Source organism: Ostrinia nubilalis, chromosome 5, assembly GCF_963855985.1.
Source record: "Ostrinia nubilalis chromosome 5, ilOstNubi1.1, whole genome shotgun sequence".
Lineage (NCBI taxonomy): Eukaryota > Metazoa > Arthropoda > Insecta > Lepidoptera > Crambidae > Ostrinia > Ostrinia nubilalis.
The window spans coordinates 15449775-16005792 of record NC_087092.1 but is presented as its reverse complement, the minus strand read 5'-3'; the positions used below and the strand labels follow the sequence as shown (position 1 = coordinate 16005792).

Below are 556018 nucleotides of genomic sequence, written 5' to 3'. Positions count from 1 at the left end.
TGTCCGGTTTCCAGAATTTACTCGTTTTTGCTTCACAACTTTTTAAATAATAACTTCCCCATTATGAAACCCACATTCACAGAACAAGGGATAGTTAATAAAGCTATATAAATTAGTTTCTTTATTGCAAGTCCTTGGGTTTTAATACAGTAACACATTTAAATTTTGTCCGACGTGTGTGCCTCAATTCCGTGATTTTTACTTTTGTGCTCCTATATCACTAGCAACGCACAATACGAACACCCACGCCTGATTCCCATAAACTAGCAGTTACACTCGAGTGGTCGAGCAGTATAAAAGAGGGATCAGTCGCTTTAAGGAGCATTTTTCAGAGGTTTGAAATCACTCAGAATTTTTGGTCACTGGTCATTTCTCAAACCGGTGTGCGATATTAATAATGTTCATGAAGTATTTAATGAGATTACTGCTGAATTAATTAAGTATTTAACTGATATCTGCCATTACGTTTGGTAGAAATCGTTGTAATTTATAATATTTTCGAGGAATTTGATGAAATGTGATTTTTCCTCAATTCCGTGGATCTCAATTCCGCGGAATATGGGGCATCGAATTGAGAAAACACGTACACCGAATTGATATTAAATGAAAATAGATACTTTTATTGTGCTATAAATTGTTTGTGTAACTTAAAATAATAATGAAACCAATAGAGCATAATAATAGGGTGAACTACCAATCATTGGACCGTACTAGTCATTGGACAGAAGACAATAAAACTCATTTTTTGAGGTTTCATTAAAAAAAATACACTGCTATTGCTATTTTATTAAAATAATTCTTCCAGGTTCTTCCCTCGGCCTTCACCAGATCGTCGGTCTACCTAGTGGGGGCCTGCTCACTGGTCCGTGGTTTCCACTCGACAAATTTTCAGTCCCAACAGACATTATCTGTACGAGCTATGTGCCCCGCCCACTGCTACTTGATTTATGCAATTTTACGGGCTATGCCGGTCACTTTGGTTCTCTTGCCGATATTCACATTTCTGATTCTTATTAGGCTCATAGTAAGCGACCAAGTTTCACATCCATACACCATCACTGGCAACACACACTGGTAGAAGACTTTTGTCTTAAGACGCTGCGGTATTTCAGACGTAATAGCGAAGCTTCCCGATCGATCCTTAGCTGAGTTGAAACTATCTGGACTCTTGTCCCAGGTATACACAATTGTCAACAACTTCGAGTGTAGTCTCCAACCTTCAGAGGAGTGGGTGCAACACGGACATTTGACATGATTTTTGTCTTGTCCATGTTCATTTTGAGGCCCACTTGTTGAAAGGCTCTACGGAGGCCATGACTCCGATATCATCCCCGATATCGCGACTCCTTGGTCTTCTGTATAATCTGCCGTACCGTACCTGTGTGTGTACCATAATACTAAAGCCTTTTCGGAAACAAGCTTGTTCGGAAGACTGGTAAGGACTCTCGAAAACAGCTTGTAAACACGCCTCATAAGTGAGATGAGTCTATAATGCTATCACCACACTTCTGTGCCATGCCGGAGGCGTTTTTTTTTCGAGAATGACGGAATTGAACTGCTTCTGTAGAGCCTTTAGTACCGGCGAAGCTCAGCTATAATGCTGTAACACCTGGTGCCTTGTTGTATTTCAGCTATTTGAGTGCCATTTTATTCGTGTACAAACTGACGTCCGATATAATATCTTCGGTATAGTGTCAGGTCAATCTAGCTCTTGGGTTTTGCAATATTTGTTTTATGTTTAAGGTTAAGAATAAATAAACAAAGAGACCCTGTGTTATGTATTTATTTGTTTTATTTAAATAAAATTAAAATAATTTATAAAAATTAAGAATTTATTATAGTTCCTTATTAAAAAATTAAACATATTGATTAGGATTTTTGTTTTATTCCATTGATATTTCAGACACATAAACCTAAAATGAACCATCTAACTAATAGACCAGCAATCAGATATCAAAACGTTTTAAGTATTTATTATATTAATTATTGAAATACATTAGGTATTTCTTCATAATGTCATCAATTCTAAGTTTGCGGAGCGATTTTTATATTTGGAGATTCAGTTCTCAATTCCGTGATTCATTTTCTCAATTCGGTGCTCTCTCAATTCGATGCTTAACATTTCTCATAAACCACTTCACAATATTTAGTGACAATGCTATTTTTACATTCAGAATGGAGTAACATTTATTTTTTTGTATTGAAACTACTTAAAAAACTAAATATAAATTTTAGCACCGAATTGAGAAAAAATACACCGTACAGTAGAAATGCCCATATGCATTTAGAAAATACCACGGTAATACTATCATACAGTATTGTAACTTCATATAAACGGACGAAACGCGAGCTTCCTTCGAAATTCGAATCTCGGTATGCGCTCGACATGCAAAAGTCGGGGGTGTCGCGAATGTGTCACAGTAATAACGGTCATTCTCACGATTAGGCGTTCTCAGCCTAATTACCATATCATTTTTGAAATTTGGCTTAATTGACTTAAACGCATTTAAATATGAAACACATGAAAAGTACGAATTTAACAATCGTTAAGGCGTCAAATTATTCCAAGCGGTTTTCTCGTAAATGAGACCCAAAAATTTTATGGTCACGGTAATTAGATAAGGCTAATACTTAATCTAACGGTAATTAGAAAAAATATGTAAAATAGCAAGAAAACAATATCTTGCATTGATAAATTTGTATATAAATATATAGCGTCATAAAAAACGCTGTAGGTACACTTAATAACCCTTTGAAAAAAGGAAAACACTCATTTCTATTATTTATTGTATCAAGATATTTTCAGTATACTGCAATAATCGAGCATCTGCAATGCTATAACAGGAACACTTAGTTTCGGCCAGAAGGGGCTACGTGTCACATTTCATCAGAATCTTAATCATCATTTATTTGATTTCAATGTGGTACAAACGATTTAACGTACAGATAATGGATCAGGAGATCTCACAAATTTGATTTTTCGGATATGCATATACCGAAAAATTAATTAATGATTTAAGTGATTTTTCCTCTTTTTAATCTATCTGCGATAAGCCATCACCCATTATCAGATTAAATTGAATTTGTAATAATGACAGTTCCAGCTCATCATATCCCATGATTTGTCACCTCGATTCTTTTACAATAAGTTTTCAGATTGATGCTATTCGCTTTCTCCTGAGCCTAAATGCAGAATTCTTAGAATTTAGAAGGGATGCAGCAAATAGATTGCATGAAGGTCTAGTCTTTGGTTGTAAGCTTTACAGGATTTTCCACACCCTCTTTGACGTTTGGTATCACTTCAGTGGACTTTGTAAACCAAGGTGCACAGCTCAAGATTTTTAAAACTTTATTTTGAAAACGTTAAAGCATTTCTACATTTGCGAGGCTAAGTCGATGCCATGTCTACATGGGTTTTAGGATCCATTTGTATATAGTTTGTTCTCCAAGCTTCTTCTGTCCAGTACCCATTGCATATCACGAAGTTTTTTCTATGCATAACAAAGCAGGTAGGATGCAGTTTAGGATGGTACAAAGTGCCTATACACTCTTGCCTTGAAAAGTCCCATTGTCTGTTGATTGGTTCTCTTTTGTTCTTAATGTGATCACGCCAGGTAAATGTTACTGTTGGAAAATCTCATCTTCTTAGGGCAAAGGTATTATGGATAGATGTTAATGGTATTATATTAGAATTAATTAATGATTTAAGATGTTAATTTATCAATTATACTAATAGTAAAAATTAATATCTGGTACGTGACATGTTTCATGCAGGGGTGACATCTCCTGGCCATCAGAAAGCCCCGATTTCACTCCAGGTAACTTCTTTTTGTGGGGTCACATTAGGGGTTAAAATATACTCTTAAATCCAACAACCATGCAGCAACTGAAGCTGAACATTCGTCATGAATTCGAATCTATTTCGAGGTTACTCTAACGAAAGTTTTTTAAAATTTTGATTGTCAGATTGGAAGAAAAGTCCGTACAGTTGTTATGCGAAAGTCTAGATATATTTCATATTTTATCATCATACTTATTCAATCGTGAGTGCAATTTGTAGGTAATAATTTCATACAACGGTGATTATAAATATACGGTAATTAGTACATGGAAATTATTAAACGATAGTTTTTCTTCAAAATTTCCAAACTCTTCAGCGTATGCAAATACTGTCTTACTACAACGTATGAAGGCCAAAGTACTGAATCTATTTAAATTAACAACGTGGATCTACCTTCAAAAATCGGGTATAAAAATAAGGACATGGTAAATAGAAAAATTGAAAACCAAAGATATGGTAATTATACTCTTACGCAATTTATCGAAGGTACGCCAACGCAATAGACGTCTACTTGCTAACAGGTCTTAGAACTAACTAAGGGCTCGCGCCGCGCGCGTAAATGATGTGTCAAATATTATTATTTAGGCTTGTGTGCCCAAAAACAGAAAACGTCACGGGAATTAGGACTTTCGCTCGGACAAGCAGTTTTTTAATTCTAATTATTTACAGAATGGTTCTATTGAATAGATATTTTGCTATGCGTAAGACAATCTTTTATACTCTTTAAAATGTTGAATGGAGTAAACCAAATCTATACGACATAAAAATTACAGCCAAGTTTTAACATTAAGTCGGTGTGCGGACGCGTAACGGTAATTAGAGAACAGAGGTTCATGAAATTAATTAAGTCACAAATACTTAAAATAGAGGCCTATGATTTAATGCACAACTGGATGGGGCTGTTAAGTAACATATAAAAATACTTGCATGTCTCTAATCTGTCATTTTTAACGATTTAACAGCCCGGACACGTAAAAACTAGCTCATCTGAGAATGGCCGATAAACGGACGATGTGTTGTTTTTATGCTGCTTTTACACTATGCGGAAATTAGCCGAGTCAAGTCAAAAAAATATATTCATTCATAATTCATCCCCACTCCACTGTTTTTTTGACTTGACTTGGCTGACAGAAAGCGCTCTATTTTTATAAAAAATAATTACAAGTAACAGGGTGTTAGGTAAATAGGTTTATAAGCCGACAGTAGACCATTGTTAACATACCTATGCATATAAATGGTAGATATGGTGAAGTCAGTGATATCATAATTTTTTTTTTAATTTTCATACAAATCAACATTTATAAAATCAGATTTGTATAAAAATTAAAATGATTAAAATGATAATATCAATTTTCTGACTTCACCATACCATTTCTATACCATGGGCTAGTGTCGGCTTATAAACCCATTTACCTAACACCCTGTATAATAATCAAGCATTTTGTACGCTCGAGACGCATACATTTTACGGTCGTAAATTTATAAGATTTGTTACTAAATATTAACACAATTAAATTTTTTCAATTAAATCTACTAATCACAAAACAACATCAATTTTTATCCTATTTCATTCACAAAGTATTTTGTTTGTCAAAATAAAATAAAAATTACAATCACAAAATACATTCACAATACAAAGTAGGCAGATGTAATGAAAATAGGGTCTGCAAGTAGGCAGCCCTATCGCATGTTGTCATACGGTGACGTACCGCGCGGCTGTTGACATTTATTTCAAAAATATGGCCGAGTTGGAATACTGTATACAGCCTATGTAAAAAAACTTAAAAAAACTTTTGAAAAACTTTGCTGTTTCCCGCCAGACAGACCAGTCAATAAGGTAGCGTTTTGTTCGCTACTATTTACCCAGAAAAAATGAGTGAAATCTTACTTCGATCAAAACTAAATAATATAGAAAAAATAATGATAAAGTAAATATTTTTGATTGTTATTAATAATATTAATATTACTTTCATACACAAGTAGCAGTCTTCTTACGCTTTATTTCAATCGCTTTATTGAAATAAAGCGCTAGAGAACAAAACGCTAATGACATTGACGTTATTCTTATCAGCCGAAAAGCGGTCGATTATTTACGCAAAGTGATAAAATAATAGAAAAATAGTGTAACGATAAATAAATACTCGACATTTTAGAAAACAGAATGAGTGAGTTATTGGATGACGATTTGGAATTTCGTGGGGGCACTCTGCAGTTGACTACAGACAATATTGCGCCGGACACCACGGGCCGCGTTCAAAACAATCCCACGGATGATTCTAGCAGCACCAGGGCGAAATCCAACGCAAACCCAAGTTCAGTATTATCAGGTGCGGACTCCCTATCTTCATCTACGTCATCTTTTGCAGGTAATAATAAATATAAGATATTATTTCAAAACAAAATTCGACGTCATCACATCGTGAAAATTAATTGGGCTTTCCCTTATCTCTCAATTACTCGCTAATTAACGGCTAGATTTTATTGAGTCGTCTGATGTTCATTACCGAAAGTAGATGAAAAAGCAGTATTGAAAACAAACATCTTAATTATAGTGGAATTTTTTCGGTACAATTAATAGCCACAAACCAACTTTCTATATTTTTTCTTTTCTGCCAAGATGCTAGAGCAGGAGAGCAAACGAATGGCGCATCGGCGTCAGCGGAGCCTGAGGCTGCGCAGCCGGTATATCCTCGTTATGACGTGCCCTTTGATCGAGAGAACATCAAAGACTTCTTCACATTCCGCCGAGGCGTTGTAGAGAACGCCATACAAGAATGCATCACAGGCTTGCTCTTCCCTGAAGACGGAGAATATCTGGGTGCTTGGTTACTAACAGAGTAAGTAATAAATTTAAATTAAGGTATCTTTTTATAGTGCTTAAAAAAATTGTTTTGTTAGATTGTCAAAAGACTCAAAAATCTTGGTTGAATTGTTAGATGAGTAGACAAAATATCAATGGACAACACGCATAAGTTGTAATATTAAGTTAAATTATGACTTAATTTAAAGTTTAGATCACACACATTACACTAGTTTTTATTTCACCTCAATCCGTCCAGTATTACCGAAGATAGAGCCTCGAGAAGTTTACGGACCTTTTAAAATTTTCAAAAATTTCCAATATTCGCGCGTGACGTCACAACATGATTTTGCAGCCCCCGCACGTACCCATTTACCACTTTTTGTCTTTTTCCAACTAAAATAAAATTTTACCTAACTGGCAACTGATGTTAGTTGTCATCGTTCAATCACATTTCAAACTAGGCGCTAAAAAAGTAACCATTATTATGCCACATTTATGCACCTTAAAAAAAATATAAATTTTTTGGAAAAATAACCAAGTTTGTGTCTCTGCTCAATAACAAGTAAATAGTTCAGTTATTTGTTAATTTTACTTGGAAAGTTTTCCGGAATTTTCGAAAATTGCTGAATAAATAGATTTCGCTATGTTCTTTCCGAATTTTGTGACCTCGTTAATAGCCGCGCGCGCGCCCGCCTTATTGAAAAAAATCCGCCTTAAAAAAGGTTTTTGACAACTACTTTTTTCATTTTATAATTTTTGGGACATAGACAAGCTTAGAAGCTTTGATAAATGTGATAAATTTAATGTACTGTAAGTTAAATAGATTTAGAGCTGTTGTGAAACAGTCAAATTAATGTACCTACCTGCTAAATTGCGAGTTCTTTTTTCTTTGATCATGGCAGGACACGCTGCCGGGTGTCCTAAATATGCTGAAGTATAAAGAAATTCGCGTTGCTGAAGTATACATTTTACAGGACTATTCATTATGAAAAACCTATGGAAAACCCAAAGGCCTCTTGCCTTTGTCCAGCAGTGGACGTAATTTGGCTGTAACGACGAAATAGGAAAGAATGTAACTATCAAAAATCTTCTCTAAGGCAGCATTTTTCCAATTTCGCAACGAGCGCGGCAATCACACTTAACTAACAGACTAACAGAGAGCATAGCGAAATCTATTTTAATCACCAATTTTCAAAACTCTCGGAACACTTTCCAGGTAACCACGTTAATTTGTATCAAACGACTGGACTATAATTTAATTGATATAAAAATTTGGGTACATCTTCTCAAAAACAAAAGAACTGGTGCTAAAAGGGTTAAGTGACGTTTTGACATTTGTAGAGGGCCTTGTAGAAGGGGAGGCTATGGTGCTGAATGTGGATTAACTCGAGTGTCATAGTAACTTATTAGACTGCTAAGCTTGATGATAAAAAGAAAAATATTTTATTCAATGTACATAGTCTGGTCATAAGTTCTGTCATATCGCACCCTTAATAATGAATGGGCACAACTCCAGATCATCTATTGAAGAAAAGTGGAATCCTTGGAATCGTTTTCTAGTTCTGAATGAAGTGTTTAGTTATAAGTATGATACATAATAAAATTAGTTACATAAAGTAATATACGATTTACTTATTTTTCAAGACATTTTCCTATTATTATTACTGACGGGATTGCTACCATGTACCTTAGTTTTGAGTTTCCAATATTTCGGCACTGTTACAAGCGCCATGGTCACGGAGTAACTGAAGAAATTAAAACCAGACATCGTTCAGATGTGCGTTCAAAAGACCTGAGATTTAAAAAAATCCCACGTTTGTGTTTTTAAACAGTAAGCGAAAAAAAAGTGACTTGAAAATGGAATACAAAATGATAAGGTATGGTAAATGATAAGTCTTTATCAATGAAGAAGCAGAAGTTCAATTTCATGTATCCTCCATCTAGGCTAGTTTCCATCGTCACTCAAAGTTTGAATGCGGTCTCAAATTTGGGCTTAATTGAGGTATTTTTTGGGTGAGAGGCATAAGAACTAATGCCGTTTTATATCAAAAATTCATACTTAGAGGTACTCAACCAGGTACAAAGTATTTCCTTGTATGTTAGTCTGCCACTCTTTAGTATCTCCCGATTTCCCCGCTTCGGCTCCCCTACTAACCATTCTAACCATTGTACACAGATAATATCTTACATGCAGCTTTTCATGTTACTACGTCACATTTTCAAAATCCGCGCGGAAAATCGCTCCTAGCGGAAGAGTGCACTTTGAGCTTCAATATTTCAGTCATTTTTAAAGATATCAAAAAAGTAAACATACAGTATTCATTATAATTTTTTGTAGTTTTTTTTGGCATCTTCAACAAAAATTGTGCGCCATGTCCATTAATATTACTGAGTTGAAAAGTAGCTAAGAGTAATTGATATGCAATAGTAAAAAACAATTCTTTCTAATAGGATAACATTATGGGACAACGAAAAGGAGAGGATTGTCATCCTCACATCCAGACTGGTGATGACTATAAAGTACGACTTTATAGCGATGAAACAGCTCGACTTCAAGAAGACCTACCTCGATGACCTGGACACGATAGTCATTGGAGAGCTTGTGTACCCACCATCCTCACTTGTGCCGTAAGTTTTTACATGTCTAATATAAAATAAATTACTAATTCTAAACCTTTCTTCCTTGTGAAATTCTAATCAAGTCATTTATTTGTTGTAATTTTGTTTTCTTGTTTTATGTTGTTTGTTTTTGAACTTAGCCTTATTAAGTTTTAATAGAATATTGTGAGTTGAATTTTCTCCTTAAAACATTGTCTAGATGGAACAATTTGGAAATAACAATATACCTTTTGCTTTTTCACCAAATGAACAAACATCATTCAGAATGTTGTATAATCCAGTTTTGTTATAGAACTGGTTGACTGAATATAAATGTGGTTCTAAAACTGGTTTTGCCACCCAAGTGGATTTGAAAATTTAAAAAAGTTTCTAATATGTAGAATAAATAAAATGAAAAGAAACTAATAGGTAGTAAATCCCTCACGCAGTCGCCTTAACGGGCTCGCGACAGGAGTGACGACGGTCGTGAAGGACTGCGTCATAGACCGCCTGTGCCGGCGCCCGAGCAACGCCGACGGGGAGAGTAAACTGTTCGATCCCAAGTATTTTGAACCTAGGTACTTTGAGTTGCGGTAGACGCCCACATTTTACACTCATTCTGACCGCTTCATATCTTCACCTAAGGCCTAGAACAGACGGTGAAACGCAACTGCAACGAAACTGCAACTGCTAGTTACTTTTGAGTTGCATCTAAGTTTCTGCCATAGCGTCCGTTGAGGGACCACACATGACGCGACCAGTTTGAAACTTTCAGTTTCAGTTTCATTCATCAGAATTATCACAAAGTTGCAGTTTCGTTGCAGTTGCGTTTCACCGTCTGTTCTGGGCCTAACTGTAATAAATGCACTTAACATTCCAAACGGTCACTGATTTAGCCTTGTGATCCGCTGGTGCTCAGCCTAACAGTTCTAACCCCCATAGCATGCTCTTGTCTTACTGCACGTGAAGGTATGTTGATACTATCATTATTTTTAAGCTTATAGATTTAGAATGCTTTTTCTGAATGTTTTTGGTTAAACTTTTATTGCTCGCAATTAGAGAGTTGATCAAAATGCAAAATAGAATAATTGTACAACTGTATAATACAATTTCTTGCTACATATTTTTTTATGTTATAGTTATTAGGATTTAGGAGTATTTACTTTGATAATAGCAATATTGTAATATTCGCAGAATATGTGATGTGATATTTGCTCTATGGTGCTGTGTGGCTGACTAACATTATTTTACTTAAATGTGTTTATTTTAAGCTTGTAGTTAGAATTATAAATGTATACTGTTGCAGTTTAAACCTGCTGAAAAGGCTGCTGTAGAACTAATAAAGATGCTAGCTAAAAATTGATTTAAGCCTACATTTACAGACCAATTGAATTACTAGAGACGAGCCCGTTTCATTTAGAATGTTAGAATTTGACGCCTTCGCTTCTTCGCAAGTAGACATCGCCAGTAGGCCTAGGCCGATTTACATTTAAGGCTGGGTTGCAGCATTTTATATTAAAGTTAAAGCTTTAACAAACGTCAAAGAACTGTCAAACTCCATACAAAAACCCGCCAAGTGCGAGTCGGACTCGCGCACCGAGGGTTCCGTAGTATTGATTTATGAAAAAAAAAAATTTTTATTTATTTAAGTTATTAGTATGAAAGATTACGCGGTAATAAGCGGTTTACGATTTACGAGGTATTAAAAAAAACTACTTACTAGATCTCGTTCAAAACAATTTTCGTTGATAGTTTTTATAGTAATGTATCATATTCAAATCATCATCATCGTACTTCAAAAATGATATAGAAACCTCGATATCATTTTTGAAGACCTATCCATAGATACCCCCCACACGTATGTGTTTGACGAAAAAAAAATTTTTGAGTTGTATGGGGAGCCCCCAATATTTATTATTATTTTTTTTATTTTTGCATCAAAATCTTAATGCGGTTCACAGAATACATCTACTTACCAAGTTTCAACAGTATAGCTCTTATAGTTTCGGAAAAAAATGGCTATGACATACGGACGGACGGACAGACATGACGAATCTATAAGGGTTCCGTTTTTTGCCATTTGGCTACGGAACTCTAAAAAACACCGGTTATTATCGTCAAAGTTAGATGGTGCAACTCAGTCTAAGAAAGACGAAAATCAAATGCGAAAAGTCTTTCAAGTCTTCACGTCTTCACTCTAAATGTAAATCGGCCTCTTCAAGCAATACAGCATTTGAAAAAGTCGTGTGTCACGTTGTAGGGAGCGCAACCTTCGCGGCGTGAGGCTGATGTGGAACAAGGGCGAGGAGCTGCCGCTGAAGACGGTGTGGAACCCCTTCAGCCAGGACGTGCCTTTCATCACCTTCGCGTCTCACCCCATATTTTGGCATAAAGGTTCTAATTTTACTTTATCTGCAACTGATATTTTAGGTCTCGGAAAATTCTGAAAAATCACGCTTGTATTCACAAACGATGCTTGCTTAAGTGAAGCAGCAAATCGAACGCATAGCGTTGAATAGAGCTCTGTGATTGGTTCGTGTATCACCCTGTGCGTCCACGCGCACTGTGAGACCAGTAATGTTTGTGAATACGGGCGTTAGTTTCACAGGTCATGTGCAATTTTTACAGTAAAATGATACAAAGTCAAGTGAAGTAATCTATCACTCATTCTTGCCCTGACTAACTGTGTTATCCGACTATAAAGAAGAGTAGTTTTTCACCCAATAAAATCAAACATGTACTGCTTGTAACATTCTAACTAAAGCTTCCAAAAATCGTGAAACGTAGTTACATAAACCTCATTTAGATGGCACAAAAATCTAAATACCAGCATTTTTCAATTAATATTGTGTATCTTTTACAGACGGGGAATTAGAAGATAAAGCGACATACGACATGGAGATCTTTGCTCAAAAACTGCAGAGGGCCATCGAGGCGATGCCCTCCTCTGCTTGCTGCATACACCACTCCCCCATAGTCATACAGAGCTATGTGGGCCTCACCTCCTTGCTGCATAACAAGACCAGCATGGGATTCTTTAAAGTCAGAGGAAAGTTCAGCTTCTAAGGCAGATCCTGATGATGCAAAATGTGGGATTTTGAAATGGCGTTAAGAAGAGTATTATTATGAGTAATGGCGAAGCAAAGAAAAATGTTATGTACTCAAATGTATAAATTAGAAAATTCGCTTTCTACAATAGGTCTATATGGCCGCATTAGCATTTTGTATATTTGTGTGCGTCAAGTCAAGAGCCATGAAATGACTTTTTGCAAAGTTTTTGTTAATTTTTGCATTCACCACTTGGACGAATAAATAATGGTTTATTCATCCAAGATTCACCAATTAGTTTGCTAGCTAAACTCAAATAAGTAGAATGCAAACAATCTGATTAACTTGGCCTTATTTAAATGTATAATATTTAAAATATGTACATCGAAAACTCTAACATTAAATATCTTCGGCACTAGTCATTGAGTTATGCGCTCATATTGCAATAAATGTAAAATGATAGAAATTATTGAAAATTAATACCCTTGACTACATAATTCTACGTTTAAATCATTGCTGGCGTGTAAAAAACTAAGCATTGTTGCTAAAAGATGTCATTTTGACAATGTTCACATTATTAAACTGTTTAAATAATGTTGTGTGAACATTTGTTTGTGATTATAGGATGAACTCATAAATTAGTCATTTTTATATTGTGTTAATAAATAATGTATATTATGTACCTATAGAAGTATCTATAGTGGGTTTATTTAAAATTTTGAAAGCGGAAACATTGCAAGTGACTTGCAGATAACATTCTTACAGAATTGTGTATGTATTTGGAGTTATTAATAATAATTAATAACTATAATTATTGTTTTAAATAGCACCTATCTACAACTATTGGAATTGTTATAAAATAGTAGATAAAGTTAATAATAATTATTTCTACAACAATAAACTTACCATTATGTTGAGAATGATAATTTAATTTTGTTATTTTATTAGCATTAATGAATAATATTCTTATTAAAAAGGTGATTATTCACTAGAAGAATTTGTATCTGAAATTGCATTTAGACACTAATGCTACCTAGTTACCGCCAAATGAGTAATCACTGTTGTAACCCTTCTTGTTGTATTTTTAATTAAAGGAATCAGTGGTGTCATGCTCAATTATTTTGTTACATGCGAATGCACCAAGTAAGTGACCACCTTAATACTAACATAATATTAGGCAAGTTACTATGTTAATAAAGTATGTATATTTTAGTTCTGCGATGTTGATACGACTTATCGTTACGAATACTATGATATAGCGCAATATGTTAGCGGCGCAAATATTTCCAATTATGACAAGGGCAATTCGAATTATGCATTAAATGTTATTAACATGAGAGTATTTATTAGAGGGAATTGTAGCTTTTGCATAATGTAGTGATAAACTCCGTTGTTATGTTGAAGTTTCAGTTCTAACTTTGATCTCGGTAGAGGAAATCGCTAGAAAATGTGTATATTCACTTTGACTGTCTCATGCATTCATGTAATGCACACAAGAATAGGGATGTCGATATCATTTACTTATTTCAAATACCTACTTAATAATATATAGCTTTTGATTGGAATGGAGTACTTACCTATAAAGATGATTATCTGAACCTCCTTCCATCAACTAACTACATTCCTATACGGCTTTATATTGGAACTACTTATAAATCTAATTCCAGCATCTAGTCAGTTGACAACTTTTGCAAGCTATTGTGGTGTCGACAACCCTATTGCTTGCACGATCTTTTCTAATTAGTTCTTGAGCAAGAAATTATTAAGGAGATTATAAAATATAATTTTGTAGTTATTGCGTTTTTATAAATCCGAATGGTATATTTTTTTCAACTTTACTATTTGTTATTATTTTTCTGCTAGCACTAGAATCATGAAAAGCAAAAAAATGATTTTTAGAAAAGGATTGCATAAAAAATACAGCATAATAAAGATGGAAAACTACCTACATTCATTGTTTCTGTAATTATTATGTAACCTTCTGAATAATAAAATATTGTTATAGGCCTACTTCTAATAAATAAGAGTCGGAGTTAAAATCAAGATTATGGGAACTGTATATAAATGTTCTTTTTTTTTTTCAAAAATGAAACTAATATCATCACTTCACCACATGGTTATTGATGGCTTTTTATTTCTCGTTTTGTTAGCGAGTGCCTATTTCAGACACATAGACTTTAAAGGGCTACAGTTCTGTTATAGTTTTATGTAATAAAACTTAAGTTATGTATTGCTAGTGATTTAATCACTGAAATGTAGGTACCTAAACATTGATATCAGTTGAAATATAAATACATATAATGAGATAATATTATATCACGTTTGTTGCTTTTATGTAAAAGTTTATTTATACTTTGATTCTTGTCAATATTGATACCATTAAATAAATTTTGTCTTTACTATCTTAAACTATCAATAAATTAATAAATCAATATAATTTATTCGTTTTATTGCGAAAAAAATCTTAACAATATTTTAAAAATAAATAGCGCGTCGTTGTATTTCAAAAACATATTAAATTGTTAATCAAAATCTCGACCATCCCAGTTATCGGGTAGCTCACAATTGTCCCAAAAAGATTCAGAGTAAGGTTTCAAAGTGGCATCATACTCGTCTAAATGTATTTCTCTAACGTAAGTTAAGTTTTCTACCCAAGACAGATCTTCAATACACACTATACTTGGCAATTTTATTACGTTCGAATCATTATTTCTCATGTTATTGTTGCAAATATTTGATCCAACAATTTGATTGATATTGGTGTGTGTGGCAAAATGTTTGTTTACATCTCCAACAAAGTTTATTCCACTATTTTCTTTGATATTTGAGCCAATTGTTTTATTGATGTTAAATTCATCATTGGCTTTATGAGTAACTTGAAATGCTACCTCAGGGTGACTTGCCAAAGCACTATCTCTAACACCTTCATCAGGTTTTGTGGTATTGGTATTAGGCTTGGACATTTTACGTCTCGTTTTGGGTTTATTTTCTTTATCTTTCTTCTTTTTGGAGATCTTTTTCCTTTGTTCTTTTACAGGCTTTGATAGTTGAATTGTAACTACATTTGTTTTAAGATTTTCAAAAGTTTCAGCAGTCTTAGGAAGTTTACTGTGTAAAGTTTTCTTTGTTATTTCAAAATGTTTTTGCGTTGGTGTATTTATTTCGTGCGATACAGTACATTGAGTGTGTTCGTTATTTTGGGCTTCAGGTTCTATTAAGTTTATGATTTCTCTATCAAATTCTGCCATATCCTGGCCACAAGTATCATGCACAAAATCTTGATTGAAACTGTTTGATGTTTCAGTTACATTCGAATTTTTAAGTATACTTTGGGAACACAAATCTTCAGTGACTTGTTGAGTATCATCTACAGTCAAGTCCACTATTACATCTGTCAGTTCGTTGTCCACATCGTTGGTAAGATTACGAGAATTATTATCTTCAATAGAATCTGTATTGAGGAGGTTATTAGGGGTTACAGGACGAGCTTGTACATTAGCATTTTCAGCATTTGTTATATCTTTAAGACAAAAACGGACTGTTTTCTTTGAACCAACATCAATTTCTCTATGCGGAACATTTTTATCATAATCAGTATGGTTTGTTTCACCTTGGATATCTGATATTGGTATTTCTTCATCCATCTGAGTCAAGTCGTCGTCTGCCAAGGAGTAAACAGGTGATGCGGAGTGTAGATTATTGGAATGACGACTAAGTTCTATAAAAGTTTCTGTGTCCTCTAAAACATCACTAGATTGTCCATGTATTAAGTCATTAGTTTGCTGCTCTTCAATAATGCCTTTCATACAACGTGTAAGTTTTTCGCAAACCTGTAAGATAAGTGTAAGTAATATGATAAAGAGTTTAAATTCAAATGTTATAGAAATTAAGTGTTCTCAACTCAATTTCACCACCGTGCTTTGTGTCTCTCGATCTTTGTTTGAATAACAAATAACTCTTTTAGGCTAAAAAGAACGCTTGTAAGTTTAAAGCACATGGTGAACGTTTAATTTGTCTAGGAACAGTTTTCATAGGAACTTTGGTTAAAATTGCATGTTTTTTGAGTATTGAGTATTTTTATTCTTGCTAAAACAAATTAAACAATACTTAATATGCCAAGATTTTGCCAAGCTTCTTACCTGTAGAGAGCGCGCATCCCCCAAGCACAATGATTTGATAGACGCCACTTCATCCAAATACATTTGAGCTTGAGCAACAGTTATAACTTTGTTTTTGTAAATATACTTGTCCACTTTCAGACTGATAGCCATGAGCCTCATAGTAATGTGCTTTTTCTGAAATTAATAAATTGATTCAGCCAAAGATTAATCAGCAATGTTATGACTTTTGATACCTAAATGTTTAAGGCGGATAGACATTCAATAAAATATTAAGGTCGAGTAGATAGTCTCTAACATATTATTAATTAAACAATTTTGTTGCATGTGGTTACTAAAAGAACTGATATAGCGATAATTATGGGATTTAACCATTTTGACACTGGAATACTACACGTGACTAATAAAATTTATTTTTTAGGGAAATGTGTTAACATTTATCATACTTAAGTTAGTCTTTACCTGAGCTATTTTTCCCGTTTTATTGCGCTTTCTTGGTGGCATTGTAAAAATTAAATAATGTAAGAATTAATTCAAAAGTTTTTGCGAAGTTTTTACGTCCGTGGCTTTGACATTTGTGGTTTCCCGCCTTTTCTCCTAATGGGCCAAGGAAATATTTTGAAAGTCTTACTACGGGATTTTATCTGTGCAATTTTTAAACAAAAATTAGGCACCTAAATCAGTGTTTGCAGCCACATCCGTTGGCCTGGGAGGATGTTATAGCTCAGAATTTCCTGATTTATATAATAACAAGAGATAACATAATATCATCAAACTGTTTAGGATTCAGTGCAGCTTGCGGCACCAGAGCAAGCAACAGATTTTTATATTTTATTAATTCGTATGAAATAGCTATGAAATCAGTTTCATAAAATGCGACTTGTTATACATAGTTTAGTTTTCCTGTGTGGTATATGTTTGTGCAGTGGAGGATATGGAGAATTTCCAGATGCGTGAGTATTTACAAGTTAAACGTGAATAAACTATAATCTGTAGATACCTACTTTACATAAATCGATCTAACATTTTATCGGCTTAAAATTCTAATGATTTACTTACATAGGTACTTGTTTATTTTTCAAATTTGAAAATCTTGATCACAACATTTATAATGAAATGCTATAATATAACCGATACGCAGGTATCATCTCATCTCATCTATCAAAGTCGTATCATCTGTTGTTGATTCTATTGCAGGCAATCGGATGTGGGGGCTCCGGCATACGTGCCTGCATATTTGAAACATCAACAGTTCTCTAAAACCGGGTACTCCGGTACAAAAACCGGTTATTCTGGCACTAAGACTGGTTATGCGGGTACTAAAACTGGATATCCTGGCACCAAAACCGGTTATGCTGGCACGAAAACGGGATACGCTGGCACCAAAACTGGATACGCTGGGACCAAAAATGGTTATTCCCCATACGGAGAGAAAAAGACTTGGGACACCAGCTACGGTTATGGCCATGGGTTGGTATTAATATTCTATCAGTCTCTTAATAATTTAACATACCTAACTTATTTTTGGATTAAATATTTTTGAACGTATTATCAGGCCTGGCTCACTCCGCGCGGTACATCCGATAATTACCTACAGCGAAGCGCCCCGCCGGCGGGTATTATATCAGTCGAGTGTCACGCGCGCGCCCGTCAGGACGCTGGCGTGCGTTGTAGTATGATTATAATTCTATGATCGAAGTATTATTTAAAAATGGACATAAAGAGAAAGAAATATTGTACCGCATTCGGGTGTTTAAATTCGAAAAGAAATCTACCGGATATATCTTTTTTTTCGCTTCCCAAAGATGCTGAAAGGTATGTTGGCCATGTAGGTAATCAATAATAAAATTCTTAGGATAGTATAGGATTCTTCTTTTTTCTGTAATAGTATGTTTAATTTATCTGTCTGTCTTATGTTAAAACAAGTTTTTTTATTCCTAATTAGGTATATTTGAAATGTTATTTTTACAAAGGTAAAATAACAGTAATACTTACTTACCTACATACGTACCTCATTACAAATAAGTAGATTAATTATTTTTTCACTAGACAGCAACCATAACAGCGTAAGAAGAGTTCAGAGGCACGCGATAGAAAAAGACAAAACTTGTAGGTGAATAAAATTGTAGGTACGTAGTGCTGTGCGAGCTGAATTCCACTGTATCGCGTCGTAGCAAGACTTGCATTTATTTAAATCGTCTTGCGGAGTAATCCTTCTGTACCTGTACTATTACTTATTCTGTGGTATTATGCAGCGTAAATATTTGTAAGAATATTTTATGTTATCAAAATAAGTTTGTTCGTTGTTTCCTTTGCTGCATTTTTTTACTTTACCTTAATATGTTACAAAAAATGGCGCGCTATTTTTTTTACTCCCAAAATTATCCACTTATGAAAATAACTGAAGGTTTCTCCAGATTTTGCTGAAAACTGTCTACTAGGCTACCTATTATGTATTGTAATATTTGTAATTCTTCGTTTTCATTAAATTTTGTATGTTTCAGGCCTTCATACCAGGACTTCCAGAACAGTGCCAATCGGCCCTACCAGGGTGAGTTTCAATATTCTATAAAATTTAATGTACTTATATCATTATTTAGTACTCGATAGCATAGACATACATGTACCTACAGCAACACGGATTTTAATGTTTGATGCTGTTTCATTTATCAAATTATTTAATCAAATTATTAATTAACGAGTAGGTAACCTCATTATTTTGCAAGAAGTCAACGATTCCCGCTCTTTGGCCGGGCTTAGGTATTTCAATACCTACCAATCTAGCGATTTCGAAGTTAAAACTATCCCGATTGTTACTTTGTCTAGGATTGCCATGGTAGACTATCTGAATAACAATACTACATACACTGGAAAGTGTAGCCAAATACCTACTGGGCTCATATTTTTCTTTGTTATCATTATGTGGCAAGAGATCTAATTAAACAAAATTATTTATTATGTTTTTGTTTTCCTCTGATAGCAAACTTTCCGAAAAAGCGATTAGGATGCATCGTAAACACCACCTACGTCCTGATGAATGTTATTTGTGTGGTTTCTAAATTATTACCTAGATAATATTAGTAGTCAGTAGTCAACATTATCGTTGGCGTAGGCCGAGCTATCTGCCCCAGCGGAAACCAGTGCAAATCCGTTGCCGGATGAAGCTTTGAATGTGCGAATTTTTATTTAAATAAATGAGAAACTAACGTATGAAGGTATAGTTATGTTAACTGGATGAGTTAGGTAATGAGCTGTAACTTTTTCACCATTATTTTAATGTTCTGTTTTCGAAATTAGCCTATGTTTCAAGTTTAGCCTGATTTAGCCTATGTAGGTACTCAATTTTAAGGAATTTTCGTATTGACTTAAATGAAATGCTGAAATCTGGCGAAAACACGATCGTTATTAATTAATTTTATTTAAATTAGTAGTAATATTGTTGAGTATTAAGTTTTTCAACAACAAAATTATAATGTTTTCTTCTAACTTGAAGTTAGAAGAATAATTATAATGCTTCCAATCTATCTAGAATAGACTTCAGTTTCATTCTCCAAAAGTTTTGAAACTCATAATCTGCGTTCGAGGAAAACGCGTTCACTTGTTTACGTAAATAGTGTGGAAGAGCAAATTCAGCGACTCGCAGGGCACATAGCGACCTTCCCACACCTACGAGCGACCCATATAACCCTAAACGGCTGATAGCGCGGGACTGGCGCACGCGCAGATAGTGCAATATGCAGGTCAATGTTAAAACTAACTGGAATAGGTTTATAATAACAATAGCCGTTTCAAAGTCCAGTACATCCTGGATATCGGGAACATCTGATAATGCTGCATGGATTTCCAGTAATAGATTCTGAATACAATATTTTATGTTCATTTGAACAGCAACAGCAAAGTATCCAAAGCTAGCGAGTGGCAAGTCTTAACTCTAGGTACAATCAAGATTTAATTCTTCATGTTCTTTTAACAGCAAAATGCTTCCCCGAATGCAAGAACAACGGCATCTGCGTGGCGACGAACACCTGCCAGTGCCCGGCCAACTTCCACGGCAACTACTGCGAGTTCGAGAAGAAGCCATGTTTAGTCCATCCGCCGCTGCCGATGAATTCACATAGGAACTGCTCCTCGGAGTAAGGCTACACTTTGTTAAACATCCACCAGTTACACCTGCAGGGCCTGGCCAACACAGCGACAACTACTGCGAGTTAGAGAAGAAGCCGTGCCTAGTCCACCCGCCGCTGCCCATGAACTCCCATAGGAACTGCTCCTCGGAGTAAGAGTTTTCACATTTAGGCGACTTTAGCAGCGCGACAAACGCGCGACAGGCGCTCTGCTGATAATTTCATGCTATATGACAGCAGATGTCTGCCTTCACATTCTAAAAGCGCCGCTGCCGTGCTACTGACGCGCTTCTGACGCCTTATGTAAAATTGGTCCAAGGGCTATTTCAAATTTGACATTTTAAAGCAGTGGTTCTTAACCGGTGGTCCGCGGACCACTCGTGGTCCCTGGAGGGAGGCGTTCCAAGTGGTCCGCGAAGACGTCGTAATAAACAAGTGACGTGACGTGATGAGTCGAGTAAACACAACGCAAATGGCGCACAGTGGGCGAGAAATCGACCTCCCCTTTCATAGGATTTTGAAAAAAAAAAGTGGTCCCTGACAAGATAGAAATTTGGTAAAATGGTCCCTCGTGACTTAAAGGTTAAGAACCACTGTTTTAAAGAGACCTTAGACAGTTTTCTATGAATTTTTTAAACAGCAACCAGTTACACCTGCTAGGGAGAGAGAATTCAAGAGAAACGTCTTCCCAACTCTGCCAATACAACCACTTACAGCCTTTAGATCAATAGGCTGTTAAATTTTTGTTGCAAACTAGCCTATTACAACTATATCTGTACAAAGTGAAATCAACTTTTTGCTACAAATTCTATGCTATTTTTGTCTTTAAACCCTGCGATAAAAGCTTCTTATTTTTCCCAAATTCATCACATAACACGAGAATAATTTCCAGTTTCTGCACAATAAAATGCATGGCGGGCCACAAGTTCATCGACGGCTCCACTGTGGCCAACATGCGGTGCAACGAAGGCCAGTGGCAGCCGACGCGCGCTGACTTCACAACCATACCGGACTGCCTGCCGGAATGCACGCCGACTTGTGAGAACGGAGGCGTGTGTCTCGCTCTCAACACCTGCCAGTGTGCTGAAGACTTTAGGGGACCGCAGTGCCAGTATGGTGAGTCTACAAAAACTCCACTTCAGACATTGGTGTTGAAAGTTCTGGGTTCTATACCGGACTGCCTGCCGGAATGCACGCCGCCTTGTGAGAACGGAGGCGTGTGTCTTGCGCTCAACACCTGCCAGTGTGCCGAGGACTTTAGGGGACCGCAGTGCCAGTATGGTGAGTCTTTAACACCTCCCACTCTAGATTTCACATTTTGAAGTTGAAGCTTCTGGGTTCCATCCCAGACTGCCAGCCCAAATGCACGTTTCCGTGCGAGAATGGGGGCGTGTGTCTCGCGCTCAATACCTGCCAGTGTGCCGAGGACTTTAGAGGACCGCAGTGCCAGTATGGTAAGTTTTCAAGCCTTTATTTTCTAGATTGCGGACACGAAGGTACGGGACTCCATCCCGGAATGGTCTTTAACACCTCCCACTCCAGCTTTAAAGGCGAAGGTTCTGGTCTACAAAAACTCCCACTTCAGACTTTGGAGTTGAAGGTTCTGGGTTCCATCCCAGACTGCCGGCGTAAGTGCACGCCGCCTTGTGAGAACGGAGGAGTGTGTCTTGCTCTCAACACCTGCCAGTGTACCGAAGACTTTAGTTAGAGGACCACAGTGCCAGTATGGTGAGTCTTTAACACCCTCAACCCAGATATTATAGTTGAAGGCTCTGAGTTCCATCCTGAACTGCCGCTGCGAGAGAATGGAGGCGTGTGTCTCACAACTGCCTGTTTTCCGAGGACTTTAGGGAACCACAGTGCGAGTAACTAGTAAAGTAGTATGAGTCTACAAGAATTCCCGCTCCAGACTTAAAATTTGAAGGTTCTGAGCTCGAAGAGTTAGCTTAATTCATCGCATGTACCTAATGAGTGTTTTAAATAAGTACACAAAAACAGTTTTTTCTAACAGTGACAAAACTCTGAACTGTTTTTCTGCTTCCAGCTGCCAGCGTGTGTGACGTGCGAAAGCTGGCTTTCAACGGCGGGTACAGTTGCTTCGGCGACGGCGAGAAGTTCTCGTGCAAGCTGAACTGTCCCTCAGGCTCTACGTACAGTTCACCACGAGCGGAACTGTATACTTGCCTGTACTCGACCGGGGTGTACCAGCCGCAGCCGATACCGCACTGTGTCTTCAGTAAGTTTGTCTTTCTTTGATACGTTTCAGCGGGTACAGTTGCTTCGGCGACTGTAAGAAGTTCTCGTGCAAGTTGAACTGTCCTTCTGGATCTACGTACAGTTCACCACGAGCGGAACTGATACTTGCCTGTACTCTATCGGGGTGTACCAGCCACAGCAGATACCGCACTGTGTCTTCAGTAAGTTTGATAGCCTTTCTTTGATTCGTTTCGGCGGGTACAGTTGCTTCGGCGACTGTTAGAAGTTTAATTAAATTTAGTTGTTAGTTAGAAGGTTAATTAATCTTAGCCTAAGCGCAGACCACCGACTTTTAGTAGGCCGATAGTTTAGTTGGACACTTAATCAGTATGAGCATGTATGGAAGTGTGCACATTACTCCGATTTCGATTTCATACAATTAGAATCGGGCCCTACTATCGGCCGACAGAAAGTCGGTGGTCGGCGCCTAGGCTTAATGCTAGGAAGAAATTGATTTTCAATGTGTTGTACTATTTGGTATGCGTTCAATACTTTATGTAAGTGACTATTCGTTGTTTCAGATGACGTCTTTGTCGTTACTCCTACAAACTACAGCGTAAGTATTGGTAATTTTACCTACTATATAAAAATAAGTCGGTTTTTCCTTCCTGACGCTATAACTCCAGAACGCACGAACCGATTTCCACGGTTTTGCATTCGTTGGAAAGATTTCGGGCTCCGTGGGGTTTATAGCCGCGCGATAAAGCTTTTCTGTGACAGACAAAATTGCACGCGGGCGAAGCCGCGGGCGGAAAGCTAGTTCTTAAATAAAACCATGTAGGTCTACGAAAGCTAAGATTGAGCAATGGAAAACTTAAGATTAGTGAAGAATTCAATTTCAACTTTTTTTTTTAATGTAGAACAAGGCAGATGTCTGACCGCAAAAGTGAGATACAGTCAAGGATGCGAGTCTTCAGGTAAGAATGGCGTATTAAAGTCTCAATTTATCTTATAGAGCCACTACGAAAGCCACAGTTGGTCATCCTCAAGCCACACCCACGGCGGTGCTAGCGGTGGGTCGGAAGGGTCCTACGGGTCGCACCACGGGTCTGCGACCTTCGGCCAAGGGTCGCACGGGTCGGGAGGTGGCTCGTACGGCTCTGGTGGACATTCTACGCAAATGGTGGTGCAGGACTTGACTCCTAAAGGAGGCACTTGCTTGACCTGGGCCGGCGAGCATTATAAGACGTTTGATGGGAAGATTTATAGGTGGGTTTTAAAAATGTAAAATTCTATTTCTATGTTCCAAATATGTAGATATATTAAATTTATTTTCGTGTAAATTATGCAAGTACCTAAATAACCTGTAAATTTTTGATTGGGAGTAATAATTCTTCATCCTCTCACAAGTTTCTCGTTTTTATGTTTTTTAACGCCGAATGCAAAAACGTTATTACCTTAGTGTGAGTTTACATGAAATGTATTCGATATCGAGTTGTTAAAAAAATTACTTTAAATGTATGACGGATTGTACAGCGCCCCTAGCGGATACTTTCAAGAACTAAAATCTTCATAGATTTTTTGTCGCACTCGATACCGAATACGTTAGATGTAAACTCACACTACGCCCCCTGAAAGATAATCTGAAACACATCAATGAGGGTTTTCGCTAATGAAAGATCCGCTAGATGGCGGGACGTGAATGTGGGGTCTGACTGCTGCGTGATTGGTGGATTTTGACATATCTGTCAATGTCATGTCAAAAATAACCAATCATGCAGCATTTGGACCTCGCGTCTACGTATTGCCATCTGGCGGATTTTTCATTCGCGAAAACCCTCATTGATGAGAAAATAATATGCACACTATTTACAATGAGGGCTATCGTTTTAGCGCTCACCAGTTGGCGCCACTGTAGAGTAAGGTCCTGTCACTTGCTAGTAGCGAAGACAGTGGCGCCAACTGTGGAGCGCGAAAGTGGTAGGAGGACTGTCGCATTTGCACTCATCAAGATGGCGCCACTGTAGAGTAAGGTTCTGTCAATCGCCAGGGGTGCCAACTGTTGAGTATAAAAACGATAGCCCTCATTAAAAACCACCCCTAACACCTTCCTCGTAGCTTCAAATCGCAATGCCAGCACATCCTGGTCCGCGACACGCTTGAACACAAATACACGGTGGCGGTGCGGCCCGGCGCGTGCGCGCGCGCTTACTGCCCCTCCGAGATCACCATCTACTTGGAGGAGAAGGCCTACACCCTGTCTGTACACCCGGGTAAGCAGAAACAACCCAGTTGGTTGGAGATAAGGTTTATATTTGAATAGGAACTGCTTCACCATCTACTTGGAAGAGAAGGCCTAGCTACATCTGCACCCTGTCTGTGCACCCGGGTAAGCAAATTAACCCAGTTGGTTGGAGATAAAGTTCATATTTCAATAGGAACTGCTCATGTTCCTCAGAGATCACCATCTACTTGGAGGAGAAGGCCTACACCCTGTCTGTGCACCCGAATAAGCAAAATTAACCCAGTTGGTTGGTAATTAGGTTCATATTTCAGTAGGAACTACTCTTGTTCCTCAGAGATCACCATCTACTTGGAGGAGAAGGCCTACACCCTGTCTGTGCACCCGGGTAAGCAAAAACAACCCAGTTGGTTGGAGATAAGGTTCATTTTTCAGTAGGAACTGCTCATGTTATTTAGAAATCACCTTCTACCTTGAGGAGAAGGCCTACACATTGTCTGTGTACCCGGATAAGCAAAAACAACCCAGTTAGTTGGTAATAAGGTTCATTTTTCAATAGGAACTGCTCATATTCCTCCGAGATCACCATCTACTTGGAGGAGAAGGCATACACCCTGTCTGTGCACCCGGGTAAGTAAAAACAACCCAGTTGGTTGGAGATAAGGTTTATATTTGAATAGGAACTGCTTCACCATCTACTTGGAGGAGAAGGCCTACACCCTGTCTGTGCACCCGGGTAAGCAACTCTGGAACTAACATTATTTAATTCGATGTTAGACCTAATAGGCCAGTAGAATTAAACACAAAAAAAAACTAAAACCCAACTACGACAAAAAACGACGCTGAAAAAGTATAAAACAAGATTTTTAGCATACTGAACTGAACAAAGTTGCCAATGTAGTTGCATAGTATAGTAATTTTCATGTTTGGAAAACCGCAGTCACACGTTGTCAAAGTGCTACGGTAGGTAGGTGTATGTAACGTGTGACTACGCCTTTCCAAACATGAAAATTACTATACTATGCAACTACATTGGCAACTTTGTTCAGTTCAGTATGCTAAAAATCTTGTTTTATACTTTTTCAGCGTCGTTTTTTGTCGTAGTTGGGTTTTAGTTTTTTTACTTTTTATTATTTGTACTATTTTGGTGTTAAAGTGTATTTGTGGCGCATAATATTAACAAAAGTTAAATTGATGAACTAATAAGTAGTAAAGAAGCTATGAACGAAAAGATGTGAATTATATGCAATCAGCCCATGAATACAGGTAAAGTCACAAGCAAATGCTAGTAATATATATATATATTCGAAATGTACAAGTAAAGCGCTTTCAAATGATACCAAACACGGCATATTTATCTTAACTTTATTTTTTTACTCTATACAGGGTGGCCAAAACAGTGAGGTCTAAAAGAAAAAATTAGATTCCTTACATCAAGGTGTACCTAAATCACCCCCATGTATGTTATACGATTATGCTTAGTTTAGGAGATAGAGTTAATTTTGTGATATTTTAAAATTTTGTGACCTAGTAGGCTTTAAACATTTTTATCTTTTTTTCGGGGTGACTTTTCTCAGATTTCTTTTTTTCGACAGATTTGTTATTAATTGCAGATGTTTGAAAAAAATAACCACCTTCCTATCTTTGATTCAAGATACAAAAGTTTTGCTAGAAACATTAAAATTATGCTTTTATCAGAACACTATCAAATTTTCAACTTAAAAGTTTAAGTAAAAAAAATAACTTCCATAGGTCCAAAACCATTTTAAAAACTGTGCCGTTTCCTGAACATTCATAATAATACAAAAAAACATGTACTTAATGGGCCACTATTTCCTGTAATCGGTCCACTAAAGTGGTAAGTCGGAGATTCCGTTACATGTTTTTGACTTTCTTAGAGTGAATTAATATTGGGAATCCTTTAAGTTTACATTACGTAGAACAGATTTAGAGCAGTAACTGGACAGAACATGTTTTTATTCTCAACGAGGAAGCTCTTGCCCTTCATCACACCTGGTGGAAACTGATGATTAGGCTGAAGGTGGAAGGGAACATCAACTACAAAGGAACTATGGCTTCCTACCTCGAAATTCCGGAACACATTGTTATTTTAAGTAAGTTTTAATGAACATAAACCAAATATCCCTCCTTCTTCTTCTCACTGTAGTAGGTTTTTCAAGGGTAATAGTAAAATGTAACAAATGCCTCTGTCTTCAAGTGGTAAGAGGTAAGCTTCAGAGGTCCCGGGTTGGAATCCCAGTGGAGGTGAAATTTACTGCTCGGTTTGGTTGGTGGTAGGGTTTGATCTAAGTCTGCCTGGCCTGCAACTCTATTTTCCTAAGTCTGTCACTATAACAATAATGTTAATAGCATTACTGTATTCCGGCATTTGGAGGTAGGAAGCCATAGTTCCTCTGTAGTTGATGTTCCCTTCCACCTTCAGCCTAATCATCAGTTTCCACCAGGTGTGATGAAGGGCAAGAGCTTCCTCGTTGAGAATAAAAACATGTTCTGTCCAGTTACTGCTCTAAATCTGTTCTACGTAATGTAAACTTAAAGGATTCCCAATATTAATTCACTCTAAGAAAGTCAAAAACATGTAACGGAATCTCCGACTTACCACTTTAGTGGACCGATTACAGGAAATAGTGGCCCATTAAGTACATGTTTTTTTGTATTATTATGAATGTTCAGGAAACGGCACAGTTTTTAAAATGATTTTGGACCTATGGAAGTTCTTTTTTTTACTTAAACTTTTAAGTTGAAAATTTGATAGTGTTCTGATAAAAGCATAATTTTAATGTTTCTAACAAAACTTTTGTATCTTGAATCAAAGATAGGAAGGTGATTATTTTTTTCAAACATCTGCAATTAATAACAAATCTGTCGAAAAAAAGAAATCTGGAAAAAGTCAGCCCAAAAAAAAGATAAAAATGTTTAAAGCCTACTAGGTCATAAAATTTTAAAATATCACAAAATTAACTCTGTCTCCTAAACTAAGCACAATCGTATCATATACATGGGGGTGATTTAGGTACACCTTGATGTAAGGAATCTAAATTTTTCTTTTAGACCTCACTGTTTTGGCCACCCTGTATGTTTTGTCCGCTAGAGGGCGCCACATTCGATTTTGTGAAACCCCATATAGCCTATAACCAGCGGACAATTAAGACGCTTCTAATGATTATGTCATTTGTCGAATTCTGATAAGTAGTTTAGAAGTTACGAGGGAACACATGAACATACATACATACATACATAGCCTGTCAAAATCATAACCCTCCTTTTGCTTTGCCGTAGTCGGGTAAAAATGAATCAAATCGGTAATAATTACTCATAAGATTTTATTGCTTTAATGGCTTCATTGGTTGCCCATAAAGACTATCTTAGGTTTTCGACTTCGACGGAGTTGTGCTTAAGTGGTGGGGGCCTCTGAAAGGGGCGTTTTTGCAGTTTTTCGGTTATACCGCGTATAGGACTTACCGTAAAGCCATTAAAGCAATAAAATCTTTTGTAGGAATTATTTCCGACTTAAAATCTAATTCTACTGGCCTATAACTCAGAATGTGACTTTACTAACGATTTCATCTGCTTGTGTCAATAAAAAATATACCTTTATTATAGCTATATGTTGCATTAGCGATACCGTGTGAAGTTTTATCAAAAGCTGTCTTACTCTGAGAGTGCACAACAAGCGAATGATCTAACATTTCTTCTCATTTGAGACAGTTAACGAGTTAATGATTTTTTCAATGTGATCGTAGTCGTTATGAGTTGATTGGATGAGCTCGCCTTACGATATCTCGCCATCTCTATATGAGTAACTATCGTGTTATGTTGTCCCGCAGAAGACGGCAGCGTATCGTTCCGTAGCACCAAGCGCCTCATCCCGATCCCGGCGTCGCTACCAGGCATCCGAGTAGCCATGCCCGCCGACTACGTCGTCGTCAATCTGGACGCCGCCGGCCTGGCGCTCAAGTGGGACACCAACGTAAGTTAAATATAACATAGAAGACAGCAGCTTGTCGATCCGTAGCACCAAGCGCCTCATTCCGATCCCGGCTTCGCTACCAGGCATCCGTGTGGCCATGACGTGAAACGCAACTGCAACGAAACTGCAAAACTGCTAGTTACTTTTGAGTTGCATCTAAGTTTCTGCCATAGCGTCCGTTGAGAGACCACACATGACGCGACCAGTTTGAAACTTTCAGTTTCAGTTTCATTCATAAGAATCATCAGAAAGTTGCAGTTTCGTTGCAGTTGCGTTTCACCGTCTGTTCTGGGCCTATGTCGTCGTCAATTTAGTCACCAAGTCACTCAAGTGGGACAACAACGTAAGATGGACTTTAAATATAATATCGAAGAAGACAGCAGCTTGTCGATCCATAGCACCAAGCGCCTCATCCCGATCCCGGCGTCGCTACCAGGCATCCGTGTAGCCATGCCCGCCGACTACGTCGTCGTCAACCTGGACGCCGCCGGCCTGGCGCTCAAGTGGGACACCAACGTAAGTTAAATAGTGGGACACCAATGTAAGATGGACTGTAATATAATATAGAAGACAGCAGCTTGTTGATCCGCAGCACCAAGCGTCTCATCCCGATCCCGGCGTCGCTGCCAGGCATCCGTGTAGCCATGCCCGCCGACTACGTCGTCGTCAATCTGGACGCCGCCGGCCTGGCGCTCAAGTGGGACACCAACGTAAGTTAAATATAATATAGAAGACGGCAGCGTGTCGTTCCGTAGCACCAAGCGCCTCATCCCGATCCCGGCGTCGCTACCAGGCATCCGTGTAGCCATGCCGGCTGACTATGGCCACAGAATAATAATAAGTACTACGTACAGAAGTTTTTCTTCGCGAAGGTATTCAAAAAAATGTATGCTCAATGTCATCAACAATATGGTGTAATTTAGCTTGTCTTAAGAGTCGAGCACCGTTTTGTTGACATACGTCAGTGATCGGTACTGTCTTGATGCCATAGGGCTGACTGCTACAAGAAGCTACTGTGTCGCCATCTAGCGCACCACACTTGCATTCACTGCTCTTCGCGGCAACGCGCAGCTACATGCGGCCGCCAGTTATATAGTGTAAGAGCTAGCACCTAAATATTTTATAACACACATAACTGTGACAATTTATTTCACGTGGGCGAAGCCAAAAAGCTAGTAAGAAATAAAAATTCAATTCAGTAGGTATTTCAAACCAAATTTTATTACATAAACAAACATTATACTAATTTCATTATGGGCCCTTAGTATGTGAAAACTGCAATTGACGATATTTCGCACTGTTTTCAATATTATGTATTACAGAACGTATGTGTGATGGGATGATATTTTCGAAAACACGATTAGAAAAAAAATTTCTCGAAAAAAACATTTACCTCTGGATTTTTTTATAAAAGTTTAATATGACCGTGTTTTACAATAAAATTCCTATAAAATCACAAAGGTATCATGTTTGCCTCTTTGATTTCCTGGCTGTTTTAGATTTCAAAAACCTAAATATATTAATTTATTAACTTTCTGATAAAAATGTGAATGGCTCTTACGATGTCCCCCCCTTAAATCAAAATGTCTTTATTTGGTCTATATGCCCATCATCACAACGTAATAATTATAAAAAAAGTCGCTTTCCTGTCTGTCTGTCCCTATGTATGCTTAGATCTTTAAAACTATGTAACAGATTTTGATACGGTATTTAGGGTTCCGTAGCCAAATGGCAAAAACGGAACCCTTATAGATTCGTCATATTATAGTCTGTCTGTCCGTCCGTATGAAACAGCCATTTTTTTCCGAAACTATAAGAAAAATACTGATGAAACTTGGTATGTAGATGTATTCTGTGAACAGCATTAAGATTTTCACACAAATTAATATAGAAAGTTATTAATATAGAAGTCTCCTAGTTTTAAGGCAGGGCAACTCATACCTTTCCAATAATCCAGAATAAGGTAAACGGCCACGATAACATTTATAGTTCATACACTTTAGGTATTTTTTCTGTACTCTTTCTAGACTATCAGAATATTTATTATAATAAGGATCCCAAATAGATAGATATGGCATATTCCCTTCCACATTCATTATTAAAAAAAATACGCTGAAAAGCTTTCAAACATAAAATTAAAAAATCTACTATACCTAAGTAGCATCGCATACGAAATGAAAACATAGAACGTTTTTGTGCACTTTTTAAAATGAGTTAACCAAGTATATGGCTATTAGACTTGCACACGTCCGTCCGTTTTTTGTAGGATTAATATAATTAAGTAACATTTATTTTTTGCATTCGGCTCTTGGTCTAACCCAAACGAAACACGAACAACTAATGAGCTAACAATGAACAAAGTTGATAAATTAGTAATATGTAAATAATGAATTTGTTTTACGAGCTGTCCCGGCGTACTTCGTACCGCAAATTAATATAAAGTTGTTTAAGTGATTTATAAAATTGCAATATTAATTTTTGAAAGTAGGGTCATCGTGCTGGTTTTCTATCTAACTTCGGTTTTCGTCCATTTCACTGAGCTGCCATAAACACAATATGCGTAAAATTTGAATACAAAGTACTGTATTCACAGAAGGCAGTAGCCATCCCGCGCTAGTTTTGTTGCAATCTATAATGCCTAAGCAACAGTTAAATGTAATTTAAAAAGTAGTGAGTTCCAAAAAATTACGTAAATGCGCGGCCATACACCGGTCACCGGTACATTGCAGAAATCATCGCGCTAGAAAAAAAACGTGCTGACAGGAAAAGTTTTTAGCACGTATGTCTAATTGATAGCATTATAAACACAATTTTAAGTGTTTATTAAACTTCTTCATACAAAATTAAATCTTAGATGACTAAGGGTCATTTTTAAAGCATAGCTCAGGTCATATAGCAGGCAAATCAACTCGGAAAGGGATCAACAACGTATCGCCTTTTGTGACATGGAGGTAATAGTGGAGAGGAAATATAGATCTATACAAAAATTCGACAAATTAATGACAAACAGCTGTTTATCTCTTTCTAACTTACCCCTGGTGATGTATAAAAAAAAGAAATAGATAATGTTTGGTCAGTACTCATTCTGGCAACATTTTCATGTGACGTCACTAACCACCTGACTTGTGCCGAGTAGGTACCTACATACAAGATTTAAGAAAACAACATATTTATGGGCAATCAGCTGACAACTACACGCACACACTCACACACAAATACCTGTCAGCTGATTGCCTATATTGCGGCCATGTTGTTTTCTTAAATCGTGTATGTATCGAGCTGTCATTGCCCTTCGCGCGCTGTCATCGGCGAGGCAAGGCGTTTACGTTACGGTGCGGATTGTGTGTGCGTTGCAGTATGGACTTTAGTTGACTGCCTTTATGAGCACTCGAACGACATAAAATAATATGATACATTTATGTATGGGAATTTTAAGATCACAAAGTTGGCAACTCCGATAGTTGGACGAAAACCAGCGCAAAGACCCTATCCTGTTTGACACCTATAATAATTGACAATAGCTGGCTCGGCGAACTTCGGCAAACTAATGTGTGACGTGAAGTGCCAAATCGCGGAAAATGTCGGAAGAAATACATGAATTTGCATGAATTATCATGAATAATAATAACCACTTATTTACCTCTCAGTGTCTTCAGGCAACTTAAAAAAAGTACATTGTGTGTTTTTATTATTGTTTAGGCAGTTAAATACTGCACAGTATTTTTTACACAGTATTTTTTTATTTTTTTCCATAATACAAGAGTACGCGTGCGTGTGTCAATGCTCGCTCGTATCTCGTATGTGACGCCTTGTCGAATCGCCTCCTGTAGGTGGGCTATCGTGCGTGTTTTGTTTTCGATGTGAACTCGCGGAGATGAACAGGCCTGCTATGGCCCAGAACAGACGGTGAAACGCAACTGCAACGAAACTGCAACTGCTAGTTACTTTTGAGTTGCGTCTAAGTTTCTGCCATAGCGTCCGTTGAGAGACCACACATGACGCGACCAGTTTGAAACTTTTAGTTTCAGTTTTATTCATAAGAATCATCAGAAAGTTGCAGTTCGTTGCAGTTGCGTTTCACCGTCTGTTCTGGGCCTATGTCGTCGTCAATTTAGTCACCAAGTCACTCAAGTGGGACACCAACGTAAGATGGACTTTAAATATAATATAAAAGACGGCAGCGTATCGTTCCGTAGCACCAAGCGCCTCATCCCGATCCCGGCGTCGCTACCAGGCATCCGAGTAGCCATGCCCGCCGACTACGTCGTCGTCAATCTGGACGCCGCCGGCCTGGCGCTCAAGTGGGACACCAACGTAAGTTAAATAGTGGGACACCAATGTAAGATGGACTTTAAATATAATATAGAAGACAGCAGCTTGTCGATCCGTAGCACCAAGCGCCTCATCCCGATCCCGGCGTCGCTACCAGGCATCCGTATGGACATGCCGGCTGACTATAGCCCAGAACAGACGGTGAAACGCAACTGCAACGAAACTGCAACTGCTAGTTACTTTTGAGTTGCATCTAAGTTTCTGCCATAGCGTCCGTTGAGAGATCACACATGACGCGACCAGTTTGAAACTTTCAGTTTCAGTTTTATTCATAAGAATCATCAGAAAGTTGCAGTTTCGTTGCAGTTGCGTTTCACCGTCTGTTCTGGGCCTATGTCGTCGTCAATTTAGTCACCTAGTCACTCAAGTGGGACACCAACGTAAGTTAAATATAATAAAGACAGCAGCGTGTCGATCCGTAGCACCAAGCGCCTCATCCCGGTCCCGGCGTCGCTACCAGGCATTCGAGTAGCCATGCCCGCCGACTACGTCGTCGTCAATCTGGACGCCGCCGGCCTGGCGCTCAAGTGGGACACCAACGTAAGTTAAATCTAAATATTATATAAAAGGAGAAACTGACGGCTAAACGTAGGCACTTGAAATTTGGAAGGGACGTAGCTTAGGTACGTAGTGGTGCACTAAGAAAGGACTTCCCACGGGAACGGGAATTAGCGGAAAAATCCTTTTGTATGAAAAATCTAAACCGCTTAAGTTAGACGCTTGAAATTTGGCATGCAGGTACCTTAGTAAACTCAAAGCTTAGTTACAACAGGATATTGCAAAATTCCCACGGGAACGGGAGTTAGCGGGAAAAAACATTTGTATGAAAAAATCAAAACCGCGTAAGATAGATGAAGGGGGAAAAACGGGATCCACGTGTACGAAGTCGCGGGCGGTCGCTAGTATAATATAGAAGACGGCAGCGTGTCGATCCGCAGCACCAAGCGCCTCATCCCGATCCCGGCGTCGCTGCCAGGCATCCGTGTAGCCATGCCCGCCGACTACGTCGTCGTCAATCTGGACGCCGCCGGCCTGGCGCTCAAGTGGGACACCAACGTAAAATGGACTTTAAATATAATATAGAAGACAGCAGCTTGTCGATCCGTAGCACCAAGCGCCTCATCCCGATCCCGGCGTCGCTACCAGGCATCCGTGTAGCCATGCCGGCTGACTATGGCCCAGAACAGACGGTGAAACGAAACTGCAACTGCTTGTTACTTTTGAGTTGCATCCAAGTTTCTGCCATAGCGTCCGTTGAGAGACCACACATGACGCGACCAGTTTGAAACTTTCAGTTTCAGTTTCATTCATAAGAATCATCAGAAAGTTGCAGTTTCGTTGCAGTTGCGTTTCACCGTCTGTTCTGGGCCTATGTCGACGTCAATTTAGTCACCTAGTCACTCAAGTGGGACACCAACGTAAGTTAAATATAATATAGAACACGGCAGCGTATCGTTCCGTAGCACCAAGCGCCTCATCCCGATCCCGGCGTCGCTACAAGGCATCCATGTAGCCATGCCCGCCGACTACGTCGTCGTCAATCTGGACGCCGCCGGCTTGGCGCTCAAGTGGGACACCAACGTAAGATGGACTTTAAATATAATATAGAAGACGGCAGCGTGTCGTTCCGAAGTACCAAGCGCCTCATCCCGATTCCGGCGTCGCTACCAGGCATCCGCGTAGCCATGCCCCGCCAATCTGGACGCCGCCGGCTTGGCGCTCAAGTGGGACACCAACGTAAGACGTACCTTCAAGTATAGAAATAAGTGTCACCATACGTAGTTCTGAGATACATTATTTGCAAAATTTTTACATTAGGTCGCAAACAAGCATGCACCTCAAGGCTGCACCCTGACCCTGACTAATCCTATTGGAACAGCTCTTTCCTCACTCACTTTCTTCTTTAACTATGCAGAGAAGAATATTCTCTCTTATCTTATTTTAGCGCTACTTAAACTGACACCAGCTGCGAATGAGATAGCAGCTTTTAATATTAGCAATTATTTAGTTTGATATCAGTAGCGGCGTAAGGGGGGGGGGCGGTGGGAGCGATCCGCCCCGGGTGCCAACCATCAGGGGCATCTGCATGGCAAATCTGCGGTCTATGTCATGATACGGGGGGGTGCGATTGTCTTTCAATCTTCGAATCGGTAGGTAACCCCAAAATCCTGGGGAGTACCAGGGGGTGTCTTAGGACTTATGACGGGGGTGGGGGGGTGATCGCCCCGGGTGCCAACCCATGCTACGCCGCCACTGTTTGATATCATCCATCAAAAGTCATCTCTTAAATGAAATATCCCTTTTGCAGGATATCATCTTAGTGGAAGGTTCGGTCCTGCTATGGAACAACACAGAGGGCCTGTGCGGCACTCTCAACAGCAACCCGGAGGATGACCTGGTCACCAGAGAGGGAACCCGTGCCAAGACCAAGGCTGCTATGGCGTCGTCCTGGCAGCTTAACAAAATTGGAGGTTGGTTACTAATAGAATATGGTGTAATTTCTATATTTTATGTCATGTTTGTATATTATTCAATCCTTAGCAGGAACTTGGTTTGTTTCCTCCATAAAACTTTAGAATAGTGACTTTGCCAACCTGTAAATAATTCAGTAATGGTTTAGTATTTATAGTTACAGAATTCTCTATTTACCTACTTCTTTTTTGTAGTATGAAAAAATAATTTTAGAGAATAACGCCCGCATTCACAAACATTACTATGAGGTCTCATAGTGCGCGTGGACACACAGGGTGACACACGAATCAATCACAAAGCTCTATTCAACACTGTGCGTTCGATTTGCTGCTTCACGTTTCAAGCATCATTTGTGAATACAGGCGTGACTTTTATAACTTTTGAGTTTTAACGGCACGTTTCTCGAATTATTTATAGTCCTATCGTAGGTAGATAGGGATTATCTTTATGCCGTACTAGCTTTCCGCCCGCGGCTTCGTGCGCGTGGGCTACATTATCTACATATTTTACGGAACCCTATTTTTTTTTTTCAAAATAAAATTTAGCCTATGTTACTCGTGGGTAATGTAGCTTTCGAATGGTGAAAGAATTTTTAAAAACGGTCGAGTAGTTTTTGAGCCTATTCATTACAACCAAACAAACAAACAAAGTTTTCCTCTTTATAATATTAGTGTAGATTGAATATGTTGCTCGAATCACTATTATTATGTATTGTACAAAACATTGCTACTAAAGCGACGGTCGAGACTCAAATTATAAGGTAAAAAAGGAAAAAGAAAAAAAAGGTTGCAAGTGATATGCGTAAATAAAAGCATTGTTTACTTGCTCAGACATCTGCGAAGGCAGCCCGTCCGACGCGGCGCACTGCGCGGCGCAGCCCGACGACGCCAAGAAGAAGGCCCAGCAGTTCTGCGCCAGGATATTCAGCAAAGACAAGTTCCGCAAGTGCTCGAAGGTATACACAATCAAACTAACTTATTGTCGTCGTAACGAGTGCTAGTTAGCAACAAAAATGTACAGTACGCGTATTTAACGCTGACTATACGTTACTGCCATTATTAGTATTATTATTTCAAACTTAAGGTCTCTACCCACTACACCGTATCATACCATGACCGTGCTAGGAACGTGTTAGGCACGAAAAGCAACACGATACGCTCTACTATGCCCACTGAACGGATCGACGGCGTTATCGCCTACATTTGTTGACGCACCGTGCATGGCACGCGACGGTGTTGGTCGGTGACGGAACGTTCTACTGGGAACAGTGTCATACTGTTCAATACAAATAATATTTATTTGCCTGACACGTTCCTAGCACGGTCATGATATGATACGGTGTAGTGGGTAGAGACCTCTATATGCACATAGAACAATGTACATAAGTGCCATCACTGAGGAATATGCATGTCAGCCAGTCAAATAATTCCTTCGACGTATTTTACATTGCGCCATCTAAGTAGTTCCAAAATAAGCAGGATTTTTACATACTATGGGTACTGGGCAATGGAAATAAAGTTACCTAAATGTCTTTTTTTTTACAAATAACATATACAAAGATCACCAAAAAGTAACTGAACTCTCATGTGATTCTTTTATCAGGTTATGGACGTGACCCTGTTGCTAGAAGCTTGCCAAGAAGACTACTGCGCTTGTAAAGATAGTCAAGGTAGGGCTGTTCGATCAGATAAAACAAAGTTATGCAATTTAAATGACACATCGATTGATTGTTTTGGTTCAATATTCCCTGTTTTCAGATCCCGAGGAGTGCGCTTGCAGCACGGTTTCTGTGTTTGCTAAGGAGTGCCTACGACATGGAGTGGAAGAAATGAAGTTTTGGAGAGATCCCGACACTTGCCGTAAGTCACTCTTTAGATACGTGAATCTAATCGATTAGACGAATAGTAACACATAAGCTTTCATCGTAGTTAGAAATCTAATATTCCCCTTTCATCTATCATTTCATTTTTTCTTTTGTCCTCATTGCTGATCGTCTTGATCATTGATTGATCTTCCATCTGTGTGCACGAAAAATTCGGTGTATACTTACGGGCTTGACATACTTTTATGAAGACATTCAATAACTCATGCTGTTACATTAAGGCGGTTATCACACTGCGCCGCGCTCCGCTCCGATTTCATATAAAAAATCCCGCGCGCAGACGCGTTGTCAGTGTATTTTCTATACAAACTGAGGTACTTGCATACAATGATTAAATCTGTCGTCCCGCGTACCGCGGCGGAGCGCGGCGCAGTGTGATAACCGCCTAATGACGACCAGTATGACGTCTAAAACGAATTTTCACTTATTATCAAAATCACATCGTCCACGTAAATGCAGTCCTTCAGCTATATTTTCATCCTTTTTCCTCAGCCAAAACCTGTCCCGACGGCAAAATCTACAAGGTGTGCGGGCCAGACTCCCAGCCCAGCTGTTCCTTCCCACAAGTGGCCTCAAAGGCCGACAACGCCACCTGCATCGAAGGCTGCTTCTGTCCCGAAGGCCTACTGCTGGAAGGAGGCAAGTGCGTCCAGAAGGAGGACTGTCCGTGCCGATTGAGGAACAGGAGCTTCAAGCCCGGATCTGTTATACCTAAGGAGTGCAACAGTTGGTGAGTTTTGGCAACCGTCTAGTACACTTTTTGCTTGGCTTTAAACCTACATTAACGTCCAGATTCCGTATCTTTAATATGTGTAAACAACAGAACGTGACAAACAAAAGAACAGACTAAAAACATAAATTAAATATAATTACAACTACATACATTGTCAAAATTATTAGCTTTATGTTGCGTCTTTCGTACCCGTGGCTGATCAAAGAGAAGTAGTCAATCATCATCATCATCATCTCAGCCACAGGACGTCCACTGCTGAACATAGGCCTCGCCCAATGCTTTCCATGTTGCCTGGTTGGTAGCGGCCCGCGTCCAGCGCCTTCCTGCTACCTTTATGATGTCGTCGGTCTACCTTGTGGGTGGACGTCCCACGCTGCCAAGTAGTCAATGCTCTCGAAGAAATAAAAGGTCTTCTGGACTGTATTGATGCGAGACGCGTAAACGAGACGCGCCTACGCGATACGGATGCAAACGACAGAGTTCAGAAAAGTCAAGCCATTTAGTTACATAGTTTTTCGACTACCCTCACCCTAAAAGTAGCCTTCCTTTACCAGCACATGTCAAGCAGGCGAGTGGAAGTGCACTCAGGTGCCTTGTGGCGCGCGCTGCAGTGCCGTGGGCGATCCTCACTACACGACCTTCGACGGGCAAAGATACGACTTCATGGGACACTGCACGTATACATTACTGCAGACTAACAACATCACGGTTGAGGTGGAAAACGTTGCGTGTTCGGGAGCTATTACTGAGGTAACTCACCGGTTTTTAACAACTTTAGTTTACAATGTAAAGCTCGCTCTGTGAACACGTAGAATTTTGTCGCTCGCCTTATCGCTCGCGCGTAATTATGTTGCTGTCGCGCTCACACATTCACTGCGGCCCCCCGTCGCACAGTCGCGACAGCAATATAATCACGCGCGAGCGATAAGGATGGGTAGCTTGGGGTCATTGGACAAAATTCTACGTGCTCGCAGACCAGACTATAGTTGTTGCAATTCACGAAGGCGAGTGAGTTTTACATGTGTGGTGGCTCGCTGCTGTTCATTTTTCAAAAGTTTTGACAGACATTACACTATCGTTATGTGCATGTACGTACACACACAAGTAAAGCTCACTCGCCTTCGTGAGTTGTAAGAACTATAACTTCAACTTAAGTTATTCATTTGATATTTTAGCACTCTCTCTGTCTCATTTATTGATATACGTTTTACGTTTGTTGGTTATTTTTATTAATATTTTTATTTCCTAGGAGATGAACCTAACACCGTACAAGGGCGAGGGCAGGCCTTCCTGCACGAAAGCCGTGAACCTCAAGTACGACGGCGCTAACATCCACCTGAAGCAAGGAGGACTGATTCTTGTCAATGGGAAAGAGGTGTCTGCGCTTCCCGTCAACGTGGGACAGATCAGGATTCGAGCTGCTTCTTCTTTGTTTGTTATTGGTAACTTTTTTTGTATATTATAGTCTACTACACTAATATTATAAAGAGGAAAGATTTGATTGTTTATTCGTATTGAATACACTCTTAAACTACTGGACCGATTTGAACAATTGTTTCCCCATTAGATTCCTATATCCTAATCTATACTAAATAATACGCGTTTGTTTCCAGTGCAACTGCCTCTGAAAGTGGATATCTGGTGGGATGGCAACACCAGAGTGTTTGTCGACGTACCGCCATCATTCCAGGGCAAGACCAAAGTGAGATAATAACAAGATTTTTCATTCTACATCTAAATATATGACAAGAAAAGCATCCTACTTTTGGTCCTTCGAGCCGGATGTGTTCATTTGTCTGTAACATTTATTTTGTTAACTCCTTGTCCATAGGGTTTATGTGGAACCTTCAACTTGAAACAAAGCGACGACTTCCTGACTCCTGAAGGGGACGTAGAGCAGTCGACCCTCGCGTTCGCGAACAAATGGAAGACTAGGGAGTTCTGCGAGGACTTGAGCACTAAGGAACCCGAACATCCTTGTAAAGCAAACGTTCAGAATAAGGAAATGGCCGAGAAGTACTGCAGCAAGTTGAAGAGCAAACTATTCGAAGGTAACTGAAAACAAATAATAACTTTTTCTTTGCCTGGCCCATTCCCATTTTATTTGAAGTCGGCCCTCCTTATCTTGCGTCTCCAGGCGGCTCAGTCCTGAGTCGTCTCTTTGTTGACTTTTGTACTCGAGGCTTAATTTCGATGTCTAGCACTTTTTTGGTCATGTGGTCGTATGGTCGCCTCATAACGTGTCCGTATCATCGCAGACAACTCTCCTGCAGTTTAGCTGGGATAAATCTCATTTTGAAGGTGCCTCTTTTGTGTGTGTTTCTGACATGGTCCAGCCTAGTTACACCACCTAAACAAATAATTACATAGTATCATTTTATACTACGTAGTTGACACCACAGTCAAATGTCATGTTTTAATGAGATTTTCTCATAGAACGTAATTTTTTTAAGGTGCAGTTCGCGGTTTGCACGTGATTGAGTAAGAATGCTTCTAAGCGGCGTTGAAGCACTTTTTTTTCGGGCTTATTGTAAGCTGTGGCGTTGTATTTAGCTTATTTGTACATCATTGACTGATACTAATTTAACTCCCTGGTTACTCCATAGAGTGCCACTGGTTCGTGGACGTGGAGGCGCACTACGAAGCGTGCCTGTACGACATGTGCGCGTGCGCCGGCGACGCGGCGCGCTGCCTGTGCCCGCTGCTCGGCGACTACGCCATGGCCTGCGCCAAGAGCGGCGTGCTGCTGCAGTGGCGCTACAACGTGCAGGAGTGCGGTGAGTGGAGGCCGCTACAGGACGACACGTGCGCCTGCTGTGCCCGCTGCTCGCGACTACGCCATGGCCTGCGCCAAGAGCGGCGTGCTGCTGCAGTGGCGCTACAACGTGCAGGAGTGCGGTGAGTGGAGGCCCCTACAGGACCACACGTGCGCCTGCTGTGCCCGCTGCTCGCGACTACGCCATGGCCTGCGCCAAGAGCGGCGTGCTGCTGCAGTGGCGCTACAACGTGCAGGAGTGCGGTGAGTGGAGGCCCCTACAGGACCACACGTGCGCCTGCTGTGCCCGCTGCTCGGCGACTACGCCATGGCCTGCGCCAAGAGCGGCGTGCTGCTGCAGTGGCGCTACAACGTGCAGGAGTGCGGTGAGTGGAGGCCCCTACAGGACGACACGTGCGCCTGCTGTGCCCGCTGCTCGGCGACTACGCCATGGCCTGCGCCAAGAGCGGCGTGCTGCTGCAGTGGCGCTACAACGTGCAGGAGTGCGGTGAGTGGAGGCCCCTACAGGACGACACGTGCGCCTGCTGTGCCCGCTGCTCGGCGACTACGCCATGGCCTGCGCCAAGAGCGGCGTGCTGCTGCAGTGGCGCTACAACGTGCAGGAGTGCGGTGAGTGGAGGCCCCTACAGGACCACACGTGCGCCTGCTGTGCCCGCTGCTCGCGACTACGCCATGGCCTGCGCCAAGAACGGCGTGCTGCTGCAGTGGCGCTACAACGTGCAGGAGTGCGGTGAGTGGCGAAAGGACCCTATAAATTTTACATCAAACGTCGTCACTAGCAAGCACCTTAAAAATATATGAAAATTTTAGTTCTTGAAAGTTTTCGCTAGAGGCGCTGTACAATCTGTCATACATTTAATGTCACTTTTTTACATAGTCGACATTTATTTATTTATTTATTTATTTTAGGAATTACAAACAAATGTGTTACAGAAATTAACTTATCTACTAGACTTATGTATTATTTATGTGGTAACACATCCCACTACGTAATCCACATATTGATATATGAAACCATGTAATATAGAGCGAGGCAATTACAATTAAGGTACACCTTATAAACGCGGTGTAGCTCAACACCAAGAAGTATAGCCTGACCAGGAACATAAAAACCTTCGCCATGTTGCGGAAAATTAATGGTACTAATTTCTTTTAATGGCAACAGTAACTGAAAACTTCATTGATATGTCACCTTGCATGTCAGTCTATTGCTGTCAAAGTGTAAACAAACTTTATTTTAAATGTGTGCAATTGATTTTCTGAATTAAATTGCTAAAAACTTTTTATAGTCGTGAAAGAAAAGTGGTTCACAATGTGTTAAAGTATTTGTCGAAGAGAAATACTAAGGGTTCGGACAATATTTTCATTAAATAATGTTTCCGACAAAGGTTGTCAAATTGACTGACATGTTTATCGTATAGTACAGTCAACTATGAAAATTAGCTGTGGTTTGTTTCAACTACCTATTTTAAAGTTTTTTGTCACTTTGTAAGTGTTGAATTTTATGGAATTGGGAAAGAAGTACCGAGTTTGAAGCGTTCATGAGCAGACATTGTAGTTGAATATTCAAGTTCAAAATGTTATTATTGATGAATAATAATAAAATCCTACTTGCTCGATTGATGGTTTCATTTAATTTATTTAAAAAATATTAATGTAATATTTTTTTGTTAATTGATGAAAACATTGAATTAGCCTATAATCCTGAATCCTGATACATAAAGTTAGCCTATTAATTTAATACAGGTACGACTGTACCCAGTGTTGCACTATCAAATGCAATTGACGCGCCTCTATGCCAGGGTTTTTATGTTCCTGGTCAGGCTATAATTAATATTATGTTCAGACTTTTAATTATTAATTTTGTTCTGTTTCTTTTTTTTTCGTTTAATTTATCTTAATTTTAATTTGGTCACTTTGCAGAGTGTCTAAAATATGCTTTTTAAATCTTGAGGAACTCTGGGAAAAATCGATGCTATTAAAATTCTGGTTGTAAATGGACAACAGTCTATTGAGTGGGGCACGTAAACCCGCATTGGTTTTACACAAGTCTACATAAAAGGTTCTCTCGTCTCTGCGTGTGCTTCTGAGCGCAGCACGCCTGGGGATGCTAAAGTGGATCAGGTTACAGAGGTCTATGCAATCGATTTCATTATTTATTAGATTGTATAAAAACATGGCTGATAGGAGCAATCGTCTAGAATCAAGGCTCAAGAACTTAAATTTGGTTAGCAGCATTTCGTAAGGGACCCGAGAGCGGGAACGCATGAAGTTAACTTTGCGTAAGAATTTACGCTGGACTTTTTCAATGGAGTTGGAGTACTTCTTGTAGAATGGGTTCCAAACCGGCACAGCATATTCGAGCTGGGATCTTACAAGCGAACGGTACAAATGCAATAATGTGTTGGGTTTTTTAAAATTAACTGCAGACCTGGAAACGAAACCGTACATCTTGAACGCTTTGTTGATTATGTCATTGATGTGGATGTCCATGTGAAGTTTTGAATCCAAGAAAACACCAAGGTCACGAACAACTGATACTCTCTTCAGAGTATTATTGTTTAACTTGTAATCAAAGATGTAAGGGTTTTTCTTCTTTGTAAAGCTTATGCAGTTACATTTGGGGATGCTTAGGAATAATTTGTTACATCGAATACGTTTGACGTAAACTCACACTACGCTCCCAGTTCTTCTTCTTGTCGTGTCGACAACAAACCTACACAGTGTCAGCCCAAAACTCTGCTACAAGAGTAGCGTTGTCAGTGACTTTAACGACTGGGGAACATAACCACACATAACCTTACTTATACTCCAAGTTTGGCTTTGAACCATCTGAGAATTCCCACCTGAACAGATTGTCCTTACTACCGCCGACCTGCGTCCGAAGTCTATTTTAAGACTTCCAGTTAAGCCAGGGGAGCTCATGTCCAGGTGGAGGACTTTCAGACATAGTCATACGTCCGTATTCACAAACGATGCTTACTTAAGTGAAGCAGAAAATCGAACGCACAGCGTTGAATAGCTCTGTTATTGTTTCGCGTGTCACCTTGTGCGTCCAAACGCGCTGTGAGACCAAATAGTTATGTTTGTGAATACGGCCTCTAGTCATAGACATCAGTATACCCGTAGTAGTGCCTATGTTAAGTACCGTCTTTTGTTCAACCAGAGCTGCAATGCACCGGCGGCCAGGAGTACACAGTATGCGCGGACAGCTGCGAGCGAACCTGCACTGACGTGGCGCTGTCTGCTACCAGCAACTGCAAGCCTTGCTGCGTGGAGGGATGCGCCTGCCCGCCTGGACAGGTAGGCCATCTCTCTCGCTCGCGCCGGGCTCTCGGCTGCGAGAAAAGGACGCACGACATGTAGCGTGCTCATACAGCCGCGAGCGGACCTGCACCGACGTGGCGCTGTCTGCCACCAGCAACTGCAAGCCTTGCTGCGTGGAGGGATGCGCCTGCCCGCCTGGACAGGTAGGCCATCTCCCTCGCTCGTACCAGGCTCCTGGCTGCGAGAAAAGGACGCACGACATGTAGCGTGCTCATACAGCCGCGAGCGGACCTGCACCGACGTGGCGCTGTCTGCCACCAGCAACTGCAAGCCTTGCTGCGTGGAGGGATGCGCCTGCCCGCCTGGACAGGTAGGCCATCTCCCTCGCTCGTACCAGGCTCCTGGCTGCGAGAAAAGGACGCACGACATGTAGCGTGCTCATACAGCCGCGAGCGGACCTGCACCGACGTGGCGCTGTCTGCCACCAGCAACTGCAAGCCTTGCTGCGTGGAGGGATGCGCCTGCCCGCCTGGACAGGTAGGCCATCTCCCTCGCTCGTACCAGGCTCCTGGCTGCGAGAAAAGGACGCACGACATGTAGCGTGCTCATACAGCCGCGAGCGGACCTGCACCGACGTGGCGCTGTCTGCCACCAGCAACTGCAAGCCTTGCTGCGTGGAGGGATGCGCCTGCCCGCCTGGACAGGTAGGCCATCTCCCTCGCTCGTACCAGGCTCCTGGCTGCGAGAAAAGGACGCACGACATGTAGCGTGCTCATACAGCCGCGAGCGGACCTGCACCGACGTGGCGCTGTCTGCCACCAGCAACTGCAAGCCTTGCTGCGTGGAGGGATGCGCCTGCCCGCCTGGACAGGTAGGCCATCTCCCTCGCTCGTACCAGGCTCCTGGCTGCGAGAAAAGGACGCACGACATGTAGCGTGCTCATACAGCCGCGAGCGGACCTGCACCGACGTGGCGCTGTCTGCCACCAGCAACTGCAAGCCTTGCTGCGTGGAGGGATGCGCCTGCCCGCCTGGACAGGTAGGCCATCTCCCTCGTTCGTACCAAGCTCCTGGTGTGCGAGAGAGGGACGCACGACATGTAGCGTGCTTATACGGCTGCGAGCGGACCTGCACCGACGTGGCGCTGTCTGCCACCAGCAACTGCAAGCCCTGCTGCGTGGAGGGCTGCGCCTGCCCGCCAGGACAGGTACCAGTCACATCTCAGCCGTCTCGCTCCCTCGTACCAGGCTGCTGGCGTGCGTGAGAGGGACGCTCCGTTCGTTTCAGCCAAATGACGTCCACTGCTGGACAAATGCCTCCCCAAAGATTTCCAGAACGACCGGTCCTGCGCTGCCCACATCCAGGCACCTCTTGCAACCTTCACCAGATGGTCGATCCACCTAGTGGGAGACCTACCCACACTACGTCTTCCGGCTCGTGGTTGCCACTCGAGAACTTTTCTGCCCCAGCGGCCATCAGCTCTACGAGCTATGCGCCCCGCCCACTGTCACTTGATTTTAGCGATTCTGCGGGCTATGTCAGTCACTTTGGTTCTTCTGCGGATCTCCTCATTTCTGATTCGATCACGCAGGGAAACTCCGAGCATAGCACGCTCCATCGCCCTTTGGGTGACCTTGAGCCTTCTTAATATGATCAACACATAATGAGCGCGAATAACTGCGAGCCTAGGTGCATCATGTGCAAAAGTAGCGCCATCACTCAGCAAACAAACACTACGAAAGACTGATTCAAACCTCTTTACGTTATTTGTAAATGCAATGTAACCGATATTTAACTTGCTTTTAGAATAACAGAGATTTATTTATATCTTGTGACGTCATCGCTAAAACACTAGGTACTTACCAGTAAAGTATTTGGAAATTGTGACAGTGAAGTTATACGAGAGCATGCCATTTAACCAAATGAGTTATTGAAAGATTCCATTCCAAAATTTAAGAACATTATGTGTTAGTGTATGAAGTAGGTACTTATTATGTCATTGTAATTACAATCACAGGTCCTCGATGATAAGAACACTTGCGTGCCGAAAGGTTTGTGCCCTTGCAACCACAAAGGCATGAAGTTCGACGCCGGCTACAAAGAGGTCAGGCCTGGCAGACGCGAGAGAGAACTATGGTAAGTATTTATACCGCATGCGTTGGGCGGAAAAAAGCGCTTGGAAGAGCTTGTAAGCTAAATGGCGGTCGCTATACGGCAGTTTTCGACGAGGACACGTTGGCTAAATTCAATAGTGACTTGTTTTATTCATTTTTTAGCAGTGACAGCGCTTACCGCTTAACGATCGCCATTTTGCTTTCAAGCGCTTATTTTCCGCCAAACGCCCCGATTGTTTCCAGAGTCCCGATTACGGTAATTTTTAACGTCTCCAATCCAGACACGCTTCTCGATTCTGCGATACGATTGGTCGTTCAACAGCGTACGCCAGCTGTTTTGACCAATCGTATCGCAGAATCGATGAACGATTGGAAACGTTAAAAGTTACCGTAATCGGGGCTCTGAGGTGGAATTGTGTAAAGCAATCGTAATCATTTGACAGTTCATAACGTACGATTATTCTGTCAAACGCTTTGTTTAACTGACTTTATCGTACGTTATGAACTGTCAAATGATTACGATTGCTTTACACAATTCCACCTCTGATCATGTGAATAAGTACCTCTCAGTTTGTATGTTTATGTAAAAATATACGTTAAGTGTATTAAAATAAGTTTTTATTTAGTACCTGCGTGGGCGCACGATGGGAGTGCGTGCCGGCAACCGACTCAGACATCCAGAACTACCCTCCGGCAGAAGATTTACGATCTAATTGCAGCGCCGCCAACCATATGGAGTTCACCACCTGCATGGTCGCTGAGCCGCTGACTTGCAAGGTTTGTACTTCATTGCTGTTATATTGTTATGGTTGGCAGACGCGGACGTAGAAACCAAAAAGCGTAAATATATTCCTCTACACATTTTGTATGATTTGTGTCAAATTAGAGTGGTGTTGCATCAAGTGTTGTTGCATACAGTACAGTTCTTAAGGTCTCTCCATTAGTGTCTTTTGAACGTCGTCATTTCGTCAGCGCGTGCGCAGCGTTGACGCAGTGCGAACCACAGCGTTGGCGTTCGGGTACAATCAGTGTGAAAGTGGATTCGGCAGCCTCTCAACATTGGCATCGCGTTGACATTGATGGTGGAAACGAGAAGTTACAAAATCCAAAAATTTAATGTTACCAGCTTCCATAATCTGTAACCTATTTATTATTATTGGTACCATTTGAAAGAGCTCGTGAAGCACTTTCAGAATCAGTAACTAGTTTTTCGATATCTTGTATAGTTTAGAAATAATCGAGTGAGATCACTTATCGTTTCCACCCTGTATAATCCGGCTGTATCTCCAGGTCACCTAGATACATTCCATAGCAGCTGTAATAGACATTTAGGTACATACATTTACCAATTTTAGTGATAAATAGGCATTTTGTATTAGTTTTTGTATAACGCCTGAAGAAAAACAAAGGGTAATATTTTGGTGTTATACATAGATTTCGAATATAAAAAATATACAGGGTGTTTGGCGCATCGTGTGCCAAAATGATTTGGCGGATAGAATGGGTCATTTCCTATATTTTCAGCCCCCATAACACGTTCCATGCCAGGCGGCTACTTTTATATTAATTTTTTTAGTAATTTCACCAAAATACCCAAATCGCATCATTTAATTTCGATTTAAAAAAAAACTACTAGGCGCAGCCCTAAAGTAAATATTTTGTTTTGACGTGCATTAATGTAGGGTTACATCAAATCTAAATTTACTGGAAAATATCATCTACTTTTTTTAAAATTCAGCTTTGAAGTTTTCCGAAAAGTTAAAAATGGACTGAACATTTAAGTTTACATAGGTATAATTTTTTTTTTTAAAAGAGATAGCGATCTTAGGATTTTATCAAAACTTCTCTAGTCTATCCCCATTCAAACGGTATACTAATCTTGTTTAAATAATAACAACAACTTCACAAATTCCTTAAATTAGTGCATTGACTCTACTCGGACTGATTTGCGAAATTTGTGTTTATAGCCCCTTTTTGTGTGAATAGCACGTTGAACACCTAACAGGTAAAAATTATTTATCTTATGCAATGTAAAAACCTTTTCCCAATCGTTTTTCAATGTGGATTTCTTGAAATTAAAGACGAAATTAATTATTTTGATCGTTTATTAATTATCACAAATTTTGTTCAAAATGGCCTCGACAACGTATACACTCAAGACATCTTCTTCTAATTTCGACTGTTGTTGTATGCAGCCACATTTCTCTTTTTATTACTACAAAGGCGTTTTCTACTCGTGGATTGGAAGACATGACTATACAGTGGCCTGCACGTTCCCCAGACCTAACTCCGTTCGATTTTTACGTCTGGGGACAAGCTAAAGAACTGGTGTACGTAACGCATTCAAACAATAGAAAAACTACAACGAATAGAAAACGCCTTTGTAGTAGTAAAAAGAGAAATGTGGCTGCATACGACAACAGTCGAAATTAGAAGATGTCTTGAGTGTATACGTTGCCGAGGCGGACATTTTGAACAAAATTTGTAATAATTAATAAACGATCAAAATAATTAATTTCGTCTTTAATTTCAAGAAATCCACATTGAAAAACGATTGGGAAAAGGTTTTTACATTGCATAAGATAAATATTTTTTACCTGTTAGGTGTTCAACGTGCTATTCACACAAAAAGGGGCTATAATAATAATAATAATAAGCCCCACAAAAAGGGGCTATAATAATAATAATAATAAGCCCCCCAAAGTCCAACCTTTCGTCCGAGTTCGACCATCTGAACCACGTGGGGGGCGGACGCTCGCAATGAAATTACTATGCGAGTGACCAACAGGGCTATGGCAAACCCATCAATTTTTAAATGGAGCGTAATAAATGTGGATATCGTTTGCGGTCGCTGCCCGGGGGTCGCCGGGGCACATCTGGGGCCGGTGCTGGATGTGGCAGCATGCGGACCATCGGCGATGAGGAGTTGAACAGGCGGACTCCCGTCGAAGAATATGCTACAGCCGAAGACAGCGAGTCATCATCATCTTCCTTTAATGACAAGGCTAGCATACCAGCTAGTGACTCAACAAGTTTTTCTTCCGCCGAAGATGTTGTGCAGTTGGCTATTAATGCTAAACAATCTGCACCCGCTAAGGCTGGACAAAAGACACGCAAGAGATGGACAAATGATATGAATAAATTTATCTTGCGGTCTTACTTTATCAACACCAAGTTAGAAACTGACACTCGCAGATATCTGCAACCAATACATGACGAATTTATAGCAACCTTTCCAGAAATGGGAGTTACTAGGCAGCGGTTAGGAGACCAGCGTAGGGCAATAATTCGCAACAAGCTGCTTAATGATGCCGAAATAAGTAACATTAGGACCGAAGCCGAAGAATATCTACGCGATAACGGTAGTACAATTACATCCAATAGTCAGGGTAATGAAATAGGACAGCGAAAGAGATGGTCTAATGAGGTAAACGAATCTATTATACGAACTTATTTTAAAATTACTCAAGGAGAAAGGGACAAAACAACGTACAGACAAAGTTTGCATAGGATTGTTACAGAATTGCATCCCGAGTTAGGAAATGTGACGGAGCAGAGAATAGCAGACCAACGACGAGCTATAATAAAAAATAAAATGATTAGTGAGGCCCGGTTAGAACAAATAAGAAATGAAGTAGAATCTGATGAACAGGATAATAGGACTCTTATAAATAACAACAATAATAACAATGCTTATTCACAATCTAGTACACTAACTCAGACTTCACTCCCCTTACCAACAGGCTCACAAATAGATGAATCAGTTATAACGACTGGGTATACTTCGTTAACAGGATCTACTTCAACAACTAATGTAGAATATTCATCTATAGAAGAAACAGCAATAATTAACAATGACACGACAAATACACAGGCAGATGTAGGATCTAACGCAGGCAACGAGGAAGTCAATCAGGATAATTTAAAAATAGATAGGACCTTTTCACAGGCATACGAATTTTTTATTAATACAGAACCTACAAACAGACAAAGAATACCTAAACAAAGACCATCTAAAAAGTTAGCTATTACAGTAAAATATATAAATGATAAAGTGCTGCCGAAATATGTTGATATAAATACAGAATTCAAATGCTTACAGACTGCTTTATATTGTGCTGCGTGGACTGCAGCGAAGACTAACGGAGCTAAGTTGGAACTACAACAAGAAGAACAACAACGGAGAAAGGGTTATAATAAACCAAAGTGGCAGGTTAGGCTAGAAAGGAAAATAGAGAATCTGCGAACAAAAATAGGTAGACTGACTCATTATATACAAGGAAACAGGAGTGACAAACTGAATAGATTCATAGATGAAATAGTTAAGAAGAATCAAATACATACAATACATGAGTCACCTAACACACACTTATCTCACTTTTTAGACACATTAAAACAAAAATTAGCAGCAGCTAATAGTAGATTAAAAAGATATAAAACATGCACACTTCGCAAAACTCAAAACTCTCAGTTCAAATACAATGAAAAGCAGTTTTATAGATCGATCCAATCAGAATCATCCAATCTCACAACCAACACCAACCATGCAGATAAACCACAGGCAGAAGAACTAGAAAGCTATTGGTCAGGAATATGGGAGAACCCAGTTACACACAATCACGAGGCCCCCTGGATTGATAGTGAGAAGGAAAGAACCCAACAAATAGAGCCAATGGAATTTGAAATGATATCAGTAGACGTATTCCTAAGCGTTTTGAGAAAATTACACAACTGGAAAGCTCCTGGAACAGACCAGATTCATAATTATTGGATAAAAAAATATACATACCTATATCCTTTTCTCCATAACTACATAAACCTTTTTATACAAAACCCACAGTCTATGCCAGAATATATAACTACAGGAATTACATATATGTTACCTAAAGACCCAAATGATCTCTCCAACCCCGCCAAGTATAGACCAATTACCTGCCTACAAACTATATATAAAATAATCACAGCTTGTCTTACACAAATTATTTACAAACACATAGACACATTTCAAATTTTAACAGAACAGCAAAAAGGATGCCGTAAACTAAGTCAGGGCTGCAAAGAACAATTGATAATAGATTCAGTGGTATTACAACAAGTTCAAAAATTCAAAAAGGGTTTATTTACTATGTACATCGACTATAAAAAAGCGTATGACTCAGTACCTCACTCATGGTTACTTAAAGTACTCGAAATATATAAATTACACCCACAGATTATAAACTTCCTTGAAACATCCATGAATAACTGGAGCACCAAGTTGAAACTCAATACTTCCGATAGCCCAATAGAGACCCAGCCAATTAAAATCCAACGAGGTATTTTTCAGGGAGATGCATTGAGTCCTCTTTGGTTCTGTCTTGCTCTGAATCCCCTTTCAAACCACCTAAACAGCATAAATATAGGATATAATCTTTATTACCACAGCAGCGATGATAAACAGAATACTTATGATGACCTCCCAGGTGTTAAATTGAACCATTTGTTTTACATGGACGATATCAAGCTCTACGCATCGAATGAAGAAGACCTACATCGTCTGGCCGATGCCACTGAAAATTACACAAAAGACATATGTATGGAGTTTGGTATCGATAAGTGTAAAATAAACTCCGTAAAAGCTGGACGTACCTACAAACACACTCACCATCTTGAAACTGGAGAACAAATAGAAGCACTAGAAGAAAATGAGACTTACAAATACCTGGGATATAATCAGTCAAAACAGATACAGCAGAAGCAAACCAAAGAAACTCTAGTACAAAAATTCAAACACAGACTAAATGTTATACTTAAAACACAATTATATGCCAAACACACCATCAAAGCTATTAACACTTTTGCAATCCCTATTCTTACTTATTCATTTGGTATCATAAAATGGACAAACTCAGAACTTAAAGGATTACAGCGCAACATTAACACGACTATGACAAAAAATAGGAAACATCATCCTCGCTCTTGCATCCAAAGGCTGACTCTCCCGCGAAGTGAAGGAGGGAGGGGTCTTATTGATATTACAAATCTTCACAATAAACAAATAGCCAACCTCCGTTCTTATTTTTATCACAAAACAGAAACATCTCCTTTACATGAAGTAATCACATTAAATGATAAACGATTAACGCCGCTTAACCTACAAGATAAAAACACACAGAAAAATGAAAAAGTTACAGACAATGCAAGTAAAATAGCTGATTGGGCCCGGAAGTCACTTCATGGCAGACATCGTAGCGACTTAAACCAAACTAACGTCGACAAAAGTGCGTCGAATGAATGGTTAAATCGTGGCGAACTGTTCCCAGAGACAGAAGGTTTCATTCTAGCAATACAAGACCAGGTAATAGAAACAAGGAACTACCAAAAATATATTATGAAAACTCACAACCTACCTACAGATTTATGCAGGAAGTGTAATAGTGCCTCTGAGACTATTCAACATATTACAGGTGCGTGTAAATCCATAGCCCAAACTGATTATAAACATAGACATGATCAAGTTGCAAACATCATTCACCAGAAGTTAGCTTTAATGTTCAAACTGTTACAAGGACCCCCAGTAGCTTATTATAAATATACTCCCTTAACAGTACTAGAAAACAACACCCATAAACTATACTTTGATAGAGCCATACTGACTGACAAGACCACGCATTACAATAGACCAGATATAACAATCGTTGATAAAACTAACAGAACAGCTCACCTTATAGATATCGCAATCCCAAACACCCACAATTTACAATCAACAATAGCTGAAAAGTTAAGCAAATATATTGATCTGAAAGAAGAAGTTAAAAGGATATGGAAATTGCAAAAAGTCACTATAGTCCCAATAGTCTTGTCTACAACCGGAATAATACCTAAGCAATTACACCAATCTCTGGATACACTCAATCTCTCAAAACACACTTACATACAATTGCAAAAAGCTGTCATACTCAACACATGTAGGATAGTTAGGAAGTTTTTACAGGTTGAAGAAATTACCCAAATCCGCCCACCACCAGTACAAAGAAGAACTGTTCCTGAAACTGGAAATATCAACACGGACCCATAATAATTTTACACTATTAAAATTATTAGCTTTAACCAGATATCACTTGGCTTTGGCCCGTGCTATCCGGAACACCAGCTTAAAAGCTGAGATAAAAATATTTAAGGGATAATAATAATAATAATAATAAAATGTTTATTTCAGACATTACATCCATATGTGTTAGTAACATGATAATCTTAATCTAGTGTTAGTAATAAGCTAATGACAAGTAGGTAGATAATTATTTATATAATATGGCTTCCAGTGTGACTCCTGCGCTATAGGTATTCATAGCGAGTGACCGGAGCATGAAGCTGCAGCCAGCGGCGCATCAGCGGGGAGTCCCACCGGTCAGCCAGCGCGCGCAGAATGCTGTTCGAGCTGCCGCGCACCCGCGCCCACAGCGAGGCGCAGCGCTTTCTGATGATAGTGTAGAAACAATCAGTCTGCGCCTCAGCAAACATGGCTGATGCACTACAGTAGTGTCCGACCGAAACTAGTTTTACGACCGAAACCGAAACCGAAAACGAATTTCGGCAACGGTGTCTATTTCGGCCGAAACCGAAACCGAAACCGAAACTTCCTTACAAGGCTCATATTTTGAGGGAAAAATAAAGAAATGCGAAAATGCACTGCCTGAAAGAATCGCACAACCTACTCCGACTCCATGACTAGCCGCGCTATGGAACCGGCTGGGAAGGGGTATCTTTGTTCAACAATAGCTTCGAAAGTAATAGACGTAGACTAATAAATTTACATTCGTTTTGTAGAATAGCTCAAATACTAATAATAAAATGCAAATAAGACATACTTTAACGACCTGGTTTTTCTTGTGTTGAAAAATAATTGAAAAAGAAGTGAAAATAGTCATGTTTTTTTCTACTTAAATCCATTCCTACTTCCTTAAAATGTATGAAACTTGTGTCTGTTTTCTACTTTACTAATAGATCATTTTATCAGCTATCGCATGACATAAAATATTTGCTCATTAGTGTTAAGGTGCCCACGCAGTCACTTGTTTTTGAAGGAAGAGGTGAATTATAAAAATTAAAAACTTTAAACCTTGTAATTTTTTGAGAAATGGGTCAAGCCCCAAATTTGGAGTATTTTCATCGATAAAATTGTCCATAGATCACGCCCTTAAAGTTTGATCACCACATGCCCGGACACATTGTATAATACTATAAATTAAGTATAAACTATGATCGTAATGCACATTCGGTTTCGGTCGTAGTTTCGGCAAGTTTGCCGCCGAAAACGAAACTAAACCGAAACTCGTGTTTTTACCGAAACTCAACCGAAAACGAAACCGAAACCGAACATTCGGTCGGACACTACACTACAGTGTCGCGGCAGGCCGAACAACATCCTGAACGCGTTATTGTATTGGACGCGTAGTGCACTATAAGCCCGCTGCGTAAAGCTAGCCCATAGGCCGCACGTGTAGAACGATTGACAATATGCTTTATAAAGCGTCAGCTTGACTGGTTTACTACAACGTGCGAATCTACGAGCCAACATATTACAGCGAACACACAGAGCCCTACGCTCCCTCTCAATATCCACAGAGTCTGACAGGCTGTCAGTGACCCAGTGACCCAGATACTTAAATTGGTGAACTCTTTTTAGTTGTGAGCCTCCGAGAGTAACAGATGGTACATTCCGCTGACTCCCGGACGCACCAGCTTGAAACAACATAAACTCACTTTTAAGCGAGTTGTATCTAAGCCCATGAGCCACCGCATACTCTTCACACATGTGTAGAAGTCTTCTTAATGCTCCAATCGACGGGCTCAGCAGCACCATATCGTCAGCATAACTAATGTTGTTTACACACACGCCACCTACATGGCATCCTATATATGTGCTGCTGAGCTCCCCGATCAGCCCGTTCATGTATAGGTTGAAGAGCTTGGGCGAGCTCAACCCTCCCTGTCTCACTCCACACTGCAACCCATACATGTCGGACCGCGAGCCAGCCCACTTTACACAATTATTCTGATTATCATACCAATATTTAAATATGGATATGATTTCAGTGGGCACATTAGTTTCACAATGCAGCTTATTCCATAATAAATTGTACGACACCAAATCGAATGCCTTCGATAAGTCCAAAAAACAAGCATAAACCGGGGTTTTTCTAGCTGTATAGTACTGCACAGTCTGCTTGAGACAGAAGATGGCACTCTCTGTGGACAGACCTGGTTTGAAACCAAACTGTGCATCGTGAAGCTCAATGTGCTCACCTAATCTTCTATCAAGCAGACTATCCAGCACTTTAGCTATAACCGTGGCTAAAGATATAGGCCTATAATTGGACAAATCTGAGGCATCCCCAGTTTTATTTTTTATAATAGGCACTACAACTGTGAACATCAACTCTTCCGGCAAGTAACAGTGACTTATGCAAAGATTAAAGAACATAGACAGAACTCGCGGCAAATGGACTCCCGCATACTTTAGATGCTCGATGCTGAGATCATCGTGACCAGGAGACTTACCTCTGACCATGTTTTTAATTATGGAGGCGACCTCTCGCGCTGAAAACCTGACAGACAAATCCTCGACACGACATCCAGCATCGAACACCCTAGACTCCTGAAGGAGAGGGGTAGTGTCCGACCGAAACTAGTTTTACGACCGAAACCGAAACCGAAAACGAATTTCGGCAACGGTGTCTATTTCGGCCGAAACCGAAACCGAAACCGAAACTTCCTTACAAGGCTCATATTTTGAGGGAAAAATAAAGAAATGCGAAAATGCACTGCCTGAAAGAATCGCACAACCTACTCCGACTCCATGACTAGCCGCGCTATGGAACCGGCTGGGAAGGGGTATCTTTGTTCAACAATAGCTTCGAAAGTAATAGACGTAGACTAATAAATTTACATTCGTTTTGTAGAATAGCTCAAATACTAATAATAAAATGCAAATAAGACATACTTTAACGACCTGGTTTTTCTTGTGTTGAAAAATAATTGAAAAAGAAGTGAAAATAGTCATGTTTTTTTCTACTTAAATCCATTCCTACTTCCTTAAAATGTATGAAACTTGTGTCTGTTTTCTACTTTACTAATAGATCATTTTATCAGCTATCGCATGACATAAAATATTTGCTCATTAGTGTTAAGGTGCCCACGCAGTCACTTGTTTTTGAAGGAAGAGGTGAATTATAAAAATTAAAAACTTTAAACCTTGTAATTTTTTGAGAAATGGGTCAAGCCCCAAATTTGGAGTATTTTCATCGATAAAATTGTCCATAGATCACGCCCTTAAAGTTTGATCACCACATGCCCGGACACATTGTATAATACTATAAATTAAGTATAAACTATGATCGTAATGCACATTCGGTTTCGGTCGTAGTTTCGGCAAGTTTGCCGCCGAAAACGAAACTAAACCGAAACTCGTGTTTTTACCGAAACTCAACCGAAAACGAAACCGAAACCGAACATTCGGTCGGACACTACTCCACTTTGAAGTGCTTCCGGAAGGCATTTGCTATGTCGGTCGGTTCGTACATACCGGCTACACTCGCCGGTAGACTCGGTTTCGGGTTCAATTTATTGGTATTTTTCCAAAATTTACTAAAGCATTTTTCAGTATGATTTTGAGCGATAATGTCCATCTTAATTTGTTGCTCATTGTTTTGACAATATTTTAATTTAGCTTTAAACAGTTTTTTAGAGTCACACATTTTATCATGAATAAAACCGTAATTGGGTTTACCATATTGTAACCAAGACTGATACCAAAACCGAGCCTCCCTGTGAGCAACACTCACATGTTTATTCCAACCAGTTATACATTTATGTCTTTTACGCTTTTTCTCCCTATAAGTACTCTCTGCTGATTCTTTTAAAACACATATAATATCATGGTACATTGACGTTAGTATTGTTCTATGGTCGATATTAGAACATGTTTTGTCGCCACATTTAGAAAAATCTGCAGGAAAATCTATTAGACGTAACCTACTATTACATGCGTCAAAATATCTCTTTATTTGGTCATTATCTCTTTCACCCCATTTAACTTTATTATAAGTTGATGTTGAGGTGACAACTTTTGACAAGATTTTATTTATATTACACTCAATTAACAAAGGATAATGATCTGACCAATATACATTATGATTTAAGACCGAGGCATTGACCACAGTATGCCTCGCGGAGCTAGTTACTATACAGTGATCGAGCCATCGGCGGGAACCGTGTGCCTCGCTCACATAAGTATAGGTATCAGTAGGTAAAAACTCCATGTCAATACACGACCACGATTGTTCAGTACAAAAGTTCAATAGTTCATGCGAAAACTGCTCACCAGGATGTGCATTGAAGTCCCCTAATACGAATACCGATTCTATATTGTTTGTTTCAACTAACGCACTTATTTCACCCATACACTCCGCGAAGTCCGTAAGATTAGCCGCCGAGTCAGTAGGCATGTACACAGTAATCACTAACACTGATTTGCCACCGCCAAGGAGAATCTTAATAGCCGCCAAACGCACACTATGGCATTCCACTATTGACACACACGGGAACGCAGACTTCCTCCACAATAGTGCCACTCCACCAAACGGTCTCCCTTTGAGTATACCTTTAGAAGTATCAACCGCTGATTTTCCAGTAAAGGCGAAGTTGTCATCAATAGTCCCCAGAGATGGCAAGTCATGTGGTAAGAGCCATGTTTCTTGTAGGGCAATGATGTCCGCAGTCTGACAGAGAAACCTCAGGCAGTCGATCGACCGATGCAAGTTTTTACAGTTGAAACTTATTAGTTTAGTTGTGGCTGCCATCAAATTTTTATTTGAGATCCTATTTGTTCCTTGAGCACTCTGGTTTTCTTTTTAAAATCTACGAAACGTCTGAATGCAACTCCTTCTGGCCAAAATTCATCTTGTAAAAATACAGATATTTTGCTTTTCGGGACAAAAACTTTGTAAGAATCATATTCTTTTCTTGTCTTCATATTCATTTTTTCCAACTCCACGGACACTTCAGTTTTATTTTTTATGTAACTCTGAATGTCACTCTCTGTTACATCTTTCGCTATATTATAAATATACAACGGAATTCGTACATCTGCCGCTTTGAAATTGATAGTCGATTCAACAACTGCTTTCCCTTTGTTACACACAAATCTATTCCTTAATCTTTTCTTTTGTACTAGTGTCCACGACTCACTTTTTGTTTGTGGTTTCCATTCACCTTGTTTCAAAACTTGTGTGTAAGATTTTCCATTAGTTTCAGATATGCGGTCATTGTAGCACGGCCCGGGCGGTGTAGGCTCAGGTATAATAGTTGACGCGTCGAGGTGAGTCACGCGGCCGCTCGCCGCTGCCGGTACGATGCCTACTTGGGTCGGCCCGCTCTCCGCTGACTCGATGACGCGCGCTGATACCGGTTCGTTAAACAGCTGTACGGCCGGCGACTTATTTTCATTTCTACCCCCGTCTGCAAGCTGATATTGGCAACGGGTTTTTGAATTTGGCGAAGATGATGAGCAATGACTTACGTATAAATCTTTTTCGCAACTAATAGGATGAAAACCCATAGGTCCACTGTTGTATTCAAAGCTGTCTATTAAACAGGCTCCTCTCTTTGGGTTAACGTCTCGAGAGAAGTTATTAACAATAGACGCCTTTTTAAGATTGTCAACATCCTGTTTCAATAAATCTAGCTGCTCTTTACTCACATAGCCTTGAGAGATTTTACTGATTTCTTCACGCATTTTAACTAGGTCTTTTAGGATCTGTGTTACATCGACATGATCGAAAAGAACCGGCGGTAGTTTTTGCAACTCCCGCGCAACAAAGATCGGTAGAACTTCAGGATCTGTTTCCTTCAGCGTACAGAGAATATCATCAATATCACGTAGCGTCTTCCCTTCGCGTTTTCGGGTCTTCATTGACTTCGATAAGGACTCGTAGAGTAGCCGCTTTGCAGTCACAATGTCACTTTCAGTAAACGCAGTAACACAGATGCGACTGATGCTTTCCTCGTCCATAATGTCAATTTTATTACTTATGAAAGCAAGCACTTCATTTATTACAATGTTACACGCAACACATTTCACTGTTGTTGACATTTTGGTAGATGTCACCTCGCTAGTGACTCACCGACCGTTCGCTAGCGCGTACGACGCGAGACTGAAAACACAAATTTCGCAAATCAGTCCGAGTAGAGTCAATGCACTAATTTAAGGAATTTGTGAAGTTGTTGTTATTATTTAAACAAGATTAGTATACCGTTTGAATGAGGATAGACTAGAGAAGTTTTGATAAAATCCGAAGTTCGCTATCTCTTTTAAAAAAAAAATTATACCTATATAAACTTATGTGTTCAGTCCATTTTTAACTTTTCGGAAAACTCCAAAGCTGAATTAAAAAAAAAGTAGATGATATTTGCCTGTAAATTTAGATTTGACGCAACCCTACATTAATGCACGTCAAAACAAAATATTTACTTTAGAGCTGCGCCTAGTAGTTTTTTTTAAAATCGAAATTAAATGATGCGATTTGGGTATTTTGGTGAAATTACTAAAAACATTAATTTAAAAGTAGCCGCCTGGCATGGAACGTGTTATGGGGGCTGAAAATATAGGAAATGACCCATTCTATCCGCCAAATCATTTTGGCACACGATGCGCCAAACACCCTGTATAATTTAACTAATTAAGACATGACAAAAAAACTGAGGTATGTCTCGTTTCTGTCGGGCCTGGGTCACAGATGACCGTTCTTCTTTAATTCGAATCTATTCATTTATACCTCACCAGAACATGCATCTACCGCCTTCCACCACGAGCGCCGAGTGCCGACCGGGCTGCCAGTGCAAGGCGGGCTTCGTGCTTGACGCGGGCGCCCACAAATGCGTTCCGCGCGCCGCCTGCCCCTGCCACCACGGCGGCCGCAGCTACCCCGACGGGAGCCTCATGCAGGAGGCGTGCAACACCTGGTGAGCGTGACGTCACGCGGCGAGTGTAGGGCTGCCAGTGCGAGGCGAGTGTAGGGCTGCCAGTGCGAGGCGGGCGCCACAAGTGCGTGCCGCGCGCCGCCTGCCCCTGCCACCACGGCGGCCGCAGCTACCCCGACGGGAGCCTCATGCAGGAGGCGTGCAACACCTGGTGAGCGTGACGTCACGCGGCGAGTGTAGGGCTGCCAGTGCGAGGCGAGTGTAGGGCTGCCAGTGCGAGGCGGGCGCCACAAGTGCGTGCCGCGCGCCGCCTGCCCCTGCCACCACGGCGGCCGCAGCTACCCCGACGGGAGCCTCATGCAGGAGGCGTGCAACACCTGGTGAGCGTGACGTCACGAGGCGAGTGTAGGGCTGCCAGTGCGAGGCGGGCACAAGTGCGTGCCGCGCGCCGCCTGCCCCTGCCACCACGGCGGCCGCAGCTACCCCGACGGGAGCCTCATGCAGGAGGCGTGCAACACCTGGTGAGCGTGACGTCACGCGGCGAGTGTAGGGCTGCCAGTGCAAGGCGAGATCATACTGGACGCAGGTGCCAAGTCGCATCTCAACGCAAACTGCTATCTTTGGGCCTCCCCTAGACTTGCATCTTCCGAACGTTGAACGATGCAAGTGTTTGGTAATGTCTATCTATCTTTTAATCAAAGAAGTCATCAGTATGTAACATAAGCTTATTTTCCCGTGAAACATTATAGGCACGTGTGTAATTTAACTTATATTTTAATTTTAATCATCATTATCATCATCTCAGCCATAGGACGTCCACTGCTGAACATAGGTCTCCCCCAATGCTTTCCATGTTGCCCGGTTGGTAGCGGTCTGCGTCCAGCGCCTTCCTGCTACCTTTACGATGTCGTCGGTCCACCTTGTGGGTGGACATCCCACGCTGCATTTAATTTTAAATAAAATGACAAATTGTTCAATAAAGAATTACTTGCTATCATACTTTTTCTTTCCCCAGCGAGTGTAAGAGCGGCAACTGGTCGTGCACCACCCGCGTTTGCTCCGGCCTGTGTGGCGCGTGGGGTGACTCCCACCTCGACACCTTCGACGGAGCGCAGTATGACTTCGAAGGAGTCTGCACATATCTGCTGGCTAAGGGTGTCATGGACTCCAATGATGGATTCGATGTGGAGATACAGGTTGGTGTTTTCTTACTCTATTTATCATATTGCGGCCCTTAGCAAGTGCAAGAGCGGCAACTGGTCATGTACTACCCGCGTTTGCTCCGGCCTGTGTGGCGCGTGGGGCGACTCGCACCTCGACACCTTCGACGGAGCGCAGTACGACTTCGAAGGAGTCTGCACCTACCTGCTGGCTAAGGGTGTCATGGACTCCAATGATGGCTTCGATGTGGAGATACAGGTTGGTGTTTCCTTACTCTATTTATCATAATATTGCGGTCCTTAGCGAGTGCAAGAGCGGCAACTGGTCGTGTACCACCCGCGTTTGCTCCGGCCTGTGCGGCGCGTGGGGCGACTCCCACCTTGATACCTTCGACGGCGCGCAGTACGACTTCGAAGGAGTCTGCACCTACCTGCTGGCTAAGGGTGTCATGGACTCCAATGATGGCTTCGATGTGGAGATACAGGTTGGTGTTTTCTTACTCTATTTATTATCATATTGCGGTCCTTAGCGAGTGCAAGAGCGGCAACTGGTCGTGCACCACCCGCGTTTGGTGACTGAGTGACTCCCACCTCGACACCTTCGACGGAGCGCAGTACGACTTCGAAGGAGTCTGCACCTATCTGCTGGCTAAGGGTGTCATGGACACTAACGATGGGTTCGATGTGGAGATACAGGTTGGTGTTTTGTGTCTTATTCTATGTGAACTGCAAGGGGTGATTCCCGCTTCGACACCTTCGACGGAGCGCAGTACGACTTCGAAGGAGTCTGCACCTATCTGCTGGCTAAGGGTGTCATGGACTCCAATGATGGATTCGACGTGGAAATACAGGTTAGCGTTTTGTGTTAGAGCCTAACGTTAACACCATAATATACCATAGAAGAACCATAGATAGACGGCGCGCAGTACGACTTCGAAGGAGTCTGCACATATCTGCTGGCTAAGGGTGTCATGGACTCCAATGATGGGTTCGACGTGGAGATACAGGTTGGTGTTTTGTATCCTATTCTATGTGAACTGCAAGGGGTGATTCCCGCTTCGATACATTCGACGGAGCGCAGTACGACTTCGAAGGAGTCTGCACCTATCTGCTGGCTAAAGGTGTCATGGACTCGAATGATGGGTTCGATGTGGAGATACAGGTTGGTGTTCTTGTGTAAACCTTTTTCATGTATCGCTATATTCTGTCAACTTACAGGCCAGGATTAGCTAGTAATAAAACTAAGTTTCACATAGTACTTAGTGATGAATAAAAGCTTACCTACTCTTAAGATTATAAAGGCAAAAATATGGCGTTAATTTTGGTACAATTTCAATTTTTTTATTGCTCCATGTTGGTATACAAAGGATCTTACATAATCGTCAAAAAACGACTAATCTTAATACACCTTTGTGGGTATTTTGGTACCATTGATTTGATTGCCTAATATGTAGTGAGTTCAAACCGAAAAATATCTGTTTATTCCAGAACGTACCATGCGGGACAACGGGCGCGACGTGCTCCAAGTCAACCACCCTGAAGGTGGGCGGTGGCGGCAACCAGGAGGTGGTTGCGCTCACCAAGGGCGCGCCGTTACCTGACACCTCCAAGCTGAAGAGGTAATAGGGCCCGGGATCCACCAAAGACGATTTTTTTCTGTTTTAGACTAAGAGCTAGTGAACACCAGACCTACGTCATTTTATAAAAGCTGAAAGTTTGTCAGCGTATGCTCCCAATATAGGTATAATTTTGGTGAATTATGAAGTTTGGGTCATCGTAGCTTTGGCAGCTATCCTAAAAAAAAACTGTCTGGCAAGGAGTTGGAACTGTCAAAACTGTCTGGCTGATAAGGAAACTACTTCTAATTATTGCCCAATTATGGTTTATAAAAATCAGCTTTTATAGTATAACGCAAGTCTAACTTTTACGGTGGCTTTTTCTGTATATTCAATAGACTGTAATTCTACTAACTGTAATGGGCTATGGGTTATTGTTTATGGATGTGTTACGGTCAAAGTGATAAATGTGAAAATTATGAATAATCGCCGGTTATTATGAATAATTACCGCATGATTTGGTAAATGTGATTAATATGAGGTCATTTATGTGTGTATAAAACTAAATAGGCGGCTTAGGGGTGGCCCAAGGGCCACCCCCGCCGCACCTTAACCTATTTTTCACTTTAAATTAAAACATTATGTTATAGGCATCATGGAAAAGTAATATTATGCAAGAAACATTCCAAACTCATTATGCCAAATTATATTAATATATGATATCAAAAGGTTCAAAAGTTTGGCTGTACACGAGCACGTACACAAGATGTTGTTGTCTTTTATGAAATTTGTTAGTACTAAGATTGAATTATTAAATAATCACTGTTAAATGTGATTAATTTATCACTTTTACCGCGACTGTCGGTAATTATTCATAATAACCGGTTATTATTAATAATTTTCAATTTATCACATTAACCGTAACAGATGCATTAAATTATCAAGTATTCGAGTACTGTTGAGTTATTAGAAACGCATCTTCTCTCTTCTCCTGTCCATAGTCCTCTAGTTGTATGTAATAAAGTATTGTTAACCAGATTTATTTATTGTGCAGGATAAAGCTTCGCGTAGCGGGCGCGTTTGTGTTCTTGGACGTGCCGTCTCTGGGCGTTAGCCTGCAGTGGGACCGCGGCCTACGCGTTTACGTTAAAGTGGATGCAGTCTGGCGCAACAGGGTAAGATAGACCTTATCACCTAACCTTAAACCACTTATTAATAAATAAAATAATGGCTAAATAATGTAATAATAAATAAATGAAATAAAAAGTTACACCTACGATGAACCTTGGATTAAAATGACATTTCCATACTAAATGACAACTTAAGCCAGAGTTCAACTAGGGTTTAAATTTAATTAAGGCCGTAATAGAGTTATTGTTTTATCAGCAAATCTCAATTTTTTGTAATGGCCAAAATAATGCAAATCGAACTCTATGCTATCTGACAAGATTGAAGATTGAATTTACTTACGGGCCTCAATTTATTAGATTTTTTGGAAATATAAAAGTACAAATTAAAATAAAATAATCATAGCGTCAGCGTCGTTTTCTTACAATATAATGCAATCACGCTAGACGCTAACGCTAGTAAGTCCGTATTATGGATCCACAATGTGTGTCGGCCAGCCGATAAATTGATAATAATATATTCTTTACCTTGCACGAGGCAAGGTGTCAAAAATAGAGTTAGACTCATTTGAGTGTTCCCCTCCACGGAAATCTTTAGTAAAAGGCGAAAGATTTATTCGTATTGAAGGGAAACCAGAGTGACGACACAAAGTCACTCGGGGGCTTTAAGGAACGGTAAAAATACTCACACACCGCGGGGCAGCGCGACCGCTACACCATCTAGCGAGGCTAGGAAACATCTCCTTGATTTATGCTGGCGCTACTGGTGTATGTAATTTGTAATGTTAAAAACCTAAAGCAAAGTAATAAAATAATCTATAAAAAATAAAATCATAATTTTAATGTGTCATAGGTGAAGGGTCTCTGCGGCAACTTCAACGGCGATCAGCGCGACGACTTCCAAACGCCATCTGGTGGAGGTCTACCGGAATCATCCGCTTTAGTATTCGCGGACTCTTGGAAACTGAAACCTACGTGCCCTAAACCAAAAGAAGTTTCGGTAAGTTAATCATTAGTAATTAATTGAACAATTATTAATTAATTGACACTCAATTTTTTTACTTTGTTTCCTTGTAATAACTCGACTGAATTATGCGGCACTATTGTCAAAAAAATAAGTATCACAATGAAAAACACGACGTAAAAACAATTCTAAAACTAGCGCGGGCGCTCGCAGATATATCCGTATTGAAAAATGTATTGTGTAGCGTAGTGTAGCGTGGGCGCGTGCGACGTTTTTTACACGCACGGCGGAGGCGGGCGCACGTACCGGGAACCCGCTACGTGCACCCGCACATTTTTTAGCGTACGCCCTAAAGTGATTAAGGAGTCAATAATTATGTTTTCCAATAAAAAACTTTGCATTGCCTTTAGGACTACTGCAAAACCCGTCCCGAGCGCAGAGACTGGGCAGTCAGCACATGCGGCATCATGAAGCAGTACCCATTCATCTTATGCGCCACCGAAGTGTCTCCCGCTCCATACATCGAGCGCTGCGAACGCGACGCCTGCGCGTGCGACTCGGGCGCCGACTGCGACTGCGCCTGCGCGGCGTTAGCTGCGTACGCGCACGCTTGCGCGGTTAGAGGCGTCACCTTTAATTGGCGCAGCCAGGCAGTTTGCCGTAAGTCAATAATATCTTTTAGGGACCCCCCACTAGCGTTTTTCGAGCGTTCGTCGAATAGGCGCTGGTTCAGCTTCGGTCACCACGTCGCCAACGCTGAGCCGAACGCCGGATCTACGCGGAGCTGATGTCGCGTCTCGTTATTTAGTTTAAAGGAGTTGGTGCGCCGCTTCGACGCGCACTTTAGAACTACTGCAAAACCCGTCCCGAACGCAAAGACTGAGCAGTCAGCATATTTTATGCGGCATCATGAAGCAGTACCCTTTTAGCCTACATGCAGCGCAGCGGCAGTGTGCCGTAAGTATTGATAGCTTTGAGTTACATGGATTAGCGCTAGAAGTCCGACTGCCGACTGCGACTGCGCCTGCGCAGCGCTGGCTGCGTACGCGCATGTTTGCGCGGTTAGAGGCGTCACCTTTAATTGGCGCAGCCAGGCAGTGTGCCGTGAGTGTTGATAGCTTTAAGTTAGCATAGACTAGCACTAGAAGTTAGGAAGATGTCTTTCATACAGCGCTGCGAGCGCGACGCCTGCGCGTGCGACTCGGGCGCCGACTGCGACTGTGCCTGCGCGGCGTTAGCTGCGTACGCGCACGCTTGCGCGGTTAGAGGCGTCACCTTTAATTGGCGCAGCCAGGCAGTGTGCCGTGAGTTATAATATCTTTTAGGGACCCCCCACTAGCGTTTTCCGAGCGTTCGTCGAATAGGCGCTGGTTCAGCTTCGGTCACCACGACGCCAACGCTGAGCCGAACGCCGGATCTACGCGGAGCTGATGTCGCGTCTCGTTATTTAGTTTAAAGGAGTTGGTGCGCCGCTTCGACGCGCACTTTAGAACTGCTGCAAAACCCGTCCCGAACGCAAAGACTGGGCAGTCAGCATATTTTATGCGGCATCATGAAGCAGTACCCGTTTAGCCTACATGCAGCGCAGCGGCAGTGTGCCGTCAGTATTGATAGCTTTGAGTTACATGGATTAGCGCTAGAACTCCGACTGCCGACTGCGACTGCGCCTGCGCTGCGTTAGCTGCGTACGCGCACGCTTGCGCGGTTAGAGGCGTCACCTTTAATTGGCGCAGCCAGCAAGTGTGCCGTGAGTGTTGATAGCTTTTAGTTAGCATAGACTAGCACTAGAAGTTAGGAAGATGTCTTTCATACAGCGCTGTGAGCGTGACGCCTGCGCGTGCGACTCGGGCGCTGACTGCGACTGCGCCTGCGCGGCGTCAGCTGCGTACGCGCACGCTTGCGCGGTTAGAGGTGTCACCTTTAATTGGCGTAGCCAGCAAGTGTGCCGTGAGTGTTGATAACTTTTAGTTTGCATAGACTAGCGCTAGACTGCTAGGGGGCTGCGTACGCGCATGCTTGCTCGCACAGGGGCGTCACCTTTAATTGGCGCAGCCAGGCAGTGTGCCGTGAGTCATAATATCTTTTAGGGACCCCCCACTAGCGTTTTTCGACCGTCGTAGTCTTGCCAGCGCCCGTGCATCGTCGACGCCGCACGGCACTGGCTCTCATAAACTAAAGCTTAAAGTTAGGCGAGTTTCTTCAATGCAGCGCTTCGAGCCTATGTATCTTAGATTCGAATTGCGATTGTTTTTACAGCAGGGGGTCAGTATGTAACGCAGGAACAGTGAGCATTTAATTTCATGATAATAAGCAAAATTGTGATTTTCAATTCGGGAGAAATCAGAATTTTGGCAGGTTCAAGTCTCAGAAGAGAAAACCGTTAGTTTGAAGAGCACGATTCCCAGTCATGAACGTTTTTATATGTTTTTTCCATAGGTATCTAATAATCCTAAACTATAATCTGTCCGGTGAAACGATGATTGGTTTAGACCCAAACTGATATTCGGAATATTATATTTCATGATAAACTTGAATTTTATATTCCATCACAGCGATGCAGTGCGACGAGGAGTGCTCGAACTACGACGGCTGCGTGTCGGCGTGCCCGGCCGAGACTTGCGACAACACGCAAGGGTACAAGGAGCTTAAAGGCAACTGCGAGCAGGACACTTGCGTCGAAGGTACGATTGTACAGATTAAGATAAACACTGGTATCTTATGCCATTGTAATAGAAGCTATTTTGCGACAAAAATACATACAAAAAAAGTATTGATTTCGGATAACTGAGGCCCTGTTTCCGGAGTGGAGAAAAGAGGAAATATGATGACGGGCCGACTATTTTTTCTATACATCGATTTTGACAGCGGCGAGGTCACAGCTCTGAAATCTGATTGTTTATTTAAAGCACTTCTCCGATCCGCTCTGCTTCGCTTTCGTAGAAACCGGGCCTAAGATCCATAAAGTGTTAATAAAAAATCTTAATGACAACCTTAGTATTTTGTTTGTGAAACGGACCTTGTCCTACTAATCATGTGGCATGTGGCCGATTAATAGACAATCCCCACTATCAGCTATCTCCTTCAGTACGCTATGGCAGCTGCCGCATACTATGGACAATGTGACGGGCCACAATAATAAATAATAAATAATAATAAATATCTTTGGACAATCTCACACAGCGCCATCTAGCCCCAAAGTAAGCAATTAATATGCTTGTGTTATGGGTGCTAGCTTAACGGATATACTACTTATATACTTTTTTTTTAAATACATACATATTATACATAGTAACACCCAGACCCGTCACAGAAATTAAAATTCATCATTTCAATTTCTGCCCGGCCGGGAATCGAACCCGGGACCTCTCGGCATAGTAGTCCGTTCTGAACCACTACACCAAACGGCCGACAATACTTTAGAAGTGTTAATACTTTTTGAAGTAACATACTACTCGTCTTTTTAGGATGTAAGCCCAAGAAGCCATGCCCAGAAGGCCAAGTGTATAGCAACGACAGCTTAACCGAATGCGTTCCGCGAGCAAAGTGCCGTCCAGTCTGTATGACGCTACCAGATGGAAGAGAGGTGTTCGAGGGTGACGTCATTGAGGAAGACGAGTGCCACACCTGCCGATGCTCCAAGGAGGAACGAGTGTGTACCGGCCAGCCCTGTTCCACTGAGTCGGTAAGTGTACAACCATGGAGTCTAGGGAGAGAGACAGATAGTTGCTGGATGATGACGTCGTAGAAGAAATGCCGCCATGGCGCTACTGGATGGAAGAGAGGTGTTCGTAGGTGACGTCATCGAGGAAGACGAGTGCCACATTTGCCGATGCTCTAAGGAGGAAAGATTGTGTACCGGCCAGCCCTGTTCCACTGAGTCGGTAAGTACCTATACAATCATGGAGTCTTAAGAGAGATTGACAAAAAATGTTGCTGGATGTTGACGTCAAATCAAATCATTTATTTGCATTACATGTATGGTTTGATAGTTAGTAATTGGTAGGGTCATAAAGGAAGACCAAGTTAAAAAAGGTTTTTCGTCATTGTTTACTTTTCAATTTGCCCTTTTCATTAATTCAGAGCATAATATTTGATTTCGTGCATAATCGTATATCTCGTTTACATAACTCTGGTCATAACAATTGGCACTTCATGTTGCTGTTAGGATCAAAACGATTGAAATGGGTAGATTATGTGTGGACAAATGGTGGGAGACAGCGGTAATACAAGTTGTCATTTACTGTGTTTTGATTGTGATTCAGGAGCCCTACACTGCGCTGACCAGTCCCAAACCGCACGACGAGCCTCTAAAGTGTGTGGATGGCTGGACGGCGTGGGTCAGCAAGCACACACCAGAGGCGGGCCCTCGCGGGGAGTCCGTGGAGAAAGAGCCACTGCCGGAGCTTAAAGACCTGGTGAGTACACAGCTTGTATGTGAGTCAGGAGCCCTACACTGAGCTGGCTAGCCCTACGACTAACCTCTCAATGAGGGCTATCGTTTTTATACTTAACAGTTGGCACCCCTGGCGATTGACAGGACCTTACTCTACAGTGGCGCCATCTTGATGAGTGCAAATGCGATAGTTGGTGCCACTGTCTTCGCTACTAGCAAGTGACAGGACCTTACTCTACAGTGGCGCTAACTGTTGAGCGCTAAAACGATAGCCCTCATTGCGTGGATGGCTGGACGGCGTGGATCAGCAAGCACACACCAGAGGCGGGCCCTCGTGGGGAGTCCGTGGAGAAAGAGCCACTGCCGGAGCTCAAGGACTTGGTGAGTTCACAACCGCAGCTGGAAAAAGCGTAAATAATTCTTACTCTAGATCAGGGTTTCCCAAACTATGGTAGCGAACATTGAGTGGGCCCGGCCTGTAGAACGACACACCACCCTACCCATCCAACCGCTGGGCAGCGGGCGAAATTTCCTATAAGTGGGTCCCGAGTTTGGGAACTTGTATTAGATGAGTCGTAACCCAGACAACTTTGGGAACCACTGCTCTAGATAGCAGTCGCAGTGGTAGTTACCTTGCTACTGATCATCGGAAACCGACACACGCAAGTTTTAGTTTAGGGCCTGAAGAGTGACAGTCTTTCAAAGCACCGTCTTTTCATGCACTGTCAGCTATATTCTTGAGGTTTGTCACTCTACGCCCAGAAGTCTTTCGAAAAATTATACGTGCGACTGCGACCAATATGGCCGGCCCGTTGCCCTCTTTAGGTTGCTACATTTTGGTAATATGCCCATTGCTTTATTAATATGTATTCTGACTGTAAGTAAGTATTTGACTTTGGTCTTTTTTTACTCGCTTGAAACACCATTACCTTCCATTTGATTAGGTATTAACTGAATGGTTTCTTCACCAGAAAATCGGCTCCCCAATGTGCAGCAAAGACATGATGAAAGGCATCGAGTGCCGCACGCGAGTCAACCACGAGACGCCGAAACAGACCGGCCTCGACGTCGAGTGCAGCCTGGAGCGAGGCCTAGTCTGCCGCGAGACCGGCACTACCTGTCCTGACTTCGAGATCAGGGTGCTGTGTGAATGTGGTAAGTTGGACCATGATGAAATATATTTTGCATTGATATCCGAGCAGCATTTAGGTACCCTTAAACATCCTACTTAATATTATAAATGCGAAAGTTTGGATGTCTGGATGTTTGTTACTCTTTCACGCAAAAACTACTGAACGGATTTTGATGAAACTTTACAGTATTATTGTTTATAACCCGGAATAACACATAGGCTATAATTTATGATATGTGACAAAATAAATTTCACGCGGGTGAAGCCGCGGACTAGTTATTTATATTTGGACACACAAGACGGAAAGAGGCCTTTGTCCAGCATTAGATTGAAAAATACAAACGAATACAATAAAGAAAATTGTGATCTACCCGTTTTGTTTACACACATTTTACAAAAAATAAACACAAGTTTATTTAATAAAATAACCACGAGAACAGAAAAATAAAGTTAAACCTTTCCACAGAATTCCAATGCCTCAACGACACGCACCCTAACTACCAACATCCCACTGACTGCGACAAATTCTACGAGTGCACGCCTGACTTACTCAACCAATCTATACGTCACGCCGTGCTCAAAACCTGTGGAGCTGGCACCATGTACAACCCTGTGACGATGGTGTGCGACTGGCCCGCTTCTGTGGCAGCCGTGCGACCCGAGTGTGGCGCCACTGAAGGAACCACTCCTAGCACCACAAAGATCACAACTCTTGCGCCTACTTCACCTAGTAAGTTACATTAGATTCATCAATGATAGCTATAATACCTAGTCAACCATAGCATACGTCACGCCGTGCTCAAGACCTGTGGAGCTGGCACCATGTACAACCCTGTGGCGATGGTGTTTGATTGGCCTGCTTTACCACTGAAGGAACCACTCCTAGCACTACTAAGATTACCACTCTTGCTCCTACTTCACCTAGCACTGCAAGTAAGTTATACAACCGCTAGTCAAAGAGAGCTTTAAACCCAACCCAACTATAGTCTGGTCTGTGAGCACGTAGATTGTGTCCAATGACCCCAAGCTACCCATCCTTATCGCTCGCGCGTAATTATGTTGCTATCGCGCTCGCACAATCACTGGGTAGCTTGGGGTCATTGGACAAAATTCTACGTGCTCACGGACCAGGCTTTAACTAGGGGTCATTGGACAAAATTCTACGTGCTCACGGACCGGGCTTTAACTAGGGGTCATTGGACAAAATTCTACGTGCTCACGGACCGGGCTTTGTACGACACGCTGTGCTTACGACCGGCCTGTGGAACTGGAAGAGTCCGACATATTTTTTGCAAAATTGAACTTTTTATACATTTTATTTTATTAATTGTCAAATGTATTCAATAGTAAATGTATTTGTTAATAGCCACACCAACGACGACGGAACAAGCAAGCACGGCCGGGCTGTGTCCTCCAGGCCAGGTGTACCGCGATTGCGCTTATCCTTGCGACCAGCTCTGCGACTACCTTGGAGCTGTGATCAGAGACAAGGGCCAGTGTGGACCTAGAGACGTAAGTATAGTTGTCTCTATCTTTCAGTGTAGGATGGACAGGGATGGGAGAGTAAAGAAACAGACTGATGCCGGTTTTCACCATCAATCCCTAATTTTTACGTGACCCCTAAGGTAACAAATAATATGAATTTTGTTTTCATATGGGTCACTTAAAAATTAGGGATTGATGGTGAAAACGGGCACTAGACTTTGTCGCAAGAGTTCTTATTCGGGTCACTCCAATTTTGTACCCGCGATAGCCGAACGGTGAAGGGGTCAGACTGGCCGACTCGTGATCCGAGAAACGCGGGTTCGATGCCTATGCCTATTGTGGTGAACCTACTCCTAACATAAACATATTGAGCTTAACACGAGGGGTTAACGGGATTATTAGTAATTTGTATTCACAAATTGCTAATATTCTTTAAATTCCTCTTTATTACAATCTTAGTTCGTCTGGGTAAAACTCTGGATCTTGTCTATGTTTCGTTCAATATTTGGCCACATATTTTATTGAGTGTAGAAGACCTCATAAATATACTGATGTAATTTGCAGAAGTGCATCAAAGGCTGCGTGGACATATCGGTGGCCGAGCAGAAGTGCGGCAAAGGGTACCGCTGGCGCGACATGAAGACCTGCGTGCCTGAGAAGGACTGCACTTGCTATGCTGACGGGAAGATGGTCAAGGTATGCAATGATGGATAAATGGATGCGTATTTTTTGGTACACCAAAAAGTCACACAGTATACCTACCTACACGTATAGGTTTGCTGTGTTACTAAAGAATTTTGTAATTTTGTACTCGACTATACGAGATAAAATACCTCTGGGGCCTCCAGAGGTATTTTGCACAACTTTTATTTCTTATTACGTACTTCCTTTCTTCTAATAGTTTATGTCATCTATCTCAATTCTGAAATTAATAAGAATAGGTTACCGGTTAAGCGCTGATTTTTTAATCGTCAGATATCTTATTACTAAAGAATAAACTTGTCATTTTCGACCGGACATTTCCCAAACTGTCAATGTGCCAAACTTAACTATTCTTCAAAAATTTAAAAATCAGCCCTAAGATGTGTAAAAGGAACAGGCAGAGAAGTTAGTTTCTTCAAAATGATATTCAAAATCTTTATTAGTATGTAGACCCTTTTCAGATTATAATTATTTATCGTATCGTAACCAGCCTGGCGAGCGCAAATCCGACGGCTGCGTCACGTGCCAGTGCCTCAACAACGCGTTCCATTGCGACTCTTCCCACTGCACGACCCTCGGCACCACCTACATCGACGAGGAACGCAACCAGCCCATCAAGTATACCACGACCACGACACCAAAGCCCACCACGCCTAAACCTACCACTGTGACCACAAAGGCGACCACCACGAAAGCGACCACGCTGCCGCCGACTACTGTGACGCCTCTGATTATAAAGAGTACGGTCTCGCCGCCGCCAGAATGTGATCCTGAAGGGTAAGACTTAATTATGATATCTTTGATGACATATTATTATGGCCGGATATATTTTATTGTTTTTTCACTGAGTTTTTAGCCTTTTATCATAAGGGTTAACAATTTCTTATTGATTTGCGAACCATCTGAGTATTATTCGCGTTTTTTTAATTATTTTTATAGTAACTCGTTACGTTTACATTATTTTATACGTTTCACTGTAGGTACAAATACCTTCTTTGGGGTGATGACGTGGAAGTGAAGCCGATATTGACCGCGAGCTCGGTTGCTAGCAACCAGTTCCTACCGCAAGACGCTGTGCTCAACGGCCGCCCGAAAGCTGTCTCTGGTAATATTTGTGTATTTAACTTTAAATATTTGACAAATTTTAATCTGGGTTTTGTTTTTGTTCAACCGCACGCACCGCTACGAGACGCGAACCGCAAGTCGAGAGTCAGTATATCGGCGACTGCTTGCGACTTAAATCGGCAACAGTTGCTGATAATCGCCGACGATAAATATTCAATAGACGTCTGTCACCGACGCATCGCGAATACCGCCGATGGTCGTCTCGAAGATGGGCAGTCACTAACGTATAGTCAGAGAGTGACAACGTCATGACAACGAAAGGCATGAGTCAGAGACTGTCGCTGACAGTGGCCTACAGGCGCTGACCGTCGTCTAAAGCCTGGTCCGTGAGCACGTAGAATTTTGTCCAATGACCCCAAGCTACCCATCCTTATCGCTCGCGCGTAATTATATTGCTGTTGCGACTGTGCGACGGGCGCCTGCAGTGAGTGTGCGAGCGCGACAGCAACATAATTACGCGCGAGCAATAAGGATGGGTAGCTTGGGGTCATTGGACAAAATTCGACGTGCTCACGGACCAGGCTTTACCACTGTCGCAAGCAATCGCCGACATAATGTCGCTCGTTTGTGAGCTCTCTTAAACGAGCTTGAGATTTAAATATCAGTCTCACTATAGTGTTGCAAATTTTTCTTCAGCTGGCAGTTGGAACCCGGAGATCAACGACAAGAACCAGTACATCCAAGTGGAACTGCCTCACGCGGAGCCGATATACGGCGTGGTGCTGCAAGGCAGCCCGCTGTTCGACCAGTACGTCACCAGCTACGAGATCATGTACGGCGATGACGGCAACGCCTATAGTCTCGTCAGCGAGCCTGATGGTTCGCCCAAGGTACTGTCCTGAGACCGGTTATACAAGTCCTAAGCCGACATACGGCTTGGTGCTGCAAGGCAGCCCGCTGTTCGACCAGTACGTCACCAGCTACGAGATCATGTACGGTGATGACGGCAACGCCTATAGTCTCGTCAGCGAGCCGGATGGATCACCCAAGGTACTGTACTGGGACCCGCCTCTCTCCTTCTGCAAAACCTGCCTCGAAGTGGCGGAGAGGGAACGAAAGGCCTCGGCTGACGCCTCTCTGATCCTTCGCCGTAGTCTAAGGCGCCTCAGGAGGGTCTTCGCTATCCACGCTCCTTCTCAGGGGCCCCACAAGTCGGGTATGGGGATGTCCAGCGGCCGCCTTACAAGGCTTATGGTGGCGGTTTCCCTGTGTCCAGTGCACCGTTAGCGGACGTCCCGAGGGTATCTACCATTCCCCTCAAAGCTGAAGGGGCTCGCTCAAGAGTGAACCGTGGCCTGAGACGGAGCCGGGAGTTACTGTATACAACAAGTCCTTTGCCAATATACGGTGTAATGCTGCAAGGCAGCTCGCATTTAGAACAGCCTGAGGGGTCCCCCAAGGTACTATACTGGGACCAATATTACATAATTTCTTACTAGCTTATCTTATACCGTTTTGGCAGGTGTTCCGCGGGCCAGTAGACCACAAGACGCCGCTGAAGCAAATGATATCCCCGCCAATAGAGGCCAAGTTCGTGCGCATAAAACCTCTAACTTGGCACGAGGAGATCGCCGTTAGGCTCGAGCTGATCGGCTGCGGAGAACCAAAAAGCACCACTCCTGAAGAGATCCCCACTACGGTAAGTGATGTACTACTACTGAGATGTCTACAGTAAGTGCTGTACATGTACTACTGTATACAAGCGTGTGAGCTAGAAGAAAACTTTTATACACCCCGCAAACTACAGACTTAGTTGGGTCGGCTTTCAATTTGTATGAGGAATCGCTGTAATGTGCGTTCTTCCATACATGTTCAATGTTCATACTGAACAACAGCCCGACCAAATTATCGGTCGACTAAAAGTCTGTAGTCTGTGGTGTGTCTTGAAAAAAGTAGTAGAGATGTATTTGAAAATAACGTCATTTGTGTGGACTGAAGGAATTACTACCTACCTATAGATCATTTCATCCACGAAGACGCGCCCCACCAGTTTTTGGTTGAGGAAAGCGTCCGAAACGTGAGCGAAAGTTTGATCCGAGCAATCCGAACGACATTATTTTAGTGTGCGTGTGTTGATTGATGATTTACATTCGCGGAAGAACGGTGAGGCGCGTAACTTCGTGGATGACACGATCTATACTCACAAATCGTCTCGGTTATTTTTAAATGCTATTCAACACCAAATCCATTATACATTACATTGCTTACATAAATATGTTTTTAACATTTAACCGTCAATCAACATTTATTCTACAGCCAGAACAGATGCAATGCACGGAGCCACTCGGTTTAGCAGCGGACTTGCCTATTGAAAGCATCGAAGTGAGCTCGAACAACGACGAGCGCAAATACTTCGCGTTGGATGGACCACGAGGCTGGCGTCCACTCTACAGCACACCCGGAGAATGGATCATGGTAAGATAATAATCAGGCCTGTTCATCTCCGCGAGTTTGCATCGAAAACAAAACACGCGCGACTACCCCTCCTGCGGCACATAATCGACAGGACAATCACGAGCGAGTATTGACGCACGCACGTGTATTCTTCACCCATTTGCATTGTAAACACAAAAATCTTCTGTAGTACTTATTATTATTCCGTGTAATAATATAGAAACTACACCCCACATGCAGTTTAGCTTATGATATACTAGAGCAATGTGATCGTTACTAAAACACCTCGTAAACACTTGCTGCACCCAAATAAAAATTGGAATTTAAGAAAACCAACTATTAAAAAATAAATTGGTACCTGAGGAATGTTGCAATGAGGGTTTTCGCGAATGAAAAATCCGCCAGATGGCAATACGTAGACGCGAGGTCCAAATGCTGCATGATTGGTTATTTTTTCATGACATTGACAGATATGTCAAAATCCACCAATCACGCAGCAGTCAGACCCCACATCCACGTCCCGCCATCTAGCGGATCTTTCATTCGCGAAAACCCTCATTGGTTTTAAAGCAAAAATGACAACCATTTTTACTAAAGAAAACTTGTCTGAGTATTGAAGTATTTATTCACGTAGTATAAAAGTTTTAAACAAAATAATTAATAATTTATCTAAAGCTCTGTCCTTTTCAGCATTTATTCCATTTCTATTTAGGCTCAGTTCTCTTCATTTCCAAAGAGAAGTATACTGAAAGAACAACCTATATCCCGTGCCAAATAGATTATTATTATTATATCCTATTGTAGGTTATTATTTCAGTGGTGAAAGTCTTTCACAACAACTGTCAACTATCAAATTAATACGTTATTTTCAGTTCGATTTCATGTCCCCGCGCAATCTCACCGGCATAAAGACCAAGGGCGGGCCCAAGGGATGGGTGTCGGCCTACCACGTCAAGTACACCTGCGACCTGGCCACCTTCAACCCGGTGGTAGACAGCTCCGGGAACCAGAAGCTGTTCCCAGGTAAGGATGCAGGTTGACGAAAAATATCGATATGAATGACGACCGTTTTAACCCGATATAAATGGCATTGAATGTTTTAATATAAATGAAAAGGAAAATAAGTTACACCTCTATCAGCTAACACCTATCTCTCTAGTAAGCCGATTCATAATTACGTAGAAGTAGTAGCTGAAACTAGTTGATATTTAATTAACGTACGAATTAGCAGCAAATGCGTAAAAGCAGCAAGGATAAAAAGAAAATTAAAACTACAAATGCATTTCCAAAAATTTTGAAATCTAATATGTCAAATATTAGATTTCAAAATAACAAAATTTTTTTTCGATATGATTATATCCTAAATAGGCTAGATGACAAAATTTCAATTATTTGTCCGTCAGACAGATAATTAGAAAATATTAGACTCATGTTATTTTTTATTTTCTTTCATAATTAAATAACAACATTGCTACATCGAGTTGAAATGGCGCGATACGTCACGCTTGAGTAGAATTTTTACTCAAAAGTGACGTCACGCGACTTTTCAACTCAATAGTATAATACTGTAATTATTCGATTATGAAAAAAAATAAAAAATATGCCTCCAAAATTTTTTTTCTGTCTGACGGACTAAATAGAATTTCGATTTCATTACCCACTCATCATCCCTATTGCAGTCGATAATATATTATGATTAATCGAACATTCGATATCGCTTTTCCCAGGCAACTTTGACCAGGACACTCCTGTGCTGAACGAGTTCGCGCTGCCTGTACACGCGAGATACCTGAAAGTGCTGCCGGTGAAATGGAATAGAGGCATCGAGATGAGGATCGAACCTATCGGATGCTTTGAGCCTTACCGTGAGTATAGCTTTTTGTTTGCATTTTTTTTTATAATAGGTAAAGGTTTTGTTACTACAGGTGCTGCCGGCGTAATTTAAAATGAGACGATTCTTGCGGTAGTGGAATGATGCGGGAGGATGACATAAGGCATAACTGAGCTGTCACGTCTTACGTCTCAAGTTGATTTATTTTTATTTTCTTTGTTTTGATATCCGACACCACTCGATTAAGGCCCGCCAAACACGGAGCTTGATGCACCTAGAATCGGAAGCAGCAGTTGTGACTGCTTCGGGTGGTTCAATAGACTGTGACTGCAAGAATGGTGCGTATGGCGGGCCTAAGGCAGGAACCAACTAAGTTATGTACTATGCCTGTTGTATTTAATGTAATTTTTTGTTCAATTCAATTCCAACAAGTATGTTGCGCACAGCTTCCAATTTAGGTGCTCCGCTAAGTGACACGGACGTGACGGAACTCGTCGCGGAGAGAAACGTGGCGTAGTTGTGTTATGATGGTGCGTGGGTACAATCATAATTATCATAATTTCTTGCAAATGGAGTAGGTACTTATTAATTTTTATCTAGCCAAATGACGACACGCGTACTAAAATCGTCACCCAATTAGCCCGTTTGTGGGCGTCCGTCACGGACTTCGTTACATGCATCGAGCGAGACGGAAGACCCGCGCAACGTAGCGGCTTTCTAAGTTTTCCACAAGAGAGATCCGCAGATTCCGTCACACATAGCGGAGGTCCTTACTAATATTGATGTGTTTTCCTCAGCTATTACCACGACCACTCCAGCCGTGGAAGTCCAGGGCAGCACTCCGCCGTCATGTAGCGTATGCCCAAGAGTGGAGGCGACCAGCTGCTCCTGCGATGGCGTCGGCGACTATTTCAACGGCGAGGTGTGCGTGCCGCGCGACCTGTGCCCCTGCGTCGTGGGGCATCTCACGTGAGTGCACTCCTGTTCTCTAGCATTAGCAGCAGTAGCTTCCTAGTTTGTTCAAAAGATCAGCATGCAGAAAGCGCCAGCTGCTTCTGCGACGGCGTCGTAACTAGCACAAGTTTCGCCCACTCCCAGTTCAGCTGGGGTGGTCACTAGCTATACCACTAGCCTAACTTCATAATGACTTACGCGACGGTACGGTGTGCGTGCCGCGCGACCTGTGCCCCTGCGTCGTGGGGCATCTCACGTGAGTGCACTCCTAGTCTCTAGCATTAGCAGCAGTAGCTTCCTGGTTTGTCCAAAAGAGCAGGATGCAGAAAGCCAGCTGCTTCTGCGACGGCGTCGTTGTAACTAGCACAGGCCCCGCCCACAACCATTCCAGCTAGTGCGGTGTTATAAACAGAGGTACTTTAGCTTCATGGTGACTTCTCTGCGGCGAGATGTGAGTGTCGCGCGACCTGTGCCCCTGCGTTGTAGGGCATCTCACGTAAGTGCGGCCCTGGTCTCCAGAGCAGCAGTAGACTTAAGCACAAGCCACGCCCATAAGCTCCATAGTTTGCACGGTCATCAGCCTAGCTTTATGGTGACTTCTACAAAGGTGTGGTGTGCGTTCCGCGCGATCTGTGCCCTTGCGTCGTAGGGCACCTCACGTGAGTCAACTAGCACCTGACAGGCCAGGGCAGCACTCCGCCGTCATGCAGTGTGTGCCCCGGCGTGCAGGCGGCCAGCTGCTCGTGCGACGGCGTCGGCGACTATTTCAACGGCGAGGTGTGCGTGCCGCGCGACCTGTGCCCTTGCGTCGTGGGGCACCTCACGTGAGTGCGGCCCTGGTGGTTTTGCAGTACATTGGCACAAGCCACGCCCATAACCTTTCAAGCACCGTTGTGGCTAAACGCAAACCGCGAAAGCCAAGAAAAAAAACCTTTCAAGCTGGCACAGTGCAACGGTCCAAGCGACTAGGATACAGAAAGCCAGCTGCTCATGCGACGGCGTCTTTGTAACTAGCACAGGCCCCGCCCACAACCAGTCCCGCTAGTGTGTCGTGGGGCACCTCACGTAAGTGCAACCCTGGTCTCCAGCTTTAGCAGCAGCACACTTTAGCACAACTCACGCCCGTGAGCTTCCTAATTTATCCAAAACACAGGGTGCAGAAAGCCAGCTACTTCTGTGACGATGATGTCGTAACTAGCACAGGCCACGCCCACTCCCAGTCCAGCTGTCGCGGTCTTATTATCACTAGCCTAGCTTTATGGTGACTTCTACAAAGGGGTGGTGTGTGTGGCACGCGACCTGTGCCCCTGCGTTGTGGGGCACCTCACGTGAGTGCGGCCCCGGTCTCCAGCATTAACAGCAGTACACTTAAGCACAAGCCACGCCCAAGAACTTCTTAGTTTGTCCAAGAGAGCAGCATGCAGAAAGCCAGCTGCACCTGCGACTGTGTCGATGTAACAAGCGCAGGCCACGCCCACTCCCAACCCTAATCCCTCTAATATACCTAAACCTATCATTTGTCTAGCTTCTATTATTGCGTTGTATGCGTGCTGCGAAACCAATGTCCCTATGTCGTGGGCTACCTCACGGAGGCGTCCTGAGGTGGAATTGTGTAAAGCAATCGTTATCATTTGACAGTTCATAACGTACGATTATTCTGTCAAACGCTTTGTTTAACTGACTTTATCGTACGTTATGAACTGTCAAATGATAACGATTGCTTTACACAATTCCACCTCTGGTTCCTCCTGGTTATTGTGGCAGTAGAATCAGAACATTTTAGAATAAACCACACCCATAACCTCCCTTATATTAAGACATATACGAACAGGTAATATACTACTCCTGGAACGGCTCCAGTAACTTATCAACGCTGTAGTCCAGTTGTTACGTGAATGAATATGCCTATGACCACGCTAGCATTAACCAAGAGACCATTGAGTTGGCATTCGGTGATTTTTAAGTCCGTTTTGACACCACGCAGGTACGACGTGGGCGCGACATTCCGCGGCGAGAACTGCGACGAGTGCGTGTGCAAGCTCGGCGGCGTCACCGACTGCAAGCCCGTCAAGGAGTGCAAGTGTGCCCCGGTAAGATGCCCTCTATAATCATTTGCACCTTACTCCTTTGGCGTAAGACTGTGTTTCCAGTTCCACCCATCGAGGAAACACAGCCACCCACCGAGGCGAGGTAAATAAAGCGGTTCTATTGGTTCTTTACAAACACTTCCCTAGGATGTGCATCCTCGCACATCTCTGGTGGAAATGCAACCTAAGGCATTTTCTATGGTATACACGCCAATAGGCTAGATGACAAAATTTCAATTATTTGTCCGTCAGACAGATAATATTGAAAATACATATTAGACTCGTATTTTTTATTTTACTGATTTTTAAGCTAATATTGCCATATTATAAAACTTGTGTCATTTTGTGAAACAACTGGTGTTTCTGTATTAAACGAACGTTGCAAGTATGGCGTCACTTTTGATTTACTCATTATTTAATTATGAATCAGTCTGACGGACTAAATAGAATTTCGATTTCATTACCGTCTTCATCCCAATTTACAACTTGATCATTTCCCAACAGACCTTAGTACCCAAGCTAGTACCTAAACCGTCTTGCGAGTGCTTCTGCGAGCCGTGCCCTCCTGGCACCAGGATCTGTCCCACCAGCAAGTTATGCCTGGCTCTCGACAAGTGGTGCGACGGCCTGCAAGACTGTCCCGATGATGAGAAGGAATGCACCACCACCACCATTACCACGCCCAAACCGACGACATTGGAGCCGACGATAGTGACTACTGTTCAGCCTACGGTCGGCGTCACTGCTGCTACGAAAACAGAAATCACTACTACGCCTAAACGTGAGTCCGAATCCACTCTATCTACAATAACCATGGGTTAAATTCTGAGCTGGGTTGGATAAAAACACAGTTTGATAGTACCCAGTACGGCTTCGTTCGTTTCAGCCAAATGACGTCCACTGCTGGACAAAGGCCTCCCCCAAGGTTTTCCACAAGAACGGTCCTGCGCTGCCCGCATCCAGGCTCTTCCCGCGACCTTTACCAGATCGTCGGTCCACCTAGTAGGAGGCCTGCCCACGCTACCAGTACGGCTTAAGCATCGCAGATTTAAAAGAACATGATTTTCTCACAAAAATATAAATGTTACAATTTTGATCGACAGTTCAGGTCGAAAAAAGTCAAAACAACTCAATTAACGAATACAAAATAAAGATACTTTATCATAAACCCAAGATATTTTATCAATTCATCCATGACAAAAGTGCCTAGCCTACTGCATTGATCTTATTGTGGCACATGCTTTTTCATGTAGGAACAAGACATTGACTAGACAGGTCTGACAGGTCATCTGTGCTGTCATGTATGAACCTTGCTTTATAAAGAAATAGAAAATCTTTATTTTGTTGTTTATTTAATGAATACTCGTTGTTTCAGCGCTAGTGTGTCCAGTAGTAGAGTGTCCTCCGAACTACATCGTCCGCTACACCACTCCTTCCAGCCACTCCCGCTCCTACACGTCTGACATCCCGCCGCCGCGGCCGAGGTACTCCTACCAGCGATACCAGCAAGGAGGGTACGCTAACGGCGGGTACGCTAAAGGAGGGTACTCTAAGGGAGGGTACTCTAAAGGCGGGTACTCGAAAGGAGGCTTCTCGAAGGGCGGATACAATCGTAAGTCTGCTTTTAACTTCTTTTTTTAACGTTATATGTTGTTTCGTGACTCATAATATGCATGCGGAGTGTTATTTGAATTGTCAATTGAGCAGAGAGGAGATTCTGGAAATAACAAAATCTAATCGGTTTCAAAACACTCCTTTCGTCTCATATTCTCTCTGCCTTGGTGGAAACCGGGCCAGCAGCTAGGGCGTATATATACGTCTTATCAGCACGTCTACGCTCGCGTGAGCGTATGCATCTGGAACATGACTCACGTTACTGCGCCTACACGCTTAGCGCTTGGGATTGTGTTATTAATTATACCACAGATAATATTATGTATTACATACAGAAAGTTTTCTTCTCGAAGGTAATTAAAATGTCTACTCAATGTCTGAAGAATAATGTAATTTAGCTTGTCTCAGTGTTCGCATTGTTTCTTGCCTGGTTATACTGATATTTCGTCATCTTTCTCATTGCAGCTGTTCTGCCAACGTCGCAACCGAACCAGGCCTTCACTCTGGACAAGCCGACCCTAAACCCAGCTCAAGACCTGAAGAAACAGGAGTGCCCTCAATTCAAGTGCGTCCCGCAGCTGCCGCCGCCGCCGCGGCCGGGCTCCACGCCGGCGCCGCTCGTCTGCTCGGCGCCCGCCTGCCCGCCGCGCTACTCGCTGCGGCTGGACGCCGGCCCGGTGGCGCCGCACGAGTGCCCGCAGTGAGTACACACGTGTGTCCCGCAGCTAGTGCGTCCCGCAGCTGCCGCCGCCGCCGCGGCCGGGCTCCACCCTGGCGCCGCCACGAGTGCCCGCAGTAAGTCGCTATATCACGCAGCTCACGTGTATCCCGCAGCTTACGTGTCCCGTAGCCCGCGTGTGTCCCGCATCTCGCGTGCATCCCGCAGCTCGCGTGTGCCCCGGAGCTCGCGTGTATCCCGCATCCCGCGTGTATCCCGCAGCTCGCGTGTATCCCGTATCTCGCGTGTATCCCGCAGCTCGCGTGTATCCCGCAGCTCGCGTGTATCCCGTATCTCGCGTGTATCCCGCAGCTCGCGTGTATCCCGCAGCTCGCGTGTATCCCGTATCTCGCGTGTATCCCGCAGCTCGTGTGTATCCCGCAGCTCGCGTGTATCCCGCAACTCGCGTGTATCCCGCAGCTTACGAGTATCCCGCAGTTCTTGAGTCTTGCCAGGTCACCTATGCGCCGCAGCTTACGTATGTCCCGCTCTCTCAAGTAACAATCTCACAACTCACATTTTACCCGCAGCTCACGTGTATCTCGCAAATTACGTTCATCCCGTAGCTCACGCAAACATCTACGTGTTTTTCACACTGTGATCTGGCACAAAATTATTTTCAAATAGTGCTCTACTTTCCTATAATCCCAACGTATGGTTACTTTAAGACCTATAGCCATACATGAATTCCCTCAGGTACTCATGCGTGCCGCCGCCAGAGAGACTTGCCTTCTGCAACGTGACGGAGCGCGCTGTAAGCACGTTCGACGGCTCCGACTACAAGTATGACCTCTGCTTCCACATCCTGGCCAGGGACAACCGGTTCGATGCCTGGAGTGTGCTGGGTAAGTCATGTGAAAAATAGGTGTATATGTATTAGACAAAAAGTAGTCATTTTTGTTCTAAGTGGCATTAACACTTTTATTTCATTTCTCGACCTTTCTTATGTAAACGCATCAAATGTCCCTCAATTAACCTTTCAAATTCCCAATAATTTGATTCTATGCTACCGAAATGAATCGAGCCTTTTATATGCCTGTGGTAGCCCGTAACTTTGACATGCCGGGCTATAGTGTCCTCCACGATAAAATAGTCAAGATTTATATCGATTTTAGACCTGACATCACACCTAGATTTTTTTTCTGGCTCAGATGGAAGAGCAGTCGCCCGGCAAGCGAAAGGTCGTGGGTTCGATTCCCACCATAGGCAGTTCGACTTTTTTAAGTTATTTTAAAAATGAGCACACCTGCTTACCAGTAAAATTACATCGTAAACTTGTTCCCACCCAGTCCGCAAGAAGTGCCGCCTAGACGGCTGCCAGAACGAATTAATCGTGCACCAAGACGACCAGCTCATCAAGGTCAAGCCGAACCTCATGATCGAGTACGATAACTACGAGTACACCGTCGAGCAGACCACCAAGATATGCTTCCAGAAGAACAGCTTCGACGTGGCCAAGCTTGGGAATGGACTCTCCATCAAGTCGAGACGATACAACTTCACTGTGCTCTATAATACAGACGGGGACATCAAGATTGGAGTGAGTGGCCTTTTCTAATTCTAATTATATTATAACTCATAAGCTAGTGTGACAATAGCGAGTACACCGTCGAGCAGACCACCAAGATCTGTTTCCTGAGGAACCAATTCAAAGTGGCCAATAATACGAATGGGAACATCAAGATTGGGGTGAGTTACCTTTTTTATTCTATTTACATTCTAACTCATGAGCGAGTACGACAACTACGAGTATACTGTCGAGCAGACCACCAAGATCTGCTTCCAGAAGAACAGCTTCGACGTGGCCAAGCTCGGGAATGGACTGTCCATCAAGTCGAGGAGATACAACTTCACTGTGCTGTACAATACGGATGGGGACATCAAGATTGGAGTGAGTTGCCTTTACTAATTCTTAATATATTGTAACTCATGAGTGAGGTCTATCGTCGAGCAGACCACCAAGATCTGTTTCCTGAGGAACCAATTCAAAGTGGCCAATAATACGAATGGGAACATCAAGATTGGAGTGAGTTGCCTTTACTTATTCTAATTATGTTCTAACTCATGAGCGAGTGCGACAATAGCGAGTACACCGTCGAGCAGACCACCAAGATCTGTTTCCTGAGGAACCAATTCAAAGTGGCCAATAATACGAATGGGAACATCAAGATTGGAGTGAGTTGCCTTTACTTATTCTAATTATGTTCTAACTCATGAGCGAGTGCGACAATAGCGAGTACACCGTCGAGCAGACCACCAAGATCTGTTTCCTGAGGAACCAATTCAAAGTGGCCAATAATACGAATGGGAACATCAAGATTGGAGTGAGTTGCCTTTACTTATTCTAATTATGTTCTAACTCATGAGCGAGTGCGACAATAGCGAGTACACCGTCGAGCAGACCACCAAGATCTGCTTCCAGAAGAACAGCTTCGACGTGGCCAAGCTTGGGAATGGACTCTCCATCAAGTCGAGGAGATACAACTTCACTGTGCTGTACAATACGGATGGGGACATCAAGATTGGAGTGAGTTGCCTTTCCTAATGATGGTTTAATTAATAGGTATTACTCTAAAAAACTTTGGTGTTCCATCCAGACAAATGACTTGTTTTTCAATCATATTTATCTGTGACATGCGCAGGTTTTGCGATAATTTAACCAACTGCAGACAGATTTGGCGAGCAGAATTCCGCCCGTGTCTTATTCAAGTGTCGTATGGCCCGCTAATATAATTATTATTTTTTTTACTCTGTACAATTATGTAGTGACATTAAAATCTACCTTGCAAACATCGAGGATACTCGGACGTTTGCGATATTTAGATTTTCAACTGTTACTTAATCATGTCAATTAATTGCAACATCATTACTCAAACCATTAATTACTTACAGGTATCCAAAAAGTACATGGGTACGGTAGACGGTCTCTGCGGCGCTTTCGACGGCTCCCTTCACAACGAGCGGCGCCTTCCAGACGGGTCTTTGGCCGCCAACAGCGACCAAATGGCCCGCGCGTGGGGAAGGCCGGGCCTGCCCAAAGACGCTTGCAAGACGAAGGTCATCGATGAGAAGAAACAGAAGAGGGTCTGGGAGCTGTGTGACGTCATCACGTGAGTATCCAAAGAAATTTTTGTACGAACGTATTAGATACCAAATGGCCCGCGCGTGGGGAAGACCGGGCCTGCCCAAAGACGCTTGCAAGACGAAGGTCATCGATGAGAATAAACAGAAGAGGGTCTGGGAGTGTGTGACGTCATCACGTGAGTATTAAATGTTTTCTCGAACGTATGAAGTTTTGTAACTATGTAGTAAGATGATACCAATGGCCCGCGCGTGGGGAAGACCGGGCCTGCCCAAAGACGCTTGCAAGACTAAGGTCATCGATGAGAATAAACAGAAGAGGGTCTGGGAGCTGTGTGACGTCATCACGTGAGTATCCAAATAAATTTTTGTACGAACGTATTAGATACCAAATGGCCCGCGCGTGGGGACGACCTGGCCTGCCCAAAGACGCTTGCAAGACGAAGGTCATCGATGAAAAGAAACAGAAGAGAGTCTGGGAGCTGTGTGACGTCATCACGTGAGTATTAAATGTTCTCGAACGTATGAAGTTTTGTAACTATGTAGTAAGATGATGCCAAATGGCCCGTGCGTGGGGACAACCTGGCCTGCCCAAAGACGCCTGCAAGACGAAGGTCATCGATGAGAAGAAACAGAAGAGGGTCTGGGAGCTGTGTGACGTCATCACGTGAGTATCCAAAGAAAGTTTTGTACAAACGTATTAGATACCAAATGGCCCGTGCGTGGGGACAACCTGGCCTGCCCAAAGACGCTTGCAAGACGAAGGTCATCGATGAGAAGAAACAGAAGAGGGTCTGGGAGCTGTGTGACGTCATCACGTGAGTATCCAAAGAAAGTTTTGTACAAACGTATTAGATACCAAATGGCCCGTGCGTGGGGACAACCTGGCCTGCCCAAAGACGCTTGCAAGACGAAGGTCATCGATGAGAATAAACAGAAGAGGGTCTGGGAGCTGTGTGACGTCATCACGTGAGTATCCAAATAAATTTTTGTACGAACGTATTAGATACCAAATGGCCCGCGCGTGGGGACGACCTGGCCTGCCCAAAGACGCTTGCAAGACGAAGGTCATCGATGAAAAGAAACAGAAGAGAGTCTGGGAGCTGTGTGACGTCATCACGTGAGTATTAAATGTTCTCGAACGTATGAAGTTTTGTAACTATGTAGTAAGATGATGCCAAATGGCCCGTGCGTGGGGACAACCTGGCCTGCCCAAAGACGCCTGCAAGACGAAGGTCATCGATGAGAAGAAACAGAAGAGGGTCTGGGAGCTGTGTGACGTCATCACGTGAGTATCCAAAGAAAGTTTTGTACAAACGTATTAGATACCAAATGGCCCGTGCGTGGGGACAACCTGGCCTGCCCAAAGACGCCTGCAAGACGAAGGTCATCGATGAGAAGAAACAGAAGAGGGTCTGGGAGCTGTGTGACGTCATCACGTGAGTATCCAAAGAAAGTTTTGTACAAACGTATTAGATACCAAATGGCCCGCGCGTGGGGAAGGCCGGGTCTGCTCAAAGACGCTTGCAAGACTAAAGTCATTGATGAGAAGAAGCAGAAGAGGGTTTGGGAGCTGTGTGACGTTATCACGTGAGTATTCAAAGAAGGTTCTGTACAAACGTTTGGAGTTATGTAACGTTGTCTTCAAATGATGTTGAGCACCCTCTTTCGTTATAAATAGCTCTGAAGAAAAATAGCCTTACGGCCAAAACACCCTGTAGATGACCCTATTCTGACCAATTTAATACATTAATCATCATCTGCATAGTAACTGAAACGCTTGTTTAGATAAAACATATTCCTTTTCTTCAGAAGACTCACTAATTTCCTGTATTATCATCCAGCTCTAACTGCAAAATATTTTTTCCACAGCCAAGAACCGCTCGCGAAATGCGGTAAAGTTCTCAGCTTAGACAAATGGCGCAACATCTGCTTGGAGAAGATCTGCAAATGCACCGACCTCATAGTGAACGGCACCAAGAAGACCGAGGAAGAATGCCGCTGCCTGCTTGTGGAGAAACTCGTGGCTGAATGCCTCGCGGCCGATAAGGATGTCGATATATCCGAGTGGAGAATGAAGCTGAATTGCCGTGAGTGTTGAGGATTTTGTTATCTAGTTTATTAAGTAAAAAGTCAGCCTTGAATAGTTTTCAGGAGACAAAGATTATTCCTCCATTGCTGTTTTAAAATGCTATGATGTAGTCGACAAACTAACTCGCATAAATCGCTATAGGTTGTTGAAGTGAAGTTATTGAAATGAATTACATTTGAAATTAATCTAAGTAGGTACCAGCAGATACCCTGTTGGTACCAGTACCGTTGACCGATTTCTTTCTAAGCAGCTTTTGCAGTTACCTCGAAGTTTAGTTAAAGCTTGCTGGGTACTTCTCAGATATTTTGCATCGAACCGTAATTACCTTAGTGCTTCGCCAATGAGAACCACCCACAAACGTGTCTGAGCAAGGCCTTATTCTGTTTCCCAGCTGCGGAATGCCCGTCAGCAATTTGCTAAAACTCGTTCCATTTCCAGCTGCCGAGTGCCCGCCGCCGCTCGTCCACTTCGACTGCTACCGCAAGCGCTGCGAGCCCTCGTGCCCTACGCAAGGTGTAGCTCGGACGGACTGCCCGGCGGAAGACGGCCAGTGCTTCCCGGGCTGCTACTGCCCGCCCGGCACCTACCGCAGGGACCAGCGCTGCCTGGCGCCCGACTCCTGCCTCGACTGTAAGCACTCTCACACTCCAGCGCACAGCACTCGCCTGTACCGCCGCCGACTGCCCGGCGGAGGACGACAGTGCTCCCGGGCTGCTACTGCCCGCCCGGCACCTACCGCCGGGGCCAGACTCCTGCCTCGACTGTAAGCACTCTCACACTCCAGCGCACAGCACTCGCCTGTACCGCCGCCGACTGCCCGGCGGAGGACGACAGTGCTCCCGGGCTGCTACTGCCCGCCCGGCACCTACCGCCGGGGCCAGACTCCTGCCTCGACTGTAAGCACTCTCACACTCCAGCGCACAGCACTCGCCTGTACCGCCGCCGACTGCCCGGCGGAGGACGACAGTGCTCCCGGGCTGCTACTGCCCGCCCGGCACCTACCGCCGGGGCCAGACTCCTGCCTCGACTGTAAGCACTCTCACACTCCAGCGCACAGCACTCGCCTGTACCGCCGCCGACTGCCCGGCGGAGGACGACAGTGCTCCCGGGCTGCTACTGCCCGCCCGGCACCTACCGCCGGGGCCAGACTCCTGCCTCGACTGTAAGCACTCTCACACTCCAGCGCACAGCACTCGCCTGTACCGCCGCCGACTGCCCGGCGGAGGACGACAGTGCTCCCGGGCTGCTACTGCCCGCCCGGCACCTACCGCAGGGACCAGCGCTGCCTGGCGCCCGACTCCTGCCTCGACTGTAAGCACTCTCACACTCCAGCGCACAGCACTCGCCTGCCACCGCCGCCGACTGCCCGGCGGAGGACAGTGCTCCCGGGCTGCTACTGCCCGCCCGGCACCTACCGCCGGGGCCAGACTCCTGCCTCGACTGTAAGCCTTAATGAAACAGTATGAGTATGAATGATAGAATATGACAGGACCGCTCCCACGCCGCTGCCGCCGCCGTACCGCCCCGGCGAGTGAAGCGAGAATTCGAGCGAGTAATCACAAACTATACTTGCTTTATGTGAGGCAGCAAATCGAACGCAGAGCGTTTAATAAAGCTCTGTGATTGGTTCATGTGTCACCCTGTGCGTCCTCGAGCACTGTGAGACCTCATAGTAATGTTTGTGAATACGGGCGATAGTATTATTTTCCAGCGTTATTATGTCTTCCTTCATATCCCTCGCACACATTCTTCGGAACACATCCCTCGCAAAACATCTCTCTCAATAAATCCCTCTCATGTTTTCAACACCTCCATCTAAACACATCCCTTACGATCATCCCATATTGAATTAACAGTAACTTTAAACACTTACCATCGCAGGCGCATGCAAGGGTGTGGGCACTCCTGCCGGGTACACGACGTTCGAGGGAGACAGCTTCCCATTCCTCGGGAACTGCACCTACCTGGCCTCCCGGGACAGGAATGAGACTGGACAACATAAATACGAGGTAAGTTAAGACCATTATATCGTGTATTATGTTTGCTTTTGTTGGTTAGGGGCGATAATATGATACTTGAACCACAATAAGTAATCGATTCGGTAATCAGGCTATTATTGTCTCTTTACTTTGATGCTAAAATGACCAATCACTTGACATTAATATATTTTATAGGTGTACGCAACGAACGGACCGTGCGAAGACAACGCAAACGTCATCTGCACTAAAACGATTCATGTGATCTACGAGAAGAACGTCATCCATATTAGCAAAGATGCTGCAAACAAGAAGGTTAGTTAGTAGATATATGCCCGTTTTCACCATAAATCCCTTATTTTTAAGTGGCCCCTAAAGTAACACATAAAAGGAATTTTGTTTTTATATGGGTCGAAAACGGGCAATAGACTGCTGTATTTCCTGAACACTATAATCCGGGCCTTTTCAAGGCAAGAGTGAATGGGCACTTACAGGGCAGATATGTACCATCCTAGACTGCATCTCACTTAACACCAGGTGCGATTGCGGTCAAATACCTGCCGTCTTGCTTAAAAAAATACATAAAACTTAATATTGACACAGTTGGCGACAACAATCGGCAACGAGCTGGTGTTCAAGTACCCCGTGAAGAAGGACTGGGTCACCATCAGCCAGCTCAACGGCAGAGACGTCATGGTGATGCTGACGGAAGCTCATGTTGAGGTATGTAATATTAGCTATAAGAAATTAAGGAGGATAGACACTCGCAAAAAAGAGCCATGATTACAAAGCTGGCAAGGATATCTAACAATACTTCGCTATCTCGATTGACTACTTATTTACGAGTATTTATTGAAAAAGACTAAAAGTCTTTACCGAGTTGAGTTGGTATGGTAAAAAAAGAATGAGTCATGTATAGGCTCTTTAAGAACATTTGACGATGTGTAAGTACTAATTTAATTAGTCGATACAAATAAAGAAAATGTTGATTTTGATTTTTTTGACTTTGTGTCTTGGAATTAATATGCTCTTGTACGCGACTTCATATGCTTTTTCGATAAAAAGTTTTGTTTAACTGCAACGAGGAAGCTCTCCTGCATCTCATCTGACGAAAAGTGTTGGTCAAGTCTGCTTTTACCTAACATTTCATTAAAATCAGTATTTAGTGCTTTTGTTTGTATTGTTGTAATTTGTATCATGTAATATGTGTTGTCAGGTGACAGTACTGGCGTCGAAGATGGAACTATCAGTGCGCGTGCCAACATTCTTATACAGCAACCGCACCGAGGGCCTGTGCGGCGTATGCGCAGGCTCACACGAGCACCTCATCACCAGCAACGGGACTGATACTGATGACTTTGAGGAGGTCAGTGACTAAACTACGGCCTTATATGTTATTTTGATAGGTGCTATTTTGCGCGTGACATTCTTGTAAGGCAACCGGACCAAGGACCTGTCACTACCAACGGAACTGATACCGACGACTTTGAGGAGGTCAGTCATTAGTTAAATCGCACCTATTACGATTGCATAAGTTTCTTGTAAACGAACGAATATGAGACTGTTATTTTTTTTGGCAATTTCACATATAATTACAACTGCATATTATGATACACACAGTAGGTACGTATAATGCAACAGGACTATGATCTACGGGACTGCCGCGCTTGGGTTTCTGTCCGCGCCGGTAAATCGGTACTCCCCATGATTGGGGGGAGTTCCCCTATCCGCAACCCGGGGACGCTTCCGATGGCAGATCTAAAACTACACATGGGAGACCGACTACTCCTAGAGCAACACACCATCCATGGTTCTTCCTGCCTCACGGCGTACGAACCGAATCTCGGGAGAGCGCGCGGGTATTTGCTCTGGGCTCTTTTCCCCGGGCGCTTTGTCAAGCAAAGTTCCCTACAAATTTATCTGATCCATGTCCCTTCTCATAGTCAATTCTCACCCTTCTGGGGCTTGACACCACAAATACGGTACTTCGCGTCGGGCTGCTATCGTTGATAAATGTCATCACTTCTTCTCCTAGAGCAGTCAACTTCTAAATTGCAAAACAATTAACTATTATAAATAACTTGAAAAAAAATCGAACTGCCTAAGGCGGGAATCGACCCCATGGCCGTTCACTTGCCGGGCGAATGCTCTTCCATCTGAGCTACTTAGACTTTAATTTGAGAAGCGACTCTAACGCTAAGAAATTTTAAAAACAATGGTTTTTATTTTCTTTAGTATGGCAAGAGCTGGCAAGCTACCCCATCAGCATTAGCCGCCCTGGAGATCCCGCCGGAACAACAGCAGTGCGATCAGCCACCGCCACCGCCGCCCTGCACGCCGCCGCCGCCCGAGGAGAACCCTTGCTATAATCTGTACAACCCGGAGGTCTTTGGAGCCGTGAGTACAACACCATCAAATATCTTTATAGTGAGAAATATCACCAGTATGGCAAGAGCTGGCAAGCTACCCCATCAGCTCTGACTACCCTGGAGATCCCGCCGGAACAACAGCAGTGCGATCATCCACCACCACCGCCGCCCTGCACGCCGCCGCCGCCCGAGGACAACCCTTGCTATAATCTCTACAACCCGGAGGTGTTCGGAGCCGTGAGTGCAACACAATCAATTATCTTTTTGGTGGTTTTAAGGCAGGGCCGGATCTACCATATGGCTTTTTGAGCTTCAGCCCAGAGCGCCGTGGCTTCAAGGGGCCCTCAGCTAAGTCAAGTCAAATATTTTACTGTCCCACTTTTTTCTATTACTTTGAGTAATTAGGAGGGCTCCTAAGTAGTATTAGCCCAGGGCCCCCTAAACTCACCGTCCGGCCCAGTTTTAAGGTAGACGACCTCATACAGCTAGCACGAGGCGCTGGACGCAGGCCGCTATCAACCGGCCAATCTGGAGATCATTGAGATAGGCCTCTGTTCTCCAGCCGCTTCAGCACTGACCATTTGGGACCGCTGTTTTAGCTACAAGCCAGTGACGAGACCTTATTCGCCAGTAGTATCAACTTGTGAGCGCAATTAAAGAAACCTATATTTAAACAAAACAGTTATCACTTCTAATTCTCTCAACTGATCCGTGTGAGGTCTTTCACCAATATTTTGTTACGAGTACTTTAAATAATCATTATCGTTCCAGTGCCATGCCCTAGTGGACCCTCAGTCCTACGTGGAGTCGTGCGTTGAAGAACAGTGCTCCATGAATAACAGCGACGTGTGCGCGACTCTAGCACGATACGCTGACGCGTGCCGGCAGCAGGGCGTCTGCTTGACTTGGCGCTCCGCAGCCCTGTGTCCTTACACTTGGTGAGTGATAATGTTCCTGCAGTGTCGCCCCCTAGTTGTCCAGTCCTATGTAGTCGTGCGTGGAAGAACAGTGCTCCATGAACAATAGCGACGTGTGCGCGACTCTAGCACGATACGCGGACGCGTGCCGGCAGCAGGGCGTCTGCTTGACTTGGCGTTCTGCAGCCTTGTGTCCCTACACTTGGTGAGTGATAATGTTCCTGCAATGCCGCCCCCTAGTGGTCCAGTCCTATGTAGTCGTGCGTGGAAGAACAGTGCTCCATGAACAATAGCGACGTGTGCGCGACTCTAGCACGATACGCTGACGCGTGCCGGCAGCAGGGCGTCTGCTTGACTTGGCGTTCTGCCAGCCTGTGTCCCTACACTTGGTGAGTGATAATGTTCCTGCAGTGTCGCCCCCTAGTGGTCCAGTCCTATGTGGAGTCTTGTGTGGAAGAACAGTGCTCCATAAATAACAGTGACGTGTGCGCGACACTAGCACGATACGCTGACGCGTGCCGGCAGCAGGGCGTCTGCTTGACTTGGCGCTCCGCCAGCCTGTGTCCCTACCCTTGGTGAGTAATAATGTTCCTGCAATGTCGCCCCCTAATGACTCAGTCCGATGTGGAGTCTTGTGTGGAAGAACAGTGCTCCATGAACAACAGCGACGTGTGCGCGACTCTAGCACGATACGCGGACGCGTGCCGGCAGCAGGGCGTCTGCTTGACCTGGCGCTCCGCCAGCCTGTGTCCCTACCCTTGGTGAGTGATAATGTTCCTGCAGTGTCGCCCCCTAATGACTCAGTCCTACGTGGAGTCTTGTGTGGAAGAACAGTGCTCCATAAGTAACAGCGACGTGTGCGCGACTCTAGCACGATACGCGGACGCGTGCCGGCAGCAGGGCGTCTGCTTGACTTGGCGCTCCGCCAGCCTGTGTCCCTACACTTGGTGAGTGATAATGTTCCTGCAATGTCGCCCCCTAGTTGTCCAGCCCTATGTAGAGTCATGCGTGGAAGAACAATGCTCCATGAATAATAGTGACGTGTGCGCGACTCTAGCACGATACGCTGACGCGTGCCGGCAGCAGGGCGTCTGCTTGACTTGGCGTTCTGCAGCCCTGTGTCCCTACCCTTGGTGAGTGATGATGTTCCTGCAATGTCGCCCCCTAGTGGTCCAGTCCTATGTGGAGTCTTGTGTGGAAGAGAAGTGCTCCATGAATAACAGCGACGTGTGCGCAACTCTAGCACGATACGCTGACGCGTGCCGGCAGCAGGGCGTCTGCTTGACTTGGCGCTCCGCCAGCCTGTGTCCCTACACTTGGTGAGTGTTCAAAATCAAAATCAAAAATATTTATTCAGTTTAGACCACAAGTGGAACTTATGAACGTCAAATATATAAAAAAAAGGTAGCCCTTATGGGGCACTTTACATGTCTCCTTATCTTTTGGGCCCTACCAGCACTTCGAGACAAACATATGGCAAGTGCTGAGAAGAAACGCCGGAACAAACTCAGTCACCAATGTTAATGTTCCTGCAATGTTTCCCCTGTTGTGGGACTCTCTCCGCGAGAAAACCCGGACTTTCCTACCAAATCCCGACGGTCTTCTCGTGGCCCTGGTGAAATAGGACCCTTGGTTCGCCAAAGCGGGTTACAATCTGTTCTATGCCGAGTCAGCTGAGCTGACTGATTAGAGAAGTACCGAGAGTGGCTCTCCAAAGAATAGGCCCGGGCAAACGTCCTGCCAGCCCGTCATCGCCCACTCAAATTGTGGGTTATGGGTTACCAGGCAGGCCCACGGAGTTGACGAGACCTGTCGCGCGTTGGGTTTTTGTCCGCATTGGTAAACCGTTATCCCTCAAAACTGGAGAGCTTTCCCCGATCCGCAACTTGAGAACGCATCTGATAGCAGACCCAAAACTGCACACGGAGCAGTACCGCCCGCCTCTAGTAAATTCCATTCGTACGAGCATTGATGGTTGGAGGAGGATTCCTTGATTAAAATGGACCCTATAGCTATGATACTTAAGATACAAACTACACAATACTCTTCGTTTGCAGTGAGAAGCCACTCGTATACCGGGCGTGCGTGGACTGCGAGCGCACGTGCGACAACCACGACATCCTCGAGAAGCACCCCGACAAGTGCACCAATAAGCCTGTAGAAGGCTGCTTCTGCCCCGAAGGGAAGGTCAGTAGTACAGTGGCATGGTGAAAGTGCTATGAAGCCACGATAGCCGAACGGTGAAGTGGTCGGACTGGCTGACTCGTGATTCAGGGAACGCGGATTCGGGTCTCCGCCGCTCGACTATTGTGGTGGGCTCACTCGTGATACAAGCATATTTAGCTTAGTACGAGGAGCTAATTATACTATTAGTAATTTGTGTAATAACAAATTACTAATAATAATCTATAAAAAAAAATAGTGGAAGTGATAGGACTGGGCATCGTGCCAACTGCATTACTCTATTTTCTCATTTTTTAATCTAAATGGAAGAGAAATGATTCATAAGTTCTCAAACTGTTTGCCCTTTCTTATGTAGGTGCGAGTGAATAACACGTGTATCGAGCCAACCAAATGCTTCCCGTGCGACGTGGACAAGGAACACTATGCTGGAGACGAGTGGCAGGTAAAAGACTTAAAAAATCCTTATTTCTCAATTATTACAAATGTGACTAGTGGAAAAATTACCTTATTCACTACGCCCACTATTTTCTCTTCTGAGATTTTGCGTAGGATTTCTAGTGGGCTGCATAAATTGCAAAATTACTTTATGCAATTTGCGCTGTGGTGCGCTTGCCGCATAACTACCAGTTTTCATACAATATCTGGAAGGGCGTTTGCAGCGCCACTACCGTGACAGACGCGACGTGTAATGACGTTGCAACTGCGCATCTAGATATTGTATGAAAAATAATAGTAGCGTAGCAAGCAAGCCACAGTGCACAGTGTTTTATTTTGGCTTAGAAGCGGACATCCCTGTTTTATTAATTCAATCGTTAGATATTACTATTATGTATAAAATTGATAAAGGAACTAGTAGTTGTATTTGTTTAGTTTCGAAGAAATATTCGATTTTGTGATTTTATAAAAAAAAACAGTTTTAGAAGCATATTTTCAAAAAAAATTACATTAAGTCAGAATTTTGTAAATAAATTTACCTATCACTATAACGTCTACCTTTATGCAAAAATAAATGGTTATTGCTGCAGTAATTTAGGAATTATTTAATAATTTATGATTTTCAGAAAACATTTTTTTCTCCGTTGTCCTAGAAAATTGGCAGCTATATTTACTTTATATTGATGCATGATATAATTATCTATATTACCTGAAAATATTACTTGCCTATCCCGTGGAAGTTGGGAGATATTTTAATTTCTATGAGTTTAGAAAATTTATATGTAAATAGGGTTGTCATCTAAATATTTTTTAGTTTTTTAAATGCCGTCCGTAACAATACGGTTTTAATGCCTTTGTTAGATAACTATTGAAATTTATTGCTTTTACCATTATTAATTTGTCGGGTCGAGTTTGATAATTATAGAGTTGGCCCTGTGGCGGCTTATTGGAAATCCTATCGTTTTCGAAAAATCTATATATATGTTGCAGTCAAAATTCATAATCGATCAAAACCACTTTTGACTGCAAATTTCAGTTAATAGTGGTTTTGACCGATGGCCTTAGTCAATATTACTTTTGACAAATTTTTCTAGTCGTATCATCGAACTTCCACGGGATAGGCAAGTAATATTTTCAGGTATTATAGATAATTATATCATGCATCAATATAAAGTAAATATAGCTGCCAATTTTCTAGGACAACGGAGAAAAAAATGTTTTCTGAAAATCATAAATTATTAAATAATTCCTAAATTACTGCAGCAATAACCATTTATTTTTGCATAAAGGTAGACGTTACAGTGATAGGTAAATTTATTTACAAAATTCTGACTTAATGTAATTTTTTTAGAAAATATGTTTCCAAAACTGTTTTTTTTTTTATAAAATCACAATATCGAATATTTTTTCGAAACTAAGCAAATACAACTACTAGTTCCTTCATCAATTTTATACATAATAGTAATATCTAACGATTGAATTAATAAAACAGGGATGTCCGCTTCTAAGGCAAAATAAAAGACTGTGCAGTGGCGTCACTGCAGCGCTTCCTCGCATCTCTAATTGGGTATTTGACACCATTTCCCAATAATCCTAAAGCACAACTTTTTTAAAAAGTCACTTCTTTCTGGTCTTAAAAACTTAATTAATTTTTAATTACCTGTAAATTACGATTTTTGAATGCATTATAATTGAAAAAAGTAGTTTCATTGAGTTGATAAAATTGTGACGTCACATGCTAGTATTGCCGTACAAAATCTATGGGAGAGTGTCGTTTTGACAGTTTTAAAAAGTACGTCAATTGATTGGTAGTGTCAAATACCCTATTTGAAGGCGCCCTAAGACCTTGTTACTCAAGCTATATTATATTTCCCAGGAGGACGCGTGCAAGAAGTGCACGTGCAGCAAGCTGCCGGGCGAGGCGCGCGCGCACGTGGCGTGCACCACGCAGGCCTGCAGCGCGCCCGTGTGCGCGCAGGGCGAGGACATGCTCACCAAGCCCAAACCATCAGGCGCTTGCTGCGACCAGTACGTGTGCGGTAAGGAAGGACGATTTTAAAGTGTTTTATGTATACTGGACGTCAACAAGTCATTTAGTATCCACTGGAGCACGCATGCTAGAAGTGCACTATCTATCCTAGTACGTCGACTCTTGAGCCGGTTGGGGCGTCGAGCTGGTGCTCATGGCCCGTGCTGCAACTCGGCTGACTGCCAGTCGGTGGTTGAGGCGTCGCTTTGGCGACGGACTGACCTGAGGCTTCTACCTGGCACCACTGACCCGCCCTCGGCGCGGTACCAGCCCACCGGGTGAGTCGCCGTCGGTCGAGGCCCAGTGAACGACCAGCGAGCGGGCGGTTCCTGGATGCCAGGGAGCTTTCAGGTATAGTCTGGTCCGTGAGCACGTAGAATTTTGTCCAATGACCCCAAGCTACGCATCCTTATCGCTCGCGCGTAATTATGTTGCTATCGCGCTCGCACACTCACTGCGGGTGCCAGTCGCACAGTCGCGACAGCAATACAGGGTGGCCAAAACAGTGAGGTCTAAAAGAAAAATTTAGATTCCTTACATCAAGGTGTACCTAAATCACCCCCATGTATATAATACGATTGTGCTTAGTTTAGGAGATAGAGTTAATTTTGTGATATTTTAAAATTTTATGACCTAGTAGGCTTTAAACATTTTTATCTTTTTTTTGGGTCGACTTTTTTCGGATTTCTTTTTTTCGACAGATTTGTTATTAATTGCAGATGTTTGAAAAAAATTATCACCTTCCTATCTTTGATTCAAGATACAAAAGTTTTGCTAGAAACATTAAAATTATGCTTTTATCAGAATACTATCAAATTTTCAACTTAAAAGTTTAAGTAAAAAAAAAACATTTTAAAAACTGCGCCGTTTCCTGAACATTCATAATAATACAAAAAAACATGTACTTAATGGGCCACTATTTCCTGTAATCGGTCCACTAAAGTGGTAAGTCGGAGATTCCGTTACATGTTTTTGACTTTCTTAGAGTGAATTAATATTGGGAATCCTCTAAGTTTACATTACGTAGAACAGATTTAGAGCAGTAACTGGACAGAACATGTTTTTATTCTCAACGAGGAAGCTCTTGCCCTTCATCACACCTGGCGGAAACTGATGATTAGGCTGAAGGTGGAAGGGAACTTCAACTACAGAGGAACTGTAGCTTACTACCTCCAAATGCCGGAATACAGTAATGCTATTAACATTATTGTTATAGTGACAGACTTAGGAAAATAGAGTTGCTAGCCAGGCAGACTTAGATCAAACCCTACCGCCAACCAAACCGAGCAGAAAATTTCACCTCCACTGGGAATCGAACCCGGGACCTCTGAAACTTACCTCTTACCACTTGAAGACAGAGGCAGTTTTTACATTTTACTGTTACCCTTGAAATACCTACTAAAGTGAGAAGAAGAAGGAGGGATATTTGGTTTATGTTCATTAAAACTTACTTAAAATAACAATGTGTTCCAGAATTTGGAGGTAGGAAGCCATAGTTCCTCTGTAGTTGAAGTTCCCTTCCACCTTCAGCCTAATCATCAGTTTCCACCAGGTGTGATGAAGGGCAAGACCTTCCTTGTTGAGAATAAAAACATGTTCTATCCAGTTACTGCTCTAAATCTGTAGTACGTAATGTAAACTTAGAGGATTCCCAATATTAATTCACTCTAAGAAAGTCAAAAACATGTAACAGAATCTCCGACTTACCACTTTAGTGGACCGATTACAGGAAATAGTGGCCCATTAAGTACATGTTTTTTTGTATTATTATGAATGTTCAGGAAACGGCGCAGTTTTTAAAATGGTTTTGGACCTATGGAAGTTCTTATTTTACTTAAACTTTTAAGTTGAAAATTTGATAGTGTTCTTATAAAAGCATAATTTTAATGTTTCTAGCAAAACTTTTGTACCTTGAATCAAAGATAGGAAGGTGATTATTTTTTTCAAACATCTGCAATTAATAACAAATCTGTCGAAAAAAAGAAATTTGAGAAAAGTCACCCCAAAAAAAAAGATAAAAATGTTTAAAGCCTACTAGGTCACAAAATTTTAAAATATCACAAAATTAACTCTATCTCCTAAACTAAGCACAATCGTATTACATACATGGGGGTGATTTAGGTACACCTTGATGTAAGGAATCTAAATTTTTCTTTTAGACCTCACTGTTTTGTATAATTACGCGCGAGCGATAAGGATGGGTAGCTAGGGGTCATTGGACGAAATTCTACGTGCTCACGGACTGGGCTTTAGTCACAGTCAGTCAGTCCGATGAGTTGGGTTGGGTTAGTGCGGGCGTTGGGCCGTCACGATCCTGAAGCGGAGCCTCGGTGCTGTGACGGCCGGTAAGAAGAGAAGTAGTAGAAGTGCACGTGCAGCAAGCTGCCGGGCGAGGCGCGCGCGCACGTGGCGTGCACCACGCAGGCCTGCAGCGCGCCCGTGTGCGCGCAGGGCGAGGACATGCTCACCAAGCCCAAACCATCAGGCGCTTGCTGCGACCAGTACGTGTGCGGTAAGGAAGGACGATTTTAAAGTGTTTTATGTATACTGGACGTCAACAAGTCATTTAGTATCCACTGGAGCACGCATGCTAGAAGTGCACTATCTATCCTAGTACGTCGACTCTTGAGCCGGTTGGGGCGTCGAGCTGGTGCTCATGGCCCGTGCTGCAACTCGGCTGACTGCCAGTCGGTGGTTGAGGCGTCGCTTTGGCGACGGACTGACCTGAGGCTTCTACCTGGCACCACTGTCCCGCCCTCGGCGCGGTACCAGCCCACCGGGTGAGTCGACGTCGGTCGAGGCCCAGTGAACGACCAGCGAGCGGGCGGTTCCTGGATGCCAGGGAGCTTTCAGGTATAGTCTGGTCCGTGAGCACGTAGAATTTTGTCCAATGACCCCAAGCTACGCATCCTTATCGCTCGCGAGTAATTATGTTGCTATCCCGCTCGCACACTCACTGCGGGTGCCAGTCGCACAGTCGCGACAGCAATATAATTACGCGCGAGCGATAAGGATGGGTAGCTTGGGGTCATTGGACAAAATTCTACGTGCTCACGGACTGGGCTTTAGTCATAGTCAGTCAGTCCGATGAGTTGGGTTGGGTTGGTGCGGGCGTTGTGCCGTCACGATCGAAGCGGGGCCTCGGTTCTGTGACGGCCGGTGAGAAGAGAAGTAGTAGAAGTGCACGTGCAGCAAGCTACCGGGCGAGGCGCGCGCGCACGTGGCGTGCACCACGCAGGCCTGCAGCGCGCCCGTGTGCGCGCAGGCCGAGGATATGCTCGCCAAGCCCAAACCACCAGGCGCTTGCTGCGACCAGTACATGTGCGGTATGGATACTACCAGTCTTAAGTGTTTTATGTATACTAAAGCCTGGTCCGTGAGCACGTAGAATCCCGTTCAATGACCCCAAGCTACCCATCCTTATCGCTCGCGCGTAATTATATTGCTGTCGCGACTGTGCGACGCGCGCCCGCAGTGAGTGTGCGAGCGCGACAGCAACATAATTACGTGCGAGCGACAAGGATGGGCAGCTTGGGGTCATTGGACGGGATTCTACGTGCTCACGGACCAGGCTTTAGACGTCCTCAAATCATTTAGTCTTCTCTGGAGGACGCGTGCCAGAAGTGCACTCTCCATCCTAGTACGTCGACTCTTGAGCCGGTTCGGGCGTCGAGCTGGTGCTCATGGCCCGTGCTGCAACTCGGCTGGCTACTGCCAGTCGGTGGTTGAGGCGTCGCTTCGGCGACGGACCGACCTGAGGCTTCTACCTGGCACCACTGTCCCGCCCTCGGCGCGGTACCAGCCCACCGGGTGAGTCGACGTCGGTCGAGGCCCAGTGAACGACCAGCGAGCGGGCGGTTCCTGGATGCCAGGGAGCTTTCAGGTGTAGTCTGGTCCGTGAGCACGTAGAATTTTGTCCAATGACCCCGAGCTACGCATCCTTATCGCTCGCGCGTAATTATGTCGCTATCGCGCTCGCACACTCACTGCGGGTGCCAGTCGCACAGTCGCGACAGCAATATAATTACGCGCGAGCGATAAGGATGGGTAGCTAGGGGTCATTGGACAAAATTCTACGTGCTCACGGACTGGGCTTTAGTCACAGTCAGTCAGTCCGATGAGTTGGGTTGGGTTGGTGCGGGCGTCGGGCCGTCACGATCCTGAAGCGGGGCCTCGGTGCTGTGACGGCCGGTGAGAAGAGAAGTAGTAGAAGTGCACGTGCAGCAAGCTGCCGGGCGACATGCTCACCAAGCCCAAACCGCCGGGCGCTTGCTGCGACCAGTACATGTGCGGTAAGGATACTACCAGTCTCAAGTGTTTTATGTATACCTACTAAAGCCCGGTCTGTGAGCAGGTAGAATTTTGTCCAATGACCCCAAGCTACGCATCCTTATCGCTCGCGCGTAATTATATTGCTACGTGGATGACACCCAATCCGCGCCCGCCGCGGGCACCCGCGTGCACTTTTCATACTAATTTTCGGTATTAACCGCGAGCGGGCATCGTTTTAGCAGAGATCGTCACTGCAGGATTACGCAACTCTCCTTTTATTTTCGAAATCATAGTACTTGACAATAATCCAAAGATTGACAACGCAACAGTCCTGCTGTCTTCTTGAGGTCTTACCACAGAATAATAATAAGTACTACGTACAGAAGTTTTACTTCGCGAAGGTATTTAAAAAAATGTATGCTCAATGTCATTAACAATATGGTGTAATTTAGCCTGCCTCAAGAGTCAAGCACCATTTTGTTGACAAACGTCAGTGATCGGCACTGCGCCGAAGCTATAGGGCTGACTTCGGTAAAATGATGTGACGTGAGGTGCCAAACTGCGGAAAATGGCGGAGGAAATACATGATTTAGAATGAATTATCATGAATAATATTAACTACTTATTTACCTCTCAGTGTCTTGAGGCAACTTAAAAAAGTACATTCTGTGTTTTTATTATTATTTATGCAGTTAAATACTGCACAGTATTTAGTACACCATTTTCTTTATTTTCTTCCATCATACACAAGAATACGCGTGCGTGAGTCAATGTTCGCTCGTATGTGAGGCCTTGTCGAATAGTATCCTATAGGTGGGCCATCGTGCGTGTTTTGTTTTCGATGTAAACTCGCGGAGATGAACAGGCCTGGTCTTACGGTCTACGGAAAGTATCCTTGCATCCTGGTGACAGGTCGGCACTATCTACCACGAGTACAGCTTGCATCATAGCTCCCTATCACCTCTACCGTTTGTTCTTTCTGTACCAAAACATTATTTCTACGTTGAGCCGCTTTTTTCCCTAAGTTCTGAATGGTCATAATTATTGTTACAGTGCCAAAACCGCGAGCGGAATGCGAGGAGCCAAAGAAGATGGAGTGCGGCTTCGGGCAGGTGCTCAAACAGAAGACTACCGCCAATGGCTGCAAAGAGTTCGCTTGTGGTAAGTCATTTATGTTTTCCGTATGACGTGGACAAAAACCGAGTGCTTCTGTTTATCGTGATTCTCTTGCGTTAAAAATAATAATGTCTTCAAGTCATATCGGCCCAAAACGCTCAACAACGACGTATGTATTGTTTGAAAAAATCTTTTTAGCCTAATTTGAATAATTGAAATCTTTTCTCTTGTTATAAGTAACACGAGCGTAAAATGGTACTTCTTTACTAACAGAATGTGCATAAGTTTTACCGTTTTACATTGCCTAATAAAATAATTAGCTAGTTAAAATAATGATCTTCTTCTTTTCGTGTCGACAACAAACCTACACAGTGTCAGCCCAAAACTCCGCCACAAGAGTGGCGTTGTCAGTAGCTGCACTCATCAAATCCTCCTGAGTGCAGTTGCTTGGGCACTCAGGGCACGACATCAGGTGCTTCATCGAACAAAAAATAATGATGTTGATCTTCATCAATCCTTCGATTGGTTACCATTGGTACTTTCAGAATGTAAACCAGCCAGCGAATGCGAACACATCCCAACTGACGAAGAGGTGGACTTCTTAGAGCCGGGGCTCGAGCGCGTCATCGACAACAGCGGCTGCTGTCCCAAGGTCAACATGGTCTGCCGCAAGGAGGCCTGTCCCAAGAAGCCGGACTGTCCCAAGTTCCAGAACCTAGTCGAGTACAATATAACCGGGAAGTGTTGCCAGAAATATGAGTGCGGTAAGTTTAACTTCATAGACAACAGCGGCTGCTGTCCCAAGGTCAACATGGTCTGCCGCAAGGAGGCCTGTCCCAAGAAGCCGGACTGTCCCAAGTTCCAGAACCTAGTCGAGTACAATGTAACCGGGAAGTGTTGCCAGAAATATGAGTGCGGTAAGTTTAACTTCATAGACAACAGCGGCTGCTGTCCCAAGGTCAACATGGTCTGCCGCAAGGAGGCCTGTCCCAAGAAGCCGGACTGTCCCAAGTTCCAGAACCTAGTCGAGTACAATGTAACCGGGAAGTGTTGCCAGAAATATGAGTGCGGTAAGTTAATAACACTAGAGAGCATTAAAAGTGACTTAGATGAAATAATTATTTGTGGTAACGATGGGCAACTACGGAACCCTATACTGTGCGTGCCACGACACGCAATTGTATAAATTACATAAATTGTATTGCTTAAATTACGAAGTCCATTGGGTTCACTACAATAGTCCAGCGGCAGACGGGACTCCAACTACCGACTCTCGAATCTCCAGACCAAAACTGATATTGTTTGAGCTATTGCCATCTCGTTTTCTAGCTAAGTGACTCCACTCCAGCAAGTTTCATTGTATTCCATAATGTCATAATAAACGAATTTCAGTTCTTTTCAGAACCACCCAAGGACAAATGCGTTGTGACACTGGAATGGGAAGCGGCGCCGCGCGGAGGAGAGAAGGCAAGAGCGGAGCCCGAAGAAGTTCTCAAAGATGTAAGTATTGGTGGCTTTTTTTACTTGTATAACTCGCTTTAAACTATGAGATGGAACATGTGTATTTATTCTTTAATTTGATGTTTCAATCAAGCGTTTAAATAAATGCTAAAACCAACAAATATTGGAATTTGTGTTTATACCAAAATCACAAAAAAACACCTACATAACTCTTAACTTCTGTCAAATCTTACACATGTGTCATGCAATAAATAACTAGAATTTGTACTTCTAGATCGACGAGGCATGGCTGGACGGCCCGTGCCGTAGGTGTCGCTGCGAGCGCTCCTCGCTCGGGGCTTCGGCGCAGTGCTCCGTGACGGAGTGCCCGGCGTCCCTAGCAGCGAGCCAGTTCGTGCTGGAGCCCCGCCCAGTGCCCTTCGCTTGCTGCCCGGCGCTGGTGCACGTTGCGTGTAGGGACGGGGAGAATGTGTACCGGGTGAGTTAATAGTTCCTTATACAGCTACTGGTGTCGCTGCTCGCTCGAGCCTTCAGCGCAGTGCTCCGTGACGGAGTGCCCGGCGTCCCTAGCAGCGAGCCAGTTCGTGCTGGAGCCCCGCCCAGTGCCCTTCGCTTGCTGCCCGGCGCTGGTGCACGTTGCGTGTAGGGACGGGGAGAATGTGTACCGGGTGAGTTAATAGTTCCTTATACAGCTACTGGTGTCGCTGCTCGCTCGAGCCTTCAGCGCAGTGCTCCGTGACGGAGTGCCCGGCGTCCCTAGCAGCGAGCCAGTTCGTGCTGGAGCCCCGCCCAGTGCCCTTCGCTTGCTGCCCGGCGCTGGTGCACGTTGCGTGTAGGGACGGGGAGAATGTGTACCGGGTGAGTTAATAGTTCCTTATACAGCTACTGGTGTCGCTGCTCGCTCGAGCCTTCAGCGCAGTGCTCCGTGACGGAGTGCCCGGCGTCCCTAGCAGCGAGCCAGTTCGTGCTGGAGCCCCGCCCAGTACCCTTCGCTTGCTGCCCGGCGCTGGTACACGTCGCTTGTAGGGACGGGGAGAATGTGTACCGGGTGAGTTGTAGTTCCTTATACAGCTACTGGTGTCGCTGCTCGCTCGGGGCTTCGGCGCAGTGCTCCGTGACGGAGTGCCCGGCGTCCCTAGCAGCGAGCCAGTTCGTGCTGGAGCCCCGCCCAGTGCCCTTCGCTTGCTGCCCGGCGCTGGTGCACGTTGCGTGTAGGGACGGGGAGAATGTGTACCGGGTGAGTTAATAGTTCCTTATACAGCTACTGGTGTCGCTGCTCGCTCGAGCCTTCAGCGCAGTGCTCCGTGACGGAGTGCCCGGCGTCCCTAGCAGCGAGCCAGTTCGTGCTGGAGCCCCGCCCAGTGCCCTTCGCTTGCTGCCCGGCGCTGGTGCACGTTGCGTGTAGGGACGGGGAGAATGTGTACCGGGTGAGTTAATAGTTCCTTATACAGCTACTGGTGTCGCTGCTCGCTCGAGCCTTCAGCGCAGTGCTCCGTGACGGAGTGCCCGGCGTCCCTAGCAGCGAGCCAGTTCGTGCTGGAGCCCCGCCCAGTGCCCTTCGCTTGCTGCCCGGCGCTGGTGCACGTCGCGTGTAGGGACGGGGAGAATGTGTACCGGGTGAGTTAATAGTTCCTTATACAGCTACTGGTGTCGCTGCTCGCTCGAGCCTTCAGCGCAGTGCTCCGTGACGGAGTGCCCGGCGTCCCTAGCAGCGAGCCAGTTCGTGCTGGAGCCCCGCCCAGTGCCCTTCGCTTGCTGCCCGGCGCTGGTGCACGTTGCGTGTAGGGACGGGGAGAATGTGTACCGGGTGAGTTGTAGTTCCTTATACAGCTACTGGTGTCGCTGCTCGCTCGGGGCTTCGGCGCAGTGCTCCGTGACGGAGTGCCCGGCGTCCCTAGCAGCGAGCCAGTTCGTGCTGGAGCCCCGCCCAGTGCCCTTCGCTTGCTGCCCGGCGCTGGTGCACGTTGCGTGTAGGGACGGGGAGAATGTGTACCGGGTGAGTTAATAGTTCCTTATACAGCTACTGGTGTCGCTGCTCGCTCGAGCCTTCAGCGCAGTGCTCCGTGACGGAGTGCCCGGCGTCCCTAGCAGCGAGCCAGTTCGTGCTGGAACCCCGCCCAGTACCCTTCGCCTGCTGCCCGGCGCTGGTGCACGTCGCTTGTAGGGACGGAGAGAATGTGTACCGGGTGAGTTAATAGTTCCTTATAGTCGCTCCTCACTCGGGGCTTCGGCGCAGTGCTCCGTGACGGAGTGCCCGGCGTCCCTAGCAGCGAGCCAGTTCGTGCTGGAGCCCCGCCCAGTGCCCTTCGCTTGCTGCCCGGCGCTGGTGCACGTTGCGTGTAGGGACGGGGAGAATGTGTACCGGGTGAGTTAATAGTTCCTTATACAGCTACTGGTGTCGCTGCTCGCTCGAGCCTTCAGCGCAGTGCTCCGTGACGGAGTGCCCGGCGTCCCTAGCAGCGAGCCAGTTCGTGCTGGAGCCCCGCCCAGTGCCCTTCGCTTGCTGCCCGGCGCTGGTGCACGTTGCGTGTAGGGACGGGGAGAATGTGTACCGGGTGAGTTAATAGTTCCTTATACAGCTACTGGTGTCGCTGCTCGCTCGAGCCTTCAGCGCAGTGCTCCGTGACGGAGTGCCCGGCGTCCCTAGCAGCGAGCCAGTTCGTGCTGGAGCCCCGCCCAGTACCCTTCGCTTGCTGCCCGGCGCTGGTACACGTCGCTTGTAGGGACGGGGAGAATGTGTACCGGGTGAGTTGTAGTTCCTTATACAGCTACTGGTGTCGCTGCTCGCTCGGGGCTTCGGCGCAGTGCTCCGTGACGGAGTGCCCGGCGTCCCTAGCAGCGAGCCAGTTCGTGCTGGAGCCCCGCCCAGTGCCCTTCGCTTGCTGCCCGGCGCTGGTGCACGTCGCTTGTAGGGACGGAGAGAATGTGTACCGGGTGAGTTGTAGTTCCTTATACAGCTACTGGTGTCGCTGCTCGCTCGGGGCTTCGGCGCAGTGCTCCGTGACGGAGTGCCCGGCGTCCCTAGCAGCGAGCCAGTTCGTGCTGGAGCCCCGCCCAGTGCCGTTCGCTTGCTGCCCGGCGCTGGTACACGTCGCTTGTAGGGACGGGGAGAATGTGTACCGGGTGAGTTGTAGTTCCTTATACAGCTACTGGTGTCGCTGCTCGCTCGGGGCTTCGGCGCAGTGCTCCGTGACGGAGTGCCCGGCGTCCCTAGCAGCGAGCCAGTTCGTGCTGGAGCCCCGCCCAGTGCCCTTCGCCTGCTGCCCGGCGCTGGTGCACGTCGCTTGTAGGGACGGAGAGAATGTGTACCGGGTGAGTTGTAGTTCCTTATACAGCTACTGGTGTCGCTGCTCGCTCGGGGCTTCGGCGCAGTGCTCCGTGACGGAGTGCCCGGCGTCCCTAGCAGCGAGCCAGTTCGTGCTGGAGCCCCGCCCAGTGCCGTTCGCTTGCTGCCCGGCGCTGGTACACGTCGCTTGTAGGGACGGGGAGAATGTGTACCGGGTGAGTTGTAGTTCCTTATACAGCTACTGGTGTCGCTGCTCGCTCGGGGCTTCGGCGCAGTGCTCCGTGACGGAGTGCCCGGCGTCCCTAGCAGCGAGCCAGTTCGTGCTGGAACCCCGCCCAGTGCCGTTCGCTTGCTGCCCGGCGCTCGTACACGTCGCTTGTAGGGACGGGGAAAATGTGTACCGGGTGAGTTAGTAGTTCCTTATACAGCTACTGGTGTCGCTGCTCGCTCGGGGCTTCGGCGCAGTGCTCCGTGACGGAGTGCCCGGCGTCCCTAGCAGCGAGCCAGTTCGTGCTGGAGCCCCGCCCAGTGCCCTTCGCCTGCTGCCCGGCGCTGGTGCACGTCGCGTGTAGGGACGGGGAGAATGTGTACCGGGTGAGTTAGTAGTAGTTAGTTATACAGCTACTGGTGTCGCTGCTCGCTCGGGGCTTCGGCGCAGTGCTCCGTGACGGAGTGCCCGGCGTCCCTAGCAGCGAGCCAGTTCGTGCTGGAGCCCCGCCCAGTGCCTTTCGCTTGCTGCCCGGCGCTGGTGCACGTCGCTTGTAGGGACGGGGAGAATGTGTACCGGGTTAGTTGTAGTTCCTTATACAGCTACTGGTGTCGCTGCTCGCTCGGGGCTTCGGCGCAGTGCTCCGTGACGGAGTGCCCGGCGTCCCTAGCAGCGAGCCAGTTCGTGCTGGAGCCCCGCCCAGTACCCTTCGCCTGCTGCCCGGCGCTGGTGCACGTCGCGTGTAGGGACGGGGAGAATGTGTACCGGGTGAGTTAGTAGTTCCTTATACAGCTACTGGTGTTGCTGCTCGCTCGGGGCTTCAGCGCAGTGCTCCGTGACGGAGTGCCCGGCGTCCCTAGCAGCGAGCCAGTTCGTGCTGGAGCCCCGCCCAGTACCTTTCGCTTGCTGCCCGGCGCTGGTGCACGTCGCGTGTAGGGACGGGGAGAATGTGTACCGGGTTAGTTAGTAGTTCCTTATACAGCTACTGGTGTCGCTGCGAGCGCTCCTCCGTGCCGTGACGTCACAACGTGATGTGCGGGTGAATGCGTTTCTATTCCCACCGCTGCGACTCTTGTGTAGCCAGGATGTACTGCTTGAGTTGGCATTTGAGTCGGTTGATGGCTAAAATATGCTAGGTAAGTTAATAGGCCCTGAGAGATCACTTCAAATAAACCCCCCAGGCTTTGTTTAGTTGCCCGCTTCTCAATCTAGAGAATCAACAAATTTTATGTCATAGCATAACACTACAATTAATTTATTTATTCAGGATAATAAACAATTGACACAATAAATTTCATCTTAATACACGTCAAAAGAACATAGCTTGACTTGCTTTTGCTCGTATCTATCTTCGCCCGCGTGGCATTATTCTTAATTCGAGATAAATTCGACCCCATTTGTTACTATTCATATTTTTTACTGCATAACTGAATTGTGAAATTGTTTGTTATCCTAAATAAAATAAAATAAATAATTAAATATGTATGTAGATAACTGAACTCATCATTCATCCATTCCCACAAACTAACGCGACGCATGCGTAAGTAATATTATGAATTCTATACCTTGCACGAGGCAAGGTGTCAAAAATAGAGTTAGACTCATTTGAGTGTTCCCCTCCACGGAAATCTTTAGTAAAAGGCGAAAGATTTATTCGTATTGAAGGGAAACCAGAGTGACGACACGACAAGTCTCTCGGGGGCTTTAAGGAACGGAAAAAATACTCACACACCGCGGGGCAGCGCGACCGCTACGCCATCTAGCGAATGTGAAAGAAAACTGACGTTGAAATGACGTGGGGTTGCGCCGCGGTCCATTGTCCGAAAAGATAATGGCCGCATGCTATTCTGCTCGGTTGTAAATACAAAAGAATTATTATTTATATTGTTACTAGAGGTTACCGCTCAGTGCGAGTTCGTATTCGGGTTTTATTAAGTACAAAATATAAATAAAACATGCTATGAATTGAATTTAAGCTCGTCGTTTGTTCCATCATGTTATGCAATAAAGTTTTATTTTTTTAATGTTCAAATAAAAATATAGAGTTATCATTATCAACTAGAATAATGAATATAGTGCGGTATTATAATACGAGTAGGAACATTTGCACTAATCCCGTGAATATTGTAAAAAGAAACAAATATACGAAGATAATATGTGTTGTTGTTGTTGGATCTACTACATCAACAAAATAAAACATCTAGGCCTCCCCAACCCGCCTGGTCAAATCTTTTGATGTATTGTTGTTTTAATTGTTATTGACTTAAATTCATTTATTTTATTTTCGATTTTAAGTCATGCTTCTGCATTCCAGACTTAATGACTAGATCATTAAAGTTCATTTTGCTGCAGGTGGGCGAGAACTGGACGTCGCCGTACGACGTGTGCGAGTCGTACTCGTGCAGCGAGGCGGGCGACGGCAAGCTGGAGAAGCTCACCACCGTCAAGACCTGCGAGACCAACTGCCAGCCGGTCAGTAGCAGTCCTTGGAAATGGCAATGCCAGATTTTGTATGGAAAGTGGCGTCTTTTTTTTTTTCGCGCGGCCATCGACCAAACTTTGTTTTTTGATTACAAAATAGTGTAATAAACCAAACTTACTATGGCATGTATACCTCTAAACTCAGTCTGAACTGAGTTACGAGCATTAGAAGTTTGATGATTTTCATACTAGATTTGCTTTCTGTGCGCAAGTTTTGTAAGAAATTGCAACAAAATAGTGAGATTGTATGTGCCAATTTCTGGCATTGTCTTTTGGCAATTTTTTTATTATTTTAAGTGTGTTCAAAATAGATTATAGATGTTTTTTTCTTTCCTGGATACAAATAAAATAAAAAAATAAAAACACTGCTTACTTAGTAGATATCAATGCATTGAGCCGGTCTGTACAGTTTTAATGATAAATAATAATTTTAGACCAATGTGTTTCTAAAAAAATGAATACTCGTCATAACTCATTAGTTTTGACGCACTTGTTACAATCCACATGACGAAATAATAAGATGACATAACATTTATTAGTCGGCCGTTTGGTGTAGTGGTTCGAAACGGACTACTATTCCGGAGGTAGCGGGTTCGATTCCCGCACAGTACAAACATTTGTGTGCATGAACATATTTGTTTGTATTGGACTGGGTGTTTTCTATGTATAATAAGTATGTATTTACAAAAAAAAAGTATTTAAGTATGTTTATATCTGTTGTCTAGTACCCATAGTACAAGCTTTGCTTAGTTTGGGACTAGAAGCGCAGTATAAAATGTCTAAGGATATTTATTTATATTGTTATTTCTTATTAGTGAAATAACAAACAATCAAACGTCCCAAACTATTTAATTAAGCAGTTTGGGACGTTTCATTGTTTGTTATTTTATAAAATTGTCTGACTACGGGACTATTCCCACCTCTCTTTCCCACCGCTGCAACTCCTGTGTAGCCAGGATCTACAGCTTGACCGCCAATAAAAACCCAACCAGTGAAGGTCAAGTTTGTCTCGGTGGAAAGTTAAACTGTCATTGGACCCGCAACGAAATTAATCAGAAGAACATAGGAGGAGTTCGAAGTTAAAATTATCTGACTGTACATTTTTATTGCACAATTTATTTATTTATAGAGTACTGTTACGCACATAGAATACCATTTATTTAGAAAAAAATGCTCCTATTACAACCCATAAGATGCCTTAATCTTCTAGGGTTGTAAGTACTTCCCAGCAGAGGCGTCGTCCAAGCAATGCTGCGGCAAGTGCAAGCCCGTGGCCTGTGTTGTGGATGGAAAAGAGCACGCCATCGGCGAACGCTGGACCTCGAAGGACTTCTGCGCCAACTATACCTGCGTCGACCTTAACGGCACTGTAAGTATAAACCTTTAAAATATTGTAGCGTTATGTTTGCAGGCAGCGCAGGACCGGTCGCTGTGGAAATCCTTGGGGAAGACCTTTGTCCAGCAGTGGACGTCATTTGGCTGAAACGATGTTTGACATTACATTCTATTTTTTATTTTATTTTATTTAAGTATGTTTATATCCGTTGTCTAGTACCCATAGTACAAGCTTCGCTTAGTTTGGGACTAGAAGCGCAGTGTAAAATGTCCAAGGATATATTTATTTATTGCCTTATCCTGAAGACAATAACCATTAAAATTAACATATGCTGCGAGAGCCCCCACCGGCGTTCTAAACGATATCTAGATCAAACGCCTGTGCAGCCCAACGCACAATACGTGTTAAAATTCGACGCTACAACTGTGCGACGTACACGGAAAGCGCGTAATTTTGTTTTAACTTGATTAGAAACGTTCTTCAATCAAAGTGTGCCACATTTTAACTGCAATGCCTTTTGTACCAAACATTATAGCTCTTAACTCACATCCCATGATACTTGATTATGTCCCAATATAATTTTTTGTCACCACATTTATACCAACAACCATACTCACGAGTGAGCTACTATTAGGCCTCAGCCTCGAACTTAGCGGGCAGCGGGGCGGGAGCGGCGGCGGCGCGGCAGCGGCAGGATCTTATGCGTGAAATCAAATAGACCGGTTCTCGAAAACAGCGGCGCGGCAGCGGCGCCGGAGCGGGCAACGAGCGGGCAGCGGCGAGGGAGCGGGCAACGAGCGGGCAGCGCACTCCTTCTTTTGCCCACAATAAATCGAGCGTTAGGAATAAATTTGAATCGAAATAAAATTGTCGCCGTTGTTCAGACATTTCGTTTGCGCATAAAAACAAATATCTCGACAATACAAACCCCGAACACAACACTTCGCCGCTAAAGCGCCGCGCGAGCTGCCCGCTGGTTTCGAGAACGGGTCTGCGTTGCCCGCCCCGCTCCCGCGCCGCCGCCGCCGCCGCCCCGCTGCCCGCTAAGTTCGAGGCTGAGGCCTTATTCATTCAAAATTGACTGCTCGAGTACAAAATCCCTATTATTTTCTTAAACTCGCTTTAAAATCGCCTTCTATTCCCAGCTCCAAGTGCAAAGCTCCAACGAGTCCTGTCCTGATGTCCCGGAAGCCGTCCGCAAGCAGTTCGTACTGAATGAAGACATCCCGCCCGGACAGTGCTGCAAGAAACAGGAACCAGTGGCTTGTCGAGTTGGCAACAAGATATACCAGGTACGAAACTTATTTTACGACTAAGCGTTTCGATGACTCTTTTATAATGTGGACAGCTAGGGACTGGAATTCGTTGCCTGCTGCTGTCTTTCCCGAAAACTATAATCCGGGCCTTTTCAAGGCGAGAGTGAATAGGCACTTACAGGGCAGATATGTACCATCCTAGACTGCATCCCACTTAACATCAGGTGCGATTGTGGTCAAATACCTGCCTTATTTTGCATTAAAAAAAACTAATTAACTTTTTACCCACGGCCACGGCGGAACGAATATCCCCCGTGTGGTTTTGTCATGTGTAAAAATATTATTTTACGCTATTTTTAGTTTTACCCAAGATGGAACAGATTGTCATGTGCATCAAGTATGAGGAGTTGATTTATTGGGCCAGACAAAATGTTATGGCGCAGGTAGGTACACTGCGGGAAATTGATCGAACAGAATATCAAATACTTAGGCACACAATCACACAATATGGGTGACCCACGGCGAAATTAGCTGAAATGCGTGTTTACACTATTTGTCTCGATTACTTACCCGGATAGTGTAACTGCGCCATTACAAGCAAATTGTCGCGGTAAACCTGTTTTTTTAACAAAACATGCCACGCCCACATTTTATAAGATTGTTTTGAAAAAATACAGGTCTGCCTTTATTCTAATTACTTTTATTGTAAACTGCTGTCCAAAGTTATCTCGTAAATGATTTCGTACTAGCAAGAGGTTAAATTCTATACCTTGCACGAAGCAAGGTGTCAAAAATAGAGTTAGACTCATTTGAGTGTTCCCCTCCACGGAAATCTTTAGTAAAAGGCGAAAGATTTATACGTATTGAAGGGAAACCAGAGTGACGACCAGTGTGACCACTTTTTCATCAGATAATCTACCAAAAACGATGCTCAAATCTACCAAAATCTACCAAGACCTATTTAAAATTCTACTTAAATTCTACCACATAAAATAAAACATATAATTTGAACAAAATATAGTATTTTTATTTATTTATCATCATCATTATAGTCTTTTTTAACATTTTTATATAATTTTTTGTCATTTTTCATTACTGGATGGATGCATGGATGCTTCAGGTTTAAAATTTGTGCAATTTCCAGCGCTCTTTATAATATTAGTATAGATGTTACGGTTAATGTGATAAATTGAAAATTATTAATAATAACCGGTTATTATGAATAATTACCGACAGTCGCGGTAAAAGTGATAAATTAATCACATTTAACAGTGATTATTTAATAATTCAACCTTAGTACTAACAATTTTCATAAAAGAGAACAACATCTTGTGTACGTGCTCGTGTACAGCCAAACTTTTGAACGTTTTGATATCATATATTAATATAATTTGGCATAATGAGTTTTTAATGTTTCTTGCATAATGTTACTTTTCCATGATGCCTATAACATAATGTTTTGATTTAAAGTGAAAAATAGGTTAAGGTGCGGCGGGGGTGGCCCTTGGGCCACCCCTAAGCCCCTTATTTAGTTTTATACACACATAAATGACCTCATATTAATCACATTTACCAAATCATGCGGTGATTATTCATAATAACCGGCGATTATTCATAATTTTCACATTTATCACTTTGACCGTAACATAGATATAATTATAACACTTTTAAAATTAGTACTATTTAATAATACAAGTTTTAAGTTTAATTTCATTGATAAATAAAAATACTTCTTAATTAAAAATAAACCCTTGGTTTGAACGTTTGATTTTTTTTATGTCGATATTAACAACACTAGCCAATATGTGGCAACATTTGTGTGCATTGAATTGAACTGTCAAGTTAGTTCGCCTTCATAAAGTGACCATAAACGGACCCTAAAGTTCTTTTTTTCTGGCCTGGATTCTCGGCTCGGTTACAATTTAATTTTGGACTACCATTTATTACAATGTTCTAAAAATACCAATTATCTACCAAAATCTACTAAACGATTTCGCACTACTAAATCATCGTTCTCTTTGCCTCAAATCTACCAAAAAAGTAGAAATCTACTAAAAGTGGTCACGCTGGTGACGACACAAAGTCACTCGGGGGCTATAAGGAACGGAAAAAATACTCACACACCGCGGGGCAGCGCGACCGCTACGCCATCTAGTGAGTCTATAGGAAACATTTTTTAACGTATGGTGGCGCCACTGGTACATAATATACTTGCTATAGGTACTTGTAATTGTAATATGTTCTCATTTTAGCTCAAGGTTGAGAACTAATGCAGACAAATTATGTATTATTATTTCGTTGTTTCGTATTTATTTTAATACTAGCTGACCCAGCGAACTTCGTACCGCCTTAGCGTAGAGATTTTCTTAATATTTTTTTCCGTAAGAACCATCCTTGGACTTCCACAAACATTTAAAAAAAAGAATTATCGAAATCGGTTCAGCCGTTCACACGTGATGCCGTGACAACGCGAAACGGGTTTCATTTTTATATATATAGATATTTGTCATCGTTTGTTGGTTACATTATTATGAGTTTTAGGACTCATCGGTTCAAGACTATTACATCTAATAAATTAATGATATTTGTTTGTATAGTCTTTTATGTAATTTTAAATGTGTCATTAATACCTTCATAGATTATTTTAATTTATCTAGTTTCCACAATCACATGTTTGCTTGGTTTGCAACTAGATGGCGCTGAGCAAATATTCCCTTTATCCCAAAAGACAAAGACTTCACAACTACTGCGATGCTATATTACGTCACTCCTCAGGCAGGCGTACCCAGGTTCTAGTCCTAGAGAAGAGTGAGGGGTCAGTCTGATCAAAGGGGGGTGGGGAAAAAATACATTTTAGGTAGCGTTACCCCCGCTCTTAACGCTAAGAATGAAACACTCATTCAGTAGATGTCAGCTGTCCTTCCCCCTCGACTTGAAAATACATGAAGATAAGAAAAACTTTATTTGACACAAAAAGAAAATAAAAAAAAGGAACAAAGAGACTTAAAACTATACACGCATAATTATTTTTGTGCCAAAAAGGCGGCCGCTCAGCATTAATTATGTCGTCCGGTGCTTAGTGACCACTTTTTTATTATTAAACCTTTACAGGAGGGCCAGACGTGGCCTTCAGACGACCCCTGCAAGAACCTGACGTGTTCCCGCGACGTCACAGGGCGGTTAACACACGCAGCCAGTGTAGAAGCGTGTTCACATGATTGCAAGCGCGGCTGGAGCTACCGTGCACCGCCGTCTGGCGTCTGCTGCGGCCGCTGCGTGCAGGAGAAGTGCTTGCTGGACGACGAGCTGGTGGAGCCAGGTTAGGATACTTTATAGGAGGGATTAAGTGACGTCACAGAGCGGTTAACACATGCAGCAAGTGGAAAGCTTGCTCGCGTGAATGCAAGCGCGGCTGGGGTTACCGCGTACCGCCGCCTGGCGTCTGCTGCGGCCGCTGCGTGCAGGAGAAGTGCTTGATAGACGACGAGCTGGTGGAGCCAGGTTAGGATACTTTATAGGAGGGATTGAGAGACGACACAGGGCGGTTAACGCACGCAACCAGTGTGGAAGCGTGCTCGCGTGAATGCAAGCGCGGCCAGGTCAGATATGCTGATCGGGACTTGAATAGCGTTTATTTTTTACGGCATTTTAGAAATTGCACATGATACAAAACGTCGAACTGCTACAGTATAATATGAGCTTTTGTATCTCTCACATTTCTATAGCCTTGGGTTTGCTTTTATTATTCATAATACCTAAGATACAGATAGTGGCAAGCTGGAAGTGGGAAGTGGGAAAAAGGTATTTGAAATCTCGTGATATCATTGATCTCACACGCAGTCTCATATTCATTAGTATGGGCGCACATTATATGTTATCACACTTCCGCACTAATTTTAATACTTTATTTGCAGATCGTTTAGGCTTATACTTAATTTCGTTTTTTTTTAATAGCTGAACACTCCTGATATTTCGTAATTTGTAATTAACGAAATCCTTTTATCAGGCACAACATGGTACTCCGCCGACAACTGCACAACATACACTTGCGAGAAACTCGGTGATGATCTGCTGGTGACGTCAGCGCGCGAGACGTGTCCCAACGTGTCGGACTGTGACCCTGAGGACCTTGTCAACGAGACCTGCTGCCAGGTCTGCAAGGAGAAGCCCATGGCGCTGAGTGAGTTATTTATATTAGGCAACTACAACATGGAACTGTGCCAATAACTGCGGGGTTACTTCGAAAAATTATAGGAACTTTCGACTGTTGACATCCCTCTCACGCAAAGCGAGATCCCAGCATGAGTGACAGTGACAGATAGACCAGAAAGTAAGTAGCGTTTCGGAGTAGCCCTGCTGCGTAACGTACACTTGCGAGAAACTCGGCGACGACCTGCTGGTGACGTCAGCACGCGAGACGTGTCGGACTGTAGTCCCGAGGACCTGGTCAACGAGACCTGCTGCCAGGTCTGCAAGGAGAAGCCCATGGCGCTGAGTAAGTTATTTATATTAGGCAACTACAACATGGAACTGTGCCAATAACTGCGGGGTTACTCTAAAAACGTTATGAAGTTTCCACTGTTGACATCCCTCTCACGCAAAGCGAGATCCCAGCATGAGTGACAGTGACAGATAGACCAGAAAGTAAGTAGCGTTTCGGAGTAGCCCTTCTGCGTAACGTACACTTGCGAGAAGCTCGGCGACGACCTGCTGGTGACGTCAGCGCGCGAGACGTGTCCCAACGTCTCGGACTGTGACCCTAAGGACCTGGTCAACGAGACCTGCTGCCAGGTCTGCAAGGAGAAGCCGATGGCACTGAGTGAGATGTTTATATTATCAAAAAACATAAAGGGCTGGTAACAACATGTATATTTTAAGAATGACTGGGCCGATTGTTTGGACTGATCACCGAAAATCTCCTGTACACCTTGCATGTTTAATTTTTATTATAATGCCGATCACAGACGCGTGTCAAAATGTTTGTGAAGATGCACAAAACCTATATGAGACAGGATATTAGCAAATATTTGTGCAAATGTGTTGTATTTGCCATTCGTACAGGCCTTTTGGCGTACGTCAGGGGAACTCAGCATACTTCAATACTCCCACTTTATTTGCTAAGATTTATTTAGGTACTCCATAAGTATACGCTCTATTTACAAAAACTGTTCCAATTTTGTTGTGTTAAACTTTACAAAAACATTTGTAGGTACATTTGTATGCACACACAGTAACAAGCATATGTTTCATAGGCACGTGTACACCAACCCTTCTGGCGGGCCCGGCTTCAGTGGGCGCCATCCGCGCGGTGCTCAAGCCGCACGGCGCCTGCTTCAACGACCGTCCGCTCGTCGGCTTCTACGAGTGCCGCGGGTCCTGCGACTCCGGCACGCTGTATAATAACGGTGAGTAACGGACCCGTGTAACGACATACGACTTGCTACAGTTGAGTATGTACTAAAATAATGCATCCGCTGTGGATGCACTTTAAAACGGACTGCTGTATTATATTAATGAGGGCTATCGTTTTAGCGCTCACCAGTTTGCGCCACTGTAGAGTAAGGTCCTGTCACTTGCTAGTAGCGAAGACAGTGGCACCAACTGGTGAGCGCGAAAGTGGTAGGAGGACTATCGCATTTGCACTCATCAAGATGGCGCCACTGTAGAGTAAGGTCCTGTCAATCGCCAGGGGTGCCAACTGTTAAGTATAAAAACGATAGCCCTCATTAGCACTTATCTAACGGTAACATATGCGTGTAACGATACGCCGACATGTAATAACATATTGCAGTGGACGTGTGATCCACTGCCCTCATGTAAGTCACAAGGAAAATTAACTATCTTCGGACAACCATACCATACTTAATGATTGATTAATGATTTTTGTGTGCCTATAAACTTTACAGGCTATAGCATAAAGGTTCAAATGTCCTTCCCCTCAAGTGGCAATGTGAATACACCTTATACAGGGTGTTAGGTAAATGGGTATATGAGCCGACACTAGTCCATGTTAACATGGGCATTTAGATGGTATGCTGAAGTCAGAAAATTGATATCTTCATTTTAATTATTTAAATTTTCATACAAATCGGATTTTACTAAATTTATTTTGTAAGACAATTAAAAAAAAATGATGATATCAAATTTCTGACTTCACCATACCATTTATATACCCATGTTAACATGGGCTAGTGTCGGCTCATATACCCATTTACCTAATACCCTGTATAATTGAGCATTCGCCTCTCCCAGTCTTTCCGTGGACGTCGACTAATACACAAATATGCCTCTCCAGAGTCTCCAACCCGTCTGGCCAGTGTGGAAAGTTTAGTATACAGCCGTTATTCGTGCTTCTGTGAGGACAAAATTTGATGATGATGATATGAATGCTGTGTTCCAGTGACGGGCATCCACGACTCCAAGTGCGAGTGTTGCACGGCCACGAGCTACGGCTCGGTCGACATCTGGCTGGCGTGCGCGGACGGCTCGCGGCAGAAGCACCGCGTGGCCTCGCCCAATAACTGCAAGTGCCTCGCATGCGGCGCCAACGCTTCAGGCTGGCCAGGTAAATACTAATACCCTTATTCATATTAATGGAAACAGCTTAATATCCACGACTCCAAGTGCGAGTGTTGCGCGGCCACGAGCTACGGCTCAGTCGACATCTGGCTCGCGTGCGCGGACGGCTCGCGGCAGAAGCACCGCGTGGCCTCGCCCAACAACTGCAGGTGCCTCGCGTGCGGGGCCAACGCCTCCGGCTGGCCAGGTTAGTATTATACAGGATGTTAGGTAAATGGGTATATGAGCCGACACTAGCCCATGTTAACATGGGCATATAAATGGTATTATGAAATCAGAAATTTGATATCTTCATTTCAATTATTTTAATTTTCATACAAATCGGATTTTATAAAATTTATTTTGTATGAAAATAAAAAAAAATAAAATGATGATATCGAATTTCTGACTTCACCATACCATTTATATGCCCATTTTAACAAGGGCTAGTGTTGGCTCATATACCCATTTACCTAACACCCTGTATAACCCGTCCCTGTGCGAGGGCCGTGGCAGCGCTGCACTAGTGTCCGTTAGCGGACGACCCGAGGGGATCCACTATTCCCCCTCCTCCGGTTTCGTCTCGACGTACGACGAATTTCCAACTTTAGGACAAAAAGTTGCGGCTCCGGTTCAATGAATGAGTCCCCATCGTTCAGTGGGTATACGCAAACTGAAACTCGAACCATGTCACGAAGGTCAGTAGGTATACACTGATCAGTTAACTAATTAATTTTTATGACACAAATATGTAAACAGGAGTAAAATTTGGTTGTAGCCTTATTTTCACTGATAAGTTAACAAAAAAAATGCCTTTTAAAGTAACAATACATGTTTCTTATGATTTATCAGTATCTACAATCTAAAATGTATTATCACTACAGGCAAGAAGCCAACGAAGGGCGGCGTCGACACCATAGACTACGACATTCCAGAGATCTATCAGCGCATGCGCATTCCCGACGCCGGCGCGCGCTAACTGATCGCAACAACTATACAGTCATAAGGGCCGTATTACAGAACTACGCTCGAAACTCGATTCAATCTCAAGACATTAATGCCCTGTGATTGGTCTAATACCTAGATGTAATGGACAATTTGACACCATTCTCCAATAATTCGAAATCACAACTTTTCTAAAAAGACACTTCATTCTGGTCTTAAAAACTTAATTAATTTTAAATTACCTGTAAATTACGATTTTTGGTCGCATTGTAATTGACAAAAGTAGTTTGAGCTGACAAAATAGTGACGTCATTTGCTCGTAGTGCCATACAAAATCTATGGGAGAGTTTCGTTTTGACAGTTTAAAAAAGTACGTCAATTAATTGGTGGTGTCAACATGTCTATTCGACCAATCAAAGGCCTCAATCTGTGCTTTTTGATCTCTGTTCTGTAATACGCACCTAAAACTACTCTTTATTTTACGATCTCTACGCAACAACCAGTGCCAAACTTTATTATAAGGTCATAAAAAATACACTCATGTAAATTGATCACATCAATTGTATTCTTGTAAATATTCAATAAATACTGCTGATATATTATGGAAGTCTTTTTGTCAGAATTTGTCGAACAATAAGAGAATAGACACAAATATTTATATTCACAGAGCATAGTATTACGTCTCATAGCTTCAATACGACAAGAATTCGTTAGAAAGGTAAAAAATAGACGAACATTATTTTACAAAAAATAAGATCTAGTTGTCTTTTTGAGTTCTGCAAAAAATGCGAGGTGATGTAATTAACATTAGCCTTAAATAACAAACTAGTTGTGCATTAAAACAACAAAACACTCCATGGAGATCCCTCGAATAACATTAACAAAAGAGAAGGTCCATCACTGGGAAGTTCGCGAGTCGTCCAATAAATAGACACTACACATGTTACAATATTATTTACAGTCAGAGCGCTTTCACATAAATGCTGCATAAACATCAATAATATCATGATACAATAAAACATTAACCTACAATCAAGAAAAGATTTAAGTCAGTAATTGGTCCAAATATTGATATTTAGAATTTTGAATCTATGCTTGAGTTTTAGTTGTATGAATGAATACAAATGGTAGCACTACTAGCACATAGAAGAAGCAAGCATAGCAAGACTTTATCGACATAATGGTCGGTGCTTCTAGGCATAAAAAACATCTAATCCTTGTTTTATTGTACCATGCTCTAATATAGATAAACAACCCTATTTATTGACTTACATTTAATTTACATATTACACTGTACCGTTTATACATCGAGTCGTGGACGTAGGACCCTCAATCAGAGCTAAAGTATATTTTATAGCAACGAAAATTTACATCAAAAATTAACTTTAAAAAAAAATAAAACCGACTTCAAATGCGTGAACACAAAAAAAAACTAAAAATTAAAAATATTGCGTATAAAAAAGTTCATCCCCAATTTTCCACCCTTGGGGGTGAAATATTTTCTTCAAATTCGCATGAAACCACCCTTTTGATAATACCTATTCAACAAAAAAATAATCGTTCAAATTGATTTATAATCGGCGGAGATATTGCGTATAAAAAAGTTCATCCCCAATTTTCCACCCTTGGGGGTTGTTTTTTCTATTATTAAATTTAAATGGGACCACCCTTGAGGTATTACCTATACGCCGAAAAAAGATTTGTTCAAATCGGTTCGTAATTGGCGGAGTTATCGCGTAACAAACATAGAAAAAAAAAAAACATACGGGTCGAATTGAGAACCTCCTTTTTTGAAGTCGGTTGAAAAGCACGATTCCTGTAAATTATTATAAAGATGGTTAAATAGATTTTCATATCCACAAACTCGTAGACTTATTCAGTCGATATGGCAGGCTGTAAATACCATCGTTAAAAATATAATAACACTGGCAACACTCAATGGGCGGGCCTTTACTCAGAGTTGGCATCGGTCTGGTTACCCTCGGTGGGTTCGTTTTCTGTGTCCTTTTGCAATTCTTCATCTGCCTTCTGTTTTTGTTTTCTAACTAACTCCGACAAATATTTACACCTTTGCATACACTCCTCCTGGAAATAGATAAGAAAATGTCTGTTATAATTTATATAAATTCATTGCTTATTATCACTCCTACAAGTTAGGGCCTTGCCACACTGGCGGATTGCAAGCGTTTTCTAAGCGTAGCGGCAACGTCGCGTATCCGCGGCGAACACGCTGCGGCTGTGCGGCGGACACGAGGCAAAAACTCCGCTTTGAAAACTCTTGCAATCCGCCAGTGTGGCAGCTCACTTAGTCATATACATGCTACGATTTCAATATACATAATAATAATTGACCTCAAATCTATTACAAATATAGCGCTGTTTCTGTTATTTCCGTGAACTCTTGAGTATTTCAGTCACTAGATTCAGTAGACCGCAACGAATCGAATTTAAACATCTTGTAATGTAACGATGTTGTACAACAATCATGGCGTGTAATCAGTGTTGACAAGAATCATTGTAGCGGAACGGTGATTTGTAACACTTTCGTTATCTAAAATCTAACAGTGAAGTTTGTGACCCAATATTTGGCGCCGCTATTCAATACAATTGATCAATAATTATTTCAATAGACTATATTGGCGGTTTCAAAGTCACAATATATTTGGAAATAGAAATGTAGTCATGGCATGCAAAGCAATTTTGCAGGCATCTGATGACATTTGTTTTTTTTTAGAATCGCGGGCAAAAACTAGTAATACAGAGAGTTATTTTCAAAAAGGATCGAGCGCATCAATTTATCACAAGGGACCTAAGTTCAAATAAAAAAAGCTTTTCCATGCAAATTAATATCAGCAATCAGTCATTTAGTTTGGGGACGTGATTCTTTTTCGTTTGATATTGAATATTGATCCTGTATTCCTACTACCTAGTTGTATTTGAGTAGTAGAATAGACGATAAAGTGTGCTTACCATAATTTTACGTTAGGTGTGCTCGCGAGCGAGTGCGTCAAAAAAATCTATGATGGCTTTAGTTTTTAGAAGTAGCCACTAGGGGCGCTGTACAATGTCATATAATAAGTAGACTAAGAGCTAGTGAACGCCAGACCTACGTCATTTTATAAAAGCTGAAAGTTTGTCAGCGTATGCTCCCAATTTAGGATAGAATGCTGGTGAATCATGAAGTTTGGGTCATCGTGGCTTTGGCAGCTATCCTAAAAAAACTGTCTGGCAAGGAGTTGGAAATGTTACTTTTATAAAATGACGTAGGTCTGGCGTTCATCAGCTCTTAGTCCAGTCTTTCCCAAAGTGGGCGATAACGCCCCTTGTGGGCGCTGCAGGATTAAAGGGGGGCGGTAAGAGACCCAGAAAAATAATCGGGACGTTGTGTAGAGGCTTGGGAGGCGTCATCTACTAGGAGGACTCTTAGACACCGACTGAGCTCGACTCTTGACCACAAAAATGAGGGGCGCTAAAAATAATTTATTATCAAAGTGGGCAGTAGACTAAATAAGTTTAAACGGGACTATTCCCACCTCTCGTTCCCACCACTGCAACTCCTGTGTAGCCAGGATCTACAGCTTGACCGCTACAAAAACCCAACCAATGAAGGTCAAGTTTGTCCCGGGGGAAAGTTAAACTGTCATTGGACCCGCAACGAAATTAATCAGAAGAACATAGGAGGAGTTCGAAATTAAGGTTCGACTTCCCTCCATTGCAAAGCGGATGACAGGTGACAAACAAAGGCTTAAAACCTTTAAGAAAAGATTATGCACCACGCACAATAAATTAAATTAAGGGGGCCTATCTTATGAGCAATTAGCAACTACCTGCCAATAATATTAAATAAGTTTGGGAACCACTGTCTTAGTCTAAAGCGGCTCGTACTTTGGTCTTCCCGGGCACGGCGGCGGCGATCTTCTGCCAGCGGTCGCCGGCGCCGCCCTTGGGGTGCTTCGCTAGGGCCGTCTCCAGCGCCGCCTGCTGCGCCTGCGACCAGTTGCCGCCGCTCACCTCCTCCGTCTTGCGAGTCTTCACCTGGAAATTATTCATTAAAAGATTTAATTACATAACAACAAGATATAACATAACAAATAAATAAATATAAAAATAGACATTTTGCGTTATTAAAAATTACTGAAATTTTTAAACTATGGGTTTCCATACGCGCGTAAAATAAATATGCGGCCCTTAGTTTAAAAAATTGAGTAATTTTTAATTAGCTTAGGTTCTATGTGACAGTGACATTTAGTTCAGCGTGTCAATTTGTGGTTCAAGTGTGTTTATCGTTCTTCTGTATTAAAGACAGAGCATGAATCTGCTGTGAATGAGCTTGCAAAGATCAAACTAAATCAAATTCAGTTATCATACCTTTTTAGGCGGCTCAACAGAGGCCGGCTCACTCACCTCTTGCCCGGGCACGCAGTTCTTCTTTAGGTTGGCCGCCATGTGCGTGACCTTAGGCTATGGCCCATGGCGGCATATGACTAAGAGCTATAAATATAAAATTCACTAAACATACCTTCTTAGGCGGCTCAACAGGCGCCGGCTCGCTCGCCTCTTGTCCAGGCACCTTGTAGCAGTTCTCCTTGAGTTTAGCCGCCATATGCGTGACCTCGGGCACGCTGCGGCCCATATAGCAGAAGATGACTGTGAGCTACAAAAATCAAACTCTAAAGCAAATCCACTGATCATACCTTCTTAGGCGGCTCAACAGGCGCCGGTTCAGTCGCCTCTTGTCCAGGCACCTTATAGCAGTTCTCCTTGAGCTTGGCCGCCATATGCGTGACCTCAGGCACGCTGCGGCCCATAGCAGAAGATGACTGTGAGCTACATAGACCAAACTTTAAAGTAAATCACTGATCATAATCGTACCTTCTTAGGCGGCTCAACAGGCGCCGGCTCAGTCGCCTCTTGTCCAGGCACCTTGTAACAATTCTCCTTGAGTTTCGCCGCCATGGGCGTGACCTTACGCTATGGCCTATGGCGCTATGACTATGAGTTCTAAAGATCAAATTCACTAAACATACCTTCTTAGGCGACCTTGTAATAGTTCTTAGGTTAAGCCGCCATTTCTGTGACCTCAGTGTACCTACGCTATGGCCTATGGCGGCAGGTGGCAGTTATAAAGATCAAGTTCATTAAACATACCTTCATAGGCGGCTCAACAGGCGACCTTGTAATAGTTCTTAGGTTAAGCCGCCATTTCTGTGACCTCAGTGTACCTACGCAATGGCCTATGGCGGCAGGTGGCAGTTATAAAGATCAAGTTCATTAAACATACCTTCTTAGGCGGCTCAACAGGCGCCGGCTCGCTCGCCTCTTGTCCAGGCACCTTGTAGCAGTTCTCCTTGAGCTTGGCCGCCATATGCGTGACCTCGGGCACGCTGCGGCCCATAGCACTAGCTATGTGCTCCCAGCGTTCCGGCGCGCCCGGCGGATGTTTCTTGACGAGCCGGACTAACTCGGCTAAGTCGTCGTCGGTCCATAATCCGCCGCTGATCACTGGCGGCGCCTGAGATTGATAAATAATGTGCCTTTGTTATTTCAATCCAATAAATAAATAAATATTGAGCCACGATAGCCGAACGGTGAAGGGGTCGGACTAACCGATATCGAACCGTGGGTTCCATCCCCGCCGCCACTCGACTATTGTGGTGAACCCACTCGTAACTTAAGCATATTAATATTTAGTTGACCACGAGGGTTTAACGAGATTATTAGTAAGTAGCTTTCCGCCCGCGGCTTCACCCGCATGGAATTTTGTCTGTCACAGAAAAACTTTATCGCGCGCGTCCCTGTTTCAAAAACCGGGATAAAAACTATCTTATGTCCTTTCCCGGGCCTCAAACTATTTCTATGCCAAATTTCATCAATCGGTTTAGTGGTTTAGGCGTGAAAGCAAGACAGACAGAGTTACTTTCGCATTTATAATATTAGTATAGATTTAATTAACTACAATCATAATATGATGACAGATATTATTATCATCTCTAACATTACAGGTTACCCCAATGCGATAGAATAGATTAATTAAATAAAGTGCCTTTGTTATTTCAATCAAAACAAGGCGCTTAAGAATAAGGAGAGCCGACCCCAAATAATGGGAAAAAGGGCTAGGGAAAAAAGAAGTTATTTCAAGCAAAAGACATCCACTGCTGGGTAAAAGCCTCAATGATTTCGACAACAACAAGTCTTGCACTGAGAATGTTTGAGCAATATTAAATTAAAACTATGTGAAAAATCGGAGCGGTGAGCGAATCAAATCAAAATTGGGCAAGATTGCTCCAACAATGAAACAAGGACGCAATCTGAGTCGAAACGTAAAATGAAAAAGCTACGACTTAGACTAGGTACAGACCACCGATTTTTAATTGGCCGATAGTTGTGCCGATTTTAAATTGTATGAAGTATCGGCCAAATCAAATCGGTGTAATGTACGCACTTCCATACATGCTCATACAATTCAATTACCCGACTCAACTATCGCCCGACGAAAAATCGATGGTCTGCGCCTAGGCTAAACAGTTATCAGTCGCTATCCCATTATTTCACCGTAGAAAATAGTAGTTATTATTCGGCATGTGACGATGCACAGCATCTGGTGAGAGAGATGCGTCTACTTCCGGTGTAGTTTTTTAGCATTTTATACCTTAAATGACGTCTTTTCCGCAATTATTTAATAGGAATTGATTTGACTTACTTCCGTTTGCCGCCATTTTAGTCACCTGGGGGCGAGCTTGCTCGGAGTTCTTCATAGCGTCTTTAACTTCCAAACTAGCAACATCGTAAGCAGAAACTCTGCTCAGATTTTTACTGAAATAATTTATTTCTCAACACTCTTGACTGTCTAGCGCTGACCAAATAAGAATAGCAAAGTCAAGTGACTTTCCACTCAGCAAATTCTACGGAGGCTGCCTTTGAGCGTATCTTAGGCAGTGGCAGGCGTCATCAGACTGCGGAGGTCAACCTGTTATCTGACAATGGTTCCAGGGATGCGTCTGCCATTCACCTCCAAGCCGGTGCTTGTCCCTTCAACGCCGTGCTTTATTCAGCGTTGTAACACTCTTGACTGTCTAACGCTGACCAAATAAACCGAAATCCTGTTAAAAAAGGTGCTGAAATTACCAGATAAGGCACCGCTCACCTGCTCCTCACAATATTCCTTCGCAAGAAGGACAGACCAAACAACCTATTCTATTAAACGTCCTAATCAGTAGATACAATTATGTAAGTATTGATCTGATATGAAGTAGTTGAATGCTAAATTCTAAATCTGGATGCAGATACCGATCACAGAGACACCGCGGGCCTCTCCGCATTTCTTGTCAAGGTACCCTAAAATTATCAATCTCTCGTTCTCTACTGCATACCGAAAAACATTAATACAATCACAAACTACTTACTAAACCTCGTCACCTTTGACAAACCAGACGAGACAGCAACTACTAGAACGGAAGGTTAGTGTGTAACATTTTATCTTCTGGAACACTTTAAACCTTGTCAATTACGTGAACTCAGGTTCAACAAGTCGTCATCTCTAAGGATTTAGTCGGTAAATACGAAATCTATACGACTCAACAAGTGCCTATAATGGTAAGCTTGATCTCCAGTGAGGGCTCATCACAACTCGACCCCACACAACCGATCCAATACACAAGACTCCAGCTCAGCATCTCTTAACAACAATCTGGATGTCTACAAAATATCAGAAATCATAATCAGCGATGGGGGATTTCTCATTCTTTCATTCATTTCATGTGCGTTCACTAATTTTGCTATCGGACAATCAAAGCATAGCCTATACTCGAAACTAAGGGAGGAAGGGGCACATTCAGAGCCTCTATTGGAACTGTCTCTCTAACTTTTCAACTTGAAAAACATCACCTCCTTTCGGTTCAGTCGGGTAAAAATAGCTCTGACAGCGCAAAATATTATCTCCCAGGTCGATTCAATCAAATTTATCTGACGATCTAGGTCGATTTACGGGGAAAACAACCTACTTAGTGGCATCTCCTGGGTTCAAATCCAAAGGTAAATATTCCAAAAGTTCGGGAAACTGGATATCCAGAGACCCCACAGAGATTCACCAGCAGCCTTTGCAACGACTTCAACCAGGGTGGCTATGGTGGTAAACTAGGCTAAATCTTTGCTGTCCCGTTTCTTACCACAGCAAAAGGTACCTGCTTAGCACCTCGAAGTGACCTTTCTGGCTTTTCTCAGCTCTTTTCTTAGGGTTCGAGGCCGACCCTCAAAATACAGAATCTCCACCATGTTCTTACCACATGGTGACCTCCACGTCAGGATCAGGTAACATGTAATTTTTTAGTATGTTGAGTTGGGGGTAATAAGGTATCGTTCCTAAAACATACCTGGCAAAAATCCACTTTAAAAACTTATAAAATAACCTGGCCTTGGTGGTTAAACTAATGGCCTAAGGAAAACAGTCGTAGCTATATACTTACCTCTTGAAGCTCGACAGCAAGATTTATTTGCTAGACTAAATCGTTTATCTACTCTTCTACTACCTTTATGCCCTGTGGGTCTAGACAAAATTTACTTTAAAATCGCAAACCAGTCGAAGGATGGTCGATTAGCCTTCTTTTTTTCTATATGAAGTTATAACGTATCCAATTTTCGATTCGATCAAAAAGTGCTACTTGTCTAGGGGGGCTGGTATTACTAATCTAAAACTATATTAAAGATAACTTTAATTTTCTTACTAAGCATAAAAGCTTAACCAATTTCACTTCCTGATAAAGGCCTTAAACCCAACAGTAGGTATCTAAAATGTGACCTTTACGAGGCTTCTCGTAGACTAGCTTAATATGTATATTTTTCTCCTACCATCTACATCAGCTGCTGACATGACAAAACATAGTCTCACCTGAATAATTTCAAGATTAAGTTAATAAACCTTGACCTACAAGTAAGTTCGGCACCGTTACGGCATCATACAAACAACTGGGAAAAATGACAGCAAATCCCAAAAAACAACATAGGTATGCCCTTGTTACGGTTGCGTAAGTTACTGGAATCAGGCGAGCAGAGGCGAACAGCGGAATATAATAACACATTATTTATTTATTTTTTCAACACCAAGTAATGCTAGGAATCTACATGGATAAAAACAGTATAAAGGATGTTGGATTTAAAACCTCTCCTGGCATTGTTGACTTCGTTCTGGCATCTTTAATTTGGGTTGATATTTAGCCATATAGATGAAATTATTTGATGAGATATTGGTGTAGGCAGAACAATAATAGCAATATTATAAGGCAGACACTTTTATTAACTGATCTACGACCGATACACCAAATAACATATTATTTAATTAATAACTTTCAATCAACAGATCTAAAGCATGCATGTTGGATACTCTTCAATCACATCGTACGGCTGTATTATAAACTTATGTTGATGACTCGCATGAATCTTACTGCCATACGGGCAAATTATATCAATACACACTCAATCTGCATTTTAATGAGGAAAGAATTTCTGAATTCAGTTCAGTAGCTTTCCAGTTTATTCATTTCAAACATACAAAAGTACAAACCCTCCTACTTTGTGATATTAGTGCTGCTCTCACTGTGCATTTAGAACAAAACATGTTAATACCCTGAAATTAATCATGTTCTAATCTAGTTCTGTTACAGAAACTCGAAAACTTTCATCACATAGCGCCATTGGTAAGTAGTCACCAGGAGCTAATAAACAAGTCTCTCACCAGATGCTGTGCATCGTCACATGCCGAATAATAGTACAAGTTTTACAAAACAATAAAACTTGTATTATTGAGCAGAGACGATGCACAGCATCCCAAGAAGGCCTCCTGGTGAGCTCTCTATGAAGAACTCCGAGCAAGCTCGCCCCCAGGTGACTAAAATGGCGGCAAACGGAAGTAAGTCAAATCAATTCCTATTAAATAATTGCGGAAAAGACGTCATTTAAGGTATAAAATGCTAAAAAACTACACCGGAAGTAGACGCATCTCTCTCACCAGATGCTGTGCATCGTCTCTGCTCAATAATACAAGTTTTATTGTTTTGTAAAACTTGTACTATTATGTATCTATTTAAATATTGATAAGCTTCAATTTCAGTGTATCAAATACAAGAACAGAAAATTGCAATATTGGGTTTGGCTTTTAAACAAAAACACAGTCTCGCAATAGTAAAATAAAAAACATTGGCAAGTCTCGCCACAGCATGTCTACTCACAGGCCTGACAGGCACGCCTCGCGCTCGGCACGGAGACGCAACAGTTGTCAAGTCGCGTCATAGCAAGTGTACTCACAGGCTTAATAGGCACGGGTACAGGCGCGTCCTCCGTCGCATCGGCAGCGTCTAGTAGACAGTGGTCCCGCGCCGGCGGCTCGAAGCCACGCCGTCTCCGAGCGCCGCCCGATGGCCGGCTCGCCGCTTCGGCCGCCTCGCGTTCGGCTCGGAGGCGCTCTTCTTCTTCCCTGTTTAAGAATGTAGACTTATGTTATTTCACTGGTTGGGTTTTATGGCGGTCAAGCTGTAGATCCTGGCTACACAGGAGTTGGGAACGAGAGGTGGGAATAGTCCCGTAAATAGGGATGTTTCCTGGGTAAAAAAAAGCAAATTTTAATTAGTCCCTCAGTTAGCATATCAAAAACTACTCGACACGTATTTCTCACTTTTTAAAACTAATGAAAATGTAAAGAGATAAAGCGTGCCAAAGTTCTAAAGTAAAGGCCTGTGACGTCAGTGAGTGCGTAAAAGTGCAGCACTTTGTGACGGCGCGCGGAACTTCAACGCACTACAACTTTGTAATTATTCGTTTGATTGACAATTCAAAATATACGTATCCAATATTTTTTTATATCAAAATTGACGGACTAAAAAAATTTTTTTAGGAAACTAGTCTAGTAGGCAACCATTATGTCGATGTCGGACTGCCGATTCCCGACTTGTTAATTTTTTTTAAATACTTCACTACATAATATAATTTGAAAACAATTTGAACAATAGACTTTAAAGTTTCACAGTTTTGTATTATAATGAATTCATCGATGTAACCATGTATTTAAAATACTAATTGGTACATAAAACAATTAACTTAATTACATGTGAGAAATTAATTACTCCGTTCTTACACTTGTGTCAACAAATACTGTCGGTAATTAATGTAAGTAATTCTTTGCAAATTTTCCTTATGTCTAGACACTTACCGTTTCTTTTGCCTTTTTTCCTCTTCTTGCCTCTCCGCAGCCCTCCTCTTGAGCTCCACTATGCCTCGAGGGATGGCTGTAATGGACCACCAGATGAACCTCGGTATTTGGAAGGGCAGTGTATCTTTTACACTTGGTTTCGGTAGTTGTTCCAATATCTCTGCCAGGCCAGCATCAAACCCAGATTTCTTTGAATGTTTCTTTCCCCTACTGTTTAGTATTTGCTCCTAAAATAAAAGAAAATTAAAATAATATGAAGCTGCAGACATTCATTGATAATGCAAGATTCTGAAATACTTTATCAAGAAAGACACAAATTCAGCTTGATAACTTGATGGTTACACAATCTATAAATTACATAACTTTTTATTTTACAATAAAAGCAAATCTTACTGCAGTAAATCTCTTCTCAGCATAAGCAGCCCAGCCGACAGCGTATTGCCCGAATGAGATGATGATGAACAAAATGATGGATCCTTCCGCCAGGCCCATCTTTCGTACATGTCGGTAATAATAAATGGCAGAACGCCAGTTTGGTAGACCATTCTTGAGGACATCATTATACCTAAAAAATTCATAAGTATTTTATATTCATAAATTGTAATTGATCTGTCCAAACACTAGCAAAATAAAGCTCTAAATAATAGTACACACTTTTCTCTCTTTCCTGGATCTTTGAGAATATTGTGAACAGATACCAGGTTCCTAAACTGTACATCAGCATCAGGAGAATCATTTTTATCCGGATGCAATTTCAATGTTAATTTCTTAAATGCCGACTTTATTTCTGATGGGGTTGCATCCTGTAACAAAATCAATGTATGAAGTTACAGAAGTAAAATTAAAAATTCATAAAATTCATTTATTTTTGCAAATAGGCTTTTAAAAAGCACTTTTACACGTCCCAATATTAACCCTACCACTGCTTCGGGACAATAAATGGGCCAATGCTGAGAAGAAGCAGCGCAAGAAACTCAGTCACTATTAAGTAGGTAGTAAAGTTCATAAAGGTTTATTCTCAATTAATCATGAACTGTTATCATGTTAATCCGATATAGATTAATTAATGGAAAAGTCTTAGTTATAATCTTCCCAAGTAGACCAACTTTTAATTATTAAAATATTTGAACAAATTGCCAGTTTTGTAAGACAAAATACTAGAGCTATATACGGTTTGCTCCTATAATTACACTTGCATTTAATCAATAGAACGTGTAAGAACAAAATTAGAACCCTACCTGTGCAACTCCCATCAGCTCATAGAAGTTCTGGTTAACTTCTTCCACCACGTCGAATACTTCGAGATCCCCATCGTCCCACGCCGCAGCGCCGCTCGCCAGCGCCACAAGTATCACCACCACCAAGCGCATGACTGCCAATTATTTCAGATCGACCATCTAATTTAGAAAAGACTGTACAAATCGAATTTTTTCCCTATTTTTCACTCGCCTTTTTTGACAACTCACCAGCTGGCCTGGGAAAGGGGGAGGGGGGGAGCATGACACTTGACAGCTCTATCAAGCAGCTAACCGGTCCGAATCTATCTACTTACTTGATTTTTATAAAATTCTTGTGCTCAACATTATTAATTATTTTGGCCTTGTGTAAGTTATTGTTCCTTGTGTAAGTTATTGTTATAAATCGTGATTACAGTTGTGTTGCGATTGAAGTACAATTTTTTATTTTTTTAGTGACATCATAAATCTACAAAGACTTTACCTTGGTCTGAGACAAAAACTTTAAAAATTGTCAATCTGTCAAAAAAGTTGTTTCGCGGTGGTTATTTATTTTTCGGTGTTTTTGTTAAAAATTGGTGTAAAGATTTATTTATTGTGTAGAAACTAAGTCTAACATACTACTGTATCCATTCAATTAGTACTTTCTCTATATAGCGTGTTCAACAAGTTGTAAAAAATGTCCGAAGATAGAAAGAAAGTTTCTTCAGAACAACTCCAAATTCTGGTGGAAGCGTTGGAAAAAGACCGGTCTTTACTGTCTGGCCGACTACCCAACAGGAATGCGGGAATGCGGCTGCCAAGCTGACCCATTACGCCAAATGGGAAGTCTTGGCCAGGAAACTTAACTCTGTTGAAAGTGGCGTTCTCAAAAATGTAACCAAGTGGCAACAGGTATGTAAACTTTGTTTTTGTGCTAATTCACTGATTGAAACTGGATATGATCATAATTAATTAAACTATTTGTTGTAGTTTAGCTTACTTATCTTTTTATCCAATAAAAATCTCATATAACCTTAGATTAATAAAACCTAGATAGATAGTCAGTGCACGAAAGGTGAGGCAGATTTTAGTGAGCCAGAATGGCTTACTCGTAAACGTCACATGAACTGTCAAAGTGAAAAATTGGTAAACACGTCCGACGACTTTTAATTAATTAAGACGGTTTGTGCTGTGAAAGGGTGTCTAAATACATCAGAAAAACCCCTTCTGACCCACCGCACTACCAAACCACACTACCAGTAGTGTCGTGGGGAATATTTTTTCCCTTCTACACTACCAAGCCAGTAGTGTCGTTTGTAATTTTTAAGGGCCATACATCTTCATTCCCATCGACACTACTACCATAACTAAATGTAAAATTTGTAAAATTTTGGATTATTTTGTAATAAATTATGTTTATATGCAACACTAACCTCTGTGCAATTTTGCAGTTTGACGGAATTTACTGAAAATAAAATATTACCTAAAAGGGCTTATGTTCATGTTACGGTAAATGTACATTACAAGTAAAGCGCTTTCAAATGATACCAAACACGGCACATTTATCTTAACTTTATTTTTTTACTCTGTATGGTTTGTCCGCTAGAGGGCGCCACGTCAGATTTTGTGAAACCCCTTAATTATAGCAACCAGCGGAAAATTAAGACACTTCTAATGATATGTCATTTGTCGAATTATGATAAATACCTAGTTTAGAAGTTTACGAGGGAATAGGATGAACATACATACATGATGCAATAAACATTTATGACTATGACTATGACTATACATAGCCTGTCAAAATCATAACCCTCCTTTTGCTTTGCCGCAGTCGGGTAAAAATAATTTAATTTTTGTTTTTCTTTCACGCAAAGTTATATAGGTATAAGCCCTTTTAGGTAATATTTTATTTTCAGTAAATTCCGTCAAACTGCAAATTTGTACCGAGGTTAGGGTTGCACATAAACATAATTTATTGCAAAACAACCGAAAATTTTACAAATTTTACATTTAGTTATGGTAGTAGTGTCGATGGGAATGAAGATGTATGTTACCCACGACACTACTGGCTTGGTAGTGCAGAAGGGAAAAAATATTCCCCACGACACTACTGGTAGTGTGGTTTGGTAGTGCGGTGGGTCAGAAGGGAGAAAAACTAAAGAAAGTGACCAGTGTTACATTTCATAAGTAAGTCTACAATTCGACGCGTATTTTGCTTGAATTTGGCTTTCAAAAATTAAATACGGGAATGATACCAGTAACAAGAAAATTTATTTCCCAATTGTTCGCCGTACAAATACACTTCCTTTTTTATGAAATCGAGACTTTTAAGTCGATTTATCTTATTGTAATTAGGTAGGTACTTTGAATTCAATAAATAAGTAAGTACATGATGGATTTTGTTTTTGTTAGTTATAAAATAATTAAAAACGTATTAAAAATTTCCCTACTTTCGGGAAAATCGCCTTCACTGTCTACACTCCCCAACAAAATTGACACTAATGACATAAGATTTTTGCCTCACTCTTGACGAAGCGTTTGTATGAAGACTAACCATCTAGGTTTTATTAATCTAAGCATATAACATAGCAAAGTCATCTGTATTTTCAATTTTAAAAATATTTGTAGGTATGTAGTTTATTACTAAGTTCTAAGAATTCTAAAAAGCAGTACAGTACTTACTGTTTATTAATATTATCCTCTTATTTTCAGTCCCTGCGAGACTTCAAGAACAAAACAAAGAGAAAAGCAATGAAAGGACATAAAAGCCAGGAGCTAAGCGACGTTTGCTGGCACTTTATTATGAGGACATCCCAGAAACCAAGCCCATAGGCATTGTAAGCTTTTTTCCATTGGGCTGAATTGCACCACCAACCTTTGACCGTAACTTTAACGATGGCAGGTGTTTTTGTATGGTTTTTGACAGATTTCTGACGTTGCCAAAGTTAAAGTAAATTGGTGCCACCCAGCCTTACTCATCTTGCAGGATTTTTCTTAAGTGACTTGCATTTTAGATAGCTTTTTTTAGTCTTTTTCTTCCAACCCAGGATATAAGATGTGTGACAGAAATAGACCCGCTGTCTTCTGATGGCAACTGCAGCAGTTACAACCTGTTTCCAGAGGTGTTCCCTACATTTGCCTGCCAACTCAAGACGGAACGGTCCTCACCCCTCTCTGCACCTGATGGCAATGAATGTAAGTTTAATTAATAGATAGAAATGTAAGAGTTACTTATGTTTAGTTTTATAAAGTTTTACTTAAGATAGAAGTCTGGTCTCTGAGCACGTAGAATTTTGTCCAATGACCTCGAGCTACTCATCCTTATCGCTCGCGCGTAATTATATTACTGTCGCGACTGTGCGACGGGCGCCCGCAGTGAGTGTGCGACCACAACAGCAACATAATTATGCGCAAGCGATAAGGATCCGCCGCGGAGCGCGTGATTTCATATAAAAAATCCCGCGCGCAGACGCGTTGTCAGTGTGTTGTGCCGCGCGTGTTTTCTATACAAACTGAGGTACCTACTTGCATACAATTATTAAATCTGTCGTCCCGCGTACCGCGGCGGAGCGCGGCGCAGTGTGATAATCGCCTAACTGTGATTCAAAATGTCTTTCAGATTACACAACTATTCTAAGCTGAATGTATGATATTTGTTTACATGTTATTAAATAAAAACTGTAAACAAGTTATTGTTTTAACTATGTACTCTACCATTTATAATTTATACCATTTCTACGTGGGCGGTATATTGTTTGATACACCACTTTTTAAATTTATATTTATTTACTTTATTTGAATTTAAAAAGATTCAAAAGGATCAAAAAGACACGAAAATAAAATTCATTGTCGATATAAAAAAGTTGACCCTGCCTACAGGCCTACACAATACGTAACAAACACGTAGTACAAGATTTACTACGACTACGACCCACTTCCCGGCTACGGCTACGGGTCGTAGCTGGGCCCGTAGCAAGCAATGCGTTACGATCTCACGCTACGAAGCTATGAACATACGCTACGGTATGAACTTGCGGTACGAAGTTATGAACTTACGCTACGAAGTTTCAGTATTGCGTCACTTTCACATACTTTCACACGTAGCCGCGTAGCTCGATCGAAGTTATTTAAAATATTACATATTAACAAAATCGAAAGTCGTAAGACTATATTTATCTGAATAGAAGATTTCTGATTACTAAATTAACGCCCGTATACACAAACTATACTTACTTAAGTAAAGCAGCAAATCGAACGCACAGCGTTGAATAGAGCTCTGTAATTGGTTCGTGTGCCACCCTGTGCGTCCACGCGCACTGTGAGACCTCATAGTAATGTTTGTGAATACGGGCTAAATAATTTTTTCGTCGTCCAGTATTGTACTTTTAGGGCTATATTTCACCGGGACACCATGGCGGCGCAACCAGTCGCCGCTACCAACAAAATGTATACAGCTTTGTGCAACCAAACGGACACCAGGTGAGTAACTCTCTTTCTATAGAGCTGTATACATTTTGTTGGTAGCCGGCGACTGGTTGCGCCGCCATGGTGTCCCGGTGAAATATAGCCCTTAGTCCTGTACCAAGGCCGAAGTAGAGAGTAAAATATAAAATGCTCGTTTGTTATTTGTTGCTTGTCTGCGGCAGTCGTCAAGTTGGCTGGAATGTTTCTCATCCAGGCCAATGTGGAGTGTGCCAAGCAAAATTCACGTTTGCCTCGAAGTAATTCACGTTCTTACGCATTATCAGGGAATCCTACTTGGCCGTGTTCCAAGTAATACACATTCTATTAAGTTGTGAGTAAGTAAAAGCAAAAGTTAATCTTGGTCGTAATTTGCTAAGTTGTTTATTAAGATTTTTTAACTGAATTGTTTTTAAAATAGATAAAATGGTAGGATGGAGTCGACTTTAGTTAATAAAATATCTGTCGCATGACGATGTTACAAATAGGTACACAAATCACATTTAAGTGTATTCTAGCATGTAGGTATTGATTGGTATAAAAATAGAAAATGGGCCAATAGTCGACGATAGGTCATGACACTACCGATGACCTGTGTTCAGAAATACATGTTTAATCACTGCATATAGGTACCTACTTACTACCCGTAGATTTCTATACGACAGCATTCGTGAATTTTCTTAACCCCTCGTCCAGTTTTTATGAGTCGTTCACATGTATACGCAACATGAAGGCATCCCACGAACCCACCTACTTACTGTTTACATTATTCTCCGCATGATACAATATTGCGTTTGTCAACACTGACCTACTTGGCACACCATTATCGTCTTTATCCCAGCGTAACAAGGACTTGAAATAAAAATCCAGCAGTGCGAGAGATCCGCATGCGAGTTTTCACATTTTCCGACGGCTGGAGGGTGGGGGGCGGCGGGGGTCAGGTTAGGTTGGTCGGCGGGTGTCCGCTGCAGTGTCCCCTCCTTAGGTTTTTTACCCTAATTTAAGGGGATTTTTACCCATTTAGGGTATTTTCGGTGAAATAAATATAAAATTTTTCCAATGAAACGTACGATTTTAAGAAGAAAAATACTGCAGATGACATTTCTATGACTACTATGGATGCATTCCAAGAATGTTTGGAAACCGTGATACATAATTACGCGCGAGCAATAAGGATGGGTAGCTAGGGGTCATTGGACAAAATTCTACGTGCTCACGGACCAGACTATAGTTTATAATAAGTATTAATGATTTGTTTTTATTTAAAAAATAGGATAAAAAAATAATTAAGGTTCGGCCAAACCAACGCGATCAGCCGGCGTGCAGCGATGGCGATCAGACTTAAAGACTTAAATGCATTGATCGCCATCGCTGCACGCCGGCTGATTGCGTAGGTTTGGCCGAATCTTTAGGGTAAATTCGCCAAACGTTAGGGTAAAAAAAATCAGAAGTGGCTACACTCCGTTGCAAGGAGGTTAGTTCCGCGCGATCCTCCGAGCACAGATGGCGCCCGAATGTCGCGCTCGGAGTAGCTCGGGCCGATTGCTGCGGGGCCCGCGCCTCGCTGTCCCGACCGCCCGGCGCTGATGATGGGAGCCCCATGACGCAGCAGGCGCGCCCCTCACTACAATGTTCATCGCCATACTCGCTTTGTCGTTTCTCGGATTTTTTATTATCAAACCAGTGCCAGTAAGTCTTTTTGTAGTTGCGTTTGCGATTGTTTGAATTAAATGCCTACTGTTCTATAGTGTAACTTCACTATTAAGTTTATTAAACCATGAAATAACGTTTGAAATGTGAAATACACGTATGAATAAATACAAATGCTATGTTATTTATATGTGGGAAATACCAGTCATATTCATAGAAAGTCGTTTTACCCAACATTTTCCTCAATACTTCAGTACATATCTTGTATTCAACGTTGCAGTTAAAATTAATTCAATCAAACGTAGCCAATGCCGCAATGCTCATAAGATACCTTTTTGCAGTAGCGGAACGCTTCTTTTTATACATTCTTCCATGTTTGCTCACAAAACAAAAGAACTACGGTATTCGCATCGCAAGCATTTGCAACCTTATTAATGTGGTTATAAGACAACAAACGAAGACTTGGGGGCTTCATGTCTGTCTCGTTGACATAAGTAAGTATCGATCGGTCGGGGGACATGCGCGGTGCCAGTGCTTTTCCCGCGTAAACTTGCGAAAACATAGCACTCATAAACAATACTGCACTTGATTTATTAGTACGATTGCCTAGATATTGCGTACTTTTGTATGCTCAGAACATTTTTTTCACGAAATAAAAGGAACACTAATTCTGGTGTCCATTTACTTCGTGTACCATTGGAAGTATACAACTAAATACATTTCAGCAAGACGAGTAGGTTTATAGTGGCGTTAGGGGACGTGAATTAAAGTTTTTTGAAGTTTTAGTTTACACACAACGTGGTATGTGTATTCATCACTTTAATTAAATAGTAAATAGTACTACGAATCGTTCGTTCATTAGTAGTATTTGTTAATGTTTATTAATTTTCCCCCTTAAACATTCCCACGGGAATCATCGTAATTTCGTTGTTCGTATTCGCAAAATATGAATCACGATTGAATGAAAGAGTAAAACGCTACTAAAACTATACTATACCTACTATTATTCAAATAGTTATTTAGAAGATGTTTAGAATGTCTAGTAGAGGAGGTTGAGAACTTGAGAGCTATTCCGATCGGCCTCTTGAGAGGAACAATCGATCTTTATGTCCTCAAGCTCTCGGGTCACGATGTGTCTCTCGAGAATAGCTAATGTTGCAACATAGAACATCTTTAACGCGTCCCATATCTATCGATATTATCGATACCATTGCTCTAAAAGTAAAATTTGTGTAAAAGTAAAGTTTGGGCGTTAAAACAATAGGTAATTGTGCTTATATTTCAATTGCGTACTAGCTTCTGCCCGCGGTTCCACCTGCCTGAATTTCAGCCAACGACTCGTGAGTCGTGATTAAACACAGTGATGAAATCTTTGTATATCTAGTAGATTTTCAGAAAAACCTGAAGTTTAAATCGATTTTTCATATCCTTAGTTTGAGATATCATAAAACTATTGCGTACGTATTTTACCGTAGGTAGCCGTAGCCTCGTATCCTTTTCAGAGATTCAGTAGTATCTCTACTAAAGCTCATAAATGTTAGCAGTGATAGACGAACAGGCAGTTTTAATATGCGGATATATTTTTACAACGCGGATTCGCGTGGGGAGGGCAGTTGCCATGGCAATACGAGCGCTTGTAATCCGACAAAGAGGGTCGCGCTATTTCTATAAAAGCCTCAGTGTGAGTGAGGCGGGAATGCGGGATGCACTTGCACCTGTGTCGATTGGCTTAAAATAGGCTTACTTGCACAATGGAAGAGGATTGAGCAGATTTCTAAAGACTTAAGACTTAACAGATACGATATTTATTGCACCGCCTTAGTCTCTCTGCTCGACCTGTGGTTGACTGGCAGAGAATGCCACCTTGCATTAAGTCCGCCACTGTACAGTTTTATGTGTAAAAGTATAAATAAATAAAATAAATACGATACAATATCACAGTAACGTATCATAATAAGGTCTAGCGCTTAAAACTTAGACGGCTTATGTGACTGCACCAGACAGTCTGCCAATAGAGAGAGATGGAGGGAGATCGTGCGGAGAGTTGTATTCGCCTCTACAACCGATGTGAACAACGCCTCAACGTGACCACGACCGCTCTGCCAAGAGCGTAACGAATAAGAAGAAGAAGCGCTTAAACCAGTCAGTGCTTGAGGTATGGGAGCGGCACGGAAACGTTTTTGTTGATTTCAAACGCTCTGATATCAATTATTATGTTATTACGGCGTTGCCTGTCTGATATACGATGGTAGGAGGCGCCTACGCGCCTGCTATTTGCATAACCTAAAATGAATAAGCTGCAGAGGACGCTTCGACCTACAGAAGAATCTGTTTTATATCAGTTTTCATTTGCTGGTTTCGGCGTATGTCGATCGATACTTACTTACAAAGAGAACTTCAAGAATTTCAGCGTCCCATGACTTCGACTTTTTCAGTTATGATGACTTTTTATAGCCTAGCCGCAGACTACAGACTTTTTCTTGGTCGATAGTTGGATCGGGCTGTTAATCAGTATGGAAAAAGGTATAGACATGTATGAAAGTGCGCACACATTACACCGATTTGGTATCGGCCGATTCTTCATACAAATTAAATCTGGCACTATTATCGCCAACTAAAAGTCGTCTGAAATACATGATTGTTTTACTAACTACTAAAGTAGGTAGTCCTAAAGATTCCGCAAGCGAACTACACCAATATCCATTCCATCTCAATTCTCCCGTACTATTTGAACACATTAAATATTCCTTCACATTCGACTGTGTGCTCATGTGTACTTACGTTCCCACATAACGTCTGCAAACTGTGGTGTTCAGCCAAAGAAACCAATTTCCGTGCCATTCATTGAGCGTTTGCACAGAGTTCTTGATGGCGTCCTTTCATCTAGCGGCAGCTCATACAAAATTCACGTGCGTCATTCAACCGAGGGATCTTAGCCTACGTCGTAATTTCGACAGCGAACTACACTTATGTAATGTATTATAGAGCTTTGGTAAATGTAGATACGTTTGCCTTAACTTGGAAGCTTTTGTTTTGAGGTAATGAGAAGTAAAAGTAATTATGACTTATCCCTAAGTACTTACTTCATGTCCGATTTGGCATTACCACCAAACTATTTTGTGGCATTACGGAAACGTTACAGGTGAACTTTTATGGGTGTCCTTTGACTTAGGTGAACTAAGTGAACTTCTTATCCATGGGTGATCAAAGGACACCAAAGTGTTGCCTGGAGTGGAGTCCACTTTGATCACCTGGGTGGAAAAGACCCTTTTATGCCATAAGTAGAGTATCTATTTTTGTTATTTAAAGGAATATACCCATACTTATGTAATGTAAAAGTTCCTATAAGTAATTGCTTTTGTTTCAGCCAAATGACGTCCACTGCTGGACAAAGGCCTCCCCCAAGGTTTTCCACAATTAACGGTCCTGCGCTGCCCGCATCCAGGCTCTTCCCGCGACCTTTACCAGATCGTCGGTCCACCTAGTAGGAGGCCTGCCCACGCTACGTCTTCCAGCCCGTGGTCGCCACTCAAGAACTTTCCTGTCCCAACGGCCATCGTCTCTACGAGCTATGTGCCCCGCCCACTGCCACTTGATTTTAGCAATTCTGCGAGCTATGTCGGTTACTTTGCAAGTAATTGCTTATTTGATTATAATTTATAACGATACCTTTTGAGAATATTTTGAACTAGGTACAAATAAAAGGAATTGTCCCCAGTGTGATGCAGCAGAGAACCCGTGCCCCGACGGGCGGCTGTGCCCGGCGCACTGGCTGTGCTGCGAGGTGGGGTGCTGCGCCCCCGGCGCGCCCTCGCGCCGTGACGACGAGCCCCACAAGGAGCTGCCGTACTACCCGTGGTACGCACAATGGTGAGTGACCGCTGTCCCCAGTGTGGGACAGAAGACAACCCGTGCACCAACAGGCGGTTGGGCCTGGGCCTGTGCTGCAAGGAGCTGCCGTACTACCCGTGGTACGCACAATGGTGAGTGAGCGTTGTCCCCAATGTGGGACAGGACTGAACCCGTGCCCCAGCAGGCGGCTGGGCCCAGCGCACTAGAAGGAGCTGCCGTACTACCCGTGGTACGCACAATGGTGAGTGATGCGCTGTCCCCAGTGTGGCACAGAAGACAACCCGTGCCCCAACAGGCGGCTGTGCTGCGAGGTGGGACGACGAGCCCCACAAGGAGCTGCCGTACTACCCGTGGTACGCACAATGGTGAGTGAGCGTTGTCCCCAATGTGGGACAGGACTGAACCCGTGCCCCAGCAGGCGGCTGGGCCCAGCGCACTAGCTGTGCTGCAAGGAGCTGCCGTACTACCCGTGGTACGCACAATGGTGAGTGAGCGCTGTCCCCAGTGTGGGACAGAAGACAACCCGTGCCCCAACAGGCAGCTGTGCTGCGAGGTGGGACGACGAGCCCCACAAGTAGCTGCCGTACTACCCGTGGTGCGCACAATGGTGAGTGGGGACAGAACCAGACAGACAGAGTGGGACAGAACTGTACCCGTGCCCCAACAGGCGGCTGTGCTGCGAGGTGGGACGACGAGCCCCACAAGGAGCTGCCGTACTACCCGTGGTACGCACAATGGTGAGTGATGTGCTGTACCCAGTATGGGACAGAACTGAATCCGTGCCCCAACTGGCGGCTGGGCCCGCTACTAGCCGTGGTACGCACAATGGTGAGTGATGCGCTGTCCCCAGTGTGGGACAGAAGACAACCCGTGCCCCAACAGGCGGCTGTGCTGCGAGGTGGGACGACGAGCCCCACAAGGAGCTGCCGTACTACCCGTGGTACGCACAATGGTGAGTAATAAGCCACCTGTCCCCAGTGTGGGACAGAAGACAACCCGTGCCCCAACAGGCGGATGGGCCCGGCGCACTAGCTGTGCTGCAAGGAGCTGCCGTACTACCCGTGGTACGCACAATGGTGAGTGATGCGCTGTGCCCAGTGTGGGACAGAAGACAACCCGTGCACCAACAGGCGGCTGGGCCCGGCGCACTAGCTGTGCTGCAAGAAGCTGCCGTACTACCCGTGGTATGCACAATGGTGAGTGAGCGCTGTCCCCAGTGTGGAACAGAACTGAACCCGTGCCCCAACAGGCGGATGGGCCCGGCGCACTAGCTGTGCTGCAAGGAGCTGCCGTACTACCTGTGGTACGCACAATGATGAGTGATGCGCTGTGCCCAGTGTGGGACAGAAGACAACCCGTGTCCCACCCAACAGGCGGCTGTGCTGCGAGGTGGGACGACGAGCCCCACAAGGAGCTGCCGTACTACCCGTGGTACGCACAATGGTGAGTGATGCGCTGTCCCCAGTGTGGGACAGAAGACAACCCGTGCCCCAACAGGTGGCTGTGCTGCGAGGTGGGACGACGAGCCCCACAAGGAGCTGCCGTACTACCCGTGGTACGCACAATGGTTAGTGATGCGCTGTCCCCAGTGTGGGACAGAAGACAACCCGTGCCCCAACAGGCGGCTGTGCTGCGAGGTGGAACGACGAGCCCCACAAGGAGCTTAAAAAGAAAAGGATCTTATAGGACCACTCTGTTACTCTGTTCATTTACGTGATTTTATTTTTTTGTAAAGAAGTAGAGCTTACGTTGGCTCTTTGTGTTTTTTTGCTATTGCCTCACCCAGGATGGGTGGTAAGTGATGTAAAAGACTACCTTTCTTTATTTTAGGAGAAGACAAGAAGGCTGTATTCGTAAATCAACAGCTTTTCTTTGCACTGGGCAATGAAACTTCCAGACTAGGCGCGGTGCTCATAAAATAAATAATTTACTTACGAAACTACACTCGCATCGGAATGGCCATTTTTATGTTGGTAAGGCACGAAACTAATAAAAATGCCGGGATGGATGAAATAATTCATGTTGTTTCCTGTGTATTGGTTTGTGGGTTCGGTCGGGGACTCGCATTTCTCCATTCCACCGTAAACTTCGCAAATAACATTATGAATGTAACTTACATTAGGTATACAAACATGTGAATACTTTTCTTATTATCGGAGAATTCGGTCGGCGTAGTAGGTACTGAAATCGCAACAAGTACTTACCAAGGCCAAAAAAATTCAGAATTAATATATTGTGAAACATAGTTTTGGTTTCTATACAGTTAGGTTTAATAATAAAGCCTGCCTACATTCTCAATTAAAAGACATTGTTAATTATCTTACGCTACTAATCAAAGGACAGGGACCGGAAATCGGAACCTTCCAGCCTTTTAATTAATTATTTAATTCCTTATCAATTTTCTAACTAAGCATCTACTTTACGCAATATAAACTGTGTTGTCCCGTCGCCTACTGACTTTGATGAGGGTCCCAGGTTCGGGGCCGGCTGGACTGACGAAGGTCGCGACGACTATATGGCGCGTGAAACAAGCGGCCTTAATGCAAACAAGCCTCCAAGTTAATGGGCCTTTAAATGGAATAAACAGAGTGTAACGTTGTACTATAAAAGTTTTGGTTTGTTTGCTGATTATGGAAATCAAGTTTTTATTATGTAGTTACGTGTTCTATTTACTACAAGATTTCAAGATTTTATGAAGGTTTCATCCATGTTTGACTCAATTTAGCAACCTATTACCTAATAAAATAGTAGTTAGCAAGTAGTTCTATAGTCTGGTCTCGGAGCACGTAGAATTTTGTCCAATGACCCCAAGCTCGCACACTCACTGCGGGCGCCCGTCGCACAGTCGCGACAGCAATATAATTACGCGCGAGCGATAAGGATGGGTAGCTTGATGTCATTGGACAAAATTCTTCGTGATCCCGGACCAGACTATAGATAAAGTAGCAAAATGGAACCGTTTTTGAAACTAAGTACGGAATCTAGTTTTGGACAACCATCAAATTCGAAATTATAATAACGAATTACCTACTTAAATTACGAATGTAATGTGGTATCGCAACCGCACAAAATCCGTTACGTAGTTTTCAAGATCTAAGCATACCTACATGGGGACAGACAGCGTAAAGCGACTTTGTTTTATAGTCATTACGTAATGATAATGATGATGATGAAGGGGATGATTTACAACATTAACTGCTTATCTCTCGTGCAGGTCGGTGCTGTTTCTCCTCGGCACACTGGGCGGCATCGTGCTGTGCTGCGCGTGGTGCCTGCTCGTGCGACGCTCGGCGCACGTGTACGCGTGCTCGCTGGCGTGCTGCGTGCGACGCCGCGCGTCCGAGCACGACTCGGCCGGCTCCGTCTACCCGCCGCCGCATTATAGCCGCTGCGGGTCCTTCCACCAGGCGCCGCCGCCGTACTCAGAGGTAGTTCACTGCTCTATAGTCCGGGCGCCGAGCACGCAGAATTTCGTCCAATGACCCCAAGCTACCCATCCTTATCGCTCGCGCGTAATTATAATGCTGTCGCGACTGTGCGACGGGCGGCCGCAGTGAGTGTGCGAGCGCAACAGCAATATAATTACGCGCGAGCGATAAGGATGTGTAGCTTGGGGGTCACTGGACGAAATTCTACGTGCTCGGCGACCGGGCTTTAGAATATCATCGTGCTGCGTGCGGCGCCGCGCGTCCGAGCACGACTCCGTCTACCCGCCGCCGCATTACAGCCGCTGCGGGTCGTTTCACCAAGCACCGCCGTCGTACTCAGAGGTAGTTCACTGCTCTATAGTCCGGTCGCCGAGCACGCAGAATTTCGTCCAATGACCCCAAGCTACCCATCCTTATCGCTCGCACACTCACTGCGGCCGCCCGTCGCAAAGTCGCGACAGCAATATAATTACGCGCGAGCGATAAGGATGTGTAGCTTGGGGTCATTGGACGAAATTCTACGTGCTCGGTGACCGGGCTTTAGAATATACCTACGTGCTGCGTGCGGCGCCGCGCGTCCGAGCACGACTCCGCCGGCTCCGTCTACCCGCCGCCTCATTACAGCCGCTGCGGGTCGTTTCACCAGGCGCCGCCGCCTTATTCAGAGGTAGTTTACTGCTCTATAGTCCGGTCGCCGAGCACGCAGAATTTCGTCCAATGACCCCAAGCTACCCATCCTTATCGCTCGCGCGTAATTATATTGCTGTCGCGACTGTGCGACGGGCGCCCGCAGTGAGTGTGCGAGGCTTTAGAATATACCATCGTGCTGCGTGCGGCGCCGCGCGTCCGAGCACGACTCCGCCGGCTCCGTCTACCCGCCGCCTCATTACAGCCGCTGCGGGTCCTTCCACCAGGCGCCGGCGCAGTACTCAGAGGTAGTTCACTGCTATAGGATACAAGCTACTCCGAAACGCTGATACGTAGTTTCGGATCGTCTGTCACCGTCGCTCATGCTGACATCTCGCTTTACGTGAGAGGGATGGCAACTTTCGAAACTTCGGACAACGTTTTTCAGAGTAATCCCTCTGAGCACAACTCGACCGGCTCCGTCTACCCGCCGCCGCATTACAGCCGCTGCGGGTCGTTCCACCAGGCGCCGCCGCCGTACTCAGAGGTATTGTCTACTGTTTGAAACTTAAACGACGAGAGAAGAGACGGAATAGGAAAAAAAGAAATAGAAAGAAGAAAGAAACCATTTATTTGGTTCCAATATTAGAAAAAAATAACACACAATTTGAACAAGTAAAAGGTAGTTAGAACCAAAAATGGCCACCGTTCAGCATGTGTCATGCTCTGAGGACAGGCCATTTTGGAAGACACGAAAGAATAAACTGAAAAGAGCCTCGATGCAGTAACTACGCGCTCTCAAGATTCGGTTCGTAATGCCGATAAAACCATGTGTAACTGTTCTGAGAATTAAGGCCTAGTTCAGACACGTATTTTAAAATGACGCCCAAAACTGGTTTAATCTTTTGAATTAAATCTAAATGATTGAATTGAAATGATTAAACTAATGACAGGACATTATAGATTGTTTCATTCACCAAGACGCGCCCCACCAATTTTTCGTCGAGGGAAGCGCGGGGTGCGGGGAATCTCATCCGAGCAATCCGAGCGTGCGGTGCACTCATAGATAATTTAGCGTGTACCGATCCGATATCATATCCCCCAAACATTAGCAAAATCAAAAATCAAAATCAAAAGTATTTATTCAGTTTAGACCACAAGTGGCACTTATGAACGTCAAAATTATTATAGAAAATAATAAAAAAGAAAAGTTAGCCCTTATGGGGCAATTTACATGTCTCCTTATCTTTTGGGCCCTACCAGCGCTTCGAGACAAACATATGGCAAGTGCTGAGAAGAAACGCCGGAACAAACTCAGTCACCACTAATTGCCGGGAAATATCTAACGCTAAGAATAACCAAATTCGAGTACATCAAATATGTGCAGACTGAACTGACCACGCATCCTTGTCATCAATATAGTCTCGAACCTTGTAGTACCCTTTGGACATAAGGGTATTTTTTATATGTATCTTAAATTTGTTTATTGGTAATTCGACAAGGTTGTGTGGTATTTTGTTAAATATGGTATCTAATACATTTCCCCAAGAATGAATTACCTATTTTATGCAACCTAAAAGATGGAACAGCAAGTTTATTCTTATGTCTCGTGTTAAATGAGTGGACGTCGCTTTTCTTAGTAAATAAATGTAGATGTTTACGGACATACATAATGTTATCAAATATATATTGCGAAGCCACAGTCAATATATTGATTTCTTTAAAAACTTCTCTAAGCGAGTCACGTGGTTTAAGACCGTATATTGCCCGAACAGCTCTTTTCTGTAAAATTAAAATTGATTCTATGTCTGCTGCTGAGCCCCACAGTAAAAGACCATAAGCCATAATACTATGAAAATAACTAAAATATACAAGCCTTGCTGTTTCAACATCAGTCAAGTTTCTGATCTTTCTCACCGCAAAGGCAGCTGAACTAAGTCTTCCCGCCAAGGCAGCAATATGGGGGCCCCATTGTAATTTACAGTCTAGAGTAATACCTAGAAAAACAGTAGAGTTTATAAGTTCAATACGTTCATTATTTACTGTAATATTTGTGTTAACTTGTTTGACGTTAGGCATAGTGAATTTTAAACATTTAGTTTTTTTTGCGTTTAATAGCAAATTATTAGTTGTAAACCAGTCTAATACTTTGGAAAGAGCATTATTCACGTCGTCAAATATTTCCTGACGCCTGTTAGTTTTAAAAATTAAAGAAGTGTCATCAGCAAATAATACTATCTCACAAAGGTCCTTTGAATAAAAAGGTAGATCATTTATATAAATCAGAAAGAGCAATGGTCCCAGTATTGAGCCTTGGGGCACTCCCATTTTTAGAGGGGCGCCTGAAGAGTTAGTTCCGTGAATATTTACTTTTTGTAATCTGTCTGAGAGGTAAGAGTGTAATAGGCTTAAGGCCTTGCCTGATATGCCATAATGCTCTAGCTTAAATAAGAATGGTGGAGCGCGTCTTCGTGGATGAAACAATCTATTTCTCTGTTAGTCTCATGGTTGGAACTCTTGATCTTCTCAAGTATATTATAAAGCCTTTTGATTCAGTGACGCAATATCGTCCGCAGGTAACGTCGAAGCCGGACCTGTATCCGCTGGTGATCACGTGCGGCGACGGCGACGGCAAGGGCGGCGGCAACTACCTCATGGTGCACTACTTCCGGAACTACGTCATACGCGCGCCAGGTGCGTCGTAACATTTATTATGAAGGTTTCATTTCGTAATAGATTTCTTGCGTGATCGAATCAGAAATGTGAAGATCTGCAGGAAAACCAAAGTAGTCGATATAGTCCGCAGAAGAGCCAAACTTAAGTATCAGTAAGCTGGGCAAACACTGCACAAGTGCACATAGCTCGTAGAGTGATGATGGCCTTTGGGGCAGAAAAGTTCTCGAGTGGCGACCACGGGTCGGAAAACGTAGTAGGTAAGAAGGCCTCCTATTGAACGAGGACCTTATGAAGGTTGCGGGAATCACTTGGATGCGGGCAGCGGACAGGTCGCTGTGGAAGCAGTGCAATGCATGTAACTTTCTAGCTTACCAACAAGAGTGAAAGTTGAACCTTTATTTTTCGATAGTTATTACGAAATGTAGGTAATGTACCAAAATTTCTCGACCAGTTTTAGCTACAGAAGTACAGACTGATTAAACAACATCTTTGGTTCAAATTCAAATTCGTTGATTTTGCAAGTAGGCTTATAAAAATCTTTTTTACACGTCCCGTTTAAAAAATCTTCTACTAAATTGACAATAATGAAATATGTCTACAAAATATCTTAAAGCCCTTTCGACTGCGAAAAAAGTCAGATATTTACCTATACTTACGTAAAGTGACCGCCCTAGCTGCCTGCTATGGCTTCTCCTGGAGAGAGCCGTAAGATGCATAATGCGCCTAGATACAATCAAGTGCGGCTTAATACCGCCCACGCATTCTAATCAGCTTGCAGATTATCAAGGAAAGGCATAACTCAATTACCAAGCCCTGTGCATACTTTGTTAGTTAACGAGAAACTGCAGGGAAAGCCAGACGCATTCTTTTAAATATTTAGACCGCAATTTTGAATTAGTCCACGAACGTCTTTTAAATAAAGCCATCGCTGTCGATTTCTAGTTACTCGCTGTTGAACTGTCGAAAAAACTTAAGGCTAGCTAGGTATTAATTACTAGGTTTTCGTGGCAAAGAAAAATGTTAGACCCAGTGAAAGATATTTTCAAGAAGCACGAAGGTGCTATACGGCTTGCAAAGCTGAATGTGACTACTGTTAGTATTTTACACATTAAAACTGTGTGTGTTGTCAGTACATAAAAACTGTATGGCTATGAGTTAAGTAACTATAGAAGATTTTTAAAATGTATTTATGCGTTTGTTTCAGGCTCTCTCTCAGCGACGAGTACTGCAGAATCTCTCAACTCCAGTTTCATATGCAACGCAGCAAATGAGGTAAGTAGTAAAATTTTGATAAATATTATGTATGTTCTTTGCAAAAAATAATCCAATTAAGTAATCTCCAAAATTTAATATTATTTTATAAATATTTTTGGTTTGCTCTGAAAAAGTTGTAAGTTCACGCTCGCTCCACGTTGGGCGCCAATTAACGGCCGGTTCAAACATGTCTCCGTTTTACTGTTCCGTTTTATCGTGTACGTTTTTTTTCGTCGATGGCGTATGTCGTTGTATGAGCGACTTCACACATGACACTGTATACTGTGTTAGGTTCGTTCATGTAACTGTGACTACACTCAACATCAAATAAACCGCACCTTCCGCGACGCGAACTTTAAAGATTTTCTTCTGACACAATCATGGTACCCCAACAATATTGGTGTTATTTGAAAGCCCAATAAATATCCTTAAAGAAAAATACATTTCATTTCTAAATAAACATATACCATATACCATAAATGTGACTTGAAAATAGACCTCACTTTGGGCTCACCTCTGGGATCAATTAGACCAATTTTTATGGTTATAAAACCAAATAAAGATCTCACGTGTCCTCTTTAACAGATGGATAGCGATTAATCCCAACTTAACAGTTTTATAGTAATAAAAAATGGCTATAGCGTAACTACCTATTTTTTGAAGAAGTGTCTCTGGATCCTTGTAAAGACACATTTTTGGGGTAAAAACCTTTCCTTTAATGAAATGAAGTATAGAACTAGGCTTACAAATGGTACCAATGTTGGTGGGAAGTGGGGATTCATACGTTTGATAAGTGCTTGTCGCGGGAGGTGCGATTTATTTGATGCCGAGTGTATATTCAATATTCTGTGATTTTATTCTAGTCACCATGCATAGGGTCTCACCGTAATTTATAGTAAGATGTGAGCTGCAGTTTTCTACTTAGTATCAACATTAGCTCATCTTAAGATGGTCTCGACTCTTGTTGCAGGCAAATTCGATCATACCGCCGCCATACTCGTGCGCGAGCAACTACTCGGATTGCGGCGTGGCGTGCGGCCGCTCGCTGCTACGCTCGCTGTCCTCGCTGACGGAGCCGCGCGCAGCCCCTGTCCTACCGGTAAGTTGCTAACGCCACCCCTGTCTTACCGGCAAGTTCCTAACGCCGCCCCGTAACATACTAAACTACTCGGATTGCGGCGTGACGTGCGGTCAACGCTGCTACGCTCGCTGACCTCGCTGACGGAGCCGCGCGCCGCCCCCGTCCTACCGGTAAGTTGCTAGCGCCGCCCCTGTCTTACCGGTAAGTTGCTAACCGCCGCCCCTGTCTTACCGTTAAGTTGCTAACGCCGCCCCTGTCTTACCGGTAAGTTGCTAACGCCGCCCCTGTCTTACCGTTAAGTTGCTAAAGCCGCCCCTGTCTTACCGGTAAGTTGCTAACGCCGCCCCTGACTTACCGGTAAGTTGCTAACGAAGCCCCTGTCTTACCGGTAAGTTGCTAACGCCGCCCCTGTCTTACCGGTAAGTAGCTTACGCCGCCCCTGTCTTACCGGTAAGTTGCTTACGCCGCCCCTGTCTTACCGGTAAGTTGCTAACGCCGCCCCTGTCTTACCGGTAAGTTGCTAACGCCGCCCCTGTCTTACCGGTAAGTTGCTTACGCCGCCCCTGTCTTACCGGTAAGTTGCTAACGCCGCCCCTGTCTTACCGGTAAGTTGCTAGCGCCGCCCCTGTCTTACCGGTAAGTTGCTAACGCCGCCCCTGTGCTACCGGTAACATACTAAACTACTCGGATTGCGGCGTGGCGTGCGGCCGCTCGCTGCTACGCTCGCTGTCCTCGCTGACGGAGCCGCGTGCAGCCCCTGTCCTACCGGTAAGTTGCTAACGCCGCCCCTGTCTTACCGGTAAGTTGCTAACGCCGCCCCTGTCTTACCGGTAAGTTGCTAACGCCGCCCCTGTCTTACCGGTAAGTTGCTTACGCCGCCCCTGTCTTACCGGTAAGTTGCTAACGCCGCCCCTGTCTTACCGGTAAGTTGCTAACGCCGCCCCTGTCTTACCGGTAAGTTGCTAACGCCGCCCCTGTCTTACCGGTAAGTTGCTTACGCCGCCCCTGTCTTACCGGTAAGTTGCTAACGCCGCCCCTGTCTTACCGGTAAGTTGCTAACGCCGCCCCTGTCTTACCGGTAAGTTGCTTACGCCGCCCCTGTCTTACCGGTAAGTTGCTAACGCCGCCCCTGTCTTACCGGTAAGTTGCTAGCGCCGCCCCTGTCTTACCGGTAAGTTGCTAACGCCGCCCCTGTCTTACCGGTAAGTTGCTAACGCCGCCCCTGTCTTACCGGTAAGTTGCTAACGCCGCCCCTGTCTTACCGGTAAGTTGCTAACGCCGCCCCTGTCTTACCGGTAAGTTGCTAACGCCGCCCCTGTCTTACCGGTAAGTTGCTAACGCCGCCCCTGTCTTACCGGTAAGTTGCTTACGCCGCCCCTGTCTTACCGGTAAGTTGCTAACGCCGCCCCTGTCTTACCGGTAAGTTGCTAACGCCGCCCCTGTCTTACCGGTAAGTTGCTAACGCCGCCCCTGTCTTACCGGTAAGTTGCTTACGCCGCCCCTGTCTTACCGGTAAGTTGCTAACGCCGCCCCTGTCTTACCGGTAAGTTGCTAACGCCGCCCCTGTCTTACCGGTAAGTTGCTTACGCCGCCCCTGTCTTACCGGTAAGTTGCTAACGCCGCCCCTGTCTTACCGGTAAGTTGCTAGCGCCGCCCCTGTCTTACCGGTAAGTTGCTAACGCCGCCCCTGTCTTACCGGTAAGTTGCTAACGCCGCCCCTGTCTTACCGGTAAGTTGCTTACGCCGCCCCTGTCTTACCGGTAAGTTGCTAACGCCGCCCCTGTCTTACCGGTAAGTTGCTAACGCCGCCCCTGTCTTACCGGTAAGTTGCTAACGCCGCCCCTGTCTTACCGGTAAGTTGCTAACGCCGCCCCTGTCTTACCGGTAAGTTGCTTACGCCGCCCCTGTCTTACCGGTAAGTTGCTAACGCCGCCCCTGTCTTACCGGTAAGTTGCTAACGCCGCCCCTGTCTTACCGGTAAGTTGCTAACGCCGCCCCTGTCTTACCGGTAAGTTGCTTACGCCGCCCCTGTCTTACCGGTAAGTTGCTAACGCCGCCCCTGTCTTACCGGTAAGTTGCTAACGCCGCCCCTGTCTTACCGGTAAGTTGCTTACGCCGCCCCTGTCTTACCGGTAAGTTGCTAACGCCGCCCCTGTCTTACCGGTAAGTTGCTAGCGCCGCCCCTGTCTTACCGGTAAGTTGCTAACGCCGCCCCTGTCTTACCGGTAAGTTGCTAACGCCGCCCCTGTCTTACCGGTAAGTTGCTTACCCCGCCCCTGTCTTACCGGTAAGTTGCTAACGCCGCCCCTGTCTTACCGGTAAGTTGCTAACGCCGCCCCTGTCTTACCGGTAAGTTGCTAACGCCGCCCCTGTCTTACCGGTAAGTTGCTTACGCCGCCCCTGTCTTACCGGTAAGTTGCTAACGCCGCCCGTCTTACCGGTAAGTTGCTAACGCCGCCCCTGTCTTACCGATAAGTTGCTAACGCCGCCCCTGTCTTACCGGTAAGTTGCTAACGCCGCCCCTGTCTTACCGGTAAGTTGCTTACGCCGCCCCTGTCTTACCGGTAAGTTGCTAACGCCGCCCGTCTTACCGGTAAGTTGCTAGCGCCGCCCCTGTCTTACCGGTAAGTTGCTAACGCCGCCCCCATCCTACCGGTAAGTCGCTAACGCCGCCCCTGTCCTACCGGTAAGTTGCTAACGCCGCCCCTGTCCTACCGGTGAGTTGCTAACGCCGCCCCTGTGCTACCGGTAACATACTAAACTACTCGGATTGCGGCGTGGCGTGCGGCCGCTCGCTGCTACGCTCGCTGTCCTCGCTGACGGAGCCGCGTGCAGCCCCTGTCCTACCGGTAAGTTGCTAACGCCGCAAAATGCTGGACATGGGGCTCCTGCATGACGTAGTGCGCGGGCGCCTTGATTGCCCGGAGCTCGTGGCGCAGTTGGCGCTGCGGGCTCCGGCGCGTCGCACGCGCCACACGACCTTGTTTGCCGTCCCGTCACATGCCACTAACTACGGCAGCAATGCTGTGCTAGCTAGACTCGCTAATACTTATAATAGGGAGTTCAGTGAAATAGATCTTTTCATGGGTAGCAAAAAATTTTTCCTAGACAATGTCAGAAAGATATTTATGTGAAGTAACGCATTATTGCTATTATTATTTACTTTATTTATTTATACTATACAAATATTATCTTATATCGTAGTTTGTTTTAATCAAGACTAATAATTTTTTATTCAATAAAACAATAATTTTATAATATATTTACATAAACTTAAAATTACTTAAAAACTAAAATTTAAAAATTAGTAATGATAAAAACTATTTACAAAATTGTTGTTATTGTTTGTTTTAATTAAATTTGTTTGTTTTGCGACGAGTATATTTTTACATACCAGTATTTATCAATGTGTGTGTGGACTGGATCATTTAACACAACACTTGATCTTGCCAAAAACATATTATCTTGGGGCAGTATAGAATTGTGGTCAGGTGTCTATATAGCCTCGTAGCGCCCACGGATTTTTTGGATCCTCTTTAACTACGACCCGACCGTCCTTCTTATAGGACTTATAGTTATAGTCCTATCAGCCCAAGATTTTGAGTTGAAATTCGTATGTGTTAGAGTTACCGGTTTGAAGTGAAACTTTCAGGGTATAATTATGATTATATTAGCATGTGTTTTTAAATTCAATTATTTGTCTACCTTTTGTTCTTTACAAAGGCCATCGGGCCACAAATTCTAGATTAAAAGGAAGTATTAAGTGATGTAAAATTAAATAATACAAAAAATTAGTAGTGTAAAGAGTATTAAATTAATAATAATAATAAATATAATAAATATTTTTGAACAATTTCACACATAACGCTATCTAGCCCCATAGTAAGCAATTAATATGCTTGTGTTATGGGTGCTCGCTTAACGGATATACTACATTATATACGTTTTAAATACATACATATTATACTAGTAACACCCAGACCCATCACAGAAATTAAAATTCATCATTTCAATTTCTGCCCGGCTGGGAATCGAACCCGGGACCTCTCGGCATAGTAGTCCCTTTTAGAACTACTACACCAAACGGCCGACAAATAATTAATTAATTAAATTAATTATTAGTGAAAGATAAGTTGCATTTTTATATTAGTAATATTCCATAAACCAATATAACACAAAGCCACAAACTAAAAATATTATGATATTTTTAGTACTAGCTTCGACCCAACTGCCTTCACAAAGTACATATTATTTCAAACCAAGATTTCGCAGAATTTCTGCCCTAAAAATGCAAAGTAATTATCTCTATTTAAGTAATACCTATTTGTTAGCAACTTTTTGCATAAAAACATACTCGACAACCACGGATTATCATAAAAAAATGCGATTTACTAACTACGTGTTAGTGAGCCGTCCATACCGCCGGCCATTTTTCAAAAAATCCCATCTGTCAATTGTGACAGCCAATGGTAGCATACCGGAAACTGTTCCCTAATATTTCGTTCAGAAATTGAATTAAATTATTTCTTTAAGCCGCGAAATTTCAAAAATCTAGACAAAGTTTAATAATATGGCCTTCTGAAAGGCGCATGGGCGGTAATTGAAAGTTAGTTGAAAAAAGTTCTGGGCTGTAGTCGCCATGTTTATTTTGGGTTATCAAAAGGCGCGTGGGCGCTACGAGGATAAATTTCTTTACTGTTTTTAACTTGATAGTTTAAGCAAATTTCGTTAATGCTGTGGATAACCTTTTTGGCCTAATTAGTTTAAGAAAAATATTTGATTTAAGTCTAATTATGTATCGGCTGTTGTTATTCCAAATAAATAAAATAAAATAAAATAAAACGCCGCCCCTGTCTTACCGGTAAGTTGCTAACGCCGCCCCTGTGCTACCGGTAACATACTAAACTACTCGGATAGCGGCGTGGCGTGCGGCCAACGCTACTACGCTCGCTGTCCTCGCTGACGGAGCCGCGAGCCGCCCCTATCCTACCGGTAACTATGTAACGCTGCCGTTATACTTAATACCTGTATCGTATTCACGCCGCCCCCGCTTTAACGGTAACAGGCTCTTGCTGTCCCTCCCAGTGGTACTGGTGGTAGCAAGAGCATGTTAATGCACATATGCCGCCACCGTAGTAACGGTGATATAAGTATGCCACCCGCGCGGTTCCGGAAACTAGCATAAGCAGACCTAATGGTTCCGATAAAGCACTCACGCCGCCCGTGGCGTACCATCATGATTTAGTAATAAACGCACTAACACCGCCTTACTGGTAACGCATTGATGCTAATGTTTCCTCAGCGGTACCGCTGTAACAAATAAACCACTCCACACCACACCATATTCAAGTGGTACCGGTACCTACCCCCGGGACAAACTTGACCTTCATTGGTTGGGTTTTTGTGGCGGTCAAGCTGTAGATCCTGGCTACACAGGAGTTGCAGTGGTGGGAACGAGAGGTGGGAATAGTCCCGTTACCTACCCAAGTAGCATTTTACTCCATTTAAGAGTTCACATTTAGTTCCAATGTGTACTTAAAGCATTAGTACAGTTCACTCGTGATGTATAAGCTGTATTATTGCAATTAATTACACCTATACCTGTCTAAGGGACTTATAGGAGTGTAGACTAGTGTAGAGTTATACTTTTATACGATTGTTGGTGTTATAATACTCTAACAACTATCCTTTAGTCAGCCGTCTGACTAAGAGCATTATAGGAGGGTAGAGATACGGCAATCGCTGTTTAACGGCCTACTTGTACTATGTTATAGAGCTAGCATTTTAATAGAACACACGTGGTCATTTATAAAGCCAAAGGCTGTTATGTTTACTTGTTTTAGACTGTTATACAGCTAGTAGCTGTAGTAGGACTTGTTTGTGATAATTAAAATAACCTTTTTTTACTATCTGTACAAAAGTGTTTCAATGGTTCGCATGTGCACTGTAGGCTGTTACAAGGACTATAATGTGTTGTCCATTAACATCAATAGCAGTTTATTTGTCCACAAGTACTACTCTTATTTGCTTTAAGCTGAACATGAATGTGAATGTGATATTCTATTACACATTTCCCCAAGCCTGTTTTTAGTTGTTCATGGTGGTTCTGTACATGATGCAGAGGAAAATATTATGCCTGAACCTGCCCTTCAAAATATACAGATATCAGAGTGTGATGATTGCAGTTCTAGTGATAGTGAATACCATTTTGATTTGGACAATTATTTAACCTTTCGCAAAAAAATAAAAACATGGGCTATTGAAAATCGTATTCCTCATTCCGCTTTGAATAAATTCTGTACCCCCAGTGAAAAGGGATCTAACTCGACTTAGATCAAAATTGACTTTATAACATAATGTGAATCTCTGAAAAATTAGCTATTTTTGTATCTAATCGGTATGTTTCTACGACGTATAGAAAAGAAAATAATTTTGTGCCAGATGATACAAGTAAGGCTTTGTGAACCAATTTTGAGTTTTCTTTCGTGTATATTGATACATGTCTACTTTTAACAAAGTGTACCGGAGGCTTCTTTCACTTTTTTTTTATGATTAAAGTTGTTCAGATTGAGTTTGTGATTAACAATATAAGATGACTCATATTAATATACACAAAAAAAACTTTGTATTGTTGGTTGGTGAAAAAGAATGTAACTTAATTTATAGCACAAAAAGTCAAAGACAAAAGATTATTTATTTTGTGTATAATGATTCAATTAGACTAATACCATTAACCACAAAAGTTTCGTACATGTGTAAAATGTTATAAGTTACTTAGATCAAAAACATTTGAAAATCGCAACTAATAATTTGGTTAATTATTTGGTGTAAAATGATATAACTTAGCCCAAACGTCAGACTAAAGGAAAAAATAATGTCGTAGTTTTGAAATCAAAGAATTTTAGTTAATAGTTTTAATAAATAATGGTGAATATCTACTAGTAAAACATACAGGGTGTTGATTTCAATACCCGCCATATTTAGGGAGTAGATTAAGTAGCTTATTCTGATCACGAATCAGCAAAAAAACTGACTTCCAAATTTTTTATTATTATTTTTTAAATATCTACGATTTCCATAATCGACCACTACAGTGCAGAATAGTCCCCCAACGCAAACGGCGCGCGGCGCTCACCCGGTGACCCGGGCAAACGCTGCGCCCCCCGTCCCGCGCCCCACTACCCGCGCTCGCCCATGAGTCAGTCAACTATCAGCCACAATCAGCTGTGAGTTCAAAGACGACTACTGGACAGAGCTTAATCCAAATCTACCCTAAAAATGTAATGAGTAAATTAGTTACTTACACCTTATCATGTTACGAGTTTATTTGTTGTTCTAAAAACTCATTAATTAAGTATTCTTTAATTAATAAAAAAACCTTTTACACGAATTTGCTTCCTTCCGCAAAATAATTTTTTTTACAGAACCTACATTATTATTATTTTTTAATTAAACCATGCTTTTATGTGTGTGATAAGCTTGTACCTACTTATCATTCAAAAGTACTGTAAACAGATGACAATAATGCTCTTTCATACAGGTTCGTTATTCCTTACATTTCCAGCTCTCTACCTTAATAACTTTTACGTCTTTACGATAGTAATTATTAAAATAAAACTTAACTTACTTAATACCGCAAACTGAACACCTAGAAATAACACACTGGCAAACTCTTGTTCCTTCACTTTCGATAGGAGATAAGACAAGATTTTGTTTTTAAACTCGATTGATTTCAGTCCCTAAACAAAATTTCATATCTTAAAAGAAAATTTCATATCTTTCATTTGGAGCGGTGACTTGTAATTGAATACAATAATACCACCGCCTTGCGCGCGGCACGGACATCGGGCTCGCACGGAATAGGTACTTCCCCATCTTCGTGTTTCGGGCGTCATCGGGCGGCCGGCGCTCAATCGTGGATCATCGATTTTCTCTGTTCATCAGTCCGATTTTGCTATCCACGCAGAGAGGCCGCGCGCACGCTCCGCGAAATCTAGCTCGTATTTAGAATACCTAGTACTCAATCGCTATTTTCTTATTTCTTGCCTTGTAACTTCAACTTTTCTCTTCCTCTCTGCTTGATAACTGTTTTCTAGTACTTATTACTTCCTACTACCGTAATAACGTAATTTCATTTCTATCGGCGTTTAATTTAAATACCCTGAACGAATGTTAGTTAGGTTCAGGTTAGACTTCCATTCTTCATAACTTACATAAAATAATTCATCATCATGTTCGGGATTATTTTATATGAATGTAATTTCATTACACGAAATAACTACCAAAATTTATTGATATTCTTATCGTTTTAATAATAACGATTAGTAATTAAAGATCTACAAATCATTTGCATTTGAGTGTTTTGAAAGCTTGCTTTAAGAGCATTAATGATAGGACGAATCTTTAGTTCACAAAGATTAAACAAAGTATTTTTCCCGCCGCTTTTACATTCTCATTCGTTGATAGACTTCCTGTACTAAACTGACGAAATTAAACTTTTCTGATGTTAAAAATTACGTAAAGTAGTTGAAAATGAAGAATAACGATAACTACCGATTCACGACGACATTCGATGGACGTATTTCATCGAATGCACTTTTCTAATTGCAAATTTGCGATTTTTGATTGTTTTCTCGTGCGGTTTTGAGTATTTAGTGTGTGATAGTGAGTGTAATAATAGTGAGTGAGTGTTAGGAAGATGCCAAACCATACGTACAGTGCTCGTGAGTACGTAAACATGGTTTACTGTTACGGGAGGGCACGTGGAAACGCATCTGAAGTCGCATCGGTGAGTAGGTACCTAGTTCTAAACTTAAAGGAATGTGTTTTTTTTAATGTAGGGAGTAAATAATCTGGTAATTTTGTGTACAAAATACTCCCGCGATTGCGGTAGGTAGTGGCGGAAAGCGCGTAGGTACGCTCCAATACACACACACACACACACACACACACACATAGGAAACAGCAAACTAATTTAAAACGAACTTTAACTTTAGTTAGTCAAACAAAAATACCTATTTACACTACCTATTTTACGTGGCTTCCTTCAGTAGACTATCAGACATGATAAGCGAGCGATCCGCGTAGCTCGATGGGTGCCGCAGTTGAAACGTATTGCAGTATTACGAGCCACAGTACAGTTGATGTCGCACGGAAAATATTCGCTAAAAATTCTACTTTAGTTTGTAATTTTTTTTTTGTTGGATAATGCGTTTATATAAGTCATAATAGATCACCTAAATAAATATGGCGAGGATTGAAATCAACACCCTGTATAATTGAATTCATAGTGCCTAACGTTGTCAATAAAAGTACTTAATAAGTCCATTATCGAATTTACAAGAGCTCCAACTACCAGAACTCTTTATAAACAAAACTCATCACCTTTGACAACAAATTGAACTGGGCGAGTCATGTCGAGAACAAAATAAAAGTGGCCTATATAGCATTCCATCAGTGCAAGAGACTCATTGGTAGTAGATGAGGTCTCAACCCAAAGATAACACTTTGGCTCTACACGGTCGGTTATATGGCCCTCTTACACACATTATTATGGATCACTTGTGTGGTGGCACAGAACACAACTATCCACAGCAAGATCAAAACTCCAAAGCCTGCAACGCCTAGTAAGCATAGCGGCCACTAGTTGTATGAGAACTACTCCATCGACATCACTTGAGTACCTTCTGAATCTTAGATCTTTAGACCTCTTCATTCAGGAGGAAGCGCAAGCAGCCGCTCTAAGACTTAAAGGTAAGAACGGCATATAGAAGCAAAACAAGGAGATAGGATATTCCACGATCCTGCACAAAACCCTAATAAAAGAAATACCTCTCACCGAGGCACCCATCGACAGAATTCCCTGTATTCACATCTTCGACTGGAGATATAATATCCAGCTTACAGCGGAAACGCAAGATTGCTCTGGAATCAATGAAGTTAGGATATACACTGACGGCTCCAAAATCCAAAAAGGTACGGGAGCTGGTGTCTTCTCGCATTACCTAAATATACTAAGAATATCAACATCACTAGATAAACACAATACAATTTTCCAAGCAGAATGCAATCAGAGCAGCACAGGTGGTTGCAACCATAGACATCCGAGGTCTGAATATAAAAATAATCTCAGATAGTGCAAGCAATACAAAGCAACTTAATATACTACATTATAATACTTATATTGGAATGCCATGACGCGCTCCTAAGTCATTGCAGACGCAAATGGCGTTATCCTGCACTCCTGTGGATCAAAGGGCACAGTAACTCCTTGAGCAACGACGCAGCAGATGAACTGGCCAGAAGGGGATCGTACACGACGGTATTTGGTCCGGAACAATAATAATGCCCATACCATAAGCACAGATCAAGACCTGGCTGCGCTCCAAAATAGAAAAATAACACCACACAGAATGGAAAGATTGTGAAAGATGCAGGCAAACAAAAGATGCAGTTGTGCATATATATCGAAAAAAATCTCCCGCAGCCTCATAAGACTAAACAGGGACAACATCCGCAAGGTCCTAAGTGTAATAACAGGTATGTTAAACAAACACCTACACAATATAGCTGTTACAGACAGCCTACTGTGCAGAAGATGCATGGAGGCAGAAGAAAAACCTCAGCACGTGCACAAGGAGTACACAAGCGTAGCAGATCAACAGGCTCAAATTCTCCAATCACCAGGGTCGCTGCAGAAGGCCTGTAGCGACTTAGATAGGCTGCTGCTACCTGGGGGATCTGGAGTGGTTGGAATAGGAAGATAAACTACAAATAACGCACAATGGTCTAATCAAAAGGCTAAGTGCAATATTCGATTGCCCTGCAAAACTAACTACGAAAGGCCTTATGAATGGATACTATGTATAAAGTAAATAATTATGTAAATGGCATGTGTGGCTGGACTTTATCTGCTTAGCTCGCAAGTATAACATGTCTTGTTAATTCATGTCATTATTGATTTAAGAAGATTCCCGCCTTAGGCAGTTCGATTTTTTCAAGTTATTTATGATTTAAGAAGAGGCTGACAAGGGTGGCTAAATTTCTTGCGCTGCTTCTTCTCAGCACTGGCCCATTTATGTCCCAAAATAAAAGTAGGGTTCAAGTAATACTAGGACGTGTTAAAGGGCTTTTTAGAAGCCTCTTTGTTGAAAACAAATGCATTTTATGACTTTACTTTTATATTATCCTTCTGTAGCCAAAAGGCAATCAATATAGCTTGACATCACCATCTCTGGTCCAGGGTTTGATTCCTAATAGGTTAATTGTAGAAAACAAACTTTTCTCTGTCTCCTGTCTAATTAGTTGATGTGAAACCATTGTTGTTTCTGGTCTTTACTACACAATTGCTTCAGCTATACTTTCTTTAAAATAGGAGATAATGTATGTGATTTAGGCCGATATCATTCATGGTATATGGTGTAATAATTAATAAAATAGTAGTTTCAGATCAGAATAAACATTTAAGGAGTAAATAATTAGAATTCAGTCTCAAATTCTAGCCTTATTCCTATACAATCGCCACTTATATCACTTTACACATAATTATTTGGATACTTAGATCGCTGTTATGTTAGTTAGATTAGTTTACACATTTTTTTTCTCACCAAAAAATTGGTGTATATTGATATAAGTAACAATTTTTGGACGATTTACCCTAAATAACCTGAAATAATGATTCCTCATAGTGTAATTACTTATGTTTGTTTTACAACTTTTTCTAAAATTGAAGAAACAAAAAATTATCAACAGAAATGGCGGAAAATGTATCACTTTACACTTGATAGCGTATGGTCAATTCAGTGTGGTGTAAAATGATTTATGTCCCATTACATCACTTTACACGAATGTAAAGTTGTCGTGCATGGTGATATAACTGTGTTTTTATTTAATTACGTAAAAACCACATGCTATATTTCCCAAACTGGCACACTGCCTAATTATATCTAACATTACCTTTCACCTAAAAAATATTTCACCAAGTTATCTCTAATAGCGATGAAGCAGGATTTTTTTTTACTTCAAATGCGATTTCCCAAAAATCACCATTTTCGACTTAACTCCCTTTTCACTGGGGGTACAGAATTGTCAGGCATAATAAACGAATTTAAACCGGGATCACTACCGTCTGATGCTTTAGGTATTCATACTTGACTAGGATACTACGTACCTGGGCTAGGCGATTTAACGGACATTAATAATTTTTATTGCGGATCTTTAAATTTCCGGATTTGAAAGAATTAAAGATACACAATTGACCTGAAATAGGTACATCTTAAAGCTGTACATAAGTTCACATTAGAATAAATTTATAGACATTAGCGCTGTAGTGGTACAAATGTGGAACTTCATATAGATAACAGCATTCTAACAGAACACATGTGAACCTAAGATACGCTCACCGCATTAAATTGGAGTTATAACAGTTCACATAGCCGTATTTCATTTCCACCATTTTGTTCTACATAACCTAAAATATTTACCAAATAAATCTCCAAAATTAATGCAGATTTATCACAAAATTCGCAGATAGAGCGATTGAGTTTTGGTTTCATGTTATAATTAATTACCGTAATATAATTATAATGCCAATACAATATCAAAAACTGAAAATTGTAGATTTCCTCTCAGCCAGATTTAAATATTTTAAAATGAATATCGCGTTTTTACAGAGGCGCGGAAAATTTTAGCTGTAAATATGTATACATTTCACGATAAAGTTGCATTCCCAATGGCATTAACATTATTAAGTATTTAAAACCCGTGTTATTATTTGCATAAATGATTATCCGCCCGAGTTGTTTCCCTCTTGGCACTCACGTACAAATACCAAACTAATATTAAAATGTGGAAATAATTTAGGACACACGTGAACTTTATGTAGCATTGGAGTACTTTTGTCGGACTTTATAACTTTGAAAGCTGTGCATTTAGCCACTTGTTACTCTTTATTACACTCACGTACGTTGTATGGTTCACACTGCGTCCCATATAGTGCCGTAAGTCAGCCTTAAGTCCGATGTTACTACTTAAACTGCTATTATAATGCTATTATACTGCTAATGTACAGCCATAGTGAACTTAAGGCTGTCTAATTTGTGCCCAAACTGGTTCTATAAAAGCATTATAGCAAGCTATACAGCTCGTATACAGCTGACATACACAGCTTGTAAAGTACATGTGAACGACTAGTGAACTCTTAAATGGAGTAAAATGCTACTTGGGTAGGTACTATGAATGCAGTGCTTTTCTCGCTGTTGTCACTAGCGCTCTCTAGCGAGCGCTAGTATGATAGATAAGTCGTTAGTTTACACTACGCTCATCACTTACGTGTGATCCGATTTAAAATGAAACATTTTTCTACCAGTTTTAAACACGTTCAGGCATGGCATTGATTTGGGAACTAATTAGGAGACTGTTGCAAATGATGGAAAATGTTTTTTGCAGATCATTACTTATTTAAAAGTATAAAAATTATCTCGTCACAGGTCACTGCCCCCGCCATCGCCGCCGCCCCGGCCCGAAGCAGGACCACGTCGGACTCCGCTTGCGCGCGCTCGCGGGCCGAGTCCCAGGCCTTCCGGGACAACCTCATCACTTCCCCTGTACAGCCCCTTGTAAGTATAAGCAATATCTAATATACTTGCGCTCATATTTGTGGTATTTTTTATAAAGTTCGTTCGCCAAGCACGTAGAATTTCGTCCAATGACCCCAAGCTACCCGTCGCGACTGTGCGACGGGCGGCCGCAGTGAGTGTGTAAGCGCGACAGCAATATAATTACGCGCGAGCGATAAGGATAGGTAGCTTGGGGTAATTGGACGAAATTCTACATGCTCGACGACCGGACTTTAGGTAGATTTTTTATTAGATTTGATATTATTGTATGAGACTAAAATCTTCTATGTAGGTAGATACACCGAGACAGCTTATTTTCTCAGATATGATTTACGCACGCATCAACGAATTATGCTGTCGATTATGCGAGCGAGTGAGAGAAGCAGAAGTGCCGTAAAGCGACCTTGCCCTCCCTGTTATTGACTAAAGTTATTTTAGGCAACGGGCATATCTCTGTGCGGTGTTTAGAATTAAAATGTTTCATAATTACTTTTAATTTTTCCACAGGACCCCTCATTCGACTTAGAGCTCGAGCTGATAGACTGCGAGATGTACTGCGACGGCGGCTGCAAGCCTCGCCTGGGGTCTTCGCCCCCGGGCCACCATTCGCCCGGCGCGCCCGAGCCCTGCCCGCGGGCCGCCTACGCGCCGCGCCCGACCCCGCCCGCGCCCGCGTCCCCCCCTCGTCCCACCAGCCCCACCCAGTCCCAGGACTCCACGCGAAGACCCAGCGACGAGCGCCGCCCTCGCAAGAAGCCCAGGAAATCGAGCTTATACATGCCTCTCTCCGTTGCCTACCCCACCAGGACCAGACCCTCTCCTGGTGCCCGCGTCTCCTCTCGCTCGGCCCCTGCTACTCCTTGCGGTGCGCTCCCCAATCTCCTCACGTTCACGCAGCGCGTATCCGCCTCCCGAGTAGGCTCACGCTCCTCTCGCTTCGAGGAGGAAAGCAACCCATTGCTAGCCGACATCGAAAACGCTCGCACCGACCATAAATTTTAACTTTTTAAATCACCGTCTTGACCACTGGCCTAACTCCGGAGTCATTCTGCCAGGCGTGAACCGACGTTATGAATGTTGTGATTGTATTATAATCTGTGCTCAGTATAAAGTAGAGCGAACACTTACGCAATTAAGTAGTTAGTTTAATGTTATTCAAATATATTGCATTTAAATGTAAGTAAAAGAGCTTGTTGGACCATTGTTCACTTGCCTTCTGATAAGAAATAAATTTCGAAACGCCTGTGTTGTGTTATTAATTTGAAGACCCCATTACCTCATGATAAAATATAGCCCTTTTGAGCAATAAAACAGTCAAACTACAAACCCTATCGACTCATTTCCCATTTCACTGTTGGAAAATCAGCCCAAAAACATTTTAAAAGTCTGGCTGCGTGACTGTGACGGCTGTTCATCACATTAATTTTCGATACTGGTCTGAAACCATGTGGGCGACCGCGTGAGTTTTGGCGGAAGTCCTAAACTTAATCAGGATTTAGGAGTTGATAAAGCTCTGCGATTTCTGACGAATGCTCCTTTTTTTAATTATTTTTACATGATGCTGTCTGTATAGTTAGCTGATCATTGCCAAACACAGAAAAAAAAACTTAAGTGACAGCTGACAGTTGCGTAGGGTGTGTCAAGTTGACACTTGACAGTCGTTTTCTGTGCAAAGCAAATTGTTGGAAATTCTCGCAAAAATTGCTCTGTTTACCAACAGAGAAACGGTATTTTCTCGAAAAGTTCTATAAAACTCGTCAAGCTGACTTCGAAAATAGACGTGGACATGAGTTTACCTACAGACTTCGGCCCGGACTCCGGGGGAAGGGTCAAGGTAACGCAATGATCTGTAAAAACTTGGCCTTATACTTTGCCGGGACAAATTGAGATGTATTTGTATTGTTTTCAGGGCCTTGTGATAGTAAAGCCTATAGTCTACGGGAACGTGGCGCGGTATTTCGGGAAGAAGCGGGAAGAGGATGGCCACACGCATCAGTGGACCGTATACGTGAAGCCCTACGCCAATGAGGATATGTCAGCGTATATCAAGAAGGTTCATTTCAAGCTGCACGAGAGCTATGCCAACCCTAACAGAATAATCGCGAAGCCGCCTTACGAGCTCACCGAGACAGGATGGGGCGAGTTTGAGATTGTTATCAAGATTTACTTCCATGACCCTAATGAGAGACCTGTGAGTACTACTTGTTTACTTGTTCTTTATCCACTATTATTATTATTGGTTTTGGGCCTTTACTTGCGCCAACTCGACCAGGTTTGATCTATTGTGGCAGCCCTTGTCTTTAGAGTTCACTGCTTAGTCCCGTTCAGTCTATAAATTTCCAGATTCTTTGGAGCGTGATATCTGCTATCTCATCCGGGTGCATGATGTGTCGCCCGAGATGGATACTTCTTTTGCTCATAAGCGGGAAGCATGAGCAAAGAACATGCATGGCCGTTTCTTCTTCTGTATGGCAGAATCTGCACAGAGTTTCCTCGGTCATGTTCATGTTCGATTTATGTTTGTTTAGTTTGCAGTGGCCGGTCAGTATTCTAGTCACTGCACAGGCTTTGTATCTTTTGAACTTTAGCAGTTCCTTAGTTACTTTGTTGCTATATCCCTGAATGAGTGCTTTTGAGTGTTTTTGTCCCGATGTAGACTTCCACCACTCAATAGCCTCTTGTTTGCAGAGGGCGGTTAGTAGCGTGGTGGCTCGTTGTTTGGTGATGCCACAGAACGGTTCTACGCCGATTTGAGGGTTATCGGCTCCATCTCTGGCGAGTTCATCTGCTACTTCGTTTCCTTCTATATTCGAATGTCCTGGTACCCATGTAAGCGTTACTTTGTTGGTATTTCCCAGTGCATTCAGTGTCTCGGTGCATGTTTGCACCAATTTTGACGTGTATTCGAAGGATTTTAAGGCCAGCAGTGCTGCTTGGCTGTCTGAGTTGATGTAGATGTGTTGATCCTGGAGCTTCCTTTCCAAGTTTATCTCTGCACATTTGTTTATGGCAAAGACCTCGGCTTGGAAGATTGAGGCTTCAGTCCCCATGTTTAGGCTAACTTTGAGCTTAGGCCTCTCTCCGTAGATCCCGCAACCTACATTATTTTCCTTTTTGGATCCGTCCGTGTACCAGACGTGACTACCTTCCTTAAATGACATTTGGCCTTCTAGCCATTTGTCTCTAGGAGGTATGTTTACGGAATATAGTTTGGTGAAGTTACATTCCGTATGCATGTCGTCACTAGGCATGCACAGAAGTTTGTTTTCAAGTACTGATTCCTTGAGTCTAATCATATTTTGAGAAGCCCATCTGACTTTCGTGCGGGTGCAGATTCTATATGTGCTCTGCTTGGCTTCTTTTTGCACATGCATATGCAGTGGTATAAGATCCAGCAGAGCATTTAATGCAGCCCCTGGTGTCGTTGATAGTGCTCCGGTTGCTGTGATGCAGGCTAGCCGTTGTAGGCTGCTCAGTTTCTGTATTGTTGTCACTTGGTTGACTTTGCTGCACCAGACGGCAGAGGCATAGGTTATTATCGGTCTCACGACCGCTGTGTACAGCCATAGGGCGATTGCGGGTTTTACTCCCCATCTTGACCCTGCCATTCGACAACAACTCCACAGAGCCATTTTGGCTTTCTGGATGATGTTGTTTAGATGCGAGTTCCAAGTAAGCTTTTGGTCTAAAGTTACCCCTAGATACTTGGTTTCGCTTGAGAAAGGAAGAGTCTTTCCATTTAACTTCAGATTTACCAGTTTTTCCAGTTTTCTCTTCCTTGTGAATGGTATTATCACTGTTTTATCCGCATTAATAGATAATTCGTTTTCTCTACACCATCTACTTATGGTGTTGAGAGCGCCTTGCATTAGACTTGAAATTGTGCTTAGGCAGGGACCTCTGATGATAACCACTAGGTCATCAGCATAGCCTTGAGTATCATAGTCTTTTTCTGCCATCTTGATAAGTAGTTGGTCTACTGCTAGGGTCCATAAAAGTGGGGATAGTACGCCTCCTTGTGGACATCCTCTTGTGGCAAGAAATTCAAGCTTTGCAGCATTGAGGGTTATGTTTACTACTCGGTTGGAGAGCATGTTTTTTTTTACCCATCTGATGGTGCTTATATCGATCCCTTTTGCCTCCATTCCTTTTAGAATGGTTTCTATAGGGGTATTGTCAAATGCACCTTCAACATCAAGAAAAGCACATAGGGCCGTTTGCTTATCCTCTAGGGATTTTTGCACCTTGTCGACCAGATCGAGCAGGGCTGTTTCAGTAGATTTTCCCTTTTGGTATGCATGTTGGTTGATGCTTAGTGGTCTTTTCACTAAGTATTTGGCTCTAATGTGCTGGTCTATTATCCTTTCCATGGCCTTCATCAGGAAGGATGTTAGACTTATGGGTCTGAAGGATTTGGGTTGTGAGTAGTCCCTTTTCCCCGTTTTGGGTATAAAACGAACTTTGACCCAATTCCACGGTTCTGGTATAATGCCCCAAGCGTAACTTGCTCTGAATATTTTTACCAGATGCGGGAGAAGTAAGTTATTTCCTTTTTGTAGCAGAGCAGGGAAGATGCCATCTTCTCCCGCTGATTTAAATGGTTTGAACTTTTCCAAAGCCCATCTAATCTGGTTAGGCCTGAAGATATTGCAGGCCTTATTCCAGTCTGAGCATTTAGCCCTATGGAGTTCATCATTCCTTTGGGTATTGCTTTGTGTATTGATTTGGTACGAACCCGGAAAGTGTGAAGACCTAAGGAGATCGAGAGTCTCCATCTCGGTGTTCGTAAATGAGTTATCTGGCTTCTTTAGTAGTCCAAGATAGTTGTTTGGGGTCTTAGCGAGGATTTTGTGAATTCTTGCTCCTTTGTGAGTTTGTGTAATTTCTTCACAGAAGCGTCGCCAAGTTTATCCACTAAGTTAAGATTCTAATGCACCATCTTTTGGGGTCACAGAAATTTGTATTTCCAGAACACAGTGTCATTAAATTCCATTTCTAAACTTGTTTTTCTAGTTTGTTAATAATAAAGAAAGAGAATGTGTTTAACAACCATTAAATACAACAAACATTACAAAATCCCATCTTAGTGAGCACCTAAGTTCTAAAAAGAAACCCCATGCAAAATTTGACTTGTAGTTTCTGAGATTCAGTTAATCTGTGACCTTTCGCTTTTATAAATATTATAGACTAGCTGACCCGGCGAACTTTGTTCCGCCTTAATGGCAATAAATAAGCAGACTTTTTTTTAATTTCGAACGGGATAAAAAGTATCCTATGTCCTTCTCCTGGCTCTAAACTACCTCCCTGACAATTTTCAGCTAAATCGGTTCAGCCGTTCTTGAGTTATAAGTGGTGTAACTAACACGACTTTCTTTTATATACAGGGTGTTAGGTAAATGGGTATATGAGCCGACACTAGCCCATGTTAACATGGGCATATAAATGGTATGGAGAAGTCAGAAAATTGATATCTTAATTTTAATTATTTTAATTTTCATATAAATCGGATTGTATAAAATTTATTATGTATACAAATTAAAAAAAATAAAATAATGATATCAAATTTCTGACTTCACCATACCATTTATATGCCCATGTTAACATGGGCTAGTGTCGGCTCATATACCCATTTACCAAACACCCTGTATAGAAGATATTTCAAATTTTTCTTTATCATTCCTCAGGTGACATTATACCACATTCTGAAGCTCTTCCAATCCCCGGTGACTGAAGGTGCTCCGCCGACCATTGGCCGAGCGCTCGTCAGTGAGTCGTACGAGGAGATAGTCTTCCAGGAACCGACGCAGCTGATGCAGCATCTGCTTAGCAGCGTCAAACCAATCACCAATGGACCTTGGACACATGATACGGACTGTAAGTACTGAAATAAGATAGTGATAGGGATTTGAAATTAATTTGATTTCACCAAAATAAATTTTAAGACCTTTATACCTTGGAGGCATGTGTTCATGTTACTTTTTGTCTTAAGTATAGAACTTTATTTTTATTTATTTAAAACTTCTTGCACATAATCACTACAGTGGCGGACTTAATGCCAGGTGGCATTCTCTACCAGTCACACAGAATTAATAAAAAATATTTTCAAAACAAACAAAACAATCTTTCTTTGTAAGATCTTGTGTCTTAACACAGTTCAATGCGTCACTTAATTAATACAGGTACATAGTGAATGAATATAGTGTAAAAGTAACACTTTTACATTATAATTTTAACTCTCATTTGATAGTACGAGAGCCCACGACCAAAATTTTTGTCTCATAGCAATACGGCCAAAACCGCATCAAATCGATAGATAAGATTATCCTGAACTCGAAAATACCAATATCAGACATTTTCCGCGTAGCGTTTGATCTGACCGAATTTTCAAAATTGTCAAAGAATTTTACCGAACTGCGTCATAGCAATATGTCTGATTTGCAGACTGTAGTTGAATGATAGTTCTGAGATACCGGAAACATTATTTTCAGACGTTAGTGGTGTAGCGCAAACCCGTAAAATCACTTAAAAAAATTAAAAATGAGACAAAAAAAATTTCTCATAGCAATACGTCTGAAAATCTTTTTTATTAGTAAATTTTGGTTATTTGATGTGAACAAAACAATTTTCAGACGGAAATGTGAACGCATTAAATTTTGAGACCGTTTTGAAAATGTTAACAAATTTTACCGATCGGTATCATAGCAATATGTCTGAAAATTGTTGGACATGATAAAATAAGTTGTCCACATGTGCAAAAAATTTATATCAGACAAATTAAGTGTAGCACCTTCTCTATCATACAACTTTTTGATACACTTAAAGTGTCTGAAAACAGGTTTTTGGTAATCATGGCAGCAATACGAAAAGTTGAAAAAAATAATTATCCGTATTGCTATGATACAGGTCGGCTAAATTTGTTGACATTTTCAAAAATGCGCACAGGCTATATGCTACGCGCAAAATGTCTGAAAACAAACTTTTTCGTAATACAATTATAAAATCTATGTACATTTTCACTATCAGACGTATTGCTATAATACCGACTGTCTTTTTTTTTTGACACAGCAGAAATGGCCTCCCACTCAGTTGCTACACTTTCGACCGTTACTACACACCTAGTCGGGTTCAGAATCATACAATCTAACGATTTTATAGGGTTTTTGCCGTATTGCTATGAGACATGGTTTTGGTCGTGGGCTCTCGTACTATGAGCAAGAAGACAACATATTTTCAATAATATAGCCAAGGTAACAAATTTTTTATTTAGATGTTTTTTTTACATTGATATAAAAGTCATAAATTATTTTGAAAAAGTGACTTATTTAAATTAGGTTTTAAAATGGTTTTTTTTTAATCCACAACGAGGAAGCTCTTATTTTGCAGCTTACTACATTTTTTTTATTACTTACAGAGCAATCCAACCTCCATTCTTGATGTAATGTTTCTTTTCCAGTTGAAGACAAGAAAGAGAAAACCCTCGACAAGATAATAAACGCCCAGGCAAAGGTCCGGAACGAAATATCAGATCTGAAAGAGAAGCTGCACCTCGCTAAGGAGACCATAGCCAAGTTCAAAGAAGAAATAGCCAAGATCCAGAATAACTCTGGAAGTGTGCTAGTTGGAGTGTAACTTTGAACCTTGTCATAGATATAAGGTCTTTATAGACAAGACAAATAGTAAATAAAATTTAGTGAATAAGGAAAAATAACATTGAAGAAAGTGTCAAATGGTTGAGAACATTAAAGAATGCCTGACTGATATAATAATAACATTTATTATTGTATGATGATTTAGTATTAATGTGTAAATAAATACTTTTGTATTATATGGGACAGTAGATTTTCTACCTAAGAATAAAATTTATGATATTCATACAAGCATGTTTTTATTTATCTTTACGATTCAACACCCCAAATACTGATATTGAAGTATGAGAAAACATGGGCAGTTAGTTTATTATTCAAAAATGCCTTACAAATTGTAATTTTGGCATTTAATTAATTAAAATTTCACTTCCGTCGAACATTTCAATGTCGCTAAGTTTAGAATCGGAGTTGACGGTCAATGTTAGGTACCTATAATACAATTGAAATCAATTTCAATATTAACAACCGTATGTCTTTTCCGTTGCCAGGAAGTGTAATTACTTTAGGCGGTCGATATTCATGCATAATTATTTAACTTTTACAGACTGAAATATCGTGGTAAAATAAATGTGTGAATTTTAGTCTGTTACAGAAAACTTTCTTACTACGTGCGCATTTTAGAGAGAGAGTTGTATCTCGCTCATTGAGAACTTATTTATTTTACATCACTGGTTAAGATGGAACTAATATCAAACACATTAGGGTACGGGACTATTCACACTTCTCGTTCCCACCACTGCAACTCCTGTGTAGCTAGGATCTACAGCTTGACCGCTAATAAAAACCCAACCAGTGAAGGTCAAGTTTGTCCCGGGGGAAAGTTAAACTGTCATTGGACCCGCAACGAAATTAATCAGAAGAACATAGGAGGAGTTCGACGTTAAGGTTCGACTTCCCTTAGGGTTAGGGTAGTAACTTATTAGTAATCTATGGAAAAAGAACTACTGTGAATGATGGTCCAAATTGCTACCTATTAGGCCAGGTTTCCACCAAAGCGGAGAGGAGATGTGATGCGTTTGAATAAGGTTCTCTCCGTCTCCGCTCAGCTTTCGGTTGAGAAACGGAATCAAAAACATATCTATTATTTTTCCGCTTTGGTGGAAACCATTCCTTACAGCCCAATAAGGTGCTACAAGCTATTTAAAATGTTTTTTATGGTATGTCATTGGCTACAAGGTTTACATCCATGTGCCGCTGTCACTTGCCTAAATAAAATTAAAAAATCATAGGGGGTAGTTAAATACGACCTTTCATCAGAGGTCCAAGGGCAATACCTTTATCAGTTGTCAGGCCTCGGCCACGGCGTCGGCGATATTTTTAGATTCGATTTTAATATTCGTCGAGTTCTATCGATCGGGGAGTTGACGATGACCGTTGTCGCTTCTTTGTAACTTCAAACGTTATAAATTACCATGAATACTTGAATAACTTGAAAAAATCGAATTACCTAAGATGGGAATTGGTTTTTAAGACTCGCTCTGGATTAAGAGCAGTTGCCGGGCAAGCGAAAGGTCGTGCGTGGTTTCGATTCCCGTCTCAGGCGATTCGATTTTTTTGATGATGAGAGTATTTTATAACTTGATACTTTTTATTACATTACACTTTTGAAATTAACAAGTCTAGAAAGTAAAACCAGTTAAAATAGCACAATTCAGGCGTTATTATCGCTGAAATGAAAAGTGATCTACCTCTTAACAGATCTATTGTGTAAGAGGGTTGCGTGGAATATTGAATTTATTATAATGGCAATATTAACTATTTGATAAATTGATCAAATTATGAACAAATAAATATAATTAGTACATAATATTATTATTATGCTTTAGTTTTAAGAAGAATAACGTGTCAGTTTGCATCATCCAGGAATCGAACTTGCAGCTCTAGCTACTCCCATGCTCGCAAACTCCTCAAGCAACCGCAGGTAAGTACTACTTAATCTTTTCGCATGAAAATATTTGACTATTTATATTCGTGGTGAGTCTTATCTAATGTACCTATGTATTTTCAAAATGAATGTGTTTGAGTATGTTTTCCACTCTAGCACTTGCTGTCCCATCGGCCGTCAGTTCTGCGTACTATGTGCCCTCCCCATTACGCATTGCCACTTCAGCTTGCTAATCCGTTGGACTATGTTAGCAACTTTAGCTCGTTTACGGACCTCCTCATTTCCTCTTCTCTGGTTAAGAAAAATGTAGGACGCTACCAACCGGGCCCTGTGTTCTACAGTGGACGTCATGTGGCTGATATATGATGATGATGATGATGAATGTTTTATAACCGTCTGGAAACCCCATACTCATAGTACCCACAAGCTTATTTGAGGACTATATTGCGCCGTAAAAAACGCCAAGAGCTTTTTCATTTTCGTTTGAGTTTGAATGTAGTTTCAAGCGACCGCGACGCGTCGTTTCAGAAAAACCTTTATCTTGCTCCAAATTCTCAGTTAATTTGAAAACTGCAAAAACGTTTCACTCAGTGGCACGTTCAAACAAGGAAATAGGTCATGCGATCATGCCCTCATCGACGAGTATCGCGTGACGGTACTGACAATGCCATGCTCGTGATTAGATTTGCCTGCAAACGGACTGAAATGTAAGCTGTTGCAGTTATTATGCTGATAGATACAGGTATGATAGTCTGTTTCCACGTATGACTAACATGACCATTTTAATGGAGTACTACTCAAATCCAAGATCCCCATGTGCAGAGTTCCGCACCGCATGATATTTTAATTCGATTTCTCTATTTTTGACTGATTCCGCTATTTTTATTAAACCTATGACAGCGATTCTTCTCTAATACTGACATAATTAGTTAAATTATAGTTAGCCAAGTTAACATGTGAGTTAACCAAGGATGAATTGGACACTCAAGCCAAAAATCTCTATGCAGAAACCGGACTTAAGTGCCCTTTTATATTTTTCAGCACTTTGAGATATGATTTAAACATTTTTGTCAGTGGTTTTATTTCGGAAAAGATGAATGATTTCTTTATGTTTGTCTAAATATCGGAAATTCGGAATGCAAAAGGCGAACGTGTCATGCCATTTGACATTCTTTTCCAGTCAACCCTTGGGCATTATATTCACTTCGAACTCGGCTACATAGTTTTGCAGAATTTTTCTGTCTACTGCGTTCCGTGTGTAGGGCTCCCTGAGTCTCTTCTCTCATAGTCAGTCATTTCAATAACTAGCGGTACCCTGCTTAGACCTTCAATTGACAAAGTGTTACTGCTGCTACCGTGGTTGTTGTTCCATAAATAACACAATAGTTGTATTTCGTTAAATGATACGGTTAAAATGTAATGAAAACCAATTTTATTCACCAGCTTCAAAAGCCTGTTTACCGCGCATTGAACTCTGCAAAACAATTATGGATTCTTGACAACAAACGTAAAGTAAACCTAAACTACCAATAAGTGAATAGAATTAGGTACCTTTGGTTAGAAACTAAACCAACGACATTCGACCCTAGCTAGATGATACAGCATATTTTTGTCAGTCATTAGTTTGGTCACCGAAATCCTAGCTTAGGGTGTTAGTATTAAAATAATTGATCGTCATAAAAGGCACGCCTTTTCAAAGGCTACTTTCCGCCTCCTTTATCAAACCAGCTCTTGTCTTTTGCTTTCATAAGTATGAAATTTCAGGTAGTTAAAACAATATTATCTACTCGTATTCGTAAGTTAAACGAAGCTAAGTAACTCACCCTTTATGAGTAACAGATATTGACTTTAGTTTTTTAGTTTTAGCAGTACTTATTATTATTCTGTGGTTTTAGTCCCTTCAATTACCAAACTGAAAAGAGATTTCACTATGGTGACAACAAGATAACTAGGTCCTCAGAAAACTCATCACCTCAGATCATAGAAGATCATCATCCCTTCTATGATCTAAGCTCATCACATTAGCTCCAAGTGGGATTCGAATTGTAGTCCGTTTTACCCAAACCCGTACCTAGAAGTTGCATCCAACAACCGAAACCCTGTAGCTGTATGCAAATGTTAGTAAACTAGAATACATAAATTCCAGCTTTATAATACAAGCATACTTGCAGCTAATTACACACCGTAAGGAACTTAAAGCTCAAAGCTCAGCACGCGATGTGCCCACTTGTTGACAAACTAGCCAAGGGCAAGGCAGGGCTTTCTCGAGGTTACCTAACACTTAAGGGTTCGGTTTCGGTAGACTAATGGAGAACCCAATTACAGCTTAGGAAAGTAAACACATTACTGTAAACATACCGACTGGTAACTCGCATACAAACTTGCTTAAACTTTCATATACAAATGGAATGAAACTAGGTAGCTATCTAAAAGCTTTATTAATGTACTTGTATGCAAACCCGCTAGAAATTTTGTAAGCAACGACTTTTATTTGAATTAATTCTATTTATCGCACCGAAATTTTAACCTCAACTGTCGTGATGATTCGGAAAAATGATATTTAGTTCTGAATATTTTGCGCTTACCGAATTGATGTGTGTTAAAAACAGTGTATCATTTTACTATTTAAAACACCAAAATTAGAGTACGGGACCCTATCTTCATACCTATATATGTTATTGACGAGCTTTAACATTTTTATGTTTGTTTGTTGAAGTAATGAATGGATCGAATTAGTAGTTTTTTTTTTTTCAATTTCATATAATGATCAAATACGAGCATCGTGATACCATGTTACCAGTAATCCCTCGGAAAGTTATATCTTTTAACTTTAATACTAATGTATAATAATAAATTACTTATTTATTAGGTTCATTTTATTCCTTTCCTTTACCATCCTAAATGAATGGGATGGACTTCGGTTCAAGGGCAAACCTATAAAGGTCATAGGATAGGTACTTTTTCCATTTCGGTTCATAGTTTTCTACGAGCTTATGATGGCAAGAATTGAATTATAATAATTCGATTATGAAGTGATTGATGAAATATGATTGTGAAAATCCGGACTTAATGAAATTCTATCAATTTATCAAATTGTCACACTTTATTAAAACATCGACGTAAGTTACACAGTCCACAACACCAAAACTTTGAGCAATATGAATATCTTCGTATACATAAACTTTTCAACGTTCAACAAAAATAAGCTCTTAACACATTATCACTTAAATTGTTCTCTTCTTCAATAAATTCTTAAACCTCTTCTAGAATAACACGTAAATAAATCAACTCTCTTAATCTAAAGTTAAAATTAAAACCAACTGTTTTCTTTCTTCATCTTATCTCTATGCCTTCCCTTCATTTCCAGGGTTTGGAAAATTTCAGAGAGCTTATTTAAGTTCTGCGACGGACTCCGTGGTAACTCCTGCAATTTGCACGTGGACTTATCCTCCTCTTTTATACAGAAGTTGAATGTTTGTCTCTCCCTTAAAGACAGTAGTTTCCCCGTCTCGGGCATAGACGACAACTTTGCAACTTGCATCGCTGCTTTTTTGAATCTCGTCTTCGGCGAAGGCTTTGGTTCCTCAACGCTCTCCGATTCCTCCTCTTTCTTCGGCGTCAGCTTCCTCCTCGGTATCGACGTATCCCGTTTCTTAACCTTCACAGAATTCAAATAGATAGGCTCTATCACGTCGTAAGTGTTCTCTCTCAGAAGCTGCTGCGGTTTTTTGTCCAAGTGTTCTAATGAGCTTTTTCTGACGAATCCGTGTATCCTTAAAGGCGTCAGGGGCTTCAACATATCGTGGAGTTTCATAGGAGTGTGCTGCAGATCTGTCCTTTCATTCTTATCCAAGTCGAAAAGTATGACTTTTGGTTTTGTTTTCTCAGTTTTTCCGATTGCGGGCAAAGGATGGAAAGGGGATAGGTTCGTTTTGATCGGGAGATCGTTTTCGAGCATTCTCGTTTGTGCCGTTTTGTTTTTCCTGGTGCTGAGTTTCCGCGGCGCGTATATGGTGGTGAGAGCGCGTGTTTTGCGCGGGTCGAGCGGCGCAAGTGCGTCGGGGAGCATGGGGCGTGCGATGGCTCGCGCGGCCGGCCGCCGACAGGGGCGGGCGGCCTTGGGCGGCGTGGCGGCCGCTGGGCGGCAGGCGCGTGACGCTGGGCGGACCCGACCGCTTGGCTACGCTGCAGCGACGCACTGTCCCGAGCGATTGTCACGCGGCTCACTCCTCGGTCTGATAACCATCAGTATTGATAAATGAACTCACTTTTTCTATACAACTTCGGGAAATATGAGTGGTTGGACATGACAGGAGCTTGTAGTAATGTCAGTTTTGACATCGGTAATAAAGAGGTTTTGCAACTATCGAACGAAAGGAGGCTGGTAATATCATGTACAGGAATCAAGTTGAAAATAGTTCTTGTAATTTATCCAATTCCTACATAAACTTACCTGTCTTAAACATTTTTCAAGTTGAACAGACCTAATTTACGTTTAGCTACAGCGTGGGTAGATAGATACACATACGGTTATTGATTCTTACATACCTAAAAGGATTGTAAACTCAAACCCGTAATTTTAAGCGCTGAAAACAAACATCGGGCCCATTACTAGTGATTGTGGTCATTACACCGCGGTCATTATGGGCATCGATCGGGCGACCTTCAGGCTGAATACTGTCGATAACACTGTCTGTTATTGGGTGATTTTTTTCATGTAAAACATTCACACCAGAAAAGTATCATTGTATCTAAAGCTTTGCAGTCTTCAGTCTTCTTGTTAACTATTTTTTTCTGAATTTCCCAATCATCATTAATGATGAACCGATAGCGTAGTGGTTCAATAAATCCTAGATCTGACGGGTTTTAAGTTCGATTCCTGGTTTTTGATCTTCGAATTAGAATATATGTATAGAGAAATGTAAAGATATACCCCTATCCATGGTTGCCTCCTTTTTCTTTCGACTTTCAACAGAATTAGCCCGAAATTGATTTAATAAAGATTATTCATTTTACAAACTATAAGTATAATGCTGCTGGTACTTTCAATAATTACATCGCTTAATGTCTTTACCCCAACACTTGTGACTTGTCAATAACCTTCAAAACTTGTGTTTTATATCATTATACAGATTAATATTATCGATTTGAGTTGCCTCCTTGCTCCTTAATTATCCATCGATTACCACATGTCCTGAGAGAGCCCAGCTGGTGGTTCAAATTGGAAACGTATATTTTCCATGTATGGGAAATACAGCATATTGATGTGAAAGTATAATGTGATAATGTGCAATGAAGACCTTCTAATGTCAAGGTAAATGTTAACTACTAGTTCGCAGATTGATTGCTTCAGGAAGTTCATGATCGTAAGAGGTTTTTTGCTTGAGGCCTAATATTAATGCATAGAGTCTACCTGTAATAACTTTTTTACGTGCTATAATAGGTTAAAAATGTATCAACAATCGTGCACATCACCCGAAATCTCATCATCATTATCTTTTCAGCCATTGAGCTCATTGATTTCAGCCATAGTGGCGAAATCTAAGCATCATTATCTCGAGGGGTTCGTATCTAAAACGATACAATTGAGAAATACCTATTGCCATCGAAAAGTTAGTGGGGAAATAGAGGAAAAGTCATGAATCAATCCTAAGAAACAAACTGAATAAATCGTTATTCCCTTCATGTTCGTGTCACCAACTCGCCACTCACTATGCATTCATATCACACCACCTAAAAACGTATTTCGTGCTTACACCAGTGTGCGTCAGTATTCCAGTTAATCAACGAACTCAATTATTTCCCCAACATCCATTACAACTGAACAACAACCAAACCTGACATTTTCTCTCACTTACTGTCCGTAATGACGATATTTTACTACACATTAGTGTGGCCCAACTAAAAGGATATTTGGGTCAAGCGCATACGCGTGATTGTGTCGAGGACGAAATAATAGGGCACCAGATATTATCAACCACGTGTCCAGATATTATCAATAACAAAATTGATAGGAAGTTTTTGTGATGGAAATCAGTCTCCATCACGTCACCAGTGTCAATTTCAGTTGAATAATTTTCAGTCAAGTTCAGTCCTGTTTTCGGGAATATTCAGCTCGTACTTACCACTTTATGTTCCTGGTTCTCCCTCTATCTCTACAAATTACCATTATTGACAGATTCAATGTCGTTATCACTTTGCTAAGTCGTCTTTTGTTTCTACATAGAATGCATAGTACCTACTAGATAATAGATTCTTAACTTAATCATAATATCATACGGTTGTCTGAATTAATTGTTCCAACTGACGATTACACAATTACTTGATTACTTTCCAACTGACGATTGTACGATTGCTTAGTCCGCTAAAAGTAAAGAGCTCGAAGATTTATAGTGTCTCATATAATACAGGCTCTAGAGTCTAGAGTCAACTTGACTAAAAACGCATTGGAAGATTTCATAGATTTTTCGACTGTGGATGTATTGATCCAATGATATTTGTTTCCGACTCGGAATGTCAATATTAGTAATTGAATAGGGCAGTGTTGATGGGGATCATTAAAAGCTTATTTACCTTAGTGGACATCGATGTCTATAGAGTTCAGATTAGTTACTTTGATAACGTCAGTAACTAATATACAAGACATTGTAAGATTCGAACAATTTGATAACAACGTAGTAGATTTAAATGTTTTGTGGGTGTGTAAAGGGCATATGTATAGGGAAGCGCTCAGAAATCAGAATTATTAATCTAACCCAATCAAACTAAGTTGCTTTAAAACATTTTTTTTTTTGTAATGAGGATCAGTACTGTTGTAGAAAATTCAATAAAACTAGTATCTACGTTAATCTTTAAGACATAAGAAAGATATATCTTTTTGAATTATCCAAATCGGACCATTACTTACGAAGATATTAAGTAATAAACATAGGCCGTTTTTGCCGCTCAAAGTCAACGTGCGCAAGGCCGCGTGACGTCATTATATCCGAATCGAGCGCAGCCGGCGTACTAATGGGATGGAAATATTTTTTTCCGGCTAAACTATCAGTTTTAGAAAAAAACTTTTAATAACATTTATTCTTCAAAATAAAGTAACCTATCGACCAGTAATTTTTAAAAATAAAAATTGTGAAAAATAAGTATTGCTATGTCCAAAAACCACATTTCCATAGGATTCGATGCAATGCGGAGACGCGGTTGAGGTGAGTGTAACTTAATGATTGTTTGTATTGAACATAATAATACATAATATGATGCTAATACCCAGTTTCTGGCCTGGGGGGGGGGGGGGGGATAAGTCATACCCAGCTTATAGCCTAGGGGGAGGGGCAAGCCTTACCCAGCTTCTGGCCTTGGTGGGAGGGGGGAGAGGCAAGTCATACCCAGTTTCTGGCCTGGGGGGGGGGGGGTGTAAGTAATACCCAGCTTCCGGCCGAGGGGGAGTCATACCTAGCTTATGCTTATGGACTGGGGGAAGGGGCTAGCCTTACCCAGTTTCTGGCTTGTGGAGAGGGGGGGGGAGGGGTCAAGTCATAACCAGTTTCTAGGGCTGGGGGGAGGGGCTAGCCTTACCCAGCTTATGGCCTGGGGGAGGGGGGGGGGTCAAGTCATACCCAGTTTCTGGCATTTCTGGCATGGGGGGGGTGTCATACCCAGCTTCTGGCCGAAGGGGAGTCATATCCAGCTTATGCTTATGGCCTGGGGGTAGGGGCAAGCCTTACCTAGCTTCTGGCCTGGGGGGAGGGGGAGGGGTCAAGTCATACCCAGTTTCGGGCCGGGAGGGGGGGGGGGGGGGTAAATCATACCCAACTTCTGGCCGAGGGGGAAGTCATGCCCAGCTTATGACCTGGGGAGAGGAGAGGGGCGGGGTAGTCATACCCAGCTTCTAGGCTAAGATTAAATAGATTTCCAGCACGGAGCGGCTGTCCTTTCCTGCAGCAGCTGGCCCGCCCATGGGAACGGCGAATAGATAGGTAGTGGCGTAGGTTTAACTCAGAAAAACTAAATAACAGGTAGGTATTATTAAGTGTACATCGAAATGATTTTCATAGCAATGTCTTATTGTTAGAAGTTATACCTTATTGTTAGAAGTAAATAAATTAATACTTATACATTTTTATATTTTACTTGGAAGAAGATATGACTCTAACAACACTTATGTACACTTTATTTGAATAAATCGCCAAATATACCACCGCGGAGACCCCAATCGCGTCTCTGCGTGCCATTGAATCGTATGAGCGTATGGATTTTTTGCGTTATTTTTCACAATTTCCATTTTTTAAAATTACCTATCGATAGCTTACTTTATTCTGATGAATAAATGTAATTACAAGTTTTTCTCTAAAACTGATAATTTGGCTAGAAAAAAATATTTTCTATCCACGCAGTACGCCGGCAGCGTTCGGATCGGATATAATGACGTCATCGTCCCCGCGCCGGGCGGTCAGTGAACTTTTTTAGTAATTTGGCCATAACTTCGTCAATTTTTGTCGTAGAACAAAAATTTTTGCACTGTGTATTAAGGATTTCTTAGCCCTATAAATCTGCATTCACAGCTAAAAATCGAAATGATCCTCATTGTGTTTAGATAGCTCATACAATGTATGTAGTATATAGCTCATACATACATTATCAACCACTGGTATTGATATTGTTAATTAAGACAAATGTAGAGTTCTTTCTCTCTAGCTTTATTTTAAGTTTAGTTTGTCTCGTAGTCTCAATTATTGCACGTTTAAAACGACAGTTTCATTGAGAGATTACTAATATGTGTGATAATGTCAATTTATTGGTGGTGTCTGTAGTGAACTACCCAAAAGAATATCATTTGGGTCTCGTTTTGGTAGTATTTGAAGGATTAACACTGTCTGCTACGCCACTTGACCTTTCCTGCTGATAACATCTGCCCTTGAAGGTCTACGCAGAAGTGATTCACGTCCTACGCGTGATTGCCGTGAACTTGACGGTGGCAAAATGGTGGCAAATGACACACCCTCTATCCACCAGTTAAGTGTTTTCAATAGCAAGCTGACTCACATGAGTAATTGTATGGATTTGCTAGGGCTATGGGTCATACTAGTCATAGGGATTTGTTTTATTTTGCCGCATGTCGTCGAGGTATGATTATATTAAAAAACATAACCCTCCTTCTGGCGCAGTCGGGTAATCAAAGGCATTTCCACGTGAAAGTTCAGATATACTTAATGTCCAATAGGCAAATGGCAACTTTTCAAACCGTTGAGGCTAATGAACGTTGCTTCGAAAATTCTACGGCTCTACATTTCAGTAAATCTCTCTTTCAGCTAGCAGGTATCCTTAATTCCCGACTATCCACACTTTGATCTTTCAGTTGTTTTCAAACGTTTCGTTTAAAGCTTACTACGTAATTTGTAGATATGCTAATAAACTTCTTGTTAGCAATTAATGTGAGCACCTTAACCATTAAAGTGTGGAGTGGTTATTTATTACGTCATGACTTGTGACTGTAACCATAAAATTCCGTCTATTATAATAGTACGGGGAATTCCATTCAAAGCATTCAATTTATGTGTGAAGTTAACACCTTTATCATGCTAGCGTATTCGCTATCACGAGTGCGCGTAATCTTTTCTGTGTGTGACGTCACACGAACATGACGCAAATGTCAAATCATCCAATGCCGAATCAGTCCGCTGCTGTCATTGGCCCACCAGTCACGAGACGCGGCGCGAACTCTCCAAACAGCTGTGATTTTACACGAAAAAGTGTGTTTTACTTAAACTTATGTAGTTTTTACTGTGATAGTTAACTTAATATTTATTCATGTGTTCAATCTGATCGCCTTTCTCGTGGTGTACAAGACAATAAGGTAATAATTACATACTTTATTTACACGTGTAACTGAGACCTTCGTTATTGATTGCGGAAGTAACAGAAAACGCGCGCGCGCGAAACGCACAGTTTTCGCGCTCGTTTTCAAAACTTTTTGGTGCGTTCCAAAGATGGATGTTCAACGAGAAAAAGTTACAAAACTCTAGCATAGACTAATGTTTACAAAATTTGAAGTTGTAATAGTTTAATTGTCAAGATGTAATATAAAACCAAATAAAAAGTCCTACAGAACCTACTAAAAAGAAATCTATACCTAATAAGAAGAAGAATACTACAATACGAATAGTAAAAAGGCAGCAAACACTTCATTTAGTTGGCGAAGTGTTGTTATGAAAAATGAGGAAGCTCCACAATATTAGGTGCTCCGTATGTATCGTAGTTAAAAATCTTCAGCACAAGTCGCTTCTGGATATCATAATCCAATGTTTTGGGGATAGTCAGTACATTATTATACCACTAAGATAATATTGCAACGGACACGGCTTGCGACTGAAATAAGTAAAATAAGTATTATTGCAATCCCTTGCGGAACTCGAACCCGTAGCTGCTGGTATCCAAGTCCGGTTCGCGTCCACCAAGCCAGACGGCCGCCATTCAATCTGTGATCTTGTCGTAGTGCACCAATACCTATGTGTAGATCATTCATCATCATGAACAGCCCTTTACAGTCCACTGCTGGACTATGAGCCTCCTCCACTTTGATGGAGGGTATTGCCATAATCCCCACGCTTGGCAGGCGGGTTAGAGATCGCAGTTTAAAATATTTGTTTTTCAGGGAGCGCTGCTGCCCGTTCTCTGTTTGATGTGTAGTCCCTAAGTCGCCTCTTTCGACGAGTTGTGGATCATTCATCTAGATAAAAAAACTAAAATTCACAACCGACTCTATCTTTAATTTACTGAGCAAATACCTACAGAAAAACTTGAAAGGTGTTAGAGTACCTACTTTAAAAGGGTGTCACACGATTTCAATTTACTCTATTTCCATTATCTCTGTGACTTTATTGTGATTTAAGTCTCTGCCAAGGTTGTAGTTTAATTAGAGGCAATAACACTTGAGTATTTACTAAAGCGTAGGTATGTCAATACAATAAACAAATTATTGTAAAACATTTAGCTACGTGTAAACTATCTAGTTAACACGTACATACTTCTTAGTCACAAAAAGTCTTGTTACAGTTTAAAATCTAATAGTACGAGAGCCCACGACCAAAACCATGTCTCATAGCAATACGGCAAAAACCCTATAAAATCGTTAGATTGTATGATTCTGAACCCGACTAGGTGTGTAGTAACGGTCGAAAGTGTAGCAACTGCGTGGGAGGCCATTTCTGCTGTGTCAAAAAAAAAGACAGTCGGTATTATAGCAATACGTCTGATAGTGAAAATGTACATAGATTTTATAATTGTATTACGAAAAAGTTTGTTTTCAGACATTTTGCGCGTAGCATATAGCCTGTGCGCATTTTTGAAAATGTCAACAAATTTAGCCGACCTGTATCATAGCAATACGGATAATTATTTTTTTCACCTTTTCGTATTGCTGCCATGATTACCAAAAACCTGTTTTCAGACACTTTAAGTGTATCAAAAAGTTGTATGATAGAGAAGGTGCTACACTTAATTTGTCTGATATAAATTTTTTGCACATGTGGACAACTTATTTTATCATGTCCAACAATTTTCAGACATATTGCTATGATACCGATCGGTAAAATTTGTTAACATTTTCAAAACGGTCTCAAAATTTAATGTGTTCACATTTCCGTCTGAAAATTGTTTTGTTCGCATCAAATAACCAAAATTTACTAATAAAAAAGATTTTCAGACGTATTGCTAAGAGACATTTTTTTTGTCTCATTTTTAATTTTTTTAAGTGATTTTACGGGTTTGCGCTACACCACTAACGTCTGAAAATAATGTTTCCGGCATCTCAGAACTATCATTCAACTACAGTCTGCAAATCAGACATATTGCTATGATGCAGTTCGGTAAAATTCTTTGACAATTTTGAAAATTCGGTCAGATCAAACGCTACGCGGAAAATGTCTGATATTGGTATTTTCGAGTTCAGGATAATCGTATCTATCGATTTGATGCGGTTTTGGCCGTATTGCTATGAGACAAAAATTTTGGTCGTGGGCTCTCGTACTATAATTGACGTTCTACCTTTTCGCCTAGTTAGCGGCACTTTCATTTATTTAGTTAATGAATGAGTAAACAATATTAATTTATCATAAAAGAGTGACGATCCGCGCCAATACGGAGAATTGATTGAATGGTGCTGGGTTGTTATAGTCGTATTGTCTGATATGAAAATTGAAACCTCCATTGTTTTCCAGTAATGTTCTTCCCATTTCAGTAGGTATTATTTGCTATGGCCTATGGGACACGACCGTCAGAAGACCATTTGAAATTTCTGGAAATTAAATTCCCACTAGCCCATCAAACCCTAATCGGTCGCATGAGACCGCGGTAACAATTGATTAATTTATTGATTTTTATCGTGTCCAGATTCGCGGCTACTTGAAAGTTGAAGGACTAGAAAAGACCTCACGGAAATTTATTAACACCTATCATGTATATTTCTCCTTCCAAAACCCACAGACTAAATTATGGACTTCATCATTGGAGGCCTAGCGGGTGCTGGTGCCACCGTCATAACGAACCCCATGGACGTGGTCAAGACCCGCATGCAACTGCAAGGGGAGTTGAAGGCACGGGGAGAAGGCCCCTTGCGGTATAAAAGTATCTTCCATGCGCTGTATGTAATCGGGAAGACTGATGGGCTCTTTGCCCTGCAGAGGGGGCTTGCTCCCGCTATGCTGTTGGGGTTTACCATGAACTCTGTTAGGTGAGTCCGTACATTTTTCAGATTTTTAAATGTGTACCGTGGTCCCCGACTCCCCGTGCGGTATCTTCCATGCGCTGTGTGTGATCGGGAAGACTGATGGGCTCTTTGCCCTGCAGAGGGGGCTTGCTCCCGCTATGCTGCTGGGATTCACCATGAACTCTGTTAGGTGAGTTGGTAACTACTTACAATCCGTTACCTCTAGCAATCCGTGCCGTGGGCCCTCCGCGGTGTAAGGGCACCTTCCACGCACTGTATGTGATCGTGAAGAATGACGGACTCTTCACTTTTCAAAGGGGGCTCGCTCCCGCTATGCTGCTGGGGTTTACTATGAACTCTGTTAGGTGAGTCCGTACATTATTCAGATTTTTGAAATGTGTACCATAGTCCCGGTGCGGTATAAGAGTAACTTCCATGCGCTGTATGTGATCGGGAAGACTGATGGGCTCTTTGCCCTGCAGAGGGGACTTGCTCCCGCTATGCTGTTGGGGTTTACCATGAACTCTGTTAGGTGAGTTGGTAACTACACTTCTAGAATCCTCACTATACTTTTTGAGCTCTAGCAATCCGTGCCGTGCCTCTGCGGTGTAAGGGCATCATGCGCTGTATGTGATCGGGAAGACTTAGGGACTCTTCGCACTTCAAAGGGGGCTCGCTCCCGCTATGCTGCTGGGGTTTACTATGAACTCTGTTAGGTGAGTCCGTACATTATTCAGATTTTTGAAATGTGTACCATAGTCCCGGTGCGGTATAAGAGTATCTTCCATGCGCTGTATGTGATCGGGAAGACTGATGGGCTCTTTGCCCTGCAGAGGGGACTTGCTCCCGCTATGCTGTTGGGGTTTACCATGAACTCTGTTAGGTGAGTTGGTAACTACACTTCTAGAATCCTCACTATACTTTTTGAGCTCTAGCAATCCGTGCCGTGCCTCTGCGGTGTAAGGGCATCATGCGCTGTATGTGATCGGGAAGACTTAGGGACTCTTCGCACTTCAAAGGGGGCTCGCTCCCGCTATGCTGCTGGGGTTTACTATGAACTCTGTTAGGTGAGTCCGTACATTATTCAGATTTTTGAAATGTGTACCAAAGTCCCGGTGCGGTATAAGAGTATCTTCCATGCGCTGTATGTGATCGGGAAGACTGATGGGCTCTTTGCCCTGCAGAGGGGACTTGCTCCCGCTATGCTGTTGGGGTTTACCATGAACTCTGTTAGGTGAGTTGGTAACTACACTTCTAGAATCCTCACTATACTTTTTGAGCTCTAGCAATCGTGCCGTGGGCCCTCTGCGGTGTAAGGGCACCTTCCACGCACTGTGTGTGATCGGGAAGACTTAGGGACTCTTCGCACTTCAAAGGGGGCTCGCTCCCGCTAAACTGCTGGGGTTCACCTTCATGGTCTTCCTCTATTAGCTAAGTTGACTAATATTTTTAAGCCGAATGCTTTCTTACTACCCGCTTTGTTTATATTCATATTCTGCTCTATATCTTTACTCAGTTTCTTCAAGAGGAATAAGTTTTATTCTGAGTGTCAAGTAACTCCCTTTTTAAATACATCGGTCGTTACCGACTAAAATCCTTAATCCTGGCCAGATTAGGAGGGTACCACACGACGCAGACGCTCGGCTGGACGAAGGATGCCAGCGGCGAGACGGTGCTGACGAGGGCGATGGCGTGCGCTAGCCTGAGCGGTGCGTTGAGCGGACTCACTGGCAACCCAGCTTTCGTGCTCAAGACGAGAATACAAGCGTCTGCTCATCCTAGCATCGCAGTTGGAAGGCAGCACAAGTATAATGGTAAATTAATGATAATCTATGGTATAGTTGATAACACTAATTTATCTATGTTTTACCACTGTTATCAGCTCGGTATTATTAGTTTATTTAGACTCCCTTGCAGAAGCCTGAGGCAAATGTAGGGTTTAACGTAAACTCCCCAGGTTGAGGAGTTCTGAAGTTTGCATATTTTTTCCCTTAGTCACCTTTTACGACATCCAAGGCTATTCTTTAAAAATCAACGAGCATTCGTTTGTTAAAAAAATAATGTTTTCTTTTTACCTATTTATGCTTTGGTAGAGTAACAAACCATAATGCATTGCAACCTCTAACTTAAATGATCGAAAACTCCTATAAAAATTACATGAATTATCCTATGACGAGAAGACCAGTAAAATGATGTGCTTTCAAAAAAGGGATGTCATCACCAGCATTCCCTTTGCAGGAATGATTGACGGCTGCCGCATCATTTACAGAACGGAAGGCCTGAAGGGCTTCTTCGCCGGCGTCAACGCCACCTGCCTCCGCCTGGCGATAGGCAGCGCTGCCCAGCTGCCGACCTTCACCATGTATGTAACTTTTGCTAGTTTAGCTTCGGATTTGGTATTGTCTTTATCAAATCCTATCCCTTATGCCAGCCAGCATCACAATGATAGAGGCTATAGATAAATACAGAGTGAGGTATCCGATTGTATCCAATGTACCCGATTGTAAATGCATTAAATGTAGTCGTGAGTGTAATGTAATAGCGAATACTAGGCCCGGTCTCGAGCTATCTCGACGACATTGTTGTGCTTTTGAAGATCATTAAGACTATCAAGGAATCACTTCGGAATCTTAGTTAATTAAATTACAATTTATGGTTTAGAAATACCTCAACGTCTAGTATTCAGTATAATTTGGCAGTTTTGAATTGCTTTTCATTTAAAACCAAAAACATTCACAAGAAAACGAACATGACGTGAAAAATATCCGTAGTTAGCAGTAGTATTGTGGCCAAAACACCCCTTTAGCACTAGACTAAATCTATCAATCCTAATACAGTGCAAAAGAAAAACTGAGGAGCAGTGGCTTTTGCGCGGACTCGCCGGCGAAGCAAGCATTCGTCGCGAGCGCGATGAGCGGAATCGCCATTGCGCTAGCCATGTGTCCCTTTGACGTCGTCACTGTCCGTATGACCAATCAGGGTAAATGATTTTTTATGTACTGTGACGGAACGTCTGATTGAACGGGAATCGTCATTTCTCTGATGATAATCGGCAAGATTTGGAGCGAGATCAAACGCGAAGCTCAAGACTGAATGCGATGGAGGACTGTTGTGGACGCCCTCTGCCCCATCTAGGGGACATAGAACCATAAGTCAAGTCTCAGATGAAACGTAACTGAGAAAACTTCCTTCTCGTAGTTAGCTAAGTTTCTATAGCGTTTGCAGATATGATTAATTACATCGGGTTAATTTCTAGTCTATTTTTAGAAAGAAAAATAATTTTCCTTCAGACGTATCTTCGCTGAAGTTGTGTCACGGTATTTTGTAGCGTTGCTTATCCAAATTCTTAGAGAGTTAGGATATCAGTATTTTCAGAATATTATTATGTATTAGGTAAATGCTGTGCTTTGACGATGATGACATTATTTTCAGAGTATACGTTCAATCAGACGGTCCGTCACACCCTGTATTTTGAATATTCCAGAACAAAAGATTACTTGAGATCCTGCGGGTACTTTGAGGGCTCGCCAGCCGCTCTCGCGTTTGTAGCGAGCCTGGGGAGTGGCGTGCTGTGCGTCTTGATTGAGACACCGCTGGATGTTGCCAATACGCGACTTTATAACCAGGGTAACAAATATTGTAATGGGTGCATCATGCATGCAGCTTTGGTGGAACGGTTTTTGGCTTTTGTGTTTGTTTCTGAATCTCACCTAGGTACTTGGTACGTGGTTTTGAGTGGTTGAACCCCGCTTTTGGACAGTCCGCCAATCTGGATGAGTCCTAAGGTAAACACAATTCTGATTCATAGCAATTACCTACCTAAGGTAAACGGCTACTAGTTCGTGATAGTACGTAAGTTCGTAAGTTTTTTTTCTAGCTCAAATAATAAGCAAATGGAATATTATTTATAAAAATTCTTCATTACTGCAAAAACTCTATTATTTAAGCTATCTAAAAAACCAAGTACCAGCATTGTGGCGCCAAAAATGAGAGTAATACGAAGCTTCAAACTCTCAGAGACCCAAAAACAGCCGTGCGGCTTGCAAAGGTTGCTCTCACCGTAAGGTTAGCGCTCCAACTTCTTAAGCTTATAAAAAGGCGAAGGAACGTCCATTTAAATAAAACTTGTAATAGTGGTTTCGTGTGTTCCTTGACAATTGATTTGGCTTAGAAAAAAGTTATATGAAAACGTAGAATTCCTTTAAAATTGCGATTAATTGACTTACGAAATAGCGTAGGTACATATTATTTTTCGTGTGTCCCCTATTTCGTGTCACTACCGATTCAAGGATATTATGGATAACATTTTGATGCTTGGTTTTTAAATAATTATTTATGATAATTTAAATGTAAGTTATGAAACAAATAATGCATTTATTTAAGTTTCTCGTTACCTAAATTCGGTATATGTTTCGTTCACTAGAATTTATATGACACGAATTTGAAGTTCACATATATGACCAATTTTAAGATAAATTAGCATAAGTAGTAGGTACCAGCATAATTTTGGTTTTATTTCGATTTGTTTTATTTATCTTTGTTTATTTGTATTGTATATGGGATAGATAATAGTTAATTGACACATTTTGACAATAATCCATGAATTTTACCTGGGGAATTTGGAATAATCAGTATCACGAAACAAGGAACCGTATTATTGTTACTTTTTTCCAAGTTCGTGATATATAAATGTATGGTGTTAGGTACTTTTATGACACACACCATCAAAGAAATCGACATATTTGTTAGTTTTTAATACTTACCTACCTAAGAAATTAATTAATTACTTACTTTTATTATGAGTCATTGGCGTATCTGGGGTTATTTTCAGGGGGGGGGGGGCGCTACCCTCACTTGAAACAGCTCCAGGGGTGGGATTATGGGGAGAAGGGGGGGGGGGGGGTTACAAATCAAAATTGTATGGGTACGAAGGGTACCCCCCCCATTTCTAATGGTTTTAATGGTTAATTTTCAGATATAAGACCGCCTAGTTGTACCTTGTGTGTTCCTTTTCTTTCTGTTCTTATCTTTGGTGTACAATAAAGTGTATTTATTATTATTATTATTATATCGCTAGAAATAACAATACAAATTTTATGGGTACGAGGGGGGGGGGGGTTAAGTCCCCCCCCTCTATATTTCTAATGGTTATATAAATATTTTCACATATTGTTAGAATTAACAAATCAAAATATTTTACTAGACACATTATTTCTTATGAATATTTCAGGTAAGTAATATCGTCAATTTCACATAATTATTTTATTGTAAATTTTTATTATCGTTTTTAAATTTATTAAACCCTTACTCATTATTAAAATATCCTAACTGTATGCATAAAACCTTATCCCGAAATAGGGGACATGAGTTCACGAACTTAGAAACAGAGCAAAATTTTGTCACGAAACAGGATCCAAACAACAGGTCCGCAGAACAATTAATATAAAAAAAAGTTCAAACTATATAACTATAAATTATGTATTAACTTACTGTCAAAAGACCAAAGTTTAGCATACAAAAGCTTTCATACTGATATCATGCTTGGTTATTTTTAAATAAAATGTTAAAGTCGTCAGAGCCTTAATATACCGAAGTAGGGGGCACTTACCTTAATACCTATTTATCGATGATTTATCTCTATGAAAAACCGGAAATAGAGATAGCCTCCGTTTTAAAATTGTTATCGATTTCCTTATCATTTACAAAATTAATTTTCATAGATGCAATTTTTGACCTTGATTTCTTTTTCTCTTTTTCTTTTCATTTCTGAAATGATTGTATAGCCGAATCGAAAAACCACGATTTAAATGAAACAGCTTTGCCTTTAATTTTCTACACGCTTTTGTCAATATTGTCTGTTATTTATCGCTTATCTATGGTGTTTGTCTGCCTTTCCACGGTCACTTGCTTTCTTTGATTTGTGTTCCTTGTGTTCCTACCCACGGTCACTGCTTTCCAGTGGGTTTTGTTCGGAAAATATTTTGTTCGTTCGATCTTGAAATATTAATAAGAATGGGACTCCTTTTCTTTGGGTTTTTAATACATTCCATATTATATGCTTGTTACTAATATTTATGGGTAGATACAGGAAGTCACGGAAAGTCTGCTATAGATGACCCACGCTGAACTGTCCCACCAAACTCAATGACAGGGGGGCGCTACCATCGTTCAACTATATGGTTTCCAACATGGCAAAAATCGGAACCAGCGATCCGGTATTGACCGTGGCGCCCCACTGTCAATGTCATGCATAGGACAGTTCAGTATTTTGGAACTATATTAATAAAGTAATGTCATGGTCAGGCAAATGTATTATTTTTAGATTTTTTCAAATTTTAGATAACATGGCCTGTTTTCCATTTTGGTTGTTCCATGCCTTTCTGGACATCCTGTAATTCTTCATCTCGTTCATTCCTTTCCTTCATCTATATATATGTTACGGTTAATGTGATAAATTGAAAATTATTAATAATAACCGGTTATTATGAATAATTACCGACAGTCGCGGTAAAAGTGATAAATTAATCACATTTAACAGTGATTATTTAATAATTCAACCTTAGTACTAACAAATTTCATAAAATAAAACAACATCTTGTGTACGTGCTTGTGTACAGCCAAACTTTTGAACGTTTTGATATCATATATTAATATAATTTGGCATAATGAGTTTGGTATGTTTCTTGCATAATATTACTTTTCCATGATGCCTATAACATAAGGTTTTGATTTAAAGTGAAAAATAGGTTAAGGTGCGGCGGGGGTGGCCCTTGGGCCACCCCTAAGCCTATTTAGTTATATATACACACATAAATGACCTCATATTAATCACATTTACCAAATCAGCCGGTAATTATTCATAATAACCGGCGATTATTCATAATTTTCACATTTATCACTTTGACCGTAACATATATATAAAAGAAAGTCGTGTTAGTTACTTCGCTTATAACTCAAGAACGGCTGAACCGATTTAGCTGAAAATTGTCAGGGAGGTAGTTTAGAGCCAGGAGAAGGACATATAAGATACTTTTTATCCCGTTCGAAATTAAAAAAAAGTCTGCTTATTTATTGCCATTAAGGCGGAACAAAGTTCGCCGGGTCAGCTAGTAGTATTATTATAAAAACTTATCATTTACACATCCATCATCATCATCGTTAAGTTTTGTGTAAGTAAAAAGTTAATTTCTGCAGTCTTTTGTTGTGTTATTTTTTTTTGTTCATTTGAAACAGATTTTTTTTTAATTTTAGGACATAACTATTACGCTTAGAAATTGAGCAATATTTTGAAAGATTCTATCTTTTTCCGATCTTAATATATTTTTTCTTTTTTATTTTCAGCCTCCGAAGCAAGTGGCAAACGACTCTACAAAGGCGTCCTGGACTGCCTCAACAAAATATACAAGACTGAAGGTCTCCACGGCATGTACAAAGGGCTGGGACCTCTCTACCTGAGGATAGCACCTCACACGACCCTCTCGTTAGTTATATGGGACATGTTAAATAATGTGTTACTCGCTCATAAAAAAAGTTAGTTGAATTTACAGTGTGTTTCTTTTCTGGAAAACCTACTTATCTATGACGATCGGAAATAGAAGATATTAGAAGGGAAAAGAACTAATGCTTTCGGGAGATACGAAAGTTATTAGTAATTTGATCCAATATGAAGGTGTCCAGTGTATTGTGTGTGTCAAAGCAGCGGAAGGAAAAATAATCAGTCCTATACCTGCCGTAGCAAAGTAATACAACACCTTTTACACATCACAATCTTTATTTTCAAAATTCAAACTCACATAGGTACAAAATAAAACAATCATCAAGACTGACAAGCACTCGGAGGCGTAAAGTGTATCTCCCAATCGACCTCCATAGAGCTGCAGTTGGAACTCACGCCGTCATCCTCACACGAGCAGCTGGAATATGCCTCTGGCTCCTCTCCTTCGAAGTCGCTGCACGTGCAGGCGGGGTTATTAGGGTCATATGGCGACAAACCCACTGCTTGCTTATAAGCCCTTAGACAAGTTCTCTCGCAAACCTCAGGGTGGTAGGGATCCTTCCAGACCTCATCGACAGCTTTCTGTATCAACCGTCTCTTTTTCCTTTCCAGCTTGGACAACTTCTCTTTATTATTTGCCTTAGCTATTCTGTACACAAGCGGAGTACACTGCTCCTGGTTCCCCTCACTGTTCTCTGGTGAGGCTTGCATTTGGACTATGTATTCACCGTTGACTTTGCAAATGACCAATGTAGGTTTGGTTTCTGTTCGTTTCTTCGCTTTCTTTGAAGGCTTATTCAGTGCCACGGTTGACCTAGCCATCTTTATCCTTTTCAGTTTACGTAGCAACCGCTTTGATATGGCACCCGGTCGCCATCCTCTGGCCACCTCCTGTAAATAATCTCATTTTAATACGATATTTAGAAGGTATCATATTAAACGAGTTAACAAAATAAAAAAAAAACTTACTTCATTCATCAAACAATAAAGAAACTATTCTGAAAATGATAGGAAATTATAAAAAATCGGTTAAAGTCACAATATTTTTAATATCGTTAGTCGTTACACTTACAGAAACCAAAACGTTACGAAATTTAACTTAGCACGTTACCAAATGTCACTTGCACTTAAGATCCTATCTCTAAAACCTTACACCACAATTCGAACTACACCAAAAATAAATATCTTTTGGACACAGCATCAGGCTAGTTGGCTTGGGTGGCGACACTTTTGCCTCTGGCTGCGAGCACGTTGAATCGCTCCCGCTGCTGCTGTTTCATGATCTCGCTGTTGATGAACGAGTGGAAGCACGGCAGGTGGAATGAACTCAAACTGATACCCTGCTTATTCAAGTCCGCTAACCTGTCTTTCGGCCTTGTATTTCTATAATTCTTCAACCTGAAATAAGTCTTATTGCCGTGAGCATCCACCGCCACTATTCCTTTTTCAGATGGCACAGGGTGCCTACACTTCGTCCGTTCCGCAAAATAATTCCAAGGATCGTAAGCTTCGCCTCTGTGTGCTCGAGGTTTCCTTCCTTTCTTTGACTCGGGCCGTCTTGGAACAACTGAGGGCTGAGGAATTGTGACGTCTTCCCCGCGCGCTAACATTTGCTGCAGTGTAGACAACAACAGCTTTCTATCTAAACCATGGCCCATTATACCCATCTTACCCAAATCCTTAGGAGAAGCATCGCCGAAACAACTCCAGGTGGCAACGGATGGTTTTATCTCCGGTTGTTTCTTTTTATCATCACCTTTTTTACCACCCTTTTTACCGGGTGTGCGAGGCTGCTTCTGAGGTGGAGATGCTCTAGGTTTTGGGTAGAATTTCCATTTTCCTTGGCCGTCGACATAACCGTCAATTCCAACGACTAACCATTTCAGATTGGTAGCTTGGAATTTCCCTGTTTCTGCGTCAACCTGTTCGCCGCTCGGGCCGATGAAAGAATTGGGAGCCCACCGATTGTCCGGAGCTATGTAACCGTCAACGTTGATTTCTAACCATTTACGGTCAGGGCTCCAGAATCCTCCCAAATCACTGCATTGCTGCTTTCCATCTGGCCCTTTAAAGAATCTTGGCACAGGGTTTCCAAATCTATCGGTTAATTTGACTCTGTAATCTAGGTAAGTGTATTGAGTACCATTATCGACTTTTAATACTTTTTTACCCTTATACGTAGGATCGAATAACGCATTTGGTGGAGTAAATTCTACTATCCATTCATCGGAATCTGTATCAGAGCCTAGAGAAGCAGAATCTTCTGAACATGAACACGAAACGTCCAAGTTAGTTCTATCTGGCCCAGGTTCTGCCGGGTAGCACGTGCATTCTGGATCTTCTGTATCAGGTAATATGCCAAGTGCTTGCTGGTAAGTTTTGAGGCAAATATCTTGACACATGTCTTTGAAAGCGCTTTGAATGAAATCGCGCTGTGCTCTTTCCAGGCGTCTTTGGGCACGTTCCTTTTTCAGTCTTCGTTCACGGTTCTCTTCATCGCTTCTACCGATAGTGTACGTGACAACAGGTTTGTCTTCGTATGGGTGTTGGTTAAGAGCTCTTGGTTTAGAGTACGCTTTCATTGTCTCCATCGTAACTGTGTACTCGCCTTCCTTCTTTTGTACAATCAGAAGTGGCCTCTTGAGCGGACGTTTCTTCCCTTGATCCTTCTTTCGTTTCTTGGCTATAACTTCGCCAGGATTTTTAGCCATTCTGAGTAAGCGTACAACAAATTTATTTGTTGCTCCAGGTTTCCAGTTAGGTCGAAACTAAAAAAATAAAATAAAGAAATAAACAAAAAAAATACTGAAAACCTGTTTCCAATGATTTATCATTTACAATTGAATTTATCTTACCTTCATACCAGGAACATCTTCCGCCGTCCAAAGCCAACCCATATGCTTAGGCACATTGCCTAACGTGCCTGTACAAGGCATAGCGCATTGACTGTGTCCAATTTGAGGCGCTGAAAAGTAAGGTCAGTATAATTATAAGTAATGTGATTCCATCATCATCTTATTTATTTATGATGAATCTTTAAAAAAATATTAAAAAAATGCTTAAATACGTACGTATACCTTGATAACCATAATTAAACTTAAATCTGTCATCCTTCTTTTTCTTTTTCCCTTTTTTACCATCTTTTTCGGATTCACCGCTTTTGTCAACTACTGATTTCTTTCCACCCTTTAGGTTTCTCCTGCTATCACTGCCAGAAGCACTAAATGACTTAAACTTTTTGTCTACAAGTTTATGAAAAATTGGACAAGGGAATGGCATATCATGCCCAGGCCTTCGTGATAATTCATCTCCGGATAACTCGTAGCCTCCACAAATCTTACAGTAGGTTGTCTTCTTTGTAAACCCAAAAGTACATTCGCAAGAACAGTAACAAGGGTCGTTACCAACTTTCATTTTTGCAGTCATACCTCCGACTACTTCTTCTATCTTTTCAGTAACATTGCAGCATTCTCCTTTGAGACCAGACATGTCAATCAAAATCCGATCATCAGGTGGGGGTGGGAGTTCCCTGTGTTTCTTCACGTCGCATTCCACATGGTCACACTTTGTAACACTGATGAGGTTCGCTGCTTCTTGTGGCAAGTCTATAGAACAATGACTTAGAGAACGCGACCCGCTTGTCGCTTTTTTGCTCGGGCATTCACTGTCACAGAGTCTGAATTTAAACTTCTCCTTCACTTCTTCTGACTTATCTGAACTTTTAGTATCTTTGATCGATTGTTTAGATGGAGTGTCCTTTTGAACAGTAAAATATCCCACGCAGTATACTTGATTTCCAAAAGGACCTCTACGGTCGCCGAAGATGTAATCTAAAGTATTCAAATGATTTTCATATTCCAATGATGCATACGATTTTGACTTTATCAGTGCTACTGGTTTTTCAACTTCTAAATCAGTATCGCTTTTTACCAAGTCTACAATCTTTTCTTTTATTTGAGTAATTGATTGATCAGGTTCTTTCACACTGGGCTCTACCCGCTCTGGTGGAGGCTCTGGTTCAGCGGTTTCAGTGGATCGATTCAAATTTGTTTTCAATTTCTTCGGTTGAATCGTGGCAGAGTGCATTGTTTTAGTTGTTGCTTTAGAACTTTTATTTTTATCTTTACTTGATCTTTTATACTTCCTCTTGCCCCCGGAATATATAGTTTTAATAGTGCCTGGGTCAGCATTGTCAACTTGCAATGCATTATCTTTTTTGGCTACTTGCTTATCTTTGATCGTACTCAAAATAGTCGTGGGCTTAGAATTGAACCCTGTATACATAAATGTTTGTGGATCATCTTCGGAAAGCGATCTGAACTGTGTGGTTACTTTATCTTTCAGGCAGCTTAATTTGATGCTCATTTGTAAAGTTGCCATACGTCTCGAAGATAGCTCATCAAATACATTGTATGTCCCTTCCACTGTTACTGGAGTAACATCCCGATTTTTGATTATGTCATTAAGGTAGGCAATGTAAGGTGTGCTCCAAGGAATACTCGTGGAACCCATTACGAGCTGAGGGTCGTCTTTACTCCAAAGTGTAAGTTGCAAAGGATATGTTTGCATATTCATTTTGAGTGAGTCCACATTGTTAGCAATTAATATGGACTGGCCAATTTTTATTTTAGGTTCCACAGACGGTGCTGGCGCCTTTATAACTTTGATCTTACTGTCTCTTACCTTCGATTTTCGTTTAACCTTTTTCCGGTTGCGTTTTGGAACCGCCACCGCCAATTCATTGGGATCTTTTAAGTTAAGTGAGAATAAATCGGCGAATTGACTTGTAATATTAAATTCCTGGCAATTAATGAGGCTCTTGATTTCCTCTACCACTATTTCAAACAAAAACATGGAATCCGAAAGAGACATTTTCAATCGATTATGTTATTATTAATGGATGTAAATTATTTATTTGCTTTAAAAATTACATAATTTGCACCTCAATTTAGAAATTTTAAAGAAAATACTAAAAAATAACTTTGAATTTTCCGTGTTGCCAAAAATGATGTAACTATTTATAATTTTTTTTCTACGTCACAATTCAAACTCTATACGGCCATGATCAAATTACAAAAAAGCATGTTTAAAAGAGGTTTTACATTTTATGAAAAATCTTTGGACATCAGTCATGATTACAGAATAACCTGCTATTCGCTGGGTGCGAAGTACTAGGTGGGGGGGACATAATCTATCGCAGCGCTCATGGTGGTCAAAAGTAGAAATAATGTTAGCTCTGTCATCAGATGTATCTGTCAATGGCAAAGCGATTCTACATAATACATTTTAATATCATTAATTAATCGCATGAAAAGGGTCCTACTGGGAACTTAAATAAAAGAGTGGACTGTATTTCGATAGGGTTGGTTTAATAGCCGTTTACAATTTGGAAATAACTGGACTATACAACGTGGTAGTACAAAAATGAGTCACAGTAGTTGTTGTGCACAGATGTTTGCCTTATGATGAGAGCGTGAATTATTGAACTCTGCCCTTGTTTTGTTCTTAATTCTTCTACATCTCGGACTTGTCCAGCCAATACCAACAACTTTCCTTTAAATACGGTTTGTGGTTGGAATTTGATATTGTAACTCTCACAAACCCGGTCTTCAAAACGATACTCATTTCGATCTGAAAACGATATTTAATTTATTACTAGCGATACAGAAACATTTAAATATATTTACTGTTATATAATGAAACCGTTAAAGTAGCTTTTTCTTTTTGTTTTACTGTAAAACTACAACTATAAATGAAGTAAACAAACCCTGACACAATCAAAATTAAACACACTTTTTGGACTTACCTCATTTGATTTGAATGACCAAAATGATTTCAAAACCTTTTTTCCACCCAAATCGTGGTATCACAACAATTTATTAGTTGAAAATATTTGTTATTTTTTCATTTCGATATTTTTTCACAAATATACGACCTAAATGTCAATGTGACAGAGCCCACAAAGTTGTGGACGCTAGTTGGCGCTGTAATCGTGCACGGAGCCAATATCTAGCGCTTAATTAAGTCAGTGCCTGAGGTATTTAAATATAGGATTTACATCACGTTACGATCTTCAATAAACTACGCAAGGAATACTTTATCCATTCAAAAAAATATCGTGTTTGTTACTGAAATTCAATAATTTATTAAATTTGAAAAAGATACAGAACATTTACCAAACAATTTTTTTTAAAATAACTTAGTTTATGAAGCAGTAGAATTATTACTTCTGATATAAGATTGAGCAGCAACCATCGTCACTGTATTATGCCTGTCCATTGTAAACGGCGATATTTTCTTACTGGGAGTGTTAGAGGCTCTATTCGTTTTTATAGGAGGCCTAAATTCATAGAGGTCATCATACATCTGGAGGCCCTTCATTATCTCACGGTATTTGGCTATTTTCCTTGGATCCATATATCGGGGTCGCTCGTTGTAACTCTTCATTGTAGGCAATCTATTGTCATAATTCATAACACTCATCACTACTGCGTTTTTGCCTCCTTTTCCAAATGTAGTTTTAGGAGAGCCCTTTTTGCTCTCTGTGCCTTGAGCCTTCTTATCAGGTCCTTTTCCTTTCATCACAGGAGAAGGCGCTTTGCCCTTGGCATCAGGTTTGTCTCGAGGTGAATCTCGCTTTGGAGATTTCTCTGTTTTAGTCGAACCTGACATCGTGGATTTAGTACTCTTAGCACCTTTTCTCTTAGAGTACCATGCCCATTTACCGTCTTTGTCGATATATCCATCAATGCCAATTTTTAACAACTGACCAGAAGCGTCAGCGAAAGAACCCTCTTCAGCAGAATAGAACATCCCATCCGGTCCTATGAAGTTCATTGGCACCCAACGGTTATCAGGCCCTATGTAACCGTCTTTATTGATTTCCATCCAGACCTTGTCTGGGCTCCAAAATCCTCCTAAATCACTGCATTCTTGTTTCCCGTCTGGGCCCTTGAAGTACCTCGGGACTTGATTTCCGTATTTGTCTAACAGTTTTACTTTGTAATCTAAGTAATTGTATTGACACTCGTTCTCTACTAAAGTGGGTGGGTGTTTTGCTTTCTGATCCCATCGCGCTGCAGGTGGAGTGAATTCAATGGTCCACTCATCGTCGTCTGTATCTTCACTAGACACAGAACCTTCGTCAGAGCAAGAACAGGAATCTATTGGAGGACTAAGATTTTCAGTGGCTTTAGTTTGGCACGGGCACTCAGGATCATTCGGATTTGGGAGTGGAAGTAAACCTATAGCTTGATTGTAGGCTTTTAAGCAAATCTCTTGACACTTATCTCTGAATGTCGACTGCAGTAATCTGCTCTTTCTCCTCGTTTCCCTTCGCTCCCGTCTTTCCTTTTGCTTCTGTATTTTCAATTTCTCTTCCGCTGATTTTCCTATAGTGTAAACAATAGGCGGCTTTTCATCATAGGGGTATTGAAATACTAATCTTTCTTTTGAGTATTTTTTAAAGACTTCCATCTGTACAGTGTACTCGCCGCCTTGCTTCTTGACGACTAAAGTTGGTTTCATTTCTATTTTCTTCTTGCGTTGCATCATAGCTCGTTTTTTCTTTGCTATTATGTCTATGCCTTCCCGCATTGCTCTGTATCTTCTAACTAGGATTTTGTTTGCTGCGCCTGGCTTCCATTTTGGTCTTGGCTGTAAAAAAAAAGTAAATAGGGTACAAAAGTAGGTAAATTATTCACGAAATACTTAGCTGTGTAAACGTGTATGAAAAGAAACAAAGTAATGGGCTATTACGTTATTTTATTATGTTTACAATCAACAATCGAACCATAACAAACGATTTGAAGGTAAATTTTATATTCTTTTTCGTCGTGGAGATTCTTTGTTCGTACTTTTACTTGCGTTTCCTTTAGTTTGCTTGCTTCTATTCTTTCTTGTCTGAAAGTAAAGAAAATTTTTATAACTATGAAATTCTAAAACATTATTTTATTCTAACACCAAACTCAAATTAGAAACACAGTAAAAACAACATAAAATACATATGAAAAAAAAACTTACCAATAAAAAATGCAACAGTAAACAAATATTTCTGGAAAATAAAATCATGAGTTTACTACTCATCAAAATCAATCATGAGTAGTAGTAAACGAATCAATTTGTAAACACAGAAGTATGCAAATTACTTCATGTCTATGTAAGTACCTACCTATCACACAGGTGTCGTATATTTAGAAAGAAAGAAAAAAAAAAGTTTATTTGGTTCCAACAAGTTTCCTACAATTTAAATAATAATAAATACTAGTACTATTTTAATTATGTAAAGACGCTAAAATAATAGTAGGTAGGTATAGAATATCACCTTCATGCCAGGGATGTCTTCGGCGTTCCAGTTCCAGCCCATGTTCTTGGGGACAGGCGGGTAAGGGTATTTTGTTTCAGGTTTCTTCTCCACTAGTGGTGGTGCTGAAAATATAATACTCACATTTACCAATGTTCTCGGTGTGCCTAATTGTTTTGTTTTGCTCCTATTCATTAACACTTCTTTTTTAATCAGAAGGCTATCTACTCAATGCAGGCAGATACTGCATTGAAGACAAAAACTTACCAAATCCTCAGCTGTATTTAAAGAGTGCTAAATACTGATTGAAATAAAAAATACAATACGCACGCTCTTCATCGGCGTTGGCAGTGAACTTCCCAACTTTCTTCTTCTCTTGTTTTGCTTTCTTCGCTTTATCCTCGCCCCCCTCTTTCTTCTCTTTCTTTTCAGTTTTTTTCTCTTTCTTATCTACAAAGCTCCGTATGGATCTTGAAGTCGTCAATCGCCTTTCTTGGTTCGCGCCCAACTTCGACGCTGACTTGGAGCTTTTCGTACTCATTTGGTCCGGTTGTTTCTTACTTTCTTCTTCTTCAGGCCACGGACTTTGTGTTTTAATGTATTTCTTATCATACAACTTGTGATACACAGGGCACGGGTGCGGCTTGGCATAGTCCGGTTGGTCCCGCATGTCGTCGCCCAAACATTCGTACCCACCACATACGGCGCAATAAGTAGTTTTCCTTGAAAATTTAAAGGTACATACACAGTCACAGTAGCAAGGATCATCGTCTTGAGTTTTCCGTTTCTTACTCGTTACTCCGTCTACTATGAAGTCTTTCACTCTTTCAGCTATGTCACACGATTTGACGCAGCATGGATTGTGTATATCGTCAAAATGTATAACTATATTGCTGTCAGCTGGACTTGGAGGCATATCTTTTTTAGCTGTGCACGTGGGTCCGATACATCCTTCATCGCTTGCCTGCTTATCTAATAGAGGCGTCGGGCAAGTCGTTTTAGAACATGAAGTTTTTTCTGAAGTTTTCATACTTGGGCAATTTGAGCCGCAATACTTAAATTTTGGATCAGACGATTGAGATGATGGGCCAGTGGTGTCCTTTTCAAAGTCATGTTCCACCGTAAAGTAATAAACATTGTAAACTTTTTTGTCTTGCGCAAATGGACAGCCTTTTCCTTCACAGCGGCCTGATTCTTCGCTGGATTCCGCGTTTTCGCAATCTTTGCTACAGATAGAGGCACATGAGTTTTTCTTGGTAAGAGCGTCTTGCATTGTCTTCATACAAGCGCATTGAGTGGAGAGTCCCTCTAAAGTGCTAGCCTGACTGAAGACCCCTTCGTGTCTAAGGAATTGTTGAATCTTCTCCGCCAGATTGCAATCTTTGCTACCACATGGGCCTATAACATCATTAATTTTGAACTCTTGGTTATCTTCATCCACCATATTTTCTATGTATGCTCTCATATCTCTAGCTATTCTACAATCTGGTCTTCCACAAGGTCCTCTAATATTGGCTATATCAAAGGTAACTGGACGGTTGTTTGGAGGCCTCTTTCCAGCATTTATACACATAGGACAGGGGCCACTTTGTGCCTCTTTCTTAAATCTTTGAGCGAACTCGCCGGCTGGCCAATTCGTTTCTTTGCAATAACAAAGTCTATCAATATCTGTGGCTTTCACCCTTGGAGATATAGTTGGTCGCGGTGTTAGCATTCTCATGTTATCATTACAGGACACGATTATCTTCCTCACATAGTCAACAATGTGATCGACATCGGGACATGTTTCTGGAGCTTTGTAGATGGACTCCGGTGGCTTGTCAGCATTGCCCATGCAACAGTAGTCTCCATCGTTGAAGAACGTGAGATTCGCCCCTGGGGCATTTTTATAATCGGCGAAAACGATTTTATTTGCAGGCTTAGGTTTATCTTTAACAAAGTTATTTTCGATCTTATTACAGTTTTCTTCAAAAGTTTCGTCAGTTGTTTTCAATGTGCACATGTAAGAAGTGGTTTTGGAGTTTATGCCAGTGTACAAAACTTTTTTAACAGCCGGATCTTCAGATAGAGTCCTGAAGCAGGTGGTGACTCTATCAGTGAGATATGTCAATTTAACTTGGATGCTAATTTTTGCCATCAGCTTAGCAGTCCCTTCTTCAAATATGTTATATTCTTCGTTTAAAGTAACCGGTAAAGGTTCCTGGCAGTTACATATCTTTTCTAAGTACTCTAGGAACCGTTGGTCCCACGGAATGCTGTTAGAGCCGATATAAACTAAATTGTCTTCTTTGCTCCACAGAGACATTTCCATGGGAAACTTCTTCATGTTCTGTATTAAGAACTCTGCACTACTCGTGAACAAAACAGATTGCCCTGACTGAATAACCGGTTCGGGAGGCGGTTCCGGTTCTTTTCCTTTCTTGCCCTTTTTTGGGGGAGGTTTTTTCTTTCCTTTCTTTCCAGGCGGTTCAGGAGGCAGCGGTGGGGGCTCCGGGATAACTATGTGCATTTGCTTGGGATCTTTTAATTCTAATGAAAATATATCGGCGAATTCACTTCGTATGACAAGTTGACGGCTCTCTACCAAGCTTTTAACATTTTCGATCACCACCTCGAAAAGGAACATTGCGTTTGTAACAGCCATTTCCAATTTTTTTTTTCTCTTTTGTAAGATGTAAAAATAATTCGTATAAGTTTTACATATTTATCATTTCCTAGATTTTCAGCACTTACTCGCTAATTTTGAAAAGTCGCGGTAAACAAATAATTGGAAGAAAATTCATAAACAGTCATGTTGACGCTGTCGTTCATTTATATTTTTTTAACGTACAGTTTCCGTGTAGCCAGTCGTAGTTCTTCGTAGTAAGTTCGTAGGTTCGTAGTGTAAGTATGGTTTTAGAACGTACTGTAAATTGAAATGTTGAAAAACTTGAAGTTTTCGAACGATCTCCGGTCAGCTGATTGTCACTTTGACGTTTCAGAATGTGACGAATTTCGTATGTGTATTACGAAACAAATAAGATAAAATAAAAATTCCTCGGAGTTCTCCAGTTTTGGACGACACACGATGCTTGTGGCGGAGTTTATAATAGAATACAGATGATGACTGAACCTTACCGGTTGTGAAAAACAAGCAGGTAGGAATTTTCTCAGTGACTACAATACTGTGTGTTGTAGGATTACAAATTTACGATAATAATGTTTTACAATATCGTAATAACTTGTTCAAATTGCGCGATTTACGTCATTCACACGACACTAAATATCGCTCATTGCGTAAAAAACTCCAGTTGCCCGCGCTACCAAATTCATTTAGAAACTTCGTAGCAGTATTTCTAAAAAATAACCTCAATTATTGTAAGTTTTTTGACCCTAACGAAATAAATTTAAAAGTTCAAATGCTTAATATTATTGGCTCCAAAAAGTTTTACTTACAACTTACATATATTTTCAATTTATTGCAAAGATTTTTAATTCATTCAAAAGTTTTACTTGGATGTTCAGTGCTTATTACTGGTTACAAAGCAGTATTTTCAAAAGTGATTCATTATTTGAGTGCTGAGTGGCCTGTGTGTGTTATTTTGTGTGATTGTCTTTAGTTACTTACTGTGTTAAGTGTGACAGCATGTGTTTGTGTAACAATTAAATAATATTCCTATATTCTTCTTTGTATATTATTCTATAAGAGTCTGAGTGCTATCAAATCAAACTTAGTACTGCTTAGTGATGATTAAAAAATGTATAAGTAAGAATCGTAAAATTCCATAGCACCATGGACTTCATCGTTGGTGGTATGGCCGGAGTGGGAGCGGGCTTCTTTAGCAACCCCTTCGATGTGGTGAAGACCCGCATGCAGTTGCAAGGAGAGCTCCGAGCACGAGGCCAGCACGCCGTACACTACAAGAACATACCACACGCTATGTACACGATTGTGAAGCATGACGGAGTTATAGCGTTGCAAAAAGGACTTGTACCGGCTCTGTGGTTTCAATTAGTTGTTAACGGTGTAAGGTATGTTGATTTATTATAATAAATATTAAAATAAACATTGGTTGAAATTTTTTTGCTGTAATTATTGTTATTTTCAGATTAGGCATTTACCAGCACGCAGACAACTTTGGTTGGTTAAGAGATGAAAAAGGAAATACACTATTTGTCAACAGTTTATTCTTTGGATCAGTATCAGGAATGTGTGGTGCATTTTTCGGCAGTCCGCTGCAGTTGGTAAAGACTCAACTGATGTCATACTCTTCGGAGAAAATTGCAGTTGGAACGCAACATGCTCATAGAGGATTGACTTATGCTATGATGAAGATTTATAGAAAAAATGGCTTGGGAGGCTTATGGAGAGGAGCCCATGGGATGATGATCAGAAATTCCATGGGATCTGCATCCCAAATAGCAGCATATGCAATGTAAGTACTGTACTTAAAACTAATGACAAATTAATTAAGCTTTGAATAACATTGCCACTCGATTAAATGATAAGTATTAAGTGCCTTTCTATCTTATCAGGAAGTGAACCATTCATTGATATTTGCATTCAGATTACCTTATCAAAAAATAGTAGCGTGTAGTGTACTTCCGTAAGTACATACCATCACATATTGTGAAATTAATAATACTTCGAAGAAATGTTCGTTTACACGTCCTCCCAGATGGTCAAGACTCTGTTGATCTTAGTTTGAGTATTTCTAAACTTCGACTCTATTGACCTTACATTACTATACTAGATAGGTTATTATTTGAACACCTCAAAAGGTGGTTAACGTTGGAGTAGAGAGATAAATCACTAATCGCGCACAATGGCCCAATCATGATTTATGAGGCTAAGTACCAGTATTCGATCGCCCTGCAAAACTAACTAACTTGACCACCTCAAAAAGGTCCTAAAGGAAATTGGTCCCTTCTATTGGCATGAACATTATCACCAATTTTAAATATCAATGCTTCTCCGGTTTCCAGTTGCAAAGAATGGATGGACGACAACAACTTGTTCCAGCAGTCGAAGTACCTCTCAGCTTTCGTCGCCAGCAATATCGGCGCCGTCGTCAAGACCATCACCCTGACGCCTATGGACGTCATCATGACGCGACTGTACAACCAAGGTGAGTATACAAAACATGTTCTAAACACGTCACCTATCCCTACTAATATTATAAATGCGAAAGTAACTCTGTCTGTGTCGCTTTCACTTCTAAACCACTGAACCAATTTTGATGTAGTTGTAGTTTGTAGTATAGTTTGAGTCCTGGGGAGGGACATACGATAGTTTTTATCCCGGTTTTTGAAACAGGGACGCGCGCGATAAAGTTTATCTATGACAGCCAAAATTTCACGCGGACGAAGCCGCGGGTGGAAAGCTAGTGTAGTTATAATAGGAGCGATTTTGCTACTGAAATGTTTAGTCTCAGTTATAGATCGTTTCATCCACGTAGACGCGCCCCACCATTCTTCCGCTAATGTTTGAGTGTTATCGGTAGACGCTAAATCATCCATAAGTGCACACGCACACTACAATAATGACGCTCGGATTGCTCGGATCAAACTCCCCGCACCCCGCGCTTCCCTCGACCAAAAATTGGTGGGGCGCGTCTTCGTGGATAAAACGATCTATAACAGACACAATTTATGCCCATGGACGTCATTATGACGCGCCTATACAATCAAGGTTAGTGACGTCACGCACGTGTACAGACAATAGCATTTCTAAACACTGCATAATAGTGCGATGTAACAGAGAAGTCTGATGCGCCATCAACTGTACAAGGTGCAGAGAACAGAAAACTTTTTATACTATTTGTAATTGCGCATATACGTCTGCTTACGGTGTACAGTATAAATTATGCTAATGACATCAAAATATATGATGTTAACATAGGTCCGTTAAAACGTTTGAAATATTTTCCACACTGGAAAAATCGAATCGAATTTTGAGTCTTTTTCATGTCAACTTTTGTACCGCCTATGTATTAAAGTAATTTGTATTTTAAAAACATTGGATTGGGCTAGAAACGAAACGTCACGCCTCTAGATAAACACCATTCACGATCGCTTCACGTCCTTCACATTCGAAAAAAGAAAAGTTCGCCTAATGTTAATATTTTTGGCATTGAAGTATAAATAAATAAACAGAAGCTCTTTCTGCCTAACCCTAACCCTAACTAAATATTTCTTTAACTATTTCCAGCCGTGGACGCCGAAGGCCGAGGCCTGTTATACTCCGGCATAGTGGACTGCGCGCGCAAGATCACCAAGACCGAAGGCCTACTCGCATTCTACAAAGGCCTGGGCCCGTCGTACCTCAGGCAGGCTCCACACACAGTATTGCTCCTGGTATTTTGGGACATGTTGAAAGATGTCCAGAAGAAATGGGAGTCGAAAGCGTAGGGATTAACTATGTGTTGGTAAATGGTTATGATTGCATAGTAAAATTGTCATTGATAATTGTAAGGATTGAAAGTGCTTCCTAACCAGGTTCCTGGCCTATTTAAGGTAATATTTTGTACTTTGTGATACAAAAGATCTATAATCTAAAACGATGTTAGGTACGATATAACGAGGAAGCACCTTAACAATTAAAGTTGGTAAAGAAGGAAAATAAAGAAAGAGAAAGCTATTTTTCCGTATTTTACAAATAGCTACAGCATTACCACATTTTAGACTTTAAAAAAACAAGGCTGCTCAACCTTTTTAAGAGTCGGGCCAAACGGTGGATTCAGTCGTTAACGACGGGCCACTTACATTTCCTATTTCAATTAGGTCCAGAACAGACGGTGAAACGCAACTGCAACGAAACTGCAACTGCTAGTTACTTTTGAGTTGCATCTAAGTTTCTGCCATAGCGTCCGTTGAGAGACCACACATGACGCGACCAGTTTGAAACTTTCAGTTTCATTCATAAGAATCATCAGAAAGTTGCAGTTTCGTTGCAGTTGCGTTTCACCGTCTGTTCTGGGCCTTACTCTCAGGACAAAAAAAACTCAATTATCATGATTAAACCATACTTGCGCGGGCAACTTAAAATTCCGCGATTCTGGGGTTGAGCAGCCTTGCTATAAAACGACTTGAAACATAGTGTCGATTTAGAAGTCATGGTGAATGCACGAATAAAGGTCGGGCGTTATTATTAAGTGGTGGGTAGATTGGGTGAGAGAACAAATCAGCTTTTTAGTACAAAATATACTTAAACCAAAACAAATTAGTTTTTAGTTGTAATTTATTTATTGTAAGTATTACTTGACATAAGGTTCTGGCTGAGCAACGATAAATTGCTTTTTTGCTAAAACTAAAGGCACTGTAGGCGATGTAGGTCGATGGGTGAACGTAGGTGATAAGATGAAAATGAAAGTCCAGGTAGGTACGTTGAAAATGAAGGCGCGTCCGGGTGTGCGCACTAGTACGTTCGCAGAGGGTGAGAGTTCGACGACGACTGGCGGCTCTCGGCCGCGTGTGCGGCGCGGTGAGCCGCTAGAAGCTTCGATAACCATAAAAGGCGAGAGGCCTCCGGCCAATCAGCGGGCCGCACTGCTAACGGCTAGCTCGGAATGTTCTAGGCGCGCGATAATAATATTACCTACGCGCGCACCCAGATTCGCTTAATATTTTAATTATCCAAAATCACATACACACAGTGTAAGTTCGACATGTTCAATTCACAATTGACATAGTTAAATATATTATTATTACGGTGCAAATATACCTATTCATTGATAGGTACATAGGTACACACACATAGATACATAGTTAGTTTTCAGGTTAAAGGCAAATTAGATTCATAAGTAACTACATTTACATAATTAACAATACGTAGGTCTATCAACTACCTACTTCTGGTGGCCATCGTCAACATCCTCCCCCCTAGTGTCGCTTTGCGACACTCATAACCAAAATTATACTATGCGCGTCACTGGTCACTTCAACACAGCCATAGCTGTTGGTCCCAGACCTTAGTGCCAGTTGGCTCAAGCACGGCTAGCGTTGCGCGGTTCCAACAAGTTTCCATAAGTAGGGGGGTATTAGGATAGGGCAATGTCGTAAAAACGCATACACAAAAAATAACATTGTCAAAAGCACACAGGTAAATTATTTTAACAGTTAATATTTAAATGAAATAAATCATCCTTTACAAAATAATCACTACTCGTCAACTTACTACAGACAATTAACTTTCAAATTTCAATTTAAGTCAACTTTCAAATTCAAAACGGATTTCAAAACAAGCATTTGGTAATAAGAGCCATACTATCTAATATGTGGTAAGAGCCTGGCAAATCAATGACGTCACGCGTCCATGGCAAGACCGTCAACAAGTTTACCTAAACTTTCTAGAATGTTAATTACAAGTAAATCATCCTTATGTTTACACTGTTTACTAATTATTCCTATCGATCCCAAAGACAAATAATTGTGCACTAACTCTTGCAACTGTAGCAAATCATGTTCATATTGATCGTGTTGTAAACAAAATAAACTTTTACTATTAACATAAAATTTAGTGGATTCGACAGAAGGTTTATTTAGTTCGCGCGGCAACGACTTTCCATTCGTACATTCGGTAAATAAACTAGTTGGTGAATTCTCTACATTGCCTAAAATCTCGTCACAAGTAGGAACGAGCGCGCGCGCCGCCGTAGGTATGCAAGCGGCGTCGGCAGCAGCGTGGGGCCCGAGTGGGGGCGGCTCGCACGCACCGAGTGCGAGTGAGACCGCGGTATCGGCCAGCGCGTCGCTATGCGCGCGGGGCCCAAGTGGGGCCTGTTCGCACGCAACGAGTGCGAGCGGGACCGCGCTACCGGCCAGCGCGTCGGTATTATTACAACAGGCAGCGGCGACGTTTTGAGTTGGTTCACAGGATTCAACAAAACACAAGTTTGTGGTAAAGCAAAGAGATGAATCAATTACCTTGTTTGTTGTCCCGTGCACGCACCATCCTAGGCACGTCTTTGTCATGTATGGCTCACCTGGATTTCCCCTTATGCACTCAATAGGAGCGATTAAGTCGCAATTGTCTTGCCCGATTAGTAACATAGGCTGGGCATTACACTTACACAAATCAATATTTACACATTCATATTTACAAAAATCAACATTAACTACACTTTGCATTGGCAAATTGAGCTTAGATATCTTTCTAGCTTGTAAACTAAAACGCTTATTGTCCCTATTTGCGATTTCAAAGTTCACTATTTCTGTTTCACATGATAGTTCATTGTCCCATGCACCACGAGCGCGCATGGTATGAGGCGCTCCGTGCAGTCCAACCTCATCAGCGAGTCGCGACGCGATTAACGATACGGTCGAACCGTCGTCTAGCAAGGCGTGCGTGTGCATACTACCTTTTGGTCCGATCACAGTAACAGGCACTATTTTTAATAGCACTTGAGATTCGTTGTTGCACTGAAGCGTGGTAGTATGGTTTACGTTTTCACATTCACTATCACTGAGACGCTGTTCGTCGCGTTCTGATGCCGTCTGCAGCTGGGGTCGCGGGTTCGACCAATGTAGAAGGCGATGGTGGCCGAGCCCGCAACCTTCGACGTCACACTCGGGGGCTGTGCACGTAGTATCGGCGTGTCGTGGTAGCAGGCATTGAAAACACAGTTTCTCTGTACGTGCGAAGCGCCAGCGATCCTTGCGTAGGGCTCGCTTGAACTTTAGGCATTGTTCAAGTGAGTGTGTTTGTGTTTTACAAAACTTGCACTTGTCGTTGTTCTGCTCGTCGTTCGTAAACACAAGTACATTGTTGTGCGACGAGCTTCTGATGTACTCTGGCTTACGTCTGGCTTCGTGTTGGTTGTGTACGAAGCTAACACCGGCCGCGGCTACTTTTTGTGCTTCCAAGTATAGAAAGTCCGATAGGCACTCAAGTTTAGGTTTTTCATGTAACTCACGGTTGGTGTATGCGTAGTCAGCCCACTTGGTCACGAGTAGTGTAGGTAACTTTGACACGATGATGTTTACGAGTTCGGGGCTCTGTAGGTACTCGCGTTGCTTTATCGCTCGGGCGGCTGCTACGTGGTTCTTGATTGTTATTGCGAACTGCACTAATTTGGTGTGGTAACTTTCAGGTAGTGGTTGTACTTTTTTCAACTGTGACACTATCTTGTTCATAATGATCTCAGGTCGGCCAAACCGAAGCTCCAACATATCGATTATCTCGTTAGGTGACGTGCAAACGATGAGTAGCGAAGATACTGCGTCTTTAGCTTCGCCTCGCAGGCATTTACGAAGGCGCCACATGTTTTCGGTGTCGGTGTATTTACAGATGTCGGTGGACTCGAAGTATGCGTTCCGGAACTGTAACCAGTCGAGGGGGTCACCGTAGTAAATGGGTAGGTCTTTAGAGGTGGCCAATCTTGACAACAGTTGGTCGTTTTGGTTCATTGCAGCGGCGTGGGAGATCGCAACTGTGAGTGCAGCCGCCAGCTCTTGTATTTCAGTACGCTGCTGGGGCGCGGTGCAGGTGACTTTATCCTCCCGATGTGTCGTTGCAATGTGTGATGTGTCAAGCCAGGCCTCAACTTTCTCCGACGATGATCTCACACTCCTCCCCTCCGAGCCCAGCTCGGCAAGGTCGGCGTTCAATTCTATGTCAATGAGCGACTTACGAATTGCCGCTCTTTTAGAGGCGGCTTTCGCGGCGGCTTCCGCGGTGGCTTTCGCGGCGGCTTTTGTGGCTGCTTCTGCGGCTTCGATCGCTTCGATCTCAATTTCCGCCCTCTTACGTGCAGCTTCAATAGTGAGTCGCCGTGCTGCAGACGATGTGCGCGTAGACTGGCTGCCCTCACTCTTCAACACTTCACTAGCGACTTTCACTTTGTTTGTCTTGTCTTCGTCCATCATTTGTCGGCGTGTTTTAACAGCGGCGCCGCGGGGGGAGCGAAGCAAAGACATGTTGATGACTCACTGTGTTCACTATCGTAGATTCGGCTCGTAGGACCACTTTGTAGGCGATGTAGGTCGATGGGTGAACGTAGGTGATAAGATGAAAATGAAAGTCCAGGTAGGTACGTTGAAAATGAAGGCGCGTCCGGGTGTGCGCACTAGTACGTTCGCAGAGGGTGAGAGTTCGACGACGACTGGCGGCTCTCGGCCGCGTGTGCGGCGCGGTGAGCCGCTAGAAGCTTCGATAACCATAAAAGGCGAGAGGCCTCCGGCCAATCAGCGGGCCGCACTGCTAACGGCTAGCTCGGAATGTTCTAGGCGCGCGATAATAATATTACCTACGCGCGCACCCAGATTCGCTTAATATTTTAATTATCCAAAATCACATACACACAGTGTAAGTTCGACATGTTCAATTCACAATTGACATAGTTAAATATATTATTATTACGGTGCAAATATACCTATTCATTGATAGGTACATAGGTACACACACATAGATACATAGTTAGTTTTCAGGTTAAAGGCAAATTAGATTCATAAGTAACTACATTTACATAATTAACAATACGTAGGTCTATCAACTACCTACTTCTGGTGGCCATCGTCAACAGGCACTATTTAAGAATCCCACAGATAGTTGTAAGTTTCAATCTCAATTTGAATCTAACCACACAAACAATTCCTATTTCGTTTTACTAACCCATGAGCATGAGTAATCCCTACGTTTAATATAAAAAAAATATCACATGACTAGTATACATTGTAGGTTACGCAAATAGTGATGGGCTAAAATGTACCTATCATTTCATATCACGTAAAATATTAACTAAATTCAAATCTTTTAATGAATGCACATTTGCACAATGTTAAAAAATCCTGCCTATCACTATTATACAGTATTACGCGAATCTGATACCTTATAAGCATTTTTAACAAGTGTCGTATTATCATAGTTTATGTTTCATTGTTATCATATAAGAATATTATGTTATGATGCCTATAAAATATTGTCCTATTAATAGGTTTTTATAGCCTGACCAGGAACATAAAAACCCTGGCATAGAGGCGCTTCAATTGCATTTGATAGTGCAACACTGAGTACAGTCGTACATGTGTTAAATTAATAGGCTAAATTTATGTATCAGGATTCAGGATTACGGGCTAATTTGATATTTTCATAAATGAACGAAAAATGTTGTTAAAGGTAACCTGGTTTAAATAAATTAAATGAAACCATCAATCGAGCTAGTAGGATTTATTTTATTATTCATCAATAATCAAATTCAGAACTTGAATATTCAACTGCAATATTATGTCTGCTCATGAACGCTTCAAACTCGGTACTTCTTTCCCAATTCCATAAAATTCAAAACTTAGAAAGTGACAAAAAACTTTAAAATAGGTAGTTGAAACAGACTACAGCAAATTTTCATAGTGGACTGTACTATATGATAAACATGTCAGTCAATTTGACAACCTTTGTCGGAAACATTATTCAATGAAAATATTGTCCGAACCCTTAGTATTTCTCTTCGACAAATACATTAACACATCGTGAACCACTTTTCTTTCACGACTATAAAAATATTTTAGCAATTTAATTCACAAAATCAATTGCACACATTTAAAATAAAGTTTGTTTACACTTTGACAACAATAGACTGACATGCAAGGTGACATGTCAATGAAGTTTTCAGTTACTGTTGCCATTAAAAGAAATTAGTACCATTAGTTTTCCGCAACATGGCGAGGGTTTTTATGTTCCTGGTCAGGCTATAATACGTTTACCTAATAGCATCAGAGCTGGTATTATTATTTTCACATTATTTGACCATTTTGATTGTTGATGTCGTGTATTATAGTAAATGTATTTATTAAATAAAGTTAATATTCCTTAGGTATATTAACTTTATGGTTTATTTACATATATTAGCACAGATAACTTAATGTATTAGTAAAACAATGCAATATTAAGCTTTATTATTGAAATAGTTATAATAAGATGATACAAACAGTTTTAAATTGCACCTTGTTATATTTGTTTTAGGTAAGTAACATTTTTTATCGAGTGTATTTTCTTTTTGTAAGCAATATATTTTATATAACTTATATTGTATAAGTTTTTTGTTTCTTGTGTATTGTTAATAATTATTTACATGTTACTTAATCATTTTACTGTACCTAGTAGTAAATAATCAAAAACACAATATACGTTATTTAATTGATGATATTACCAGTGACTTTTTGTTGGATATTTTGTCCGACACCAGTGAAACCAAAAGTTACAGTTTATCTGACAGATAAGTGAGAAAGAATCTATCAGGAACTTTATCAGTGAGTGGTGGAAAAGGCCCAACATTTTAAAATTAAATTATTTATTTACATAATTTATTTATTGATTATTGCCAAATCTTTCGTAGGGTCATTTCGCCTGTTCGCGTCCATCGCCCAATTCGCGTCCATTTTGCCGATCTCCTTTTAAAAATCCTCGAAAACAAGTCAACTAACACACCAATCAAACGAAAAGTCATTACCACTAATACGTCAATGTATAAGAGGCACGCACACATAGACAAAAGTCCTGTGCGTCCAACCATTCCTGTTTAGAAAAATAGTTAGTCTCGGCTGTTCAACAAGGAAGCTCACACGCGCTGCATGTTTAGATAAAAATTAGTGTGCAGCGGCGTGTTTGATGATAAGTTTTATATTGTTTTATGTGAAATTTAGGATAGATAGCTATTTCTACAGTTTAATGATGAAAAAAGGTATAATGTTTATTATGAATTTGGTAATGTTTTTTATATTTAACGAATAAAATAAGGTGGACGCGAATTAATACATCGATTTTACAAAACTTCCACTTTGCGTCCACAATGGACGCAAACTATACCTATCCTCTATAATAATAAACCAAATTGCGTCCACTGTTTTCTTTAAATACTTGCTTATAAAAAAAAATTAAAACATACTGTTTAATATTAATGTGTATAGGTAAGGTCATTTTAAGAATACAAGTTCGCCCATCTGACCCTAAGTGAGCTACTTTTATTTTAATTGATATTTTTGTTTTTGTTTAATTTTTTCCAAAATTTGACCTAAAAACTGCCTAAATTTTTTTTCTCGCGTGTTTTTAACCGCTTTTGTTATTTGATATTAATATCGAATATGTCTTTAGTCAAATAAATTCAATTTCAGATCCAGATAATGATTGGATAGCTAGTTACGAGCCGCGAAAGTTTAACAAAGGTACAAACCACGATAAAAATTTCAACTTGGAATTCGATTTAAAAAAAATTAAAGGTGATAGTGGATTGCCAATGATCTTAAAAACATCTCTAGCTTCTCTTCTTTCCAATGATATGTCACGTCATGTAGTAATTAGACATTGAAATTCGTCAAAAATTCAAAGTTTAGGGAAGAAAATGGAACAATAATACAAAAGTAGTTGAATGGCTTCTTAACATTTCTAAATGTGGATTTCCAGTAAAAAGCAAGAATTGTTGGATACTGTTCAAAAAATAATTCGAGACGGAGAGTTTAAAAATAATTTCAAAGATGATCGTCCAGGTCAAAAATTGTTTGAAAAATGTTTGGCCACAAATAAATAATTTTTTACTTAAACCAATGTTGAGAAAAATTATTTTTATTTTTTAAAGTGAGTTTTAAATGATGATAATGTTGATTTTTAATAGTTAAGTTTATTGTTAAATAAAGAAATTGTTCAAATACAATCTTTCTTTATTAATTCTTAAAAATATCACCCCTATATTCCTTTTCTAAGCTGCTGGACGCTAAATGGTCCACGGGTGGACGCAATCTGGATTTTGTGGACGCAAACTGGGTATAACGCCTAATTCTGAAGTTTATCTATTTAAAAAGAAAATGCAAGATGTTTCTAATACAACTGAAAGTTAATCTTAAAATAGAATATATAATGAATACATTACACAAATTTGTCATAGAAATGAGTGCTGGGGCATTTTTATTATCGCCGTCAAACTTGCCAACTGCACTAAATGGACGCGAACAGGCGAAATGACCCTATACGAATCTCGTTCGTTCGTTCGTTTCAGCCAAATGACGTCCACTGCTGGACAAAGGCCTCCTCCAAGGTTTTCCACAATGCACGGTCCTGCGCTGCCCGCATCCAGGCTCTTCCCGCGATCTTTACGAGATCGTCGGTCCACCTAGTAGGAGGCCTGCCCACGCTACGTCTTCCAGCCCGTGGTCGCCACTCGAGAACTTTTCTGCCCCAACGGCCATCGTCTCTACGAGCTATGTGCCCCGCCCACTGCCACTTTCTTTTAGCAATTCTGCGAGCTATGTCGGTCACTTTGGTTCTCCTGCGGATCTCCTCATTTCTGATTCGATCACGCAGGGAAACTCCAAGCATGGCCCGCTCCATCGCCCTTTGGGTGACCTTGAGCCTTCTTATGAGGCCCATAGTAAGCGACCACGTTTTGCCAGGGCCAGAGGTCGTCGGTGTTGGTAGCTTGGCATCCCCCGGGGATTCTTCGCACCCCTTGCCCCACCGTTACCGTGACCGCTACCGTGGTCCGGGATAGTGGGGCCGCCGGGGACTAGGGGCCGTTTTATTGTGTGTACAACCATTCTGGAGGGTTTTGCCCTAATCGCCACGCTTGGCAGGCGGGTTGGCGATCGCAGTTTTTTGTTTGGTTTCGCACGCAGACGCTGCTGCCCGTCTGGTGCTACAGGGGTTTTGTCGCCTCTTACGACACGCCTCCTGTCGGCGGTGGGGAAAATTATACGAATCTCACCATTAATTAAAATTAAAATACCTAATGCATCATGTATGGACAATGGTGCAAATGATAATGCGAATAAAGCTATATAGTTAAATATTTGTTATTGTTTGTGTGTTGATATAAATTCATTGTAATTAATAACTATGCTATGAAACAATTATTGTTAGTATTTCCAGCCAAAGAATAGACGAATGCAAGTATTTATTGTATGTTGTAGTCAGAAACAAGATAATTCTGTTAGATTTACAAGTACGAGTATTAAATACTTCAAATTAATATTAGAAGGCATGAAAACCACGGTATTTCTTAAATCAACAACAAATTACATAATGTTTGCGATAATAACATGGCAACAAATTTTAAATATACATAGGTAAATAATTATTTTAAATAGAATATACGTTTAATATTGTGCCTTATAAATTTTCTACTGTATGTATGCTTTATAATGTTACCGAGATGTGTAATTGTTTTGTTATATTACATAAATATTTTTATTTTATGTGAAATTAGGCTTGTTTAGTGAAAAAGTCAAGGTTGTCTGAAATAAACATGGTTTAATCTAAGACGGTTTTTTATTTTCATCGGGATTTATTACAGGATTTATATACTAATACATTAAAAACTTAAAAAAAACAGCAATCGATTGTTTAGAAAAATGAATATTCGGCGTTTTCTTCAGAAAATCGTCCGGAAAATGGCAGAGCGCAAAAAAGATGGCGTTGGGCGTGACGTCACCGACCTGGCTATGGGGGGCGTGTCCGCCATGTTCGCTACTCTCTTCACTAACCCTATTGAGGTAAATCAACATCTATTTTTTTCTACAAAAACGTGAATAACTGAAATACAACTAAAAATTCATGAAGGTACAGTGAGCCATAGTTTCAGCTAACCATTTCCGTTTTTTCTCTCGTTCTCATCAAATGGTGATTCTTTGCGATAGAACGAGACGACATGACCGGAAATAGGTAGCTAGAACTCTGGCCCATCGTACATTATTGTGGACATTAACCATTGTATTACTTTTTTTAACTGTTGAAATTCCGTTTGGATCGACTTGACGAATGTACGGGAAGAATATTCTAAATCTACCCTCATCCTACTTATATTTGCGTGTGAGTTATTGAATCTTCGTTAACCTTTCTGATTCCACTCCAAGCCTACGTCTCAGTCTCAGGACTCTATTTAACTTGACTGCTCACCCTGATTAAACCATCTAGGTTGTGAAGACCCGTCTCCAACTGCAAGGCGAGCTTAAGGCCCGAGGGCACCATGCCGTGCACTACAAAAGCGTGGCACACGGCCTTTACGTCGTCGGGAGGACAGAGGGCCTGGCAGCGCTGCAGAGCGGCCTGCCTGCTATGCTGGGGTTCCAGTTCTTCTTGAACACGTTTAGGTAAGAATTGGTGATTTTACTGGTTTAATAGGGCTGTTGATTTGGGGCAGAGGTTAATTCGGGCTAGTAAACGAATTAATTGAATGTAACACATTCGTTTGTAACCCATTAAAATAAAATAAACTCGCTTTCGAAAGAGGAACTGTCATTTTGTACAAAGGAAAATCTGGAGTAAAAGTATGACCGAGATCATTCATCAGGCAGTGGTAAGCAGGAGACAGACAATAATTAGATACAGCTCTCTATTTTTAGCTAAAGCCCGGTCTGTGAGCACGTAGAATTTTGTCCAATGACCCGATGATGATGAATGATGAGCGATAAGGATGGGTAGCTTGGGGTCATTGGACAAAATTCTACGTGCTCACAGACCAGACTATAGCTGGAAAATTTGCGAGTACTTAATGTGAGGCTCGAATTCATTAAAACCTGAAATGCTCCTACTATCCTTGGAGGTCCTCTTACTACACCTCCTCTATGATAACAACCTTGCAGAAGTGTGCGGGTGAAACATCATATTAATTACTTTCACGAGTAGATAAGAACTCTGATCCATCAAAACTATTGTTTCCAGGTTAGGCGTATACCGCATTTCCGAACGCCGCGGCCTGACCACAGACTCCAACGGCCGTATTTCAATATTCAAGGGTGCCTTAGCAGCAGGCGTGGGGGGTGCCCTAGGGTCCATAGCGGGCACCCCCTTCTTCCTCGTGAAGACGAGGCTTCAAGCTCAAGCGGCGCAGGCGATCGCTGTGGGGCATCAGCATAAACACGCTGGCACCTTTGGAGCCCTCGCTGATATTTACAGAAAGGAAGGCGTGAGAGGTTAGTGATAATTCAGAACTCTCCAACTTGCACTTGGCAATTAAAACAAAATAAAGTTTTTTGAGCTATTTCTTCTCAGCACTGGTCCAAAAGTTAAAATCATACTGGAAAGTATGAAAGAGCTTTTTTAGAAGTCTGCAGGCCAAGTTAAAGTTTGCCACGCTTATTGCATTGATTTTACTGCTGGCTGTAATCATAGATTGATAAAATAATAGCTCCATTTGCCCCTGGTATAGAGAGGGTTGAACACCTGCAGTGGAGATTAAATTATGACCTGATGATGACAAAGCAATGAAGACTAATAAAATTGTCCTGATAACAGGGTTTGAAATTATTAATTAGCAGATAATTATCGGATAATTATCAACAGTATAAGATACATTTGCCCTATTGTTTCATAAGAAATTCTGTTTGAGAATCTTGCTTTATGTTTCTGATTGCTGATTGTTGTCAAGTTATCCATCGCTAGTCGCATAAAGCTTGGAAAATAAATCAATATTTTGACGCTAGATAACTAGTGATCATTGTGGAGCTAAATAGATAGGTTTTATAACTATCTATGTTGATTAACGCCCACCACTAGACGCAAGTGCGGAAATACACGTTCGAAAACATCGAATACAGTACATTTTCACAAGTACCTACATTTTTTTGTTATTATCAACCGATAATTATCCATCTGTTATTATCACGATAATTATCGTGATAAATATCATTGATAATATTATAAAATAAATATTATTGATGATCCTTTCGAACCCTGCCTGATAATGATGAAAGAACGCCTTTGCTCCAGGTCTATTCCGAGGAGTTCAGCCTCAAATCCCTCGCGGCGCAGTCGGCAGCAGTTCCCAAATGGTCAGCTTCTCCTTCGCGAAGGAACAACTCCTGGAACGCGGATGGTTCAGAGACAGTCCACTGCTGCTGTCGTTTGCGGGTGCCAACCTGGGCGGCCTGGTCATGACGGTGTGCCTGAACCCGTTCGATGTCGTCGCTACCAGGCTGTCTAACCAAGGTGAGATATTTCCCATTCTATCATATTATGTTTCATGTAACGTGTTACCTCTGTTTTTTTTTTATTTACCTTTTTTGTCTTTGTCTTTTTTTTCTTCTTCATTCTATAGTACTCATGGGAATAAACTTTCACAAAATAACTTTAGCAACTTAAAAACTACTAGTCCAGAACAGTTTTACCATCCCCAAAAGCCTTGCTCATCTAAACTCTTGAATTTAAAGTCACAAGCGCATAAAACTTGACACTTTTGAAATAATCGCTTGACACTTTTAAATCAATTTGAAATAATCCTGATATGGTAATAATAACATATGATGTAGATTGACCGTGGTCAATGAACACATCGTGATGTGTGATTGATATGCCATCGTCCATACCAGCTCCGAAATAATTAGTATTTACATTACAAATTGGTAAATAAGTTAACACTGTTCTTTCTCTTATTAATTAACTGAGTTCTGAGAATCTTAACCTCACAATTTAAATTTTAATAATTATAAAAATTATTTGCAGCTGTGGACAGCCAAAACCGCGGTCTTCTCTACAGCGGCATGACGGACTGTTTTGTCAAGATGCTTCGCGCGGAGGGCGCGCGCTCGCTGTTCAAAGGCGTCGGAGCTAACTACACTCGCCTCGGGCCACATACTGTGTTACTACTGGTTTGTTGGGACCAACTAAAGGCTCTCGAAGACAGGATACGCAGCTAAAAGTTGTTGGTAAATTCCGGTCGCCGAGCAGATAGAATTTCGTCCAATGACCCCAAGCTACCCATCTTTATCGCTCGCGTGTAATTATATTGCTGTCGCGCTCGCACACTCACTGCGGCCGCTCGTCGCGTCGCTTAGTCGCTCGGCGACCGGACTTAGTTCATTTCCCTGGGCTTTTACTACTGGTTTACTTGGGACCAGCTGAATGTTCTCGAAGACAGGATACGCAACTAAAAGTTGTTGGTAGTTAATTTTCCTGCCGTTTTCCACGCTCTGTCCCCGTATTGGGACATTATGCGTGGTTTGGGAAGAGAGGATACACAGCTAACCTGCTTGGTAGTTAATTTGGCTGGGATTTTTCCACACATTGTCCCCATATTGGGATATTATGCATGGTTTTAAGTTACCTCAGAAAGGTAGCAGCTTAGAGCAGCTAACCTATGATCATCACAAAGTGTAAGTACAAAATGTTTATTTTCAATTATAGACTGTAATGATTATATGTCACATTTACAAATAATAATACCAAATAATTACTAAAAGAATGTGTTTTCTTTATATTGTTAAATAACAAATAGTAACAATATATTGTTAAATAAAACTTTGTTTACGATTAAGTCATTTTTAAATAGGTAAGTTAATTGTATTTTTTAAAACAATTTAAGTTAATTTTAAGATGATATTGATATTAAATCAATCTACCTATTTTGTTATAAGTATGTGTATTAATAGCACTTTGATATTGAACGAAGTTTTGTTCATTTCGACAAATTCTATTACTAGCCCGCACTAGCCATTTATTTGCCTCGAGAAAAATTGATAATTTTTGCCCAAGACAAGACAAATAGTCCAGTCAATAAATGCTTTAACGACGGTGTAGAGAGAAATCCCTGGAACACAATTTCTGACCTCGGGACTTTATTTAGACTACTTAGGAGGAGAACATAGTAAAAGTCCGCGCCCTTAGCCCTTGAGCCGGCGGGGAGAGGGGGGTTTAAAGGTACCTCTTTTCGGTTTTTCGCTTAAGAGCGTTTACGCCGTTTGGCGCAAAAACAGTAATTTTTCAACTCGTTACAATCATTAACCAGTAATATTACAAATATCTTATAGGCATAAATAGTTAGGCAATTTCGTCGTCTAAATAGTTAATTGAGAAAATATTGCGATTAGTTTAGTATTTAAGAATTCTATCAAGATAAGTCCACACAGGTTTTGTAAATTTCCACTTTAGCGTCAGTTTACAAGCTGAAATTTTTATAAAAATACTGTGAAAACGATTTAACAAACATTTATATCCTATAGCATAGATCCTTGGGCAAATAGTTATCTGAGAAAATTTTTAGATTTAAGCGTTTTACAATAAGAAATCACAAATTAAAAGAACGTGAAATACCCAAAAATCAAAGTGATTTTTTCACCAATATTCTTCCTTTATTCAACACAAAAATAGCTTAATATGATAGAAGAATATCTTATCTAAAATATTTACTTTGAAATTTAAAATAATTCATTGTAATTTTTTTTCTATGAGTATTTGAAAAGTACTATAAAACGCCGCGCACGAATCGTTCAAATTCACAGATTCGCTTCGCATCGCTCGCACGGTACGGACGTGCGCTCCGCCTCGCCCGCCCGCTCGCATGCGCTGCGCTCCGAGTTCCTCGAGCTTATCGCCCTCGCTCTGCGAGTCTTGTTTCTGTGGTGTTTTGTCACAATTACGTGGCTTGCCCGCGGCTGCGCTTGGGATACCTAACGGTGATAACGAACAAGCGTAGTTAAACGCCTTTCTTAAGGCGGTTCGGTTCGATTGGGAGCGACCGACAGTGCCTTTTTCAAGGCGCTGAAATTTCCTGCCGCCGCCGGTATATTAGGCTGTGAACCTTGGCCTCCTGGAAGGCACGTTTGAGAGGGTGAGGCGTTCCTCCTCGCCCTTGAGACACTCGGTTTCACAGTCTTTTCACTGCCGGGCGTGACCCCCCCTACCCCTCCCTACTTTCCATCCCTGAAGGAGCGTATCCCTGGTTGTTTTTGCGACCGGGGCCCTCCTGAAGGACTGCTAGGAGTAGGTACTCACCCTACGTCGCGGCGTTGCTACGTTGCGGCGTAGTTACATTGGTTAGGGCACACTTTTCCCACTCACCCCGCACGGTTTACACCGACTGTGCGGGACTTACACACCGCTATAACCACCGAGTTTCTTGCCGGCTCTTCTCGGTGGTTGCGACTTGCGAACCGGCGTAGATTCACGCGTCGCGAATACACCCTCCATGCCATGGACACGGAGGAACTATTAAAGTTCCTCCGGGCCACTCACCCGGAGGTTCTCTCCGGGTTTAAAGCCCACATACGGGCAAAATCTCTCGCAAGCTCCGTCTATGAGGAGCCTGCTTCCCCGTCATGTCCCGAGGACGCCATGTGCGATCCTAACTCGGCCCCGCTACCGATCCCGCTCACGAACGAGCACTCTATTGTGATAGATCACCAATCCCATGCCCCCAGTAGGGACATGGAATGTGACTCTATCTCAGACGCCGGTGACGGTGGCTTCACCACCGTCAGTCGTCCGAAGAGGACCCGCAAATCCGCGGCCTCTCCCCCTCCTTCCCCCCCTGCGAAGGCGCTGAAGGCCAACTCGGGCCTCTCTCAGCCCTCGCAATCTTCCCAGCCCTCCGGCTCGCAGTCGAGCACCGGGCGGACTGCCAGAGTCCCCCCAGTCTTTGTCCAGGACAAGGCGTCCTGGAACAAGATTTCCGGCGCGCTCAAGGAGCGTCACATCAATTTCTCACACGCTAAATCGTGCAACGTAGGCATTAAGGTGTCTTTGTCCACCTCGGACGAGCACCGAGCCCTAACACGTTTCCTAGATGAAAACCGTATCGGTTATCATACCTTCCCTCGCGAGGAGGAAAGGGAGCTGCGGGTTGTTATCCGTGGCCTTCCCAAGGAGCTAGACTCCGCCTCCATCTTGGCCGACCTCAAGGCACAAAACTTTCCCGTCAAACAGGTTCACCGTCTGTACAGGACTCGTACTCGTGAACCTTTTGATCTTGTCCAAGTAGTCTTGGACTATTCCAACGAAGCGAAATCGATTTTCAATTTGAAATCGGTTTGCTTTATCTCCGGACTCAAAGTCGAGCCACCCCGTAAGCGCGGCGCTCCCGGCCAGTGCCACCGCTGCCAACATTACGGTCACGCTGCCCGTAATTGTCACGCCCGTCCTAGGTGCGTCAAGTGCCTAGGCGATCACGGCACAGCCGACTGTGTCCGTGACAAGGCCACAGCCACCGAACCACCGAGCTGCATACTGTGTGGTAGCCAGGGTCATCCTGCGAATTATCGCGGTTGTCCCCGGGCCCCACGCACTCAGCCGCGTGCCCCCATCCCTTCTGCCCCCAGGCAGAACAATGCTACCCGCAACTTTGCGGTAGCAAGTGAGGCTCCTAGTCTCCGCCCCAACAGGCCCAATGCTTGGGCTAGGCCCCTGGCCTACACCCAGGCTGCCAGCCTAACTCCCGCACCCGCCCAGGCAGCTGTGGTCCCACCCGCGCCCCAGCAGGCTCCTCAACCCCACCCAGCCCCTAAGGCTTCGCTAAAGGCACCTACCTACCAGGCGCCCACACCTAGCCCCCCTGCCCCTAAGGCACCGGCCCACAAAATCCCGGCCCCTCAGGCCAAGCCCCAGCCGTCACATTCACCTGCGGCTGACATTAAACTGGTCAGAGACTTCTTTGGCCAAATTAATGTCGGCGAGATGTTTGTGATCGCCGCAAAACTGCGCGCGACTAATGGCGAAGGCAACATCATGGATAGGTTATCTATCCTCGCCGAACACGTAGACTTTTGCTACGCTATCTCCTCTTTCCACGCTCCGTAATGGCTAATCCCACCGCTAGGATCAAACCCCGGTCAATCACCTTAGCTTTTTTCAACGCTAACGGTCTAAGACAGCAGAAGGACGAGGTTACTCAGTTCCTTACCGACCACCAGGTCGACATCTTTCTGGTTCAAGAGACCCTCCTAACACCCTCTATTCGCAATCCTAGGATAGCGAACTACAATATCATTAGACACGATAGGCCCACACGTGGCGGCGGCACGCTTATTTATTATAAGCGTTCTCTGCACTGTGCTTTAGTCGATCCCCCTTCTCTCTCTAACCTAGAAGTCTCACTCTGTCGGCTAGCCATGACTGGACACGAGCCCATTCTCATCGGCTCGGTTTACCTCTCCCCGAACAAGACTCCCCTAAGGAGCGACTTTGAGGCCCTGTTTGCTATGAATAGTGCAGTCATTCTTGGCGGCGACTTTAATAGCAAACACACTCATTGGGGTTGCGTAACATCCACTGCCAACGGCATGATGCTAAGCGAACTCTCTGAGGAACTCATTTTTGACATCTTAGTCCCTATGACGCCCACTCACTATCCTTACAATGTCGAGCATCGGCCCGACATTCTTGACATGGCAATTCTAAAGAATATAGGCCTCCGCCTACACTCTATAGAAACCATGCACGCGCTCACTTCTGACCATCGCCCGGTCGTACTCCAACTAGGCTCTCCTGAGTCTACACCCACTATGAAGACAGTTGTGGACTGGGACAAACTCAAGGTAAAACTTGGGAACTGTCAGAGCCCACAACTGTCCTCAATCCCTGACGATATAGTTTCGCCTCACGAAACTATTCACGCGATCGATGCCCTCACTAGTCACATCTCGGTCGCCATCGGCGACTCGTCTAGGCAAGTGCCTGCGATGGCTAACCACCGTCTCAGGCTGCCGGACGACGCGCGAGAGCTATTGAGGGCAAAGAACGCAGCCACTCGCGATTATGACGCTTATCCAACCGAGGAAAACAGAGCCCGCCTACGTTCCTTACAGCGCGCTGTCAAGGCTCGTATCGCGGAACTCCGTAACAATCAGTGGGATGATCTACTTAAAGAAATCTCGCCATCTCACCAAGCCTATTATAAGTTGACGAGAGCCTTTAAGTCCGACACCGTAGCGTCCACGCCACCGCTTTTACGTCCCGATCAAACGCTTGCGTTTGACGACGACGCCAAAGCCGAATATCTAGCCGACAGTCTAGAAGCACAGTGCTCCCCCAGTACCCTCCCAGTAGACTCTGCCCACCTCCTCATGGTGGACAGCGAAGTCGAACGTAGAGCCGCCCTCCCTCCGACCACAACCCTAGATCCGACCAACGTCGACGAGGTGCGAACGATAATCAAAGGTTTCCGTCCCAACAAAGCCCCCGGCCCGGACCGTATCTCTAATAGAGTCTTACGCGCCCTGCCCGCCCCCCTAGTATACCTCTTGGTTGCTATTTTCAACGCGGCCATGTCTCACTGCATCTTTCCCGACGCGTGGAAAGAGGCAGAAGTCATTGGCATCCCGAAGCCCGGTAAGAAACTGGCTGACCCCACAAGCTACAGACCCATCAGTCTCTTAAAGACCATGGGTAAGTTATACGAACGTATAATTGTTTCTCGATTAAGAGATTATGTTTTTTCTAATAATCTCTTAATAAACGAACAGTTTGGCTTCCGCGCCTCACATTCCTGCGTACAGCAGGTGCACCGCTTAACGGAGCACATACTTAGCGGCCTCACTGCTAAGCCACCCGTAGGGACAGGAGTGCTATTCTTCGACGTAGCGAAGGCATTCGATAAAGTCTGGCACAATGGCTTGATTTACAAGCTTTACGAACTCGGTGTGCCGGACAGTCTCGTGCACATCTTACGTGACTTTTTATCGAATCGCACCTTTCGTTACCGAGTAGATGGCTCCCTCTCCTCCCCCCGCCCCATAAGAGCCGGAGTCCCCCAGGGCTCCGTGCTCTCGCCCATCCTCTTTTCATTGTACGTCAATGACATCCCCAAATATCCGAATACGGATTTAGCCCTGTTTGCGGACGACACCGCACTCTACAAGTCCGGACGTAATCGGAATTATGTCATCTTGGCGCTCCAACGCGCAGTCACACAATTAGGCGAATGGTTCAGGAAGTGGCGTATCGAGGTAAATCCCGAAAAAAGTGCAGCAGTGTACTTTTCTAGGGCTTTGTCTGCGAAACGTCCTCCGGTTCGCACTCGTCCTAATGTCCCCACCCATCTCACCTTATTTGACCAAACTATTCCTTGGAAAAGTGAGGCCAAATACTTAGGTGTCACTCTCGACCAGAGATTATCGTTCGCTCCGCACCTCAGACGCGTCTTGAGCCGTGCGAACCACTACATCCACCGACTCTACCACCTAGTTGGAAGGAAAAGTAAATTGTCACTTAGAAATAAGTTGACAATTTACAAAACCTGCATCCGTCCAGTGTTGACTTACGCCAGTCCGGTGTTTGCTCACACTTCCTGCACAGACCTTAAGAAATTCCAGACCCTCCAAAACAAATTCTTACGCCGAGCCGCGGATGCCCCGTGGTTCGTGCGTAATACGAATCTCCATAGAGATTTCGAGATCCCATCGATCGATCACTTTATGAAAGAAGCCTCTCGCCGCTACTTTGATAAAGCGATCAACCACAAGAACCCTCTTATCGTTAGCGCCGCCACGTATACACCCCAGAAAGATGTCGCTGCCCAATACCGACGACCTAGGCATGTCCTAGACGACCCGGACGATCCTATTACCGAATTTCTGAACACAGACATCACTGCCTTAAGCACGCCAACTACTCCACAACACAGTAGCTCGTTACACCGTACTCGCCGGCGAGTACGAGGCCCTGCTTTCCATTTCGGACGGTACAGACATGTACCGGGCCGGTTCTCCCCTATCCGTCCCCCGGACACGGCCTGAGCCGAGGTCCGAGCCTACCGTGGCGCCCTCAGGCCGCGTCCGTAGTCCCCCTCGATCGGGCCCACTAGAGTGAGCCCGCCGTAGGCTGGACTTTGGTCCAACACCGCGGTGGGCAACCCTCTAGTTGGGTTCGCCACTGATCGGGCGCCTTATGCGCTCGATACGGCCCGATCGCGAACGAGCCTGGGCTTCGCTTCGCGAAGCCCACACTCGGCCTCATCGGCACGCGCACCGACGATCGCCAAACGGCTAGAGTACCTTCTGTACTCGCCACTCTGCCCGGTGAAGCTGGAAAAGCTCCTCAAGCTACCAGCGCGCGTCCCTTCAAAAAAAAAAAAAAAAAAAGTTCAAATTCAGTCCGCCTCGAGGCGTTCCAGAGTGAGGTCACGTCGCTCGGTGCTCTGCTGACATGTGTCACGCGTACGTTGATCTTTGACAGGTAGCTGGACTTTTATAGTGTATCCGCAAAATCTTGGTGGTAGATTTTGCGATCACGTGGTAATTAAAATATTTTATTGTTATTTTTCATTACAGTCTATTTTTACAACAAATTCTATTTCAGACGTAATGAAAAATAAAATTAAGTTATTTTTAGCGATGAAACGAAAACGAATGACGAAAATTTGGAACAGCAAGTTATGTATGTATACTAATATTATAAAGAGGAATAATACTAATAATTTATTTGCCATAAATAGGTGGTTACAGAATAGTTAATAGGAATGCTCTGCCAGCAGGGTCCCACCTAGTTGTAGGGGGAACATACACAATATATTACAGTCGGAAAATCTTTGCGGTAGGTACCTCGGATTGTAGTTAGTTGGACAGTGGTCATTTGACGGCCACTTGAATCGTCTCACCCCTAAGCTTTTGGCTACCGCCGGCGCACTAAGCCGGTTGATGCCTAATCTCGGAGGCCCGGCCTATGACTATGTCCCTACTGAAGATAAATGGGAAAAAAAAATATTGTCATTAGTGGCGACCTCAGATCATAGAAAGGGAATAGATGTGAAACGGGGGCGTGGCGCGTGTCTCCGCGATATGCCCAGAAACGAACATCGGCCGCGTAGCTAGGTTAGTCGCGATTCAGTCGTACTAAGGAAATGTTCTCCGATATTTTGGATAATGCGTCGTTACGTGCAATAAAACAAGTGAAACGAAGAACTACAGGAACAATGGAGTCATTTACTACATGTAAGAATTGCAAATCCATTGGTATTTTGCTTATAAATAAAAAAAACTAAACATTTTTACGAACGAATTCAGTGCCGTAACAGTTACTGCGATATCGAAATCAGTGGTGATAAAAATTCTAACACACTTGTACATTGACGATTTAGTTAGCAACCACTTTATGTCATGCTCAACTACTGCGCAATGTATTTTAATTTCTTCCGATATCCACTGTCGTGTGAAAATACACAGTACGGCCGCATGTGCCGGTCGTAACACAGTGCCGTGCTCGGTTCTAATGTTTCCTATTATCGATAAATAGAAGTAAATTATAATTTTCTATTTTGTAATTATAATAAAAAAATGATGTGTTACTTGCGATTATAAGATTTTACAAAAAAAAAATAATAACAGTAGAAGTAATTAGTAACTGTCAACTATGTAATTACTATAAGAGCTAGTTGAAAGCCTAATATAGGCATTATTTTTGATAAACAATTATGCGGTACCTACGCAGATCGCCATAATTAAAAAGTAAATGCGTGATAGTAGTTAATAATAACGTATAATAATAAAAAGGTTTTCATACATAAGCATTTTGTGAAACCAGTTTCGAGCCTTGCCCCTAGCGATTTAAAGTATCGATATCTTGTCGACTCCATTTTATCTTTGTTCTCTCACTAGCGTTTTCAAAGTGTGCGTCACGTCACGCGGCCATTGATTGGCCATAAGGCACGCCTTCTGGCCAATCACAGCACTTTTAAGCCGGTTGCACATGTTGTCGTAGACTCTCAGTCGCTTTGTTTTTACACAGTTGAATGTGTGTGTGGGAGCTGTGGTGGGGGAAATCTGGGGACACTGGTTCTCGTTGTAGTTACGCGCGACTTCATATCTATTCTCTTTCTATGATCTGAGGTGGCGACGTATAACAATCCTACTATCCTTCCTACTAATATTATAAATGCGAAAGTTTGGATGTCTGGATGTCTGGATGTTTGTTACTCTTTCACTCAAAAACTACAGAACGGATTTTGTTGAAACTTTACAGTATTATTGTTTATAACCCAGATTAACATATAGGCTATAATTTATGACGATATGTGACAAATAAATTTCAATAAATAAATAAGACGTGTCTAAAAAGCGCAATCTATCGTCATTGGTTAAAATCTACAGCGCTGGACAAACTACTGTTTTTGACGTTCGTAAGGGGAAGCCGTGAAACGCCATCTATCAACATGATATCAAACAACAGATTTTACGAACTAAGGAGTAAAACGAGGTCCATGCGTACGAAGTCGCGGGCGGCCGCTAGTTCAAAATAAAATTAATAATATTTGTATTCATCTGGTCTTACTTGACTTTGACTTTACGTATGTCATGCACGATGACATTTGCGTCAATATTTGTGTACGTCCCCACTAGGCATAATTGGGATGTATTTTTCTCATTTGTCATAAGTTGTGAGAAAGCCTGTAGTTACAACTGGGAAAGTATGTGTCGCCACTGGTGACAATCGATATTATTTATGCCATTTATCCTCAGTGGCGACAAAGCTAGTGTCGACAACCGAGAATAGACGCCAGTTGCGAGGTGACCATAGGTTCCAAGGGGAAATGTAAAAATTTTACGTCGCACCATAGAGGCAGTTCTGCCTGTATTAGAGGAGTGGGTGCGACGGCATGATCGCCTCACACATAGGGCGATTCTACCGGGCCATGGGTGCTTCGGGCCATTCCTCCATCGTAAGGGCCGAGAGCCTGTAGATGGTTGTCAGTTAACACTGCAGTCTTGGCACGTGAGTCACCGCAGCAGACTGACACGCTCCAACAGTGCCCAGCCTAAGCGAACGAGCGGCGGTTGGAAATGACCTCTCCCTACCAATCGGGAAGAGGCGTGAGATAGATAGATAAATTGTTTATTTGTTGTAACACACACTTTTTTTAATGCTTTTAACACACTCATTATGTATAGTTGCTATTGAAATTCAATTCAATATCGAAATAAAGTTAGTTAGTCAAGAAACACACTAGGTGACACTACTGGTATTTTGACTAGCGTTTCAAATAGTTCCCTGCGTCAGAGTGATGTGTGCCGCAGCGATGCAAAAAGCAAAGAGCTCAGTATAAACACTACCCTCAAAAGGGCAGAACACTCATTTTCAGCTTTTGCTAGTGAACGCATGAAGCGTACAGGTACGGAATGAACCCGCTCGCTTTCGGAAACAATATCTACATTAGTATAAAATATATTCTTATGAGACAAATAATCTTATGGTATAGTGTGCTTACTTTCTGTGAAAGTGTTCTTTCACAGAAAGAAGCAGTGGAAAGCGGGAGCGAGAGGCCTCAGCCGACACTCCGGTTATCCGCCGCCGACACCCTGGGCGCAAGAGGACTTATGAGAGAGAGAGCTTATGGTCTCCAACTGTCCCTTCCTAACAGGCCTCGGTCGCCAGACATGGAGGTGTCTGGCTAAGGACGAATGCTACAGGCAACAGCCAATGGCGATGTCCCGCGTTCCCTCATATCACTCATATGGATCATGGCAGAAACAGTCAGGTTTTTAGTGGGTGTAGGTAGGGGCTACCCACCTTCTGGTAGGAAGAACCCCACATAACCCACTAGCTGCCCCCGCAGCTGGTGGGTATGAAATGTTATGCATTTTCCGGATAAAAAAAGAATAGTTAACAGGAGAAGTTTGTTTTGAATAGAACCGATTTGAAAAAATCTCTCACCATTAAAATTCAAATTTTTTTCTGCTGAACATAGGCTGTATAAAATATTCTCAAGATAGTAAAAAACCTTTGATAATTTACTATTTGATAAAGAATTTACGTATTTATTATTTATTACGACTAATAAGTAATAAATACGTAAATTGAGCCATGATTTATAATTATGGAGTCGGTGTTGGAAGATTTGAAGATTTTATAGTTTCCTTGAGCTGTCACTTGACAGCCTGGCACACTTTTACGATGGTGGATCAAAGTATTTTGGTTTGACTATAGAGCGTGAGAACACGCACACAGTCACAATTATTTTAGTGTGAATAAAAATAGCATCGAAATTACCTAAACTTGACATGCCACGCTAGACGTAAACGCTCTTAATCCTCGGAAACTATGCGTCCTAGTGACATGGCTACTATGAACCAAAAAAAGCTTATTCAATTTGCTACAGGTGAGACAGTCAAGTTTTTCTATATCTTGTATAGTTTTCGCGGCATCTGCTCTAGAAGGTCTGTAATATTGGAAATTTTAATTTTGTCTTACATGTTCCCATCAGGAGAAAATCGACTAAATCAACATTAAGCAAACATTATAGACATGGGGGAGCATGTTAAGCCTAGTTCCAGGGAGGGAACTGCATCGTGCGTATATTTAGACGAACTAATTGGAGCCACTTTTGACTCCTCATCACTCAAAAAACACTGTGCATTAACACTTCAAATTAGGCTCATGTGTTGAGACTTGCAAGATAAACATTAGCTTCAAATTTCATAAATATACCTCAAACGGTTATTTAGGTATTGGCGTTCAAAAATCGACATTTAGGTCACTAAAATCTATCACCTGTGAAATGTTAAAATTTACTCGTTTTTTATTTGTTCCTTTGTATTTACACAATTACCTATCTGGATGCCAAATTTGAACCTTCAAGGTCATCTGGAAGTGGTTAGAATTTGGTCTTATAGGTCAGCCATGTAGATTTTTAGACGTCAATACCTAAAGAACCGTTTGAGGTATATTTATGAAATTTGAAGCTGATGTTTATCTTGCAAGTCTCAACACATGAGCCAAATTTGAAGTGTTAATGCACAATACTTTTTGAGTGATGAGGAGTCAAATGTGACTCCAATTTGTTCGTCTAAATTTACGCACGATGCAGTCCCCTCCCTGGAACTAGGCTTAATATGCTCCCGCATGTCTATAATGTTTGCTTAATGTTGATTTAGTCGATTTTCTCTTGATGGGAACGTGTAAGTCAAAATTAAAATTTCCAATATTACAGACCTTCTAGAGCAGCAGATGCCGCGAAAACTATACAAGATATTACAAAAACTTGATTGTCTCACCTATAGCAAATTGAATAAGCTTTTTTTGGTTCATAGTAGCCATGTCACTAGGACGCATAGTTTCCGAGGATTAAGCGAAAAACCGAAAAGAGGTACCTTTAAACCCCCTTCTCCCCGCCGGCTCAAGGGCTAAGGGCGGGGACTTTTGCTATGTTCACGTCCTAACTAGTCTAAATAAAGTCCCGAAGTCAAAAATTGTGTTCCACGGATTTCCATCTATAATGCTTTATTGACTGGACTAAAAAGCGCCACTCAATGATGCTAACTAACATTAGCAGCAGTTTGTTATAAAGCTCGTTAGATGGCGTAGCGGTCGCGCTGCCCCGCGGTGTGTGAGTATTTTTTCCGTTCCTTAAAGCCCCCGAGTGACTTTGTGTCGTCACTCTGGTTTCCCTTCAATACGAATAAATCTTTCGCCTTTTACTAAAGATTTCCGTGGAGGGGAACACTCAAATGAGTCTAACTCTATTTTTGACACCTTGCCTCGTGCAAGGTAAAGAATCCAAAGACTGTATTATGGAGGGAGAAGAATAGTGCCCTCTTGCTTACTAAGTTTGAATAGTAGAAATATAAACATCGTGATTGTTCTCTTATATTTAAATAAATTATTATTACTAGCTTTTGCCCGTGAAGTTTCATCAAAATCCGTTCAGTAGTTTTTGCGTGAAAGAGTAACAAACATGTTGACATCCAGACATCCATACAAACTTTCGCGTTTATAATATTAGTAAGATTACGTAAATAGGAAGGTAATTAAAATGTTAAAGTGTGTGTCAATGTGGTGCACGCACTTGATAAGAGATTCAAAAATCTGCCTAAAATAAAACGAACAAGTTTGTACTCAAATAAGTATGCTTTTATTCAATAACAGCACACAATTACAAAAATATGCCTCCAGGCACAAACTAAAGCGTTAATTAATAGTAATAAAATTACAATAATTATGAATTTACTAGCTAGCTTCGATATAAGTAATTATGCTAAACGATTTAAGACGCTTTGTCCCTTAAAATTACTTGAGCGACGGATTTATTACATTGTAATATTGTTCAAAGCATACATTTTATTGAATATTCATTAATTTGATCAATTATATGGCGAGGTAGCTTAGACAAATATAACACTGGTCAACAAAAAATCAAAATGAAAATGGTGCCGAGATTCTGTTGATAGTTTATTATTAGGTGTGTATTAGTAATAATAAAAATATTTTTCTTTTTTTTTTCCTACGTGTAGTTTTGGATCTACCCTCAGTTTTAAAATTTAGCTTTAATCGTTACTTTGGTTGCACAGTTTGTAGTGTTCTCGGTACATTTTTATAAATGCATTTATTTTAATATCATGTCTACATTGCCAAGAAGTTGTCTCAATAATCAAAATGTATTTCTGTTACATTGGTGGTGTGTACACAGTTAAAAAGTTCAAAAATTCAGGCAAATTTTATTAAAAGTGCTTATTTTTCTTACTTTAAGTCGGAAATTGTGGTTGCATTCAAGCCGTGGATACCCAAAATTGTTTTTATAATCTTCTGTGAACATTTAAGGCAATGTTACAATGGTCAAAGAAGCCGTAACATGAAGTTCAGAGTGGAGAAAGTGAGGAAAGAACAAAAAAAAATTCCTAGTTTGAGCATAATTTTTTGTTTTAATTAATTTATTAAGTAATTTTTAACGGTCCATAAATAACAATATTAATCAAAGATACTGATTTCTTAAGTTCGATGGACTATTTGGAACGATTTGCATAGATTTTGTTAATTGAAATTACAATTTTTTTTTCGGAAATCACTAGTCCAGTAACTACTCTGAAATTGTGAGACATGCCTTAAAAACTCAGGATGTCATAATTTTTATCAAAGAGCACTACCTCCACAGTCATCTTGACCAATTCCTAGAGAATCTTGGGTCACTATAGCATGCTATAGCTAAGAATAGGGAGAGCGATGCTATCAAGACCTAAAAACCATTGGAAGAGAGGTACCAAGGCAGATGGGATCGGTATATGATGGCTGATTACTGCTAGAGGATGTAACGTGATAGTTCCATTACACCTCATTCACAAAAGTCGTGGAAAATAAAGTTTTTAAGCATTTCAAAATATTATAAACGCTGATTTTGGTGAAATTTTGTATTTTTCTATACACGTCAAAATCTAGAAAACCACACGTAGGAAATCAACAAATTTGCTACTAAAGCAACCAGCATAAGGTCCTCAATCAAAAAATATATACAGTTCCTTGGCACCAAAACCACTGTTGACCAGTGTAATTTAAGGCCTATTTTTCAACCACCTGATAAATCTGCATTTTTGACTAATTTTTAAAAGAAAATAATGTAAAAATGACAATTTTATTGTACAGATAAAGATTCTGATGATTGAAAATTAGTTGATCAAAATAAAGCATAAACACAAGTAACATAGACGTAAATATCATCCTTAAAAGGACTTTGAGCTTATTTTATAAAATCTTTTATTGTGCAAAATTTTGACTAAAGATGTCTTCACTCAGAAAAAGAAACTACCAGGTTTATCTCATTATATCTACAAATTGTACTTATAAAGGTCCTATAAAGATGTTAGATAGATTGGACAAACAAATAAATTAAAATGTTATTAGAGATTCTAATAGAAGATCAAGAAATTACGCCTTGTGCATAGCCAAATTATACAAGAAAACTTATTAGTACTCGTAATTTAACCAATTCACACGAATACTTTTATTTTTGAAACAAAATTATTAGCTTTTCTAGATGTTTATGTTTGTGCAAATAAAGATACTGTTTCGAGCACTTCTCAGTTTTTTCATACACTTTGTATGGTAAAATATACACATAAAAACATATTTTTCACCGTCTGCACCAGGCTTGCTGAGCGAAGAATCAAACTTTTCTACTGCCTATCACTTAACACCTACACCGTTTGTAAAACATTACCAGCACCGATTCTCTTTAAAATACGCGATGTATTAAAACAGGCGACGCTAACCTACATTTTGATTATTCTATAGCATTCTCTAGCAGTTACAGATCAATTTAGAATCGTATGTATAATATAACAACAATATTTTCTACTAGTCTTATTTTCAATTCGAGCAACAGCACACCAGAATTTACATTTTTGCTGTAAAGTTCAAACATTCAACGATGTTCAAACAATTATTCGCTTACTTTTAAGCTACATTTGTATTACAATAAGGCTGTTTGTTTCTATGATAAAGATAAATAAATAAATAAATGTCACTATTTCTCGAATTTAAAATATGTTAAAAAATTAAGATACAAAGTAAATATTAAATTAGATAATTACAAAGGCAGTTTAAATTGACTATTGCAATGCAAATTGGTAAATCTAATTAAGTACATACCTACATTTTGTTCATTATGGTTTTGTTAATACAAAATATTATGGACGACATGTTTATTAATGGGCGATGTTTTTAACAATTTGAATGTATAATTATGATATCTAATATTATAGGCACAGTTTATTTTCTTTTGGTAAGCACTTCTTCGAGATTAATTTAGAAAGTCTAGAATAATTTTTAATTTATAAAAGCTATGAGTAAATTGTAATGATCGCATTGGTGGTTCAAACTAGATTTCTCCCTCTTATTATAAAAAAAAACTTCAAAACCGAAATTATTTTTCCAACAGATCATTAAAAAACCTTACTTGCAAAAGTCACAAAGCTTAGGCACTTGTGCAGTAACTACTGCGAAAATTTTTGTTTTTAAATAGCCTAGCCTATTGGCTGATTTTAAAATAATCAGTGCTTTAAAAATATAACCCTTTTAACTTCCTTTCGACGAATGGGTAAAAATTTGGCGCTTCAAAACGGTAAAAGAAACTAGTGCGGAAAAAAGTCGCAACAGCTTCTCAACACGTTATACCAGAGTAAATACAAATGAGTAGGTCATCTTCATAGAAACGCACCGAGCGCGGTTTGTATGTTATGTATTGCCGCATACGTATATTGGCGTGCTCACATACAAACCGCGCTCGGTGCGTTTCTATGAAGATGACCTACTCATTTGTATTTACTCTGGTTATACAGTCATCAACACGTCAGACTATGAATTTTTGTAGCAAAACCACTCCTATAACAACTGCATAAGTTGCTATACAGGGTAGAAACGTTAAGTGATCTCACTCGATTATTTCTAAACTATACAAGATATTGAAAAACTGGTTACTGATTCTGAATGTGCTTCAAGAGCTCTTTCAAACGGTACCAATATAAACTGGAATAGGTTACAAACTAAACTACTACCAGGCCTGTTCATCTCCGCGAGTTTACATCGAAAACAAAACACGCACGATTGCCCCCTACAAGAGTACTATTCGACAAGGCCTCACATACGAGCGAACATTGACTCACGCACGCGTATTCTTGTGTAGGTATGATGGAAAAAAATAAAGAAAATGGTGTACTAAATAGTGTGCAGTATTTAACTGCCTAAATAATAATAAAAACACAGAATGTACTTTTTTAAGTTGCCTGAAGACACTGAGAGGTAAATAAGTAGTTAATATTATTCATGATAATTCATGCTAAATCATGTATTTCCTCCGCCATTTTCTGCAGATTGGCACCTCACGTCACATCATTTTACCGAAGTCAGCCCTATAGCTTCGGCGCAGTACCGATCACTGACGTTTGTCAACAAAACTTCTGACAAACTTGCTTGACTCTTGAGACAAGCTAAATTACACCATATTGTTAATGACATAGAGCATACATTTTTTTAAATACCTTCGCGAAGTAAAACTTCTGTACGTAGTACTTATTATTATTCTGTGCTACTACTTCTATAGGTTACAAAATAAACTGGATCTGTCTGAAATTTTAATGTTTCCAGCTTCCATACTAAATGTATGCCAGACACACAATATTAGAAGTGTATTTTTTTTATTTAATAATAATCTCTTAAAATAAACTCGTAAATTGTATTCTTATTTTAAATTATTCATGGAAAAAATTGGTTTTAGGCTTTACTTGCTATAATATTGTCAAGAGATGAGTGTCATGAATGTGGTAGTACAAAATGTATGAAATTCAAAATTCGAAATTATTTATTGTGAAAGAAGGAAACATTGCATTTTTGGATAGATCCAGTTTATTCTGTAACCTATTATTGATACCATTGGATAGAGCTTGTGAAGCACTTTTAGAATCAGTAATCAGTTTTACGTTATCATATGTAGTTTTTAAAATAATGTGACTTTACCAAATGTATGGAAGCTGGAAACATTGAATTTTCGGATAGATCCAGTTTATTCTGTAACCTATTATTAATACCGTTTGATAGAGCTCATGAAGCACTTCCAGGATCATTTACGGGACTATTCCCACCTCTCGTTCCCACCACTGCAACTCCTGTGTAGCCAGGATCTACAGCTTGACCGCCACAAAAACCCAACCAATGAAGGTCAAGTTTGTCCCGGGGGAAAGTTAAACTGTCATTGGACCCGCAACGAAATTAATCAGAAGAACATAGGAGGAGTTCGAAATTAAGGTTCGACTTCCCTCCATTGCAAAGCGGATGACAGGTGACAAAAAAAGGTTTAAAACCTTTAAGAAAAAGATTATGCACCACGGACAATAAATTAAATTAAGGGGGCCTATCTTATGAGCAATTAGCAACTACCTGCCAATAATATTTTTCACAAAATCGCTTAAAAGCACGGAAATTTTTCCTTGTCGCGACAAGATCGGTGTAATAAATTGCGGAAACAGATGTATGTTGTATTGAATTAAGCATTATATCACGTTCATGTTTCCAAAGATCACACTCCCACAAGATATGATGGGCAGACTGCTCATGACTGACATCATCAGTGGAACACTCGCAAAAAGGAGACGGAACTAGTTTGAATTCGTGAAGTTTATGTTTAAAGTTGCCATGTCCCGTGAGGAACTGCGACGAGCAATGGTCGATTTCTAACCATCGCCTAGTTAGACGTTCGCGTACATTCGGGAAAAATTTATATAAGTGACGTCCTTTGACTGACGTATCCCATCTTTTTTGCCATTCATTAAGTAAATCTTCTTCAACGACTTCTCGGGAATCAAATAATCGACTTATTTTAGAACGATCGCGGCTATTTAAGAAATCGGAGGTTATATTTTCCCTTGATGCGAAGTACATAGCCGCACGCTTTTGTACCTCTAAGTCGACCGGCAGTACACCAGCCAGGACTGGCAGAGCCTCCGTGCTCACAGTTCTGTAAGCTTTGCAAAGAAAAATCAATGCAAGGCGTTGACTTTGGAGTAGTTTCCGTCGAGCGGCTCCTATAGTAGCTCTGTCAGCCCAAACTGGTGCACCATAGCAAATGGAGCTTAAATAAGTGGCCGAATATATTACTCGGAGGATTTTAAACGTTAGACCCCACGTCGAGGTTGAAATGTGACTTAAGGCATAAAAGTTCTTTTTAGCTTTTTCACCGATCTGTTTAATGTGCTCGACAAAACTAAAGTTTTTCTCTAAAATTAGTCCGAGATAGCAAACAGATTCCCGTTTTTTAACAGTTATTTCATTGAATTTAATCCATTTCACTTCCAGGATCAGTAACTAGTTTATTGATATCTTGTATAGTTTAGAAATAATCGAGTGAGATCACTTATCGTTTCCACCCTGTATATCTATCGCATAACTGAGAAGTGCCTGAGGAATGGGAGCGGCTCGGGAGGTGTTTTTATAACGGTGAAACGTCAGCGAGACTTCAGATCTACTTCAGAGTTGTATGCTCTGTCACGTCATAATAATAATATTGGTTGGGCCTATGCCCAAATTTCATATCTTCCTTTTCTTCGGTGGCTCCAACTCTCAAAATTATCTAGCTGTATGAGATGGTTTCCCGCCAATCTGTTTATCGGATTCGGGGCCAGCACCTTCGCAGGAGCCAAGTGGCCAGTGTTAAGTGTCACGCGAGAAACCTCAATAAAAAAAGAAAAAAAAAAAAAACAGCACTCGTTGTCTTTGAACGTCTGTCAAATGGAAAAAAACCTCTGAACTTATAATGTAATAATCAAAACCGCAAGTAAACCGCAAGAAATATCGACGGGTCGACCCTCGAAGCCTGGTCTCCGTCTCCTGATCCGCAGGTTGGTGGTTTCCGTTTTATGCAGCTGTATTTTTGAGTTGTTTGGAGTCACCAACCGACCCCCGCATCATTTCTCTTCTTCGCAAATATTCCTGGTGTGGCTATTTACTCGCCAAATATGTAAATGTCACCCCTCCCATGCCGCTCTCATACCTCAGGCATTGATACCCGTTTTCACTACCAATCCTTAATTTAAGTGACCCCTATCAAAACAAAATTCCTGTTGTGTTACCATATGGGTCACTTGAAAACTAGGGATTGATGGTGAAAACGGGCATGAATCAGTTAAGCGCTATATTTATAGTTTAACTGGATGTGCAGTAACATTAACTATTAGATTCCCGCGCGGTGCGCAGGCGCCGTCAAACTGGTCCTAGCGCGGTGGCGCTGCGTAGCGGCTTCGAGCGGAAACCTCGGCTGCACAGTTGCGTAATTTGTGTTGGCGTCTTGCCGCGCGTTTCGGGGAAGTATAACCTGGAAATGAATAAAATGAGATTATATGAATAATCGCATTTGAAAGATGAATCTTTAAAGCCCATTTACTCAACGTATTTCTGAATTTAATTTAATTTTTGATTAATATGTCACCTGTATGATTTTGATGAAAACAAAATTAAAATCAAATGGGATTCAAGAACGTTTGTGCCAGTGTACCTAAATGTATCACATAAGCGAAATAATAATAATAAAATCACCACAATGATTTTTAGTCGACAGAAGTCAAAGATTTTGATGTTACAATCAACAAAAATCCTGTTTTAATATTTATAAAATCTTCAACTAAACAAATTTCGCATCGGGAATCATCCAATCTGGCATACACTTTGAGAAACGAATAAAGTGATTCCAAGCCATTACTATAATAAAATCCTATCCAGGCACTTTATCGATAAAATTTTATCACGCGCATCTTATCGCGACTGGATTGCTATACTAAAGTTAAGGAATACAAGCACTTACTTCTGGAAGACAAACAGCATGGCAGTGATAACAGCGAAGACTATAAAGGAGTAGGGCCCGAGGCAGTCACGCATGGTGGGGAAAGACATGCCCACCACGAAGTTGCCGCCCCAGTTGGCTAGAGAACCCCAAGCCATGCCCGCAGGACGAGGACCTACTTCGAAGATCTCTGCAGAAAAAAATTCATCACATTGAAAAAAGTAGTGAACACCTTAGTCAAAAGGGCTATCGTATTTGCCCTCGCCATTAGCGCCATAAAGTCCTGTCGATTTCTAGTTTCCAAGGCAGTGGCGCCAACTGGTGAGTGTTAAAGCGGTAAAATTCTCATAATTGCACTCTCTAGATTGGTGCCACTATAGATGACCTTCACTGAACTGTCCCACCAAACTCATTGACAGGGGGGACCATCGTTCAACTATACAGGGTGGAAACGATAAGTGAGCTCACTCGATTATTTCTAAACTGTACGAGATATCGAAAAACTGGTAACTGATCTAGAAAGTGCTTCATGAGATCTATCAAACGATATCAAAATAGATTACAGAATAAAGTGTTTCTATCCGAAAATTCAATGTTTCCAGCTTCCATACATTTGGTGCAGCTAGGGTTGCCAGGCGTCCGGCTTTAGCCGGACATGTTTGGCTTTTTAGGGTCTTGTCCGGCCAAATATTGCCTTGTCCGGCCTGTCCGGCTTTTGTTAGGCTTTTTATTTGGTTGCCGCGCCAGGCGAAAGTAAAGCCACAGAATCATATGCGCATGCATCAGGATGTTGGTTAGCAACCGATGATGATAGTACTGAGCTGACACTAATTGCACCCCCCCCCCCCCCGTCACATGTCCGGCTTTTAGGGTAAAATGTCCGGCCAAATAACACGAAGTCCGGCTTTTGTGATTTTAGACCTGGCAACCCTAGGTGCAGCCACATAATATTAAATACTACACAAGATATCTTAAAACTGGTTACTGATCCTGAAAGCACTTCACGAGCTCTATCCAACGGTATCAATAAATAAAATAGGTTACAGTATAAACTGGATCCATCCAAAATTCAATGTTTCCATCGTCCATACATTTTGTTCTACCACAGTCATGGCACTCATCTCTTGATAATACTGTAGCAAGTAAAGCCTAAAGTTACACAAGTGACGAATAACGAAGTTTGTACTGACCTGAGGCAATAAAATACGGGATGGGCCCGAGTCCGAACCCGTAGACTAGCACGTAGCCCAGCACCGCCGCCATGCAAACGTACGGCATCCACGACACCACGGCCTGAGGAAAGCATAGGAAAAAAATAAGCGTGGCGTGGCATTTCATACGATTTGGTATCGTGGCGTGACGAATCGCCATCGAAAGATTTAGTATGAAAACTTAAACAGCGCCTCTACGACCGTAACGGGAATCAAAAAACAATAGCAGGAGTCTTGTGTGTTATTTTAATATCGAGATCGAATAATGAATGTGATGTAAAATGAACTTAGTATGAGAAATGGTAGCACGAAAATAATTTTGAATTTGATGCTTAGGTTTTAAACTTTGTTTCACTGTCAAAGTAGTGAGAATATTGAATACGCAAACGATTTGAAGACGAAAAAGGTTTTTACTAGAGATAAATATTTGACCTGTCATTTCACCTGCAACAAAAGAGCAATAGAGGGTTGAAACTGACCATGAACTTCATAGAAGCGGCCAGCCCAGCCAGTATCGCAGCGGCCGCCAGTATTGACCCTAGCAGCAGCGGACGACGACCAGCGCGTGGTAGCAGCCACAGCATCAGCAATGCTGTGCACACGTTGATGAACCCGCACGCTATAGTCGCGTACTGTGACTGTGCCTCGTCCAGTCCTGCCTGCTTGAAGATCGTTTGAGAGTAGTAGAACACCTGGAAAAAAATAGTTGAAGATAACTTGCTGAAGATCAACATTCAAATTACATTTGTTGCTCATGTAAAACAATAATTGTTTTTTTGTGTATTTTATGCCATCAGAGTGGCCTGGTTATTGCCTTATAATCATGATTACTGTGCATTTAGGCTAACTAGAACAAACTTTAGTCCCTCACCCTGTATATGCAGGCCAGCAGTAATAGAAGCAGCCTCAACCTCGGTTCCTTCAGCACCCGTATCATGCTCCAGTGCCTTTCTCTGCCCGCGGTTTTCCAATATTCCTTCCACTCTTAATGGCACTTACCGCGTTTATACCGCTAGTCTGCTGCCCCGCTTGCATAGAGCAGGCAAGAAGTAAAGGCAGCCGTAACCTTGGGTCTTTCAGCACCCGTATAATGCTCCATGTTTATTCCCCGCAGTTTTTCTAATTCCCTCCCATACTGTATATCACACTTACCGCGTTTATACCGCTAGTCTGCTGCCCCGCTTGCATAGAGCAGGCTAGCAGTAGAGGCAGCCTTAACCTTGGGTCTTTCAGCACTTGTATCATGCTCCATGTTTATTCCCCACAGTTTTTCTAACTCCCTCTCACCCTGTATATCTTACTTACCGCGTTTATACCGCTAGTCTGCTGCCCTGCTTGCATAGAGCAGGCCAATAGTAGAGGCAGCCTTAACCTCGGGTCTTTCAGCACTCGTATCATGCTCCAGTGTTGTTCTAACTCCTACCCTGTCTGTATATGACACTTACCGCGTTTATACCGCTAGTTTGCTGTCCCGCTTGCATAGAGCAGGCTAACAGTAGAGGCAGCCGTAACCTCGGGTCCTTCAGCACCCGTATCATGCTCCATGTTTATTCCCCACAGTTTTTCTAACTCCCTCTCACCCTGTATATCACACTTACCGCGTTTATCCCGCTAGTCTGCTGCCCTGCTTGCATCGAGCAGGCTAACAGTAGAGGCAGCCGTAACCTCGGGTCTTTCAGCACTCGTATCATTCTCCATGTTTATTACCCAGTTTTTCTAATTCCCTCTCACTCTGTATATCACACTTACCGCGTTTATACCGCTAGTCTGCTGCCCCGCTTGCATTGAGCAGGCTAGCAGTAGAGGCAGCCGTAACCTCGGGTCTTTCAGCACTCGTATCATTCTCCATGTTTATTCCCCGCAGTTTTCTAACTCCCTCCCATACTGTATATCACACTTACCGCGTTTATACCGCTAGTTTGCTGTCCCGCTTGCATCGAGCAGGCTAACAGTAGAGGCAGCCGTAACCTCGGGTCTTTCAGCACTCGTATCATGCTCCAGAACTGACGGCCAATGGGGCAGCAAGGTTCTGGAATGGAGGCCGCGTACCGGAAAACGCAGCGTGGGACGTCCACCCACAAGGTGGACCGACAACATCCTAAAGGTAGCAGGAAGGCGCTGGATGCAGGCCGCTACCAACCATGCGATGTGGAACTCATTGGGGGAGGCCTATGTTCAGCAGTGGACGTCCTGTGGCTGAAATGATGATGATGATCATGCTCCAATGCCGTTCCACTCCTACCCTGTATATAGACTTACCGCGTTAATGACGCTGATTAAAGGAAAGGCAGCGTACTTTCGGGTCTTTCAGCGCTCTTATCAAGCTGTTTTTACATGGGACTCACCGCGTTTATACCGCTAGTCTGCTGTCCTGCTTGCATGGAACATGCTAGCAACAGAGGCAGCCGTAACCTCGGGTCTTTCAACACCCGTATCATGCTCCAGTGTTGCTCGCCTCCCGCTGAAGCGTTTGACGCGCGAGCTTCTTCGCGAAGCATATCTATGTCCTCGTTTAGAACGCTTGTGGACACGCCCCGAAGGCGGCTTAGCTCTGAAAGGATATACAGGGTGATGTTATATGAGTTGCCAACATTTTGAGCTTTAATTAGATTTAAATGAGGTTCAAACAAAAGGAAAGATATTCTTTCCCATCTAAATTGGATTAAAGTTTAGATCCTTGTGTGGTTTAGTAACTGGGGTTCGCAACCTTGAGATTCTTCCCCAGATAGGGGTAAAAAGATCCTAGTGTGGGGTAGTAAGTGGAGTTCGCAACTTTGGTGTCAGGCTTAGTTGCCACCTTACTATTATTATTTTTTTAATCATTTCTATGGATATTTCCATTTTACGATAAAAACATAAAATACAGTAAAATTGGTAACTCACCTCTTAAAGCACCTTCTTCGTCTCTCTTAACAACAAAAAGATATTTTGGACTTTCAGGTAAAATAAAAAGTAAGGGTAAACAAAAAATGACTAGCAACACGTAGACGGACAATAAGTAGGGCCAATCGTTCGCGCCACCTGCAACAAAACGCAAAATATTCGTTCAAGAAAGATGCAAATGAAAAAATATTAAAACAAATGTTTAACACACTACTCTAACTAGATGACTAAAATGTATTTGCTTCATACAGACAGCCTACCAGGCATCTGCAAAATTTCAATTAAGCTGCAGTAGAACTGTTATAAAACGCGCATCTACCCTGCAATCGATAGGCAGTCGTCACAAGTGAACTAAGAAGTTGGTTCGCACTTTCGATGCGTACATAGGTTAGGAACGTCATCCGAGTTTCATTTTTCAGTTGACTAACTGTCAAATTATATTTCTTTCTAGTTTCCTTTTTGTATTATTTTTACGGTAACCAAATTGTATAGCCGTGTTCCCAAAATCACATAATTCGAAAGAGATAAAGTTCGCCATTAACGAAACTTAATTAATTTCAAGCCGCGTGCGAATGTTGACAAAAGATTCATGCGTAAACAGTTTCTACACATAACTGATAATATTACGATATCTACGCACACGACTAATTGGGGTCAAGTTCACTGCTTTTTATCTTATCGCTTGCCAAAATGTGTCATTCATGAATAATTACATTACTACATTACTACTATTGAAATATATCACACTTGGGCTCATGCCAGAGGTTGACTGCATGTGCAACGTGTTCTTGTCCTGGCTTAGTCGCCACTGACTCTGTGAAGTATTTGGGTGTCATGATTGACTGCTGCCTCAACTTCCAACCCCACTTAAATCTTCTTGCTTCCAGGATAAGGAAACTAATATATATATTTAAAACATTACGCCATGTTGCTGGTTATAAGGTCATAAGGACAATCTATTTGTCTCTTTGCCAATCCCTCCTAGGGTACTGTATCTCCTCTTGGGGTGGTGCTGCAAAAACTCATTTATTGAGAGTGGAGAGGGCGCAGAGAGCGGTGCTCAAGGTTGGTGCATTCTTACCCATTCTACATCCCACAACAGAGGTATATAAACATTGGAAAGTGTTAACTGTCCGACAACTGTTTGTACTTGCTGTCATACTTCGCAAACACGCCCTCTTCCCATATAACCCGCTTCTTAACGCTGACAAACGCAGGAAGGGTACTGTATGCTCCACCGTCCAATTCCAAACAAAATTTGCCCACAGATTCTTTTGTTTTCTGGGAAACCGACTCTACAACAATGCTAATTCTACCCTCACCATCTACCCTCTTCTGCATCGCGAGTGTAAAAAGAAAGTTTCAGAGTGGCTCATGGACTTGAGCTATGATGAAACCGAAAAGCTAATAACAGTGTTAACATAAATACCAAAACAAATAGGAAATTATTATTATTATGGTAGTATAGGTTAATATATTATTTACTTAACATTCTCTAAAGAAGCACTCACATTCACGCACACACGCACACACACACACACACACACACACACACACACACACACACACACACATATTTCTTGTATTTCTTGTATTTCTTGTAATTCTGATACGAGTAAGTTAATATTCGTAAGAGCCGCACTTTTTATTGTTAGTTATAAGTAGTTAGTGTAAGTAGATACAGTGTACCTGCCTACAAAATAATTTATGCTATCGCATTAGGTTATTGACCTGTAAAGATAGTTTAAGTTGGTGAAAATAAATAAATAAATAAATAAATATTAAAGTGTAATAAATTAAAGCTTATTAGTGACCTGAGGTGGTGGGAGCCTGATGACCTGTAATACAGGTATACTAAATACCTAGCATAGGCATCAGACTCACACAAGAATGAACATCAAACGTATCTTATACATTCACTATGTAATTCTGTTCGATTTTTTGTGTGAGTAAAATAAAAAAAAAAGATAAAGATATTCGTTCATAAATTATAGCGAGAGAGGACAGCACATCAGACCATACATTATACATACATTTAAATTATAAATTCTCCCCTATTACAATTGCATAAAACGCAAATAAAATGCAGTAATTAAATAGACGTGTTTTTGTCTATACAGGGTGTCTTTTATAGTTGATCCAAAAAGGGTTGATTCTACTACTCAAACGCAACTATATTTCCTACAGGACTAATATAAAAAAATCACAACTCCATTTAAATAATTGATTGCTGATGATAATTTGTTTCTAAAGGTTTTTTATTAATATTTGAACTTTAGTCCCTTGGGAAAAGTTGTTGCATTTGAGCAGTATTTAGTCCTTTTTATCATAAAAATTACACACTGCGTATCCACATAAACTCACCTAACAAAAACTTAAGACCCATGACTTGTCCCACGAGGACCCCCACGTTGACCCCCATGGGGCACGCGACCCCCATGGCCCCCGTCAGCGCCAGCGGCGCCAGCTCCGTCAGGTACATCGGCACTATGCTCGTGGTCAAACCTGAAATAAACATCACCATCATGAGATCAAGTTTTCACTAAAGGAACACGTTCGTTCGTTCGTTCATTTCAGCCGAAAGACGTCCACTGCTGGGCAAAGTCCACCTCCAAGGATTTCCACAAAGACCGGTCTTGCGCCGCTTAAATCCAGGGACCTTCACCAGATCGTCGGTCCACCTAGTGGGAGGCCTACCCACGCTACGTCTTCCGGCTCGTGGTCGCCACTCAAGAACTTTCCTGCCCCAGCGGCCATCAGCTCTACGCTATGTGCCCGGAACACGACTTTCTCAAAACCTGAGACAAATGGAGACTAGCCATACTGCCCACGCTGGTCAAACGGATTGGAAAGGAAGGAAAAAGTCTTAACAATGAAGCAGTAGTAGTATTGCATTTATCATCATCATCATCAGCATTTCAGCCACAGGACGTCCACTGCTGAACATAGGCCTCCCCCAATGATTTCCACATCGCCCGGTTGGTAGCGGCCTGCATGGATGCAATGAATGAAGGCGCTGGAGCGCCGTCAGTTCTGCGGACTATGTGAGCTGCTCATAATATTACGATTTCTCGGTACAGAAAGGGGGACGCCCGCGCGAACAGAGGCCCTAAGGCCCTGTCCAGGAGGGCGAATTCGCCGCGAATGTCTTCGCGCGTAGGATTCGCGGCGAATTCGCCCTCCTGGACAAGGCTTAAACGCGTAGATAAATGGGTACAGATCGTATACCTCCAGATAGGCCGACGAGCAACCGGCTCAGGATCAGCATCTTGACCGCTGATGGCTATGGTCGCCTTATATCAATGAGCATAGAGTTCAGAATCGTACTTCATGGCCCGCTGGTGACTACCGTCGCCCTATGTCATAGAGCATAGAGTTCAGAGTCGTACCTCCAGATAGGCCGACGAGCAGCCGCCCCAGGATCAGCATCTCGACCGCTGATGGCTATTATAGTCGCCTTATATCAATGAGAATAGAGTTCAGAATCGTACGTCATAGCCCGGTGAAGACTATAGTCGCCTTATATCAATGAGCATAGAGTCCAGAGCCGTACCTCCAGATAAGCCGACGAGCAGCCGGCCCAGGATGAGCATTTCTACGGAGTTGGCGGCGCGGCAGAAGCCGAACATCAGAGCCCCTGCAACCCATAGCCCACTTATAGCTATCGTCGCCTTCTTCCTGCAAACAATACAACAAACAATACATTCAAAAGATTCGACTTCCCTCCAGTGCAAAGCGGATGATAGGAGACAAAACAAAGATTAAGTAACCTTTAAGAAAAGATGCACCATGGACAGTAAGTAAGTATCAATTATGGCGACAACAAAAAATACAACTAAAATGCCGTCTTCAACATAATGGGGGCCATGGGCATTTAACGATGAAGGTGGGAACCAGTTAATATTCACATGTTTACTAAATGTGTTATAGAGCAGACGGGGGGCCATGGGCAGTTCAAGTGCCTGAAGTGAAATAGAGTGACCGAAGGGTATGTTCAAACGAGACTGGAAAATTCAAAACAGCTGGGAGGAAACAAATGTAAATTAAATTTTATTTTTTTCTAAGCGACTTGCGTCAACTATCAAGTAACAACATTTGTAACATATAAGATTTTAGGTATTCACCACACATATGGGTGAACACACACACATGAAACGAAACTAAACAGCAATCTCTACGAAGCGAATTGTTCGAAGGTGTTAAGAATTTTAATCGATTAGAATCAGCAATGCCGCAAATACGAACTGTTTTTTTTATCCAACTAGCGGCCGCCCGGGACTTCGTGCGCATGGATCCCGTTTTACCCTCTTAGGGGTGGAGTTTTGTAAAATCCGTTCTTAGTGAGCACCTGCGTTCTAAAAGGAACCCCCATGCAAAGTTTGAGACTCCTTGCACTTGTAGTTTCTGAGATTTCGTGATGAGTGAGTCAGTCAATCAATGACCTTTCGCTTTTATAGATATAAATAAAAATACTTTTGAATGGTTTTGTTAACTGTTTCCGCCAATTAATAGGAAAAGTTTGCAAGTTTGTTTAATATAGACTTTCGTAATCGTAATGTAATTACAGACTGTCATATACACAACATAAATTAACTAGTGATACGAAGATAAATCACACGATTATTGTATGTATGTATTTGATAAAGAATAATAAAACTACAATAGAATCGTATTACAAGCTGTAACAGTTGTTGACAGTTTGGCCTCCAATGAGACACAACCAGTAACGGTTGAGTAATCCCGAGGGATAGCTTCATCTTCATCATCATCATGTCAGCCATAGGACGTCCACTGCTGAACATAGGCCTCCCCTAATGCTTTCCACGTTGATCGATTGGTAGCGGCCTGCGTCCAGCGCTTCCCTGCTACCTTTACGATGTCGTCGGTCCACCTTGTAGGTGGACGTCCCACGCTGCGCCTTCCGGTACGCGGCCTCCATTCCAGGCATTCCATGTATTTCCAAGGATAACTTACTTTCTTGGAACCCGCAAAGAAGTTAATTAGAAGAATATATTATAGAGAGATTTTATAGATTCAAAATATAACATCAACTTCATTCTGTTTAAAAGCGGGAGACAAATAGCTGAAAAAGTATTAAACGCTTTTAATAATGAAAAAACAGCTTACAAAAGTACCTTCCAAAGCGGTCAGCGAGCACAGCGCCCAGTATAGAGCCAGTGCATCCGCCCACGATGAAAATGGAGACGACTGCCGCCCACAGCACATTGAGCCAGCCCTCGTCAAGCTCTAAGCCGTAGTGGGCGGATATGCTCTCGTTACAGAAGGACTTTAGCAGCTGTAACCAAAGGAATAGGGTTGTTAATGCTAGAGTTGTGACTGTCAGAAGTTTTGGTTAAAAAAAATAACTGTGGAACAACATCTATCTTAACTCAAAGGGTTGACTGACTGACTGACATAGTGATCTGAACGCACAGCCCAAACCAGTGGACTGATCGGGCTGAAATTTGGCATGCAGGTAGATGTTATGACGTAGGCATCCGCTAAGAAAGGTTTTACGAAACTCCACCCCTAAGGGAGTCAAACGGGATCCACGCGTACGAAGTCGCGGGCGGCCGCTAGTTGTCCGAATAAAATTGAGGATAACGGGTCTCAAACGCGACATTTATTCATAGCAGACATTTGAACCCCACTGCAACAGAAGGAGGGTTCTGTTTTCTACATAGTAAATGTCGCGTTTGAGACCATTATTGTCAATTTTATAGGAGAATGGTTAATTTGCCTTTATAGAGAATGTCTTTGTTGCGACATACTGAAACTACACGCGTGGGTAAGCTAGTCAGTAACTAAAAATGTTATTAGATATCAATTTCAAATCATCAATATTCTGTGTACCTATTCATTGTTTAATAAAATATTCAGTCATCAATTAATTTAGTAAATTAATTTAATTGATGACTGATCTTTTCGCAACGCATTTGAACCTTTGATTGGTCTATAATTAGCCACGTTCGTAATAAATGAACAATAACAATAAGAAATTGGTAAAACACAGCATTTTATTGTTAGTGCGTAGCCTACTTTTCAATTAGCATTTAGTGGTTGACTAATGATGCAGAGAAAAAATGTGTTGAATAATTCCACGACATACTTTTATAACTCTCGGTAAAATCCATAAAAAGACTACCTAAAATCAACCGAGATAAACAAAATAAAGCTTGTTTAAATTTAAAAAGTGATTAGGCACTTTAGTTATTTGTTCTCAGTCTGTGCACGCGTATACTCCAGTCACTAAACACTACTCTCGTGCATGCAGTTGTTATAACAGCAAGGTTGCAAGAAAATTATACATATACAGTAGGACGCCGATTATCCGAACGCCGATTAACCGAATCGCCAATTATCCGAATCGGTCCGAAGCTTAATATAAAAAATTAAAATCCAAGTATTTTTTGTTTTCTATTGGTGTAACAAGTTGGAACTCGCAGGAGTCTAGATATATTTCAACTGAGCGACTTGTAGAACTGTAAACACAGTTATTAAAGTTTATTCTATGTGTGACAGTTCGTTTTTAACATGCTTTTTCTATATTACCAGTTTATGTCCGATTATCCGAATTTTCGATTATCCGAATTGACCCCGGTCCCAATTAATTCGGATAATCGGCGTTCTAGTGTAATATGGCAATGCTAGAAAGGTCCTACTGACTATACAGGGTGACCAGTGGCGGATTTATAAATTTGCCGCTAGTAGGCCATTCAATTTTTGCCGCCCCTTCTGAATTTTGAAATTCAATACGTTAGTTTAATCCCGTTATTAGTATGATTGTGAACTTAATGATATTTCTGTCAGTTACTAGATTTTATTGCAACCCGCTATGTAGGTACTGAAGAGTTTAATGTTGACCTAAAAACAGCAGCATGTACTAATCATAAGGTGGGGAAAGGCATGACTTAAAAATACCTACAATATATGAACACAGACAAAATAATGTGTGGTCAGTAAACATTGTTTTTGTTAAATATTTTTATTGCACTTCTTAACAGTTTAAAAACAATACAAACAATTTCTATTAAAATATAACATGTTAACAATCCAGTTAATGGTGACAGACAATGAGATCAAAATATGTTTTACATTATTTTCTTGCGAGATTTTGCAAAATCATTAATTATATCGTCGTATGAAATCTTTTTCATAAGTTCTGACTCTATGCACAAAAGAGATAAAGCATTAAGCTTTTCTTGACTTAAAGTAGATCGTAGATAGTTTTTAACCCGTTTTAAGCAAGACAAGCTTCTCTCACCTGAACAATTTGTCACCGGTGTGCACAGAGCCATGCGAACTGCTATATCTATCTATACTTATAATAAATCTGTAGAGAGGTCAATTCTGTACATGAAATATATTTTCAAAATCAGTAAAATTTTTGTCTGTCTGTCTGTCTGTCTGTCTGTATGTTCCTTATAGAAACAAAAACTACTTGAAGATTTTAACGAAACTTGGTACAATTATTCTTCGTACTCCTGGGCAGGTTATAGGATACTTAGGAATTCCCACGGGCACGGGAATTAGCGGGAAAATCCTTTTGTATGAAAAATCTAAACTGCTTAAGTTAGACGCTTGAAATTTGGCATGCAGGTACCTTAGTAAACTTAAAGCTTAGTTACAACAGGATATTGCAAAATTCCCACGGGAACGGGAGTTAGCGGGAAAAAACATTTGTATGAAAAATCTAAACCGCTTAAGTTAGACGCTTGAAATTTGGCATGCAGGTACCTTAGTAAACTCAAAGCTTAGTTACAACAGGATATTGCAAAATTCCCACGGGAACGGGAGTTAGCGGGAAAAAACCATTTGTATGAAAAAATCTAAACCGCGTAAGATAGATGAAGGGGGTAAAACGGGATCCACGCGTACGAAGTCGCGGGAGGCCGCTAGTCTAGTATAATTAGCTAAGAACTACTTAAAGGTAAACAGAAAGACCAAGGCTTGGTAATACAGGGTGGCCCAGAAGAAAATTCACTTTTGAAAATTCAAGGAAACGAAAAACTGTAGGTACATTTTTATAGAACTTTAACTATTGCAATTTTAAGAAAATTTAATGCAATTTATTTTTAAATTTACCTTTATTAAATTACATCGCCCAGGAGATTTCCTTGACGCTTACAACATTCGATCGACATACATCAAAATCTTGGAATGCGATCGTCAGAATCACCTCGAAACCTATTTTCAATTTTTTGCTGAATGCTCAGCTTCAGTTGCTGCATGGTTGTTGTTGTTCTGGAGTGAGATCAGGGCTTCCTGGTGGCCAGGAGATGTCACCCCTGCCTGAATTTTTTTTTTTGTGGGAACATGTCTCTTACCATCTAAATGCTCTCAGTTGAAGTGTGACACGCAGCCCCATCTTTGAAATCAAAAAGCTATTCAGCCTACCAGTATAGCGCTCTCAAAAATTAATCATCCTTTCAATGCAATAAACCAATTAAACAGGGGTGAAATCTCACTGCCTCTAAGAAGCGCTAATCTCATTCCAGCAGACTTCTTTTTGTGGGGTTACCTTATGAGCAGATCTAATAATCCAAAAACTCTGCAGCATTCATCCATCCTGAATCCATTTTGAGGTAACTCTAAGGGCTCCTGCACACGACGCCGCTACACTGTTCATACGCACCGAGTAAAACCGCCGCGGCGCCGCCACCGCGCCGTCAAAGCATAATTTCGCGCGCAGCGCGGCAGCGGTGTTCATGCGGCGCGTATAAACAGTGCAAAGGCGCGGCGACGGCGCGGCAGCGGCGCGGTAGCGGCGTCGTATGCAGGAGCGCTTACGAAAGTTTTCCAAAATTTTGATGTATGTTGACCGAGTGTTGTAAACGTCAAGGGAATCACTTGTACGATAAAATTTATAAAAGATAGTAAATTTTAAAATAAATTGCACTAAATTTTCTTTAAATTGCAATAGCTAAAGTTCTACAAAAATGTACAGTTTTCGTTTCCTTGAATTTTCAAAAGTGAATTTTCTTCTGGGCCACCCTATAAAACAATATAGCTACACGAAGTTGTGGAGAGATAGTGCTCGTGCTAGGCTCCGAAGATAAATAAATATAATAATAAATCTTTGGACAATTTCACACAGCGCCAGCTAGCCCCAAAGTAAGCAACTTAATGCTTGTGTTATGGGTGCTAGCTTAACGGATATACTACTTATACATTATTGTCTCCAAATGTGTTCTACATAACGTAAACTTAGGGGATTGCAAATATTACTTAGTCCTAAGAAAGTCAAAAATATGTAACGGAATCTCCGACTTACCACTTTAGTGGAGCGATTACAGAAAATAATGGCCTGTTAAGTACATGTTTTTTTGTGTTATTATGAAAGTTTAGAAAACTGCGCAGTTTTTAAAATTATTTTGGACCTATGGAAATTCTTTTTTTTCTCTCATACATTTCAATTGAAAATTTTAGAATGTTCTGCTAAAAGCATATTTTTTATGTTTCTAGCAAAAATTTTGTATCTTGCATCAAAGATAGGAAGGTGATTATTTTTTTCAAATATCTGCAACTAATAGGAAATCTGTCAAAAAAAAGAAATCTGAGAAAAGTCAACCCAAAAAAAAGATAAAAAAAACATTAAGCCACTAGGTCATGAAATTTGAAAAAATCACAAAATTAACGATAACTTCTAAACTACGAAAAATCGTAGAACATACATGGGGGTGAAATCGATAGGTCTAGTCCTCACCTATCACCTGCCTTCGGCTTGACACCTTACAAGAAACACCCTGTATACCTATTACAGTGCGTTCATTAATCGTTTATTTATATATGGATTGTGTATACGTATAATTATATATTTTTTTCCTGTAAAAAAAATTTGCTAAAGGATAGTGCCAGGGTCTGGACCAAGTGCTGCCCAGATTCAACCCATAGTGCATTTTGTTCCTCAGGCCAATACTAATGTGTAAACCGAAGCGCACTGAAATCTATCCCTGGAGTTACGAGAAAAAAAGAGTTTTGTTTTGAATTATTTACATACAAAATATCATCGATATATACGTACTACGCATAAGATTTCGTGATTTTGGCATTAAATAACACTCGCTATGTTGAACTTAACCATACTGCATCCGTACACCTTACTTTAGTGCGACTTAGACATTCTTTATAAGCGATCTAACGCTGTTGCAATAGTTTGGTTAGTTGACAGAAATCATTATTTCCAAAATGAAGCAAGAAGTTTTAGTTCTCTGTCCTTGCGAAAAATCTATTTATTGGTGAATTACAATTGATTATTGAAGTTATTGTAAGCTAAAACTTCTTGCTCCATTTTGGAAATAATTAATTTCGGTCAACTAACTAAACTACTAAAACAGCGCTTGATCGCTTATAAATAATGTCGAAGTCGTACTAAAGTAAGATGTGCGGATGCGGTATGGTTAAGTTCAACATAGCGAGTGTTATTTAATGCCAAAATCGCGAAATCTTATGCAAAGTAGGTATACATCGATGATATTTTGTATGTAAATAATTCAAAACTAAACTCTTTTTTCTCTTAACTCCAGGGATAGATTTCAGTGCGCTCCGGTTCACAAATTGGTATTGGCCTGAGGAATAAAATGCACTATAGTCTCATTCAGGGCAGCACTTGGTCCAACTTCCATACATGGATTGGCACTGTCCTTTGCCGCCCCTCTAAATCTGCCGCCCTAGGCACTGGCCTACTTGGCCTATTGGTAAATCCGCCACTGAGGGTGACTAGAAATTAGTGGCGGAGCCGTAAAGGGAAGGTAGTCTAGAATTATTCTGACAGATATCACTATGAGACCTACCTTCCTTATTTATGTTTTTGTTTAGCAGTTTTTGCATAAAACAATGACAGTTACGAAGATTTAACAATTAACATTACTAATCTAGAATATCTTTGTTGCAAAACAAAACAAAGTACGCCAAAATCTCAATTTTTTAAGGATTTATTACCATTTGAAAATTTTTGGTTACACTCTTTAAGTAGGAATATTTTGGAAAGGGTTAAATAAGCACGGAAGGTCTCATAGTGATAGCTGTCACAGTAACCAGTCACTAGACTACCTTCCCTTAACGGCTCCGCCACTAATTTCCAGTCACCCTGTATAGTACGAGTATAGCTGTGCTGTACGTTTATAAGTGCCTTGAAAAGGGACAAAACTAATATAAAAAATTCAACTGGCAGCGACGCATGCCTGGTGGTTCCATACTCACATCAGCAGGGGTGTTAACGACTCCAATGTTGAACCCTACAGGCAGCGAGGACCCCAGCGTGGTGGCTACTCCAGCCAGCACCAGGTAGAACGACCATCCTGGCTTGTATTCGTGGGACTCCGTCAAATGCTGATGCTCGGTTACCTGGAAACAATCAGTGGGAAACTTAAGATCGTATTTTGAATGTCATATCTGTTCAGTGGGAATATGGTTGTAATTGAAAATTGATTGAAGAATACGTTAAGGGCCCTATCTCATTAGGACACAACGATGGCGTCAAGCAAGAGGTGACGCCACAGTGGTGTCTTGAACTGCCAAATAATAGCTACATACATTTTAGGTTACCGGTAATTAATTGGTTGCGCAACCAAGCTAATAAATAGTGAGGTACCCTCCATATAACAGGACCTGTACAATTTATTGATGGCGCACCAGTGGCGCCACCATGGTGTCCTTATAAAATAGGGCCCTGAGAAAAGATTTTAAAAGTAACATGCACCAAAACAAGCATACTTAATCAAAACAAATATAGCACGCTAATAACTCGTTAATTTGGCATGTGGATGATAGGAGTAGGTACTGTAGGCTGGTTATTAAAGAGTTTAAAACTTAAAAGCCTAATCAAAAGCATTCCAAAAAACAACACACACTTACAAATATCCCAAAAAACTTGCTGCAAATCATCCTTATCCTAACTTAACCTAGAGCGCTTCTTCTGATCACCACTTGTTAGAGCACATGGTCATCAGTGCCGTGGTCATGTCCACTATGGCCGGCAGCACAGAGCAGAGGGAGAAGATCGGCCAGTACCAGTCGCAAAGCCAGCCGTCCAGAACGAAGTATGAGAGGAGGATGGCGGCTGAGCCGTGCGCGGCGATGGCTGGCGCGGGGCGTCAAGGAAATCTTTGTTGTTAGGGGTATGGGTAATCTAAATAAATAAATATCCTTGAACATTTTACACTGCGCTTCTTGTCCCAAAATAAGCAAAACTTGTACTATACAACGGATATAAACATACTTAAATACTTTTTTTTTTTAAATACATACATATTATACATAGAAAACACCCAGTCCAATACAAACAAATATGTTCATGCACACAAATGTTTGTACTGTGCGGGAATCGAACCCGCAACCTCCGGAATAGTAGTCCGTTTCGAACCACTACACCAAACGGCCGACATCAATCTATATCTATGAAAGCGAAAGGTCACCGACTCACTCACTCAGTCATCACAAAATCTCAGAAACTACAAGTGCTAGGCGTCTCAAAGCATGGGAGTTCCTTTTAGAACATAGGTGCTCACTAAGACGGGATTTTGCAAAATTCAACCCCTAAAGGCGTAAAACGGGATCCACGCGTATGAAGTCGCCGGCGGCCGCTAGTAAGTAAATATACTCGTATCTAAAGGTAAGAAGCAGCATTTAATTTTGCCAACAGCCGTCTGGCTAACTCCAACCCGATCGAGCTAACTGCACATCTCGCTGGAATGGACACCTCCCCGCGTTCGCCCCGTGTCCGTACCAGAGCGTCGATGTGAAGTCACGCTTACCAAGTGCGCAGTTAACTCGACCAGTATGTAAGCACTACAAGCTAAGCTAAAAAGATGTATCTGCAGCACAAGGTCAGCGAGGCGGAAAAAGAAACGTTGTCAGCTACTGTCTTTTGGAATAGTGGAGTCCAAATACAGTTAAGCATTGTGTCTTTTTGTTTGCTACATTCTTTGACAGTAGCTTACCTGCGACTACATTTCAAGATGTTTGACTGGCAATTGAGCCTACCAATAGTACCAATGAATGTATGGTGTCATATTAATTAAATATTCATAGTGTGTCATATTGATCGTCTTTGATAGAGGACTGCATCAGCGGTTGATGGCCTTTCCAAATATAGAGTCACGTGAATGGACCAATTTGAGTTCATTTACGGACATTGAACGGGCTTCATTGATGCTACGCGTCATACATAGTGTTATTTACTGTGTACTTATGTGTATGTGCATTGTTTGATAAGAGTTTGGAATGTTAATTCAAATCAACAACATTATGGGGCGCAAAAGCGTTACTTTTTAATTTCTTTCTTTATTTTTCGGTATCGCGTTTGTACTGATTTACCTAATTGTCGTTTTTAATTGTAATTATTGTGTGATTTACTAACATAGTTTCTAAGACCTTTGTTACTAACACTTTTATGGGCTTTGCCTGAATTAAATACCTTTTATTTTATTTTTTAATATTTAATTGTATATCGATGGATAGATAAAAATATCTTAAGATTTTTTTTACTAAAACAAAAGTAAGTAATTCATGCATAGAAATGCACTCTGAATGACACAGGCTTGCTGACGTCGGTGACCGACGTCGGCAAACATACACTAGTTCTATGTAATCATCTGACGACAGCGTTGCAGTGCGGTGCTTCATAGAACTAGTGTCATATTCGACTATTCGTACGCGTTGCCGACGTCAGCCCCAGAGGAAATCAAGCCTACGATCATCCTTTGTTTAGACTTCGTACTTTAGCTTCTAGAACTATACAGTCTTAAAAGTTTGACAAAAATAACACTATACTTTCATGTTTTTGTCGGGGCCCAGGGGTTCACAAGAAGTTTTCTCAGAAAGTAGGTACCCACTTTACCTAATGTTCCGAAAGCATGCACGCGATTTTAACTGGCAGATAGCGCTTTTTTGAGACAGTCAAAACATGTGTTGGCAAAAAATTATAAAATTAATTCTATACAGTGAAATAGAACCTTAACCCTCACGGATTTAGGATCTACAGCTCTGCTAAACAAAGTGACATTTGTGACAGATTTTGCTCTCACCAGCAGGGTTCATGTTAGTAGGTATGTAAGAACTTTTGTACCTGCGCGATGCAACGAAGAACATTTGATTTAAGAAATAAACTTTCGAAAGAAGCGCATTCGATTCGTTCACGAATGTCACTTTGTCTAGAAGGCAGGTAGCGTTAAGAAAAGGATACAGATGAGAGAGACGGAGGGAGAGAACATGGTTAGTCCGAGTATGAAGGTCGTTAGCTCGATGACTATGAACACAACAGACGCCGCAAAGCCCGCGACCAACCTGCAACATGCACACTCACTTGCTGATAAAGTCCCTGATAGGCTATCAGGAGCTCTGTCAGAGAAGCTACAACTTTCACATCAATATTTAGACCAACCACAGATATTATCTATTTTTCAGTGTTTGAAATTAAGGCCCGGTTTCCATCAAAGCTAAAGAAGAGGAGACGAGAAATCTTTTGCATCTGTTTTCGTTATTTTCATTCAGCTCAGCTTCGGTACGGAAATGTAATTAGTTTTCAAAACACGTCTCCTCTCATCTACGCTTAGTGGAAACCGGGCCGTGCAATTTCAGGACCCTTGTGACAATATTCGAGTTTAAAGAAATATCTACTTAAGTACATTATCTTTCCTTTTCCAAATAATTGTTAAGTACATAAACAAACATAATATAGTACAGTAAATGTTATAGCAAATGTTATAACAGTTTCCTTTCACTACAGCTAATGAAAAACCCGCAACAATCAATCGCACGACCACACACAGTAATTGTAAAAGCATTTTATGTAGAAAGTCATGTGAATTCTCTTTTCCAATAAATTTTGCCTATAGGTACCTATGTTCATTTATAAATAGCAATACACCACAAGCATTAACAATGTTAAGAAAGTAAGGATTCCGTCAACAATCTATATCTATAAGGCGGTCCTAGTCGCCGGAAGCCTCGTATTCTCACAGGTAGAACCCATGATAGTAGGGAATTTAGTGCAATGATTTGTATGGAAACCCCTCCACTTTGGTATAGAAGGCTCATTTTTGCACCAGTTGTTCTTTGGGTGCTCCTGAGTAGATTTCCGTCGGTAGACATCGGGAGCCCCCCCTGTGGTAGCAGGGGGAGGGGGGGCAAGTTTCCTTCTGCCGCGCTTCACTTTAAGGCCCATATCTTCAAAACTATAGGTATTAGGGCAAGTGTGGTGTCATTTTCAGATAATTAAAGGATGGCGAATTCATTTCTAGAACAAACTTTTTGCCTTTTCATACAAAAAAATATAAATATTGAGCAAAATTCACAAAAGTCAAAAAGTATTTTTTTAAATAAACGTCGTTTACTTTTAAACCACTGGAGATAATCTAATAAAAAAAATACATCCTGAAAGCTACATTTATCAGGATTATAAATATATACCATTATATGGTACTTTTTTCGAAAATAGTAGGTGAAAAAAAATTTTTCTTCAGGACACAGCGGGCGAAATTTACTGCGCGTCGGAAAAAAATAATATTTTATCCATGAATTCATACTATTTGGTTCATAATCAAGTAAAGATTATTATTTTAGAATTTATTTAGAGTTCCTGGCACATCAAGCTACCATGATTTGTATTTTTTCTTCAATTAATTTTGAACTCTATGTGTAAGACATAAGGTTTTTTTTTTTTTTTTTTTAGGTTGAATACTTAAGTTACTACTAATAGCTTAAATACTTTTTAATGTTGAAAATATCATAAGAAGAAGGCCTAAATAAAGAACTTGAATTTGTCTAAACGTGTAATGATTATTATTATTTTAATTAACACTTATTTCTACATAGGTACTATTGTACCAGTGATTTAACGGAAAGGTAAGTGTGAAGAAAGTGAGGATTGATGATCATAGTACGGGAGATTATTTTTAGCACAAAAGCTACGGCTGTAACCAATATAGTTGTTTTTTCAGACAGCACCAGCTTCTGCACTACTTCTTGCACTTACATGGAGCTACTGAAGCTTGCCTGGAAATGGTGAGATTTCCAGGCAAGCTTCAGCAGCTACGGGCAAATCGGTCCATGTAGGCTCCATGTTGCTATCGACTCTGGTCCACCCCCAACCAGTCGGGTAAAGGAAAGACTGAGTCGGTTGCTTGCAACTGACCCTATGTATACGCGAACCCCTTGAACCTACTAAATCTTAAATAACTTGAAAAAATCATAAGGACATGATTACTGCCCTTGATATACTGCCCGTAGCCAATTCTGATACAAAACTGCCTAGGTTGGTGGGCACTTACAGCACTCGTTCACAGTCAAGCATGTAGTAAGTAATAGTAGGAGGTACTTGATCTAAAACAATACCAATGGATTAATATGATAAGTGGGAAAAAAACAGTGGATTGAGCTAATAAGTGGATAGATCTTGAACAAGGGACGACTAGAAAAGAGGACCAAAATCCCAACAGAACAGTCTAATCTGTTTTACTGACAGCTCCAAGCCAAGATGGCCTTGGGAACGGGAGCGGGCGTCTACTGTAAACACTACGAACACAGTGAACGTTTAAGGAGGTTTGCTACAGTATTTCAAGCTGAATTCTACGCTATAATTATGTGTGCACTAAAAAACAGGGGTGTAAAAAACGCAGTATCTACATCCTGAGCCATAGCCAGGCAGCACTCAAACAAAGCCAGCGCCTCAGTGAAGGTTGAGTCTAGAATTATTCTAGATGCAATCTTAAAGATGAACACACTCGGAAGGCATGACAAAGTGTCCCTGATGTGGGATACCTGGACATACAAGGATCGAATGTAATGAGAGAGCCGACAGTCTAGCGAGAAAGGATCAGAGACGATATCTATTGGGTCAGAACTGATAGTTCTTTATCTAAAAGCATACCTCATGGCCATAATATGGCCATATCCAAGAAGCACAGGGCTGAATGGGAAAGCTCCAACGATATAAGCCTCTCCAAATCATTCCTAAAGGGAAATACAGGGTCATGGAGAAAACTCATCAAAGTTAAGCCCAAGCAATTACAGGTACGCAAACTGGGCATTATGGAACGAACCACATGTCCCACAAAATGGGCCTAACAACAGAAGTTCTCGAGCATGTGGAATAATGTGTGGGGTCCATGAAACACTTAATACTGTAAGGATGGGTCTGCTTGGGTCAGCATATCCGGCATCAGAAGACTACTAGGTGGCTTTCATTCAGACGCTTAATTCACCTAACTCATTGAAAGGATTTTTTTAGATGATAGGGAATAAAAAAGGAGAATAAAGATCCTAATGGGTCGCTGTGGACTACGCTTAGGTGTGGCCCTACATAAGATAACCCAGACAGCTTTGTATCAGCATTGGCTACTGGCAGTATATCAAGGGTTTCGCGTATAGGATCAGTTGCAAGCAACCGACTCAGTCTTTCCTTTACCCGACTGGTTGGGGGTGGACCAGAGTCGATAGCAACATGGAGCCTACATGGACCGATTTGCCAAAGCTTGAAAGGTGAGATTTAAGTGCAAGAAGTAATGCAGAAGCTGGTGCTGTCTGAAAAAACAACTATAATGGTCACAGCCGTAGTCTTTATGCTGAAAATAATCTCCCGTACTATGATTATCAATCCTCACTTTCCTCACACTTACCTTTCCGTTAAATCACTGGTACAATAGTATGTAGAAATAAGTGTTAATTAAAATAATAATAATCATTAGACGTTTAGACAAATTCAAGTTCTTTATTTAGTGCTTTGTTCTTAAGATATTTTGAACAATAAAATGTATTTAAGCTATTTTCAACTTTATATCTTACACATAGAGTTCAAAATTAATTGAAGAAAAAATACAAATCATGGTAGATTGATGTGCCAGGAACTCTAAATAAATTCTAAAATAATAATCTTTACTTGCTTATGAACCAAATAGTATGAATTCATAGATAACATAAATATTTTTTTCCGACGCGCAGTAAATTTCGCCCGCTGTGTCCTGAAGAAAAATTTTTTTTCACCTACTTTTTTCGAAAAAAGTACCATATAATGGTATATATTTTTAATCCTGATAAATGTAGCTTTCAGGATGTATTTTTTTTATTAGATTATCTCCAGTGGTTTAAAAGTAAACGACGTTTATTTAAAAAAATACTTTTTGACTTTTGTGAATTTTGCTCAATATTTCTATTTTTTTGTATGAAAAGGCAAAAAGTTTGTTCTAGAAATGAATTCGCCATCCTTTAATTATCTGAAAATGACACCACACTTGCCCTAATACCCATAGTTTTGAAGATATGGGCCTTAAAGTGAAGCGCGGCAGAAGGAAACTTGCCCCCCCTCCCCCTGCTACCACAGGGGGGGCTCCCGATGTCTACCGACGGAAATCTACTCTGGAGCACCCAAAGAACAACTGGTGCAAAAATGAGCCTTCTATACCAAAGTGGAGGGGTTCTTGCACTAAATTCCTTACTATGAAAGTGACAAACAATAAATTACATAATGTCAACGTGGAATGAACATTTCAATGTTTAAAAGGTATAGTCATATAGCGGTCTAATGTGGTGCACCCAGGGCTTGTGAGACCGCGAAAAAGCCCGTACATGCACCGGAAGGAAATGTAAAAAAGTTAGACATAATTCTACATAAACCTAACTCTCTCAAACTTTTCTAAAACATCAATGAAAATTAGATAGGTGCTTCCTTCTTTAAAGAATTGGAATGAATATTTGAGCTAGCCCTATGTCAACACGATATAGCAGTACATAATTTAGTAAATACAATAATGTACTCTTGGGCACGTGTAAGAAAGTACATGATATTGATGAGTTATGTTTACAATGGATGAATGAACTTCAAACCAGATGTGTTAGTAAACAAATATGAATGTCTATGTATTTGCGTATATCAAATACGTGGTTAAAGCAATAACACCAGTAAAATACCACACACAAAGTAAATTAGTATTGCTGTGAGGTATTTTTACCTATTGGTGACTGTATTGGCAACTAAAAGTTGATTGAAATCAAATAGAGGTCAAATTAAATAATCATCAATGAGGGCTATCGTTTTAGCGCTCACCAGTTAGCGCCACTGTAGAGTAAGGTCCTGTCACTTGCTAGTAGCGAAGACAGTGGCACCAACTGGTGAGCGCTAAAGTGGTAGGAGGACTATCGCGATTGCACTCATCAAGATGGCGCCACTGTAGAGTAAGGTCCTGTCAATCGTCAGGGGTGCCAACTGTTAAGTATAAAAACGATAGCCCTCATTCTAGTAAATTTTCATCGTGACGAAAATGTATAAACCTTTAATTTTGTTGTATCCTCACATAGTAACACCCAAAGTTGCCAAAAAGTTCGCAACATGTCTTTGTTTCAATCAGAATAAGGTTCAACTTGTCAACTTTTTGGCCACTTTGGGGGTCACGAACTATTTGACGCTGACTGTGTGCCTGCTAAGGCTGGGTTGCACCATCTTACTTTAACTTTCACAAACGTCAAAAATCTGTCAAAATCCATACAAAAAACACCGGTTATCGTCATAGTTACTGTCAAAGTTGGGTGGTGCAACTCAGCCTAAGTAACTAGGCATTATAATAAAGCAGTTCCCACACACAAAGAAGGGTAATAGTAAATCGAATACAACACGAGCACATAAATTATCATTGTAATGAATGTTATTGCCCAATTTCGAAGTTACTTCCGTCTTGTCCGAATGTAATTGATTAGACCCTATAAAATTAAGTCGAAGGGTATCGTTAGGTTCTGTGACCTCTAAAACTTTGAAAATATGTATCATACAAGAATTTGTAACAGAAGTTTTTTTTACGTCTAAATCGGTGAACCAATTTTGATCTTTTGATAACGAGAAACTTGTAGATCGCATCTAAAAGGACTTAATGCACGTTTTGTTGCAAAAAACTTAATAGGAAACGAATGTTTTTTTTTTTTTTTTTTTTTTTTTTTTGCGCTCATCTGCAATCAGTCCCAAACTATAAGCAGATTTGTTCCATGCAGTTTTAACATGTTGAAGGAGCTCCCCAGCAGGATACTCCTCATTCACCATCTGTCACCAAGTATATCGTGGCGCTTCAGTCGTTTAGTGTAGCTGATGGTTGCCAACGCAGTAGCCAACTGATTTGGGTGATTTTCCAGTCGCGTTTTATATTTATTCCCTGTCAGCTTTAGCTCCTCCCTAACAGTTCTCATGCTCAGAGCTTCGTGGATTTCATTGTTGGTAATGAACCATGGTGCATTTGAGATGGTTCTTAGGATGCCATTCTGCAGTCTCTGCACTATGTTTATGTTAGAGTCACTAGCACTTCCCCACAGCTGTGCGCCGTACATCCATATTGGTTTCAGGGTCACTTTGTATATCAACAGTTTGTTGTCGATCGACAGTTTGGAGTTACGTGCCATTAGCCAGTAGATATTCCTAAACCGCATATTCAGCTCGTCTCTTTTTGTTTTGATGTGTTTTTTCCAGGTCAGCCTTTTGTCCAGATGCATACCGAGGTATCGAACAGATTCACTCTGTGGCAATACATTGCCTCCCATTTTCACTGGAGCGCAGCTTCCCCTCCTTAATGTGAACGTGACATGCACGGATTTAGTTGTGCTGGCTTTTATTCTCCATTTCTGGATCCATTCGTCGACTTTGTCAAGGCTATTTTGCAAGACGGCGGATGCTGCAATTGGATCCTTGCTGCTTGCTAGGATTGCAGTGTCATCAGCAAATGTAGCCGTTGTTACATCTTGTGTTTCTGGGAGGTCAGCAGTGTAGATAGTATATAATACGGGGCCAAGCACAGATCCTTGTGGAACTCCCGCCATTATATCTTTTATAACAGACAGTTCTCCGTCCTCTCTCACCTGTTTGTGAGGTATGACTCCATCAATAGGTAAAAACTATGCGGTAGGTATGTTTTTATTTTGTAGAGGAGGCCTCTATGCCACACTTTATCAAAGGCTGCCTGGATATCCAAGAATACAGCGGAGCAGTATTCCTTTTTTTCGAAGGACTGTCTTATTCTATCACACACCCGATGCACCTGTTCTACCGTAGAGTGCTGCTGTCTAAAACCAAACTGGTGTAGAGGTATTGTTAGGTTTTCATTGAGTATGGGTGATATTCTGCTCAAGAGGATCCTCTCAAACACTTTAGACAGCACAGGCAAGAGGCTTATGGGTCTGTACGACGAGGGGTCCTCCGGGGGCTTTCCCGCTTTGTGTATCATTGTTACTATTGATACCTTCCATAATCTGGGAAAATATTGTACTCGAAGCATACCGTTAAAGAGAACGACCAGGAAAACCAATGCCTTCCTGGGGAGTTGCATGATAATTTCTTTTGTAATGAGATCGAATCCAGGGGCCTTTCTGTTTTGTAATCTATATACGGTTCTCTTCAGTTCCCCAACTGTGACCGGTCTTGGTGGAATGGACAGTTGCAGGTCCTGCTGCAGTGTACATTCGACCTCATTTTCAAACTCCGCGTTGCTGCCTTCATTAGGTGTAAAAATGGTGGATAGGTGTTTTGCAAAAACGTTGGCTTTTTCTTTACTTGTCCTAGTCCAACCAACCTGTGCCCTTAGGGGGCATTTATATTGCTGTGGCCTATTCAACTCCTTTGTAAACTTCCAGAGAGAGTACTCTGTGGATTTTGTGGCAGTTAAATTTTCCAGTTTGTCCCTCAGTGTGGCATCATTTATAATATCTATTGAGTTTTTCAACTCTCTAATGGCTTTGTTGAGTGCAGTCTTGTCACTTTTATGCCCAGTTTGGTGCCATATCCTACGTAGTTTTCTCTTCTCTAGTATTTGGCGTTTGATCTCGAGAGGTAAGTTCCCACCCACTTTGCAATTTGATTCTTTTTTTAGGGGAGTGTTGAAACGAATGTTTATTGAATAAAAATTTTTAGTCATTGCTAGACTCTATCCAAATGCTTTGAAACATGGTGATCGCACGCGTTTTTTCTCCAAGAAAAACCTGTCTATTGAAAACTTTCAGTCTCTCTGAAAGCTTTTAAGTTTCTTATGAAAGAAAGTGTACCTCATCGGCAAACACTTACTGTGATAGACCAAAATCCTGTTACCCTATCTCTGACTGAAATTAATGATATTCCGAAAAATATTAATTTTAATTTACTTTCCTGAATGAAATCGCACTAAAACCTTCGCAGGAACTTCTCATTATTCCCAAAACAAATGAACATCACACAAAACACACCTTCTTTTCATCGCGCTCGTGGACCATTTTCAATACACAACGATGGTTACTCGTGCGCAGCCCGGGCACGACTAACCTCGTATAGAGGGAAAATTAGTATTAAACCGACGCGCGTTCACCTTGAACTCTGCTTTCAGCGATAATCAGTATACACTTACTGACTGTGCAACTTACTTAATATGTATAACTTAAATAAAATCACTTGAATATACTTTTAGTTTTAAGTAGTAAGTAGACACTGAAGAGACTTGATTTTTCGCAACTTCGTTAAACCAAAAACTGCTCTATCTAAAAGATATTATAGTTCTCTGCTCCAGAGTATAGTCCAACACATAGTTTTGAATCACTAAATCCAGATTTTATGGTAGGTCTGCACCAGCTAGGAAAATACATTAAACTGCATACATGGGGACAGCTAGTGCAGGAGTTACGCGGGGCTCTACCCAACTGAACCGTGGGAGAACCAAGGCAAAAACAATACTAGACGAACGTTTTATTTCAATCCAGGACGCATTTTAATCTCTTGCCACTCCTGCAAGCCTTGGTTCTTTTTTCAGATCCATTCCATAAGTTGTCACACGTTTTTTACCGAATCGTTCGACAACTAAGCTATCGTATGGTTTCAAATCGCCTGTCCGTGATTGTAAAGACAGCGCTCTGCTTTTCTTTTAAAGATTAAGGTGGACTTCCACCAAGACTTCCCTTCAGTACCTTTCAGACGCTCTTTCACATGGAACATTAGGAACTTACTTCGCTAGAAGCTGATGAACCCATAAATTTGACTGCGGCTAACTTGGTAGTCGAGTTGCCGAACTCTTCAACTCTCAAGCAGCTAGGGTTTCCACACAAAACTGAACTTGAAATGAACAGAACTTTAAAAAATAACTAGCACACTTTTAAGTCAGAAGTCAGTGAAGCCTGACCGCACCGCGAGTGGCAGGCACACTACGGTCTGCGCCGGCGCAACTCGATCTTAACACCTCGTGTTTTGTAAACTTTTAACCGCTTGTGGTAATTGTAACCAGTTTCAGTCGGCTGTTGAGGCAGGTCGGAACTGCTAGGGGTGGAAAAAAAGACGTGTATGGTTGTGGAAGTGAGGTAATAGCGTGCACGTGCAGCGAGTAACGTGCGGTGGGTGACACCATAACATTAAGCTGATTTTTTTAAGGTTCAGGATTTGAGCAGTTCAGATGATGTAGAGAATTTGGGCGTGTGTGTTGTGTGGTCTTCTATAGTGATGACTATAGAGAAAAAAAACAGCTATCATAATAGACCTTATTACAAAACTAGAGTTCAACTAGAGTCTAACTTTTTGTACTTATTAAATTATGTTTGGTGCAAGAATTCCGATCGAGAGCTTCTTTTCTTTCGAAAAATAGATAGAATTTGAATGATTGTGTGATGATGATGGATGTATTATATTTACTAAAAAGAGCTAACTGTAAATACATTACAGAATTAATATTAAATATGTACCTACTGGAAAAATACAGGCAAATGTTGATATGAGGATAATAGGTTTTGTAAAATATAAAATTAACTACAGATAACAGTAATGCTTTAAGGAGGTATATTACACAGTCAACATCAATGCAAGAGCAAACTTTGAATACAATATACAGTAGTATCAAGAGATTAAGATGCTTCTTTGTTTAGTTTGAATATTATAAGACACAGTACACTTCATTAATAAGTGTTGACTCAATGATATGGTAAAATTGACAGAGGCATCACTTAAATAACAATAGGTTGATTTTGGATTATCAACAAAATAATATAGAAACTCCTACAGAAACTGTTTTAGTCAACATTAAAATTTGTTCTAGAGCAAAGTAGAATCAATGGCACCTTTACACGAGGTCAATAATTATATGACAGATTTGGATAGGTTGGCTTAAAGTAGTAGTAGGGTGAATAAATGATCTTTATCTTTATCTTTATCTTTAACTTTTATTTTTATCTACAGTCAACTTTAAAAATAATACTGAAACCAAACTAGAACCTCCCGTTTTTTTATTTAGACATTTTTAAGGTCTTTTTTTTATTTCATAAAGCTCTTTATATCTGATAATCCATTAATTTACAAGTTTAAAAAATAATGATAGATAGTACTTAGTACTAAAATGGAAAAAAATGTGACAGCCCTAGCCTCGACAAAGACAGAAAGCACACAATCACACAGTAATCCCAACAGAGAGAGTCCACTCGCTCATATAAACCAGTTAAAACCAGTATGAGTTGGATCATCCATCGATCGATCAAACATACTACACACAACACCTGGCATTGTCCTCCTGATTTATTTTATTTTGTGAACTTTGTAAGAATTTGATACTTGAATAGAATACAGTAAAAAATATTAGACACAAGAAATTCAGACCTTACAATACAACATATTAATAAAACCAAATATTTATTTAATGACTTATACCTGGAAGTAAGTAATAATTGTATAAGATTATAATATCATGTTGGCTTTAAGAATCAATGTGAATTGTAATTAGAATAATAACATTATTAAAAGTATTACATAATACACTAATTAGAACAATCATTAAACTATTAGCAAGTGTTGAAACTAGTAAGAATTTTAAAACCATTATTTCACTGGCAATTAAACTTTATTAACTCCTCAAAATAGTAACATGTAACATTTTTAGAGATACTTATCTCTGATAGTACCTTTCTAATTGCATTCTTTTATCATAGTAAATAATTGTATAATAAAATGTACAATTAATAAAGTAAAAATATTAAACAATATTTTGCCTTGAATGGCAAAAGTGCTCATAAGTATGAGACCTTTAATGATACATGGACACAAAGTGCAGTCAATATTGATTTACACAAAATCATTTATAGGTAGGTACCTACCACTTAGAAAGAATAAAATTACCTATGACTAAAAAGTTTTAAGGAAAACTTTGTAAGTGTAAGTACCTACATATTTATGTTTATTGATGTTCCTTTGTTTCCATACTATCTACTATCGTGTATTACTAATACATATCTATCGTAAAACGTAAAACACGAGAACGACCTTGTAAAAAACAACATTCAGTCATGCCATTAGTCAACAAGTACAACCATGCAAAGAATATAACAAATACTTGTGATATGCTTTATATTCTGTTTACGCATTCACGCGTAACGGGCTGCGGGACCCTCACGCAATGACGCACATCGTGTATTCGAAATTTATGACAAAAAACTACAAGAACCTTAACTCTGACTACATCAAATAAAAAGAATAGATACGTAAGGTATGGTTTGATTCTAAATCTGGGTCATTCCACTCACCGGTTGTGATAAATCTGGATAAATTCCGTGTGGTGCTGGCTTGGCAAACAATGTCTGCCGCTCTCCTGGCTCTCCCATAGCAGCGTTACGAGTACACAAAGGTGCCCGATGAGGGTCAGAAAACGAGCTGGGATAAGAGTTCCGGCACCTCTCATGCCTTTTTATACAAAATTATGTTTTTGGAGCGTATCCTAAAATAAAGTTCGATTGAGAGAGAACACGCTGCGAATGACAGAAGACGTGATGATAACACCTGTCCAGTGTTGTTCCTGACAAATTTAGGGTTGCCGTATTCTAATTCTAAAATTGCCGGATATTTAAGGAAACCTTAGAAAAATTGACCTGAATGTCTCCAACTTCCTCATTGGCCCTAGAGCAATTCCAAGTATACCATCAATAAAAGCCTAATTAGAGTCATCAAACATCTCAGTCATTCAATTAGAGCCATTAGAACTTCATAACTATGAGTTGTTTTCTGTGTGTAAGCTGAGGACACGTGTCCCCAGCTGACACATCTGTATCTTCGTAAATATTTATGCTACGATAATGTATTATACCTCAAAAATTACAGTCGAATCCAAATAGTAGGCTTTCCACTTTTCAAGACTTTAGCTCAAATACTGTTAAAACCACGATCAAAAAACTATGTGCGAGCTGGAGTACCGTGTCTCCAGCTTACACATCTGTATCTTTGTAAATATTTAAGCTACATCAATGTTTTATATCTCATAAATTAAAGTCAAATAAAAAAACCCGACTTCAAATCTTTCAAAGCTTTATCTCGAACCGTTTTCGAACTACGAACCGATATGTATGTGTAAGCTGGTGACACATAACACACGGTGGATTATTAAAACCGTATAAGTTAGAGTTGCGTTTTAAAGATCAAATAATTCGTTATAATTAAAGTACACACGAGACATAATTTCAAATCTCTAGGCCTCTTAGTTTCAGAATTAAAAGCCAAAAACTATTTTCCCGCCAAATAATTCAAATAATGTGGGTCGACTGCGACGTTGCCGTTCCGTGCGTTCACTAGAGCAGTCGAATTTGAACCTAAAAACTAGTAGCGTTTGAATCATTTTTATTTGTAGTTTAAATCATTTAATTTCGATTATAAGAATTTTAGACTAGGAGCCGGCTGATTTGTGTATTGAGTACCTAATAACCTATATTTTATTAATAAGAAAAAGCTAGGTAAAACAAAATTATATTTTAATATACAAGTAACGAACTTGTTTCCAAAGGCTCAAATATTTGTGGCGTTTCTAAACGCAACCACTTTAATTTTTATTTAAATACCGTGAAGTCCCACGATTCTGCTACGTCAAGTGGCAAAAATGGGCAACAACTATATTTTGCTCTATGGTTACAAACAGATTTTGCTCTATGACAAACACAGTTGACAATGAGGGTTTTCGCGATTGAAAAATCCGCCAGATGGCAATAAGTAGACGCGAGGTCCAAATGCTGCGTTATTGGTGGATTTTGACATATCTGTCAATGTCATGTCAAAAATAACCAATCATGCAGCATTTGGACCTCGCGTCTACGTATTGCCATCTGGCGGATTTTCCAATCGCGAAAACCCTCATTGAATTCTTCTTCTGTTGAAGAATCAAATAAAAAAAAATTAACTACAAGAATAAGCGAACATAACGACATATACAAGGTTTCCCAAAAAGTACTGTCAAGCCGAAGCCCAGAGGTAGAGTATCACTAGGGCTACCCGAATACTCGATTTTTTCAAGTTATTTATAATTTTCAGATGATTTATGATGATGATGAAAATCTTTATCATATTTCAAAAACCGGGATAAAATCTATCCTACGTCCTTTCCCGGGACTCAACCATTATTTATTATTATTTATTTATAAAATATAGGTTATTAGGTACTCAATACACAAATCAGCCGGCTCCTAGTCTAAAATTCTTATAATCGAAATTAAATTATTTAAACTACAAATAAAAATGATTCAAACGCTACTAGTTTTTAGGTTCAAATTCGACTGCTCTAGTGGACGCACGGAACGGCAACGTCGCAGTCGACCCACATTATTTGAATTATTTGGCGGGAAAATAGTTTTTGGCTTTTAATTCTGAAACTAAGAGGCCTAGAGATTTGAAATTATGTCTCGTGTGTACTTTAATTATAACGAATTATTTGATCTTTAAAACGCAACTCTAACTTATACGGTTTTAATAATCCACCGTGTGTTACGTGTCACCAGCTTACACATACATATCGGTTCGTAGTTCGAAAACGGTTCGAGATAAAGCTTTGAAAGATTTGAAGTCGGGTTTTTTTATTCGACTTTAATTTATGAGATATAAAACATTGATGTAGCTTAAATATTTACAAAGATACAGATGTGTAAGCTGGAGACACGGTACTCCAGCTCGCACATAGTTTTTTGATCGTGGTTTTAACAGTATTTGAGCTAAAGTCTTGAAAAGTGGAAAGCCTACTATTTGGATTCGACTGTAATTTTTGAGGTATAATACATTATCGTAGCATAAATATTTACGAAGATACAGATGTGTCAGCTGGGGACACGTGTCCTCAGCTTACACACAGAAAACAACTCATAGTTATGAAGTTCTAATGGCTCTAATTGAATGACTGAGAGGTTTGATGACTCTAATTAGGCTTTTATTGATGGTATGCTTGGAATTGCTGTAGGGCCAATGAGGAAGTTGGAGACATTCAGGTGAAAAATTGCCGTATTGTATGTTTATTTGGAAAGTTTAAATTAAAAAAATGTTGATGTCTTATGTACTATACGTAAACTACTTTTAAACTTACTTATTTAATTCTTCACTTTTAAAGGTTTTGAAAAGTTTAATCATAGAACCTACCCGAATAAAAGTGAAGAATCTACCAAAATGAGGAACAAACGATTTTAGACATTAAAATCTCGGAGATAAGGTTGCATTTGGTTGAATTCTGTTGACGTTTCTTTTCGTGGCGCTTCTACTTCATCTATGGTTTACAAGTTGGTGCGTTCCATTAGACGAAATATTTTTTTTTGTTTACTCATACTCATGAAAAACTCATAAAACTCTACTTTAATCAATTGCCGTATATTTTGATACGGTAATGAAAGTGCTGCCGTATACCGTATTTATGGTGCCTAAGATGCCTGAATGCCGTATATTACGGCAATTGCCGTATCAAGAACATCACTGCACCTGTCACTCCTGTCAGTCAGTTATGTCAATGTCAGCTTGACTATTAGTTTTTTTTTAGAGCGCAAAGGAAAAAATCATAAATTCCACGACTAAGTATAGGTATTTTACAAGCAAGCGCTACGAATGAGGCGAAGGACTCGCCCACCACTATCTGCAGCAGAGCTCTGCCATCTGCTCCTGAAGCTAATAGATGTGGCCTCTGCTACTTCGTATGAATTATGTGCTGGCTCTGTTATTTCTAGCCAAGCTTCTATTCTAGCTTCTGCTTGCGGTTGCGTTGCGACTACGTGGCTTGCAATGATATTACATAAAAACAAAAGTTTTTTAATATCATTGGTGGCTTGGCTTTGCTAGCGACTGCGCTAAAAAGACGGCTATTTTGAAAGAGATGCTTGTTCTTTTCTGTTCGTTTCTGTTGTTCAGCTTTGGGAAAAAAAATTAGAGAACAAGCTCCATTTTGCTTTGATTTCTGGACGAATAAAAAAATGCCGGGCGGTATGCACGCCAGCTGTCATTTCATTGACATTTTATGGAAATAAATAAATCGACTGTTTTTATCAATTTTATGCCTTATTTTCGCAAATTTTTCATTTTAAATAGTTATAAATGAAGCTCCTGAAACCTAGTTGGGTCAATCATGACGGTAAGAGTGTATGAACGTCGGATTAATGGACATTTTGAACCAATTATTGGTAGCCTATAAGAAGTGGTAAACAAAGTTGTATTTTTCAGACAAACCAATATTTTCGGTGGACATCCACCCCGCTGGGAAGCGTTTCGCGACCGGCGGGCAAGGCGGGGACTCCGGCCGGGTCGTCGTGTGGAACCTTAACTCGGTTTTATTCGAGTCAGTGGAGGTGGATCCGAACATCCCGAAAATGCTTTGCCAAATGGACAATCACTTAGGTACCCCAATAAATTAATTTTATTCAGTTTGGAAATGTACATTTTAAATTACTTTTAACCAAATATTTCAAAATAGGTTGCTAGTTCTTATAAAAAATATACAAGTCTTTTACTAATCAAATTTTGCTAACTTAGCACATACTTTCTTGCATAAAAAACCTCTTACCTTTCGTCGTCGTTATTTATATTAATTTTTTTTTAAAATCACCGTTTTTGGGTGTACAATATGATAAATTGATTGTTCTCTCCATTTCAGCCTGTGTAAATTGTGTGCGATGGAGCAACGCTGGGCGGTACCTGGCGTCCGGTGGAGATGACCGCCTGGTTATGGTGTGGGGGCTGAGTGTGGCTGCCGGAGCGCAGGGCAAGCACAAGGCTGAGACTTGGAGATGCTTGTCAACGCTAAGGGGACATGCTGGTTCGTATATATTTATGTGAACCCATTCACCATACTGTGATCTAATCGAGGAATAGGAATAAATTGTTATTTTGACATTTGACATTGTTGTTATTTTGACATTAATTCTCTTTCTGATAATCATCATCATCATCTCAGCCATAGGCCTGACTGACACTGCTGAAAATAGGCCTCCCCCAATGCTTTCCATGTTGCCCGGTTGGTAGCGGCCTGCGTCCAGCGCCTTCCTGCTACCTTTATGATGTCATCTGCTACCTTACTGAAAATATCACTTTAAACAAACACTTCCTTATTATATTTGTAAGTTTTATTAATGATTTTATAGGAGCATTTCAATTCATGTCTGGAATCTAATTTTTCAGGTGACGTCCTGGATTTGGCCTGGTCTCCGCTGGACAAGTGGCTGGCCAGCTGCAGCGTGGACAACACCATCATAATATGGAACGCTGAGAAGTTTCCGGAGATGGTGTGTGTTCTCAACGGACACACCGGTCTGGTGAAAGGTGTTGCATGGGACCCTGTAAGTGTAGATATTGATTTGTATCGAGTGTCTAAATCATGTACCCTTAGGGTTGCCAACTCTTGAAAGGACCAACCCGGGAGAATTGTGGGGGGGGGGGGCTTGCTCCATAGTTGCTCCATCACGCTGAATACGCGCTCGAATGAAGCATTAATAGAGACAGGAATGCAAAGAACAAACGTGACCATTTTTTTTAATTCAGGACAGGGATTTCTGTCTTTCGATTTCGTAAAGAAGTCAACCCAGCGTAAATCCACTCGATTTTCTTCAATAAGATGTGGTTGCACCTCACGCAAAAGTCCAACCTCATCGTACAATTTGTCACTATCTATGTCAATATTTAATAATTCCTGGAGTTTAGTAATGCTGGTCCATGTGATTGGTTCTTTTAAAGATAAAATTTATAAACAAGTACGAGCAGCAATGGATGCATTTAATTTTTAGAAATACCGGAGAAAATATTGCTCTCCGGGAGGTCGGGAGGTTATCCATTATTTCTGGAGTCTCCCGGGCAATCCGGGAGGGTTGGGAACCCTATGTACCCTACAATTCTAATTACACAGTTTTAACATTTTAATTGCAGGTTGGAAAATACCTAGCATCTCAATCGGACGACAAATCACTCAGGGTATGGAAGACTGCTGACTGGGCACCAGAAACTGTAATCACTGAGCCCTTTGAGGAGTGTGGAGGTAATTAATGGTTTTAATTAAAATATAATCTCTATGATAAAATCTCCTTCTAGACCTTATTTTGTTGAGAAAAATCTTGAGCTAACAAATCATTATCATTGTAAAAGACACCTGAATTAAAATACAGAAGCAGTAAAAAGTAAAAACCCTTTGACTTACTCTAAGCCTAAATTACCACAATGTTAAACAGACTTCAAGAGTGCTATTTGTGGTCTATACCTCTATGACACATGCCACCTAGCTATGTCTTATTGGTTCAGCCCCCCTAGACAAAACGCACTTTTTGATCGAATCGAAAATCGAATCCGTCAAAACTCCATACAAAAAAGGGGCTTTTCGACCACTTTTCGACAGGTTTGCGATTATAATTTGCACTTTGTCTAGACCCACTGCTATAGTTTCATCTATGTACTTTATACCTCGTATTATCTTCCAGGAACGACCCACGTCCTCCGGCTATCATGGTCGCCTGACGGTCAGTACGTGTTATCGGCACACGCAATGAATGGCGGCGGGCCCACCGCGCAAGTGGTGGAGAGAGACGGCTGGCGCTGCGACAAGGACTTCGTGGGACACAGGAAGGCTGTTACGTGTGCGGTAAGTTCTACAGATGCAGCAAATTACATCAATTTATTTGTGAAAATGTGCTTAACCATGCTAACATAAAATCGCTTTCAAAAGCCTATTTGTAAAATAGAAAATTGCAGTCGCATACGCCAAAATAATCACAATTTTTTTTTTAAAAGAACTAATGATTCCATCATAAGTATATCTACTACAATCCCATTAACCCCTCCAGCTGCAATACTCTAGAGGCGATCGGACCCTAGAATCGACAGTCCGATACAACATTGGCTCATTTTCATTGATGGTTCTGACCTCCATTCAAAGTGGCACGCATTTCTGTAATGCATGAGCCCGTTATAGGAAACCATTTTCATTAGTCAATCCGAAAGAACCACGACATGCGAGAAAACATTCAAAGAAAGTTTCTTTTGGCAGTTGCTTAAGCATAAGATTGTCTTTGATCTTAACCTCTGATCGCTTATTTAAAACCCTTAACCAGGCTCAGGTATCCACAGATACCACATCAATTTAAACCTTATGCTGTGAAGATATGATTGTAAACCAATTACTTTCTTTTTAGACCTGGTTAAGAATTAATGTTCAATTTCACAATACATGGGGCAATGTAAAATGTCTAAAAACATTTATTATTCCTTTCCAGCGGTTCAACAACAACATATTCGTTAAAGAAGGCAAGAAGTGCTGCTGCGCCGCAGTTGGATCACGTGACCGGGCGCTCTCCATCTGGCTCACGTCGCTCAAGCGGCCTCTGGTGGTCGTGCACGACTTGTTCACCGACAGCGTGTTGGACCTGTCCTGGAGCTCGGACGGTGAGCTATAATGAAGGTTCCGTGAGCTATACTGAAGTTTCCGTGAGCTATACTGAAGGTTCCGTGAGCTATACTGAAATTTCCGTGAGCTAGACCGAACGATATGGAGGACTGTTGTGAACGCCCTCTGCCCCATCTAGGGGACATAGGACCATAAGTCAGTAAGTCAGTCCGTGAGCTTTATTAAAGGTTCCGTGAGATATACTGAAATTTCCGTGAGCAATACTGAAAGTTCCGTGTGCTATACTGAAGGTTCCGTGAGCCATACTGGAGGTTCCGTGAGTTATACTGAAGGTTCCAATTACCGTTCCATGAGCTATACCGACGGCTCCGTGAGCTATACTGAAGGGTCCACAGCTGCGACCGGGCGCTCTCCATCTGGCTCACGTCGCTCAAGCGGCCTCTGGTGGTCGTGCACGACTTGTTCACCGACAGCGTGTTGGACCTGTCCTGGAGTTCTGACGGTGAGCTATACTGAAGGTTCCGTGAGCTATACTGTAGGTTCCGTGAGCTATACTGCAGGTTCCGTGAGCTATACTGTAGGTTCCGTGAGCTATACTGCAGGTTCCGTGAGCTATACTGTAGGTTCCGTGAGCTACTGAAGGTTACGTGAGCTATACTGAAGGTTCCATGAGCTATACTGGGGGTTCCGTGAGCTATACTGAAAGGTCCGTGAGCTATACTGAAGGGTCCACAGCCGCGACCGGGCGCTCTCCATCTGGCTCACGTCGCTCAAGCGGCCTCTGGTGGTCGTGCACGACCTGTTCACTGACAGCGTTCTGGACCTGTCCTGGAGTTCTGACGGTGAGCTATACTGAAGGCTCCGTGTGCTATACTGAAGGTTCCGTGAGCTATACTGTAGGTTCCGTGAGCTATACTGAAGTTTCCGTGAGCTATACTGAAGGGACCACAGCCGCGGGGTCACTCGACCGGGCGCTCTCCATCTGGCTCACGTCGCTCAAGCGGCCTCTGGTGGTCGTGCACGACTTGTTCACCGACAGCGTGTTGGACCTGTCCTGGAGCTCGGACGGTGAGCTATACTGAAGGTTCCGTGAGCTATACTGAAGGGTCCGTGAGCTATACTGGAGGTTCTGTCAGTTATACTAAAGGTTCCGTGAGCTATACTAAAGTTTCAACAGCAATATAATCGTGAATGAAAGAGCTCAGAACTGATCATCTGGTCTAATTCACAATTTTCTTTTTACAGGTCTAAATCTCCTAGCGTGCAGTTCTGATGGCACCGTGGCCTGTATACAGTTTACTAACAAAGAAATCGGCACACCGCTTACTATGGAAGAGAAGGTAAATACTTGGATGTTTAACAGTATTTTTTTTTATAATTGTTATATTTGTTATTAACGAGGAATTACATACACTGGTAATTCAAGCTCATAAAAGCCAAAGCCAAATGGCTTTTATTTCGTATACAACAAAAAAACTGCTGTTAAAATAAAGGTCGAAATGTCGGTCCATACTCGTAGACGTACACGCACGTTCTATGACATTGTTTTCAACCGACTTCAAAAAAAGGAGGAGGTTCTCAATTCGACCCGTATGTTTTTTTTTTTTTTTTTTTTTTTTTTTTTTTTTTCTATGTTTGTTACGCGATAACTCCGCCAATTATGAACCGATTTGAACAAATCTTTTTTCAGCGTATAGGTAATACCTCAAGGGTGGTCCCATTTAAATTTAATAATAAAAAAACAACCCCCAAGGGTGGAAAATTGGGGATGAACTTTTTTATACGCAATATCTCCGCCGATTATGAACCAATTTGAACGATTATTTTTTTGTTGAATAGGTATTATCAAAAGAGTGGTTTCATGTGAATTTGAAGAAAATATTTCACCCCCAAGGGTGGAAAATTGGGGATGAACTTTTTTATAATATACATTAAGAATATGGTCTCAATGTACTGCCTACCTTCAGTGGTAACATCAAGGTAATAATTAGTTAACTAAAAAGCAAGAAATAAGTAAAATTTTATAAAAAAAATTAAAACCGACTCCAAAAAACCTACACTAAAAAAGTAGAAAAATAATTACTAATTACCTACTTATTTATTAGGACGAATTATTAATATTTATCCAGCAGTGGACTGTAAAGGGCTGTTGATGATGATGATGATTAATATTTATGTAGGTATACCATGATTGATACTTTTGGAGTCGGTGCAGGCAAACTTTACATGTTTCATAATCTTGGCACCGACTCCAGAAGTATCAATCATGGTATACCTACATAAATATTAATCATCATCATCATCAACAGCCCTTTACAGTCCACTGCTGGATAAATATTAATAATTCGTCCTAATAAATAAGTAGGTAATTAGTAATTATTTTTCTACTTTTTTAGTGTAGGTTTTTTGGAGTCGGTTTTAATTTTTATCTTATATGGAACTATTTGAGACGTCGCAAAAGGGTTGCGCAATCCGCATTCATTTTGTGTCAACCTCTATATTTTAAATGAAGTGTCCTTCTTCATTCCTTAATTAATATTTTCAGAACGCATTCTACGAGAAAATCTACGGCAAATGTCTAGCAAACGAATCTGGTGCGGACTTATCTTCCAACCTGCTGGTGGAGTGTACTGAGATCCTGCTGGCGCGGGAGAAACAGGAGGCCAAGAGGGAAGCCCGCGAGGAGTCCACGCCTAAGAGCGACAAGTCTCAGGTAAGATACGAGAGAGACAATGAATCATCATCATCATTTCAGCCATAGGATGTCCACTGCTGAACTCCCCCAATGATTCCATGTTGATCGATTGGTAGCGGCGACTTTATGATGTTGTCGGTCCAACTTGTGGGTGGACGTCCCACGCTGCGTTTTCCGGTACGCGGCCTCCATTCCAGAACCTTGCTGCCCCATCGGCCATCAGTTCTGCGTACTATGTGCCCTGTCCATTGCCACTTCAGCTTGCTAATCCGTCGGTCCGTCCGTCCGTCCGTCGATATAGCTTGCCCTTCTAAGGCAAGTGCCTAGCCAACGAGTCTGGTGCGGACTTATCTTCCAACCTGCTAGTGGAGTGTACTGAGATCCTTCTGGCGCGGGAGAAACAGGAGGCCAAGAGGGAAGCCCGCGAGGAGTCCACGCCTAAGAGCGACAAGTCTCAGGTAAGATACGAGAGAGACAATGAATCATCATCATCATTTCAGCCATAGGATGTCCACTGCTGAACATAGGCCTCCCCCAATGATTCCATGTTGATCGGTTGGTAGCGGCCTGCGTCCAGCGCCTTCCTGCTTTATGATGTCGTCGGTCTACCTTGTGGGTGGACGTCCCACGCTGCGTTTTCCGGTACGCGGCCTCCATTCCAGAACCTTGCTGCCCCATCGGCCATCAGTTCTGCGTACTATGTGCCCTGCCCATTGCCACTTCAGCTTGATAATCCGTCGGTCCGTCCGTCCGTCCGTCGATATACATACACTCGACATCAAATAAATCGCACCTCCCGCGACAAACACTTTCAGACGTATGGATCCCCTCTTCCCACCAATATTGGCACCATTTAAAAGCCTAGTTCTAAACTTCATTTCATTAAAAGAAAGGTTTTTACCCCAAAAATGTGTCTTTAGAAGGATCCAGAGTCACATCTTCAAAAAATAGGTAGTAACGCTTGAGCCAACTTTTATGGCTATAAAACTGCTAAGTTGTGATTAATCGCTATGCATTTATTAAAGAGGACACGTGTGATCATTATTTGGTTTTATAACCATAAAATTTGGTCTAATTGATCCCAGAGGTGAGCCCAAAGTGAGGTCTCATGTTTTAATCATTTATTAAGAAATTAAATGTGATTTTCTTTAAGGATATTTATTGGGCTTTCAAATAACATGAATGTTGTTGGGACACCATGATTGTGTCAGAAGAAAATCTTTAAAGTTCGCGTCGCGGAAGGTGCGGTTTATTTGATGTTGAGTGTAGCTTGCCCTTCTAAGGCAAGTGCCTAGCTAACGAGTCCGCTGCGGACTTATCTTCCAACCTGCTGGTGGAGTGCACTGAGATCCTGCTGGCGCGGGAGAAACAGGAGGCCAAGAGGGAAGCCCGCGAGGAATCCACGCCTAAGAGCGACAAGTCTCAGGTAAGATACGAGAGAGACAATGACTCATAGCTGCATAGGACGTTCACTGCTGAACATAGGCCTCCCCCAACGATTCCTTGTTGATCGATTGGTAGCGGCCTGCGTCTAAAGTCTGTTCGCCGAGAGTTGATAAAAAAAATTAAATATCAGAGGTTCTAAACTCATTATAAATTGCGGCCCGCTAATTATTTTTGTCGATATAATGAAAAAGTTGGTAGATAATCATTATTATCTCTTTTAAATTTACGGGAATTATTCCAGTTAGGGCATACGTGGGGATACGGATCAAACACGTGGCGTCCATGTGTTGGATAAAAAGTATTTCATTATTATCAAGTGGCTTATAGTGTATCCCAATGTTGGGCAAAGCCCTACCCACTGTCATACCATTCATTTCGGTCTTATGTAAAATAAATCTATTCCGTTTCACACATTGCGGCCCGCCGGCTGGGGCGCTTGACGACAGCTGCGTGGCTCGTACCATGGTACTCAGTGCGCGTTGTGACAAACGACGCCCGCCATACAGAATGCGATAATTAAGCGACAGTCGCTATTGCAAGACATTTCATAATATTTATCAACTCTCGGCGAACAGACTTTAGCGCCTTCCTGCTACCTTTATGATGTTGTCGGTCCACCTTGTGGGTGGACGTCCCACGCTGCGTTTTCCGGTACGCGGCCTCCATTCCAGAACCTTGCTGCCCCATCGGCCGTCAGTTCTGCGTACTATGTGCCCTGTGCATTGCCACTTCAGCTTGCTAATCCGTCGGTCCGTCCGTCCGTCCATCGATATAGCTTGCCCTTCTAAGGCAAGTGCCTAGCCAACGAGTCCGGTGCGGACTTATCTTCCAACCTGCTGGTGGAGTGTACTGAGATCCTGCTGGCGCGGGAGAAACAGGAGGCCAAGAGGGAAGCCCGCGAGGAGTCCACGCCTAAGAGCGACAAGTCTCAGGTAAGATACGAGAGAGACAATGAATCATCATCATCATTTCAGCCATAGGACGTCCACTGCTGAACATAGGCCTCCCCCAATGATTTCATGGTGATCGATTGGTAGCGGCCTGCGTCTAGCGCCTTCCTGCTACCTTTATGATGTTGTCGGTCCACCTTGTGGGTGGACGTCCCACGCTGCGTTTTCCGGTACGCGGCCTCCATTCCAGAACCTTGCTGCCCCATCGGCCGTCAGTTCTGCGTACTATGTGCCCTGTGCATTGCCACTTCAGCTTGCTAATCCGTCGGTCAGTCCGTCCGTCAGTCGATATAGCTTGCCCTTCTACGTCAAGTGTCTAGCTAACGAGTCTGGTGCGGACTTATCTTCCAACCTGCTGGTGGAGTGTACTGAGATCCTGCTGGCGCGGGAGAAACAGGAGGCCAAGAGGGAAGCCCGCGAGGAGTCCACTCCTAAGAGCGACAAGTCTCAGGTAAGATACGAAAGAGACAATGAATCATAGCTGCATAGGACGTTCACTGCTGAATATAGGCCTCCCCCAACGATTCCTTGTTGATCGATTGGTAGCGGCCTGCGTCCAGCGCCTTCCTGCTACCTTTATGATGTTGTCGGTCCACCTTGTGGGTGGACGTCTCACGCTGCGTTTTCCGGTACGCGGCCTCCATTCCAGAACCTTGCTGCCCCATCGGCCGTCAGTTCTGCGTACTATGTGCCCTGTGCATTGCCACTTCAGCTTGCTAATCCGTCGGTCAGTCCGTCCGTCAGTCGATATAGCTTGCCCTTCTACGTCAAGTGTCTAGCTAACGAGTCTGGTGCGGACTTATCTTCCAACCTGCTGGTGGAGTGTACTGAGATCCTGCTGGCGCGGGAGAAACAGGAGGCCAAGAGGGAAGCCCGCGAGGAGTCCACTCCTAAGAGCGACAAGTCTCAAGTAAGTTTGGGAATGAAAATGAATGCTGTAAGGTTACTCCGAAATTTCGAATGTTGCCATCCCTCACACGCAAAGCAAAATACTAGCACGAGTGACGGTGACAGATAGATTCGAAACAGCGTTATGGTATAGACCTGCTGTGACGCCATTTTTTAGTCCTTTTATGCTTCGTCGAAACAGTTATAGTTTTGTATGTAAGCTGTAAGACGTATGATGGGATGTAGAAAAACCTGTTTGAACCGAAAGTGAGTCTGAGGGCCTAGTGTGAATTTACATCAAACACGCTCACTAGTGAGCGATTTATTTTTGGGATATGTTTATTGCGCTCCCAAATTCAGAAGCATCTTATTTTAAAAACAATTTAACAATTAAAATACTTGTATCATCATCATCATCATTTCAGCCACAGGACGTCCACTGCTGAACATAGGCCTCCCCCAATGCTTTCCATGTTGATCGATTGGTAGCGAAAAATACTTGTATGTTTTATGTCAAATAAAGATTTTTCGTTCTTCCTTTCTTTTCTATTTTTTATTAGTTTTTATATTAACACTAGCTGTGCCCGCGACTTCGTACGCGAGAAAACCCGTTTTCGCAAAATTTTTCATTGTTGCTCTGCTCCTATTGATCGTCGCGTGATGTTGTATAGCCTATAGCCTTCCTCGATAAATGGGCTATCTAACACTGAAAGAATTTTTCAAATCGGACCGGTAGTTCCGGAGATTAGCGCGTTCAAGCAAACAAACAAACAAACTCTTCAGCTTTATAATATTATTATAAGTATAGATTGAGTTCAATCAACTGTGTAACGTTTCAGTCGAAGCCAATCCTGACTCCTTCGCCCGTGAGCTCGGCGAGCACGACGCTGCGGCCCATCGACCGCCAGATCGAGACGCGGACGTCGGACGGCAAGCGCCGCATCACGCCCGTGTTCATACCGCTCACGCACGCTGATGCCAAGTGAGTTTATTGCACTGTATTATATGTAGTTGTATATTTTTTTGAAAAAATTGCGCTAGTTTTCAACCGACTTCAAAAAAGGAGGAGGTTCTCAATTCGACCCGTATGTTTTTTTTTTCTATGTTTGTTACGCGATAACTCCGCCAATTATGAACCGATTTGAACAAATCTTTTTTCGGCGTATAGGTAATACCTCAAGGGTGGTCCCATTTAAATTTAATAATAGAAAAAACAAGGGTGGAAAATTGGGGATGAACTTTTTTATACGCAATATCTCCGCCGATTATAAATCAATTTGAATGATTATTTTTTTGTTGAATAGGTATTATCAAAAGGGTGGTTTCATGCGAATTTGAAGAAAATATTTCACCCCCAAGGGTGGAAAATTGGGGATGAACTTTTTTATACGCAATATTTTTAATTTTTAGTTTTTTTTTGTGTTCACGCATTTGAAGTCGGTTTTATTTTTTCAAAAGTTAATTATTAAATTATTAGATGGCTGTTAAGTTCGACCTTTGGCTTGTCGATTGACTGTTAGGGCCTTGCCACACTGGCGGATCGCAAGCGTTTACTGGGCGTGCCCGCCGCTCCGCTTGCAATCCGCCAGTGTGGCAAGGCCCTTAGACAATTACATGTTTTCGCGGAGGTCCTAAGAAATAAAGTGTATGTGTGAATGTAAATTTCATCTAAAAAAACTACATGGTCAGCTGATTACGTACAGAAAAGTCGGCGAAATCACTAATCTGTGACTCATCAACGTACTTCGCACTCCTCGTCGATCTATGTCATCAAGTCAAGCTATAGTCTCTAGCAAAAATACTTTGTAGGTTGTGAGGAAGCGCTGCACTACTCTACTAGCTTTCATACAATTTTGCAGCGCCACTATATCGTGACAAACGCAAACGGTAGTGGTTACGTAGTTACGCACTACTAGGTGCGCCACAGTGGCACCATTGCAACGCTTCCTCATGCTTTTAATTTGAAGACGCCCTAAGACGTCTTAAGGTCGAAGGCAGACTTTGTACTCCCGACCAGAGGTGGAATTGTGTAAAGCAATCGTAATCATTTGACAGTTCATAACGTACGATTATTCTGTCAAACGCTTTGTTTAACTGACTTTATCGTACGTTATAAACTGTCAAATGATTACGATTGTTTTACACAATTCCACCTCAGATATCCTATAAGTATGTACTGTAGGGTGGTCCTTATTCCTACGAAAAAAATTTTTTTTCTTATATTTTGCGGGGCACCACGTAATTTGAATATATACCATATGAAAGTCTTTCATTATTTTTCAAAGGTTTGAATTTTAAGTAAAAACACAAAATCTGTATTTGTTAGATTCATTTATTTTTAGCCAAAGCCAAATAAAAATATTACAAAATTATTGTTGTTGCTATGAACTAAGATATTATGTACAATGTACATATTTGAATCAATTATTTTTAAGATATAAGAGTTGACTAGTTAGTATCTCGACGCGTCGGTACCATGGTCGGTACAGAAGAGGGGTTGAGGGGAGAAGGGGACAAGAAGCGATTGTCTATTCTATCTATGCGATGTTCATTTGCACGTAAAATGTGATATAAACACTTAAATAAAACATTTATGAAACCATGATTTAAGATCTTCAAAGCTTTTTGTAAATATTTTGACAGCTGGTAGCGACCTCTAAATCTTAACAAAAAAAAAACAAAAAAGCTAATTTCATATTTAGAGGTATATAATCGAATGAGAAAGTGCCCCGGGGATAATTCAAAAGTCGAAAAATAAGGACCACCCTAATGTACTGAATACGTTTTATCTCTTTCCAGCGAGTCCCTAGGCTCTCAACCGGGCGGCGGCGAGCACTGCTTCAGCACATCCTCGCAGAGCAAGTCGCGCATCCGCGTGGAGGTGCGCGCAGACATCGTCACGCATCCCAACGTCAGCAACCACGCCACCTCGCGCCCCGCCGACACGTCAGTACCTCTAGTTCTTACATCAGTACCCCTAGCACTTTCATCAGTGCCCCTAGCACTTACATCAGTACCCCTAGCACTTTCATCAGTGCCCCTAGCACCTCCATCAGTGCCCCTAGCACCTCCATCAGTGCCCCTAGCACCTCCATCAGTGCCTCTAGCACCTCCATCGGTGTCCCTAGCACCTCCATCAGTGCCCCTAGCTTCTCCATCAGTACCCCTAGCACCTCTATCAGTGCCCCTAACACTTTCATCAGTACCCCTAGCACCTCCATCAGTGCCCCTAGCACCTCCATCAGTGCCCCTAACACTTTCATCAGCACCCCTAGCACCTCCATCAGTGCCCCTAGCACCTCCATCAGTGCCCCTAGCACTTTCATCAGTACCCTAGCACCTCCTTCAGTGCCCCTAGCATCTCCATCAGTGCCCCTGCAAGTCGCGCATCCGCGTGGAGGTTCGCGCAGACATCGTCACGCATCCCAACGTCAGCAACCACGCCACCTCGCGCCCCGCCGACACGTCAGTACCCCTAGCTTCTACATCAGTGCCCCTAGGACTTACATTAGTACCCCTAGCACTTTCATCAGTACCCCTAGCACCTCCATCAGTACCCCTAGCACCTCCATCGGTGCCCCTAGTACCTCCATCGGTGCCGCTAGCACCTCCATCAGTGCCACTAGCACCTCCATCAGTGCCCCTGCAAGTCGCGCATCCGCGTGGAGGTGCGCACAGACATCGTCACGCATCCCAACGTCAGCAACCACGCCACCTCGCGCCCCGCCGACACGTCAGTACCCCTAGTACCTCCATCAGTGCCCCTAGCACTTACATCAGTACCCCTAGCACCTCCATCAGTACCCCTAGCACCTCCATCAGTGCCCCTAGCACCTCCATCAGTGCCCCTAGCACATCCATCGGTGCCCCTAGTACCTCCATCGGTACCCCTAGCACCTCCATCAGTGCCCCTAGCACCTCCATCGGTGTACCTAGCACTGCTTCAGCACATCATCGCAGAGCAAGTCGCGCATCCGCGTGGAGGTGCGCACAGACATCGTCACGCATCCCAACGTCAGCAACCACGCCACCTCGCGCCCCGCCGACACGTCAGTACCCCTAGCTTCTACATCAGTACCCCTAGCTTCTCCATCAGTACCCCTAGCACTTTCATCAGAACCCCTAGCACCTCCATCAGTACCCCTAGCACTTTCATCAGAACCCCTAGCACCTCCATCAGTGCCCCTAGCACCTCCATCAGTGCCCCTAGCACTTTCATCAGAGCCCCTAGCACCTCCATCAGTACCCCTAGCACTTTCATCAGAACCCCTAGCACCTCCATCAGTGCCCCTAGCACCTCCATCGGTGCCCCTAGCACTGCTTCAGCACGTCCTCGCAGAGCAAGTCGCGCATCCGCGTGGAGGTGCGCACAGACATCGTCACGCATCCCAACGTCAGCAACCACGCCACCTCGCGCCCCGCCGACACGTCAGTACCGCAGTACCTCGAATTGTCCCCTCTGTACCTCGAATAATCCCTTCAGTACCTCAAATTGTCCCGTCAGTATCTCGAATAATCCCCTCAGTACCTCAAATTGTCCTCTCAGTACTTCGAATTGTCCCCTTAGTACCTCGAATTGCCCCCTCAGTACGTCGAATTGTCCCCTCAGTACCTCGAATTGTCCCCTCAGTACCTCGAGCTGTCCCCTCAGTACCTCGAATTATCCCCTCAGTACCTCTGAGCTATCCCCACAGTACCCCTAGCTGTTCCCGCAGTACCCTAGCTGTCCCCGCAGTACCCGGAATTATCCCCTCAGTAACTCGACTTGTCCCCTCAGTACCTCGACTTGTCCCCTTAGTACCTCGAATTGCCCCCTCAGTACCTCGAATTGCCCCCTCAGTACCTCGAATTGTCCCCTTAGTACCTCGAATTGTCCTCTCAGTACCTCGAATTGTCCCCTCAGTAGTACCCCCGAAGTACCCCTAGCTGTTCCCTCAGTACCCCAGCCGTCCCCGCAGTACCCCAGCCGTCCCCGCAGTACCCCAGCTGTCCCCGTAGTACCCTTACCCCTTACACCCTTCGCAGTACCCCTCGCTTCCTTGTCAGTAACCCCTCGCTCCCTTTGCCTTAGTACCCCCTAATCCCCCCTTAGTACCTCTCGCTCCCCCCTGTTTACCCCTCGCTCTACCTCAGTACTCTTCTCTCCCCATTTAACCAGTCGTTGGTATTGTATTTTATAGTTTGATCCTGTTGGTCTTTGACACTTATTCTCCACTCCAGGATCACGATTCAACAATTTACAGGGAAGTTTAAAATCTCTACGAGTTAGAAAGACCAGACGTTCGCATGTTTCTCCCTCAGTCGCCTTTTAAGACATCCGAAAAGGGTGGAGATAATTCTATAATCCTCTGCCAGAATCCCACGACTAGCTAGCATACCATTACATGCAAATATTAAGTTTATGAAATCCTTTTAAACTTTCGCGTTCCATTTCAACTAAAATAGTAAGACATGGGTCTTAACGCGACGTTTATTAATGAGTTACATTATGTACTCACGGCTTGACGTTTCGTTAAGACCTGTGTCTTACTATTTTATGAAATCCTTACAAAACCTAACCCTTCTCAACACTAACACTCACACACACACACACACACACAATATTTATGATTCATAATCTTTAAAAAACCACAATAATAGTCACCTGATAAGGAATCGGAGCTGTAATCTGTAAATGTAATCTGTAATGCTCACTCAACACAACTACTGCGACACAGGCCTGCGAGCCTAGTGCAGAAGCTGTGGTTTATTACATCACAGGAAATGATATTTGTGAATAAAGATTATTTATTTATTTATTCTCTCTACAGCGGTCTAGACCAACGCCTACGCAAACGCGGTGGGGGCGGACTACCAGGCCCGCGAGCCGCCGCGCTGCGCCCGCGACGAGACGCCTCCCCTCCCGCGCCGCCGCCTGTTTTAGCATTACCTGCGCCTGCGCTTGGTACAGCTGGACCTATTGTACGAGCCGCTGGAAGCTTGAGACTACAGGTAACTAACTATAAGACTAATACGCAAGTATTTGCAGGCGTAGGTGCTTTCTGAGCAGTTGCGCAAGCGCATAACACGCGAGATTCTTTACAAAAATGTTTTGTAGCGAGGATCTGGGTCCACTGAGGGCTCCAAAACCTAAGGTAAGACTTTACTTAAGTAACAATGGCGCAAGCGCATAGCCAGTGAGTTTCTCTATAAATGCTGGGGCGCTACGCTCGCGACGAGACGCCTCCCCTCCCGCGCCCCCGCCTGTCTTAGCATTACCTGCGCCCGCGCTCGGTACTGCGGGACCTATTGTACGAGCCGCTGGAAGCTTGAGACTGCAGGTAAGAACCAACTCAAGTCTGGAAACATGGTACATCCTAAACAGCTGCGCTAGCGCATAGTCCCCGAGATTCCTTAAAAAAGATCTGTCGCGAGGATCTGGCGCAAGTAAAACTACTCAAAGACCAGACTATCGAAGTAGCTACATGACCGCATTAGCTTGGGAGTTTGTTTATAAACGCTGCGGTTCTGCTCCCGCAACGAGACGCCTCCCCGCCCGCACCCCCGCCTGTGTTAGCATTACCTGCGCCCGCGCTTGGTACAGCTGGACCTATTGTACGAGCTGCTGGAAGCTTGAGACTGCAGGTGAGACTTAACCCAAGGGTGTGCACGCCTATGTACTATCTAAGCAGTTGCATAGCCAGGGTGATTGTTTCCAAAAGTCGCTGTGCTTGCGCTGTGATGCCTTTCCGCCCGCGCCTCCACTCGTCTTAGTATTATCTGCGCTTGCATTTAGTACTGCTGGGCTTATTGTACGAGCTGGGAGTTTGAGTCTACCAGGCCCTCGGGCCGCCGCGCTGCGCCCGCGACGAGACGCCTCCCCGCCCGCGCCCCCGCCTGTCTTAGCATTACCGGCGCCTGCGCTTGGTACAGCCGGCTGCCGGACCTATTGTACGAGCCGCTAGAAGCTTGAGATTACAGGTAATTGTAATATGCAAGTATTTGCAGGCGTAGGTACTTTCTGAGCAGTTGCGCAAGCGCATAACACGCGAGATTCTTTACAAAAATGTTTTGTTGCAAGAATCTGGATTCACTGAGGGCTCCAAAGCCTAAGGTAAGACTTAACTTAAGTAACAATGGCGCAAGCACAGTCTGTGAGTTTGTTTACTAATGCCGCCGCGTTGTGCCCGCGACGAGACGCCTCCCCGCCCGCACCCCCGCCTGTCTTAGCATTACCTGCGCCCGCGCTTGGTACAGCTGGACCTATTGTACGAGCTGCCGGAAGCCTGAGGTTACAGGTAATTGTAATATGCAAGTATTTGCAGGCGTAGGTGCTTTCTAAGACGCTGCGCCCGCGCTGTGATGCCTCTTCGTCCGCACTACCGCCTGTGCTAACATTACCTGCGCCCGCGCTTGGTACAGCTGGACCTATTGTACGAGCCGCTGGAAGCTTGAGATTACAGGTGAGACTAATACTCAAGTATCTATAGACCTACGTGCTTTCTAAGAAGCTGCGCCCGCGCTGTGATGCCTCTTCGTCCGCACTACCGCCTGTGCTAACATTACCTGCGCCCGCGCTAGGTACAGCTGGACCTATTGTACGAGCTGCTGGAAGCTTGAGACTTCAGGTGAGAACTAACTTAAGTCTGGAAACCTGGTTGCGTTGCGCACGCGCCGCAATGCCTCCCATCTCGCGCCTCCAACCGTCTTGCGCTTCCCGCGGCCTCTCTTGGTACTGTTGGACCTATTGTGCATGCCGCAGGGAGCTTGAGACTACAGGTGAGAACCAACTCAAGTCTGGAAACATGGTACATCCTAAACAGCTGCGCTAGCGCATAGTTCCCGAGGTTCCTTACAAAAGCTCCGTCGCGAGGTTCTGGCGCAAGTAAAACTACTTAAAGGCCAGACTATCTAAGTAGCTACATGAGCACATAGCTTGGGAGTTTGTTTATAAAAGCCGCCGCGCTGCGCCCGCGACGAGACGCCTCCCCTCCCGCGCCGCCGCCTGTCTTAGCATTACCGGCGCCCGCGCTTGGTACAGCTGGACCTATTGTACGAGCCGCTGGAAGCTTGAGACTACAGGTGAGAAGTAAATCAAGAGACTGCAAGTCTTATGTGTTTTCTAGGGAGTTCCCTAAGCGCCATGATATACAAAATGTTCCTTTGCGAGAATCTGGCGTAAGTAAGTAAGACAACGGAATTTCGTTCTGGGTTCAACTTTTTTGTAATAAGGCCCTATGTGTCTACAAGCCATGATAATTTAATGATTAAGTAGTTGCGCAAGCGCATAGTAAGATTATTTACAAAAATATTTTGATGCGAGGATCCGGCGCCACTGAATGTCCAAGGTAAGATTTTACTCGAGTGAAGGGTGTTGTCTTAACAGTTGCGTAAGCGCATAGCCTATGAATTTCACTACAAATGCTGCGGCTTTGCTCTCGTGTCGCGACCAACCAACACCCGCGCCTGCGCTCGTTACTGTGGGACCTATTGTACGAGCCACTGGGAATTTAAGACTGCCATACAGATGAAACAAATGTTGTATAAAGAGTTGTGCAAGCGCATCTTCAAATCTGTCTGATCTGCGATGACGTTCCCTCCCTTTTACGCAATGGCCGACTTGACGCTCATATCGCTGAGACCTTGATACTGTAAAACACTATCCATCTATCATCTAGAGAATTGATGCTTCTACGGTTGAAAAATGCTTGTTACAGAGTATTCCAGGCGGTAAAAAGATTGTTTTTCTACCGCTGCATTGAAAACAAGGATCTTGTAGTAGTACTAGCTTAGGTTATATGTATTGCAAATTATGTGTTTTTATTTCAGGTCATAAACAAAGCGTGCAACACACACTACGGGCCGCTATCAAAACTCCAGCTGCTCCCCAACAACTCCATCTCAAATGATCCAGTGTGGGAAACTTATTTGGGTAAGTCCTATTTTTTACTCATTTTTTCTTTTCAATAATTGTTTTGATCTGTATGAAATAAATATGTGTCTATGGTAGTTTTTTTTACGAAATCGATGCCGAGAATCGTTATTGTTATAATGTCCAAACTTCAAATATTCCCATTTGAACTGAATCCGGCTCGAAGGACCGTTAAATGTATGGTCTGTAGGGCCATACGTTTATTGTAGTATAGTTGAAGTTAGTTGAAGTAGAGTTGAAGAGCACGTCGAGAAGAAAAGATCTCCAAGGTGTAAAGTTTATATTGTAGTTAAATACTGACAGAATTATTGTGGCAAATCTTTCTTGAGTAGTAGTGTTACGTGGAATGGTTGTTGACGTACTGAGTTATAATAAAGAAAAATACTTAAAATAGTAACTAACGCGTGCCCAAAAAGTGGGACGCAAACGTAAGCGTAAGTGCAATGTACGATGGCTTGCCCGTACACAGTGTATACAGTACGTAACTGTGTTTCCTCAGGCTCGGCAGTGTCGTGCATCGCGTGCGACGCGCGCTGGGCGTGCGTGGTGTGCGCGGACGGCGCGCTGCACGCCTGGCGGCTGGGACGCGCGAAACCCATTCGCGCACTACCTCCCATTGGTAAGTCACCCCCACTCTATAATAGTTTTTTTCTTAATGATGACAAATGTACAGTTTTATTCTAAAGCCCGGTCACTGAGCACGTAGAATTTTTTCCAATGACCCCAAGCTACCCATCCTTATCGCTCGCACGTAATTATGTTGCTGTCGCGCTCGCACACTCACTGCGGCCGCCCGTCGCACAGTCGCGACAGCAATATAATTACGCGCGAGCGATAAGGATGGGTAGCTTGGGGTCAATGGACAAAATTCTACGTGCTCTGCGACCAGACTATAGCAGTATCTGCACTATGCGTACGTGCTTGTATCGAAGTGGCCAGAATACAAACAATTTCCATTAAAATCAATAAGGCAGTTGAAGCTGTGCCCCATTGGTAAGGCTACAAGTGGTAATTGAATACACCCATCCATGGTGGGCGTAGCCAGGAGAGGCATGGGGAGGAATTTGCCCCCCTACCCCTGGAAGTCGCTTTGAAGTAATTAAGTCAAACTGTCTGACCTAAAAAACCTGACTTGTTCCCCACTAGGCCATGCATGTAGGTACACACGGCCACACTGTTAACTATCCATTTCCGTTTTTGCTCTCGCTCTCATCAAATGGTGATTCTTTGCGATAGAACGAGACGACATGACAGCCAATGGATAGTTAACACTGTTGCCGATGGTACGCCCATGCCCCCATCCGATAAGGGTGAAAAAGATAGTAGCAAGTAACACACTATTCAATAGACTAATTTTGTAATCATTTCTCTATTGACTGTTGTTAAAACACAGATATTAGTTCATATTTCAGTGTGGTTCACGAATTCACCATATTTTATTAGGTGACACTAAATTCGAATAAGACCTTCACCACGAGACAACGCTCACCTATTCTTGAAACCACTGTCATGCACTGTCTACGCTAAATCGGTAGCCGTCAATGAAACTGTCGATTTAAAAACTCTACTTAGCCATATCAATGAACTAGCTGTTCCCGCGACTTCGTACGCGTGAAAACCCGTTTTCGCAACATTTTTCATTTTTGCTCTGCACCTGCTACTCGTATCGTGATGGTATATAGCCTATAGCCTTCCTCAATAAATGGGCTGTCTAACACTGAAAGAATTTTTCAAATCGGACCGGTAGTTCCCGAGATTAGCGCGTTCAAGTAAACAAACAAACAAACTCTTCAGCTTTATAATATTATAGTACAGATTGCTCAGTTGTATTCTTAATACTAAACTAACGCTACTGAAACTGCAACCTAAATAAAGACCATCAATATTCTCTCATTTACAGCCCTAATGTCCCTGGCACTAACGCTGCTCAAACTGCAACCTAAATAAATACCACACAACTTCTTCCCACAGCCCTATTGTCACCAGCAGCGAAACTAACCCTCTCGGGCGACACACTGGCCGCGGTGACGACGGCCGCCGACCTGCTCATCTGGGACCTCAATGACGCCACTTGCCTCGTCAAGCCGCTCAACTTCAGGAATCTCTTGTCGCACGGAGGTGAGTAGTGACGTAGTCAATGTCACCAGCAGCAAGCTGACTCTCTCGGGCGACACGCTGGCCCGGTGCTCATCTGGGACTTCAACGGCGCCACTTGCCTCGTCAAGCCGCTCAACTTCAGGAGCCTGTTGTCGCACGGAGGTGAGTGTAGTGACGTAGTCAATGTCACCAGCAGCCAAAGTAACTCTGTCGGGCGACACCCTGGCCCGGTGACGACGGCCGCCGACCTGCTCATCTGGGACCTCAACGGCGCCACGTGCCTCGTCAAGCCGCTCAACTTCAGGAGCCTGTTGTCGCACGGAGGTGAATATATTATGGTGTTCTATGTCGACAGTAGTGAATATTTGGTCAAAATAAGTAGTGTAATTCTTATAAATCGATAATTTTACCGATGCGGTGGTCCATAATTTTGTCTCATACCACTGTAACGGATTGGAAATATTTAATTCATTCATTCATTCATTCGACTCAACATCTACCATCAGATGTATTAGAAGTCGAATTTTAATCGAATTTATTATACCAATACGTCTATTGCGTCCCTGGTTGACGCTCTTTTCAAGATGGTTCCTACAGAATACCAGCATTCATGTTCTGTATGGAACATGATACAAGCTGAGTAGGAGCCATTTTGGTTCAATAAATTATGTATGTAATTTAAATTGTGTAAAACATTTGTTTGAACCAAATAAACCATTTTTCTTTCTTTCTTTCATTCAATACAATAAAAGTTTTACACAAGATCCTGGATATACAGGAACTATAACGGTAGCGGAAGGTGCAAATAGTCCCTTATTTTGTTTCCTTTTTTTTTCTCTCGATTCTATAATCATTTGTTTGTTTCAGTTACGGTAACGAATTGCACACTATTAGACGATGGGAACCCAATGATCTCACTCAGCAACGGAAAAAGTTATATTTACTGCAAGAAATTATGTGCATGGTAAGTTTTGTTGACTATCGAAAATTACATCTTCGTAATGCGTAATTATGTATTATGTTTGCATTTGCTGATTATGGTGATGGATGACCTTATGAAGGTTGCAAAAAGACACTGGAAATCATTGGAGAAGGTGTATGTTCAGTAGTGGACGTCCTGTGTGGCTGAAATGATGTTGTTATAGTTCTCCAATGGAGACCACAATTTTATTTTGGGTGCATCTTGCCTCCTTACATAATTTGAATATACCCTAACAAACAATAGTTATAAGGTTGTATAAATATTAATACTTTTTTACCGATATTTACTACTAGCTTTACCGCCCGCGGCAATTTTGTCTGTGACAGAAAAACTTGTCTGTGTTTCAAATACCGGGATAAAAACTATCCTATGTCTGTCCCGGGACTCAAACTATCTCTATGCCTTTCATTAAAATCGTTTCAGTGGTTTAGGCGACACAGACAGAGTTACTTTCGCATTTATAATATCCAAGTCGAGCGCGAAGCAAACACTGCCGTACCATCCTTTACTGGAACCATTTCGCCGCATTTTCAGGCCCCTATTTGAGAACCTCTGGATAAGACCAGAACGCAGAAATTTTCGTCATCTAGTAAGCTATAATCACATAGTTAAAATCCAAAATTTCAAGTCTGTAGGTCATTTAGTTCCGAAGTCACACAACATTAACTATAATAATAAAGAAATCGCAGTAAGGAACCATCATAGACTTGGCACGACTTTGTCTAGATTTCATTATTTTTTAGAGATAAACAAGCAGCTCTAACGAGACTTGGCTAGTTTTTTACAGAATGTTTTTGGTGGGATTATATTTACTATTTCTATTCTCCTCAGGGTAGTGTGGTCAGACGCGACCGACCCGGTGTGGCGCGCATCGGGCCCGCTGGCGGCGACACGTCCGCCTTCCCAGGGCTCGCACGGTTCCTCGCAGCCGCTGTACAGGGAACACCGCACACATTCACACAACGTCGCTGCCAGGTAAGTACAGTAAAATAGGCAGGGTAATTATTAGTGATCCACTTTTAGCCAAAGAATACCGCACGCGTTCATACTCTGTCGCCGCTAGTGAGTATGTTACGGTCAAAGTGATAAATGTGAAAATTATGAATAATCGCCGGTTATTATGAATAATTACCGCATGATTTGGTAAATGTGATTAATATGAGGTCATTTATGTGTGTATAAAACTAAATAGGCGGCTTAGGGGTGGCCCAAGGCCCGCCGCACCTTAACCTATTTTTCACTTTAAATCAAAACATTATGTTATAGGCATCATGGAAAAGTAATATTATGCAAGAAACATTCCAAACTCATTATGCCAAATTATATTAATATATGATATCAAAACGTTCAAAAGTTTGGCTGTACACTGTACACGAACACGTACACAAAATGTTAGTTAGTGCAGTGCAGCAGTTAGTGTGCGAGCGCGACAGCAACATAATTACGCGCGAACGATAGGGATGGGTAGCTTGGGGTCATTGGACGGGATTCTACGTGCTCACGGACCAGGCTTTATAAACAGGGTAATTTAGCTCGGGACCTCGAAGCTGCTCTACGCCATGGAACACTGCACGCATTCACATTCTGTTGCTGCCCAGTGAGCACAGCATCATACAGGACCCTTTGTTATTATTTATTCCCTAGTATTACTGCACACGCTCACATTACGTCGTGGCCAGGGAATAAGAGAGCAGTGGCAGCGTACTTAGTATTTGTAATAAGAGAAAACCACCATAGGCAGCGTAATTAGTCATCTTTCTTCAGCCAGTGTGCATCGGACGCGTTCAGTCGCCGCCAGGTAAGTACAATATTAAAGCTAGGGTAGTCTCGCACGAGCCTCGCAGATGCTTTAAGCTACAGACCCAGTGTGGCGCCTTCCCAGGGCTCGCACGGGGCTTCCCAACCATTGTACAGGGAACACCGCACGCATTCGCATAACGTCGCTGCCAGGTAAGTACACCAAAGCTGACAGGGTAATCTGTAATCTCCTTTTAACTAGGGAACATTGCAGCCACTTGCACTTAGTCGCTGCCAGGTGAGAGTAAGACAGGGTAATCTCGCACGGGCCCTCGCAGACGCTCTACGCTAGTGACTTGGTGTGAACACACATAACTTTTCTGCTAGGTAGTAGAGCAACGTTGAGAGGGTAATCTGAAATCTCTTATTTTCTAAGAATTACTGCATGTCAGAAGACACACAATCGGAGAATATCACCATAAACAAAATAATTTTTATTCCCTGTACGCCCTTGCACGTAGCATAGACAGGGTAGTTACTCATCTCTTTTACTGTAATCACCAAATAAGATAAGATTAAGGAAGAAGTGACAGAAGAAGTCACTTCTTTCCAGTACGAAGTCTCGAAGATGTGACATTTCCCTCATAATTTTAACTGAATTTAAATGGATTAATATTATAATTCTTTTAAATTTAATTTAATTTGCACTGAGTTCTAACCTTTATAACTTATATTTCCAGCGGAGCCTACAGCGCAGGAGCGGCGCGTAGCTGGTTAGAAGCGCGAGCAGCTGCGAGCTTACACTTGCGACGCGCGCGCGACTACCGCCACTGGCTCACGGCGCTCGTGGCACACCTTGCCAGCCACGGTACGTGACGCCGACGCTGGGTCACCGTGACCCACTTATAATAATACATATCACACTATCTTTAGAGTGATTTTCTACAAGATATGTGCTAGTATGCATAGCAAAACTGTGAAACATTGTGTTTCCACAAGAGGTTTGTGACAACATTCCTCACTCGCGCGCAAATCCCTTTTCCGCCAAGGATGAAGTCAGGTCGCTACGCAAAACCTATGTTTTTGTTTTAGTTTTGGTCATATTTCGTATAACTTTCTTTCATTGTGCACAATGAAACCCAAAAACAAATCCAAAGTGCAAGTATCCTAAGCTATACTTACTGATGAAATATAAAATTTCAGGCACAGAAGACCAGCTCCGGACAATATTGGACGACTTCCTTGGTCCCAGCCACTGCACGTCTACGCCTAAGAAATGGCAATCCACTATACTGGTAAGTGCATGTTATTGAAAGTATTGACATAATAATGTATCCAAATTAACCAATCGGTTTTGAAAATCGTCAATTTCTTTAGGGAACAATTTTACTTTTTTGTATTCACGTGCCATGCTGAACACCGTTATAGGTTTTTGTCGACCTATCCCCATACATAGCACATCATACATTTGCATTTTAGATAGATTTTTATACTCCAGAGTCCTTATTCAATAACCTTTAATATGCCTATTCTAAACCGTAAACAAATCGTTCAAAATTGAACTCTATTTCCAGGGCATGAACAAGCACGAAGTCCTAGAGGAGATGCTCTCCATCCTGGTCCGGCAGCTGCGATGGCAACGCCTCTACACCGAGTACGCAGATCAGCTCGGCGCGCTCGCCGTCAACGGCCACTGACGTCACGTTTAGCGGACAATGACGTCACGTATAGTGGATTTTGACGTCACCTCTAGCGGCCACTGACGTTACGTCTAACAGACAGAGATGTCACGTCTAGCTTTCACTGACGTTGACTTCTAACGGACATTGACGTCACGACTGGTAGATATTGACGCCACGTCCAGCGGACATTGACGTCACGTCCAGTGGACACTGACGTCACGTCTGGTAGATATTGACGTCACGTCTAGCGGACAACGACGTCACGTCCAGTGGACATTGACGTCACGTCTGGTAGATATTGACGACAGGTCTATTAGACACTGACGTCACGTCTAGCGGACATTGACGTCACGTCTAGCGGACAATGACGTCACCTTTAGCGGACACTGATGTCACCTTTAGCTTTCACTGACGTTGACTTGTAATGGACATTGACGTCACGACTGGTAGATATTGACGCCACGTCCAGCGGACATTGACGTCACGTCCAGTGGACACTGACGTCACGTCTGGTAGATATTGACGTCACGTCTAGCGGACAACGACGTCACGTCCAGTGGACATTGACGTCACGTCTGGTAGATATTGACGACAGGTCTATTAGACACTGACGTCACGTCTAGCGGACATTGACGTCACGTCTAGCGGACAATGACGTCACCTTTAGCGGACACTGATGTCACCTTTAGCTTTCACTGACGTTGACTTGTAATGGACATTGACGTCACGACTGGTAGATATTGACGCCACGTCCAGCGGACATTGACGTCACGTCCAGTGGACACTGACGTCACGTCTGGTAGATATTGACGTCACGTCTAGCGGACAACGACGTCACGTCCAGTGGACATTGACGTCACGTCTGGTAGATATTGACGACAGGTCTATTAGACACTGACGTCACGTCTAGCGGACATTGACGTCACGTCTAGCGGACAATGACGTCACCTTTAGCGGACACTGATGTCACCTTTAGCTTTCACTGACGTTGACTTGTAATGGACATTGACGTCATGTCTGGTAGATATTGACGTCACCTCTAGCGGACACCGACGTCACGTCTAGCGGACATTCCACGAATTAAGACTCGCTCTTTCTCTCATTAGGTAATGAAAAGAGATATCAGACTACTAGGCTCTCCGGCCTGCTCTTACATTACGTAAAGAAAGAGACGACATCAAACTATTTATGTGACAAATAGATTTCTTCTATTGTGTCGTGTGAACTGAGATCGTAATTTTAACTTTAAAAGATGAGCGTCTAACAAGGTGACAATTTGTCTCGTGCCTATAATAAATAAACACGTTTAGAAAACCAGTGAAACCTATCTATTGCGGGAATTAGACTACAAATAGTGTATCTAAAGACTAAAGTCGAAATAAATAGCTCCCAAGGCTTAGAAAAAATAATTTTTGTAGCTTGCAAGTACGCTTACGTTGCCAACTTCCTAAAACTACGTCCTTATAATTTTTGCTTTGCTAAAGTATTTGAACTTCAAAATATTTAACAATACTCTTTTGGTCCGACAATTTTTACCTATAGCTTACCATGAGGCAGCTTTAGTGTAACATTTAGGTAGCCAATTAACTACAAGACACTTTGTCTTCCTGAAACTAACGTAAATCGTAGGTCTTCGAGTATTTAGGTAGATAGATTTAGATAAAAAGTTTTAGGCCATGTGTTGCAACTCGAAAGTGATCAGCTATGTATGTGATAAGCAATACAGAGAAACGCTTCGTTCGCGTTGTGTATTTAGAAATTATTATATCTAAGTGTATTAAGATCGATAATATCTAGTATACTGTAGGTAATTTTCGATTACAATCTCCTAAAAAAATGAGGTTTCTCCGTAACTATATTTCTGTATTTTCAAGTTCATATTACGGTATCGCTCATCCCGCTACGAAAGACGGATGCATAATGCATGTATCCGAAAATAGTTAAACGACGCGGGTCCGACCGCTGCGTGATAGTTGATTTTGACATATCTGTCAATGTCATGTCAAAAATAAACAATCACGCAGCATCTGGACCCCGCGTCCACGTATCGCCATCTGGCGGATCCTTCAATCGCGAAAACCCTCATTGGCTCGAGAATTCGATTTCGTACGTCGTGAATAGTTTTAAAAATAATTTTATTCCCACGATGGCTCTATTTACCGTAGGCTAGTAATAATTACTATGAATAAGAATATTCCTCCAATATAAAGATTAAATAAATCGTGTTCATATCAGTCTTATGAATATGTATTTAGCATAGTGCCGTTGAGTATTTTGTATAATACCCAGTTATCAATAAATGTATGTTCTTGACAGTAATGTAATGATGTAATATTTTGTTTTTAATCTCCCAGATATTAGAGCATTAACTATGATATGTACCAACTTTTTAGGATAGAACTGTTTTTTCAAGGCTTAGTAAGACTAAATGTAGTGTAAGCCGAAACATTCTACGATGCACTGGTATATGTTTCGGGCTGTGATTCGAGTATTATTTTATGATTCGATTATTTGAATTCGACATCGTTTTTATTCTCACTTCAATCTAGTCAAATTCAATCGTAATCAAATCATTTCTCTTAATCGGTTGTGTTTGTATATCAGACGCGTATTATGAAACAACACTTGAGTGATTACATGTGATTTAAACCAATCGCATGATGAATTCTTGAGTTTGAATCTGCTTTTTAGCGTTGTTTCAGAATGCGAGTCTCAATGTCTGTAATTTAGTTTTAAAATAAGTAATTGCTTAGTTATTTAAATCATTTATGATATTTTTATTGTATAGTAAAGAATGTGTGGTTCTGCTATTCCTGTATGTGATTTTTAATTTAAGTTACGGTCTTCAGTATTGGGACCATTTATTTTAATGAACTGTCGCAATGATTTACATTTATGTACCCAATATTTAGTAATCCCTTGTGCTACTTGCCTGTCTCGCAGTCTGGAGCGGTTTTCAATTGCAACACTGCCACAACAAAACAATTCCATAAGAGTACTACATATTTTTAATATGTCCCACAGCTGGGCAAATATTTATCTTAGACCAGCCTCGTGTCGTGAGCTTCCTTTAATTTATTTATGGTTTTACTTTCGATTTTTTGTTCAATATTTTTCTATGAAACATCTTGATCTTCTTTTAATAGTTACTAATTTAAATATTGTTGTTTTGTCGGCAGTTAAAATGTGTATTCTCTAGCTATAACTAAGTACTAACCTCTAGACTCCCGCACGGTCTCAGTAGCACTTCCATAAAGCGTATTTTATGTTCAGAATGTAAACATAGAACTGTCTAACATGTACTGCCGTCTCGTGTAACTAGTTATGAAATTATGTAAACTGATAGATAAGTAATACATAGTTTTTTGCATCGACACCAATTTGTATCTGTTATGAATAGAAACAAGTGTTATTTGGTGCTCGTAACTAGATATTCCCGTCTATATACTTGTATATTAAATGTGAGTTTTATAGAACTCAAAACAGTTTTCATGAATAAAAATATGCGTTAGTGAATATGTGCATTTTATTTTTTACACCTCATACATGTTTTTAGGGATAGGAATCAGGGTTACAATAAACCAAAAAAGAAACATCATTTCTGTATCACAATAATTTATTTTCACGAATCACAACAGTTCTCACAAGGTATAAATCTTCGAGTTTAGTTGAGAAATGGTTAAAAATTAAACTTTCTCATGAATGACAAACAATTACACAGTAAAATGACCTCGAACATGTGAATGCATTAACTAGACAACGGCGCGAACGCTCGACGATTTCATAAACAATTTACAAAAATTAAGTCGCAAGATTTGAGCTCATTAGTCGACGTTCACTACGTAAACAATTCCTCTATCTAACAACAACCCGAAAACGGTCACTCCCAGTGATAAAATTTCAATATTGTACAATATCTACCGACAAACAATTTTGGTCCCAGACGTTCGGGCGGTATCGTGCTACCGTTTCGACCTACGTAACGTACATTACTCTGTTAAAATCATCTAAACACTTAGATACTACAATATAATGTCACGCGATGTGATCGACACATTAACAATTTTATTATCTAAGTAGTACGTAAGTAAAGCGGCGTCGGCCGGCGGCGCGGCGCCAACAATAAATACGCGCCGGGGCCCCGGGCCCACTGCCGGCCCCCGGGCCCACTGCCGGCCCCCGGGCCCACTGCCGGCGTCCGGGCCCACTGCCGGCGTCCGGGCCCACTGCCGGCGTCCGGGCCCACTGCCGGCCCTCGGCCCGCCCGGGGCCCGCTCCAGCCCGGCGCCTCCAACAAACTTTACATCTACATATAAACATATCGACATTCGCCACAGGCGTAATGCGATCAACATACACTCGTATCGAACGTATGTAATACTTATTCATCTTCGTAGCGTCATCACCCTGCGTCATGCGAGATGACCTTGACACTACTTCCACAACAGAAGTAAGGATCTCGTATTCTAGCTCGACCTCCAAGCGTAACTTTGCTTGAACACAGATTTATCCAAGCCGATTTGTGCCTAATCATGTGTTACGTAGGGAACAATTTAGCTTGCGCTAACTCTTCGTTCAAGCAAGGATTATATTTGAAGGTCGACATAGAGTAGGAGGACTTCGATAAGTAAGCTCACTCCCTTTTGAGTACGTAAGTATCACAAATACTACGCGTACGATGTAACCAACAGCATCGCGAGCGAGTTCTTTTTAAGAATCACCTGCCACTATGCGGGTACGCGTCATTCACGTGTGCATACACACCCAAAGAGACAAGACTTACTTCTAAAGTACAATCCAGTTCTAAATAGGCACCTGGCAAGCTAACTAGGTCCTTATGCCTTTGGCATACGGTGCGAGTTTAACTAGTAAGTTACTTCTGTTGCGCTCTAGGGATCAAACGGCGCGGGCGCGCGGCGGCCGACGCTTGCACATTATGCGTTTTGTACACAGATATAGTATTTAAGTAGACGACGCAAGTGTTGTGTGGGTAAAACGCGGCACTTGATAATTTCGTGATTTCATCCAGAAGTCATTAAATTAAATAATTGCTGTCTCGTAATCTTCATTATCACTGTGCAGATGACATCAAAAGTAGCGGAGCACCTAAAAAGGTTCAAAATATCTTACGTGTATTCTAAATAAGCTCAGCAAGTTTCATTTTTTCTTAAACAGACGGTGCGCCGTTACTTCTGATGTCGACTGCAAGTCCACAAACCCATATCAAAGTATGAAGTTTAACTCCGCTCGCGTCGCCCACCAAACACTCTGTGGCTTTGTACCTCGAGGCGCAATCGGGGCCCCGCCGAATTAAAAATATACAACCGCGTATCGCTAACTTAACTAGGGTATGTACACGGAACGTCCGCCGGGCGGCGGCGGCGAGCCTTCGACGCGGATTATTAAAAAAAAAATTTGGACTTTACAAGGCGATGAGGGTCAGATTTGAGGGCACGGTCGGTGCCTCGAGTCGAAGGCTCGGTCCTTTATGCGCAAATTGTCAAATTTGCAAATTGTCAAGCGGTCGCAATCTGCCAAATTCGCAAAATGACAAGTTTTAAAAATGTCATTATATTACGGTTTTATGGTTTCATATTTAAAAAAAACCTTAACATTTAACGATTAAAAGTTCTGCCAATTAATTACTCGACTTTTATTATTAAACCTAAACAACTGGACATATTTAAAACTTGACATTTATTTAACTCGAATAGGCTAAATGACAAAATTTCGATTATTTGTCCGTCAGACAGATAATAATTAGAAAATATTAGACTCATATTTTTTATTTTCTTTCATAATTAAATAATAACAGTGCTACATCGAGTTGAAATGGCGCGATACGTCACGCTTGAGTAGAATTTTTACTCAAAAGTGACATGCGACATTTCAACTCAATATAATACTGTAATTATTCGATTATGGAAAAAAATAAAAAATATGAGTCTAATATTTTCTAATTATCTGTCTGACGGACTAAATAGGATTTCGATTTCATTACCCAGTCATCATCCCTATTTGGCGGATTGCGACCGCTTGACAATTTGCGAATTTGCCAATTTGCGCATAAAGGGGCTCGGTTTGATCGGGTGCTACCGCGGGCGGCAGCACAGGAGGCGTTAGCAGAGCACAGCGCGGTCCGGCGGCGGGCGCGCGCGCGGCGGCGGCCGCAGACAGCCGGCGGGTCCGGCGGCGGCGGCGGCGGCGGGTTCCGGCGGCGGCAGCGACGCCGGCTTCTCGTAGTCGGGCTGGAACTTCTTGCACAGCGCGAGCACGGACGGCGGGTGCGGGTGCGACTTGCGAGACACCTGCAGAAGGCGGGCGGTTAGCGCGGCCGTCCACTGTTGGACGGGGTTAAACGGTTCAGTGGACAAGTTTTAGGCTGAGTTGCACCATCTTACTTTAACTTTAACAAACGTCAAAAATTTATCAAATTCCATACAAAAAAACAACGGTTATTGTTATAATTACGGTTAAAGTAAATTGGTGCTTAAAGTGCCTTAATGTCTAAAAAATATATGTATGTATAATATGTAAAATAATTTTAGACTAATTAATGAAAATTAATACGGTTTGATGATTTGGTCTATATTCCCCAAACTGTCCTTAGAATAGTATGACAGACAGTAGGTAGTATGACAGAGTGAAAGTGGTCCTATTGTAAACTTCTAATGTAGCCAATTTTCTGCAGTATTCTGCAGAAACTTAGCCACATTAGAAGTTTTCCTCCGGGCCTCTATCTGTAATCATCACCATAATTTCAGCCACAGGTCATTCACTGCTGGTCAAAGGCCTCCACCACAATTTTTTTACAACGATCAGTCTGACGCTGCCTGCATTGCTTCCCGCGACCATCATCAGATCGTCAGTCCACTGAATAGGAGTCCTGCCCACACCATTTGACCATTCGCAGGTCAGTAATAGTCAACTATCCTCACCTTAGGCGTGGAAGGCGCGGGTTCGGGCGGCGACCGTCCGCGCGCGTGTTTAAGCTTGTCGCGCTCGCCGCAGTCGCTGCCCGCGGCCGCGCACGTGACCGCGCACGATACTGTGCACGCTGGCGCGCCCGCGCACGCTCGCAGCTCGCGCGCGCCGCAGGACACTGCGTCTGGAAACAAATGAAAATCAAGTTTACTTATTATGTATATATCAGTTGCATTTGCAATATTGCACAATGAGGGCTATCGTTTTAGCGCTCACCAGTTAGCGCCACTGTAGAGTAAGGTCCTGTCACTTGCTAGTAGCGAAGACAGTGGCACCAACTGGTGAGCGCGAAAGTGGTTGGAGGACTATCGTATTTGCACTCATCAAGATGACGCCACTGTTTCAAGAGTAAGGTCCTGTCAATCGCCAGGGGTGCCAACTGTTAAGTATAAAAACGATAGCCCTCATTGTTTGTCATCTCAAACGAAAATAAAATAAAAAAAAAAAGTTTAATCGCATACAGGTAGTCGTATTCTCCATCTGCATCACATTAAACTGATGACATTTCGAGACAATAGCCAAAAAATTATGACGTTGGACTGTCGATTCAATCGCTAGGAAGGGAGTGATCGCTAAATCAATCCCCTTGGACAGCTGGACCATTTTAGCAAAGTCAGTCTTAACACAAGACAAGCTTAAATTTAGTTTAGCTGGAGAATTTAATCCACGGAATAATTTTCTATTAACCTTTCAACAAAATTGCCTCACCCTAATTTTCAGCCTACGCCACTACTTCTACTCTTTGCTAAGAACTTCCTTACTTACAATCACAAAAATCCTCACCTTTCTCATCATGCGTCCCATTTGTCCCGTTAGTGCCGTTGCATCCATTGTGTCCGCTGTGTCCATTCACCCCGTTCACACCATTCACCCCGTTTACCCCATTCACCCCGTTAACCCCATTCACCCCGTTGACCCCGTTGCAGGAAGCGTCCTCGTCATCCGAGTCGCCGGTGTCGGACGCGCACTCGGTTTCGGGGAAGCCGACGCCGACGATTGCGCGGGGAATGTCTGACTCGTCTTTCAACCAGGGGTGCTCCAGGCACTCTTCCACTGTAAGACGACCCCTGGGGGAACAGAACAGTAGCGTTAATAAATCAGGTTAAAGCAAGGCAAAGCTGAGTTGAGGACATAAAGATATGATAGCATTTTTATTTTGAAGAATATGGCACAATGATTTGGTCTTATGGTGCGTCCAGACTGGGCGAATTTGCTCGCGCGGCACGTTGGTCATCCTGCTCACTCTGCTCTTGAGTGAGCAGGATGTTGAGTTTGCCGCGCGAGCAAATTCGCCTAGTCTGGACGCACCATTAAACGTAGGTACAAGTTCAACATAAAGGTACTCTTTCACTGTAAGACGACCCCTGAAGGCAATGGAATGGTATTAACAATCAGCTTACTTTAGCAAAGTCAATAGTCAATATTACAGGAGTTCCCCAAGGGAAGCGCAAAGACCTTTAAAGGGGGGAGCGGGTCATCTGTGTAGTTAAGTATTAAAAATCCTGCGACCGCTGAGATAATGCATTCCAGACCGCTCGATACGACCAATAAATAATCTGGACTGGAGGACGGGCGCGGATTTTTTTATGTGGTCAAAGACAAAGACATTTATTTTCATATAAGTTAATTAGGGAACCCCTGCAATATTGCATTCCATGTTGTTCCATAAGGTAGAGTCGAGTTGAGGACATAAAGATATAGCATTGATTTCCAAGAATAAGGTAGCTACAGTGATTTGATCTTAAATATAGGTACATAAAGATAACAAAACGAGAGGAATAAAATGAACAATCTAAATAAATAGCAAGGTAGAAATGAATTGAGGACTTACAATTTACTACTACTACTTACGTAACAAAATGAGTGGAATGTAAAATGAACAACCCAATTATTTCATAATTTATAATCCAATTAAAGAAGGCTCCTAAATCACATCGTTCCTATATCTGCCAGCTCCAATTTTAATAACACAAGGTTTATAATTGGCAGATTTGTGTTTATAAAATCTCAGGGTATAAAACTTATACAGGCTATCATTTGTTAGAAGAATAAAGTAAATTGGTAGGTAGATAATTGGATTAAAGACAAGGGTTTTCTTCAAACCGTTCATTAGCAATTATCTAAGGAGCATAGTATTAAAAGATATCCATAAAGTATCTAAATATGGTCCTTCGAGCCGGATTCACTTTGAATCGAGACGAGGGAAGGGGTTTCTTCAAACTGCGCATTAGCAAATCTCTTAAGAGAACATTGAGTTGAAATCAATCGAGTACCTAAACATGGTCCTCCGAGCCGGATGTACTCACTTTGGATCGACGACGAGGGTCTCCCTGATGAAGTCGATGGCGCGCTGCGACACGCCGCGGAACAGCTCGCGCGGGAAGCTGAGCGTGCACTGCGCGATGTTGAGGTAGGTCTCTTGCTTGGTGTCGCCGGCGAAGGGCGAGTAGCCGCTCAGCAGCACGTACGCCAGCACGCCCACCGACCAGATGTCTGCCGCTAGGGATAGCGGCTCGTAGGAAAGGATTTCGGGTGCTGGAATTGATATAGTACAAAGTCAGTTAGATACAAATATTGGTTCTTGATCACTCTTCCAAAAGTGTTAAAAGTTTCTTTCTACCATCCGTACTATAATCATCATCATCATTTCAGCCATAAGACGTCCACTGCTGAACATAGGCCTCCCCCAATGATTTTCACAATGGCCATTGGTGGCGGCCTGCATCCAGCGCCTTCCCGCTACCTTTATGAGGTCGTCGGTCCACCTTGTGGGTGGACGTCCTACGCTGCGAATTCCGGTATGTACCTACTATAATATTAGTTTGATTGTTTAATTTAACACTTTTCTCAAAGCTATTGATAGTTTACGTTTGCCTGTTCCAGACCTTCTCCTTGTCTTCTAAAAGATTCAGGCTAGCAGCAAAATTTACTAGTGTAATAGGAAACCTGCAGGCGTGAATATTAATAAACAAACAGCTCTCTTTCTCACTCTTCTCTGTTAAATGCAGAGCGTAACTTCAGGACTAAATTCTCCTCCTGGGTAGCCAAGATCTACAGCTTGACCGCAAATAAAAACCTAACCAATGAAGGTCAAGTTTTTCCCGGGAGTAAGACAAACTGTACTGATGCAGTGGAAATTCAAACATTTTGGAAGAACAGTAAAGAATTTCAACATCCTACCACTTCATGAAAACTCACCGACATAGTCTCTAGTGCCAAGTATTTCTCTGACGTGCGCCCCTGGCTGTATCGCTCTGCTGATGCCGAAGTCGCAAATAAGCAGCTCTTCGCCCGACGCTGTGAGCAGCAGGTTCTGTGGCTTCAGGTCGAGGTGCGCGACGCGCCGCGCGTGCAAGTGCGCGAGGCCTTCGAGCGCGTGTCTGAGCGCGCGTCGTGCTGCGCCTTCCGTCAACCTTTCCTCCTCATCCAGTAGGCGCTGCAGCTCGCCGCCCGCGCATAACTCTAGTACGATGGCCACTTCTGATCGGGTAACGTATACCTGGAAAACGTTTTGGTGGGGTAAGTATTAAATTTGTTCTTGTTATACAAAGGGAACAGTTTACGCAATCGATTTTGGCAATTTGACAACTGCTCAGAGTCTACAGGATATACCTATCCCAATTCGCGATATAAAAAACTTGGCACAAGAATATTTTATAGAGGAACAGTATTGGCAAAGCTAACAAAAGCCTGCGGGAGTTTGAAGATCAAGCCATTCTTTGTAATGAATGAGTAAATCCGATTTATCCACGTAGTACTCACCTCATGAAGTCTGACAACGCGCGTGCAATCCGCGCAGAGTGCTAGCACAGCCACCTCGTGGAGGATCTCGCGTGTGGTGTCCGCAGCGCGCCGCCGCTTGCGGATGAACTTAGCCGCATACTCCTCGCCTGTCACCAGGTGGCGCAGTTTGCGGACTGACGCGAATTTGCCCCTGCAAAGATAGAAAAGAACAGATTAGCCGATGCTGTTAATTCTAACGAAAGACTTCCTGCGTCAAGATAGTCCTCGCGTTTAATTAAAGCAATTAAACCAAAAGATTAAGATAACATAAACATTCCAGGACCGTTAGACGCGAACGCGAATTAGTCGCAATTCGCCCGTTTGCATAAAACACGCGAGCCGTGTTCGCGCACCGGCCGCGAGCTTACAACGGGGAAACAACAGCGCTCTGATTAGAATTTAACAAAGTGCATGCCATTTACAAGCGCCAGAGCGAAATACTATGTAGACACGGGTTTAATCTCGGCCATTAAACTAATAACGATCCTGTTATATTAGTTAGCATGTAGGATCTGATGTATCTGCGTGAACAATGGCTTATTTACATGGTGTGTGAATAATTAACGCACAAAGCGAGGTGTAAACCGCTTTATGGGCAGTTCTAAGCGGCGCATAAATCTGCGCTTTCATTGCGCGCGCGCAATTAGGCGGCAGCGCCGGCGCCCGCGGTACCTACACAACTGAATAATTTACTAAGAATTTAGAAATGTTTTGAGCTCACGGCATTTTGCCAACTAATTGCTGAAAAACACCTTCAAGCGAGAAAATTTGAGTGTCGAACTTTGAGACTTTTCACCTACCACATTTTCTTCTCTATAGGTTTCAATTGACCTAATGTCCTATCGTTTTAAGTAATGTTAAAAAATCTTATTTTTTCAGTTAAAGCTATTATGCAAAAAATGGGTGCGTGACAGTTTATATAAGTTTATATGATATAAATTCATTTCAATAACGTTCATATTGTATAATAAACGTATGTTATAATAACACTTGATATAATTTTTTAACATATAATGTTTACTTCATATAATAAATCATTTCTAATAATGTCATTTCAGATACCAATCAAAACGCATAAAGACATTTGATATAAACCTTACTTAATCTAAGACTCATTTGATGTAATTTTGTTTAATATAAACAATATTTCACATAACCATTACTTGTAATAAATATTATTTGTTATAACTACTATTTGGTATAATCTTTAATTGATATAATTTCTGATAGATATAACTTTTAGTATGTTCTTCTTTAGCTTGACTTAAAAATGACTTTAGTGACAAAAACGAATCGCCGTAAAACCGACTCCACGTAGTCTTGTCTGCCCTACCCCTAGAGTGTAATTTAGAAGCGCGTAGGCACGAAGGGGCGAGGCGGCCCGCGGGCTGAGGAGCAGGTGGCTGGAAGCGAGGCGCCGCGGCTGAGGCTGGCCGGCTTCGCCGGCCAGCAAGCCGAATACGCGGTGTCGAGCGAAAGCCATCTGCGACGATTAGCACGCGAGGGACCGCCAGAGCCCCGCAGTGCCGGAGCCGTGACAGAAGTCTCAAGTTTTTAGTCAAATTTGCATGCTGCATGCCTGCATGCCTGCATGCCTGCATGCCTGCTTGCTTACTTGCTTGCTTGCTTGCCTGCTTGCCTGCTTGCCTGCTTGCCTGCTTGCCTGCTTGCTTGCTTGCTTGCCTGCCTGCTTGCTTGCTTGCTTGCTTGTCTGCCTGCTTGCTTGCTTGCCTGCTTGCTAGCTTGCTAGCTTGCTTGCTTGCTTGCTGCATGCAATGCTTATTATAACAATTGAACTTTATATAAAATTATTATTGTTATATGATTTAAGTTTTATAGGAAAAGAATTTTATCTCATTTGATTGTTCGACATTTTATTTTTAATGATTTGAATGTTATTTGTTTTAAATAGTATACATTGTAAGTTTTATAGAAAATGTTCATTATATCAAACCATTTTATATCAGTTAATAGTTATGTTTGCGCGCTTATGTTGGCAACAAAGAGTTCTCATGTTCTACTGTTGGTATACATGCGTGCATCTTCCCGACCATTCGCCAAAGTTCCTTGGCGTCTAACGCCATCTATTTCTCCGCGGCGTAAACTGTTGTGCCGCCTACCAAACATTTGAAAGAAAAAAGACAGTTGCCCGTTGCCCAGACTCCATTTTTCACGTGTGCATCTACGCCGCTATAAAAAACTATTTTATTCTATCGTTTGGTGATTTTGTGCGAAGTGCAGTGTTTTCCGCTATTCGAACGACGCCCTCTGATATTGGATTGCCACAAGGAGTGCTGGAACTGGGAAAGGGAGCCCGGTGTCGCTGTTACCAGGTCAGTGCATGAGTCTCATATAATCTCAATATATCGGGTAAACTCCTTCCTCGGCAACTCACACAGTTATTCTATTCCCGCATCGCATTTCTATTCAATTTCTCTTAAAACAAATACGTAACAAACCCCTCGCATCACCAATTTTATGGTACCTTAGATCCGGATTTAACCAGCCCCGTTCTATATTTATTTACGCTATAATCCTTGTTACGTATTTTAATACCTATATATTATATTGTCGTATACATTTTAACGCATCTATAACTGTGTTTCGCATCGCATTTTGCTCAAACTACGCATATTTTTTCATCTAACGCAAACTCGCTCGCTTTGAAACGGCGTCCAAAATGGCGTCCGCTACAAAATTAAAATTTGTCGTTGCTAAAAAGCAAGCCATTTTCGCTCGCATTAATGAAATCTTTACTGTTGCAAAGAATATTTCGATCTCAAAAGAAATAACTAAGTCTCAACAAGCATTTTTAGCGTCATGTTCAACTTTACCAAAATTGTATGATGAATTTAATTCGCTTTGCGATCAGCATAATCTTTTAGAGATGGAGTTGAATCCCGTAGCTGTTCCCAATTTTAGTGATTGGTCATCCTTTGAGGAGCTTTATTCATATATTTCACAAACGCGTTCATCAATTGTTGAATGTCAGGCAAATACCGCACATACTTCATCAACAAAATCTGCAAACAGTGATACCATTAGATTACCCCCGATCGAATTACCTTCATTTGACGGAAATCCTAATAATTGGCCCCTATTTTACGAATCATTCAAAACAAACGTGCATAACAACAAAGCATTGACCAACGCGCACCGAGTGCAATATTTGATAGGTAAATTGAGTGGCTCGGCGCTCAAGACATTCGCAGGCGTAATACCGAATGAGGTCAATTACCCCACTATTTGGGAATCTCTAATAACTAAATATCAAGATAAACGTGCACTAGGCACCATGTATTTGAATAACATTTTGGACATTAAATTAACAAACAGTTCGCCATCTCAATTAAATGATTTTATAGAAAACCTTAACTCATCTTTTGCCGCGCTAAGACAATTAAATATCGATGATTTACCTGACTTCATCATAACGCATATCGCATTAAAAAAGTTAGACTTACAAACTGTGCAACAATTCGAATCATCTATTCGTGACAAAGACATACCGGAGAGTTCAGATGTTATCAATTTCATCCGCCACCATATTAAAGTCTTAGAACGAACATCTTCGTTTTCGGTTCAACAGACACAACCGCGACCGCGCTATAATAATAATAACACTGCTAAAAGAGTGTCTCATACCTTTGCCATAACAAATGACAACACATCGGAAAATGCTAAAGTAAATACGTGCATTTATTGTAAATCGGTTCAGCATTTTCGTCTTTATGAATGCACCGAGTTTAAGAAAATGAGCATCAAAGATAGATTTCAATTTGTGAAACAAAATCATTTGTGTGTTAATTGTCTAGGGTCAAGTCACAATACTTCAAAGTGCGGTTCTCAAAGTTTGTGTAAAATCTGTAATAAAAAACATCATTCTATGTTGCATTTTGACACCCCGGTTACTTCGCAATCCACTCGCATTAATACAAATCGAATTACAACGCATTCACCACCTTTCGCGGCGCCTCCGCAGTCAGCGGCCCCGCCCGTAACCACCTCTGTGCAGCCGGAGCGCTCTGTGTGCTTGCACTCGCAGTCCAGTGACAATTCCGTCACATGCTTAGGCTTAGGCGCGTATCAGGACGAGACGGGCGTCGTATTGACAACCTCACATAAAAACAATTCTACGACAATACTACCTACCGCGCAAGTTTATGTACCTATTAATGGTAAACACGTAACTATCAGATGTTTAATTGACAGTGCATCGCAAAATAATATTGTAACGCTTTCATGTTGTAATCAATTGAACTTGAATATTCAACCGCTAATTAATTCGACTATTAAAACTGTAGGGTCGCTCGATACCTCTGTTTTAGGTTTTGTTTCGCTGACAATTAAGTCTCGCGTCTCTGACGCACAATATAATGTAAAATGCTTGGTAGTCGAACATATTACTGACTATCTACCTACTCGCGTTGTTAACGCAAGCATAATCGACGACTTTTCGAATATCCCACTCGCCGATGATTTATGGAATTTACCTGGCGATATTCACGCAATTCTCGGCGCACCGTTGTTCCCACATTTATTACTCGGTGGTAAGATTATACCTACTGTGACATCGCGCCCGGCTGACGGTTCGGTCATTGCCCCTCACGCGCTCGAAACTACTCTTGGCTATATTGTTGTGGGTGAAATGGTTAGCTCTGTCGAACCTGGCAATGTAGCCTGGTCCTTCGGTCCTTTAATAAATGACAATTTGCATCAGTCTTTAACTAAATTTTGGGAGATTGAGGAGGTTAATAGTAGTGGCTGTGACGTCAGTCCGGACGACCGCGAGTGCGAACGCAAGTTCTTATCGACAGTGTCGCGCGATTCTTCTGGCCGTTTCATTGTTTCTTTGCCTTTTAAAGGGGATCCTAAAACATTAGGTAATTCGCATATTGGTGCTCAGCGTCGATTAGCTGCACTTGAGCGTAAATTCATCGCGCTGCCTACACTTCGTGAGGCGTATAATGAAGTAATTTCTGACTATTTAAAAAAAGGTTATTTATCTGAAATACCATACTCATCCGTGGCTTTGAGTGAGGGTTACTTCATCCCACATCACGCTGTAATTCGTCCCGATAGAACTACGACTAAAACGCGCATTGTTTTGGATGCCAGCGCCAAAACGGACACTGACTTTTCGCTCAACGATTTACTCATGACTGGACCTAACTTGCAGGCTGATTTATTTACATTGCTATTAAGGTTTCGTCAATTTGAAATAGCCGTCACTGCTGACGTGCAACAAATGTACCTTCGCATACTTTTAGCAGATGATGATCGTAAATATCAAAAAATATTATACCGATTTAATGAAGACGAACTTGTTCGTATTTTCCAATTTAATTCGGTCGCATTCGGTCTTCGCTCGAGTCCGTACCTGGCTATGCGCACGATCCGACAATTGGCTCTTGAGGAACAGGATCGCTTCCCTCGCGCTGCAGAGGTCGCCACTCACGAAATGTACATGGACGATTTAACTTCGTCAGTTCCCACCGCAAATGACGCGATTCAGTTAGCTCATGACCTAATCGCAATGTTTAAATCCGGTGGATTTGATCTAATAAAATGGGCCAGTAACTCGCCTGAACTTCTCGCTCATTTGCCTGAGTCTCATCGCGCCGCAATTGAATTCACCGATAATAGCGACACACTAAAGGTCCTAGGTTTGAAATGGCTACCTGTAACTGACACTTTCACGTTCACAATTAACGAAACTCCCGCTAATAATACTAAACGCGTGATTTTATCTACTATTGCTCGCTTGTTTGATGTACTCGGCTTAGTTGCGCCTGTTATACTTTACGCCAAGCTTTTACTTCAAGATTTATGGCTCGCTAAAATTGATTGGGATGAAGTACCACCTCAACCAATTATTGACCGCTTCACTGAATTTAAAAATGAATTGCCCCTTTTATCAAGTTTGCAAATACCGCGCCACTTGGGCATATCAGCAGGTTGCACTGTCCGCTTACTCGGTTTCGGAGATGCCAGTCTTAAGGCATATGGCTGTGTAATTTTTTTGCATGTAACGCATCCGAACGGTGACATTTCTATACAATTAGTATGTTCAAGGTCGAAAGTCGCTCCGCTCAAAACTATAACGCTCGCTAGGCTCGAATTGTGTGCCGCATTCCTTCTTTCTGAATTTATTAAACGAGTTCACGCCGCATTTGATAATCGCTACCCTATAAATGAAATATTCGCCTTTTCAGATTCCACTATCGCTCTGTCGTGGATTCATTCATCGCCGCACCGTTGGCAAATGTTTGTCGCCAACCGTGTTAGTAAAATACAAGATAATTTGCCACCTGGCCGCTTTTTTCATATAAACGGATCTGAGAATCCCAGTGACTGTGTCTCGCGAGGTCTTTTACCTTCGCAATTAATCGCGCAATCATTATGGTGGCATGGCCCCTTATGGGCTCAATCTCCCATCGCCGATTGGCCGATCGTGCCCTTTGTATCTTCTCATCTTGATGATATACCTGAAATGAGACCGTCGGTTACTTTAACTGCTGTATCAGATGTAGACGCATCGCCGCACCCCCTTCTTGAGCTCGCATCCCGGGTCTCGTCCTGGAAAAAATTAAAACGCATTACTGTTTATGTCTTACGCTTTATAAAAAAGATACCTAACTCACCTTCAATCGAAGCACCTCATCTGGAATCTGCTGAACTCGTTCTTCTTCGTACGCTACAGAAACAATATTTCAATGAAGATATAAAAAACATATCCAATGGTAACTTGCCTTCCGCATCCCTCAGAAAACTTGATTTGTTTATCGACAATGACGGGCTGCTCCGCGTTGGTGGGCGCCTTACTAACGCTGACATTCCATTTGAAAATCAACATCCAATTTTGCTGCCTCGTAGTCATCACATCATTAATCTCATCATCGATGATTGTCATCGATCTAATTGTCATACTGGATCGCATCTTTTAATGTCATTATTAAGACAGAGATATTGGATTGTATCTGCTCGCAACATTATCCGACAGCGTGTTCGCAAATGCAATTTTTGTTTTAAGGTCGCACCTACTCATCCTTCGCCTATAATGGCAAGCCTTCCTCCAGCTCGTGTTCAAGAAGCTAAAGCTTTCACCCACACTGGAGTAGATTATGCTGGGCCTATTAACATAACACTTACACGTAGACGTGGTGTTAAAAGTCAAAAGGCTTACATTTGCCTTTTTGTTTGCCTAACTACAAAGGCAATACACATCGAATTGGCTTCGGATTTGAGTACTGAAACATTTCTAGACGCTTTTAAGCGCTTTCTTTCCAGGCGAGGTCCTGTCTCATGTATGTACTCTGACAATGGAACTAATTTTATCGGTGCTAAACGACAATTGGACGAACTTTACAGTTTCCTTTTCGCGCATGAAACGTGCACCGCGTTTCAAAATGAATTAACTGACAACCGCAAAATTATTTGGCGTACTTTGCCTGCTCGAGCTCCCCACATGGGCGGCATTTGGGAGGCAAACATAAAAAGTATAAAAACGCATTTATTCCGCACAATCGGTAATCAGCTGCTTTGTTATGAAGAGCTCTTAACTGTCCTAACTCAGATAGAATGTCTATTAAATTCGCGTCCGTTGTGTCTGTTGGCCGATCAACCTCACCATATTTTAACTCCAGCACATTTTTTAATGACTACACCTTTACAAAGTTTACCTGTAAGCGAACTAAATTCATCAATGCGTCTTTCTGATCGAAAATCCCTTTTGGATAAATTAGTGCGAGACTACTGGAAGAGGTGGCACTTAGACTATTTGCATACTTTACAAGTAAGACAGAAATGGAATACACCTGCTGTTCCAGTCAGTCCTGGGACTCTTGTTCTCATACATCATGATGATACACCACCTCTTCGTTGGCCCACTGGCATAATCGAACAAGTATATCCTGGTAAGGATGGGATTATTCGCGTCGCTTCAGTAAGAACAACAACTGGAACTTATAAGCGTCCTGTTGTTAAATTATGCCCACTTCCTACTCAATAGCAAACACAGTTATAATCGCATACAACCTCATATTTTTATCATATATTGTATACATACCACATTTTTGTCTTATATTTATATATTTTGCTTTAATTGCCCTCCAAAACCAGTATTATATATTCCGTCACATTTTAATCTTGATCTTAACTTTATTTTAGTAATTCTGCATCATATTCTTTGAAAATCCCTAGTATTTTCAAGCCGGGGAGGATGTTTGCGCGCTTATGTTGGCAACAAAGAGTTCTCATGTTCTACTGTTGGTATACATGCGTGCATCTTCCCGACCATTCGCCAAAGTTCCTTGGCGTCTAACGCCATCTATTTCTCCGCGGCGTAAACTGTTGTGCCGCCTACCAAACATTTGAAAGAAAAAAGACAGTTGCCCGTTGCCCAGACTCCATTTTTCACGTGTGCATCTACGCCGCTATAAAAAACTATTTTATTCTATCGTTTGGTGATTTTGTGCGAAGTGCAGTGTTTTCCGCTATTCGAACGACGCCCTCTGATATTGGATTGCCACAAGGAGTGCTGGAACTGGGAAAGGGAGCCCGGTGTCGCTGTTACCAGGTCAGTGCATGAGTCTCATATAATCTCAATATATCGGGTAAACTCCTTCCTCGGCAACTCACACAGTTATTCTATTCCCGCATCGCATTTCTATTCAATTTCTCTTAAAACAAATACGTAACAAACCCCTCGCATCACCAAGTTATTTGTCTTAAAATTATTCGTTTTAAAATTATATTATTCGTTTATTATAGTAAATAATTATTATATTAAATGATTTTATATAATTTGATGTTATATCCTCTAAGTATTATATGATATGTAGTTATATCATACATTACACACCCGCAAAAAATTTGGTAAGATAAAGTTTCCGCAAAGGTAGAGCCCTAATTTGAAATAGGCTAATTTAATTAATCTGTTTCTACCGAATAAATTCTTAAAATTTAGTCTTTAAGCCCAACTAGTTCCCAAATACCGTTTCAGGACCGCTTATAATATTAAATCACGCTGAAATCACACAGTGCCATCCTTATACGCAAGCACATCCATCAAACTTTTCGGCGCGGGCGTAAATCTGCGCGCACTCAACGCTGCGCAAGCGCCGCTGTCCGCAAATACGTGCGGTTACGTACGGCGGGATTCTTTGACACTCCTGGGCGGCCGGCCAAAATTCTTGGCGGGCACTAACCTTTGCTTATTACGTAAAGTTTTTCAATATAGTACGGGAAGTAACACAACTTCTTATGACAATTACGTATTCTGTGGTTTCGATCAAGTATTTGTAAATACAATTTGAAGTTCCTTACAGTTCTTGCGCTTACCTCACGTCAGTGACGTCTCAAAAACACCCTCCCGTGCTACTCCCATACATACCTCAGGCACTGACTGAGTTCACCGCTAAATCTTAAGTATCCTTGTTGTTGTTGCTATAATGTGTTCGTTCGTTTCAGCCAAATGACGTCCACTGCTGGACAAAGGCCTCCCCCAAGGTTTTCCACAATGAACGGTCCTGCGCTGCCCGCATCCAGGCTCTTCCCGCGACCTTTACCAGATCGTCGGTCCACCTAGTAGGAGGCCTGCCCACGCTACGTCTTCCAGCCCGTGGTCGACACTCGAGAACTTTCCTGCCCCAACGCAATAATGTGTTACTTAGACACAATTTGTAGGTGATCTAAATCACAAATGCACCGTGCAAATTATCTCGTCTGTCCAATGCGCGTGAGAAGTCAAGTCTGCGCGAGACCGCGGCCTAATCCGAAATGCCAGCTAAAGGTGAACCTAGGGTTGCCAGGTGTCCGGGCATGTTTGGCTTTTTACAGTCTTGTCCGGCCTGTCCGGCTTTAGTTAGGCTTTTTATTTGGCTACGCTGCACCCCCCCGCGTCACATGTCCGGCTTTTATGGTAAAATGTCCGGCCAAATAAAGCACAGAGTCCGGCTTTTCTGTTTTTGGACCTGGCAACCCTAGGTGAACCGCAAATCCGACGTTTAATACCATTACGGGTAATTAAGTATGCCCAGGCGCAGGTCAGGGGAGCGGCTCGGCATTTGTCAGATCAGTAATTTGATTCTTGAGAACTAATCATAAAATCCACTCCCACAATCTGTTCAAATCACTTTTGTCTCATTACGGAAGCGGCTGCTTAAAGACTGGATAATCAATTAACAAGATAGTTTTTAAGATTGTACTTTATCAAAGGTCAATTCAGTTTTAACCAAGAGATATGGATGGAGAAGTAATCACGTGACTGAGTGCGACGAATTGATAACATAGACACCGTTCGATCGATTGGTGGAATGCTCAATTATTTCTTGTACCTACCATAGTTGGTCAAATACAAATCGGGACAGGTTTCATAACCATCTAGTTAAAAATAAATTGAAGATCCAAGCTCTATACACTAACATACAAAGAACTCTATCATCGAAAAGCCTTATCAGTTGAGCCTACGAAAAACAAACCACCACATCTGATTCCAAGTCAGGATGATGAGCAAATTCAATCCTAAAAGCAAAATAATCCAAGATTAAATAGCATAATTATGCGTAAGTGCTGCGCACTGCGCAATCTAGATCAGCGACCCACATCGGATCGATGCGTTATCGCGTGCGCTTGACATTTAGCTACGAGCAACGTGCGCCCGCGCACTGTTGGTATTAAAAACGTTGTCTCATCCTCACATCGATCGTGAAATGTTATCTTTTAGATTGCGCCGTCTGCATTAATGACAAGGACGTAGCAAGATGGCGGTAGAACACTGATTTTGCAATTTAAAATTGTAAATATTTTTATAAAGCGACTAATTTAATTATTTTACTAAGCTAAGGGGCAGGCAAGTTCTCGAGAGGCAAGTTCTCGAGTGGCAACCACGGGCCGGAACCGGAAGACGTGCGTGTGCAGGCCTCCTACTAGGTGGACCGACGATCTGGTGAAGGTCGCGGGAAGAATAAATTAAATATATAAACTTATTTTGAAATATAAACTACAAAAATATAATAACTAAACAACTATTTGTAAATATGAATTTTGGTACACTGTCTCCTACACTACACAACTCCAATGCTCACTGTTAACTTGCCAACTTGGGCGAACCAAACACTATCCCTCCCGCACAGTTTTCTACGAGTACCCGAACAGTAAAAATAAAAAATCTCGTATTCTTTTACAATCTTATTTATTTAGTAGGTGGATACTTACTCACTACACCTAGTCACACCTACCTAGTCCTGACTGAGTAAATGATAGTTAGTTTGAGGGCCATTATTTCTGTGTCAACGGAGTTGCAGATCTGATGTTTACTTATTCGAAATAATGTTAATAATTATTTATGTACCTACATTATTTTTTGTTTGTGGGCTTTGCGCATGCTTCGTCACAAGACAATTGTTGTAAATTATTATAATCTCATGTAAGTGAACTACCCTGTTCTTATGAGAATAAAGATTCTTTAAACCGAAGAACCTGGATGCGGGCAGCGCAGGACCGGTCGTTATGGAAAGCCTTTGTCCAGCAGTGGACGTCATTTGGCTGAAACGAACGAACTAAGCTGTGTAGTCCTAAGAACCAAATTAACTGTTTTTCCCTTTTTTTCTTCTCTCTATAACCATTTAATAATGTCGTCACTAAAAGAAGTATGCCATGGTCAAGGTGAAATAATTCAATAAACAAATATGCGTCACGCCAACATCAAGCATGTAGCTCTATGGAAAAATTCCAAAGCCACATTGCTTATTACATTACATGTCAAAGTTAATGATTTCATTTATAGGCCAGTGTCAAAGCCAGCGTCATAGTCACTTGGTCACCATGAGGTACCGGGTATTGGTCTAATCATCACCCTCTTCAGAACTCGAGTGTCCGATAAAACCATTGACGTCACTTCGAAATCATACCAATTCCCTTTTACTTGTAGCAGTAACCTATTTAGATAAACAGCCCAAAACAAGTGGCCAATATTGATTTCATGTTCTGATCCAATTTATAATAAAAAAAAATCAGGGAGGCAGAATCTGTAAGGCTTAACAAAGATCAAAATGCACAATCACAAGGTCCCACGCCCTTCACAGCAGGGGAAATCAATATAACACCATTGAGGTGCCCTACTTTATAAAGTAGGGCACAGGGTCCTCCTCCTCTCAACGCACTTTGAGGGGTCGAGGTCGCTCGAAATAATGAGATTTCCTCAGGATATAGGCACTTCGTTCTGAACATCTTTACATTATTCTTTCAATTTGTAAAACACACATTTTAAAATTGGAATTAATTAAACAATATTTTTAATTAATTTAATAATTAAGCCGTGTGGTGACGGCAGAGTAGAATACATTTGTCACCAACCCCTACTCTTCCCGCGGGTGTCGTAAGAGGCGACTTAGGGACTACACATCAAACAGAGAATGGGCAGCAGCGCTCTCTGAAAAACATCAATCTTTTAAACTGCGATCTCCAACCCGCCTGCCAAGCGTGGAGATTATGGCAAAACCCTCCACTATAGTGGAGGAGGCTCATAGTCCAGCAGTGGACTGTAAAGGGCTGTTGATGAAACAATATTTCCTTATTTCTCAAGTTTTAAACTCATCCTAGAACTAGATTCAACGAGAAATCTTGATTGCAATGCTTGTAAATGGCAAAATTACTCAACTGAGCTTTAACCATCTCCCAACCTTTGTATAAAATTCCAAAGCGAGATAAACACAATAAATTGCACGTTATAAAATCACCGCCGGCATTTGTGGTTAATTGTTTAAGGGCCCCGAGCGGCGATTACACCGGCGCGGGCGCAGCCGCCGAACGCCGGCGAATTTCGCCGAAGTAACATCGCGCACCTGCCTCACAGCTGCTGCCACAAAAACCACGTCAAGGATTCGAAAGGACAAAATCGCAGAGAGATTTTATCGAACACATTTTATTCTGTATTCACGAAAACGAAATTCAAATTGCAAGTGAAATTTTACTTTCTGGCGCGACAGTTAATGAGCGCGCGACAAATTTTAACAATTAAACTTTCAAAATACTTTCGTTTTCAGTATCTTAATTAAACTTTTCCATCCGTAGTGTAATTATTATTCTGCCAGTGTTTAACTTGTGATATCGATTTTATTTATGTAGAGAAACCCTTACCGAATTATTTTCACAACATTACTTTAATGCCACCATTTCTAATTGCACGATATTTATTTCATAATGGTTTTGACAAATGAGTTGCATCATGTACTCTAATTCTCATAGCTCTACATAGTTCATCTTCAATCTTTTGTTTCTCCTATTAGGTCCAATGAAGTAACGTTGTCATACAAACACTAGCTTCCACTTAGCGATCTGTTTGCGGCGTTTCGAAACGGCCATTACTCAACGAAACAAAGCGATTTCAGAACGCTCCAGATTACAATAACCCGACATTTAATCGACTTTGGTACTATTGTTGGCAGCATTAAGACGTTGAGATACGATCACCTCTCACCTGGGCTTCAGTTGAGTTGGTCAACGCGATCGGTGATACTGTTATCATTTCCCTCTTAATTACCTGCCTACGTAAAGCATTTACATTTGATTTTGTTATTGCATCGCTCGAATATTAAATTACATTTCACTGTTTTAAAGTACAGTTTCAAAAACGTTTCACAAGCATAATCACGAGCAGGTGGCGCCAAGAAGAGAGCGAAAATGCCCAATTCCACCTCATTAGTATTGCATTTAATCTGTTTCCACTAATTTGGCAATATCGATACCAGTTTTGTGAATAAATTGAATAAAATATCCATCTTAGATTATTGGGTCATCTCATTTTTTTTTATTGGAGTCGTCTATTTCATTGTCTAATGAATTAATCCATTTAATAGCGAACTTGCAGATTGATGATGCGTTTCGAAATCGAATGTTACTTGTGTTTTCTAATGCCGACAGAGCATTGTTAAGTCGATCCTTCACAGTGGACTGAATCGCCTCGTTAACAGCAGCCGCTCAATAGAAAATGTGATAAATGAAGTCGGGACCCGCGCCAGGGCCCGTGGCTCGTGACTGTGCACAACGCGTTGCCACGAAATAATAACATCACCTATTTATAGGAGAAAACTGCAATAACCACTGTTGTTTATTGCAGTAATATGACAATAACATTTTAGACCGACGTCCTAATTTAAAACGCAGATAATAATTTGTATCTCTTGTCCGTTTGGTCCAATTGTAACATAATTCCGCAATAACAGTATTCAAAATTGCGACGTTGCGTTTTGTGCTTTCGAAGATTATCTTTGGCATTAGTCTGGCTGCTAATACAACGTTGTCGGTGCCGCAGATTGGATAATATGCCATTACCCCGTCATAATTGAGCCGCGCAAAGTTATGGTCCCTGCCCGCGTGATAAAGCGGCCACTTCAGCCGATATTTATGGGCCCCGTCAGCACTTATGAATATGCGAGCCGCGGGTGCTCCGCTGATAAAACGCTCATTTTTCCATATAAACAAGTGGTAAGCGTCGATAAATCACAATCATTGTGCGATGATTCCGAGCATCATCCGCGCGGTTCTTTCCGGTGCGCGGGCGCAGCGTATCCTTTTGTTGAGACATCTTATTTTTTCATATCTCACATTCACAGAATCTCTCAATCTTACAACAATAGGTAATCTGTATTAAACTTTTACATGTAAAAAGCATCGAAATCTAGAGTGCCCCTTTCCTTCTTTCATTTAGTGTAGGGTTGCCATAAGTGTGGGGACTCAGACGGGGACATTTAAAGAAAAACTATTATAGGTAGAAAAAAGGAGCTTTTATTACAACAATAGGTATTAATCAACATTAACCAAAGTATTAAGTATCTGTCAACATTTTTTAATTAGCACACGTTCCCCCTTAGTCTTACTAATAATGGTTGTATAGCGGTGGTATAGCTATACAATCTTTTGACCTTATCTGTCATTGTGACATTTGAATTTGACAGATAAGGACAAAACATTGTATAGCTATACCGCCACTATACAACCATTATTAGTAAGGGGGTATGTAATCAACAAACATAAAATTATCACAATGTTATTTTTTTAATAAACACAAAATATAATCAACAACAAAATAAATATAACATAAATTCTCAACTAATAGTTGAATAAACGCGACTAACTAGCTAGGCCCTAGCTAGTTAGTCGCGTTTATTTCTACGTAGGTATATTACTGTTTACCAAGTCCAGCCCTCTATTAAATAACTATGATTTTTAAACGGGGACAAATTGCTTATCGGCCGGGACGCCAGGACACCATGCTTCAAACGGGGACATGTCCCGGCGTACGGGGACGTATGGCAACCCTAATTTAGTGGTATGCTTGTTCCAAAGGTATCTTACCAGGCAGCTTGGGCGCGCGCGGAGTTTGCTTGTGTTTTTCTATCTCTTGCAGCATAATAAAGCGGTTTGTAGGCGGGTGCAGCGGTTGTGCAACGCGTCATTAGTCGCGTGCACTCCTCGCAGCACCCAGCGCAGCGGCTCCGAGAGCGAAACGCTGACGCAACGGATCGATGACCGACTAAAAGCGAAAAGGCGTCCTTGGCAGTGAATCAAGCGCGCGTCCGTCATGCCGCGCGGCCCGGTAATTATTCATAAGCTGTTGCACAACGGTGGCCGCACTGGCCGCCCGGTGGCGTGGGCTCCGGCCGGTCGCATCAGCTCGCGCTCGTCATCTCGTTATCGATCGATCAAGCAGGATGCGCACATCTCGCGCCATCCATCAACTCACTCATATTTCTTAATCGCGCCTCCGATATAGATAACGCTCGAGCGTTGAAGCGTTCAATACGGAATGCAAGTGACTCAGTGAGTCGACGCAAATGTCATAAAGTTTTAGGTTGAGCATTATAAATATGGCGCCCTCGCGGCGGACGCGAACAAAAATGGCGTGAACTAGAAGCGATTACGGTTAGGCGCTTCGGTGCAGAATACGACGGGTGGACGAGAGCCACATTTGGTCACAATTACGCGCTTCGGCCGTCTGGCCGTCCGAGGGGGACGCGACGAAGCTTGAATAAGGCGAATGACAAAACGCGACGGCCTTGCAATTGATTAATTGCTATAAAAAGATCGTCGGGTGCCTAGTACTTGTTTAGAGCTGGTCGCGGAGGGCATCGGGCAACGGAAGTCGTAAAGTTTTACAGGCGCAGTGGTCGCACCCTCGTTTTATAGAAAGCTTTATAGCGTGCGCGCACATGCAAACGAAGCAGCAGCGTGAGTCGGCCGCCAATTATCGCGAGAGCTGACAATGCTAAGGGCACTCCCCACTCTCTCCCAATAGCAATCAAATTTGAAACAGGCACACATTGCATAGAGTGCGCTGGACACACGCATGCAGCGAATTAAATTCGAGTCAATAAATTGCTTTAGAAATACACTTTTCGAGATTTTTAAATTTAAATGAGTTTTCACATTTACATGATATATTTTTGCATTTCATTATTCAGGGTTTTGTTTTGTAGGATACTGTACTGTCAGCCGTCATTAAACAGGCAGATAAAGCATATTTTTATTTTTATTAATGACGAAGCAATTAAAATTGTAGCAGCCTTGTTCTTTTGTGCTGGGTCACATCAAGGGTGTTATCTTGTTTTATTACTTTATCTCGTAAGCCATTGCCCAATATCAGATTCCTTAGCAGTTTGCGCAAGCGCGATCCACAGTAAAAAGTGGCTAAATTAGTAAATATTTTCTAGAATACCTCGGAATCAAACAAGGCCGGAATACGATATATACGGATTAAAGGTAGAAAGCAAATTTGGAGGTTGCAACACCTCAGGAATCACAATCATCCAAAAAATAATCTGTAGTTTTTTTATACAAGCAAATTGATTGTTTTATTACCGGTAAGTTGAACTAATGCTTTTACTCATTTTGGTGGATAGGAGACGCGAGCATAACACATCACAGTTCATGCCGCCCTTCTGATTTATCAAAGGTGTTATTTTGTGGTTATACTATCTTACATATCGCCCGTGCGCCCGCGCAACTTTACCTAAGGGTTGTGATAAATGAGTTGCGACGATTGTACGATTTTCATATATTAAATATGACATCAAAAAATAAAAATAACTCATTTTAACGAATAACAACACTAATTGTATAATTTAATTAGTAGATTTATTTATAGCAATGATATGATATATTTCCGTATTGTAACTATACATAGATATTAGATACAGAAAACAAGTTACTAACTCAGCAAATAAATCTCTTTTTTTATTAAACGTAACAGTAATTGGTTATAAAATGCTGTTTAAATTTTCATCGGCCATTACAACACTTTTATGACAATATGTCTTTGTTGTAACTGCAAGATTCACTATCCTTGGTATAAGAGCTAAGTGTTATCAAGGCAAACATAACTGATAGTGTAAAACCCTTCGCCCTACATCAGAACAGAAGGGCCGGAGTCCTTCGTCAGAGCGACACTGACACTATTACACGCTGGTACATTTCCTAAGAAAGACTACTTCGTGAAAAAACAAGTTGTTTACATGTAACTTTCCTTCGTTTACTTAGTTTTAATACCTATATCGTGCACTTCACAACAACTATTAATTCCGATATGTATGAGTCATTTCTCCGATAGTAAATTGGCAAGCGTGCTGCGGGTTAGTAATCCAACTGCAAATTATTTACTTCAACAAAATACTAACCAACGATTCTAATGAGAATCGAAAAATCAACTAGGCTGAAGAAAATCCTAAAGATTGAGCTAGTATTTAGATAGCTAGTGTTGAAAAATGTGCAATTAATCGGATGGTAGAGACAGTCATTTAGATAAGCCAAGTTCTTTTAAGAAAAGAACCCTTACAAATTCACAATTTTCTCGATTGAAAGTAAAAAAATTACCTAGTTTTTAGCCTTTTCTAGATATTGAACAAGCAACACTTAAAACAGCCGCGAATAACGTCCGTTACCGGCTCAAATTCGAAATATTTCCATGGGCGGCGTGGCGTAGCTGAACATGCTAATTCTGCTCATTAAAATTCCAGCTGCGGGTGCCAAAACAATGATAGGGCTGTCTGTGACACCTATAAACATAATAAAACTGTCGAACATTTAATAAGAACTATGAACGTCAATCGACACAAATTAATGTGGTCAAGGTGACCGCATTCTATTTTAGCCTACACAAAATATATTTTAGAGTGCCTATGGGTTTTTCCTTATAGCTAGAACACGCAGTGTATATTATGATAGTCATGGAACGAATTTAGATATTTGTGGTCATTCTATGCGCTAGGAATAATTATAGCATATGAGTGCTACTAAATAATGCGAATCGAACATTTCATAGAAACTATAAATCGTTGTGACCCGTTTTTTCGGTCAAACAGCATTTATTCCCTAGAGCCAAACAAATATGTAGTATAATAGTAATTTGTAACCCTGTAGAGCCGGGGCGTGCAATCTGCGCGCGCGCACCTGCCTGGCGCGCGTGCCACCTGACGCCGCGCCCGCTCCGATATGGAAATTGAGAATTTATAACGAACAGACTTGTGTAAGATAAGAAGATAATTACCAAGATATAATTTTAAGGTTCGCGAATAACCCAGAATATCTTCATCAGAAAAAAATTTGAAGAAATTCTCCAGCCAGCATCAATACCATGAAAATAGTCTTCCAAAATCCAACCTCATTTTCTTATTTTTGACAAAGATGCCAGCGTTTTAACTGTTCTTGTGCATTTGTTTAGTCGTTAACTGTAACTGTTCGTACAATTTGCACACAAAAGTGAATTAGCCGTTTGGGCCCCCGCACATCGGGCAACAAGTGCGGAAACACCGCGCTAAGTGCCCCTAATGACAGCCACGGTTCATCAACAAAGAAAACAATGGAATTATTGTATTGGCTCTGGCTTACTCATCTAATTGCCGGCTCAGCTGTTGACTTAACAGCTGTAACTGTTGGTTGCATGACTTGCATGTAACGCACAATAGTGGTTTTCTAACATTTAATCTTGAGTAAATGATCTTTTGGCAAAACTAAACTTTAGTAAAAGTGGTTATTTGAGCTTAATCCACATTATTAATCTCAGACAAATGAATACCATCGATTTTACAATTGTGCGTCATGCTTACGCTAACGGAGCATTAATCTTTATTGTATCAATCTAAAGATTCTAAAGAACGGTAGCTGAAGCCCTTGTTGGAGATCTCCTTAATAAGCAATTACGCTTTGTTTGCAATCACCGCACAATAGGAGCAGGAGGTGCGCGGGCGCCGCGCCGCCGCGGAAGCGCGCTGCCATTATTAATACGACGCCCACGCACAACGCCGCTTTTGATTTGCCGCACTTATTCTTCGCAGGTAAATTGCAGCCTTTGAAAAAAGATCGAGCTTGTGAGACCATGTCCACTCCATTGGCATTGGCAGTCACAATCACAAAAACTGTGAATGTCGAAGTTAGGTTTCCTGGGCCATTTATCTCTCTCTATATCAGACACCTATCTAAATGTTTTACTTTTTGCTGCAGCATTAACCGTCGCTATTTTGTCCTGAATTGTACAAAGACATGCAAGTATCGAAGGACGCGTGCGAGCTCGCCTTCCGGGTGCGCTGTTCGCGGGGTATTATTCGCATTTGCAACGCGTCTGAGTAAGAACCGGTCGCGGACTAATAGACCGGCCCATTGTCACTGCCTATTAAGATCCTCGCTTCCGATAACTTCGATAACCGATGCGAACGCAACGGCGTAACTTTCAAGTCACTCGGGCCGACCCAGAAAACGGGACGGAAGCATCCAGCCGAGGTTCGTAATTAAGCTCGTAAGATCACCGCTAATTAAGTTGAACGCTGGTTCGCACGTCGAATGCCTCCTCATGACAAACCGAAAGAAAGCGTCAGTTTCAAGGCCACCGGCCCACATAATGATCATTCTCCATCGCACAATACCGGTGGAGAAATACCTCAGGGGCAACAACAATGGGCGTCGTATTTGCGCGGCTCCCACGTTATTCATTTACCCGAATCGCGACGGTGACCGGTGGACGTCGGAATTGGTCCGCGCACAAAGAGATGCGCGCGAGTCGTGCTGCTACTTTCTCTCGATAACCTTTCCAGGGGCGGGGGAATGCGCCGTGATCTGGTATCGGCTGACCTCACGAGCGTTCGCCTTCTTTCGTCCACACTACTGGACCAGCGGCCATATGCGGAGGACTCGCTTTCTATTCTGCTTCTAGCTCCTAGCGCGATCAGATACGGGTAGCCGTGTACGCGGGAGTACTCGGTTGAACCCGCTGACCCCGGCTTGCATGATACGGTTGAGCGGATAAACAATGCAAATGTGAAACACCATGAAACAGAAAATCGGTTCTAATATCAGCTGCATGCAGAATTAGACGCTTTGAAAGAGCACAAGGCCGCAGGCATTGTTCTGAGCCCAATCGTTGTTATTATGTCTCCGACCAGAAAGTAGATTATCGTGTTTTGAATACCTCAATTAACTTTTATTCTTCAGTTTAAGTGCTTATGGCAAACAGGACCAAAATTAAGGTTGATGTTTTTCACTTTCATCGACATTCAAGTCTTTTACTACAGATGAAAGCAACATCGTGAATAGTGAAATTCAGCTGATTGTGTTACTTTTCCTCGTATCGGGGAAAGCCTTTCTCGGTGGCTCAGCATGGGTAGGGCTCGTACATTAAAAGTTGTCTACAGGAGCAATTAGTGTGCGAACACACGTCGCCACACCTCGCCTAGTCGCCGAAGACCCACTCTATGCCTGCTGTACTTTCGCTACGTCTTAATTATCCATCTGCTACTACCCTTTCACATTAGGAAAGTGCATTTGAAAGATTTAATGTCAATTTCCATTACTTAATCCTTTTCCTTAGTTGCATGTTTAACTTAGTTGGAGTTGACAACTATTTGAGGTGAGTACCTACGTGCACATTCATCATTATTCTGGAATAGACGTCTGTACCAGTACATGCTTATTATGACGGCGATAAAATATTACCAGTTATTTCTACTCAGCCCACAAGCTTTATCACTGTCGATAGCCAGTTTCATAGCCAATCTTAGCAATTAATGTTTTGTCAACATACACTTACGCTGCGGGGCGGCCGGTAGCCGGCCTCTGGAATGAATTACTAATTAAAGCCACACTTCTGTATCAGCAGTTCGCCGCAGGTCAAACAAAATTAACAACCAAATGCTCAAGGTCACAAACAATTGTGCTTTACTTGTAATAATTATCGCTGACAGCCAATGATCGATGGAATGAATGTTAATTGGCTATCGCAACTCTATAGATCATGCGTTTCACGTTAATTGCAGCGATCGCTTCAGAGATCACGATCACGTTGTAAAATATCTAATGGCGACAGATAATGAGATGCAATAAATCATCTCGGAGGTTGACGCTCCGGGAGGGAGCCCTGATATCGGCGGAAATGGATATTATGATAAAGACGCGCCCGCGCAGGCGGTGCAGCCGGTGCGCCTGCGCCGAGCGACGCTAATGTATGCAAAGTAGTCTCGATTGCGGCTCATTCGGAATTCATTGGCGCGCGTGTAAACAAAGACATTTTAAGTTTCAACCGAGACAGCTGCTGCCTGCCGCCGAGCGCAGTTATGTGTTCTTACGCCGAGGGTCGAGGGCGGTTGTCGAGCATGACGCGACATGCGCTGCGCGGCTCGTATCAGCGCCGCAACGGTTAACTCAGTTTCAGTATTGTCCGACAAGGAATCTGCATTAGCAGTCCTTTGTTAGAGCTCGTGACTTCAGGGGTTGTGAAACCTTGGTACCTTTCTAACTGCATCACGACAATAGTCGCGACATTTGGTATTCCGCCTACCGCGCGCGGCGCTCCACATCAAAGGGGTCATAAATTACCCGCTTATCTCTGAGACGAGATACAACTGCGATGCGTTCATGGCGGAGCCGTTGACCCGCGTTAATGCGCGTCTATTAGTAGTCGATCCCCGCCCGTGACCTACCCCAATATAGGTCACTGCCAGCGCGTTGAATTTTACGATAATCACGGTTGCGAAATAAGCATTGGCAAAATTTCAAGATCCTGTAGTGGTGTCTGTAGTACGTCTGACAAAGGCCGTGAATCATTCGTGTTCCGGAGTCAAATCGCTCCATAGTGATGAGCCCGCATTCTTTTTGTTTTCGTTTATCTCGCGACGTCTGATCTCTGTGTGCGGAGGGTTCACTTTCGGTTTCCTATCCGTTGAACCCGTCTGGACGGTGGGTAATTTTAATTTTAGAATAACGGAAACAGTTGCGGGCGGGACGGTGGCGTTTCTCGTTTGTTTTTCGCCCGGCCTTCGCATGAATGGGATGCCAGGGCGGCGGCTGTTGACGCGTGTAGAGTTCAACTCAAAAAATATGTATTCAGGTTCCTCTTCCAATTCAGTATTAATAAAGAGCTTTCTACTTGAACAGTTATAAGCAGGACACAGGACTAAGCAATCGATTGCATTGACTTTTCAATCGGCCTATTTGCATCGACTCGATCACCGTTGCTGAAAGTTGCCGTTTATCTCGGTGGCGCAGAGATTAGTTTCGAACGCTGTGCGTTATCGAAAACGTCATTAAATTGAAGACAAAGAAACATTAAAGCTTTCCGTGGATGCTTATTTAAAGGCACTACGCGTTGGTGCGCATTAAAATATAATATTTATTGTACAGTTAGCGCGTAAGAACTCGCCAGAATGGGCCGTTAAATGGTTGATTTTATTCTAATGCTCGTTCGTGATTTTATCTCGAGTAATTATATTCGCGACGGAATGTTAAGCAGCTACAATACATTTACCAACGTATGCGTATTTGTACAAGTTTCAGCAGACAAATAACTTTGCCATTAAAAGTATTTTCAATTTGGCACACTCCCACCATAATTTCAACAAAAAATACGTGGCAGTACGTAACATTTCACAAGAACTGCTTCAATTCTAGTTTGGATAACTTGGCATTGTGTTTACCACAAAATTGTATGAAATTATTTAATAAAGTGGGGTGAATGCTAACTTCCAGTGAATAATGCCGAATGCTGAAATTCAGCAACAAACTTAATTTAGATAATTTCTTTACAGTGAAAGACATTATCTTGATAAGAAACATCTGATTCAATCAACAAAATCCATTATCATGAAATGGAGCGAAGTTACTGAACTATTTGTACTGTGGCACCGCTCGTGCCTATTACATACTGCCCATTCAAATTAAATGATAAGTATACACGGGTTAAATAGACAGTATGTATTGTTTCTATAAGGAACATTCAGACAGACAGAGAGACAGACAGACAGACAGACAGACAAAAATTTTACTGATTGCATTTTTGGCATCAGTATCGATCACTAATCACCCCCTGATAGTTATTATAATACAAATACAAAATCATTTATTGTGAATCATAGGTAAAATGGTGACATGTTACAGTAGGTAGTATCACTATGTTCCGCTCAAAGAGCATACAATTTGTCAGACAACAATAAAATTTGACAACATTTCATGTACAGAATTGACCTCTCTACAGATTTATTATAAGTATAGATTATACTATACGAAAGCATAATATTTTTCGTTTGCATACATGACATAGTGATAATTTCTTATCTTAACATGCTAAAAATTGTGTAACATGTTAACTTAGAGCGAGATAAAGACAAAGAAACTAATTGCAAATAGTAATGCTTCCTTTTTCGTAAATAGCCTGTTAAAGGTCCAGCACTAATGATGTATTTGTTTATCTATCAAAGCATCACAATGACTGATTAATCAGAAGTTCTTAGCTCATTCACGAGCAAAACATGAAGGTCGCATCGGCGGATGATTAGTCCCTGTTGTGAAACGGCTATAGAATCTCAAGCGACCATGGCTGGCCTGTCCTATTCATACGGACTCTAATTAGTTTTGAATTAAACAAAATTGACGTATTGTTAGAAGAACCTAGGCGAGTAAACATAGCTTAAAATTAACCTTCTGAGAAACGAGAATAGGGTTAGATAATTTTTATATCACTGAATTTCCGGATTTTTGAATCGTTATCAAGAACAAATACTCATAATGATAATTTAACTCATTGGTTAAATGAAAGTATTGTTTAAAGCATTAAGCCCGAGAACTCGTACCTACATAAAATGTATACACGTACTTTGAAACTTACAAAAAGAAATATGTAGTTCGATCATCTATAAGTGTAGTGATCTAGTAGGAAAGGTTCAAATGTACGACCAACATGGTATTGTGAAAACGATAAAAGACGTCCGTAAAAAAATGTTGCTTGAATTTCATCTGAAAGCTGCGCCCGCGCAATAGGCCCTAGAGCCGACGCTGGCGCCACCGCCGACAATCCTACCATTTATGTGCGCCGCAACTGCTCCCCAGAGTTTTTCTATAAATATAATTTGTTACGCGCAGCGTGTATTGATGTCGTTCACCATATTGGGACGAAATCGTGTAAGCCGTACACGTGAACGCAATATACAACCATCAAACCGATTGACTCTCTAAAAGGCTCGCGCACGAGTGTAAAAACGACAATTTTAGAACGGGTAATGGTAGTTTCCTTTTGAGCGGAAGCAGCGACTTATTCTCACCGTGTTTATTGGCCAATCTGTTCACGTGCCTGCAATTTTCTAGTCAGACTCACGTTACATACTCAGTCTCCGAAACCTGAGACGCCTCAGCCCCGCTCCCCTTCTGAGAGACAGACAGTCTGAATTCTGAACTCACCTGAAACAAAAGAAAATCACAAATAAGTAAAAGATTAAGCGAATACACGCGTGGGAAAAACACATAAAGAAATGCTAATGTGACATTATTATTCATTTACAAACATCTCGGCCAGACTGATATAATGATGTGCAAAGCACTTGTAACAATTTACGAGTATTTTTATATTACAAGTGTCCCTTCACACGCCGAGGCTGTTTTCACATGTATTTATTTCGTCGTGTAGACGACGGAGTATGTGAGATTCGTTACTTTGTCGAGAAACATGTCGCAACGCGGCTGCGCGTGGGCAGCGGTCACTCCACCGAAGATGCGCCCACGCCGCCGAATCTGTGATAACTCCCGATAATGCGCACCCGCCGATAGACGCCTAATGACAGGTTGTGGCCGGTAACAGGATAATCAGCGATCAAATGGTCAACGACCTAACAGGTTAAAGGCCTAGTTAGACATCAATTTCAGTTCCGATTAAAAGCTCCGTTTGACGGAAGCGCTGCTATATTTGCATGTGTAAGCACACTCGCAATCACATGTAGCGTATTAGAACCGACAGTAGAAGAGTCAAGAGTGGGAGACCAAATCGGAAGTGAATTGCCACTCGTAGTAGAGACACTTGACACTAAAATGTTTGTCCTAAATCAGTGAAATTTTTCGACTGGCAGTCACGCAATTGTACTTAAATCACGCAATCCGTAATTTTAAAGTTAAGTAAATATTTCGTTCGCCACAGGAGACGAATGCAATCCGATCGAAAATTATTGGTGTAAAGTAAAATTGGAAACAATCGCAATGTTTCACGGGCGCTGTTTACACGCGCATTGAGGTATAACGAAGTGTAATGACGACGTATTCAATTCGGTTGTTGTCATCGAATAAGGCCGCGCATCATCCGATAAATTTAATGTACCAAGTGATTTATCGCCTCACGAAATCGTTATTTACTTAGATGACGCGTTCAATTTGGTGGCGTTTAATTTTCAATAATGAAACCATTAAGTTTTCAATAAGCGCTTCGAAACAGTCCGTTGCGTTTCCAAACATTTGCGAAATCCGGTCGTTTGCAAGGACGCAAATAACGATGTAACAAGATTGGCACGTCAATGTTTTCTCTTGCTTGACACCTGCAGTAAAAGGCCTCGATGAGATAAGAAAATATCATTTAGCGAATGCACAGTTTTCAACAGGCGTCTCGCTGGCGAGTTGATTTGCATAAATGTCAGTTTCATTTAGTGGCGTGGCGTCTACAGCTATCTCGGGCTCCTCGGCGGTCTGCGCAGACGCCGCGGTTGCGCCAGCCTGAGCGACAATTTATTTGCGCCTGCGACCTCAGGACAACGCAACACCATAATTTAATACTCTCTCCGTTGAAACATAGACCATTTGACCTACATAACATCAATCTCCAATAAATGTAGAAACTTTAATAAAAGGACAACACGTGTTTCGAAGCTATCTAATCTTGAGTGATTAGATTGCTACATCTTGAAAGATAAAGAAGAAGAATGTGCTGGAAATTACGAAACTACTCGGGCATTTGATAAATCGTGTTTTAAAGTAGCACCTGACGATCTGCCAGTTGAAACAATGTCTACAATCGTGTCAGATAACACACATTTTCGTAGTTTACCACAAGTAGCATTATCAGATTGCTTTGTTCGTGTAATAGCTTAAAACTGAAAACATTTAAAGCAACTATTTCGTAAGTTTAATAATTTGATGTTCATCGTCGATCATTAAATTATGATTGCCGTCTACGAGTAATCGCGTCTATCGATTGATTGGAGAGGCGGCGCTTGCGCAAGCTCATCTGATCACTTAGCCCGCGCTGATTGAGCGCCATACTTCATAGTTAGCTTGTATTAGTCCCTCACACGGACGGGGTGAATGAATGCAAACATACTAATAGACCACCAGCTTCACACAACAATAAAGAGGCAATCAGCCAATATACATAAACTATGATCTCTAGCCATTAGAGAGACGTTCCTCATTGACTCTCATTATTAGCCTCATGAGGCAATTGCTGTGGTTGAATTCGCAAATTCTTAAAAGGAACAAAAAGCAAATTATCTCACAGTCGTAGATAATAAGGTTCATTAGGATCGATATGGAGTCACATTCCAGTGCTTATTGGCTTTATGTATTTCGAACGACTACCAACGAGCACTAACGGCGATCATTTCAAGGACCGCCGCCATGACCGAAGGAAGCCGTCGAGTGAACGTCATGGTCACGTTTTGCGCCGCCACAATGGCACCCGCATCTCCATATTTGGAATCATATTATTTTCTAACCGATATGGAAATTAAATCGCTCCGGTCACTCGGTAGCCAATTAAATATATTGATAGCAATAAAGCCGTATTTGGGGCTAGGTGTCATCAAGCATTCCACTTGACACCTCTTATGGTGAAAACTGATGAGTTGACACGAATGTTTGCCGTAAATTTCAACGGGCCGTGGTAAAATTAGAGTCGGAGATTTACATGTCTATTTATGGAGATGGATTCACTCGACCCTTCATAAATATGCAGTTCAAATCAATACGAGTAGAAATACAGAAACTCTTGAAGCACCACTCTTGGGAGTGAGCAAATAGCACACTGCAACTGTGCGAAGAAGTTATTTTAGTGATCTCACCAGAGTTGAAGGTGCGTTCTCATTGTATCAAGAAAATTGCGAGTAATTGTTACATAGCATTATTTTAAAATTTTCACAACATGAAAGTTTGGAGTCTGTGAACTGTAAAGATTACGAATAGCGTTTCTCAATTTGTCCGTGCGAACGATCGGGGCCCATTCATCTGGCAGTAAAGAGGCCCATTCACGCATTGAACACGCGACCCAACCCACGCTGGTCGCAGCGTTAAAACGCTCAACGCACTCTCTGACCTAGGCTTGCCACATTAATGTTGCTACTTTTACTCCGTGCCGTGTACCTGCACGCCTTGATAATGTTCATGTTGAAAGAAATGATTGATAACCTCCTGCCCCCTGCCAAGACAGCTAATTTGACTGGAAACGTTACAAATGATGTCATAACTAAAAATATCGACGACTTCTGTTCATTAAACGGTGTCAGTAAATATGGCTCTAATTAATTACATCGCAATCATTTGCAGATAGGGGCAATTACAATTCAGCGCTAATTTACAACAAGTAAACAAGTACCTAATCAATTAGTTGTTAGTGTTAGTACGTAGTTCATAAATATGGTTTACAACAATGTAGCGCTGGGTACTGGTAGCAAATAATGATTAGACAAAAATATGAAACTTGTCAAAACAGCGGTGGGCAACCCTAAATTGGGCAGTAAACATAACAATTTCCCCGAAGTAGAACAACCACGGGTCATGGGAAAACCAAATACGGAACCTATGAACAATCGCGTCCAGCACCGCCCGTCGGGAATGTAGGACGCAATTACACGCGTAATTTCTATTACAGCCGTATTACTGCTGTAATTAGACGCGATCGCGTCGCAATTACATCTGCGATTGGTGCAGGTCAAGGAGACGGAACGAAATTTTTCTAGACTTGTCTTATCTAGGTTTTGAGGGTGTTATTCTATAAGCGTTTCGTAAGATACATAATGCATATTTTTTGCTTCACTTAATCAGTTCTTTAAATTGAATAGCCTCGAACTGTTTATTCTTATCTAACTTTTTGTGCTTTTGTCGAATGCGGGAGTGTCGCGCACCCAAGCATATCAATAGGCAACCTTTTAAAGGTCGGCGAACTTGTGACGAAAACCAGGAACAATTGCAACTCTTGAAACAGTTGAAAGGAACGCACCGTCATCCCTTGAATTGAGGCAACCTTGCTACCAAACGGGCGGGTAAACAGGAAGGAGAGCTGTCGATCATAATTAATACGGGTGTAGCCGACATTGTCTTTAATTTGGTAGAATGTTAAAGCAAATTTCGGTTCTGCTGCAGGCAAAATATATTTCATCAATCGATTCGATTTTGTTTTATTTATGTAAGGTATCAGTATAATATGTGCTGCTGACTATCCGTTAAGTGCATGACTATAAAACTCCTGCGTAACACGAAAGAGGAGTACTGCTTAGGAAATACAATTCCTTCTCGTTAGCTCGATTTCCTCAGGAACCTCGAGAGATATTATATTGTTAATAATATCCTCTCGGCTTTGTAATTTGATTCTGTCCGGATGGAATAGGAAACCACATGGAACGCATGAGCGCACTTTCCATAGCAATCACTTTGTCGCGCCGTGTCGCAATACCGCTGCACCGGCCTTCAACTTGGAACACGGAATGTCACGGCAATGACACCACGGAGATCGCTGAACCCTTTTTTATCAACCACACCATAATTCGGGCCGGTCCAAAACTTTCTTCGAAACCAAATCAGAACGGAGAATTTCTTTAAACGTGACTCATCTGGAAAAAACGAAAGTCGGGGAAATGTTTAATGTTACACTTACGATGTTTATTTGGAATGAAAGTGAGAAAACGTATTATGTTGTATTCGTCAAACTGGTGTAAATTGGATGATAATCCTTTTTCTAATAACGCACAATGTCAAGAACATTAAACAACACAATGACGTTGAAAGTTTTTGCTGGAGATGGAAAGAAAATTGCTAATGAGCGACACATGTAAGATCCAAATCTCGTCTGTCAGCAAATAATAAACAGATGCATTATGGAGGGCATTGTTTTGAGGCGTGAGAAAGGGGTCCCTAACGGACACGGCTCAAGAGACTCGAAGCAAATTGACCCTAGACCGGTTGCTGACCCGCAAATAACCACCTCTGGCGATCGGCGTGAGCCCGCCGTAACCCTGCCAATCCTCTTTAGTCTTAACAGGATCTATTGCATTTAGGCCGGTGTCCATAGTAGGCAATACACCGACGATCTCTTATGATGATTGAGTTGTAACTAAATAACAAACCAGTAAACATAGAGCAGCATAATGTGACAGTAGACACAAAGAGTCGAGTCCAAGCAAAGTACTTGCAAGCGATAATGGTGATATATGAAACAAAAGAATTGTGTATCAGGAACAAAAGTTATAAATAAGCGAGATAGCGAGCACAGTGATCGGTGTGCGCCGTGATAGGCCGACACAGAAATATGTCAACAGTGACACGGGCGGCGGCGGCACTCGCGGCGACGCATAGCATTACCGCTGCATTAGCCGGGCATAAATAATCCATTAGTTATTTTATAACATAACAAGCGTTTATTTGCAAGCGGAGAATGAATCGGTAATTGCTGATTACGGACACAGCTCCATGAGAAGAGCAAGCTCAATGAATGATAAGAGCACCCACCCTCAATTGACGCTTATCTTGAGTCTCATCAGCTCCCCCGAATACCCCGATTATCAAATAACTGGGGGCATGAATATGTTCCAAAATCATATTGAAATTTAAGTTTAATATGAATCTAATGACTTTTCAGTGCTGAACTAGCCTTTCAAATTGTGAAGTGAGCAATACATTGGATTGAAGAAACGTCAATTAAACGATTCGTGCCTCCTGCTTTAGAAAACTTTAGGATTAAATGTGCTGGCCCTTCTTATTTAACTACAATATGATACGCACTCAGCTAAATGAAGGCAATGTACTAGCAACCTGACAATGATTGATCCGGTGCATTTGGTATTATGTACTTAGATTAATATGCGTCGTTAACTTCTAAAGTGACGATACAAACATTTATATGATGAATCTTATATCTTAACACTAAAGTGAGAATAACTTCATACGGTAAATTTATCTCAAGCAGTAAATTTATTTCTGGTTGATTTATACCAAAAAGCAACGTTAAAATCAAGAAAAATATGAATTATTACAACTCTCTACAAGTCTACATTTACAATAAGAAAAACACTCGTACAATAAAATAGCGTAATAAACTCAATTTGACTAAAAGTTAAACACTGCTTTGTTCATTTGTAAGTAATTGGACATTTAGCAGAAGAAAATAAAACACTGTAACTGATCATGCGTTAACCAACGTATTGAGTTTTTAAAAAGAGCGAAGCGTGCGTAGAAAAGCAGCCAAGTTACATCGACAAGTTGCGATTCGAATTTATTGAAAGTGTCGGGACTGGTCAATCGAGTTAACCAAATGAACTAGGAATACAAATAATCTCAGACATTACAATTACAATGTGACGCAAGAGTCGCGTGCGCAGGCTCGTGCGCGGCTGTCAGGCTGACAGATTGCGAATGGGAAATATAATGCGTTGCGAAATGTCACATACGAGGCGTGTCTCGAACTGCACACGACTTGCATTATACCCAACGTGTAAAGCCAAGGGTTCACGGGGTACAAAATTAACATTTATGCACCAGATGACAAGTCAATGAAAGAAAATACGAGGCATCTTGAAGTGAAGGAGGTGAATATCTTGTAATTGGTATACCTACGCTTACTTCTTCATTATGATTGTCTTCCAATACATGGGTCTTAGGTTTATTGAGACACTCTGTATTCTAGATTCCATAAAGGTAAAGAGGAAATAGATACCAGACTAATCTCCGGAACACCAAATACACTAATAGCAATTTGAACATGGGTTAGATCTTTTAACAACTACACTCGTGTAAGTGATTGCCCAAAGTCGACGCAATAGCGAATTGATTTATGTACCTGAAAAAGCTAACTCGTATTACGAGCCTCGTAATGTAAAATTAGTATTATAGGCAATTAATTAATAATTATCACAATATGTCACGCGCAATGTCGCGTGACATCCATGACATAATAGTGCTGTATAATTTGTAGCATCGTGCGCAAGGAAAATAACATGTCGCCGATGCGAACGTGGCTTTACATTCATGCCTTCGTTCACGAGCCATTCACAAGAAGTAGGTTCGTACACAAATGTGTTATTATAGGTTAAGCAAACGTTCACGCCTGCGCGGATTATTGGGTAGAAAGTAGCTGAAGTGACGACGTTTAATCACTTAAGGCTTAATTTGTTTAGGTTTATTACCGCAAAAAAGTGTCGTCTCTTCACAGGGCAGCGGAACACACCTTTAATGGGTGGCATCAATGACCACGACACCTTACTGAAGAGGGAATGCTCGAGATTACGCATTGATGTGTCCAGTGGTTTCTTTGCCCTCTTTCGCGGGACTTGCTTTTTAGAAAATGGTAGAGATGAAGAAAAGCCATGAACAAAAACGTGCGCGGTCTACTTTCTTTTTGTATGAAAGAATCATCTTCTACAATTTCGAAAGACAAATAAATCTTTCTTATTTTAAGCTCACAGCTTAGTCAAGCAGATTTGGTTGCGTCGAATTAATATGTTACCGTAAGATCCGATGTAGTCATCGGAGCGTCTCCAGAGGTAGATCCGATATTAATGCGAAGCCATTTCTTGGACAAATGGCCGAGGTTTAAATTCATTACGTAGAGCGGAGTTGTTATAAAGCAATCAGCGGGCGTGCGTTAGATGCACGACAAGACGGGTTTACACGAGATGACTTTTTAGGAACTATGGAACTTTCAAGTCGAAAATGTGATTGATTGATAGACAAATATGAAAAAATACTGAACAAAACGAGTTTCTGCATCGTACGTATCATAGTTAATTATTCTGTGGTGGAGGTCCAAGATACAATACAATGCGGACTTGAAAGTATGGTACATATAATTGTATTGTTTTAAACTTTCATGGTCACTAACATAATAATATTATTGACGGGATTGTTACCATGTACCTTAATTGCGAGTTTCCGATATTTCGGCACTGTTGCAAGCGCCATGATGCATCCCACAATAATAATTATTATGAAAGTATGGTGTTTGAATGAAGAGCTGTCAGTTGGTTATGCAAATATAGGTATTACGTTAGACGCCTAGGATATTGCAGGTTTGTAGGTTTTACAAATTTTAAGTACTTATTATGTGAATCTGTAATTATGTGACGTAATAGTAAATACTTGTTCTTCGCGGCAATAGATCTATCACGGAAGCCTGCTTCCAAGTCAATGTGTGTAAATCCCACTGGGATATGTCTACTGGTGGATCTTTCATGCTATGTCGCCGGAGTTTGTTGTCATTTTAAGTATTATTCAAATTATGCCATCGTAATATCGGATAATGAGCATAATCGTAATGGAGATTGTGAGCACATTAGTGGAAATGTGAAGAATTCTATTTATTATGCATTTATTTATACCATTTTGCTGGATTATGGTATTCGATTGAAATGTTAATTTTAAGCTTCCATATTTTTGGATGAAAAGCTTTTACTGTTTATCATATTCGAGGCATGTAAACACACATAATTACCACAAATTGATGGGTACTGCTTGCTTATGGTGTGAGCCACGATCTCGGAGATTCCCAGAGTGTTCAGTCGCAAACTCAAAGGGTTATCGCGATGTCTATGAGATCATCTATTAATCTGAGAGCTTAGATGTGAGGTGGGTCTTTACATTCCCTTGAGTGTAAAATATGGGCAACACAATAAGTATAACAATAAACAGTATTAGGTGTTAGGTAAATGGGTATATGAGCCGACACTAGCCCATGATAACATGGGCATATAAATGGTATGGTGAAGTCAGAAAATTAATATCTTCATTTTAATTATTTTAATTTTCATACAAATCGGATTTTATAAAATTTACTAGCGGCCGCCCGCGACTTCGTACGCGTGGATCCTGTTTTACCCACTTTTCCCGAATTTTGTTTGCTATAAACCTCACGGAGCCCGAGACCTTTCCAACGAATGCAAAACCGTGGAAATCGGTTCGTGCGTTCTGGAGTTATAGCGTCAGGGAGGAAAACCCGACTTATTTTTATATAGTAGATTTTGTATGAAAATTAAAAAAATTAAAATGATGATATCAAATTTCTGACTTCACCATACCATTTATATGCCCATGTTAACATGGGCTAGTGTCAGCTCATATACCCATTTACCTAACATCCTGTATAGCTTCTTTTGTAGGAGAATCGACCATTCCGTATCCGGGATCTGTTACCGCTCCGGCATCTTCAGTAGAAATCGCTTGCATTCAATACAGTCGCCGGCATGAGACGAAGTTGACATTTTTTCTTCAAATCACAACTAGCATTTAATTAGTGCGTGTAAGTAATCGCCGTCGATGGCCTGACGTCGGCGCATTAATATTGTATGAGTGCGCGGGCGCCGGCGCGACGACTGCGTCCGACGCCCGCGACGCCACGTGGCTTAAATCGCAGGATGTAGCGAAATCGTGGATTGAACACAGATGGTTTACTGTAATTTGCTATCATTGATTTGTGACGAGGAAAATGGATATGAATTTTCCCGGTGCTTAACGTTTTACACGTCAATATCCACGTACACCTGAATCATAGGGAATGGAAGCTCTTATTTCGTTATCGTTATAATTTCAGACGTCCACTAGGTACTGAACAAAGGCCTCCCCCAAAACCTATCACATTTAAGAACATTGATTCATCGAAGCAGTGATTCCATTGTGAAATTATTTTGTCAATATGTATGTATTATTTTTTGTTTTGGGTTAATTTTGATCCTATACAGCCTTACTCTATCCTAAACAAAAGTGAAATAATAAACGATTTTATTACTATGTAATTTAGGGGCATAGAGCAGCATTAACGTTGCAGGAAACATTAGTCAGTTGTCAATACACAATGGCTGCAGAGCAACCGCACGCAAAGCATGGCACCTCCGGATATGAGCTGGGCATTTCGTTTTATGCCCTCTCCGTTGCTTGGGCAACGCCTGGTCAGAGTACAGGAAAGTGCAGTAGGTGCTCTACTTGATGTACCATCAGAGCAGTCTGTTTATTCATTGGAATAAAACATCATTTCACGTACGTAATGCCTAAAATCTTATAGTAAACATTGTGGTGCAGTTTGATGTTTACTACAGAATTAGTAGTCGGAAGAGCAGGCGCCCTTAACTGCCATTTGAAAGTTCCTCATAATAAAGTGTACCGTAATCAGGCAGCCTAGTACCAGCTTCATTTCTTATTTGTTGAAACGTTACTACTGTCTCTATGTCTGCTATGGCCTAATGGTGAAGCAGTTGCAATGGGAGGATGTTGTGCAATTGAAGCGAGTCTGTAATGAACGATTGACTTAATAACGTAAAGTGAAATTGGTGGAGCTACTGACACGACAGCATAAACAACCTGCTAATGTAAATACGTCCATCATCTTTAAAGCTACGTGTCACGTCAGCTTATGAAAAATCATCATCTCGTAAAGCTTCGTTTTCTCTCCACTATTATTTTCATTTCGTTGTTCTTATCAGGTATAACCGGTGTCACTTTCATAAATTCTTGAATGATACCGTTTTATCAGACATGCTCCATTGCAGTCTGCATCTTTCTCTGCAATTATTTGGCAGTTGTCTACCAATTATATCTTTGTCTTGGTCCATTTTCCACAGTTTCCAGCATTCGCAAACGCCAATTACTTAAGTGGTGCCCACAAAAGCGTTTACAGTCGTCGGATCGCACGCGCATACATCACGATCACTCTCCATGTGTCGTTAACATGCTTACGTATCGATCGCAAGATCCTGCTCTGATTTATGCCACAATGCGTTCTTATTCTCGTATTGGAATTCAGAATCTTCGAGAATATCTCAGACTTGAAATGTAAATAGGCTGTGAATTTGAAGCGTAATGAAGAGCTGAATTGCAGCTTTCTACTTCATGCAGTCTGCTAAGTTTCTAATAACTGTAAGTTGAGTTACCTGTCAAGTTTCGACGGCGACGCGATAAAGTCCGGGAGTCCGTCATCGATCACCGTTGCGTTTTCTGACAAATAAAACTGTATTTGTTTTTGCGTCATTTCCGAACGGTGCGACCACATCCGAGCCGCTCATAAATTGCTCAGGGGAATTTAAACGTCAAACAATATCGACGCCTGCGCCGGCATCGGCGGATTTATCGCCCGACGTGTTTGTTTGGCGAACGCATTCCTCCCTGCGGAACACCCGCGTGGTTCAGCAGATCAAAGGCTTTGCATCTGACGTGTTTTTTGCAGTTAAGTGTCCGTAACGGTCGTGAACCCGGGGGTCGTCGAACCTTCATGCTTCAGTTTCGGTGAAATTTTGCAGATAGCGATGTGCCGGTGAACTCGATATCCCCTTTTAATTCTTACTTCTTTGTTCATGTGCTCATGCATATTGGATTTAATCAGCTGCGGAACATATTATATGGCTGGTTGAATGGATTCCTTGAAGTTGTTGTCACAGAATCAATCAGACAGAGTATACTTTTCTTCCCGTATCCTGGATGTAGTTTGTATTTTTAGTCAAGATCACAAGTATTGTGTAATGTGAGTAATACGGCTTACAGAGAGAAGTCAAACACCTTCCTCTTTTCGACGTTATAACGAGGACCAGTCTTTACAGCCACATCACTACCGCCGACACGGGGTCTGGCCGCTCGGAAAGCCCAACGGTACATGTATTTTTGCATAACGGGCGTTCGTCATGTGTAAGTGATAAGAGCCCTATCATGCAGTTTAACCTAAATAATTAAATGTTCCTTTAAATAGTTAAATTCCTCGTTTGTGGCCAGCATATGTACGTCATGCAGACTCATGCGCTAGTTGTCGCCTGACAAAAGTGCATGAAACCTAAAGTTCTTTATTAGGGAAATATGTACAGTGCAGTATAATAAAATGCATAAGGTGATGAATGACGTGCTCCGATATTTTTATTTTTATTTCTTTATAAATTTTATTTTTAACCATCATAACGGTCTTTTATACAGAACACTTAAGTTTTGGGATTATTGATTTTTTATGCAAACGTGCAGCTGCTGCTTTGTCGAAAACTGCACATGTGTTAGGTTCCTAAGAAAGCCCGTTGTGATTAGACTGGTTTTTTGCCACACAGCTGCTTCATTCACTATTGAGATACGATCGAATCTTGTTTTCGTATGTAACAGTACCGGCACACGGTGGATCGAGCCCATACAAGGTGTTGGACATGGTGCTTTAAATGCAACTACTTAAAACAAGATTGATTTGCATATAAATTGAAAGATGAGACTTCATTCTATCAAATATCACTAATATCAAGTCATGATCTACTATCATAGTTATGTGGTGCGACCGTAAAGTGAACAAAGTCAAAATCATGGATTTTCTGACTTCTGTTTGTATTGTCAATTTATCCAATTTCGTTCACTGGTTTTATGTTATTACTTATTAATGTATTATCTTATACCTTTATCTTAATCTGTGTGTTAAAATGAGTGCCTAAAAAACTTCTAGCTTGGCTATTTTGACGTATTTTTAAAAGGTATTTTTTTTAATGAAAACTGCGTGTTTTAGTTGACATCTTGGGCGATCTTTAACAAACCATGAATGAGAGATGATAGATGACAACGTGGGCGATATTATTACTCAGTTTTTAGACCCTTATTCATCCCTATTTTCGAGAAAATCACAAAAAACTAAATAAAAGCGCCTCATTTTTCCGCATAGCAAAATTAACTTAGGTAAAATTCGTTACACTAAAATAATGTCAGGTAAACCAAAGATGTTTATTTTGGTTTATGAGTTGTTTATCGTGTGCAATTCAGTAAAAATACTCATTAAAATGAAAAACCTCAAGTCAAATAGAGATTTGTATGCATTATTAAAAACCACGATGAAAGATCGCGCTAGTTCTTTAGCTAGGATACTAGAGCTGTTTTCGCATACACTCTCTTCAGATAAACAGAGGTAAGTACTAACGTAGTTAATACTTTATGAACATAAAGAAATACTATAAAACAGATATAGTAAAAAAATCATATTGTCATCATCTCAAAAGATTGTCGTTGAATTTAGTACATACCATACATACATTTTGTATGTATTTTTTTCTTCATTTATGATTGTGTTAGGTAGGTACTGAGTTACACATTTTATTTATCAGATAACTATAAAAAAAAACAATAATTTCATTGACATTGTTTGTCGCAAGAAGAAGTAGTGTCATTATAATGAGCACCAGTTTTTAGCTACAAACGTAGATTGGCTTAGGCAATCTGTTGATTGGAGTCAGTTTTGTAGTCCGCTAAGTCCCTATAAAATTGCATTAGTATGTATCTAACAGCTAACAGAATATAAAATCAAGCTCGACAAAATCGAACAAAGTGATTGTGTGCAATGAAAAATCAGGCGTTTGCAAAAACATTTCTTTCATAAGTTTAACACTTAATGAGAATAAATTTAGAGTATTGTTAGATTATGTATCTAACAGTTAACAGAATATGAAAACAAGCTCGACAAAATCGAACAAAGTGATTGTGTGCAATGAAAAATCAGGCGTTTACAAAAATATTTCTTTAATAATTTTAACACTTAATGAGAATAAATTTAGAGTATTGTTAGACTATGTTACTCTTTAAATATGGAAACAGACCAAAATGAGTGAGTATTTGCTTTTAATTGACCAATAAATACAAGTTTTTCATCACTATATTTTAAGATTTTTTTTCACTTATATTAATTGCCATCTAATAAGTAAAATCTATCACATTAGAAAGATAAACTTGTCAACCTTACACTGTAAAAATTTGAAGTTACTACGTTGACGCAATCTCATTTTATTTTAAAAACACTGAGTAAGGAAGCGATGTCCAACGCTTTGTATGGGCTCGATCCAGTGTGCGGCAGTGGGTTAATTGGACCTTGTCGGACGACTCGCAACAGGTTAAATAAATGTAGCAATACTGCATTGTATTCCCATCTTGCTTCACTTTCTAAGCTCCTTTTGTCGGGCTCTTACAAAGCGTTAGTTAGTTCCATCTGTCAACTGCACTGAATTATAAAACGTCATGGCAATGATAATTCCATCAGCATTTCAAGAATCACAATAAAAAGCGAAGCGCAATATCAAAAGCAGCCGATAGGGCTGACAAAAATAAAATATCTTGCATGCATTTGGTGCATAAAACTTAAGTTTGTATCATAAACTCTACCGTTTATACCTAAAAAAATCCTAGACGCGTAGTTCCCATAAAATACTAAAAGTAATGTAAATCAAAATAGCAGCAGAAATAATATATGTACATAGTTCCCATAAAATACTAAAAGTAATGTAAATCAAAATAGCAGCAGAAATAATATAATATTTGACGGATTTATATCCTTCTGTATTTATGTACGATCCTATGTCCTGAATATTTGAAATCACAAGAATAATGTAACTAAATTCATATTCCACAGTTGGCAACCCTGCCCGCCAAGTTCATTGCCGCGCATGCGCGATGCCGCGATAAGCCAATGAGGATCATTTCGATTTTTAGCTGTGAATGCAGATTTATAGGGCTAAGAAATCCTTAATACACAGTGCAAAAATTTTTGTTCTACGACAAAAATTGACGAAGTTATGGCCAAATTACTAAAAAAGTTCACTGACCGCCCGGCGCGGGGACGATGACGTCATTATATCCGATCCGAACGCTGCCGGCGTACTGCGTGGATAGAAAATATTTTTTTCTAGCCAAATTATCAGTTTTAGAGAAAAACTTGTAATGACATTTATTCATCAGAATAAAGTAAGCTATCGATAGGTAATTTTTAAAAATGGAAATTGTGAAAAATAACGCAAAAAATCCATACGCTCATACGATTCAATGGCACGCAGAGACGCGATTGGGGTCTCCGCGGTGGTATATTTGGCGATTTATTCAAATAAAGTGTACATAAGTGTTGTTAGAGTCATATCTTCTTCCAAGTAAAATATAAAAATGTATAAGTATTAATTTATTTACTTCTAACAATAAGGTATAACTTCTAACAATAAGACATTGCTATGAAAATCATTTCGATGTACACTTAATAGTTAATACCTACCTGTTATTTAGTTTTTCTGAGTTAAACCTACGCACCTACCTATCCATTCGCGGTTCCCATGGGCGGGCCAGCTGCTGCAGGAAAGGACAGCCGCTCCGTGCTGGAAATCTATTTAATCTTAGCCTAGAAGCTGGGTATGACTACCCCGCCCCTCTCCTCTCCCCAGGTCATAAGCTGGGCATGACTTCCCCCTCGGCCGGAAGCTGGGTATTACTTACCCCCCCCCCAGGCCAGAAACTGGGTATGACTTGCCTCTCCCCCCTCCCACCAAGGCCAGAAGCTGGGTAAGGCTTGCCCCTCCGCCCAGGCTATAAGCTGGGTATGACTTATCCCCCCCCCAGGCCAGAAACTGGGTATTAGCATCATATTATGTATTATTATGTTCAATACAAACAATCATTAAGTTACACTCACCCCAACCGCGTCTCCGCATTGCATCGAATCCTATGAAAATGTGGTTTTTGGACATAGCAATACTTATTTTCACAATTTTTATTTTTAAAAATTACTGGTCGATAGGTTACTTTATTTTGAAGAATAAATGTTATTAAAAGTTCTTTTCTAAAACTGATAGTTTAGCCGGAAAAAAATATTTTCCATCCCATTAGTACGCCGGCTGCGCTCGATTCGGATATAATGACGTCACGCGGCCTTGCGTACGTTGACTTTTAGCGGCAAAAACGGCCTATGTTTATTACTTAATATCTTCGTAAGTAATGGTCCGATTTGGATAATTCAAAAAGATATATCTTTCTTATGTCTTAAAGATTAACGTAGATACTAGTTTTATTGAATTTTCTACAACAGTACTGATCCTCATTTGGGATGCGCCCGCGCCGACCGAGGCGGACGCTAACGCGACTATCATTTTGATGTGATGAAATTTCAGAGTTCGTTCACTTGTGTAACATGACTTAATCTCACCGTACACGGGAACCGAACCCGTACATGGCGGGTTTTATCACACAGCAACTTAATAGCGGCCATTCTAGTGGATTGAGATATTTTTCTTATAAAAGGAGAAGCGAATTGACATACCAAAACACATTTATTTGAGAAATATTTATGTTACCGATATGTTTTGCATAGTTTTTGAGGAAAACGTAGTTCTTGAACTAAATAAAATATTTTAAAATGCTGGTTAGTGAAAGAATACAACAGCCATTTCAAAAGACTTCTGTTGTAACAAAATATTTTTTTAATTACTTATTTCTGTATAACTCGATACCTACAGGAAAATCACACGTTAATTAACAATAATAAATGCAACTAGGTTGATTTAAATAAACGTGATGGATGAGTCTTATATTAACCTAATGTAGGACTAGATATTCAAATTTAATTTATTGTCAACAGGAAAATGCTGTATATTGCCTGTGATAATATTATTTGTGTATAGGAAATTCAATAAACATTACTGTTAATTAAAGCAAATAACATCATAATACTTTATATTTACATAGGTACTTCGTATGTCTAACAGTTTCATTGCACCTATAAAGACTTATTATATTAAGTGGTACAATCATAACATTCAAACACACATCTTACACGAAGCATGTAACGATGCGGTGGTCGAAACTGCTTAAAATAGTTGAAATAGATGATCTCCAAGTATTTTTATAACACTTGTTAATTAAAATACTTTTGAGCTTTATATCGGACGTACACACTGCGTCTGCGCCTCTCAAAATAAGTGTTATTTTTTTCTAAGATTAGAGTTACAAACACCTATTCAGTGTCAATTGAGTGAATTTTACGAGTATATAATCACTATTGTAAAGAAGATTGTTTTAATTCAGTCAAGTGGCATTGTTCAGGATCCTTATCAGTAACTCTACATTCTTACAGTGGCCACTCAGTTTTCATATCGCAAAAATTCCCCTAAGATTACATTATCAGACTCGTAATCTAGTCAACAGGTTGCAAACAGAACGATCCCAAACCTGCCCGATGTTTTGACAAATAAATCGCTTTGAAAAATGACCTGACCCTCCCACGTCTGAGTAAAAAACCGACCTGAATGGGCGCGGGCGCCGTGGTTTTATTAAAAGATTTTTTATTAAAAAACCGTCGATACCAAAAAAAAATGGTACCGGGTCGCCCTCCCGCGGTGACCGGCGATTATTCAAAAAGTGGTCTTGAAAAGAAATTGCCTCGCACCAGTGACACATATTCGGGCGAGATGTGGAAAAAGGCCACGATCTTGTTTTTATCAGGCACTTAAAGTTAATGGTGACAAGCGTGACCGACAACATGACGTTTAATCGCATGATGGCGGTTGATGAAGGATGTTCGGGCAATCATTTTAATGAGTTTTAAAAGGCAACAATCAAAATTTAAGCAGGTAAGAACTAATGATAACGTTGTTCACTAAAACATTTCCTATGTACGACTTCGTGACCGTGAATTTTACTGATTAGATTACAGTATCTTCTCTATCTTCATTTTGCATTCATTTGATACAGAAACTTTTGTAAAGTTTTTAATTTAAACAGCATAATATTTAATTTCCAAGACTGTTTATTCTTTACTCCTTTCGTGTTGTGAACTGCGAAAACTAAGTCATAAACTAGCTTTTATTTCAATCAAAACTCAGAATCAGGCCCAATAGCAAATTGCGTTGAACTTGGCTTATCTGGGGCGTGTGTCGTGCGCCGGCGCAGGCGTAATTTATTCCGAGACACGTGCTCGAAATATACGAGAGCATGGGAAATGCACCGCTCGTATAAACATTGTGTTGTGGGCCTAGTGAGCTCGAGGAAATGTAGTGTAGAGGCATCGCGTGGATGCGCCCCAATACTTTACGAGCTGCCTCCGAGACAAGTCATGTCGGATTTGGAATAAACAATGCTCACATTGCTCACCCATGTGAACATACGTGTTGTTTACTATAGACATATTTTAAAGTCGCGTAAAATAACACCTACTTGTCAATACGTCGCAAATCGCTATCTTGATGATATCAACAACTGCGCAATCAAGTGACGAACCACCATTGTATTGTCAATTTCCCAAGAAAAATCGTCAATCAAGCTGTGAATGAAAACACGCTGTACTAAAGAAAATAAACATGTTTACTATCTACATCCAACGACAAAAACCGCTTGTCATCATTTATCAAATCTGAAACGCTTAGAACTGGTAAAACGTTACAAATCATTCCGGTAGACAGAAAAAGAGGAGCGGGCGTGCGTCCCCGACGATTGTGTTAATTGCGGCAGACAGACGGACAAAAAACAAACCTGCCTTTCAAATTACAACCTACGGAAGACAATAAATAAGGCAAATAAGACAATGGCGGCCGTCACAAAGGTAAGGGCCCGTTACACGCTAATGTAATAAAAGCCTCCACCTACGAGATGACGACAAAAACAAGGGGTTGCGCATACGCAATATCTATCAATCATGCACTGTTTTAAGCCGTGAGAACAAAGCGATTGACGAAATTTGATTTGGTAGAGACATTTTTAGTGAAACTAATTAAATCATTAATGATGTCCAAGACACTTGCATTCTTATTTTATCTAATTCGTGTGGTTTGTTTATGGTTAACACCATTATTTGCCAATTATCTCACATGACGTTAATGTCATTATCAATGTCTCTACATCTAAAAATACTTGTGAACACAAATTCCGGTAAATCATGTGCGACTTTTGGATTCAAAAGAAATGGAGAATAGATTAAGCAATCGTTCTTTATTAGCGTAAACGCTACGCCTTATACCTTGGCGGTATACTCTCACGCCCATCACAATCCGCTCCTACTGCGGGACACAAAGCATTTGTCATCCGTCGGGCCCCGCTGTCTCACTTCGGTTTGAGTCCGGGCGGGAGACGAGTGAATACAATGCTTTTCGCATTTGCATATTTCGCTTTCAAATTATTTTTGGAACAAGTGTAGAGTCTACTGACTTACTATTGTTAGTCTGACTCAAATTCAATATGCAAATGACAAAAACTTAGAGGTTACATAAACAATGTTCATGCATATCGCATGTTTACTTTAAAGTATCTTAGGTTCGTCATGTAAAGCCTAATCATACCAGCAAAAAATCACAGAAAATTTGCAAGAAACTCGGACACCATTAACAACAACTAATTACGATTGGACATGACAGTTCCGACTGTCGCTAACTAAAATTGCATTCTTGTACATGTGTTGAAAGTCACAGAGTATACATTCCTGTGGTAAGTCGCATAATGGTCGAAGCGAACCGACTCTCGCAAGGACATACGGGAAAAACAAAGAGATGTGCATTGTTACGTCACTAGTTAAATATGCATAGGTGTCGTTACCGGCATACTCGGTACAGTCACCATGAAAAGTAGAAGCAACTGAAAATTTAAATGACTGAACATGTGAGCTTTAATTAAACGTAATATGGTTGGTTTTTCCGAAACTGTCTTATATTTTGGGCTGCTACGTTTCACACTCATTGTAGGTACGATTGCGCAAGCGACGAAGAATTCAGTAGCTGAGTCTACTTTACATGAAAACCGCTGAGTCTACTTTACATGAAAACCTAAACTGTCAAAGCATCTGTTATCAGTTACACTTTTACAAAACCAATTAAATAAAAACCCAACTTACTTGTATTAGAATCACATAATGACTTCAGGAATGACAATTTAATTATTTGATTAGCTTCCACACATTAACAACAACAAAGCTGTGGTTAACTCAAGTGATGACATGCCATTTAAAGTTGAATTGAATGTGAACATCGATTAACGAGATTGTAATCGATTACTGATGTCGTAATCAATTTGCAGCATTAGATGGGATAACAATAGACTTAAGTAACTTCTGTCATCATTATCCTTCGATGATTTAAGTTTACATGGGCTTAATTACGAGTAACGATAATCAAAGGTGTGTAAGTCAAACAAATAACAGGTATTGTGTTTGTTCAAGACTAAGCATTACTCGCAGTTCCACTCTCACAGTAACGCCTGTATTCCCAAACGATGCTTGCTTAAGTGAAGCAGCAAATCGGACGTACAGTGTTGAATAGAGCTCTGTAATTAGTGTCACCCTGTGCGTCCACGCGCACTGTGAGACTTCATAGTAATGTTTGTGAATACGGGCGTTAGCGTGTCAAAATTGAATTTGGGTACAGTGCACTTTGCTATGATGATGTGTCTGTGTATGACTTGTCAAGTCCAGCTTGAGGAGTGTAGGCCAAACTTCCATATTATCCAAAGGGTTGTGCTCCTGCAGTAGAACTAAATAACCTCATGATGATGATGATGATTTTATTACAAAGACTTTCTTATATAAAAAACGTAAAGAGTTTATCAGTTTTAAAATTAATATTAATGAGGATTAACCACGGGGTAAGCTTCACAAATAAATAAACACATTATTCGAGGCTGTCAATATTGAATTATTACACGATCAATAATGGGAATTCAATTATAATATCAGATCGGTTCCGTCGCGACAGATCTGATGGGAACGATTTATCCGCGCCGTGGGGTGCCGAAATTATATTACCTTCTGTGGGAGAAACGATTAAAAACTGTATAAAATTAAGCAACAAAGTTGCGTTTATAAATCAACTAGACGTTGCTCGCGGCTTTGTTTGGCTGGATTTTAGACTGTGGCTCCTAATAAAAAGTAAAGAGCGTATATTGCAACGATTCTGAAACTTTAAGTGGCACAAATCTGAATTAATAACCCAGTAGGTATTGATAGGAGCGCTCCTGTGAATGTCATATCTGGGACATTTGAGTTTTGTCCAGCTATATTCAGTCACGGTAATACGATACAGTCGAGGGCAAGTGTCGCTGAAAATGTCGTAGCGAACATAACCTGACATAGCGAACGTCTGGCAATGTCGCAGTAAACGAAAAACGTCACGTTATAATGCCTAAAGACTTTAGGCTAAAGTGACTTCGCTCTACATAGCTCGATTTCGTCTGGATTGCCGAAAACTTGTTCAAAATGTCTGGCTTCGCGAATACGAGGCGAATAAAGATATTACATTCGGCAACAAGGTAGAGATTGTTGAACTTTCCGTAAAAGTTAAATTTTGTAACAAACACAAAATTACGTATAACAGATTATAATGGTGCAGAATTACATCAATTAGTTAATCCGTGAGGTTTTAGAGCAATTAAAGATTCGGTTTAATGTTAGCTTGTAACATGTTGATTGATATGGGTTGTTCGATGTAGGGTTCCCAGCAATCTGAAAACCAGGAGAAAATGGACCCAGACAAAACTCTCGGAAGTTCTTTCAAGTACAGTCAAGTAAGATGACCAGCCTGACTTTTAGGTGTTATTAAGCCACCTTCTGAACTTTTTATTTTCAAAATACGCCTGCCTTCGAAGAAAAATAAGTGTCCGGAAAATTTCAAACGTGTGGTAAACCTTGTAGTTCAATGATGTTCGGTTATGGGCCAGCTGGACAGAATCGGTCCGTCTTTACCACTGCGGGATAATTGGCGGGTGATATTCGTAAATTAGCGTTTAGCGTGCGCCCGCGCACTCCGATGAACCCGTAATTTGGCTGGAGAACTCGCGAATGATGCGCTCCACAGACCATGTAAAACGTAGACAGGATTTTAACAGCTCAAGGACATTAATTTCGTTGCTGGTTTAATGACAGTTTAACTTCCCCAGGGACAAACTTGATCTTGAACTGTAGATCCTGGTTACACAGGAGTTGCAGTGGTGGGAATGTCTCAAGGACATTTGGTTTTCAGTCGTATCTGTTTGTGGCGCAAATGTTGAATGCCTATTACTTTTGCATAAAAAATATACCTAAGTCTGGAAAGTGAAGTCATCAGGTTAAAATAGCACTGTTTTGTTTGTTCGCAACACAGCCCACATAAGTAAAATACATGCACATAATTTCCTCACACAAACGCGCTGAAAACAGATTATTTCTTTGTTTCTGGCTCATTAACCCCCCCACTAACGTGTATGGTCGGAACTGTTTGGGTATTTTTCAATTTAACGGCTCGTTTCGTGGTCCATTAAATGTTGATGTTGAAATATTACAAGCTACATTGTTTTAGACTGCGTTTTGTGTCGATTTGTATCTGTTACCTACTAGTTATTTTTAGAAATATTTAGTTAGATTTGTGCAATTCAAATTATTTCAGAGGTATTCTTCCATCTTTCGGTCTATGGAGTCGGACTCCGTTAGTCGTATTTTTCGCGTGCCCTGCGGCCGGTCCCACGGGTCGAAAACAGGACTCAGTTTTTAACCATGACGATATATTTACAACATACGACAAGGAAGAGAAAGAACGAGGGCACGGCTGAATACCATCAGATAAGCCCAGAACTAATTAGTGAAGCGTTGATATCTGGGCGGCGCACACGCAAGGGTTAACGAGAGCAAACTGTGGTGGAAAGGTTGTACTTGTAATCTGATCGTATAATTTTCCTGATTATTCAGAGTTTTTAGGCGTCTAAGAGACATCAGTTCTTCGAAGCTGAACGCACGACTCTTGCGCACAATTGATTCGCCGGTTCCCACAGTGCAGTTTGGTAAAAAACGCAATTTGGCCGAGGTGGCAATTAGGTAAAGCACGCTGGGAAACGTTTAATGGCCGCCGCTGTGGACGCTGGAAGCTAATTTAATTTAAATGTTGACTGTCTCCTTCGGCACAGTCGGCAATGGCGGCATGACTCGCTTGTTTTCGACTACATGACATAAAAAGTTGAATGCATGCTGTACGTTTTTATGGAGACTTGCTAAGTATCATAAACAGGTTAATTACCTACCTGTATTGTTGTTAACTACTAAAACAGCTCTACATCATGTAATTTCAGACTTCAAATAGGAACAAATTGTTGAATGGTATCAATGAGTATCACCATCATCATGGTATGTTACCGTTTTACTTTAATACCTTCTGTAATTCAACCAAATATATTAAACGAGCAAAGCTGTGGGACTTCTAAAACTGTCTGACCGCACGAATCATGGAATCGCTATAAAATATACAGTTGTGTAATTTCTACATTTTATTACAGGATATCCACTCCAAAAATACAAAACCACACCCCAATAACGATAACGCAGTTATAAATACTTTGATTTCATCTTTTATAGCATCATTATGGTTTTCGATTCGGTGGTAGCACGCTAAGGTGGGGTGTGAAAAGAAATCCCGAGTGTGAATGGAATAACCGGGCGATTTACGGAGGTGTGAAAAGTCCTTCACATCTGTTATATTGCCAGCCTTTGAGAATATCCGGGTAACAAAGAGTGGGTGCTAGCGAATTCCTCGACGAGTGTTACGCTGCTAGACAAAGGGACTTAACACATTATGCAGGGTTGGCACTAGCTCTTGGAATCTATTTCATTCGAGGTAGTAGGATGTTCATTCGTTTCAGCCCGAAAGACGTCCACTGCTGGACAAATGCCTCCCCGAAGGATTTCCACAAAGAGACCGGTCCTGCGCCGCTTGCATCCAGACACCTCCCGTGACCTTCACCAGATCGTCGGTCCACCAGTGAGTAGGATGATCAAAATACCTTATCAACTCTAAACTGGCAAACACAATTATTGTGCATTGTGCATAATGGTTTGGCAATAAGGAATTAAGTAAGTACTTAATTAATATTGAACATAGCAACATGTCGCGGGTGTCCATTAGGATTTAATAATAAACTTACTGTGGAATTCAGTGTTGTTATTTCATACATAATCCTGATAAATACTCGTACCTAGCATACGCAACATTTTGCAATATACAATCATGTGTTTATTGCTTTAATTAAATTCAACTGCAATTAAAATTACAGCGAATTATTTCAATTACGCCAATTATCTCATCATCATTTCAGCAACTGCTGAACATAGGATGGCTGGTAGCGGCCTGCATCCAGCGCTTTCCTATCGTCACCTGTAAGGAAATCTGTCATATGTTGTCACTATCTGTAATATGTTGGTGATTCTCTGCCCTCTATTATTCCAGCAGTGCCAGCCCTGAAGGTGTCGAGTAGTGCTCAAGCTAACTCAGTACTTACGCCGAGCCTTTGACGCGGCTGGAGTGTGAGAAACTGGTGGGAGCGGAGTATCGTGAGATAAATCGTTCTCACTCCTTGATTGAATATAGCCCGCGATAGTTGACTTAAGGCATCGGATGCTAAAGGTGGATATGTGATTTTCTGCCTCTATTATTCAAGCAGTGCCAGCCCTGGAGGTGTCGAGAAGTGCTCAAGCTAACTCAGTACTTACGCCGAGCCTTTGACGCGGCTGGAGTGTGAGAAACTGCGGGAGCGAAGTACAGTAGGCATCAAATACTTAGTTCGTGGACACCCAAAGTGGGCAAAAAGTTGCCAACCCAACCTTTTCCAATTGTAACAAAGACGTGTTACGAACTTTTTGGCTACTTTGTGTGTCATACTCATGAACTATTTGAAGCTGACTCTTCGTTCGTTTCAGCCGAAAGACGTCCACTGCTGGACAAAGGCCTCCCCCAAGGATTTCCACAAAGACCGGTCCTGGGCCGCTCGCATCCAGGCACCTGCCGCGACCTTCACCAGATCGTCGGTCCACCTAGTTGGAGGCCTGCCCACGCTACGTCTTCCGACTCGTGGTCGCCACTCAAGAACTTTCCTGCCCCAGAAGCTGACTGTACCGCGAGATAAGTCGTTCTCACTCCGCAAATATATAGCCCGCGATAGTTGACTTAGGGCAGTGCTAAAGGTTGCTGGGTCAGGGAGATTGATTTCGCACGTCGTGATCGGCTTACGGTAGCATAAAGTTAGAACTGGGATTAGATTGCTGTATGATAGATGGTGATTTTGGTATGAAAGTGGGACGTATTTATTGTAATGGATGAAAGTTTCAAAGACCCCGATTGGGATTTCCTATTTTATTCTCCTTAATGGGGAAACCTGTCGAGAGAAGTTAGGAAATGCTAATTAATCAGAAAGACGTAGGGGAAGCCCGGGCAAGAAGCATAATGTGGGTAAGAAGAATAATCGATTTTACTAAAAACCTACAACACATGGCGCTACTGGACGTTTGCGGGTCTGTAAAACAGCAACACAGCCACGCCATGATAGTTCCACCAAAACAATGCGTGCGTGAACTTTTTGTCAATTCGAAATCAAACGTTTTTGGCTGTTTTCTTACGATTTTTGGCAAAGTATGTGCGTTGATTTCTTGTATTACGTATTAAGTTTGACTTATAGACTCTGTTTAGTTGATTGCATGTTAAATTAAGTTTAATTTGTGTGTGTTGCTTTTTTTCACCGGTATAAATTTAATGGGTGGGTATACAACTTTTAAATATTGGTGCTTTGGGCAAGACGGATATGGGCAGAACAGATAGGTAAAGACAGCCATAACTGAATAGCAGGCCCTAACAAAACCACACATCTGAAAACAAGAACTTCCAAACAAGACTTGTCAAGAGGAAAAATGTCCAAAAACAAAAATCAGATGGAGAAAACAAAATATTTATGTTGTGTGCTCAGAAGAATACACTGAACCACCTACCGAGGATTGGATAGAGTACAATCAATGCAAGAAGTGGGCACACGAGGATTGTACCTTATATTCAAGCATAGGCAGTTATTATTGTGATGATTGCAATGATTAAAGCAGTTATTACTGTACATATCCGTCTTGCCCAGGGGGGTCGGGCAAAATGGATAATTGGAACTTTTTTTTTAATGACATTTTTATTGTAGAATTTGTTTAAGTTTCTAAGTTTATTCTTTACAATTCCAAAGATGATTACCTAAGATACAAATTATTAATTAATAGACTGTTGTTTATTGCATATTTATGTGGTTTTTTTGCCACTTTCCTTAAGGTATTCGTGCTGCCCGGGCTTCCCCTACGTCTAGAGTTGTATAAATGGTACAAAGAAACATTCAATAAGTATAATTATTATAAATAAACTTGAAGTGGAATTTGAAATTAGAAAAAAATACAAATATGTATTGCAAATATTATGATGCTATATAAAGATAAAAGAATCGACACGCACAACTCTTCATATGGCATGCGTGTAAAAAATATAGTTCTGACAACAGGTATCTCCTTTCGTGGAAAATAGGAGTTATGTATCTGTCATAGGAGACTTAATAGATTTATTTATTCCAGCTGACTTTTATACGTCGTTCTTTACTTTTGGATTGGGAACAAAAAGTTTGTAATTGTGCAAAGAATTGTTAGTTATTGCCATCATTATCGTGATGTTTTACTCGTATGCGATTAGTAACACATTTTTTGTTTGTTATCTTAATAGCTGAATCATTAAATTTAATAAAAATTGGTATTAAGTTTTAGCTTTAAAGAAGATACTTGTAGTTACAACAATGCCTATTTCTTGAAAAGAAGATAATATAAAATTGCACGCGGACGCACAACGAAAAAAGTAGAGACGTAAATAAAGGTAATATTAAGATCAGAAGAAGATCCCGCATATCTCAAATTCTTGAGTGCTTTCTTTTATTTTACTGAAGACCAAAGCCTAAAGAAGTTAAACGGTCACCATACCGGATAGCACAAGGTCAGATCCAACTCCTGTCACCCATCATTCCCAGTTGATACGTTCCTTTTTGATTCGGAACTGTCGTATTGTGCTCAACTCATTATTTACAAATTAAACTGTCACCGGCGCGATAGTGTGACTGACACAGCTTGAATTTTTTAAATTAAAATAAATGGAGACCTCCAAAAGTGACAGAAAAGCAGACGTCACTTGACATTGATACGGCGTCGGCGCCAGAGTGCGATGAGTTCGAGAAGTACTGGCAATAAGATTAAGAAAATATTTTCTTGTTTTTGTGGTAAATTATCAAAATGTACGTTTACTACCTACTGTATTACCAGTGGACAGCCCATCAAACTATAATTTTTTTTAAGCATAATCGCCTAAAGTTTATTTTTTAACCGACTCCAACAAAAGGAAAAGGATTTCGACTCAGTTGGTATTTATGCAAATTCATGACTACAATTACACCACAATAAATAAACCTCTCCTCTTAGAGGAAAGGGGAAGAAATAAAAACTAATTGCCCCGATTAGCACAAGGAACCCAACTTCCTCCCGACATCGGATATTCACATTCGCACGTCAGCCGTCACAGAGCTATGCAATTTTTGCCGTGATTTACCGACACTTCGCGCCCACCACTTATGCTGTGCTGTAAAATCGAACAACGCGTTATCTACATGGCGTAAGTGCATTCAGTAGACTTATGGTATCTCACAGGGAAGTCGTGGCGTGATTCCTTTGTTTTTTTTCCGAATTACTGTGCTCAAGCGTCAGATTGAGCTTGATCAATTATCTGGATGCGATCAGTGCATGACCGGTCGTTATGGAAATCCTTGGGAAAGGCCCTTGTCCAGCAGTGGATGTCATTTGGCTGAATCGAACGAACGAATACTTCATTATATGACAATTTAACCAATTGATCCTTATCACCACCATACAACGATGAAGGTGAAAAATGCCAAGGGATTTTTTGGTAGAGCGGATAGATCATGGATGGGTTCAGCACTAAATAAGTAAATCACACGCTCTTAGAAGGTATTCTACTACCATCCTGTAGTGAGATCAAACAGTCGCCAAATGATGTGGTTATCGTATGCACAGAAGAAATTCGTGCTTTCTTTGTGGTCCTACTGCGTCCACCTTTAAGACACTCGCTGAATAACTGTCAATTTGTGCAACAATAAAAGCTGTCACGCGTACGCGACCGTGGGAAGCGGGCACGCATAAATAATATTTAACTGCGCGGTACGTCAATCTGTATCTAATTAGCTTCATTAGACGCCATGATTTATACCGCTTGACGGGTCCGCGATGACACGGCCTGCATTTACGTGCAAAATGCATTTGCCGAATGACATTTACGCGTTTTCTCCTTTGTTTTATATGTATAATTACCTAAATACTTTTTTCCCAAAAAATACTGACAAGACGAAATCAAGTGTATATTTTTTTCTACTAAAACTTTTTTATTTTCATTAGAAACGTACCAAAGGTGTGCCTCATCAACTATAGTTCAACAATAAATAAAATTATAACACAATTATTGGAAAATTGGACATGTTCTTTCTTATGCAATTCTTGCAGGTTAGAAAACTGGTTTACTGTAATTAAAATCAATTTTCAATGTTATAAAAAACGATAGAAGATCTATGCTATCCCTTAATTCAATGCCTAACTGGATTAATTAAAAAATCGCACATGCATCGAAGCTAATAAATCATCAAAAAGTAATGTTAACTAAAAACTATTGATGCGCAAACAATTAATTACACGTGAGGTCGCGGCCTTAGCTGCAAACATTATGTAACAGTTGGATATGTATGTGTCAATATTGATTCATAACCTCATAAATTGATTTAGGTAATTACTTTAATTTGACACTTCAACTCAAAAAGGACGCGGCTTTAATATTTTTTTTAGTAATTGAAAGTCAATTACAGAAACTTGTAGAGTACGGCAATTATAACAAATTATGATTTATTTTGACGCCTGTCTGAGTTTACAAAAAACCTTTACCGATTGCGACATATTGACGTACGATTTGATAAAGGAGAGCCATTATGTCAAAATATATTATTGAAATTCAACTCCAGTTAACCATGGAAGAAATGGCAATGGGAAACCATAATGTGTGGTCCGAACGTCTCGCACCGTCTTAGAACCGGACTGGTTACGTTTTACGGTGCGAGACTGCCGGTCACGCACGCAAACTGGGCTTATCATGATCATTGCCCTGGAGAATACAGTTACATCATCAGGGCAGGTCAGACACCTTATTTAACAAATAATAAAAGCACCTTGTAACAGCTGCGCTGGCGCATCTACTAGTAGCAGCAGTATAAGTCCACTTGTCAGCGCTGTGGGTTTATTTATAATGCTGTCAAACATGTGATGGATTCTTGCAAAAAGCAATCCATTCATGGACACTTTTTAAGTTTTAAGACTCTGGAAAGCTCTGAATCAATGTGCAATTGCCATCCATCTTATTAAATCTTCAGTTCCAAAACTTAAGCACATTAAGCATCTTCTTGATAGGACAACACAAAGTACGTCGCCTAACATCGTTAAGACGTCACTTCATTCATGCGTTGCGCAGGCGCAGCGGAAGAGGCCCGTTACACACGGGCGCATCGATCACGCGCAAGCTTATCGTGGGCATCTGACCTTAATGAGACGGCACTACATGCACACTGCGACACCATGGGAATGAGATAATTAGTAAATATGACCAAGTACTTTGGGTGCTTAAGAGAAAAAAAATTGACGACATTTTATATTGAGTTTACTGATATCATGTAACAAAACAACATTTTCTTAACCATAATCTGTCATTTAGTGCTTGCTTACTGTATATGTTGGCTGTTTAGACGTGCACGCATGCGTCTCGGACTTCGCAAACAAAAAGCTGCGCCGGCGCACGCGTGGGCGCCAATGGACGAAGGGAATGCCCTGCGCGTAGTGAGAGCTAGGACTTGGCATTGAAATAGTCATGTTGAGATTATGACGTTAGGATATCTGAAGGGTTTCAAGGCAAAATTAGTATTTCTTATTTGAACTTTTTTATGTAGCAGTCCTTACTGCTATATTTATTCACGCATGGGAATGACATTATAATGGATTAGCATGTTTCTTGCATGTCATTTAAGTACTAAAATTCTATAGCTTGCACTGAACCGCCTCCAAGGCCTGTCAGCTAAGAATATGTGCTTTGCGCAATGAGCCGTCAAAAGTGACAGAGAAATAAAACCGAGACAGTCCGAATGCAATCTGCACACGACACAAGAACGCATCGCATCAGCCGCTGCAGTCTGCGCCTGCGCTCAGCCATTTAGTTGGATGACCAGACGTTTTTAATGTAGAGCTTAAGTTTTAATACTACTTTTATTCGAGTTATTTTTTTGTCCTAGATTTCTAGTCGGACCCAGTAGCATTTATTTAAAATTTATGCATTTTATAGAAAGATAAACATCAAGACTATGTCACTAATAGCTGTTTCATTAGTGAAATGATATATATTTTCCTAGCAGTCATGAAATACTACTTCTTAGCAACAATTAAGCAGATTCAGAATGTGGAACAAATTCATAAGAAATAATTAGTGAATGCGATCAGATAATAAACATCCCGAGAAAAATCTTGCTTATAAATTGCATGTCAGAATGTTATTAGGTTAATGGCAACGTACACACCGAACTTTCTGCGAAGCGCGGGCGCAGCGTCGATAACTCATGCTAATAAGCCCCCGGAGATAAGGCATCGCTCGCGAATCTCGCGATTCGGCGTCTTTGCCCGCGACACGATAAATAATCGTAATCGTTTGTTTGCAGTATCGATGCCACTTGTATCGATAAAACGGGGACTCTAATGAACGCAGCTCTCAAAACCAGGTTATTCAAATTTTATGGAACTAGTTCATGCGAACAAAAATATTTGCACGACACAGTTGGAGATTTACGGCTGCATAAAAATCGGTTTTAACGATTTCGCGATATTAATCAAGTATGTCTACGCCGAATTGACGTTTATTACAACAATCGCCGGCTGTTGTTTTCAATAAATATCACGTTCTCTGAACCGCAGTTATTGGAAATAAGTAAGATTATTTCTGTTAGACTCTACATCCTTGTGGATTTACATAAAAACAAGGGTATTAAACATCTAAAGCTATAACAGACTAAGCTCTGTTCAAGTATTGGATACCATCGTCTATAATCACCTTCATTTACCTGAAGAGTGGTAGCTGGTAGAGCAAGGAAGTAGGTAACTAGTTACATTGACGACACTATTTGTCAGATCCAAAAGAGGCATCTTAACAAATTACGCAATTAATTAGAAAGCATGAAATCGCGGTGGAATTGCACAACGCCTCGCCAGTGTTTATTGTCGCTGTCTGTCTGGTGCCCGCTGTTCCAGTCCACTGGATGAACCGTTAAATGGTCTATGAACAACAAAAGGAAACTATTCTCGTAACCATTTCTTGGAAGCCACCCGGATCTGAAGTGTTAAGTAAGGCAACAATTGATATCACCTGCTGGGGTGCCAGACGAAGGTATCATAGGAATCAGTGTTCTTCCTGGGAGTTAAAATTTTGATGATATACAGGGAATAGAGTATCAGTCTTTAAGAGTCACATAAAATTTTCTTAATTTTGAAAGATTATAGAAGTGTAGACTTTCAAAAATTTTTTTTTATCCACTACCAGGAAGCTCTTTGAAGAATTTAATCTAATGATAAATAATTTTTGTAAAGCTTTTATGAGTTAGCAATTTATTTTTTGTGAAGGAGCAAATCCGATTACATGCAAATGTTTGGAAAACTCAATCTTCACAATTACAAGACGGTAATATTTCGGCCCCAAATAAAGATCAACTTGCAATAAATGTCCAACAGTAGCTACTGGTCTCTGCGCGCTAGTTGTGTCAGTCACAGCGCCTGTGTGCACAAGTGCCCGTGAATTTACATAACAATACGCGCTGGCGCATCCTCCCCAAGACTAGGAGTTGCGTAAGGCACATTAACTTTAATGGTGATATTTAAAACATAATTTTCAAAGATTACAACGTTATACAACCGATCATTACCATAGCTCATCACACTTAAACTTATCGAGAAACCAGGTCGAGTGTTATCATATTTGCACTGCCGGACCCGACAGATGCTGAAGGCAATTTGCATCAGATTAATCAATGAGTTGTGGCCAAATTACTGAGCCGAACGGCAACCGGATTTGTTTACGGGGACAATGAGGAGAAAAATGGTTTTACAACGGTACCCGTGATCGAAATCATAAAATATGCTTGGAACACTCGGTGGGAGTTATGGCGGTCATTATTCGCCGCCATTACTGAGGGATCCATTAGGGCGTATCTCGCGTGCGTAAATATCCTATGGCCTATCAAAATATCATTTCGAATAAGTAGGCGGTGAAGTATCTGCACGGCGTTATACTTGAAACATTTCTGGTCATTAAATAAATCAAGGTGGTTATGAAGATACAGTCCCGGTGTTAGCACTAAACGTTAGCCGGTGGCTAGACATGATGTACACTTGGCTAATGATTTTATTTCCAAGGAAATAAGGCGTCTTATTTACATGATTAATGAGTAAGATGTGATGATGGTGTAGAATGTAGATTCAAGAGACCCTCCGTCCGTATGCAGGCCCTAGTGACCCTAATTTTAAAAAATCTGCTAGAGGAGACGGTCGGCCCCAGTAAACAATCACGATGATGAAGGACCGCCAGACAGTGGGTCGTCGGCTTTCACCATGATTGGGATTGCCCAATTACGTCTCCGCTGGCAGAACACTTAATATTCACCATTTTGCATTTGGGTCACATTTCATTTTTAACCTTTACGGATCACTAATTTGCAGTCTAAAATTTATTGAATCCATTTAAATATGAGGAAGTAAGCTCTCGTCCCAATTTAGGATATGACGAGCAGGAAACACTTGTCTGTGTATTTTAAAAACAGGAAACCGGTCTAATGACTTTGTTAAATAATAAAATGTAATTTTGGCTCGCTGCGAGAATGGAAATGAGAAATATCTCTTAACTGATGATAGCTTTTAAATCACTATTGATGTCATAATTTAAATACTCCTCTCCAAAATCAGCTTCCTAATTGATCTTATCAAATGTAGTTTATAAGAATAAAGACGAGACGAGATAATGATGCGTCTGAAATTAGAATATAATTTTAATGCTGTCACAGCCCTATTATCTTTTTACAACAAAACTGCATGTACTTACAGTCAACAGCACATCATTCTACACATTTTCGTTGCAAAATAGCATCTATTGCCACGACGTAAGATTTTTACGTTTAGCTTGATATGCAGTCCTCTGTACATGGCAGGCTAATGCAGATACAATGCATAGTTTAGGTCGGGTCGTCGGTATTAGCGGCCATTGTTCGCGCTTCACCATTAGGCCCATTGTCTCAGTGTCCGCGGGAGGCAGGTGGATGCGTGGGTCAAGGATGCCGCACCATCTACATTCTACGTGTTTATTGCCGATGGTCAAAACAACACGACACTGAAGATCTTTAGAACTAAGTCCATTGGTACTCGGACCTATGAGGACTTGAAGACGAATTCTAAAATAGTGGCGATCACAATAGATCGATACCAATCCATTGAACTAGCACAGCCGCTCAGCAGAATTAAAATAGGTAAGCGTGATGGATCTTGCAGATATCAAGTTACGTTGACACGTCTTCTGCCACGAGTAAGAATCAGAATCCATGAAGTTCCACTGATTCCCTGTAGGTCAGCGAGACCTCGTATAATGTTCAATGTCAAGGACATTACATAAGAACCATAACCTATCATGTGGATCGTACTATATCGGAAACTGACACTTCAAATAAACATAAACCTACCTAAATGACAACATTGTTCAAGTGAGTGATGGAAATAAGTACATAATTTCAACTAGAACTGCGTTCGATTTATACCTATGTTTTAAGAACAAAGAATCAAAATTCCAAAATATCTGCATTACATTTCTTCTTTACTTGTGTTGTGTGCTTTACAGATTTTCCCATTCAATTATTTTTTACAAATGATTGCCTTACCTCTTCAAGATCGTCAATGACGCTACGGGCAACTTCCTTGGGCAAATAAAGGCGGGTCGCCGTTAAGTTGACAATTTATTGACACTGCACCTTCGTCGGAGTTCCCCTGACAGCTATTGTGCTCGTATTATCTCTTACCTGAAACAAGAAAAAACAATTTTACGGTCAATTACTCAAGGGCGAGCTGAACGCTCTAAATGTGTTTTAAAAAACGGAACAGGTTTCGGAAATAGCCTTTTTATAGTTGCGGTGACATGTTGTGAATGAGCTGGTTGGGGCTGTAAATACGTCCAGAGTCCAGTTCTAAATTGGTGCTGGGACCACACAGGCCCGTGCTGTCTTGTGTGAACAGGTGAGTGGAGGATACAAAGGGTTCACGGGATCGCGTGTGGTCCCGACACGAGCGGGGTTACTTCGGGGCGCTACACACAAGTAAAAAAGGTGGCCAGAATTTGTTCAGATAAAATTTATTTTATTTTATTAGTGGTCAACGACTTGTGTTGTTGTGATTCGGTGCTGTAAAAAAGCAGTTTGCTATAGAAAAGTAGCTGTGAAAACCACAACTGGCTCACAGATTTGTGTTCGGCTATTTATAGGGTGACGGTGTCACCTGCTTTGTATGATCTGTCATCTGAGATATGTAAATATTCCAAAACAGAATGAGCATCTTCCCCATGATTAGAAGAGTAGTACAATAGTGTACTATTGTCCATATGAGGCCTACCTATGATGGTTTTGAGCAACACTATCGCAACAACACCATATGGCGGAAACGGCTCGCATTCCCCCCGTTGTTCTTGCGCCCGCGACGGACACCGAGACCTCTTTTAAATCAGAATTCACTAATGAACCCACTTCTTTGATGTATTTGTTAGCACTGACAAGCGGAGCGGATACTTAACCCAAATGTTTCCATCGTACACAATCTTAACTGCGTGCATAAACACTTAAGCGAGAGTAACGAATATATCATTGGACCAACATCCGTTCTTTTTAATCAGTGTCTTAACCCATTGACAAAGCTATCACTAAGTTTATTTATCGACGATAAATATAAAAAGTGTAACAGTGAAAAAACCGAAAGGATTTCACAAATAGAAACCGGCCGTTTTAATATTTTTTATTCGTCAATTTCGAGTTGCCATGCCAGTTTATTTTACGCTAGCTCAGTCCGACAAAAGAAGTTCAAGGTTCGTTACACTCCGGCGCAATGTCAAAACAGATTTGCAGCAATTACTGCTTTCCGCGTTCCGGAGCCGAGGCGAATCGGCGCGGGAGCGGCAATCAGTGACCTATTAACCGCCCATGCTCGAATTAGAAAACCACACAATGGCCGGCGATTATACGACTAAACACGCGGAAGGCCATGAATTTGCAGACAAAAATACAGCAACAAGACAAGAGCCGATAAGGATGGGGCTTGAACTAAATTAGCGATGTACCAATATTGGTGTTCGCCGACCAAAATGGCCAATTAAGATCCGTGGAGCGCAACTAATCGAGGCGCGAAGGGAACGCGATCGCCGAACAAGGTCGAATTTTATAGCGTTTTATGTGTTCGAGTATGAAAATTGGTTTTTTGTCAGCACCAGAACGACCCCATCCGAGATTTACGACAGTGTTTAATGCAGACCGCACACTTAGCGAGGTAATCATGCTAATTTCACGTTTACGATTGCCAATTACAGAGATATTTTGTATGGGCGGATAGATTAGTAGTTCAAGTTGATGCCATTCGAGCAGAACGTTCGTCAAACGGTATGATTATGCTGGTTAATTGCGTTTAATGTGCTTTATATCCGTTACTTTAAATGCATAAAATCTAGTAGAATTTAATAAAGTTGTCAACTAGAAAACTACAGTTAGCTAAGCAGCCTTTGAAAACAAAACTTATGATGGATTTCAGGTAATAACAACACTAAATGCGTCAATGAGTAATAAAGTAATTGAAATGGTAGTTTTTGTCCATAATAAACAATATGCCATTAAAGCACGTGTAGCTAAACGTCGTGTGTGAACTCGTGAGTCATGAAGACGATTGGCATGCCATATGCGTTAAATTAATCTGCACAAACAAGTTCTCATATATTGATCGCAATTCGCACCCTGATTTTAACTAAAAGAGAGAACTTAAAAATAAATATTTATACAAGAAACATCTGTAACCCAAATCCATACAAAGTAAGGCAACCTTACATAGTAACCAATGTACTGGTTACTGTTTAAACAAAGAATTGAAGTGTTGTTATAAAGCGACCCAGATTTCTTCAGGATCTGGTTTGTATTGACGTCATCAATCAAACTTTTAACAAAAACCTTTTTCTGAAACATCGCTTTCACAAAACAAAATCCCAACCGTATGCGCAAACGTTTTCATCGCGCGAAACCAAAATAACGATAAGCATACCTTTCAAACAATGGTTTAAAATAACACAGTTTAAGCGCCAATATATCAGATGATCGCGGGCAATAATAGCGCATTTGATATTTATGGATAGCAATAAAGTTTGCTATTTATTTAGCGTAGTGTTTGCAACAAAAGCGCGCAAATAAGACAAGTAGATCAGTATCGGGGGTGCGGCGACCGAAGGCCGAGCGCCGGTCACGATGGAGACACGGCGCCTATCTCCGAATCCAGAATCCAAGGTCTTGTCGTGACTAGATAATGTACTGAAAGGTCGAGGGTCACCCTGGTTTCCGAACGCGCCCGCTTGACGTATGTCATAGACAAGCCACAGATAATGTAACAAGATTTCAATACGGCTCGCGCACACTGAAGTCATTATCTTAATTACATTCTAATTCCTGTAATGTCGTTTAAATTACATTCACAATGCAAGATCCGGGTGCATTGTTTTGTTGATTTATTATTATAGTCTATTGGTTTGTTATATCAATTACCTCTAAATGCGCAGGTTGACTGACATTTCGTTTGGAACATCAATCAAATTTTTACCATTTCTATTGCCGTGCAATTTTTTGTTTACATTATGGCGGCGGCAATGAACTCGGGGAGTTCGGTCAAGCGTATCTTTGAATTGGACAAAACATCCAGTGCTATTATAGTGAATCGAATCGGTTCTCATAGCTCGGGAGTGCGATGCATTCGTTACGATTAAACATCGATTACATCACGACCTGGCGATTCGAGCTAGCTTTTACGCAAGCATCCAGACATCGTACAGCTTTACGTCGGCCATAAATTTTAACACTGGGGTAGTTCGTGTCCATATATCATAACACGATCGAGCGGCAATCAATCACTTTGCGTCTATTGAGATATTCTATAATTTCAATCATTTACTTTAGAAGAATCTGAGAGCGGCCTTTACTCGTGGTATTTCTAGCTGTATACTTGCTCTATTATTTATTAGTATAATATGATTTCAAATGTCATAACTCATAAATGAACGAGGTAAATGAAACGACAAGGCTCAGTCTTTATAATTTGAGGGCATTGTAACGCTCAAATGGGCGACGTAGTAGTTTATTTTGAAAGTATACAAGAAACAAATTGTACACGCGATGGCCGAGCCGCGGTACAATACAGGAGAGTATGGTAGCCTCAACATTCATCCCTTTAAAACGGATCATAGAGCGTATACATAACATCAAGTACATAGAATAGGAAATCTGTGAAAATGTAATATTTTGGTTTCACCTAAGAAAACACAAGATCTAATGTAGAGTTCGTATCTCGCGATTTTCGCCGGATTTCTATAAAAATCTTTCGTCAAATCCGTCCGTCAACTGTCAAATTTCCAACTGAATTAGTGTTACTTGCTCCCCAATAATGTATCCACGAATAGAGATTGCAATCTGCGCTTAGAAGACCCGAGTTTTATTCCCAGATAAGAATGTATGTTACATTTCTCGGTTAATCGTAACTAGTGTAGTTGTCGTACTACATGTTTTTCCATCTCCCTTACATTGCGCCTACTGTCTTGAGCTACACCATGCACTCATTAGCCGCCGGAAGCGAGGGGACGAAGCGAAATAAGTTCGATGCGCGGGCGCATATCGTGAATGCCTAATGGAGTACGCCTGTCGGGCCCGTTTGTTCGTCAGCCTTTGTTGGAGTATTTAATACACAATTTGTTAGCTTGATGGACGGTCAACAGTCCCCCTTTTGAATTTGTATGAGATTGATTTCCGTGTTCAGACACAGCAGTTTGGATAATGACAGGCTTGAATTAATGAGGAATGGTTTGAATTGAGCTATTATTAAAATTCACGCTTATCTATCTTAGAAATGACACAACGAGGCATTACCTACTTGAAAATTTTCTTGCACATGACTGACTCGAGATAGAAATTACAAAATAATTGTTTACGCAATATGCTGTGAGAGAAACTTAAGTTATATGACATTTTACCTAATAGATTTCCGCGACTGCAGTATATTAAAGTATGTATTGAACCAGAAAGTATATTCAAATCACCAAGCTCATAAACTTAATACTACCCCCATACTTTACAGTAAAGAAAGTGGCCCGCAGTTTCGCGTTCATTAACTAGGATATCTTATCGGCGTTTTTTCCCGACGCGCGTATTTCGCGGGTAGATAGCATAATCGCGGCGGCGACAGGTGGGTAATTAAATTTATTGGTCGCCCGCGCCACAGATGCTATCCGCTGCGCAGGAGTCGGGCCATGGACAACAATGGGCATAGAGCTTGGACGCTACCGAACGTGATTAGTAATTGCTTTTATTGTTTAAGGTGGACAACAAGCTTGAAACGCTGGATTCACTTGTTTATATCCAGTATCAAGGGACAAGAATGGTTAATTGGTTGTTACAACAACACAATACACTGCTAGACTTTTTTAAATTCTGCTTTCCTACAATTTGTGTATTCTGATTAGTGAAAAATAATACATTGGCTGTAGTGAGTGTAGTGACTGATACATTCACGATGCACCTCATCCAACTTCATCTGAGTCAAGAGGCTTTTACCAATACTTATCCCGTCGGTACCTTTAATCATTGGATCGAAGTTTTATTACAGAGGTTCAGCAAAAAGCCTTGGATCCAGCCTTGAGTGTTTTCTCAGTAATATAATTAGCGGGAAAGCTCGGCACGCAATCCGTCAATATCCGCCATGATATCGATCTAGCATACATATCCACGTACCGACGTCTCTACTCTTGGGAACTGTTATGGCACGCACTATTATCAAGGCATTCAGGTTTTATTTACGTACAAGCTCATTAGCATAATAAACAAATTAAGATTTTACAATTGTAAAATGAATACTTTTTGCTTTTACAGACACAGGAGAAAAGTTTATACTTTGAGAAATGGACTCTATATTTTGGAGCTTTTTACATTACAGAGACACTCTTTCATTTAGGGTTCTCTCCGCTGCCAGTGAAATTACTGGTGTTCGCTAAAATTCCATCAAGATGAGTAAAGGTTTCCGATTGCTTAATGCTTGACATATTTCATCGAAAGAATACTGGTTTGCATTATAGAACGTGTGACTGCGGTTGTTTCTGTTTCCGCTTATGGTCCGCGCTGATGACTGGCCCACTCATTACGGCGCTCCATTCAGCCAGGCCAGGGAACAGCCCTGCTCCACACGCACATTTCAACACATTATTACCTGCCTTTTGTTTAGCACACCGTTAAAAGTGCTAGTTTTCCTACGCATTACGCATTTCACCGAACGTAGGAGCCGGGTCGATGTGGAGCGTGTGACTGCGGCCGCTGAACTCCGCTTATGGTAGTCGCTGATGAGCAGCCCATCACTAATTGCGGCTCTCTATTCAGCCAGCTCGCCGGGACGAGTGAACCCTCGCTAATGACCCCGCTTGTTGCCACATTTCAACACTCGCTCCAAATACAGACAAGTCCCGTCTGCTGTCGTCATTACCATTCTACCCATGAGAACAAACAGCATCGAAATTACAAGATGCGCATGTAATTATGATGGCGATAAAGCGGAAAGCGAATGGAATTATCCTAATGATGTCTCTAAGGCAGTTAATTTCCTTATTCGCTTGTTTTTGTAGTCATCAAGAGGCATTCGTGCCAAATCGTAACCGCATCAAGTAATAATCCAGCAGAGCACGTTGGCCAACGTGGGCTTTTGTAAATATTTGTGAAGAAATTGCGCGGTTAGGATGTTTTTAGTCAGCTCGACGGGGATTCATTAGGAGGAATAATGTTAAAAATGGCGGCGCGTAGATCGGCTAGGTCACGTTTAGCGGACGAGGCCCGGAGGAGGAAGCGCGGGAGTCATTAGCGACTATTAAGAAGCCGGTAATCACCGGTGCCCGCGGTGCAAGGTCGGGTCGGCGCGCCTCACACATTCGTCATTTCTCTCTATTCTTATCTGGTGGCCGTAAATAACGCAGTCATTGAAGCCGCGTAATGATGTTCCGAGTTGATCTTGAGAACGTTCTAACAATACATCTTATTATAATTAAAATCGTTTTAAGATGCAGACAAAGGAGGCACGATAAATCGTAATATTTGTTAGAAGTTGGAGAGAATAGGCGTAAAGACCGTGGACAAATCGTCATGACAACCCCGATGGTGCGGAGCGTGGCATGTCCCGCTTTTGAGCCGCGTTGGCGTGGTGTGCTAGTTAGTGGGATTCCCTTGAATAGGGCAACGACGCGCCCGCTGGCCCCATAGCTGAACATTAACCACAATAAACAGAAGTGTTGACTGCGACGCTAACATGTAACACTGACCTGACTGCACAGATGCAGAGACCTTGCAAAGATAGCGTTTGAATATCTTTGTTGAGTAGGTACCTAATATATCAGATTTAATGAACTGTTAAATGAACTGTACAAAATTGATAATTAACTTTTAAAAAAAATAAAACCGACTTCAAATGCGTGAACACAAAAAAAAACTGAAAATTAAAAATATTGCGTATAAAAAAGTTCAACCCCAATTTTCCACCCTTGGGGGTGAAATATTTTCTTCAAATTCGCATGAAACCACCCTTTTGATAATACCTATTCAACAAAAAAATAATCGTTCAAATTGATTTATAATCGGCGGAGATATTGCGTATAAAAAAGTTCATCCCCAATTTTTCACCCTTGGGGGTTGTTTTTTCTATTATTAAATTTAAATGGGACCACCCTTGAGGTATTACCTATACGCCGAAAAAAGATTTGTTCAAATCGGTTCATAATTGGCGGAGTTATCGCGTAACAAACATAGAAAAAAAAAAAAACATACGGGTCGAATTGAGAACCTCCTCCTTTTTTGAAGTCGGTTGAAAAAGAAAATAATATGCAGTTACGGAATTACGATACATAATAATTGGTCTGTTTTATTTATAAAAACATCTTAATAGGACATAAACAATCGCTTAGTTATGTCATGATGCAGCCAAGTGATTTAGTTATTATTTATCAACCGACTTCAAAAAAAGGAGGAGGTTCTCAATTCGACCCGTATGTTTTTTTTTTTTCTATGTTTGTTACGCGATAACTCCGCCAATTATGAACCGACTAGCTTTCCGCCCGCGGCTTCGCCCGCGTTGAATTTTGTCTGTCACAGAAAAACTTTATCGCGCGCGTCCCTGTTTCAAAAACCGGGATAAAAACTATCCTATGTTCTTTCCCGGGACTCAAACTATCTCTATGCCAAATTTCATCAAAATCGGTTGCGAGGTTTAAGCGGGAAAGCGTAACAGACAGACAGACAGACAGACAGACAGAGTTACTTTCGCATTTATAATATTAGTTGGGATTTGAACAAATCTTTTTTCAGCGTATAGGTAATACCTCAAGGGTGGTCCCATTTAAATTTAATAATAAAAAAAACAACCCCCAAGGGTGGAAAATTGGGGATGAACTTTTTTATACGCAATATCTCCGCCGATTATAAACCAATTAGAACGATTATTTTTTTGTTGAATAGATATTATCAAAAGGGTGGTTTCATGCGAATTTGAAGAAAATATTTCACCCCCAAGGGTGGAAAATTGGGGATGAACTTTTTTATAATATACATTAAGAATATGGTCTCAATGTACTACCTACCTTCAGTGGTAACATCAAGGTAATAATTAGTTAACTAAAAAGCAAGAAATAAGTAAAATTTTATAAAAAAAAATAAAACCGACTCCAAAAAACCTACACTAAAAAGTAGAAAAATAATTACTAATTACCTACTTATTTATTAGGACGAATTATTATTATTTATGTAGGTATACCATGATTGATACTTTTGGAGTCGGTGCAGGCAAACTTTACATGTTTCATAATCTTGGCACCGACTCCAGAATTATCAATCATGGTATACCTACATAAATATTAATAATTCGTCCTAATAAATAAGTAGGTAATTAGTAATTATTTTTCTACTTTTTAGTGTAGGTTTTTTAGAGTCGTTTTTTTTTTTTTATAAAATTTTACTTATAGCAAACATATTTTACATATGACAGACGTATTGCAATGCAATAATGGCACAGTTCACGTGGGGAATGTATGCCAGTTGTATAATTAAGTTTCTCCATTTATAGGCTGACATATCCACGTCAGGCAGGCACCCTTTATGTGGCGATTTCAAATATTTTCCCAGGATTATCTTAATGCCAGTTGGTTATTTATGACTTTATATGCATGGATACTGTATTTACCAGCTCGAAGACTTACTATACCTAGTTGCTAATTGATAGTACAGGATTGAAACCATATCGCATGCTTGTTTCACCACTTGTTCATAAAGAACCTGAAAGCCATAGAAAATTACCTATCAGTTTTTAGTTTTATTCAAAGGTTCCGGTAGAATTCTGGAAGATTAAGCCACCGGTATACAGCAACCTTTGTTGGTCAAATAGCCAGCCTATGTCAAATAAAATCGGAAACCTTATTAGTAACTAATGAAACTGGTCCTAAGTTTAAGTATATGCCCCCTTTTAAGGTCGGGTAAAATATACCTTTAACCTACTCTACACTGACGAGAAATTAAGTTAACAGGACAGGTCATCCAATAATTGATTGAAATCACACCAGCTATCAAGATGAATGGCATCCGCGATATTTCGCATTCGCATAGCACCCAAGTTCACCCGGAGACCTCATATCCATCATCATTAGCGAGTAGGAAGCGCCACGGCGAATTATCGCATCCCCGGCTCATCAGAGCCATCGTTAATTGAAGCCAAGAACGTAAACAACGCCAATTATAAATATGTTTAAATGCCATCAACCATCACGCCCTATGTGGACAGCGAATGATAAAAATATAGAGGTTTAATGCAAATTATATTAAATTATGGGCATTTGTTGTCCTGTATAAATACAAATAAGCATTGTTTAAAAACCCCCTTTCCGAACACAATGTTAAATTCCAAAAAATTGCAAACAGTTGAATTTGTATCGTATCAACTGTTCTTACTTACGTGATCGTTGTCTTCATCAAGTATTTGATAAAGGGCCTATGAAGTGGTGGTGATATTTTCATTGTACTTGATTTCATCAAACTTCACTTTTCATTTTTAACCGACTAGACCGACATATTCTAGGAGGTTTATTTATATGAATATTCTTCTTCTGGGCTTTCATCGTTTACAGGCTGAGAATCATTAATTTTTTGAACGATTCCGAATACAATGGTCTACATACATGCCGTCAAAAGAAACGCACTTAATACAGTTAATTAAGCACAAAAACTGGTGTATTCTTACTATTTACCTCAGCGAGAATACTTTAAAATTCCGCTCTAAAAGTTCTACAATCGACCTTACACTCAAGAAAAAAGAAATCTCGACTTAATTGAAACCTTTTAATCCATTTAACACGGCAGATAATTTAAGGGCGACCTTTAAGAACGAGTTTAACTTAATGCAGGCCACGGGGCCAGTGAATTAATAAAAATCAACCTTAGGCGGGAGCGCAGAAACATTAGTTCTTTCTCTCTTTTAAGGTTTTGTTGTTCTCTCATTAGCGAAGCTTTTGTAACACAGCATTATTTATGCAGTAGGCACTTATTTTTTTCAATTAAACTCCTGAAAAAAAGCACATTTTATACTCCACTCTAGCACAGTATAAAAATCTTCTCAGTAGATTCGAAACTTTTCGCTAAAGAGCAAAAGTTTCGTTAAAATAGAGCAGCAACGAATACTGGTGCCAAAAATTTTAAAAATTCGACGCTATCTCACTACATCCCAACTACATGCACTACCCGTGGTGGATAAAGCGGGGGCTTTATCCACCACTACAAAACAAACCTACTGAACTACCTCTACACTAGTGTTCTTGTAGTAAACACTGGCGTCGTCATTGAGGTTAAAATAAGACCATGTTTAAGATAGGTCATGCATCTGAGGGCGTGGGTTTGTTTATTTTGCTTACAGAACAACACAGATGCTGGAGAACACTGTGTTTTGATGTAAATATTTTTAACAGAAAGTTATAATTAGACGACTTTTTTCGATTTCGCAATTAGTTATTTAATAAATTCAGATTTAACATAAACATCATCATTCTACTCGTACTACATTCATCTACATTCCTTGGACTTCATCATTCCCTTCATTCCATGGACTCAGCACCTGGGAGACCCTATTTGAAACTTGTACAGCTTATCGGGTCTACTCCGAGCAAAAATAAAAAGAGAAAACCAAACTTAAGATTAAGTTATGAGTTGGAATCAGGTCCAACAACGCTCAGGCGCAGGTGTAGCCCCAGCATTATCCATTCCTCGATCGGGTGCTCGCAATAAAGCCTAAGCTCGCAATAACGGCATCAAGAGGTATTAAGACGGCAACTACAATTTATGATAACAGATTTTAATGCTTCTCCCATTAACATCGGGCTATTTGCTACAATTAATGTAGAGGTCTTACGTCAAATCCCTGAAGCTATAACTTCTTTGAAATATATGGAGATTTCTGAGGTAAAAGATAGAGTCAATAATTTTATCATCGGACTTTATGGTCAAGTTTAAGTAAGCTTCACTGGCAATAACCGTCTGAAAATTGCTATAACGGTGATGGATGATTATCTGAGTTTCCAAAGCTAAGGATATTGTAACTATTTGCTATTTTAGACGCAACTCAAATTGTTGCAGTGAAAAAATAAATAAGGTAGAGCAAGTTGGCCTTTATGAACCACCCCTTATAAAGCTTAACCAACAAAATCCTACCCAAGCCAGTATAGGGAAATTACCACACATTGCATTACACCTGAGATGACATTTCGCTGTTGGCGGGATCGTGACTGCGAAATGACAAGTCGTGGCATTCTCAACGAACGTATTTTTCACCTTTGCGAAAGGAGTCGTGATCGGTACCAATTGTCTGTTTCCAGCGATCTAATCGAAATAGGTCGCCCATACGTTGTGCCGGCACGCCGCGCTGCGCCTGCGCATTGCGCAATGGATGCAGAACATGGGGTAACGCAACAATTTATAATGCATTCAGTGTATTTCTTCAATAGGCGTTTGAATAAAGAAAGACTCAAAATCATCCAGACTTTTTGCCATTATCTGAATTAGCGACAAATCTTTGGAAAACACAAGATAGGCTCAGATTGTTCCGTTTTATTGGGTTGACTGGCAAAACTCTGACTCTCTAAAACTGACTTACCACTTCGAAGCAGACCCTTTAAGACACTGGTACACTGGTAATTTCTATTTTCTACGATTGAGAGTATCGATCCTAAAGTTTAAGTCGATAGAGCTAGCCACTACGTCTGCCGATGAATTCCCAAATGGTCACAGACAATCTACGAGGGCGTTAGCCCGCGCTGCACCCCGGCTGCGCTGGTGAGCACCGGCCGCCGCGAGACACTTATTTTTAGCTCGCCCGTCCGCTATCATGGCAGTTTTTGCTGACCAACCAGACAGGGCGGCATACCTCCGCCGTAATTTTATAGTTCCGGAGAAACGGTTAAGGGAAGCGACAGTCGTTGTTAAACGATGTCAATTATTAACTTAAACGCACCCGATGGCGCCATTACAAAATATTTGCGACGTGAACGGGCACCGCGCGGAAAATATAAGGGGTCGGCTGAGTTAAGTAATTCATCCCGGTGAATGAGGCAATTTAGCACGTTTCCATGTAGCCGGAGACACAACAAAGGGGCAGCAGACGGGCGCTCTAGTTGCACAATACGCGCTACAACTGCGCGGCGCCGGCGCAGCCCTGCGCTCGATTTATCGCCGTCACCCGCCATTGTGCCGGACGCGGTACATGACCGCTTCATTTATGTGCCCGACACTATTAACGGGCATTATGACATCTCGCTGTTATTGTATCAGGGGCGGACGCCAATAATATCAGATTAGCTACATCATAAATGTCGCCGGCGCAATCGCGGCGCATACCTCGTGTCTGTCATCGAGCGTTGAGAAACAATAGCTCGCGAAGCACGACTGGCGAAGGAGTGCAGTAGGGCCGTGCCGCGGTAGATAAGCGTTGGCAGCATGCCACGTTTCAATCGGATCGAGTTATTCCCACATAGTCATATATGGGATAAAATGTGCGTGATGTATGTCCGTGTACGGCAGTAGGCGGACTGCAAGGGTCTGCGGTGAGTCACCAGCAGTGCCAGGCGGTACTATTCCTTCCTGCGGCCGCAATCGTTTACTCGATCTAACCGAACCCTACGTGTAATGAACGTTTAAACTCCCGACTGAACATTTATTATTCATTCGTTAATAGTTACATTGTTTTTACGGCGCAAACAGCATTTGTAATAAAATAACTTTGAAATAACAAGTGAATTGCTCAAAAAAGGCGAATAAATATCGTGTGATTAAAACGTGCGGGCGTAACAAACAGGTAATGAGCAACTAATTACGTTTAAACGAGCCATTCAGACATTCCCTGGGAAGGCAAAAAGGCTCTATTAGTGGAAAAACGCAACGTTGAATGGGAGATATACGAAAAAGGTTGCTGCGTGCGTGGGCCGCGTGGCCGCCTCAAACGTGCCCGCCTCGTGACATCTTTATTTCGCCTTACGCGTACGCAACGCAATAGGCGGCTTTAATTATTGTGACTCAAACTCTACATTTCGCATTAATTCAGTTTGCAGTTTTATCTACTGAGTCACCACAACAGTGTCTGGTTAACCTGCTCGGCGGACGTTGCCATAAGCGTTGGATTGATAAGCCCGATTTGTACACTTGTCAATGTAACAATGAGCGTGTTTCTTCATAGATCATGTCTTAGCCGTGAACTGAACTGCGATTGCAATGCATCTGATAGATGCCCTTAGATTTCTTTAGTGCAATTTGCTTTCAATGAACTTAATTTAATCTACAAAGGAATACTATCAAGGCACATTGCACTCTAGTTTCTCGATGATTTTGTAAGGTTATCAAAATAGCATTCAATAAGTTGACTGACAATTTTCACGCTTTTTAATGTCATTTTTGTACTGCCAAGTTAGATTTCTATGATTTACTGTGTAATCAGCGGTACCCATGAAACAATGGCCGCCTAGATCCGCACGGCTGTGATTCAGCGCGACCTTGCGCCCGCGCGGCATGCGACGCGCTTCCTATGGCCACTGAATAAACATTGCGAAACAGAAGATTCACTCAATTCTAATGAAAGAAAGATCTAATTTACTGAAAAAATTTAATAGCGGGACTTTCCACATTTTCGGTACATAACTAATGTAGAGCCTTCACAAATGTAGTAAGCTAACACAGTCAGCAAATTAGATTTCATTGACACCTAAGTAAACAAAGGTATACTTATTGCGAGATATTTCAGCTAAAATGTAAATGGCCCCATTTAAGAATAAGGTTCTACTACCGCCGGGTCTTCTTCAGATAGGTACAGCTGCGTCAAAGGTTCGTGACACCCAAAGTAGCCAAAATGTTCGCAACACGTCTTTGTTACAATTGGAATAAGGATGTGTTCAACTGCTTGGCCACTGGGTGTTACGAACTATTTGACACTAACTGTAGGTACCTAAAATACTGAAATCCATTTCGATCACGCCCGCATCATCGTCCCGTTCGACGCGAGCTAAACTTGCGTTTCCATGACTCCGTACCGGGGAATGCCAATTGCTTTTGTTATTCCGTCGAACGTGGTTAATTATGTACCGACAAAGCGGTGACGTTATTTGTGGTTACCTATTTATGGCGCGAGTGTTTGAGGATTTACTCATAACTCTTTATTTTCCACGTAAACTTCATGCATTGTCCGAACTTCGACAGAGCATAGGCTGAGCTGCACCACCTTACTTTTACCAAAAATTTAACAATAACTGGTGATTTTTGTACAAAGTTAAAGTAAGAAGGTGCAACCCAACATTAATCTTTTGTAGATACGAAGTTCAACTATTGATCTAATTTCACACAAAGAAGACCAATGTCTTTATCTAATGTACCACATTCTGCAAATAAATAATTTGAATTTGAATTTGAATATAATGACCAACGTCATTATAGTCAATATCATTTATTAATTACACAATATTTCTTTTTCAGATAAAAGTGACAACATCATCAATAAAGACGTCAAGGAATCGCCATGGACGAGAAAATGCGCACGCGCCAGACGTCACCAGTAGGCGCAGATAAGCTGTCAATATTGATTCATACATACAACCCGCTATATTGATACCGAATTAATTTAACCAACAGATATCCATTTTGTATTTTATTAATGCAAAAGCGTTGTAGATTGCCGTCGACAACATTATCTGTCAAGTGACGTCATAATGCTTTAATACTCACTTGGTCTGTTGTAAAACCAGTAAGCTTATGAGAGTAATCTATAAAAGTAAGTACCAGTCTTGGAAAGTAATTGCAATATTGATTCTTCCGGACTAGGTTTCATGTAGAGTGAGGGGAAGTTCGCTTTTAACTTCTCGTCGAGTTTAGGCCTGGCGCAGACAGAGCGTGCATTAGACGTCCCTAAAAGCCTGTACTCTGATGAAAATTGCGATTTGAGTGCGTGGTGTGGATGTGGTAAAGGCGCTACCACAGTACAAGCGTTTTCAAGATAACCATTTATTGCATTAAATCTTCTATTTGGATATGAAAAATTGGTTGAAGGCACAAGAGCGCGCGGCAGGTCGCCCTGCGCTGGACTGATCAGGTCAAAACCGCACTCCACTCCAAGAGTGCAGAAGTGAAAGGCTGCAAATGCGGGAGGAATGGCGACGGATGGTGAAGCTTGCCACCAAACGAGCTGTGACGACCACGACCACTCTCAAGAGTGTAGCGACTAAGAAGAAGAAGAATATGAAAAATACACCCAGATTTCCTAGCCTGTCAAATTCGCCATTTTGGCTATTTCATGAACAATTTGAAATACTTAGACGTATCAGAAAATTTATCTATACAGGGTGTTAGGTAAATGGGTATATGAGCCGACACTAGCCCATGTTAACATGGTCATATAAATGGTATGGTGAAGTCAGAAAATTGATATCTTCATTTTAATTATTTTAATTTTCATACAAATCGGATTTTATAAAATTTATTTTGTATGAAAATTAAAATGATGACTTCACCATACCATTTCCATGTTAACATGGGCTAGTGTCGGCTCATATACCCATTTACCTAACACCCTGTAGATGCAGATGTTTTAGAATTATCAAAAGTCACTTCAGTCAGAGATATTATGTTCGGTAGTAGGTTTTTGACGTGATTCGCTTGCTCTGCGACCGCGCCCTAACGTCAACTACCCCCGCCGCGTATGCGTCGACTCCCCTGCGATTTACAGTCACATTCTCCCCCATATAGACTGTCTGATGAGTTTTTACGACACGGAACAGTGGTTTGTATGCACATATTTATGAAAGCAGACGTTGTAAATGTCTTCGCAATGGCGGGCTTGGATCACTGCCAAACCTTAAAAATTGCAATTGTCTCGACAAGCCGCATTAATTTACGGTTATGTTTATGGCTTTTATTGCTTTGACAAATGAGTCATTATGTATTTGAAACCACATAAAGAATGTCCTGATGTTCACTTAAAAAACTGTTAAGTTCACATTGCTTGGTAAACGATATCTACCTTTTTTTCTTCAACAATAATTTTATGTGATATTAACAAGAAATAAATATTTTCCAATTGTATGAATCTTTAAAATTACATCTGCAATTGCACCGTTGTCGACAACACTTAAAATAATCGTAAATCAACAACTTCTCGTTGCGATTGTGTACTACACAAAGGTCCGTGGAATTGCATCAATAATTCACCTGACGGACCACCCTGTTAAGTGTATTTACAAACGGACAAAAAAATGCATAAACGTCTTTTATCAGGACATTATCACACGCAGGAACCGAAGTTAGCCCATTAACGAGCACGCGAAACAACGCGTCGGTTGCGCAGGCGCCGCCGCGACAATAAAACGCGTCGCGAGACAACTCATTCGCACTTTAAGGCTGTTAATCAACGCAAAAAACACACACCGATCATTTTAATTAATGTCTTCCTCGATCCCGAGCCGTCTCCTCTTTCGCGCTCATTATTCAAGCCGGTCTCAAGCCATTGTCTTCGGGCTGGTGCCTTAATCCTTTTACTGCCGACGACGGCCATCCCTCATGATGGGACACGCGGTGCGCACGAGATTTATGTGCGCAAACAACGCCTTATGTTGCCATTTTTCGTTCTAATTGCTTCCGCGTCAAAAACCCAATTCGTGTACGTTTTATTCGCAGAATGACTTCAACAGCACGGACATGGTATTAATGACGCAATGTTGGCTACGTTAATCCCTTGTTTATTGCAGCCAACTTTGCTAGAGCAGATGTGATATTACTTTAACCACCACACAATGGTTATAAAAAACATGATGAAAGGAAAAAATCAATAGATCTTTAGAGTGAGATAACAGATGATTACACTGGTGACAAATTAGAATCGTGAGCTGGAGATTATCCCGTATACATGTGGCACAGTACTTAGGCAGATAAAAGCTAAAAGGCTCATCGTATTGTGACACTTCGGAGATCTGAATCTCGGCCCGTGGGTGGAGGAGTTCATTTCGCGTCTATTGACTGCATCACACGTGAATAGTCTGTGAACTACATTTTATTGCGTAAAAAGAAAAAGCTGAATGCATTAACGGTACGTTTACTGTTTCCAATATTTTATATTTGTTTACATTCATTTTTTTATCTAACCCTGTTATTTCTTTGTTTTACGGCTGGTTAATCGTGCGTGTGGTATTTTAATTAGATATTAATATAACATATCATATTTTAAGATTGTTTTCCGAATATGTTTATCATATTGATAATCTAAAATAGTTGGATTTGCTTCATCGGAACCACACAACGTGGAAATTTCGCGATTAGTTACAAAACGCCAAAAAATTTGCATACATATTTGCGGTGACGCATCTATTTCAAAACCGTCGCGGGCACTAAAGATGCGCTTGCGCAACTCGATAGCGTTTTTACATAGAAACGGGTGGAACAGTTGGATTGAATTTGTATTGTCGGCTCGAGGTTGGTGCCGCGGTGAACTGTTCTGTACAGTTAGGAATCTGAAGTCGCGGTGTCTCCCCACAATGATTCTTACATACTTACACATACGCTCGCCTACGACTAGATCATAATGGACTTACATGTAGGCACTCTACTGCTGTATTTTTATTGTACTATCTTTGAATTACAACTGCTTATGACGACCGACCTTTCATTCCTCAAAATCTTTCTGAAGACCTATTAGAACAGCAAGTAATGGTAACTTGGGTAAAGTGATCTTCAACACAGTTTTCAATAAGCTTTTTCAATGAACTTTATCCTATAAGTGATATTTAATCGTACTGCACCGATTTCAGCTTGGAGGATCACTCTGTGGCCTGTGCATGAACATGATTATTATTGATGGCAAATAATCCAGTGTCTCATTATTCCAATCCAAATATGAGCGCGAGGTTTCTGCTACCTGCCTCTGTTAACTCTACACCGTTTTTTCTCGTATGAAAAATTATCGGCCTCGAATTGAGCTGTAACGAATAAATCTGCACTTTAATGCGGTAACCCGCTAATAGGCGACCGATTAAATATAACGTCTCGTCGCCATTGTTTATATCGCTTCCGACAATAACGATATTCATGCCGCCCACTCGAAATTAAATGGCAATCATTTTGCATTAGAATTAACAACTTTGACAATGACAAACAGCCATGTTATAAAAGGATCGCGAACGTTTATATTGCCTTCTTTATTAATCCTTGTAAACGTTTCAAATTAATAACTAAAATTGCGATGAAAAATTAACGTTCATAACCACTAATTAATTAAAGCTGACAGAACAAGAACGATCGACAAGCTTTGATTGATCAATTAAATCAATAACAAGACCTCTCAAAACTGAAACAAACTTAGTATCTAAGGCATATGACGCGATCTCCAATGAATTCTACCGATATTCTCAATCGAAGGCTGTCACGATTTCAATTAAATAGCAATGAAGCATAATAACATAATAAATAAACGGTTTATGAACATAATAATCTTTTCATATAATTTAATCAGCTCTCGACTGGACGTGTGCAACATAAATAGTTGTCCAATGATTCGATTAACAAAGTCGAATGTGTTTTATTCAGGTGTGGGCGAATTGAGATACTATATTTAACGTCACTCTTTATGGAAAGACGACAAAGACCGTTACGCATAATATTAGAATTTATATAATGTTTGGAGTATTTAGATAACCGTTACTCAGCGTTCGGCAGACAATGGGTGGCACGTGACCTCGGAGATGCGGCCGCGTTCGAGTGAAGTCGTCCTAAATAATCAGGGGGATTGTGAAAAGCGTCTGCAAACATGCAGGGTTTAGTGACCCTCGTATAAAACAAACTGTGGAATTACCGCGCGTTAACGCGCATTGATGAGTACGCAGCCCCATGTTGGGCGCCAACGGGGCGCGTTGGATTATACGTCTGATGTCCCCTTAATATGCCATGATTGGAAATAGATTATGATCGATTCGTCGATGACCTTATGTATTCTATTCGAATGATCAAATATTGTATATTTTCATAATGCTTTTCCGACTCAGAATCTTAAAATTCATGTAAATATCTTGAATTTACGATGAGTTTGAACTAACCTATTTTGGTCGTGCCGTTGATATCAGATCATGAATTCATCTGTCGGTTTATTTACGGCTTTATTGTTCCAAACTTAATTAACTTCGTCGTGTGTATTGCCGTTTGAAATTTTACTGCAACCCATTATGAATCACCCAGGGGCTCTTAACAAAGTTTTTGTTAGTAACGACCCCTTAAATAAATTTATTTTGGTCTTGTTATTTTTCGGCACGTGTGTGGAGTGCGCCGATAGTAATTTAAACTTACTCTATTGTAACTAATTGCATATAAATCATTGTAATTGTGCAATATGCGCTGTGCGGGCACCCTAACGCACGCTACTGTAAAATTAAACATACAATTGACATAACGCGATTTTGCAAAGTTCAATGGGTTCGCAACTTTTAAATATGTATAATTTAGTAATCTTATTCATTGTAATATTCAAACATAACGACCAACTGTCTTTTTGGCAAAATACATGACGTGAAAAATGTGTGGAATTCGATTTACCTGTAACTAATCACAATGTTCCATGAATCGCATCTTCCATCACGCAGGTAAAAATACCATATTCGGCGAATTTGCACCAAAGGGATTTTTTTATGTTGAATTCCAATTTTGATCTGTATATCTGTGTCTCTAGAGATTATAATACTAAGTAAAGCCGTCATGTGTGCCTAAGGCGAGTAGTCACTGTTTTTGTACTAATGGGCCACGTGTGTTCATATCGTGTAACATCAAGAACTTTTCTACATTTGAATGGCAACTTTATCTTCTTTACTTTTACAGTTCAAAATCTTTCGGTTCCGAGGGTTCCATAGTTCCATTATTATGATAAAAGTGTAACCTTCAACGGAAAGATTGGTAAGTAGTAACACTAATGCGTTTTTGTATGCGAGGGCTATAAATATGACGTATCGCGGTGCATGAGTTACGTGCGCGACCACTAATGCATCTCCCGAGCTTTTAGTTTTTAAAAGAACAAACACATCAGGATCTGATGTATGTATCGTCTGAGAACTTAAATTAACCGCGCGCTTGGTATCCTTTTGTTGGTTTAAAAAACTAATGAAGGTTTGTTTTTGATTAAGCCAGCGTCTGGAGTAGAGGCGGTTATCTTTTGAATCTCTCCATCAATTAGTTTTGTTTACCGTCTGGTTTTTATGAAAGAATTTATGTTCCATGACGATGTATGATGTGGTGTATAGTACTGGAAGTATTAATTGCCCTTAACTCTCAAACTCAATATTTATCGATACTGGGTCATTCGATTGGGGAAATACCGATGAAATCTATAAAAGCGATAATTTCTAAATTAGCATCATCATCATCATCAACAACAGGCCTTTACAGTCCACTGCTGGACTATGAGCCTCCTCCACTACAGTGGAGGGTTTTGCCATAATCCCCACGCTTGGCAGGCGGGTTGGAGATCGCAGTTTAAAAGATTGATGTTTTTCAGAGAGCATAATCCTCCCAAATTCACATCGCTCTGTGCTAGCACAAATGCAGTTCATAACTTCCAACCCATGACAGTCACATACACAAGCAACTTCAAAGAACCGATCATCTTCGGACGCGGAACAGCCGAGTAAACGCTGGGATGCGCGGGCGCCGGTCGATAAATCCTGTTCGACGTTGCTCAAGGGCGCGCTATTTATAGCAGCCGAAGGCCGCCGTCCCAGGAGCAGCGAAGGACGCGCGTGCAAGACACGACTCGGATACTCCGGCCATTTTCCATTTATGTTGGGATTTTTACATTGGATAAAACTAGAGTTCCTGTTGAAAATTGTCTATGGTTCAAATGCAAAATACGAATTAAGGATCTTAGATGAAGTTAAAATTCATGTACGTCAGCTTTTTAGAATTAAGGTCAGAGTTAAAAAGTTCAATATTAGACAATATACCAGAATCGACATAAATCTTCCATTGCTTCTTATTAATGTGAAGTTATTATAATGTTTCGGAATTAAGAGCTTCGCAATGGCAACCTAGATAACATAGAAGTGAACGAAATTTTAACGAATTCTGTATTGAAATTAAAACCAGAAACGGACATGATAGAGCACAAAAACAAACGTGAAAGCGACTTCCTGACCCAATCATTAAGAACACTCAATTAAGATGTAAAAATCGGCTAAAGTTCCACAGATCCTGAATCCGTCCTTGCCCGAGTTCCAGCTGCAGTGAAAGGCGCCTTCACATCGCATTCCGACGTGATGCTGATCGTGGAAACGCACTTCCGCACTTTCGAGACCATTTCGTCTCGGGGCATGTTTATTAAATCAGATTAGTGGGAGTTTACGATATCATAAACTGTTCTTAACACGGGGAGTGCGACGCCAATGCGAATTGCAATGTCAGGGCTGTATAGCCTGATCTCGATCACACGACTGTGCCAGAGGAATTGAAGGAATTCCTTTATTCTAGAGATTAGAGAAATCGGGTTGCAGAGGAAGGAAAGTTTGTTGAATAAGTATAACACCCATAATAATTCTGTGATGTTAGTAATAATAAAAAGGTCTTTCTTGAGATTCTACATAAGAACGGTTCTTATTCAAGGCACCCAAAACTTCGTTACATTATTTACAAGGCGGCATTGCGGCTGCCAGCACCGGGCAGCTCGGTCGAATTTTAATGTGTTTCTCCGAAACCACGGCAAAGAGAGCCGCCTCACGTCCCTACATGTGGAACCTAAACTGTTTGTTGGACGTCGAAAAAACCTCAAAGCTCACCGATGTTAGGTACTTCAGAATCGGCAGTAGAATACGTCATTCTTTTTTGGGTTGCGTCTGCAAGAATGAACAAACGTTGAGTTTCTTTGATTCAATTCCGACTGCGATTTCTTGCTAAGAATGTGTTGCCAGTAGACTTAATTTTAATTCATTCACGTCATCTTTGTTATTTATGTGATGATATTATTACTATCCATGGTGAAAAGGACGAGGCTAGAATTTAGAATACTACGATTTAGAATGGGTCGCAAGTCCTCCGCGCATTTTCTAGTTCTCAAATAGTTAGAGGGTTTTACTAATTCCATTGAAGTCTTGGAATCGGGCTCAACGCCTTGAATATACCTAAGTAGTCAGGGCACACGCGGCATATGCCATGTGCTGGAAACGATGAGATCATTTCGGCGCAACGCTTTGAAATGCAAATTTTGTTATGTTGATGGAAAGCTTTACAACAACTGTTTGCGGCAATAAAATGCGTTTTTGCTGATGATTTATGTTATTTTTCCTCATCATCGTTCCCTGTATCGACGAGATTGTACGCGGATGGACTTCTGTAGTAGACAATTAAGCAGAACGTGGCCTTTATAAATGTATAAGTTATATTATGTTCGTCTCTGACATAGTGCACCGATAAATCAGTATCGGCGGGATGACCTTATAACACAATTGCATTGTTATTACGGCGTAATTCTAGGATGACAACGGTGATGCAACGAGGTAAAATAACACGATCGTTATTTACAAAGAACACGGGGACGGACAAGCGGGTCAATGACGATAATGTCATACATGCCGTGTATTTACAATTAATAAATTATTTCTAACCTTCGAATGTGGGTACAAGTGGCGTCTGATTAGGAAAATTACATTAATATTATTGTTGGACGATTGAAGTTACATTATAGGCTGTAGTGTTAATCAAATAAATCTGAACACATGTAGCAAAAGCTTTCCGCACATAAATCTGTCTTCGTGAATATTCCTTGTTAAATTAAGTAGATTCATCTAGGAACAGTAATTTATAATTAAGCACGAATGATAAGAGGCCGCCAGACAAATAGCCGAGGGAGATTAACCTTCTGCTGGCAGGAGATTTACGAGCCGATATTTAATCACGCAGAATAAATCGAAGGCTCAAGTTAATGTTAATTACGAATTTGCGAACAGTCAATTAGTGATGCTCGATGCGATGTAAAAAAAAACGTCTGGAGGACGATGTTCGTGAATTAGATTAAGGCTAGGGTTTTTTCCATAAGGTTTTCGTTTTTGCGGATCGAACCGTCTAAGCTAAGGTGCAATTAGTTGTTTGTGATGAATGATGGAAAGTTAGTTGCATGAACTCTCTCATTTCAGAATATAATTTACTATTTTTTTTGTTTTGTCCATTGTTTTCTTAATTTAGAACTCCACGTTATATGTATAGCAGCGAAAATAACAGAATAATCCACAAATATGCAAAGAAAAGATGAGTTAATTGAGATTTCTCTCACGTGCGCCTATTATTAGACCAGACAGGTATAAATCTGCCATGTTTTCTAAAACACACCGACCGCTCCGTGTAGCAACAGGTGTTGCAGCTATGAGCAAGCAATTTATTGTTTTCGCGATTCGTGAAAGAATGTCATCTGCCGGAGCGAGCGGAGAAACGGATCCTCCAATTATATCCCGGCCGACCGCGTGATCGTGCGGTATTTCCACTTCAGTACCTGCCTAAATCTAACGTTGGACGTTTACACTAACTGCTTTCTATGTTTTTATCACTCTATAATCATCTTAATTACCTTTACGCATCATAAAGTCATCACTGATTTCTCAAATAGAATTTGTGGTTTTCTTATCATTATTATGAAGATAAAAGTGTTCGATAGGCGAACGAGCAGTTCCGACTCGATTCAGGTTAAAAACATTAAAGATCGGTTGCAAAAATCCATATTACAAATATAAGATTATGCATCTGAAGATTATTATGTCACAAATGCATTCGTGACGCAACGCGCGAGACGGATATTGCGCTCGCGCACCAGTTCGGCACCATGTTGCGATAGAATATACTACATTCGAGTTATTTATGTACGGTTTGCATGTTGCACTTAAATAGGGACAAATGCATGTTACCGAAGATGTTCTGACGGGCGTAATCATCTGGCTAAACGAGTTACACTGTGGCTTATGTATAACTCATTATTTAGAACATCACGTACGGAGATTCGTGCGAGAGGAGCAAGCAAGAAATGAGATTCCCACAGTGGATCGCAAAAACGCTTGTTTTGCGCGGCATTATGAGGGGCTGGAACAAAGCACGTAGCTGGCGCGGGTGTGATGCGCGGTGCTCATATCAGGGTGTTATTTATTGTGGCGTCGGGATATGATGCACTGAGTGCAACCACACAATTAGTACAATAAAGGTTAAAAACATTCAAATATTATCAGAACGATTTACTTTCCAATCCAAATTCCACCTACTCGTAACTTTGGGAATGTGACATCAATTAGAAGCTCAATAGTAACCAAAATTGTTTTGAAATGTTAATGAAATGTGCCATTAAGGCGATTAGAGTCCTCAATGACCTTGGGCGTTTGACCTTCACGCCGCGAGCAACACCCGCGTACCCCGCACCAAAAACTCCGATTTGACACCGATCAAAAATACACGGGCATAGGTAGATACAGAATAGAAGCTCTTTCTTCATACATTACTGCCTATTATTTTAAACTTAAATTGATGAACCTTGATGTCGGTGTCATTTAACTCAGGCGTAAAGGTATTTAATAAAAATAACAAAATCCATGAACATTTTGTACGGGATAAAATTTTATTTTATTTTTCGTAAATTTTCTAATGCTTTTGTCGGTTCAGTCGTTCTCGAAATTTGAACAAACCCGACTTTATTACAAGCTTTTATTTAGCTTGCAATTTATGATGTATGTAGGTAATTACATAAATGTTTGTTCGGGTGGAATCTTGCAAGCTGAATTAGTTGCAAGCTGAATTAGTTAGACCAACTTCCTGACGACAACTAGGCTAGATGACAAACCCCTGACCCTGTATAAGCAAGTACCTAATGTTATGTAAGTAGGTACGCTACTTTGAAAATCATGAGTCTTCAATTCTCTAAGGGAAACTGCAGGGTCTGATGATGGAGCTGGAATGTGGCCAAAGGAATAGGCTAGTTTCTTTAAAAAAGACTTTTGGTCCGTCAATTTTACATTATCAAAAAATATTGGACACAGGATATTTTTATTTTTCAATTAAACAAGTAATTACGAAGATAATGATGCGATGAAATTCCGCGTGACGACACAAATCGCCACATTTTTAAGCATGCCTTGACGTCATGTGCCTCATCTTCTGAACTTTGGTGCGCTTCATCTCTTTAAATTTTCATAAGTTTAAAAAAGTTAAAAATACATTTAGAGTTTTTTTTTTTGGTAAGTTCACCGACGGTCTTATTCAAACTCTTGCTACTTTCTTGCTTTATCCACGAAACATCCCTATTTTTCGAAATTATTACGATCTACAAACGGAAAATCTCTGCTACTACGCCGCAGTAAATTCCCCATCATAAATAAAAAGATTTTTTTTAAAACAAGCTCTTGTATGCTAATAATTTTGGTTTCATGACATGCTCCTAAAATTCATCACCTTATAAGAGGATTTCAGTTTTTATCTGCGAAACTTTTTAATAATATAGGTACGTTTCATGGTTTGGTAATTTAGGGAAGTTTATTTGCACTTAACATGAAAAATATGGTATCAATGTACTGAGTACCTATGCACCTTCAGTGGCAACAACAAGGTCTACTGGGTACCTATAGTCTACTAAAGGCATGAAATAGATTAATTTCACTAAAAATTAAAACCAACTCCAAAACGAATCACCAATTTGGCTAATTTTGTAATCAGTATCCAAATTTTTAATAAGCTCTATAGAACAATTCAATACCACTTTATCTTAATTTTTTTTAATGTGACCGGAGGCAAACGAGCAAACGGATCACCTGTTGGTAAATGATTACCGTCACCCATAGACACCCGCAGACCCAGGGGCGTTACAGGTGTTATTTTTAATTGTGGTATTTTCGCGAAGAAACATATTTAAAATCTAATTCTAATAAGTATGAAAAATATAAATTGTTTTCTTCACGTAAATCGATTAAGTTACAGATTCTGACTAGCTCCTAATTTGGATACTGATTGCAAAGGCCTAGTAAATAAATAACGTAATAATTTTTCTACTTGTATTTATCTAGTGCAGTTGTTTTGGAGTCAATTATAGTTTTTTTACACTAATAGATTCTATTCAGGTAGAAAATAGCGTCTGAGCGCGTCATAATTCAATTGTATCGTCTGACTGCACGTACTCTATGAACAATTCTGACATAAAATCTATTGTCGAACAAAAGCTGGGTTGCACCATCTTACTTCAACTTTGACAAGCGTCAAAAGTCTGTCTAACTCCATACAAAAAACACCGGTTATCGCCAAAGCTACGGTCAAAGTTAGGTCACGTCAGGTGGTGCAACTTAGCCAAAGAAAAAATTCATTTTGATCGCTAATGTCAGTTTGTAGCGAGTGACACAACCTCCCCGTCTGAAGGCCAGCGGCCGACTGCCGCCCGCACCCCGCGAAGGCCCCCTCAACAGCAAAACGTTCGGAATTTATCAAAAGTAAAATTTATGAATGAAAGTAATGTTCGATTGAAAAACGCAACGTGTCATTTAAAGATTAAAGAATTCCCAATCTATTCGTGCAAAAATCTTTTAAATTAACATAGCCGTTTTGGAGGAGTAGGGAATTTAAGTAAAAAATCGATGTCCCGTATTTATTTTTTTAATCCAAAACAAAGAAACGTAGCGAAAATTCAAACGTCACAATTGTAGTCCTTGAACTGTTGTATAACATATATTTTTTTCAACTATTTCTGTCCAGCAGTAAAAGAGGAGTAGGCTTTACAAAATGCCCATTTGGCGCGGATTGAGGACACTAATCGCCTTAAAGATAGCAGGTGACAATATTTTGAACGTTATTAGTATGCTAAGCGCTCTCCATTTATCAGTTCAAACTTCAAACAGTGCCATTACTGTCATACGCGTGACACTTATTTGCTTGTTTAACGCAAACACAGCTGCGACATTAAGCAAATGTTACATGCATTCCGTTCATAGCATACCTAGTGCTCATAAAACTTAATCTACATACTGTAAAGCCATCTTCGTCTAAAAATCCAATAGAATTAGCAATTCCGCGGGGTACTTACGCCTACTTTATCGGTGCGTACCCGTCGGACGGGACAGGTTCTGCTGGGTTGGTTGCAATAAAAAGCGGGGTGGTTACCGAACGTCGGGTCGGTGCACCCGCGGCCTTCGTCCCCGCCCCGCAAGGACGTCGCCCGCGTTGCATAACGACGCACGCAAGCGCCGATACCGTTCCGAGATGCGCCTGCGCCGCATAGGCCATGCACCGCACCCGCGCCCGCGCCACCGGAATGAAAATAAAAGCTCCGTCCGCATAAAATCATTGTATTGGTATACATGAGCGCGATCGTCTTATTTGCAGAGCCCATGTTAGTGTGAGTTAATTACTTTCAATTAGAATTTCATTTCGCGTTAATAACAACGTCGTATTAAACACTTTTGAATGTAATTTTCTTGTTGCGAGCAAAGTAAACATCAAAAATGCTATTGCGACGTTGCAAACATCTTATCTCTGTTTGAACTTGGGTCGCGTGCCCTATTACGGCGGCGATCGCTACTTTGACGCGTAGGCGCAGCCATTAGGTTTCCTCGCTACCTTATTAGCGAGGACATTTTTCCTAGCCCGGTTCTAGTACAAGATTTCGCATTCCCAAGGACCTCATTAATATTCAGAGTGTATTTACATGCCTCCGTAGATAGACTAATGGCAGCAGCCATTGTGCCTTTAATTGTAGGAACCAGGGTTTCACTGCCCGATACTTTCGGAATCGATATCTACATACCATACAGTACCATACAGATATGGATACAAACGTCGGTATCGGGTTGATCAGATCAATGATAACTCAGTGCTGTGAAATCATTACGACAAGGCAACCAATTGAATGTTAAAAGTATGTGAGTGGATGGACATCCATATTTGGAGACGGAGATAACAATCTTTCGATTCGATTTCATAATCGTATCTTAGATCTCCGATCCGGATGCATCGATCTTGAGCAGCATGGCACATCCCTAGCTAGGAGGAACTGGATCGGAGTCGGAGCGAGCAGGGCCGGGGGCGAAAATGATAATAGGCGCGTTGGAACTAATAGTGATTACGTGGTGTTGAGAAATGTCAAAAGCGATTAATGGTTTCGCGGGCCGAAATGCCGCCGATCGCCAATTAAAAAGTTGTTCCTCATACAGGAAGATGCGGGCAGGCACTCATCTGCCGTGCGTGTCAGCCTTCGCGCTATTAAGCACTCTTGAAGTCTCTCGAAACGACGATAACGTAAAATAAACACAATTATCGTGATTAATAGCTATGCAGCGCTCGTCGAAATGTTTTTAAGTTGATTAATATTTTACAAAGGCTGAAGATTAATTGAATTGTTAAAATTATAATTTACAGCTGCAATCTGCATGCTGAATACAGCGATTAATCTTCAAGTTATTTATAAGAACATGTCCACGCTCCACGGTGTCTATAGTCTTTTGTTCTTCGGTTTTTGGATCTGTTCCGCGATGGAACCCGATATTATAAAGGCGTGACACAGACCAAGGTTCCATTAAACCGTGTCTGATCGTGAGGTTAAGGTACACGTCTTTGTTAAGATACAAATATTGATCACAATTTTTTAGTAGTAGTGACTGTCTAAATAAAAGTGATGTTATGGTTTTGAAGTGTAGTCTTATAGTGTACGCTTGGCCCTCAAGAGTTCATCCATTGTCAGCCTCCGCGATACTAATTAATAACGCCAGTAGGCGGTCAAAAACTGATTGCCTTTTTTTGGTGAAACTATAAAGATAATATATGCGTCAGCAAGACGCCATTGTCATGGTCTCGAGGCATCCTTGCTAGGCCATTAAGGCAAGATACATAGGTTATTAAGCTACTTATTTTACCAACATCTACTGTACACTCTTAATTAGGATGGATATTTTCTAAATTGACATGACTGGTAATTAAAACCTGTATCCTGTAATACTAGTTTAAAACTACATCGGGACAACCAACGGGCTTTTACTAAAGATTCGATTTTTAGTAGATTGTAGATGCTTTTAGTGTCAATTCAGGGTGCGAGTAATATGACCATAGCTGTCTGTTTACTCACCCGTTATCGAGAGCACAATAGACTAAATATTTTTGCTGTAAAATAGTAGCTATTGCGACTGCATAAGATCCTCAGTTCTTAACTTGATGTGTCGTCTATGCAATGGCGGATCAGCTGGCATTCGGGGAACTGCTCCACGAGGCTTACCTGGAACAAAGAGGGGATATTGTTAGTAATATTGTAGAGAAGGCTTACGCCAAATCTATTTAGAGCCACGAGATATTCTTATAGCATGCTAAAATAGAAAAGGAAATTCTGCGTTACAATATCGTAGTCTTTTTTTAAAACAACGTAAAAAACCAAGCAATATTTCAAACTTTTTGTGACCCATTAAACACTCCGACAAGGTTGACTTGATCGTAACTTTTTTACAGTTGCATAAATTGAGACATCAGATTAGCACGGATATTAATATCAACATGCTGAAGGTTCAAAAGTGCATAAAGAACCAAACAATGTATTTATTACAACAGATTTTTTAAAACGCTAAAAATAAATCATTGTTGCAAACCGCTCCACTTTCCGCCACCATTGTGGCCCCATACGGGCCTAGGAACAAAGGATTGCCAAAGACGTAGGTACCATTTATATTCTAAATATCAGTTTCGCAAGCGTATATACGGTTTCATAGCCGTTGCACTTGAGCCGAGCCATTGTAGCGCATTATTTATTATAATAATTAATTATGTTTGCAAATTATGTGGGAATTCACTTCATCAACGCTGTGAATTAACTAACAACATTAATCAAGTCGTTTTTGTTTGAACTTTAACGCTTTTTGTGTGTGAATGAAGAGGGTGAATTGGTTATGGGTAATCTTGCAAGACATGACAATCCACCACGCCTATTGGCACGCTAAGCTTCAGAGTTTAAAGCAAGACTTGAAGCTTTTGTAAGCTTTTGCATCCTAGGACCTCACCTACCAGAATCGGCGTAATCAAACCATTCATATAAGTCAAGGAAATGTTTATGGCATTCTTACCACTGGGTACAAGGAATCAAAAGGAGATTCTTGGGAACACCCTCATAAACAAGGTCAGCGCTCATAAAATATTTGATTTCAATCGAACAAACGCGTGCGCAGCCGACATACGATCGAACCACACACGAAGAACTAGTGATGTCATTTGACAGTGAAATATCGATGTTAAAATTTGTATAAATTAAGATAGTTTTCCGATAACTGATAAAGTAAGTAAATAAATAGTGAGTGTTCATTCTCTCGATAGAATTACTTATTTAATGTTACGGATATTAGTAATTTAGCTTAGTACAGTCTGTACTAAGTAGTGGGAGCACTTGAAGGAAGTTAAGACATAACGAAACAGAAAGGCATAATCGATGGCGCATGTGGAGTATAACTAATTCATGATTCAGGAGAACCCTCTCAAAACAAGACATGGTTGAGTGAGTCTTCCAAGTCTTTAATACATTCAATTTAAACATTTTATCATTCATCAGACTTCGTTGAGGTTCGAATAATAGTAATAATAGCACTCGATACACCTCCAACACTAAGTAGGACGCGTTCTCCGTGCAGTATTCGGTTTCGACCGGGAAAACTGATATAGCTAAGAAATCAAACCGAAAAACGGTTAAACGAATATGATACTGGGGTGACATCACAAATATTTGGGACCCAGTGACGTAGTTTGCGTGGGTCGCACTATCGACCCTCGTAACCTTCCGATTTTATTTCGACGCCACTCTTGATAAAAACACTAGGCTTGACTCATATCTTATTTTGAGCATTATTATGTAAACGAAAACAGACAATCAATATGGATGTAGCTGAGCTGAAATTCATGGCACATTTTGCTACATAGTTGATTTACTATACATAATTGAGAAGTTCTACTACGCTCTGGGAAGAACCTGGATGCGGGCAGCGCAGGACCGGTCCTTATGGAAAGCCTTGGGGGAGGCCTTTGTCTAGCAGTGGACGTCATTTTACTTCGCTTTGGATTAAAATGTACCAAACCCATTCACTCTACCAACGCATGACATATCCATTATAAACTACGTGTTTGTATTTGCGCTTCATAAATTCTTATATCACAAAGCGCGAACACGATAAGATAAAAGTCCGCCATATTTTTCTTGGGAATCCCATGATTATTTTCAGTTACAAATTCGTGATTAATGAAGTGTCAGGCTAATGTCACAGTTATCATAATAACTGACTGCAATTGAATTAAAAGGACACGCGCGAGATATATTTATAGGTCGTATAATGGTCGCAGTGAATGCTAAAAAGGTGTTTATACAACAAACTATTATTCCAGCAGTAGAATGGAGGTGAGGCAGGGTACCGTTGTCGACTATTTATCGACGAATTAATCATAGTTGACATTCGTATGAAGTTATCACACACAATCGGCTAAATCGGAGCTGATACCGCTACTAATCCTAACTGTAATGATAGACTTTGAGGCCCCATTTTCTGAAACGATTTCGATATTATTCGTACCTTTCAACGTAGAATCCTACGATGACTGAGGGAACTGATACTACGATATCAAAGTCATGTTAGCGCCGCCAATAAAAATCATTTTCTTTCTGGAACTTTTTTTTGCAGGAAGAGCGACGAGTAAACTTGTCACAGAAATCTGGTATCAACATAATCAGCGTGTGTAAAATCAGAGCTTACCTCGCAAGTCATAAATCGAACAATCTTTCCAATAAATTTCTTCATCAGCTAGTACTGGTACTAAATAAGTACGTTTAATGATAAATGATTTCGATCTGCTAGAAGAGATAAGTAAATCGCGCTTGCGAAGTACCCCACGAACCATCATGGCTCGCCTCTCGTTACCACTAATAATAACCATTAGTTCTTTCAAGGTAACAAATGATATTTTTACTATCTTGTCACATCTATTGCTAATCGTTTTAGATTTAGATCAGATCAGATACCGGATAAATATGGTCGTGTCAAGTTCTACGAGGTTTATTATAAACTATCAATTATGGAGGCTTTACAATTTAGCGCGGAATTTCGCACTATTTTATAATAACTGGGTATCGGTTAAAAGCTCCTGATAACCTTCTCCGGGCTTACCATATAAATCCATTTATAATTTCCCTGATGCAATTATTCAAAGTAATTCGCGTTATCGGTGACCAGGCCTATATAGGCCCCGGAACATAGCACAAGGCACAACGCTTAGCTTATTCATGCAGGCCGATAATAAACGCGATTGAATAACAAGGAACACCTGCAAGTCTGGAATAAAAATAATTTCTAGAACACCAGAACAATACTGCATATCAGGCTGAATCATAAGATAAGCCCGCCCAGTAAATAAACCATATTTACACAATGCATACACAGTAAGTGAAGAAAAGTATAATTAAGTATACATAACATAATGCTCGAGAGTCGAAGTCCGTCTTATGGTACAAAGACAAAAGGCAATTTACATACAGGAGATACTAACTTAGTAATAAATCGAAAAGCTTTCTAAACGCAATAGAAACATCGCATCCCAGCCCAGCGAAGACAATCGTTATTTTTAGGTCGCTAGGCCATATCCGGCTCGAAGGGTCATAAACACATCGTCAGCTAACGACATTAACTTCACGGTAAATCTCACAATCATGTTAGATTCAGGTGCAAGAGTGGGATCATAAAACGTATTCAGACGGGCGATCGCACGATACATTGCATTACGACGTTGTTTCCTTGTCGAGCGGCATACAGATGAAAAAGCGGTACAGCCTTGCCAATAATAGGCAGTCGGAGCTCATTAAACTAATGCCGACCTACTTATCTGTAGTCATTCCTCGGGTTCCATATAGAGTGGGCAAAATTATGAATTCGCTGAGTTTTTCAGTGCAACGACCTAATATGGTAGCGACCACACGCGCCGCAATGATGCATTGTGGACGGGGAGTGCGACCACGGCCGAGATTTATCGCGCCCGTGCAGCGGTGTACTGCCAGTACTTACACCGTGTGCAAGTGGATTTATTTTGTTTATGGTCACTCGTTACATAGTTACATTGCTGGGTTAGGATGTAACACACTTTGATGTTTGAATGCGCCTTCAAATGTAGAGCGGGGAGCGATTTTTTGGCACTGTAGAGAAAGTGTGATTCTGTATGTGTCCAGCAATTGAAGATATTATGTCATGGCCTTATGGAGAATTATTATATTATTTACCTTGATACAAGGGAGTGGCAAAAATTACCACATTATTTAGCAACGCCCAACCGTTAGTTATTACGAATTGGCAATGTACTAAACGTCTGTTCAACACAATACGCAATAAAACTGTAACTGCCTATTGCAATACATAGAACCATTCTTAAGTTTTCTAACATTAACTGTACTGAAACTTCTATGCAACATTAATCACAGGCTCCAAGGTAATAAACGACTGCGAATAGGCATTCGAATGACCTAAATACATGTAAATATTAGGAGGTAAGCTATTGCAAATGTCGTATAAATCCTAGAGCGAATGCTTGAGCCAAATGAAGATGTCAATCATGGATATAATGTAAGTAAGTTAAGTCTGTTAGTGACTGGATACGTCTCCCTTCGTTTTGTTTTTACAAAAGGAAGACGAATTTTGTGTAGATTGAAATGTCAGAAATAGGAAACTATTTAGAGTCTTACTAACTGGATCTGGTAAAGGTCGCGGGAAGAGCCAGGATGCGGGCAGCGCAGGACCGTTAATTATGGAAAACCTTGGGGGAGGCCTTAGTCCAGCAGTGGACGTCATTTGGCTGAAACAACGACTAACTGGATACCTACATAATTATCATTATCAGCATTTTGAACCAATAAAAATATCGATTCGCCTGCGTGTAGCGTTATTATTATTAATAGCCTAATTAGAAAAAAACTAATTACTTTTATGTAGAGCAAATAAAAATTGATTGAAATTCGTATTGGCTATCACGATTTTCAAATAGGTGTTGTGAAAATCACTTCCTTGCTCTCAATTTTTCCAAGGGCATTCAGGCTACAGACCAGGGTTACATGCTTACTCGATTAGATAAAGCTCAGCTTACAACTTGAGCCACAGCCGTGCACCCAATAAGTGAATCGTGCCATCGTGAGGCGCACGACGTCGGCGCCTTTGAACGTCGCGATCGGCCGACGATGCAACGATCACGCTACTATGTAAGCACATGCAAAATATTTTTAACGCATCAAAAATAACGATAGCACAATTCAAAATTCGACCTACACCGGCGTATGCGCCGGCGGCGACTAGAGATCACGAATCAGGGCAAGCAAAATACTCTTTAAAGAAATAATTTAAATTTCAATAAAGTATTTTTTCAGTAGCTCTACATTATCTTATTAATTGTACACAAACGTCTGGCTCTAGTATAATATTCACATCTTGCAAATAAAATTAAATGAATTCGTGTCCAATGTATTAATTCCGCATCATGCAATTTAGTGTAATTCGAGACGCTGCAGTGGAAAAATTCGGGCTTTTTACCAACTTCAGACAACACAAGTGCATGCATTTTAAGTATTATTTACATGATACATAGTTTTGTGATAATGAGGGGATTTTGTATGAAACAGGAGCTGAAGTATTGCTGAATATTGAAGCTTAAAACTTGTATTGAAATATCAGTCCACAATATTTGACAGCCCTAAGCAACAAAGTCCCGCCAGCCTTTGTTTGGCGCTCAATAAATGTCAGCGTCAGTATTCTGCATAGTTTTTAATGATCCGATATGCACACTCAAGCCTGGTGGCTCGGAATAACGTCGTAAAGAGCTGCCGTATTAAATTGCCGCTCATTTTACCATATTCTGAAGGAACTGACTTTGATACGTGCGTTATGGTCGGCTACGCGTATTGGGTTTACCTTGACTTTCTTGAGCTTAAGTTTAGATTACCTAGGTTTTATTTTGTCAATGACAACCTGAACGAATAATTTATTTATTTAAAGAAACCAACAGGGATACATTGAAAATGTTGAAAATCATAATAATAATGCTTTTTTTAAATCCCAATTTTTCTTTTAAGTAGAAATCCTTCACATATCACTTTTGATACTGACACTTTAATTTACGTCGAAAGCTAAATCTGGTTCTTTGAAACGCCATTCAATTTCAATATTTTGGTAAATGGAACGTGAGACACTTAGAATTGGTTTGGAGCGTGATTGAACCGCGATTTCATATTCCAAATGCGCGGCTTTTGTTTGCGCGCGCGCATTGCACAAGGTGCTAGGGTTGTCTGTCATCTATTTTGTGTTTATGTTTGTTAGTTATTAGTCGATCGGTCAATTATAATAGAGCAAAAATAAAAGCAGAAATAGCTATTTATCAACAAGTGGTAAAGGAATTGTAAATATCGTCGTAATATTTGCTATGAACCAAATTAGTTCATTAAGCGAATTATCTGCTCTTATCTAAAGACAAGGAAATTATGTGCTACTAAACATTCATGCTGAATCCCGATTAAGATGTAATAATTTTTATTTTCTTAATTTATAAAAGAAAAACAAAGTACAAACCCTAACGGGCTCTAAAATCGAACACGGTGCGGTGACAACCGACGATTTATCAAATATTTGCTGCAATCGCTACGTGTTGAGCGGCCTTCATTGTATTTCCCGTGAGAAGCGATTTAAATTCATTGTTTTTCTAAACTAATACTTCTTTTATATGCATTGTTAAGTTAACGTCCTATTTAAACATGGAGATAATAACCGCGAATCGGGTCAAGTATACCGGAAGCTTGGGCGGCGCGTGCGCAATTCAATCTTTGTTAACAATGCATGGAACTGGCATCACCTGTTTCTATTGTACTTAAATAAACAGTTAATGCACATAATACAGTGACTTACAAAATAAAATAGTAGAGTTATACACCCAGAAAATATTAAAAGAACCAGATCTTTCGCTGAAGATGAATAGCAGACCTCGTACGATTTAACGGAATGAAATCGTTTTACTTTTTTGTTTTTGTTGCATCCCGTCTTTGCATGTTTAATATCTTTCTGTGTCTATGTACTAGCCAAAATTGTGCACGATTGGACCTTGGCAAACTCACGAGTAGTCACGAGAAACCTGACACAGAATAGCACAGCCCTATGAGTAAGAAACATGTCGGCAAAAATTCTAAAGTTCCACATTCCTCAATTTGCATTTGTCGCCGGTCTAATGAAAGGCTTGATTAATAAACCGTAATAGCTGTATAACGTGACAAATTACCCATTAAACTTTATATCTATAGCAGTACGGTCCATTTTAGAAATGGAAAGGATTAACTTGTAGGGCAGGAACAAAACCACGGTATAGTGAAAATACCGTAACTTGACTAGATCGAGGGTCTTAACTCTTACATCTATGGATATAAGAAACTAATTCATTTTGATTGAAATTGAACTGACACGTGAGAAAGTAAGGTTTAATTACGAGTAAACGATACATTAAGATGTAAAATTTCGATTACCTAAGGTACCTATCGGTTTATTCGATTTATGGAGCTGTGTCGAATCGCGCATTTACGATGCGATTGCAAATGTCTAATCTTGTAGTTGTAATTTGATTACGTTTTATGCATTTGATCAAGTTGTTTTGAAACACACTTGTGCTCTCTACACTAAGCTAAGAGTAATTAACACCAACTATCAGAAAGCCCACATATCTATTATGTTCCATACTTATTAAAGCGTTTTAGATGGGCTTTCTACGCATCTTTTGGTACTACTTTTGAAGCAAATCAATTTTAAACTCGAATTAATTCTTTAAATTTCAATAAACGTTTATTTACTGAAGCTGACATTTAAGAAGACAGTAATTTTGTAGCGTACATTGTTTGATTAAACTCCAATCATGTAATTTCTTTCCTCAATTCTTTTCGCCGAAAACTCGCAATGATAAATTACAAGCCATTATCTGTCGATTACAATGCTCATATTTATTCATTGTGATAAGCGTAATCACGACCAGCCTTCGGGAGCTGTAATAAAGGTCACGTTAATGCTTTACATACACGCTACAGCTTGAACTCGAGTTACGGTAACAATTACATAAAAATGCGCAAGCGCATAATAAGCGATCTAAGGCGCGGTTCGATATTAGCTCCCATTGTTCGGCGACCTTGCTGTTATACGGTGACAAAAAAAGGAACCGCGTCCTGTCTTGTACTGTACATGACATTGACTGATTTCAAATTGGATATCATAAAAAAATTACTACAAAGGTTTGTTACAAATGACGTACCGATGAAAAAAATGTGCCACTATCGTAAGAATGCAAGTAAAATAATCAAGATCGCCTAATTCCAGATAAAGTTTATAGAGGGCGCCGCAATTCTGTTTCAGTCAAGATTTAATTTTATTTGTTTAACAATGTTTCAACAGCATTCAATTGTACATTTATTTACCTTTCCGTGGCTCAAAAAGGTAATTCCTAACATCCGGCAGCGCGTACGCTTTCCAAGTGACGTATTCGAAAACGCCACATCTCAAACACAGGGCACGATAATTGCTGCATTATGCACTTGGTTTGATTAGCATTTTACTTACTTTTCACTGGCTGGATGAAAGTGATTTACAATGTTATATCACTGTGATATGCACCAGTGATCAAGCTTGTTAAAGCGACTATCTACTCCTATCTATTTTGTATCTCAGACGATAATATTTGAATGGTTTATATTGAAAGCTTCATTCATTTTAAAACACCAAAGGTAAGTGGCATTTAAAGTAAACAATAATTCATTGAGTACTCGAGGTAAACAAAGCCAACTCTCCGATCAGAAACCATCAGAGGCACTGGTGATTCCCCTATAAATAGTATCGAAATTTCAAACACGCTATAAAACTTTACGAGCATTGGGAACAAGTAAAAGTTGTTCCATTTTTGTATCGTGCCATCGGCGTAGTGAAGTGTAACGAGGCAACTACAATGCACCTTCCCAGAATCGGCTATTAAGACAAAACGTGCGCTGCGCCACGGTTAAATTGCAAACTTTATGGCTTTGCCCAGGTCGCCCCGACGCCTGCGGCCAGTTCAAAGGGCTACCCTATACCCCGGCAGACTGGGACACGACATTATTCCAACAAGTGCTCGAAAATACACCTTAACCCTTTCACGCATATGGGACACATTTGTTCCCGCATAGTTTTTACGATTTACAGTAATACTAGTTAGGTTAAACCCTTTGTAGTTTAATATTCTTAAATTTTATTATTATCTTTTATGATTATGCGCTGTAAATAATGAAAACGCGATTCCTTGTGTAAAAAAATACTGGCACAAAACGTGAAAAAAAAATTCGTTACATGTCAAAATTAAAAAATATTTTAATACTACTTAGCGGCTGTTTGGCCATTACTTTTCTTCCGATTTACATTCACTAATAAGTATAATTATCGTTTTATTACATATTTTCCATTTTCTTCGTATGTATAATGAATATTACTAGCTTTCCGCCCGCGGCTTCGCCCGCGTGGAATTTTGTCTGTCACAGAAAAACTTTATCGCGCGCGTCCCTGTTTCAAAAACCGGGATAAAAACTATCCTATGTTCTTTCCCGGGACTCAAACTATCTCTATGCCAAATTTCATCAAAATCGATTGCGAGGTTTAAGCGGGAAAGCGTAACAGACAGACAGACAGACAGACAGACAGACAGACAGACAGACAGACAGACAGACAGACAGAGTTACTTTCGCATTTATAATATTAGTTGGGATGTGAAAATCCGTATTGGGACACGGGTGTCCCTATGTGCGTCAAAGGCAACTTGGTTCTTACTAAGGATATTGTTTGCCTCGTTATAATTTGTATGTTTATATTGATGTTTTATTTATAATTCATGCATATTTTTTGTGAATCATTTGTCTTCAAATCGACTTGAAGAAATTTCGCTCAGGAAAGATGAAGTTTAGAAGTCATGATGACTGAAAATAGTGACAACGAGGATGGTTTCCTCCCTGATGAAAGGGTGTCTACTGCTGGACAGAGGCTTCCCTGAGGATTTTCACAACAATCGTTCCTGTGCTGCTCGTATACATGAATGTACATGAGCAGCACAGGAACATGAGGCCTGCCACACTGTGTCTTCCTATATACGTGGGCGCCACTCGAGAAATTTTCTGCCCAAACGGCCATCACTTCTGCGAGCTATGTGCCCTGCCCATTGCCGCGATAGTTTGGTAATTATGCGAGCTATGTCTGTTACTTTGAGTCTCCTGCGGACTTCCTCATCACCCTTTGGGTGACTTTGAGCCTTCTCATAAGGCCCATAGTGAAGGAACACGTCTCCGTTCCGTGCGTCATCGCCGCCAAGCCAACACACATTGGTCAAAGACACAGATATAGATATACCTAGATAACGCGAATGCACCTACTTCGCGTGTCCCGATCCCGATAAATCATCGGAATGAGCTGCCGCTGCTTACAGTCCACGTGCGTCTGTTGTTGCATGCGGACGGCCGCGAAAACTAGAAAAATGCCTCAATGTGTGATAATTAATTGCAATAAGCCAAAAACTTCGAGCTCCCAAAGGCAAGGACATATTTCCTATCACGGGTAAGTTATTTTAATATTATATTAAGTGTTAATTCATTTTAAAACATTTTTTTAAGTATTCCAAGCGTTGGTTTCAAGAATGTACCTAAAAACCTATAACTTACCATTCAAAATTTTTTTACGATACATAGCCGTTTTTGTTTTGAGCGTTTGATCTGACGTTATGTGTTAAGAGGCGATGTATAACGGGCAAGCGCCACTGTCGCGCATCGCTTCGACTTCGTTGTACACGCAACTTCTCATTCGTCTGTCAAATTTTGCTACTAGTGTTGTTCGTTCTACTACTTTAATCAATAATCGATTCTTATCGATATCGGACAGACGAATGATACTAATTATTATTAAAAATAACTCTCATATATAAACTTAAAGTGTATTTTATTCACTATTTAAAGTAAATATAACATATTTTAAGTTTTTATTAATACGGGATCGTGTCTAAAATTAGCCTTTTGTAGTTGTTTAATTGTTTTTTTAAAAGAAAACTACATGTAACTTTGTCTCAAAATAAACTTAAACAGGATGAAATTAATAATACAAAAAAATTTATTATGTGTGACAACACTGGGCGGCTCGAAAAATGCCCGCGCAGCAACGATGTATCTGTTTTAGAATTATACATTTTTATTTAAAATTCAATGAAAATATTATCTATTTAAACATTCCGTTTAATATCATTCGTCTGTATATCTCATTCGTCTGTGTATCTCATTCGTCTGTCAGATAATCGATGCCATTTCTGTGATCGTAGCGGTGCGTTGGGGCAACGGCGGCATCGGCATCTTTGAATCGATTACGATTTCCCGTCACTAAATGTTGGCTGTGACGTCACAGTAGGTATTAAAAAGTCGGCACGCTTGGTTTTAATACAGATCGTGTTACTTGCGTTATCTATGTATATCTATATCTGTGGTCAAAGACTTTCAGTCAAAGGTCTTGAGACACTGCGGTATTTTGGGTAAAAAGATGTCGCGAAGCCTCTCGGATGTTGTCCCCCCAAGTAAGATTCAACGATTGTAGTCACGGCACGGCTGAGACCTTGGAAGACCTAGAATCAATGCTCTATGGCCTCAGTACAGGCTTTCAATAAATGGGATTCAAAATAAACATGGACAACACGAAAAAATTATGTCAAATATCCGTGTTACATGCTCTCCTCTGCACGCTGGAGACTCTACACTCAAAGTTGTTCTTGAAACAAACAGTTTAGTTAGGTAGGTCTAACTTCAAGAAAGAAGTCTATAATGAGATGAGGATCATTTATAAAAATACGTAAGATATGATGCTATCTATTTTAAATTTCTTATTATAAATATTAAAAATAAGCTTATTGATTAAATTTGATGTGCATTTTTAGTGTGATTTGTATTTATTTTGCAATAAAAGCGTCAAAGTATTTTATTTTCTTTATATGAGGGAATGTATACCTTAACGCATATAGGGACATATGTGTCCCCGACTGAAAAACACTGAAATACATAGCACTTATATTTTCTGTACTACTTTCATGTTAAATTAGACTAAAATAAATAGATATAACTAAAGAAAAAAGAATTTTATGGTTTGGAATAGTTATAAGCGTGTAAGGGTTAAAACAAAACTGCACCATGCAGAATCGCACGACGAGAAATCCGCTATTGTCAAGCCTGCGAGCTATACAAAGTGGCCGCATGTCACGCCAGCGCCGAAGGGCAAAGGTCTCGAGCACTCAAAAAGGGAATAAGCATTACTTTCGTTTCGAAACGAACAATGGTGTGCGAAAGCAATGGGCTTTATGGGAGAAATCGCTTGAGAACTAGGAAGCGGGCGAATTGAACTATACTAATTTGATTTGCCTTTTGCAGAAAACTGAGAAAGCAACGTTTATGGGTTAAGCAACCATGTATGTAATGGCTTTCGATTCGATTCAATCTCATATGAGCGCGCAAAATGGATAATCCGTAACAGGCAGTGTGAGCTTTGCTTGTGATTGCCATAATTTTCTTGTAAAAAGGTTCTGGTTCTTAGGCAGCGCCTAAATCAGTTGCTAAGAAAACTAATATTGCAATTCTCATCTTCCATAAGCAGAAATGTATTGCAGTCATTAGAAATAAATTAATGCGAGCATTGTAGGATGGCCTCTTACAATGTTATAGAAGAGACAACCGTTCATTAGTGTCAAGTGACAGATGCGCCCGCAGTTATCAAGATAGGACGCGGGTAAAAAACGTCACTAGCTCTGCCTAGTAAAATTCCATTCTACATAATATAAATCTTGTCTCTCTCTTAATAGGTTCCACGAAAGTTATCTGAGAACATGTAGGCCAAAATATTTTATATTACGAACTTACTAATTAAGACAACGGCCTTGAAGTGATTATCGCTTATCTAAACTATCCATCAACTCGTTAGTAACCGTGGAAGAAAAATACCTTCGATGTTTACTCCATCGAGGAGAAATCTTGATTTGCTGTTGGAGATGGCTGTACTAACTACTTTAGTGGATGCAAGATTGTAGCACGAGTCGCTTGGATATTACGCAATAGTGCTAATTGAATAGATTATGCGATATCGCGCAAAGAGGCTCGTCCTATAAACCTTGACTCCACGAATGAGGACTGTTAAGTAACCCTGTAGTGCGCACTGAAGCATTCCTAGGGCTGCTTTGATTGGAATGTGGCTGAGCCGACCCAATCAACTCTGTAATTCTCAAATGGTCAACCAAAATAAGGCAATTTGAGTAATCGATACGAGGCAAATTGATAACTTTGTCTGTTAGGTAAACGAAGATTGAAGAACACCACTTAGACAAATTGGAGAAGGATGAAGCCGATTTCATAGGCATTATGAACATAGATCAGCGAAAGAAGTATGTATACGATGGCACTTGTACTGGCGATACTAGACCGGCACTGAAACAGACGCGGATTCGCAAAAAAAAACTATAATGGTCACTATAACTTACACAGCATACGATGCGCAGCCGTCGAATGCTCCAGCGACGCCTGAGCCGTGTTGTGCACGCGGCCTTTTAAAGGGAGTATGGAGGTTGGTGATAGTGGGGTGTCTCGTTAGGGCGGTTGGTAGATGCGTAAAAAACACATCAAAAATGCCGCTCAAGCAGACAATTAGCGGCGCGGGTTCCGAGAGGCTGCACGTCTTCATCCTCGGGGTAAAAACGCGGCTGGCTGGAACTCGGCCGCGCTGACCGGGTCATGCGACGGAACCCATGTCCGCCGTGTCACTGTCAGCTGTGTCCGTGCTTAATTAGGATGTACGAAGGTTCTGGCAGCTGAGCTGGACTGCTTTCGCTGCTCTGCTTATGGCGCATTTTGGGTCATATTAATTGCAGAATACAACTGTTTTGAATTGGATGTAGTTTTTATAAAGACGAGGCTGCGTATGTTTTACTGATACCTTGTAGAATTATGATTTGGGCTGATAGCTCGGAGCTAATTAATATTCAAAAGTTTAATGTCAAATAAAGATAAAGCAATGTCATTGGCACATGACATTCGTTTAAATTTTGATAACCACAGTAAATACTCGCTACTCGTAATAAATGTATTTGTGCACCTATTACTTGACATTGACTTTTAACGAAATAACATCAATCAACCTTTTGTATTAACTGACGAAAATCGAAACCTATAAGGTCAAGTTTATAAGCGGTTCACTGGACGTGGATTCATAGACGCGTAACTGTCAGTTGGCGCCCCCGGGGCGTCGCAGTATGCGCCCGCGCCTGCCCCCGGCCATTGTCTATAACAATTACATGCATTCCCTCCATATCGCTAGCAAGGTGAACGCATCTGACATTTCCGTGTCATAATTTGGAAGTCACTTAAGCCACTTAGTGCTACATACAATCTAAAATCAATGGGTACTTTAAAAATAATAAAATAAGAACATGGAGGTTATGGACTATTATTACTACTAATTTAATATTGAGACTTTAAGAATGCGTACAATAATTAAGATCAGGCCAGAGGGTAATTGTCGTGGAAAGAGCAAAGGCTAAGTAAATACACCTGATGCAAGATATGGAAATAATTTCTCAATCACATGAATTAAAGTAAATAGAATACCGATAATAGTTTAATATCAACGATCTCACGATTCCAAGTAACTGAATAAGGAATACAAACAGCTTTGAAACCTTTGAAGTTATGATGATCGTCTTCCATTGGATTTCAAATAGCCAATCCTTTCAATCTAAGCTAAAAGTTGTTCAGTTTTATTGCTACTTCAATATTTATATTGCGGACCAATAATACCAGTGAACGTAAGGTCAAAATTGACAGTTCATTTATTAGCATATCCGCGGGCAAATTGTGCCGCCTTAGTACAACCCGCCTTTATGCGACTGCGTGTAATTGACAGATTATGATCTGCACTGCAATAAAGACCCTTTCGTCGTTTTATTGTCCTATTGACATGTGACATATTGCGTGGGCGTAAATTATGACAACAGTAATTACTCTAAAGCGTATTGAATTTCTTTTTAGTGTCCATCGATTCAAGTCGAGTCCTTGACCTGTCGCTTAAGCGGTTGCAATTAAATTGGTCGCCCACGCCGCTATGTCTTAACTATAGCAACTCTCGTTGACGCGTGGGAGCGAATCTCACATGTATGTAGCCTCAGAGATTTAATATAAATTAATTTTCTCACGTCGTCGCAAACGCCAATTACATGGCAGGGTGCATCACAGCTCGGACACGAGATAATAGCGGCCCGGCCCAACGTCATTTTCTAAACTATTATTAGATAACCGGCGAAGGCGCAGCCTGTGTTTATGAGTTTAAGCAGAAATATCGTACTGCGAGGTGAATGCATAAATTAATGAGGTACGATGTAGAGGTGCTATGTCCGGGAAGTTGCACTTAGGAGCGAGTTTCGATTAAAAGTGTTTTCATGTTAACATTCGGGTCGGCCTCTGGCCGCGGGCCGGGGTCACGGAGACACGTGGCGCTGCCTCACCCGGAGTAATTGCGCGCGCGCATGCGGCGTCCCCCGGGGTGCGCCGCCGACGGAAGCTGTTAATGCCGAACGCGAATCTCCTTGACACCGCTTGCTTCAAACTTGGAACACGCGCCGCTCCGGCGCCGAACAATCGCGCGATCTGGGCAAAGTAGGTAAACAAACACGCAGCTCCACTTCCTTTCTTTCCGTTTCGCCGAACTTCGCTTCTCGGGAACTAAACAAACGTATCCCGACTTATTCTTGGGTGTTGAGATCGAGTTCCATGTTTGGAAAAGTGGTAATTTGGTGGAAACATGTTGGGTTTGGGTATCGCAACATGGATGTTGGCACATCGTGCGTAGGTTCCCGCGGTCAGTGTTTTGTTGCACAACGGTTAAGGCGAGTCGCTCACGACACGAGTGGTTTACAAAGGTAATTAAGCTGTCAGGTGGAGCCGCCCACCACGAGGACGCGACGTTTCAATTAGTCGCGTCGCGCCTAATCCCAGCGTTGCACAATCGTTATCACGACCAGCGCGTGCGCAACCGGGACGCTGATAAGCGAGCTCTTCTCATGAGAGCGGCACGGATCTTGCGAAACTGTACTCGCAAACACAATGCGAAGTGGACATTAATCTTTTGATACGGGTAGGGCTTGCACAACCCCTTTCTTAACTTGATAATATTTAAACTTACATCGTGTAGTTAATTTATCAAGATATGAACCGCTTAGATCTTAACAGACCAGGTTTTTCTTAATTTCTGAAGTCCTTCGTAACGTAACTCAGTCTCACAATTTCTACCACCAATCCATCCATTTATAGTTGTGATCTAGTTTTTGGTAATGTGTTGTTATTGAAAGGACCAGAGACCACCCGTCGGGATTCCAAATCCTTATACGCATATTTGGCGAACGTATGTAGAGTTTGCGCAAGGGGCCGCAAGTAGGCGTTAGTGTCGTGTCGCGAATCGTCGCTCTAGATGCGCGGAGACAATGCGCGTTGCGCAGCCCGAGTTGCGCTCTTTGCGCAAGCGCAGCTCCGGTGAAACTCGTAGCTCGCGATTTGCAGATTATAGAAAAAATCGCTAAACAAGTCTGACTTTTAAGAAGATCGTAGGCATCATAGCCTTCACTATTAATTTACTTTTGCCCATTAAGAAAGCGATTGCATAAAACGGCTGTAGGGAAGATTATAATTATACTGCGATCGTATCGATTACGATCGAGATATTGAATAGCCTCTCAGAACCCTTGATCGCCCACTGTCAGCGTCGGCGTATTCCAAATAATATGGTATTGTGTTACAATTACGGTAACGCACACAGATTTATCTGGCTTCGCAATAGCCAGCCGTGTCGGAGTATCGCTGAAATGGGGTCGCGCTAAATTGCTTCTGTTATCGCGCGTTCGCAAATCGCTGCCAGTGGGCGATCGTCGGTTACGCGATCCTGTCGCATCCACGTTCTCGATCACTAAGGACGTCCGCAGTTCGAAAAACTCGACTTTACCAATACAATGGCCGTCGCGATCGGAAACCTGACCGCCGTGGGAACCGACGCGCGACAAATATGCGACAATGCGCTTTGTTGGGCGTGTCTTGCACTTCCACTAACATCGAACATAATGTAACCTCGATACTGAAAAGACTCGTTTGAATCAGATCTAAGCAAAAAATAAACAGTAAAGATCCGCGCCATTGTGTCTAGAGCTTGGCAGACATGTTAAAAATAACACGTATTAAGTTAATGTCGACGGGACGAGAGCGTATGCAGATATCTCAGCATATGACTCACAGAAAAGTTAGCAAACTACTTAGCACCTTTAAGCGCTAAATACATTCATATCTGTGTTCCTTTTTTAAGGTTACGGTATCTTTTACTAAATGGTAAAATGTGTTAAAACGTTTTTTTATGAAGCTCATTTACTTGACGAGTCGCATTCTATGAAAGCAATTAAAGTATCGATGTACGCCCGACAATTTACATGTGACCTATGAGTAACAATAGGTAGGTAGGTGGCTATATGGAATTTGTCAACACGCTACTATTCTTCGTAGCTGTGGAATTTTGTTATCGATAGCTGAGAGACAATGAAGGCGGTGCAACTGTATAAACAAAGAATGTATTGTGAGGTAACTGTCATGTCTGGGGTGTTCCAAGGTGCTGCGTACTGAAGTCGGCAGCAGAACGGGGAGACGTTTGAGCAGCTATGTTCAAACTTAACGGTCGCCACGGTGGTTTGATTCCGCGAGTGTTTGCTAAAACGCGTCCGACAAAAGGCGCGCCTGTTCACCGACCTCGTTGACTCACCGGGACAGCTCTATAATCATAATAACCAAAACCGTTGAAAAGAAACGATTCTAAATTCGAAACGGACGAACTAAACAACCGGACGGCACACATGGGCCTGAATGATCAATAAGTTATTGCGAATTAACTGCAGATAACAGTTATTGTCAGAGATCAATGAGCAATAAAATTTTAATGATACTGACCGATAATGCTATTACTGGCAACTAGTTCATAGTATTTTATGACTGTTCAATATTAAAAATGCTAATCGTAATAAATGGGGTTTATTTAGAAGATGTATATTTGCATGATCTATTCGCAACGTTTGTATAGAAGAGTATGATTATTGTAGAGTACTACTCACTATTTAAACAAGAAATAAATAGAGTTACTCCATACTGGAAAACTCTATGTATTTTATTTTTCTTTTCTACAATTTACCCTTGGAACTAAATCCTACCTTCACTGGTTGGATTTAATTAGCAGCCAAATTGTAGAGCCTACTATGCAATGGGACTATTCTCACCTCCCATTCTCAGGAGGTGAGAATAGTCCCATAAAGTCATGTACAGGAAATGTGTCCATAATACTATAAGCCTATAAGGTGTGTTTAATGTCTATTGGCGGTCGCGGCTGCGCATGCGCCGCTACGGACTACGGAGGACCCGATAGTATCGCGAGGACGCCCTATCTGAGAAATGGGTCTAGTTATTGCTCGTGACATCTATAAAACAAGATTTATTGCTTGTGAAACTTGAACTTAGGAAGTCTTGTGACGTAATATATTGGAGGATTTGTGCGCATTACTCACATCGAGAAGGAATATTTTATGTTGACAATAATCCTCGCGACTAAGTCAATTTTTCAAGTGAAATAGTCGGATAACATAAATATGTTTACAAACGTGCAAACTACACGCTTCGCTCGATTGTTATGATTTAAAACATCCAATGTCACTGGCTCAAGCTTAAGTAATAACAAAGTGCGACAATTGGAAATCGCAACAAACGCCCAGTATTTGGTAAGAGATCAGCGGGTCAAGCGCATATTCAGTCAAGTATTCGGGCGGCAAAAACGCAAGAACAGCACGATCTTGACATCTTAACACCGAGCGTTCGGGATCTATCGATGTCAGTGGGCCGGCCGATACGTGATACTTATTTGCATTTTACGACACGTTGTTGCAAAAAAACATCAACTTCAACAAGTGGCCGTCAGGGTCTTTCAAAATATTCACACTGTTTGAATTTATTGGCAAATTGACGGACGTTTTTTTTCCAATAAAATATCCCGACTATTTTTGGCGATGATGTTCTAAATCCAACAATGACCAATAAAATTTTAGTTGAATGCTATTGAATACAAAAGGCTTCTTAAATTACCGACAATGATCAGCAAAAGCTTTAATAAAGGTTCTGCTTGCACGTCAACAAGACATCACAAGACACTACCCGTTAATTAAACTTACGGAGGCGGTACACATTAGGAGGCACTAAATATTAATCAACCCATTTGCATCTGCCAAAACAAAACGTTCGAGAACAAACGGAGTACGAGGAGTGCGCGGACGCACGTCCTATTGATGCCCACACAATCGACACTTGACATTGACACGCCTAATTACAAGGCATGCACAAATCAATGTCGGGAACGTGTGGCATTTACACTGGCTGATCTTCTAGAAGATGAGCAGGATTTTGGGGTAAGGTAAACGAAACGTCACAAGACTTTAAATAGCTCGACTAATATTACAAGAGACGCTTCATTTACCAAATATAAATGCAGGGTTTGGCCTTGCACGACATAATCGAGCCGTGTAAACGCCTCCTCACTCCTCTCATTCAGACGTCAATCCAGCTAATGGGCCATCCAACCCGGTAACGAGACGGAGCCAGGGTTGTCGATGGCGACAGCGCCGCGCTTCACCACGGCGCGTTATGATCTCGAAGCAAATTGGACCGGCGCGACCTTGTTATTGTATTCTAATAGCGAGCAAAATATTCCATTGTGCGGCCGCGAGTTGCGCACGCGCACCTTCTCTAGTTTAACAACGTTTGACAACTAAGATTGTAAAAAAAATATGTAATATTTTGTCAATGAATTCAGGATCAGGTAAACTCAGACTTCGCGAACTTATTCCCAACGAATAATAGGTAATATCTGCAGCTGCACTCTTCACAATAATCTCTTTTGTACTGTAAAATTTCTTTGAAATATTTGCTTCGTTAGCATTTAAAGGCATTTATTCATGAGGACCACCATTGTTACCGGGAATTCGTTAACATTTCAGCGTGTCAGTTTTGTCATTGTATCGAAGTTTTGATTGAATGTGCTCTGGATGTCTCATTGTCTAGTTTCAATACTAGACTAGAAGTACTGTTACTTCTGGTGATCGATGTCTAGACAGTCAATGGTGACTAAGGTAACCTCAATTATTTTAACATTTCCAATAGTCAAATGTAATTTACAAGCAGTATGTGCGAAGAACAATGCAAAATCAAAATCCGATCAATTACTTTAATGGAAGATCACGGTCAGTCTACCAGCTGTTGGCTGCAATGCCCAGCCAGCCGAAACAAATCAATATGTTGCAAAATCGTTAATGATACGTCTTACTCGGCATGCCAGTAATATCCTCGGAGGCGTTGCGTCCGTGCGCCGGCGCCGGCAGGAGGACGCGGCTCATTACGGGCAATTAGAAGCTGATCGCGGCTTGCAACCTGTACTTAAGGTTCGGCCAAACCAACGCGATCAGCCGGCGTGCAGCGATGGCGACCAGACTTAAATGCATTGATCGCCATCGCTGCACGCCGGCTGATCGCGTGTGATCGCGTTGGTATGGCCGCACCCTTAGTGCATACGCTAACGCCGACGCGTTGCGCGAACCCTCGGCAAATAGCACTCCAAACCAATCGCTACCGAGCTGAACTGATTACTGCGTATTATTCAATGGTATCTTTTAGCCTAAGCGCAGACCATCGATTTTTCGTCGGCCGATAGTTAAGTCGGGCAGTTGATCAGTATGGGCATGTACACATTACACCGATTTGATTTGGCCGATTCTTTATGGGTCATTCCACAAAAATATGTCAACTCTTAGTCCGCGTCACATTTCACATGAAATATTTGTTAATATTTTATTCCAAAATTGTTAAATAATAGCTCGCAATGTGCTTTATTCATCACCCATTTATATTTTTTTAAACTATTTTTAAAACATCTTAAATTCCTTTTGAATGACCCAAAACGTCATTCCCTAGGCATGTCCGTACTCCAAAAGTTTGTGTTTTGGGACCCACATTTATAAAAACATCAACTTTATCCTTTGCTTTAATTAACGAATAATCTATGTAAATGTATATTACAACAAATTCTATTAATATTTTGCGGTTGCAATAAACAATAATTTGATTTTCTTTAGTTGAAAAAGAGTCTACAGCTTTTAGCGTCATTCCCTCGCCACGCACTGATTTTATAATTTTGCGCTTTATTATGTATTTAGAGTGAATGCCATTTAGTTGAGTTTAAAGTACGATACGAAGTTATCTTCAGACCATACTGGCTTTGCGGTAGCCGTTTTTTGAATTAGTGCAAACGTGCCAGTTGTTGCGGAAACATGTGTTAATCCAGTCACTTCGTCAGTCCCTAGTTGAGTAGCTTTATTGATTACAATAAGAAATTGTATATAATTTAATTAGTATTTACGAGTGGTTTTTTGGCTATTTTCGGCACATCGTATTAAGCATCTTATGATATAAAGTTAATCTGCATTTAAGTTAAGTTTTACTCCAAATCGTCAGTCCCTAGAGCGTCAGGCCCTAGCTTTAAACGGCACTTGGGACTAAATTACTAGTTAGGGAATGATGTTTTTTATATAGTGATAATAACAAAACAACTACATTATGTATATTAACTTATCTATAAATGTTAAGGTTATAAGTTTTATACTTTATTAGAAGTCATATAGGAGTAATGTAGTATGAAAAAATTTAAAATTATAATTTCTCCTAAAATAAAGCATAAAGTGACTGGCCCTTTTAGACATAACATAATTAATTAATTAACTATAATTTACACTAATAAAGTATTCAAAAGCATCTTAAAAAAGTTACGGACAAAATGACGTCGAAAATATACAGATTTTTATGGAATGACCCTTATACAATTTAAAATCGGGCACAACTATCGGCCAACTAATAAAAATCGGTGGTATGCGCCTAGTCTTAGCAGTGACTAGCTGAGAAAATTTTCGACAACGAAATACTTACACCTAATTCAGTTTCTGGTTCAGAAAACAGTTCTAAATTCTCACTCTTGTGAGAAAAGCCATTCACTTCAGAAATAAATGAGTTTCTTCTTAGTTGAAAACAAAGGAAACCATTTCTTCGATGCCGAATCAAACTTCTGGGCGATGCAATGACGATCAGCACCATAATTTTCTACTCACGTTTCACTAAAAAACATGTTTATTTGCAAGATTGATGTTGTCAACTTGTCGAACTGTCAATGCGCGGACGCAGCGGTGACATTACGTGACAGACGACCGGACGAGAATACAGATTTTAACTTCTTTTTGTTTTTCAATAAACAATATTGTAAACAATGTTGCGAGGTAAGTAATTTTCTGATATCTAGTAGAGCGCTTGCGTATTTTGATTGATTTAATTTGTCGATAGAACATGCCATTACTCTAAGAAAGTTTCTAGGTAATCTACTAACAAATGTAAGATCCCGTTTCATGCCTTCTGAAATATTGCAATGTAGAGTTATCTCTAAACCAAAATTAATTCCTATTCATCAACAGCGGGCACTTAGCGGATTTAGGGCAGAGCGTGCGCGCAGGGAATGGGGCGATAGCGCCTTTCACCTTAATGCGGTATTACCTGGGGTCACGTATTCCACTGTTCGTGGTTATTACCCATTCATTTTAATTGATATGCAATTGCTAACTAATAATGACAGCATGGATTGCTGCTGCTACTGCGAAACACGTACGACTCTACATTAATATCATTATTATGTTTCAGCTCTGGATTGATTATCGGTGATAAAAATATATTGAGATTTCACGTTTCGCAATCGAGGGAAATCGGCGTTTACCTGCCATAAATAAAATTAATAGCTATAACTCAATGCTCTCATATGATAATGAGCGCGACTTTGGAATTTGCAAGTGCAATATAAAAATAGCAGCGTGCCCCGTCTCTCAAAACATGTAAAGCCATCAAGATAAAAACGATTTTAAATCGAGAATCTTTGGTATTGCCGACTTCAAGAAAAGATTAAGGTCCGACTATTAAAAGTCTTGAACTAAAAGCATCAGACAAGGTTTTATAATTAAAACGTTCATATAGATTATAGCTGTAGGATAACATATTTTTACCGGTAAAGCCGAGTATGTTGTGGCTGTGATGTGAAACGAGTTCTTTACGTTTTTTTTAGATATTTTTGTAAGTGGGTGGTGCACGATTTTGTGCAGCGCTCGTGGTAATGTATTGAATTGAAACGCATGCGCGGATCAAAGAGTGCGCGCGCGCAGCGATCACGAGTGCCATTGCCGTAATAGAATAATTAATGGGCGCCCGAGCGCTCTGAGGGTCACTGACAGCGCTCCCTCCCGCCGCTCATGTACTTGTGAGGGCAAATGTTAGTGCCGGTTCATAGAACTTCATACACCCGCGGACTTACTATCTGTACTTTATTCCCAATAGTAATGCTATGATTCCGATAAGTATTTGCATACAATTGATATTTTATATGTGTCAAGTCACATAACACAGCTGATGAGTAAAAGTTATACATTGGTATTTAAATAAAGATTATTAGATTTGTAACGTTTAGAATATTAATATCAAAGTGTTTTGGGGCCTGTCTGTTTTGCTAAACACAATAAAGGTGCACGTTTTGCCCTAAAACTGAAACAATGGGGTACCGGTGGAACCACCCAAAACCGTAAACATCAGAGTTTCTAAAGGCTGTCCGTTCCACTTACGAAACCTGAAGGCTCGGTAGTTATTAGCCATTCATATCGTCGGAAACAATGCCCCCAGTTAGGGGGTCGCGGAGAACAGACAAACTCATGCAAATGTCCGACAGCTGGCGATAATCACCGGTTAGCGACCATTGTTCGAGGTGAAAAGCTTCATGTTGCAACGAGATGGCCAGAGGAAATCTCCGAAGAGTTGTAAACCTCATTCTTATAACACAAATGTCATGTAAACCTATTTGTAGCCGCATTCAGATCTAACGAGCATGTCATGCTCTGGTTAATTGGAACTACGAACACATGCACAGAAATATAGCTTTTTGTGACGAGAACATGTCTATCCATCGGAGTCCTAATTGAGCGGCATTGTTGACAAAAAATATAATTGAAACAAGTTAAGGATGAATTCTGCAACAACTATTGGTGTATTAATCAGTACCCTATTACTTACGTAAATGGCAAACGTCAGTCAAGTATTTGCTGGTCTTTAGAAGGAGCTCTCGATAAATGGTCATGCAATTTTCAAGCCGTGGTAGTGCAGCCCTGTCAGGGTGGCCGACGTCTAATGTAATGCAAGCGCGCTCGAGGCGCTCCCGACTTGAAATATCACGGAATCTTGCAATAGCCCAGATGAATATATGTATTTTATTTACTATTATTATAGATCGCGAAATGTACGATGATTTGATACATTCTCCGTTGCAATTATTTGCAAATGCCAAAGGTGGTTAATATGAAGAATAAAATACTGACTCTACATCCTATAGTAGGTTATAGTTTCATATTCTGCCTGGAAAATTGTTGAATTGGCGTATAATCATAAAACATCTAACCGCAAATATGGGCGAGATCATTATCACGACCTCCAACGTGACATCCGTTGTTTTCAACAAAAACTAACATGATCGAGGTGTGCAACACCCACGAGGTACCTACATACGCGCTTGTTACCGGAGTTTATTGCGATGAGCCCATACATGGGGACAGGAGATGTCGGACCGTAAAAACATAATGGTGGACCTAAATGGAGGGCGCGACTCCGATTTGGCAATTGTTTTGATATTTTTTTTACATTAAACTGAAATATCGTCCGATTGAAAGAACTGTGTACGGTCAGAAGGTTTGTTTAATATATACGAATCTTGAACCCTAACTGGAGTATGTAACAGTCTAAACGTCTGAGGGTGCGATAGCGATCTACGGAAGCCACACTTACGGGAGCCACTCTCGCTTCCATTGTGAGAGGCCGGCGCCGGAACGGCGACTGTCCTATGAACTACAATGCGGCCGAAACGACGCACACAATAGAAAATAAAACACCAAAGTACCCAGGATTACACCAGGAAACGTTCCGCTCTGCATTTCTATCTGTGTGGTAAAAGGAGAGAGTTGTTCGGAAGACAGTATCGCGTTACGAGTGTCCGTTTCGAATGTGAGTGACAACCGCGGATGTAACTTGAATATTGTTGGAAAACTTACTGCTCTGCTCTGACAAAATATCGGCGGCCAGGGGCGAGGCGGCCGAGACTTTTGTCGACGGCTAATCACTTTGAGGAAACGCCGTAATCGCGCGGCCTCGTTGCGAGCTGCCCTGCGGTGGACCGCTACTCCGACTCAATTTTGCGCCGGTTCCTGGCGGGTTGCGGGCCGTTTTTCAGCGTATGAGATGCTCACGCGAGATAACAATGGAGTACGTAGGTCCGCATAATGATAGCAATGCAGGCGGGCACGATAGTTGCATAGTTGCATATCGGGGGAGTCATCGAAGCGGCTGTGCTAAACCTTTCTTAGACAAAGTTGCATTCCGTTGCTCGCAATAATCGCACCTTGACATTATGCGCAGCGAGAATAATAAAAGTAATCGAGTTTTCGAGCCGGCATCTCTATTGTTCCGCAACCTGCCGGCGAGGGTTGCACGCTGCACAATGGCGGCTCTCGTAAAAGATGGCAGGAACTAAATGGTTCCCGACGTCATTTGACCGATTGCTCGTAAAGTTGTTGCGGCTCTCTCGATAGCTTTGTCCCGTTCGCTCGGTCGACTATTGAATGTCGGAGCATGATGTTTGTTGCCATTGCCATACATTTGATTTTATTATGGCTATTGGATGGCGGTTATTGCAATAGTCAGGAATTATGAAAGTGAATTTAATATGATTCGAAACAATAGGGCAACAAATCAAAGAAGAATAAGGAAGGAAGCTAATTTTATGTGACTGCCATCCTTCGTAAAGAAAATATGAAAGGAGTACCTAACACCGAAGTACATAGTATCGGTTCTAAGAGCATTGAAGTCTACTAAGTACAGAAGGGTAAAGAAGCGCGCACGACCGCCTCCCAACACGTGAGCAGCACACGTTACATTGAGTGGAACACGTGGACTGATCTATTAATAACGGGCTTTCCTCTATTGGAACAATTACTCCTAATCGTGGATAGGAATTCGAAAACACAACTGAAGTGGCGATAGAGCTATGTAGGTACGTTAAAAACAAGCCATAGTTACTGCACCGCTTCACTTCTCACGTTTTTTACTCAGTCATTTTCAATCTCAACTGTAATTGCTTCAAAAGAATCAAGAGTAAGAACATTTTAGTTATCGCAATGGTACCTCGTGACAATGTTCTTAGAGATAAAACTTATAATTATGTAAGCGGAAATGTAATCTAATTACCATTAATTTCGTGGTTGCTGCGCGTGCGACATCAAAATCGTGACGTCACGTGAACACTCCGCTGCGAAGAAAATGGAGTGATTCATTCGTCAAATCGTGTCCGTGAGGTGCGCGGGCGCATATTGATGTGGGCACGAACGCTCGCGCCCTCCGTGAATGCCTAACGAGCACCATGCTTTACTGACACTTATAACAACGCCAGCAAAGCGAATACAACCACATACCCGCTGACGCACGTCCCACCTTCCAGAATCATCCATCCTTACCTGCAACAAACACAATACAATTTAATTCAATGTTATTGCAGCATAAATAGATTGCATCGTTCCAAACGGCGAGTAATGAACAAATAAAACTAAATCGTTAAGATAAAATTCTCGTTACTTAACTGTAAACGCAAGCCAATAAAACAATGTTCCTAGTAAATAGTGGTAGCAATTGCTTAATAAAATGAAGAACATACTAACAATTACGGCGGACGTAACGTTTGCGCAACTACTTGAATTTAGTACGGGCATCGCTGGGAACTTGCAAGTCTCATTAGTGTATGACATTTACATGTGTCTCTATAATTGAATTACAAACGAATCGAATCGGTAGCGCTCTGGCCGTCTACACTGAGTTGTGCAACAATTGAACGCGAAACCGTGGAATCGGTTCAAGGTGCTCTATAATCTCACATCGAATCTATCAATTTGTAATATTCAATCGCTTGCGCAACTAATATTGTACACGTTTATTTCTAAAGATTGTCACGATTCATAGCGATAAAGCAAATAATGTTGAGGCTAATTGAAAACATTTACTCCCGCCGGTTGTTCTTGTTAGGTGCGTAGGCAGTAAAATAGACGAACAAATATTCCATGGTCGATGAAGAAATTTAATTTTGCATGAGTAACTAAAACCTGGGATTTAGCTCTCATATTGCTATTTGCGTGAAGCAATGTTGCAAACGACGTCGTCTTTGCCAGTATCTTTTACTTGTTACGACTTGTTTAAGTACAAATGAGGAATGCGCTCTTTGAAATTCTGCAGCGCTAATTCTTTTACCTTTCGTAATGTACGAACGATTTAGAATTATTATGCACTTTCGTCGACATTTGAAATGTTAAGTTACTGCTTGCTTAGTAAGCATGAGAAATAACCCCTTGTAAGTTGCTAACGAAGTCGTTGTATGGAAATATCAATTTCCAAGAGGACTGTTGGCATAAACGATGTGATGTCTGTATATCTCATTCCTCAGGGTCTGCAGGGTCAACAGACATTAGATCCCTTAAGGTTGGATTTCACCAGTGAAATATCGAGGCATGAGTCTATTCTTCGAGTAGTTACGGATAACTTACTTGGGTATTATTTCCAAAGACATAAACAACGTTCCAAAAGGTCAACACAAACCGAAACAAACTTATTTGGAATTCGAAGTCGAAAAATAAACTTCACGAGCAAAATAATAAACAGAATGTGTCATCCAAGCGTGGAAACCAGGGATTACGTCAAGAATCGTGACGGAGATGTCGTAAACCTCGTGAGACCAATGACAAAAGTAATGAACCCGCGAAGCTATTATCCGAAACCGATACCGATCGGGGCTCGTATGGAGTGTCGCGGAGCAGCATGTAAACCGAACAACAAAGGGCTTGCATAACACGGGAAAACATCGGATCACGACGCGACCGCCTCGACGCCATTATCCGGCGAGCTATAGCTAATGTCGATGGTAAACACGCAATTAACTGCTCAGATGAGGGTTATAATTTAGCAGCTCGCTCAGGGAAAGCGCCGTGTCGCAGCGAAGCGCACGCCCTGGGCAGGCCGGTGATGCGTCGTCGCAACGAGCTCATTAATTAAAAAATGTTTACTCATTAATCAGGCGCTTCGCCGCAATTCGATCACGATCGGCAGCTCCGATTTATTACGCTCCAGATAAGAGGTGGTTCGCGGTGAGCCGCGGCCCTACAGATATGCAATTATTTTATTGGCTACAGAAATTTCCATAACGAGACATTATTAGGAGCCCTCGGTGGATACGAGAAGCACTATAAACAAGTCTGAGAGAGTAATGCGATACCAAAATGGCGAAATTGTCGATAATAATTTCGCCAAGGTTGACCGCAGGGAACAATAAATTGATAGTGATCATTTATCAGTGGGTTACGTAAAGGATATTATTTAAGGAGAAGTAATGAGTAATTGTGCATGGCTGTAGAGCGCTGCAGCGAGTGCTGATGGCGTGGAGCCTGCTCTATCATTTGCATAGTTAAGGCTCACATCACACGCACGTTTTTCGAGCGTGTATCAAGCAGTAAGAAACTAAGGACTAACAATGTTAAGTTTACACTGAGAGACAGGAAATCTCCGATGAATGCTTTAATATAAATTCGTCCTCGACCTATTTCTAGGAGATTTTATGAATACATACAAACACGTAATTTACAAACAAATAACAATTATTTACTAAGTAGACCAGTTCAAATTATTAAACGAAATAATCCCCAAACGTTACCTGCCAGACAAAATACACACGCCTGTTAAACGCATAATGTCATAGGGCCTAAAGTGCATACCGCATACGCCATCTATTAGACGAGGTGTCGCCGGGATCGTTAACGACTTCATGGAAGGCCGCAGCGGACGCTATCCCTTCATCTGATTATGATTCTAGCTAGCCGTCATTACAGAAGATCGCAGATGAGAATTTTTATGAGTTCGATCACACGATATTTTCTATAATTTTAATTAAAGAACCGCTTGTTCGGGGAACTATGGTAGTTTTGACGATGCTGATTCATATTCCCGTAATAATGTTGTTAGCCGACGGCTGTTCCCGCTGGCGGCGGGTGGTCGCGATAACGCGGCTTGCGCCGGCGCATCTCAGCAGGCGCATTGTCTTGCACTGTTTACGCTGATAAGAATTAACGTGCCACTCCTCCCCAATTTATTGTTTGAGCTTATCACCTGCCCTAATTGGCCCAAATCAATTTAAACAGTAACTACATTATTCCACTAAAGGTTATCATCATATTTACATATTACGAGTCCAGCACGATAAATGGGACCCTTATCCAAATTTTCCATTTCAATGCATATGTGCATAATAAAAGTGAAAATCAACAGTTAGTATGACGTCGTCGTCACATCCGCTGTTAGGCTGACGCTGGAACCAAGTGGGACACTTCGCTTTCTAGGAAGAGCCTGGCGAAATGACGGACGAGGACGCGCGACCAGAATACTAACTAACTATTACTACACCGCTCATACAATAACATCCGTGATTAATCATCATCGCCCGTCTTTAAAAGATTTTAATCAGTTATCCATCATAACAAGGACATTAAACTGGGGGCATAAAACGAACCCACGTCCATAAGGACGCATAAACACCAATTACGCAGTGGCATACCTCGCCTGCAGTTAAACAGTGTATTGTGTCAAGGCAAACACTTTCAAACACAACATTTTGAGATATGATACAAATTGGCATATTCATATCGTTTTCGAACAAAGATCAAGGTACAAATAGTGAAAGGCGTTTTGTTGTGAGTTCTTTGACTGGATATCGTTTTATTTGGAAGCACTGGAGCTTGAGGATTGGGGTAATAAACGGCCGAAGTGCAGACGGCGCGCATTGCATTTGTGCCACCTAATGAAATTCATCTCACACCACTGCGGGCTGCGCACTGTGTGTTCCGTTACAAACAATGACCCCTATTCAATTACACGCCGATTCCCTTGCGCAACCAACTATCACAAACCGAAACAATATAATCGAAAATTTCATGAACAAACACTTCTATCAAATCTCGCTAACGGGATTGTTAAATTACTCGTATATTTGTTACAGAGCCAGCGTGTATTTTGTCACACGATTGCCCAATGTGGCAGGTTGAAGACGTCCTAATTGGCAAGTGGCATCGTAGGTTAGGGAGCGGTTAGAGCGATTGTTTGTGTCTAAAGGTCTTTAGCCGCCCACTGGCACCCGAACTGGGTCACTGCCAATTCGCAATTCGAGCATCATTGTAATCGCATTAAGATTCGAATCGGCCGCGACGAGGCAGGCGCCAGCGACGGAGACCACAGCCGGGGTCAAACGTCAAGCCGAGACATTGTTATCTCAAGTTGGCGGAGCTTTGGCCCTCGAACGACACGTGTTCAAGTACCCATTTCAAGTAATCGAGAAGGTATCTTTCATGCATAATTATTCCCAAGGCATCAGCAAATCTACTTTGTAGAATTTTACACATCGAACATGACAAGAAGCCGTTAAGGATAGGCGTAAATCGATGTATAAATAACTTCATCGCACAACATAAAAGATTATTACCCTTATACATGGGAAGCGTGGTTGTGGTGTCAGATATGATCATACCGTTGAAGAGATAGCGGCGGCCATAAGATGGGAGATTACGAGTGATCGGACCATCATGCAGCGTTATGTTTGAACGGCCGCAGCTCGCTAGCGATGGGAACACCAAACAGCTTAGAATAACAGCTGGTCATAAATATCGTCCCATGCACCGATATGAAGCCTGTTTCCGTTTAGATAATCTTCATTTAAGATCTGAAATTTAGTCGTTCCCGTTTAGGAAGTTGTAAATTCATGTTTGGCCTGACCGAATAAGGGAATAAAAAGGCTTCCTCAAGTCATGACGCCATACAATGTAGTAAAGGCGACAAAGTGAACCCATTTCGCGAGTAATGTGACGGGCGGTGACGCAGGAGGAGGACCGTGATTTGCGCCTCTCATAGCGTAATGATAATCGCCTCGAGCCAGTTGCATATTTTAAATTAAACGACATTAAAATAGCCCGGAACTGAGTGTTCAAGGGTGCACTGCAACAATATTTCACAAGGAATTCAAAAAATAATTCGGCTAACACCTTAATCTCCTAGAAATAAGAATCATAATCAGACTCAGTTTAAAAGCAATTTCGACGAACATAATGCGTGCGTTGAACTTAAAAGGTTGTGACAGGGGTATTACGGTAATTACCTTAATTTGTAAACACAAAAAACGACTGTCGGCTCGTCGTGCGTTAACCAAGTGAAAAATTAAATGACAACGGACAGCGAGGAAAAGTGCTCCCGACGGTTCGCTCGCTTAGGCCGAGGATTAAGGCGCAATTAGTATGGGAAACTACACGCTCGTGACTCTCGTGAGAGCATTATCAATTTTCTACATGTTTAAAATTATTTGATACTCGAATAACTTGTTCATGGAAATTAGTTTGAGTAAAAAAAACAAGTGTTTCTCGCAACAGCTGTGTAGTGCCGGTCGGCTTGAGTCGTGCCGACGCGAATGCGAGGACATTAGCACGCTATCTGCGCGAAAAAATCGCAGCTTGGATTCGGTTCACGTGAGGTGAGGGCGCGCTCCTAACGGCTGACTTTGCATATCATTTGCATGAATCTCCCGATGACGAACACGGCTGGAATGCGCCTGGAAACTGTAGGACCGGTCGTTGACTGATCGCCCAAACAACGTTCCGCCCGCTGCTTGTCGTATATGGCCACATCTATTGTGGCGCAAAAAACAACAACGCAAACAATCGTGATTCACCGCGAAACCTTTTGCGGAAGGTCGCAGGTTACATCGCTCGACCAAGGATGCCAGTGGGGTGTAAATCAAAGCATTTAACGAGGAAATCGCTCCGTCGACAGCGCGTTTCGAGTTTCGAAGAACTAGCTTTAATTAACAATCGCCATAAACGACGACATTCAATTGTGACAGTCGAAAGATTAATTCGCAAACGCGTTATTGTGGACCATCTTTTAAACGATCTTATCACGGAATCAAAAGTTTCAACATTTCTGCGAAGTTTGTGGCGCAATTATATCCTTGTAGCGATCGTTCTGCCTACGTAATGATGTAAACAAACAAGGTTCTGGCTTTGCGATATGGGCTTGCAGATGATTAGATAGGGAACTTGTTGACGGTGAGAGATTTAGTGAGGGGGTTGTCCAAATAGGAGCTTGCCGAACGTCTGTCGGTAGCCAGTAATTGGAACCACGTCGCCGTGGACGACTCAAAAGGGTTGTGCGTGACCATCTCTCCCGATATCGGCGTATCGCATGTGATTTACGGATAGTATTAGCATACAGAGAACAGGTGTGCTGTACGTAATAATTGCGTTCTATGGAGCAGAGTAAACGATTGGCGCGTTTAGATAATGATCGGAGCCGTTTGCGTGAGCGCAATACGCTCCTTATCTTTGTGCGAAAAGTCAACTTGATAATTACAATTACAAATTACAAATAATTTTATTGAATTTAAAACATACATTAACATTTACACTTGTATACCTTAACTAATACAGAAACAAAAAACAAACGGTGAACATTTTTGCTGACTACCGTCAACACCTCAGATCATAGAAAGAGAATAGATATGAAGTCGCGCGTAACTACAACGAGAACCAGTGTCCCCACATTTCCCCCACCACAGCTCCCACACACACATTCAACTGTGTAAAAACAAAGCGACTGAGAGTCTACGACAACATGTGCAACCGGCTTAAAAGTGCTGTGATTGGCCAGAAGGCGTGCCTTATGGCCAATCAATGGCCGCGTGACGTGACGCACACTTTGAAAAAAGCAATTTGAGAGAAGAAAGATAAAATGGAGTCGATAAGATATCGATACTTTAAATCCTGGGGGCAAGGCTCGAAATTGTTTAAAAAATGCTTGTATGAAAACCTTTTTATTATTATACGTTATTATTATGTTCTTTAACGATTATGCTCGTGCTTTGTCCTCGAGATTAGAAATAAGAACTATGTAGTATCACGTACGGTGATGCCAGTTTACGCACTGTTAGTTGAGGATATTTTTTTTTTTTTTTTTTTTTTTTTTTGTGGGTATCTCACTTTACATCTTATTTGACATTGGTATCCGTCATCAGTCACGATTCAGTGCTCTGCCAGTTCGCACTTCTTCTACTTAAATACGTACCCAGTGTTAAAAATAGTGTTTTTGTGTCGTCAAAATGCCGAACGAAAAACGTCAAATGAGGATAAGGAACATTTGCTGAAGAAAATAAATAAATTGGAGCAGAAGATATGGGGTGCTGAACGTCGTTCAAGCGGTTCAACAGAAGATCATCGTTACACATTACCATAATGCGAACAACCATCCCGGGTTGTCTCTTTATGCCAGTTGTGTTTTTTGTCTGAGGGTTTGCGGTTTAACGTTTGAGTTCTACTCCTACCCCTAATTCAGACAATTGGAAAAATCGCAAGTTCATCGCCTCCAACCAAAAGAAGAAGAAGAAGAACATCATCATTACACATTACCATAATGCGAACAACCATCCCGGGTTGTCTCTTTATGCCAGTTGTGTTTTTTGTCTGAGGGTTTGCGGTTTAACGTTTGAGTTCTACTCCTACCCCTAATTCAGACAATTTGGAAAAATCGCAAGTTCATCGCCTTCAACCAAAAGAAGAAGAAGAAGAACATCATCATTACACATTACCATAATGCGAACAACCATCCCGGGTTGTCTCTTTATGCCAGTTGTGTTTTTTGTCTGAGGGTTTGCGGTTTAACGTTTGAGTTCTACTCCTACCCCTAATTCAGACAATTGGAAAAATCGCAAGTTCATCGCCTTCAACCAAAAGAAGAAGAAGAAGAACATCATCATTACACATACTACCATAGTGCGGGCAACCATCCCGGGTTGTCTCCTTATGCCAGTTGTGTTTTTTGTCTGAGGGGTTGCGGTTTAACGTTTGAGTTCTACTCCTACCTCTAATTCAGACAATTAGAAAAAACGCAAGTTCATCGCCTTCAACCAAACGAAGAAGAAGACAGATGCAGTAAGTTCTATCCATTATTACACATACTACCATGGTGCGGGCAACCATACCGGGTTGTCTTCTTATGCTAGTTGTGTTTTTTGTCTGAGGGTTTGCGGTTTAACGTTCGAGTTCTACTCCTACCTCTAATTCAGACGAATACGGTAAATTATTTTTATTATAATATTATCATTACACATACTACCATATTGCGGGCAACCATACCAGGTTGTCACGTTATGCTAGTTGTGGTTTTTTGTCTGACGATTTGCGTTTTAACGTTTGAGTTATTACCTACCTCTAATTCAGACGAATACAGTAAATTCTATTTACTTAATACAATATTATCATTACACATACTACCATATTGCGGGCAACCATATCAGGTTGTCACGTTATGCTAGTTGTGGTTTTTGTCTGACGATTTGCGTTTTAACGTTTGAGTTATTACCTACCTCTAATTCAGACGAATACAGTAAATTATATTTACTTAATACAATATTATCATTACACATACTACCATATTGCGGGCAACCGTACACGGGTTGTCACGTTATTTAATTTGTGTGGTTATTTTTGTCTGACAGTTTGCGATATTAATATATACTTGCCTCCAAATCAGACGTTCGTAATGTAATGATTTATCTATATCTAAGGGTTTGCGGCACTAAAAACTTTGCATTAATAACCTACTTCTAAATCAGATGTTTGAAGTTAATTATTTTTTTAAATAATAATTACCCATACTACCATACTGCGGAGCTGTGTGATTTTTATAATATGATGGTTTGCGGTATTATCAACAATACCTACCCTCTAAATCAGACGCAGAATCCTAAAAATATTACGATACTTACGGTATTGCGGGCAACTACAACGGGTTGTAATTTTACTGTCTTACCTACTTAATTCTTCAAGTCAAGTAAGTTCAAGTCTAAGTTTTTCGGTGATAACAATTTGGCGATATTTAATTTTAAATTGATATGAACGTTAATATTACTAGGCATGCAGATAATTCGTGTTAAGTTGTTACCTACCCGCTACATATTTTAGCAGGCAGTCAAAAGGGCTGTTCCATACTGGTAAAAGTACATATCACATAAAAAAAAAAAAAAAAATGCCATAATGCATACCTACTTGTTTAAAAATTGGGAGTTGTCTTAATAAGACATAATTTGATGGGTTTATATCCACACTACCGGGTGGTGATATGATACACGCCAAATCGTTAGCAGGTGAAAAACCATTAGTGGCTATCGAAACATTGGACTCAGAACCCTTAGCCTCGAACCCTGCCGCCGCCGACGCTGCTGCTCTCGTTGACATCTGCGCCGCTTCCGCTGCTGCTGAAACTAGAAATCAATTAGATTCGACACCTGCAACGCTGTTGGTCTGAAACAGCTGCGCCCCTTCATGATGAGATTGTAATATTGGTGATGATCCTGTGTAGGACAAGCCTCAACACAATTACCTTAATATGAATTTCTTATCGATGCCAATCGCATTTTTTCGACTGTCTACTAAGAATTCCTTATCAGAAAAAACGTAATTCTACTTAGACCCATTAAAGATATTATCAATTATTACCTACTTTGGGGCCAGCTGGCGCTGTGTGAAATTGTTAAAAGACTCATCTATTTATTTATTTATTACAAACACCGAAGATTGACGCCATGTCTTTTGATAAAAACTTTCCAAAACACGAAAAACTGCCTAGCGAACTTCAAAGTTTGGGGCTGATCTGGAATTGAATCCCAAAATCAAATCAGCAGCCACCAAAAAGTCCTTTCTTATACGAATTTAACCTTGAAGGGACTTCCCCGAAAGGCAGACAACCGATGAAAACAGAGGACTTGACCTCCTGACTTTCAAAACAGTCATCACGTGTCATGCTCGTGAGCGCACCAGCCGCATCCAGCTCAGAACCGCAACAGTTGAATCTCGTAAAATATGTCGGTTGGCTTTTAAATTTTTACCATCAGTGGTCACTAGTAATAAGTGACTCTGTTGTACTAGGATAGAGTTATGTGATTTCAATCTCACAACCAATAATAAATGTCAGTATAAATCACATAATACATGATTATATTCGGACATAGAAAAATTGCAATTATATCAGGCTATTCATAAACTTATATTAAGTGTCATGAAATATAGTACTCCGATGTCTCAACTACGGGATGGGGGGCGGCGTGTTACGGGGAAACTTCTGGGGACCCATGGTCCAACATCTATTTTATTTTATTAATATTATCTAATATTAAAAACATAATATAAGAATTAATCTGCAAAGATTCCAAACATTGACCTTTCTTGGCCTAAAAGTATTTACTAAGGATCTTCAAAATTTTCAGTTTCTCAGAATGAAATTCAGTTTTGTACACCGCATAGGTGGCGTGCAGTTTCCCCCCACTTAACACAAATAAAAATAATTGTGGCAATGATGCGAAACTAGAAAAATCATTATAATCATCAATACACAATGATGTGTCCTATCTAATGATCTATCTTATCTAGATAATAGCATGGTAGATACCGAATCTTGAAGAGTCCATTCAATATTAGTATGGACTCGACATTACCAAATTCACCATTTTATTATTTTTACATTTGGAGAACGTGGCATCGTTAATTTTGCTAAATTCGTTATCGTTATATACCCTAAATTAGATAGGTACCCTGATGCATACGCAATTAAAATTTTAAGACAACAAGGTCAAGCTTATTTCTGCGGTTTCCTTCCTTTTTTGTATTACACATACATTGCAAAAATCACATGTGATCAAGTGACGGGTATACTAGCAGTACCCTTATAATGTAGTCTAGCTTTGTTTCTTTAATTGGATAAAAATAAAAACGCTACATGTGTCTAAATGTCTCATATAAAACGAAGATTACATCTTCATCTATCTATGGATATTATATCTTCATCATTGTCTGATGATCAAGCAGTACAATAATTGTTCAAGGAAATTGTTTTACTTTTACCATAACTATCATTCATTGAGGTATTAGATTCCACTATTTTAATAAAAAATTGTGAATTTCGATAGCTGTAATAAGCTTGTCTTTTAATTTGGCTGTCATATTGGAAACATAATCAGATATTATGGTTTCCAAAAAATTTAAAATATTGAGAAATTAGCCATTTTACTGTCATTTGTTAGTGTAATTATTACACACATTGTTCAAACCTTCCTTATAAGCATTCAAATATTATGCATACAAATATTCAATTTAATCACGACATCGCGCCCAAGTTCACAACAATCAATCTTGGTATTGTTTTGACAATTTATGTCATGTACAAGCATTTTGTGCAAAGTGTTGCTTACGAAATTGTTTACCGCTCTAACACCGAGCACTTAGTTTAGTCACAAGTTTAGTTCAATTAACATTGCAGGCTTGTGATATTGACACCTTGATATTCACCACTCACAGCACGAGGCATGCTGCCTCGTCTAGAGCACATACATTAGGAATTAATCTTGATTATCAGAATTAACCCCGGTTGGAGCGTTATTTCAAATAGCTACTTTGGGCAAATTCTTTAATAGAATGCCTATTGCGTCCAGAAATAACAATCAACATTTAATTGCCAGAAGAACCTAATACTGACCATTGATTTGGGAAACAATAATTAACTTTCCCACTTACATTATGGCTAATATAACAGCTAATTATACTTGCCTTTAATTACTTACCCTTAATAATAATTATCAATTATACGAAAGTATTCACTCGGGTAACTACGACAGTTATGTCACACTTAATAGTAATTATAAAACAAGCATTGTATTCTTACTAATGATTTATTATTTTTGCAAAGTAATAAACAGCTTTGTTTTTATTATCATTTCACATCAGTTCTCTCAAAATCTACATAGTTCTTATTTCTAATCTCGAGGACAAAGCACGAGCATAATTAATGATTAAACGAACTTAAAAAGTGAAGTTCTATCATAATTATGCGAGGGCTTTGTCCGAAGAGATTAGAAACCCTCCCACCCGTCTTTAACAATCATATATGTATATTATTAAAAACACAAACCCCCATATTAGTGAAATGATAAAAAATACAAATTACTACTCCAAACTAACTGACGACGGATACCAATGTCAAATAAGATGTAAAGTGAGATACCCACAAAAAAAAAAAAAAAAAAAAAAAAAATATATCCTCAACTAACAGTGCGTAAACTGGCATCACCGTACGTGATACTACATAGTTCTTATTTCTAATCTCTTCGGACAAAGCCCTCGCATAATTATGATAGAACTTCACTTTTTAAGTTCGTTTAATCATTAATTTTTGCATAAAGGAGTCAGTTCCATTTTGTATGGACGAAAAACTCAGAATCAATTATTGGGACTAAATGAAGTTACCTTATATTAATTTACCCCAACCAAAGCTCAATGTCGTTATCGATGGAGTATAGAAGTTATAGACTGACAAAGTTTGTATGAAAAGTCATGGGTTAAGTAGGTACTTGCGATTTTTACCAGTATTTACAATATTGGTAATATATTATTATTTACTTTAATAATAATAACAGGATCACTGTAATTATTATTAACTACTATCGCGCATTAACTTTTTAATTATGGCGAAATTCGTACCGCCTATGTTTATCAAAAATAATGCCTATATTAGGCTTTCAACTAGCTCTTATAGTAATTACATATTTGACAGTTACTAATCCCTTCTACTATTGTTATTGTTTTTGTAAAAACTTAAAAATCGCAAGCAACTCATGATTTTTTCATTCAAAATTAGAAAATAGAAAATAATAATTTACTTCTATTTATCGATAATAGGAAACCGTATTAGAACACGAGCCCTGCACTATGTTACGACCGGCACATGCGGCCGTACTGTGTATTTTCACGCGTCAGTGGATATCGGAAGAAATAAAATACATTGCGCAGTAGTTACGCATGACATAAAGTGGTTGCTAACTAAATCGTCAATGTACAACGTGTTTGAATTTTTATCACCACTAATTTCGATATCGCAGTAAATGTCACGGCACTGAATTCGTTCGTAAAAATGTTTAGTTTTTTTTATTTATACGCAAAATACTAATGGATTTGCAATACATACATGTGGTAAATGACTTCATTGTTCCTGTAGTTCTTCGTTTCACTTATGTTATTGCACGTTACGACGCATTATCCAACAATATCGGAGAACATTTCCTCAGTACGACTGAATCGCGACTAACCTGACGTCGCGGGCGATGTTCGTTTCTGGGCATATCGCGGAGACACGCGCCACGCCCCCGTTTCACATCTATTCCCTTCTATGATCTGAGGTCAACACCGACAATATCACTCGTACGTCCATTCAACGGAGCAGCGCGGCAGCGGTCGGGCGTCATAGAAAAACGAGCGTTAATAGTAGTGCTGAACGGGTCATAATGGCATGTGTCGGTGCCGACGGCCAGCATTGACCACTAAAACTAGGGACTTTTTTTTTTTTAGGTGACATCAAGTGGTACACAATGTACTAGTACCTAAACTAGGCCGAGCCTGTATTATAGGTACCAGTTAAACAGATAAACAAGTGGACTTTGTATTTATTTTCACCTTGGTGGTGAACAAACAAGTGGCACTTTACTCGTTGTTATCCAAACCCTAAGAAGCTTTACGATTAAAACTTTTAGAACTCAATGAATGTAACAAGGTTTTGTCAACCACTCTTCGTACAGGCTGCTTCTCAATCGCGATCGTGACAAGAACAATTTACACCAAGAAGACTGCTGCGGTTACTGTACTGTTTTGAACCATGTCATAGAAGCTTATGAGTGTTATAGATAGCGGTTGAATTACAGCGATCCCGTTGAAAAAATCTTGGAATATTATATAATGGAGCTTAACGGGTTTTATAGCAGCTGTCATATCTGACGTATCCTAGCGCCACCCCGGTGGAAAGTCCCCGCTGCGCCCGCGGCGGATGCCCGCTTTCCGGCCGCGCGCCTCGCTGGCCGTCTTGCATACCCAATGCACCTAATTAATTAATGGGACTGCGCTTGCACAGCTCACGACCAACTCCGCCGGGAATGTTTTGTCATCGCTAATTAACTTTGCACAGACGTCGTTAAGTTTTATTCGCAACGTAAAACAGACGGTTGGAGTAACAAGATTTTATGCTCTTCCTTCTGGTGAGCATCCATTATGAGAAAATAAATCTAATATCAGTCAGATTTGTGGTGGAAGGGAACCAGAACAGTCTTATTTCTTTAGTACCAAGGTAGACAAGGGAATTAGGGAAGTGGTAATTCAGTTTTTACGACATGTCTAACACAAACACGGACTCGGAAAGATAAATTAAATTCATTTAATTCCTTTAGTGATAACAACAAAATGCCTTTTAGATTAAACGCGTCTGAAATCTACTCTGTATTCGTAACTATTTCTACCAAGGATTTGCAAGAAATTTATAAGAGTGAATAAAGAAATCTTCTTTATGGTGGAACAGCCGTTGCACTCGCAGTCAGAGTACAACTAAAAACTATTAGTACGGCGTCGTAAACTTCTGAACGAACTGCTGCTAGGTAGGGGTCGGCGAATTGTAAACATTTAAATAGAAAAGCAATCTTGAAAATTGTTCACATATCGTGGAACGACCACAATGGATAATTTCAAAGAGGAAAGAAAATTGAGCGAACGATATTACAATTCAAACGTTCTGCGCCTGCTGCGCTCCAGACCAAATACACTTTTTAGTGTTATTGTAACCTCAAATGTGATTGGTAGCGTAAATATAAAATAAGTTCAGTGCAAGCGAAAATATTTTTGCAATGCGTTATAGCAAAGCAGGGTTTTCAACTACGAAGTTGTTATGAGAGAAATAAGATACTTTTTCTTCTAATCTTCTGCTAATGGGATTATCACGTTAAAGGAAACATTTAAATTTAAACCTGACGTTACATCAGTTCACTTTTCTAAGTAGACGATGGCGTGACACCCAACAATCATGAAATCATTTGACGAGACTTTTTCTTAACTCTGTCAAATTTTGTACATTTACCTTTGTTAATATTTCTTGATAAACTCCATTTATTATATCAAACCAATACTTACGCCCGTATTCACAAACATTACTATGATGTCTCACAGTGCGCGTGGACGCACAGGGTGACACACGAACCAATCACGGAGCTCTATTCAACGCTGTGCGTTCGATTTGCTGCTTCACTTAAGCAAGTATCGTTTGTGAATACGGGCCTTATTGTCTGTAAGCCCTACACGTGCAACCACGTAATAACCATAAAACTATATTGTCGGTTTGTCGCTACCAGTTTTGAGCTCCAGTTTGACAAAACCACTTTTACCCTGTTACTTCAAGTGTGAAACCAGAGCTGTTGTTGCTAAATGGAAATGCATAGAGTTTCATACAAATCATCTTTATTACAATAGACGTGTTGTCATACTTTTAAAAACTGCCAAACGAGACGCTCCCATAGATTTTGATTGGCGAATAGTGTGAAATAACAACAATGTTAACAGCATTGTTGTGTTCCGGCAGTTAGAGGTAAGATAGCCAGTTCTTCCGTGGTTGAAGCTCGCTTCCACCTTCGGCCTGATCACATCACTTACCATCAGGTGAGATACAGGCCAAGAGCTTCCTCGTTGTGGATTAAAAAAAAAGTCTATCTAAAGCTTTCATAAGAGAATTACAGGTCTTTATGCTCTGTCACATCATAATCATAGAGGTCCGAACCTCAGCGATACATTAGTGCTCTCTACTACTGGCGCGGTCAGTCAACCCTATAAAGTCATTGTTTTGACTGCTGCCTCAAAAGAAAATTTCACTGCAAGGAACCAAGTACCCTATACATAAATGACAAAGACGGGCGTCGTTCTCACGGCGCATGCGCCCTTCGCCGGTTCCGGTCCGGCGCGTCTGCACGGCCCCTGCGCAGCCTAATCGCTCCAGAAACGTTCCCTCAGCTCTAGAAACAACACTATAGCTAGTAGAAGCCTGTACTTTCTTCTGTGTTTTTATACAGAGAGGATTATTAAGCTAGCAAACCGTTGGCCGTTGGATAACTTGGCCCTCATTGGTTGGGTTTTATTGGCGGTCCAGAATTCAAGATGACGTAGATTCTGGCTACACAGGAGTTGCAGCGGTGGGAAAGAGAGGTAGACCGTTGGCCCAAAGTTGGTTCATAACAGTTACCAGTCCAGCAGCATACCAAGGTCCATGGTCAACAGCACTCAGAGCTCAAAGACTAATCAGATAATACTCGGGTCATATAAACATGCGTACGTACATATACAAGTTACCGTTACCTTCAAGTTACAACTTGTGGTTACGGAATTACGGCCTATTAAGATAACGAATTAACTTATTTCTTCTTCTTCTTCTTTTCAGCCAAATGACGTCCACTGCTGGACAAAGGCCTCCCCCAAGGTTTTCTTATTAACTTATTATTAACTTATTTACATAAATTAATTTCCAGATCACTTTGAACATTGAAGTTACGGTTCAATTGCAAGTTCAATGACACTTAATCCGATATTAAATATTTATAAACAGAGACGTGACTGATATAAACAAGCGATTTGATGAAGACATTTAAAGAAGACTTCACGATTTTAGAGTAATCTGGTTGGAGAAAGCATTGGCGAAAGAAAACGGAAAGTGGTCAGGTGCATATCCCGAGCCCTTCCAGAGTGGAATGCGACTATTATTAGAGGCCGGCGCCTGCGCACGCCGCTTCGTACAGGGTGCGACGAATACGAAGGAACGTCAGATATCGGCAAACTATTAAAATTAATTAATTGTTTAAGCAAGTGAAAACTTTGTCTACCATAATTATAATCAGGTGAAAGACCACTTACATTGTTGTAAAAATCACAAGGTCGGTTAATAGAGCCAAACGCCCGACTGTTGTTCAAGATCGTGAGAGCTACAACTAACTGCATTCAATAGACAAAAATATAATTAAAATCTAAATAATTTAATATGTGTATTTTTATTTCTTCATTACAAAAAAATAATGTCAGATTTTGCACAACTTTTCTAACTTAGTTCCAAAAATAATAAATCTCTACTTTCTACACTTATTTCTCCCGTGACTCAATGATGAATGTGGATGACAACCAAAGATGTTTTTCATCAGTCCATCATAAATATGAGGGAGAATATTTGCTAAATTGAAATTGAAAGTGGTCAGGGTGTACCATCTCAGCCGCTTCAGATTGGAATGCGACTATAATTAGTAGCTGGCGTAGCAGGTGCAGTGGTGCATCGAATTTTATTTACAACTTAGAGAAGTAGAGATTTGCATTTGCAAGAAGATCTAACTTTAAAGGGGGATAATTTTTAAAGAATATTACATTTGTTACTATTTTTTTGGAAGAATATTTGTAATTATATTAATTAGCCTCTCGTACTAAGCTAAATATGCTTGTGTCACGAACGAGTGAGTTCACCACAATAGTCGAGCCGCAAAGTTCATACCTATATCAAGTCAGCCAGTTCGACCCCCTTCACCGTTCGGCTATCGTAGCTTTTTGGAAACAATGATATAAACACATTTGTCAAAATGCCACGTATTTTGGAGAACGTCATTACGTTCTCCAAAATACGTGGCATTTTGACATTCGAGGGTAAAATAACATCCTGTATAGCAGGGGCCGATGGCGCGTTATCGGTGGATGCTGCGGGCATCTCGGGCCGACCCGCGCGGCGCCATTGTTAGCGAGCGCCCCGCCAGCGCCATGACGCTAATGCGGCGTGCGCGCATCGAAAATGCAGGTGTCCCAGGTCACATCAAGAAGACTGCTTGTGTCCCGGTGTAATCTTTGGTCTTCTATTTGACCTTCACTTATTACAATTTTGAGGGTGTTATTGGCTAATACTCAGGTAGTGGTTGGCCTCAACCTTGTGACAATAAGTACTTGCACATTTATGTCAGTTCTTTTTCATTAAGAAGCTAAGCATAAATATTTATAAAATCCATCTTTGTAACCCAGATTTATCTGGGAAAACTGCAAAAAACAAATGTGAGTGTCCCATTTCCACCCTTTGTCCCGCAAACAAATGCTAGAGCTCTCGCCTATTTCATATAGTCCGGAACGAGTTCTATCTAGTGTTGCACGAACAATAGGATCCTCTTAATATGCAATAGGCTATATTCTCTTCGTTTTATGCAACTATGATATTCAAGACAAAAAGTTGCAGAGGCTATGCAAAGTTTGACGATAAACATTGTTCCATGAGCAAAATAGAGTTACTGGTGCTAATTTTGAATAGTTTAAATGCCACAATGATTGCATGAAAACACAAATCCCCAGAAATTCGTCATCAGCAACCATAACACTCATAACTCATTAGAAACAAGCCCCAGCACCGCTGCCCGCGCGGGCGCAGCCAGCATCTATCAATAGTGAATTGCCCCGTTTGGTGGATAGATAAATTGTGCGCTCCTTTGTCTCGGCCGGGCGCTTGATCGTTTATCTTTGTTATCAACCACTTCGTTAATCTGACAGGCACATGTATTTAGCTCCAGTCCCAACAGTAACAACGGCGGTTCCCGTGAGAAGCTCGTGGGTTGTTGCTAGGGTTTCAAACACGTTGAAAGATGTGCATTAATTAATGCACTTTTTAAACAAATGTATTGAAGTTACAAAGGAATCGGTTATCGACAAATCACTTGGTTTCCTGCATACAATAAATAGTAGTCTGTATATTGCGAAATCTCAGCAGTCTCAGAATCAGAAGTATTATTTCAGACGGAAAAAATAAAGCTCGCAGTGTCTGCCAAAATACATAAGCTTATTAGATTTACCAGTAACTCAGAATCGGACTTGCTCACGATCACAATCGCATTCCTTAACTCCTCGAATAATATTCTAAGAACAATCGATACCCGTAGATTGCTTCGAAAAACAAACGACTAACCCATTACTGGAATGCAATTAACGTGCATTCCTAGTAGATTAAAGGGTTTCGTAGCGGGAACAGGGAGCGGATTAGGCAAGCCGGCCATTTCCAGGTACTAATAATAGGCGAATTCTGAGAAGCCAGCCGTAAGTTCACACCTCGAATATCGCATTACTCCGCGGCCGTTAGCGGGGCATAAACAGGCGACATTACTATTAAGCTGGCTGCACACTCGCACGTGAAATATTGCGACTTGTCTACTGCAAATGGAGCAATTCATTTACTCTTTCATCAACCACAGAAACATAACATGAAGTGCTTAACATATTTCTTAGTGAAACCCGTTATAGGAATTTCTGATGTAGTGTAATGTAATCTGTTTAAGTGAATGTCTGTTTTAGCGAGAAATGGTAAATATTTCCTACTGCCAACAGAAATAAGATCACCTATTTATAAATCACACGGCGGTCTTAAGGTACAAATGAAGTGATATAAATCTGTTAGGCTAACAAAAACAGGTGTTGACATCAACGTGACGGTTTTCGTGATGTGTTTAGCAGTCCTTATGTAGTTGTAGGCGAATAAATCTGGTGAATGGCCCGTTAAAGGGCAATTGGGCGTCCCAAAATGTCGGGCGGAGCCAATTTGTCGCCAACTACCGCGCGCCTAACGAGGATAACGGTCGCATGCCTGTGGTCCTCAATTATGACTATGAGCAACACATGAGAGTTACTGGGGCAATAGGGCTGCCTGACAATAGACTAACTTCTTAATCTTTCAATTGGGGTTCCCTACACCGTGTTGCAATGGAGTAGCTAGAGTGACACACATATTGTCATTTTATTAGTCGCTACCGCTAGTAGGTAAGGCTATTGATAGTTCATGATGCGTAGTGTAAAGTCTTAGGATTATCTTCAGCACAATTCCAGTAATTTCATAAAACAATCTCGTGATGAAATGACTCCTTTGCTAGATAAAGTTGATTTATAATCAAGACAAGATGTCGTACTCAACTTGAACAATACGAGAACGTCTTCTTTTAACGTTGCAAAAAGCAGCCTCTTTAAAACTGGATAATAACGGAGTATACCCGTACCGAGCACCGCGACAAAGCGCTATGACTGTTAATTGCTTGATTGTCAGCGAGCTTGTTTTGCACGAGGATGGCAACACTTCCAGTTATGCCATCATTACACCCTTGCCTTGTGTAATGCCCCAACCGCACTTAGTAACTCTTGGTTCATATGAAGCGTGAACAATATCGTAAATCATTGAACAACTTTTTTCACAGCAATGCCAACCATCCAAGGTAGTTGATTGATCAGGTTCTTCCAGATTTAACTGCCGGAACTCTCTTATTGCCTTGCAAGCATGAGACGTAACGCACACCTATTATTTAAACATGTCCATTATGACAATAGACGATCTAATGCGCTGTTGTTTGTGTAAGGTTATAGCAGCTCAAAGGGCATGTTTGTTCAACAAGATGTAAAATAACAATATTTACGATACTGTTAAAAATAATGGGGTACATTATTTTTGCAATAAGATTATGCGGAGGTTCACAGGAGCAAAGATAACAATGAGTATTGCAATAAAATGGGCCTAGGCGCCTACCTCATGCAAGTAAAATAAATACATATAATGGTCTGTAATTTTTATGAGGTAGGGTTCCAAGCCGCCACCAACGCTGATTACGGAGTGAGAACACAAAAAGTATTGCTAGTACATCCAATAGAGTGCCCGTTGCTTAATACCAGTTTTTATAGTAATAAAAGGAGCGTTACTGCCAATTTACAGGCATGCAGATGACACGATTAAGTCATTACGTGGCTAACTCGTGTGTCATATTAACATGGGTTCTTATCTTTTTGGCCCATCGCAATTAGGGTCAAACCGCAGATCGCGGAGCGCATCGTTAAATAACGCCATTGCATTAACAAACCCTTGAGTTTACGCAAGTTATACCAGAATGGTGATTTGTGGCGTGTAGGGCCTGATTAACAATTGGATATGCCTTATAAATACTGGTCATGCATTTGATGATGAGCAATGATGAGGGACAGGATACTCGCGGTACAACTACACTCATACGAAGTTCCTGAACGAGATTCGAAGATCATGCATCCATCTAAAGAAGTAAACAAATGATAGCCAAGCAGAGTTGCTGTCTCCCAGCAGTTTGAAGTCTATCTGGTTGTGGTGCGACTCCTATTCGACTTTCGTGAGGTAACATCACGATACAACACACGCTCGTGAATGAATTATGCTGCAGGGAATAATAACTAAGCTAACCCGAACTGCGATGACATCACCTGGGTATGGCAATAATAGCTAGGTATCAACTGAAAAAAAAAGGTAAACAATAGGTAACTGGCCAATAGGAGAGAAGCTTTTTTAATAAAAAATATAGTTTAAAAAGTACCAGCTGGCGCCACACCAATATGGCGCTCAAGGATAAATTCTAAGTTAAACGAAACAAACACCAATGAATATTCCGTTAGTATTACCGCCAGTTCGAGGCAACTCGATTGCATTATGTAAGTGACCTTCGCCACAAAGTGCATTCACTTAATATTCGATCTGCATAAATTATTGACAGGAGATTAGACGCCCGCAATTAATCGATTCTGTATCTATCCATCATAATTACTAAGGCAGGGAACACATTAAACAAACATTAAAATATTTCATAACGATTTCACAGCGTTTAGATCTTCATCAGCTTGGATTTTGAGCAACTTGTGTAAATAAATCATAATGTTTCACATACCCATCAAATCACTAAGTAATAATTATAAAAATGTAGAGACAAGATCTATTATTGGGTCACACACAATATTAGCAAGCAAGAGGTCTCTAGCATATACAATAACCACTTGTGCTTTGAGCAATTTGAAATTTTGAAGAAAATTGAAACCATAAGACACTTGTCTTAGGAAATCAGTCACGATAGAGACAACCGTTTGGGGCATTCAACGAAATCGAGTTATGTAACCAAATCGACTCTATATCATAATGATACTTAGGCAATTTGTCTGAGTACTTTGAGCATAGTATTTAAGCGCCAGGCCCTTGATTAGTGTACCCGTAGCCTGAAGTCGTGGTGAATGGCTACGCGGCATGCAAATACATAAAACGTGTCAGGGAGACCCGACGACAAATACGCCTCATTCCACAACGCTAGCTATAACATTCGAGCCGAAATTATAAGTTACAGTAGAGCTACCAACGCCTGGAAAGCCACGCGTCATCAGGGTAGAGAAACTACAAGACTTTGTTTTGAAGATTCAAGGAACATAATCACAAATATTGAAGAACCGTATGTACCAATGTATGTAGAGTTTAATGGACAAATTGTACAACATGGTGATCGATACAATTTAAAGTTAGACCAAACATCAGATAAGTATTTAAAAACATCACCAACCCTAATGGCAAAGGATCACAAACTGCGCGCGTTCCGAGAAAATTACTATTTGAAAACACTTTCCACGTTGCACAATGTTTATAAAAACGTTCACTATGCGTACGAATAAATGAGTCACGCGGACAAAGGTATTCGCGAGCCGCTGTAGCGAACTGAAGTTAAAACATTTCCAAGAGCGTTTCATGTATTGGATAGCTCTCATGCGAAAGCGAAAACAGCAAAGAAATTGGTTTGATTGGCTCGTAGAACTAGCCACACTTTTGCTCTTGCAAAAACATTTATATTTCCAACAATTGGATTCTAATGCCCAAAAGATAAGATTACTACTAATCCCAGCAGTGGGATCATACTGCCCAAAAGATGAACTAATCCGCGACTCTGCTCACCTCGACCCGCGTCTCCCATCCACGTGAACCCGCGCTTGCGCAACCTTGCAAATGACTTTGCCGTGTCTAGGTTTAGATTAGAGATTTGCCTATCTAGTCCAAGCTAGATTGCTGGAAAATAACTTACGCATGATGTAATATAATACGCAAGCTATAATCACCTCAGTCGTCTCGTGACCATTTACGTGGATAATTATTTCGATGTTTACATCGAAACTATTTTAGTCGAGACGAAAATAGAATAGCGAAAAGTATTTTATGATTAAATGTTATTGAATTGGAACAATGCTTCGCAGCCGGCGCGGAGAATGTAAACACAAGTTGTAGAAGCATTAGTATTAGTATAGTATAGCTGGCTGCACAATTAATCACTGGGGTTATTGTTCACAAGTGTGACAGCATCTCGTGTTAGTTCTCTTTCAGATTTGGGTCATTAAATGATCTGCTTGGGGCTACCTTTAGTAGAGCACCATTATCATCATCATCACAGCGTATTTTACGACCATTTGGCGAAGAAGAAGACCAAAAGACTCCAAAATATACATGTGCAATTCACAGGATACGTGTATAGAATAACAAACATCCTTAGTGAAATTTGTGGTGATTTTTATTTAATCTTCCATAATACAGAGTCCCTTTCCATCGCGGTCCAATTTAGTTAGGGCATAAAGTCTTAAAACCATTTAAATCGCAGTCACTGAGCCACGTAACTAATCTAGATCCGGTAAATCGACTATCTGGTTAGTTAACTCCAAGTTGTCGAGTAAATCACTCGCGGTACATATATTTAGACTCGCATAAATAGAATTACATATTATAACTGTCTTCGATGTAGAACTTCATCGGATGATCATAAATCGGAATAAACAAACACGAATCGATTTATCGACGAGTTAGATTGACACTAAAAGAGAAAAGGACCAATTTATTGTTTGGTTACGAAATGTTTTGACACGAATCCGCCTCGATTGTTGAGAAAACATTAATAACTGACAAGAAAACGAATCTAAAATTCATAGAGCATTTAAAAACAAAACATCTTATCGGCGCAGTGCAAGCGGCGGACAGGGCGCCCAGTGCTGTAGCGTAGCGCAGTGAAAGTGGTCGCGCCCAGCGATGCGCAAGAGCAATTTTCTAATCCAAGCTTCCGATAAAAGCATCGATATTAATTTATGGCCACTTAGAACGTCATTAACAATATCATTATGTAAGCTAGACAATAATTCCAACAAGATCGTACGGGTTCACGTCGTGAGAACATGCAGTCATGCAACTGCAGTCGAGTCTCAGGCCCGAGCTTGAAGTTGTTAGCGCCGTGAGATCTACTGAATGCAAATATGTAAATGTTTTAAAATTACCAAACAATTGCGGAAATAATTAGTAATTATTAAGTTAGGAAGTTGATTTAAAGAATGCTACAAAGGGATTTCCTTTAAAAAATCAATGAAAAATCCAGGGTGTACTTAAGGCCGGGTAGCAGAGAAAATGGCGAAAATGAGGTTTTCATTTTTCATTTTTGAGGTACTAAACAGTAAAATTAAAGGCTAAGATTTTTATTGGGCATAGTTGAGGATATTTTCTAGGGCTATTAACGGATGGAAACACGATTTGATGAAGTTGACTCGATAGAATAAATTCCCAAAGTTACCTCTATTCGTTTTCTATTTATGGTTTTATTTTTAAAATAAGCGATTTGAGATTCTAATTTTTTAACAAAACTAAAGTTCAGAAATAACTTGAGGGCTTTTAACGGATGAAATTTTTATATTGCGTCTTATTTAGTTACAATGTTAAAAAATGTGGAAAAAATCGTCCATGACGGCTTGGACAATCTCAATCAGTCGCGCGGTGGCGCTTACGGAGGACGGACGCGTGTCAGTTTTTTGGCCGTGACAGTTCGCGATTTGTCAATATTTTTGACAATGATGACTTTGATGAGTCACAGTATAATAATATCAGTGTTACTGGAGAAAGCTTAAAATTTTGATAATTAAAAATTATCAATTTTGTCTACCTATTGAAATTTAAATCGTTCGCATCCTTTTAAACGAAGACTCTACTCATGATACATAGTACATTCCTCAAATATGAGACAAAACCAATGAGTTAAAATTACATTTTAATAGTAGGTACTTACATACAATCGTCTTACACTCTTTAGAAGAGCACACTGACACAAATAAATAATAAAAAATACCTGTCTGTATAGCCTGACCAGAAACATAAAAACCCTGGCATAGAGGCGCGTCAATTGCATTTGATAGTGCAACACTGAGTACAGTCGTACCTGTGTTAAATTAATAGGCTAACTTTATGTATCAGGATTCAGGATTACGGGCTAATTTGATATTTTCATAAATTAACGAAAAAATATTATTATAGGTAACCTGGTTTAAATAAATTAAATGAAACCATCAATCGAGCTAGTAGGATTTATTTTATTATTCATCAATAATCAAATTCAGAACTTGAATATTCAACTGCAATGTCTGCACATGAACGCTTCAAACTCGGTACTTCTTTCCCAATTCCATAAAATTCAACACTTAGAAAGTGACAAAAAAATTTAAAATAGGTAGTTGAAACAAACCACAGCTAATTTTCATAGTGGACTGTACTATACGATAAACATGTCAGTCAATTTGACAACCTTTGTCGGAAACATTATTTAATGAAAATATTGTCCGAACCCTTAGTATTTCTCTTCGACAAATACTTTAACACATTGTGAACCACTTTTCTTTCACGACTATAAAAAGATTTTAGCAATTTAATTCACAAAATCAATTGCGCACATTTAAAATAAAGTTTGTTTACACTTTGACAGCAATAGACTGACATGCAAGGTGACATGTCAATGAAGTTTTCAGTTACTGTTGCCATTAAAAGACCGCGGACCACCGGTTAAGAACCACTGCTCTAGAGCGTCCCTTCCTCCACTATGCGTAAGAATGTTTCAAAAATACTGTCTAAGGTCTGTAGCTAAAGGTCTAAGCTGCAAGATAGAAGAATCTTCTAGCCAAAAAGATGGCAGATGCAGCAGATGTCAACGGATTTAAAACTTGGAGTTCATGTGACTCCTTCTAGACTTGAGTCTCTAGAGCGTCCCTTTCTCCACCATGCGTAAAAGTTTTCCAAAAATACTGTCTGAGGTCTGTAATAAAAGTCTAAACTGCAAGATAGAAGAATCTTTTAGCCAAAAACATGGCAGATGCAGCATATATCAACGGATTTAAGACTGGACTGGCACCACCTTGTAATGTCATCCTCTCATTGTTATCTTTAATGTAAATTATTTTTAAAATGTATTTAAAAAATAAAATGTTCGTTTTATTATTTCAATAATCTGACCTCTCAACTCAACTACACTACACAAACACCTTTGTTCGCAACTGTACTGACGAAACCTCGATATTATACCGTTCATTTAAGATAGCAAGCTTTTTGCTGCGGTAATGCACTCCAGGTAACCGTGTGTGATGCTTATTGCTCATAGTGATTTTCGATACAGAGCCCCGTACATACGTTATACATAAATTATGGAAAGAAAACACCCAGACCAATACAAACAAATATGTATGCAATTTTAGTATGACATTTTTATTTATTAATAAACAAAAAACTGAACAAAATTGATGCGTGTACTGATTTATGTAATTAACCACATGCAAAGCTTTGTGAATTGTAACATCTATAATTTATTATCCAAGCTCTAAATAATCGCTACTACGAGTCACTGATCATAAAATGTTTTTCCAATCGCTCAAGCTCCCGAGGATCTACCGATAGGTCGGGTGACGTAATCTTGAAATTCTTTTAGCCGGCGCGGAACTTCCGGAAGGTCGGGTGACGCCACGCCTCTTTGAACCGTGTTTACTTTGGCAGTTATATTCTATATTTATTCAATTCTAAAATATATTCCCAAAAATTTTGAAAGTTGTTTTAATTTGTATCACTTGGATATGATTTGTATTAGAAAGTGCTGTGAGTGTGACGCTTGAACGGAAGGAAGTCAACCTAACCTAACCAACTGCGTATTTCTAAACTGAGTATTTCTATACTGTGTAGCCGCGAGAGCTCTTTGGCGCGCTGTCTTCGGCGAAGTATTGCGCGCGCAGATTTTGACAGCGCGAAATACCTACTTTAGCAGAAATACCAAGCCTTAATTGGGTCATTTGGATCTAGTTGAATAACACTGAATAGAAGGCATGCAAAACAAATTTCAAGAGTCACCTTTCGGATCAGCTTATATTCAGTTGTTTACAAAGGAAGTAATTTATAAATATCCGCGAAACTGTTTATTATTATCGAATTTATTGACTTCCTCCAAAAATCCAGTCGGGTCGATTAATTTTCACACGATTACGTTTCGTCGCAGCGGAATAAACAATTAATCGTGTGTTTCACAGTCGATTACGCTATCCATTAAATGCGCACGCCTCTATTACATCCTAAAACCTCAGAATACGGAACAAACCAGAAACCGTCAACGGGCGTAAATGTGTATTCATATAAATTACTCCAAATCGCACTAATTTGACTTTAGAGCAATTAGTCAATGGCCGGCGCGCGCATTGTTTACATATCCGTCAGATTGACACTTTATAATTAAATTATGCCGTCTTGTGCCGTTCCAACATGTAAGAATGCTACTGGAATTACGAAGAAAGTGCATGGGATCATGTTTTATCCGTAAGTAGCACATTTCCAATTCATTTTAATTAAATAATAATTTTCAAAAAAAATCACGGTTGTATTTTGTAAGTGTTGCCACAGGTCAACGGACTATTTTTCCCTACTTTTTTATATTGAATTACATTTGTCTATAAAAAATTCACGCGTTAATTTTGTTAGCGTTACCACAGAATAATGGAATATTTTCCCCATCCTTTTTGTTTTAATTAGTTTTTAGTGTAATTTCATCCATGACATGACAACCTGATTAATTAAATTATAAGTGCCACTTGTGGTCTAAACTGAATAAATATTTTTGATTTTGATTTGATTTTAATATATTGAATTAATTTATAATATTACTCCCTAATAATGAGGAGATAATAAATTACTATCGTGAATTTCATACTTTCCCATTTATTCAAAAGTAAGGCATTGGTATCAACAGATCAGCAGCAGCAATATTTGTATATTTAATAATAATTTTAAGTAATTAATTATTGCTTACATACTTACTCTGATTTTCTTTCAGGATACACAGCCGGAGTTGCCTCGCAATCAAATTCAAGTATTGGTGATGTTTTTGATTTGGATTCTGTTTTTGACTCCAAGAAAAGTTAAACTAAAAGCACTACTGCGCCGTAAACAAATGTTTTGTTGTCGATATGTTTACATAATAAAGAACCTTAAGTTTCTTTTTTGTTTTACTTGGCATTCTAAAATTTATATTCGACTTTTGTAATTGACTTTTAAATAACATATTATACCTACATATAGTATATTACACTATTTAATAGAAATAAATAATCATCTACACTTAGTTACTTCGGAGTAAAAATTAAATTCATAGGTAGGTAGGTACTATCTATGCCTATGGCCAGTCATGTCGTCTCGTTCTATCGCAAAGAATCACCATTTGATAAGAGCGAGAGCAAAAACGGAAATGGATAGTTAACACTGTGGCCGTGTGTACTTATTTCACTTACTTATTTTTTACTTGTTTAACATCTCTTTAAAAAATTACATAATTTTACCCCAAAAATGGGGGTGTCACACGGCGCTAGTAACACTAAAGGGGGTAAAGGGGCGCGGGAGGGGAAGTATTTTGGACACAAGTTGCCGCGTAGAAATGTTATCGAACACTCCTTCTGGTTTGTTCCGTATTCTGAGCCTAAAACAAAACTTGACATTCACCTTTCTTCGGGTGTTTGCGTCCGGTTGGCACCGCGAAAGCTGGGACCGGCGGACTCGGATCCCAAGCGCGCGCAGGTTCAAGATCGCGGCTTTCGACTAAGAAAACGCCGATGGAACCTTTCGTAAGCGTGACTTCTGACCCGTATCAAATACATCTCTATGGTAATGACAAACATGTCGAAAGTTTGCTAAATGGCCGATTCTAATAATCAATTATCAGCCGGTGTACCTTTAGAAACTGGTTGTTAGAGGCGTCGTCGTTTATTGAGCTTCAAGAATAGATTGGATGCGGTCGGTGTTGTGCTTTCAAGAAGTGACTAAAGAATTAATTTTGCTGGGAGGCGATTAAATTAATGTTTATGTTAATTAATTTGTTAAATTTTAATGTTTATGAAACTTTCATTTAAGAAATATGTGAAATAGAAAAGTCGTAATTGTAAATGAAGGGGAAATGTACGTTTGTGTTGAATGCATACAGATGTTTGGTGCAGTCGCACAATGTGTGCTACAGGCAGCTCCCGATCCCATAAATCTTGGTGCAAGTAGGCAGGTGGGTCGGCGCCGGCGCAGGCATACCGGCACCCACCCACTTGTCGAGCTGAATCTGTTATGAGTTTAGAATTAAGCAGGCACTGTTCCATTTGATATATCGACGCTGAGAACACACGAACACAAACTGTTATTTGCTTCATACACTTTCCCAACAATTTGATGTAATTTCACCGATGCGTTTATAGAAGTTACATAAACGCTCTAATTGAGAGATGTGACTTTAGATATAAATCTTGAAGATGTTTAGAAACTTTTTAATAGCAATAGATGGATTTGCGTTCTTTGATCAGTAGTTAGTGTTACATAAGCAAAGCGTTTAAGATCTAACTACCGTTGAGTAGTTTCCAATTAATCGTTTTATGGAGACCGTTATCAACTACGACGACTGTTAATTGCATAGATAAGATTGTTTAATCGTTAAATTTTATCGAAAATTGTTGAATGGTGCAGCAACTAAGCTCGCTTTGTGCATGTATTCAAGAAATTATTATGCGCATAACAGTAAGATTACAAACATCAGAGATACTAAACTTACAGATTATTTTATTTAATTTTTAGGGACGATAAATTGATGCGATAAGGTTTAAATTATGTGAATTAACACATGTTCAGACCTAGGCAGATGTACTAAATGACTTAGAACGAAGGGCCTTAATGAAAAACTAACAACCATCAATATCACGCCAAACTAAACTATAAAGCAAAATATCAATTAACAGAAAAACGTTAAAACGACACAATTTGTGAATACAAAAACCGCAGGAGACATTAAACTTGATACAAAGACTAACAAGATACCGAATAATTCACGTATTTTGAGAAAAATAAATCCAAGGTAAAGTTTTTTGGCAAGTCCACGTCACTCCTTGTATGACATAACATTGTCACTTCGATCTGAGGTCACGTACAATTTGATAGAGCTAATACTGCACCGAAGGCCAAGGCAAGGTTGAGGGCCTTCCGGCATCATGGTGGATCGGTGACGCAAGGATTATATTTATCCATCTTCTTTCTTGACCATAGAAAATATTATGGTAGTTTACAAGGAAATTACAGTCTGTACTAGGATTCTCTGAAAAGTTTTTATCTCTCACAAAGACTAGCAGGAAATACTTGTGTAGATTCTGCAAGTTTTCCATAATAAAAACCTGCATTTACTTCAAGAGAATCATAAAGTACTTGTATATTGCCACTACGCCACTTCGGATGTGGTGCCCGACATCGACTCCCAGTTGACAATTGACATCGTTTCGACATAACCTAGTTATCGCTAACAATCGAGTTCTCGTCAAGAGTCGATTGTTCTTGTTGGGACCCATCACGCGAAGCCGCGCGTTCGCTTTTTGCCCCCGACGTTACAATACTTACACGTTGGAAGTTAATTTATAGGATTATTCAAAGGCCGTTCAATACTACACTATTTCTTTGTACGCCGCATTCCAGCAAAACTCGTTTCAGAACTTGTGTGGATAATGATGCATGTTAAGGCTGAATTCTAATATTTAACCCTGGAGAGTGGTTCAAAGCGAATAATTGTATTATCCGATTGACTCGAATATAGACGTTGGATGGTTATTCTTTAATTAGCAAAAGCGATCCAAATTAACGGCGTTTAATTAAGAAGTTCATTCAACAACGTGAGTGTGGTTCATTAAATATGTCGAGAGTAATCGGTAATATTGATTGATAAATTGACCAGCGACATTAATGAATGAAGAATTGCCAAAGGTAAGATAATACCACCATCTTACCTAAGTCTGTCGCCATAACAACAATGTTAACAGCATTTTTATGTTTCGGCAGTTAGAGGTAAGATAGCCAGTTCCTCCGTAGTTGAGGATTCCGGGTGAAGCTCGCTTCCACCTTCGGCCTGATCATCACTTATCATCAGGTGAGATACAGGCCAAGAGCTTCCTAGTTGTGGATAAAAAAAAATAATAAGCACAGCCTACATAAAAATCACACACGTTACGACAAAACCCGACTTTTCGTTGCGGGTTGCAATAAATCCACAGAATAGCAACAGCAAACAGACTTGTTTATTAAGGATTCCGTGTTTTTTTGATTTCGATAATTTCATGTCGATATTGATTGATTTTGATTAGGCTTTGCGTTTAACTTACGTATGCTGTCAATGCTGTCATCATCAATTAGGGGTGTTGATAATTACCTGAAAAAAAAAGAATAATAAATTAAATAACATTAACTAACACATATTCCATCAAGCGGCACAAATTGTGAATATAAATTGATTCAACGTATTGGAACAATAGCGATTGACAAAAGAGGGTCGTTATTAAGGCAAAAAAGGTCGCGTTTCGGCTCCGAGGCATCCGGCGTCAGACGCGATTTAATGTCCAAAATGCTGCCCGGAATAAAAATGTGTCCGGTGTGCAAATCGCGGAGGACCGGCTTTGTGGCAAGGCGCAGGTGCCAGGTGTTTTTGCGGTGAAAGGTGTCACACCTTTACTTTTTGGGACAGCTTCAATTTCTCGGTAACGAACGTTTTAAAGGAAAACATTTATCTAATTACACAAACTGGAGATCTCATTTCGAGAGCAAATTAGACAGTGAAAGTTATTTTCAACAGAGGCCAACGAACGAGCCACGTATTAGGTAGTGGGCAGGTGCTAAATGGAAACGTGCTGGCTGTGATTAATGATGCCGAGGGGGCTCAAGTGCTGAATTATACTTCACACATAATATCCTCTTTCCAAACGAGTAGGTTTCTGCTGAATAACACATAAATTCAACTGGTAGCCGGTCTAGAATTCTATGAACCAAACAGGGATCCGATAGATGATTAATAAAAATATTGGGAATTCGAAAAATATTATGATACGAATTTTTATCTTCTTTCTTTGTGCGACCAAAACGCGTTCCGTGAACTTCCGTGTAGATTGTAAAATCTGCGGTCAGACAGATGTCATCATGAGTCGATATCCTATCAGATTGTTTCAAGTCTTCTTTGTAACTGGGAACAATTACACACAGTGATTTTTCAATTAGTTAAAGATCTTGTTGAGGTACATTGAACTCCAAATTTTATAGTGTTTTTGATGTTGCGTGGCAAATGAATAACGATCAAATAACGAATAATCGAGAAATAGCTCAATAGCAATTGCGTCGGCCATCGGAACAATTGTGATGTTGACCCCGCAGCCAATCACGACTAATCATTCGAATTAACCATTGATGGGGCAGATGGACAGCATACCACTTAGTTATAGCAAGTGGGCCAATCATCTCTAGGGTTCACCGGAACCTGATACAATAACAAAACAAACATGTGTTTCGTAACAACGCAAAACAGTTGGGCATCGTTTGACATTCGCTTACAAATAAACAACTAGGCAAGCACTCAATACACTGACGGCTATTCCAAATCAAAGACCGCTACTTCATTTTAATGGTGGCCAGGCCACTAATCCAATGCAAGGAAATGTAGATTAGTTGCTGGTGTCGCAACGTTTAATTAAACCGCTTCGATAACAATACACAATCAATATTGTTCAGTTGTCAACGAAGGGCCAAACGTTTCGCAATCGATTGACAATTCGATCCAGATCAGATTCAATATCGGTTGCACAACTTTAGGTCATTGGTCAAGGGCACGTCTGTTAAGATCAATCGCTTTGTGCGGGGTTCTGTCACGCTGCTCTATTAATGACTATTGATTTAATAGGACCATTGTGTCACAATTCGCCACGAAGTTCAGGGCTGGGTTAAATAATCGAGTTCCCGATACGGTCCATTGTTGATTTCATAAACATTTCGATGTGACGTGCGCTCGCATAGGAATATTCATCATAATTGTTGACAGGCGTTGCGACGGAACGGAGTGCGAATGATTGATCATTAGACGCATTGAAGAAAGAGAACAAGTGCACTGCAGCAGTCTGCAGCCTTTATGAAATTGCTTTAAACCTTTGCAGTTGCCACTGCGGTTCGGAATTGCTATTTATTAGACGTCAAAAACATTATTAGAAACACATTTAATACTATGACTGATGATGGATTATTTCCGAGAAATAATGATGACTGCTATTTTCTGAACTTTCCTACATTAAAGTACTTGGCTATCAACAACGTGAAATCTACATTATGTTATTTCGATCAGTACCTTATCGATTCAATTTATCTGAGATTGTGGCCGCAGCATTTCGTCACCCCGTATCAAATTAATTGGAACACAGACTACAACTAGTAGAAGTTAACATAGACTTATCTTGGTAATTATAGGCAAGTGTGTTCTCTAATTAAGGGTGTACACTGTCATTTTAACAGTGACCTTGGCGCTTTCTTTATCTCGATTAGTTTCGGTTGCACAATGGGCGATAATTATGATTGGGACTAGTCGTGCGCAGGAGTCGCGCGGTCGTGACCGTCACGTCACTCGGCCGCGTGACCCCCGCGCCCTTGCATGCACTTAAGACGCGTCACTGAGGTGTTGTCCATTCAACTTAGATTCAAGGGACAGCTTTGAAAGTTGACGTGTGACATTTTAATTGTAATCTGGAAAAGTCAATGTCACTTTGTTTTACTGTTTACTGGTCATAGTAATATTGCGTAACAACCTCTGTTTTAAGAGACGAGCAATTAGGTCAATGTCTAACGATAAGCCTTCCGAATACTATCATCAAAAACCTGGTATCTGGTAACATATCAAAAAGTTCATGAATCTGTCTCACCTAAATCTAGATTAGTCGTAACCATCGTGTTCAATAAACGCCGGCGTTTGCGCAGGCATGCGATGCGACTGCATCCACTCGATCGAATTAGGTCGAGCACTCGATGCGCCCGGCGCCGAGCGAATCGTGCGTGAACTGTTTACTTAGCGCACCCAGGGTGGATGACTAATTGGTTAAGACAGTCGCGTGGGAGTGGTCAGAAGTTCCAGTCAATTTGATAATCTTTGTGGATTTGAATTAACAACGAGGCCTCCTCAATTCGTGTTTCCGTCAGAATTTCTAAATTCTTCATTTGCTTCTGGTAAATTAGAGAAGGACTTCCACCCGCAGTGGGGACTAAATGATAATGAACTGATTATGATGACAGAGAATAAGAACGGACTATGAGCAGATTCAGACCAAATGTATCCCTAGTTTCAATCAGCTATGGTCACTGGTTAGCCATAAACCTGTAGAGCTAAATAAAGTTTTATAGTCCAGTCATTATAGTAAGTTCACCTCGGAATTCGAGATACCCAGCTGTAAGTCTGTAAATACGTGTATATTGACACCCTAAAAGTTGTCTCAAAACCTACATATGGTAGGGTGTAAGCAACTATTAAATTTCAAGGTCAACGGTCACAAAAATCGGTTTTTTGCGCTTTTTTTAGAAATATCTCATTTCCTATGGGTTTTTTGCTACATATTTGTATTTATTATTAATATTGTAGAATACTAAATTCTCTACAAATTTTGTTTTAAAACTTTTTTTATACGGTGAACCGTTTTCGAGATAGAGGGCGGAGAGCGCGCGGTCACTGCATCACTTCAGGTCTACTTAAGCGGTTTAGATTTTTCATACAAAAGGATTTTCCCGCTAATTCCTGTGGGAATTTCGGGAATTCCTTGTTGTAACTAAGCTTTGAGTTTACTAAGGTACCTACATGCCAAATTTCAAGCGTCTAACTTCCATTAAGCGTTTAGATTTTTCATACAAAAGGATTTTTCCGCTAATTCCTGTTCCCGTGGGAATTCTAAGTATACTATAACCTGCCCAGGTGTATGAAGAATAATTGTACCAAGTTTCGTTAAAATCCGTCGAGTAGTTTTTGTTTCTATACGGAACATACAGACGGACAGAATTCTATACATGAAATATATTTTCAAAATAACTATCAGGGGGTGATTAGTGATCGATACTGATGCCAAAAATGCAATCAGTAAAATTTTTGTCTGTCTGTCTGTCCGTCTGTATGTTCCTTATAGAAACAAAAACTACTCGACGGATTTTAACGAAACTTGGTACAATTATTCTTCATACACCTGGGCAGGTTATAGTTTACTTAGGAATTCCCACGGGAACAGGAATTAGCGGGAAAATCCTTTTGTATGAAAAATCTAAACGCTTAACGGAAGTTAGACGCTTGAAATTTGGCATGTAGGTACCTTAGTAAACTTAAAGCTTATTTACAACAAGTAATTACCGAAATTCCCACGGGAATTAGCGGGAAAATCCTTTTGTATGAAAAACCTAAACCGCTTAAGTTGACCTGAAGTGATGCAGTGACCGCGCGCTCTCCGCCCTCTATCTCGAAAACGGTTCACCGTATAAAAAAATTTTTTAAACAAAATTTGTAGAGAATTTAGTATTCTACAATATTGATAATAAATACAAATAGCAAAAAACCCATAGGAAATGAGATATTTCCAAAAAAAGCGCAAAAAACCGATTTTTGTGACCTTTGACCTTAAAATTTAATAGTTGCTTACACCCTACCATATGTAGGTTTTGAGACAACTTTTAGGGTGTCAATATACAAGTATTTACAGACTTACAGCTGGGTATCTTTAATTCCGAGATTCTTACCTAATTTAAGCTTAAATGACTGGACTATTATGAAGATATAGGTCGCTAGCGCACTAAATGCGTGCGCCGGCGCCGGACAACTCGTGCGTGAACTGTTTACCTAAGATCGCTCAGGATGGATGACTACTAATTAGGATGGATGCGTGGGCGTGGACTAAGGATGCCCGTTCATTTTATTCTACCTGGCCAGTGTCACCTTTAAATTTTGCGGCAATTGGATAAATCGCAAATATTGGAAAAAAAATTCAACAAAGGATAAAAAAAGATTAAACAGGCTTATTAAAAGTACCCAAAATGTTAGCAAAATACCGTCTTGTTATTGTGCCGTGTTCGCGGTAGACTTTGACAAAAATAAACATTAGCCGGCGAACACGCATGAATAGGCAATGATTGTGATTGTAGATCAAACAAACAAAGGGACGAGTAGTCCCGCAGCTAGATGGAGATAGCATCGGCCACAACATCCAAAGATTCAGAAAGTACAGTCCGAAAGAGCTGAAGTCGCCTTTGGAACTCTTTGTCTATATGTAGGTAACTGATCATTCAAAGCGAGATTAGAGTGTCTAAATTGGGAACAATCTCTATTCGGAACACTAAATAACAGTTTTTCTGTCGCAGTTGGTAAATATAAAGAAAACCCACTTGTCAAATGAAACTTAAGTGCCTTGTGGTATGAGCAATGAACATTGTCAGAAGCAGTACCATCGGCACCGTAATAACTGCTGCCTTTTAAAAAAGTATCTACCTTGTCTCGGTGAATACATAATCTTTAAATCTTAGCAGTCGCTAAGTGTGCCACCTGTAGAGTAAGGAACAGGGAAAATAGACCTACCTAGGGTTGCTAGGTCCAAAAACACAAAAGCCGGACTCTGTGCTTCATTTGGCCGGATATTTTACCATAAAAGCCGGACATTAGTGTCATAGCTCACGAGTAAGTGCTATCATCATCGGGTGCCTAACATCATGATACGTGCGCTTGATACTATTCTGTAGCTCGACTTTCGGCTGGCGCGGCAGCCACATGAAAAGCCTAACAAAAGCCGGACAGGCCGGACAAGCCAATATTTGGCCGGACAAGACCGTAAAAAGCCAAACATGTCCGGCTAAAGACGGACACCTGGCAACCCTACACCTACCGTTCCCGTCTCCGTTGTGGACCGAAATAAGCGATAGCATCAGGTAAGGCACGAGATAAGTCTCGGCGGCTTCCGCAATTATACCCCGGCGCCGGGGTCCGCCTGTTTTTGCCCAAAGGTTAACGAGCACCATTAATGCTTAAGGGGTTCCGTAGGCAAATGCCAAGAACGGAACCTTTACGGCTTTACTACGTTTAACGGCTTTGTATCAACACCAAATTCTTCCGGGAACACCATCATGATGAAGTAAGGTTTACTATTGGTGTTTGTAAGATGTAATCTTCTATTTTTCAATCCAAATCCCAGGTGGACAGACTTTTATTTAAGCTCTAATTTCATTAATAGTCTTTTGAAAAATATCCTCCTTAATAAGACAGGGTCAGGGCAGTTTGAAATTAAATAAGCTTCAAATTAACTAGAAAGGAAACTCGAAGAACCTCACATTCACTAGCCCGATACACACTTGCCTGAATCTCGTACCAAAGTATACGCAAAAACGTTGATGAGAAGTGAGCTAGGAAATTGCCGGCGGCTAAGTCGCTGTCACTGACAGACTTGGTTGCATAAGTCACTATTTACTTTTCCCTCGCCAGATCAGCTCATTAGGCATAATACCTGTAATTCAGAAAACGCCGTGTATGCTGCACGCTACGATATGCCGTAACTATGGCTATGAATGAGTCGAGCCACAATTTATTGCGTGTTAAACATGTTTCGCCGATACAAGATTTATGGGGAAATTGAATTTACTGGTGTCTTTAGGATTTGGAATCGTACACATACTTAACCGGTTGAACCGCATTTTCTCAGTAAGAAGCTACCGCAACTGTCCTCAAAGATAAGCAAATGTAGTCCAACCTTATCTCGAGATTAAATTAAACGTGGTGACATGTAGGTTAACAACACGAGTGCACCAAACAGGGCCATGGATTTGCGAGGAGCTCGCATGCTGCAGGTGTGTCCGTTGCTTTATAGAGCGATGTGTGCAAGAACAGATCAGGTTTACCGCAAGACCCGATTCCGTCGCGAATAAATCGCGCGCCCGGACGCGTTAACGGTGTCCGTCCGAATTCGGACGATTTCGGACGCTGATTGGGGCGCGTTAATAAACCCTCTGAGTTATCGGCAAACGGTAGCCGAGACAAGCGCGTCTCGCATGCTAAGAAGCGAGCAGCGACCGATCGGAATTCGGAATGCCCGTAATGACGAAGGTGTGACTAACCAGATACCGTAGTGTTTGCATTTTGCGAAACCTAATTTCACGTTATACAACGCATAATTTACCAACACCTAAAGTGTCAAACAACTAGGCTATATTTTAAAACGTACGATAAGTAAAAATGTATGTACGAATTAACCTTAATAGGCGTTCACCGTTATTCGTCTACAAAGTTTCAACCAGTGCTGTAATCTTTCACAGTTAGGAACATAATCGGGGAAGTAACGGACACGCTCGACTAATCTGTCACGAGGAAACAACACTATTATGACAACTTCATAAAAGCGACGTGCGGTGTAAGGGCCCAGTTCCTCTGACTGTGAGGTTTAAAGGCGTTTTCAAAGGGACAAAGGGCTGAGTTATTATCTCGTCAGAACGGTGATAAAATGAGTAATAGTTATGAATTGGGAGCCATTTAAGGAATAAGCCACAACCACGTTAAGTACTCGCACATTTCTTCTAAGTGCTAAGACCACGGACAAAGGTTCCTGCAAGTGTTAGCTCAAGTGAACTAAAGTCTCAAGTTTTACAATGGGAATATGAAACTCTTCTTACCGAGTTGTTGAAAGTTACTTATTTGTCACAATATAACACTGGCTAGACTAAATACGATACTTTTTCACAAGGCCTACTGCTACTGTTTATGACAAAACACAACTTTTATTACCCATCAGCACGTCAGGAACAAAATCGCATCTGAATCCGGATGTTCACAGATGTTTGTTCACACTCGCACATTTTCAGATACGTTTTATAGCAACACAATAGCATAGTTATCGCGTCGCAGTGCGAGTGCCGCATACTTTGACCACAAATAACTGTTACTTACTCATTTCAAGTGTAGGTACATACCCGTGGGAACTCTACAAAACAGTTGCTATTAGTATTTACACAATAGATCATGCGTTTGGCATGATGTAAGTTACAGTAATAGATTTAATTGATCCATATTATGATGAAAATTATTCTACAGGAAAAAAATAAAGGAATTTATGGATAGACGTCATCAAATAGTGATGATATCCAACTTTGAAATAACTTTAGGTATCCAAATCATGTAAGGAAAGCCTTGGGGGAGGCCTTTATCCAGCAGAGTAGACCTCATTTGGCTGAAACGAACGAACCCAAATCATGGTTGACTTAAACATCGCCAATGAGAGGACCATCACAAGATTCACAAGGAGTGAGAGCTTTTTAAACTTTTTACAGAAATATCTGACTGAACGGTTGAATTGTAATTCAATGTAAAAATTTACTACCTCTGGGTGATTAGAAAAGGTAAAAGTTTGTACTTAACAAATAACTGTAAATAGTTCAGCATGGGCAATGGACAATAAATAACTAGGACCATTACTGTAACTCTTATTTGCCATAAAAGTATAATTGTTTGTTTAGTAAATAGTCATACCACAGAATGGACGATGCTATGAAATGGATTTACATATTAAATACCTGACAATACATGTGTGCAAGTGGCAGTCTTAGGATGGTGCGTGTTTACGGGAAGGAGTCTTTCCTCAGAGATGGAAAACGGGAAAACTCGTCCTTCTCAGGAAGCAGGGACGTCCAGTAGACTCGCCGGCAGCTTATAGGCCTATCGTCCTTCTTGACGAGGCAGCGAAACTCTTTGAGCGGGTTATTGCTGCCCGTCTCAACAAACATCTCGGAGACATAGGCCCGGACCTGGCAAATAACCAGTATGGCTTCCGGCGAGGCAGGTCTACCATCGACGCAATTTTGCAAGTAAAGGAGCTAGCCGTAAGAGAAGTGGCACGAGGGGGATGTGTAGTGGCGGTGTCTCTAGACATCGCCAATGCCTTTAATACTCTACCCCACCAATGTATTGAAGAGGCTCTGAAACATCATAAGGTTCCTCAATACCTACGGCAAATCATAACCGATTACCTTCGAGAGAGAGAAGTGGTTTTCCCGACAAGCGACGGCTGGGGCAGGAGGCCAGTGGAGTGCGGTGTCCCGCAGGGGTCGGTCTTAGGGCCACTCCTGTGGAACATTGGCTACGACTGGGCCATCCGTGACCCAGGAATGCCTGACGTGGGTGTTGTGTGCTACGCCGACGATACCCTAGTCACGGCAAAGGGGAATACTTTTAGGGAGGCGGCCATTGTAGCGACAGCTGGAGCTGCGCATATTGTAAGTCGCATTCGGCGACTTGGGCTTAGGGTAGCACTAGAAAAGTCGGAAGCGATTTGCTTTCATGGGCCACGGAAAAGACCGCCAGTGGGGTCGGAACTTGTTGTGGGTGGCGTCTCCATCGGCGTCGGGGGTACCATGAAGTACTTAGGACTGGTCCTTGACAGCCGGTGGAATTTTAAGGCCCACTTTAAAGCTCTCGCACCCAAGCTACTGAGGGCATCCGGTGCCTTGAGTAGGATTATGCCCAATTTGGCAGGCCCACGCACGGGGTGTCGCCGCCTTTTTGCAGGGGTTATTAGATCTATGGCCCTATACGGCGCCCGGATTTGGGTTGATGCATTAGGGCGAGACAATACCACAACACTGAGGAGGCCGCAAAGAACAATGGCACAAAGGATAGCACGGGCATACCGCACGACCTCAAGGGAAGCAGCATGTGCACTCGCGGGCACTCCACCGTGGGAGCTCGAGGCCAAGGTGCTGTCAGAGGTATATTACCGAACCGCTGCCGCTAGGCGCGATGGTAACCCTCCTGCCCCCCGCGAAATCGAGCACTGGCGAGAGGAGGCCCGTGATTTGATGTTAGATGAGTGGGCAGAATGGCTGGAGGAGCCCAGTGCTGGGCATCGAACAGTCGCCGCTCTACAACCTTGCTTACGACAGTGGGTAGAGAGGAGCAGTGGTTCTCTCACATATCGCATGGTGCAGGTGTTGACCGGGCATGGTTGCTTCGGGAAATACCTGCACCGTATTGGTCGGGAGAGGACACCTCAATGTCACCACTGTGGCGCCGCTGTTGATACAGCGGAGCACACCTTGGAAGACTGCCCGGAATGGACACAACAAAGAGCTGTGCTACGCGCACATATCGGACTGGATGTAACACTGCCGGCGGTGGTCAGAGCCATGGTCGGCAGTGACAACGGATGGGACGCGGTGAAAATCTTTTGCGAGACCGTTATGTCGGCAAAGGAGGAAGCCGAGCGAGCCAGGGAGGTAGATCCCCTCGCTGACCCTGCTCGGCGGAGAAGGTTGGGCCGGAGGCGACGTGCTTTTGCGCGTCGTCTCTGACACCTAGTCAAATACTAGTCATAGCGTAAGGTCCATTATGAGTGCCAGCGGATAGACCTTTTACACCTACCCGCTGGCCTCCATTGTATATTATGTAAATATAGATAAGCACTTTGTACATTTGTAGCATTAATTTGTATATAGTTGTATATCTCCGAGTGGTCAGTGGCAGTGCAAAAAACTGTCACTGTAAAATAAAAGATGGCGTGGTCGAAGATGGAGTCTGCACGCATAGCAGACGGTCTGCGCATAGGTGGAACATGTCGGGAAAGGCCTCGCTACACCGGCTCCCATCTATGCTCAGCGAGACGGAGATGGTGGATTTTTAGTGGGTAGGCCCCTCCCTTCTGGAGGGGAGAGCCCCACATAACCCGTCGCCTGACCACAGCGGCGGGTGTATGCAACTCAATGCATTTTTACCACCGAAAAAAAAAAAAAAAAAAAAAAAAAAAGGATGGTCCTTAGTCTTAATACTAACTGATTTAACTATGCATGATTTACAACGGAATTATTAATATTTAATCATATTTACCGCGGTAACCAGTTTGTACGACAATGTTATTATTATAGATTAAGCGCACTGGTTTCCTCGTTGTTGTTACTATAATCATTGTTTATAACTTTATGAACGCTAAAAACATGAAAATAATATTATAATGAGGGAATTTTAAAATCGGCGGTGCGCCTAAAGATGGCTGCGTAATAAAATAAATTATATGGAAATTGCGGCAGTCACTCATACGCGTGTACGTTTTTGGCTATTTTATTAATGGCTCGGTTATTAAGAATCAATTTACCTTTCATAAAGCGTTAAATGTTTTACAATGTTTTTGTTTTTCATAAACAATAAACGGAGTATTAATTCTTCCGCGGCAAGGCGAGACCGAACATTGAGCTTGATTGATCGGGACCGAGACGCCGGCAATATTCTCGATATATTGCAATATCGACCAGTTAAATGGCTATTAAATATGACACTATCGGTAAATTGAATACATAAGCTCATAAAAAACATAAATCCACTGCCTGTACTCGGTTCTCCGAGCGAAAATTAATTGTAATTACTGCGATTACCATTTTGATGTCGATTTGGAAAGCAACTGAAGTGCGTTGACATAAAGCAAACAATACTAATAGCTCTTACATAAACAACAATGTCATTCTGCGATAATAAGAGATCAAATCAGTCGTCATCTATTGAAAGATCGATAAAATGAGCTCTATTGACGATGTCTTATTCAAGCAGAGTTTAATGCGGCTTATCCGGCAAACGTCGGAGATCAGCCTGGGAGCAGACTTAATAATGCGGGTCTATAACGAGACGTATATTCCGACAATGCGAGCCAAAATAGGAGATTCACTGCCGTCAAGTGCAAATCGGCACCTGCCGTGACCTCGGGCTAACGGGCGTCCCAGCGTGTCCATTTATACGCAGCCCGTTAGCCGCCGAGGTGTGGCCGGCCAGAGAAGGATCCGTCTGAACTGGTCTATCCGAGAACATGAGCCAAGTTCGGCGACAACGCTCTATCAATATTATATCATCGACATAAAGATAAACAAGTCGGAGAAGCGCACTCCATGGTTTGTACATTCTGTGATCTTCAATTTACATGATCATATACCACTCAGATCATCACAAAAAGTCGCTTCGATCCACCAAACAAAAGAAAAATCTTTCAAGGGCTGCAAAAATAAAGCTGGCCAAACTAACTTGGCCCAACACACTGCCGTGCCTTAATCTCTTATTTGAATAAAGGTCGCGGGGTCGCCAACACCACAACAGCTAGTTTGCGCCGTCAAAACGCAGGTACCCGAGACAGGAAATGTATGCCGAATAACTGTTCAAACAAACATTGGCAATGATCGTCAAATTAAAGACGGTGCGAGTGAGTCACGGTCTATTGATCACCTCGATAACCCTGCATCAGCGACGTAGCCGATTGGGTTTAACTGTGCCATGCATGTACACTCTCAAAGATTAGATTTCGAAAGTCATCAGCATCGACCATTGCCGGCAACTAACTGTGCATAATGACAGAACTCAATAACAGATTCCAATTCGATTAATTCTCAGCATTCAGATCTTGCGAATGGGACTTCTATTGTAAATGATGTAACGGCAGGAGACGACGGCTAAAGGATCATTATGTACGGGCACAAGACAACAGACTGCAGGATCAATTAATATTAAAGCGGTGGACACCCACCTGCCCGGCAGAGATAAAACGTCGCCGCGCACAATATTATGATAAACGATATGTAGGATATGACTGGGCTAGTTATTAGTTATTCCTATGATTCGTTTCCTACTAGGTCTAGAACCTAAGAATCGATTAGGTCTTGTATTATTGTTCCGATAATATTCATGAATCTTATCAGACGTCACTTTGCATCAGTATTGTACTCGTATGTGTCATTAATTGAATTTCTTATTCTGCGAGATCCTGTGCGTTAAAGCGAATGTATTTGTGCCTTATCAAATCCGACAAATGTGTCGCTTACTGTGACGGTAAGTCACAATAGCCCAATCTTATCTCCCGCCAGAAGTGACGCATGGGACAAAGGTGCGGAAGCCAAAATCCACTTAAAAATATTAACCATCCTATAAAAGGTGAAAAACGATTTAGTTGGGTGCGATAAACGTTTAAACAACAAAGTGGCCCTATTCAGATAAAAATTAAGTCACAAAGAAGCAAGTCGCCTTTTCGAGGTCACCGCTGTTGGACCATTAATTCCGCGTTAACAGGCAATAACTTAGCAGTTTTACGAGAGAAATATCAACCGAAATTAATTAGCCATAAGAGCTTCCGTCGTCGTACTGAGGCTAGGCGGTGACATTCAGTTAGATTAGCCAATGCTAAAATCATAATACGAAAGTAGAGACTTTCTGTCAGTTCGTTCGTTTTCACGTCTTAAACCCTATCGAATTCTGATGATGCTCTAATGGGACCTAGGATAGGTGATCTCTTTATTCGTCAAAAGAGGGATGAATTTTGAAATGTGGAAAAAACATTAAACTAGTTTTCGATAGAGACCTATGACATCCACGCAGAGCGCCGGCCAGAAGCTAGTAAATTAACACATGACAAATTGTACAGCAATAAACTATATTGTCATACAGGATAGAAATAAATAGTTGTTCATTTCTTTACCCGTAACATGAATCATTGTTTACAAGTAAACTGTAACTTTTACCTCAACGCCAATGAGGCGTGGTGTCGCCACATAGTAAGTTTATTGTGACCTCACAAAAAGATTAAAAGTTAGTAAAAGCATGACCGGTAGTTTTTCCGTTGGCACTGTAAAGTTTTATTTTATAATCCAATTAAATTCTTTTAGCTGTCAACACTCAACGCACAATTCAAGCTGACGGAATCAAAACGAACGCTCCGACATTGGAAGCGAGATAATTTCGTTCTCATTATAATTAACATAATTAGGGGCAAGTGTGAACTATATTTTCCTGGATCTAAATGTTACCGATCTCATTATCAGCGAGCTTCCCCTTGATAATAAGTGTGATAGCTTTTACTTTAAGGTAATCTCGTTTAATTACACAACTATTCTTTGATATTAACAATTTGCTGTTTATAAACAAAACAACATTATGTACTGGAATCTGATCGTCCGATAAGTGATCCATTTTAGGGTCACAATCCTAATCCTCCCAAAATGCTAAACTACGCAGGAGGTATGAATCACCAGATATATTTGGGCAAAGAAAAAAACTAAAGTATACCGGTTACCACTTGCCACCCACAAGGCGTTCAAATTGGTTCTCACTTAATACTAATTTGTACTAAGACATGTGTTTCTGATCATGGTTGTATGCGGAAGCGTTTAGACACTCGCTTGCTTATTTAACCCAAACATTGCGTACGCGCATCTAGATGTTAAAGAGAATTTGGCTTAAGACGTTAGCATACCTTGTCAATGTTAATAACCGCCGTTTAAACTTGTTTTCCTTAAGCAATTTATTTGCGACCTTTGGATGATATTTTCGGAAACCTTATTACCAACGAGCTCGCGAGACTCGCGACGGTTATATGCAAATTTTGTTTTGTATGTCATGAAATGTTCATGGTGCATGTCCTTAATGCTTAGTATTGTGGTAATTTGAAGAGAAAATATTTGACGGAGAATGTACAAACTATAGGTGTACCAGAATCTCATGGCAAACAAAAATATTGGAAAAGTGTGTTTTTCATATGGCAATTGTCTATGGTTTAATTGTCACCTGTCAAAGAAAATTATGAAATCTGTCAGCCGCTGCAAAATTTTTGTAATCTCTTCTTGACTATTTGTTATTTTTCTGAAAAAGTCGAAAAAGTTCAAGCAACGCATATTGTTTTCAATGTGAATTGTAAAATAAGGAATAATTCAAAGTCAATCTTTGATTCTAAAGCGCGTCATCGAGTTGACAGTAAGTTGGACTAAAATGTTTTGATACATTTAGTTTATTACCCAACTGCTTCAGAAGGAGGGTTGTGTTTTTTTTATATTATTCTTACTTAATAGCTGCTTTATCGGGGTTTTCAGGTATATCTCACAAATTGGTGCAGATGTTATTATGACCATGTAAAGAAAATTGAAAAAGATTTCATCAAAGCAAGATTGAATAATGGAGAAGTTTCCATTTTTTTTTCTTTTAAATAAATTTGAAATAAATATAAGTAAAACTTATAATAATTGTGAAATAATCATGAAAATATCTCTACAAATAAATAAGTTACAGGGCCCTAAAGTTGCGCATAACTATTCACGCTATTTTGATCGGTGTATTCACGACAGTCATTCGGAGTACAAACAGTAAATCACCCCTGATCGAGCCAGTACTGTTGACAGGATCATTTTTTTAAATCTAGCAGTTTTGAATTTTTCAGCTAGGGTCACTCAAGATTCTTTCCTAGTAAAATTTTGTAACCTTTTTTCAAAATATCCCAGACCTGGCCATATACAAAAAGAACGGCACCGCCTATGTTTCAGTTCCACGCGAAAATATGTAGGTAATATAAATAATTTATTTCTCAGACATTTCTTGATCGATTTAAAAAAAAACTTCACCGTCTTTTTAGTTTTGGTATATATTTTAATCCCATTCAGAGAAATATAGTCTTTTTAACATCAGGAACTTCTCCATTGAAATGCTGGAAGAGCAATTTATTTACAGTATCTCTTTATCTTTATCATCTGTCTATTGAAGAACAAGAAATGCAAGTGGAGTTCTTAGAATCGTTTTCTAGTTCTGAATGAAGTGATAAGTTAAAAGTATGATGCATAATAAAATTAGTTACTTAAAGTAATATACGATTTATTTAATTTCCAAGACATTTTCCTATGTTAAAAACCTGATGTCTAACAACATTCTTCATACACATACCTACCTAAAATGTATATTCGTACTTCATGTTCATTAATATTAAAGTAATAAAAGTAAAAAATTAAACAGTATCAAGATCGTTTATTCCAATTTCCCCAGTATTGCTCTCAACAAAGTGTATTTTCCCTATTTGCCATGAGATTCTGGTACACCTATATCAAAAAGGCAATAAAATAAAATCTTTGGAAAAACATAGTACTCGTATTTTTAACACTAGTAGAGCAAATCCCTCAATAGAAACATCAAGGTCCAATAAAGTCAACGTGTTATCGACCGCAACGAAATTAATACGTCTCGCTACATATTCGGCTCAGGATTTATTTGATACTTCACGGCTGTGTTTGGTGTCGGGCAGATTACAAACATTATACTTGTCGAATTATACTAATCCGCACTAAAGATTTCCTCCTACCATATGTGGAAGTGGGCAAAAATAAGCTGCTTACCGTTTATGCATATAAAATGTATGAAGTGGTAATACATGCAGTTAGAATAAGCCAACATTATTGCAGACATGCGTCAATATATTGAACAGGAACACTTGAGAGTAATTTATGGATGACATCACATCAAATATTAGTAACATTCCAGGAAAAGATAAATACAAAACTAATGTTAATGTTATAGCCTGTAAAATGGAAAATACAATTGGTATATTACAACATGGAGACTAGGTTTGCTAAGGCTGACCTTAATGACCGAAGACGAAAGTGATCCGCGTACCACTAGTAGTTACGGGGTTTGCAAGACAACTTGACATGACAATGTTACGAAACTCGGGTCATAAGCGTTAAGGAACCAATTTGGCGAGCTGACAGATAGACCCAATTATGTTATATTGGTGATGCGCATGAAATATTTAGATCGAGTGTTCCAAGAGTATGGTATCTTGTGAACTCCTCGTACGAAACTTGAATGTATTTAAATATCTGGGCGAGAAAATTGCATGTAACTGCTAGAATATGTGCATATGCATCTCCGGTCGTCCTCATTACTTTCATAACGCCATTCCTATTCAGGATTGCTCGCAGGAACGGTACCACGTGCCTGTGCGCATGCAACTATTGGCTGTTTTCCCAGCGCTGAGCACCCCTGGAATTGGTAACAACTGTATTACAATAAATTGTCTGTTAGTGTAATCCTATGTTTGAGAACGGTATTTCTAAGTTCCAGTCACCACATGCTGACAATTCCTTCGATTTAAAAAGCTAATATATCCGAATATCCGGATATAATTTCCAATAGTAGCGCCTAGCGCCTAATAAATATGTTTCTTTAGAAAGCTTCATATGCAAATCATTTTGCAAAAACTATCTTATACCTGGGAAGATTATTATAACTGGGAAGTTGCATTGAAAGAAAGAAAGAAAAAACATTTATATGGTACTAAATGATACACATTACATTGCATTGCACAATACATAAACCTACATGAAGTTACCATGGGAACGGTGCGTCATGGTTATGGACACAACAAAATTGATTCATTCCTCGCTTGCATTACAACACCACACCATAGCATGCCTCTCATAGTCTCAATTCTGGAAGCCCATATATCTCCCCACAGTTGGTATGCAAATGGATGTTTTTCCTAATGTCCGCTAAGCAAACGCGATGAAAAGTTGGCGGACGTCGCATGTCCCCGTGATTTATACTCTACATGTGGGCTGCGTAGGCGCACCCACGGCCTATTAGACGGCTCGCTGGTTAGCATTCAAACACCTAGCGATCCGTTTTTACATTTATTTGCAAGGGTTTATTCAAATACGTTATAAATAATAACTAATTGCTATTCACATTTAAATGCGTACCCACTAATTGGAACCGCACCGACATCGACAGTCCTATTCATTTGTTAATCCAATGCTTTTGATTAAAGAACATTGTTTACTATTGCGACATAGAGAACGCATAAGCAATTTCATAAACGAGCGGATATTTATAGGGGAAAACAATATCGAATTTACGATGTCCGTAATTAACTAATTAGCCTCAACGTTACATCAATCCAACGTCAAGGTCTAGAGCATTAAACCAAATAAAACTTCGTTTACTACGTTGCTAAATTAATGACGTTAAATTGCGTAGGTACATTTTTACTTTTTAGGCATCTTCATTTACAAATGTTGTGCCTTTAGTAAAAACGTTTTCTTAGTAAACCGACTGAATTAATACCTCTAAGCAGGATTACATTATTCGCAGCCAGGATGTAATTTCTAAATTCACTTTAGCTTCTTTAAGCCTTTTGTCAATTAGGCGCACATCTAATCGGCCACAAAGCCTACGTACCTATATTCTACGATTTATAGGACACGAAGACCTCTAAATCTCGAGTTCTGTAAGAGCTTAAGTCAGGCAGAAGAGGAAGAGATGTAAATTTATCGGCGCGAGCCGGGACAAAATGCTGAATTCCAATTACGGGGACGTAGCGCCGCGGTAAAATATGGCTGCGCCGGCGCAGATACGGCTACGATTTGCCTCGCGATTCTAAACTCATGTAAGCTTATTTATTGTGGAAACCATGATAGCGGGGTGAGCACTAACCACTATGTAGTGCAAACACGATATTCAATTTTGCAATAAAATAATTGCATTTTAGGCACTTGAGAGTTGAGCTTGTGCGTAGAAATTCAAAATAGAGAAAATAAGTGACAGTGACTCCGGTAAACAGAACTGTCCTCTAGACGTGGCGCGTGCTGCGCAAATACATATACATTCCTAATTGGCTACAGCGCGCAGCACCTTCAGTATTGAATACGCGTACATTCACAGAAACAGAAAATCAAACGAATGTTGTGAAACGTGCATGTTACGCGGGAATATTTTTACCGATTTAACTGAAAGACGAAAAAACTTCTACCACAAAAGCAATTATCAGCAGAAAAAATTGTAAAAAAAAGAGAAAACCGTGCCATTATCGGTCGTTCACGGATTAAAAATAGCCGTTGTTACAGTTACGGTAGCAACAAACGGTCTGTTTGGAGTTCACAAGCGTCTTCAACTTATTTCGTATAATGGCCGTGACCTCTTCACCGGGAGATATCAGCGAGTGACCAGTCGCTCTCGCCCCTCTATCGCTTTCTTCTGACCCGCTTTTCATAAACAATACTTCGGCAGCGCGGCCGCTCGCTGCGACTCGAGAAAGTGGTCGACGATAACATGCAAGAGACGATCATATCGGCCGATACCCGCAATCGTAAGCAAAACCAGCCGTGCAGTGTCTTCGTGTTCGAGCGCGTATGTGAATCTGGCAATATGCGATTGGCTACGGAAAAGCGGCTGCAGATTGCAACTTTGTGTCCGTTTACAGTGGCCTTATTCACAATGATGCTGAATCTCACCTTTCGTGTTTACCACTAAAACTAAACTGATGGATTCTGGGATTTGGGGGCCACGTCGACCAGCCGAATCATTCAACTTAATAGAAACAAATTGTCTATTTTGTGGGGTTGGTTGACATAAGTGGATTGAAGTGGGGGACTGGGGTTGGGGTTAGCAGATGTGGCCTGTCTCGATTTATTTTACGAATTGCTTTATTTATTTTGAGGTTCTATGATGAACAGTGCTTTCGGCATGGGAGAGTATTCGCTAACACATTTAAATCAATGAGTTTCATTAGAGCAAGGATATGAAGTAAGAAATCTTGAGCACAAAACAATGAAGGTCATAAATCACAGTTTCCTCCATATAATAGTTGCATCCTACAGAAGCTTCGCGGTGGCAATCCGGCGCACTATCTAAATTGATGGTTTCCGGTGCACATTAGAGCAGAGTCTATCGCGCAGCTGTCTGCGTACGCGACACACTTCATTTGCCGCTGCGCGTGCGCCGTAGAAAGTGACGCTTTGTCATCGGCCACACTCGCCCAAAATCGAGCAAACAAGCGAGGGAAAGGGACGGTGTGAGCATTTTCTACGCACAGGAGCAAGACGAGAGACGTCTCAACATTGTGAGGAGGAACATTTGGCGTGCCAGCATCCGCAGTTCACGGGTTGTTTGATCTCGCACATTGCTCGCATTCCCCGTCGACATTGCTATCCGGACCATATCATGAACATTTATATCAGTCGATTGAAATAAATAGGGCTTCATCATGCAATAATTAATTGCTAATTAATTCTTGATGCAATTTTTACTAATAATTAATACATTTATATTTATTATTATTTCCGGTAAGTAATATCCCATCTAACCAACTCCGATACATTGCCAGTTGCCTACTTGTCTAGTTCTCACTGAACAATTTTTATATAATTAATAAGACTGAATCTAATTACTGCTTCACGACAGTTTTTACATCGCAGTATCTAATTGATTTACACCGATACGTGCCATTAATTTCTTGAACAAGTCCGTTTAAGCAGAAGGTGGGTGTACAAGGAATTAATTTATTCATGTGGGTTGTGAGGAGATGGAAACACACGGTGTCTGGTTACGGTCGTTAATCAAAGCGGCCGACTAGGAAGAAGGCGAGTTGTCTTGGCGACAAAAAACTTAGGCAGTGACGATACCCAGCCGCAGCACTGCTAATGGCCTTTTTAGACGCGTTAACAACGACGCGAGACAGTTTTCAGCCCATCATGGAGAACGTTGAACTCGTCCGTGCAGACTTTTCTAATCCAATTAGTTTCCAATTAACACCTTTCGGGCAGCCACGTGGACACCTCATCTTTGAGCATATGACACTCATGAAAATGACGATTCCCTCCTCGCCCCGTTCCAGCAGCTTTTGCACTAGACAGGAATTCAAGGGAGAAATATCCACTTCGTAAGTCACCAGAAATTGTTAATTAAATCGAACATTTTAACGGCCACACGTGTGAGTCAGCGCCAGCGGTCGAAAGGATAATCGGTTAGATCGTTCATCGGTTACGTCAGCCTGAGGTGAAACTTTTTTATTTGTAAACAAGATGGATGTTGCATCGAACTTCGATCAATAAAAAAGGCAATCTTGTTAAACAAACGAGGTCGAGCAATATTATTAAAAATGTTTTACTTTACCACAAAGTTAGAATGAGCTCCTTCAACCAGTTCGCGCTTACCTGCAACAAAACATACAAATATTAGATAAATTGAATGCAGTTCTGCAAGAACAATGGCCACGGAGAAAGGCCAAAATAAAGGTCAGGGCTGCGCAGGAGTCCCATTAAATATTCATGGATACACTCGCATTTCGTACAGAAAGAGAATACTTTTAACCCTATACTTGGCAAAGACGGTTTTGGTTAAGATTTGTGTTTTACACTATAAATATTGGATTTGATACGAGTAAAAATCATGTAAAAAATACGAAAAAAAATCTTAGGTTTTTAGTTTTGGAAATATAGTATGTATCTTTAAGTGCACATTGCCAGCTTTGTAGTAAATTAAAACATAGTTTGTTTGTTAGTAAAAATTAGTTATTTAAATGAAAATTACTACAAAACCTTAAGCTATTCCTTATTTGAGAAATAAAAAATAAGTATCTTTTACAAAAAACTGAAAACAAAGTAAAAAACCCACTTCAAAGTCTGTAACGCCTTGCAAGTATAGCTGCATTTGGATGTATAAGAACCACTACATCAGCGTCGTTGGAGTACCTCCTGAACCTCACACCCCTCTTACCATCCAGGAGAAGCAAATGCAGATAGGACACATAGGAATCTTGCAAGACCATTAAAAAAATACGAGGGGTATTGACGCCAACTGGTACCGAACTGTGTTCACGTCTTCGATTAAAGATAATTTGATACCCAACTTACAGTGGAAATGCAAGATAGCGGAAATTGATCTCTGGAACTCTCTGGGAAACTATGCAGCAGTCGAACTGGCTGAAATTCTTCAATCACCAGCTTTATAACCAGAAGCATGCAGCTGCCTGGATAGGCTGCTCGCTTTTTGGGGGTGATCTGGGTTGTTTGGAGTAGGAAGATAACCACCCAAGAGAATCAGGAGGCTAAGTGCGGCTTCTAATTCATCAGCTGAAGTGTCACCGTCACTAACTTTCGACCTGGTACCAGATTTTGGAACCAGAACCAGCATTTTGCACGCCTGATTTTGTTGCTGCAGCACAAAGTTGTCCAAAAAACAACATTCTTTATTACATTAATTAAAACTCACATCGGCATATAATTTACAGCTTTAAATAATACTAACTAATAACATGATCCCTTTTTTATGCGATAAAATATATGAAAAATGTCATAAAATAAAGTCAATGAGAACCTGGCAATGTGTCTTTAAAGATACATTCAAAATTGAAAGTAAATTATTACGTATCTGACAGTGTGCATTTAGAGATACATTCGGACAATCCGCATCGTACAAGAATAATTATACAAGTTTTGGCATGAAAAAACAACACTATCATCAAGAAACCTTTATTTACTATCCATATTACTACAAATAATCACCAATATTCTTTAAAAAAAACACCGAAAATAATAAAAATTATTAGCCGGTGCGTAGACGCCTGTCAACGGTCTGACATTTTGCATAATACTATTAAATCTGTGCATCCTGTAGCGATTCTATACTGTGTAACACAATCTGTAGTATTTGGGCTAACGTTGTATTAAAAAAACATTTAAAAATAGTTTTTGGTTTCCCCCCCATATTTTTGTTTTGGTCAACGTATCTTTAAATGCACAATGCCAAGAAAAGGGTTAATGCCTGCCTCGGTAAACAGCGGACAATACCGACACTTAACAGCGCACTCGAGCAATAAAATAATAAAGGATGACATTGACTGTACGTGATTTGCATGTGCTGATGTGTAATTTTATTGTTAGTTTCAATAAGGGTTAACTGAAATTGCATTTCCTTATAACATATTATTTGTAAAATTAAACTTTTGTAAGATGCTGACATTCAAGTGACATTGAATTCAAAGTTAACATTTTATTTCCTTTTTTCTTTGTATTTTGTTGAGAGTTTATTATTATTGTTGGGTCTGACATTTATTATAGGAAAAGTAAGAGGTTGCGAGTTGGTGAGGTGAGGTAGGTTATGTGTATGTGCACAATGCCGTGTGCTAGGGCAGGGCGGGGCGGTGCGCGAGAGTGCACGGTTATGCTAATGGCGGTCCGTGCCTGCGCCTGCGCCTGACCACCCCGCTAGACACGCGTCTGTCGCTGCAAATTCATGCATTCATTACTTTTACTTGGTGTGCCACTCCCAGCCATCAATATACATTTTCATAACAGCTAAAACTAATAACCAGTCAGGTAGGCTTTGAATCTCAATGCAGTCGAGATTCTGTTGTACATACTTGTGGTAAGAATTCGTAGCTTTTTCGCAATAGAATGTCAAGATGAGCGCAACAAGTTGGGCATAGTGTCTCCATATAATATTAAGTTCTGACGTATCGGCCAGCGTTGCCAGTTTTTTTTTTCGCCAAGTCGGGACTTTGGTACTTTTTGAGTGAAAATAGCGGGATTCTTCCGTCAGAAGCGGGACATAGTAAAAAAAACGTATAATAATCAAAGGTTTTCAAATATTTATATTTTTATTTGACTTAAAATTACGTTTACGTGACAATAGATAGCAAAAGTAGCTATAGAAAATGTATTTCAACAATAAAAATAATATTTTAAATCAGATTTAGTACGTACGCCACGTACGGTCGAGTTCTCTCCGAAAAGCGGGACCGAGCCTGTCCCGCGCGGGACATTTAAATTTGATTTAAAAATCGGGACGTCCCGCCAAAATCGGGACGTCTGGCAACGCTGGTATCGGCAGACAAATGAGCATCGACAGACGTACTAGTGATGGTCAACTCGAGTAAGTAACTCGAGTTAACTCGAGTTGGGCGTAACTCGAACTCACTCGGGTTGAATTCTCTCTAACTCGAGTCGAGTTTGTGAACCGAATGGAACCGACATAGAGCGAATTTTGCCTATCATTTGAGTAAGACTATGTTCGTTTATTCAATAATTCATAACAAACCTTCATCGCAGTCACTGGTATCGACAACCACATTGGATGTTGAGCCTCCTCAAAAAAGGTTAAGGCACTGTCTCGTCATTTGTAAAAAAAATAACGCAAAATTCTGGTGATAACGCTTTAATTATTCTGATAGTCAAAGATTTGCAGCCATTTTAGATAGTGGAAAATTCAGATCCAATTTTTTGAACTATTAACGCGAAGCTGAGGGAATAAACTGGTAAAAATTTAAAAGAAAAACATTCACTTGTCCATCCAGTTAACTCGAGTTACGTAACTCGAGTTCAACCCGAGTTACGTGGATTTTAACTCGGGTTAAATCGAGTTTTGTTTTTCCCGAGTTGGCCCATCACTAAGACGTACAGCGTTGCGCAGCGTCGCGGTCAGCGCCGTTGTCCTTGGACTGCATACATACACCGCGACAGCAAACAAACGACAGAAACACATCGAGCATCACTAATAGGCGCTTTCGCCAGGAATGCCGACGGCCAAGTTTAGCTCGCTCAGAGCCGTCATAAATTAATCTAATCCCGAAGACGACCAGCCCCGACTGGTCTATCGGACTACGCAAATAAGCCGGCGTAATCCTGGTTGATTGTAACGTATGGAGGATAGATCCGCGAGGACAAATTCGCCCTAGCCCTTGCCATTAGTATGACATTCCGTTTCTTCGCCGGATTGAGCCGTCAGCGGCGGTGGTAGATTTACGGCGGCGATAGGAGCGCCCTTCCGCCGAGCTGATAAATAGCCTCTCTAATTATATTTACGCAGCGCCGGTTGACGTGCGATAAATCCCTGAGGAACGCTGGAATAACTCAGTTTACGGCCAATACGGCGCCCGCTCATAAGATCCATCAAGACTGACGTTTGTATTAGTTCGAAATTAGGGGGCGGGCGATAAAATTCAATTTGTTACGACGTTGCCCCACACCTTGGCGACTATTTTTGTTCCAGATTTGTCGTCCATCAAGTGCTGTTCAACAACATGTTTATTATAGGTGTGAGCGTAAGCCAGGGTGCATGTGACTACCTTATATTACGTTCTGGTTCATCGATTGATATGATCCGGAAGCACACACACGTGAAACTAGATTTGTACAGTCACTGAAATTATCAAGGTTAGGGGAGAGAGGATAAACAAAGAATCTTATAACGAACCGCATCCATCAAGAAAACAAACAATGTAACCGAGATACGTCAATATTAGCTCGTCGTGGCCCCTTTGCGCCCTTGATATCTCGGAATATTGAATTTGCAATGATAAACAATACGATAAGAAGCGGCCATAAAAGCTAATCTAGTCACGAGCGACGATATCCGAGGGTTCCAACCTCCGAGCGGATTACAAAACACATTTACATTTACTTCTTGGATAAAATGAAAGTGCAAAATTTGACATGCATTTCATGCAAGTTTAATATGCAATCGTTGCAATCTCGTTTTAAGGACGTGTCCGAATTTCGCAGAGGCGCGGGAAGGCCCGACAACAACGCATTACATCACTTACAAGTCTCATAACTGTGATTCACGATCGCGCCTGATTCAGAAGTATGGCGCGTTAATAAACACAATGCGAATCTCTTAACCTATATGGACTTAAACCATAGGTTCAGTATAATACAGGTTCCGTTCAAACGCATACCTTCGGCAGAGCCAAACAAACAATTAGCTCTACGATATTCCATCTGATCGTATTCTATATTTAACCAACTGGTGCATCGCCGATAAGCGAACGATGCAATCTTGGCCGTGCATACTTAAGATAGTTACCACTAAAAATATTGTCAGCGGGGGTACGCGGCCGCGCTGGTGTACCAGATATATTTATATATATCAGCAGTATAATCTGCTCGAGCACGCGATCTATCCGACTGATTGCAACGCAACAGTGTAACTTCCTGCGAATATATCACAGCATTCTATTCAGTTTCACAATCCGAAATTGTAAAAGCTGAACGAAAGATAACATTTTGTTCTAAAAATCTAACGTGTAATTAGGTGTCTCGAGACGCGAGACACTTATTAACGCCCATATCTAGACGCCGAAGGTCGGCAAGACTTTCGCTACACAGCCATGCTGCGTGGCTACATTATGCCGGTGCCCAACCCGAGTGTTGGAAAATCTAGTCGCCTACACGAGTATGCAGCGAACTGTACGCGGCTAGCGTATTTACATAGAGACAATCCAACGTCAACAGGAGCCATGTTGACATTGGCCCACCGTTACAGTTGGTTTTGTAACGATATCAAAAGCCTGCATTCCGATGTTGATTTGAATGAGGTTCGATTGTTCTCTAGTTGAGCTGGCGATCGCCCACGTGCCGCGAGTGTCACCGCGCTTGCACAACTTGCGGCCGCATTGGGAGCCGCCCCCGGCTCCTGTGCAGGTGAACACTCGGCGAGGCCTTGTACGCGAAGGGCACGACCGCTGCCAACTGCGGCTCATTCCGGGGCGTCTGCCGAGCGTGACGCTGCGCGCTAACGAACAGCATGTTTTATGACCCGCGAGTCATGCTAGCTTTCAATAGGGCATTAGAAAGGGTGGGAGCAGAGTTCAGATATCAAAAAATAATTCTATACGAGCTACTGGAAGGAAAATACAGCGACTGCAGAGCTGAGCGGCGACAACCGGGCGCGCTGGCCTCGCTCGCGTGCCACTGCATACGGATCGGGTTTCGTTCCGCAAAGTCGAGATATCTGCTGTGTTCGCTGCCGAGAATCGCTGCATACTTGGAGCCGACTTTGAAACTCACCTATAGCCTTATTGTATCCACTTTTAGCTCGACGTCCTATTTGAATAAGAAATGCGAGGTTGTCTCTATAGCTAATTAATTAAGTTTCCTGAGTGTTTTACGAGTTAGTCACGATGACAAAAATGGTTCGCGCGGCAAACGGCTCGCAGGGCTAAAAACAGCGTTCTAATAATCGACACTCGATCTAAAATAGCCTCGTGACAAACGAGACCGAAAGTGATGCGTGATGCAACGGTCCCGAATTTAGCTGGTGCGGGCCAGGCCGGTGCATCGGCCGCGAGGGAACGCGCGGCCGCGGGCGGCGCCGCGGGTGCCAAACGGCTGGCATTTCGCACTAATGACACGAATAAGATATTAGCGCGGATAGCTCGCCAGCCGGCGCCGGCATCCAACTCAGGTATTCGGGCCGCTTGTGCTTACAGAATTAACCGATTGTGTTCTAGGGCGTTCGCAAGCCGTTGACGAACTGGTTCCAGATCGCCAGCGGTGCCCGAGGACCGTTAGTGTCGCCATAAGAAACTTATTCAGTAATCAGTGAGTATTATGCCAACGGTGCGAGGGAGACGTTGGTATAATAATATGCAAAACGTGTTCGTTGCATGTGCATTCGCTAAGGGCTCCGGGTCGGCGTGGTGCGGGGGGTGGGGGGTGCGGGGTGCGAGCGGTGACACGCCGGGCGCGGGTCGGAGGTCCGGCCGCATTCCGCCGCGCATGAAAGTGAAACCGCTCCGGCGACCAACCGCTCAGCTGTAGAAAGTCCACGATTACATCTCGCCAGCGAGCGCCGGCGCGGGCGACGCCGGACGAGCAAAAACTGCTATCTCTCCCGCTCCCGGGAAACGAGCCGCCCAGGGCGACGTCGCGGAGAAATTGCCAATAACTGCTGGCGGCCACTAAGCGATTCCTTTCATTTACTTAAACGCCAGTGTGCACCGCACGATGAAATGTTGAATTTCACTTAAACCAGCCGTAACTGACTGACCCGAGGCTATTTTCGATAGTTACGTTTATGACGTACGAAATAAATCACTAACTATACTCTAATCGCCGAAATTATCTAATCGTATTTTTATGTTCATAATAACAAATTGTAAAAAGAAATTATGGAATGGAAGGAACTCGCATATCCGGTTTAAAAGTGGCCATGCCTTTTACTCAGCCACCAGATGCTACACAGGCTTTGGATTTTTGGCCTTGGTAGAAGGTGCTGTGGAAATTTACAGTTTGAGAACATTGAAAACGTCTGACATATAAAAATACTGTGTTGTAACTGATACATCGAAATAGTTTCAACTAATAAACAGCATCCATTGCATAAAATGAATGCTTCCATTGGATTATTGAGGCATTGTTACATTCAATTCAATATAAATTCACAGCGACGTAATAGTAAAATCTGTCAAAGTACGCAGCGCAGCCGGCAGGGGAAATGGATTCGTTTCACAAACCAGCGGAACCAGCTCCGAACCAGTTCCGATCGGCCTCGGCGGGGCAGGGGGAGGCTGAATAGCGACTATCGCACAAAAAACTGCAATTAGTCGGGCGATTGAAGTCGACGGCGACGACCGATAATGGCGACGGCGACGTCAGCGCACAGCGACCTTGCGCGTCACTGCGCCAGCGCATGGAAAGATCCGCGCTGCGCCATGCCATGTGCGAGCTGGTGCCACTTGTAAACAAATGGATGATCGAACTAATAGGGATGTTTCCTGGGTAAAAAAGCAAGAGTTTTAATTAGTCCGTCAGTTAGCTTATCAAAAACTACTTAACACGTATTTTTCACTTTTTAAAACTAATGAAAATGTAAAGAGATAAAGCGTGCCAAAGTTCTAAAGAAAAGGCCCGTGACGTCAGTGAGTGCGTAAAAGTGCAGCACTTTGTGACGTCGCGCGGAACTTCAACGCACTATTTATAACTTTGTAATTATTTCTTTGATTGACAATTAAAAATATACGTGTCCAATATTTTTTTATATTAAAATTGACGGACTAAAAATTTTTTTTAGGAAACTAGCCTATTGCTTACTAGATAAAACAAACAGCAGGCAGCTTAATTGAAGCAATACAGTTGGGTGCTTTCATAGTAACATAGTTATGGCAGGTCCAAGGTCCAACAGTATCAGTTCAGTAACAAAGAATATTTTTTTACTCATTTCTGTCATTTAACAGTATCAATAACCCATATTTAATACAATATGGAAACCTATTTTAGATAGAAATAGATTTTTATTTAGATAGAAACACACACAACCTAAAATTTATTTATTCATAAACATGAATAGGAAAACACTTTATTAAAGGTCAATATGAATGAATCATCATATTATTTGATGAGTCCCCAACCTGTTCCAAGTGAACAAAAGTGGCATTTTGAAACTTGTGGTTAATTCAATTGTGTTAAAATACTTATAGTCTTTTTCAGCTAAGATGATCCGTATGACACTTCAAGGTTATCCATATTACGCATACTACATATGCAGAATATTTTTGAAAAAATATTTGTATTTCATTAGCAATATAATAAAAAAAATAACTACTTGTCTTGAAATATATTGTAAAATCTGAGTCTATTGATTATATTTTAATTAAATACGATGTAAAAATATTTTTTATTTAATGTACGCAATGTGTGAAACGGAATAGATTTAGTGCTGGGGTATTTGTACAAAATCGATTATTTCCACGGTTCATTAATCGATTGTAGTGAATACTTAGTTATTAAAAACATCTCAAAAATCAACTATATTTTTCGATTGTTGACTTTAATAAACGCATTGAAAATAAATTAACAATTTTTAATTTAAAGAAATAGAACCAGTACTTTTTAGGAATCGTTTTTTTGAACACGAAGTCCATGGAATTTGAATATTATCAATAAAAAATTGTTACAATAATATTTGTGATTAAAAAAACATGTTTTTAGTCAAATAACACCTATACAAAATATTTCTCTAAAAGTAGGTTTCACTAACTCTTAGAAAAAAATCGATAGATAAATCGCTATGGTTTAGTTATGTGACATCTCTATAACTTTCAAACTCAAAACGTCATACGAATCATCTTAGGTGAAAAAGACTATAATTTGAAATAATAAAGGACAGTGCCAAGCCAATCCATGTATGGAAGTTGGACCAAGTGCTGCCCAGAATGAAACCATAGTGCATTTTGTTCCTCAGGCCAATACTAATTTATAAACCGGAGCGCACTGAAATCTATCCCTGGAGTTAAGAGAAAAAAAGAGTTTTGTTTTGAATTATTTACATACAAAATATCATCGATGTATACGTACTACGTATATGATTTCGCGATTGTGGCATTAAATAACACTCGCTATGTTAAACTTAACCAAACTGCATCCGTACAACTTACTTTAGTACGACTTCGACATTCTTTAAGCGATCAAGCGCTGTTGCAGTAGTTTGGTTAGTTGACAGAAATTAATTATTTCCAAAATGGAGCAAGAAGTTTTAGCTTACAATAACTTCAATAATCGATTGTAATACACCAATAAATTGACTTTTTGCAAGGATAGAAAACTAAAACTTCTTTCTTCATTTTGGAAATAATTAATTTCTGTCAACTTACCAAACAATTAAAACAGCGCTAGATCGTTTATAAAGAATGTCTAAATCGCACTAAAGTAATGTGTACGGATGCAGTATGGTTAAGTTCAATACAGCGAGTGTTATTTAATGCCAAAATCGTGAAATCTTATGCGTAGTACGTATACATCGATGATATTTTGTATGTAAATAATTCGAAACAAAACTCTTTTTTTCTCTTAACTCCAGGGATAGATTTGAGTGCGCTTCGGTTTACACATTAGTATAGGCCTGAGGAACAAAATGCACTATGGGTTGATTCTGGGCAACACTTGGTCCAGACCCTGGCACTGTCCTTTGAAATATATTTCCATTTCAAACTGGTTTGAATTGGTTAGTAGAGACAGGAAAGTAGGTTTACATACAATATTTTTCAGAGAGCAGACGTTGCAATTTGTTCAGGTGATAAATTAATAATAAAGAATGACGGAAAGACTCCAATTCTATTGTTCTACCAGGTAGCGCATTTTCTTACATAACTTTTCAATTCCTATCATTGAAGGTCCGAAAATATTTCTCATACAATTTGATATCATAATGATCATTCTTCATAAAAAATTTAAAACCTACATATTTAAAAACATAATCATTGATATTCATAATATCACTAATCATACACTTAGTTTTTACTAATATTTGTTTTCATATATTTTTCTATACTAATGATCGAAACTCATAATCATTCGAATAAATAACTATAATATTCATAAATGTGATGTATCCTAATATTTGTTTTCATAAATTTATTACTCATAAGTGTATTTATCCATATTATTGAAAATCATGATGTCAATATTGGTATTAAATCGTATTTTAACATTAAATTAATTTGAAATGGTCCAAAACAGGCAATATTTTGTGCCACAAAACTAACGTGACAGAAACGAATCGCTGCAAAACCGACTCCACGTAGTCTTGTCTGCCCTACCCCTAGAGTGTAATTTAAAAGCCGGAGGCGCGGAGGGAGGGCAGCCCTCGCCCGCTGTAACGAGGCTCAGGCGCCCGGGCGAGCTGGAGCGGCTGAGGCTGGTCGCCGAGGCGCCGAAGGCGCCGATGGCGATCCAAAAAGCCGAAACTGCGGAAGCAAGCGTGGGTGCCTGAGCCTCGTTACGCAACGGCGGAAGGGCTGCACATCCCGCAGCGCCGGAGACGAGGAGATACCAATGCATGCTGCATGCTTGCTTTCATGCTGCATGCTCTGCATGCTTATCTACTCTATTAAATTATACATGATTTTTTAAAGATACGAGTATGTCTGTTATAAAGTAGGTAAATTATTCTGAACAACAACATTATGAGTTGAAGTATGTTCTTAGTAACAACATTATTAATTAAAACAATATGATCAATGAATGTTATGAAGAAAAAAGATCTGAAAATAAAAATTATGTATTTTAAATGGTTCTTGGTAGTAACAGTATTGATAAAAAAATTATGATTACTAACTGTTATGAGCTCCGATGGTAGTAATAAAAATGTATGAATAAAAAAAGTATGAAAAATAAAATTATGAAGAGAGATTATTATGAACACAAATCGGTAGTAAGACAAAGAATAGGATTTAGAATTTTATGTGAGCCAATATAGAACCGTTCTACCATCATAAAATTGTACAGCTGATCGACTCTACAATTGCATATACATTTATAAATTGTAATAAATACTTACCTAGCTAGATAATAAAATATTGTGTGTAGATAAAGAAGGTTAATTCTATAATGGCTAAAGTTTTTTATTCTATTTACATTATAAATTTAATTGATGTATTAAATTTTATCTTTTTTACTGGACAAAGTATCATGTATAATACAAGTTGTATTGTATTACTGCTGTTTTTGAGCAATAAACTTTTAAAGAAATAATAAATTATGAAATTATTTTTGGTTGAAAAATACATTTGTTACTAAGTCTTGTCAGGAGAAGAAAAAAAAAGTTATTAACTCAGAGAGTGAATAAAAATGGTGCTTATAAAGCTGTAGATATAAAAAATACAAAAGATTTATGTACTCAGTATTTAATCTTATGTACTTTAACTAGGTACAAGTTAATTGCAATGACCTCTACCAGACATGTTATATCTAATTTCACATTTCAAATAAGTTACCAATTGAAAACAAAGTAAAAAATACACAAGAAATGAATTAATAGAATTACTTCTGGAGAACTATTTTCAATATTAAGTAGGATTATGATGCCATGGTGTAATATTAATCTGCTGTCAATTAGATAATATGATTATGACCTATTCTATGTAAACTTAGTCACTACATTAATTAGGAATATGTAATCACCTAATTACCTGGCAGAACCTGTCCAAGTGTCCATGGGGCAAGTATCAGACAGGCATATTCATACAGCAAATCTACTCAAGTAGGTACCTGTTCTAATGATTATTCTTATTGTCTTAATTGTTCAACAGCCATATCAACTAAGTGGCTCATTATCATATAATTTATAAGTGTATTTTAATTATTAATAACAAAGCCTTATGCAATATTTTTCTACTTTGGGATACAAAATCTAACATTCAATAAAAATTAAATATGATTGAGGAGTGGAAAAATATTGAAAAATACAGATTATGTGTCAATTTTGTTTTTAGACTTAAATCTTGAAAAAATATTCCTTATCTTACTCCTCAAGACTGCAAAAATAACCAGCTTATCGCACATTATCAAGCCCCTACATATTCATCACTTCACTTTATCAGCGACTATGTGATAAACATTACCTGATAATGTAGAAAAGACATCAAAAACAATGCCAGTACGTAATAACATATTGTCTCCACAATTCTGCTGCATAAACCTATTGTATTACTTGCTCTGTAGCATACAATGATAGTGCTTAGCCAAGCGAGTCCGCCATATTATATAAGCTATCAACATTGGCCATGAAATGTCTGTTGAGTATGTGTATGTGCTCATGTAATATTTTATAACTTTGTGTTGGCAGCCTTATGATTCAGCATTATGGCTCTAAAAGAAAATCATTAGGTCATTACATTTTTGATTGCTGAGAAACTATTGAAAATTTTGTTTCTCTAGGTCAGCTGTCTTTAGTAAACAATGTAATTTCGTGACTAACCACATTACTGGACTACAGGTGTATTGTTTAAAAACACCTAATGAATGGATGAAAGTAAGATGTAAAAATATTGTAATTAATTAGTTAGCAAGTTAGATTACTGGCAAAGAGCAAAAGAAACCTGAGCTGCTGATTACAGCTATTACCTGTGCATGTTTATTTTTTTTTTTACGAATAGCACAAATATTTAAACGTTTTCGTTTTAATTATTCGTGAATTGGAAACTGAAAGTGCATAATTGCAAAGCAAAACATGATAGGATCGTAAAATGCGTGAGCATGACATGGAGCATGAATGAAAAAATATTTGACACTTGAGTTGCCGTACGCTGTCGGATAGGTACCTACTGCAGGAGTGATAGAGAGGGCATGAGACTGACCTTGCGAAGGGTGTCTGCTCGACGTGGTAGACGTCTGTGATGGGCTCCGAGCGCATGATGCTGTGCAGGCGCTCCTCGGGCAGCTCCAGCAGCCCATCGCTCGCTGTCTTAATGTCAGCCTTACTCAAACCACTTAAAACACTCATTTTTAAACGTGTAGACGACTAAACGACCGAATCGGAAACTGCGATTCAAACTTTCAAGTGTCACTAAACTATTCACAATAGTCCTTACAATCAACAAATACACTTATTTATAGTAAAAAAGCGTCAGTTAGGCCACATGAAACATTTTAATGCCTCCGGTTTCTCAAAAGGTAACAGAGTGCTCTCCCATGTCATTGCGAGAAGCGGTTACGGTTTCATTCAAACGCTCCACTGTAAATCGACACGATTATAAAACAAACATTTGTATCACTTCATCATTCGTCGCAATGAAAAGTAATAAGTTGTTTATTTACACACGCGTTTCGGAAAAACTAATAATTGACAAGCGCGGCGGGACAGCTGCGCATCGACGAGTCGACCGCACTTCGCCGTACACGTTTCTGCCGTTTGGGGCAACTTAGAGAATGCAACCATTCAAAATTCCTCAGACGTTCTAAGTTCGAAAGTTGCTCGGCAAGGACACAACGTCATGTAACTTGGAAGTTCGGACCGCCGCGAATAGATGTCGCTATGTAGATCCCATGTTTATTTTGTGTAAAAAGACGACAATACGATTAAATGCTGTATTTATTGACGGATTACGTACACAATTAACAAATTAGGTGATAAAGCCTCAATAATAATACGCTAAACACTATTTTACTGTTTTGAAACCATCTAGAAATCAAAACGGAAGGCTTTGTGAGTCGACTACTAGTGTCATCTATTGGATTAGGTTCAGAAAGTAAATATTCTGTTATGGTCATTTTAAAAAAGTTCACAAGATGGCGCTATTACCATCTCGCTAAAAATTCCGTCTTTTATTACATTATGCTAGCTATGGAAGTAATTAACTCAATTTAATTTTCCTGTAGATAATTGTGTAAAAATACGGTTTCACATAACTACAATACATGTGTTTCTACAAAGATTAATTCGTATCCATAACTTAAACAACGACATCTATCGAGCGAGACACACATTTATGTGATCATGGCCTACTCAAAGCAACAGGTAGATTTCCGGAAAACTTAAATCAGGAGCATTAAGTTCAAAATAATTATATTGTATTGGAATTGAATTTTAATTAATTGGTTCCGTTGGGCCGACTGCATACCTACTAACTAACCTTCCAAAGCTCGAAGTTCCAAAACTCTTTGGGGTTTCGAAACAATTTAATTAAAAGTAACTAGATATAAAAAAAACAGCAAAATCATACATACATTCTATATTTATTTCAAAAATACTCTTGAACAGCACGGCAATAAAAATATTTATTATAACTTAAACATTCTTAAATTTTTCTATGACTGCTGCTTCAACTTCTGCATTTCTAGAGCTCTATACCAAAACTTTTTTAAATACGTCAATCCCTCAGCGTTTATATTTTTGAAAATTGGCAACTCTTCTAGTTCTTGGATCCAGTCTGCAAACCGAGGGTACCTGAAAAATAATAAATTAAATTATTACGAAATAGTACCGTGTTACCACAGGCAACCCCTGGGTCAGAGTTGGGAGTGTAGATCAAATCCTCAATTTGCCTAGGAAATGATGATGATATAGGACACTAAACATCTTCTTGATGAGAATGATGATTATTACCTCATCATCCTCAGTCATAGGACGTCCACAGCTGAACATAGGCCTCCCCCAATGCTTTCCATGTTGCCCGGTTGGTAGCGGCCTGCGTCAAGCGCCTTCCTGCTACCTTTTATTTTTTTGCAGTTATATTCCCCAGTCGATGAAGCGCATGACACGACCCTGAGTGCCCGAACAACTCCATGCAGGAGGATTTAATGAATGCTGCTGACAACGCTACTCTTGTAGCGAAGTTTTGAGCTGACACTGTGTAGGTTTGTTGTCGACACGATAAGAAAAAGAAGCAGTGGCGGATTTACAGTTTTGCCGCCCGTAGGCTAGGGTGGGGTTGGATCTTTATTTAACTGTACTGAAATCGAGTAAGCGTCATCTGAAATTTGCCGCCCCTAGGCCGCGGACTATACGGCCTATTGACAGATCCAGGACTGAAATAAGATTACCTATCTCTGTCCAACTCCTTGAGGAGGAGCGTGGCGGTGGCGGTGGAGCCGACGGCCAGTAGGCCTAAGATGCGCGCCGCGATAAGCGGTTATCACGCCATTTTATCGATTTTGCCCATACATTTTGACGTCGATAAAAGTTATCACGGCGCGCATCTTAGGCCTACAGGTCGCCCAGCGTGAGGTGGTCGGCGGCGATGAACCGGCATCGCTGCAGGTAGGCGTCCACCGCGGCGTACGCCTCGTCGAGTATCGCCAGCTTTTCCGGCGGCGGCTGCGGCGCGCCGGCAATTAGTGTGCAGTGGCGGGGCAAGACCTAAATTTGATGTGGGCAAGACAGATTTCGCGAGGCCTTGTTCTGTGGCGACCTGAAGACGGATTTTATAAAAAAAAAAAAACGGGTCTATTCATTGACAGTTTCTGATTTCTTGATTCAGTGATTATTTTTAAAGGAATATTGCGCCAAAGAATAATGTTCTTAAAACCGTGTTGTTGCTTAATTTTGTGTCTGATTATGGCTGAATTTGTTTGGAAAAAAATATATTTTTTTAACTACATACATTGTTTGGCTATCAAGAATTTATATTTAATAGTCAATGTTTGCATTTATTGTCGTATTGTGATATTGTCATCTCCACCTTGTATACATTTTTTCAAAATTTTTGATGCGCGAGGCCCCTTGTTCCGCGAGGCCGTAGGCGGTGGCCCACGTCGCCTACGCCTTACGCCGCCACTGTTAGTGTGGGTATCTGGAATGAGGATTTCAAATAAAATCAAATTAGTACTTGCAAAACGTCAATTCGTCAGTGAAGTTCTAACAGTGCATAAGTCAAAAATGTGCATTTTACAGAAGATTGGTCGGAAAAAAGCACGCGGTCTTTCTTTATCCAATGGCATCAAAATGTAAAAACCGTCGAAAATTTACTTACCCACTGTAAGAACTTCACTGATGTCTCATTATTTTTTTGCCCTATCATATATGTAGTTTTATGGAGTGCCACTGTGCCACTGACTTGCTGACTCTGAGTCTGAGCGCTCAGTGGGTTCATAAAGCAGAGGCATGAAAAATTATAAAATGATCAAGAGGTTTCATAAACTCGTTTTTGGAATATTTCATACAAATTACTCACTAACAGAAACCCCATCCGGGGGAACAGGAATCCCGCGTTGAAGAACAGGGCCTGGTCCACCAGAGCTCGCTCCTTATGCTCGCTCGGGTACAAACGCTCGCGGTGTTCGCCGCCGTAGCTCGCGAGCAGATACTTCATGATTGCGTGGCTGATAACAATAAACATAATCATTCGAACTAAAATAAAAATTGGCCAAGTGCGTGTCGTGCCACGCGCAGTGTAGGATTCCGTAGTTGTCGTTCGTTACCACAATATATTTCAGAAGCAAGCAATTACTTCATCTAAAGTCATTTTTAATATTTTCTTCTAAGGATTTTTTATTAATAAAATTTTATAATACATGAGTAAAACGACTATTACTCTTAAACTAACTGATCTATCTTAAAGTGTTCCTTGTCAGGACTACGGAACCCTAAAAAGGAAGAAGGACGTAGGAGTGAATATGAGATGACAGTATAAGATATTAGTGGGATGCGCGATAACGAACGACTTCTGCGACTTACCAAAATCCATATGGGCTCACTGCGGGAAAAGTTTAATATTATTATAATTATAAGATTTTAAACTTTCGCGTTCCATTTCAATTAAAATAGTGAGACACGGGTCTTAACGCGACGTTTAAGGTTAATATTACTATAAAAGTAGCTAATAGAAGTTATTAGGACGGACGCACTAATCTATAAAAAATTAAAACAATACCTTTCTGACAGGATGAAGTCTCCATCTTGCAACACGGGCACAGTTCCCATAGGATTAATCTGAAATACATACGAATACCATTTTTCAAAATTACTTTTCACTCCAAAACAAAGTCACAAATATTCAGTTCAAGAGACCTTAAAAGTGTAAATAATTTTTTTGCTGAAGTAAGAAGCGCATTGAAAAAATACTTGGCAAGCGCAGGGAAGCTTCTAATTATTATTGCCTAAGAGAGAAAGTAAAAGGGAACCCAGAATGCAAAATTGCTCAAATGCAACTGTCTACAGGCGCAGTGTAAGCCTAGGCGCAAACCGATACCAAATCTGTGCAATGTGCGCACTTTCATACATCTCCATACTGATCAACAACCCGACCCAACTATCGGTCAACTAAAAATCGGTGGTCTGCGCCTAGGCTAAAAAGTGTTTGAATATAAGTGCTAGTCCTTTATGGCGCAAGTACACTATACGGGAAACTGATCAAGACGTATAGTGTAAACACGCACTTCGGTTAGTTTCGCCGTGCGTCGCCCAGACTTCTTCGCCTTACGCTTCGTCTCGGTCAATTTCCCGCATACACTATCATCATCAGCTCCTCACCTTTTTGTACTCCTGAGACTTGTGCTCGCCCTTCAGCAGGTTGACCTCGCGGCATTCTAAGGGCAGCTGCAGGATGTCTCCGAGCATGAGCACGGCGCGCGCGCACGGGCTGGCGATCGCTCGGTACAGCACCAGGCGCGCCATGATTGCTCAGTTACTAGTAAAGTAAATAACAGCACATCGGAATTAACAGTCATTCAGCGGATTAAGCCCGTCAGAGGCCCACCCCAGGGCGACAACGCTAAATGAGGCCCCCCAGCTTTAGCTTTGTCAGGTAGTGCCGGGCCCCCTGAAATGTCCCAGGGGGTAGGGGGCACCATCAGTAGCCCAACCATTTGCACCAGCACATTCTGGGAGTAAACATTAGTACCGCGTACTACCCGTTCGTTCGCGCTAAGTTTGCCGGTCCGTGGAATGCGCGTCCCCTCCCCCAACCGCGATTAAACGCAATTAGTTAGTGATAAACGCAATTAATGTGTCTTATTTTACGCAAATACACATTTTTTATCAATAATAATAAATAAAAAATATTTTAAATATATTTTATTATAGTTAAAGACGCTTCTCTTCGAGTGACGTCATATCGCCAGCGGCAAACTTAAAGCGAACGGATAGTAAAAATTCTAGATGGATGTAGTGTTTCGATCTTTATGAAATGATGTAGGTACTAATAGGCCAGTAGAATTAAACACAAAAATTGATTAAATCGGAAATAATTCCTACAAAAGATTTTTTTGCTTTAATGGCTTCATTGGTTGCCCATTAAGACTCTCCTAAGTTTTCGACTTCGACGGAGTTGTGCTTAAGTGGTGGGGGCCCCCGAAAGGGGCGTTTTTTCGGTTTTCCGGTTATAACGCGTAAAGGACTTACCCTATCGAAAAGTGGTCTTCATGACGGTTAAAGGGCACTTAATCCTGCATTGAATAAGACCAAATTCATATGTTTTGGACAAACCGTTCTCGCGCTAAAGTTCGGCAAAGTAGAAAATATACGTATAATTAATGACCCTCTCCACGTCCAATGGCTTGTTACCCACATGCTTCCAAGCCTTGTAAAGGGTCGCCTTAACCAGCGTAACCCTAACAAGGCTCTCGAGTTTGATTCGCTTATCCTTGTTCGTCCCAGCCGTTCCTTAACTGCGGTTGCTGCACCTCTTCTTGGCACTCTCCTGAACGACTCTGTGTTACCTAATGTGGCTGCCCCTCTTCCTTGTACCCTCCTGTACGATTTCATTGCTTAGCCATATGTCTGGTCCAAGGTTCGACGCCACAAAATCAACTTCGTACGAGTGAAAATAGTTTAAATACTATTTCCCGTGCTTGCAACATTTTTCTTTACTGCTTCGCCTCTATTAGTCGTAGAGTGATTGTATATATCCTATAGCCTTCCTCAATGTATGAGCTATTCAACACAAAAATAATGATTTCAATCAAACTAGTAATTCTTAAGATTAGCGCGTTCAAACAAACAAACAAAAAACTCTTCAGCGTTTTAATATGAACTTGTTGTTGTTGATTTTTGGCGTCGAACCTTAGACCAGGCATACGGCTAGGCAACGTAGTCATGCAGGAGGATACAAGGAAGAGGGGCAGCCACAGTAGGTAACACAGAGTCGTTGAGGTGAGTGCCAGGAAGAGGTGCAGCAACCGCAGTTAAGGAACAGCTGGGACGAACAAGGATAGGCGCATCAAGCTCGTAAGCCTTGATAGGGTTACACTGGTTGAGGTGGCCCTTTTCAAGACTTGGAAGCCTGTGGGTAACAAACCATTGGACGTGGAGAGGGTCATTAATTATACGTATATTTTCTACTTTGCCGAACTTTAGCGCGAGAACGGTTTGTCCAAAACATATGAATTTGGTCTTATTCAATGCAGGATTAAGTGCCCTTCAACCGTCATGAAGACCACTTTTTGGTAGGGTAAGTCCTTTACGCGGTATAACCGGAAAACCGAAAAAATGCCCCTTTCGGGGGCCCCCACCACTTAAGCACAATTCCGTCGAAGTCGAAAACTTAGGAGAGCCTTAATGGGCAACCAATGAAGCCATTAAAACAATAAAATCTTTTGTAGGAATTATTTCCGATTTAAAAGCTAATTCTACTGGACTACCTACTTGAAGTTTTTCGAACGATGGTGATGCGATGCTTAAAACTATTCGATCTCTATCATAGATGTTTTTGACTGAATAGCTGACTACTGAGCTTTCCCCAAGAGACAAAATATTTAGGGTAAATTATTTATTTATTTATTTATTTATTAGGTACACCAACAAAGTCACATACACAATACAGTTCATACATTTTAACATGGTTTAACACATGATACGTATATGACCTCAATTACAGGTATACACAGCATTTCTTTTTGCAATGTTAGGGTAATTATACACTAGTAAAAACAAAAATCGATTGAATAGAGTCTAGAGTTTAAGCACCGAACAATATAAAGGACTTAGTAATTGTTCATTCTGTTCGGTGCCTAAGTCGTTCCGAATACAGGCTTGAGTTTTGACTTAAATTTAGGGAGGCTGTCACCGAAAACGTCAAGACCGGTGTCTGTGTCTGGGTTGCCAGCCACCGCTTTATTATAAGTTGCACACAACCGGTTAAGTGGCGAGTTATTATTATTTAGTATGCCATTCTAAAATATTTTTAGCGTATGTTGTCTAGATCTAGTTTAGTCATAGAACTCTTGGTAGCTGAGTCGGGACACTGAACTTTATAAAACTAAGCAGGCTATCTAGATATAGGCATAGATAGATAAATAATAATATAGGTAACAATACTAACAATAGACAGAAGCAAAGGCACAAGTATCAAGTACCAGAATAGCAAGAATGTTTACGTTCAGTAGTAACTACATCTCAAAGAAAAATAAAAACCCTTAATTTTTACATCACAAAACATGATTTTATTTTACAATTTAAAAATACCTTACACTAATATTTTAATTTTAATAGTGCGTTGATTACATATTTACGTAAGCAAATGTTATCACTCTGACGTTATAGGGTCAAATGGTCAATATCAAATAGTCGAATCTAATGCTTGATAACCAACTTGAAAAGAAAAAATATATTGTTATTTAATGTGCTTGGCGGCATTGCCGCTAATGGCAAAGGCCTTACGGTTAAAATGTATATCTGGTTTAGTTTATAATCAGTGGTATAAAAGCATCCGACTTTATGCTAATTAATACAATTTATGTATTTATTTCTTCCGGCTCATCAGCCTCGTCCGTTTGTCATATGTTCTCACTCGGCGGCAGGAACTCATTGGACAAGCTGATTATTTTCCTTACGGCTTCTTCAGATAATCTCTCCTCGCTCTCTTGTACAATCTGAAATCAAGTTAATATACAATTTTAATACACAAAGGACTGTTTACTTTGAAATTCTAAAAAAAAAATTAAAAAGAATCTGTACAAAGAAAGTAATAAATACTAAACTGTAATAATTGAAATAAATAAACATATTTTGCTTGCTAATTTATTATACTGACCTCAGTATAATAAATTAGGCACCTGCCTTAGTGGAATTTCAATCTTTTTACTGATTCACAGTTGCTAAAATTTTTAACACTTTTTTTTTTATATTCACAACAATATTTTCTAGCTTTTATGGGATTTCTAGCTAATTGTGCACTTTGTGCTACCTTATATGGGAATTAGCATGATACTAGCTACAGCTTACAAGGTTAGAATCTGTTAGCATTTCAAATGAGGAACTCAGATTGTGGAGTTTGAGTAAGCCTAGGCGCAGAACATCGATTTTTCATCGGCCGATTGTTTACCGATAGGCCAACTAAAAATCGGTGGTCTGCGCGTAGTCTAATACCAAGACTTTTTATTATTCATCTTAGTTTTGCAACATTTAGAGAGCTGCCTTACCAGCTGGATCTCCAGTTCAGTGCGGGGAGGAGTATTCACCATCATAAGTTTCTCAGTTTTGGTCAGCTTGAAAGCCTTCATCGCCTCCAGAAACTTTTGAATGGCTTGGGCACTCTGGTTCTTACAATCTGAGTTTTGTAAGAAATGAACTGTCTGAAAATAGAAAAGGTTCATCAGATATTAAATGAGCATTAATTGGATATTATTTTAAAAAACTACATTACTATCAATTTACTATTGCATAGAAATTTATCTGATTTACTATGCTAAATTACCATGCAAAAGTGGTTGTATGTATCTCATTTTGAGAAGTTTACTTACTTCATATGTAACAGTAGCAAGAGAACCTTCACGTTTGTGTTTTTTCTGTGTATTGTCCTTTAGTTGCTGCAAAATTTGCATTACTTCAAAGTTGCACAGAAATGCTGCATTGGCTTTGATGCTGGAACAAACAAAAATCCTTTTAACATCATCCCATCAAAAGAATAGCATAGAGAACAGCTTTTAGACCATGACACCATATTTTAAAATAGCAAATGGGATACTCAGGGAAGCTATTTTGTGCATTGAGTTATAATGTACTACGTACTAGAGAAGACATGTCAACTAGATTGTTTCTAGCACGTAAATAGGTCCACGGACCGAAATTCAATTAGTATGTGCTCAGCGGTTGCTGTGACAACACGCTTGAGTGCAGTTTTGTTTTTTGAAATATGCCATCCTATAGACGAAAATACTGTTCAAATAACTCCAGATACATATTAAGTAAAAATCAAGGAATGACTTTTTACCATTAAGTTGTACATTTATGCACTTTAAAACACTAATTTAATTTTAATTTGTTAATTACAAGGCGTCACCGCGGCGGCAGCCATTTTACGAAAATTTCAAAGAATAAAAATCGCAGACTTGACACTGACGCATAAATTAGTATACGAAAGGAAGGTTAAATACAGCAATAAAAAGATTTTTTTAAAGATTATAAGCACTTTGTTTTGCACAAATTACTAATAGTCCCGTCCAGCCCCTTGTGTTAAGCTAAATAAGCTTGGGTTACGGGTGGGCTCACACAATAGTCGTGCGGCATCATGGATCAAACTTGTTTGAATCTCACTGCTGTTGTTTGTATGCGACGGTTAGTTAGTAAATCACCCTAATTATTGACACGTAGCTCACGAGATAGGCTAAAATTATAATAATTGTACAGTGTTTCTGGTCACCAGTGTCCGACCCGTTAGGGCGCAGTAATATGATCAATTTAATCGACAAATCCAGTATTAAAAAATTACAGCTACTTTAATTTTTTTAGTTTCTGAATGCGGATGGATTCATTTATTTACCAAATCTACCGATGTACAGGACCTATGAGTATAAAAGTGATTCGTTCGACAGCTGAAAAAGTAAGCAATACGTTGTCATCAAAAGCTTCCATTTAAATTTCTTAGAAACACTTGGTAAAAAAAATGATGCTTCTTTTTAGATTTTTCAATGTTACAAAAAACTAGAAAGTTTTACATTTTTAGATGCACTAAGTCATTACCTAAAAACTGATATACCTTGGCTTTAAATCAACTAGTCTAGGTGCTAGCTATACAGGAGATGCAGCGGTGAAAAGGAGAGGTGGGAATAGTCCCGTAACTTCTACCTCACAGCTATTATACGTGTACTCAACCACTGAGATAGTTAACAATAGAGACAATAAAATAATTGAAAGTTTCTGACTTTCAGTTATTTTATTGGTTCTGGAGTGAAGGCGTGGGTCATCCCTAGCTTTGTTCCTACCGTGACGAGTGGGAATTTTTCTAAAATCTCAAGATGGACTGACTGAAGATAGCAGGAAGACGCTGGGTGCAGGCCACTATCAACTGGGCGATGTGGAAATCATTAGAGGAGGGCTTTGTTCAGCAGTGGACGTCCAGTAGCTAAAATGATGATGACGATGTTTCCTTACAGTATCCAATTCAATAGGCAGAAACTAAACGTAAACGAAGTGTCGCCTCTGTGATGGTATCATTATCTATAACTCATAATATTTCGTGCGCTGTTGGATGACAGTTTTAAACTAGAGATGGGTAATTTTTTTATCGAATTAGAAAATACCAGTTAACGATTCTCAAGGCGATTATCGATTACATTGGATTTTAATCGGGAAAAAAAATAATTAATGGCTTAAGCATCAGTATGAAGCCCATACGCACTTGTAGCACAAGTAACACGATTAGCCTCAGTCCCCTCAGTTGTGAATTCGGAATCGCCAGTTGTAATTTTAAAATCGCATCACAGAGTGAAGTAACTAACACCAAAAAACGGCAGAGCGAAGTGATTTCGAATGTTTCAACTGCTACGTTTTGTCACTTGTCTAGGAGGGCTAATTTTAGTCTAAGGGAGGGGAGCTTAGATTACATTACAGGAAACGCACAATACAATAAAAGAAAATAATGTAGGTAAGTAGCTGAACCTTTTTGCTATTGAGCACCATGAAAATTTAACACAATTTAGCCGATTTGTTTATTTTCACAATCGTTTCACAATGTCTATGATGAGGCGACCGCAGGAACGTCACTATTCGTGCAATCCTATCAATGAAGTACGACATTTTCTGGTGCAGATTTTATCGCCATAAATTATGAAACTTGATAGTCATGGATTTGACTGACAGCTGTCCGTCAAATTCCCGCCCCGCACCCCGCACTGTACATATTTTGTTCGCGATGTCTGTTCTATACGTAGTAATATTACTTCAATGATTTTGTGTGAATAAATTAAAATAATTTTTAGGTTCGATACTTACGTTTCCATTGTGAAATACTGACGAATGTAGATCGCCCACGATCGTGCTTCATGTAGGCCTTGTTTAAAACACTTATGAAAATCAGAAATCGCCAAAAATAAACACAATTATTACGCAAATTTATGAACAACGACTGTAACAACACAGAAAGCCACTAAACGAACAAAAGTTCTCAAGTATACCTAGTTTACCAGTAGTTCGATAGCCTCTATTATACCTTTAAAACTGGGAATTGTGAGGGTTTCGAGTTAATATTTTATGATATTTTACAAAAAAGAGTAGGATTCAAAGTGATTCAAAGTTCAACAAACACCAACAAAACTGAACGAAACACATTTGATTTGACATTAATGACATTTGACATGAGTTTCTTTTTTGACATTAGTTAGTGTCATTTTTTGACTGACACTACTGACAGTTACCATAAGTTATAAGTTTTTTTTTTATATTAAGCCATAAATTTTAACCTATTGGTACAATGGCTTATTTCTTCTTAGAAAAATGTCGTGACATTATTTTGTAAGAGCGAGAGCAAGCGAGAGCTATGTTATGGGTCCTTAGGAATTAACGATTCTGTAAGTATAGGTGGTATAGGCAGGGCCGGATCTACCATATGGCTTTTTGGGCTTCAGCCCAGGGCCCCGTGGATTCAAGGGGCCCCTAGCTAGCTAAGTCAAGTCAAAGTAAAAAATAGACGATAATGTGATAGTAGGGCCCCTAAGTAGTATTAGCCCAGGGCCCCCCAAACTCACGGTCCGGTCCTGGGTATAGGGCAGTATGGGTCCATCCAAGTTTATCATGGACTTACCCTATCATGGCCCTAGGTATTTACATCACGACCATTCTTGATGGGTAGTATAAATTAAATTATTTGGCAGGCATAGCTGACTAGTTTACTACCTATATACGTACAATAGGTACATATAGGTACACTATCATGACCATCACGTTTTTATAACAATAATTTACATATTTTACTACAAAGTGAAAATGTTTTCTTTACAAATTCTTAATAAAACTGTTGGCAAATGTTTACACACTGCGAATTTACGCAAAATTCGGTTTTTAAGTCAAAATTGCTTTACAAGTGGCTTAGCAAAGTTGGAAACACCTCTGAATGCGTATTATAACCACTACATAAAGTTACCTTTACCTGAAAATAAAATATTTGCCACATACGTTTGGATTGATGGCAGTGGTATACACATGAGGTCCAAAGACAGGATACTGGATCAGATTCCATGCGATTTGAAAATGGTTCCAAAGTGGTCATTCGACGGAAGTTCGACGGGACAAGCTACAACCGATAATTCAGACACTTTGTTGATTCCTTCAGCAATTTACAGAGATCCATTTCGTAAAAGTCCTCACATCATAGTTCTTTGTGAAACATACTACGGTGATGGTAATCCAACTCCGACTAATCATAGGGCTCACTGTGCCAAAGTTCTTAGTAAAATCACTGATCAAGATCCATGGTTTGGAATAGAACAAGAGTATTCAATATTTGATTTAGACTTGTGGCCACTGGGTTGGCCAAAGATGCGTGGTTATCCTGTGTTAAAATCGAAATATTCATATTGTGGTATGGGTGAACATGTTGCTGGCAGAGAAGTGGTTGAGTGCCACGCCAGAGCCTGCGTATATTCCGGTATGGATTACGGTGGATCAAATGCTGAAGTTATGAAAGGGTCATGGGAATTTCAAGTTGGGACGACACCGGGTATCAAAGCTGCTGACGACTTATGGATCGGACGATACTTGTTGGGACGAATAGCAGAGAATTTTGGAGTTATCATTAGTTATCATCCCAAACCTATGGGAAAAGATCAGCCAGGTATTGGGTGTCATCATAATTTCAGCGTTAACAAAATGCGCTGTGATGATGGTGTAAAGGAAATAGAAAGAGTATGTAAATTACTGTGCGAAAAACATAAAACCTATATGAAAAGTTATGGACTTGGTGATGGTGAAGAAAATCGTAAAAGATTGACTGGGAAATTTGAAACGGCCTCTTTTGACACTTGCCGGTGGGGCGTAGCTGATCGTGGGGCATCTATCAGGCTCCAGAGAAGTGTAGTTACAAAAGGAAAAGGATTTCTCGAAGATCGCAGACCGGCTGGAGACTGTGATCCTTATCGAGTGTGTGCACTCTTGGCAGAAACTTGTTCAAATTAAATTTTAATTACTGCTTTAATATCTCTAGATATCTCATTATTTTGAGTTGTTAAAAAACCTTCTTTGCTATTACTTGATTAGAAACATAAATGTCATTGGTGGAATTCAACTGCATTTAAAAATAAAGAACTACAAAACGATTTTCATATTTTTCTTTCAAAAATAACGACGATGTCATTTGCTGGTCTAAATTTTACGTGAAATAAAAATATAATAAAATAAAAAAGGCAATATGGATAATATGATTAAGTGTTTATCGGGCATACATCGCTATGCCAATGTTATGGTAATGACCAAGAGAACATTGTTGAAGCACTCTATCAACCACATAATGAACAAAAAAGTTATGGACAGATACATGAGGCTCCCTTCCCCGTGTAACAAAGTCCTGGCAACTTACGTATGGATCGATGGCTCAGGGATCAATATGAGATGCAAAGACCGAATTCTCAACTGCGTACCTTACAGTGCTGAAGCTGCACCAGGTTGGGCATTTGATGGTAGTTCAACGGGACAAGCAGCTACAGACAATTCTGACACTAAATTAAAGCCTGCAAGTGTATGTAAAGATCCATTTAGGATGGAGCCTCATGTGCTGGTTCTTTGTGAAGTATATCAAGGAGACAAAAATGAACCTGCGGCAACTAACCACCGTAAGAAATGCAACGATTTATGTGAAATACATAGAGATGAAGAACCTTGGTTTGGTCTGGAACAAGAATATACTATGTTAGATGTTGACGGTTGGGGTTTGGGATGGCCTAAAGGCGGGGGATTTCCTGCTGTAAAGTATCAATATTCCTATTGTGGAGTGGGAGCAAAATACATAGCAGGAAGAGATATAGCTGAGGCGCACACCAAGGCTTGTTTATATGCTGGTCTCGATTTTGAAGGAACTAATGCTGAAGTGATGTTTGCGTGCTGGGAATGGCAAATTGGTACTACCGTGGGTATAAAGGCACCAGATGATATGTGGCTGGCCCGATATATTATGTCTCGTGTAGGTGAAGATTACGGCGTGGATATAACATATCACCCTAAACCCATGGGAATGCTTCATCCTGGTGTGGGCATGCATCACAATTTCAGTACAAAGCGTATGCGATCGGATGGCGGTTATAAATTTATAGAAGAATGTATTAAAAAGCTGGAGGCGAACCATATGAAACACATGAATGTATATGGTAATGACGTGGCTACTAATAGAATGCGGCTTTCAGGAAAATTTGAAACTGCTCCCTTTGATAAATTTTCATGGGGTATAGCTAATAGAAAAGCCTCTATTCGTCTTCAGCGAAACATCAAGGAAAAAGGCAAAGGATTTATGGAAGATCGAAGACCAGCTGGAGATTGTGATCCTTATCAAGTTTGTGGACTATTGTTGGAAACGTGCCTAGGAGGGGGAAGTGGCGGTGGTGGTTGCCCACCAGCAAATCCTTGCAAGAAATAGTGTGATTCGGCGAATACATTATACACTGTCAAATATTCAAAAAAATGTAACTAACGTTTTGTGGTCGATATTTTACATCCTACTGTACATGTTATTACTGGAAATATACACAATGACTTAAAATTATGCACTTTTTTTCTCCCATGGCCCTATGTAACGTTTTTCTATCACATCAAATTCACTAGCAGTCTGAATAGAATCGTAAGTAGGTAGGTTTTTGCTCACTCAGTTAGTTAATAAAAATGTTAATTTCGTCAAATAACGGATTAATGAGTTAATGAGTGAGGGTAAGGTACCCAGCTGCTGCTAGCTGCTATAATATGAGTAGGTAGTTTTAGAATAGGCGCACACCGTTGATATTTTTAGTTGGCCGATAGTTGTGCCCGATTTTAAATTGTATGAAGAATCGGCCAAATCGAATCGGCGTAGTGTGCGCACTTCCATACATGCCCATACTGATCAACTGTCCGACTAAACTATCGGCCGACGAAAAATCAACGGTGTTGCGCCTATACTCTTAATTTTAATATTTGATAGGGTGGCCAATTGGCCATAACCTGTCTCTCAAGTTGGATTAGAAGCACAGATGAGAGAAGGGTGTATGATGCCGAATCTAATGGCGTGTCCACCACACATGCCGCGATGCCGCCGGGTTTGCCGTCGGCTTTCAAAATACTTATAGTGGTGTGCCTGGCCGCCGGGTTGGCCGCCGGCCGTGCCGCCCAAAGAATATATTTACTCTGACGAGAAGAACGGCGACTCCATAGAAAAATAACTGGACTTTTCTTAACGCCACCCGGCATGTGTGGATTGGTGTGAATGCGCCATTGCCGAATGATGCATAAGGATAAACAAATAGACAAAAATGCTTAAAGCTACAGATACACATGCTCGAAAGTAGCACGAAAGCATGCTATTTTTGAGCAAATGCTGTCAAGTAGCGCGTGTGTATTGGGCCTTGCTGGAAAATAGCATGCTAGTTAGTAGTTTGCTAGTAAATCGACCAACTGTTGATTTTTGAGCACGCTACCTGCGGAGCGGGGTAGTGGCGGCTGCGTTTAAAGCATGTCTGAACGTGTTTGCTTTGTAGCATGCTTGTTAGTAGCAAGCAAGCAGTGAGTTTAGTCAGTTCAGTGTTGGTAGTGCGTAAAATGGCGCGTTGGGGAGACGATAAGACGCAAAATTTTGTTATTAATTACCGTAATGAGTGACCCATGAGTGTTTGTGGAATCCACGTTCACCTCTGTATAAAAACAACATTGCTCGAAATAATGCTTACGCAGATTTATTAAGTACTATTGACGAGCAAAAACACAATTTTATTGAGTTCAGTACGAATAGCTAATTGATTATTCATTTCAAGGCAGCGCTTGTACTACCAACAAGAGTTCTGTAGCAAGTGTGACTGGGATGTTTGCTTTGAGCATGCTAATACAACGGCATACTCAAAACTAGCATGCCAATACCTAGCATGTGTACCCAGTACGATAGCATACTCAATATTAGCATGCTGTCAAGCATGCTTAGTAGTGTGCTACTTTCGAGCATGTGTATCTGTAGCTTAATTCGTAGATGTTTCGTAGTTAAACGTAGCTATTGAATAGTTAATTATTCGACCTAGATCTTTTAAAATTAAATTTACCATAGACAACTTTTAATTTGTCTTTAGATGTCTTAAAGTACATGTTCCATTGCCAAAACTTTTAATTTTAAAAAGCAGTGATCCGCCATATTAGTTCTTTTCTCTATTCCTTTCGTCATATGGCGTTCTAGTGTGTTTCGCGTTCATCCGCCATATTAAATGAAATCAATAAAACAGGACAAAATGTCGCCCTACTGAAGTGCGTAAAATAATCCACTAACATCCAGTTTTTGTGTGGTTAAATCATCAAGAGGATCACAATGGAAAATTCCTACGGTGTGGGGGTTGATAACAGATACGCTCTTTTTTTGGACGATGAGTCCGATCCTCTTGATGCGTTAAAAGCGCGAGAGCAGGCTAAGGAGCTCAAAAAGAAGACCAAAGAAGCTGAAAAAGAAAATAAGGGCAAGCCCGAAGCCAAACCTAAAGGCGGTACAACTGTCAGGAAAGGAATCAAGGAGACCCAAAATGTGAAAACGCAGGATAATAAGAGCGGTGATCAACAAAAGAGCAAGGGCCCCGCTCGACCGAACGATCGCAATGCGGAACGTCCACCTCCGAGGCGTCGCGAGGACCGGCCGCAGAACGGCGCCGTGGAGACCAAGGATGGCGCTCCGCGACCCCCGAGGCAGTTCAGCGACCGAAGGCCTAACTTCGAACGGCGCAACTTCAACGAAAACCCGGAGGGTGCCGAACGCCGTGGACCGAGACCTCCGCGCGAACCTCGTGAGCGCGACGGACAGCGCGGGCCGCGTCCGGGCTACGACAACCGAGGAAAGCGCGAGTTCGACAGGAGGTCGGGCTCCGACAAGACCGGCGTGAAGCCGGTCGACAAGCGCGAAGGCGGAGGCCCGCACAACTGGGGCACCATCAAGGACGACCTCGACGAGCTGAACAAAACCGGCTCTGAGGGCGAAGTGGTCGAGGAGAAGGCGCCGGACGCCGCGGGAGCCGGCGACGGGCAGCAGCCGGAGCCCGAGCGCGCCGCGCCGGCCGAGGAGGAGCCGCGCGAGCTCACGCTGGACGAGTACAAGGCGCTGCGGAACGCGCAGCGCACCGCGCCGCAGTGGAACCTGCGCAAGGCCGGAGAAGGTGAGGACCTCAGTCAGTGGAAGAACCTGGTCATGCTGGAGAAGAAGAAGGAGGGCGGCGAGGACGACGACACCGACGAGGAGTACGACATCGCCGACTACCCGCAGCGCGTGGGCCGCCAGAAGCGCGTGCTGGGCATCGAGTTCACGTTCAACGACAACTCGCGGCGCGGCGGCACCGGCGGACGGGGCCGCGGCCGCGGGCGCGGGCGAGGGCGCGCGCCCCCGCGCGAGGAGGCGCCGGTGGAGGAACGCGCGGTACCGCGCCAGCAGGTCGCCCCGCCGAAAGTAGATGACAACAAGGATTTCCCCTCTCTCGGCTAAACTCATAGTGAGCGTCGGCTCTTCTCCGTATGATAGAAATACAAATAAATATTGTATTACCGTTATTTTTGAACTAAATATACAAAATATTTACACGAGCGTGTATTATATTACAAATTAATTTGTAGGTTATGACGTTGACCGTCTTTGAATCTGCAAATGACGTTGTTGGATTCGCTTCTAATAATTCTCATACGAGGGTTTTCTTGATCATGCTCATTTGTTGAATAGCATGTAACGGAGGGGGAGGATATTTTTAAGAGTTTTATTTTCAATACACATAGCTACGACATTGCATATTATGAATCTATCATAACAGTAGCTTTTATCATTGTAATCACAGCTTTTAACTATCGAATAAGATTTTAAAGTTACAGACTGTGACATACTATAATGAAATAACTCCGTCACAACTTAGTGTAGAACATTGTGAAAAAATAACCCTTGTTGCATTTTATATCATGAGTTTGTGTTGACAAATGCAGACTTTGGGAACTGTAAATAGTTATATGTTTAAAAAATAAGGTCTTAACAAGGTTGATTTTTGTTGTTACACAAACTTCTTGAAAAATAAACATTTTGTATGTGTGAACTATTCTTCATTATTTAACATTTTCTCTGAAAATATCCTGTTCCTCTGAATATCATTTCCTAATGAAATCCTCCCTTGCATAACTTATGTAAATATTGCCTCGTTGCATGCAGCATGTTGGCTGTTAACGTAGTTTGTTTGAAAATTAGATAATACTTATCTTTATGGGAAAATAATTGGTAACACAATCAATTACCACAAAATACATTGTGGTCAAATAAATGAAACTAATATCAGTAAGTTATAATGTATATTGACACATTTCATCACTTTCACAAAAACAAATTAAAATTTACATAATAAAACAATACATACACAAAGAATAGTTAAATGTTCAACATAATATAACTATTTACTTACAAAAATAAACATTACTTACACATAGGGTGTAAGTTATCTAAGCACAATAAATAATGTATCTACATGTCCTAACGAAATATTAATACTTTAGGGGTACTTTCAAGCTGTGTTATCTATCTTTGACATTTGTTATTTGAGATTTTGGCAGATTGCACATTGAATGTGAGAGACGGAGACTGTTGATTGTGCTACAAAGAAAGTACCCTTGTTTGTTAGATTCAATGTGTATCGTCAAAATGTAATATTTTGAGCCAGTAATATATTTACAATACAATCTTGCTATGAAGGAACATCAACATAATGTAGCTTGACCAAATTAGGATTTGAACACTCATCAACTAAATTAGTACAAACTTAGATTATAGCAGAATTATTATGTATCTGATGAAAATGTTGAGAATATATTTGGAAAGTGTTTTACTATAGCAATAAAAGTATGGTTAAAAGTAGCTGACTAGTTCTGATTGTAATTGGGAATATTTTCATAACATTCTTTAATTAAATTAATAAACATTTACAATTTGATTTTATTAAGTTCAAGTGAAGTAACACTAGTCCTTGCAACTTGATATAAATACTATTAATATCTAGGGTACTTGAAAGGTTACATAGGTACAATAACTATAAATTAGTGACGTAAAGCGTAATATCTAAATAATGGGACTCGAATCCCGATTCACAGCCACAATATACTTCACTTACAATAAAAGCGTTAATTAAAGTACAAACAGATTGTGATTTAATGTTGGGAGTGGCTCGTTTAAGTATACGTAAGGCGAAGGCATGTTGCGTCGACGCCGTTTCGTATCGAGAACATTGGCTTTGTTTGGTCGCCGGCTACACTATCAATTGACTATTATTTACATTGACACTATAAATAGTCACAATTATTTACAACTATGCATTTTAGTACATTAGCGGTGCTGCGGGCGATAACTCGACTTCTTAGTGTTTTGTTAATTCATGTATTACAATTCGAGTAGCTAATTTACGCATCGAATATAATAAAATAAATAATTGCTCTTAAATCCATGATCCGCTAATTAGGATATAAGCGGAAAGTAGCGATATTTACAAAAAGTAGTTTTTTCGGACATTTCCCTTACAATTACAATGGTCATAAACACTATTTAACATGAAGCAATAAATATCCATTTTGAAGTTTTACTTGATATTTGAACTAAATCAATGCTTTGCAAGATACTGACCTAGCTGGCATGACCGCAGCTATCAAATGTCGCTCATGACTACCCCAAATAAGATGTTTTGTCCCAGAATATCTCGCTAGGCATGCCAAGTGCTCGTTTTACATTTTTAATATTTTGGGTGTTTGTTTGAGTTCATCATCCTTATTTCATAATAACACACTTCCCTGGGTTTGAAATTTTTTTAACAAATGTAGTAAGTATTTATTAACAACTGTAAAGCGTCAATACGACATGTTTTCTACTGGACGTTAATTTTACCCAAAAACTGGTGACCTTGACATTACGTTACTAACATTGTCTTTTGACATTTCGAAGTTGATCCGGAAGTTACTAAAGTAAGAGTAAAATACGCCAGAGCTGTTCTTCGCGCCATAGCGCTTCGACGTGCGCTAGGAACGCGTTCTGTTTGATAAAGCCTATGGACATTATGATATACACGTAATGGCTGCATATGAGCGTACCTACGGCCAGCTAGTCGTTTTAATTTATCATGGTATTAGTTTAAACCTGGCAGCTTAAAAAACAGACGGTTTAAAAAAAAAACCACGGCTTCCAAGCTGCATTTAAGGACCGTCTACTCTATCCCGAAGGTGTTAGTTTCCTCGACAGCCAGCAGTAGCTTCTCATACAGCAGATGTGGCGTGGGATAAGGCGGCAGGTCGAGCCGGTTGAAGCAGGTGTGGGCTCGAGGCAGCGACTCCACGCGGCCCCAGCGCTCGATACAAAAGCGGCGCGGGCCCGTGGACCCTCGCAGGGCCGAGAAGCCCTCGTAAGGGATGGAAGATGTGCCGGTCACGAACTGGACCAGTCGCAGGCGTTGCTCGTTGGTGAACCTGGAAGATGTGGAGCGTTAATAGGTTTGTAGGTAAGTACTTATTTGTGGAAAAAGTTTTTTTTTATTTTGAGGTTGCTTGAGGACATCGAACTTAGGCACATTTCCAATTTTGTTTTTGACTCAAATGACATGGAGTGACAGATTAGAGACTTCCGTGTCTACTGCAAATATTATCAGTAGGTGCAGTATCAATATTTACGGTTTAGCGGATGGGAATTTGTATAATATTAAACTTTAATTTATGAAGTAAATCAAGATCCACAATCTCAGTTTAGCGGATGGGAATTTGTATAATATTAAACTTTAATTTATGAAGTAAATCAAGATCCACAATCTCAGTTTCATAGAAGATTGTACAGTAGTATAGTGCTCAATTTACTAATAGTTTATTGCCAGACCACGCACATAGCCTGCTGGAAAATATCGGTTTTTGTACATGCTGGAAAATACCAAATTCAGTTCTCTCAATATATTAGCCTAGGCGCAGACCACCGACTTTAGTTAGCCGATAGTTGGGCCCGATTCTAATTTGTATGTAGAATCGGCCAATATCAAATCGGTGTAATGTGCGCACTTTCATACAAATCCATACTGATCAACAGCCCGATCCAACTATCGGCCGACTAAAAGTCGGTGGTCTGCGCCTAGGTTTAAAACTCGAAAACTTAAAAGCTGTCAGGTATTGATGTAGGTTGTAGGATATGAATTCGAAACGGAACGTAAAGATGTGTGAAAGAGAAGGACGAGTGTGACGTACGACGACATAGACGGACGACGATTGTCATAAATTACTGTTTTATTATTTTCTATCTCGAGCAAATAAATACGTGGGAATTAGAACTGCATTTAAATTCCTACATTGATATCAATAAGAATACATGACACAGGGTAAGTTACCTGTCTATAGCCTGCCAGAACCACAGTATAACAGGGTGCGCGTCGTGGTACCCGCCGCGGTACTCGGTGTTGCTTCGCCAGTCGGCCACGTCGAGCTCGGGCGCGCCCGCGATCACCAGCTCCAATTCACGCGCGTCGAATGCTCCCACCAGGCGCGGGTCCACCACCTGAACGAACAAAGACCGTGGTTAGGACAACGGTATTGTAGGGACACATTGTATTTATTGTAGTCTTTAAATAGACTTCGGACGCAGGTTGGCAGTAGTAAGGACAATCTGGTCAGGTGGGGATTCTTGGATGGCTTAAACATGGAGTGCAGGTGCGGTTTTGTTCCCCAGTCGATGAAGCACCTGATATCGTGCCCTGAGTGCCCGAGCAACTGCACTTAGGAGGATTTGATGAGTGCTGCTGACAACGCCACTCTTGTGGCGGAGTTTTGGGCTGACACTGTGTAGGTTTGTTGTCGACACGAAAAGAAGAAGACATTGTATTTCGTTGAGTCTGCAATATTGTATTTCAAGCGAGTCGCATTCTGCGGCGCTCGCCAGTCGTTCTCTACATCACATAGAGTACGCCCGCTACCAAGCCACTATTCTGATTGTGATTACCTATTGTGAGAGCAAGAATATATTTCTACAGTGACCTTCGGACTTTCATTCAGTAAAAAAAGTAAAGTAACACCCAGATACAGATATAACATACATACACACAGTGTTACAGTATTTTTTACAATTAAGCTTTTACGCTTTTCATTCTAGTGAAACCTAAACTTAAGTAGCGGAGATTTTTAACTCATAAATACTCAAAAAAATTGTATTACCTACGGCCATTTTCATGTGCCCAAGTGACCCCTATGGTAACACATAACAGGAATTTTGTTTTCATAGGGATCACCACTGCATTAGCGATTGATGGTGAAAATGAAAACGGGCAATAGTCTATGGTTTTTGGATTTCGAAATGATCTCCCCCCAAATACTAGAGCTCTCTATTGTAGAAAAGTTACTAATGGGTAAGCAAAGTAAGTATTTCACAGGCTTTGTGTGACGTAACTTTAATTAAGAATTAGATAGGTACGATTGATTTGTATCAGCACTTAATAAGTTAAGGCAGATCAGAAGTTATAAGTAATTCTAAGTAAGTACTCGTTGAAGTAAATGATTTTGATGATAAATGCAGTGAAGACTACGACAACGCGATTAGTCTTCTTCATAGGCACACACGGTAGCACATCAAGAAAAACGCTGGTTTCTTATGCAGTTGCAATAAGCGGCATTTTGCTAGAAATGTATAATCTAATGTGCTCGATTGTATAAGTACATGCAGTCGCTAGGCCGACTCTGCTGGGCGCGGCTCACTTCCGCGACATCGCCGATGCGTGATAACGACGACCAATAAATATGATAACGTGCTAACATCTTAATAGCTTGTCATGATATGTGGGGGGCCATTACAGTAAGCCTTTTGGTAGTCATTTGTGACTTTATTATTTGACTTTTTTTTTTGGAAATTTTATTTCAGCGAAGTAAAAGGTCACTGACTGACTCACTCATCACGAAATCTTAGAAACCAAAAGTGCCAGGTGTCTAAAATTTTGAATGGGGTTTCCTTTCAGAACGTTGGCGCTCACTGAGACTGGATTTTGCAAAATTCAACCCAAGGGGGTAAAACTGGGTCCACGCGCACGAAGTCGAAGCCGCTAGTAAATAATAAAGATGCTAATTTGGAAAATACCTCTTAGCATACATAAATTGTAATTTAGGGAGCATCACCAAAATACCACATTAGATTTAATAGGAACAGCAAATTAATATGTAAAATTGACAACAACAAAAATTAAATAACTATTACTGAATGCACTTCCATTGGGGATCTGTCTGTTCGACATTAGAATTCAACGAGTCCCACTATCTGCCAACACTAACTACATTACGCTCGTTAACGTCGATTTTCGCAATTAAAACTAGGCGAGTGTTGATTTAAATAATAACATTGTTAGTGTAGGTCGTTTCACAAGAGCTGATGTGAAAGGTTTGAAAAGAAAGGCAATTTTACATTAAGTTTTTGTAAGCAGAATTTGAGCTAGCAGTTGCAGTCAAAAGTAATGTAGGACATTTTTAACTAGAACTTCTCAATAATTAGAGTTGTTAAATAGGTTCACGACCACACGAATCGCAGGGAGGTTATGGCATATAACACAGCAGAAGTGCCATCATCAAGGTTATCCTTATCTGACCATTAGGCTCGGTGCACACGCACGCTACGTCCTTTGGTACCGCGCACACGAAGGTGGTCGATGGTGGCCAATTTGTAACAATGTATCGGGTTGCCGCCATCGGTGGCATGTTAGGTGATTATAACACTGCGCCGCGCTCCGCCGCGGTACGCGGGACGACAGATTTAATCATTGTATGCAAGTACCTCACTTTGTATAAAAAACATGCGCGGCACAACACACTGACAACGCGTCTGCGCGCGGGATTCGTTATATGTAATCACGCGGACCGCGGCGTAGCGCGGTGCAGTGTTATAATCGTCTCACTGGCTGAAAATAGACCCTCACCTCACGGTTCGGCCACGCCTCTCTCCACGCGCCACCGGACCACCCTCTCGAGGTATTCCTTCTTGTTCCGCTCGGTGACGGCCACGTCGCGGCCTCCCGGTTTTAATGGCTGATATGGCGCAAGTACACTATGCGGAAAATTGTTCGAGACGTATAGTGTACACGCACTTCGGTTAGTTTCGCCGTGTGGCGCTCATACTTCGGTGTGCAGGCTCGCGCTTCGTCTCTGTCAATTTCTCGCTTAGAGCACTTGCGCCAATAGATAATAGACCCTTACCTCATGGAACCCTCTGACCAGCCACTCCGTCTGCTCGGCCACGCCTCTCTCCACGCGCCACCGGACCACCCTCTCGAGGTATTCCTTCTTGTTCCGCTCGGTGACGGCTACGACGCGCCCTCCCGGTTTTAATGGCTGATATGGCGCAAGTACACTATGCGGAAAATTGTTCGAGACGTATAGTGTACACGCACTTCGGTTAGTTTCGCCGTGTGGCGCTCATACTTCGGTGTGCAGGCTCGCGCTTCGTCTCTGTCAATTTCTCGCTTAGTGCACTTGCGCCAATAGATAATAGACCCTTACCTCATGGAACCCTCTGACCAGCCACTCCGTCTGCTCGGCCACGCCTCTCTCCACGCGCCACCGGACCACCCTCTCGAGGTATTCCTTCTTGTTCCGCTCGGTGACGGCCACGTCGCGGCCTCCTGGCTTCAGCTCTCTCATATCACCCAGGTGCAATAGTTACGAGGTGAAATGAAGACACTAACTATTCCGTTTAATTCACCCAGGCGAAGGTGGCGGAATCCTATGTTTAAGGTATGATGACCAAATAAAGTATCCTAAGTTTTAGCAGCAATAGTGGTACTGCCTACGGCGCGTAGATACGTACGCGTCTTTGTACGCTTGGCGTACTTCTTTCAATTGCTGTAAATAGACCCTTACCTCATGGAACCCTCTGACCAGCCACTCCGTCTGCTCGGCCACGCCTCTCTCCACGCGCCACCCTCTCGAGGTATTCCTTCTTGTTCCGCTCGGTGACGGCCACGTCGCGACCTCCTGGCTTCAGCTCTCTCATATCACCCAGGTGCAATGGTTACGAGGTGAAGTGAAGACACTAACTATTAAGTTTAATTCACCCAGGCGAAGAAGGTGGAAGAATCCCTGTTTAAGGTCTGACCTCATAAAGTAGGTACCTTAAGTTTTGCACAGCAATAGTGGTACTGTCTACGGCGCGTGGATACGTACGCGTACTTCTTTCAATTGTTGTAAATAGACCCTTACCTCATGGAACCCTCTGACCAGCCACTCCGTCTGCTCGGCCACGCCTCTCTCCACGCGCCACCGGACCACCCTCTCGAGGTATTCCTTTTTGTTCCGCTCGGTGACGGCCACGTCGCGGCCTCCTGGCTTCAGCTCTCTCATATCACCCAGGTGCAATGGTTACGAGGTGAAGTGAAGACACTAACTATTAAGTTTAATTCACCCAGGCGAAGAAGGTGGAAGAATCCCTGTTTAAGGTCTGACCTCATAAAGTAGGTACCTTAAGTTTTGCACAGCAATAGTGGTACTGTCTACGGCGCGTGGATACGTACGCGTACTTCTTTCAATTGTTGTAAATAGACCCTTACCTCATGGAACCCTCTGACCAGCCACTCCGTCTGCTCGGCCACGCCTCTCTCCACGCGCCACCGGACCACCCTCTCGAGGTATTCCTTCTTGTTCCGCTCGGTGACGGCCACGTCGCGGCCTCCCGGTTTTAATGGCTGATATGGCGCAAGTACACTATGCGGGAAATTGTTCGAGACGTATAGTGTACATGCACTTCGGTTAGTTTCGCCGTGTGGCGCTCATACTTCGTTGTGCAGGCTCGCGCTTCGTCTCTGTCAATTTCTCGCTTAGAGCACTTGCGCCAATAGATAATAGACCCTTACCTCATGGAACCCTCTGACCAGCCACTCCGTCTGCTCGGCCACGCCTCTCTCCACGCGCCACCGGACCACCCTCTCGAGGTATTCCTTCTTGTTCCGCTCGGTGACGGCCACGTCGCGGCCTCCTGGCTTCAGCTCTCTCATATCACCCAGGTGCAATAGTTCCGAGGTGAAATGAAGACACTAACTATTCCGTTTAATTTACCCAGGCGAAGAAGGTGGCGGAATCCCTATGTTTAAGGTGTGACCTCATAAAGTACCTACCTAAGTTTTGAGCAGCAATAGTGGTACTGTCTACGGCGTGTCTTTGTACGCTTGGCGTACTTCTTTCAATTGCTGTAAAAAGACCCTTACCTCATGGAACCCTCTGACCAGCCACTCCGTCTGCTCGGCCACGCCTCTCTCCACGCGCCACCGGACCACCCTCTCGAGGTATTCCTTCTTGTTCCGCTCGGTGACGGCCACGTCGCGGCCTCCTGGCTTCAGCTCTCTCATATCACCCAGGTGCAATGGTTACGAGGTGAAATGAAGACACTAACTATTCCGTTTAATTCACCCAGGCGAAGAAGGTGGAAGAATCCCTGTTTAAGGTCTGACCTCATAAAGTAGGTACCTTAAGTTTTGCACAGCAATAGTGGTACTGTCTACGGCGCGTGGATACGTACGCGTACTTCTTTCAATTGTTGTAAATAGACCCTTACCTCATGGAACCCTCTGACCAGCCACTCCGTCTGCTCGGCCACGCCTCTCTCCACGCGCCACCGGACCACCCTCTCGAGGTATTCCTTTTTGTTCCGCTCGGTGACGGCCACGTCACGGCCTCCCGGTTTTAATGGCTGATATGGCGCAAGTACACTATGCGGGAAATTGTTCGAGACGTATAGTGTACACGCACTTCGGTTAGTTTCGTCGTGTGTCGCCCATACTTCGATGTGCAGGCTCGCGCTTCGTCTCTGTCAATTTCTCGCTTAGTGCACTTGCGCCAATAGATAATAGACCCTTACCTCATGGAACCCTCTGACCAGCCACTCCGTCTGTTCCGCCACGCCTCTCTCCACGCGCCACCGGACCACTCTCTCGAGGTATTCCTTCTTGTTCCGCTCGGTGACGGCCACGTCGCGGCCTCCTGGCTTCTGCTCTCTCAAATCACCCAGGTGCAATACGAGGTGAAATGAAGACACTAACTATTACGTTTAATTCACTCAGGCGAAGAAGGTGGAGGAATCCCTATGTTTAAGGTCTGACCTCATAAAGTACCTACCTTAGTTTTGAGCAGCAATAGTGGTACTCTCTACGGCGCGTGGATACGTACGCGTACTTCTTTCAATAGCTGTAAATAGACCCTTACCTCATGGAACCCTCTGACCAGCCACTCCGTCTGCTCGGCCACGCCTCTCTCCACGCGCCATCGGACCACCCTCTCGAGGTATTCCTTCTTGTTCCGCTCGGTGACGGCCACATCACGACCTCCTGGCTTCAGCTCTCTCTCTAGCACGCGGCCGTCGGCCAGCCGTTCTGATACCGCGAAGGTTAATTCCAGGGAGGACACGCAGCGGGCTGACTGTAAGGGCAGATTAATAAGGTGAGTATTAGGGCAATAATAAGATTTTTTAGAGAAGTTGTGTGCTATTTATGGCGCACTTTCGGTAGAAGTTACAATAAAGGATTTATTTTAAGTTTTTGAAATTATTTTAGTTATGTGGCTATCAAGCAATAAAAACAAGATTGGTTTTATAAATGGCTAAAAATAGTGCCATTGTTCAACCAAAGATGTGTTGGCTGATGATAGGGGTTGCAAGTCCCGGTACTAAGGAGTGTTACTGAATTCCCGGTACCAGGTCTAAGCCAGTACCGGGAAAACCGGGAAATTCGGGAATTTCGGTACCCACGCACGTGAATGGTTATTATTTATTAAAACAAATTACCTAATTTGTACGTAATTTTAATAAAAATGTAAATAGGTTAACAAAAATATTAAACTTTTCCTGTTCAGTTCAATTGGTTTGTTACCTTAATAATAAATCAGTCCAAACAGTTACACAACACGACAAAACTAGTTATAAATGCCTATTAAAAATCATAACCGCCATATTCATAAAAAGCAACAATCGTTTAATCAACCTATTTTAGTTAAAATATGTTTTCTCACTTTCTATCAATGTCAAATACTGGCAGCGACAAGAGTTAGAGTAGGCGCACACCGTTGATTTTTAGTTGGCCGATAGTTGTGCCCGATTTTAATTTGTATGAAGAATCGGCCAAATCGAATCGGCGTAGTGTGCGCACTCCCATACATGCCCATACTGATCAACTGCCCGACTAAACTATCGGCCGACGAAAAATCAACGGTGTGCGCCTACTCTTAGGGACAAAACATAAATTAACTAAATTAGGTTTATAAAAAAACACGCTGTTGAAAGAAATAATAAGTAGTATCTAAGTACAATCAGATAAAACAATCAGTCTTCAAAGGATAGTAATGAATTAGGAACATTATTAATATTTTTTCATTTGTTGATAGTGTGTACGTAAAAAGATGATGGCATCTAGTCAAAAAATTGTTATTAAAAATAAATTATTCAAGTCCCGAAAGTACCGAAAATCCCGGGAATTGCATCGTCAGTACCGGAACTAGATAAAGGATTAGATTATCGGGAATTCCCGGGAAAAATGAGTACCGGGATTTCCCGGGAGCAAACCCTAGCTGATGAGTTGTCTAAGGAAGTTTTGTATTGCTTGATGAAATAAACATTTAATTTTGTTCTGTAAAGAAAAGGTATTTTATCCTTTTTTTGGAAAAGTATAAGCTAGCTTTCTAAGAAAATAAATGTATCACCTGCAGCCACCGTAGCGACGCCGCGAACTGCGCGTCCAAGGCATCGACGTCTTCTAAAGCTGGTGGTAGCCGCAGCAGCGCCCGGTACAAGGCGCGCGTGAACCACGCCTCCAGCAGAAAGCCATGTACCAGCGCCAAGCCTAGCACACGACCCGAGAAACGGAACCTGGAGGAAACAGTTCCTAGTTAATATAAGCTTAAAAGCCTTGCAACACTGGCGGATTGCAAACGTTTTCTGGGCGGAGCAACGGCGCCGCTCCACTTGAAATCCGCCAGTGTGGCAAGGCCCTAAGTGATACACGGCTTGAGAAAGAAGCGGAATATGGAGAACAGGATAATATGGCTTAATCACAAGTGATGCACACGGCCCCAGAAGCGGATCGGATCCTAAAGGAAACATCTCCTAGTTAATACAAAGGCAAGTAAAGTAGCCAAAGACTAATATGGATTATATGGAACATCTCTCACAAACTCAAGTGATGGACGATTTGAGGAGCGGAACCTGGACAACGGAACAGCCCCCACTTAATATAAAATCTCAAGTGATGCCAGAAAGAATATGGAAAAACGATAAGTACCCTCACTTAACACAATTCAACCATCGCGTGACCTCAAGAGCGGAACTGCGCAACGAGATAGTCTTAACACAAGCTCATCTCAAGCGTACATACTGAGAAAGAAACGAAATCCCACTTCTTACGCCCCTAGAAGTGGTACCTGCTCAAAAGACACACCAATCTTCATCACTTCGCTTCATAAATGGTGTCTATTTGGGTTTACACGACTGACTGATTATGGTTTGAAAAATATTCCTCCAAGAACTCTCACATAATTCTGAAAGAGCAGCAGAATCAGAAACTTAATGGTTTTCCATGTTTTTCTTTTTTACAAAGTAGTCGTATAAACTTGATATTTATAAATACACAAACTAAAACTTAACGGGCGTCAATATGACATGAGCCTTTAATGTAACTCTATCTAGCTTTGTCCGTTTTTTCTATCAAAACGTACGTTACGCACCAATTGAAAGTCCCAGATAGTGTTACACGATTGTTTTGGTGTTGTGTCACACAAGATGGGCAAAAAACACCACCCGAATGTTTGTCGGAACCCGAGCAATAGTATTTGTGAATATACTTGTATAATGTGCAGAAGGCTTACCCACCTCAGGCACTCAGAATGTGTTCACACTGACTTAAAGCTTAGGTAGCCCAGGTAAACAAATGTACCTAAGTATTTAATAGTAGTATAAAACAAAGTCGGTATCTTTAAAACTACGCAACGGATTTTGATGCCTTTTTTTTATTAGATAGAGTGATTAAAGAGGAAAGTTTTTAAGTTAGTATAATACATTGTACTGTACGATACGAAGCAGTTGCGGGTCGCTAGTTTTGGATAAAGTAAGCCTCAAGTAGTTGGATAGACTTATCCTGTGACATATTAGTAGCTATTTTCCGAAATACTAAGGTGTGAGTGAGCTTTCTACACCACCGTCTACTGTGGCCCGTGTAACTTGATACGACGCGCGCGCCGCCACCGGAACTGAGGCGGGTAAATATAGAACTAAAGTCGTCGCGCGCAGGCACAGTGCACTGGAAGCCCAGATTTACGGTTCCACCATATACGCGCCATAAACTGTGCATTCGGGTCACGGGAGTCTTCCTTCAGCCATAAAACAATGCTTAAAGCTCTATTTACAGCTATTTGGGACATTTATCCCCGATATGAGTAGATAGTTTAAAATATTTACTTTTTGCCATTTAGCGTAGCTTTACGTAAGACCCTTACATACCCTTACAGGGTCAATGTATGAATGCATGTATATCCTGTATGTGCTGAATATGTTAATGCAAATGAATAAATAAATAAATAACAAACAACTTGAAACATTTTCCTACCTACCTAAAATAAGTATATTTTCATGATTTAGAAATATGAGAAACATTCAATCATTCAAACATAAGATTAATTTATTTACAAAAATAAAAAGCAATAAAGTTGAGTGTTGTTTAGATAAATATACTCAATCATCGAGACAGCTTGACCCACTTCTTCTTTATAGGTCACTTTATAAAAATAAAACATACATTTGGATCTTGGAATGGATAGGTACTTATCATGATTTGAAAAATAACTCATCTTGCTTCTAAAAAGGGCCGTGCTCTTATTTTTCACTGAGTCTAAGACAATTTTGTCTCATACCACTGTTGTACACTGTGATATCTTGTAATTGGATCATCATCATTTCAGCCACAGGACGTCCACTGCTGATCATAGGCCTCCCCCAATGACTTCCATATCGCTCGATTGGTAACCTGTTTTGAGACAAATAAATACTTTCCTATCTATCTATCTTTAACTGGACAATCTTAATAGGGAGGTATTTATACAAAACTGACCTATTGAATTATCGTCGTCACAGTGCCTGTTCCCATTACATTGTTTTACAAAAACAGAAGTCGAATCTAATTAATTGCGAAGGCATGTTTAGTTTACATTCAATGATTCGCGCACAATCAACGGACGCCAAATATGGCGCGCGGTAATCGCTTCGCGGTAATATTTGTATGGAGTTTGAATTTTAATTGTGTCGTCCTTATTATAATCAGGTTCAATGGACAACGGTAGGTTTGGTAAGTGTTTGGACAAAGGGCATGAGCTGTCATGAAAGGAAAGCTTTTTGTTCAGCCCATTTAAACAGTTAGTTCAATTTGGTAGCTTTTATGGTCTGGCTGGCTCGACGCTATCACGCTATTGAGATATCTTAGACTTAAGATTCAAAGTTGGTATCATAAAGTTTTCAGCTGCTTATTAATGTTAAGCGTAGATGAAGCCAAAAGACATGCTTATATCTCTATTATCTATCTCTATTTATGTCTTTATTTTACACATGCTTATCTCTTTGGGGTTAGAGAGTCCGTTCCAAAGAAATACAGCATAGCATCAGAAGAATGCAGTATTTTAAGAGCACATATTCGTAAGTGTTTCATGAATAAGCCTAATTAAACATTTATAAACACCTACCTACAGGTCTTGAACAATACTACCATTTATTTGCGCAAATAGACTCTACCAAATAAAGAGGTGGTTGAGATTATCTTGCATGCTCATCCGATCGGCTGTATTCACACAGTTACTGCATAGCTATACAGTATACACACAATTGATCGTCCGTCCGTCGCACCGGCTAAATCACGCGGGATAATTACCCTCATTCGGAATAATAGCGATAATCAGCGCGTCACGGACTTACAATGTGCCACCGTACGTTTGCACAATCGTAATTACAACAATTTGCAACATAATCCAGGAACTGTTTACCATTCTCTATGATTTCCTAGTTCTGTCTGATGTACTGTGGTGATTTTGTTGATCACAAACTGTTTGTATGGTCGTCCTAAACGTTGCTTACATCCATTTTCGTATTACTAGAACGTTTTACACTACGCCAGCTAGTCTAGTCCCAAACTAAGAGCAGTTAGTACTTTAAGGCGGGTCCAGTCATTTGCCCGATCCGATCACCGTATCCGTATCGTCCACATATTATGCGATGATACGCGTCGACGATACGGATACGGTGATCGGATCGGGCAAATGATACATGTCTGGACCCGCCTTTACACAGTATTAACATACACTTCCATCGTAATAAAATAGTCAGAATAATACAATCAATAATCTAATCTAATCATTGTCAACCACGGCTCCAAGTCATTGACTTAAAGAATTACTGAAATAGAACTAACAGTATCAATAAAATACAAACAATGTACTCACCACTCATGATGGTTGTCCACGAAAGCCGACATCGGAGACACGTGGACCGTATAGGTATCGTTCGCAGAATACTCGAAGAGTCCGTAATACGGGTTGAACAGCTCCCTCGAGAGTAGGAAGAAGAACTCTCTGCTCGGGCCTCCGTAGTCCAGGCCTTCTTCTCCGTCCCAGAGCACGCAGAGTTTGCCCTTCTGGAGTTCTTTCTTGCCGCACGACATGATGCGCCTGAACGCGTCTTCTAAGAGGTGCTCGCGACGAATGTGGAGTCTGAAGAAGAGACAAGTATAATTAGAATCGTCCATATTTTTAACAGACTCAAAAAAAGTAGTTTCTATGTTCGACTGTATGTATTTTTAAAGTGGGTAGGGATGGTTTTTGGAAATCTTACTTCTATCTTTTGCTGATGGATAGTTGATAACTTGTATAATGAAGACATAAAAAGTTCCTTAAAAAATATTTAGATAACGGTGCGGTGCAGGTTCCTAATGTTATGACAGAGGGTGACTATAAATCACAGTCATCAAAGTGAAATTGCCCTGAAGTGATGGTTGTTTCAGCACATTTGAATTAAAATCTAAATATGGATCAGTCAAGGTAGAGCGAAGCTAAAATTAATGAAGACACAAAAAGTTCCTTAAAATTATTTAGATACAGCAGATTCCTAATGTTGTGATAGAATGTGACTATAAATATTCAGTCATTAAGAAGTAAAATTGCCCTAAAGCGAAGGTTACTTCAGCACATTCGAATTAAAATCTAAATATGGCCAGTCAAGGTAGAGGGAAGCTAAAATAGATAATGTCCATATGGCCTTTCCATGTCGTCCTTCGTGCATATTTCAAATTGTTGTCATTTCTATTGTTGTCCCGTGTCCCACACGCGAAGGGCTGAAAGCCGCCCACCCACAAAAGTGCTGTCGTCAGAGTTAATGCCGCCCGCCCTCGCACGAGTTAAACTCAAACGACCTCGTTTGCTTAGCTGGCGAAATGCAATAGAGCTTAAACAAAGGTCGGAGTAGGAATTTAAAAATTGTGGTTATAAATACTTTTAATATCAAGCGGCTATAATAAGTGTACAGTAAAAACAATTTGTGTGTAAATATTCCTATGACGTGGGTAGCGTTACAAAATATAGAGTATTTATGATGTTTTTCCATTGGTTGTGTTCGGGTTATTTGATGAGGTGCAGTCATTATTTAATTTTGATATCTATCATCAGAAGTAAATCGGACTGACAAAGCTATCCCATGCCTAAATTACACAGTATAGGCAGTATAGCATGGAACGCGTAGCACGCACAGTACCTATATTATGCATGGACCGCGCACGATAGTGTTGTGCGCGGTTTCTCCTCGAAATCTTACTAAGGGGTGACTTCGATCTGGATGTAATTGATACTGATTTCAGTCGCTTGTGGTAGAAGACGTGAACTCATACAGACTGTACTATTCTGGCAGTCTCTAGAATTTGTAGTAAATATAAGGCCCTACTACTACTAAACTGTGCGACTTCTTAAAAACCATCACCTACCTTCTGCTTGCAGTAAAAGATGTGCAGTTAAGCTAATATTCTCGCAGACGTGACTCTACCACTCTGATGGTCTGCAGAACGCGAAGTAAGTTCAAAAAAGATTTCTTTCCTTCTAGGACTTTAGTACTTGCGGAAAAAGTGAAGTCATCATCAGTAGAAAGCCTATCTGAAAGTAGGTATCTGATTCATACAGTAACTTGAGTTTCTCCTAGCCTTTGATCTGGAAGCTGAAACTTTCTCTCGAAGACGCGTCGCTGGATCTATATTAGATTAGATAGGTTGGCATTTTTAGGTAGACACTTACTTCAGCTTGCCCGGCCCCTGCCCGTAGCCCTTGCTCTCCAGCTTGCGGTATAAGGCTCATCGCGGGATCTAGGTGGTATAAAGTATAGGCCGGTAACTTTAAACAAGACTTACTTCAGCTTCCCAGGCCCCTGCCCGTAGCCCTTGTTCTCCAGCTTGCGGTAGAAGGCACATCGCGAGACCTAGGTGGTATAAAGTATAGGCCGGTAACTTTAATCAACACTTACTTCAGCTTCCCAGGCCCCTGCCCGTAGCCCTTGCTCTCCAGCTTGCGGTAGAAGGCACATCGCGGGACCTAGGTGGTATAAAGTATAGGCCGGTAACTTTAATCAACACTTACTTCAGCTTCCCAGGCCCCTGCCCGTAGCCCTTGCTCTCCAGCTTGCGGTATAAGGCACATCGCGGGACCTAGGTGGTATAAAGTATAGGCCGGTAGCTTTATCAACACTTACTTCAGCTTGCCCGGCCCCTGCCCGTAGCCCTTGCTCTCCAGCTTGCGGTAGAAGGCGCGCAGCTTGGCCTCGAAGTCGCGGCGCTGCGGCGCGGGCGCACGCGTGGTGCGCGCGGCGGCGGGCGACGCGGCGGGGGAGGGACTGAGGCCCTACTACTAGTAAACTGTGCGATTTCATAAAACCATCCCCTACCTACCTTCTGCTTGCAGTAAAAGATGTGCAGTTAAGCTAACATTCTCGCGGCTGTGACTCTAAATACCACTCTGATAGTCTGAAGAACGCGAAGTAAGTTCAAAAAAAGATTTAGTCCCTTCTAGGACTTCAGTATTTGTGGAAAAAGTCAAGTCACCATCAGCAGAAAGCCTTTTCTGAAAAGTATCTGATTCTTACAGTTACGTGAGTTTCTCCTAGCCTGTTGCCTTTGGTCTGGAAGCTGAAGATTTCGCCTGAAGGCGCATCGTTGGGTCTAGGTTAGGCCCCGCCCTTCTGGTTTGCGCAGGACTGGTAGGTTTGCAAATCGATGTATTTTCCTGATGCGAAAAAGGGTAATACTGCAATAGACACTTACTTCAGCTTGCCCGGCCCCTGCCCGTAGCCCTTGTTCTCCAGCTTGCGGTATAAGACTCATCGCGGGATCTAGGTGGTATAAAGTAAAGGCCGGTAGCTTTAATTAAGACTTACTTCAGCTTCCCAGGCCCCTGCCCGTATTCCTTGTTCTCCAGCTTGCGGTATAAGGCTCATCGCGGGATCTAGGTGGTATAAAGTAAAGGCCGGTAGCTTTAATTAAGACTTACTTCAGCTTGCCCGGCCCCTGCCCGTAGCCCTTGCTCTCCAGCTTGCGGTATAAGGCACATTGCGGACCTAGGTGGTATAAAGTATAGGTAACTTTAAACAAGACTTACTTCAGCTTGCCCGGCCCCTGCCCGTAGCCCTTGCTCTCCAGCTTGCGGTAGAAGGCATATCGCGAGACCTAGGTGGTATAAAGTATAGGCTCGTAACTTTAAACAAGACTTACTTCAGCTTGCCCGGCCCCTGCTCTCCAGCTTGCGGTAGAAGGCACATCGCGGGACCTAGGTGGTGTAAAGTACAGGCCGGTAACTTTAAACAAGACTTACTTCAGCTTGCCCGGCCCCTGCCCGTAGCCCTTGCTCTCCAGCTTGCGGTAGAAGGCGCGCAGCTTGGCCTCGAAGTCGCGGCGCTGCGGCGCGGGCGCACGCGTGGTGCGCGCGGCGGCGGGCGACGAGGCGGGGGAGGGGCTGAGGCCCTACTAAAGCCTGGTCCGTGAGCACGTAGAATTTTGTCCAATGACCCCAAGCTACCCATCCTTATCGCTCGCGCGTAATTATATTGCTGTCGCGACTGTGCGACGGGCGCCCGCAGTGAGTGTGCGTACTACTAAACTGTGCGACTCCCTAAAACCTTTTACCTACGTTCTGCTTGCAGTAAAAGACGTGCAGTTAATCTAACATTCTCGCAGCTGTGACTCTATCACTCTGATGGTCTGCAAAATGCGCAGTAAGTTCTAAAAAGATTTCGTCCCTTCTAGGACTTTAGTACTTGCGGAGAAAGTTACCATCAACAGAAAGCCTTTTCTGAAAGTGTAACTAATTCATACAGTTACGTGAGTTTTTCCTAGCCTGTTTGCCTTTGGTCTGAAGGCGCATCGTTGGGTCTAGGTTGAGCCCCGCTCTTCTGGTTTGCGCAGGATCGGTAGGTTTGCAAATCGATGTATTTTCGTGACGCAAAAAAGGGTAATATTTTAGTAGATACTTACTTCAGCTTGCCCGGCCCCTGCCCGTAGCCCTTGCTCTCCAGCTTGCGGTAGAAGGCACATCGCGAGACCTGGGTGGTATAAAGGCCGGTAACTTTATACAAGACTTACTTCAGCTTGCTCGGCCTCTGCCCGTAGACCTTGCGGTATAAGGCACATTGCGGGACCTAGGTGGTATAAAGTAAAGGCCGGTAGCTTTAATTAAGACTTACTTCAGCTTGCCCGGCCCCTGCCCGTAGCCCTTGCTCTCCAGCTTGCGGTAGAAGGCGCGCAGCTTGGCCTCGAAGTCGCGGCGCTGCGGCGCGGGCGCACGCGTGGTGCGCGCGGCGGCGGGCGAGGCGGCGGGGGAGGGACTGAGGCCCTGCTACTACTAAACTGTGCGACTTCTTAAAACTATACCCTACCTACCTTCTGCTTGCAGTAAAAGAAGTGCAGTTAAGCTAACATTCTCGCAGCTGTGACTCTAAATACCACTCTAATAGTCTGTAGGATGCGCAGTAAGTTCAACAAGACTTTCCTAGGTCTTCACGAACATGAAAAAAGTGAAGTTATCAGCAGAAAGCCTTTTCTGAAAAGTATCTGATTCTTACAGTTACGTGAGTTTCTCCTAGCCTTGCCTTTGGTCTGGAAGCTAGCTGAAGATTTCGCTAGGTTAGGTAGGCTCTTCGGGGCCGTATGGGACTGCTGGGGATGTATTTTCCTGATGCGAAAAAGGGTAATACTGCAATAGACACTGACTTCAGCTTGCCCGGCCCCTACCCGTAGCCCTTGCTCTCCAGCTTGCGGTAGAAGGCACATCGCGGGACCTAGGTGGTGTAAATTATAGGTCGGTAACTTTAAACGAGACTTACTTCAGCTTGCCCGGCCCCTGCCCGTAGCCCTTGCTCTCCAGCTTGCGGAAGAAGGCACATCGCGGGACCTAGGTGATATAAAGTATAGGCCGGTAACTTTAAACGAGACTTACTTCAGCTTGCCCTGCCCGTGAGTTTCTCCTAGCCTTGCCTTTGGTCTGGAAGCTAGCTGAAGATTTCGCTAGGCTAGGTTGGCTCTTCGGGGCTGTATGGGACTGCTGGGGATGTATTTTCCTGATGCGAAAAAGGGTAATACTGCAATAGACACTTACTTCAGCTTGCCCGGCCCCTGCCCGTAGCCCTTGCTCTCCAGCTTGCGGTAGAAGGCGCGCAGCTTGGCCTCGAAGTCGCGGCGCTGCGGCGCGGGCGCACGCGTGGTGCGCGCGGCGGCGGGCGAGGCGGCGGGGGAGGGGCTGGCCCCGCCCGCCGCGCCGCACCCGCCCGCGGGCACGTAGCTCATTATCTCCTGCTCGAACAGGCTGCGGAAGAAAGCCAAGAGTCAGGAGGCTTGAGAATTTGAGATTTAAAACGGTTGACATTTCACAATCACATGTACTTTTTTTGTAGATCCTGGCTTCAAGTTGGGTTGCCAGGTCCAAAAACAAAAAAGCCGGACTCTGTGCTTCATTTGGCCGGAATTTAACCCTAAAAGCCTACCTATGTCCGGCTTTATCCGGACGCCTGGCAAACCTAGCCACAAGGGAGTTGCTTCGGTGGGGACGAGAGGAATAGTTTCGTTGTCACATGTTTTCAAATGGGAACTCAGGTGACAAGGAGTCAGTTTGTTGAAGATTCAAATGCTTATATATATCCATTCTACGTTATTATTCACTAGTTTCAGCCTGCAGCTATTCTGACGAAGAGCTTCATGAAAATCCTAAGAAGCAATGATGGCTTTAAATGATCATGAGTTACATTGCTATTTCTGATATGATCTGTTATACCCCTCATTATGGTGTTGTAGCGCCTACTCTGTAAAACATCACTAAGTATATTATTGAATTCAGTACGAGGACTAGATATCTCTTTAGCGTGTCACGTCAATCATACAATATAAACATGTAATTGCCATGAATTATCGCTACTACTCTGTAATACCATGACATTGTTATGATTAGTGAGGTAATGATATGCTGTTGATGCGTGTCACAGTTATAATAACATTCTACATAAACAATTCATTGTAGGAAACCTAGGATTAAATCAAACACGCTGTAGCCGACAAACCACCAATGATTATTATAAATTAATTAACGAGGTTCCTTCCTACAAGGACTTTTTTCCGCGAGAACATCTTTGTTATTATACAAAATTACTATTTACCTACGCAGTATGATAACTTCGAGCTTAATTTAAAACTCGTCTCGGTAAATCATTGTAATCGGACGAAACTACGAAGCGTCCATTAATCAAAACGCGATAGAAAGCCGTGCGAATATTTTGCAACACGATAATGTTGTTTGTTAACAAAATCCGTCCAAACTTTTTCGTCAACAATTAGAATGAAATAGGCAGTGCGTGTGAAAGCCGACGGACTCCTTTGGCGCTTACTAGAGTGTGAACTATTATAAATAATCGTGCACCCACTGCACGTGTGAAGACTAGTTGAAGACCATCATCAATTAAACACTAAATCGACTCAAATGGGAGGTTTTGGACACGATTCGACTTTCCTAATTACTGAAGAAAAATTTCTTATCAACCGCATTCTCAAAGTCAAAGTTCGTATTGGTCGTGAAGCAATGACGCCTAATATGCCCATTCAGAGCATTGAACCGGTGGAGATTATCTCCAAAAAGAGGAGAGCAAGGCCGGCCCACATTAGACAGAGACAAAACGTGGAGCTCTAGGCTAGTAATACCCGTAATCGATTTAGGAGAGCGGGCAGAGATTTAGAGCCGGCCCGCCCCCCGCTCGTGATCGAGATTCGGTAATTAGTATAATAATTTCATTTGGGCTCGGTGAATTATACGTGGAGAAGCGTACGCGCAGCCGTCGCGGTCACCTGGCCTGACCCTTCGATAACTTCTGTGAATCCACGATTTTTGCTTTGTTCCTCGAACACGGTTACGTAACCCGTCAGGTCGTAGACATAACAAATGCGCGATTTTCGGCGCAATCGGTTGCCATAACAATGGGTTCGCCGAATCCAAGGTTGATTCTACAAGGAGCACGTTCACGCCTTAAAGGCTCAAACCCTTTTAGAGAAAGAACCTTCAGTTTATTGCGACCTATTAACGGTGGGTATTGTGTTAGACGCGTGTGCAATAACCGCAATAGCTTAATTATTGGCAGCATTATTCGTTGAATTGTTGCGAGTCTAAGACAAAGGCCAAGGAAATTGAGGAAGCGATCAGCGATTCTGCAACGATTGCGTACGCGCAGCCGCAAGGCCGTTTCCCGGCACAGTCGATGGGAATGACCTAAAATTACGCCGGCAACGAAAGGGATACGTGTTAAACTCGACTGCGGCTGTTTTGCCGACTTGAATAAACTATACATCAGTTGCGGAACGATTTGTATAATATCTTCGTTAAGCGTTGTGCACGAGAATCGCGTGAGGGCGACTGTGTTGTTGATTTAGCATCGTAATAGTTCGTCGGACTTTACAAATATTTTTATAAGTGTGGAATTATCGAAAGCATCACATACGGTAAAATTTTACCCCATTACATTTCGAAGGTGGGTATATTTTATCGGTGAATCAAAAACACCTCGAGGTTATTGTTACAGGGCGATGGTGTTCGGTCCAGAATCTTCAAGATCAGTAATAGCATCTGCGTCATTACATAAGGCCACGTCCCACGCATATATCATGGAGGCAGCAATCCCGAAAGTTAATGACTAGCGGAGGCATTCCCCCGGAGGTCGGCCGCACGCGCCTGCCGTGCCTGGGGCTGCGCGCGCGCCGCCTGCTCGGTCTTAGGGTTACCAACCAATTGTTAGAAACATCTGGAAGTTACGTATTGATCTGTTATTACTTGTACTTTTTTAATTTTGATGAGCTTTCCCAAATCATAGCCCAGATAAATTTCTCAGATGACAGATACAGGAAATAATCACCAACCATAAAATCACCTGCTATCAAATTATCCAGTTCCTTCTCGCAATAAATAAGTATCAGTTACACTACATGTTATAAAAATGTAGAGCCGTTGCGATATTTGGTCAGGAAATTATATTTTTCTCGTAAATAAAAAAAAAAGATATCATCTAACTTTTGATCGGATTGTTAATGAAATGACAGCCCTGATCGCCCCTCGCCCCGCACCTGCCCCTTGCCCGAGACAGGTGTGCGAGGTGTGTCCGTCGGCCATCGGCCATTGTGTACAGAGATCGGCGATAGCTGCGCGGGCGCCGATAACGCGGTACTTGACGTCTTGATTCCGGGTGGATCCGATGACGCAGCGGATCGCACTTATTCAATTAAACTCGCCCGCGATAACGCCACTCCTCATTAGAATGCGTCTGTCCAGACAATCACTACTTGTGTCTTGAGACTGTAAACAATTAGATTAGATAATGGAAGTCACTGAGGCGAGATGAAAATCTCAAGAGATTCAATGATAATGCCGGGAAATAACGGACAGAATTCTGATCTGAGGGCTTTGGTTTTACCGAGCTTTGCATTTACAGGACTCTCACTTCAGTCATAGATCAATTTTATCATTACTATGTACTTATTATAAATAGCAATACAGGCCTGTAACAGGCCCCACGCTAAGTAAAAATGAACAGCATCGTGATCAGAGTAGATTTAGTTTTCGGCAGTTGTGACGAAGTAAATAAATCTTCGCTTACTTTGACATCGTCAACGTTGGTAGTAGTTGTACTTTCACCGTAATATCGCGTCTGTGCCCGTGGCATCGGCCATCCTACATAACTCATTACTGTAACAGCTTGATGACTTGGATTTGAAGTACTTACTCCAAGCTAATGTCTCTTCACTAAGAGGCCCATACATCAAACACGCTGAAGACATGATGCTTTAGTAGACACAAGTTCAGATGGTAAAATAATTTCTAAACCAAACATCATTCAAAACCTTTCCGATCACGATATCAGATCGAGAACGATTCAAACGAATGTATCATTTCCGAGATGGAATCGATTATGATTTCACAGGTAAGAAACAATCGTTGAACTCGAAATAGCCCGGTGCAGCAGAAGTGAGACAGCTTAGAGCTCCCTAAACCTAACATCAGGCGGGCCCCGGGCGCTGCCCACAATAATTGAGGCCCGCGCGGCCCCGGTTCACGCTACGGTAACCTCTGGTTACTGGTAATTATAATTACAGGGACACGGTGAAAGAATTCAGACCCTAAGGCTTTCCGAGCTGCATATTTGGGATGGCAATCGAGAGCAGTTGTTTGGTTTTCTTACGTGATTTTTACATTTGGGTATATTCCATCACAGTTAAAATTCTTGTAGAGATTTTTTTTTGTTTTTTTTTTCCAAAGAATAAATCTTTCAAAAGATAATAAATGACGGGTAAAATGTCAATGTTACCGTAGCTGCTGCGTAGCATGCCGAGAAGCACCGTTGAAAACAATGGCCGCCAGGGTAACGTTTGGGGGACGAGAAAAAGTATCAAATTACTTCCGAGAATAATTCTAATATTGACACGTAGAACGGGACCGATTGTTCCACCACAATAGGCCATTCGCTTTAAAAAATTAAAATGAAGCCTCCATAATATTTGTAGAAGGTAACGCTAAATTATGAAAGACACGACATTGGCGCGACCTCATTGGAATAGAAGCCGATACGTGCCCAATATTCTCACAAATTACTTCCTATGATGAATGTGCCTCGATTTGTTAACGAGAAAACAAAAGATTGATTTTTTGTTTACAATAAACAATCTCTGCTTAGGCCCTCGGCACGCGGGCGTCTAGTGCTTGACCATATTTTCAAGGTCCATCATATTGCGATATGTGCGCGGTTTGTTACATATTGTATGAGACGTTCAGATATTGACATTCAGAGCAAATAATGCGAAGGGCACGCCAAAAGAATATCAAGTGACAAACGGAGATCAAATTGTTAACAAAAACAATACACGGATTTCCCAGTATAACCCATATAAGTTTTCACATACATACACCTATTGCCGCACGTAGGTACTCTTTCTTGAACACATTATTATATATATATTGTTTACCATGATTTGAGCTAATGTTCTATAATTCTTAATTTAGACCCCAAATTCACCGACGCTCTTCGCAACATTTTATGACGAAAAGATCGCGTTTGATCCCTTTTCTCACAAATTAGGTTTCGGGGATATAAATCCTAAATTGAAAAATATCCCGCGCGGTAATGTGTTATAATAACGGGGTATAAGGTGTATAAAATTAAATTCGCGTTATCCCAACATGTGTAATAAAAGCATCAGGTTCATAAAAACGGTCGAAACCCTCTTTGGGTTATTAGATCCTTTGCCGATATCATCATAACTCTTCAAGTATTCTTAAGTCTAATGGATTGATGATTCTTTAGGCGAACGTTTATTTCAAAATGGTTTATTAAGCAATAATGAAACGGAAAGGTATACCGAGACAGGCGACCCCGCGGGCTCTCCTTGTAATGTAAAAACTGTTTTATGGTCCCCTTTTTGGGGTTCCGTACATTTTAAAATAAATCTTGGAAGGGATTATATGAAAGAGCTTGAAATGAAGGTCATAAAAATTTTGGTCAATATAAATTGCATAATAAAAGTTATTCAGAAAACGTAATAATAAATTCTCATATTTCCAAACTAACTGAATATTTCGAAAAATACGTTCTTACTCCAAATTTTCAGGAAAACATGTTATGCGTCAAAAAGTTACAAGGAAAATCATCCAGTGTCTTCAGTTCGGCAATTTGTTCTACTTGTTTGACAAATGTCTCAAACAAAATGCATCCAATTCGTTGTACACTGCTAACAATGACTACACATCAAGGCCTGAATGAATTAGCGTATGAAACACAAAACGGTCGTGTAAACGACCCCGCCCGCGTAACGCCAATTAGGACATCATGAAGGACTTCCGCTGCTAGGAAACGGACAGACAACAAATTTATTATGTATGTATGCAATGCGTTTGCGCAAGCGCTCTCTATTTACAAATAGCCAAGTGCCCGGCGCGTGGCGGCGTTAGGGCGCTCGATAAAGGTGATATTACAAATGGTGATATTAGGTGCAACTGCACTAAATGTGAAATATTTTTAATCTTTTGGACTAATGACTCTACATAAATGATGATGAGAATGATATTGGATCATCCTAAGAGTATGGCCCCGTAATGTGATTGAGCTTTAAGTTTACTTGGAAAATATTCTTGCAATAAAAATTTGAGTGTTCATTAATTATTTTAAACCTCTTGACTTTTTCCAATATTACCATCAATCATGTTTAGTAAATGCACGTTTTGGGAAGGTTTTACTAGAATTGTCGTTGAGTTCAGAATAATAATGGTTTGTAATGACAATAATGATGTCGTAAATGCATTGTCACCACAGTAGGTAACGTATTGTCATAAATTATTGAGGTATAATCGCTGTGACAAAACAATTTAAGAGAGCGTTTTACTTGCTCTATGTTCCATAATATCATGAAACGACACCCAAGTGTGATGACTCTACACTTCAGAATGGATTCAATGATACCCTTGATAAATATTGGCATTCGGCTAATCAGACACTCAAAAAAACTGTGCTGGATTTTGAATCTACCTCTTTATAACTCTGAGATTGAATTGAACTTTCAATAAGTTTAAATTTTGTTTTGTTAAACGAGTCATAAACACAGCAAGTGTACGCGCAGCCTAACAGTTCTGCAACTGACCGGCAAAAATCTTATCCAATAGCTCTGAACACTGAAGGTCAAGTTTACTTTGTTCTGTTAGCCGTTTATGTAATAGCATTAATATCTGTGCAGAATGCATTGACGTGTGTATGGAAATGCACTTGTTCATAATCAATAAAAATTACAATTAAAAAATATCAGCAAAAACATACTCGTAATCCTAAATCCTCGTTAATCTCTGCGATATCTACTGGTAAATCCCAAGTGAGGGAGCTTGTAAATAAAAATTCCCAATTTAAAAAAGGATTATCCTTATCCAGCAAAAATATATACCTAAAACCTATTTGCGAAATCTACTGGTAACCCCGAAGTGGGTGCTTATCGGAGCATTTTGGCAAATACTGACGCGACCTTATAACGCTTTCGTATATTTTTATACGGGCTTGTTAAAAATGATGTCTAAATATACAAGTAAAAAGTAAACATCGCAATGTAATTTGAACGTATACTTTAGAGGTGCCTGGATGTTTGTTAAACTTTTAAAAGCTGCAGCTGTTGCGCTATGTATAACTATGTATCTGGGAAAATTAATACTTGTTCGTTATCTCAATTAATTGAGAATGTAATATTGTGAGATGGGGTAATTTCCAAAACCACTGTATTTGAAAAAAATTGTCCTATTATATCAATATATTTTTAGGACCGATTGTTTAACTCTGGCAAAGCCAGGGCAGACGGCTAGTTATTTCCATGACTCATTTCAGCAGACCCCACTTATAACGCGCGTCAATTGTGTTACAACCGTCTGGTCAGTTATCATGCTAATAGACGCAGCTATCAAAGTGTGACAAACAGACAAGAATAACGAGTTGCGTGTAATTAATGCGAATTCCTTCCCGCACAGGAAGCGGGACAATGGCATGAGGGCGCGGGACAATGCAGGGCCTGCGACCCTCGCCGCGGGCGCAGCCCACTTAATTAGCGGACCGTTTTATTAATTATCCGTTAAGAGTGTTGTTGTTAGTTCAAAAGTTAGTTCTTTTGTGTTAGGTAGGAATAACTCTTCAGTCATTTTTGTTTTAATTTCTGGTCAATGTGCTTTGTCACAAACATAGAGCTTTTAACCACATTTTAACCGTGTAGCGGCAGCGGCAAGCTATAACATAGCGCGTGGTGTAGTAAATACTTCTCAATCTCTTCGTTTGCAAAAAGGTTTCACTGATGTGACCAGTTTGGGTGAGCAGTAAAGACTGTACAGTTGTGGACATACAAAACAAAGTGTTTGTTTTGTCATATTAACGAATATCTTTAGTGTTAACTTTGATTGGCACAAGCAGTTAAATATCATTACAAAATGGTATCACTAAGAATACGGCCACACATCAATGTTGCTCGATATCTAATAGAGATACCATAAACCATTGTGCGTTAATGTTGTATGTTCAGTGTAACAACAATGAATAGTGAGTTACCATAGGATTATCAGTGACTAATAGATGTCACAAAGTAATTACATATCGTAAAAGTGAAAAATAACTTCGGAAACAATCAGAAGTCTGTTATCAACGGAAACGAAGACAATGACCGATTGCTGAGCACACCTGTACAAGGTATACTTGCATTGAGGTAATTTCGGCCTTCTCTACATAATACCAGTCAATATTTGTACAACATAGCCAATATTAATACCAAGGTCCAACACCGGAGGCAAAGTAGCTGAATTACGACAAAGCGGTACAAATATTAAATCAAATGTTTTTGTAAGTAATACATGACACAATATCTTCCAGCGAACGTGACTACAAAAATCCATGACTTGACCCCATCAAAAATATCAGATAAGAAACTTCTTGACATCCAGTCTTTAATCAAAACAAACCAATTTGTGATAAAATATCACCCGAGCTTCGGCTACTTTGTTTCTTGGAATAAGCTCCATTATTTAATTTTACGACTTCAATACGGCCGATATAGAATTAATCTACAAAGGCAATTCCGATGAATGGCCGCCGCAACCTATATCCGTGGCCGATGTTACAAAACGCTCACCGACGTCGTAGATGACCAAAATAGATACGTTCTGTCACAGTTTTATTGATTTTTTAATGGACTGGACTCCTTTTTTTACTATGGGGTTCCTTATTCTGAAATAATTTCAAGGATCACGAGGACATGCTTCGAATACGATACTTTGTAAGGGATATAGGCCTATTGTTTCAATTTGAACGAGTTACTCTAGTCATCCTTGGTCACCTAGACTTGTCGGGCTAACTGGCTGACTAACAATGGTGTTCCAAGCCACTGACTTCAGCTCAGTACTAAACACTGGTCTTTAAACGATGCATGTAGCCATCATGTTTTTCCTTGAGTTCAAGATGTGATGAAAAACATAGCTAGTTGCAAGAACATTGCAATCTCAGCAATTATGTCATCCATATAACTCAAGCGAACCCAAAAATGATTCTTCAAGTCAAAGAAAATTACGTGTGTGGGGATTGTACCATCAAATATTTTCCTAATGGCCGTCCGAATAACGTGAGTAACATTCAAGACTATATCCACGCTCGTTTCGGAGTCAATGAGCGAAAACAGCAATTTTCCACACATGGTGTAATCTATATCATGGTGTTTGTCCAAAACGTGATAACCGATACTAACGCGTTCAAGCTCGGACAAAGCAAACCTTCGAGGTGGTCATTGAACGATTCTTGTTTTCTGGGCGTTAAGTTTAAATTTTGTTTGAAGGAAGTCGAGAGGGGTATTTTGGTGTATCGGTATCGTACCGATTTGATCTTGTACCTCGCTCGTTCCCATATCGAACGAGGATTACGAGTTACGAGCGAGACGATTACGCTTTTCGATTTGATTGGGCCGTGACTAACGATATGGGAGCACGAAGCTAACGTGCGCGAGCGCCTACGCGTAAAAAGCCGACAATTTACGATCGTTATAAAAGTTTAAGTCGTGTCCCATTGTTTATAATTTAAAACCAATACAGGGATATAAACCACACAGCTGTAATTTGTTCCGAACTATCTATTTGAAATAATAGATTCTAGGATTGTTAAGCATCCGAAGATTAGTGGTATCTGCCAATATGTAGAGTCATCTACTCGTACACATTACCGAAGTAATATATTTACGTTTTTTCGTTTAATAATACGTACGTTTTACGTTTAAGTTACATATACATATTTAATTATTTATGGAATTTGAATACTTAGTCCATTACTAATTACCGAAACTAATGTGACTGGCACTTGACTGATTTTAAAAGCGGCGCGTTATCAATATACAAGTTCTTTGTCAACTTACTCGTAATTTTTTAGAATGTTAATGAACTTAGCTTTGAACATACAAGATAAGGTTTCCGATATCTTATAATTAAGATATCGGAAACCTTACCGAAAACTCTAATGAGTATCCTGAAAGTTTGTGCTTTCAATAAACAAACACGATGCGTAACGTTATACAAACTCATCGACAATAGAAGCGATTATATTTTTCTCTCTAGGCTTGACAATTGACATTATCTCAAAAGAAAGTAAAAAAAAAGCTGTATTTGAAGCAACGGTCGCCTTTAGAAGTGCTTAAAGGTGCCGACAGAGGGTCGTCTCGTCGAAACTAGTAAATCCTATAGAACTATCGCATGGACAGTGGTAGAGCGCGTACAATAAAGTTTGGTAAGGAAATAAAACTTTTACCGGCAGTTAAGGTGCATGTAGAGTTCAACAAGTGAATTTATGTTTCTGTATGGGTTTCTTATTTATTGTGTAGTAGCTTTGGTGATATATTTTACACTTGCGTATAATTTTTAAAATAACACATCGATCTATGTGGATTTATATTAAACCGAAAGTTCAAAATACCACAAATTCTATCAAACTCGGCACTTCAATTTTATGGTACCCTTCCAGTTGTATTTTCAGGTCAATCTAGATAAGTGGCAGCGTTTCCACATTTACGGAACTGTACTCTATTAATTTTAGACCGGGCCGATGGCTGGAGGGGGGTGTTAGCCAATCGGTGACGTCATCATAAGCCCGGTAGACCAGCTCTTAAGCGCTACGCAAACTTGACTAGATTCTTGATAAGTACGGCAAAATAAAATCACCATCAAAGCGACTTTGATACGGCAATAGAAATAAAACTGCTGAACATCTGCCAATTGATATAATAGTAGAACATCTGTTTCCTTGCGAATTTCGTGTTGAACAAAGCCCTTGTTTTTCACCAATTTCCTTCGTAGTATATGATTTTATAGAACTTTCATTCATGGTTGGGGCATTAAAAGGTAAATAGGTGCTGGATGCAGCTTATCTTTCACTATAACAACGACGCCAAAAAATTACTCAATCTCAAAAACTTGAATCCATTGTGAAATGGTTGATTGTTTGTTATGAACCGATAGATACCGGTCGGTTACTCTGTGCACTGGATGTGTTTACATTTGCGCAGTGCCTTATTCGCTACCACTGATCTCTATCGCGATCTAAACCGTGTTATGATCAATGCTTTTAGCCCCTTATAGCTCTGTTATAAAACGGGAAGGCATAAATCATAGTTATTATACACGGATAGAGCGATTTGTAGAGTTGGTAATAGAAACAAGTGATTATAGTGATATACTGCGAGTACAGGAAAGAAAATCGTAATTTTACAAAAGGCATGGCTTGACATAATACCGCCTCCAAGGCACTTTTGGACTAAGTTCGGTTAAGCAATGTGATTTGCCTAAAATGTTTCATTATCTCCAAAACAAATTACCAGCACACGTAACACTCGGTTTCACTGGTCCAGAGATTACATGCGTACGCATTGTTGCGTGAGGAACTGTTACACTCCGATTAGTCTCAAGCTCCAAGCGAAAGTACGTCTGCCATGAGAACAATCTAATTGCACCCACAATGGATACTGGCGCGACAATAATTAATGAAATACACTTGACGAGTCGTAATATTTGCATAACATGTGCGTGCGGCGACGCGAAAAAGCGCCGGGGTGGCGATGATGAATGAGAGCAGACAGGAAAGATTAAGCTCGAGATTGTGCGACAAGTCTCGTAGCGCGCAACGCGCGAAGCGGCGCTTGCGCAAGTGCCGGGACCCTGGAACCAACCGCTGGATAATAGGCTTTTATTGCGACTCTCGAGCTGCCATAGTTTAGTGATAAATTGGTGCGATAGACGTTACTCTTTAAGATTGAAAAGGCGATGTGACGTGTTGTCAGTCCCCATTGAGTAGAAACTAGAGCAGAATACGTGCTGAGCACTAATAAAAAGTTGTGGAAAGTTTTGTAAAGTATGTACTCACAGACTGAAGACTACGCCGAAGGACTTGGATATGATCCCCATGGTTTTTTTCCAACCCTTGATGAACTGGCGGCGGCGCGCCCCGCGGGACGGCGCCGCACGCGCTCCTAGCTCCGCGTAAGAATTAATTTTGCCGGTTTCGAGAACCGCCAAAGAGTCCCTTCATCACTGAGTCTCACTTCACTGGGAATAAGGTTGGTTGTCACTCAGCACAAACTCCATGTTCCTTTCATTCATAAAAGTAGAGAAGTCCACGTGAGGAGGCGCTCCGTACGGTTCCGCACGGGCGTCCGGCCCGCTGTCTCATTACAATACAATCGTATGTACCTTGACGACTTATTTCGTTTATCCAATTTGAATATCAAATCGGTTGCACCGTCACGGAAGGGTCGTTGGACATCGCAGCGGGCGCCGGAGGGAGCGATGCGGGCGTCCGCTCGGCGACGTCGCGCGTGCGGCACTGACAGACGCGCCCACGGCCCGTAGAGCGAGGGACGATGCTACGGCCGCGCTACGGGGGTGGTTCGCCGCGACTTCCAAGCTCGCGTGAGTCATTGCCGTTGCACTCGCGGTCCGCCGTCGTTATCAGCGATTATTTTCCGCGGAAAATCTCGACGTTGAACGGCTTGCGCCTTCGGGGACACTGTCGCATTCGACACACGACAATTACGGGGCAATCAATGGTCTTTCAGATCGCCTGTCTTGTTGAAACGCCTTGGGGATCATGTTGCGTGATCGTTGCTTGTCCGCTTGTGCACCTCAGCCAGTCGTCGACGCACCTGATTTGTTCTCGGTTTCAGAAAGGATTTAATGACGTAATTGCGCCTGGCGAGCGGCTGGAGAGTAGAGCGGTCGCCTACGCAGTTGGCACGCACATATAAAATTAGCAAAGGATAAGTGAAATCGCTCGTGCTGCACCGTTGATGTCAGCGTGAGCTCATCGACCTGACTCACTAACATTTTGCTGCAGAACAATTATTATATTGCTATTAGTTTTTAACTCTATATTCGAAGCAGGAAATGACATCAGCTACAATAGATGAAAGTGAATGAGCTAGTTTTGCATCAAGTTCTAGTAATCATCTTCGAAATTAATTTACCTTCGCTGTAAATCCAACGTCAAAAAAAGACAGACATTTCTATTCACATCACAAAAAGCATTTAATGAAACTACGGGCCTGTCATATAAACAAACGGACAAGTATGTAACACATTGTAATTCATGCGTCGTACATCCCAGCGCATAGTAAACAGGGCTGTCCCTGAGCCCTTAGCTGGATAATTTTAATTGAGAAAACAAAACAAAAACTGATGCATTGTGGGAGGATTGAACGAATTGCAAATTCATCGTTGCATACATGGTTGGATATGACGAGTAGATTGGCATGAAAATGGAGATTATTTTTAATCGGATCTGTGCGTAGATAACCCTATCGCGTTGGGAACACGTGTTTCTGTATCGCGACCTATATCTGGTGTATCTTCACCCCGCCATTCACGGGCCCGCATGAAAGACTCACGACCTGTTTTGTTACGATTTATTCAACAAATTATTGTGCTGAATCCAGTTTTGAATTTTTGATACTACATATTAAGCTTATTATGAATGGCTCTTCAAAGAAGCTCAACTCGTTTTTAGTTTGTCACATAATGGGTGGAAATCGATGAGCTCAACGTTTCCTAATTCTACTGCATATGTAATTCCAATTAAGATCTTGATGATGCACTGATATATTAAAAGTTAATATATGATGATGAGTAACGAGAATGACTAAAGATTCAAAAGATTGTTCTGGTGGATCAAATCTATTGCCTAAAAATTTGCTTAATATTAAATTTGTTTTTGTGTTTTACAAAAGTGTAGTTTTGTGCGAGCGTGACGGATCGTCCTTCAGGTTCGGAGAGGCATGAAACGTCCGAAATTGGACTCGCGTTGCGCGCTGAAACAATGTCGACGAGCTATTTACATGAGAATAAAAGCGGATATTCGCGGCCTTAACACATACGATACTGTTTATTTTACGCTTGGTAAAATTTACGAAATCATTTATACATTAAAATGTTTTCAGACTAGAAGAATGCCAAAAACGTGAAACGAAAAACCTACAAATGACTATTTTATTGGACTGGCGTTAGTAAGCTTTAAAAGTTCTATCTATAGGATCGATATCTGAAATATCTGATTATGTTTATAAAGTACACATAAGTATCGCTTAATTAGTCACAAATTCGATGTGTAATGCATTTATGTTTTTTACAAACGTTGCAGTCCAACGGCAGCGCAAAAACATAATACAAATGACATACAATATCGAAACTGAGTCACGCTGCGTCTCGTTGGTTGGAATTATGCGAATCACAGCAACCTTGCTACGTTCTAAGGCTGGGTAGCACCATCTTACTTTAACAAACGTCAGAAATCTGTCAAACTCCATACAAAACACACCGGTTATCGTTATAGTTACCGTTAAAGTTAGGTGGTGCAACTCAGCCTTAGTAATTACATAATTTAAAATTCCTTACTTAACGTAATGGAAAACCGTAATTTTCTCAAACCACAGCAGCATTATTCACCCGTTTGTGGGCGGTGCGTCTGCAGTAAAAGAGCCATAATACTAAGTTCTGTTTTTGTTCTACACCACAAAAACAAGATTTGCTTAGCCTTTTTAAATTAAAGACTTAGATGGTTAATGTACGCAGCACTTAACATGGTTTGAAATTGCAGATATGTAACAGACTTTCAATAAGTATTCTTGTTAGTTATCAACTTACGACAACTACACTTTTTCATTCATGAAGAGGCTGTACAGATCTATTAGGTTTACTCCTAGTCTAGATCTAGTCAGTCATTATCAGTCATATCATTGAAGATTATGAAGTGAATAATATAACATGTAGAGTTGAAAAAAAAAAGTTTACTACATATTGTTTAGATTACACTTTCACAACAACTTGCGTTGTTGCAACTTGGGCAATATAAATCATAGGTTATATTATACAGCCATAGGCGTCTGACATATTATTATCATTGAAGGTTATGAAGTGAACAATATAAACATGTAGCGTTAGAAACAAAAAAAAAACTAACTATTGTTTGATTACACTTGCACCACAACTAACCCTCTTGCAAGCTGCAACTTGTGCAATATAAATCATAGGTTATATTATACAGCCATAGGCGTCTGACATATCATTGAAGATTATGAAGTGAATAATATAACATGGTAGAGTTAGAAAAAAACTAACTATTGTTTAGATTACACTTGCACAACAACTAACCCTCTTGCAAGTTGCAACTTGGGCAATATAAATCATAGGTTATATTATACAGCCATAGGTGTCTGACATGTCATTGAAGGTTATGAAGTGAACAATATAACATGTAGAGTTAGAAACAAAAAACTAAATATTGTTTAGATTACACTTGCACAACAACTAACCCTCTTTCAAGCTGCAACTTGTGCAATATGTATAGGGACTTTATTCCAGTTCTGACGCATCAAAATGTATGATAACAATGGGAATTTTCTTAAATCATCACTATTGCGGTTTTTGGTAAAGTCCGCAAGAATTTTAGAAAAATACAGGAATGACTGAATCTAATCAAGTGTCACTCCGTATCGTGAGACATCACGGCCTATTAAGTATTTAGTATGAAAGTTTTTTAATTACTTGGAATAGATAACTACTTATTACAGACGGGATATGGAAAAGTCTATAGGCTGTAAGACGTCATTTGTAACGTCGATGCACAGACATACATACTCATCAGGCCTTAATAATAATTGTGATTCCTTACCAAGATAGTGACTAATACTCTGAATATGGCAAAGAAAATGTTGCAACTGCTTTTACGACTGTTTACATGGAACTTTCAACTTGGCTTGTAAACAAAACAAACGTGGACATTATTGCCAGATTAGTATTTATGGCTGTAGCAGTTTCGGGATTACGCAACCTTTGAGATGAATGAAAGTAAAAAGGTTAATGTCATTAAAGACAACGAAATTAGGAAAATGTTTTTCCCTCTATGTTATAATTAAACATTGTAATCATGTAGGTAGTTGCAAAGGGACAAGGTAGTTTCCTGAAATGTTACCAAGCCAACCTAACCGCAAAGAGCACTTTCCTGTTTGTCCCTCTCAAAATAACTCGCATAATGTTATGTAGTAACAATGTTTTTCAGTATTTCTGAATTTTTTACAAATTTTTGTAGAGTTCAAAATATCTTCCAGTCTATGTAAGTCCATTTTAATTGGATTACCAGTATCATTATAAGATTGCTTTAATTACATTATCAGAGCATCGTCACCTTGCAGCGATGCAAAACAAAGCGCTGTTCGTTTCGTGACCCAGTGCGTAAAGGTTCGGCCAAACCAACGCGTGCAGCCCGCGTACGCGATGGCGATGGCGATCAGTAGAAATCAGTAGGATCGCTATGGCGCACGCAGGCTGATCGCGTTGGTTTGGCCGAACCTTGTCTTTCAGATCGGCGCGGGCGCAGCGGACTGACGCGTTGCCTCACTTCCGACGGCCTAGACAGCCAACTTTCAGTTACAAAGACATTCACCGCGATGAAATGATTTCTCCTATTAAACGTGTGAATATGAGGACACAATGTTTTGGTACTAATAAACGACGTATGAGAATGTTTGAACAATAGTAGAAACTAGAAAGTAACCATCCTGAAAAGGATTTCTAGCTTTTGGTTTGGTATAAAAGTGTATCAGCGGAAGCATAACAACTTAAGTTCTTATTCTTAAGTCCTCCTGATAATTTAGACTCTACACTAAAATCAACTTATTAAGCTTTCATTTTACATCTTGCCATCATCCGAATTATGTTTGATGTTAAACAGGGCGTGGGGTTAAAAAATCATGTTATTGACGAGATATTGATTTTGTAATTTTTATTGATTTTGTAATTTTTATTGTTTTATTAGGGTTCCGTACCTCAAAAGGAAAAAACGGAACCCTTATAGGATCACTTTGTTGTCCGTCCGTCCGTCTGTCAAGACCCTTTATCTCAAGAACGCGTGAACGTATCAAGCTGAAATTCACATGAAATACTCAGGTCTATTGTCCCTTTAAGCTGTGAAAATATCAAACTTCTAAGCCAAGCCAATCAAAAGATACAGCCGATTATGTCGATATTTTCAACAAATTTTCGACACTCGCAAAGGAATCAAAACCTACAGGATACTTCCCGTAAACTCAGAATCTTGAAATTTGGCATAAAGCATTGTCATATAATGCAAATATAGGAAAAATTGCGAAAATTACATTTTTTTAGTTATACAGGGTGTTAGGTAAATGGGTATATGAGCCGACACTAGCCCATGTTAACATGGTCATATAAATGGTATTGTGAAGTCAGAAAATTGATATCTTCATTTTAATTATCTTATTTTTCATACAAATCGGATTTTATAAAATTTATTTTGTATGAAAATTTAAAAAAATAAAATGATGAAATCAAATTTCTAACTTCACCATACCATTTATATGACCATGTTAACATGGGCTTGTGTCGGCTCATATACCCATTTACCTAACACCCTGTATAATATAATAAAAATATTTTAATAAAATGAAACTTACTACCTTATTTCTCACGAACGAATAAAGGTATCAAATTGAAATTTATACCAAATACCTAGATCTATTGTCCCTTTAAGAAGTAAAAAAATCAAACTTCTAAGTTAACGCGATCAAAAGATACAGCAGTTTATACCGACACCTTAGACGAATTTCCGTCACACGCTAGGGAATCAAAACCTACAAGGTACTTCCTGTGAACTCAGAATCTTGAAATTCGGCACGAAGCAACGTTATATAGTACAGATAAAGGAAAAATTGCGAAAATCCGTTTCATGTGTTTGTAATGTATGTAGTCCAAATCTAATACTTTTGACATACCCAGTACAATGTAGTTGACATTATATAGGTAATTTTAGTATTTTTAATTTATTATTTTTGACTTGACATTAATGTAATTATTGACCCTGAGTTGTCTGACATTAGTTTTTATAAATGTGAATTATATTTTGTTAATGAATGTAAATGACAATTACAGTAATAATTTTGCATGCCTAAAGGTGGAAGATGGAGATACCTACTTGAAAAATTGTAACACCTACTGATGTAAACCCATTTTCGCAAAATAAATGATTTGATTTGATTTGATTTGAAAATGATAAATTTGAAGTTATATAAAATTTAAAATATTATTTTTGCTTACATGACATAAAATTTTTTTTTTATAATTATAAACTTACTACCTACCCTTTTTCACATGAACGCGTAGAGATATTAAAGTTGAAATTCATATCAAACACTTCTTAAATCTAATTGCCTCTAAACTGTGAGAAATTCTAAATCAACGCAAAAATTCAAAACGCTGAGGTAGGTACCTACCTATAATGCAAATATAGGAAAAATAAATAAATAAAAAATAATCATACCGCATATTTTGAAATTCGCCACTACTCGCAACGGAATCAAGTAAGTAATTTGATTTAATACGTCATAAATTGTAAACCGCTACGTTTGTACGGCGGAACCCTCGGTGTGCGAGCCCGACTCGCACTTGGCCGGTTTTTTTTTTGTAGAGTTTTAACACAGTATTTTTCTTTGCAATTTTTTCCTCTTTCTTGTTTTGTCGGAGTGTACGGCACGCTGCGGTCTATGCTATTGGATGTCGCTGTCACTCCAGGGTCCGTCACACGGGTCGGTGCGCGGCCGGAATGGCCCGGGAGCCGGCCGGGCGCGAGCGGCCCCGGGACCGTCGACCGGTCCGCTCCCGTGCGCACGCGCATCCTCGGTTTGCGCGACCCGTTCACACTTCTCTTATTTTAATTATCCCATACTTTGAAGGATGCGAACGATTACCTCGGAATGTAGACGCGGCTATTATGTTGCATGCAAACAACTTTTCAAAATAAAGGAGCAAACCTCCGTGTGGTGAAGGAAATATCAGGTTTTTATGCACGGATTGTGGTTGAAATAATAGGCTACTCTATCACCCTACGGCATGAATAAATGCTATCAATCGTCGTTATCCACCTCTATTCTAACCTAACAACCTCTGGTTAAAATCTCTTCAATATAATTTATCGAAAGGTTCATTAGGCCTTTTAGAATATGGGTCGTAACTTCCCAAATCGTCTCGAAATGAGTAATAATTTGGTCCAAAACGAACGGTAAAAAATGACACGACCAGGCGGAGGACATTTGGGATCATTTCCTTTTATGCTGTACAACGGCCGTACAATAGAGGGTTATTGTTTTAAGGGCCATAAACGGGCGCCGACTTTTACTTTCACCGTTTCAAGGAGACGATGAAATATCTATTGAAATGTAGCGTTAGTTTGTTTGGTAATTACAGGACCATTAGGTCGAGAAAGGGTTCTTTAAAGGAGCGTCTATTGTCGGCGCCACGCGTCATCTGGTAATTTCGACTTTTTAGTGGTCCGAAAATATAAATTCGGTACACAATGTGCAATAAAAAGTAACCCAACCTAACCTATTTACAGGCAATTACTTGCGTGAATTTTTAATGGTTCCTTGAGAAATACTGATGCCTGATTTATTTTATCATAGTAGAGTTTTATATGTTGATGAGGAAATCTAGCAAAATATCACTACTAAATTATCCATATTATAATGACCGTGTTGCACGATAAGCATCAAAAGTATAGAAGTTGCTGCTTGAAATAATACACATACCTATGTAGTTATGATTTATTATTATGAAAACTATTATATTTTATAATTAAGTTGAAAAACTTTTTCGACAAAACTACCAGAGTAACAATATAAAAAAAAATGTTTTGTGTCTTTTAGGTACCTATCTTTAATGTAACTGAAAGGCATATCGTCAATCAATTACAAAATCATGCTACTTTTCTATCATTTTACATCTCCAGATTCTACATTGCATTCACAACAAAGCATCAGATTCTCAACAAAAAATAGACCAAGTTACTAAACCAATCCTATAATTGAATTCCTTGGCAGTTTCCGATGAACATAAATTGATAAGGCGCAGGAGGTTCACCGTAATAGTTCTGTGGACGGTACCCTTGCACCGGGTGCGCGCGCGTCTACCTGCAGTTACCGTTAGCCACAAAAACGGCGGCCTGTTGCCACGCGAGGGGTGCCCGATAGTGATGGGGCCCAACCGGCTGGTGTCAAAGAAATTGGGTTTAAAGATACGAAAAGGCGAAAAGTACAGCGGCGGAATTTTCGAGACATTTTTATTGCCATTGACATTGTTATTTAAATATTGGCGAGTTTTTATGATTGATTGAAAATTAAAAGGTTTAAAATTTAAATTTTCAGGTCATTATCATTCGTCAATCTTTCACCAAAGGGCGAAAATAATATACGATTACATACATAAAATCTATATTTATCATCTCACTCAGACACTCACTCGTCCTGGAATGCTGGGACGATCGATTTAAATAGAGTTGATATATTGAGATCCGTTTGCGGATTAGACTCACTAATCTTCTGCCTTCCGCATAGAGATTGGGTAGAGGTGAGGAGTCATATACAGATCCTTAATCAAAAATCATTTAATATCTCGAAATGTATCTGACCAAGTTATGAACATCACTAGAGCTCCGGTTAGTAATCGTCTGACCTATACTCAATTGTGCACAAAAAACAATAATTTACTCGCGTGAAATTAAAACAGCTGTCTGATGTGCACTTGACATGTGGAAATGGTCCATCGTAAAGGGTTTAGATTGGAAAGCACGTAATGAAGGAAGTGAGCTTTCACAAAATGAAAACCACGTGGACAAAAACGCAAGGATTGTGGTTACGTAATTATACTCGGATATTTTAGGATGCTATTCATGAATTCCAAACTCAATCATAAAAAGTGCACATCCTATATCAATGTGAAAGTTATGAGGATGTTTGTCACTCTTTCATGTGGGCGAAGTCTAATCTAAACCTATGAAAGTTGTCATAAAGTTTGTCCAATAACATAGTAAGCAACAAGTTCTACACAGATAGGGGAGAGTTCGGTATATTGTACCGCCGGGTAAATTGTACCACCCTCATATTTCGTAAAGTATTTATTGAATGTCTGTAATTGCAACACTCAGCTATACACAACTAAAATCAATTAATATCAGCCATGTGGTTTTTGCCGTGACAACAAACACGTGTGTTTTATTTTGAAAAGTATTTTTTCATTGTTTTCAAGTAACTTTTGACAATACATGTTTAGTTTGTAATTTTGTTAAATTTAATCACAGGGTGTTTCTAATATATTATTTAGAAGCGTAAATTAGTGTGGATTACAATTATTTGAAACATTTTTCGGTATTTATAAGCTATATTTTTTACCGATTTTTTAAAAGCACTATCACCTAGTCGGCTAAATTGTACCACATCAAGTTGTATGGAACTTTACCAAAGGATTTTGAAATTTTTTTTAGTAAATCATATTTTGAAGTTATAATAGCGTAGTTATGTTTGACTAACAATAAATGAAAGCAAAAGACTGGCAAAGTAGATTAGGTACAAGTGTGCGTTACGATAATTGGAATTACAAAACTTGTACTCAAAATCGTGATAACGTGTAAAACAATATCGATTGTCTGTTATTAACTACTGTTCCTTTTCGTTTCCTAATTTGTTAAGAATGTATCGTATAATATTTTGCCATAGTTTTTTTATAGGCTTGAAATTTATTGAAATCCAATTTAGTAACCCTGTGGTACAAATTATCGAACCGGTTGGCTAAATTGGACCGAAGCTCTGAACTCGTACTTTGTTGATTTGTGCTAAATATACAATAATGATGTTAATTAATACTTATGAAATAGTAAGTTGAATAATTTCTCTTTTATTATATACCATGGACATTAGCAAAAACAAAAGAAAACTATGTGTAAAATGGGATTGAAAAAAACTGGTCCAAATTAGCGGACTCTCCCTTAATTCTAAAAACTACATGAAATGTGGGATTCAATCGCGAAACCTGCACAAACAATCAAGATAAATCCTTTGCAATAGCAACGTAAGTACACCGTTTATCCACTCGAATTACTTTTATTCCGTGAAATTACCAGAAAAAATTAACACATCAAAATCTCAGTTTACAAAATGACATTCCGTTAGTGTACGATAATCGTGGGTGAACGACAATGGATGATCCGACAATTAGATGCACATTTACAAACCGCTCCACGATTTTAGAATAAAATTTGACTTACTTGACAACGACTAAAAGTAAGACTAGCAATAGAGTAATCAACATCTGACTATTGTTGCAGTTCAACAAAAATACCAACGAGACAAAAGTGGAAGAAGAGCTTACAATTCTTTAAAAATAAAAATTATAATAAAGGCGTGCACTCTGCTTTCCTCTATTCTGTATATCAGATCAGAATAGAACATCATTGATATTTTCAGGACAGCAAGGACCATTTACAGGTTCCATGTATAAAAATATTTAAGAGATGTCATTCGTGTTACCAAATGTTACACTGACAGCCAATTTCAAAGCAGCTACGAATACTGAGTTCGTCGTATGAATACCGCCGGATCACAGTGCATGTGCGCGGACGCAGAGCCATCTGAGCGCATTGTGCTCGCACCTGCGCGTCGCACTTCGCTGTAACCGACGATACGAGTACAACTGGCGAATCTTTTATTCGCACCGTGGGAAATGCCACAAACGGGATCTTGCTTCTTCTATTTGTAAGGAATTAAGTTTTTATCAAGCAATTTGCAAACACGAACATTGTTGATCTGACATTAATTCATTACCTATTAAGCAATTGATACCATAACAAATGTATGGTAATTTCCAAAATTACATTCATTTTTACTTTAAATTGATTCTACTGAAACTTTTCAATTCACTAATGTCACGGTCAGTCCTAGCCACGTAATGGTGATCACAGTGGTAAGTAAATAATAGTAATCAAATATTCATTTAAACTGTAATTGTGTCTAATTTGTAGACTTTCGTGTTTGCGTGTCGGTTGGGACCTGTAATGGTGTATCCAGGTCGACTGCCTTCGTAAGTACAGTGGGGGCAGAAGGTTTGTCATTAATGCTGTACTTATTCGCAAATTGTAATAATTCACTTCAATTGTACTTCTGTATTTTAATTTGTCAAAAAAGCTATCAGAAAGTAATTGCAAAGATTAACTAGTTGATACCAATTTTGCTGGTAAGTACTATGACTGTCTTGCCCCTTTACAAGTCTTTGGATAGTTAACGATTGTTACTTAAGAACTAATCATATTAAAAGCTCTGATTGTCAAATCTTAAAGCAAATTAAGTACTCATGTGACTTCATATCGTTTGGCATTTTAGAATATAGGTTACATAAGGGAGAGATAAAATTTTTAGTTTGAAACAAGCAGTTGCTAAGTATTTGACAATTAAGTATAATGTGTCTAAGAATTGTCTGGTATGGAATGAAGGGCTCCTTATCAGTGTGCACAAACTACCTAATTACGCTCATCAGATGTTATCACACACGCCTATTGTCTCTCTAATTGGCCCAACTCGTCGAGGCATTTGGTCAAAGTTTGTACAGGATTACGGCATTGGGGCCAAGGTTGGCCATTTGCGGGCTGCGGACTTTGTAGGCGATAAACGAGTGACATACCTGGAGATAAGGAATCTTTACAGAAGCAATTAATAACCAATTTTAGATAAGATTAATAACTTGAAGCATACGCTTCGAAAACAAAGCATGAGACTATGTTTAGCATACCCCAAACTCTACTTTTTAACACTAACGAAAAATAAACAAAAGATGTTTTTTTTGTAATACATAGGTAATTCGAAGCTTTGATATGCGTGATCGAAAGCTCCTGAAATAATTTCAGGGCCTGGTAAATATGTTTACCATGGAAATGTACTGGACTCAAATCAGTTTCTTGGATGAAAATTGCTAATTTTCTCGTGTTAGTTTGTGAAAACAAGCAAGTGCGCCTACTCTTAGGACTCAATCTCGCGCCCTTTAAGGGCTTCTGATACACCACGTGAGGGCAAGTGCACGCGGGGCGTGCGTGGCCTATAAACACCCACTCTGTAACCCAGGGATTCACGTTTCAGAATGTCACCGAAGTCGTTTTGATATTTTTATTCAGTTGAAGCTCGATATAGTAGGCTGATTAATAACGACGCCCTTGTTATTAAGGGAAAATAATTGCTACAAATCCATTTTAGTAAATTGACAGTAGCTTTATTTTCAACCGACTTCAAAAAAGGAGGAGGTTCTCAATTCGACCCGTATGTTTTTTTTTTTTTCTATGTTTGTTACGCGATAACTCCGCCAATTATGAACCGATTTGAACAAATCTTTTTTCGGCGTATAGGTAATACCTCAAGGGTGGTCCCATTTAAATTTAATAATAGAAAAAACAACCCCCAAGGGTGGAAAATTGGGGATGAACTTTTTTATACGCAATATCTCCGCCGATTATAAATCAATTTGAACGATTATTTTTTTGTTGAATAGGTATTATCAAAAGGGTGGTTTCATGCGAATTTGAAGAAAATATTTCACCCCCAAGGGTGGAAAATTGGGGATGAACTTTTTTATACGCAATATTTTTAAATTTTTTTTTTTGTGTTCACGCATTTGAAGTCGGTTTTATTTTTTTTAAAAGTTAATTATTAGAACATAGCCTCCAAGTTGCGTAGGCATGACGTCACGTGCAGTATTATTTGATGTAAGTTTACGGTAGTATTTTTACAACCATCCATTTAATACTTTGAAACAGAATGTTGAACTTGACACGAAATTAAAAACTCATTCGTAAAATTCTCGTAAAATTTTACATACTTCCAACGTATGACGAGACAAAATTACTCGCATCTAAACCGACTTACCACAAGTATTTCATATTGAATGCATTCCTTTACCTGAAACAAATAACAGTCAATATTAATAACGAGATACATTTGGCAACCAACGGAACGTTGCAAGAATAACTGAAAGGATGCGAGCTTGTTTATTTACATTACACGAAGGATCGTCGACCGGCTGAAAATAAGCGCGCGGAAATAGCGGCCAACGCGGCGCGGGCGCATCGCTACGAGTGCTTGTGCAATTTGCATGTGTATCGTGTTTCTAAGGCTCGCGTCACATAACAGAGCTTTCCTAGAGCTTAGTTGACAAACTTTGACTTTAGCTAACACAAGAACCAAGCAAAGCTTTTCCACCATAAATTAACAAGAGCTTTTCACGTCAAAACATAAGAATTATCTCAATGAGAAGAGAAAAGAAGAATTGTCTCGCAAAACATATTTATTTATTTATTTATTTTATTTTATTCGGATAACCAACAGCAATAATATTGATAGAGATGTACAAGTGCGACTATACGTAGACTTCTAAAAGGTAAAGGAAACGCACTTTCATCAGATCGAAGTCGCCTAATCGTGATGGAAAGTGATACAACTAATAGCGACTATAATGAGACCAGTCACTATCGCCTTGAAAAAATAAAGGCGACGAAATACTATATGCGCAGACGTTCAGATTTAACGCCTTGTGCGAAGCGTTGTCGCTCCGAAAAATTTATGGATCGAAAATAAACTCGCAAAACGAACTAGCGAAGACATTAATGTGTCGTTTGTGCGACGAAGATTCTAAATTGAGGTAGGTAAGTTATAGCAACTTACGTCTGAGGATAATTATTATCTCTATGTATTTACTTGCCTTTGTCAAGGTGCATTTAAATTGTGGGTTATTAAACGCGTAGATTTCGGTGACAGAATTCAAAGAAGATTGTTTTCAGTCAAGTCAATTATATGATATTCCAACAGGGGTATTTGTTTTTAAAGATACAGATTTACATCTTTACACAGAAGATAAGCCGTTCCTTCTCTCACAAAATCATGTTCAATCATAAAAATTTGAATAATTCGTTCAGTAGCTAAATAAACTGATGTTTACAAGTACTACTAAAACAAGTAGGTAAACAAATGTAAACACAGTAGTTGCGTTTTAACAGCAACTAGGTTACCGCGGATAAACGCTGGACGATTGTATGCAAATGCCCGCATGCTGCGTGCGCGCAGCGTTGTTTGATTCGATTAGTATTGCGAAACGACGACAAATTGGACTTAGTTAGGGGGCTTTCAATTTCAATTCTAGCTTGATCAAGAGCACTTTATCTAGTGCATTTAGCGTTGCTATAGAGAAAGAATGATAAAATAATGCATTATTCAGTTAGCTCTATCACCACGACGTGTATTAGTTCATGTATGTCCGAAGACAGCCGTCAATCCGATTGAGCCATATTATGCCAGCCAGCTGGTGGCTTATTAAGATTGACACTAGGAGTTCTGACCTTAGTTGTTACAACAACCCACACGACAGAAGGTTATGAATACACTAAATATTATATTATACTCGTAACTACTCACTACTACGTGAAAAATAAGATCGCAACTCTTTATAAAGTTGGATAGAGTATAGTTTCATGAATTTATCTACTACAAGGCTTTTACATCTTGTTCACGATTTAAGTTGTCTGACTTTTAAACAGGTACATAGTTTAGTGAATAATTTATTAAGGTTCATGAAATACTGCTATTACCTTGTATACAAAGCGGTTGATTAGCCTAACTACCTGTAACTTAATTACCCATAGGAAAAAACAATGATTGCGTGTGAATTGAACTGCTAAACAAAATCGTGTATAAGCAGTTGCAGATTGAAGCACGAAAACAGAAATCATTGTTACAGGAAAATATAAGATTTATTGAATGACTGAAGATATTACGGCCCTACGAACCAGTGTTAAGGACATAGCTACCATTTAGGGAATGAATTATATCTCTATAAAAATCTCCTTTGGTTTTTATTAACACGTGGTTTCCAAGGATCTCACACTTAGACTTACTGTAATAAAACAATTTGACTAGACTAGTCAATCTCTAGCATATGCTCAATTTGCTAGAACTTACTACAAGTTTAGGTACTGTTGCACTGGACTAC

The 556018-nt window shown here is 41.1% G+C and overlaps 22 protein-coding genes, 1 long non-coding RNA gene and 4 other non-coding genes across 36 annotated transcripts; 16 read left to right on the top strand and 11 right to left on the bottom strand.

Annotated features, from left to right (window-relative positions):
- Positions 1 to 5898: 5898 nt before the first annotated feature.
- Positions 5899 to 14721, top strand: LOC135072047 (tumor protein p63-regulated gene 1-like protein). 4 transcript variants are annotated; one of them, XM_063965981.1, is made up of 6 exons: positions 5899 to 6168; positions 6459 to 6678; positions 9096 to 9272; positions 9692 to 9820; positions 11503 to 11636; positions 12106 to 14721. In XM_063965981.1, the coding sequence occupies exons 1-6, from the start codon at positions 6003 to 6005 to the stop codon at positions 12306 to 12308; spliced, it is 1029 nt and encodes a 342-aa protein (XP_063822051.1). In that variant the 5' UTR covers positions 5899 to 6002; the 3' UTR covers positions 12309 to 14721. The 4 variants fall into 4 exon arrangements, with proteins under 4 accessions (XP_063822051.1, XP_063822050.1, XP_063822049.1 ...); XM_063965980.1 differs by having other exon boundaries at positions 5899 to 6207; positions 9692 to 9793; XM_063965979.1 differs by having other exon boundaries at positions 5899 to 6207.
- Positions 14722 to 17182: 2461 nt separating this feature from the next.
- Positions 17183 to 25251, top strand: LOC135072085 (uncharacterized). Its single transcript, XM_063966034.1, has 10 exons — positions 17183 to 17361; positions 17606 to 17878; positions 18913 to 18959; positions 20382 to 20541; positions 21425 to 21648; positions 22577 to 22768; positions 23310 to 23344; positions 23744 to 23997; positions 24847 to 25001; positions 25187 to 25251. Exons 1-10 carry the CDS (start codon positions 17282 to 17284, stop codon positions 25249 to 25251), a joined length of 1485 nt encoding a protein of 494 aa, XP_063822104.1. The 5' UTR covers positions 17183 to 17281.
- Positions 25252 to 29309: 4058 nt separating this feature from the next.
- On the top strand, positions 29310 to 41282 carry LOC135072175 (von Willebrand factor-like). The gene is made up of 16 exons (XM_063966132.1): positions 29310 to 29464; positions 29554 to 29671; positions 33111 to 33262; positions 33716 to 33833; positions 34197 to 34336; positions 34757 to 34874; positions 35602 to 35764; positions 36596 to 36720; positions 37368 to 37434; positions 37523 to 37624; positions 38140 to 38377; positions 38935 to 39130; positions 39630 to 39822; positions 39994 to 40082; positions 40212 to 40431; positions 40987 to 41282. Exons 1-16 carry the CDS (start codon positions 29310 to 29312, stop codon positions 41280 to 41282), a joined length of 2490 nt encoding a protein of 829 aa, XP_063822202.1.
- A 3990-nt stretch (positions 41283 to 45272) lies between these two features.
- Positions 45273 to 122341, top strand: LOC135072174 (hemocytin). Its single transcript, XM_063966131.1, has 55 exons — positions 45273 to 45629; positions 46440 to 46558; positions 47163 to 47313; positions 60359 to 60537; positions 61511 to 61691; positions 63144 to 63274; positions 64266 to 64386; positions 65192 to 65338; positions 65713 to 65962; positions 67855 to 67983; positions 68767 to 69040; positions 69588 to 69717; positions 70667 to 70850; positions 71294 to 71557; positions 72194 to 72339; positions 72877 to 73008; positions 73505 to 73791; positions 73995 to 74119; positions 74776 to 74969; positions 75602 to 75778; positions 76396 to 76554; positions 77406 to 77556; positions 78261 to 78398; positions 79162 to 79319; positions 79991 to 80142; positions 81303 to 81408; positions 81910 to 82186; positions 82781 to 83017; positions 83485 to 83719; positions 84434 to 84582; positions 85027 to 85277; positions 86630 to 86847; positions 88691 to 88908; positions 89349 to 89540; positions 90792 to 90919; positions 91085 to 91201; positions 91490 to 91609; positions 92103 to 92252; positions 93331 to 93492; positions 94027 to 94193; positions 96230 to 96359; positions 96712 to 96798; positions 98668 to 98830; positions 104146 to 104253; positions 104754 to 104972; positions 105611 to 105708; positions 105944 to 106147; positions 111516 to 111635; positions 112855 to 113013; positions 114126 to 114272; positions 117348 to 117555; positions 118243 to 118416; positions 119489 to 119641; positions 120637 to 120801; positions 121679 to 122341. Exons 1-55 carry the CDS (start codon positions 45273 to 45275, stop codon positions 121771 to 121773), a joined length of 9393 nt encoding a protein of 3130 aa, XP_063822201.1. The 3' UTR covers positions 121774 to 122341.
- LOC135072320 (U5 spliceosomal RNA) lies at positions 64864 to 64980 on the bottom strand. Its single transcript, XR_010257411.1, has one exon. It is a non-coding gene; the product is annotated as a U5 spliceosomal RNA (small nuclear RNA).
- Positions 110726 to 110842, bottom strand: LOC135072319 (U5 spliceosomal RNA). Its single transcript, XR_010257410.1, has one exon. It is a non-coding gene; the product is annotated as a U5 spliceosomal RNA (small nuclear RNA).
- On the bottom strand, positions 115003 to 115119 carry LOC135072321 (U5 spliceosomal RNA). The gene has a single exon (XR_010257412.1). It is a non-coding gene; the product is annotated as a U5 spliceosomal RNA (small nuclear RNA).
- A 1245-nt stretch (positions 122342 to 123586) lies between the features above and the next one.
- LOC135072173 (uncharacterized protein F54F2.9) lies at positions 123587 to 134443 on the bottom strand. Its single transcript, XM_063966130.1, has 10 exons — positions 134175 to 134443; positions 133591 to 133739; positions 133330 to 133501; positions 132937 to 133163; positions 132036 to 132204; positions 127021 to 127251; positions 126434 to 126580; positions 126259 to 126393; positions 125625 to 125774; positions 123587 to 123824 (listed from the first exon to the last, which is right to left on the bottom strand). The coding sequence occupies exons 1-10, from the start codon at positions 134304 to 134306 to the stop codon at positions 123690 to 123692; spliced, it is 1647 nt and encodes a 548-aa protein (XP_063822200.1). The 5' UTR covers positions 134307 to 134443; the 3' UTR covers positions 123587 to 123689.
- A 521-nt stretch (positions 134444 to 134964) lies between these two features.
- On the top strand, positions 134965 to 144112 carry LOC135072067 (uncharacterized). The gene is made up of 4 exons (XR_010257352.1): positions 134965 to 135065; positions 136866 to 136990; positions 137201 to 137348; positions 143983 to 144112. It is a non-coding gene; the product is annotated as an uncharacterized LOC135072067 (long non-coding RNA).
- A 4471-nt stretch (positions 144113 to 148583) lies between these two features.
- Positions 148584 to 167800, top strand: LOC135072172 (uncharacterized). Its single transcript, XM_063966129.1, has 6 exons — positions 148584 to 148718; positions 150748 to 150865; positions 152052 to 152119; positions 153072 to 153200; positions 166670 to 166798; positions 167306 to 167800. Exons 1-6 carry the CDS (start codon positions 148584 to 148586, stop codon positions 167798 to 167800), a joined length of 1074 nt encoding a protein of 357 aa, XP_063822199.1.
- Positions 167801 to 168456: 656 nt separating this feature from the next.
- Positions 168457 to 174675, top strand: LOC135072065 (YEATS domain-containing protein 4). The gene is made up of 4 exons (XM_063966010.1): positions 168457 to 168632; positions 168708 to 168989; positions 172483 to 172672; positions 174252 to 174675. Exons 1-4 carry the CDS (start codon positions 168585 to 168587, stop codon positions 174425 to 174427), a joined length of 696 nt encoding a protein of 231 aa, XP_063822080.1. The 5' UTR covers positions 168457 to 168584; the 3' UTR covers positions 174428 to 174675.
- A 15451-nt stretch (positions 174676 to 190126) lies between these two features.
- Positions 190127 to 196573, top strand: LOC135072171 (solute carrier family 25 member 35-like). Its single transcript, XM_063966128.1, has 5 exons — positions 190127 to 190263; positions 190641 to 190843; positions 191268 to 191391; positions 191867 to 192009; positions 196371 to 196573. Exons 1-5 carry the CDS (start codon positions 190127 to 190129, stop codon positions 196562 to 196564), a joined length of 801 nt encoding a protein of 266 aa, XP_063822198.1. The 3' UTR covers positions 196565 to 196573.
- A 984-nt stretch (positions 196574 to 197557) lies between these two features.
- LOC135072046 (uncharacterized) lies at positions 197558 to 201542 on the bottom strand. 2 transcript variants are annotated; one of them, XM_063965977.1, is made up of 3 exons: positions 199596 to 201542; positions 199380 to 199489; positions 197558 to 199292 (listed from the first exon to the last, which is right to left on the bottom strand). In XM_063965977.1, the coding sequence occupies exons 1-3, from the start codon at positions 201394 to 201396 to the stop codon at positions 197730 to 197732; spliced, it is 3474 nt and encodes a 1157-aa protein (XP_063822047.1). In that variant the 5' UTR covers positions 201397 to 201542; the 3' UTR covers positions 197558 to 197729. The 2 variants fall into 2 exon arrangements, with proteins under 2 accessions (XP_063822047.1, XP_063822048.1); XM_063965978.1 differs by having other exon boundaries at positions 199602 to 201542.
- A 1101-nt stretch (positions 201543 to 202643) lies between these two features.
- LOC135072043 (uncharacterized) lies at positions 202644 to 207648 on the bottom strand. 2 transcript variants are annotated; one of them, XM_063965973.1, is made up of 3 exons: positions 205157 to 207648; positions 204848 to 204951; positions 202644 to 204180 (listed from the first exon to the last, which is right to left on the bottom strand). In XM_063965973.1, exons 1-3 carry the CDS (start codon positions 207468 to 207470, stop codon positions 202729 to 202731), a joined length of 3870 nt encoding a protein of 1289 aa, XP_063822043.1. In that variant the 5' UTR covers positions 207471 to 207648; the 3' UTR covers positions 202644 to 202728. The 2 variants fall into 2 exon arrangements, with proteins under 2 accessions (XP_063822043.1, XP_063822044.1); XM_063965974.1 differs by lacking the exon at positions 202644 to 204180 and adding an exon at positions 204272 to 204426 and having other exon boundaries at positions 205157 to 207647.
- Positions 207649 to 207781: 133 nt separating this feature from the next.
- Positions 207782 to 224562, top strand: LOC135072044 (solute carrier family 25 member 35-like). The gene is made up of 6 exons (XM_063965975.1): positions 207782 to 207963; positions 221165 to 221281; positions 221703 to 221878; positions 222450 to 222700; positions 223497 to 223715; positions 224229 to 224562. The coding sequence occupies exons 2-6, from the start codon at positions 221180 to 221182 to the stop codon at positions 224420 to 224422; spliced, it is 942 nt and encodes a 313-aa protein (XP_063822045.1). The 5' UTR covers positions 207782 to 207963; positions 221165 to 221179; the 3' UTR covers positions 224423 to 224562.
- On the top strand, positions 207974 to 218129 carry LOC135072045 (solute carrier family 25 member 35-like). Its single transcript, XM_063965976.1, has 6 exons — positions 207974 to 208183; positions 208595 to 208837; positions 208915 to 209241; positions 209792 to 209934; positions 211017 to 212120; positions 216328 to 218129. Exons 2-5 carry the CDS (start codon positions 208599 to 208601, stop codon positions 211214 to 211216), a joined length of 909 nt encoding a protein of 302 aa, XP_063822046.1. The 5' UTR covers positions 207974 to 208183; positions 208595 to 208598; the 3' UTR covers positions 211217 to 212120; positions 216328 to 218129.
- Positions 224563 to 236861: 12299 nt separating the features above from the next.
- On the top strand, positions 236862 to 236978 carry LOC135072318 (U5 spliceosomal RNA). Its single transcript, XR_010257409.1, has one exon. It is a non-coding gene; the product is annotated as a U5 spliceosomal RNA (small nuclear RNA).
- Positions 236979 to 243121: 6143 nt separating this feature from the next.
- Positions 243122 to 274346, bottom strand: LOC135072042 (solute carrier family 2, facilitated glucose transporter member 1-like). Of its 3 annotated transcripts, XM_063965970.1 has the most exons (13): positions 274107 to 274346; positions 262804 to 262904; positions 260475 to 260700; positions 259821 to 259964; positions 253754 to 253914; positions 252172 to 252296; positions 250983 to 251123; positions 248619 to 248756; positions 248081 to 248286; positions 246215 to 246427; positions 245715 to 245817; positions 244546 to 244714; positions 243122 to 244059 (listed from the first exon to the last, which is right to left on the bottom strand). In XM_063965970.1, the coding sequence occupies exons 3-13, from the start codon at positions 260502 to 260504 to the stop codon at positions 243948 to 243950; spliced, it is 1542 nt and encodes a 513-aa protein (XP_063822040.1). In that variant the 5' UTR covers positions 260505 to 260700; positions 262804 to 262904; positions 274107 to 274346; the 3' UTR covers positions 243122 to 243947. The 3 variants fall into 3 exon arrangements, with proteins under 3 accessions (XP_063822040.1, XP_063822041.1, XP_063822039.1); XM_063965971.1 differs by lacking the exons at positions 260475 to 260700; positions 262804 to 262904; positions 274107 to 274346 and adding an exon at positions 270807 to 270881 and having other exon boundaries at positions 243123 to 244059; XM_063965969.1 differs by lacking the exons at positions 260475 to 260700; positions 262804 to 262904 and having other exon boundaries at positions 243124 to 244059.
- Positions 274347 to 277808: 3462 nt separating this feature from the next.
- On the top strand, positions 277809 to 290510 carry LOC135072170 (protein HIRA). The gene is made up of 15 exons (XM_063966126.1): positions 277809 to 277942; positions 278032 to 278205; positions 278462 to 278623; positions 278986 to 279143; positions 279727 to 279835; positions 280272 to 280432; positions 281064 to 281232; positions 282440 to 282534; positions 283740 to 283907; positions 284210 to 284347; positions 285178 to 285315; positions 285663 to 285792; positions 286125 to 286267; positions 288013 to 288155; positions 289973 to 290510. The coding sequence occupies exons 1-15, from the start codon at positions 277906 to 277908 to the stop codon at positions 290508 to 290510; spliced, it is 2463 nt and encodes an 820-aa protein (XP_063822196.1). The 5' UTR covers positions 277809 to 277905.
- Positions 290511 to 299218: 8708 nt separating this feature from the next.
- On the top strand, positions 299219 to 304446 carry LOC135072169 (protein HIRA-like). The gene is made up of 5 exons (XM_063966125.1): positions 299219 to 299277; positions 299995 to 300138; positions 301641 to 301768; positions 302104 to 302195; positions 302475 to 304446. The coding sequence occupies exons 1-5, from the start codon at positions 299219 to 299221 to the stop codon at positions 302595 to 302597; spliced, it is 546 nt and encodes a 181-aa protein (XP_063822195.1). The 3' UTR covers positions 302598 to 304446.
- Positions 304447 to 306180: 1734 nt separating this feature from the next.
- Positions 306181 to 491609, bottom strand: LOC135072036 (serine/threonine-protein kinase 17A). Of its 2 annotated transcripts, none has more exons than XM_063965960.1 (7): positions 491046 to 491609; positions 313329 to 313500; positions 312765 to 313065; positions 311873 to 312101; positions 310350 to 310633; positions 309521 to 309690; positions 306181 to 308923 (listed from the first exon to the last, which is right to left on the bottom strand). In XM_063965960.1, exons 1-7 carry the CDS (start codon positions 491189 to 491191, stop codon positions 308702 to 308704), a joined length of 1524 nt encoding a protein of 507 aa, XP_063822030.1. In that variant the 5' UTR covers positions 491192 to 491609; the 3' UTR covers positions 306181 to 308701. The 2 variants fall into 2 exon arrangements, with proteins under 2 accessions (XP_063822030.1, XP_063822031.1); XM_063965961.1 differs by having other exon boundaries at positions 306181 to 308890.
- A 795-nt stretch (positions 491610 to 492404) lies between these two features.
- Positions 492405 to 502605, bottom strand: LOC135072041 (glutathione S-transferase 1-like). The gene is made up of 7 exons (XM_063965968.1): positions 502519 to 502605; positions 495659 to 495815; positions 495060 to 495118; positions 494361 to 494508; positions 493405 to 493546; positions 493231 to 493294; positions 492405 to 492634 (listed from the first exon to the last, which is right to left on the bottom strand). The coding sequence occupies exons 2-7, from the start codon at positions 495800 to 495802 to the stop codon at positions 492496 to 492498; spliced, it is 696 nt and encodes a 231-aa protein (XP_063822038.1). The 5' UTR covers positions 495803 to 495815; positions 502519 to 502605; the 3' UTR covers positions 492405 to 492495.
- On the bottom strand, positions 498545 to 502628 carry LOC135072038 (DNA-directed RNA polymerase III subunit RPC9-like). Of its 2 annotated transcripts, none has more exons than XM_063965965.1 (5): positions 502554 to 502628; positions 502337 to 502394; positions 499867 to 499987; positions 499546 to 499698; positions 498545 to 498996 (listed from the first exon to the last, which is right to left on the bottom strand). In XM_063965965.1, the coding sequence occupies exons 2-5, from the start codon at positions 502342 to 502344 to the stop codon at positions 498901 to 498903; spliced, it is 378 nt and encodes a 125-aa protein (XP_063822035.1). In that variant the 5' UTR covers positions 502345 to 502394; positions 502554 to 502628; the 3' UTR covers positions 498545 to 498900. The 2 variants fall into 2 exon arrangements, with proteins under 2 accessions (XP_063822035.1, XP_063822034.1); XM_063965964.1 differs by having other exon boundaries at positions 502337 to 502407; positions 502554 to 502619.
- Positions 502629 to 503264: 636 nt separating this feature from the next.
- Positions 503265 to 504654, top strand: LOC135072034 (glutamine synthetase 1, mitochondrial-like). The gene has a single exon (XM_063965959.1). The coding sequence runs from the start codon at positions 503327 to 503329 to the stop codon at positions 504512 to 504514; it is 1188 nt and encodes a 395-aa protein (XP_063822029.1). The 5' UTR covers positions 503265 to 503326; the 3' UTR covers positions 504515 to 504654.
- A 2-nt stretch (positions 504655 to 504656) lies between these two features.
- LOC135072033 (glutamine synthetase 1, mitochondrial-like) lies at positions 504657 to 506090 on the top strand. Its single transcript, XM_063965958.1, has one exon. It carries the CDS (start codon positions 504747 to 504749, stop codon positions 505962 to 505964), a length of 1218 nt encoding a protein of 405 aa, XP_063822028.1. The 5' UTR covers positions 504657 to 504746; the 3' UTR covers positions 505965 to 506090.
- A 1592-nt stretch (positions 506091 to 507682) lies between these two features.
- Positions 507683 to 509613, top strand: LOC135072037 (SERPINE1 mRNA-binding protein 1-like). Its single transcript, XM_063965962.1, has one exon. The coding sequence runs from the start codon at positions 507867 to 507869 to the stop codon at positions 509019 to 509021; it is 1155 nt and encodes a 384-aa protein (XP_063822032.1). The 5' UTR covers positions 507683 to 507866; the 3' UTR covers positions 509022 to 509613.
- A 237-nt stretch (positions 509614 to 509850) lies between these two features.
- On the bottom strand, positions 509851 to 541471 carry LOC135072040 (E3 ubiquitin-protein ligase HECW2-like). Its single transcript, XM_063965967.1, has 7 exons — positions 541026 to 541471; positions 529193 to 529399; positions 524015 to 524281; positions 520238 to 520403; positions 518750 to 518962; positions 512914 to 513080; positions 509851 to 512014 (listed from the first exon to the last, which is right to left on the bottom strand). The coding sequence occupies exons 1-7, from the start codon at positions 541064 to 541066 to the stop codon at positions 511756 to 511758; spliced, it is 1320 nt and encodes a 439-aa protein (XP_063822037.1). The 5' UTR covers positions 541067 to 541471; the 3' UTR covers positions 509851 to 511755.
- Between the last annotated feature and the right edge of the window lie 14547 nt (positions 541472 to 556018).

Bases quoted from the DNA above. Each gene is read 5' to 3' on its own strand.
- LOC135072047 (XM_063965979.1), top strand. From the start codon at position 6,003: ATGAGTGAGTTATTGGATGACGATTTGGAATTTCGTGGGGGCACTCTG. The intron at 6,679-9,095 runs GTAAGTAATAAA...TCTTTCTAATAG, and splicing joins GGTGCTTGGTTACTAACAGA to GATAACATTATGGGACAACG. The intron at 9,821-11,502 runs GTACTTTGAGTT...GTCACGTTGTAG, and splicing joins CCCAAGTATTTTGAACCTAG to GGAGCGCAACCTTCGCGGCG.
- LOC135072085 (XM_063966034.1), top strand. From the start codon at position 17,282: ATGCGACTTGTTATACATAGTTTAGTTTTCCTGTGTGGTATATGTTTG. The intron at 17,362-17,605 runs GTGAGTATTTAC...ATTCTATTGCAG, and splicing joins TATGGAGAATTTCCAGATGC to GCAATCGGATGTGGGGGCTC. The intron at 23,998-24,846 runs GTGGGTTTTAAA...CCTTCCTCGTAG, and splicing joins TTTGATGGGAAGATTTATAG to CTTCAAATCGCAATGCCAGC.
- LOC135072175 (XM_063966132.1), top strand. From the start codon at position 29,310: ATGGACTTTAAATATAATATCGAAGAAGACAGCAGCTTGTCGATCCAT. The intron at 33,263-33,715 runs GTGGGACACCAA...GTCGATCCGTAG, and splicing joins GCCGCCGGCCTGGCGCTCAA to CACCAAGCGCCTCATCCCGG. The intron at 35,765-36,595 runs GTTGGTTACTAA...TTACTTGCTCAG, and splicing joins GCAGCTTAACAAAATTGGAG to ACATCTGCGAAGGCAGCCCG.
- LOC135072174 (XM_063966131.1), top strand. From the start codon at position 45,273: ATGCGCCTGCCCGCCTGGACAGGTAGGCCATCTCCCTCGCTCGTACCA. The intron at 73,009-73,504 runs GTATGCAATGAT...TATCGTAACCAG, and splicing joins CTGACGGGAAGATGGTCAAG to CCTGGCGAGCGCAAATCCGA. The intron at 88,909-89,348 runs GTGAGTGTTGAG...TTCCATTTCCAG, and splicing joins GAGAATGAAGCTGAATTGCC to CTGCCGAGTGCCCGCCGCCG.
- LOC135072173 (XM_063966130.1), bottom strand. From the start codon at position 134,306: ATGCGCTTGGTGGTGGTGATACTTGTGGCGCTGGCGAGCGGCGCTGCG. The intron at 127,252-132,035 runs GTGAGTACACTT...TATCAATCTCAG, and splicing joins TACCCGTGCCTATTAAGCCT to GCGCCGCCAGTGATCAGCGG. The intron at 123,825-125,624 runs GTACGAGCCGCT...ATCTATTTCCAG, and splicing joins CCGTGCCCGGGAAGACCAAA to GAGGAGTGTATGCAAAGGTG.
- LOC135072172 (XM_063966129.1), top strand. From the start codon at position 148,584: ATGGCAACTTTCGAAACTTCGGACAACGTTTTTCAGAGTAATCCCTCT. The intron at 150,866-152,051 runs GTGCGTCGTAAC...CGTTTGTTTCAG, and splicing joins CTACGTCATACGCGCGCCAG to GCTCTCTCTCAGCGACGAGT. The intron at 152,120-153,071 runs GTAAGTAGTAAA...CTCTTGTTGCAG, and splicing joins TATGCAACGCAGCAAATGAG to GCAAATTCGATCATACCGCC.
- LOC135072065 (XM_063966010.1), top strand. From the start codon at position 168,585: ATGAGTTTACCTACAGACTTCGGCCCGGACTCCGGGGGAAGGGTCAAG. The intron at 168,990-172,482 runs GTGAGTACTACT...ATCATTCCTCAG, and splicing joins ATGACCCTAATGAGAGACCT to GTGACATTATACCACATTCT. The intron at 172,673-174,251 runs GTAAGTACTGAA...TTTCTTTTCCAG, and splicing joins TTGGACACATGATACGGACT to TTGAAGACAAGAAAGAGAAA.
- LOC135072171 (XM_063966128.1), top strand. From the start codon at position 190,127: ATGTGTACCAAAGTCCCGGTGCGGTATAAGAGTATCTTCCATGCGCTG. The intron at 190,844-191,267 runs GTAAATTAATGA...TTCCCTTTGCAG, and splicing joins AAGGCAGCACAAGTATAATG to GAATGATTGACGGCTGCCGC. The intron at 191,392-191,866 runs GTATGTAACTTT...ATCCTAATACAG, and splicing joins CAGCTGCCGACCTTCACCAT to TGCAAAAGAAAAACTGAGGA.
- LOC135072046 (XM_063965977.1), bottom strand. From the start codon at position 201,396: ATGTCTCTTTCGGATTCCATGTTTTTGTTTGAAATAGTGGTAGAGGAA. The intron at 199,490-199,595 runs GTACGTATTTAA...CTTACTTTTCAG, and splicing joins TTATGGTTATCAAGGTATAC to CGCCTCAAATTGGACACAGT. The intron at 199,293-199,379 runs GTAAGATAAATT...TTATTTTTTTAG, and splicing joins AAGATGTTCCTGGTATGAAG to TTTCGACCTAACTGGAAACC.
- LOC135072043 (XM_063965973.1), bottom strand. From the start codon at position 207,470: ATGGCTGTTACAAACGCAATGTTCCTTTTCGAGGTGGTGATCGAAAAT. The intron at 204,952-205,156 runs GTGCGTATTGTA...TTATATTTTCAG, and splicing joins TGCCAACGCCGATGAAGAGC to CACCACCACTAGTGGAGAAG. The intron at 204,181-204,847 runs GTGATATTCTAT...TTTTTTTTACAG, and splicing joins AAGACATCCCTGGCATGAAG to CCAAGACCAAAATGGAAGCC.
- LOC135072045 (XM_063965976.1), top strand. From the start codon at position 208,599: ATGGACTTCATCGTTGGTGGTATGGCCGGAGTGGGAGCGGGCTTCTTT. The intron at 208,838-208,914 runs GTATGTTGATTT...TGTTATTTTCAG, and splicing joins TTAGTTGTTAACGGTGTAAG to ATTAGGCATTTACCAGCACG. The intron at 209,242-209,791 runs GTAAGTACTGTA...TCCGGTTTCCAG, and splicing joins CAAATAGCAGCATATGCAAT to TTGCAAAGAATGGATGGACG.
- LOC135072044 (XM_063965975.1), top strand. From the start codon at position 221,180: ATGGCAGAGCGCAAAAAAGATGGCGTTGGGCGTGACGTCACCGACCTG. The intron at 221,879-222,449 runs GTAAGAATTGGT...TATTGTTTCCAG, and splicing joins TTCTTCTTGAACACGTTTAG to GTTAGGCGTATACCGCATTT. The intron at 222,701-223,496 runs GTTAGTGATAAT...CCTTTGCTCCAG, and splicing joins CAGAAAGGAAGGCGTGAGAG to GTCTATTCCGAGGAGTTCAG.
- LOC135072042 (XM_063965969.1), bottom strand. From the start codon at position 274,184: ATGGGAGAGCCAGGAGAGCGGCAGACATTGTTTGCCAAGCCAGCACCA. The intron at 253,915-259,820 runs GTGAGTATGGAA...CTTTGGTTACAG, and splicing joins TCGTTAACACCCCTGCTGAT to CTGCTAAAGTCCTTCTGTAA. The intron at 248,287-248,618 runs GTGAGTTACCAA...ATATCCTTTCAG, and splicing joins CGAAGAAGGTGCTTTAAGAG to AGCTAAGCCGCCTTCGGGGC.
- LOC135072170 (XM_063966126.1), top strand. From the start codon at position 277,906: ATGAAGCTCCTGAAACCTAGTTGGGTCAATCATGACG. The intron at 278,206-278,461 runs GTACCCCAATAA...TCTCCATTTCAG, and splicing joins CCAAATGGACAATCACTTAG to CCTGTGTAAATTGTGTGCGA. The intron at 279,144-279,726 runs GTAAGTGTAGAT...TTTTAATTGCAG, and splicing joins AAGGTGTTGCATGGGACCCT to GTTGGAAAATACCTAGCATC.
- LOC135072169 (XM_063966125.1), top strand. From the start codon at position 299,219: ATGGTGATGGATGACCTTATGAAGGTTGCAAAAAGACACTGGAAATCA. The intron at 299,278-299,994 runs GTATGTTCAGTA...TATTCTCCTCAG, and splicing joins TGGAAATCATTGGAGAAGGT to GGTAGTGTGGTCAGACGCGA. The intron at 301,769-302,103 runs GTACGTGACGCC...ATAAAATTTCAG, and splicing joins GGCACACCTTGCCAGCCACG to GCACAGAAGACCAGCTCCGG.
- LOC135072036 (XM_063965960.1), bottom strand. From the start codon at position 491,191: ATGAGTGTTTTAAGTGGTTTGAGTAAGGCTGACATTAAGACAGCGAGC. The intron at 310,634-311,872 runs GTGAGTACATCC...CTGTTCCCCCAG, and splicing joins ACCCTCGTCGTCGATCCAAA to GGGTCGTCTTACAGTGGAAG. The intron at 309,691-310,349 runs GTGAGGATTTTT...ATTTGTTTCCAG, and splicing joins TGGGACGCATGATGAGAAAG to ACGCAGTGTCCTGCGGCGCG.
- LOC135072041 (XM_063965968.1), bottom strand. From the start codon at position 495,802: ATGGCGCGCCTGGTGCTGTACCGAGCGATCGCCAGCCCGTGCGCGCGC. The intron at 493,547-494,360 runs GTGAGTAATTTG...CATCAAATTTAG, and splicing joins CCCGGATGGGGTTTCTGTTA to GTCTTGCCCCGCCACTGCAC. The intron at 492,635-493,230 runs GTAATCTTATTT...ATTATTTTTCAG, and splicing joins AAGGAGTTGGACAGAGATAG to GTACCCTCGGTTTGCAGACT.
- LOC135072038 (XM_063965965.1), bottom strand. The intron at 499,699-499,866 runs GTAAGTAAACTT...TTCTATTTTCAG, and splicing joins TTGCTACTGTTACATATGAA to ACAGTTCATTTCTTACAAAA. The intron at 498,997-499,545 runs GTAAGGCAGCTC...ACTTGATTTCAG, and splicing joins CTGAACTGGAGATCCAGCTG to ATTGTACAAGAGAGCGAGGA.
- LOC135072034 (XM_063965959.1), top strand. From the start codon at position 503,327: ATGTTTTCTTTACAAATTCTTAATAAAACTGTTGGCAAATGTTTACAC.
- LOC135072033 (XM_063965958.1), top strand. From the start codon at position 504,747: ATGGATAATATGATTAAGTGTTTATCGGGCATACATCGCTATGCCAAT.
- LOC135072037 (XM_063965962.1), top strand. From the start codon at position 507,867: ATGGAAAATTCCTACGGTGTGGGGGTTGATAACAGATACGCTCTTTTT.
- LOC135072040 (XM_063965967.1), bottom strand. From the start codon at position 541,066: ATGGGGATCATATCCAAGTCCTTCGGCGTAGTCTTCAGTCT. The intron at 524,282-529,192 runs GTAAGTGTCTAT...TCTCTTCTTCAG, and splicing joins CAGGGGCCGGGCAAGCTGAA to ACTCCACATTCGTCGCGAGC. The intron at 512,015-512,913 runs GTAACTTACCCT...CACATCTTCCAG, and splicing joins TTCTGGCAGGCTATAGACAG to GTTCACCAACGAGCAACGCC.